At 48.2% G+C, this 576,716-nt stretch overlaps 1 protein-coding gene across 2 annotated transcripts; it reads left to right on the top strand.

Annotated features, from left to right (window-relative positions):
* Positions 1–140,890: 140,890 nt before the first annotated feature.
* On the top strand, positions 140,891–512,473 carry NTRK3 (neurotrophic receptor tyrosine kinase 3). 2 transcript variants are annotated; one of them, XM_023591542.3, is made up of 18 exons: positions 140,934–141,799; positions 212,503–212,577; positions 213,247–213,318; positions 249,123–249,191; positions 258,177–258,334; positions 259,157–259,299; positions 260,024–260,165; positions 261,027–261,323; positions 268,491–268,514; positions 269,850–269,914; positions 270,652–270,754; positions 361,046–361,234; positions 448,518–448,648; positions 457,405–457,577; positions 461,477–461,720; positions 501,534–501,575; positions 505,984–506,142; positions 509,567–512,473. In XM_023591542.3, exons 1-18 carry the CDS (start codon positions 141,552–141,554, stop codon positions 509,750–509,752), a joined length of 2,520 nt encoding a protein of 839 aa, XP_023447310.2. In that variant the 5' UTR covers positions 140,934–141,551; the 3' UTR covers positions 509,753–512,473. The 2 variants fall into 2 exon arrangements, with proteins under 2 accessions (XP_004467975.2, XP_023447310.2); XM_004467918.5 differs by lacking the exon at positions 501,534–501,575 and having other exon boundaries at positions 140,891–141,799.
* The last annotated feature ends 64,243 nt before the right edge of the window (positions 512,474–576,716 follow it).

The following is a 576,716-nucleotide window of genomic DNA, read 5'->3' as shown; positions in this document are numbered from 1 at the left end:
ACTACTTCAGGATACATTCTGATTGCAGTGAAATTAAATTAGAAATCAATAGCCATAAGATACCTGGAAAATGCCAAATATTTGGAAATTAAGCAATATACTTCTAAGTAACCCATATGTAATGGAAGAAATTATAAAGGAAATTAGAAAATACTTTTAATTAAATGATAACTAAAAAACAACATTTGAAAGTCTGTGGGAGGAAAGTAAAGCAACATTTAGAGGTATATTATATTTTTAAATGTCCATAATGGGAAAAATGTTTTAAAATCATGAGTTGGGTTCACCATTAATAAGCTAGAAGAGTTGAGTCAAACCTAAAGTTCAGAGTGAAAAGGAAACAATAAAGATAACAGTAGAAATCAACAAAATAGAAAATAGTCAAACAAAGCAGAAATGTTAAAATAGTCAATGAATTTGAAACTAGATGAATAGAAATTATGTGATCTGAAGTAGAGAGAGAAAAATGATCAAATAAAAAAGAGAATAAAGCATCATGAATGTGTGGGGCAATATCAAAAGGCCTAAGATCTGTGGAATTGGAGTCTCAGAAGGAGAGGGGAGAGAACATGGGGTTGAAAAAATGTTTGAAGATATAATGGCTGAAAACATCCCATATTTTGTGAAGACTTAAATGTACAGATGCAAGAACATCAGTGACCCCAAAAAGGATAAAGACAATGAAAAGTACATCAAGGCAAATCATAGTCAAACTGCTAAAAAGTAAAGATTAAGATAAAATCTTGAAAAAAGCCATAGAAAAATGATATATTATGTACCAGGTATAGCAGTTTGATATGGTTATGAATTCCAAAAATAGATAATGGATTATGTTTGTAATCTGGTCTGTACCTGGGCATGATTAAGTTATGATTAGGGCTTTGATTGGGCCATGACATTAGGGCATTGAGTCCCCACCCCTTGGCATGGAATAAAAGACATGGCAAAGGACAGAGTTGAGAGTTTTTGTTTTTTGTCTTTATTTATTTTTTAATATTACATTAAAAAAAAATGAGGTCCCCATATACCCCCCACCCCCCTCACCCCACTCCTCCCCCCTTAACAACAATCTCCTCCATCATCATGAGACATTCATTGCACTTGGTGAATACATCTCTGAGCACCGCTGCACCTCATGGTCCACATCATAGCCCACACTCTCCCAAGTTCCACCCAGTGGGCCATGGGAGGTCATACAATTTCCGGTAACTGTCCCTGCAGCACCACCCAGGACAACTCCAAGTCCCGAAAACACCTCCACATCTCATCTCTTCCTCCCATTCCCTACCCCCAGCAGCCACCATGGCCATTTTCTCCACACCAATGCCACATTTTCTTCGATTACTAATCACAATAGTTCACGATGTTGGAGTTTGATGCTGAAGCCTTAAGCAGGAGTCCTGGGAAGTAAGCTCACAGAGGAAAGAGAAGCAAGTCCCGGGAAGAGAGGAACCCTGAACCCAGAGAGAAGCAAGACCCTAGAAGAGAGGAATCCAGGAAGCCTGAACCCTTGCAGCCATCTTTCTCCAACACGTGAAAATAGACTTTGGTGAGGGAAGTAACTTATGCTTTATGGCCTGGTATCTGTAAGCTCCTACCCCAAATAAATACCCTTTGTAAAAACCAACCAGTTTCTGGTATTTTGCATCAGCACCACTTTGGTTGACTTTTATACCAGATGACAATTATTATAACTTCCACTGACTTCTTCTCAGTAATTATGGAGGCAGAAGACAGTGGAAGAATATCTGAATTCTGATATTCTGATATTCTGATTGCTGATTGAAAAAAAAGTTAATCCAGAATTCTATATCCCATGAAAATATTCTTCAAGAATGAAAGTGAAATAAAGATATTTTCAGATGAAGGAACCTAAGAGATTTCATTTCCAGCAGACCTTAACTACAAGAAATGCTAAGGGCAGTTTTTCAGGCTGAAAAGAAATTATACCAGATGGAACGCTGAATCTTCGAGAAGGAATAAAGAGACCAGACATGGTACATATTTAGGTAAATGTAAAAACTTCTCACAAAGAAAACTCCTGCCTGGATGGCTTCACTGGCGAACTCTATAAATATTAAAGAAGAAATAAACTTTTTAAGAAAATAGAGGAAGAGGGAATATTTTCCATCCTGTTTTATCATGCCAGTGTAATGCTCATACTAAAATCTGAGAATATTATAAGCAAATAAATTACCAGTATCCTTCATGAATAGAGATGCCAAAATCCTGAGCAAAGTATTAGCAAATTGAGTCTAGCAATATAGACAAAGAATAATACATCATGACCAAATGAGGTTTACTCCAAGAATGCAAGGTGGTTTAAACATTTGAAAATCAATCGGTCACATTCACCACATGAACAGAATAAAGGAGAAAAACCCAAAGAATATTTCAGTAGATGCAGAAAAAGTCAGAGTTGCCAACTTGGGAGGTTGATGTCAACCATAAGAGTGGAAAATCATGGTCCCTTGCCTAGTTTCCATATATATAAAAAATCAGTTCACAGACCCAAAGCCCATTGATTGAAGGAATTGTGATTTCCAGGGAATGCGGTAGAGTCCCACTTAATTGGAAATTGCAGCTACCACTTGGCAACTTTGTGCTCCTTATGCTGGGGAAACAAATAGGAAAAGAAAAGGGTTACTAGAGAGGGTAATTGACTCTGGTTACCATGAGGAACTATGGTTGCTGCTACATAATGAGGGCAGGGAAGAATATGTCTGGAATCTAGGATTTACTAAGGGCATATATTTTTTTAAAATACTATGTGGTTCTTTTTTTTTTTCTTAAGATTTATTTTTTATTTATTTTTTATTTATTTCTCTCCCCTCCATCCCCGCCCCCCCCCCCCCCCCCCCGGTTGTCTGCTCTCTGTCCATTCACTGTGTGTTCTTCTGGGACCACTTCTATCCTTATCAGTGGCACCAGAAATCTGTGATTCTTTTAGTTGCATCATCTTCTGTCAGCTCTCCGTGTGTGCGGTGCCATTCTTGGACAGGTTGCACTTTCTTTCGTGCTGGGTGGGTCTCCTTACGGGGCGCACTCCTTGCGTGTGGGGCTCCCCTACGTGGGGGACACCCCTGTGTGGCATGGCACTCCTTGCATGCATCAGCACTGTGCATGGGCCAGCTCCCCCCTGGTCAAGGAGGCCCGGGGTTTGAACTGCAGACCTCCCATGTGGTAGGCGGTTGCCCTATCCATTGGGCCAAGTCCGCTTCCCTAAGGGCACATTTTGATGCCACTGTGACAGTGCACAATTCTAGTAACAATGGCTTGACGAAGACAAGGCAACTAAGGGTTCAGACCCCTTGGGAATGAGGATCTAGGTCACTACCTGAAATCAACCCAAACCAGTCAAAATGGGTGTTGGATGAAGGGGATGATGACTATCAGTTATAACAACCCTAGGATTGTTGTAGTATATATGTATCAAGCTTGACTTGTTAGCCCTCTTAAAGTGTTTTCAGGAGATTGCAACTTGCTACCCCCTTGAAAAACTAGGTTTGCTTCTCTTCTTTTGGGGTAGATATAAAGGTGTCTTGTTCTGATATGAGATCCATATATTATAAATTGATATGAGTAGATCTGAAAAGCACAAAGGATGGACTGTACTGGACTATGTGGGCCATCCCAGGATCATGTAGTTTCCTTCCCTCTCTCCATGCTCTGGTCATTTGCCTTGGTCTCTAGTTGAGTAGCCTTAGCAGGACCTCACACTATTCTTAGAGCAGTAAAGCTAGATTGCTATTATGGCTGTCACCACCACAAGAGATGGAGAATGCTCAGAGGTAGTACTGTATAACAATGAGAGATTGACTGCTGTGCCAGTTGCCATCCATGGATCTCCAGAAGCTCTGGCTTTTCCAGAGGTTGCTTGGGGAGGCCAGGTTACACATTCCAGAAGAGCAAGGGAGTAGATGATCTATGGAACAGACTTTGACCAATGGGAGACAGGGGATAGGAGGGAGTCAAAAGATAAATTCTTCTCCATTTCTCTCCATAAATGAACTGTTAAATGATGCAGTAGATGAACTATTAAGGTATGAAGATAATCTTGAAAAATCACTTGCACTAATTATGAAATTGTGGCCTGCTTGTTAAACATCCCCTTATATTTGTGCTGCTTCTTTCCCTGCCAGTAAAATATTAGCAATTAGTCTTCTCTCCAAGGCTCCCTTGTTCAGGGAAGCTGGGCCAAGACAGGTGATAATAACGATAGTCCAGTTGTTGATAGGGATGTTGGTGTGGTTGTGATGAGGTTGGTGGAAGTGGTGTGGTGATGGAGAATGGAATGCGTGGTGGTGACTTAAAATGCATTATAAGGATGGTGAAAGCCTGGGAAGTCCAAGGTTATGGTGGATTGTATATTTGGTGTCCTCCTCTTTCCTATTCTTACCTAGGGAAGGATTATATATCCTTTCCTTTTGAACTTAAGCATGGCCATGTGACTCGATTAGCCAATAATAGGTAAGAAGTGATGTGTCCACTTCCATACAGAAGCTGTAAGGCTAGTGCATACTTCTGCCACGATGACTGACAATCTCCAGTTGCTGCTGCTTCTTCAGTCTGGTTCTTGGAGCAGAGCCATAACTGACCTATGTCAGATATATAGCACGAGTGAAAGTCAATGAGATTTCGGAGTTTTTTACCACAACATAATCTAGTATATCCTGATTTATACAAAGGGAGGAAGCCTGTCTGAGAAATGTACCTTTTAAATACAAATGGTAGGTAGGATAAACCACTGCTTTAAAAAGTTATACAGTATTCCTAGATATTTCAACAAAGATGTACAAATGGCCAATAGGCACATGAAAAGTTGCCTCAACATCATTGGTTATCAAGGAAATGCAAATCAAAACCACAATGAGGGAAGTGGACATTTAACTGATAGAGCGTCCACCTACCATATGGGAGGGTCCAGGGTTCGATACCCAAGGCCTCCTGACCCATGTGGTGAGCTGGCTCACGTGCAGAGCTACCACGTGCAAGGAGTGGTGTACCATGCATGGCGCCCCCACGTGGGGGTGCCCCATGCGCAAGGAGTGTACCCTGCAAGGAGAGGTGCCCTGCGTGAAAAAAGTGCAGCCTGCCCAGGAGTGGCGCTGCACATACGGAGAGCTGATGCAGTAAGATGACTCAACAAAAAAGAGACATAGTTTCCCAGTGCCCCTGAGGGTGCAAGCAGACACAGAAGAACACACAATGAGTGGACACAGAGAGCAGACAATGGGATGGGGGGAAGGGGAGAGAAATAAATAAAATAAATCTTAAAAAGACCACAAAAACCACAATGAGATTCTACTTCATTCCCACTAGAATGGCTGTTACTTTAAACAAACAAAAACTCAGAAAATAACAAATATTTGAGAGGATATGGAGGAATTGGAACCCTTATGTATTGTTGGTAACCTTATAAAATAGTGCAGCTGTTGTGGAAATCAGTTTGGCAGTTCCTCAGAAAGTTGAACATAGAATTACCATATGACCTGGCAATTTCATTTCTTGGTATATAACCAGATATTTGTACACCAATGTTTATAGCCTTATTATTCATAATAGCTAAAAGTTAGAAGCAGCTCAAGTATCCCTCAACAGATGAATGGATAAACAAAATATTGTATATTGATATAATGGAATATTGTTCAACCATAAAAAGGAATGAAGTTTGTTCTGATACATGCTACAATATGGTTGAACCTTGAAAATACCATGTTGAGTGAAATAAAACAGACACAAAAGGATGAATATGGGAAGTGAACTTGGCCCAACAGATAGGATGTCAGCCTACCACATGGGAGGTCTGAGGTTCAAACCCCGGGCCCCCTTGACCTGTGTGGAGCTGGCCATGCGCAGTGCTGATGCGTGCAAGGAGTGCCGTGCCACGCAGGGGTGTCCCCTGTGTAGGGGAGCCCCATGCGCAAGGAGTGCGCCCTGTAAGGAGAACTGCCCAGTGTGAAAGAGGTGCAGCCTGCCCAAGAATGGCGCCACACACAGAGAACTGACACAACAAGATGACGTAACAAAAAGAAACACAGATTCCCGGTGCTGCTGATAAGGATAGAAGTGGTCACAGAAGAGCACACAACAAATGGACACAGAGAGCAGACATCTGGGGGTGGGGGGGAAGGGGAGAGAAAAAAAAAAGGATGAATATTGTATGATCTCCCTTATGTAAAATACCTAGAATAAACAGCTTTCATACAGACAGATAGTAGAGTACAGTTACTGGGAGCAGTGGGGAGAGGGGAAGAGGGTGTTATTGCTTAATGGGTACCATTTCTGTTGAGGTGATGGAAAAGTTGGGTTAAGGGATGTTGTGCACAATATTGTGATTACAATTAATATCACTGAATTGTACTGGAAAGTGGTTAAAAAGGAAAATGTTGAGTTGTATATATGTTACTATAATAAAAAGGAGGAAAATATTATAATCAAGGATCTCTTTTTTAAAAAAGTACAGTCCCTCTTGGAAAAAGTCCTTCTAGATCGAGATTTTGAGAGAAACAAACCACATTACAATCTGGTTGAAAGAGAAATGAAGAAAACTGTCTTTGTGGGCTGACGCAGCTGCTAGGTTATCTCACATTTGCATGCTGATATTAACGTGGTTCTCCATGAGCTTGGGACATTCTGCAGCGTTCATAGAAAGTGGGCTTAAGTGCTGATGGTCTGTGATAGAACTGGGGTGAGGACGATGTGGTGGCCAGGACAGGGGAGTGTGACAGGGAGTCTTCCAATGTCCTTGAATCCTGCTTGGCTAATGCAATCAGTTATGTGAGGTGGGAGCCGTTCTCCCCACTTCCCCACCAGCCCATAGGGGGTTCCTGCTAATGATTAGCTCAGGCTGATTCTCATTAATGCTCTTTCTCTACAGTAAATGAATCAATTATGGAAAGCATAGTTTTCTCTTCCTTAGTCAGTTTTGTTTCACTTTCTATCTGCTGTTGTTCTGGGTGGAGATTACCAAACCTGGTCCGTTGCAGGTTGGTTGGTTAGGAGTGAGAGGATGAGAAGGGGACATGTGTGTACTGGTGGGTGGGCAGGTGGGGACAGGGAATCAAGGTGACTTCATTGGGAACAGCCATAGTGTAGAGATTTGGAGAGGATCTACTTGAGATTGCATCCTCCTTCTTGCCCAACCTCACCCAGAATAGGCAAATTCTGATTAAAATCAAGAGCTGGGAGAATGGTTTTCTCCTCAGAGGACTGATATGCTCCCTTGCTAACAGGAATAGGTACCATTTTCTGCTAGCTTTGTTTAAGGTGCATACCCATGCTCCTTGACCTATATCTTCTTTGTCTTTGTAAAGGAGGTAGTGGAAGGGGCATTGAGAACATGAAGAAAAGTTGTCATGTAGCCAGCATTCATTTATTTAGTACCTACATGTTGTACTCTATTAAGTAATGGGAACACCTGAGTTAAAAGCAATCTTGACCCTATACATTTGCAGTGCTTCCATTCTGGTGAAGAAGACAGAGTATGAACAATGAAAGATGCAATGGATGGGAAGCAGATGTGGCTCAAGAGATTGGGCTCCCATCTACCATATAGGAGGTCCAGGGTTCAATTCCTGGGGACTCCTGGTGAAGGCAAGTTGGCTTGCCCAGTGAGTTGGCCTGAGTGGAGAACTGGCCCATGTGGAGTGCTGGCCCACACAGGATGCTAGCCCACACAGGGAGCTGGTGCAGCAAGATGACACAACAAAAAGAGACACAGAGAAGAGACAATAAGAGATGCAGCAGACCAGGTAACACAAGAGATTGAGTGTCTCTCTCCTACTCTGGAAGGTCCCAGGATTGGTTCCTGGTGCTGCCTAAAGAGAAGAGAAGTAGACACAAAAGAACGCAGAATGGACACAGGGAGCAGACATTGAGTGTAAAAACAACGAGGTGGGGGGGGGGTAGAAATAAATAAAATAAATCTTAAAAAAAAGATGCAATGGACACATCTAAGGGAGCTTTAATTGGGGACCTAAAGTTGTCTGAATGATCAAGGAGGAAACGATGTTTGAGATAAGACCTGAAGAATGGGTAGGAGTTAGAGTTAGTGATTGCATTCGTAAGAAATACAGACTGGCGGCTGTATGTGAGTGCACACACACAGGCACACACGCAGGCACATGTGCGGGTGCACACACCGTGAAAAACCCTAGGTAACTAGGTTAAGTGAATTATTCCACAGAGAAAAATCGTCCATATTGCCAAGTTTAGAATCCATTTAAGCACTCAGATGATTTCATTGCCAACAAATTTGATGTAGATTTTTAAAAAAAATTAATTTTGTTTCCCTGCCCTTTAAAGCAGCATAAGAAGCGTGTTCTTCCTACTCCAGGTCCGTTGCTGTGACTATCATGACTCTGCAGAGCTTCCCCATGCGCTACCTCCATTTATATAGGAGCCTACAGTAGTTTTACCCCACTGAGATTGCTCCAGACGGCTTTGCTCCCTGAGTTCTTCTGTCTGCCTTTTATAGTTTTTGTTTCTTTCTTTGCTGTCGGGCGGCCAACTGTCACTTCCCGCAGCCGTCAGAAAGCCCGGCTTCGTTAGGGTTCCCCAGATCAGCAGCCCCGCCCTGAACGCAGGTGTTCAAGGATTTCCTTCTGATCAGGTGTGACTTGGAAGTCGATTGACACTGCCTAAGAAAGCGGTAAAGCCGTGCTTCCTAAAGCGGGCCCAAGGCCGGGAAGCATGAGCATCTGCTGCGACCTTGTTAGGAATGCAACTCCTTGGGCCCTACCCCACACCTGCCATATCAGAAACTCCGGGGGCAGAGCCAGCAAGCTGCATTTTAACCAGCTTGTCCTGGTGGTGCAGACACCACTGACGTCTGACAACCTCACATGGGCTGTCAGGAAGGGCCAACCGGGTCCCAGCGAGGGCTGAGCTGCTCTTTGTGGAAACCGTGTGTGCTTTGGAGCATCGACTGGAGCTAGGTTCTGTGTGTCCAGCGGCTTGTTTTACTTCTGGGGCCTGGGGTGTGTCCAGTGCGATTGGATTGTTTCAGGATAGCTGTGCCCTAGGAAGGTAAGGGTGAAGGGAAGAGACAGGCACCCCAAGAGATGCGGCTCACGCTCCGCGCCTCTGTTCTTGGTGTTGGAGTTTCCCACGTGTCCTGGTTTTTGGCGCCTCTGCTGAACTCTCCAGCCCGGAGGGGTCTCAGGTGGCCGTTGGGTGGCAGAAGGGTCTCCTGGTTTTCCTGCTCTTTCTTGAGTACAAGGGTAGGGAGCACTCTGAGAAGCACCAGCTGGCAGTGACACGCCCAGAGACTCTCCAAATGGAGTTCTTGGAAAAGACAGCTGGGCTCTGTGTGGGAGCCTCGGAGATGCATGGATTTGGGTTTGTAAACATGGGTTTGTTAAATTTAGGACGGGCCACGAGCCTAGGAGAGCTCCGTAGCATCTTTTGGCAACTGCAGAACATTTTGAGTAGTTTTAAAACATTGCTTCTACCTTATATAGTAGGAGCCTGTTTTAGCACAGCTTGAGTCAGAGGAGAGGAGAGGGCGGGAGCTGGCACCCGTTGGACACCCACTGTGGGCCGGGTTCTTTGCATAAACCATGGGATTTTGTCTTTACAAACTCCCTGAAGGGCTGGGGCTTATTAGCACTGCTTTACAAACTGAGACTAGGACGTTGACTGAGAAAACCCTGGGCCCAGGAGGTGTCACAGAGTCTGACCTGTCCCCAGAACTGATGTAGAGAATGTGTTGTGACTAGCAAAGACCCGTGTAAAAGGGCAGATGACACGAGAGTGGTAGAGACTCTGCCCAAGGTGGGAGCACACGGTCACATTCATGACACCACCCTCAGAAACTGGGACTCGAGTTTCCTTATGATCCGCTCACCCCATTTGCCAAAATCAGAGTTTTCTGGGAGAAAGAGAGACATCCTGTAAGTTGCTCCTCAAGGTCAAGGCCCCACTGGCCAAATCTGTGTGGGAATTGTCATGAAGCTATGGAGATCATGATACAAATTGTATCAGGCAGGGTTCAATTAAAGAAACAGAATAGGTAGGAGATATATATCAAGAGATTTATCATGGAGAACTAACTTATATGCTTATGTGACCTGTCTTATGTGGCAAGTCCAAAATCCAAAGGACAGGTTGGAACTACTGGATTTGGGGTAATGTTGCTGTCCCCTGGTGGAATTTCTTCTTCAAGGAAGATTCAGCTCTGCTCTTAAAGCCTTTGGACGGATTGAATTAGGCCTACCCAGATGGTCTAGGATAATTTCCCTTACTTAAAGTCAACTGATGATGGTTTTAATTATATCTACAAAATACCTTTACAGCAACACTTTGATTGGTGATTGAATAACTGGGGACTGGAGCCTCAGGTTGACACATAAAACTGATCATCATATAAATAAATATACTGAGAAGTCCTGCACTAAAGACATTAATTTTGTTGAGCCCATTATTTCCAAAGTTGAACCCATTGCTCCCCAAGCTCTTTGAACCTACCTTGGATCCGCTGCACAGTGGAGAACCCAGAGTCTGTTCAGCCTTCCATGGTTGTAGGTCAGGGCTTCTCAGCCCTGGGCTGGATAAGTCTTTGTTTTGGGGTCTGTCCTGTGCATTGTAGGATGTTTAGCAGTGTCCCTGGCCTCACCCTTCTGGTTGCCAATAGCAACCCTCTTATCCCAGTGCAACCAGTGCAATAACCAAAAATGTTTCCAGACATTGCCAAAGGTCCCTGGGGGGGAGGGGGGGAGGGAGGGGGCAAAATCGCCCTAGGTTGAGAACCACAGGTATAGAGGAAAGGTCTACAGGACAGTACAGAACTTTCCAGGTCCAGCAACCTGAGTTTGAATCGTATCTCTGCTGTTTTTGTTACTTAACATCCTGCTATGTTCCAAAGGGCCTTTCATTTAAAAGCTCTGTGACTCTGGGGAAGTTATTTTGCTATTGAGCCTCAGTTTTCACCTCTGCAAAATGGGGATCATGATGAGATTTACTTCATTGTGTTAGTGAGAGAATTCATTGAAGTAAAGATGCAAGATACCTGGCTCTGAGTTATTCTACAAATGTTAGTTCCTTCCCCTCCCCCAAATGGAGACCGTGTCTCACAACCAGGCTTTCATAGGCATTCTGGAAGAGTGGAGTTGGAAGGATCGTAGGGGCCACCTGGCCCATTTTCTGGACGGGAAGATCAGCCTAGCATCTGCCTGAGGGCCTGGAACTCCAGGCCAGTGATATCCTCCTGGAGCTGAGAGGTTTCCCTGGGTACCCTGGAGAAGAACCACCCAGATACCTTGCACAGTTCCTGCTGCTGCTGAGTCTGGAGACCAGAGGGCTTGGAGAAGCTCTAAGGCCCCTCTAAGGGCTCAGAACACACTCATGCCCTCTCCAAGCCTCCTCTGTAGGCTGCTCAAGTTACTCCTGCCTGGAAGCTAGAGCACCGTGCAGCAGAGATTTATGAATGGCGCAGCTCGAGGTCGGGCCTTGCCAGGAGATTTATTAATGGGCTTTCATTTAGCACTTTAGGTTTGCAAGCTCTGTCTGTTGCCCTGGTTCGTGGCCGGATGCAGGGAGGTACACATCAGCAAAACCCTCCTCCTGACTTGGTGGTGGGGCCTTGGCCGGGTGGGGTGATTTAGATAGTGGCCTTCTGGGCTCCTCAGCCCTCCTTTGTCTGCTCTTGGGCACTCTCTCGGCTCACTGCCCTGGAGGGGGACATCTAGTTTGCTGCCCCGTCTGTAGTCTGGAAGGTTACCACTGCCCCAGGCTATGGCGGAAGCTGAGACCATGGGCCCGGCCTCAGTCAGAAGCTACAGGCTCTGGGCATTGCCTTGTGCCAGCTGGGTGATCTGAGGGAGCCACTGAACCTCAGTTTCCTCATCTGCACAATGTGGATATTAATAGCCCCCATAGTTTGGCCATGAATGTTGACCGAGAGCCGGTTCTGAAGTGCTCTCTTGGGCTTTCCCTCTTTCCTTCCCCTGCTGCCCAGTACGGGGCCTCACATTGGATTAGGCCCTCCTGGTCTTGGGGTACGTGGGCTGCAGTGGGCGTGTGTTCCCCAAGCCCGGAAGCCAGGCCTCTCACTCACCCCCGAGGGCAGTGGTTTCAGAGGAGCCCTGTCCACCCCTCAGAGAGATGTCTTACCAGGTAATGAGAGGTCAAGGAGTGGCCCCTGAATCTCCCCTTCTCACCCTGATGCCATCCAAGCCGGACCCCAGGAAAGGGGCTGAGGAAGGGGAAGGTTCTTTGCATTGCATCTCTTGGTATTTCTGGGCTCTTAATCATTTACCTGTACAGGAGTGAATCCAGAATTGCCTCTTTCCAGTCAGTGTTTAGCTGCCTCAGCATCTCCTGAGGGGAGATGTTAAAAATACAGATCCTAGGGGCCCACCCCAGGCCCACAGGGTCAGAACTGCCGGGGCCAAGACCCTGACACCCGCCTCTGACGAGAAGCCCAGCTGCTTCTGAAGGGCAGACAGGTCTGGGCGAGGCTGTCTAGCCGTCCTCACGGGCTGCCGTGTCCATCTGGCGCAGTCTCGTTAGTCCTGTGGGGAGGCCGGGTCTCCCCCCTTTGAACGATGAGGGCAAGACCCTGAGGGATTGGAGACGTACCTCTTCTCCCAGTGTCCCAGTGCCCGGTGGGTGCACACTCCCGCCCAGGCCTTCTCAGCCCACTTGCAGCAATCCTGCTAGGGTGCCGGAGGCTGCTCCCCAGTGCTCTGGTGTTCTGGGGTGAACTGCATCTCCTGAAAAGACACGTTCCAGCCCTAAGCCCCGATACCTTGAATGTGACCTTATCTGGAAATAGTGTCTTTGGGTGTGATTAGTAAAGATGAAGTAAAACTGCATCAGGGTGGCCCCAGTCCACTGGCTGGGGTCCTTATAAAAAGAAGGAAGCTGGACACAGAGAGGCAGACAGACACAGAGGGGCGGGTGCCATTGAAGGCCAAGGCGGAAATGGCTGCGGCTCCAAGTCAGCGAACTCCAAGGATTACCTCCAACTGTCGGCAGCCAGGAGGGAGGCGAGGACAGATTCTTTCTCAGAGATGTTGGGGGAGTGTGTCCCCCCGACCCCCTGACTTCAGACCGCTAGCCTGGAGAACGGCGAGGCTTCTGTCGCTGGAAGCCCTAGGAAGTGAATGCCGTTCCCCACATTTTGGATTTAGGAAGTTGGCTCGAGGACCCCTGAAGCCCCTCCCAGCTAGGACGAGGGGTGCTTTCAGGAGAGCACTGTGGAGGCTGGGGGAGCCTGAAGAGCCTCTCTAGCCTGGGGGGGCTGAACTCTGGGAGGGGCAGATATGCCATCCTGGGGGCAGGGCAGGCTGCAGAGCTGTCTCCTGTGGCCACACCCTGGCCCTACAGTTCCAAGCTCTGTGCAGTGTGGGCTGGAGCCAAGAGGGGGCCCCGCTACCTCCTTACCAAATTTGCCTGTACCCCAACACACCCTTGAAACTTCTGGTGAGCTGCAGAGCAGTTATTAGCTGAGGATCTACCAGGCCATGTGTGCTCTCCTGGCTGAGCCGCCCTCTTCAGGGACATATAAGACACGGTCTGTGTACCCTCCAGACTGGAGGGAAAGAAGACAGACAGGTAGGCCAAGAAGAGCTTTGCAATGTCGCAGGCTCTCTGGTGGACAGACCTGGGTCTTGGGGACCTGGCTGGAGAGGTAGGCAGGCTGGTTCCAGGACTCTTCTGCCAAGGCCATGGGCATAAGTGTGTAGGTCCATGCCTCCTCACCCCACCTCCTAGCTGTCTACGTCTGGAGGAGCCCCTCCAAGCCAGGGCACTTGCAGGCTCAGCCTTGGGGCTATAGAGCCCTGGATCTGCTCCAGGCTGGAGTGGGCCTCCTCTCAGGCCCTGGGCAAGCCGCTGCCACGTTAGCTAGAAACACTCTCTGCTCTGACCACGATGAGTGCTCTTACCTCCTCCCTTCTTGGCCTAACTCAATTCTGGCCTGTGAGGGGTCCCTGGGGAAATGAACACAAAAGAGCCTGGCAGTTTAAAAGCCCTGTAATTGCACTGCTGGTTTCTAGTACCACACTGGGCTTCCCGAGTTAAAGAAAGTTTACAAGGCCCTGGAAATAGCTCAGGTGTCAGTGGGCTCTGGAGAAGTGGGCTAAGGAGCCGAGGAGGAGAGGGCGACGAGGTGTTTCCAGCAGGGTCTCTGGGAGATTCTCAGCTCTACCTGCCCCTGAGGCCCAGAAAGAAGCCTTTGGGACCCAGGGAGAGGAAGTCCTAGGGGTGGGAATTTTCCCGAAAGAATTTGGCAAATTATTTTTCTGGAACTCTGGGTTTTACTTAGTGCATTCAAAAATATTTATTGAGTGCCTCATCCACATGCTTTGCTCTAGATGAACATTCTTGAGCACCTTCCCAAGTAAAACAGAGCAGGTCTTCACCCTGGCCAAGCTCCTACAAGTTGGGAGACACAAAAGAAACACAGATACAAGTGCATACGTGGAATAGTGTCAGGAAATGAGAGCCCTGGGGAGAAAATAATGCAAGTCTAGGGAGTAGAAGACAGAGGAGGGCAATCTTTAAACAGGTGGCCCAGGAAGGCCTCCAGGGAAGGGACATCTGTCTAAGACTGGAGGGAGTGAAGGAGTGAGGTAGGCGACCATCTAGGGGAAGAGAGTTGAGAAGTGGTCGGGCTGTTCCAGAAGAGCAGGAGGCTTGTGAGGCTCAGAGAGCACAAGTGAGGGGAGACGGTTAGAAATGGGGCCCATGAGGGGCCCATGACTGGATCACGAGGGGCCTCTTTGGGTGCTGATGGAGGGATGTTTGTGGATTTGGTGATGGTGGCCAAGGGAGTGGCAGAAGGTAGCTTCTATTTTCTTAATGAAGTATGAGGGTCATCAGCCACTGGGGGCTGAAAGACCTGGGTGGGAGCATGAGTGAAAGGGTGGTTAATGTTGGGAAACCAATTTCTCTTTCTCTAGCAGATCAGGTGGAGGCTGGTCTCTGCAAGAATCTTCCCCAAGCAAGGGCTGTGTACTTGGGTGGAAGAGGAACTTCCTGGGCTTGGGGGTCCCTGAGCCAGTCTCCTGGGAAGATCAGGAACCCAACCTTCCTCTGTCTGCCCCCAACTTCTTTCTGCTTCATTCAGCTCTCCCCAAAGCCTCTCATCCATTTCTGAGCCCTCCTCCCTATGCTGTGTCACTGTTCTGGGATTATTTGTAATCTAAATTCCCTGCAGAGGGGTAAGCTCCTTAAGGGCAGAAATGTGTCTAGTCTGACCTTCCCCCTCTTACTTCTCGCCCTGTGACCAGCCCATTGAACTGCTCAACAGGAAACCACACAATGAAGCTGGTTTTCAAGATCCCAAAAAGGAGATAGAATTGGGGCCAAAGAACCATTACAGGAAAAATGGCACAACTCAGTGCGGATTAGGGCCTAGTGGCTGTGGGTAGTAGGCCCTTCAATACCCAGTAACTCTTCCATTTTTCTCCTGTGAACTATTGTGGCAGCTGATCTAACCCTTCTCTGCTCTCTTCAAGCTTTGAGGCCTCACCATGCACCCTACTTTGCAGAGGACCCCAACTCCAACCTCGAGGAGACTGAGCTCTGCGCTATGAATTCCCTCAACCTCCCTCCTTTCCTCATCAGTCTTCCTTAATTTCTATTACTTTTTTCCTGCCCAAAGTGTCCCTTTCTTTGCTAAGGCTAAGCATTTGATTTCAGCTTTTCTTGGCTCATGCGGACTTTTGTTCTGTTGATTATACATCTTTCTTGTGTTCTCAGTCGTGTGACTATTGGCACTTCTCCCTTTCTCCTCTAGTTGGGAAGGTGACTAATATTTAATGAGTTCCTATTATGTGCCAACAGTCTGCTAGGTGATTGTATATTGCTGTTTTGTTTGATCCCGACAAGAGTCTTTAGCTGATGTATTAGTCAAGACTTATGGTTGTCAGTGAAAGAAACCCAACTTAAACTAGCTTAAACTAAAGAGGAAATTTATTGACTCATGCTATTGGGAAGTTCAAGGGTAAACTTCAGATCTGGCTGGCTCCAGGTCCTCAAATAATGTTGCAAGGAATTTCTCTATTTCTGAGTTCTATTTTCTTCTGTGTCAGCTTCATTCTTGATGGGCATACCTCATGTGGTGGCAAAGATGGTAACCAGCAGCTCTAGACTTATGTTCTACCTTCTTAACAGTTTCAAAGGGAAGAGATTCTGCAGAAATCTCTGGCTATAATTGTCCTGGCTTGGGTGACGTGACCTATTCTGAACTAGTCACTGTGGCCAGGGAGAGGCAGAATTCTCACTGGCCAGCCTGGGGCTATCTAATCACTTGTAGTGATGGGGGCATTTGCCCCATCTAAACCACATGGATGAGAAATGAGAATAAAGTGATTTCCCCAAAGGAAAATCAAGGTGTTGACACAAGAAAGTAGGAAAATGGCTGCTGAGTAGGCAAAAGTAACAGTTGTCCATTCAAGGTAGTTATTATAGCCCTCGTTTTACAGATGAAGAAATTGAGCCTAAGAATAGAGATCAAATGGTTTGTACCAGGCTACTCAGCTAAGACTCAAGAGAGATGTGATTAAGACCCAAGTTGAATTAACTCTGTTAGTCTACTTTGATTCCTAGCTTTGTCAAGGAAATCCAGGAAACTTCGGTTTGGTCAAGAGGTTGAAGGGAACAGGAGAGGAAATTGGGAAGAAAGAAATTACAAACTTCTGCAAAAGTCAGTGAGAAAAAAGCCACTGACTGGGTGTTGGGGATTGAATTAGGCCCCCCATAAAGACATATTCAAGTCTTAATCCATGTTCCTATGGTTGTGAATCCACTTGTAAATAGGACCCTTGAAGATATTATTATCACTTAAGGTGTGGCCAAATTGAATCATGGTGGGTCTTAATCTGTATTTCCAGAGGCCTTATAAGGAGGAAATTCAGATGCAGTAAGACAGAGAGAAGCCACAGGAAGAACACAGAAGTCAGGAGAAACCAGAAGAGCAGACACAAGGAGAGTGAAATTGCTGTGTGATGGGAGGCAGAGATGCAAGCCAAGGAACCCCAAGGATTATGGCAAGTCAGCACCAGAACACTACAGATTTGGGGGAGAGAGGATGGCCTTGCTGATGATGCGATTTTGGACTTCCAGCCTCTGAAACCATGGGTGACAATTTGAAGTTTTTTGTGGATGCCAAAAGAGATCATGTTTTTAGAGCTGATCCATTCCTGTGGGTGTGGGACCATTTGACTGGCTTGGATTCAGCTGGGGGGCCTTTGGTTGGATTGCAGTGAGGTGTGGCCCAGGATGCATTTTGGTTCTCTTGCTAGAGTCCTTTATAAATGGAGGACTGAAAGCAGCAGGCACACAGAAAAAAGGTGGCAGAGACAGAGAAACCCTGAGAGGCTGAGAGAGAGGTCCTGGAGGCTGGGGGCTGGACTCAGAGGAGCACAGAGGCTTGGAAAGAGGCCCATGAGAAGCTCAAAGAGAGGAGGACTGCAGGAGAGGAGAGGGATCAGCCATATGCCTCAATGTCCACAGCTGGGCTTGGGGAGAAGGTAAACCTGGAAGAGAAGCCAGAGGCCCAGACAAGCAGATGCCTCCATGTGCCTTGCCACATGGCAGGAGTCCAGGATCACCAGAGGCTGACCTTCAGTGAGACAGCATCTCCGATGATACCTTGGTTTGGACATTTTCACAGCTTCAGAACTGTAAGCTTTTAACCTAATACATTCCCCTTATTCCCATTGTGAAAAAACTAACCCATTTCTTGTTTATTGCTCCTAGCAGCGTTTAGCAAATGGAAACACCATGAGACCGTAAGTCTCTGTTGTTAAGTGTGTGGTGTTAGTCATAGCAGCCTGGGAAAACTAAGATCAGATGGACCTAGATAGCTGAGCAGAGGTGTTGGAATCAAGGAGTTTCTAAGGAAGGCATTGACATTGGAGAGACCTGGCCTCTCCATCTGCTCCATGTAGCAGTCATTGTCCACTTGTCCGCAGCTCATTCCAATTAGTCTTCATGTCTGGCTAATGCTCTTGTATTGTACCACAGAAGCTCTGATATTTCACAGAATGACATCAGAGACCAGGGGAGTCCAATGACCCAGAAATGAATCTCCACGTTGGGATGTACTGGTAAATACCACCCAACCAGGTGTTTGAGTTCTTGTGTTCACCTGGAACCTTGCAAGAAAGAGGGACTCTCTGAGTAAGGCCATGAGGAAAATGAGAATTTGCCTCAAGGAACAAATTTTTGCTTGTCAAGAAGATACCAGGATGGAGTTATTTTCTGGAAAATCTGGGGGCAACTCTGTCCACATACACATGGACAGAGGGGACACACACGCACACATGTTGTCTTTGGACCACTACATCTGGGACTTGTAGACCATGATGTGGGGGAAATGAAGGCTCCAGCAATACTGATCAGTGGGGTTGGGGAGCTGGAAATTAGGGAGTCTTGTGAAGCACAGGGCACCAGGAGGGGTGACTGATGGCATGGGAGTGTGGACCTAGGAAGGAAAGAACTGAGACCACATGGACAACCACATCATGGTTCTGCTGCTGATTGGTTCTCTTGAGAGTTAGACATGGTGACAGACCCTAAAGAAAGCCTTCAGGACAGCTGCAGAAATGTGTGTAAGAGCTTTGCTTTCCCCCTAAAGCCTTAGCCCCACCCAACTCTTCTGGGCTTCCAATCCTGGCTCCTGGAGGCTGAGGAGAGACTGGTTGAGCGTTTGCTAGTGCCCAATATCTTGGGCTTGGAATGTATGGGAACCTCAGAAGCCAACTTGAACTTACCCAGTGAATTATGCCCTTGATGGTGCATATTAGCTGCTTCATTATTAGAAAAGTTCCTCCTTAAACCATACCCAAATCTGCCTCCCAGTGACTCCCAAGGAATGGTCCCAGTTCTGGCCACTTGACACCATGCTGGACTAATTCAAGTTGGGGTTGTTCCAGGAAGTGTCAGAGGCACCGTGTGGCTGAGGGCATTGCGCCCACTGCACATGTACACGGGCTGGGCGTGTGTCTGGGGTGGCGATGTGTGCTGCTGTGCGTGCAGGCAACCCAACTGGGGAGTAAATGAGCGGCTATATTTATCCGCCTCACAGGCCCAGGAGCTCCCGCTCTGTGCCAGCGATGGGAAAAGCAAGCATGCGGGGAGATGCCTCACATTATTGTGACAAGTAATTAGGGGATGTGAGATGTTCAGAAATTACTTTATTAGACAAATGCTGCTTATAAACCCCACGCAACAAACATTCCCGGGAAGTTGCTTCTGGTCCTGGGACTCTGCAGGAGAAGGAATCCCAGCTCCCTAGAGCAAGGGGCTCTCCCCATACCTCTGCATGGGGGCCGTGTTTGGGCAGGATGGGGGAGGAGCGTTGCAAGTTTGCAGGGAAAGTGCTGGATTGGTCTCTTTGCTTCACGCCTTGCTACCTGCATGATCTTGGACAAGTCACCTCACCCCTTCAAAGCTGCAGTTTCTGCTTCAGTGAGGTGGGAGCAGATCTTCCTTACTCTCTGCTTCAGGAAGGGTCTCCAGCAGACCTTACCACCTCCAAGGACGTAGAGAAGTGGCATTACCAGATCCCAGACGTTAGGGCCTACCTGAGGGAGCTGGGTTCACTGATGAGGTGTTTCTGGTGGGAACAGAACATTAATTGAGCATCTACTATTACCAGGGATTGGAACAGGCCCAAGTGCCAGAGTTGAACAAGACTCTTCCTCAACTTGCTCATCACCCACTGAGAAGACAATCCTCGTACAAGAATCATTTGCAGGGAAGCGGATTTGGCTCAATGGATAGAGCATCTGCCTACGACGTGGGAGGTCCAGGGTTCAAACCCAGGGCCTCCTGGCCTGTGTGGTGAGCTGGCCCACGCGCAGTGCCGATGTGCTCAAGGACTGCTGTGCCATGCAGAGGTGTCCCCCACATAGGGGAGCCCCATGTGCAAGGAGTGCACCCTGTAAGGAGAGCTGCCCAGCACAAAGAAAGCGCAGCCTGCCCAGGGTGGTGCCGCACACACGGAGAGCTGACACAGCAAGATGACACAACAAAAAGAGACACAGATTCCCCGTGCCACTGACAAGAATCCAAGTGGACAAAGAAGAACACACAGTGAATGGACACAGAGAGCAGACAACTTGGGGGAGGGGAGAGGGGAAGGGGAGAGAAATAAAATAAATCTTAAAAAAAAAAGAATCATTTGGAGTAAAAATTGTAGTAGCGTAGAGCTGGGGCCAGCAAGCTTCTTCTAGTATGTCAAGGCCAGGGAATAAATATTACAGGCTGTGGGGGCTGCACGGTCTGTGTCACAACTACTCAACTCTGCCATTGTAGCACAAAAATAGCCTTAGACAACAGGTAAACACACGTGCATGGCGGTATTCCAAACCACTGTTTATGAACACTGAAATGTGATTGTCACATAATTTTTATGTCATGACTTCGTTTTCCTTGGATATTTTCTCACCATTTAAAAAAGGTAAAAGTAAAATTCTTAATTTGCAGGCCACACAAAACCCTCTCCTCCTCCTCCCCTCCTCCCCCTCCCTGTCCTCCCTCTCCTTCCCCTCCTCTCCCTCCTTCCTTGTGAAGCTCAGGCCAGGAGCTTTATAAACATCATCTCATTCAATCCAGTTTAAGTGGGGGAGGCCAAAGTTGAAAGGGGGTTTTATGGGCACCTGATCACACTGGAGGTTGTTGAGGAGAGCACAGAGGAATTGCAGGGGGCGGGGGACAGGTGGGGGCCGGGTGACAGGAGGGAGCAGGTAGGTCGTGTGCCTGGAGATGAGGAATTGACTTCAGAGCAAGGAGTCCAGGGCGGGGCTGAGAGAGACTTGGGGCAAACAGTTGTGCTGCCTTTTGCAGGCTCTTCTCATCTGAAGCCTGGGCCCTGGCCCGGCCTGGGGAAGCCTTCTCACAGAGCTGTCCTCCTCAGAGAAGGAGCCTCCCCACCCCGGCCAGGGCTCCTTTCCCTGCAGCCCCCTGCTGCTCGAGTGCCCACCTTTCAGTGGCTGTCCACTGTGTGGAAGCACATCCCAGGTCCTCACCCGGCGTGGAAGGCCCACCACCGCTGGGTTCCAGGCTCTTCTTTCAAGTCCACTTCCAACCACCGACCCCTCTCCCCCACAAACAGAGCCCCCATGTTGCCCTGCTCCCCAGCCCTGGTCTCCAGCCTTGCCCTGTGCAGCCTTACCCCATGCAACCCTGCTCCCCAGCCCTGCCCCATGCAGCCCTGCTCCCCAGCCCTGCTCCCCAGCCCTGCCCCATGCAGCCCTGCTCCCCAGCCCTGCCCCATGCAACCCTGCTCCCCAGCCCTGCCCCATGCAGCCCTGCCCCGTGCAGCCCTGATCCCCAGCCCTGCTCCCCAGCCCTGGTCTCCAGCCTTGCCCCGTGCAGCCCTACCCCATGCAACCCTGCTCCCCAGCCCTGCCCCATGCAGCCCTGCTCCCCAGCCCTGCCCCATGCAGCCCTGCCCCGTGCAGCCCTGCTCCCCAGCCCTGCCCCATGCAGCCCTGCCCCGTGCAGCCCTGCTCCCCAGCCCTGCTCCCCAGCCCTGCCCCTGGTGATGCCCAGTGGAGTCCTTCCCTGGCCTTCTTGCTGAGATGACCTCTCACTCAATAGACCCAGAGGCATGCACTTACAGGTGCAGCCGCACCCCTGCTTTGCCCTCGGTCTTCCTGGCCAGCCCGGCCTTCCCCTGAGCTGGTGATGGCTTGTGCTGAGGCTTGACTTTAGTGGGTGAAAGGAGAAAGATGGCACTGCGAAGGGAAGCCAGGGGCATTGAGTCCAGAGTAGAAGACCCCTGGATAAAGCAGATGGCTCAAAGAGGAGCCAGAGAGGAGGCGAGTCACCAAGGAACGAGGGATTCGGAGGGGTGCGGTGGATGTGTCAGGGCAACGCCCAAATGGCCAGCAAGGCCACCACAGGGCAAGCGCTGGTCTAGGCTCCTGCTCCCTTCAGGACCACTGTGGGCTCTGCTCAGAAAACACTTGTTACGGGATGTTGTGGGGGCCGTGGGCACTGGGTGGGAGTCAGAGAGGGGCCCTTGTAGGGAATAAAGCTAACCTGATGAACTTGAAAATGTCTCAATTTCCATGTTATTTCAGTGACCCCAGGGAGTCCCACAGCCTAGAAGGGTGGATTCTCAGTTGTCAGAGAAATCTCAAGGCTCTGCCCACTTCACAACACGCTTTCACACACATTACACACCCAATCTTCATAACAACCGTACAGGCTGGGTGCTGTCACCCCCATTATACAGGCAAGGGTGCAGAGGCTCACGTTTAAAAGTGACTTGCTAGGTTCCTCCTCGTGGTTGCCAGCCTGGCCTTCAAGAACACCAGGGGAGCACCCCCTTTTGAGTTCTCTCTCCTAGCAGGAGGGCACAGTGTTTGGTAACCATTAACCAGGAGCATAACAATTTCAATTAGTTTTTTAAATAAAAATTTTTGCATAGCTTGTAAGTGACAAGTGTGGGACTCAAACCCTAGTTCTATGCTCCTTCTAACAACACTTTGTATTGTTACTTAGGTTTGCAGGTGTGTGGGCACCTGTGGCTTTTGTGGATTATAAACCCCTCGAGGGCAGAGGTTCTATTTCCTGTATCCCTGTAAGCCCCCGTCCCTGGGACTGGCTCACTGTAGGCCCTCAGTCAACATCTGGCTGATTATCTGCTTCCTACCCCAAATTCAGCATTCTTGCCCTCTAAGTCATCCCACTTTGGAAAGCAGAGATGGAATGATGACAGCGTTTCTCTTGAATCCCCTTTCCTTTGGGGAGATTTTGAGAGGAGTTCCCATAGCTGGCCTTGGGAACTGAGATCCAGTTCTTTTAAATTACACCACTTATCTCCTGAGTACATCCATCCCTGTGACACATCTTCTCACCGGTGATGGACGATTTAGACTTGGCCTGGTGGGAAGGCAGCGGGGAGGGACAGCGGCCTCTCACTGCTCCTTAGTACTGTAGATTCTTGGATGCCAATTTCCTATTTCAGGCCTAGACCCCTCTTGTCCCAATGTCCACTGTGCTTGAGGACTCAAAATCTCTGTCTTGCTTGGGGCTCAGGAAGAGATGCTCCTTTTTAAGTGACCTGCAGTCCCAAGATCTCTCTCCCGCTCTACCCCCTGCATCTCTGATTTATTTTCCTTCCAGTTAATAGCTGGCACCCTGGCACGAAGGGGGCTGCTGGGAGCTGGGGAGGTCCCCTCTTCCAAGTTCTCTCTCCTAGTAGGAGGGCACTGTGTTTGCTAATAGGTGTTAAATGGGAGCATCAAATTTTAATCAGCTCCTTAATGGAATCTGGGGACCTGGGAGAGTTCTCGAATCCTGCATTATGCTGCTTGTTGGAGCCAAGCTGGGTGAGGTGAGTGGGGAGGTGGGCTGGGAAGCTACTGTCTCAGCCAAAGCTGCCAGAAGTTGAGGTGGTGTGGCCCAGTGGACAACCGTTTTCATCCAGGACAGCAGGAGGCCCAGCTCAAGTGGCCAGTGTGTAGTGGTGACCACTGAAGGCGCCCTCCCCACTGCTGGCTTCTCACTTGTGGCTTCCTCTTGGTAGGAAGCAGGCCTGGCAGCAAATGTGAAAATGGGAGAACACTGGAGTCAGAAGACCCTGGTTCAAATCCTGGTGTATTCAAATTGAGTGAATGACTTTGGACAAGTTCCTTGGTACAGCAGCTCATTTTAAAAATGGTCCTCATGAATGAGGCTTCCTTGTGTCCAGGCCCCTTTGCAATATGAGGTTGCTGCTCCTCCCGCCAAGATGTGGGGTATGGTTCTCCATCTCCATGACACTGGGCTGATCGTGAGGTTTACTTTGACCAAGAGAATGTGGTGGAAGCAGCACTAGGTGTGCTCCAGAACCCAGGCTTTAAGCCCCTTTGGCTTTTGATTTCCACTCTCTTGGAATGCTGCCCCGAGACCACCAGGAAGGGAAGCCTGTCTGGTCTATGGGTGGGAACCCATGAGGAAGAAAATCAAGGCATGCCTACTCACAGCTAGCCCAACTGCCAGGGGTGTGGACGAGGCATCCTGGCTCCTCTAGCCCAGTCACCGTCAGATGACGGCAGCTGAATGAGGGATCCCAGGTGAGACCTGTGGAAGAAGCCCCCCTGTGATGGTTGGAAGCTCTGTGGACCCTAGAAAAGAATATTCTTAAAGCTAATCCATTCCTGCGTGTGTAAACCTATTGTAAGTAAGGCCTTTTTGTGAAGTTACTTCTGTTAAGGCATGGCCCACAATGGGTCTTTTTTTTTTTTTTTTTAATTCCCCTCCCCTCCCCCTGTTGTCTGTTTTCTGTGTCTTTTTGCTGCGTCTTGTTTCTTTGTCCACTTCTGTTGTCGTCAGCGGCACGGGAAGTGTGGGCGGCGCCATTCCTCGGCAGGCTTCTCCCTCCTTCGTGCTGGGCGGCTCTCCTTATGGGTGCACTCCTTGCGCGTGGGGCTCCCCTACGCGGGGGACACCCCTGTGTGGCATGGCACTCCTTGTGCGCATCAGCACTGCGCATGGCCAGCTCCACATGGGTCAAGGAGGCCCGGGGCTTGAACCGCGGACCTCCCATGTGGTAGACGGACGCCCTAACCACTGGGCCAAAGTCCATTTCCCCACAATGGGTCTTAAACCTCTTATGGGAGTCCTTTATAAGAGAAGGTAGTTCAGAGAGAGAGAGAAAGCCATGGAAGCAGAAAGCCAAAAGCAATGAAACCCAGAAGAGGAGGGAAAGAGCAGCAGATGCTGCCATGTGCCTTGCCATGTGACAGAGGAGGCCAGGATCGCCAGCAAACAGTCTTTAGGGAGAAAAGCATCACCTTAATCATGTCTTGATTGGGATATGTTTCTTAGCCAAAGATTCTAAACAAATAAATGCCCATTGTAAAAGTCAACCCATTTCTGGTATAATGCTTTCAGCAGCCTAGCAAATGAAAATACCCCGTGGTTGTAACACTGTGTGAAACGAAAAAGCATTATTGTTGTAAGGCCTGGAGTTTTAGGGGGCTTTACTACTTACTAATAGATATCTGAAATCCTTAGCTTCTCTGAGCCTTGGATTCTAGGATGTAAGCACAGGACCCAGGATACTTTCTTTATCATCCTGGGATGTAACAAGTATGCATGGGGAGAGAAGCATTGCCGTTGGGACTGGGAAAGTATAGCGAGGTGGTTGTGAACACCCTTGGCTGCCACAGTGAGGAGATGTGAAATTATTCAGGAGGTGATGGGCACCCACAGATATAGGCAGGAAAGTAACATGACCAGGTTTGCGTCTTTAACAGATCTCACTGGCAGCAGTGGGAAGGGTGGATAAAAGGTGGAGAGGCTGGAGCAGGGAGTTCTGTTGGGTGTGCACTCCTGGGCTCTGAGGGCCCCGCTGGGGGCCTGGACTAAGGTGGTGAAGATGCGAGGAGAGGAATGATGTGCAAGACATTTCCGAGAAAACAACAGGACTTGATGAATGACTGGTATGAGCAAGAAGGATGAGTCAGAGATGACTTAGAGGTTGCCAGCTTGGGTAAGTGAGTAAACAATGCTGCCGAGGAAGGTGGGAGGAGGAGCAGGTCTGAAGGGCGAAGATGAATGAGTTCAGTTGTGAGCGGTTGGGTATGTGGGGCTAGCTCAAGAGGGAGATCAGGGCTGCCACTAGACATGAGATGGGGGCTCATTGGAAGGCAGAGAGAAATTGAAACTAGGAGGTGGACTTGAGGGTCAAGTTAGAGCCAGAGGGCTGCTGACATCACAGATATTTCCAGGGACTAACATAAAGATATGGCTGAACTCCCAGCATGGCCTGATAAAGTGGATTCCACATTTCACAATGCTCTGAGCAGCAGACAATTTCAAATTTAAAATGTGGCATTGGTGTGGAGAAAGTGGCCATCGTGGCTGCTGGGGGTAGGGAGTGGGAGGAAGAGATGTGATGTGGGGGCATTTTCGGGGGTTGGAGTTGTCCTGGGTGGTGCTGCAGGGACAGTTACCAGACATTGTATGTCCTCCCATGGCCCACTGGGTGGACTGTGGGAGAGTGTGGGCTATGGTGTGGACCATTGACCATGAGGTGCAGCGGTGCTCAGAGATGTATTCACCAAGTGCAATGAATGTCTCATGATGATGGAGGAGGTTGTTGTTATGGGGGGAGGAGTGGGATGAGGGGGGTGGGGAGTATATGGGGAACCTCATATTTTTTTAATGTAACATTAAAAAAATGTATATTCAGTGATTTCCCCCTTCCTTCTACTTTTTTGTACATTCCAATTTTTCTATAATGAGCATGCAAATACATATATATATATATTTTAAAGGAAAAATAAATTATAAAAACAAGAAGCTTTAAGGCTAGAGATTAAGATCTTTATTTCCAGGAAAAGAGGTGTTCCAAATAGGGTTCTGCCCTCAAACACCAGTACCCCACAAAAGAGCAAAGCCAAGGAATACAGAATGGGGGGCGGGGGGGGCGGGGAGTATGATCACTGTCCTTGGGAGCTGCAGAGACTGATCTGACTTCACAGGTCTCCTAAAAATTGAGGAAGGATTATGGTGGAAGCTGGGCAGGGCAGTGTGTGGTAAGCTGAATGAGGGCTCCCGAAGATAGAAGCTTCTAATCACTGGACCCTGTGAATGTTTATTTGGCAAAAGAGACTTTGCAGATATGATTAAGGATCATGAGATGGGGAGATATTATCCAAGTGGACTCTAAATGCAGTCACAGATATCCTTCAGAGAGAAGCAGATTACAGAAGAAGAAGACAATGTGATGGCTGGAGCAAGATGCTATGCTCCAAGTTTGAAAATGGAGGAAGTGAAATGGAGCCAAGGAATACAAGGAATTCAGCTGTAGAAGCTGGAAAATGCAAGGAAACGGATTCTTCCCCAGAGCCTCTGGTAGGAGCATGGCTGTGTGGACAACTTAATTTTAGCCCGGTGAAACCGATTTCAGACTTCTGGCCCCAAGACTCTATGTGTGCTGTTTAAGCCCCCGAGTTCATGGTAATTAGCTACAGCAGCTGCAGGAAACTAATACAGAAGGCTAAGTAACCTATCTCGATAGGCTTTGTGGAAGCTTGGTGTTTTAGGTTCTTAGTTTTGAGTTGGTCCCAGTTGGCCTGACTGTGATGGGAGCTTCTGGGGGCCAGCAGGGCAAGTCCAGGGGGGCCAGGTCTGAGGGTTGGGCTTCCCGTGGAGAATGGAACTGTCCAAGTCACTGGGTCCTAAGGGACCGGCACAGAACCATGACAGCTGATGGGGACACTTGGGGTGCATCAGGTGGTCGGATGAAAGTCCAAAATTTAGTCAAGGGAGTTCTGAGATACAAGTAGATGCCAGCAGGCTGCCTCGGAGCCTGGGTGCTGGGCACAGTGGGAAGGGGGTAGAGCTGGGTGAGGGGGCCCAGGAGCCAGCCTCCTGACCTGGATGGACCTGGGTGTGGTGAGCAGGTGATGAGAGGGAGGAAGGCTGGCACTTAATGCTGCTGCCCACAGACACTCTGGCTGGGGCTCCCCCTGGCACATGACCTTGGCCAGCTTGGGCAGGCTGTTTTCATTGCTTCTCGGTCTTAGAGGAAGGGCTCTGTGGTTCTCCCATAGTCAGGGTGGGTAGGAGCTGAGACTGAGAGCAACTGGGTAGAGGTGGGCAGATGGGCTGGGAAGAGGGAACTGCAGCCAGGGGGAGGGAGATGCTGGATGTCAAGCCTTCCGTCTAGAAGGCCTGTCTTATCTGCTTCCCCTTGGGAGAGGGATTGTCTTGAAAGAGGTTTCCTTGCTCAGAAAGGGCCTTTTAATTTGCGGGGAGGGAGGATAATCACAGGAGTTTGGGGAGGGTAAGGTGAGATCATGGATTGAGACAACTTGCTGTGAAGCCAATGCATGGACACAGTCGGGCACTATTATGACCAGCCTTCCAGGGGCAGGGGATTCCCCCAATCATTCCATGCCCATTTTCCCTGCTGGACTGTCATGTGTTGTGTTCACTGCTGTAACAATAGCTCATGTTTGTTGACTACTTAACTGATGTCAGATTCTCTTCTAAGCACTTTACAGACATCAGCCATCTAATCCTTATCATAAGCCTACCATCGCCGTGTCACAGATGAGAAGCCCGAGGTACCCAGAGTTTACTCCACTGAAAGCACATCTCTGGGCAGTGAGCCCACCCTCAGCCGGGGCCTCTAAGCAGAATCCCCAGCACGCAGCGCCTGGTTGGCGCTCATTAAATATTTGTTGCATTGAATTAACTTAGATTGATATTCCCAAGAAAGCCAAAGACTGTAAGTTCTTAGGAGCCCGAATCTCTTTATAAACCACTTTTGGAATCGCAGTCACTAGGAAGAAAAATGAAAGAGGAGGAGGACAGGTGGGTTGGAGGAGGGATTTTGCATTTCCACTTTCACCGCTGGTGGGGTCTGCTGCCCTCCCCGCCTGCCCCTCCAGCTCTGCCTTCCCCTCCTGCCCTCTCCAGGAAGGAAGAGGACGGAGGCAGGTGGGAGCGGGGGCAGAGCAAAGAGCAGTGCTCTCCCTGCTGCCGGAGCCAGAGGGGCGGAGGCCAGCCCAACCCAAGCCGAATGCAATTTTTGCCAGAGTTCCCTTCCCGTCTGTAAATGCAAATCCCGAGTTACAAGCCTTCCGGATGACAAGCTGACATTTTAGCTCCAAACATTCTCCTATAATTAGCAGAATCTAATGCAATACAGGGAATGGCTCCATTTTACACACACATTAGCGTAATGCCTTTAAATAAGATAATTGATTATGCCTCTGCATAAGAAAGTGCAATATTCAGTGTAATTAAAACCAGCATTCTGATCCTGGCTCCCTGACTGGTGATCCACATGTCATTTATAAACCCTTAGAGGGGTGCCTACACCCACATTCTGGTTCTCAGAGTTTGCTGTGCAAAAACTTTGGAGACATTTTTCTTTCCCTCTCATCGTTTCCAGCTTTGGTCTGGAAGCCTGAGTAGTGTTGGCTCCTGATTTTCGGGTGTTTCTGTATTCCTTCTCAGCACTCTGACACTATCCCAAACTCCATCTCATATTCCTACTAAATCTCCATGTGTTTATAGATGGGAAGTCGAGGCACAGGGAAGTGACAGCAGTGACCAAGTCAGGCTGCCTTTAGGTCTCTTATCTCACTTTTGCTTTAAGTGGGAAAGAGTAGGTGGGATACACTGCTGGAATCAGGAAATCTGAGTTCCAGTCTTGATTTCACAACTGGCTAACTTTTGGGAACCTTCGTTTCTCTACCTATCTCATTGACTATGGGCAAAAATCAGATAATATATGTGAGGTGAGAAATCTTAACATATTAGCAATAGATTAGGTAGATTTCTGGATGGTCAGGGGTGGGGTTGGGGTGATTACTTGTTTGAGTAAGGAAAAGCCAGATATGACTGTGGAAGTGTCAGTGGCCTTGAGGTTGGGGTTCTGATGCTGCCCCATCACTTCTGACCCTACCTCCATGTTCTGGAAGTTGAGAGGTGGGAAGGAGATAGGAGTGCGTGATAGCAGTTGGAAGGCTAGTTGAGAATTGTGTGGGCAGCTGTGTCCCTTTCTATCACCTGCAGGTGATGCTATACATAACTCTATCCTGCATTATCCCCCTCCTCCCAATAACTCTAAAGGGACTCACTGGCAGCATGCTTTTGTGGGATAGCTGGTCGATGTTGGGTCATTGCTCTGGGTCTGTGAAACTAAATACCTACTGGGTTTCCTTAAGGGGATATCTTAGTTTCCAGGCTGCTAAGAAAAAGACCACCCAATGTGTTGGCTTAACGGATAGGAATTTATTGGCTTATGGTTTCAGAGGCTAGAAGGCTTGCTTCCTCCTGGGGTTGGTAGTCTTCTGGTCTGCTGGCAGTCCTTGGGTGCCTTGGGATTCCTGTCACATGGTGATGTTCTCTCCTTTCCCTCCCAGATTCCATTGACTCCTCCATGTGGCTTTCTCTTCATAAAGCCTCCAGTAACAGGATTAGGCCCAAAGTCTTCAGGTGGGCCACACCTTAACTAAAATTAACATTTACAACAGGTTCACACCCACAGGAATGGATTAGAGTTAAGATTAAGAACATGTGTTTTTCAGGGGTTTGTAATTCAGCCTTAGCACATGGGTCAAACTAATGATTTCATCCTTATTCTTACAAACTCCATAGCTTCATCCCAATAACCTTACTTGCCAAAGCCTAGCTTCCTGCAGAGATGATACAACTAATGCATTTGTGCAGGAAAGACTCTTCCCTCCTGCTGTCCTGTTCATGCTTGTATTAATTTCCTCTTACTGCTGTAACAAACTACCATAAACGTAGTGGCTTAAAACAACACAAATTTATTATCACACATTTCTGGAGGTCAGAAGTCTGAAATGGGTCTCACTGAGCTAAAATCAAAGTGTTGGCAAGGCCACATTCCTTCTGGAGGCTCTAGAGGAGACTCCATTTCCTTGTATTTTCCAGCTTCTAGAGGCCCACTGCATTCCTTGGCCCATGACTCCTCCATCTTCAAAGCCAGGACCGGCTGATGTACTCTCTCATGATGCCATCTCTCTGATTCTGACTTTTCTGCCTCCTTATTCCCCATTTATAGACCTTTGGGTCTACCCACATCCAGGATAATCTCCCCACCTTGAGATTCTTAAGTCAATCACATCTGCAAAGTTTTATTTTGCTGTGTGAAGTAACATATTCACAGGTTCCAGGGAACAAGATGTGGACATGTTTAGGGGGCCAACATTCTGCCTACTACAGTGCCCTAGCTCCAAACATAATTGTGTTAGCTATGTATTGCTTCATAGCAAATTACCCCAATACTCAGGTGCTTACAACAGCAAACATTTCCTATTTTACAGTCTCTGTGGGCTCAGGGTCTCTCCTAAGTCTGTAATCAAGGGGGGCTGGAGCTGTAGTCATTTCAAGTTCTGACCGGGGGAGGAACATCTTCAAGTTCACTCCCATGTCTGTTGACAAGCCTCAGGTCCTCACTGACTGCTGCAGGTTTGGTATTTTATCACCCTTTCTAGATAATTTTGATATTCTTCCAAAGTCAGAGAACCACTGACCTGGATGGAAGAGGGTTTGATGGTCACCCACCTGGAGGCATTCATTCCTTGCTTTGTGGGCCTTTCCATAGGGCAGCTCAAGACATGGTAGCTGGCTACCTGCAGAGGGAGCACATGGAAGAGCAAAAGGGGGCACCCAAGCTGGAAGCCACAGTTTTTTTATAACCCAATATTGGAAGCAACAAACCATCACTTCTGCCGTTTTCTTTTTGTTAGAAGTGAATCAAGTTAGAAGTCCAGCCCACATTCAGAGAGGACATTATACAATGTTGTGAATACCAGGAAGTGGGGATCAAATTTGGGGGTTGTCTTAGAGTCTGCTTCCTATTGCAACTGCATATATCTCTTACCCTAGGGAGGTCTTGTCCCCTAATGGTCTGAGATTAGGCCTCCAAGATTTAAGGCAGGAGCAGTCACTTTAGAGACCCCATCCCAATGCATAGGAGAGTGAGATATTGGGTATTGGGATGGGTAGGTGGGTGACCATCAAACCCTCTTCCATCCAGGTCAGTGGTTCTCTGACTTTGGAAGAATATCAAAATTATCTAGAAAGGGTGATAAAATACCAAACCTGTAGATTCTAATTTGGTTGGACATGGATAGAACCCCACATCTTCATTTTTTCAACAACTCTTTTAGTGATTCTGATTTTGCATCAGAGTCTGAGAAACTTTGAAATAAAGAGTTTGTTGCTGTCAAAGAAAAGGTTTGAAGAACACTGTGGAAGTATTCAAAGTCTGGATATTCCAAGTGATGGATAAGAAGAAGATGATGATGATGACGATGACAATAATAATAATTCTCTTTTAAATGAGTATTTAGTACTTGTGGGCATTGTGCTCAGTTGCTTATTTTCTGAGCCTTGGCTTCCTCATTTGCAAAATGCAGAACACAACTTCTATCGGATGGGAAGGGGTGTAGAAACTAAATTACATAAGTATGACTGGCACCTGTAAATAAGTGCTCAAATTACTTCCTGTTGTGGCCAGTCCTGTTCTTTTGGAGAGCTGAGATACCATGAAGCAGGAGATTCTATTTATCCCAGTGCCCCAGCAGGCTGTAACTGCTGGACAAGGCTGAATGAACTCAGAGAGCCTGTGAAGGCTTGGGTTGGAGTGAGGCTGGCATGTGGTGCACTCAACGCCTACAAATGGGAATATATTTGTTAAAAAGCTTGGACCAGCAGCCTAAGGCAAGAGCTGTGCCTCTGGGCTTTTTCTGCCTTTGAGCAATGGAGCTGGATCCATTCCCTCTTCTTAGTGGGGATAGGTGGCTTGGAGGAATAGCCTATACTGGACTGCCTGTACCTCTAGGGCCCCAGTCTTCTCTTTGATGCCAATGACTGGCCTCCATTGACAGTGACTCCCAGCATTTCCAGACCTCTTAGGCTTCCCCAGACTACCTGGTGGCCTGGCCTGGAGCTAGGGTAGATGCAATTCTTTGTGCAAGATTTTTGGCCTCTGCTTAAGCTGTTACTTGGTTCTTCTGTTATGCCTGTACATGCTGCTGCTTATACCCCTAACTAGGAAACCAGAAAGGACTGGTGACCTAAGTCATCTTCTCTGTTCTGCCATAATTTGAGAAACTGAGGCAGAGTATAGGACCTTATCTGGTTAGTGATGGAATGAGCTTTGAATGTAATTGGGAAGTTCCAAACCTCCTGGAAACTTCAACACATTGAGAATAATCAGGCACTGGCTTGTCTCATGTTTTTCTTTTCTGCTAGAAGCTGAGCTCCTAGAGATTGATGATGAGGCTAAAAGTTCTGCAGTTCTAGTTCTGAAGGGGCTGAATTCAAAATTAAAAATCGTTATAGAATATTGACCTTACAGTCAGAAAGTGCACCCTTTAACTCCTGATTTTTCCACAATGCTGTGTTACTTGAGGCAGTTTTATTCCCTTGCTTTTCTTAACCTTGGATTTCTTATTTGTAGCATGGGTGTATCAGTCAGTATAGGTTTATGTTTCAGGAACAAACTGCCCCCATATCTCAGGTGCTTAAAACAGCAAATATTTATTTCTAATTCATCCTTCATGTCCATCCTGGATCTGCTGAGGGTCTTCATGCCAGGACTCAGATTGTACAAAATTGTTACCACCCAAAACATTGCCAGCTTCTGTGGCAGGGCCTCAGGGAGGGTGGGGGCAAACAATGGTATGTTTGCTCTTAAAGTTTTCAGCAGGAAGCAACACACTTTCTGCTCACATTTCTTTGGTCAGAGCAAGTCACAGGGCCACCTGTAATGCCAAGGCTGCAGCAAAGTACTATCTTTCCATGCACCCAGAAGGAGGGCAACTCAAGCTATTTGGTGACCAGAACTACTGGTTACAACAATGAGTAATATAGCAACTTCCTTGTGGGGTTGTTGTAAGGATTAAAGGAGGTAATGAATGAAAAATGCTCTCTGCAAGCGAAAGGCACGAGTAAGATGCCGTTCAAGTGACATTTGTGGGGCAGTCCTTGCGTGCCAAGGGAGAGTGCGATATTTTGTAACAGCAGAGCACTCCCAGGCAGAATTCTGGAAGGGACCTTATTGTCCCCTGGTTTGGCTCCCTCTCGGTTCTGGAATCTGGACTATAATTGTCAGATAGGGTCCACTAGCCCAGGTACCCGCCTGTAGCAATAGCTCTTCTTCAACAGGGACTTTGGGGAGCTGTCCAAAGTACTTGCCGGGAAGGCCTGAATCTTGTGCCCATTGACCAGTGAACCCCACAAGCATCAACAGCTTGGGGTCCTGCCTGGTCCCTGCATCCTCCTCGCTAAGAGGCAGGTGAAGCCTCTCGGCTCGGAGGATTCGAGACCGGCTGTGGTCGGCCTTTCTTTTGTTTCGAGTGTTCCCGTTTGCTTGTCCCTCATGGGCCACTCTGTGCTGAGATGCCTGCTTCTTGTTTCAAAGTCCTTGGAGTTGCAAGTCTTTGGTAACCTGGTGACGGTGCTGTGATGTCACAATTCCCTGTCCCTGCCAGTGGTATCTCTGGTAGGAAAAAAAGCCTTTGGGAATCAGCAGTGCTTTACTGGTGACTGTACTCCTGTGTCATTTGACCATTAGCATTTGGTACTTTAAGGACCTCCTTTTTGGTGGGAAGAGTCTCTGCTTGAAATTCAAACTGAAAAGAGATCCCAGGTCCCTAATATTCTGTGTAGGCCATTAGACACACCCCTGGCAACAGTAGCTCAGAACTTAGTCATTGTGCTCAATATACACTTGCAAATGCATTCTCTTACATCATTCAATTACTAACCCTGTGGATAATATTATTATCCTCATTTTACGGATGAGGAAACTGGGGCCCAAGGAGCTTATCTGCCTTGGTCCTATCAGTAGTAAGTGGCTTGGATTTACGTACAGGTCCTGAGATTCCAAGCTCCCTGTCCCTTTCACTCTACAGCACTCCTTCCTAGTGTTATATTTGTCTTTAATGATGGGAGATTCTGACTATCAGATTTTTAGAGATGGCCCAACTCCCTAGTTTTACAGAGGTGGAACTTGAGTCACAGATATACAATGACCTGTTCAAGTTCTCATTCCTGTGTTTTTCTACTACATTCAAACCAGTTATGATGGTAGGTTTTTGCCATATTCTCTCCATTTCCTGCCCCCTTTTCTGCAACATCTCATCCTCATTTTCTACCACCACCTCCTAGAAGTCTTCCCTGATCATCCCCCTCCTCAAATTAGGTTTGATGCTTCCTCTGTCTGATGGAATAGTCATCCTCTGACTGATGGTATAGTCTTCCAGATTATATGGCCTACTACACTGTATTATAATAGTTCACTTGTTGGTATCAGTGGTCCTTTCCCTCCAACCATTATGTCAAGGATAGAAATTGTCTTTGTTTTGCTTATCACTCAATACCCAGAGCAGGCACTTAGCAGGTGCTCAAAAAATGTTCATAGAGGAAGGAATGAAGGAAAGGAAATAAGGAAAGAAGGGAGGGAGGGAGGAAAAGGCAAGGCAAGAAGGGAAAGGAGGGAGGCAAGGAGGGAGAGAGGAAGAGGGAAGGAAGGGTGAGGGGACAGCTGCGCAGGTGCGTCTGATTTCAGACCTGTTTGGGTCCTCTCTGCAGGGGACCCTCTGAGAGGTTCTCCCAGTAGGGTCTCTCAAGGCACAGGCAGCAGGAGAGTCCCTCAACTGCCTCTTGGGGCCTGCCCCTGCCTTTTGAGCTGTTCTTTTTTTCTCCAGCAGTCCCCGGAAGAGGGGAACAAGTGAGGGGGAGAGAAAGAGAGATCTTGAGGGGGAGAGAATAGAGGAGGGTGTGCTGTTCTGAGGCAGGGGGAGAGCACTTAAAAATGTCACTTAGAATCCCTGAAAGAATAAGCTGTAAAAACAACCACACACTCTGCCAGGTGACGCAAGTCAGAGAAATGCGATGCAATTAGTCACTGGTTCTGAGTAGGAGGCGGGCAGGGGAGAGAGGCAGAGGAGGATGGTGAAGGGCCGGGGCGGGGGGTGGCAGCCTCCCTCACAAACTCTGCATCATCTGCTCCAAGACAGTCTCCTTGGCCCTGGGGAGATGCTATTTCTTCCCCTTCATTCCCCTGTGCTGGTCGGAGCCCCTCCTGGCTGCTCCTCTTTCTCTCCCACGAGGTGGCACCTTCTGCATTTGCCAGCACCGCCAGGTTGTTAGGCCTGGGATTGGGAGAAGGGACCCAGAGCCTCTGGAGGCTCTAAGGGAGGGGGGAGGCTGGAGGACCAGGAAGATGGTGGGAGTTTACAGGGGGACTCTTTGGACCTGGGGCCACCTCGTGCTTCCAGCTCCAGCTCCCTATCTTCCTGCCTACTTGGGGCCAGAGGGAAATGTTTCCCTTGTTCAGGACTGCCAGGGAATAATTCAGGGATTCATTCACTCACCCACCTAGCAAGCATTTATTAAGCTCCTACTGTATGCCTCATGGAGCTCACAGTCTAGGTCAAGGGCAGGCTGAGTGTTGGGGAAAATGCCGATGGCCATGAGAGCCTTCGCATTTTCATCCTCCCAGAAGTAGCCCAACCTCTCCACCTGGATCTGGTGGGAGGGACTAAATAGCCATCCACCCCAGGTCCTCCTTGCTTGCCTGGGGTGGGAGCAGTCTGTCGTGATTAGAAAGTTTGGATCTCACATAAATCTTCAACCACAACATCTTTTGAGCTTCCAGATGGCCCGAGAGATAGACTCAGGAAAGATGGGTCTTGCTCTTAGTGTTTGGGGGTGGGTGGGTGTCATCCTGCCTCTTAAGTGGTGCTGTTCACAGAGCCAGTCCCTGCGCCAGCAGCAGCAGTATCACCTGGGACTTGTGAGAAATGCAAAGTCATGGGTCCCCCCCAGAATCAGTGGGGCCCAAGAACCCCAGATGATTTCGTTGTTCGGCAGGCGTTGTTTTAAGGGGCTAGGTAACATCCGTTCAAATCTCAACTCCACACACTGAGGGGGTGCTGAGGACGTTCTAGCCCCCTCCTGTGGGCTTTGTAAATTTCAAGGACTTGCATAGTCACCACTGGCTCTCATATGGGAATTTTTATCATTGTGGTTACCTATTTAGTGCCCTAAACCTTTACCTTCACCTTGCTTACAACCCAGATAAGAGACAGAGGCTCTTTCTGATCTGCCTGTTTGCACTTTCACACCTCCCAAATACAGCTCCTGTAAGGAAGGTGTTCATAGGTTTTTCCTTGTGATTTGGGAGCACATTAAAGGTAGTAACTCATAAAACTGCAAAACAGATAAGGTTGACTATTTGAATGCCCTGCTCTCAAAGCCTGGCGATGTTCCTAGGTCTTCTCTTGCTTTCCTCCCTTTCCTCTCTGTATCTCAGCCTCTATGCATTTACTTTTCCAAGGAACTGAACTCCCCCTTGTCTTTTTCTAACCCAGGCCTCCACCATTCCACCTTGCACCACCCAAGAAACTCTGACACTATTTTCACAAAGATAGTTCCTTCCCTAAGAGTTTCTCTGGTACCAACTGGTAAAATGTGACTTTTCTTATTCCACTACAGTAGCAGCTGTGCTTCTGATCTACTCCTAAACAGGCTTCTGCAACCGTGGCCTTGACAAGCAGCTACTCCTTTAGGCTGAAGCTGGTGTTTTTCTGACCTTGAAGCGTCTTCTGGGCCTTATTACTGAGCCCTTAGGTGGAGCTTCACCCCCTTTAGTCCTCTTCCTCTGCCCACCCCCAAGGCTTCCTCATGTTTGCTTGTTTTTTGTTCGTTGTTTTTGTGCTTGTTGTCTGCTCATTGTCTGCTCTTTTTTGCTCACTGTCTGCTCATTGTGTGTTTGTTTTTTTCTTTAAGAGGCACTGGGAACTGAACCTGGGACCTCCCGTGTTGGAGGCAGGAGCTCACCTGTTTGAGCCATATCAGCTCCCTGCTCGTCTGTGTTTTTTTGCTCATGGTTTGCTCATTGTTTTTGCTCATTGTTTGCTTGTTGTTTTTGTTTGCTGTCTGCTCATTTTTTCTCAGTGTCTGCTCATTGCTTTTGCTTATTGCTTGCTCATTGTTTTTACTTGATGTCTGCTCTTTGTCTGCTTGTTATTTGTTTGTCTTCTTTAGGAGGCACTGGAAACTGAACCTGGGACCTCCTATGTAGGAAGTGGATGCTCAACTGCTTGAGCCACATCCACTGCCACATTTGTCCTTTTTTACTGTTTTTATCCCCAAATTCTTTGTTCTTTTCCTTCTTTAATATCCCTCCATCCTTAAATGCTGCCTTCTTCTCATACCAGCTCTGACCATTCTGTCTGTGCCTTCATCTCCAGAAGCTTGTACACCCACCCCTTAGTTGGGAGGAAGAATGTTCCCTGTTCCCAGACAGCCATGAGGACTGCCTAGCAGTGGCCTCTTTTTCCTCAGGCTTCTACCCATCTTATCTGTCTTCTAAATTATTGATCCTACTGATACTATTTAAGCATTCAGCGTAAAAATGAAGGTAACCCATGCTATTTCCTTGCACTCACTTCAGAATAAACTTATAATTAGGCTCTTTTCTTCAAGTGGGAGGAGAACAAGTATTTCACTTGAGAAGAGGCCCCTGCCCTCTATGAATATGTTTGACTTGACTGTAGTAGGAGTGCATTAAACTTCCCTGGATAGATGGATGTCCAAGTTTTTTCCTACCCTCACCTTCTTGATGTGTCCACTATCTGCAAGACTGTCAATCTTACTCTTGCCTTTTACTCTCTTTCCAGGTTGGTATTTATGTTAGACCCCTTCTAGGATATCCTTCTACTCTGAGAATTCCTTTGAGTTTTCATACCATATAAGATGGTGTAGCAGTTTGATATGGTTTATGAATTCCAAAAATAGATATTGGATTATGTTTGTAAACAGGTCTGTTCATGGGCATGATTAAATTATGATTAGGCTTTGATTGGGCCACATCAGTAGAACTCACAGATAAAACTACATGGCATAGCAGAGGAATTAGTTGGAGTTTTGAGCTGGTACCTGGGAAGTAAGCACACAGAGGAATCGTGCAGCTGAGCCCAGGGAGAATCAAGCCCCGGGGAAAGAGTCAGAGCTGGTCACCTGATAGTCTACCACTGGCCTTAGGGAGAGAGGCAAAGCCTAGGGAGCCTCATACCCTACAGCTGACCTTGTGGAGAAAACAGAGGAGCTGAACCCAGAAAGAAATGAGCCCTGGGAAGAGAGGAGTCCAGGAAGCCAGAACTCTGGCAGATGTCAGCAGTCATCTTGGTCCAACATATGGCAATAGACTTTGGTGAGGGAAGTAACTTACGCTTTATGGCCTGGTAACTGTAAGTTCCTACCCCAAAGAAATACCCTTTATAGAAACCAACCAATTTGCAGTATTTTGCATCAGCACTCTTTTGGCTGACTAATACAGACGGGCAGGTCCAATTCTCTCTCTACTTTTCCTTGCTGGTGATAGAACCCAAGTCCAGAACCAAAATATTGAGGATCAGGTGGACAAAATGAGGGCCATGGGGGGCTGACCCTGGTCACTGTATGGTCTCACCTGGAAAAACCAGGCATTAGCAGATCAATCAGTGGCTGGAGAGCCAATGGCAGTGTATCATTCTGCCAAAGGGGTGCCGATGCAAAGTACTAGAAATCTGTTGGTGTTTATGAAGTGTATTTATTTGGGGTAAAAGCTTATGGTCCCAAGGCTGTGGAAAGCCCAACTCAAGGTACCATAAGATGTACTTTCTCACCAAAGTCAGCTGCCACGTGTTGAAGCAAGATGGTGGGCGATCTCTGCTGGGTTTCTGCCTTCCCCTCCAGGTTTCTAGTCCTCTCTTTCCCAGTATAGAGCTCATTTCTTTCTGGGCCTATTATATCAATCTCAGCTATTCTGTTCACTTCCTAAGGTCAGCTACAAACTATGAGGCAAATGGTTCATTTCTCTCCAGGCCCCCAGGATAAGAAATGACAAAGCTTTCTCCCTTCCTGTGTGTCTATCTCAGCCTAAATGAGTGTCTATTTATATCAGACTCACCAAGGGGGCAGGGATGCCACCTGAGTCAGGTCTTACTGATGTGGTAGAATCAAAGCCCTAATCTTAGCAGATGATCTAATCAAAGACACCTCAGCTGATTTTAATGCAATCAAAGGGTATCACACCCAGAGGAAAAGATTAGTTTACAAATACAATCTTTATCTTTTTGGGATTCATAAAATAATCTCAAATTGTCGCAGGTGGGTATCTCTGTAAGAAGAAGCAAGGCTCTTCCCTGGAACCTCTCCTTGGCCTGGAGACTCCATGTCCTTGAATTGAAATCAGCAATCCTTTCCTTAGCTCACTTTTTTTTCTGGTATGAAAATCAAGAGGGCCTGATAGTTTATAATCACCTGTTTCCAATTGATAACAGCCATGGCACTTTGAGGATTGGCAGATCCAGGATGAAGAGGAGGATGGCTAGGAAACACTGGCCAGGTGATCCTTCCTGCCAGGGCTGGCTTCAACGAATTAGCCTCATTGTCACTCTTCCAGGGCACAAAGCCCAGCAGTCTGGGCAGGGGGCACCACATGGGAAGACTATAGAGGTCGGTTCCATCCTGCATCTGAAATAGAGGTTGGATGTCAAGCTACCAAGGGAGTGCTTTCCTCTGCCACTGCTGCTGTCTTCCTGCTCCTCTCACTTGTGGGGCAGAACCCTGGGGCAGACTGTCCATTGGTGCAGTGACATGGGGGCTAACAGTACACATCTTTGTTTCTTGAAAGGCCTTGATGAAATGGTGTATGAGAGTGAGAATAGGGAATCCAAAAACTCACAGAGGCAATGGATCCCCCTGTTCAGACACCACCAGGCTGGTGGCAGCAGTTGAGATGTTTTCTTTCTGAGATGGAATTTTGGGATAGCATGAATTTAGATGGAAGAATAAGTCAGGCCCTGCCTGGTAACCTGAGACACCATGATCAAGTATTAGAGCTCAGAAGCAGAGGCTGAGAATGGAAAAATGTAGCAGACTTTTCCTTTGCACTCTAGGAAGCCCTGTGGTCCTAGGATCTCTCATTGCACCCAGCACATAGTAGGCCATTTGATAAATGGTGAATGGATGAAAGAAAGGCTTGGCTTGAGGAGTGAGGCCCTGGTTGAGTCCCTTCGCCTCTTGGTGCCTCCACTTTGACAAGCGGTTAGTGATAGCTCTATTTCGTGGGCTTCTTCGGAGGACTTGGTGAGATGGGGTGGGTGCAGTGGGGGGCCCACCAACAGCCTCAGCAAGTGGCAGCATGGCCAAGTGAAAGAAGCCAGACCTAGGTCCAAATTCTAGTTCTCCCAGTGACCTTCCTAACTGTGTGAACTTAGGCAAGTTTTCTGATCTCTCGAGCCTCAGGTTGTTTCTCCTCTGAAGATGGAGCACCCCTTTGTCTTAGTTTCCTTTGGCTGCTGTAACAAATGTCCACAAGTTGAGTGGCTTCGAACAGCACACATTAATTTTCTTATAATTCTGTAGGTCAGAAGTCCAAAATGGGTTTCACTGGGCCAAAGTCAAGGTGTTGGCAGGGCTGGAGATGCTAGGGTAGACTGTTTACTTGCCTTTACTATCAACCCACAGTCATTGACTTGTGGCCTCCTTCCATGTTCAAAGCCACACTTCGAAGGCTAGTGGAGTCTTCCTCACTTCTCATCTCTCTGATGCTCATTCTTTTCTCTCCCCCTTTCCCACTTTAAGGATCAGACAGTGTTGATCAAAAAACAGGCAAAAGCAAAGGTGTTTTTGTGCTTGTAATCTACCAGGTGAGGCTTGGTCAGTGATCTGGTTACAAATAAAATCAAGTGCATCATAATCATAATCCCTGTACATTTTCATCTCAATTCTCCAAATACCATGAGATGGAAAATAGTTTTACTATTTTGCATGTGTCATAAGTGAGGCTGGGGCTCAAGGGACATGCCCAAGGTCACAAAGCCAGAGAGGAGCTGGCGACATTTGACCTGGGGAGTTGAGCAACGAATCCTGGCATGAGCCACAGTGGGGGAGCCCAGGGCGCCCCATGGCAGGTGCCTTCCCTTTCCTGCCTTCATTGTCCTCCCTTCTTTTCCTTTCCCAGAACTGAGGGAGGGAGAAGAAGAGGGCCTCAGGGACGCATGCTGGGCAGGTCAGAGGAAGGAGACCGACAGACCAGAAGCCTTTCTGACCAGTGCTGTACTTTCGTCTGTCAGTCAGGTGGCTGTGTGAATCACCAGGCTCTCTTGGAGGCACCTTGGGGTGGCATCAGCGAGTGCCGGGGTCCCACTATTAAAGGTGGGTGTCAGCCATGCTCCAGGAGAGGCATCGTGCAGAATGGAGCAAGGCCGCTGCCCTTGGCACTGCGGGCCTGTGGGCTCTCATTCCTACTCAACGCCAACTCTTCAGGCCGGTCGTGTGAGCTGCCTGAGTCTGGGTCTCCCCACACAGAGCAGCGACTCCTAACATCTGCCCTGCCTACCTCGCAAGACTTTTCTGAGAAGTCCTTTGTAAGACGTGTGGGAGCTGCAAACTTGGGACACCACAGATGGCATGGCCTCTGAAGAGGACAGTTTCCTGGTCTGGCTGTCCAGCATCCAGACATGCTTTTTCTTTTTTTTTTTTTGAGGTACCAGGAGCTGGGAATTGAACCAGGACCTTATATGTGGGAAGCCAGCACTCAACTGTTGAGCCACATTGGCTCCCCTGAGGTGGGTTTTTCATTTGTTTGCTTGCCTTTTTGTTTTTAGGAGGCACCGGAAACTGAACCCAGGACCTCCCATGTGGGAAGCAGGCATTTAACTGCTTGAGTCACGTCCGCTCCTGCAGGCATGCTTTTTACTCAGGAGGATTCACACATTGAAAGAATCACGGTGAGAGCAGGAGCCCACCTTCCACCATTTCCACTCCCACAATCCCCCACCACATACACACACATGCATGCCCACTTATGTGTACACATTTGCACATGCACACACATGTGCACACACGCACAGCTCTCTGTCTGGGCTGCTTGGAGACTGTTACTTGGAACTGTGAGTGTGGAGGGTGTGATGTGAAGACAAGGCTCATCAGCACTGAATCCCTGTGGCCAAGACAGCAGAAAGGGATCCAGTGGCAACACCCACAGGACGCTGTGCTGGAGCGACGGGGAGGACCTGGCGGCAGGGTCCCCATTGACCTTTTCCTAGGGGGCGGGCTTGGGGAAGCTCTTGGCGGCCAGGACTCTAGGGTTTCTGCCATGTCCTCTAGGGGTTTTGATAGTTCTTCTGACCTCCTTCCAATAAATTCCTTTCCTGTATAAGACATACTAAGCAGAGTTTGTTTTTTCGCCTATATCAAAGAACCTGACTAGTATTGTTCCCATCCACAGAATTTCAGGGACATTTATACACTGACCACCCCTGCCCCAAATTTCCAAAGAATTCCCAGAGTATCTGGGGTTGTGCTCTGGATACAGCCTGCCCTGCCACTTCCTCTCCCTCCCACATCCCTGAGAGCACCTGGCACGTCTGGGCACGTCTGCTGTCATCCCTGCGCGGGATATCCATGTTTTAGGTGGCCTCTTTGGAGCCCTCTTTCAACATCACGTACTGGCAGAGGCCCTTCAGCTTAGGGGCGAAGGGAATGGGCTTCAGTTTCAGACAGGCCGCACCCCACTAATTTGTTATCTCAGATGAGCTTGTGGGCCTCCTGGGCCCCAGTTTCCTCACCTGCCCAGTGAGGAAACTAACAGCATCTACCTCAGGGGCTGTGGGAGAATGAAACGAGAGCCCCTCTGTGATGCCTTCAGCCAAGGGGTGGGGCTTCTACTCACTGACTTGACTTTTCTGCCCATACCACAGGCTCTGCTCTGCTCTGCGCTATCGTAGGGCCCCTGTACCCCCAGCCTTTTCCCATCTCAGTCATGGGAGAGAGCCCGAGTTTGAGTTTCCTGAATGCTTTGGCATCTCAGTAGGAAAAAGGCCCTGGCACAAGGAAGCAAGGGGCTCAGGAGATTTGCCACAAGGTTCTTAAAGACCCAAGAGCCTGTGGCAGCCTCAGATCTGCTGCTCCCAGCCTGGGTCGGTCTCGCCACTGCCTCAGATGGCCTTGGGCACGGGGACCTCAGACTCCTTCCCTTTCAGCTCTCCTGGCTGGGACCCAGCACTTGGGGTCCCGGGCAAGGAGACCCTCTGTGTAAGTGGGTGTATTAGTCAGCCAAAGGGGTGCTGATGCAAAATACCAGAAATTGGTTGGTTTTTACAAAGAGTATTTATTTGGGTAGGAGCTTACAGATACCAGGCCGTAAAGCATAAGTTACTTCCCTCACTAAAGTCTATTTGGAGCAAGATGACTGCCGATGTCTGTGAGGGTTCAGGCTTCCTGGGTTCCTACATTTCTGGGGGTTGCTTTTCTCTGGGTTCAAGGTTTCTTCTTTCTTGGGGCTGGCTTCTCTTTCCTCTGCCTGCTGACTTCCTGGGGCTCCAGCTTAAGTCTTCAGCATCAAACTCCAACATCAAAAAACCCTTGCATCAAAAAGCTCCAACCCTGTCCCTTGCATGCCTTGTATCTGTGAGTCCCCAACTACCAAGGGGTGGGGACTCAGTACCCTAATGACGTGGTCCAATCAAAGTCCTAATCATAACACAATCATGCCCAGGTACAGATCAGATTACAAACATAATCCAATATCTACTTTTGGAATTCATAACCACATCAAACTGCTCCAGTGGGCTTTAGAGCCACTGTTTTGACTCCCCTACTTGGCAGATGAGAAGACCCAGGGAGGGAGCAGAGCCTTAGGATGGTGGAGCTGGGTGGCGCCCAGCATCCTGACTGAGGAGAGGACCCTCTCTGCTCCCCCCCTGCCTTCCAGAGCACCCTTGAAACCTGGGCTCATGGGTGATGTGTCTAGGCATCTCCTTCTCCTTCTTCTCTTCCTCTACCTTCTTCCTTTTCCTTTTCTTCTTCCTCTTCATTTTCTTCTCCTTCTTCTTCCTCTTTGTTTTCTTCTCCTTCTTCCTCCTCCTTTTCTTTGTCTCTTCCTCCTCCTCCTTTTCTTCCCCCTCTCTCCTTATTTAACATCATTAAACTTGTCCTGAGCACATACTAAGCTCACATAATATGTGCTCAGGGATCCCCACCCTCTTGCTCCCTTAGGCGCTGAAGCTGCACCCCACCAGCGCTCCCATACCTCACGGCCCCCGCCTGCCTCGCACCGTTGCCCTGGCTTACCTTGCCACGTAACTCTTGGGTGAGCTGCAGCACTGAAGGCTGATACATATCCTGGTTCATCATCAGCTGTCTGCTAGTTTGGGAAATAATGATCTGTTTATCACATGTCTCTCGTAAATAGATTTCTTTCCTGAGTTTTCAAGTTAACAAGAACCTTTTGATAGCAAGCTGGTTACTCAAGCTGCTGGGGGAGAATTTGTCTTCTTGTTTGGGAAAAGTCCACTATAAGAAAGAAGAGTTTCTCACCTTGTTCTTTTGTCTTTTCCCTCAGCGATTCGTTCCTTTTTAACCATAATTGCCCATCTCTCCTTTTCTCTATTGCGGCGGCTTGCTCGGTCGGTAGAGGTGGGGTCTGGCTGCGGACGAGGGGTCGGTCCCGCTTGGGACGAGGGATGGGTCCCATTTGGGACGAGGGGTCGGTCCGGCAGCAGATGGGGGGTTGGTCTCACAGGGGTTGCGCGGTTCGGCTGACGGGGTCGCCCGGCAAAGCCGGCAACGAAGGGGTCGCCCGGAGAAGCAGGCGACGAACTGGGGACAAGGGAGGCCAGGCCCTTGTTGGGGGCTCTCAGGACTGGAGGGCGCGCACAGCAGAAGAACTACTGCAGAGACAAGGTAAACACGCAAGTCCACTTTATTGAGGGAGAGGCAACAGTTTTATAGGGGCTGGGGAAGGCTGATTGGTCGAAGCCACGCCCTGTTCTGATTGGTTGCCGGAGAAAGGTCAGTGGGAGGTACTGGACGGGGGGAGGGGTGGTGATTAGGGATTGGCTGTCGCTGTTGCTGGGGGAAGGGGCAGGGTTTAGGGATTGGTGGCTGCTGTTGCTGGGGTGGAGGGCAGACTTGAGTTTCCCGCCCACGCCTGGCTGTTGCTGCTGTCGTGGGGAGGGAAAAGGGCAGACTGGATTTTTCCGCCCTGCGCCTGCGCAGGGAGAAAGAAGAAGAAGGGTGCCGCCCCACAGGCATCGTGTGGCGCCATCCGGGAGGAGGGGCGGCCGCGGAAGCATGGCTGCCGAGAAGGGGAGACCCGAGGGCACTCTGCGCCCATGCCGAGCTTCCTTCAGGGGTGGCGGTGGGCCCGACCAACCACCCTATTATGGGGGCAGCGGTTTGGCCTGCCGCGGCTGCTCCCCCGCCAGGCCAGCAAACCACACTTCAGCCCGAGGGGTGACCGCACTCTATCTCTTCTTCTCCTCTTTGCTTTCTTTTCTCACTTTCATGACTGTCTAAGGTTATTAGATACCCTGGGTCAAGCCCCCTACTGAATCTAGTAACTCATTTAGTCCCTGGGTGGGGAGCTTGGTGCTGGTAGTGAGGACGAGACAGAGGGCCAGCTGGCTGGCATGTGTCCCAGCTGTGCTTGGCTGCAGGCCTGGCATCCCAGAGACACAGGTGGGATGCCCTTTACTGACTGCCTATTGCCCTGGCCTGGGGAGCGCTGGCCACATGGAGGCACAACAGGCTCTCGGATGGAGGGGTGCCCTGTGCTGTGCTTGAACCGAAGTCACGCCGGTCCAGGCGGTGGGGATGGGAAGCCTGCCATTGCCATGGCATCCTGAGACCTCACCACTGGAGAAGGGGTGCCTCTCTCTAGTGCAGGAGTAAAGAAAATTAATTTGGTAATTAATTCTTTCACTTAGTGCCTTCGTTTCCTAGGGCTGCCGCCGCAAAGTCCCACAAACCAGGTGGCTGCAGAGGCGGAGAATTAATTGTCGCACCATTCTGGAGACCAGCAGTCTAAAACTGAGGTGCTGGCAGGGCTGGGCCCCCTCTGACGTCTGTGGGGAAGGACCTGCTCTGGTTCCTGGCTCCTGGTGGCGGCCTGCCTCGGTTGTCACGCGGCGTTCTCCCCCCTCTGTTTGTCAGTGTCCAGTTCTCCCCTTCTTCTAAGGCCCCAGTCACCTGGATTCTCCCACTCCAACCCAGTTTGTTCTCATCTTAACTGATCACATGTTCAAAGATGCTGTTTCCGAATGAGGCCACATGCATGGGACAGGGTGCTAGAACTTGAACATGTCTTTTTGGGGGCTACATTTCAACCCGTGACCCTCCGCAAATATTCATGGAGAACCTTCTCCATTCCAGACCATTTGCAGGTACTGGGATTGAATGAACACAGCAGATAAGATCTCAGGAAATGTAAATTCGAGGGGGAGAGAGAGACAGTAAACAAGCCCCATCTTCTGAGCAGGAAGGGGATGGAGGAAAGGGTGCCTCTCTTCAGATCTCGGACCTTAATTTCACAGCTCGCTGCCTCTTGAACCTGTTTTCTACCTGAGTGTTAATTTTCACCAATTGCAGGTTGCCACCAGCATCAAAGAAACCCGAGGAGATGATCAAAGATTCAGGCTTTAAGCAAAACAAACAGCTTCCCTCTTGTATTTCAGAAGCTGGTGATTCCACTGTCCCCTCGGGCAAACACCCAGGCAGTTTGCACCTTTCTCTTTTTTTTTTAAATATTTATTTATTTTTAATCCCCCCCCCCCTCCCCCAGTTGTCTGTTCTCTGTGTCTATTTGCTGCGTCTTGTTTCTTTGTCTGCTTCTGTTGTCATCAGCGGCACTGGAAGTGTGGGTGGCACCATTCCTGGGCAGGCTGCACTTTCCTTCGCGCTGGGCGGCTCTCCTTACGGGCGCACTCCTTGCGCGTGGGGCTCCCCTACGCGGGGGACACCCCTGCGTGGCAGGGCACTCCTTGCACGCATCAGCACTGCGCATGGGCCAGCTCCACAGGGGTCAAGGAGGCCCGGGGTTTGAACCGCGGACCTCCCATGTGGTAGACGGACGCCCTAACCACTGGGCCAAGTCCGCTTCCTGCACCTTTCTCTAGAGATCCAAACCATGGTGCCTGGGGGTGGGTAATCTGTGGACAAGTTTTAGGGTGTAAATTCTAGGCCAAGGCGTTTAATGGTGAATCATCTATTGCTCACAGGAGATCTGGGGAGCCTGGGGTCTTGGGGACCCTCGCACCCTCGCCCATGCACGTGTTTGTCTGGTTGAATGGGTCCTGGTGATACCCCTGTCCTGGTGCCTTCCGTCACCCCCTGCACTGCAGAGAGCAGAGGCTTCAGAGCCAGAACTTAATTGAAAGTCTAGCCTTGGGCAAGGTGTGTAATCCTGACTACAATGACCCCTGGGAAGAAGATGGTTGAAAAGAAAAAGCCTTCTTTCAAGTTCAAGTCCTGACTCTGCCACTTGTTCTCCCTGTAACTTTGGGCGAGTACCCTTTCTGGTTCCCACATCTGAAACAGGCAGATAAAAATACCTATGTCGCAGCAATGTGAAATGAGAGAAAGAAAAAAAACCCCACATTTTTAACATAGGGACTTTATATATTAGGTGATCAAAAACATTATTTTCATTTAACCCTTCCTTTTTTTTTTTTTCATAAGGTACCAGGGCTGGGAATTAAACCCAGGATCTTGTATGTGGGAAGCCAGTGCTCAACCACTGAGCCACATTGGCTCCCCTGAGTTGTTTTTTTTCCTGAATGTTTGCTTGTTGTTTGTTTGTTTTTGTTTGTTTTTAGGAGGCACCAGGAACCGAACCCAGGATTTCCCATGTAGGAGGCAGGTGCTCAACTGCTTGAGCCACATCTGTTCCCTATAACCCTTCCTTTTGATTGAAATAAAATTTTCTGGGATAATTTCTTCCCCATCTCATAAAGTGGCACTACCCTCTACCCATGTGCTCAGGCCAAAAACCTAAGATTCATTTTCCAATTCACCTCCTTTCTCCAGCACATAATTCAACAGCAGGGTCCTTGGATCAACCCCACAGTGCCTCTTGGGTCTGTCTTCTCCCTGCATCTTCACTGCTGTCACTCTGGCTGTAGCTGCAGTCATCTCTCCAGCAGTAGTTTTAAAACATATCCCCAAATTCTTTGACCCTCTGTGTATTGAGAGGCGGGGCTGCTGCTCCCTCCCTTGAAGCTGGAGAGGCCCAGGACTGCTTTGACCGATCGAATGTGGCGGAAGGGATGCTATGGGACTTGTGCAGACGTGCCATAAAAGGCTTCCTCTTGTAACTGAGCAGCCGTGTGTGAGAAGCCCAAGGGGACACGCATAGCGGCCCTGGCGGACAGTTCCAGCTCTGCTCAGCTTTCGTAGTCCCCAGCCATTCAGGCCATCCCTTGCCATTTGAAACTTCCTGGCTGAGACACATCAGGGAGTAGCAATAGGCATTATTTGATTCCTGACCCCTGGTCTCCACGGGCACGATAAAATGACTGTTGTAATGCCACTAAGTTTGGGCTGGTTTGTTACGTGGCTGTAAATAATGAGAACGCTCCCCAAGCCTCTCTGTTTCTTTCCCTGCTTCTGCTAATATCCATTCCCCACATGGCGGCCACAGGAGTCTTTTTTTTTTTAATTTATTTTTTTAATGTTACATTAAAAAAATACGAGGTCCCCATATACCCCTTACCCCCCTTATCCCACTCCTCCCCCCATAACAACAACCTCCTCCATCATCATGGGACATTCATTGCACTTGGTGAATATATCTCTGAGCACAGCTGCACCTCATGGTCAATGGTCCACACCATAGCCCACACTCTATCACGTTCCACCCAGTGGGCCATGGGAGGACATATAATGTCCGGTAACTGTCCCTGCGGCACCACCCAGGACAACTCCAACCCCCGAAAATGCCCCCATATCACATCTCTTCCTCCCACTTCCTACCCCCAGCAGCCACCATGGCCACTTTCTCCACACCAATGTCACATTTTCTTCGATTACTAATCACAATAGTTCATGAATAGACTATCAATAAATCCACTCTAATCCATATTCTATTCCTCCGTCCTGTGGACCTTGGAATGGTTGTGTCCACTCCACATCTATATCAAGAGGGGGCTTAGATTCCACACGGATGCTGGATGCAATTCTCACAGGAGTCTTTTGAAAACACAAACCAGATCATCAGTCTGCCATGGAAAACCTTTCCAAACTTCTTACCCTGGCCTTTTAGGACCCACATAATCTGGCCCCAGAGGTGGGATGCTCTCATCGTGCTACATGGAAACTAGAGATTGGCCGAGAGCATATGCCAAGGGAAACAAAAAAGCCTCTGCTCCAGCTTAGTTCCAGCAGCATCTGTACCTGTGTGGGTGTTAGATCCCACAAAGGCATATTTCTATTAAAATAAAAACTTGCAAATGAAAACTTCCCAAATATCAGTAATCAACTTGGAAATATATCAGAGAAAAAAAATCCCATTCACAAGAGTAAGAAAACCTGTATAGTACTCAAGAATAAGTGGAATAGGATACATGCCAGGTCTTTAAAGAAAAAGCGCTAACATTTTATTAAAGGACAAAGATAAATAAAAATTTGGTCCCTGCCTTAAGCCCTAATAGTAACAGTTAGAATGCCATGTGCAAGGACCTCTTTGACTGGGGGGCAGGAGGGAGCTCAGCCTGGGGAAGTCAGAGAAGGCTCTGCAGAGGATGTGGATTTGAAATGGAAAGGTGAAGGCTGGACAGTTTCAGGGAAGGCGGAGAAAGCAGCCTGAGCCAGTGGACATGCGTCTGGGGAAAGTAAAGATTCCAATGTGACGGAGGAGAGAGGGCACCAAGGAGCATGGCAGGAGATGAGGCTGGGCCATGAAAAGTCAAGGCCTAAGGAATTTAATTAAAAGCTGATTATTTCCCCGAAAGATTCCATCATCATTCACTGCAAAAACTGCTGAAAACATTCTCATAAGTACTGAATTTTGAATATGTTAAAGTGTGTGTGTGTGTGTGCCGAAATGTCAAATTCCCTCTCATCCAATTTGAGCTCTAAGATGACCAAAATTTATGGCCTGTTATGAGGTAGAAAAAAGAGGGAAAAATTAAAGTAATATTGGAAACTTTCTAGAGTAATGGAACCATTTCTCTGAATATCAGTGCATATCATAGGTGGCTGTCGGATATTTAATGGGGACAGAAGTTGAAAAGCTTTGATCAGTTTTGCATGAATTTATTTAGTCCACAAAAACTTATTTATGTAATGGGTGCAGTGTTTCTGTATGAGGTGATGAAAAAGTTGGGATAATGATGTTGGTGGTGGCAGGGCAATATTGTGGATGTAATTAGTAACACTTAATTGTACACATGAAAGTGATAAAATTTTTAGATACTAGATGTCACTATATGTCACTGGAATATAAAAAAGTTAAAAAAATACACAACTACAACAACAACAAAAAAGCCCTGGTAGATGATGGGAGCGTTTGCCCGATTTTAGAGGCATGGGAGCTGATGAAAGTTTTCAAGGAGCAGGAGACAGAAGGTGATGTCCGCTGGTGTAATAGCCACATGCAAGATGTCTTTTTGGACTGGCGGCTCGAACACTAACTTGAATTCACAGCGTGGGCTCTAAGGGCACTTCTCAGCCACCCACCCCAGACCGCAGTCAAGCTGATCGTTTGTGGTCATGACGTCATGAGCCCACCTGCAGAGACGCGCTCCGGGAGGTGTCCCTGGTGGGCACCCGCTGGCCGCCCGTGCCCCCTGGCCTCTCCTGCTTGTCGTCAGCCCCATGCTAGACCCCCACGAGACACCTGCGCCGCCTACGGAGGCGGCGGGCTCTTCCTCCACGCAGCCCTGGAAGCGGCCTGTGGGCAGCCAGCCAGAGAGGCAAGAGGCTGTGAAGGAGAACGGCCAGTCCTAAGGCCCACGGAGGCTCGGGGAGTGCGGGAGGCCCCGGGGCCCCAAAGGCCTTCGTGGCTGAGCCCTGATCCGTGTCTGTGACAGTGTCACGGCGGTGGAAGAGGCTGAGCGGTGGGGAGGCAGGTGGCTGGCAGCCGGCCCTTTGCCTGCCTGGTTAGCCTTCCCGGCTCGGGTCAGGGGACCTCAGCCTGCTTTCCTTGCACCCCCACCTCTCTCGCCCCCTCCAGCTCGCTCCAGCGGGCTGGTCTTCCAGCTGTCCCCACGTGTCAGGGCCTTTGGCTTTGCTTGAGGAACGCTCTTCCCCCGGTTTCTTAGTGGTTGACCTCTGCTTATTCTCTCAGGGAGTCCTGTCGGGTAGTCTCAGCAGCAAGCACTCTGGAGCGAGCCCACCTGGGTTCACATCCCAGCTCTGCCACCTTGGGCAAGCTCTCACCGAGTGGACAGCAGGTGGGGAGGATTAAGTGAGCCGGCATATGTAAAGTGCTTAGAATAACACCTGTTCCAGGGTAAGCGTCTATGAGTCAGGCCTTAGCAGTCAACAGTAATCAGGGCACCTGTCAGCACGGTCCCCCAGCCAGGCCCACCCAGGCTCTCTCTCCCTTTCCCACCATCTGAAAATTTTTTTCTTCTTTTAAATTAATGATGTTATTGGTTTTTTTTTAGATTTACTTTTTAAAAATTTATTTCCACCCCCTCCCCCGCCCCCCGTTGTCTGCTCTATGTGTCCACTCCCAGCACGTTCTTCCGTGTCCGCTTACACCCTCAGTGGCATGTGGAAACTGCATCTCTTTTTTTGTTGTTGCATCATCTTGCTGCGTCAGCGCTCCGTGTCTGCGGTGCCACTCCTGGGCGGGCTGCACTTTTTTCACACTGGGCGGCTCTCCTTGCAGGGTGCACTCCTTGCACGTGGGGCACCCCCATGCGGGGGCGCCCCTGCGTGGCATGGCACTCCTTGCGCATGGCAGCTCTGCGCATGGGCCAGCTCACCAGATGGGTCAGGAGGCCCTGGGGATTGAACCCTGGACCCTCCCATATGGCAGGCGGACGCTCTATCAGTTGAGCCACGTCCGCTTCCCCATCTGAAATTACATGACTGATGATTTGCTTGTTGATTGCTCTCCTCCCCTCCGCTAGAATGTAAGCATCTTGAGGGCTGGAACTTTGTGTTATTTGCCGCTGTGTGCCCAGGGCTGAAAAGCTTTGGGCACAAAGTGCTCAAGAAATAGTGGAATGAGATAATACAGCTAATGAACTTCTGTAAGTCAATAATTACCTCTTGGGAGTTGTGAGTGAAGTGTTCCTGAGCTCAAAAAAGGCGTCGTGTGGGTCCTCCACAAAAACTAACTTCCGTCTTTGCTCCCTGACTCATACCCTCCAGTAATGTTACCATTTTAATATCCTATGGCTTACAGGACAGTGGGCATGGTGATATAAATTTATACGCTGCTGCCATCGAGACAAACTGTTTTCTCCTAATTCATAGGATGTATTCTAGTGCCTGTATTTTTGCCCAGTGGACCATTTTCAGCTTGGACAAAATCAAAGTGTGCCTTTTCCTCCCAAAGAAGAGGGAAATATAACTTGAACCCAGAAGGAGCTGAGCTAGGGATGGAGACAAAGAACAGAGCACAGAACCATGAAAACGGGAAGGATGAAGCTGGTGACAGAGATCGTGCAGAGTTTGTTGGGCAAGGCAGCGTTTCTCACTAATTTTGATAGAAGCTAAATTCCCAGCCTCTCTTGTGGCTAGGTGTGAGCACATGACTAGACCTGGCAAATGGGGTATAAATGGAAGTCATAAGTGTAATTTCCAGGAAGGGTCCTTGAAGGAATTTTTAATCCTTTTCTTCTTCCTGTTGGATAGAAAAGCAGATGTGATGGCTGGGGCTTGAGCAACTATATTGACCCATGAAGTAAACAGGGGCCATGCTTGGTGGAGCTACGAGGAAGAAGGAGCCTAATAAGTCCATGAGAACTTTGTGGAGAGAAGCTGCTGGATTTACCTTGGACTACTCATTTCTAAATTTCAGAGACAGAAAAAAACTTTTATCTTTTTAAAGCTGCTCTTATTTTTGGATTTTTCTTCTATTTATAGCAAAATGTAAGCTTAATAAAATACAGACTTCTAATGGATAAACTATGAACTGAATTTTGACCTATTAAATAAAGACTGGAAATTGTCTTCAAACAGAAGGCCATGATACAAAGCAGTGCAAACAAGTGTGGGGCAAACATAGCGAAGGAAGAACAGAAGAGGTCCAGTGGATGCCTAGGTGCCATAAGAATAAATGCAGAATCACGATGCACAGACAGTTCTCTTAGCTTAGTCCAGGTCTTTCATGATAAGATATTTAAAATTAACACCAGCACCTTATGATGTAGAAGAGAAATTCACCTACTTAAGAACAGGTTATGTCCTGTGTAAGCCTGCTTGTGAGTCTAGTGGGACCAAGAGGCACTTAGGAATTGGGCCCTCAGAATCCTGAAAACTTAAAATCCTGAATATGCTCTTCCTGCTGATAAATATTCAGCAGATTATTCTTTTTTTTTCACGGTAGACCAGTTCAATGTTGTAGCAGTTTGGTATTTTTTATGAATTAAAAAAATAGATATTGGTTTATGTTTGTAAACTGGTCTGCTCCTCTGGGCATATTAGATTGTATTAGAGTCAGAGGTTTTACTTTTACTTGATTAAATTCTGATCAAGGTTTTGACTGGGCCATGTCAGTAAGACCAAGGGGGCGGGAACTCACAAAGAAAACAACACAGCAAAGGAGAGTTGAATTTTGATGCTGGAGCCCTGGGAAGTAGATACACAGGAGAGGAACACAGAGGAATAGAGACAGGTTCATTGGGCACAGCAGACAGTCTGGGAAGAGAGATGGGTCGAATAGTCTACAGCTGACCTTGTGAAGAGACCAGAGCAGCTGAGCCCAGAAAGAAATGAGCCCTGGGAAGAGAGACAAGCCTTAATCCAGTCTATAGCTGAGAACAGAAGGAGCCGGGACTATGGTGCATTAGGAGGAAGGGGAGGGCTGAACCCTCGCAGAGACCGGCAGCCATCTTGCTCCAACATGTGGCGACAGACTTTGGTGAGGGAAGTAACTTATGCTTTATGGCCTTGTGACTGTAAGCTTCTACCTCTAATAAATACCCTTTATAAAAATGCCAACAGATTTCTGGTATTCTGCATCAGCCCCTTTCGCTGATTAATACAAATGTATAAGGAAGATCTGTGGGACCAGGTAACTTCCTCCTGCCCCGTTCCTCCTCCGTGGAGGAGGGCCATCTGCCCTTGCCAGTTCCCCACCCACTCTGATGCGATCCAGATTTGAAGGGCCTAGAACTTATGAAACTGTCCATGTTATCAAACAAGCACCACCTCTACACCACCACTTCTGTTTCTACTGCTTTTTAGCACAGCTCTGGTTTGCTTCCTTTATAGTGCTTACCAAAAACAAACAAAAAAATTGTATTTTTGTTTGTTTATTGCTTGTCCCCATGTGTCACCCTCCCCCATCCCCCAACTAGACCGTAAGTTCCTCAAGGGCAATGGCCATGCCTGATTTCATTACTAACGTGCTCCCAGTAGCCAGCACAATATTTGGTTCATATTACACACTCAAATAAAATAGGTGTTGAGTGAATGAATAAACTTTTCAACCATAGCTCTTTCACTTTACTCTGTTCTTAGGGCCTTGAACAAAGCCCCAGCTTTCTCCTGAATTATTCTATGGCTAATGGGCAGCCCATGTGGAAGCTGACCTTGTCATTACCTGTTCTAAAGTTTTTGCATTTGTCATTTTTCCTCTTCTCTTGCTGATCATCATGGGTGGTATGTGTGTAGCATGTTGCATGCTAAGCACTTTGTCCTTCCGAGCCATGCCTCCTTTGGAAATAAATCACAGCACACAGTGCTATTGTCATTCTTCTTTTTTCTCAGCAGTTTCAATCTTTCAATTCCATCACAACTGCACACATTTTACTCCAGGCTCTTTAAAGCTTTCACTGCTTTTGTATTCAGGACACAACCGGATTGATAATGTCTACAAAGTACCACAAAGTTGAGTAGAATCCCAGCAAAATCTCGACTTATTAACAAGAAACTCATGGTCCAGACTGAAGGAACCTTGAGCTACAACTATTGCCATCCTTTGGAAAGAGGTCACGTTGATGTGATTTTGATCTGTAGCTTTGTTTGTATCTATTAAATTTGGTAACTTGGAAATTCATAACTAGAGAAGCTTTTTTATCTGAAATTGGTTGGATTTATAGTTAAGTGAAATCCAGAGTATAATCTCTTATAATTTCCTGCCATAGAGTTAGTTCAAACATTCTCATTTATTCCTTTGTGTTGACTCCTGGAGGTTTGAAAATAGAGAATTCTGCTGAATATTGTTATAGTTCAGTTTGTCCCAAATTATGTTCTGTGGGGTATTAATAGGTATTACCACCTAAAAAAGGTCTCTGATAAAATAAATTTAGGAACACTGATATACCCACTCTGGAATATTCACCATGTGTATAATCATTTAAAAGACTCTGATAGTCCTTTAAAACAATAACAAAGACCAAACAACCCAGGGCTTCTAGAACGTGCTTAACCAATGTGCTTTGTCATCTGAAACGTTCTAACAACTCCCTTTTGTTTGATCTAGTATTTCTCAAACTTACTTGACCATAGAACCCATTCCTCATATAACTTCCGGATGTTCCAACATTTTTAGAGAAATGCTGAGACATATATTTATCTGGCAGGTCACAAATGTTTCTTATAGCCAAGGTGCTGGTGCAAAAGGGGGCTCAGACCATACTCATAGCTCTCCTGCCAGAATATTGCCTTTGCAAAGCTCATTTCAGTCCTGGGGAGCCACATTTTAAGCCAGCACAGCAACAGAAGATAATACCTGCTTGAAATTCTAGAAAGGGACCCCGTGCTGTCTAGTTCAGGGATACTGAATACCTTTTTCCCAGTAGGTAATTCAGCAGCTCAGCAACCATTGTGGTCTGTGGAAGAGGAACATGAGAAAATTCCAGCAGCTACAGGGAGGCTTGAAGCCCTTGCTTTGCTGTTCTGAGTAGGCTCATCTTGGCCTGCACATGTCTTAATCTGAGTAAGGCGAATATTATTCACAGTGTGGGTGTGGCAGCCCATGAAGAGAACAATGCTGGAAATTTCAATTTCACATTTTTCTTCATTTGGTCTTACGATCCTACGCACCAAAATCATATAGGGATTCCAACATCTTTCTGAGAATTCAAGCCGTGATGATCCCATGGGGGCATCCCTTAAATATTAATTACCACACCAGAATTCTTGAGTGTGTATATGCTGGGTGTGTGTGGGGGCGGGGGTGGGGTGGATGAGTTATAAAGTATTAGAACATTTCCTGAGTTTTAGGAATTTAAAACTTGAAGGAACCAAACTCAGAAAACCTCTTTGGGATGAGGATATGATTGGGGATTTGCAGTCCTGATGACAGGCTATCAATAACCAAGAGCAATGTCAGGGTTTGAAATTATCAGCTTCTAACTACCCTGGAAGGAAGTCACCTGACCATGGGCACTAGCTGTGGATGCTCTTTAATTGCATTATTCCTAATTCTTTTATAATCTCCCCTGAATCCTCATGGGCCATAGGCATCAGACTTGGCACTGTTGCTAGAGCCAAGTGGCCACAGAGGACCAACCTAATGATGTTTTGTTTGATGTGATGTTCAGCGTCTCCACCTTTCTAAACACACTTTTTAAGTTAAATTTCTGGCTTTCAAGTGAACTGATGAAGTGGATGAGTCCAGAGGAATGACTCTGTATGCACTGAATTCCATGGAGAATACCTGTGGAAATCAATTGATAATGTGCGGTCCTTGGGCAATTCCATTGGCATAAATATCTTAGACACAGATTCCCAGGGGCACGATCCAGTTTCTTCTTAAGGGACTTTTGTGCTGCTATTATAATAGTCATTAGCAGCAGCATTATCATCCCTCTCATTTGTAAAGCTGTGTTCAGCAGGACTGTTGATGACAACTGATAGCAACTCAATTAAAGCTGGTTTAGCAAGATGAGGCTTTTTGGCTAGAGGCAGAGCTGGATTCAGCCACTCTATCTAAATAACAATTCCCCTTACCTGCTTCGAGTTTTCTTCACAGCACTTATAATTACCTGGCATTATATTATGTCTTTACCTACCTGGTATTTGTTTATTACCTGGGCTTCCCACAGGAATGTGAGTCCCACGAGGGCAGGTCTTCCCTTTGTTCACACCAAATTCCCAGCATCCAGAACCAGGCCTGGAATATAGGAGGAACTCAATGACTAGCTGATTGAAGGAAGGAATGGATGAATAAACTGATACAGGTGCTTGAAGCTCATCATCAAAAATCTGTCTTTAAACATCTCTTGGCTCAGCTTCTCTCTATGTTGCCTTCCCTCTCTGGAATGCCTCTTCCCTTGTGGGGACAAGACGGCTCCCAGCAGAAAGAAAATTTCTTTTCCTCATAGGGCCAGCAACAGGCTCATTGGCTTGCTTAGGCCATATGGTCATCACCAGCCAACAAGCATGGCCAGGGCCATGGAGTTGCCACGCCCAGTGAACCGCAGAGTCTGAGAAGGGGAATATATATGCTGGGCAGTCCTAAAAAGAAACTTCTGCTAAAATCATAGATTTATGGAGTGCTTTCATTTGTTCTACATCAAATGATCCTCACAAAAACTTACGGGGAAAGTAGAACAGATATTTCCATCCGCATTTCAGCCATGAGGAAATGGAGGCTCGGGGAGCGTGTGCTTCTTTACCTAGTTAGGAAGTGGTGGCGCTCTCTCTTGATCGGGGGTCTTCTTGGGCTTCACCCTCCGCTCTTTCGACTGCATCAGGTCACCTGGCGGGAGAGCTCCTTGGTATGGAGGAAGGTGGCAGAGGCTTATCTTTGCAGGAGGAGCTGAGAAGGTGGGGAAAGGTAAGAGATTTGGTAAGATCCTTGAAGGGTGTTTACCTCTCTGGCTGAGCGATTTTGCTTCCCTTGCTGATCTCTCAGTGGAACCAGCTGCTTGGAAATGACTGATAATAACGAAAAGATTTTGGCTAGGACATTGAAAGTGAGGACTTAGGATAGTGTGTGTGTGTGTGTGTGTGTGTGTGTGTGTGTGGAGGAAGGGGGAGTGGCAGGAACAGCAAATTCTCTGAGCCTGATGACCTGAATCTGAAAAAATAAAAAAGACATCACAATTAGGCATTTTAAATTTCCTTTGAGCCATGTGGAAGCAGAGAGGTTTATCTTCTTCAGTAAAAAAAAAATAGCCCTGATTTCTGCACATGTATAGAACACCAATTTTTAGAGGCAAGAGGAACTTCAAGGAGCATCTGTTTGAGGGCACCTAATACCTGTTTCCTGCCCCCCACTTTTCTTGGTCACACGCAGTGTCTGTAGTTCTCTTTTTTTCTCTTGCATTCTCAGATCAATGGGAGAATGTGTATTGGATTTACCAATATGCAGTGTAATTTTGGCTCGAAAACATGGATCTGGTGGTCTCACAGTTGAAGAACTGGGTTAGAAAGAGTTAATGTAACCTTTCGAAGATGAGTGGTGATAATCAGGGAAACTGCTGCTTGAGCCTGAAACTTTTTTAACTTCAAGTTGTTTCCACTAAACCGGTGATCCTCAACCCTGGCTGGATCCTATCCCAAAGATTCTGATTTAAATGGTCTGAGGTAGCTGGACTTCCACAATCTCCCCAGGTGGTCCTCGTGTGTAGCTATCATTGAGCACCCCTGATATACCCTGTCACCACTCCGTGGGGTTAAATGCAAGGCTGTTGCTTGCTCCAGGAGACGGGGGAGGAACTTGGTGTAGAAGCAGTAGAAGAGCATGTGAGATGTTTATAGGAGAAAGGAGTGGATCTGATAGCTTTATGGAAGATGTTTGGGCTAATGGAGGAAATTGATCTTGGCTTCTTGTTGTATAAGAGACAGGACCACTGTGAGCCAACTGAGCTTTTGTGCAGATGAGAAAACACATCCCCTCTGGGTGACTCAGCTCAGGTTGGCAAGCAGATGATTGTTTTGTTATGTGTTTTTAAAAAGGACCACCCTCCTCCTTGAAGGATGTGCCTCTGCACCAGGTACAAGGGCTAGTGAGCAGAAAAGGACTGGATTTCAGACTCCACATCCCCTTGAGTGGGTGCCCTGTGCAGTGAACATCCTAACTGAAGCATTGGGCCTGCCCAGAACGGGGAAGTCCAACCAGCTAGAAATTCCATTCAACTAAAAGCTGAATGTTTAACACTTTATTTTTAAAACACTCCTTTTCTCTCCTTCCCTATCTCCTCTTCCCCCATTAACTCTCATTTGCTTTCTACCTCTGTAAATTTGTTATTTCTGGTCACCTTTTAGAAGTGATATCAGACAGTGTTTGTTATCTGTCTTGCTTATATCACTGAGCATAATGTTTTCAAGGTTCTTCCATATTGCAGCATGTCTCATAACTTCATTTTTTTTCTTATGGCTGAAAAATATTCCATTATGTGTTTGTATTTAGCACCTTTTGTCAAAAATCAGTTGTTCATAGATGTGTGGGTCAATTTCTGGATTTTCAATTCTGTTCCACTGATCTATTTGCCTATTTTTGTCCTTGGCATTGGAGAGTTTGATTATAATGTATCTCAGGACAGATCTGTTAGGGTTCGTCCTCCTTGGCATTTGTTAAACATCTTAGATTTATATATTCATATCTTTCATCAGATTTGAGAAGTTTTCTGACAGTATTTCTTCAAATTCTTTTTCTGGCCCTCTTCCCCTCTTCTCCTTCTGGGACTCCTATGGTATATATGTTGGTATACTTCATGGTATATCACAAGTTCCCCAGTCTCTGTTCATATTTCTTATTCTTTTATTTTTCTTTCTGCTGCTCAACCTCGACAAATTCAATTGTTCTGTCTTTTAATTTGCTGATCCTTTCTTCTGCCTCCTCTAGTCTGCTCTTTAGCCCCTCTATTGAATTTTCCACTTACAGTCATTATACCTCTGAGTTCCAAAATTTCCGTTTGGTTCTTTTCATAATTTCTATATCATTATTGAAATTCTCATTTTGTTAATATATTGTTTTACTGGTTTCCTTTAATTCCTTGTTCATGTTTTCCTTTAGCTCATTGATCTTATTTATGAGAATTGTTCTAAGGTCTTTGATTAGTAATTCCAGAGATTTTGCTTTCTCTGGAATAGCTTCTATTGAATTATTTTTTTCCCGTGACTGGGGCATACTTTCCTGTCTCTTTGTATGTTTTGTAATTTTTCGTTAATAACTGGGCATCCTGAGTATTATCTTGTGGTCACTCTGGAAATCTATTTCTCCAAACAAGAAGGGAAAGAAAAAAAAAAAAGGGAAGGAAGGAAGAGAGAGCTAGAGAGGGGAAAAAAAGAAAAGAAAACAAATACTAAACAAGAGACAAAACACACACATACACAAAATAAGAAGGGGAAAAAAAGGGAAAAAAAGGAAGTGCACTGGCACTGCCTTCCTAAGTTTCTTCTTATATGCTGGTGGGAAGTTGGCAGTGGCTGCTTTCAAGGCTGTAACACTTGTCCATCAGGGATCCCCCAGACCAAAAAATATAAATCAGAGAAAGAATAAAACCAATCAACCGACCAACCAAAACAAAAAAAGAAAGAGGAAAAGGAAGAAGAGGTGCATCAGCTCTGAGAGAAACCAAAGCTAAGGATCTGCCACTAAACAGCACAAGAAAGAGAATGAAGAAACCCAACCAATGAAAAAGTGCAGTGGGTCTTTAAGTCCTGGCAGATGCTGGAGTGAGCACAGAAGTAGCTGCTGCAAAAAGGACTGAAACCCAGGCCAGAGGCTATGTTGAATGCTCAGGGACCTGCCAGACCAGGAAACACCCATGAACAGAAGAAAAAAAAAACCCAATGTTAACTCTTAAAGTCCAGGTGGATGCTGGTGGGAGGCTGGAAGCACTGCTGCCTAGAGAGTCAAAACCAAGGCCAGCTTCCCTGCAGTTCCCACAAAGATTCCCCAGACATCTGACCTCAACCCTCAGCCCCAACTTTTGGAGGAGGAGGCTTCCTCTACCATTCCAGAATCCAGGTCTTGCGTCTGCCACCACCTGGAGTTTCAGCAAAGGGGACTGCTCAATGGTTTGTGCTTTCACTTTCAAAAGTAGAACCTGGGCACCTCCAGCTTCCTCTGGCACTCCTGTAGTTGTCCTAAATTTCCATTCTGGTTCCAAGGTTTATTATACCTAGTTAACTCCAGACTCTTTTTTTCAGGTCTTTCATGTTTCTAGTGGAGGAAGAGGTGGTGGGTAAAACCTCCAACTTCACCATTTTGCCTCTAACACTCTCTTGACTTGCCTTACTGTTATATTCATCTCCTGTTGGGTGGGAGGGGAAGTCATGGGGGTCTCCTCTAGAGCAGGGAGGACTACTCTAGCCCTTAACCCGATAAGGAGATATTGGTTGATCTTTGCTCTCTTTGCGTTGATAAGGCGGGACAGAGTCAGATATATTGCTTAAACCTTAAGAAGTTGGACCTGAGCAGGACTAAAGACAAGTTGGCCAAGCCACTGCATGGAACTTAGAAAATAAGATGACTCAAGAGAATTGGAAGAGCTCCAACATAGGACTTTTAAAATATTTTTTCTTCTTACAAAAGCAATCCAAACTCATTGCAGAAAACTCAGAAAATAGAAATGAACCAAAAGAAGAAGAAAGTCACTTGAAATTTTACTACTCAGAAATAACCACTGTTTTTTATTTATCCTATCAGTCTCTTTTCTATGCTTATAGATACATATAGGATAAGTTTATATATGTGACAAATTGGCATCATATGTATAGATTATTCTGTACTCTGTTTTGTAACTTAACAGTATTTCATGAACATTTTCCATGTATACAACTGTTTCCATACCTTATTTTAAGAGTTGCATGGTCATCCATTTAATGACTAGATCATAACTTATTTACTTGATCCCCTATTATTGGACATTTGCATGGTTTCTGATTTTCTAATATTATGAATAGTTCTTGATGAACATTCTTTTAGTTTTATCTGCTGCCACATTCTGGAATAAACCCTTGGAAACGGAAACCAGGGTGAAATGCATCTTGCCAAATGGCTCAATGCAAAGATTGTACCAATTTCCACGCCCACGAAAGATGAATAAGAGTGCAGGTTTCCTGGACCCGCCTCAGTGCGGGGTCAGAACAATACCTCTGCTTTAGCAGTGTGCCCAGATGGAAGGCAGAGGGAGAGCCCTTGGAAATGGGCAGTCCCACAGCGCTGGTTCCAGGAGTCTGTTCTCACATGGCAAGGTTCTAAGAAAGTGGCTCATCTCTTTGTGCTGCCCTTACTGGTCTAGAGGCTGTACCTGAGGCTGTGTTGTACTTTCACCCATTGTCACAGGAACAGGGACAGAGTTTAAGCTGGGCAGCCTGTTTCTGGGAGCCCACACAGGCGCCTGCATGCCCAGCTCTGCCTGGGCACACAGCCGGTGGGCTGGAGTGGGGTGGTGCAGGCAGAACTCACTTGCTTCTTGAAGAAACAGAGGCGTTGGGAGGGATGTGGCGAGCTTTCTCCCCAAGAGCACTGGGGGGCTCTCAGCACATTGCCAAGTGAGGGGGAGGGTGGGGTCTTTTCTTAGAAACTTATACTTTTTTGGGTAATTTTTCATCATAAAAATAATCCCTATTCTTTAAAGAGAATGTGATAAATACAGAAATATAAACGGGAGAAATCTCCCTATTCCCACTACCCAGAGACAAATATTGCTTTGCTTCTCTCCAGTCTTTGTGTGTAGTTGTTCTTTTTCTATATTGTAATTACATTGTAAATTTATTTTCTATCCTGTTTTTTTTCACTTTACCATTGTATTGCATTTTCCATGTTATTACATAATCTTGATTAGGTAATTTTCACTTGTGTGAATTAATTGCCATGTTCATTGTCCGATATTATTTAATATTGAGACTATTATTTTCATTTTGCAGATCAGGAAACTGGGACTCATGGGAGTTACAAGATTTACACAGTATTGCAACACTGGGTAATAGCACAACCAACATTTCATCCATTCGTCCATTATTCAATTGTTCATTCATTTAAAATTCATTTACGGAGCACCTGCTATTGGATCAGATGCTCTAAGGCCTTTGGGAGGTGAAAACATTATCATGCTCAAGTGATATTTATAAATCTGCAGACAGTCCAGTTTCATTGGGGCCTCGGTTCTATTAGAGCCCAGAAAAGGGGCACCTGACCCAGTCTGGGGTCTGAGGTTTTCTGGGCGAAGTGATGCTGAAATGGAATCTTACAGGAAGAACAAACGCTGGCCAGGTAAAATTCAGGAGGAGGATAAAGGAAGCAGCCTGTGCAAAGGCCCAGGGGTGAGAAAGGGTGTGTGGTTTGCTCTGGGAGGTACATATCAAGAGAGATGGGGCTGGAGTTATAGGCAGGGACCAGCTCACCAGTGGCTATAGGCACTGCCATGAACTTGGCACTTCTTCCCAAAATGAACAGAGGGCATTTGGTACATTTTTAGACAGGAGATTTTTTTTATAATCCTACTAGGGTTGCAGGAAAAGCTGCAGATGTTAGGCAGAGAATGGACTGGAGAGATGGGAATCAAGGAAACCAGTTGGGAGAATAGGTACATAAGAGATGTTGGGTTCCACTGGGAGGCTTCAAAGAACCCAAGGCTCCCAGGTCACAGGCTAACATTCTTTCCGTGAGTCCTTCTTCTCTGCCGTGACTCCTGCTCAGAATCCTGGGGAGGGTGCCTTCTCCCATCACAAACGGCCCTTCTTTGCTTGCAGCAGGGCCCAATTTAAACAAGTCTGGTAGATGAGATAGGAAATCGCAAATAGATTCAGGGCTGTGGATGCATGGGAACACACTATCACTGCCATGAGAAAAACATGCCTGGTGGGCTCACTGGTCCCAGGGCAGGTGAGAGGCTTGTGGACCCAAGCACCCCAGCCAACTCAGGAGCTCGTGAGTGTGCAAGGCATGCTGGTACTGTCTGCCCCGGAGGCTTTGGGGTGGTCTCAGAGCCCTCATCGAGCTCGACGGTATATGTCCAATAAAGCCTTTTGCAAAAGCTCCCACCAGCCTGTCCCTCTGGCTGAGCCCCTGTGCTACTCCCCTGCTGTAGATTCTGCTCTCCTGGCTCCCAAGACCTGAGCTGAGGCAGCTCCATCCCCACTTCTTCTCCCTCTGGAGGCCAGCCTGGCAAGACCTGGCTCTCGAGTCTGAATGTGGTATTTCTTACTTATTGCTGAGATCTGCTCCCCATCAGGCATCCTTCTACTCTAATTGGGATAAATTCAATAATTCATTCAACACATTCTATCAATTAGTCCTTTATAAGCAAACTCTTTCTTTCTTTTAAAGAAAATGCTTGTTGCTTTCCTGCAAAATATCCAACGCGGTGTCTGACATGGTGATCAATTGATGGCCAACAGGTTGATATTCTAAAAAATACTGTTATGGATATCTTTGTGCATAAATCTGGGTTTCCACTTTTTAAATTTCTTATGTTTTTAACTTAACAAAAGCCTTGCATGCTTGCTTTAACAAATTAAAATACCAAATTACATTTAAATTTTAAATTAATTGACAAGGGCTTGATTTCTCTCTGTCTCAGAGAATTGTATAAAATGAGGCTCGGCTCTGGCTCCGTCTTGTGCTCTGTGCTTGACACGGGGCCAGGCACAAGGTCAACTCCCAATAAACATGACTGCTCTTGTTATCGCCCTCACCATCAACATCACAAGCAGACCTGGGTGCTGGGCCTTTGCTCCCCTCTGTCAAGGCTGTACTGCGCAGGCCCTTTCCTGCAGGTCTTCCTGTCGTGTCCACCTGGGTCCACCTTTTTGCAGACCGTACATCTGTGGGTGAGTTGGGTGCCTGCGTGGCATCCACTTGCCAGTCTGCCCCCAGATGCACCGGGCACGGCCAGCGGGCAGGGTTCCTGCGGCGTCCTCAGCGCCCGCCATTTTGTGGCCCGTGGTACCCACTGCTCTCTGGAGGCTGACATGCCTCCCTAATTCTTCTTGTCCAACTCCTCCTCTGTCCTCCCACGCATGCAACCAATACCTGGGTCCTTGTGACTCCTAGCTGCCCCGCACAGTCTCGTGGAACTGTCCTCTCCTTCGTGTTGCAGCCACCACAGTCCACGCTCAGGTTGGAAGAAACTCCCATCAGGACCATTGCAGCAGCCTCCTAACTGGTCTCCCCACCTCCAGCCTCCACCCACTTCTGCCAGATCAATTAAGACCTGATTAAAGTACAGCTCTGATCACCTTTCAGGACAGCTCACAGCCCTTCTGTGGCTCCCCATTGCCTTAAAGAATCATTCTCAATTGCCTTCAGGTTCGTGAAGGTCTAACCTGAACCTTCTTTTCCACCCTTTTTCTCTTACCTGCTCCTCGTGAAGCCTCTTCACAGCCAACTTGGGCAGTCCTTCTCCACCCTCCAGGTCCTGCTCCCACTTTCTCCTTTGCAATGTCTTCCCCCACCCCCACATAGCCAGTTTTGAGCACTGCTCAATGCCCCCTTCTCCATGATCCTTCTTTCTCATTTCTTCCACTAGAATGACTTTGCTTTGCTCTGGCTGCCCTTGGCCCCATCACTTCTCTGGACCAGGGTTCTCCACCTTGGGCCTGTGATGCTTAGCGTGGAGGAGGGTAGTTCTTCATCGTGGGGGGCTGTCCTGGGTGCTGGAGGGTGCTTAGCAGCATCCCGGCTTGTACCCACTGGATGCCAGTAGTACCACCACCTGAGCTGTGACAACCCAAAATGTCCCCAGAAATGGCCAGACGTCCCCGTGGTGGTGGCGAGGGTGCAAAATCATACTGAGTTGAGAACCACGGGTCTAAAGTGATATTTGTGCAACAAAACCCTTGCCATATCCCCAGTGTGTGCGTGTCACCTGGGAGACTGCTCCCTAAGCGTGCCACGCCTTTTGGAGGCACGGTTCCCTCCCTGGGGATGCCCTTCTCCCCTCTCCACCTCATCGTCCCCTTGCTCATCGCCTCTCCCAGGCTGATCCCTTCCCCCAGGCAGAAGGGCTCTCCCTGCTCCCTGAGTTTCCACGGCAATTTCCACCGACCTCTGTCATAGCCCTCCCAAGACATGTGCCATGCCCATGTGATATCTGTGCTTTAGAATGACAGTCTGGGTATCTGTCTCCCAGCTAGAAGGTGAGCTCGGGCATGAGCTCTGGCTTGCCACGGTATCTCTGGTTGTGTCCGGGCCCCGCCCAGGGTTGGAGATTCCCCGGTGTGTCCAGAGGGGTTATGCCTGCCTAGAGGTTTGGGGACAGCCACACTTGGGTTCAAGTCCCCCTTAAGCTTTTACTAGTTCTGAGATTTGGGGTGATTCTTCAAGCTTCTTTGCAGCCTTAATTTCCCTCTCTGTAAAACCGGTATGACAGTAGCATCTGTCTTACATGGTTGTTTCAAGGATTCAGTAAATGAATGCGTGTAAGAGGCTCACTCCGGTGCCTGACACATAGTAAGCGCTCGGTAAGTCTTAGCGATGAAGAATGAATGGACGGGTGCGTGGGTGTTGAACTGGGCTGTACGGGGATTCAGGTGCCACACGCTGGCTCACCCTCAGTAGCAAGGGTGCTGCCCCCGAGAACCGAGCCTCTGTTCCTCTCCTGTCCCACCAGCTGTCCTCCCCCCACCTCCTCCCCAGTCTGGGCAGCTTGGGCCATGGGCACGGGCTGCTCAGGAATGGGGGCTGTGGGCTCGCTTGGAGATGAGGTAGCCAGTCTGGGAGGAACAAGGAGAGACATTAAAAACCTATTTTCTCACTGGGCATAAGTAATTGGCAGAAAAAGCTCCAAATCCATAGCTGTCAGGTGAAGTCATTTCCGAGAGGAAAGGATGGAGGGGGAGAGCTGGAGGGGGAGTCAGGGTGGGAGCCAGAGGGAGGGAGTGAAACGCAAAACGAGGAGCTGGAGAGACCAGGACAGAAAGCTTTCTCTATCCTCTCCGAGACCAGGCCTTCTCCTACCAAACAGCCTTTTTTTTTTTTTTTTCCTTTTCTGGCAAAGAGGTTTCTAAGGTGGTAAAGGAAAAGAAAGCCAGCCCTGGAATTATTTAATGAGCCAGAATGAATTGCATTTGAAATCATTTAAATGGGATCTGGGAGCATTTAACTGCAGCACGGGATCTTAACTAGAATGGAAAAGGATCTTGGTACTAATTGCTGGCAGCGATATTCCTACAGAGAGGGAGAGATAGCTGCAAGCAATTAGCAGGCGCGCAGGGGTAATTGCAGAGACCGGGCCGTGCTGCCGGGAGAGCCTGCACCTTGCCTTGCTGCCTGGGGAGCTCAGCCCCCACCAGGGGGCGGGCGTGTCCTGGACCCGCGGGAAAGGAGGTGAGGGTGGAGGTGAGGCGGCCAGGGCTGGGCTTCCAGGGGTGGAGGTGGGGTCCACCATCTTTCTGGGGGATGGGAGTTTCCAGAAGGGAGATGAAACGAAGCCTCTAGCCTGCTGGTGGTCCCGAATCCCACCCTCAAGAAAGCCAGCTTAGGGAAGGCAGCAAGGTTTCCCCAGATGCCAGGTGCGGGGAGCAGACCCGACGCCATTTCGGTGCTTTCTGTTCCATTCCACACCCCTTACCCGCAGGTGGCGCTGTTCATTCCCCCTTTAGTTGCCACTCTGGGCATGGGGTGTGGGATCCTGTTCATTTGCTTTTGTGATGCACAAATAACCCTAGGAAGATGTCACTAGCCCCATTTTACAGATGAGGAAACTGAGGTCTTCCACTGAGGACACACAGGTGATGAGCAAGAGAGAGGACGAAGACTCAAGGGCGTGTTCTAAAGGTCCATCCAACAAGTAGTCACTGTTACAGTGCTGGGACAAATGCGGATGACATTGTCCCCGTCCTCCAGGATTCTGCAGCCTCCCAGGCTCGTCCTCTAGAATTGTAACTAATCATACATGATGGAAAGTGCTACCTGCTCCATGAAAGATACAAATGAAGTCCAGAGAGAGTTCTGGTAACCAGCAAAGGTGTCACCGCAGAGCGTGGGTAAGATTTCATCCCATGGAAGTCTGGAGGAGAGAGACCCATTACGTAGGCAAAGACGGGGAGGAGGGAAGGCAGGGGACGTGTTTGGTGAATGAGACATACCAAAAATTTCAATTTGTCTGGAAAGGAGGGTAGAGCGAGGGGAGGAGCTGGGGGTCAGGTAATGGAGGATTCTGCATGCTGGATGGGTGAGTTTGGACCTCACAGCGTAGGCAGTGGGGAGCTGGGGAGTAGATACTGTAGATTAATCTGGCAGTGGGAAAGACCTCAGTGGAAAGAGGATGACAGTTGGGGCCAGTTGGGGACTGTAGCAGCAGCCCAAAGAAGAGGCAAGAAGGGTCGACGGGGGCCCTGGGGCTGTGGCCGTGAATGGAGCAGAGAGGGCCCCGCCCACCTGCCCCTGCTGATGCTCTGCTCTCAGCGCCTGGGTGGGAAACACAGGCCGTGTGTACCATGCATACAAAAGGTGGGCACCAGGCTGGTGCAGCCAGGAGGTCATCTGGTCCTCTGGAGCCATCCTTGCCCTTGACAGATGACACTGAAGCCACCCAAAACCACAGCATCAATCTCTTCCTCCTCTGTGGTCTGCACTTAATCGCCCTGACAGTGCAGAAAGCCTACCTTAGCACTTCCTCAGCTCTGAGCATGAGGATTTTCTAATGCAGAGCTGTTGGCAAAGGGCAAGTGCCGCCTCCCGAGTGTGGCTGGGACGCCTTCCTGGGGTCAGGCAAACAGACCTGGCTTGATTGATTTACGCGTGGAAACAGGAGATTGGACCTCATGACCTTTAGGTCTCGTCCCGCCCTTGATTCCTAAATTTCTCTCAATGCGTTTCACCTGCCTTGCGTTCTGTCCTGCTGCCTCCTGCTCGACGACCTCCGCAGGTGCCTGGTGCTTCTCTTAAGGCGCTCACGGGCAGGTTTGTGCCTGCCTCAGGGTGAGGGCCGTGTCTTTGAACTGTTCCCTGTAAGATCAGGGAAGGCACGAGGGGAGAAATTTATTAGCAGTGTATTGTTACTATTTTGCTATTAATAACAATACGCATCATGGTTTTTATTACAGCTACCACTGCCCTTACATAGGCGGGCACCTTAGCCACCTTTCTAATGAGTAGACAAGCCTGCTCAGGAAGTTCCGTTTCAAATGAACGGAGGGGAGTCGGGAAGGCCGCATCACACAGCCGGGGTGTACGGCTGTCTGGCCCCCTGGTCTTAGTGGAACTGGATTATAATGATCAGCCTTTTTCTAGGGCAAGGCTCTTATATACTTAGCAGAATTCTGAACCACAGGACACTGAAAATGGGTTCTTCATACAAGTATCATTTTGGGACGGGATCGAGGAGCAGTAGCTTGCCCTTCTGAGCCTGCCGAGCTGCCCCTCTGAAGGCCCCCCCCCCCCCCCCGCCCAGGGCTGGAGGGGAGGTCTGCTTGCTGCCCTAAACCCTCTGTGCCGCTTTCCATGGCCCTCGGCCACCAGGCAGAGCATCCAGGGGCTGGAGGGGCCTGAGAAAATGCTTCTGGGGTCTTCCAGCCCGTAGGTGGTGCTGTTGCACCCTGGGAAGTCCGGCCCAGTGGGATGGACGGGGTCGGGGCGGCGGGTCTGCCCCAGCTCCTCTGCGTTAAAGGGAAGGCACCACGCTGTAGAGACTGCATCTTGGAAACAACCTAAATGGCCATCGGGATGGGCCCAGTTAAATAAATTATGATACACCCATGTAATGGAATGCCAGGCAGCCATTAAAAATGATGACACAGATTAATGTTGATTGATAGTGAAAGATATCTCACAATATATTTTGTAGAGGGACATTTTACATAGAGAGCCTCAGGACATTTTATAGCCATGGCTTTCTCCCATGGATATAAAATAGGGAAAGTCACAGAGAGTTAGCAGGATGCTCGTCAAAACTGGTAACCGTGTAGATTTTGGGGTGGCGAGATTTTGAATGGTTTTCACTTTGTTCTCTTCTGCTTTACCTTGTCTGCCATGTGCGACTTTTAAAGACCATGGGCATTTCTTATCTTTACGACTGGGAAAAATAAAGTCATTTTTCCCCTGGAAGATTTTTTGAGAAGGTGAAAACCAAATCAAACTGCCGGCCTCTCTCACTTCCTCTCCCCGACAACTTCCTTTCAGGGAGATTGCTCATGTCTCGCCGTGGGCGAGGGTCTAGTTATTCCCGCTTCGAGGAGTGGACACATTTGTCACCAGGCTGAGAGGCAGGAAAGGCCTTTTGTGGGTCAATTCTAGGCCACGCTTTGGGGCTCGGGGCTGCGGGGGCGGCCCAGTACTCTGCCTGCCCCCCTTGCCTGGGCTCCCCCGCCACCCACCCCGGCCCCCAGCCTCCACCCCCTCCCGGTGTCGAATCCAGGAGCTTTCATCTCCACCAATTCTATTCCGCAGCAAGTCCCTGAACTCTCTAATTGAGATCAGAGATAAATATAGTGGAGAAGGAAGGAGGGAGAGGGAGGAGGCCTAGTTTTAATTTGCAGCATTTCCCATTAATAACAACTTCTAATTAAAAAGTCTCCATCTCCCAGCCTCAGTCCAAGGAAAAACCCTCCCCAGGTCCGCTGGCGGGAACCTTTGTGCCAGCGTGTTTGGAGTGCAGACTTTTGCAACCAACCGAGCCCTCTCTTTCAGAAGCCGTTGTCAAGCTGGAGAAGAAGAAAAGGATGTGATTTCAGACCACAGGGACCTGCCCTCGTTGCATTCCTAAACCTGGATCATGCTCATTCCTTGGGCAGCGGAACCGCTGGGTCGTTCCTCACAGAAAGGGAGATGGGCAGGGTGGCAGGGAGGGGTGGTGTCAATGGAGGGGCAGGTGGGCAGAGCAGAGAGCGCCACAAGGGACAGTGTGAGGTGTGGCTGCCTCGTCTTTCCCCTGTGTCGTCACCCAGGATTTCCTCTGTGGCTTCTCTCCATCGTTCTATGGTGTATGCGTGCACGCATGTGCACGCGCTTGCGTGTGAGGACATGTGTGAATGTGTGAATACGTGTGAGCACGTGTATTGTGTGAAAGCATGTATGCGAGCATGTGTGTGTAATATGTGCCTGTGAGCATGTGTGAGTGTGCGTACTGTGTGAGCGTGTGAATGTGTGTGTGAGAGCATGAATATGAGCCTGGATAAGTGTGTAAGGTGCGAGTGTGTGAACGTGCACGAGCGTGAGAGCATGCGTGTGAGCATGTGTGAGTGTGTAGTGTATGTGTGAACAGGTGTGAGCGTGGATGTGTGTAGGGCTGCTGGTGCTGACCGAGCAGCGATGCTTGTGAATGGTCTAAGATAGTAGGATGTGCCATTTAGCATTGATCTAAATATAAGTTTTTTTTTTCCAGAAACATTTTGATGCCTTTGCAACTTGCTGAACTGGAGTAAGCACTCGATAAACGGCAGTGAATAAACGAGGGACAGAATGAACAAAAGGATCCTCTTTCAACTGCAGCCTCTTATAGAGAGCTGGTCACTCAGCTCCTCCGCGCGGATGGTTGACAGGCATCTCAGACGTAATGTGTCCAAACTTAGCTCGTGGTCGTCGCCTCCAGACCTGCCTCTCGCTGCCTTCTCCACCTTGGTTAAAGGGATTCCAGCCTTCTGGCTGTTCAGCCTAAAACCCCTGGTGGCGTCTGGCTCTTCTCTTTCTTTCACATGCCTCATGCTACATCCAGAAGGAAATCCTGTTGGCCCTATATTCAAAAAATATCCGAGTCCAGCAGCCCCTCCCTCCCTCTGCTGCTGTGACCTGGTCTTGGTCATTGTCCACCATGACGTCTCACTTGTAGTATTTCAATCATTTCCTAACTGCTCTGCCTGCTCCCACATTTATCCCCTGAAGTGAAGCCCAAAGGGCTTACTGAGCCTCCAGCCCGACAGGATCTGGCCCCTTATTACCGCTCTTACCTGGGCTCCTGCTGGTCTCCCCTCAGTCCCTCGTTTCCACCACCTGGTCTCTTTGCCACTCCTTGAACATTCTGGCCACAGCCCTGCCCCAGGGCTTTGCACTTCCTCCAGGGCTTTGCACTTCCTCCTCCTCTGCCTGGAAGGCTCTTCCTCCAGGTACCCACAAGGTTCATTCTGTTACCTTCCACCGTTTCCCTTCCCAGAAAGACTACACTGACCGCGTGCTTAAAATTGCAGTGCTGCCCCGCTCCAGCAAACTATTCCTTCCCTGACTTATTACTTTTTCACAGCATTTGCCACCTTCTGATATTTTTTCTTATTTATGTCTCCCTCACCCCAATAGAAGGTAAGTTCCCTGAGGGCTTAGATTTTTGTCTTTTCTGTTCACTGCCGCTCTCTCAGCACCCAGAGGAAGGCCTGGGGCATGTAGTGAGTTGCTCAATGAACCATTGGTTGAATGAATGAATGATTAAACGAATGAATGCAAGTGAGTGAAACTGTCATATTTAGGTCAAGGTTCACTTATCTGGGAACAATAATCACAGGTAACCCAACAGATTTGTGACACCTGAGACGGGCTGTTGTTATAGGAGGGGTATGGGAGTTCAAAACCCAGCCTTGTCATTTGAGAACTGTGTGATCTTGGGCTTTTCCTTAACTTTTCTGAGCCCCCAATTTCCTCATTTATAAAATGGGATAATGATAAAATACTCCTTCCAGGGTAGTTGAATGGAAGCAAACCAAAGCAATGGCATAAAATACCTGTCGCGGGTCCAGGACATAGCAGGTGTTCGGGAAACATTAGCTAAAGTGGTGCAACACTGCTGTCAAGGAGAGCAGCTTCTACATCAGCCATGCACCATGAGGAAGTGAACGCAAGCTTCCCCTGCAGAAAGAGCAGCTCGGGATTAAGAAAAAGCCAGGAGACAGGTCTCGTCCCACTCCTGCAGGAACACGGTTCTGGGGGTGCTCTTTAAAAAATTTTATAAAGGGCCAGCTGGCTCTACAGGTCATATGGTCTCTGTTGCAACTATTCAACTCTGTTGTCGAAATGTGAAAACATCCAGAGCCAAGAAGCAAAGGAATGGCATGTGACTGTGTTCCAATAAAACTTTATTTATAAAAACAGGCAGTGGGCCTAAGGGCCATAGTTTGCAATCCCTGGTCTACAGGATCCTATCATGAGACAGTTGAAGGACTGTCTGGAAAAGGTGCTGGACTGTTCCGAGGGTGTTCGAGGGGGCGAAATGGGCTGAAGGATGGAAAGCACAGGTCCAAAGATTTTCTTCTCTTTCAGGAAGATTTTGAACCAGTCAGAGCTGACCATAAATGCTGGCAACTTGGCAGAAATGTTGGAGAGCGACTTCAAAGCAAGTTGCTGAGTTGGTCCTCAGGGACTTTCTTAAATCCCTGCTTATCAGGAGCTTCTAAGGTGTATGCCTATCGGCACTCAGGGAAACAAAGTCACAGATTTGGTATGCTCTCTTGAAATTTGCAAATTGAGGAGTTTTATTTTGTCAATTATATTACCAAACAGATTATGTACCCATATCCCCAGCTGAAAACCAACCAGAATGCATCGTCAACCTCAGGGCATGCGCCGTCTCCGGTCCTCATCTCGGTCTCTCATCTGGGTCTCTTGTAGAGTCAGCTGTAGTTGCTGGGTCCTACCAATTAAACAGTGGGAGGAATGTAAGCTAACTCATTTTCCAGTTCAATACTAGAATGGCAGTCATCCCGCACAGGGGCCCCAGTCCTCTCACCTTGATGTACTGAAGACATGCTAACTGATCTTGACTCTCTTTTTCCCAGAACCTTGGCCTCAAATACTTCTGGTTTCCGAATGTTAATAATAAGAGGCACTTAGGGTCAGCCATCTAGTTGGAATGGGGATGGAATGGTATGGGATCAAAGCTGCATTATATTCAATAAAGGAGGGAGAATGAGAACTCCCAAAGACGCCTCAAGATGATTCCTTGGTCCCAGCACTGCCCAGGAATCCTTCCCAACACCTTGATCTGGGCAACTACCATCAGTTGATTAGAGTCAGCTGTTTGCCATCTCTGGTTTAGAACATTCAAGGACAACAATTGACATTTTCTGCAGCCTCCTAGACGTCGGCCAGTGGACAGTGAGCAGATTGTATAGAGCCTGGGATTCTCTGTTAAGTGTCCTGTATACCAGGAACCAGGAGGAGAGCATCTCTCTGCATCCTTGATGTCATGATATCTTAATGAGATGGATACTGGAAATGACTCAAACCTTTTGGGTATAGGCATACCCTGGCTCCATACCCAAAGCCAAGGGCTCAAAATGATAGTGATATAAACTGGTCACACCTACTCATCTGAATGCTTTCTGCATAGTAAGGTCACCTGTGTTCATGCCCAAGCTAGTCTTAGGGCTGGAGGGAGAGACCCGGGGGAGGATGGTGCTCTAGTGAGAGGGTTGGGGAGTGGAGCCACATGCCTCCCCTTCAAGCTGAATATGAGGTAGAGGCGGGAGAACAAGAGGGGGGCAGAGGCAGGAGTGACTGTGTGCTTGTGGAATTGGGGTGACCTCAGTGGGAACATCTTTCACTGGGGCAAGAGTAGAGGTTTGGGGGTTGAGGTGGAAATAACCAAGGTCCTAGCCTAGAAAACGATATCCAGCGTCAAACCCCAAAGGCCCAGGTGACAATGGAAAAGGTAGATCAGGCAGCAAGACTGGCCACTGGTAGAGTTGGTCACATGTTGGAATTAGGTGTGGTGGCTGGGTTAAGGAGGGCAGTTCTGAGCAAAGGCCAGGGAAGGCAAAGGGACTGCTGTTCCCAGCTCACTAAAAAGAAACGATGGAGACCCCACCATAGCCCTGGGCTTCTCCACCCCTGCACTAGTGGCATTTTGGACTGGATCTTTCTTTGTTGCAAGGGGCTGCCCCATGCACTGTAGGATTCTTAGCTGCGTAAGTGGCCTCTACTCACTGGATGCAAGTGGCACCCCACCCCAAGTTGTGGCAACCGCGAATGTTGCCAGACCTTGCCAGATGTCCCTGTCAGGCAATGGTACAAGTTCACGCTCTGGGATGTAAAAGAGACCTGCCAGTTCAGACTGTAAGGGGGAATCTGGAGGAAAGAGAGGAACCCCTGGCCCTGCAAATTTACTATAAAAACCTCAGGAGAGATTCCTGCCGATTGAATGCTGCCTCTCTAGGTTCCATCTTCCTGATGCAGGGATTTCATATCCTAGGTTCCCACACGTATTCCCAATAGCGCTATTATTTTCTTACGTTGTCAACCATGTTTACATGTTTTTGTCCCCGCATGACTTTACCCAGGGCAAGGCTACATTCTCTGATCTTCACGTTTCTATACCCAGCGTGGTTCCTGGCTTAAAGAAGTTGCTCATTAAATGTTTCCCAAACGCCCGACTAAATGAAGCGGAGACTTCAGGATTGCTCCTGGGACCCCTCAATGCCACAAATGGACCAGAGCGGGGGGGGGGGGGGGGGGGCCTGAATCATCAAACCCCGGGGGCCATCCTGGGACTGGAAACGGACGAGGCTTTCCCCTCTGTCTGGAAAAACCCGACTCAGCCGAGGAATGGGGCTCCTGAGTCACCGAGGCCCAATGAGCCCAGGGTGGGGACAAGGGGGCCGGACTCGGGTTTGGGATGAGGCCAGGGAGGTTTCAACACCCCGAGAGCAGCCGCCCCCCAGCCCCGCCGGCCTCTGCTCCCTCCTCGGCTGCAGCGCTGGTGGGCGGCCCAGGGCCCCGGCTGCCCCGCTGCTGCTGCTTCTGGAGCCGGCAGCTGCGAGCACAGCCCCCCGTCAATGGTTGTCTTGCAGGGGGAGCCCGGCCAGGGGCCCGCAGCACAGCTCCCTAGGAACGGGCCTCCTGAACCAGTGATTTCAATTACAGGACCATTACCATGAAACCGGACCCAACCCCAGCTCCCAGCTGCCAGCAGGAGGCCTTTCTTCTCCTCCGCCGGGCCCTGCTTTGTGGTTACCCAGCGGCCCTCTGGCTGGGGCCCACCGCCTTTGCTAGAACACAGCAGCTGCTGCTAATAAACAAACATATTGATCATGCAGATATGGGATGTCAGGGACTTAATTCATGAATGAAGTGCGCTTTAAGAGCGCCCAGTGGGAGCTGGCTCCATTTAAAGGGCCAGCAGCCCCTGAGTACTCTTTTTTTTTTTTTTTTTTTTTAAAGGAGGTACCGGGGATTGAACTCAGGACCTCGTACATCTGCTTCCCAAGGAGAGTTGGTTTTTTCGTTTGTTTGTTTTTAGGAGGTATCGGGGATTGAACCCGGGACTTCGTGCATGGGGAGTTGGCGCTCAGCCTCTGAGCTACACCTGCTGGCCCCACCCGAGTACTCTCAATGTGGCTGCAAAGAAGGCGAGCGGAGGGAGCCTCTCATTGGCCTGTGTCCTCTCATGCCCTGTTGGCGTGGAATGGCATCTTCTGTCCCGTGGGTAGCATCTTACCTGGCCCTCTGCCTTGTCTTCTCTGGAATCTCTGTGCAGCGTCAAGATGGTCGGATAAGGCTGGAGGCTGAGGCTGGAGTTCTAACGGGGCCGTGTGGTGGAGGAGAAGGGAAGCTGGCCCAGGAGCCCCTGGCTCAGCTCGGCTCTCGGGATCCTGGCCCTAAAGACGGCGAAGATGGCCTCATTCCTGGTGACTGGTCTCCATCGGCCCCTGCCGTCTAGTGGCCCAAATGATATCAGAACCCTGGGAGCCCTGATGGAGGGTCCACTTTGGGGCCCTGGAGGGCCTAGACATTCCCTAGTGCGATCACTTCCAAGCCAGGCAGATCACCCCCTTGTCGATTTTAGCATCGAGTCCTGGGTATATAGGCTCTGGAGCCAGACATTAGAGCTTTGAGTCCCAGCTCTACCACTTGCTGGCTGTGTGGCCTCAGGCAAGTTTCTTAGCCTCTCCATGCCTTATCTGTAGGAAGGGGGAAACTGTTGTGGAGATTAAGATGAACTGACATGTGCTGTGCATGCAGCAGTGCCGGGTACCTCATAAGGGCTTAGTAACTGTCTCAACCCAAGCCTCAGCCTGCTGCAATGGCTGTGGACCCCACTACATCCTCACTCCCTCTGCAGCTCAGCTTTCCTCCAGGAGGTTGCTTCGTGGAGGTAAAGCACGCTGGAAAACACTTGTTCTCCCTTTGCAGTGCACAGAGGGACAACTGTAGCCCCAGCCCTGCCCCAGAAGCTAGCTGGAAGCTCAGGGTGGCTTTTGCACCTGGGCTGAAGTCCAGCAAGCCTGAGCCCTCCCAGCTTCTGATGATTTCTCCCTGGACCACTGTGGGGGAATGGCCAGCCCGTGAGCCCCAGCAAGTCTTTGCCACAACCCCTTCCTCTGCTCAGCTTTGTCTAGAGCTGTGCTGCCCCGATGGTGGCCACTGGCCATACGTGGCTATTTAAATTTAGGTGAATGAAAATGAAATACAATTTAGAATTCATGTCCTCTGTCACTCTAGCTACACGTGGCTACCATCTCGGGCAGCGCAGATCAGAGAACACGCCCAGGACTGCAGAAAGGCCGACCAGACAGTGCCACCCCAGAGGCTGCAGGACAAGTTCTGGAACGCTTGCTGCCTTGAACCATGGCACTGGTGTCACCTGGGAGCTCAGCTCGTCAGAAATGCAGAATCTCAGCCCCCCGGCTTAGACTGACCAAACCAGAAGCTGTATTTTAACAAGATTCCCAGGTGATTGGTGTGCACAGTAAAGTCTGAGAGCCACTGTTCTAAGTCTAAATTTCCTGTTATGGAAAAATAGGGATAATAGTGGCACCTTGCAGGATGGAAGAAGGAATTTCCCATAAAGCTCTCGCCAAATGGGAAGTACTTGATAAAGGCTAGAAGTTCCAAGGACCCGTGAGGATGCCATCCGTGACCCTGAACTGCTGCAGTCACAATGCTGGGGGCTAGGAAAGGGGCCGTGTGTGCTCCTGGCACGGGTGCGAGTTTCCGTTCCTTCCCTTCCCAAGCCCGAGCTGGCACGCCCTCAAGGCCAGCGGCTCAGAAATGCTCATCAGTTGGCTTCAGCACTCTGGATTCAGGGGCACCTGCCTTAAGGAAAATGTTGTCGATAAACAAGTAAACAGATTATTTTAAGAGGTGGGGAAGAGCCGTGTCCAAGTGGCGGTGGAAGCTGGGATGCTCACTGCCAGGGGGCGGGGAGCTGGTGTCAGGGACACCTTCCTGCAGCAAGTCACTGGAGTTCAGACAGGGTGGGCTGCAGAGCAGGGGTTGTCAGGGGAGACGTAGGAGGGGGGGTGCTATAGGCAGAGGCGGCCCCAGAGCACGGGGCGAAGCTACAGAACGAGCTGGGAATGCAGGGGACCTCGGATTGCTGGGTTCCGCTGGCATGTAGAGGATGAGGGCAGGTGGAGTGGGGGAGGAAGTGTCGCTGAGGCTGGAGAGGTGGGCAGAAGTTCCGGCATGGCACCCCGCTGAAGACCCTCCTGTGGTGGGAAGGCTACGGAAGGGTTTCAGACGGAAGGGTGGTGAAATCTCAGGAGCCACAATGTGGAGGAGGAGGAGGAGGCAGGGAGATTGCCTGATTCAGGGAGAGGTGTCTGAGTGCAAGGAGAGATGGTGCAGGCCTGGAAATGGAGGCCAGGCCGGGGGCAGAGGGTGGGAGAGGAGAGGAGAGGAAGGCAAGATGCAAGGACAGGTGGTCCAGGCTTAACACTTCAGCAACAAGTCTCAATTTTGAATTTGTGATCGCTTTTTTAAAGACCTCAGTTTAAGCTCACCTTTCTTCAGAGATGGCAGAAGTCCCCAAACCTATCAGACCCAGCAAAAGCTGTTTTCAGAGGAAAATGTGTAGCCTTAAATGCCCTCATTATTAATGAAGAAACCTCCCCCCACCCATAAAAAGGGGTCGTACTAAGTAACCGTCTCAGGAAATAGAAACAGCTGAATAAATCCAAAGAAAATGGGAAAAGGATACTAATAAAGATAAAATTAGGGATTAATGAAATAAAAAACAGAAATTATTAGAAAAGATAAATAAGATCCAAAGCTCGTTCTTTGAAAAGACTAGGGAAATAGATGAACATGCTTTGAGAGGCTGATTAAGTAGAGGGAGAAATATTAATGAGAGAGAAAACAGAGATGATGTAAATTAATTGCCTCAGCAAGATTGTTGGGAGTAAATTATAAACACAGTACTTGAGATTCAAGAGCCTCCGGCACTCTTCCCACACTGATAATGGATACGGCAATTATAATCTATGCTTAACTCTCCATTCCCTAAAGCCTGAGGGGATCAGCAGTATCTTGTAAATTTCAGTCTCTTTACCCTCTGAGGGGGACTGAATTGTAGGCCCCAGTAAAGATGAGTTCTCCCTCCTAATCTGTGTTCCTGTGTGAGTGAATTTGTTTGTATATAGGAAACTTTTGAAGGTGTTACCTTGTAGTTAGGGATTGCCCACCTGAAGCGGGGTACACTGTCATCCTCATCATGGAGGCCCTTAGAGGTTGGAGAAGGCCACGGGGAGAAGCTACAGACTCGAGGAGAGAGAGACACCATGTGATGGGAGGCCGAGGTGCCAGTCGTGGAAGCCCAAGGACGTGGAGGCCCAAGGTCATGGAGGTCCGAGGACGTGGAGACCCAAGGTCATGGAGGCCCAAGGACGTGGAGGCCCAAGGTCATGGAGGCCTAAGGACATGGAGGTGCAAGGTCGTGGAGGTCCAAGGATGTGGAGGCCCAAGGATGTGGCCACCCAGCACCAGAGTGCCCCAGACGGGGGAGAAACCATGGCCCTGCTGACATCTTGATTTTGAATCTTTAACCTTCCAAACCAAGAGCTCATAAACGCTTGTTGTTTTAGTCAACCAGTGTGTGGTATTTGTCATAGCAGCCTGGGAAACTAAGACTCTGTTGTAAAAAACCATGCTGATAGTTCACGTTTTTGGGGTTTTCTCCCTCTGTATGCTAGACATGATACCGACTGTTCGTGTGGATTTTATTTTAATCCTTCCAACAATTGAACCAGGCGAATCTGGGCCTCCCATGACACCCGTTTCACAGATGAGAATACTGAATTTAACCTGGTGAAGAGGAGGAGGCAGCCCTGGTACCTGGGCTAGTGCTCGCACACTGTACCATCTAGAGCTCACACCTGCCTGGCATCACCCCCGTGGGAGTGTCTGAAGATAGTCAAGGTGTAGGCCTTGAGTTCCAGTTATGACTTTGTCCCTAGCCCTTCCCACCCGGGGGTCTTCATACTTGGCCCTTCAGGAGTGCAGTGTGTTCTTCTTTCAAATGGGGAGGTGGACCGGGCCCCTAGGGTTCTAAATTCTTTTGTCTTTCTTTAAACATTCTCTGCATTCAGACCTCATCACTAATTCAGACAACCCTCGGCATTCAACTGCAATTAGTGAGGTATCCGTGTTCTAGCACTTTGCATCTTCCCTCTGTAGTGGAGGCTCTGGCTCCCCTCTAAATAAAGGTGCCAGCACGTGAACTGCACCTTAGCTGGTATGTGGGGTGGCAGGTGCCAGTGCTGCCCTTAGTCCTGGCAGCTGAGGCCCCTTCCCAGCCCCCATCCCATGCTACCAGAGCCCCCACTCTAGCCTTCTCCAGCCATGTCCCTCTCTACAGGCCAGGGGGCCGTGCTGACCAGAACCCATGCTCTCTTCTTTCTTTTTCTTCACGTTTTTCGTTTTTATAGCTGTTGTAGGTTTACAGAAAAGTCATGCAGAAAGCACAGAATTCCCACATAATTCCTCACACATGCAGCTTCCCTTATCATTAACAGTTTGCATGAGTGTGGTTCCTTATTTACAATGAATCAAACAATATTTCTCTAATTATACTATTAATTCTAGCCCATAGGTTAGGTTAGGACTCACTCTTTGTGTTGTACAGTTCTTTTTTAGAATTTTTATTCTGGTAACATAGTTACAACCTAAAATTTCCCCTTTTACCCACTTTCAAATACAACATTCACCGCTGTCAAATACATTCACCACGTGGTACCGTCACCACCACTCATTACCAAAACTTTCCATCACCCCAAACCAGAAATTCTGCACCAATGAAGCAGTCCCTGGCTGTTTTGGTTTCCCGGCACTCAAATACCATGCAACGGGTTGACTTAACCACAGGAATTTGTTGGCTCAGGGTTTCAAGGCAAAGCCTGCCTTCCTCCAGGCTTGGTATCTTCGGTTCCTTGGTGTCGCTGTCCCTTGGCCAAGCACATGGAGGCGTCCCTTCCCTTCTCTTCCGGGGTTGGCCAGCCCTGGCTCCCGGGCTCCCCAGGCTTCCTCTCTCTCTGCCTGACTGTCACGCTGCTCAGAAAGGACTCCACTAATCCAGGTTTCCATGGGGCCACACCCCAACTCAAACCACACCTTGGAGAGATCCTCTCTGCCATGGGCCCACGCCCGTCAGAAAGTGGACCCGTGACCGCGTCCACACTGGTGGCCCAGCTCAATCCACCAAGCTCCCCGTTCCCCACCTCCCCCAACCCCACAGCCTGTGTTCTAGCTTCTGCCCCAGGCTCTCTTCTTAACCAGGTGGTCTGAATGCCTGATTGCACTCCAGGGCCCGTGTAGACCCCTGCCCCGGACCACCTTCCCCAGGATGGACCCACCGCTGGGTGCACCCCAGCCCCAAGGGGCATCCTGGGGTGAGTGTTGGACTCATGATCTTCCACCCACCCCAGCAGGAGTACCCCAGGGTCTGCGTGGCATGAGAAGAGCAGGCGGAGGCAGGGGCAGGGGCCCTCATCAGGACCCTCGCCCTCCCATATGGTACCCCAGAACTTGTGAGTACAGTTGCCTGGTAAGGATCAACCCCCACAAAAGGCACATATATAATGTGAATGAGAGACAGGCGAAGTGATAGCTCACAGGACAAGTCAACTGCAGGTAGGGGGAAACAAGGGGGGGGCAAAATAGCACAATTACAAGAAAATCCCTCAGAAAGGGGCAGGCTTCAAAGAAGAAAAAACTAGAGTTTGGGAGGCAAGTATTAGGGAAACCAAACCAAAAGGAGACTCCCTTAGCCTTCTTGTCTCACAACTAACTCATCTCCCTTGCCCTGACTTGAAGCCCATCAAAGCAACTCTGATTAGAATTGGGTCTTGCTGGAATTCGTTCACTCCGTCAGGCATTCATTCGACAGGAGGTTATGCAGCAACCAGCACGTGTGGCCCCAGCACCTGGGATGGTGGGGCATGAATCCACACCCGGTCCCTGCACTTATGGGGGGAAGCAAGGGTTGAAGAATCACACAGACGAGTGTAAGCTTTCGGCTGCAATCTGCCCGATGAGGGTGAGATCCGAGTGCTTTGGGACTACATGGCACAGGGACCCGTCTTCGACTGGGAGTGAGGGCGCTTCCCGGAGGCAGTGGCGCTTGGTGGACAGCATGTGTGGGATCCCCATGGCAGGCAGTAGGTCAGTCTGGCTAGAGGCGAGAGGTGAAGGGGAAAGGGGTGCCAGCTAGAGCTGGAAGGCCAGCAGGGGCCACGGGGAAGGGGGAAGTACCAGGGGGCTCCTCAAACTTCTGGCTCACAGAATCGGTTGAAGGTGGGGCCATTTCCCAAGACAGGGAAACTGGAAGGGGACCAAGTTTAGGGGTGGCGGGTGGGGGAGATCATGTGATTGGCTTGGGAATTGGTTTGGGCTAAAAAAATAATTTTTTGGAAGTAATTTTACGTTTAAGAGTTGCGAGAATAATTCAGCTGTATCCCCTTCTCCTCGATTCCCCAGGATTAGCACTTTAACCATTCCCCCAAACTAGATGTTCTCCTTCATTACCATCACACAAGCCCAAATCAGGAAATAAGCCACAAACCCCACTCCCATTTCACCAACTGCCCCAGCAAAATTTCTTTCTTCCTCTCTGTCCCAAGACCCCCATCCAGGAACACACGTTGCCTTTGGTTGCCGTGTCTTTTCAGTCTCCTTCCGTCTGGAATATTTTCTTGGTATTTCCCTGACTTTCATGTACAGTTAGAAGAGTACAGGGCTCTCCTTCTGTGGGATGAACCTCAACCTGGACTTCTGTGAGGATCCCTCCGACTTTTTTTGTGTTGGGTTTACTGAGGTATAATTTGTGCAGAGCAGCACTCATCCATTTTAGTGCACAGTTCCGTGGGTTTTGACAAAGGCATGGCAGCATGAACCCCCCACCCCAATAAAGACAGAGAGCGTCTCCATTTGGGTTCTGCTTCATGGGCTTGTGACCTGAGTAGCCACATCAGGCCTTGCACTTAGAAGGACCCCTGCTTGGTTTAATGCTCTGCTCTCAGGGCCTTGAAAAGCTTAATAATTTGTCAACGAGAGGCCCGAGTTGTCACTGGGCTCTGCAAATTATGCAGCTGGTTCTTTTTCTATCACTCCAAAATTTTCCTCTTGCCCTGTTGTTGTCAACCTTTTCTCCTACCCCAAGACCTTTGGCAACCACTGTTTCATTTCCACAGTTTTGCCTTTTCCTGATGTCATATAAATGGAGCCATTCAGTATGTAACCTTTTGAGTCTGGCTTCTTTTACTTCGCATAAGGCATCTGGAATCCATCCCTGATGTTCCATGTATAAACAGTTGGGTCCTTTTTCATTGCTGAGTATTATTCCATCATAATACACCAGCCTATTCATTCACCAGATGAAGGAATTTGAGTTATTTGCAATATTTGGCAATAGCGAATAAAGCAGTAAACATTAATATAGAGGTTTTTGTGAAAACATGTGTTTTTATTTCTCTTGGGAAACTCTGTAGGAATGGGATTGCTGGGTTGTATTTTAAGTATATGTTTAACTTTATGAGAAACTGCTAAACTATCTTCCAAAATGATTTTACCATTTTGCATTCCCACCAGGAACATAGAAGAGTTCCAGCTGCACCACATCCTTGCCAGCACTGTGTATTATCAGTATTTTTTATTTTAACAGGTATGTAGTGATAGCTCATTGTGGTTTTATTTTGCATTTCCCTAATGACTAATGAGGTTGAGTAACTTTTCATGTGCTTATTTGTTACCTGTATATCTTCTTTGATAAAATGCATATTGAAATATTTTTCTCACTTGGGTTGTTTGTTTTCTTATTATCAAGTTTCGGGAATTTAAAAATGTATATATTCTGGATACAAATCCTTTATTAGATATACGTTTCATAACAATTTTCTTCTGAAGTGCTTTTGAGAGACTCATGCTCAGAGGGAAGTTCTAGGTTGGTGACCTAATTGGTGTGAAAATTAAAATTGAAGACATGGGAATGGGCACATAGACTAGAGACAAAGAATAGAGTTGGAAGAAGAAATGGCTTAAGACTGAGCCTTTATGAATTAGAAAATTTAAGAGCCACATGTAAGGGATAAGTTAGACAAGGAGACTGAGAAAAATCTGCCAAAACTATAGGAGGAAATCTGAGAAAATGTGAGGCCAGGGAAGACAAGAGAAAGGAGTGTTTCAGGAAGGAGGGAATGGTCAACAGTGTAAGATGCAGTTGAAAGGTAAAGTACAGTAAGGACTGAAAAATATCCTTAACCAGATTTAGTAACGTGAAAGTTACAGCTGACCTTAGCAAGAAGTATTTATGTGGAGTGAGGCTCAAGGCTGGTATTCAGACAATATGTAGTATTATAGCCATGCCAGTTGTTAAAATATTGAAATACTTCTGTACTGTACCATCCAAGCCTCTTGAGTGGTTCTTTACCACCCCAGTCCATTGGCTCTTTCCCTGCCTCACTTGTGGCCCTCTCCATGGTCCAGCAACAAAAGTTGACCTCCCAAAAAGCAGAGGGCTGCTAGGACTCTGCTGGAATCTCATGGTGGATTGACTAGTCTCTAGGCCATTTTGGTACTTAAATGTCTTGAATCTCACTGCTGGATAGAAGCCATATTGGAGCAGATGGAGATAGGAATGGAAATGAGGAAACAGATAATGGTGATGAACAATACTTGATAAAACTTTAGTTCTAAGGGGAGGAGAGAGATAGGGCAGAAGGTGGAGGAAGATGTGAGGCAGAAGGGGGTTCGTTTTTTGTTGTTCTTTTTTAAATGAGAGGGACTTGAAGACATTCAACCGTCAATGGAAGGACCAGGATACAGTGCTCCAGCCAGACAGACTCAAGAACTCTAGTTTGGTTGACCTCTATGTTTTCCTTGTTTTTCAGTGTAAATCAATGAATTAGAGTCCAGTTGCACATCCATCTGAAGAACTCAGGGGATGCGAGTTGTCCCCAAGTGGCAGTTGACCCCTTAGTGTGTTGCCACACAAAGTTTTCAAGCCTGTCAGTTTAAGCACTAGATCCTGGACTATGGCAAATTCACCAGTGCTACTGCCAAGTTGGGAAACCATGCTGGCATCATCTCTACCTCCTTGCTAGGTATCTGTTGGCTCTTCTACACCCCCACCAACTCAAGAAGGACCACTGCCTAATTTCTAGGGCAAGTCGCAGTTGAGTTGCTCCCTGCAGACCCTGAAGATGTCTGAGTGTGCAGGTCATTGAGCATTGATAAGAACCCTATCCTCAAGAAGCTCATTTGCTAGAGGGAGATACCAGACAGTGCTACACGAACCCCAACAGACTATAAGGCAGATTGCAATGTGTACTTGCATAAGTACCAGCAGTGCAAGGGGAGCCCAGAGCAGGGCAAGAGAGGTTCTTCTGGAATGTGGGAAGGGGTTTGGATGATTACCATCAGCAACATAACCTGGCACCCTCCTTCCCAGTCCTCCATGTTGTTTCCCTGTTACACCATCTACCCCCATTCACACTCCTGCTGTAAGAGAGTTGTATCCTGGGATGGCACTTCTGGGCATTTTTTTGGTTCCTACTATATTTACATCATTTGTACAACTGTCCTGGGTTGGGAGAGATTCAGTCACATAGTCTCTAATCATGTTCCCTTTCCTTAGACTCTCCTCAGACCTTCAAAGCACAGAAGGTCTACCTTTGCTCCTCTTTTTTTTTTTTTTTTTTGAGGTCCCAGGGCTGGGAATTGAAACTGGGAAACCGTCACTCAACCACCGAGTCACATTGGCTCCCCTGAGTTGGTTTTTTTGTTTGTTTGTTTGCTTGTTGTTGTTTTTTGTTTGCTTGCTTGTTTTTAGGAGGCACCAGCAACTGAAACTGGGACCTTCCATGTGTGAGGCAGGTGCTCAGCCACCTGAGCCACATCTGCTCCCTTTGCTCCTCTCTCATCCTGGACAGTGAGGTTACTTGACCTGTGTGTCTTAGTCTTCTAGGGCTGTGGCTAACAAGGACAACAAACTTGGTGGCTTAACACAACAGAAATTTATTTTGTCTCAGATTGGAAGCCAGGAGCCCAAAATCAAGGTGTAGGAAGGGCCGGTCCCTTCTTGGTTCCTTTGAGCAGAGGGGGAGCTTGTTCCACGTCTCTCTCCTTGCTTCTGGTGGTTGCCAGCCACACTTGGCTTGTGGTGGCATCATTCCCATCTCTGCCTCTGGCATCACACAGCATTCTCCTTGTGTCTGTGTCCAGATTTCCCTCTTCTTATGAGGGCACCAGTCGTACTGGATTTAGCGCCCACCCTCATCCGGTATGACCTCACCTTAATCTGATTCCATCTGCAAAGGACCCATTTCCAAATAAGATCACATTCACAGGTTCCAAGTGCTCATAAATTTGGGGGTGGGAAGAATCATTATTCAGCCCAGTACCACCAACCACCCTCTGGAAGGCGGTTTCACTCTGCTTTTTAAGGGTCTGCACCCACTTCAGTGACTGAGGGTTATTCACTCTTCCGGGATTGAATGTCCAAGTCTTCCCAGGAGGTCTTTCCACCACCAGATTCACTAGAAAGAGAAGAAACCACAAGTTTAATTTCTGGTCAGGCATTTAGATAGAGAATTTTTTTTTTTTTAACTTTTCCCAAGGGGACAGACATAGTCTTTTTTTGGACAAAATTTCCTCTAGGTTTCCATGCAGGTTTCTGCTTACACTGACACAGGAATGCCAAGGTTTCCTTCTCTCTCTGGCTTTCTCCAGCTAGCAAATCAAGTGCAGAAGTGCCCTTCCAGCTCTGATGATTTTCAGGCCTTTGTCCTTAGTGGTTTGCCTCCACCATGAGCCAAGGGTGCCCAGGCGCTGCGGTACGAGCTGCCCACCTGAGACGGCCGCCTGCACGTGACGCCATCACAGGATGCCACCCTGGTTTTGCGGTGTTTCGAGTGCAAGGTCACAAAGTAAGGATAATGGGGGAATAATGCCTCCTCATCATTTTTGACCTTTCTGAATAATGCCTCTGTGCATAAGCCAGAGATTTTTATTTTATAATCAGTTGTGCTTATGGTGCTCTTTGGAAAAACAAACGAGAAGCTGGAAAGAAAGAAGAGGGATCCAAGGTTTATTAATAGGAAGAGGTTGGAAAGGGGTGTGAGAACACAGTCCTGCCCACCCGAGACAGCTATTGTCCTGGAGGAAGGGGTTAGCAGCCAAAAACTCCCAGTGGTTGCTATGGGAGAAGAGAGCTTCTTGTGCTACAAAAATGTACCAGATCTCTGTGGGCAAAGCAGCTGTCTTCTATTACATTTAGGCGCCCTGAGAACTTCCATCTCCATCCCAGGGAAATTGGGGCCCTTGTCCCCTGGAAGGGCTCTAAAGTGAGAAAGATGAGATGTCAAATCCAATCCAATAGGTCAGCCACCTAGTAGCCATGTGTCCTTGGGAGGGTGGCTTGATGTTCCTTCTGTAGAGTGGACAGGACAGTGCTTACCCAGGGCTGGGCATTGCGAGGGCTCAGTGGACACACTGAGCCAGTGTAGCAGATGGGTTGCATAGGGGCCCATGGCTGTAAAAATCCCCAGGAGGCTCCCTCCCAGCATGGCAGGGGCTGGTCGGGTTCAGTGGGTACAGCTCAGATCCCAGCTGTTTTCCAGCTGCCTGGGATGACTATGGAAATTTGGAGGCAGCACTTGGAGCAGTAGAAACTCCACCATCCATGACTCTGATGCATCCTTCTCTGTTCTCTGGTGAGCCGGAAACATACACACACACACACACACACCCCACACCACCTGCCCTTGTCCTCGTCTCATCACTCAGAACCTCACCCTGCTTTTCCAAACCTACTCACTCTTCTTTAAGAAGAATGGAGGGGCATTTGTTTCATCATCTACAAAGGAAACCAGGAAGAATAGGGTCTATTAGACTCTGTATTGGGGCTCGCTCATTTTTATTCGTTATGCATAATATACATGAAGTAACACCTAAATGCCTGGCACAGAGCAGGCACCCCAAAAGCTCTCCCTGATCCAGCCCTTCACTTCTTTTTTTTGCTGCCTCCCACAGGCCTTGATATGAGTAGGGATGCTTTTTAGCCAACGTGGGCTTGGGCGATGGCAAAGAGATCTTTCTAGAGTGACCACACTCTCAGTTTTGTCCCATGAACTGCATTTATCTGTCTTCTGCTCTCTTACCTGTGGCCTACATCCTGAGGGAACCAAAGGCAGAGGCTGGATTAAGGGCAAAGGGATGCAAAAAAGAAGTGCTTCTTACTCATCAGAGACCAAGAATTTTGATCCATTGGCCTCAGGGTCATTGTCATTCTCTGCTAGGTAAGAGAGGTGGGCGTGAGGGCATCCCTGTGCAGGGGCCGGGCACAGGTGCTTGGGGTAAGGATCTTCAGGCTGGTCTCAGAGCCCCGGGCAGCCCTAAGGAGTGCACAATGCCTTCCATCTGCTCTGGGGACCAAGCCCTTCCCAGATTCTCCTGACCCAGGATCACTGGAGTTCATGTGCACCGTCTCGTGCCATCGATTATCCTGTGTGATGGTGTCCCCGGGGCCGTGCAGCACAGCCACCCTGTGCTCGTCAGCACTCAGCTCCAGCTGCAGTAGGCAGGCCTTAGGTTAAGCTTCATGCCTGGAATGGCCCTTCATGCCCCATATCAAAACTTTCTCTCTGCTATCTATACCATTCTTGAAACACAAACTCATTCAAGAAGCAACTTCCCATGTTGGAATGACTTTGTGGCTCAGCTGTACCCAGATAAATGATTGTCTTATTGGCTGTGGGCAGATACTGTTGGTTGCCTATCTAAAAGAGTTTTCTGCACCCCAAATTCTTCCTTGCTGTCAAAGTTGACCTTCCACTTGAAGTGTCAGAAATGTCTGATAATCACTTTCCTAGGCTCTCTTGCATCCAGAGTATGGGCAATGGGACTTACTCTTTGCCAGTGGTACCTAAGGGGAAATGTGCAGGGAGGTTTCTGAGAAAGACTTTCCTTCCTGGTAAAAAAGAGATACAAGAGGGGAAAATGCCCATTTATTCTTATTATGAATATAGTAGCGTAAGGGTGATGCCTGGAGCCATAGCAGTCAACTTGGGACCATGAAGAGACAAGCCCAAGGGAAAATGATGATAATGGTAGAGTGGGATGGAAAGACCTTGGTTCCTTGATGACATTGTTGGGTCACAGGACTGACCTTTGAATTTCCCTGCTTCTGTAACTTATTAGGTAAAGTAACTAAATGTCCTTCTTGATTAGTCCTTATCAGGTGTTCTGTTACATGCAGCCCAAAGCATCAAAACAGATATATTCATCCTCTCGTCCACCACCATAAATGTGTGGTGGTGGGGAAAGAGTACTGGATTAGGAGGAGACAGTCAAGCTACTAATTCCAGCACTTCCACTACCTTCTTGAGGAGAGTCTGGGATTGGTAGGAGAGAGGTGACTTAGTCGGATTAACCCTCAGCTCTTGATGAGAACTGGAGTGGGTTCAAGGTAACACCCAGGGGGCTGGGCAGGCAAATTACAGGGTTACCCTCTTGAAAGTGTCCAGGGAGCTACTCTTACCCCATGCCCACCTGAGAGGTGGCATCTGAGTGCTGGACCACCTCTGAAAGTCCTTCATGAGTGGAGAGGAAGTCCTAATATGCTTGGCTCAGGGTATGAGCCTGCAGCTGGCAGGGTTCAGAACCCACACAGGCTATGGTGGAAGTTGGAAAAGTTTCAGCTGGGGCACAGCCTGAGAACTTTGGCTAAATTTTGATCTTTGCTTCTTGAATTTTTCATGCTGTCCCTGTCCCCTATCAGCCTGGTTATGAAAAAGTTGTCTATGTCATACTAAGTCTGCTCTGACTCAACTTACCCTTGGAAAAACATCCTTGTCTAGAGCAGAAGACTGCAAAGGCAGTATCCTTCAAAAATCCTACCTGCCAAATGGCGGATATCTTTTGGAATCACAGAACTTTAGCACTGAGGACCCTGAAGCCCAGGTAGGAATGGACCTCTTTGTAAACCACCAGGCGGTTAGCGAAAAGCCTGGGGTAGAGTCGACATCCTGGACTCCCGTCTCCATGTATCCTCTATGTACTAAATAATAGACTGCTCCATTGCATGGGTGAGCCACAAAATAGATGAAATAAAAATTGCAGTAAACTGTGTTCATGAAAGTTGAGGCTGAGGGCAGACAGATTCATCCAAGTATCTTACCTACCTGGAGTTTTTATTGCCTCCCCAGGCTGGGCTCAAAGTCTGGGAGAAAGACTGCATCAGAGCATGAGGGTTCTCCATCCTGGCCTAAAAGACTCTCAGAGTTTGATGGGTGCAAGTCTTGTAGGATTTAATTTTTGCAAGATGACTACGGTCTGGTGTGGCATGGATGAATAATTTACCTCTGGTGTTTCTGAAAATCAGACATCAGTCATTGGTGTATTGTCAAAAGCAATGTCAGCTTTTCCATTGATTCTAGTGATGACTTTCATTTTCAGGAATTGGTACATGGTCGCTCATGGGGTGTTCCCCCTGTTGAAGGGGTATACAGGCTAAAAGGATTCAAGAACCTCTGTAATTGTTGGTGCTTTGTAGGTCACTCAAATGAAAATTGGGGGGCCAATAAAGCAATCCATATTTACCAGGGAGAGTGGACTCCACACCGTGGACCCCATGTCACGAGGTCCTTGGGGAGAGGCTGACCTTGTGGAGCCTAGAATAATGTCCTAGGGGGTGCTCTGAACACAGGTGGCCATGGCGACCTGCACGCCATGTACACACTTCTCCATCCCAGCCGTGTGTCTTGTGACAGAGGGGCACAGTCATACATCCCTGCACCTGCACATGCACCCAGGCCTGGGACCGGGTGGGTGGGTATGGAGGAAATTGCACGGACCTTAGAGTTAAGCAAATCTGGGCTCCAATCCCAGTCCACTGCCTTGAGTTCATCTCTTTCCCTCTCTCAGGCGCTGTTTCTCATCTAAAAAATTTGGGGAAAACGTTATCAACCTCTCAGTAAGGATGAAAGGAGAGCATGTATGAAAGTGTGCATAGCATATAGTAGGGCCTCAATAAATACCAATTTCCTTCCTTCTTTCCTGTTCCCCTACAGTCTGCCGACTTGGGGAAATTTGGTGCTACTCCCTGTGCGTCATGAATGTCCTGACCACGAGGTAGACCCAGCGCGAGCGCCGCACGCTGGAGAAGAGGCAGGCAGCAGGGCCTCTCCACCCTCTTCCAGCCGTGGAGCATCTGTTTCTCGGCAAACAGCAATCACATGGCTCTTTTCCCCGCAGGGAACATTTTTAGGTACTGGGTGACAGGGTAATAATAGTAAAAGCTTCTGTTTATTGCGTTTTTACTACGTGCCAAGCACAAGCCTATCCATGACGCAGGAATAGGTGTCCTTGGGATAAGGAAAAGCAGGCCTGGGGAAGCCAAGTTGCTTGTCCAGAAGACCACAGCTAAGACCTGGAGTCGGGAGGCAATCACAAAACAAAATTCTTGCTCTTTTCTTTTTTTTAAAGATTTATTTTATTTATTTCTCCCCCCCCGCTTTGTCTGCTCTCTGTCCATTTGCTATGTGTTCTTCTGCGTCCGCTTGCATTATCTGGCAGCACTAGGAAGCTGCGTCTCTTTTCGTTGCATCGTCTTGCTGCGTCAGCTCTCCGTGTATGCGGCGCCACTCCTGGGCAGGCTGCGCTTTTTTCACATGGGGCGGCTCTCCTTACAGGGCGCACTCATTGTGCATGGGGCACCGCTATGCGGGGGCGCCCCTGCGTGGCGCGGCACTCCTTGCATGCAGCACCACTGCACATGGGCCAGTATACCACAAGGGCCAGGAGGCCCTGGGGATGAAACCCTGGACCTTCCATATGGTAGACGGATGCTCTATCAGTTGAGCCATGTCCTCAGCTAAGACCTGGAGTCGGGATGCAATTGCAAAACAAAACCCTTGCTCTTAATCGAGAGTCCCAGTAAATGCCCGGTATACATGCACCCTTTCATTGCTGCAGCAGTGTGTTCCTATTACAACAGTTGTCAGCACTGCATTGACATGGGCTAAGTGCAGTTTAAAATTTCAGACTCTAGAGTAACCCAAAAAGGTGTTAGATCATGTCTGTCCCAGCTGCTTGATAAAAATGTATGTTTATAAATTGCAAATCAGGGCTATTCAAACTGTGGTTCCTGCTTCCCCAAGGAGCTTGTTAGAAATGCAGATTCTCAGACCCCATCCCAGACCTGCTGAATCAGATTTATGATAAGCACAAGGTTCTGCATTTTTTCAGGAGGGAAGCACGTGCTCAACCATTAAGCTACATCCGCTCTTCAATGAGAATTGGCTTTTTCATTTGTACCAGGTATGGAACCCTGGACCTCGTACATGGGAAGCAGGCGCTCAACCACTTGAGCTACATCCGCTCCCAGGGGTCTGTGTTTTAACAAGACTCCCAGTGATTCCGAAGTGCTGAGAAGCACTGGTATCTGCGCTTCTTGGAAATACTCCGTGTACTGGCCTTGCAGGGAAGTGGGGATTTCAAGCCAGATTTGTTCAGCCACCTGCAAGAGGTTTCTGCATTGCCCTGAAGACGTGTGATTCTCCTCCTTTCTGAGAACCTGGGGCAGACCTGCTATTTTGCTCAGGGCTGACAAGCAAGAGAAAGAACCCTCAGCTTTCTCTTTGTCGCAGATACTCTCCTTACCCCTTCATCCAGCGACAATGGCAGCAAACACGGCTGCGCCTTGATAGATTTAAATACTCAATTAATCAATGGAATATTCCATTAGTGGGATAATCAGTTGCCATCATCCTGATCTATAGTTACATCTCAGCTGGGCCTCACAAATTGATTCCTGATGAAGTTCTAATTGACTGCACCATCTGAAAAAGGGCCAGTTGGAGTTTATTGAAATGCCCGGTGAGCAGCCTCTTGGGGCCAGGGCCTTCGTTGAGGGAAGGCAGGAGGTGGGAAGAGGGGCAGAGGAGCGTGATTTACACCCGGTTCTCACTGCAGCGTCTTCCAGCACAGTGTTTATGGGTCCCAGGTGAGGGGCCAGTGCTCCCAGCTGGAGCGTGGGGTTGAGATGGCGGCTCTGAGCCCCTCCCCAGCCCTGGGAGGCAGGTGGCCGGGATGGGATTTGCACAGGAACCCTTGGGGGAATGCTTCTTAAATCTGAGTGTGCTTAAGAATGACCCAAAGAATTCCTAGAAATGTAGCGTCCCAGGTCCTGGGCTCTGATATTCAGGCTGGCTGCCTGGGCCTGGGGGAGGTACTAGAGATCCCCATTTAAACCGATTTCCCAGTGATCTGGTGCTGGCGGTCTCCAGATCTCACTTGGAGAATACTGCCTTAGAAGCTGACGGCGCCCCGGGCTCAGCTCCCATGGTGAAAGTTGGGTGGCTTAGGCTGAGCTTTTGGGGACAAATGCATATATGTGAAAGACTCCCGACCTCTTTGTTGCCTAGCTACCTTTTCATTATTTTTCTCACTTGTTTTGAAAGATTTTTCCTTTCCAATAATTTACATTTACTACTAATAAATTTGCCTTCACGTTGATTAATCAAAAGCATATATAACCAAGTAAGTAATTAAAACAGTATAGCGTCACATTTATTTGTTTCATGCATTCATTTGCTTATTTATTCATCAGACATTTTTTTAAGCGTCATGATGGGCCAGGCTTTGAGGATTAAAAGGAAAAAAAGGAGAAACCAGGCAAATACATGGTTCCCAAAGGCAAATAGTATTCTTTTGAGGGAGACGTGCAAGAAAATAAAAGTGCCATATTAGAGGTAAGCACAGGACCCAGCGATGGGATCGCAGGTAATCTAGCAGGTTTTGTTGCAGGAAAATATATGATTCCCATTCATTTTTTAGAAAATTTTGAAAATAGCTCCCAGGGACTTATGGGCCTTTGAGAACTCCTCCATCCCAGGGAGTCTGTTGTGATGCTGTAGATGGTCCCCGAATAATCCGTGAGCCTACATAGGAACGGCTCTTCTTGACCCTTCTGGTGGGGACATGCTGACACTGGGTGCTCTTTGGGGGTTACATTTAGCTATAAATGATCCAAAGCTTTGCAGATGTCCAAGGGGCTTGGAGCTGTCCCTGTTGCGAAGGGGAATAAGTCATGGAAGATTTTCATAGATTTTAGAGACCATTTCTCTTTTCCTCCCTTTTTTCTCTTCCCCTCTCCCATTTTCCATTTCTTCCCCCCTACCCACCTCTCCTCCCACTCCTCTTTCTCCCTCTCTTTCTTCTCTCTTCATACACTGCTCTTGCATACATGCAGCTTTAATTTTTGTTTAGCTATAAATTCAATGTTCCTTCTGGGAAAATACATTCTGGTGTTTTGGATGATGTGGGACATAGTTTGGAGCCTCAGAATGTCTTCATCTGGCCTGGAGCTAGTGCCTGTTTTAATTCTTTTAGACATAGCCCCGCCCCAAAGCACCACAGGATCAGTTTGGTGGACGGAACCTTTGGTGTGGTTTAACGTGCTAGTTCCATTTCCCTTGTCACGATGTTCTGCCTCTGACAGAAACCGCCAACTAGGTCAGAGAGTTTCCCCCGCCATGTCTCACTTGCTTAACATCCACTGAGTAGCTCCTGTGTGTGGGGCCCCGCAGGGGATGTGACCATCATCAAGGCGTGGCCTCAGCCTGCAGAGTCCTGGATGGGGCTCCCAAAGTGGGTCCGGACCCCACTGGTGGGCACTGAGGATGAGATGAGGTGGAATGTGGGCGTGGCCGCAAAGAGCTGAATGATGCAGTGAGGAAGGAAACCCCTTTTGGGTGCTGTGGTGGACTGAATTGTGTACTCCAGTTTGGATGTGTTCTCGGTTTGGTCCACGTTCTGCTGGGTGTGGACCCACCGTAAATAAGAGCTCTCAAGATGCTACTGCAGTCAAGGCGCGGCCCCCTGGAATCAGGCTGGGGCCTGCTCTGAAGGAGACCTTTACAAATACAGGTGAGAGTCTTATGGAGAGAGAAGCCAGGAAGAACAGCCAGAAGCAGGAAGTCAAGGAACTGGAAGAGAAAGGAGAAGAGGCCGCCATCTGCATTGCCATGTGATGGAAAAGTCAAGGACCAAGGATCACTGGCAGCCAGTCCCAGAATGCAACATCTTCTGGGAAAAAGTATTGCAAGCTGACCCTTAATCTTGGACTTCTCTTAGCCTCAAAACCTGAGCTGAAAAATTCTAGTTGTTGAAGCCAACCCATTGGATGGTATTTGTTTTAGCAGCTGGGAAACTTAAACAGAAGAGAAAGTCTCAGCTCAGTATCAGTTTGCCTTTAACAGCTCCCCAACATTTGCTAATCTCCCTTTTAAATAAAGAAAAAATAGCAGGCCTCCAGATCAGAGCCAAAGGCAGGCCACAGAGATGCTAGCTGGACTTAAATAATGTTGTTTCGTCTCATCCCACTCACCTTCTAATTGTGGTAAGTAATACTACTATTCCATTTAAGGAGTTACATATCCTAATTCAATATGTTTATTCCAATAAAAAAGGAATCTGTTTAAGGAAAGATATTAAGTAAATGATCTCAGAGGTAGTGCGTAGGTTTGGCAAAAATTGTGGAAGGAATGTGGGAAATGCAGAGGTTGGAGGATAGATGCAAAGAGCCAGAGAATTCTGCAGAAATGAGAAAGAGTGGAGAAGCAAGAGGCTTCTGAGAACCCTCTGAGTTGTAGGGAGGGAGGCACAGGTGGCAAGCCAGGGACGCTGGGCTCTGGGTCTTGAGTGTTTGGGGGCAGTTGGGTGACTGGTGTCAGAAACGATGTCAAAACCTGTGGCTGAACACAATGAAAGTTTATTTCTTATTCGTTCACATTGGATTCTTGTAAAGGTCGGTAGGGGAGGGGAGACAACACTGCTCTGTGCAGTTATTCAAGGGCCCAGACTCTACTCAACATGGGCTTTGTAGGGCAGTGCTGCCCAAAGGAGCTTCCTGCAGTGGTAAGCTTGTTCCTTACCCCTGAGCACTTGCTGGGGCCACTGAGCACTTGGAAAGTGGCTAGTGCACCTGAGCAACTGAGATTTATTTATTTTTTCATTTTAAGTGATTTGAGTTTCAGTAACCACATGTGGTTAGTGATTTCCATACTGGACAGAGCAGTCTAGAGTCTCACCCTCATTTACAATCATCCAGGGACGAGAGAAGGAGAGAAAGGAGAGGAAGAGAAGGGAGAAGGTGAGGGAAAGGAGAAGATGAACAAGAGAGGGGAAAGGGAGAGAGAGAGAGAAAGAATTGAACAAGAAAAAGGAGGCAGAGGGAAGGAGGGGAGGAGAGAGAAAAAGAGAGGGGAGAGTGAAAGAGAGAGCTAGAGAGTCAGAGAGAGAAGGGAGAGAGAAAGAAATAGGAAAAAAAGAGGGAGAGGGGAAGAAGGGGGAGAGAGAGAGAGGGAAAGAGAGAGAGAGAGGGAGAGAGAGAAAGGAGAACTGAACGAGCAGTTACATGGGCTGGATTTGGAGATGAAGTACCGAAGTTCACTTTCTCCCACAATATATTGCTTGGAACACAGTCATCTGGCTGCGCTGTTTCCCAGAATGAAGTCCAGCTGTGTGTCAACAAAAAGGGGAACGGGTTTCATGAGAATCAGTCTCTGCCACAGGAAATCTGGCAGAAGAGAATGACAGTACCTCGTAATAAGCAGTTTGGGGAGGCCTTGGCCAGTGACACAGGTGGGTGGCCTCAGTGAGGTTGGGCCGTGGGGCAGAGTTCTAGTCCCATAGCTGAGGCTCAGAGGTGTGACTCTCATCTTCGGGCAGAAGGAAGTACTGAATAGGAAATACAGTGAAGTCCAGGATGTGGGAAAAGGCTAGAGCCTGGCTCAGGATTAAGTCAAAAGCTGATTAGAGCAGAGGCAAGGAATGGAGACCCTCCGGCAGGTGGCCTGTCCCCGAGCACCCACCTATGGAGGGTTGCCACAGGACTCCTTGATTTCCTTCCCTTTGCCTTAGCTTCAAGGGTGGGAGGGGCCGAGAGGACAGGAAGGGCTCAGTGGTTCCAGCGGTGGAGACTGGCGTGGTGGGCAGGTGGGGAGGGAGTCAGGCTGATGGTCTCAGAGTGAGCCAAGGAGAGAAGAAGCCACAGCGATCTGTGGGACAGTTCTTCACTCATTTACACAATCACTTATTCAACGAGAATATCGAGGACCTCCCATGGGGCAGGAAGAATCAGGGTAGTTGTATACAGTCGTTTCAACAACAAGACATTTCGATGAGTTAAAACCCAAGGTATGACACTCCCAGGGTGAGAATCAGGGATGGGAGAGGAATTGGGCTAAGGTGGGATTGAGCGTTTTTAAATGTTAGCATGGCTGAGGTGAGTCTTTGCAAAGAATGCACCAAGGTGACCACGTCCTGCTTTTGCTGGGCACTGTGCCAAGTGTGGGCAGTTTCATGGAGGAGGTGACACCTGAGCTGGGCTTTCAAGGCGAGGTGGGATTTGACAGGTAGAGATGGAGGGGGCAACAATCTAGGGAGGAGGTGTGGAAGGAGCAAACTCACAGTGGGGCCGAGCATGGGTGGTGGGCAGGGCGGGAAGTAGTCCAGTTGGCCGAGGATGTGTGGGTGCCGTGACACGCAGCTGGGGACGCTTGCTCGGGCCAAGTTAGGAAAGGTCTTGAATGATCACTGGCTAAGGGGTCACCTTTGTTCTGTGGGCAATGGAAGGCCACTGGTGGGTTTTGAACGAGGCACTTGGAGCAAGGCACCAAGCTCAGAGAAGTGTGCAGAGTTGGCTCAGTGGGGGAAGACCAGATGGGAGGCAAGTGCAGTAGCTTGGAGAGAGGGCAAGATAGCCTTGACGAACGTGGCGGCGGAGGCAGTGAAGAGGGCAGTATGTGTGCGTGCATGTGCACACAAATGCAGGGGGAGGGTAGTGCAGTTAGTCATAAAAAGCCTAACACGGATTTGACTTACCAGCTCAACCAATATCTACCTTGTGTCCTCTCTGTGCCTGCTCCTGCTTGTGAGCTCAGGTCCAGCAGTGGAGACCTGGCACACATCCCCCCCTCTTCTATGAGAAAAGCTTAAGGAATGTGCTGCTTACTTAGGAAAAGGGGTGGATGCTGCTGTTTTTTTTTTTTTTTCTAAAACAGTAACCTACATTAGAGAAAGGGGAGACAACTGGTGGAATGGAAGTCTCACAATTCTGCTCTTGGGAGATTGGGAAGGGACAAGGACAGAGGCTGATTCTCGGCTTGGGTGTCCCAAGGAGCTACACTCAGGCAGGAGACAAGGAAGGTGGGCAGTGAGGAGGCCGGCTGGAAGGCGAAGCCCCAGCAGCAGAGGCGAGCACAGAGCCACGTGGAAGCACAGCAGCAGGCAGCTTAGATCCTCTGGTGCGAGGCTTGCAATGGACGTGAGGTGTCCCGGAAGTGGGGCGTTTGCACCACGTCCCAGGACGGCAGCCCGCGCAGGGGTGCATTTTAAGGAGGGAATTTGCTGGTTGAGTCTGTGACAGCAACCTGATTCTTTTCACCCAGGCCAGCTGGCAGCTTGGGGAGGCAGCTTTCCTTGGCCACCAAAGACTTTCAGGGTGGAAACTCAAGTGTGGCTTCAACCCGGAGTAATAGGTGTTTCATGTAGGCCTACGAAGGCGACAATGTCTTCATTGTGGATGTCTCCGCTAAGGCTGGGAGAAGCCGGTGTTCCTGCCCCTAGATAAGTGCCCAATTAAAGAGATTGCAAGGGGCGGTGAAAGTCTTCAAGGTACTTGGTTTTCGGAGCCTTTCTGATTCACTCTGTTTCATTGTGGCTTTAATCCCAAATGGAGCTAGCATGAAAAGGCAGCGCGTTATCTAGGCAGTTTATCTCCTACTCCTTGTGCAGGCAGAAGCCGGCAGAGCCTTCGGAGGCCCCTCCCCTTTTCCCGCCTGCATGGGTTACAAAGGCAGGGTTTAGGCAGCAACCATGCAGGCTCCTACCCCTAGTTTTGCAGAGCAGTCTCGGCCTGGTGATTGGCAATGCCATTAATTTCACTTCCGGCTTCCCCAACAGCCTGTCTTCTTCAAAGCCTTCTGCATCCGCGTCTCACCGTGTTGATCATCAGCACCCACAAATGTGTTCTTTGAGCCCCAGCTCTGCTTAGCTCTTCTAAGCCCCTGTTTCCTCATCTGTAAAGTGGGGGAGAGGTCTTTTCTAAAAATCCACTTCGGGGGTCAGCTGTGAAGGTCAGGTTCGTCACCCAGGAGGAAATGACCTTAGGCTTGGGGTTTGGCTGGGGCTCATCTTACCTTCCTCCTGAATGACCCCGGCGTTAAGGTACAGACAACCTGGCTTGGCCTCTCAGCTCCAGCTCCCATGAGCTGTGGGGGCCTGGGCAAGGTGCTTCAGCTGCAGGAACTTGATTTCCTTCCTCAAAGTAATGGGAGTAATGACAGGCTTAGGGCGTAGAGCGGTGGGAGGAGTAAACGAGACCGTGTGTGTGCAAAAGCAAGAGTCACCCCTCGCAGGGCACTGGGTGTGGGCAGGGCCTGGTCCTAACCCCGGGCACGCACAGCCAGCATTTACTATGCACCTGCGCCCTGCCGGGCTCCATTCCAGGCAGTTGGGACAGAACGTGCAGGAGCAGATGCTCTCCTGGGTTGCACCCAGGGAAGGAGACAGGATGACCGTGCACACATGCCTTGGAGGGCCCTGTGCTTCCACAGGGAAAGACAGGGCACTGTGGGGCTGCACGAACGGGCCTCACTGTCTCCGAGAGACTCCAGCCCACAGCGGCAGTTAAGGGAGGATGGCATCCTTTGGGTGCCGGGAGGCACTGCTGCTCGACCTGGCACCCTGAGCAGTGGAGGTGGCCCCGCCTGGGGTGGCATGTGGGGCTCCTATGTGGGTTGAAGCAGGAATCTGACCTCCAGGAGCGTGTTTCAGTGTCCTTGGCTTCCAACTCCCAGCCCCGGGGCGTCTTGTAGACGCTGGCTCCCGGTGTCCTGCAGGGCTCACGCTTTTCTAACGGGCTGCCTTTCTCCCACTACCCTCAGGGCAGGCGTTTTGTAGCTGGCATTCCTTCCTATTAAATTCCCCTCCTGGACCCACATTCCCGAGCAGCTCAACATATGGATGGGATCTGCAGGAGGCGGAAGGAGGAGGGAGGGGTGTCCAGCCCAAAGCATGTCACAGATGCCCACGGAGAGCCGCGGAGGATTAGAGCGAATCATTAATTGTCATTAATATGCTGGGGCTTGACAGCCCCGGGTTTATTTTTACACCAAAGCCCAGACGTGCCTTGCACATGTCCCTGGGTTCTGAGCTCCGGGAGAGAAGGGAAAACTGTGCTCTTGTCATCGGTGCTCGTGCCAGGGTTGGACAGCCTTCCTGCAGCTTGGCTCCCTGGCCTGGCAGGAGCCATGGCTTCGCCCCTCCCCAGGGACCCTGCCAGAGCGAGGTGGGGCCGAACTCTCCGTGGCTCGTCAACTTGTCTGCCAAGGGCCTAGGGGACAAAGAGCAGTTCAGAGAGAGGACAGTGACTTTACAGGCCAGGCCACCCTTCGGTGGGTTAAATCGCCACCCAGAACGGACTTTACAGCAGCTGAACTAGATTTTACAAGCGCTACCTTCTACATAGACGAATGGAATTCTGGGTCTCTTCTTTTCAAATGGTTGTTGAGAACCCAGGTTTGACGTCACCGCTGATCTTGTGACCCTTATGAAAAGCTGATAGCTTAGGCCCAAGGAGATGACAGTATGGCTGCAGACACTCTTGCCAACCAATTTTGTTAAGAGGCCAGAGGTCCCACCAGAGAGGTTGGTACAGGGCTCTGAGAAGCCACAAGGAATGCTGATGCGTCTTGGCTCTGTGCCAGGCACTGGGCTAGACCCGTGGATTAGTCACTCCTGGCAAAGAGAGTACATGTACAAGATGCTCTGTCAACAGGGAGCAGTGGTGTCTGTGTGTGTGTTAGCTCTCCCAGCGGTGGGGAACCTGGCATCTCTCCTCTTCCGGTGCTTCTGCCAGCTTGCCTTCCTTTCTCCTTCATTAGCACTTGGAAGAACCTCATCAGTTTCCAGGTGGTTGCATTAGGTTTCTTGGGCTGCTGTGACAAATGGCCACAACCTTGGTGGCTTAAAACAACACAAACTCAGTGTCTGACTGTTGTGGAGGTTAGAAGTCTGGCCTGGCTCCCACTGGGCTAAAGTCCAGGTGTCAGCAGAGCTGCGTTCCTTCTGAAGGCTCTTGGGATGAACCTGTTTCCTCGCCTTTTCTACCTGCGAGAGGCCGCCCACATTCCTTGACTCGGGGTCCCTTTCTCCACCTTCAAAGCCAGCAGCATCGTATCTCTCTCTGCTTTTCCTGAATGGCCACATCTCTGCCTCTCCCTCTTCCTCCTTGAAGATATCTTGTGATTACATGGGGGCCACCAGAAAAGCCAGGATGATCTCCCTATTTTACGGTCACCTCGATTCCATCTACACCCTTAATTCCCCTTTGCCACGTCACCTAACCATGCGCAGGTTCCCAGGGACTAGTGCGGATAGCTCCGGGGATCCGTTATACTGCCCACCACTGTGGTGGATTGACAGCCGTCACGGGCAGCATCTCTAGCTCCTCCTCCAGGCACGCCACTTGTGCTGCGGAGTTTCTGTCACTGTTGGGGCAGAGGCCCAAGGGCATCTTCACGTGCTAAGAGGGAGACCTGCACTGGGCAGGGGGTGGGAGCGGACGCCTCTGAGATACCTCTTAAGGGCTGTGATTTCACCATCCTGGTCGGAACAGCATTGATCCTAGTTAAAATTACCATCTCATTAGCTTAGGGTGCACTGAGGAATTTTTTTTTGCTGGTATGCAACCAAATGACTTTGTTGGATCTTCCTTCATCCGCAGGTGATTCCTTGAAGCAAACATTTCTTTTGCTCCACTTTCTTTACCTGCATTCCTGTGGATTATTTTTCTGGCTTCTGCAAGGTTGATCCTGACTCGTTGGAAGGTAACCTGAATGAAACCAAGAACTGCAGATATTTGGATGTCTCCTGGGCATGGTTTATAGTGGAAAAAAGTCGGGAGACCTTTATGAGGGTCATTTGCCTCTTGGATCTCAGTTTTCTAACCTTGAAACAAAGAGGCAAGAAGAGATGAGGGATGACAAAGAGGTTTGCCAGTTTCAATCAATTCTTAGTGGCTTCCCAGTTGCCGGTAGGAAAGAACGCTTGAACAATTAACTATGTTTGCAAAGGGATGCTGAGGAGGGAGTGATCGTATAATGTCAGTATCCTTCTGCCCTCCCTGAATCTTTTAAGGTCTCTTTCTGTCCCAAGATTCTAAGATCCTTTTTCATCAGTGGCTCATGCAGACCTAGGATCCAAATATGCCCCCAGACGGTGCCTGGAATAATATTTTTGTCCTGCTGCCTTGGACCACCCACACTCTTGCAATCGACTGCTGCTGCCACTCTTCCATTGGCTCTCTTTCCTTGCTGGCACCTTTCCTGAGTCCCAGAGATGCCCGTCCCAAGCTTCCCTCTCCTTGCTAATTAAGGTATTTCTTCTGAGCCCCATTGTTTAGCAACTCATATTGCTCTTCATCCCACAGCCCCCAGACTCCCACTGGGATCCAAATTTGATTTCATTAAGACTTGCTCCGTTGCCAATGGTCATCGGCCGACGAGCAGTCTTTGGACTGGAAAACCACTTCAACCCCTTTGAAGTTCTTCCTCCCCGCAATCTAAGTAGGGGGAAGGTGGAAGGTGGATTTTCTTTTTTTCCCCCCCGAAGACGAGAGTGGTGTGTAGATGTGTTGTTTCTTTTCCCCCAAAGAAAGCATTTCAAATGCTCATTAGGCAAGGAAAAAAAAATATGTATTTTACATGCACTGTAATTGTTCTATCTGAGATGAAATATGTTATTTTTCTTAAGTAAAGCTACAGGCAGTTTATTAGCAGAGCTAATTAACCCACAATCAGGAACTGGCTCACCTCTAATCACAACCTGCTTGCATTCTTCACAGGCAATGTGGTGGTGCTACAGCACTTATATTTATAAATATGTGCAATGCAATATGAACTATATTTATGGGGACAGCATCAATTTTTTCAGCCAGAAAAATCTGACCTACCTAAAACAGATGGCGAGAGAACTGGACTGCTGGTCTAGGGCTGGAGGCAGAGGCCCCTCACCTCTTTAGCAAGAATCTGCCTTTTCAATTTTTTTTTTTTTTTTGCCTTCCAGGCTGTTAGGAGTCTTTTTGTCCTAATGAGTATTATTGGGTGAAGGTTTGTCTTGTGCATTGTGTGTTGCCAGCTGGCTGTCTCCTTGTGGGTGGGTGTCAGCCTCTTTCACACCTCCCTCAGCTCCCCACTGCAGGCAATGAATGGAGGCAACCCAGGGGAGGATGGAGATGTCCTGGCCAGGGGAGGTTTGTTTGAGGAAGATGGACATGTCAGCTGGGGCTTGGGTGAAGGTCAGGGCTGCAGGAATTCCTCTCCATACCCAGGCGACATGGCTGGGCCCTGCAGACATCATTCTGTTGACCGTGGGTGGCACAAATCAGGTTAAAGTTTGATGGCGCATCTGCCAGAGACCTGGGAATGCCCATGTCTTGACCTGTATGGAAGAAACAAGAGCCTAATGAGAGCAAGGAGCTGTTTTATTAATGCTGGGCCAAGGCTGGGCCAAGGCTGGTAAAGAAGGCCTTAAAGTCCCCATGCAAGTCTTCAGCCTTTTTCTCCCTGAACAGAGGAAGGCATTGAAGAGAGCCACAGCCAGAGCCCAAGAGGGTCCTCTGCACAGACTGCACAGAAGGGAGAACTGAGTGTGGACACAACCTTTATGCACGTGGTGACACAGTGTGCTGGTGCACGGGGCCCAATTGATGTTTTATGGCTTGACCAATCAGATGCCTATCTCTTCCTGGGATGGTGGTGAGGTGGTTGTGAGGCAAGTGGGGAGGAAACTGCCTAGGCATTCTCTAACCCCTCACTACAGTGTTGCTTATTTGAGGAAAAGGGGAGAAGGAAGGAAGAAAGGGTGGAGGGCGGAGACATTCAGAATCTGCTATGTGTCAGGCAACAGGGGAAACACTGCTCATGCACTATTTCACTTCCTTCTTGACAATTCTTTGAGGTAGAGCATATCATCTTTATTTTATGGATGCAAAACTGAGGTAAAAGCATCTAAAAATATCAGCATTTGAATCTGGATCCATCCAGATCTCTTTCTGCCTACCATTTTTCAGGAGCCCATTTAGGTGGGACAGGTGTGCTTAGTGGATGAGACCACACAAATTCTGAACCCACTATTAAACTGTGTCAATGTGGCACAATTTACCTATCAATTCAACCTCGGGAATATCAAAGGTCTCATAGAATCTCTAGCTAGATCAAGCCTAGTTGCTAATGTGAGGCCCAGGTGACTTCACCTAGGCTAAAAGGGAATGTCAGGTATTGTGTTTCTTTCCTAATTGGTACGTGATGGGGATATTCTCAGTTGACCTTAACTTCCTAGCTAAGCCAGGAGGTACCCCTGGAGGGAGAGGAGGTTGGGTATAGGGATTCCTTAGTTTTGTGCTGGAGAAAAGGCTACAGCAGAAAGGAATGAGAACTCTTTGTCTATTTATTGTCTGTAGGTTTTCTGCCAGGTTTCCCTTTTGCCCCCCATGGGCTGGATCAGACATGCTGGGAGAACTGACTCTCCAGGGGTAGTGCCCATTTCCCTTTCCTGGCAGGAAATGAGCCTGGCCCATTTGTTTTCAAGGCTGGGACTAGAAGCAGCTGGGAGCCAAAGCTGGATGGGGATAGTGTGTGGGGCTAGAGGATGAGTCTCAGAAAACTATCCAAGGGAGAATGCCCAGTTAGGGCTGCTGAAACCTCACAAAGTTCTGGGGGCCTGAGACAAAGAGCAGAAACCTAGCTGCAGAGAAAACTCACATAGTACTCAGAGAAAGACTATGTGACTAGAGAAAGAAGTAATGGGTTGGAATGGATGATTTGGAAAAGTTCTATAAGGGTCCAGTGTCCTCTGATGGAGTTTAGGTCTGAGTATGTCCATGGGTACACCTGATTTATTTTCTTTTCTGGTGGGAGTCTCAAGAAGAGCAGCTCAATCCTTCCCAAGTCCATTTGAATTCACTCAGATGAAGGTTTTATTTTCTGGGCAAGACATCACAAACTTACCCTGACTGTAACTTCTCTACGATTACCATCCTCCAGACTTAGGAGGCTGGGTGGAAATGTGAGGAGGAAGAAGCAAATCAACAGACAATATTTTTCTTGTGTTGTGAGAACACCTTCTATTTTTGGGGGGTGAGGGGGGAGGGGGTTGGATGGGGCCATCATTTGGTTTGAGATTTCAAGACGGAGTTTGACCAGAAGTATCAGGTACAAGCAGCTCAGTTGTGGGAGGATTAATTCAAGTCTGCTGACATGGTGCTGGGCCTGTACTTAAAAACAGAAATTCCCTTTTTTGAACTTCACTTTCCCTAGATATGAAAGGAGGCAAGTGAGCCGGCCACCTCAGCAAACAAAGGAAGCATCCTAGTTAGATATTCCCAGAAAACGTTTGCCTACCATGGGACTACAAGGTCAAGGAATGCAGTTGGCAGGATTGAGAGGTGTCGATAAATAGATGCACAGTTTAGCCCCCTGTCCTAGTCAAGGCTAATCATGGCTTCACAATGACTTTTAGGCACTGTTTTTCAAATTTTAAAAAAAGCAATGGAATCTTATTCTCCAAAACAAAACAATACAAAACAAAACAAAGCAAAACTTCTCAGAACCCCATTACATAAAACAGACAACAGATGGAACACAACTTCGTGGGAGGTAACCCAGGCACAAAAGTCACAATGACCCAAATTAGGATTCGGGATGCGATCAGCGCTTTGTGTTACCACCCAAGTGTTCAAGATGACTGTAACAAACAAAGTAAGGAGGCTACTGGTATGCATGAGGTTGGATCCCAAACATCCAGAGTCCAGTGTTGGAAGGGGAGATATGTGAGCTTCATGTCTTTAGTCCTGGCACGCAGCCCGGGCTTCCATCAAGTGTGTCTCTTTGGCAACAAGGAGGCAAGCCCGTGAAGCAGTGACACCTTCGTTGGGACCTCATCTGCTGGCCCCTTTGACCTCCTGCAGGATGCCCTCTGAAATCAGCCCTAGTAATAACCAGGGAAAACTTTTGTCTAGCCAGTGGCCTCTCTGACCTTCCAAGAAGGCACATCTTGAATCTTACAGGCATCAGCCAAGCTGACATCCTGTCCTGGCCTCTTTAACACACTTGGAGTATCTAGATGAATCAAGACTCTTTCGGGTGCAAGTGACAGAAACAAACTCAAAGTGGCCTAAACTGAAATTGAATGTATCAAGTTGTTAAACATGTCAGATCCAACTGGCTCCCAGGGTTCCAGGGATGTCATTAGGGCTCTTCCTCACTCTGCCTCTCGGCAATTTCTTTTCTATTTGCCTTTTTTCTCAGGCAGGCCCTCTCCACATGGCAGCGTTATGCTCACATCATGCCTCTGGCTACCGGTTGGCCCCAGGTTTCTTTTACACCATCGGATTTGATCCCAAGCCCGTCCCCAAGCTCCTCATATGGCCAGGGGGATGGGATACCCTACCGTGCAGGTCTGGGTCACCTGCTCACCTCTGAACCAGGGGTGGGGCCAGCACCAACCCCCAACCCCTACCACCTGGGCTGAGCCTGAGGGAGAAGTGGGGCCCAGGAGGAGAACTGGGCACTGTTACCAGAAGGACACAAACAGAGACTTCAGGCAGTGGCCTGGGCTCACCCTTCCAAGCCTGCTCACGACCTATGAGAAGGGCAGGAGAAGCTACTCTTGGCTTCTCTAGGCCCATGTCCACCCCTTCTCCCACCCTGACCCACCCCAGTCTCCCTAGACTCTGTGCCCCATTTTGGCTTCTCCCCAGGGCTCCTGCTCTCTCCTTAGCCCTGGGGTTGATGACCCTATTTCAGATCACTTAGCCTGGCCCCACACCGAGCCTCCCTCTTGATGGGACTTCCGGGAACTGCTTCCGGAATCCTGCTTTGCCCTCACCATCTGCTCCTGACCTGGGGAGGAGGATCCAAGAGAGGGCCTCGGGGAACGGTGCCCTAGTTTGGAACGTTCACCCTCCGGCTGCTTCTCGCTCACCTCCCTTGCCCTGTCGAGCCTCAAACCCGTTCCCCCTCTTCCAAGTTATTTTCTTCATTTGTCAGGTCCCTGTTGTGATGTGTGGCATTCGTCGTTGGGTGGTGTTGGTTTGTTATTTTCACTCTGCTCTGTGCGCTGACACTTCCCAGAGGTGCGGGCACATTCTAAAATAATGATCTCCCCGCGATCGAGAGAGCCTGACCCCTCTGCCCGGGTTTGAGCAGCTCCGGGCTGGGGGAGGGGCCAGCGTCGGATGAACCCGTTGGGACAGAAGAAGATGCTTGGTGGGGGCTAGAAGGGAGGCGGCTGGGTCTCAGGGGCGCTGGATGTGGTGGTCATACCGGGTCCCACCCAGGTGAGTTGGAGGTCACCTGGGCGGCCTCAGGTCCTGAGGAAAACTGCTCACCTGTCTAAATTTACCAGGTGTCCCAGAATGGTGATGGGTAATTTACCACGGAGGATTGGGGAAGGGGAGGGGTGGGGCAGGGGTCCTAGACCACGAAGGCTCTGAGGTGAGCCCCTGCCTCTCTCTCACAATCAAGGTATGGGTTATCATTTCTTCGTTCAAAGGAAGCTCAGTGGTCTGTGCTAGCGACATGTGCTCTACCCGAGCCAGGCTTGTGGCAAACAGATGCCTGACCTTCTGGGGCCTTCCAGGCATTTCCATGGCTGCTGGTGAATGGCCTTTCTCATTGAGGGTCAAGTCCCCGCCATCCTGATGGGGACAGCCTCGGGGATCTATGAGGTCTCCCCCCACATCCCCTCCCAATCTGGTTCCCCACGAGGCCTCCATCCTCTAGCTAGCTCTGGCCATGGTAATGCACTTTGTGTATAGTTAGTTCGCTGGTAGCTTTAACACATTATAACTCTCAAGTCGAAGATGATGCATGTCTGATTATAATGCGAGGTAGTGTAGCACTGGGATGAGGATGGGCAGGAGCCCTGCAGAGAGATGGGCATGGAGTCAAATCCTGCCTTTGCTCTCCTAAGCTAACTGGCCTGGTGTGAGTGACTTGGCGTCTATGAGCCTTCGTGTCTTCATTGGCAAATTGTGGATAAGAGCACTGCCTTCCTTTCAGGGCTGCTGTGAGGAGTAAGTAAACAATACATTTATTCCTTCAGTGAGTATTTACTGAGAGCCTAGTACATGCCAGGCACTGTTCCAGGGGCTTTGCCTCACTGAACAAAACAGTCCTCTTGGAAATAATGCTTATATGATAATGCATATAAAATGCCCATATAAGTCCCTGGTAGAGGGGCAGGTCCTTGATGAAAGAGAGGAGGCCCCTTGACTGTACCATACAGCAGGCTTTCGCTTTTGGGGAGGTTCGCTGATGCCTGCCAAGCCGAGGGGCAGCAGGTCTGCAGCCCTGGCCTCTCGCTCCAGGGGGAGGATGGCCTTTGCCAACTGGAGGGGCTGGCTTCCCAGCACTCCCTGAGCCGGCGTCCTCATACCTCTTTCCACAAGCCTCTGGGGTCGTCTTCACAACCGAAACCAGGTGAGGCTAGTGGTGTCTAACCCATCGCAAAGAAGCAGGGAAGGCTGGCTGGGCAGTCTGTCCTCTCTCCAAAGTAGGCTGAGGATGACTCCTGCTGCTTGGTGCTCGGGGTGCCTGCCTCCCCATGCACATGCACGCACACACATGCTTACACACACACATGCACATATGCAACACAAACATGCACCTGCATTCACACATACACCCCCACATGCATATACACACATGCCCATGCAAATACACGTGCATGCACACATATGTGCACACACATGCAATGCAAACACGCACATGCATGCACACAGCTACACTCACATCCTGTTTCCAACACCCCAGTCCACTCCCCAGCACAGTCCTCTGCAGACTAGTGCTGGCCATGACCTCACAGCTCAGTCAGGGATAGTCCACCCCGGCGCTTTCCAAGAGAGGAAGAGGCAGGGAGAGCCCCCCAAATCCGGAGGGCAGGAGAACGCAGTTGATGAGCTTCTGAGGGTTCCTTCTGCATCCAGGGCAGGGAGCAGGGCCTGGGGGCTGCCCCCTCCTTGGGGCCTCCAGTTGGCTCTACGGGTGGCAGCTCATGGCATGCCTCGGTCTCCCACCTCCTCCTTACCTGCGCTTTCCCCACTTCTCAGGCCTCAGAATCTCTGGAGCCCCCTCCTTTCTTCTCTCCTTACCAGGAGGGTGCTGAGAAGCAAGGGAGTGGAGGAGAAGGGGAGGGCCATGAGGGCAGCCTGCACAGAGCGGCCTGTGTCCCGAGCAGGCAAAGGGCCACTGTCTGACCCAGGAGCGCTGGTCTCCTCTTCCGCTGCCCGGGCTTGTCTCCCCACCAGGGTCAGAAATTCGACTGGCACAGCCTTCCCCTGGCCTGGCCCTCGTTTCCTTGCCTTGCCTCCCTGGCTGCTGCTACGGCCGGCCCCTCCCTTCCCTGTCTGCTGTCAGATTTCTTAGAGGAAATTGCTTCTCTTTGAGCCTCTCACCCTGATGCGGCTCAGGGCAGTGGGGCCAGCGAACAGGCTTTTTCTTCGGCAAACCATCTTCCTAATCTGAGGAGTGGTGCCTGTTAAACCTCAGACTTGGGTGTGTATGTGTGTGATGGATAGAGGGGTAGGTGGGAAGGGATCATGGGAAGAGATGTAATTCTATCAACAGAGGCGAATGGTTTGCCCAGGCGAATGGGATGCCCGGGCAAGCCAGAGCTGTGGGCTCCAGTTGGCTCACGGGCACGGGCTGCCCTTTCCCCCTGGGAGCTGAGGGGGGCGGGGCAGAGATGGTGTCCACACTCAGAAGGGCCAGGAGCAGAGAATCCTAGGCAAGGCTTGGCCTCAGAACTTAAAGCTCCTCTCAACCCCCCCTTCTCGAGCTCTTTTCATTCCTTAGAGGCGGCTGATGGCGTGTTTCCGGAGTCTGTCACTGATTTTCTTTCTGTTTCAGTTGCCGTGAGCATCTTACTAAGCCTGTGGGACCCCACATACAATTTTCTGCAAGAGGCTCCCAACGGGACGCCTTTTTTCTCCTCTCTGAGTCTCCTGACCAGTCAGAGCTGTCAATCTAGGCTTTCCAGAACCTGCCATATTCTTGCTCATCTTTGCCTTTATCTACTCCACCCTCCCAGCTCCTGTGTCTGTCCGGCACATCTGATTTCTCCTCTTAATTCAAGGTCTGGTCAAATTCAGCCTCCTCCGTGAAGTCTCCAGGGACCACCCTCCCCCGCAAGGTCTCCACTGTCACATTGTCTTGAGGTCTGTTGCCTTGACGTGTAAGGCTGACAGCATGGACTTCCAGGCACTGTTACTTACTCACTGTATGAGGGTAACAAGTTTCTAAAATTTTCTGAGCCTCAGTTTTCTCATCTGGAAAATGGGAACAAAGGTACCTAGCTCATACACCTGTTGTAATAAATCCATGAAATCTTGTGCACAAAGATCCTTGGATAGTGGCTGGTACATAGTCAGGCCTCAATTACTAAGGCTCCCCTCCCCTCGTGGATATGTGCCATTTCTCCAACGAGATCATAAAACTCTGGAGAGCAGCCTCTGGGTCCTATTTTATCTCTGGATCCTCAATGCCTGGCACAAAACTTACTACAGGTAAGTGTTTACTAAAAGTGGTTGTGGTCTTCGATTTAGCACCTGCCTATTTCTTTGGGCTTATGCTTCATGGCTTCTTCTTTTCTTCATACCAACCATCCTGAACTATCTGTTGTCCTTCTAGGACAGATCTTCTCAGTTTCTCAGCCTCTGGGGTGGGGGCTGTTGTGTGCACTGTGGGAAGTTTAGCAGCATCCCTGAGAACTACCCACTGGACACCCTAGAATTCTGTTTCCCAACTGCGTTGTGACTAACCAACAACCAAAATTGCCTCCAGACATTGCCAAGTGTCCCCTGAAGGGTAAACTATTCCCTCATTGAGACCACTGCCTGAGGCATGGTTTTCTTTCACAGTTTTATACCTTTATCTATGCTGTTGCCTCTGTCTGACCTAGGTAACTTCCCCTTGTTCACCAAATACCTCCTGAAACCCAGGCCAGGTGTCAACTCCTGGGAGAAGCATTCTTGACCTTCACACCACTCGGAATGAGAGGCCCTTTTTATAAACCCCATTTCTCTCTGTGCTTCCCACTCACCATACTCTTCAAAGGCAGAATCTGTGATTTATTCACCTCTTTATCTCCAACACATAATTTAGGGCCCAGGATATATTAGGTGGTCAAAATGTATTGGGTGAGTAAGTGGAAGAATGGATGGGGGTTTAGATAGATTGATAGATGGGTAGATGAGTGAAGTGATAGATGAATTTGTAGGTGGTTTGATGGGAGAATAGTTTCATGGAAAGGTGGATGGATAGAATTTATGAAAGAATTAATAAATAGATGGATGAATAAGTGTATGGTTGGATGAATGAATGGGAGGAGAGATAGGAGGATGGGTGAATGGGGAGATGGCTGGGTAGATAAATGGGTGAGTGGATAGGTAGATGGATAGGTGAATGGATAGATGGATGAGTGGATACAAAAATAAGTTGGCAGATAGATGGATGGGTGTATGGTTGAATGGGCATATAGATGGGAAGATGGCTGGCTGGCTGAATGTTTGAGTGGATTAACCTGCTCGCAGTTTATGAATGTGCAAAGGAATGGATGGAATAAACATGAGTGGAAGAATATGTGAATAAGCCAATGAAGAAGAAAGTATAATCGTCTTGTGACTGGAAGGTCTTCTTACTTGTATCCTCACTTAGATAGCCTGGAGGGAGAAACTGAGTCAGTGGGGCAGGGGACAAATGTATCCTGAGTGATTGGAACTGTGAGAGAACCCACAATTTTGACCTTGCATTTGTTGACAATACTTTCACCTGGGAACTCATTTTGCATTTCCACTTTTTAAAAAGCCCTCTTGAGTTGGATCAAGACATGTTCTTTCAAGAAAATTTCTTTTGTCCCATTTTAATGATGTAAATCAAGCCATGGTGCTGGTGAAAGCCATTGGGTGTGGACCCCAGCTTCCTGACTTCCTAACTTTCAACTCCTTGGAATAGCATGCCCTGACTCTCACACTGAGGCTCAAGACAACCTGGCCAGGACTGGTGGAGTCTTTTATGTGGCATGTGACATAGTAGAGAAGGAAATAGCACAGTGACTCAGAGCACAGTTCCTGGAGTTGGGGAGCCTGAGTGTGATTCCTGGCTCCACTGTCCCCTAGCTGTGTGGCTCTGGGCAAGCTACTGACCACCTCAGAGCTTCAGTTTCCTCATTTGTAAAACAGGGGCAGTACAGGCTCTCACAGGATTGATGAGAGGGTGAAATAAGATAACCACGTGTCTTAGTTGGCCAAAGTGGTGTTGAAATCAGTTGGCTTTTATAAAGGGGATTTATTTGGGGTAGAAGCTTACAGTTACCAGGCCATAAAGCATTAGGTACTTCCCTCACCAAAGTCTTTTGCCATGTGTTGGAGCAAGATATCTGCCGATGTCTGCCAGGGTTCAGGCTTCCTGGGTTCCTCTCTTCCGGGGACTCATTTCTCTCCAGGCTCAGCTGCTCTGCTTTCTCCACAAGGCCAGCTGTAGACTATCAGGTGAACAGCTCATCTCTCTTCCCAGGTCCTTGCATCTAATTGAGCCTCTCTTTGCTTCTCTAAGTCCTTATTTCTCTGGCACTAGCATCCAAAACTCTAAACTTCTTTCTCTGTGATGTGGTTTCTCTGTGAGTCCCCACCCACCAAGGGGGCAGGGACGCCAAGTCCTACTGACATGGCCCAATCAAAGCCTTAATCGTTATTTAATCAACTAAAAGTGAAACCTCTGAATCCAATATAATCTAAAATGCCCGGAGGGACAGACTGGTTGACAAACATAATCCAGTATCTATTTTTGGAATTCATAAACAATATCAGACTGCTACCCCATGTAAACAGAGCCATGCCTGGCACATCACAAGCTCTGGGTAAACGCGAGTTCCTTTTTCGGCTCCTTACTGTGAGCAGCGTCTTGGTCATGACCATGTACATCATCGTGTTCTTGTATAAAAGATGTGTGCCCACTGGCCCGTCCGACGGAGACTCCAAGGGTTAGAGCATGAAATGCCCTGTCCAAGACCACGCGGCTGAGAAGCGACGGAGCCCTGTTGCATGACAGCCAGTTTGTTGTCGCCGCCCCACCCTGCCTCCCCCGGAAAGCCCACGCTTGTGCTAACTTCCCCTTAGGGTGGGTGCTTCCGTCCCGGCTTAAGCGTCCAGAACCACGGTTGTCCCTTCCTTGCTGTGGGGAACCTAATGCTTCCATGCGGGAGTGGGGTGAGGTCTCTTGTTCGTCTTCAGAATGCCCTTCTGGCCTCAGCAATCCTTTATTCCTGAGCTAAATGAGGCAGCAAAGAGGTTAGGGGCCCAGGTGTTGCCATTAGCCCTGGGTTTTAATCCTCGCTCCAGCACGCCTTACCCGGATGACGGTGAAACCCATCAGGTCTCAGCTTCCTCATCTTCCATGGTAAGAATGAGAGTTCTTAGAATTGCCTCAAGGATGAGAGTCCCTAGCCCAGTGCCTGGCCCGTGGAAGCAACGAGCAGATGTTCTTTCCCTTTGCTTTTCTGAGAGGCTGGGGCCTCGTGGTCACAGAGCGTTGGGCCGAGGGCAAGACTCATTCTGGATTCAAAGGGGATGAAATCTTCGAGGCTCAGGACCGATGCCCAAGATGAAGAATGGGCAGAGATGGGTTCTGGAGAATGCAGCAGCAGCGAACACTGTCCGCTCCAGGGACCCGGAGCTGGAACTCGGGTGCTGGACCAGCTGGCACCAGCTCCCGGCCAGGCTCGGCCCGGGAGTGACCATGTTCAGCGGCCTGAGTCAGCAAGGCAGGGCCCGGAGCCCACATGCCAGGCATCAGGCTCCCAGGAGCCAGGCAAGGAAAAGTTTCCTCAATTAGAATGACAGTGCCAAGCTGGGGTCATGTCTCAGAGCAAGGGTCAAGCAGGGTTGCCGCTTCAGGCGGCAGGCCGGGGTGGGTGGCTCGGGCAGGCTGGCAGAGCTGACGCCTCCGCCTCTGTTTACAGAAAACAGATGGGACCTGTGACCTGGAGGCACACAGGTCTCAGCTCCGGGGGACAGCCCTGGGGGCCTCACAGGCACGGAGCAGAGGCCGTTTATCTTCTTGCAGAGAGGGAGAGGGCCAGGGAGAGGGCGGGGCCTGCGAGGGGCGGGCAATTAAGGCTGCCGGAGCTGCCAGCGGTGCTCGGTGCATTCGGTGCTCGTGTCTGCCCCTTGCTGCAATGAGGGCCCTTCATTAGCTGCCCGATTCCAGCATGTGGTGCAGCCCCAAGGGACGGGGGGGGGGCAGCCTCCGGTGGCAGGGGAGCTGATGAGTGGCCGATGGCCGCGTGCTTCCCCTCGGCCGGCTGGCTTGGACCGTGCGGCGCTGTCTCCAACCCTCTGCTCCTGCCCGGGTGGGGGACAGGCCATGCTGGACTCACCTGCGGATCCTGTTCCTTGGCCGAAGCCAAGGCACCTGAGCGGGCTCTGGCCCCAGCGAGCAGTGTGGGGAAGGGGCCCCGGGGCTCTGGCTTGAATTCCATGAACAACGGTGCCTGAGTGGTAGGGTCTGCTGGAGAACGGGAGATCATTTTGAGGTGCAGTGTGTATTTCAGAGGGATCTGCAGGTTTCTCTCTTGTACATCTATGCAGATATAATTTTTTTTTAGTCAAATAAATTCAAATGATATTAATAGAGCCTTCTGCTCGGTGGGCTGACAGGCAGGCGAGGCTGCACAGGGTTCCATGTTCCCGAGACGCTGAGCCCAAACCCGAGACGGGGAGTGAATTTGCACAAGACGGGCACTGGTTGCTTGAAGAAATGAGACCCGGCCTCATCCAAGGGAGCCTGGAAGGTTCCAGAGCAGGGGGAAGTTGCTCTGCTGCTGGAGGAGCAGCGACTGGAGTTCCAACTGCAGCTTCATCTCCGGACACCGGGGAAACTTTCCCTCAATGGGATCTAAAAATGGAAACTGTCCTTCAGCCCCCGGAGGGTGGGCCCACTCCTCCCTGAGGGTCCACCCAAGGGTCCTGTGTCCCCGGGCTGGGCTGATCCATAAAGAGCTGGCCTTGCGGCCCCTGCTTGAGGTGCTTTTTCTCATTTTATAAACTGGGAAAATAGGTAGCTGGACCGGAAAAGAATCTCACGATCATCTAGCAGAGCCTAAGGGAGGGGCAGAGTCTTAACCTGAGCCTGAGGCCTTCAGGGAGGCAGGGACCTCCTGAAAGGGAGAACAACATTAGAAGGCACGTGCGGGTTTCCCTGTGGAATGGCTCTGGAGAGGTTTCTACGTGTGGCAAAGGCGCCTGCAACTAGAAGGCTCTAGAATCCTTAATGGACTGGTGGATGGCATGGAGCAGGGTCCGACTCTCAGGTGCATGGCGGGGGAGGAGGGTCACCTGCAGCCGGTCAGGAAAGGGAGAGGCCATCTGCAGGCAGGGCCCGGCCTGCGGACCCTGGAGCTCGCAGGGCCCCATTTAAATCGCCCTCCACCCTCTAGTCTGCGCTCCCCCCCACCCACTCCCTTCAAGAATCGCAGGGCCCCAGATGACAAGATGCGTTTGTGGCCAGATCGGGAGCTCTTTTGTTAAGCAAACACAGCAGCCCTCCTTTTAGCAGAAATAGCTCTGGTGCGCAGAGAGGGAGGGAGTGTGTCCGCAAACCCATTTGCCGTTTAGGTGTCAGAAATAAATTTTACCACTGGAGTCTGTAGCATCTGATTAGTGAATTATTCAGTTGGGAGATTGCGCTCCCTCTGACCTCATTAGTAACCCTGAGGTGAGAGGGATGCATTAGAGTAACCACCAGGCTGTCACGGAGGAGCAGAGTGGGGCACTAAAGTGGATTAAAGTGCTTTACCAAGAACTCCAGCACAACTCATAAAAACAGCACATTGTTAAACCGGGGCTCAGCACATAAACAGGCGGCCGCCACTGGGTGGGGGGGAGTGGGGGGCGGCAGGGCAGGGAGGGTGGGGGTGGGGGCGCGGGGCGCAGTGCTCAGCAGAGCTTCGCAGCAGCCTTGGTGGCTGCGCCTGCCCGGTTGATGGCACTGGGGCCCTGAGTTTGGGGAGAGGGCGCCCTACCCTGCCCGGCTCAGCCGAATTTTGTGCGGTGCCCTTTCCCATAGTTTTGACTTCCACTGTCATCCTTTGAGCCCTCTTTCCCCGATGGGTCTTAAAGCCCTGGAGAAAGGACAAATTCAGAGTGAACAAGACCTCATTGACCATCTACTATATTCTGGTCTCTAAAGAGGTGGTGTCCATTTTAATAAAATCTCCAGCTCCATCCAACAGAGTCAGCTAGTGGAGCTGGAAGGTTGCCTGATCCCTTGGCCCTCCCCAAGTTTGTACTTACCTCTGAGTGGAGAGACAGCATCTACCTGCAATTGACAAGGGATGGGGCGCTGGAAGAGTTGGGCTGGTCTGTCCATCAGAGGGGGCACTGGGTAGGTGGGTGGCCTTGTCTTTCATTCCTCACGAGCAATTAATATCCCCTTTACGAGGCTCGCTGGGGCGTTGACATTCCCAAGCCCACTCTTGGCCCTCACACCAAGCCTGGGTGATTAGACTTTTGGGCCTGGTGCCCAATAGAAGGTGAGACAGAAGGGGAATGTGGAGGGGATAAACTACTCCCACTTATCCAAATCCAGGGCTCTCTGGGCCTCCTGTCCTTTGTGGGGGGGGGGGGGGGGGATGAAACTGCTTGGACTTCCAGCAGGGACCCGTCGGCGATGGACGGATTAGATAAGCAGGGTTTGTTACTGAAAGCTGATATCTAAATAGTTGTTACTACGGCAGCAAAGCCCGGCAACTCATCTCTATTCATCACTGAGCTGCCTAAGTGGGGAGCATAGCTGAGCTGAAGGTATTGGGGGGCTCCTCCTGCCCAAAGACCAGAACTGGAATGGGGAAGGGAGGGGCACCGGGGGCTGGGGTACACCAGGTCTGGATTTAGCTGCAGGGTCTGAGATGGGGCTGAGGAGGACAACTCCCCTCTCCTTTGTTTGGGGATGGGGCTCCCGGCTGGAGTTCAAGGCTGTCCCAGGAGACAGACCCAAGCCCCAGTTAGTGACTGGTGTGTTTGCAATTGTTTGTTCAGCAGTAGTCGCAAATGGACGCTAAAAGGCTTTGTGGTTCATTGATGGTCGTGCTCCTCTCCAGCCCATTCTTCATCCATTTCTTAGGTGAGCCACAAGCCCTCCTCTGGCAGCCCCCACTGCCGCCCTCACTTGGCGCTGGGTCCTAAACCCTGCCCGCTCGCAGCCCTCCATCTACCAGCAACCCCTAGAATTGGAGCCCTTGCCCCAGGCTTTGCGTCTTGGAGACTATCAGCAATACTAGGGGCCTTTCTGGACTGGCCCTCTGCTCCTTGCCTTCCATCTGAGCTCATGGGACCAGGGAGGGCAGGTCCATACGGGAACAGGCCCATAGGGTCCAGCAGGGGCTTTATCCCCACAGGGAAAGGGGCCAGAGAGAGGAGCTGGTGGGGGCTCCATTACCATTTCACTTTCTATTTGTGGCCCCCAAATTTGGTTGCTGATCTCACTGCAATTGGGATGTGGAATCACTGTGAATGATTTACCTTTTGCAACTGAAGAACATTTTCCACAATTTGGAATGGAGTAGGGAAAGCCAGAAGGATGTCTTGGGCTTGGTGATACCTTGAGTTAAATAATCTATGCATCTGCTGTAACATGGGTGAATTTTGAAAACATTATGCTAAGTGAAAGAATTAACAAAAGACCACACACTGGATGATTCCACTGATATGAAATGTCCAATACAGGCAAATCTACAGAGACAGAAAGTAGATTACTGGTTGCCTAGGGCTAGGAGACGTGGGGGGAGTGGCATTTGGGGGGTGATGGCTAAGGGGTGCAGGCGTGATTAAAATGTCCCAAGATTGATTCTAACTAAGGTCGCACAACTCTGAATTACTAAAACTGGACACTTGGAATTCCTTGGTATGTGGAATGACATCTCAATAAAGCTTTTTTACAAAACCTCAATCCCTCATTTCACGTCTGTCCTGCTGTGGTGGGACTGCATGAGATAATGGGTGGGATGCCCTCTCTAGGGCTGTGCCTGGGACACGGTGAAGTTCAACGTGCTCCACTGAAGTTCAAGCCACCATCAGCGCTCCTGAGGCCCAGAGGCCAAGGCTGAGGTCCGAGCTGGGAGGTGGCCCCGCTCAGGTCAGAGAAAGTCAGATGCCTTCCGCCAGAGCCTCAGGACCTTGAAAGAGCCACTTACCTCTTCCATTTAAATGAAAACCACCTGACCATGTCCAGGTGAGTGGTGCTCAAATGAGGCGCTTGATTTTCTGGGGGCCACTGGCATCTAAAGGGTACAAGCCGGGAAAGCTGCTCAACAATGCTTAGGACAGCTCCCACAACAGAGAATTCTCGGACCCCACACGCATAGTGATAAGGTTGGCGGGCGTTTCCAACAAGAAATGGATTTTTGAAGGAAATTTGGGAAATACTTGGCCCCTTTTATCCTTCCTATCCCCACCCTCACCCCAAGGGGGTGACGATGTTTTCACCTTATTCCCGAAAGAAGTCCAGCCAAACCAGGTTCCAAAGTTTCAGGGGGTGGGTGATTTCTTTTTGCCATTCGCAATCTTTCATATGCTAAATATATCGCTATAGATATATAGACATGAAGTCCTTCCCTATAGTCCAAAAAAGTTCTCAGATATAAAACAAGTCTTATAAATGAGAAAGATATGACTGCTTGACAGGGAAAAGGACTGCGGGACCAGGGTGCAGGGTCCATAGCTTGGAATCAGAGAGAACGCCCTTGGGCAAACTGAAAAGGCCAATCCAGAATGAGTGGCTGGTTGTGGATGCAGGGTTTGCCCTAAAGGAGGAGTTAGAAGAGGCTTAGAGATGAAGGGTCCCGTAGACAGGGCCTCCAGGAGAGGAGACAGCGGGTGGGGCTGCTCTTGGACAGTGCCCGAAAGGAGGCGGCATCTGGGGCCTGCCGGAGCCCAGGCAGGAGGGGCAGGGGGCAGGTGACTTTTGAAGCTCAAGTTTACCCCGAGAGCTGGAGAATGGACATGGCTTCCTTGGGGATCAGGGAATCGGAGAGGAAGAAAGAAAGGCAGAGAAGGGGAGACAAAGGAGAGGGAAGGAATCATGTGGGAGGAGAGAGGAGAAGGCGGGCAGATGGTGGAGAACGCCATCTGGAAGTGGAGCCCAAGCGCGGGGAGAAAACGCCCGGGCGTCGCCTTGTGTGAGGGCCCCAGCCAGGTCCGGCTCCAGGTCTGAACTTGCGGCCAAGGAGTTTTGTGTCCTAGAATGGAGGGCAGGGGGGCGTCCATTTGGCAGCCTCCCTACGTGAAAGGGCATGGAGGAAGCAAAGAGGAAGGGACAAAGCCTGCGAGGTGGGGAGGGTAACATATAGCAGAGAGCCCCGAGCCCCCTGAAAGGCGAGCGCGGTTCTGGGCGCAGCCTGGGAGCTCCCCTGCCCGCCATGCTGGGTCCTGGGTGTTCCAGGATGGTGCTGCTTTTCCGATCCACAGAGACGTGCCCGGCCGAGCTCCCCGCCCCTCCCTAGGAAAGCTGTCACTTGAAGCTCCTATCTGTCCCTGGAAGAGCGGGGGCGGGGAGCTGGTGTGTGCAGGTGGTGGGGGGCCGGGCCCGGGAGGCAACCTTGCTATTTCAAATCCACTGAGAAAGTCTGTTCCTCCTGGGTCTTAGCTCAGATGCGAGTGACAAGACTCGTCGCCACGATCTCTTTACTTAACCCCTTTGGCTCGGCCATCTGTTCAGAGTGCTGCGGCAAGCTTCTCCTTGGAGCAGGCGTCACCTTATCCAGGCGCCTTCTCTGGCACAGACTCCGCCCTTCACGGCTGCCCCTGCCCCATGAACCAAACCCGACCGTGCGCTCATGTCCTGCGTGACGTGGAGGCCTGCGGGCCCGCGGGTCAGCAGATCACGCTTGAGCAGAAGACTAGAGTCCAGCTTCCCAATGCCCCGCCCGCGGATTTCAGCCGATGCCTCACCTCTGCGGGCTCTCCCAGGTGGGCTTCAAACACTGCCCCTCCTCCTGGCCCACCGCTCCCTGCCATCGTGGTCGCCGAGGAGCTGGGCTACCACTTGCTTGGCACGGCACACCCTACTTGGATCCTTCTGGAGAGACTCTGAAAAGCCTACCTCTCTTCCCCCTCCTTGGAGTCTTCAGGCTCCCACAAAGCCTCAACCTGGGGTTTTAGAGACACCCTCCCTCGTCTCTCTTAATTAGCCCCACCCATCAAGAGGGACCTTCTAGATCTGCGCCAGCCAGGATGGTAGCCACCGTTCACACGTGGTTATTGAGCCCTGGAGGTGTGACTGAGGAACTGTGTTTTAAATTTGATTTCATCTCCATGAACTTGAACAGCCACATGTGTGAGCAGCAGCAGCACCTGGGGGCTCATTACAAGTGCTGCTTCTCAGGCTCGCCCCAGGCCACTGGATGGGACTCTCTTGGGGTGGGGGTGGGGGGCAGCATTCTGCCTTCCCAAGCCCTCCAGGTGGTTTTTGTGCGCAGGGAAGTTGGAGACGCACCCATCTGGAGCCAACCCGTGGGAAGCCCCAGCTCCTCTTTGAATGCCTGCCACCCCCGCTGTCACCTGGACCCCTGGAGCGCCCGGGAAGACATCCCCCACCCGCCTTCGCCTTCGGGGCTCTGCACGGAGTCTGCTGTCCGCACTTCAGGCAGAGAAGGCAAAACCGGCCTTGGCTGGTGCTTCTCACACACCCCCATAGCAGGCACCAGGCCGTGGGAAGTTCTGAATAATGAATGCTGCAAAGAGGGGTGCTGGCTTTTTCCGTTTGCTCGCTGAGCACCTTTCCCAGTGGGTGAGGCGCATAGTCATCGCCCACCCCGAGAGCAATCTTCCCCTGCTGAGCACAGGCCTCCGCCCCCACCTTTCTTCCCTCGCCCACGGGAGCAGAGAGCTGGCTGCGGGAGGCTGCCAAGCCAAGCCTTAGCCTTCCAGGCAAGGGGCTACAGGGTGCTCAGCGACAAGGCCAGCCAGCTCTTGTCTTGCCTCTCTCTTTTCTAGCCTTTATTTCTGGAACTTGTCTTCCAGGCACTCTGCTCCTTAAACTTTACAACAGTCCTGTGAGGTGGTATTGTTAGAGATGTTTTTCAGAGAAGAAAACTGGAGCTCAGAGAAGTTAAGTGACTTGCCCAAGGTCAACAGCTAGGCTGTCAGATTCCAAAGCCAATGCTTTTACTCCCAGCTCCATAAACTCCTCCGCGGGTGGCAGGTCAGGCTTGGCCCGTCTTCGGAGTCCCAGGCAGAGGCTGGAGAACGGACCAGCAGGGTTACCAGCTTCTGCGAGTGCCCAGGAAGCTCCCTTCTGACCAGAAATCCCCGAACCGGTGATTTAAAACTGAAGGATGCTTCATTGCGAATATATTTTCCTTGGGGAATGAATGTGTGACTCATTTAGTATCAGCTCCCATTGGAGCTCTCACCCCTGCTCCTTCCCCTTTGTCACTTTCCCATCTTTGTTGCTGTCTCCCAACCAAGAAGAGCCAACACTGGCTACCAGGGAAGGATGCTTCCGGACTCCAGGTCACAGTCCTGGGAGCAGCCAGGGGTAACTGCAGGCTCACCTGAGGCCAGAGAGCCAGGAGGAGCTGCCCGGAAGTGCCTGGGTATGAGAGGAGAGGTGTTGTCCAGAATGGAGGCAGCTTTCAGCAGCAGCTGGCTGGCCTGCAGCGGCCGGAAGGCCACCTTTCCCTGGCAAACGTTCTCAGAGGATTTGAGTCCTTCTCCCAGAAGATTCCACATAACCCTCGGGCATCTTCTGCGTCTCTGCTGCCTGGTTCTAACCCTGACCCATCCCCTCTCCGCTCCCACCACCCCTTTGCCCAGCAGCCCTCCTGCTCTGTCCACGTAGCCATGGACAGGGTTCTCGGTCTCAGCCCCCTCGAGCTTGTGGACTGAACGTGCGGTGACCTCCTTGATTGCGTCAGAGAGTCTGTGTCACCTCAGGAGGCTGTTTTCTGGCCTTGGAGAGGTGGAGGCCCAAGGGGACCCCCAGAGTGTGAAGGGGGGCAACGGCCAGGCCAGGGGTGGCTTCAGGAGAGGCAGCGGCTCAGCATTCGCTGTTCCCCCTGTGGCCGGTAGGTGGTGCTAGATGCCAGCCGAGGCCCGGCTGGAGCCTCGGCGGCTCAAGGAAAGGGCTGTGCCTGCCAAGCCGCCGTTTTGGGTGAGAGGCAAGGCACTGTGGGCTTGGGGCCTGATTCAGAACACAGGAGGGGCTGGGAAAACAGATTTTTTTCCCCCTTCACTAAACCCCATGGCCCTTTTACAGGCTGGTCTCCCCTTAGGAATTTGGAATGGGTTGAAAAGGGAAGCTGCCTCACCTTTGCTCCCCAAGGAAATTGCAATGACTGGGTTACAGGAACTTGCCTCCCTCCACCCTTGCTCCAGCATCACCTCCTCTGAGCAGGGACAGTCCTTCCCTCCTCTACGTGGTCTTAGCCAGCTTGACGTCACTCCCTTGGGGCAATTCACACATGGCAGAAATGAACTGTGCCCAGGGCACAATGGACTGTCATCCCTGGTATTGCTTAGGGCCTGGCACATAGCATGTGCTCAATAAACGAGGGCATGAGTCAATGAATGAATGAGCTCCATATTTCCTACTGGCTGCCCGGAGACTGTATTGCCTCCCCCCATTGGAGATCTTTAAGAAGACAGGTGGTGCTTCTGTCTTGGGGTTTTAGGAATGGGCCGTTGGGTAAGCTATGGGCAGGATGGAACTCAAAGCCCCCCTGAAGCCATCACGTAGCTCAGTGCCTCATGTATAGATGTTGAAAGAGCGAATGAATGGATGGATTCCGAGACTTGGTCTGATGCTTCATTTTCCTTCATTCGATGAGCACTTATTACAGGCCCACAATGTGTCAGGTACCTCTCCTTCAGCTAAGAAACCTCCACACTGCCATAAGGAAGAAGTCTGCCATGCAGCCTTGGCATTCGAGTTCTGGGAGGTTGGTCTTAGCTCCCCAGGTGTGCAGGGCTTAGAAAAATAGCCGGGCTTTGGGGGCTAGCCAAGCAAAGAACGGAAAGAGAGGATTTCCTTGGGGGAACTTTCCAGGCAGGGCCAGGGCAGGTGGTCTTAGAATGGACAGCCAGCGTGTGGAGGGGTGGCGGTTTCTAAGCAAGGAGGTGAACACGCATTGAAGGAAGCTGGGCTGGCATTTGCTCCTCAGACAAAATTGCTCTTCTCTGGCTGAGGCTTAAACGTGCAGACTGTGCGCTTTCATTGAGGACGCAATGAGGCAGGCCGACCAGACTCGCAGATGACAGGAAGTGAGGCAGGGGTAGGAAGTTTGCTGGATCCCCAAACATCTGGACAGACAAGAACGGGGAAGGGTGAATCAAGGAGATGGGATTTAATGGGGATAAAAAATAGAAGTAAAAATTCTCCACGGCCAACCGGATGGGGGAGGGATGGCTCCAGAGTTGCCCATATGAACACTTTAGGGCAGGGGTTCTAGACCTTTTTTGCTCCACGGACCCCTTTGCCAGTCAAGTGAAAACCACGGACCCCTTACTAAGTCCACACCATACTGTGATTATTTAATAAATAGATCATACCTGTACCAACATGTCCCCACAAGAATGATGTTTTTTTTTTATTTCAATTCAAGTTCAAGGACCCCTTGCTAAGAACCCCTGCTTTAGGGCTTCTTGTGGCTATGAGGGACCCATGGGCTGTCGAGCAACAGCTTAGTGTGGGAGAAGTTCAGATGAAGAGCGGCATTCAGTACTGGGAACCCCATTTCACAAGTGTATTAGACAGCCAAAGGGTGCTGATGCAAAATACCAGAAATTGGTTGGTTTTTATAAAGGGTATTTATTTGGGGTAGGAGCTTACAGCCACCAGGCTATAAAGCATAAGTCACTTCCCTCACCAAAGTCTATTTGGAGCAAGATGGCTGCCGACGTCCGCGAGGGTTCAGGCTTCCTGGGCTCCTAAGTTCCTGGGGCTTGCTTCTCTCTGGGTTCAAGGTTCCTTCCTTCCTGGCGCTGGCTTCTCTTTCCTCTGTGTGCTGACTTCCCAGGTCTTCAGCATCAAACTCTAACATCAGAAATCCCCAACTCTGTTCTTCGCCATGCCTTTTATCCGTGAGTCCCCACCCACCAAGGGGTAGAGACTCAATACCCCAATCATAACTCAGTCATGCCCAGGTACCGATCAGATTACAAGCATAATCCAATATTTCTTTTTGGAATTCATCAATTATATCAAACTGCTACAACAAGACAGGAAGACGTGCTAGAACACACCTCGAGGGAGGGCAAGCAAGACTAGAAGGAGACTCAAGGGCGGCTCACATGGGGAACCACTGCAGGACCGGGAACTCTTCCCCTCGGAGAAAACAAAACCTGGGGAGCATAACACGATGCATGAGCAATTCTGCCTGTGCTCAGATGACCCGTTGAGTGGACATGAAATGGGCTGCCTCCAGAGGCGGGGAGTTCTCCAGAGGTTTGCAAGCAGGGAGGCGCTTCCTGCTCCGGATGGGGGTGGAGCTCGAAGCCCCTATGTTGCCTTCTGGGCCTCAGAAACTAAGAGCAAGTCTCTCTCGATCCCTCGGCACCCCAGGGCATCCTCGGGGCCACTTAGCCATAACTCCAAGCAGCTGTGGGGGTCAGTGGCCTCCGGCTCCTCCTCTGCTGCTGGCCCTGCCGTGCTGTGCCCCAGCACTTTGCTGAGCCCGGGGCTGCTAATTGAGCCAAATTCCCTTGGGTGTGTGGTGAGGACCAGCGCCGGGCGGCAAGGAACACGCGCCAGTGGCTCCCAGAGGCAGGACAGGTCAGATAAGAAGGCTCTGCTGCGTGGCTCCCGTCCCCTCCCCAGCCAGTAGTCAGGGTTCAAATCGCAGCTGCGTGATCCTGGGCGAGTCAGGTGACCTCTCTGAACCTCAGCTTGGGTACTTGCTGGGTGGTGGCAGGTGCCATTTACGTGGGCCTTCGTTAGGGCCCCCCTCGCCGTGTTATGAGACACCTACCATCAGGCTGTTGGGTCCTGGTTCAACAACGTCTACTTGGCTAGAGTTAGGGTGATGGTTTGCCTGGATGCAGGACTTCCAGCACTAAAACCTGGGAATTCCTGGGCAAACCAGGATAAGCTGATCACCACTGGAGTCCCCCCTCCATCTCTCTCCTCCCCAGCAACCTGTCTGTCAGTCCTACCACAGGGATTTGCTGATGGATGGATTGGGGGCAGATTTTGAGGCATGATGCTCTGTCGCTTCAACTCAACACTGCTCCTCATCCCCCAGAGCTCAGGAGCTGAGGACAGCATCTCCCTTGTTATGGTTTGCCTTTCCTTTTCCCAAGCATTCATTTTCCTCTGAGATTTCTAATGAATCTTGTAACTAACCTGGCTTTCCCCCTCCACTCCCTGCATTTTGGGAACCTAGTGCTTTGGGCCACGCACTGTTGGAGAGATGAAGAGGAGGAGGAGGAGCTCAGGCTCAGCTTGCAGGGGCACAGCCGTCTTTGCTTTCTGAAAGGCCCCTGTAAACCCTGGTGGCCGTGTGGCCTCTAGGAGCCTGGTCTGGTTCTTACAAACACCCCACTCTCCAGGGATGGGCAAAGTGGACACTGGGCTCAGTGCATGACTTTCCTCGGGGCAAGGAAATGATTGTGGTTACTGGTTCAGTTCTCAGATATTTTGACTTCCTTTCAAGCTGTCCAAAGACCCTTTGGGAATGTGAGGCCAGTTTCCCAGTGACCATGGGATCCCTCGTTGCTGAGGCCCCTTCCAGCCCATTTCAGGAAGGACCTTCCTTAGAGGCCCAATCTCCGATGTCACACAGAGTTGGAAGGAGCCTCAGAGCCCCATTGGCCTTCACCTTAAAACCCTGTTCAAAGACCACCTTGCTCAGCCAGCAAGTTTTGTCCCTGAGACCCAAAGGAAGACTCTATCGGGTGGAAGACAGTGGGAGGGGAAGTGGAGGAGAATTATCTTCTAGTTAATTCGATGTGGCTCACCACACATGGACAGAGTAGCTGCTGGGCTTTGGGCTCTGGGCTAAGTCAGGAACCCTGGCTTTAAGGAACTTAGAGTTTTGGGAGGGATGAAGAAATAAATGTCCACAGCCATCTCTGAGACAGGGACACTCTGATGGGTGCCATGGTAGCTGTTGAGCTTGGCACCCTCTGAGCAGACGGGAGGCCAGGGGAGAGGCGGTTCCCGGGAGAATGTGGGAAGACTCTGGGAGGTGGAAGGCCATGGACCGTGAAAGCGAGGCAGGATTTTGACAGGTAGAGGCTGGGGAGAGCAGTCTTTGGGGTGCAGGGACATGAGGAGCAAAACTGGGGATAGGTAAGGGCGAGAGCAGGTGGGACCTCAGATGGGCTGGAGCCCGGGGGCTGGGGTCAAGGGGCAGGCAGGGGGCTGAGAAGACTGAAAAAGGAGGTAAGGCATGGGACGCTGGGCAACAGAGCTTGGTGGGCAGTGGAGAGTCCCAGAAGAAGGTAAGGCAGGAGAGAGCGGGGAACTCTGCTGTCTTTTGACAAAATGTCAGCCACTCTGCAACTCCTACCCCTTGCTGTCTTTTCCTTTCTACCCGTTAACGAGGCACCAGCCTTTTCCTCCCCGGGGGCAGCCTCGTCCTTCCTTTCCAAGCCTGGGGCCCTGGCCTGGCCCTCGGAAGGTTCTGGTGATGGGCTCCACTCTACTGCCAGGCCAGGAGCAGCTGAGTGTGACGGCTGGGCCAGTTCTCTCCTCGTGGCTTCCTCAGGCAGAATCCATTTCCCAAGAGCCACCCGGTGGGAAGTCCAAACTGGCACCTTCCGCCTGGGGCAGACGAGGCTCCGTGCCCCCCTGGCCGCCCTTCCTTGCCCCCTTTGCTAGCATCTTTCTCCCTCCATGCTTCCCGTCCCTTCTTCCTCCCCACCCCTGCCCCCTTCCACCCTCCCCTCATGCTCACAGCAGGAACCTGCCCCCTGGGTCCCCTCCGTGGCTCCTTGGCTCCCTCGCTGCCTAGGAAGCAGGCTGGAGGTCGCACGGACCCAAGTTTGCCTCCTGGGCTCCTCGCTGTGTAATTTCAAGTAAGTGACCTAGCCTGTCTGAGCTTCTGGTTCTTCACCTATAAAAGAGGGATAATGAGAGAGACCTCCCTGGGCCCTGGTGGGCAGTGATGGGTGTGCTCTCCCTTCCTTCCTTTCCCTGTTCAGGTTGGAGATGTGGGGTGGGGGCTCCCAGCTTTTCTGGGAGGCAGGTGGCTTTGGCTGGGGCGTCGGCGGGAGGCTCCAGGCTGAGTCTCCTTGCTGGCCTCCTAGGACGCTGCTGGCTTCTAAAACTCTCCCTGTTTTCTTTACAGGATACAAAGGGCACGTGTAAGGAGCTGCTCGAGTGCATTTCCACAGCCTGGCGGGTGGTCAGGGGCCAGCCGCCCTGCTCCAGCCAGGCTCAGGGCTTGTCTGTGGAGTCCAGCTCTCTGGGGACAGGGACAGCCACAGCCACAGGGCTGTGTGAGGAGGAGCAGCGGGTGCTGCACCCCTCGTGGGCCTGTCCTTCCTGTTCTGTCCCTCCTGGTTCCCGTCAGCCCTGGGCCAGAAACCAGGAGCCGCCACAAAGACAGAGACCAGAATCTTCTCCCCAGAAAGCCAGGCCCAGGCTCACCAGGGGCTGTCCGCCAGGGCTGGAAGAGGGCAGCTCTCCTACCAGGAAGCCCCTGACGAGGGCAGCCGCCCCCTTCTCCTTCGCTTCTGCTGGAGGGCACAAGGCTAGCTCCAAGAGAGTCAAGAAGGTAATTGGGTGGCCCTGCAGAACCCCACTTCTGCCAGAACCCAGCCAGCTCAGGTGCCCCAGCTGGGAAGCGCTCTGGAAACCACCCAGTTTTAAACCTGACTACTCTATAGAAAAGGAAAGTGAGACCCAAGTGGGAGTGGGGCTTGGTGGCCGGGTCTTATTCCCAAGGCACCTGGTGTAGGATCTCGTGTACACGCAGCAGGTTTCCAAAAATTGGTGAACAAACAAGGAACATGTGAAGAGAACTGCAGTTCCTCGGCTCGCCCCAATCAAATGAACGTCTCCCTCCCATGGGCCAGGTGTTTGCAAAGCCTCACGGGCGACAGTCTGCTGATCCCCCTAATTGAGCTGGCCAGACCCAGTGACCAAGGCTGATATTCGGGTGGCTCTTGCTCAGCCCACTGCTTGCACTTGGCAGATGCTTACTCAATGACTGACGGGCTAAGGAACTGCAGGGCTCAGGGGCTGGGAGCTGGGAGAGGAGAGAAGGGCCCTGGGACAGTCCTTTTCTCTCTTCCTCCTCCACCCTCACCTTTCTCTCCTGCGAAAACACTCCTCCTTTCCCTGAAGAGTTGATCACAGACTCATAGCTCCGAGGGGTCTTGGGGATTGCCAAGGTCACCCTCACTATGCAAAGGGCTTTGGGGCCTGGGGCAGGGGGGATGTGATGCCCAAGATGGCACACTTATTCTTGGTTCTTGACCCATGGTTCTTGCAACCCTTTCCTAAGAGATTTTTGGCTCCCTCTATCCCAGAGCGGCTAACCACAGGGGGTGCTATGGTTGCTCAGGACAGGGACGCGGTCCCTTGTGTTGGAATGCCCAGCCCTGGCACAGTGCCCCTCTCCAGAGGGTGTTCCGTGTGTGCCCAGCTGCATGGAATGCACTGACAAGGGGAACCGCTGTGTGCTCATTTTGCAAAGGCCCTTGTTAGAGGGCCAAGAGCTGGGCACTGGACGCCGCACACGGAAATCTTTCCCCGGCTGCACCCATGGCCGCGCAGGGCCCAGGACAGCGAGGTGGTGGCTGTGCTCCCCTGGGCTGGCCACTCCAGGTGTCACAGAACGCAGAGCTGGGCCCCAAGGAGGACCCCAGCCACTTCTAACCGGGATTGAAGGACCTCAGGAAGCATGTTCTGGAAGCCCAAATGGTGATCTTCTAGCATTTCTGGGGCCATCATGTGCCACGTGGAAGGGGGCTCTGGCCTGTTGCATGTGGCCCCAGGGGCAGAGTCCAAAACGGTGATTAGGACTCACCAGGGACAGACCTCATGTGAGGACAACCTTTCTGGCCGTGACAGCTGACCACCTGGGCAGGGGGCGGGCTCAGGAAGGAATGAGCCCCCAGCACTGGAGTGTGTCAGGGCTGCTACAGGGTGGATTTGTGCAGGACATCATAGGTTCTGGGTGGCCGGGGCCACCCATGTCTTGGGCCTCGCTGCATCCCCTATACCAGGCACCCAGGAGGTGCTCAGCCAGGCTTTTGCAGAATGAGATGAAGATTGGGTTTAGCTTCTGGGCCTCTGCCTGGGAGCCTCGGTCCTGTAGATTGCCACACTCCTGAGGCCAGGCCTGCTTGATCCACAGGCTGCCTGCCCTGCTCCTCTCGGGCCCTCCTCTTGCCTGTCCTGGGATGCTCTAGGGGCCTTCTTTCTCATCCTCACTGGATCCACCTGAGATGAGGGCTGCTGGGACAAAGACGATATTCCCATCCTGCCTCAGTTCAGCCCAAGAGGCAGCTGGAGAGAAACAGGAGGCCTTTCTGTGCACCGGCCTCCAGCCCGGAGTCAGCAAATTGGCCATCCTCAGGAAAGGTCAGCTGAATCAGCCCCCTGCAAGAAACATGCCTGGTATTTTTAGAAGCTTTTCAGGGCTGCATGCCTGAGCTCAGCAGGAGGCACTCAGAGCCTCTGCCTGTCTAACCCCAGCCATAGCCCAGCCCCGGCACCACCACAGCTCCTGCCCAGCCCAGGCCGGTCTTATCTCATAGTCCAGGCCAGCGAAGGTAGCAGCCTTCTAAGTAGAAGCTGCTCTAATCACCCATCAAGGCAAGGCAGGTATAAATCCCGACCTCTTATAGTGTACCAGGTGAGACTAGGACCCCATCTAATTCACAGCCCCAGGTTTACGATGTGACCTGGAGGAAGTCACATCCCCACGGTATTCCCAGCTGTAAGATGGAGAGGTCATCATATTTATCAGCAGGTCCCTTTTGGAAAAGAGGCAAGGCAAATAAGGATTCAATAAACACCCCAAATTGCTGTACTCTGCTGAATTCTGGGGGATGTGGCAAGAACCCGGATGAGGTTGTGCTGGAGAATTTTGTGTTCCTTGGAGAATGATGCTTAGGAAGATGATGTCATAAAAATTGGTCCTAAAATCTGCTGTGCTAAAAAGGGAGCTTTCCATTTGGGGAGAGAGGTATGGGACCCAGGAGGGGTCGGTGGCGTTTGGGAACTGAGGCCCTGAGAACCTGAGCCAGACTCTGGTATTTGTTTTTGCTTTGTTGAACAGGCCGAATGGACATCTTGGATTAGAAGCCTCTGGCTCTGGCTCTAGCTAGCTGCGTGGCCTTGGGGCCATCCCTTAGCCATCTTGGACCTACGTGTCCTACCTACAAAATAGTAGGGATGTGGGCAGGGAGGTTGGACTCAAGGTGCACTTCTTAAATTGCTAAGTTTCCGCAGAGGTTTTGTGACAATGCACGCATGGCTTTAAAATACACAGGTATAAACAGATGCGGCAGGCATCTTCCGGAAGCATCCATTTCCTTCTACGGAGAGATTTTAATACATGAATTTATAACCAAACATACATGGACATTTTACGTATGTGGAATGAAACAGTAGAAGGAAACATTCACCTAACTTTTAAAACTGAAGTGTGAGCCTTCCCAGAAGAGTCAAACCTGCTGGCGCCTTCTATGGTCCACCTTTCCCTTTCCCCTCCCGGGGGCTCCTGTTCATTCACCTTGGCCATTGGGGCTTCTGGTTGGAAAACCATGAGAAACACTGGACCGGTAAATCCCTAAGGTCTTCTGAAGTGTCAGCATTCCATAAGAGCTGCCATATTCATTTTGCTATTATTTTTGGTGGGTGGGGAAGGAGATTCACGACATGCTGACTTCATAGATCTAAGCCCTTCTCTCCTTCTTCAGGATGGGAACCCAGGGGACCTGGAAGTAGAAGGGAAATGAGCAGAAAGGAAGATGTACTAGCTCCCTTGGCCACCCTGTGAGAGCACGAGGGAGGGAAGAGAGAAGTGGGAGTCAGGGAGTGGGGTTGGCATTTCAAATGCTTTGCTTTGTAATCCTGGTATCGGAGAGTTACCAGATTAAAATCATGTGTCCTAACTCAATCTGGCATCAGGTCCCCCAAACACCCTTTATAAAACAGCTTCCTTGTCCCCAGTCCCGGCATCTGCATTCACTCCCCCCCCCAGGTATCCCCCCATCTCTCTCCCCCTCTCCATCTCCCTCCCCCTGCCTGCACACATACGTGCCTGCATGCTCTTTAGCCCACCCACCACACAGCCCACTACCACCCACTGCCCATTGCTCACTCCAGCCGGGCACCCACAGCCTCTGCCACTGGCTGGAGGCCCCTGCCCCCCTCAGCACGAGCTCCGGGCCGCAGGCAGTGCATCCACGCCCGCTCGCCCTCCACTCCCATGCCTGCCGCTGCCCTCAGCCTCCCCCAGGCTCGGAGCACACACTAGCTCACCTCGTGTGAGATCAAAAATAAACTCTCGCTGGAACCTGTTCAAAGGCTAATGTGCATCCTCTCTTAATTATTGATTTGTTTATTACAGACGCCTGGGTAGGACATTCGAGGCAGCTGCTATGCCAAGGACCAAGCTCCAGACGCCCTGCCCTTCCCAGGGAGAAGGCTGGGTCACTGATCTCCTCCTGGGAAGGGGTCAGTTGGGTGTTAAGTGACACCCGCCCACCGGGCAGGTTGCAGCCGGGCTATGTCCCCTCCCCCATGGCGGTCAGAAGCTGCGCTAGCCCTAGTGACCAGTGGTCACAACTGGGGCCTTCCCTCCCTCCTCTTCCCCTTTGTGGCCAGAAAAATCTAGGCCAGGGGGCAGGTTCCTCACTGTCCTCATTGCCCCTGCAGAGGTGGCAGCCCCGCTTTCCTCACAGCTTACCAGGGTGGGGCAGTTTACTGCGAGGAGTGGTTCTATGTAGAGGTAAGGAGATCCGAGACCTGGGTTTGAAACCTGTGTCTGCCACCTCTCAGCTGGGTAACCTTGGACAAGTGAGTTAACCTCTCTGGTTCTGTTGTCTCATCTGCAAAACAGGGCTTTGGTGAGGATTCAGTGAAACAGTGCATGTAAAGAGTGGAGAAAAATGACGCTCATGGAAAAGTCGATACATGGTGGTTGTAGTTATCGCCATCATCGTCCTGCTAGCCTTCATTTCTGGAACCCCAGCCTCAGAGGGGCTCGTGTGCTGTGGCCCGGGTGACGCTGCAGTTTTAATGTGGCCTCTGCCACATCTAAACACTGTGCGGACACGGAGCCCCAAGGCAACTGTGGGCTCTGTGCAGAGAGACCAGCTCCGGGGCAGGTCTCCTCCGGGAGCCTGCAGCACAGGGGCTGGGGGAGCACAGCCTCCAGGCACACTGGGGCAGCGTCGGGAGCAGCTCTCCGCAGGATGGGGCTCCTGTGCTCTCCTCCGTGGAGTCCTGGGGTGAGTCTTAGAGCTTGACCCCAGGAAGAGGGCATCAGGCCTTTTCCAGGTGAGCTCCCAGGGGCTCAGTGACCACGCCGCACACTCGCCCCCTAGCTCGGTGGTCTGAGCGAGCCTCCAGGTGGAGCTCATCAGGGCCGGTTTGCATCTTCCCCCCCTCTGCCACCCCCATTCCCACAACTCCCCGGGCTGGGCTCCTGCTCGCTCGGTTCCCAGGCAGTGCAGCTGGTGCTGTGGGCTGGGGAGGGGGCGGAGGGCGCAGCAGAAAGCCCGCGGGAGGGAGCTGTCTGTTAGTTCCAAAGGCGGCGAGCCTGGCTCCCCAAGCCCCCTCCCCCAACACAATGCTTTCCCAAATTCCCACACTGGGGTTTCAGCCAAGAAGACTTGAATTTGTTGGTTTTCCATTTGCACTGGGTACCTGCAAATGCATGTGCGCTGTTCAAGGTAAATAACTGTCAGAGGAGATTGCAGCAGATCAGTGATTTCTGGCTTTGCGACCTGAATCCGCTGGCCAGTATCTGGTTTCTTCTTTTTTCGGTTTCAGGACCCTGGGGCATCACCTCTCAGACCCTCTGGGCTGCTGGAGTTCTGCTCTGTTTAAAGAAATAGAAGCCAGGATGTTTCTAGCAAGCATCTAACGCAGGGGTCTAGCCACCTGGTAAAGGGTGTGCACCCCAACGAAGATGAGTAGGAAGGAAGAGAAAGGAGAGGGAGAATTATTATAAGCCAAGTTTTTGGAAATATTCATGAGCTATAGTCATGAGCACTTTCTATTCAGGTGAGGAGGATGAGGCTCAGCAAGATGCAGGGAATGGCTCAGGGTCACACAGCGAGTGAGTGCTAGAGCTGAAGTTTGAACCAGATTTGCCTGAGCCTGCAGCTCGTGCTGCAGCTGCTCCTCTACAGAGAGAACAGAATGCCTGTGTGGATGAAGACTGTTACAGTCTTAGCATTTCCCCCACCCTGCGGGCATCTGGTGGTGGACCAGGGCAGGTGGGTCAGGTGTGAAATGCTTATGGAGTGTGCAAAGATCCTGGGGCCCGCTGCCTGGTCAGCAGGAGCCAGTGGCTGTCATTTCTGCAGTGTTTAACATCCACGAGGCATTTCGTGTTTTTCACCCCATTTGATCCTTGTGGCCAAAGGAGGACGTGGAGGACCAGGGAAGTGAAGTGGCACGCCCCTGGTGACACAGCCCAAGACGTTTCTGATGAATAAATGAGTGCATTAGTGGCAGTGCTGGGTCTGAAAGCTAATGTTCCGGGCATCTGAGTCAGAGGCTCAGAGCCAGGGCAGGGGGATGTGACGGCGATGCTCTGGTGAGCAGGTGGAGAGAAGGGCAGCTGTGGGAGGCGGGGAAGGCAGAAGCAGGAGCTGAGCGGGAGTGGGCTGGGTAGGCTAAAGACAATGGGGTAGGAGGGGCCTTTGGGGATGGGGAGGGGTGAAGAGGAGAATCTGGCTCATGGAGAAGGGCTTGGCTCCTGTGGGTGAAGCACAGAGTTAGGGGGCTGCAGGGCCCGGGCAGACTCCTCATACAGTCCCAGGCTGGCAAGCACCCAGGTGATTGGACGTAGACCTGGAAGCTGCTGCCCCAACTTTCTCCTGACTGGAGCTAAGAACAGGAGCTACCAATCTTCCTGCTTCGGGAGCACCTTGGCATTTGCCCTGTTAGGGAGAAGTTTGTAGGAGAAAGTATGATCCTGAGGGTGCAGTCACTTCAAAGCATCTGAAACTTTTCTCTTGGACACCAAGGGGATTTCAGGCAACAAAAGGTTTGTCAAATCACCCCCAAAATATGTGGTGTCCACACACTGGGGGCTGACGGTCCAGGGAGAAGACAGACCTGAACCCTTCTCAACAATGTGTAGAGTGCTGCACAAATGCAGAGGGTGCTGGGAGCAACCATTCAGTTAACAAATAGGATTGAGCCCCTATTTTGTTCTTAATACTTTTTAAGGGATTGGCACAAAGTCCCTGGCCTCCAGGAACTTATATTTTAAAAGCTGGTAATAAGGGGAGTCAGGAAGGCACCCAGACCTCCCTGCCCCACGCTGTCAGTCTCAGGTCCCCCATCTGCAAAAGGAAGGCCACTGATGACCCCTGGCTGGGTTCTGAGGAGTAAACAGGTAAATGCCCCGGCATCCTGCGGAGGCAGCAGGCAGGTTCTGTGGGCACACACGTGTGTGCCGTGTATATGCTGGAGCAGCGGTGTGTGGTGCACCCTGGGGGAGAGAAGGGGCGGTCCTCCCGTCACCCCCAACCCCAATCCCTGTCACCGGTGCTGCCGGTGCTTCTGGCTCCCCAGAAGCAGGATTCCTGATGTCCCGATTTCATTCCTTAGGGAGGTGGGCAGATGGAGCGGGGTGAGGGGCGCCTCTTCTAGGGCTCCCCATCCCGCCAGCGGTGCTCTCCTGCTGGCACGAATCCGTCTGTCTGTTCTAGACCCTGATCTTTGCAGAGGGGCCCCGGGCATCTGCTCGGGTAGGGCCCCCATCGAGGACGCGTGCAGCCGGACCCCCACAGAGCGCTGCCCGCGCGGGACCCGGGACCGCGCCGCGCGCAATTCCCAGCTCAGTCCAAGTGCCCACAGCCAGCCGTGACTCAGCAGCGGCGACCCGCCCCTCCGGACGGGACCGAAGCCAGACCCCGCCCGGAAGGAGCAGCCGGCGGGCGAGGGAACCAGCGGGGGGCCGAGGGCCCGCCCGGCAGAGGAGAACCCCCGGCCTGCGCCTTGCGCTTTCTTTCCTGGAAACACGGGACCCGCTGGGCCCTCGCTGGCGGCGCGAGACCCCGGCCCTCTGGGGTCTGACGCGGAACCCGAGACCCTCGGTGGGCGGAGGCTCCACGCGACAGCTCCGCAGCGCGGCGCGCGAACTTGCCAGGGGGCGCTGCTCCGCGCGGCTGTGGGCGAGCTTTAGGGTGGCGCTGGGTTTGGTTGTTGGAAATCGCAGGCGCTGGGTGTCGCGGTCGCTGAAAGTCCAGCCCTCTGGGAACCTCAAAACTGGAGTTGACTGAAGCTAACACGTAGGGTGTGTCAGGCACTGGTGGAAGAGCCTCACGGCACCGTCTCACCACCTTGTGAGTTAGGTACTGCTGAACCCTTACTTTGCAGATGGGGAAACTGAGGCACAAAGAATTAGGTGCCTTGCCCAGGCCAGGCGCTCGTGAGTGGAGAGTTCAGCTCTGTGGGTGTGTTAGTCCCAGTACAGCTACCTGCGCTCCTTGGGTCTGCAAGACCAGAACACCTTGGAGCCTCCGCAGCTTGGAGCTCCACTTTAAAAACGCCACCGTTGGCAAACCCCAATGCCACCCCAGGGTGGGCGAGGATCAGAAAGCCGGGCTTTTGAAATATAGGGAGGAACTGAGGAGATTTTGCTCAGAGAAGAGGTGGGAGGAAGGTGGCCTCCAAAGAAAAAGGACTAGACATTTCCCTGGGCTCTAGATGGCAGCACCAGTACCAAGGGTGGAAGCTTATTTCAAAAATAAAAGATATCCACCCATAAAGCTGTCTGAGAGCAGAGTTGGAGGCCTTGGGCGGGCGGGTAGTGAGCTCTCTGTCACTGAAGGTATTCAGGAAGGGACAGAAGAGGACTTGGGGTTGTGTCCAACGACCTTTGGATCCTTCCCGGCCCAGAGACACGATGAGACTATCATCAGGGCAAGAAGAAGCATGGAGTGGGGCAGCAGCATTGGCAGGACCCTGGCAGGATTGCCACCCCCCCCCCCCCCCGCCCTGCACCCCCTCACCAGGGCAGGATGCCAGAGTCTAGGAGTCCCATAAGAAATCTTCTTTCCAAGGACAAGAATAAGAGGCTGGGAGCTCCTCGCCCTAGCAGGTAGCTCTCCCTTCTTGGCAGGTGTGTCCAAGCCCTTGGGACTTGAGTCAGAGTCCTGAGCTGATCCTGCCTGTGGTGGCATTTCCCCCTTGTCTGGAACCACTCTGGAGCTTGACTGCCTTCCCTTCATGGGTGGGCTTTCATCCCACACTCCCTCCTTGGCCGCGGGCCTTCTGGATATCATTCCATGCCCCCATACGCCCACTGGGCCTCTTTTCCCGCATCGTGAGGGTGAGTCACCCAGGAAGTCCCCTCTTCCCCTGACCCTTGCCCAGGCCTGCTGGCTCCAGCTAGCTCCTTGGAACATGGAGTTCTTCAGGGCCAAGGCCTCCCTTCATCTCCCACTGTATGCCTACCCCTGTCCACCAGGACCAGTCGCCACCAGGACCACACTTCCCTTCCCAGCTCAGACTGAGGGCAGTGAGTCACAGCTTTGCTCCAGCTAGAAAGCTGGGCAGCTCGGCTTCTGGACTCAGGCTGACTCTAGAAGTTGGCCTTGATGGGTCAAGCCAAAATGCCCAGGGTCCGGCCTGCATCCCAATAACGTGGCCACTGACTAGGTGTGGGCCTCCTAGAGAAGGGGATGAGGCTTTGTTAGAAAGTCAGACAGGCAAGCCGTGGGCGGGCAGGTGCCTGCAGTGGAGGGAAGTCCTGGGAGGTGGTGAACCCCAGGGTCAGCATTGTACACTTGTGTATGTGTCCTGGGTGGCAGGGAAGTTTGGCTGCTGGGGAAACATCATAAACGAGTAGTCAAGTATGAGCTGGTGCTCATGCAGCTGGAACTGCCTTTGGGAAAGGGGCATGTGTTAGGTTCCTCTAGGTCGCAGGAAAGTTGGACCACCACCCCAGCCTGTCTGGTGGGAGGCCACATGCAAATCTTGGGAACTTCCCATCTTCTCCAAACCATGGTTACCAGAGGGTATCTGCTTCGCTCTCATGGGTCTCTAAGCCTTTACTTTCTGTTTGAAAAACTGCCCATTCCTGCCTCTTACTGACAGCAGGGGTTACACTGGTGAATTTTCTCATTTCTAAGGTGCTACCTGGCATCAAATGAGGTGGGGAGAGGGGAGTTATCCCCTGACTGGTGAGATGCTGAGCTGGGCTGTGATATCCCCAGGACCCAGTGATGTCCGTAGACCGGGAAATCTGGATGATGTGAGAGGGTGGTACAGGGTGACTGAGAAGATAAAGGAAAAGTGCTGCACTCCAAATGCTCCAGACCCCAACAGGAGGGTCTCTAAGCTGGAGGCTCTCTCCTGCTTCCCATTTCCCCAAACATAGCTACCTTGGAGGCTAGGAACTGTGGAGGCATGAGTCTATTTCTACAGGCAATATGAACAGTTCATCCTCTCCTTCCCTTGAACTTGTAATACAACCTCACGGGTCTGTTTCTGACAAGGTCCTGGCATCTGAAGTACCCAGTCTATCATACTGTAAATAAATGATATCCTGAGAACCCAGTGCACTGTCTCCTCTTTATTTCCCCCAATAGTTCCTCCAGCTCAGGTCCACGTAGAATCAGAGAATATTCAAGCTGGAAAGGATTTTGGGAATCATCTCAGCACTTCTCAAACTATAATATGCTTATGAATCGCCTGGATATTTTGTGAAAATGGATATCTGGTTTTAGTGGGCCTGGGGAGGGCCTAGGAGGCTGCTTTCTAACAAGCTTCCAGGTGAGGTACCTGCTGCTGATCAGAAGGCCCGACTTAGGGTAGCGAGGGTCTCGTCCAATGAAGGCATTTGGCAGATGTGAACTCAGGCCCAGAAGGCTGAAGGGATTTGCCTATGTCAGAAATAGAACTCTGCTCTCCCCACTCCCAGGCCATCATCTTCTTTAAAAACAGCCTCCCTCCATTTCTGCAGCCATTCCCGCTCAGGCCCACAGTTTTAACATAAACATAACATCCCATCTAAGTCCCATCTGACTGGCTGGATGAAAGAACTCTTGTTCCATCAGGGCCCCTTGCTTCATGGCCTGCATTTTTACCATCTCCAAAGGGGTTTTTAAAGTTTTTTTATTTGTTCTGACTTAACGGGGACGCTTCCCCCTCTCTGCTGGAAATGTTAAAAATCGTTTCTCTCTCTCTCAAAAAAAAAATATGTGCTGGTATCTTTCAGACATGACAATTTTAGTTCAAGGCTGGAGAGCTGATGCTGGGTTAAATCCACTTGGCATTCCCTGCTCATGGATGCTCTCATGGAGAGGTCCCAGAAAGGTTCCTTGTGCTTCTCTGTCACCACCTGTCATCTCCCCACAGGGGCCAGGCTAGTGCTTCCAACTATGCCTCAGTTTCCCTGACTTTCAAATAGATTTTCTTAAACCAGTGGCAACATGGCACTGCAAGTGCCAGGGTGCTTCCCCAGAGGACTGAGAATGCCAGGGACTGGCTTAGGGCCAGTAGGAACTGGTTTGAAAATCCAAGGAGGTCGCCACTCTCTGTCCCCTCCTGCTGGTGGGAGGGCAAAATGCCAGTCTGGGGACAAGGCCATAATGGCGACAGGGGGTTGACGTCTCACTGAGACCAAGGGAAGGTGGAATGTGAGGGGAAGTCGGGAAAACTGCCTTTTATAGGCATGTTCTTTTCCTTCTTTCTTTTTCTTCTTCCACGTTTACTCCGCAGGACAGTTGCCACTCTGGGGCCCAGCCTGTCGGTGGCTGCGCCTGGGGCAGGCCGGTGGCACCCGCATACCCCTTCCCCCATCTGGCTTGCAAGTTGCATGACCTGCATCGGAATCCACCGGGGGGCGGGGGAGAATCCTTTCAGATACTGGATGCAGTTGAATTCAATGTCTTTTGCTTCCTAGCCTGCCGCGAGCCCGTATCCAAGCCCGGGGAGGAGAGCCCAGCTTTCTTCTGCGTGTGAATGCTGTAGTGTGTCTGCTTGCTCCAACTCCCCTAACCCTTTCTTCTCCCTCCTGACAGCGAATGCTCGGGTGTTCTCAGCAAACAGCTCACACTTGGCGTCTTTACATTTTTTATTAAAAAAAAAAAAATTCCCTACCGAGGTAAAAGCGGGGACCCTGTCCTCTGCGCGACAGGGTCTGAGCTCGCGTCTAGGGCTGCACCTGCTCGGAGCCCCTACCAGGAAGGGGTGCTTGTGTGGGAGGGAAGGGGGGAGGTTCTGCGCCCCCGAATCCGGAGAAAGCAGCCCGCCCGCCCCCTCAGCCGGCAGCCAGCGCCGCGCGCCCGCGAGCCGAGCCCGAGAAGCCGACCTCTGACGGCGCTGGCGTGGCGCGGGCCCAAAAATGCCCCTTGCATCTCAATTTCTCCGGCCGTTCCGCTCGCACGCCTGGCTCGCTCGGGGCCGCCCCGGCTCACATGCGCGGCTCTTGCGGCGCTCGGTCCTCCCTTCCTCGCTCCCCGCCTGCCCACGGCCGGACGCCAAACCCACCAGCCAGGAGGCGCCGGGGGCGCGGGGGCACCAGCCCGGCCGTGCCCCGCCGTCCCCTCCCTGCCCGTCGCCCCGGACTCTCGATCACGGAAACGAGGGTCGTTCAGACGGAGCCCCGCGCGCCCGCGGCCTCCCTCCCCGGTTGCGGGGGCCTCTGCGGGGTGCCCGTGCGCTCCCGACCTCCCCGTCGCCGCCCGCCCGCCGGCGCCCCCCACCCGGGCTCGGGAGCGCTCCCCGGCCACCTCGGCCGCGTTCATCTCACTTCCTCCCGCGGTCCCGATTGCCGCAAAACCGGGCAGCGCGAGGGCCAAAAAGTGGAGAGGAGCGCGCCTGGCCGCGTCGCGCAGCCGGCGCGTCCACGCCCCCTCCCCAGCCCCGACCCTCACAATCCCAACTGCAACTTTTCCCCTCCCGTCCCGGTTTTCCCGTGGCTGCGGCGAGCGGGCGCGGGGCCGCAAGGCGTGGAGCGGGCGGGCGGGCGGCTGCGGGTGGCGGTGCCGGCGAGAGCCGCGAGCCGGCGAGTGGGTGGGTGGGTGAGTGGGTGGGGAGGGAGGAGGGAGAGGACGGGAGGGGAGGAAGAGGGGTGTGGGGGGGGGGAGAGGGAGAGAGGGAGGGGGAGATTCCGCTCTCCTGCCGCTCCCAGTCTGGGCGGGGGGCGGGGGGAGGAGGCTGAGAGGAGGGAGGGGAGGAGGGAGGGGAGGAGGGCGCCGTGAAAGACGCGCCGAGAACCCGTGCGTTTCGTAAGGCTCCGGGCACTTGTACATTTCTGCAGGCGCGCGGCGAGCCATTCGCGGCGGCCGCTGCAGCTCGGACTGCATCTTCCTCCTCCTCCTGCCCGCGGGTTCCGGGCGTGTGTGTGTCTGTGTGTGTGTGTGTGTGAGAGAGAGAGAGCGTGTGCTTTGCAGGTGTGTCCGTTTTCAGTCGGTCCAGTCGGTGGGACTTGGTGACTTTCGCACCTTTTTTTTTCGTTTTTTTTTTTCTTTTTTTCTTCTTTTCTTCCTTTGGCCTCCCCGCCGTCTGTGGCAACCCTGCAAAGTCTCGGAGTCGGAGAGCGCGGCTCGCGCCCGGAGCCCCCGGACCCGGCGAGCCGGCCACCATGCCCGGCCGACCGCGCCACTAGGCGCTCCCCGCGGCTCCCACCCGGCGGCTGCGGCGGCCGCGATGGTTTCAGACGCTGAAGGCTTTTGCATCTGATCGCTCGGCGTTTCAAAGGCAGAGGCCCCCCTCCCCCTTCCCCCCTCCCTCGCTGTCTTTGTTTCCTTCCCCCCCCCTGCTCTCCCCACTCCCCCCACCCCACCCCCCTCTCCTCTCCTCCTCCTCTTTTTTAGAAGCAGCCACCGGAGATGGATGTCTCTCTTTGCCCAGCCAAGTGTAGTTTCTGGCGGATTTTCTTGCTGGGAAGCGTCTGGCTGGACTATGTGGGCTCCGTGCTGGCTTGCCCTGCAAATTGTGTCTGCAGCAAGACGGAGATCAATTGCCGGCGGCCGGACGATGGGAGCCTCTTCCCCCTCCTGGAAGGACAGGATTCAGGGAACAGCAACGGGAACGCCAACATCAACATCACGGACATCTCAAGGAATATCACTTCCATGTAAGTCGGGCGGCCGCTCCCCAGCCCGCCTCCCCCCCGCGCTCCGCGTCGCCCGGGGCCGGCCCTCCGCCCGCCCCGGCTCGCCGCCGCCCGCCGCCCGCAACCCGCCGGGCGCGCGTCAGGCTCGCTCTGGCTCGGGAGATGCTCGCAAGCCGCGTAGTCCAGGTGTCTCGGGGCCCTGGCGAGGCGTGAGCCGGGGATGCGGGTGCGCGCCTCTCCCCCGGAGAGGACCCCAGCCCGCCCAGGGCGCGCGGGGCCCAGCTCCCGCCCCCGCCCCCACCCTCTGCTGGCCGGTGTGCAGGGTGCGAATCGGGTTCTCTGCCCCCCACGAAATAGCAACAGTTTGGCCACGCTCAAGTGGAATAAAGTAGACGAGGTGCCATTCCCTGGCAGCGGCGGCGGCGGTGACAGCGGCGGCGGCGCTTCGCCGAGGGGGAAGGTGACAGATAGGGGCTGCTCGCGACCCAGCCGAGATGTTGAACGATTTCCTTTTGGAAACGGCGAAAACATGCTGACAAGTAAACAAGTTGGGAGCTGGCTGCTCGCGGGGAGACTTTGGTCGTGTCGAGGCCGTAATGGACGCCAACTTCCCCTTTCCTCTCGCCCGCCCTCTCCAACCCCATTTTGGGCATTTCCGAGACACCCCCTTTTCCCACCCTCATCTGCATCTGGGCGCCTACAGATCCCTTCCCTGTTTGGGTGTTGCTCACTGCTCCGGATAATTTCCAGCCAGGAGGGTGCAGGCAGAGGGGAGGGCGTGCGTTTTGGGGAAGGGAAGGTTCTCGTTTGATGGTGCAGATCCGTTTATTTGGAAAAGCCAACTCTGACCGGGAGATATTTGCCTGGTTCTGCGGGTCTGCTTGAGACCCGCGGTGGCCTGCTCTTTTCTTATTATTTTTCTTTCGTGGGTTTGGGGCGGGAGGATCAGAAGCCTGGAAGAGGGAGAACTCGAGAGCTCAGGGACCTGCGGGGCTGCCCCGCTTTTCTTCCCCCCACCTGGGGGGAAGCCCACCAGGCCAGGCAACCCCCTCCCATCCCGCCTCCCTGGAGATTGCTCAGGGGACAGGCTCGCGCCTATCTTCCCCCAAGGTCCCCACCCCTAGGGGACGCTGGTAGTGGGTGGGATGCTGAGAAGATTTGCAGGGAGTCCTGGCCGGGATCTGAGGAAGACATTTGGGGTGGCTCTTTGCCCCTTGGGTGGAATCTCCAGGGGCCAAATCTGCTGTTCCAGCTGCTCTCCCAGCCTCCAGCCCTCCCTTCGCCTCGACGAAACGCGGTGCTGGGGCGGTGAAGCCCGCAGGAATTGCAGCCCTGCCCTCCCCTCCCGAAAGCCCCGGGGCCCTCTCGGTTTGGTGGAGACCCTGCTGAGCTCTTGCAGGTCATAGTTGGAGGGAAAGGCTCAGCCCAGGAAATGCCCCTGACTCCTGGCCCAGGAGGCAAGCCGGACCCAAATCCCAGCGCTGCCATTCCACCATTCACCCCCTGACACCCTTCAACCGGCCCGGAGGTGCCCTGATAAGCGGCCACGCGGGAGGGGGCGGTGGAGAGGGAGGAGGGCGGAAGAAACAGGGTGGCCGGGCCCTGCCTCTCCCTGCAGGCCCCAGTGTGTCAGCGTGAGAGGAGGCAGGCAGGGGGATCCTGGGTGAGACTGTCGGGGAAACTCAGACTTGGAAGTACACCCGGGACCTGGGCGTGGGGGCAGGGGAGGGCTTAGGGCGGGTTCTGGGGCTCAGGAGCGCACCTAGGAATATCCAGGGGCTTGGGTGGGCCAAGGTTTGGAGGGGAGGCCCCTGCGTGCCCAGCACGGGTCTCTGGCGGTGGCTCGCTCAGCTAGCCTGTTCTCTGATGGAGGGATGTTGTAGCCGTAGGACGCTGTCGGAGGCAGGGATGGGTGCAATCACATAGGCTCTTTATAGCCACTTGGAGGTGTTGAGCCTCTGAAAATGATGCTTGCAGACGCGGTGTGCTGGGGAAGAGTTGGGTTGGTTTCTCCAGGCTGAAGGTCTGAGGCAGGGCTGCTGGAAAGGTCGGTGATGGGAGGGGACTGGGGTGGCCTCCTTCGCCACCGGAAGGCCCCACAGTTAGCAGGGAGTAGACTGGGACCCCCGTGTGTGTCCTCCGTCCTTGCTTCAGGACTGTGCCTCTGTGGCGGGGAGTCAGGGTCCCTTTCCCTAAACCCACCCCAGCACCTAAGAGGAAGGAGCTGGATTCCCACAGGAGTGGGAGGAGTGGCAGGTGGGGAGGGGGTCAGAGGCCACGGGGCCCGTGACCTCTCCTGCCCCGTCTTCTCCCCAGTGCCCTGTTATATCTATGGCTGGTATTGACCGAAGGGCCTGGCCTTCCATCCCCGAGGCCAGAGCGCCGCTGTGGACAGCGCTGGGGTGGGGGCGCGCTCGCCCCGGGAAGCAGATGTGAGATGTGGCCGTCCCTGAGGTAGTGGAGGCCCAGGGGGTAAAGGAACTTTCCCAGGCGCTCCCAGCCCCGTGGGGGAGCCTGCGTTAGACCCTTGGTCTCCCCACCACCAAAGCCTGGGCCCACCTTCCTGGGGGGGCAGCCCGTGGTAGCAGGCGTGGAGCCAGGGCCTGCCGGCCAAGAAACCGCCCACAGACTGGGAAGGGGGCCGTGGGGAAGCCCGGCTTTGTGGGAGAGATGCTCCCTCCAGATGGCTGCTGCTCCGGGGAGTGGACCGGTCCCCAGCCTCCCCGAGCCCTTGGCCTGAGAGGGTGAGGAAGGAGCTGGGGCAGGAGCTGGAGCTCCCTCAGGCCCTGAGAAGGAGCCCTGGGGATGGAGCCAGCCGGTCCCCACAGGTTCCCCCCCCATTTCCAGGCTGGCTGACGTGCTCTGGGCTGTGGCGTCCTGAGGCTCAGTCGCTGGGCTCGGGTGCGCCTGAGTTTTAAGAGGGACAAGAAGAAAAGGAGGCCTGAGGGTTCCTCCTCTCGGGGTGCTGTGGGGTGGCCCTGGGGAACTCCTCCGGGCTTGGCTGAGAACTGCTCCTGCCGAGGAGGTGGCCTCCCGGTGTGGCTGCCCCGGTCATTGTCTCAGGAGGAAATCAGCCACAAGGCGTCCGGGCAGAAGTGTGGCTCTCACCTTGCCCTCCACAGGCCCCCTCGGCCTCCTGTGCACTGGAGCTGTGGCTTCACAGCACCCTCGACGGGCCCAGGCGCGGCCGCGCCCAGCCGGGCTCTGACGTCACGAGGGCAGGAGGGTGGTGGCGGGGGGCGTCTCTTGGGCTGTCAGAAAGAAAATGACGGGGGAGAGGAGGGCATCGTGTGCCACCTGGGCCAGTGTTCTTGGGGCTGGCCCCTGCCACCCCAGGGTGGGTGTTTGGTGACCCTCTGGCCCCTTTATTTTGCCCTGCCCCCCTTCCCCCATCTCTCCCCTTAGGCCCGCCCCTGGCTGGGTCGTGGATCATTTGGGGCCTTGGCTGCTGTCCGGCCCCTGGATTCTCAGCCTCTCTGAGGATCACGGGTGACCCAGCCATGGCAGTTACCTACGGGAGCTCGGATCTGGGCAGGTGTGTGAGCCAGGTGTCGTGGGGCTCGGGGAGGAGGCCCGGGAAGGTGCTGGAGCCCCAGGATTGGAACTAGGCCTGGGAGAGGGAGGCCGAGATGTGAGGGGCCTTAAGGTGGTGGGTGGGGTATAGTCCTGGGAGAAGGGGTGCCTCCAGGGTGAAAGCCAGCACCTGGACCCCAGATATCCTGGGAGTGCACCTGGAGCCTGGGGCCACTGGGGTCAGTTCTTGGCTGGGCACCCCGGGGCCCGGGGTGATAGCTGTGTAGCTCCAGGGTGCCTGGGCACACGACAGCTTTGGGCAAAACCAGCCCCGCCTGGCGCGAGTTCAGAGAAGGGGTGTCGCCCCCCAGAGAGCTGAGCCCGGAGCCCTGGCGTGGAGTCGGGGTCCTGGGAGGCACCGCCGGCCCTCCTGCCTGGCTGGAGTGAGTGCTGTGTGAGGGGAGGGGCCGGCCCTCTCCCAGGGGACGCTCCACCCCTGCCCTGCCTGTCTCAGTCTGCTGGCTCCTCCTGGCTGTGCGGAGGGACCAGGCCCCCCAGCCCTGCTGGTCCCCGGGCAGGAGCGTGGGTCGCTTGCAGCCAAACCCCCACTTGGGATGGCCTTTGCAGGATCGTGGCATCCCCACTGCAGCCTGGGGTCCCCGAGTCAAGCACTCTACCCAGCGGCTTGCCCTGGGCTGATGGTCCTTCTCCAGCCTCCCCTGGGGGCCTCCCAGTGGCCAATGGCAGCGTAGGACCAGGAGAGAGCCAGGACACGTGGCCTGATTCACTGTGAATTGAGGCCACGGAGCTGAGTGTCCCTCCTAGCTCGGACACATGCCACCTCAGAGCCAAAGTGACACCCCCAGGGGGCTTGGCAAGGCCACTGGATAGAGCTTCTCCAGGCACCTCCTTTGGGATCAGAAGCCGCCCTTGTGATGTCCTGGGGAGGTTGGTTAGGAGGAGGGCACAGGGTGCTGCCTGGCCGGCCCCTGGCCCTTCTGCTCTCCCTTTCTTCTCCACTTCTAGAAAGCTCCAGGCCTCCAGAAAGTGCCACATACACCCAGACCAAATGCCACACCTAGTAAGGATGTGCTGGGGCCGCAGGCTCTCTCTAAATGACAGACCCCCAGATTCCTGCCCCCAGGCCCCTGCCCTGAGCTCAGGGCAGGCAGGAGGTGTCCCTTTGCAAAGCCCCCTACCCGTTGCCACGAATTGTGAGGACAAAATGGTCGGGCTTGTATTTCAAGTGATTTTTACCCAATGCAATAAATATGAGTACTCGGGGGTTAGAAGATAAAATGTGCTGATGGATGGGCCATAAATGGGCAAAAAGGCTTGGTGCCCACTGTTCTGGTGACAGAAAGGGCTGAGCTTGAGAAGGAGACTGATCGGTGGCAGGTGAGGCCATCCCAAAGCACCCCCGACTCCCCTCCTGGCTCTGTCCAAGGAGGGATTGCTCACTTGGGGGTAGGGGCAGTGTGAGAAGGCCAACGGCTGTGTGGAGCTCCCTGCCTAGTTCCAAGGCCCCCCGGCCCCCTGCGTTGGGTGGTCTCAAGGGACAGTCTCCTTGTCCCCACGGGGTCCCGGCCCTCTGCCCCAGGCAGCGTGTTGTCCAGTCGCGCTAAGAAGCCCCTCACTGTTGAATATCCCGCCTTCCGGCTTACAGCTGAGGATTGCACTTTGGTGACAGCGCCTGAGGTCCAAAGCAGGGTTGAGCAGCCCCATTTCACAGATTATTAGCAAACCAGCGCCCGGAGCCCCCCACAGAAGCGGCACGGCACGAGGCCAGCCCTGGGCGCCTCCCCTCCCTGCCCTGCCTCTGCTCCCGTGGGCTCCGGTCCCCCTCGGGCCCGTGGCCCCTTCGGCTGGACACGCCATGGCGTGGCGGGGAGGGGCCCCAGCCCTGTGGGAATGGCGCATCTCTGAGGGACTCCGGAGGCTGGGCGTCCTGGCAAGTGGGTGGAAGAGGGGCATGAATGAGGCTGGACCCGGGCCCCCAGACCTCTTGGTGACCAAATGAGTCATCAGCCCGAGTCATGTGGCTCTCGGGGCCTCATTGGACTCTGCTTTGGGAAACACAAACAAGCCTTGTGCCCGGGACACGCTTCTTCTCTTAGATGGGTTGGGTCATAAAGGGTGAGACTCCAGGGAAAGCAAAGCAAAAGCTGGAGGTGCCCAGTGGGACCCCCAGAGCCCTCCCAGAGGATCCCCCAGGAGCTGCTTAGCCCCAGTGCAGCACCCCGAGCTCAAGGCGCCCCTGCAGGAGCTACTCCCTCTCATTACTGGGGAGGAACTTCTGGAGGCTTCTCTTCTCGGGCACGCTTCCTTGCTGATGGTGAGGTGTCACCTCCTCCAAGGTGCCGTGGCTCCTGATCGAGGCACTTTGTCAAAGCCAGAGCCTCCCCCGTGGCTGTGTCTCCCTCCAGGGCGATGTTTCCAAATCCGGGGTTCCCAGAGGCAGCGACTCCGGGAGGCTGGCAGCCCCAGGGCTCCTCGCAGCTTGTAGCCCACGCCAGTTAGAAATAAACTCGGAGGGCTTCTGCTGCCGTTCCTTCCCCACCCAGATGTCCCGAGGCACAGGGGGGCTCTGGCAGCTGCTCTCTTCCTGTGCCCTGGTTTCCCCAGCAGCAACTCTGGGCCAGGCCCCTCCTGAGCGGTAGATAGCTACTTCCCTCCTCCGGGCCTCGTTTTCCTTATCTGTAAAATGAGAATAATTACGTTAGAGAGGCGCTCTGTGGAAGTGCAGTGCCTTGGATCTTGCCTGGCTAATCGTAAACTGTCAGTTCATAAAGAGTAACAGCAGGTGCTTTTTGAGCGCTTGTGTTCCGCTATTAGCCCCATCCCACAGGTGGGGAAACTGAGGACAGAGAAGAAACTTGACCTGCTTCATTTCACGCCGCTGGTAACTGGCAGAGCAATGTGGTGTTATGTTCTTTTACCCTTTTGCCACCCTTTTATGCATACTAATATTTTATATGTATACACACACAGGCATGCATGCATGAACCTGTGACTATTATGAGAAATTACTACTGCTACTGCTAAATAGCAATCGCATAAAAAGGTTGATGTGACCGTCTGGAGGATCTTTTATTTTGTGGCCTTCCAGATCCCTGGGTGAGAGCTGCCCTGGCTGGGGCTGGAAGGGGAGGCCCCTGGCATGATTCTGGGTGTGCTGGTGGCCGAGCAGTGGAGGCCGACAGGGTCACAGGCCTCTACCGGTGGGGGAGGCTTTGAGTCCCTCTCTTTTTTTTTTTTTTTTTTATTGACTTTGTAATAATATTACATTAAAAATATATATGTGAGGTCCCATTCAGCCCCACCCCCCACCCCCCCTTTCCCCCCCCCCAACAACACTCGTTCCCATCATCATGACACATCCATTGGATTTGGTAAGTACATCTTTGGGCCCCTCTGCACCTCATATACATTGGTTCACATCATGGCCCCCACTCTCCTCCATTCCATCCAGTGGGCCCTGTGAGGATTTACAATGTCTGGTGATTACCTCTGAAGCACCATCCAGGGCAGCTCCATGTCCCAAAGACGCCTCCACCTCTCATTTGAGTCCCTCTCTTGACTGCTTCCCCCGAGGCTGTGTCTCCACCAAGTGAGCAGGTGCCAGCCGGAGCTGGCGGGGATTCAGGAAGCTGGAGACTGGGCCCCAGCCAGCTCCTTTGGGGACTGAGACAGGGCCAGGGGACCATGTCCCTGATTCTCCCTGGCCAGAGAGGGCCTGGAGGGCGTGGGGAGAGGGCTGGGCGGCTTCTCCCAGGTAGAGCTTCGGGCACCAGGACTGCTTCTGGATGCAGAGTGAGAGGGCGGCTGAAGGGCTGGGCAGCTGGTAGTTAGGGCATCTTTCCTGAAGGGTGAATTCTGAGTCTGCCTGGGCCGTCCCCCGGCCCCCTCCTTGAGAGAGCAGCCTCTACTCCCTCTGTGCTTCTTTGGGTCAGTATTGCTCTCCCCTCATTCCTCATGGAAGCACCTCTGTCTCTCCTGCAAATGTGGGAGTGGGCTCTGGGCCTGGGGCTGCTGCAGCTGCCCCTGGAGGGCGCTGGAGTGTCCTGCAGTGCACCTGTGGCTGAGGACAGGCGTGGCTGTGGGCACCCTGCTTTTGCTGCTGCCGGGCTGAATGAGCTTGCCAAGTCACAGGACCTTTTGGGCCTTAGTTTCCCCTTCTTGGAGTTGGTCGATTGGTCATCATTGGGATTTGTAAATGATCAGGTACCATGTAGTTTATTTCCATTCCCAGACATCTGGGAGGAATTTTGCATCAGGAGGATCAAGACTTTGAACCTAGAAAAAGGCTCTCAGGAATAATTTGGGCCAAACCACCCAGGTTTTTTTTTTTAAAGATTTATTTATTTTATTTTTATTCCCCACCCCCTGCCCCAGTTGTCTGTTCTCTGTGTCTATTTGCTGCGTGTTCTTATTTGTCCGCTTCTGTTGTTGTCAGCGGCATGGGAATCTGTGTTTCTTTTTGTTGCGTCATCTTGCTGTGTCAGCTCTCGCTGTGTGTGGCACCATTCCTGGACAGGCTGCACTTTCTTTCGCGCTGGGCGGCTCTCCTTATGGGGCACACTCCTTGCACGTGGGGCTCCCCTATGCGGGGACACCCCTGCGTGGCACGGCACTCCATGTGCGCATCAGCGCTGCATGTGGGCCAGCTCCACACGGGTCAAGGAGGCCCGGGGTTTCAACTGCAGACCTCCCATGTGGTAGACGGACGCCCTAACCACTGAGCCAAGTCCACCTCCCCAGTTTTATTTTTCAAGGAGGCACCGTGGATTTAACCTGGGACCTCGAGCTGGCGAAGCAGGCGCTCAACCACCGAGCCACACCTGCTCCGCAGACTGCCCGGTTTCACAGATGGGAAGCTTGAGGCTCACGAGGGGTGAATTCACTTGACCTAATCGCCCAGTGAGCTCTTGGCACAACCCCCCCCTCGCTGGTGTGTGTCTCCCCCCCACCTGCCCTCCATGGTGCCTGCTCCAGGGCTGAGGGATTTGGGCTCTAGCAGAAGCAGGGAAGGGTGGATGGCTCCTGGGAGCCGTCAGCTCCCTGCCGAGGGAGGGGAAGGGTTAAGGGAGCAGTGCTCGCCTCACAGTCCTAATCCCGGCTGCCTCCCACGGTAAACTAGGCTGTGCGCGCCGCCAGGGCTTCTCCGCGCTCGCAAAAGCGCATCTCCTGTGCTCTGTGCACACCGGGTCCGAGGTCTGCGTAAACAAATCCTGAAGCCTTTGGCTTCCTGCCCGCCCAGATCGTCCGCGCTGAGACCCCAGCGGCCACCAGAGGGCAGTGCGGCGCACGAGACGGTCCAGGCTGGTGGCTTCGCAGGGTGTGAGGGGGGCGGTGGGATGTACGTGGCAGCCCGGCTTTGAGGGTCCTTCCTGAGGCTGGGCAGGGAGGTCAGCTCTCCCTTGGGCGGCCTCCGTCTGCGGAGCTGGCCCTGCCTCGTCGTGTGCCCGCGCCCAGCAGGGCCGAGTTTTGCAGACCTGGTCTCTGGGCTCAGGGGCTGTGGCTCCCTCCTGGGGGTGGGGTGCTGTGGCTGGAGTCTGCCTGGAGGGCGGAAGGAGCCGTGCGCTTGCCCAGGGCGTACTGGAGAGGAAAGAGTGGGCTGTAGCCCCTGCCCACAGGAGATCACAGTCTCGGTGGAGGCACAGACAAGTTGACAAATGGTGACACCGTGTTGTGTCACGGCAGAAGTGAGCTTCGGGAACCCCTGCGCCTGTCCCATACCCTGGCCAAGTGTGGGGGTGTCTTTCATCCCTCTCCGTCCCCTCGCCTCCCCAGCGCGGGAGTTACTAGGGGTAAAGTAGCTGCTCAGTAAATGTCCGGTGCCGCCGTTCATCAGGATTGAGCTTTGGGGCAGTCCTCTAGATGCTCTAGAGTCTAGACCCTATAGCTCTAAAGGCCTGGTGCGAAATTGCTTCTTCCCATGAGTACGCGGGCCCCTCGCTCTCTGCTCCAGGCGGGCTGGGCTTTGAGCAGGTGCTGCCGTGTTCCATGCGCTCGTTGGCCCTGGAGTGGGCCTCACCCACAGATGTGGTACTCGGCTTCGGCGCCTGGCCCGTCCTGCATTTGTGGTGGGTGCGGAGGTGACGGGGCTGGCGGTCCTGTCCCGAGGGCCGACACCTGGGCGGGGCTGCCGCAAGCCAGGGCGGTGGGCAGGGCCCTTTCTGTTGTGGTCAGTCCTTCCCCCTTCTTATTTCTCTCTCATGTTTTCTCAAGGCTGATCCAGAGCAGGGGGGAAGCGCAGGCTTAGGGCCCTCCTGCTGGGACAAAGAGCATTTGCATATACGAGACTGCACTTAGTAATTGTGGCAACTACTAAGGAAGTTTCCGCTCCTGACTGCCTCTTCCTGCCTGTCTGACCCTGGGTTGACTGCCTAACTCTTTTGACCCTCAGTTTCCTCGTCTAGAAAATAGAGATTATAAGGCCCCTTGTGAGAATTCAGTGAGAACGTGTGCTGCACGCACACGCAAGACTCTTAATGCTCGCGCTTTCTCTCGTTTCCTTGCCCTTCCCTTTTCCACCCTCGGGAACCTGGTCCATGCCTGCCTGAACAGTTTATATGGCCCTCACGTGATCTTCCTCTTCCAGCCTGGCCTCGTCCCAGCTCACCCTACCCCCCCCGCCCCGCCCACCCCCCCCCACCCCCGCTGCGACAGATGCATCTCTTAACACAGCTTGCTCAGTTAGAACAATTCCTGGGCCCAGAGCCCTCCAGTGGCTCTTTGAGAGGCAGCTCAGTGTCGTGGGAAGAGTAGCAGCTTCTTTGGTCAGACAACGTTTGGCTTAAATCCTGGCTCTGTCCCTGTGTGTGCTTAGCAAGCTGTTTAACATCTCTGAGCCTCGGCTTCTGCATCTGAAAAGTTGGGCTAACCGCTCCCATCTTTGTAGGGTGGTTATGTTGATTAAAGAAGGTGATGGCACGTGATGGATGCATAGAGACCAAACTGGCAAGGGGCGTAAGGGGAGACCCTAAGAGGTGATGAACAGTGACATTTCTGAGTCTTGGGAGAGTGGGTTCAGAGGGTGTCATAGGATGGAAACTAGTCCCTGGGCCATGGCTGCAGGGGACAACAGAAGGACCGAGATGATCTGTGTTAGGAAATGGTGGCAGAGGGGTTGAACACGTGTCTGCCACAAGGACAGGGGGATTGTCATGGTCCCTAGAGATGAGAGACTCCCTTGGCGGTGTCCCGGGCAAGGCTTTCCTTCTTCGCCTCCCTCCTTCCCCACTCCAGGAGTTTGGGGCCAGGAATCTTCATCCAGGATAGCTCCATGGCAGCCAGCTCCCGCAGATGCTGCCCCGTGTGCTTTCATTGCTGTTCTTGCCCCACGCAGCTTCCCAGCCACTAGCTGATTCCTTTCCAGCTATTGTAGTTGACTAAGACTATCAGCCACAGGTGGGGCTCCAGGACCAACTCTTGTAGGAATGGAGGTGACCTCAAGTCCTTCCAAATCAGCCTGGGTGCATCTTCATCCCAGTTCTATGTTCAGCCACAAGAGGGCACTAGACCATGATTGCTGTAGGGAGGGAGGAGCTATTTAGCTTGTCCTAATGGGGTGACGCCTTTATTGAAAGCCTGACCTGCACACGGTTTCTTCCCAGATCCGAGCACCTGAGGATCGTGACAAAACAACTCGATTTAACCAGATCCCATAATACTGAGTCTGATTTCTCAAGGGAGGCTAAGTTGTGTAGTGGAAAGAAGGTTTATGGACTTTGGCATCAAACTGGAGTTCCAATCCTGGCCCCCCATATTGCTATTTTTGTAAACTATGAGGAAGTTACTTAATTTCTCTGGCTCTCATTCCCTTCACCTGCAAAGTAAGGTGTTATTGGGAGGTGTTGCTGTGAGATGTTGCTGTGAGGATTACATTTTATGATGTGCAGAAAATGGCTGGAGCACGGTGTATACTCAATGACTGGCTATGTATTCTGTCTGGGAGAAGAATGAAGTTAGGGTATAGTGCAGGAAATTTGTTTGGGATCCTGTCAACCTGGTGGGGTCATTTTACTTCCCAGGGGCTGCTCTATGGTTCTAGCTCAGTGGGGGCGGCAGTGCCACCCAGTGGCTGGAATGGAGAACACATGCGCGTTCCACTGGTCATCCCATAGGGCGGTGACGGTGGGCATTGCTGGGGAGTTATTGGGTATTGTTCGGGCCCAGTATTCTCCAACAATATCGAGACTACTGAGCCTGGGTCAGGGGATCTCGGCTCCAGAGGATCCATGGACAGAATTTCTCCTCTTGAAGTGCTAGTGGCTAGAGGTGTTTCTCTGAGGGCGTTAGCCTGATGACGGCTGTTGGGGCGATTGCTTGCCTGGGCCAGTGGTATGAGGTCACAGCTGGAGAACACATACGGGCAACTGGTTAAGTTAATTGTAGCCGGCCAATCCCGGCATCTGACCAGAGCCTGCCTTGGGTTTTCCTTGGCTCCTGCTCATTTTGCGATGCTTAAATGTACCGTCAGTCTGGATGGCCTCAGCCAAGAGACTCAGGTTCTCTGAGCTTGGGTCTGTTTAGCTGGAAGGTACAGGGCTGGGCTGGGGCACTGGCAAGCTTCTTCCAGCCTGAAACTGAGCTTCAGACCATCGTTGCCTACCCTTTGCTCAGCGCGTGTGAGTGTGCATGCGTGTGTGTGTGCGTGTGCAGATCCGCTGGGAAGGGAAGGCAGCGATGGCTGCTAAGCCTCAGATTTTACTGGTGCAGGGAAGGGGGAGCGCTTCGTCAGCGGAGCTGGCGCCCTGCGGCTGGGCCTGGGGTGTCGGGCTGTCATCTGGCACGGCCTCTTCCTTCGTCCACCTGTGATCCAGGAGGGCGCGTCGGCAGACGAGCCAGGCGCAGGGGTTATTTAATATCAGCTTTGCTCCAGATTGCGTTCCTGACTCCCTGCCACCTCGTAAGTGGCAGTCATTTTAACAAATGTGATAAGACACCGAGTGGGAAATGACACGAGAAGCGGGGAGGGGGCGGGGGGCAGGGAGGAGGGGTGGAGTGTCATTCCCCTGGCAGAAAACCCTGCCCCTGAGGCACTCGCGAGTGAGGGAACAGTGGTGACAGAGCTGGAGCCTCCACTCAGCCACGGCCCGGGGATCCCATGGGGCTTTCGGGCTCCTGTGTCTGGGCAGGTGTTGCAGGGCAGGGCCCCCTATTCCATTTTACGAAGGACCGTCTTCCAAGTGCACAAGGCACAGAGAACGAGGGCCCGTACTGGCGGCGCCTTCTGCCCGCGGCGAAGGCTGCGCCGCATCTGCACCAGGGCTGTGCCGTGCCCGGGTGCCTTGCTGCCTGCCAAGGCCCGTCGTAGCACCTGGCCTATGGAGGAGAGAGGACCAGGCACACCAGCGGGACCCAGAGAGGGGAGGAGAGGGGGCAGCCTGTGGCCATCCTGGCCCGTGGCACCAGCCCTAGGCCCCAGACACAATGATGAGCCTCAAAAGGCCGGGCCCTTCCTTCTCGGAGTTTAGAGTTGAGTGGGGGAGGCAGGCCTTAGACAAATGGTCTAGTGCTAACTGCGCTGTCTGAAGGGAAGCAGCAGCCGAGTGTTAGAAACTGAATTTAATGTAGAAGTTGAAAGGAAAATGTATATATGTGGCAAGGTGGCTTCCCTAAGATGGAGCAGGCCTTGCTTTTTCTAAACCGAGTTTTAAAAATTCCAGACTGACTCGTTCCCAGGTCCCTTGAATGATGGTGACAGTGGCATAGATTGTCAAGAGCTTGCCGCTCTGGCCATGAACTTGAGCCGTTGTCCTTGGCCGTTGCCTACAAGAAGCCGGGGAGTGTTATCAGGGAAGCCACTAAAAGGCAAGAGAGCTGAGTCCCATTTCTTCTGTCACTTTCTGGCTGTGTGAGACAAAGAATTGGGGGCAAGCAGTTTATTTGCAAGGAGGGAAGGGGCACGTGAGAAGGGGAGCTCAAGGAAACCAGCCGGGGACCGTTGTGCTGAAGAGCTGGCTCCCGTGGGGAGGGGCACGGCTCCCTCCCGGAGGCCCCTGGCCATTCGTGTATCCACTCTTGCGTTTCTTCTAAACGTGTGCTGGTTCGAGAGCCCTGGATGGGCCAGCCGCTTTTGTGGGAGCTGAGGAGCAGGGGTGCACCGGGCCGAGGAGGTCCGTGCTCTCGGGAGACCCTGAAGTCTACGCCGCGCAAGGCCGAGCAGCTTCCCTTCTGGTCTCTTTCCCTTGCTGCTGGGCCCCTGCTCATCCGACTCTGCCTCTGCGGGGAGGTGGGCCAGGGGTCCTGGGAGGCCCATCAGAGGAGGTTCTGCAGAGGGCTTTGGGGGTCTGGCTGTCTCCCCCATGTGTTGGGTGGAGGTGAGCCCGGGCGGGGGTGAGCATCCTGGTTGGGATGGAGGGACTTGGCCCCACATGCTGTTGGAAGGCTGGGCCCCAGCACCCAGCTGGCACGCTCCGCACCCAGCTCTGAACCGCCCCCTGGCCCCCGCCCCTGGCTGGGGACCTGACCAGCCCGCCCCCTGCCTCCTTTCCTGCTCAAAGCCCTCCACCTCCCTGGACCTCCCCCAGGCTCTGCTCTTCAGGGTCATTTCCCGTCTCCAGGGAAACGGGGCCTCTTCCGCCCCCCTTCATCCTCCCCAGCCCAGGTGAGGCCCGTGCACCTGCCCTCCTCCCTCGAGGCCTGTCACCTGGGTGTCCCCTGGCCTTGGACCCCCACCTGCCGCCCTCAGCTGTGTCCGACGTCACCTGGGCAGGAGAGGAGGGCGCAGCCGGTGTCTCCATCCCACCGGGACCCTCTAAAGGGCCTCCCGCACTCCCTGAGCCACGCACGCATCGTGTACATTCTAGCCACGCTCGGCGGTTCCCTCCCACCTCCGTGGCCGCCCTTCTGAGAGTGTGCGTGTGTGTTTTCTGGAAAGCAGAGCCTAGAGGGTCTCGGCCTCAAGGTGCAGCCCGTCCCCTGGAGGGCTTGGTAAAGCCGGATCGCCAGACCCGCCCCAGAGTTTGCAGTTCTCCGGGTCTGGGGTAGGGGCCTGTGAACTTGCATTTCTAAGTGGTTCCCAGGTGACCAGCTGAAGCTGCTGGTCCAGGGACCCGGCCTTGAGAATGACCGTTCACATCGGTGGCTCTCCAGCCGTGCTCCTTGGAGTGGGGTCCGCGGGGCCGTGATACTCTGCTGCACGGTGTTTGAAGACCCCCATTCAGAAGAACGTGAGCCCACGCCCAGGCGCTCTGACAGCGCTCGCCCTGCGGCCGCGCTCTCGCTGGTCTCCCTCCCACCTGTCTGTCTGCACCCCAAATAGGGTGCCCACCTCCGATCTGGCCTGGGGCCCGTGTTCACCTTTCCCCACACGGCTGGGCTCGCCCTAAATGTCCTCGGCCCCCGTGACCTGACGTGTAGTTGGGAAATAAAAACCCAGTATGCTTTCCGGAATGCCCTTCTAGACTCGAGTGGGTGCTTGGTAACCCTTTGGGAGGCAGGGGAACTAATCTTACAACTGCTGTTCAAGAACCTTAGTTGGCCCCCGATTGTCCCAGCTAAAGCCCAGACTCCTCTGCCTGGCGTTCAGAGGCGTTCCTGCTCAGGCTGCAGCCTGTCCCTGCAAACTTGTTTCCCGTTGTCCCCCGTGCAACCCTCTGCCCTGGCCAAACCGACCCATTAATGTTCATTCCCTAAATACTGCCCAGCATTTCCCACCCTCGGTCTTTTGGTCATGCTGATCCCCCTGCTTAGAAGGTCTCATTCTGCTCATCCAGGCCCCACCTGTCACTCAGGACCCTCTTTTTTTTGTGATTGCTCTTTTTAGCCTCAGGAGCACAGAGTCATGGCAGCCCGTATTTGTTGAGCACTTTCTCCGGGCCAGGAAATTTATAGATAGATAGCATCTCATTAAATCCCCACAACCAACAAATGAGTTAAGAACCGCTCTCCCCTGTGTTTGATGGATGAGGAAACTGAGGCCAGGGGATGCTAGTCTTGCTTAGTCTCCAGCTGTTGTTGGCAGAGTTAGGATTCAAATGCAGGCTGTCTCTAGAGCCCACGTTCCCAAGTTCATTGCAGCAGACGGTGGCAACAGGACAACTGGAAACAAGCTAAAATGTCCCTGGGAGGGAAGAGCTAAATGATCTGTGGCATATTCATAAGGTGGACCACCTTATAGCAGTCACAATAAAAACAGTGTTCCATGGGTAGTAACATGGCTATATTTTGAAAACATACTGCTGATGACAAAAATAGCCGGCAGAATGTTATACATCATATGTAAGTGAAAAATCCCAATGACCAATGTAATGTATTGTTCATGGGCACCGGCATGTAGGAAATGATAAAATCAATTTCATGAAAGCCTTGGCCTTCAGGAGAAGGAAGAGGGAAAGAAGGGTATACAGGAGACTCTTGAATTTTATCTGTTATATTTTCCTTATCTTTTTAAAAAAAGGTCTTAGCATATGACAAAACGGTAATATGTATTAATTCTAGGTGACAGGAAAATTGGTCTTCAGTATATCATCCTTTGCTTTTTCTCCATTAAAAAAAAAATGATTCCAGAGGCCCTAAGCCGTGAAAAGATGATCATATCCACCCCATGTGTAATTCAAAATAAAAACAATATTAAGTCATAAAACAAAGGATAGCTGCATGTCTACTGAAATGCAGATAGTCTTCCTTGGCTTTTCTGCATGCAGGGTTCTGCAGCAGCTCAGGAAGCTGCATTCTTCTCATGTCCTGGTGCCTCTTCTCCACCGGTCCCCTAAGCCTCTGCCCCGTCCGCCCTGTGGGCAGGAGGTGTCATGCACGCAGGGAAGCAGAGGCGGGCGAAGGGATGGACACACCCGCACGCGCCGATTCTGAAGTGCTGTGAGGACCGTGCTCCGATTGGCTTCTACTTAGGAGATCCCAGGTGTAAATGAGCAAAACCGCTCACACATCAAGTGCAATTTTCACTCTCTCCTTTATTAATTAATTGACTAATTAATCAATTACTTCAACAGCGATGAGTGAGCACCTTTCTTGTGTCAGCCCTCAGCTTGGCTGGGACTGCGGGGCTAGCAGTGAGGACGAACTTACTGAGTGAGGTTATGGGCTTGCTTTCCTTGGGACGTGTGAATAAATAGGATTTCCCCATGCCATCGTTTTATTAGGATGATTTTAAAACATAGAGAAAGGTTGAACATTTTAGAGTGAATATCCATATACCCACCACCTGGATTCTGCACTGAATATTTTAGTCTCCTTGCTTTATCACATCATCTGTCCATCTATCCATCCCTCTCTCCACCCATCAATCCAACCTGCATCTGATGCATTTCAAAGTAAAATGCAGGCAGGAGTGCACTTCCCCTAAGACTTTAGCACCACTGTCCTTCAACTCGAGTTCACTATTTGTTTTCATTGCCTTCTTTTGAGGTGGTATTTGTATTCAACGAAATGCACCAAACTTAAGTGTACTTTTGCAATGCCTCTTCCTGGTCAGTCTCTGCCTGCCCCTCACCACGGGAAACCACGGTGCTGATTTTTTCCATCATAGATTTGTTTTGCCCGGTCTGCAACCCCTTATAAATGGAATCATGCAAAATGTACTTAGCAAAAATGTTCTTGCGACTCCTCCGCGTGGCTGCAGACATCAGTGGTTGGTTCCTCTTTATTGCTGAGTAGTATTCCGCTCCGTGTTTAGACGTGACTGGCCGTGGATCTCCCGTTGTTGGAACCCTGAGCTGTTTCTGGTTTGGGGCCATTGTGGCTAACGCGGCTGGGAACATTCTTTCTCAAATCTGTTTGTGAATAGATGCGTTCATTTCTCTTGGGCCACTTTCTGGGAGTGGAATTTCTGAGGTGTATGGTAAATGCACGGTGAACTCTGTAAGACGCTGTGAGACTCTCCAGAGTGGGCGTACGGGTTTACGCAAGTGGGCTCGTTAGGCTCGACCCACTGGATTGATCTCGTTAGGACAGACACACTGCCATGACCCCTCAGAATAGGTGCTGTGCCATCTCTGTCCTGCAGCTGAGGAGAAGGGCTCCTGGCTGGCTGGAGGCAGGGCTGGGCTCCTATCTGGCTCCAAGCCAGGGCGGGGTTTCCACGGTGACCTGCTGCTTGCAAAGGCCACTGGCTGGCTTCTCAGGGACACCGTGGGTGTCCCCAGTGCCAGGACATGCCTGCCCATTCAGGGCCCCCCATCCTCTCTCTAGACGGGCGTTCTGTCTCTGTCTGAGCTGGGCGCCTGGGCGGGGGCTGCCCAGGATAGGGCCGGAGCGCTCCCTTTGTGGTCTCCGTCCATCCCAGCCACACTGCCCCTCGCGGGGGCCTTGCCCGGGCCCCATGGGCCGTGGACAGCCCGATGCCAGGCCACTCCCACAGAAGCCACGTAACCTTACCTGGAGCCCTGCCTGCGGAGCGCTCAGAATGTGGGCTCTGGGGAGGTCACCGGACAAGCGGGCGCCCACTTGTTCTGAGGCCACCAGCCCCGTCCCACAGCCCAGGGACATGGGCAGGCTTCGTGGCTCCGGCTAGCAGACGCTGGGATGCACGAGGCAGAGTGAGTTTCTGGCCTGGGGACTTGTAATTCGGTTTCGATGGAAGCAAAGACAACGCCCATGGTAATGTCAGAGAACAAGAAGTCCTGGGAAGGCCCTGAGCTGCCGTGTGCTCCTGAGGGCCGTGGGGTGGCTACTGGGTGCGTGGCAGGGCCAGCGCGGGCTCTAGGGGAGGGGACAGCCCAGTGCAGAACTGCATAATGAAGAGAGTCTGAGCCACGTGAGACTCTGATGGCAGAACAGCCGGGCGGAGGGCGCAGCCTCTGGGGTGGGGATGGGGTAGCTGTGCGTTGGAGGGAAAGAAAGAAGAGACTCGCGGCGGGGGCAGAGAAGGAGTGGGGAGAGCGTGGAGGAGAGGCCCGCCAGCCGGGCCTGCAGGCAGCTGGAGGGGTGGAGAGTTTAGTCCCCCTGGGATGGGAAGCCCCGGGGGGGGGGTTTTCTTCTTCAACAGGAAATGATTCGATTTACATCTTAAATGATGGGTGTGACAGAGGTGGTGGGGAAAGCTCAGGGGATATGGGGTTCCACAGTAGGGAGGGACTGGCTGGGGCATCCACAGAAGGTTCCTTGGGAAAGGACAACCGAGCTGAAACCTGGAGCAGGGGAGGCGGCAGCTGCAGGCGGAGGTCCCTGTGGGAGAAGGTTCTTCTGGGTAGATGGAGCTGCCCAACGGGCGTGGGCCTCCCCTGAGGACAGTTGTGAGCTCTTGGAGGCCTGGGTGTGGGTTTTTTTTTTCTTCACTCTTTATTTTTTTTTTAATGTTACATTAAAAAAATATGAGGTCCCCATATACCTCCCACCCCCCTTCACCCCACTCCTCCCACATCAACCTCTTTCATCGTGGCACGTTCACTGCATTTGGTGGATACGTTTTGGAGCACTGCTGCACCACGTGGATAATGGTTTACATTGTAGTTTACACTCTCCCCCAGTCCACCCAGTGGGCCATGGCAGGACCTACGATGTCCAGCAACTGTCCCTGCAGCACCACCCAGGAAGTCCTGAAAATGCCCCCACACCACATCTCTTCTTCCCTCTCCCTCCCCTCAGCAGCTGTTCCTCCTGTGCTCCTGGACTAAGTGAATGTGAGAATGCCAGGCTCATGAATGAATGAACGAGGGAATGAATGGGGAGAGCGCCCAGGACCATCGGTGTGGCTGGGAGGGCTTATTGAAGGCCGGGGGAGATGAGAGGCCGCCTTGGGTCCTGAGAAGGGTGGACGTGGTTGGACAGGGCTAGAGCCCATCACCTCTTGACCAGAAGTCCAGGCTGCCCGATCGAAGGAAGGGGCATGTGCTTGGGGAGGCCTGGCCCCACCTGGAAGGCACGGAGGCGCGTGGCGGCGGAAGGCAGCTCCGGCTCAGGAATGCCACTTGCTAAAATATATTTGTTTATTCAGAGATTTAATTAACATGTTTAAATATTAAAGAGTAAACAACGTGTGTCTAGTGGGACTCAACATTTGCCAACAGGAGTTCTGACTTATTTAATGATTTGTGTTGCCTGCCTTGGCAGAGGGAGGCCCTGGGGTGTGTGGGGTCTTCCCTGACAAGACGGGGAAGAGCGCAGAGGAGAGCAGGGGGTCAGGGGAGGCGGAGCAGGGCGAGGGAGCAAATAGGGAGGAGAGGAAGGTATGGGGCAGGAGGAGAGACTGGGAGCACGGGGGCTTCTGCAGAGCTGGAGCTGTCCAGGCCAAAGCAGGCAAGATGCTGTGTCTGGTCTGTGCAGAGGAGACAGGACTTTGGGGTTCCAGGGCAGGGGGCTCAGGCTGCAGGTTAAGAAGGCTGGTGAGAACTGGCAGGTCCTTGGGGAGATCGCTACAGCCGGGGCCTGGAGGCCTTGGGGCTTCTCCTTCTGAGGATGGCTGTTTGAGGAGGGCTCAGTTTTATGGGGTGCGCCCACTCAATGGTGATGGTGATGCTACAGGGCGTGTCGCCTAAATAGTAGAAGGACCTGGGCAGATAAAGAACCCCCGCCAGCACTGCAGGTAGAACTCGGTGAGATGGGATGTGTTTCATGAGTGATCTGCATTACAGTATCTCTGCACACAAAGTCCTGGATGCTCAGAGGTTCCACTGGGGGTTATTTATTGGCAATGCGCGCTTCGGTTTTAATTTTTTCTTTTTGCTTATTCAGACTTTAGCTCCAGAGGAAAATAGCCTGGGGTGGCTCCGAAATAGATTCTCTCTGCCCCATTAACTTATTCAGTGAGTTTAATGGTCCTTTTTCCCCCTCAGCCTTGAAGCCATCATTAAAAGGCAGAGATTTATAAAAGCAAAAACACTGAGCTTTAGTCAAACTTTTGTTCTGGGCTGGGGGAAGGGCAAGGGTGGGGGCAGCTGGACACCCCCCTGGGCCCGGCCGCTGTGGGTTTAGCCCACGAGGAGCTCCTCGTCCCCAGGCCGGAAGCTCGAGGTTGGATGGACAGATGGATTCCTGGGTGCTTGGGGTAGTGACGCCAAAACTCTTCAAGGGTGAGCGGTGCCTGGCTCTTCCCAGCTCACGCATTGCTGGGGCATCGGGGAGTGTCTCTTAGGTGTCCCCGAATAGCTCGGGGATTAGCTCCCTGGGCCCTCAGCTAGCCTCTGAGGCTGTTTCTCAGTCCATCTCGGGGCTCCCCTCACCAATGCTCACCATCGGGCCAGGGTCAGTTTACCAAAAATCAATTCTTCAGAAGCCACTTCACTGAGGGACCAACTTGTCAAGAGCCAATTCGCTGAAAGCCAAGAGCCTGGAGGGCCCAGATGATCCCGGAGCCAATGGGTCATTTGCCTACAGGCATTTCACCTAAAGCCTGTTCACTGAATGTTGAATTTTCCAAGTGTACCAATCCTTTGATTTAAGAAATACGATTACTGAGTCAAGCCAGGTTAAGTCAGTCCAATCCGGGGAGCCCGATTTGGTGCAGTCTAATTCAGCCCAGCTCACGCCCTCCTTATTCAAGCCTCTGCAGTGTGAAAGCAGATGTGAGATATGGCAGAAGATACAGAAATGAATTAACTAGTTCTGGGGGGAGATCAGACGAGCACAGCCGTTGTTCAAGAGGGGGCATATGGGGCAAGTGAGCTCGCTGCAGAACAGGATGTGGTGGGGGGAAACGTTTGGGAAGGAGGCGATATGGGGGTGTCCCTTGATGGACAGGTGGGCTTGGATAGGGAGAAAGGGGGGTGTGGAGTGGGAGGGAAGCAAAAGGGGGACATTTCAAGCCAAGGGGGCAGAAGTGCCCAGCAGGTTTCAGGAAATGCAGGGATGCCAATTCCGGGGTGACCAGAAACTTACTCAGCAGAGGAGCTGAGAGGGGGCCTTTGGGGCTCTTTTGGGGTGGGGGCGTGAATGCTGGGCTGAAGCAGTTATACAGTATTGGGTTAGTGTTGGAGTTGTTGTAAAGTTTAAACAGCTTTAAGAATATAATATGTTTTCATGGAAAATTTGAAATAACAAAAAGTAGAAAAGAGAAAAAGACATCACTCAGTGTATTAGTCAGGCAAAGGGGTGCTGATGCAAAATACCAGAAATAGGTTGGTTTTTGTAAAGGGGTAGACGCTTACAGTTACGAGGCCATAAATGTAAGTTACTTCCTTCACCAAAGTCTTTTTGGAGCAAGATGGCTGCCGACGTCTGTGAGGGTTCAGACTTCCTGGGCTCCTCTCTTCCTGGGGCTCATTTTTCTCCAGGCTCAGCTACTCTTGTTTTCTCCACAAGGCCAGCCGTAGACTATTAGGCAGATGGCTTGTTTCTTTTCCTGGAGCCGTCTCTTTCCTCATGACCAAGCTCCTCTGTGTGATTACTTCCTGGGCTCCAGCTCAAGACTCTCACCTCCCTTCTCTGTGGTGTGGTGTCTCTACGAGTCCCTGCCCCCTTGGTGGGAGGCGACTCAACGTCCTACTGATGTGGCCCAATCAAGGCCTTAATCATTATTTAATCAACTAAAAGTAAAACCTCTGAATCCAATACACTCTGTATGTTCAGAGGAAAAGACTAGTTTACAAACACAACCCAATATCTATCTTTGGAATTCATAGCTACATCAAACTGCCACACTCAGAGTCCCAGAACCAGAGATACATCCCCCCCTCCCCAACAAGTCTTCTAGAAGGATTGGGTCTAGAGTCAAGGCACTGGCAAAAAGTAACCATTGAAAGCCCTTTCAATCCCCCACGAGCACTAATGAGACGTACCCACTGTGAGGGGCATGTGGAAACTGAGGCTTGACGAGGGGCCAGTAGCCTCACAGTGCCTCTCTCATCAGATGCTCTCATTGAGCAAAATGGGTGCAGAAGTGCAAGCACTTAAAAGCGGTTATTATTTCTCTTTTCACTCTTTCTGGGTGCATGTAGCTTAATTGGCATAAATTAAATGTGTGGCTGAAACTACACCATTACATGTGTGTGTGTTTACATGCCAGAGTCAGTTTATCTAATTTTTGTTACAAGAAGAAGAATCTGAAAATCCAGTGTGCCATGGTTTGAGGAAGGGGAGAAGCAGTAACTTGGGGAGTGGGAGATGTGGGCAGGGGCAAGGGGGAATGGGGAGGGAAACTAGATCAAAGAATATTCACACATTTCAAACAACTCTGACAACTGATGACATGTGTCAAGTGTGAGAGATGAGTTAAGGACGTGGAATTTAAGGGCCTTGAGCAGGAATTGGCCAGGTGGAGAAGTGGGTAACTGGTGTTTGGGATATGCTGAGTTGATGGTGTTTGTAAGAGATGGTTTGTGTACAGGTGAGAGACTGGTCTGGAGCAAGACATGTTATCTCTGCCACGGGAGCCTGTCTCCATTAAGTCTCACCAACGTGAGAAACCAGTAAGAGTGCTCATAGAAGCAAGGCAAGACTTGGCCATGTTCTGGGGGCTCATCCTTGGCTGTCTCGATGGGTGTCCCACCAACGGGTATGTCTTCAGTAGAGGGACTTCTTCTCCTGAGAGCTCTATGAAATGACTCCAAAGACATTTTACTTTTGTCTTTATTTACAAGGTCCTTTTGGCTTCTCTCTACCTGCTCCCACCGCCACCTTGCCCCTGTCTTGCTCTAGCTTACCCCAGAGCAGTTGTGAAGTCCAGGTGCTGGCATTCTGCTAGAGTGGCAAAATGGTTGGTTGTTACACGATCATTAACAAGAATGTGAAAAATTAAGATGATTGTCAACTTACCCTCAAGTAGCTTTTCAAAATCACTTTTTATTGTGGTGCCAATTTGCAGAGAGGACAAATGACTTATCCAGGAGCCACCTGTCTGCTAAGTAGTAAACAGAGACCTTTCCATAATAGTCAGTCTTACCGCAGTCATGTTCTCCGAATCGAAAATGAATACATGTGTCCTAGAGAGAGGAGCATACTTATGGGAAAAGCTTTGGGCCACCTGGAAACCTAGGCATTCTCTGTCTGGCTGAAGAAGGACTTAACAATAATGACATGGATGATGACAACAGTGATAACTGCGTCACCCACCTTGGATGCTTACTAGCTGAGCTTTGTTCAGCTTGGATAATAATTCAGTAGCTTTAATCCTCCTATAGCTGAGTAATGTCGATATTGTTATTCCCACTTTTAGATGAGAAAACGGAGGCCTGGAGAACTTAGGTAACGTGCCCAGGGTCACCCAGCTTGCAAGCACTAAGGGGCCTGGGGCTCTGATGATGTCCCCGAGTCCGTGCTCCCACCCCTGCGGTTCTGGTTGAGAAGCTAGGCCCTGTCTGGACTCCTTGCCCAGCCTGTGCCTGGAGGTGGTGGGGCCACCCCCTGTCCCCCAGCTCTGTATCTCAGCTGTGTTAAAACTGGCTTAGATCATCCAAGCTGGAGCAAATGTTCCTGATCTCAGTTAAATGAGAAATTCTGCTCTGTGTTCCCTGGGCTACAGTGATTCATTCACCTCAAATAAAATAATCGTGTGGGGAGCTAGATGAAATATTTGTACCATTGATTGCTTTATTTCGTGTGGACAGGAGGTAGGAATGAGCAAGTGCACGTGAGCAGGTGAGGAAGGCTGCACAAGCCTGTGCTGCCGGGCCACCAGGGCAGAGCCTCCGGGCTGCTGGTGGCCCCTGGGCCATTGTCCCAAGGGCATTGACTGTGACAAGCAAGTAGAAGGCTTCTCTGGAGGTTCCTTTTTAACAGCCTTTTTATGGACGCTGTAGTAGCCACTGACCAGGGCATCTTCTTTGGCCTGTGGAGTGATCAGGGTGCCCACTTTGGGGAGGATATGGCCCTTCCCCACATTCTGAAGGGTTGTGCAGAAGAGAATTTTGCAAAGTGGGTAGTCTTCTCACTCACTGAGTCATTCATCAAGCAGTGGGATACCACATGGAGAAGTGGATTGGAAAGACCCTGAATTTCAGAGTCAGGAAGATGCAAACCTGGTTCCTGCAGTCATGAACCCTGGGGTGTTAGACACCATAGGAAACATAACCTCTCTGAGCTTTAGCTTTCTTGTGTTAAACATATACCCCTTCCCCACTGGATTCTTGTTGGAGCTGAATGGGACCACATGTGATCAGATAGGATTGTGTTTGGCTGCAAGTAACTGAAAACCCAACTTTGGTGGTTTAGACATATAAGGGTCTTTGTTTTTTCTATGCAGAATTAAACAATGGGAGGGAAGTGGGTGTAGGTTCAGCAGCACAGTTTTCTCAAGGGTGGTATTCTGTGATTCTCTTGGCCTTTATCTCTTGGTTGTAAAAGGTGGGAAGAAAGAGGAAGAGGTAGGAAGTGCACCTGCCATGTTTCTTCCTTTTTATCAGGAAAGATGCCCTCAGCACCTCCATCCCCAGACTTCTGCATGAATCTCATGGGCCAAACATGACCAACCCTAGCTGTCAGGGAGGCTAGGCAAGTGAACATGTGGCTTTCAGACCTCTATGGTAGGGCAAGGCGAGGGAGACAGAAGCTGGGAGAGGTTTCTGGGGAAGCCAGTTGACAGATATGTCACCATATCTGAAGAGCTTGTTAGGGTGTGGCCCTCTGGTCCCTGTCTTGTGTGTGAGATATTGTGGAAATGACTCTGAGGATTAGATTTATCTCCCCTATGGACAACTCTAATGCAAGGGAGGTCAGGAGAGCTGTGGCCGTGGGCATTCACGGGCGAGGGCTGCAGTAGGGGATGGTCCATGATTGGCTGTCCAGACAAGAAGACATGGGGGAGGGGGAAAACGGCCCAAGCTCCAGAGGACCTGGGAGGCTATTTGCTTTATGGGGTGGGTGCCATTCTTGTGGCAATGGGACTGCTACGGTGAGATCCATGTTTCCGGAAGATTGGTCCAATAGCCCCGAGAATTGAGTTGGAAGCCGCAGAGACCTGAGCGGAGGAGACCCATTGGAAGACTCAGAATAAACTCCGGGTGGAGGGATGACAATCCGAAGTGGGAAGGTGGCGGTCAGGGCGGAATGGAGGAGAGGATGGGTGGGCAGACTGGCGGGCTTTGGCCGAGCGGACGTGGAAGGAGACTGAAAACTGGGGTTTCCGGCCGGGGGTCTGGGAGGGGACCGAGGTGCCCACAGAGAGAGGCAGGTCAGGCTGGGAGTGGCCTGGGGAGGGAAATGGGTCTGACCGCAGACCTTGGATGTGGGTTGGGGCTTCGCGGTCCAGGGGCCACTGTCTGGCTGGCAGTTGGAATTCCAGGGCCGGCCGTGGGCATGAAGCCAGGCCTGCAGAGCTGCGAATGCTGGGCCTGGAAGTGAGGGCAGAAGCCAAGGTGTGAGTGGACCGCTAAGAAGGGATGAGGAGCAAGGGAGCACCTCAGCAACCACATTTGGAGGCCGGAGGCAGGGCTGGGGAGGGAGAGGCTGGCAAGGAGTGCCCCGTGCTGCTGCTGCTGGGAGGGCAGCAGCTTCAAGGAGAGAGGAGGCCACGGCCTGGGGCCTGGGAGCGATTAAAAAAGGGCAGAGGGCAGAAGCCAGTGCAGGGTCTGTCTTTGAGGGTGGGGCAGGGCAGGTGGGGAGGCCGCACATTTTTTAAAAAGGAAGGGGGACACCTGACTGTGGCTGTGGGAGACTGGAAGGAGCCAGTGGAAAGGGGGCCCTGAAGAAGCAGGAGATATGGGGTGGGGGGAGCAAGGGTTTGGGGTTTGGAGGAGAGAGAACGGGGAACACAGGCCTGAGCTGTGATCTCCTGGGAGTCTTGGACAGCTCTCGCACCACTGGGCCTTGGCCGGATTTGTGAATGAATAATAAATTGAAAGGACCATCTTTCTGAGAAAGGAGGGAAAGCGGGCGAGGTGAGTCTTCACACGCCTTAGGTTAAGCGGAAGGAAGATGAGAACGCTCGAGGCAGGTGGCCTAGATCTTCCCCAGGAGTCGCACAACCTCTCCAAGCCTCGGTTTCCTCATCTGTAAAGTGGGGCTAATAAGAGTGGCTCGTTCATGGGGTGATGGAGGGGATCAGTAAGGTGACTTCCAGAAACCCTCGACGCACTGCTCGCACGTGGCTCTGTCCAAGTTGGACATCATTATTACGGTGACTCTTCCTGAGAGTGGAACAGGACACACGACCGCCTGCCTAAAAGGTGTGTGGGCAGGGTCGGGATGGGCTGCCAGGCCATAGCTTGTGGGCAGCCCGGGGAGGGCCTGGGGCTCCGCCTGAGTGTGAGTCAGGGCAGGGGGGTCTGGGGACGAGGAGGGGGGCTTCTGAGGCTGAGCTTCCCGCGCCCCACGACCTTGCCTGCTCGGAAGGGTCCACTGTGGGGCGAGGCTGGAACAGTCCACGTCCCCACCTGCTGGAGCCGGGTCTCTAGGAAGCAAATACAGTGAACGGAGGCCTGCCCCCCTCGTGGTCGTCCCACGGCACCCCGATGCCAGCGCCCCGGGGCTGCTGCGGGGCCTGTTGCCCGTCCCTTTGGCACTCCCCAGATGGCCCTGACAGATCCTCCAGGGACCGCCTCTGGGTGCAGAGGGCGCTGGCAGCCTCTGCGGCGCTGCCGCCAAGTGTGGCACTCGAGGCACCCCAAGCGGGTGGAGGGCCGGGCAGAGCGGCCCGGGGTTGTGGACGCTGCCCTGCTCTTAGGACACTTGGTGTCAGAGCTGGGGACTTAGAGATGGTCTTGTCCACTCCCCTTGTTCTTGGGGGTGTGGGGGACTGAGGCCTCAGATGGGGACTTGCCTGGCGCCGTTTGGAGTGGACAAGAGGGAGCAAGGATCAGCCCGGGCCTTTGCCTCCAGGGCCCCTGCTTGGCCCTTTGGAAGGGCCACCTCCCTGGGATCCAGGGCTGGAGGGGCTCGGGGCCAGCGCCAGAAGCAGCCGTGGGTGTCAGGGCGGCCAGTCGGGCCCAGGAAGGCATCTGTGCTTTCTTGTTCTGCTCCCTCCTTTGGCCCCCTCCCGGGGATGCACCCTTCCCTGGCCTTCCATGAAACGTGGTGCGTGGGGCCATCGGACGTCCTTGTGCTTCTGGAAGGGACTTAGGACCTGGGTGGAAACACCGGCGCTGTCAGAGGAGGGGCCAGGGCCCTGCCTGGCTGCCTCCCGTAATTGTGGTCCTGCTTTATGACTCGGAACCGAGGGGTGGCCTCAGGCAGAGAGGCCAGGAGCGGGCCCTTCCCCCGCTGGGGCTGCCCCTGTTCCTCCGTGCTTCTCCCCTCTCCTGGACAACACCCCCCCCCCCGCCCCTGTCTCCACATTTTATACATCTGCAGCTTGCTTTAGGGGTTGCTCCTGCAGGAACCCCAGAACTTTCTTGGGGTTTGCAGAGAGGAGGTGGGGTGGGCAGCTTCAGGGCTCTGACCTGTGGGTCTCTTTAGAATGGGGTGGGGCACACGGGGTGCAGCCCCTGGTCTCCCCGGCCGAGCCGAGGGCACCTACCTGCTGTCGCTCAGGTGTGTGCAGAAGTGGCTCCCTGTGCTCAAAACCCCACCCTCGGAGGCTTAGAAAGAGACGCCCGTGGGTGGAGGGTGGATGGTCCACCGGCGATTCCCGCCGTGGCCCCCGATTTCATCGGGAGCTCTTCCTCTTGGCTCACCCCTGGCATCCTTCTCCGGCCTCGGATCTGCTCCCCACCTCCCCTTCCCCATGAGAATCACCATCTTTCCTGCCGCCTTTTGGTACCAGCTGACATTTAAAGAAAAAAAAAACACGTCACTAAATACTAAGAGAGAATAAAGTGGAGGTAATTATAGGGGGAAAAAAAGCAAACAATATCAAAAGAGCTTTTCAAAGTAAAGAGCTCTAGTACTGCACTTATTACCCCTGCTGCCCGGGGGGCGTGTTAATTTCCCCCCTCCCCCTGCACTGAGGCTGCTCCGGGCTCCAGCTCCCGGCCTGCGGGGGGCTTCCACCTCTGCTGCCCGCCCGCCTCGGAGGTGCCAGGTGCCGTGGTTATTTATGCAGCGAACGTGTCACAGCCTCTCAAGGTCAGCTGCTGGTGCATCTTATCAGTAACTTGCCTTCACAGCGTCACAGCTCGCCTGGGAGGTGCTTGGCAGGATGCGCCCACCCAGGGGGGCGCGGCAGGCAAAAGAACAGAAGCTGGGGGTGTAGCTCGAGTGGTGAGCACGGTCTTGCCCTATGCCACGTCCCTGGTTTGATCCCTGGTGGCTTCTGAAAACAAACAAAAATCCCAGCTCTTACTGGGGAGCGGATGTAGCTTAGGGGTCCAGGTACAAGGTCCCGGCTTCATTACCCGGTACCTTCTAGAAAAAGATAAAAAGCAAAAACCCCCAAGTAAGTGGATGGTAGTGACAGTCCTGACAGCCACCGCTTATTGAAGTCTTAATATGCTCCAGAGCCTGCTATGAACTTTGGAGAGATGATCTTATTAATAATTGCAATGTTTAGCTTTGACAGATGAGGGTCAGACAGGTTTGTAGGTGACCCAGAGTGACCCTTCTGGGGAGGATGAGGAGAGAGTGTTCCCCCAGCTTGCTCTGGCCCCAAAGCACAGACGTTGGGGGTTGGGGGGTGGAGTGGGTGGGGTGGGGGCCGCTGCCCGCCTGTGGGAGACATCTTCCAGGGCCGGGAGGTGGGTTTCGGAAGATTCCCAGCTGCTGGCTCTGCAGTGCCTGAGCACTGTGGGCCGTCTCTCCACTCCTTCAGTTCCAGGCTCTGAGCCCTGGTGCCTGATGGGGAGACTGCCCCCCAACTTGCATCTGAATCTGGGGCCTTGCCTTTCTGAGGCCAGAGGCCTCCTGACCCTGCACCACACGCAGGGCTGCAGCTACGCTTTCCTCCCCCAGTGTCTGCGCCTGCTCTGGGGGGCGGGCTCCACCTGGCAGGGTACAGGGCCGGTGGCCTCCGCTCAGGGTGCTGCAGGGACCCCTGGCAGGGCGGGCAGGGCTCGGAGGCCAGACCTGCTCCTGTTAACGCCACGCTCCAGGAAGAGCAGACATGGTTCCTCTGGTCCTCTGCCTTCAGTCCCCACCCTGCACCAGAGCTGTCTGAGTCTTCTGCCCCCACCCCGTTTTAATCAAGCACTTGCTCCTTGCTAGGGGCTTTTATTTTTTAATTTTTTTTTGTCTTTATTTTTTTAATGTTACATTAAAAAATATGAGGTCCCCATATACCCCTCCACCCCCCTCACCTCCCTCCTGCCCCCATTACAACAATCTCCACCATCATCATGAGACATTCATTGCATTTGGTGAATACATCTCTGAGCACCGCTGCACCTCATGGTCAATGGTCCACACCATAGCCCACACTCTCCCACGTTCCACCCAGTAGGCCATGGGAGGACATACGATGTCCAGTAACTGTCCCTGCAGCACCACCCAGGACAACTCCAAGTCCCCAAAACACCCCCACATCTCATCTCTTCCTCCCACTCCCTACCCCAGCAGCCACCATGGCCACTTTCTCCACACCAATGCCACATTTTCTTCGATTACTAATCACAACAGTTCATGAATAGAATATCAGTAAGTCCACTCTAATCCATACTCTATTCCTCCATCCTGTGGACTTTGGAATGGTTGTGTCCACTCCACATCTATATCAAGAGGGGGCTTAGATTCCATACGGATGCTGGATGCAATCCTCCTGCTTTCAGTTGCAGGCACTCTTGGCTCCCTGGTGTGGTGGTTGACCTTCTTCACCTCCATGTTAACTGAGTGGGGTAAGTCCAATAAACCAGAGTGTAGGAGTTGCAAGTCTGTTGAGGCTCAGGGCCTGGCTATCACATGGTCAGTCCAGAGATTCCAGTCCCCTGGGTATACATTAAACCCCAGCAACTAGGGACTTTTAATGCGCAGTAGCTCGTTTAATCATCCCATGGCCCAAACAGGTAGACACTACTTTTATACCCATTTTAATATATAAACAGATAGAGACCCAGAAAGATGTAATAACTTGTCCAAGGCCACGCAGCCATGAAGTGTGACACTGCCGTTGGCGAAGCTTGTTCTCAGGTGCCATCAGATCTGCCTCCTTCAGCTGGGCATCCGGCGCCTACCCGGCCCCCGCTTTGGGACGTCCTGCTGTGGACTCACCCCCCACATCTGCCCTTCTGCCCGTGGCCTCTGCCTTCTCCTCCCCACAGCAGCCCTCCGCCTGCCAGCTGCACCTCCTGCCTCTGGACACGTGGGCAGGGAGGGGCTCTGGGGCGGGGGGGCCCTGAGGCAGCAGGGGCACAGCTGTGACCGGCTCTTCGCCCCCTCCCCTCCAGCACTCTGGCCTGGCGACACAGGCTACTGAGCCCTCCAGGGTGGCCTCCATGTGGCGCTTTGCCCCGGCCAGCTGGTCAAGGACGTTCCACGCGTCTGATTTTGCGGAAGGTCACTGCCTGCCCTGGGGCCCATGTGCTGGCTGGTGGGTTCCAACTGGAGCTGCTGACATCTGCCTTCCCTCCGAGCCCCCACCCCCGCCCGCAGCTCTGGCTGGAGCCTAAGGGAAGCGCGGCTTCTCACCCGGCCGCCTGCGCTCCCCGCCTGCCTCCAGCTCCCCTCCCCGCCTGGTTTGGGTTGAGCTTGGAGAGCACTCGGTGCAGGCTGTGAGGCAGTCCAGCGTCCCTAAAGGGTCCTGTTGGCCCCAGAGTGACCCGTTAGTGTCATTCGGCCACTGCCTGACCATGGGATGCTAAGTAAGTCACTAAGCCTCCCTGGGCCTCAGTTTCCTTCTCTGCTGCTAATAATGGCACTTACCTGCCATGAGGGTGGGACTGCTGTGTCTTTCCAGGGGCCTGGCACCCCGCCCTCCAGAAGTGGGTGCTCTGGCCGTAGCCTGCGGCGGTGACCGCCAGGAAGCAGTCGGTCCAGGTCAGAGTGCCAGGACCTGGCTGTTTTCTGAGCTACTGTCATGGCAGCTTTATATAGTGCAATCTCATAACCGGGCACCCTTAACATCTCGGGCAGGTCCTTGACCACCTTGTGCCTCAGTTTCCCCACCTATCAAACGGAAGTCATAGGCTATTTCACAGGGTGACTGCTGTGAGTTCAGTGCAGAATGGGTTACGGGTGCGCTCTGTAAACTGAGTGGTGAGCAAATTGAGGCGGGTGATTTTTTTTCATTAAAAAAATTCTTTTATTATTGTTACATTAGACCATGGCTTCTTAACAAGGGGTCCATGAGCTTGAACTGAGGTTCAACAAAACATTCTTGTGGGGACATGTTGGTGCGGGTGTGATATATTTATTAAGTAATACACATAAAGTGTGGGCTTAGTGAGGGGTCTGTGGTTTTCACCTGACTGACAAAGGGGTCGGTGAAAACAAAAAAAGTTAAGAACCCCTGCATCAGGCAGTCTCAGGGTTAAGAGCACGGGCTGTGGAGCCAGACTGCTTGGGGGTGACTCCTCCGGCTGCTCCTTGCCAGCTGTGTGACCCTGGCCAAGTCATTTAACCTCTCTTTGCCTCGGATTCCTGATCTGTAAACTGGGGATAGTAAGAGCACCTCCTAGAGCTGCTGTGAGGTCCGAGCACCGACTTTGCGTCACGTTCAGGGTTAGGCAAGCACTGGACGAGTCGCTGGGTTCCCGTGCGTGCTCTAGCTGGGCGCTAGGACCTAGAGAGCATCTCGGAATGCAGACCCAACTCCCCCACCCGCTGTCCCAGCCACCCTGGCTCATCCTGTCAGTCCAGAGAGGCCTCCGAGGGCAGGAAGTTCCAGTTGCATCCACGGGTGCGCAAGACACCTTTATTTGAGTTGTTATGTCTCCAGTGTCACATAAGCTGTATCGATAAACTCGTCTTATATTGTCGGGACCAAACAGCTCTGTAATTTTTCTATTGTGCAGCCTCATCAGCTGGGTCATTAGTGTCTATTTGTGGTGACCTGGCTCTGGGGGCTGGCCTTTGTGAGCTGCCCAGTAGGGACCCCCCCTGCCATTTCCTCCCCCCCCCCCCCACCTCCCCGCCAATCCCTGGGACGCTGGCTCCGGTGCCTGGCTCCTTCACCCTGCCCTGGACTCCCAGGTAGGACAAGAATGATGGAGAAATGAGCCCCGGCCTGGGAGCCAGGCTCCCTGGGCTATGGGCCTGCCCTGGACTTTTGCTCGATATTTACCTTGATAGCATGTTGAGAACCCCTTTGGTCCTCTACAGCTTTATTGATTTTTCCTTAGGAATTTGTAATGATGTCAGAAAATACTTGAGATGCGGGGAGAAAAGAAGCCAGGATTCAAGGTGTGCTGCCACCCTCGTCTCGTCCGCCAGGAATGAAGATTGGGGGAAATGCGCCCGACAAACAGGGTGGTCATCTCTGGGAGATGGGACTCTTAGGGACTTGAATCGTCTTTATATCTTTTCATTCCTATTTGTGCCCCGCCCCCCCCCCCCCCCCAGCTTTCCACAGTGAATCCTTATTTCTTTGTAACCGGAAAATGAGTGGTTGAAATTAATCAGCATTACGTCCACCAGCGATGGAGTGGCCTCGTTCGTCAGATGAGACTTGGGCCAGATGACCGTGGCTGACCATCGGAGGCCCCGGGAGGTCAAGCTCAGGGTGCAGGGGGCTGAGCCCATCCCCAGGGTCTGATCCAGGGGTCGGGGTTGGCCCAGGAATCAGCATGTTTGACAGCATTCCAGAAGCGCCTGCTCTGGCTCTAGGTGACGGCCGTTCCCCCCAGGCAGCCAGTATGTGGCTGTTTTTGATCAATTCTCTTGGCAGTTTTATGTAGTTCGACCTCGTAACTGGGCATCCTGAATGTTTTGGGCCAGTCTTTGACCACTCCGTGCCTCAGTTTCCCCACCTGTGAAGAGCACAGCCAGGCTCTGGACCCTGGACGGGCTGATCTCTTGGGTCCTTTCTGCACAGTCCTTTGCTGTGGACGTGACAGCGGTAGAGTGGCTTGCCTGTGGGCGCGGAGAGCCGGGTCTGACCAGTCCTGGCCTGGGGAGGTGCCTTTAGAATGTTCCTGCCCAGCTGGGAAGAAGCTGGCTGCAGGCCATGTGGCCATGGCAGGAAGAAACAGCTGGCAGAAACGGGGGGTCTGCAAGATGGGGGGCTCCGTAGCTGCCTGGAGGGGGCCTTCCTTAGCCAGCTTTCCCCCAGAGCCTGCCCCGATGGGTTGTTTCCCAGCTCTGACCACGGTTTACCCTCAACAGCTCGTGAGGTGGGCCGTGCTCGCCCCATTTCTCGGGTGCGAGTGGAGGCACAGGAAAGCTAAGTGACCTGCCCAACGTCACACAGCTCAAGTGGCAGAGCCCGCACTTGAACCCGTGTCTTTCCCTGTGTGTCTGTGGCATTTTGACTTCAACCCTCCCCATTAAGGTCTCTGACTTGGTGATCTCTGAGGTCCCAATTGTCCCTCCGGGTGGGAGAAACTGGAGTTTTATTTATTTGTGGCTTTTCTCATGGACCGTCTCCCTCCTCGCCTCCAGCAGGATCCTGCCCAGAAACGCCTACATGACCTTGGTGGAGCCCTTGGGTGGGGTGCAGAGCCCTTGTGCCATTCTCTTCCCTGCTGCTGGAATTCTTCATCGTTGTCGTCTTCTTTGTTTACATTATCTTATTGCATCATCTCTGAAACCCAAGCCTATTGCACTGTCGCTGCATTTACTGGGGATTTTCTTCCAGCATTTGCAGCTCCTTTCTCCTGGCAGTCCGAGGTTACACTTTAGGCTGGGCTAGGAGGAACTCCTGGTTTGAGTGCAGGTTTCCCACATGACAGCATGTGGCCTTGGGCAGGTCGTCCCCTGGACCTTGGCGTCACCATTTGTGTACTGTCTATGCCGGATGGGGGTGGCATGACAAGAGATGTGCTCCTAAAGTACACGGCGCGGGACCTGGCGCCCAGAAGGGCTGGTGGGTTAGCCGTGACCATCGGTATTATTCTGGGGGTGACTCTGACCCTCACCGCCCCGGGAAGCCTGCACACGTCACCCACTCCAGGGTGCAGCCCATTCACTGAACTGTATTCTTTGTTTCCAGCTGCCTGGAAATGTCCCTCACAGCTGGGCTTGTCCAGGGAGAATGACAGCTTCCAGAGCTGGCTCCGGGACAGGGAGGCAGCATGGGCTCTAACTTCTGGGCTTCTGCTCGGCTTGCTGGCAGGTGGGCACTGAAGCCAGGAGGGCAGCCTTCTGCCCTGCGGGCCCCGCCCCCGTGCTCCCGTGGCAGGGGGATCCGTGCACTTGGAGCTGTGGCCAGGCTTCTCCTGCTGGCCCCGCTCTGGGTGTCTGGGAGCTGGCAGTTACTCAGGAGACAGTGCAGTTGCATCCCAGCAGCCGCACAGCTGGCTGCAGAGGATTAAACTAAATTTGCTGCAGGTCACAGGGATTTCAAGCCCCCGGTCCATTTCCTATTGATTATTTTGCTTTGATGTTGCAGGAGAGGTCAGCCTCGGCTAATGGGCCTCCCTTGGTGCCCGGGTACATGCGGCCTGTCGCGAGCCCTGCTCTGGCCCTCTGCAGCGCCCGCTCCACCCGTGGTTGGCTGTTCTTGCCATAGTTCCATCAGTCTGTGTCCAAGAGATTGTCTCCTGTCTCGTGTCCTCGTTGCTAGGGGTGTTGATAAGCGTCTGGCGTCCAGGCAGTGTTGGGAGAGACCAGGGGGCCATCACATGCCTTCGTCAGCAAGGACGGAGAAAGCCGTTGCAGGGGCTACCGGCGGGGTTTACCGACGACAGGTGAGCTGGACAGGTGAGCTTGGGCCCGGGCAGTTGTCCTGAGCACTGTCAGCCTTCCTCCGAAGCCCCCTGTGAGAGTGGCAGATTCAAGCTCTGCTGCTGGCAGGGGCGTTGTCGTCGGGTTTGCAGTGGCTCTGAAATGGTCAGTTGGATGCAGGGTGCACATAGCCTGGGGACAGCCCTCCCGGGGACCCAGGCCCTGCAGTGGGACTTGGAGGCCGAGAGCGGGTAGTGGAGGCTCCAGCTCACAGGGCGGTGGTTAAAGCTCAAGAGTGATGGTGATGGTCATCTTCATCGTCATCATTGTGCCACCCGCTGAGTGTGTGCCACATGCCAGCTACAGAACAAGCATGATGGCTCATCAGAGCAATTCTATCAGAAAAGCAGTGTTGGCCTGTTTCACAGAGGAGGAATTTCAAGCACAGAAGGCTCCAGTAAGCTGCCTGGGGTCCCAGATCCACTGCAGGGCCTGGTGGGTTTCGTACCCGGGTCTGTGAAAGTCCATGCCCGGGTCTCCCCACTGTGTCGCCACAGCCTGCTCCTTGCCCCTCGGGCAGTCTTCTCTGCAGGAGTTTCAGAAGAGGCTCCCTTCTATATTTGAAGGGCAGGGGGTCATGTGACCTGCAGGGTGACACAGTCACTTGCACGGTCAGGCTGAGTTAGGAACGGCTCCTTGCAGCCCTTCTGTGCTCAACTCAGGGAAACAGGTGTTTGGAAAGGGCCGAGATTCCAGTCCCTCCAGGGCTCGGCCCCCGGGGGTGGCCCCCGGGCAAGGGGAGGCCTGGAGAGCGGGTACAGCACCGGTGTTTGAAGAACTGTTGTGGTGGAGCTCTGTACCCTAGAAAAACATGCTCTTAAACGTAATCCATTCTTGTGGACGTGGGCCCTTGTAAATAGGACCTTTTGATGACAATACGTAAGGTGTGGCCTAACTCAATCAGGAGGGGTCTCTTTTTTTTTGAAGTTCAGCCTTTTTTTTTTTTAATTAAAGAAGTTGTAGTTTTACGGAAAAATCATGAAGAAAATGCAGAATTCTCATATATTCCTCTCTCACACACAGCTTTCCCCATTATTACCACTTTGCATTAATGTAGTACCTTTGTTTCGATTGATGAAAGAAAGTTATTATAATTGTGCTATTAGCTGTAATGCATAAATTACATTAAGATTCACTATTTGTATTGTACAGACCTATGTGTTTTTAAAAAAATTATTCTTTTACCATATATGCAACCTAAAAACTGCTGTTTTAACCATGGAAATACGTAATTCAGTGGTGTTAATTATATGCACAGTGTTGTGCTGCCATTACCACCATCCATTACCAAAACTTTTCCATTACCCCAAACAGAAATTCTATACCAATTAAGCATTAAATCCCCATTCCCTACTCCTACCCTAGTCCCTGGAAACCTGTATTATAATATGCATATACCACCTTTTGTTTATCATTCATCTATTGATAGATACTTGGGTTGCTTCCATCTATTGGCAGTCATGAAAAATGCCTTTATAAACAGCTGTGTGCATCTGTTCGAATCCCTGCTTTCCGTTATTTAGTGTATATATCTAGAAGTGGGATTGCCAGGTTGTAGGGTAATTCTATACTTAACATTCTGAGGAAACACCAAACTGTTTTCCGCAGTAGCTGCACCATTTTTACTTTCTTACCAACAATGTATGAGAGTTCCTACTTCTCTGAATCCTCTCCAACACTTGTTGTTTTCCATTTTTTAAAATAATAGCCATCTTAGCGGTTGTGAAATGGTATCTCATTGTGGTTTTGATTTGCGTTTTCCTAATGGCTAATGGGGTTGAGCATCTTTTCGTGTGTTGTTTTGGCCATTTGTATATCTTCCTTGGAGAAATGTCTATTCAATTTTCTACCCATTTTAAAAATTTGTTGGTTGTCTTTTAGTTGCTGAGTTTTAGGATTTCTTTATGTGTTCTCAGTATTAAACCCTTACTGGATATGTGATTTCAAAATATTTTCTCCCATTCCTTAGGCTGTCTTCATACTTTCATGATGAAGTCCTTTGATGGACAAAGTTTTCTAATTTTGATGAAGTTCTGTTTATTTATTTTGTTGCTTGTGCTTTTGATATAAAGTCTAGGAAATCATTGTTAACACAAGGTCCTGAAGGTGTTATCCTTAGTTTTCTTTTAACAGTTTTCTGGTTTTGGTTCTTATAAACAGTTTTTAAAAAAATTCGTTTTGAATTAATGATGGGAGGAAGGGATACACCTTTATTCTTTTGCATATAGCTAGTCAGTTTTCTGAACTCATTTGTTGAAGAGATTCTTCTCTCCCCATTGAGTGGACTTGATCCCCTTGTCAAAAATTAATAGACCATTTGATTTATGAGAGTTCATAAATTGAACTCTCAATTCAATTTCATTGGTCTATCTATATGTTTGTCCTTGTGCCAGTACTGTGCTTTTTTAAAAATTTGTTTTTTTTATTATTGTAGCTTTGTTATAAATTTTATTTTTTAATTATTATTACTTTTTATTTGTTTTTCTCCCTTCCCCCCCTCCCCCCAGTTGTCTGTTCTCTGAGTCCATTTGCTTGTGTTGTCTTCTTTTGTCTGCTTCTGTTGTTGTCAGCGGCACGTGAATCTGTATTTCTTTTTGTTGTGTCATCTTGCTGCGTCAGCTCTCCGTGTGTGCAGCGCCATTCCTGGGCAGGCTGCACTTTCTTTCGCGCTGGGCGGCTCTCCTTACGGGGCGCACTCCTTGCACGTGGGGCTCCCCTACGCGGGGGCACCCCTGCATGGCACGGCACTCCTTGCGCGCATCAGCGCTGTGCATGGGCCAGCTCCACACAGGTCAAGGAGGCCCGGGGTTTGAACTGCAGACCTCCCATGTGGTAGACGGATGCCCTAACCTCTGGGCCAGGTCCGCTTCCCAATGTAATAAAGTTTGAAATCAGAAAGTATGAGTCCTCCAACCTCCAACTTTGGTCTTCTTTTCAAGATGATTTTGGCTATTTGGGGTCTTTACCCTTCCATATATATTTGATAATTGGCTTTTCCATTTCTGCAAAGGAAGCTGCTGGAATTTTGATTGGGATTGCATTGAATCTGCAATTCACTCTAAATTGACATAAGCAATATTAAGTCTTCCTATCCATGGAATGTCCTTCCATTTATATAGGTCTTCTTTGTTTTCTTTTAGCAATGTTTCCTAGTTTTCCATGTATGTATCCCTTCCGTCCTTGCTTAAATTTATTCCTAGATGTTTGATTCTTTCAGTTGCTATTGTAAATGAAATTTTTAAATTTCCTGTTCACTTTGTTCATTACTAGTGTATAAAAGTCTGCTGATTTTTGCATGTTGATCTTGTACCCTGCTGCTTTGCTAAATGCATTTATTAACTTTAATAGCTTTGTTGTACATTTTTTGGTACTTACATCATATAGGATAATGTCATCTGCAAATAGGGAAACTTTTACTTCTTCCTTTCCAATTTGCATGCTGTTAATTTCTTCCTCTTGCCCGAATCCTCTGGCTAGAACTTCCAACACAATGTTGAAGGACAGTGGTGACAGGGGGCATCCTTGTCTTGTTCCTCAACTTAGAGGTAAAGCTTCACTATTGAGAATGATGTTAGCTCTGGGTTTTTCATATACGCTTTTATCATATTGAAGAAGTTTCCCTCTTTTCCTGGTTTTCCAGGCATTTTTATGAAGAAAAAGTGCTGGATTTTGTTATGCCTTTTCTGTGTCAATTGAGATGATCTAGTATTTTTTACCCTTCGTTCTGTTCATGTTGTATATTACATTAACCGATTTTCTTCTGTGGAACCAACCTTGCATAGCTGGGATAAATCCCATTTGATCATGGTGTATAATTATTTTAGAGTGCTGTGGATTCAGTTTGCTAGCATTTTGTTGAGTTTTGCATCCATATTCACAAGTATATTGTTCTCTAAATTTCTTTTCTTGAGGTATTTTTATCTGGCTTTTGTATTAGGGTAACATTGACCTCACAGAATGAGTTAGAATGTGTTCTCTCTTTTTCAATTTTTTAGAAGACTTTGAGGAGGATTGTTGTTAATTCTTTTTGGAATGTTTGGTAAAATTTACCAGTGAAGCTGTCTGGTTTGTGTGTTTTTTCTTTGTTGGGTGGTTTTTGATTACTGATTCCATCTTTTTATTTGTTATTAACCTGTAGAAATCTTCTGTTTCTTCTTGAGCCAGTGTAGGTAGTTTGTGTGTTTATAGAAATTTGTCTATTTCATCTAGACTATCTAATTTATTGGTGTACAGTTATTCATAATATCCTCTTGTAATCCTTTTTATTTCTGTGGGGTCAGTAGTAACAGTCTCCCTTTCATTTCTGATTTTAGTTATTTGAGTCCTTTCTATCTTTTTTTGTCAGTCTAGCCAAAGGTTTGTTGATTTCATTGACTTTTTAAAAAAACTTAACTTTCGGTTTCATTTATTCTATTATTTTTTATTCTCTATTTCATTTATCTCTTCTGTAATCTTTTGTTATTTCTTTCCTTTTATTTGCTTTGGGCTTAGTTTGTTCTTCCTTTTCTAGATTCTCCAGTTGTGAGGTTAGGGCTCTGATTTGAAATGATTTTTCTTTTTAATGTAAGCATTTAGAGCTATAAATTTCCCTCTCAGCACTTTTGCTGCATTCCATAAATTTTGGTGTGTTTTGTTTTCATTTTCATTTGCCTCAAGATATTTCCCAATTTCCCTTGTGATTTCTTCTTTCACCCATGGTTGTTTAAGAGTGTGTTGTTTAATTTCCACATATTTATGAATTTTCCATTTCTCTCTGTTATTCTCGTCTAGCTTCATTCCATTGTGATCGGAGAAATACATTGTATGATTTCATTATTTTATAAACTTGTGGCCAAATATATGGTCTATCCTGGAGAATGATCCATGTGCACCAGCAGAGAATGTGTATTCTACTGCTGTTGTGTGTAGTGATCTATACATATTTGTTAAGACTAGTTGGTTTATAGTATTGTTAAAATCTTCTGTTGCTTTAATGACCTCCTGTCTAGATAGTCTAGCCATTATTGAAAGTAGTATATTGAAGTCTCCTCATATTAAAGTAGAACTGTCTCTTTCCCCCTTTAAATCTGTTAATATTTATTTCCTATATTTTCAGGCTCTGCCTTTAGGTGTGTATATATTTATAATTTTTCTGTCTTCATGATGAATTGACCCCTTTATCAGTATATCAGTATATAGTATATAGGGCCTTCTTTGTCCCTTATAATAGTTTTCAACTTAAAATCTATTTTATCTGATACCCAATCTCTCTTTTGCTTACATTTGCATGGTATATTTTTCTCCATCCTTTCACTTTCATCCTACTTATGTCCCTTTGAATTTAAGGTGAGTCTCTTATAAACTGCATAAAGTTTGGTCATGCTTTTTGATCCTTTCTGTCAATCTATGCCTTTTGATGGTTTACATTTAAAGTAACTACTGATAATGCGGAACTATCTTCTGCTATTTTTCATTTAGTCTTTCTAAGGCTTATACCTTTTTATCTCTCAGTTTTTCTGTTAATGCCTACTTTCATGTTTATTCGATTTATTAGTATTGTCCCATCTTTCTGTATATATTTTTCATATATTTTCTTTGTGGTTACCATGACACTTACACTTAACATCCCAAATCTGTAACAGTCATTTTTAATTTGAAACCACCTTATCTTCAAGAACATACACATTTACTGTTTCTATATCCCTCCATCCCCCACTTTTTAAAAATTTATTACAAATTATATCTTTGTATGTTGTATGTCCAAAACCATAAATTTATTATATCTTTTATATGCTTGCATTTTAGAACCTGTAAGAAGTAAAAAGTGGAGTTACATAACAAAAAATACAATAGTAGGATATTTATTACTACTCAAATGGTTACCTTTACTGCAGGTCTTTTTTCCCTATGCCATTTTGATCCATTGTCTAGTGGCCTTTCCTTTCCTTCTGAAGAACTCCCTTTAGCATTGCTTGTGGGGCACGTCTAGCAATGACAAACTCCCTTGGCATTTATTTATCTGGGAATGTCTTAATCTTGCCCTCATTTTTGAAAGACAGTCTTGCCAGATATAAAATTCTTGGGTAGCAGTTGTTTTCTTTCATCACTTTAAATATTTCCTCCCCCTATCTTCTTTCCCTCATGGTTTTTGATGAGAAACTAGCTCTTAATCTTATTGGGCCTCCTTTGTACATAATATGTTGTTTTTCTCTTGAAACTTTCAGAACTCTCCTTGTCCTTGACATTTGACAGTTTGATTATTATGTTTCTGGGCATGGTTCTCTTCAAGTTTATCCTGTTTGGGGTTCATTGGGATTCTTGAATAAGCATATTTATGTCTTCCATTAAATTTGTGAAGTTTTCTGATTATTCCTTTGAATAGTCTTCTGCCCCTTTCTCTCTTTCTTCTCTTTCTGGGATGCCCATAATGTGTATTTTGGTATGCCTGATGATGTCCCACAGGTCTCTTAGGTTCTGTTTGCTTTTGAAAAATTCTCTTTTCCTTCTGCTCCTCAGCTGGAATCATTTCAATTGCCATGTCTTCGAGAGCATGGATTTTCTCTTCTGCCGGCTCTTACCTGGTGTTGAAAACTTCTGTGGAATTCTTCGTTTTGGTTATTGTGTTCCTCAACTCCAGAATTTCAATTTGATTCCTTTTTAAAATTTCTACCTCTTTATCAAGATTCTCATGTTTTTCCTTCATTGTTTTCCTGATATCCTTTAGTTTTTTTCTCTATATTTTCCTTAATCTCCTTGAGTATATTAAGAATCATTTTTTAAAAGTCTTTGCCAGATATGTCCAAAGTCTGGTCTTCTTCATCGATGGTGTCTGGTTTTATCTTGTTCCTTTGGATGGCCCACAATTTACTGTTTTTTGTTTGTCTTTTAATCTTTTGTTGCATACCATGAGGCTCTCCTATTTTTAAAAGTACATTTCCTTAAAAAAAAAAAAAAAGTACATTTCCTTGATTTGTCACTTACCCAGTCACTATAACCTTTTAACAGTTTTTCAGAGTTTTGAGGAAGATGGCTCTGACAGGTTTTACTAGTTGTTCAAAGATTCTGTGGGGAACAGTACCCTGGAGCATCTTATGCCACCGTCTTGGTCAAACAGAACTTTCAGGTTGGGTCTTCTGGAGAAGGCCACAGAGAGCAACCACATGGGCTACCCAGGAGCTGGAAGTCAGTGGAACCTAGAAGAGCCGCATTGTGTATTGCCATGTGACAGAAAAGGCAGGGAACCCCAGAGATTGCTGGCTGCTGGTCAGAGGATTCTACCCTGGGAGGAAGCAAGCCTTGTAGCCTCTGGGACTGTTAGCCAATAAATTCCTGTTGTTAAACCAACCCATTGTATGGCATTTGATTTAGCAGCTGGAAAACAAAAGCACCTATTAACCTCAAATCTGAAATTGCTGAGGTCACTTTATTCCCTGGGTATTTTGGGGTCACCACCAAAATAGTTCTTATCCTGAAGGGATTTGTAGATGAAGACAAGAAGCCATTCCCTAGACAGCTATGGCAAGGCAGGATGAGATAAATTTCCCAGGAGAAGGGCAGATAGGAGGGTCTGGGGATCTTGCTGGGTGAGCAGAAGTGACTTGGAGATGATCCAGGCTCTCCCATGAGACAGGATGGTAATTCCTGAGCAAATCACCGAATGCCCGGTGTCTGGCCTCACCATCCTCATGGACTCTGTTTCTAGGAGAGGATGGATGCCATGGCAGAAGGCAGTTCCAGCCACTGAGCATGGATTAATGAGACAGCTCTCCCTCCGGCTGTGCCCACGTGTAGCAGCTTTCTGCCAGGAAGGACAGCTGCACCTCCAATTTGGGCACGCAGAGCTGCCTACCCTCCCCTAGCCCGGGCCTGGCTTCACTGGGCTGCTCGGCTCTGGGCAGGGGTGTGTGCACACACTTTATTCTGTACAAAGGATTCTGTCCTTCCCAGGCTAGACAGGTGCCTGGGCCGCCATGTGTTGTTTTCATGACCCGACCAGCCGCAGCCAGCATATTGGATCTTGAGCCCCAGGAACAAGATATGCCGTCGGATTTCAGGAGGCAGTGCTAATGCAAACCACACTTGGCACGAGGGTGTCCCCCCCCCCCCCCTTTTTGACATCATACTGGTATTTTTTTTTCAAGTTTTTTTCTTTTTAAAGATTTTTTAATTTATTTTTTTAAAGACACATTGATCACAAAAAATGTCACACCAAAAAATATAAGAGGATCCTACATAGTCCCACTCGCCACCCCCTCACGCCCCCCACATGACCAAACTCCTTCGTCAGTGTGGCACATTCACTGCACTTGATGAACATACCCTGGAGCACTGCCACACGGCATGGACCACAGTCCACACTGTAGCTTACACTCTCCCAGTCCACCCAGCGGGCCATGGCATCTGTCCCCTCAGTACCACCCAGCACAACCGCAAAATGCCCCCACATCATACCTCCCTTCCCTCTTCCTGCCCCAGCACCTCCTGCAGCCACTGTCCCCACACCAATGATGCAGTCACAACAACTCTCCAGTAGAACACCAGCAAGTCCACGCCGATACACACTCCATTCCTCCATCCTGAGGACCCCGGGGTGGCGATGTCCCCTCTGACTCCAACTCGAGAGGGGGCCTAGAGCCCACCTGGCTGATGGACGGAACCCTCCTGCCTGCAGCTGCAGACTCCCCCGGCTCCCCGGTGTGGTGGTGGACCATCCTCACCTCCCTGCCAGTCAACCTGGGCAAGTCCAATGAACCGGAGAATATGTGCTGTAACTCTGCTGAGGCTCAGGGCCCAGCCACACAGTCAGTCCAGAGATTCAAGACACCCGAGGATACGCCAACCCCAGGTTCAGTAAAAGTGACAGAAGAGGCATGTGTAGAGAGGTCACATCTGAATCCAACTCTATCCCGCTCAGGAGCACAAATTCCAAAGTAAGGCCCACTGACAAGACACTAACTCCAGAGCCAACTGCCATGACTGTAGAACCTGGGTGTCTCTGCAGCCCTCAAGAGCACCACTGCCCAGGGTTGTAGCTACCCTGGCTGCCTCCGAGATCCTGCTGAGATGCATGTAAGCGTGACCCCTCTGATGACCTCCCGACTCACTCCGAAGTCTCCCAGCCACACAAACTAATCTGTCTTCACTGTCTTCCCCTTCCATTCAATGTCCTCCTCTAGTTGCATCACCAGTGGTGCTTGGTTGTAATCCCTCGGCACCAGGGAGGCCCATCCCCGGGAGCCATGTCCCACGCTGAGGGGAAGGGAATGCGTTTACATGCTGAGTTTTAGGGGGTGCCCTTTTGACACCCCTGCAGTTATCTCTCTGGGGATAGGGTCAACAGCCACTGCCCTTCCTGTCCCACGGCAGCCTGCCTTCCCCATCCACCTCTCCCTTGGTTGGTCCCAGATGATACAGGGGTACCTTGGGGGTGGGGGATATCATTTCTAAGCACTGACCTTGGGCCAGGCATCCTACTGGGTGGTCTATGAACTTTATCTTCTTCAAGCCTCATATCAGTCTAATGAGGTGTGAATTGTTTTCCCATTTTATGTTTAAGAGCAGAAACACCACTCCCCTCACCCCAAGGGCCACCAAGGCAAGCCAGACCCTAGGTTCAAATCTCAGCACTAGTCCTTCCTGGGGAGTCTAGACCCTCGGGCAAGAAAGACATAGTGAATTTTAAGCCTTTGCATTGATGTTTAGAGTTTTCAATTTTACTCATTCTTTGAACGTGTTGTTCATTCTATATGATTCAGGATTCTAAAGGTATAGTGAGAAACTGCCCTCCTACCACTTGGCCCAGTGGCCACATTCCTTCCCTTGAGACAGCCTGTACCGAGTTACAGAGATGGTCCACCTGGCATTCAATTTGCAGCTTGCCCCTGTATTTTTTTATGCTTTCTTAGGACTAGCATCAGCTGCTAGATTTCCAGAGCACGCATTCTAGAATTCCGTAGGCTTATTCTGTTCCCATCTCTCATCCCTGCATCAGCCTGAGTCAGCTGAGAGCTCCCACTGACTTTTGATTCTCTCCTGGCAGTTCCTGCCCGCATCCCAGGGCATAGCATCTAACACCGAGCCTTGCAGGGTGCGGGTGAGTGATAGTGCGATGTGGGAATGAATGCCTGCATACTGATGGAATAAAGGAATGCGGGAGTGCGTGCTGAGGATCACGGGAGACTGCGAGCCGCCTGTTTACTCTGGAGCTGGGTCTGCCACGGTGGCCCGTCCCTGGTGACAGCAGCTCTCCTTCCTCGACCCCCAGGGGCGACGTTCCGTTTGAATTTGGATTTGTCAGGGAAGCTGTGAACAGACGGGGATGTTTGCCCTCTGATACACGTCCATCGCCAAACCTCAGAATTGCTTCCTGAGTCGACGTGCTGGCTGTGGGGTGACTGGGGACAGGGTGCCGGGCACTGCTGTAGCACTGGGGCATGAAGACCAATCCGGCGGCCCCTTCCCTTAAGGAGCTGACCTCCAAGCAGGCGGTAGAGACGGCAGGCAGCTTGAGGAAGAACTGGCGAGTTCAAACTGGAACCCAAACTTATGAGCTGCGATTGTGAAGGAAGGTGTGCCCTCAATTCCCCTGGGAAAGATGGAAAAGTGTTCATTGGTGGCGCATTTTCCTCCTTGATTCTTCTTGGCTTCATTTCTGCTTTATATTCTCTTGGCCCAAAGGAAATATTGCTCTAAATAGTTTCCATCCAAGAAGCAGTAGAACCTGGTGGCTGAGAGCAAGGATGCCCAGGCTAGGTTGCCTCTGTTCAAATCCCGGGTAAGCTGTGTGACCTTTGGCAAGTTGCTTGGCTGCTCTGTACCTCAAATCTCATTCCATAAAATGGGCATAGTGGTAGTGTTTACCTGAGAGGGTGGTGTGAGGGTTCCCATGAGGTAATGAATGCAAAGCATTTAAAAGTGCTTCTGGTACAGAGTCAGGGCCATTTGGTTGCTCTTACTAGCTGAAGTCGACTAGCCTCATCTCTCTGAACCACAGAGCTCTCTCCTTGCCCTCAGCGGTGCCAAGCCACCTTCTCCATCTGTCTGGACTTTGCTGTCTCAACTTTTCCTTTAGCAGGGCCGTGGACACACTTGAACAGGATCTCAAGTGGGCGTTGTGGCCACTTGTCCTTCCTTCCATGATGGATTCCAAGGAGGGGAGGTGGGGGACTCTAGATCACTCTGAGACCGGGCAGTGTCCTCTGGCTGACGAGGGCACTGCACAACTTGAGCAAGCTACTCACACCTTTGTGCCTCAGTTTCCTCCTGTAGAAAACAGGCATGATACTATAGCTTGGGGGGGTGGGTGCTGGGAGGATTCTCTGAAGGAAGACCTGGCAGGAAGGACGCGATGGAGAAATCTTCCCTGCTCTTTCCCGTAGGTCAGAGGAGGAACCACACGAGAAAGACGGGCTTGTTGGCATGTTGGGCACGGCGATAGGCAAGTTTCGCCTGAGGGCTGGATCTCGGCGGCTGGGGCTTCCGGTGCCCGGGGAACTCCTCACCCCGCACGGCCGGCGGGTGTGATGAGCATCCTCGGAGCCGCCTCCGACCCCAGTAGGGGGTACGGGCGGGGTCTGGCCCAGCCAGTCCAGGGACCCCAACATTGTCCCTTCAGACATGTACTCTGAGCCAGAGTGTTTGGGTGTTTTCCATGCGAGTTTCTCTCCAACCCAGGGTCGTCATGGTCAGTGTGACATGGTGCTGGTGGGGGAGAGTGAGCGTGTGCGTGTGTGTGCATGTGTGCGTGTGTGTGTGTGTGTAAAATGCAGCAACCAGAACAGCTAGGAATGACACTTGGGCCAGGCTGGGGAGGCGGGAAGAATGGGAGAAGAGAGGGTCAGAGGTGGCATCTCTGGCCCGTAAACTTCCACGAATGAATGACAGCGTTACCTCTTGCATGCTTGAGATGTTGCCTTTTAGCAGCAGCCCGAAATACCTGCACCGTGGACCCGTGTTAAAGAATCAGAGGTGTGCTACAGCCGCGAACGGCGAGCGAGGCACGTTGAAGGGCTGCTTCCGCTATGATTTCTCTGCGTTTCTCCATGTTTGATTCGTGTACTAAATTAGGTCTTTAGAAACCAGTGTGTCTGGACAGTATTTTCCTAGCTTTATCCTACAAAATTGACTTTATTGAATTATGGTTGACATGTGTTCACGACCGGTATAGACGTGATTAAAAAAAAACAAGTGGTTACTCATTTGAAGAGCATTTCTATCTCTTGTAGAAATATAAAGAATATGCTTTTCCGCAGTGCCACACACAATCTTTTAGACAAGGATTTATGTTATAGATGCTTTTCTGAATTTAATGTCAGGGGAGAAAGTGTTTATCTCTAAGATGACTTTGAGTAACCGATGTGTTTCCCTTTTCACCTTCCCTGCCAGGAACCTGATGGCCAATTTCTGTGCCTGGTTGTGGGAATTAGTTCATCTTGGGTTAACATAGAGTCTGTTGCCTTAAAATGGTCTGTGTTGTGTTTATATCCACAGTTTTCCTATTTTAGATTATGTCTATATTTTATGTATCCTAATATTCTTTTAAATGGGTGGAATAAAAATCCAGTGTAAATAAAACGGTGCTATGGGGATCTAGCTGGAGTGTGTGAATACCTTGGTTTGTGGAGAGGGTCTCCACCTTGCTTACGGCACCGGTGTGCCTCTCCTGAAGCTGTACCCCATCCAAGATAGCGCCTGGCCTGGGGACCCACTCTGGCCAAAGGTGTGGTAGTGGATATGCCTTTTTGGCTGGAATCTCAGGATGAGCTTCCCAGTCCATTTGCAAATAAATCCAGAAACCTTGATGGCATTGGCTGTTGTGAGGGGCAGGCCTGAGCTTTCTCCATGGACTTGATCGAGGTGAACTTAGAGCCATTTCTACAGGGAACCAGAAGCAAGTGGCCCCGAGTTTCAGCCCCCTCATGGGTCTGGGGGGATCTGGCCTCCTCACTTTTCAGAGAGTTGGCTACTGCACCTGCGCTTCCCTTGGCCAGCTGAGTGAGAGAAATGACTGCTTGAGATCATGATCCTCTGTAGCCTCCCTTACTTCCTTGGGGCTGGGACATCTTTTGGCTTCATTTCAAGAAATTCTCCATCCTCAGGATTCCATGAGGAAGGTAGATTTGGGCATACTTTCCTGTTTAGGGGTCAGTCCCCTCTTCGATGGCCTCCTTCCTGGTGCTCCCAGGTGGCAGCACCAGTAGGAGGGTTGAGGGCTGCCTCCCTTGAGAGACCCTTCCTGCACGGGGAGAAGAACCTTCAGTCCCTCTTCCTTTGCTTCTTCCTTGAGCCAGCTTCCCAAGCATTTTTACATCACTGTACACAGAGAAATTGATGATATTTGTGTAGCCCCGTGGCAGGTGAATGGAAGAGCTTCGCCGTAGCTAAAGGTGACCTCCCCGGGTTTCTAGGGGCCTCCCCAGTCCCTGGTGACCCTGCCTGCAGCACACTGGCTGGAAAACTCTGCTCTGAACCAAGGTAAAGTTTTAAATGTGGGGGAATGGGGTCAGGTTCCTGCTTAGCCTGCGTTTGCCAGATGCCCGGAATGAATCTGTCATTTATCTGTGAGTGCTCAGATCCTTTCCCTGCCCTTCCGGGGCTCACCCCTGACAACTACACCTTGCGGACCCCTTTGCCAAATGGCTTCTGGCTGGGTTGGCCGATGAGAGGCACCGCTGCAGACCGGTGGGCAGGAAGGAGAAGCCGGGCTTTCCCACCCAACTCCCTTGGGGGACCATCTTGCATCTGTGTCTCGTAGTGGCCCCAGCCTCCGCCGGGTTGTCCCCGCTGTTTCCAGCTCCTTCCAGACGGTTCTGACCCTGGGCTCTGGAACACCACGTCCTCCTCTTATACCTCAGCCTGCGGGCTTCCCGATGGGCTGCTCTGTGGGTCCCTCGTCGCATTTTAGCAATTCCAGTCCATCACTAGTCCCCCTATTTAATGTCCTCTGTCAGGTATCGGTGTGGGCTCCAATTTCCCGCCTGGCCTCCAGCTGATCTGGCACCCTAGCTGCTCACACGGCCTTCCAAATAGCTCCAGCTGGTGACAGAGAGCACGTGCTAGGTTGTCCTTATATGTCCTGGGCACATATCAAGTCCCCATCTCCGGTGATGCGGAAGAACAGAGGCTTGGGACAGCTACTCCCCTTGACTGCCTAGAAACCTCCTACTCAACCTTCAGGACCCAAATATTGCTACCTCTTGGTTACTGTTTTTCCCCCCCCCCCCTTTTCCCCCAGGCTGGATCAGTTACTCCATCTATATTCTCAGAACACTTTCTATGAATATGCCTCCTAGTACTTTGTCCGTGATCGCCACGTGTGGACCTGTTTCTTTTCTTAGTCTCCAAGTTCACTGAGGACAGGCACCTCGTCTCATTCTATTTTGCCTGTCCAGTGCCTCGCCCTGTGCACAGTGGCTGCCCTGCACCTGGCTCTCCGTGTTCTCTAGCTTGACTGCAAAGTCGGATCACCAGGGGAGCTTTTAAAAACCACGAATGTCCAGGCTCCACCCCAGACCATTTAAATCAGACTCTTTGAGGGTAGGGTCCCTGCCCGGGCAGGTGAAGAAGCCTCCCCAGGTGATCTTAATGTGCAGCGAAGGTTGTGAATCGTGGGCTTAATTGACAGCTTCAGCTCATCACTGGCTCTTTGTTAATGAGCCCTGCTGTCAAACCCAGCTCCTCCTGCAATTTAAGTCAGTTGAACAGATGGTATTTGAAGTGCCAACTCCGTGCCCAGCAGTGTGTACACAGGGCGTTGCAGCCTTGGGGCTGGTCTGTGGGCCATCAGCATCACCTGGGATCTTGTTGGGGTGCAGAACTGTAGACCTCACCCCAGAATCTGCATTTTAAAAGCCCTCCACGTAGATTCCCCTGCACAGTGAGGTCTGAGAAGCAATGATAGACTTCACGGACTTACTAAGTTGCTTGCTCTCCGAGGATCTTGTTTCTTTTCTTATCCACTCTGCTTTGCTTCTCTTTTGAGGGGCATCCTTTTATAGTCCTTTCTCCAGCTAAAATGGAACAGCCAAAGGGGACTGAGACCGGGCAGAGGTGAAACGAGATGGTGCAGCCCTCGAGTGTGGGAGGGGAGAGGGCGAGGAGGGGCGGCCTTGGAGAGATGGGAGCATTTCTGGACACACTGACCACCAGCCCTGGGGAGGCCCTGGGGATGGGCTGCCTGGAAGTGGTGGCTCCTCTTTCAGACGTTCTGGGGGAACCGTCCAGGTGCGTGCCGGGATGTGGTGGCCCTGCCTGAAGGAGGCCGGCCGCAGATGTGAGCGCCAGGGAGCAGGTTGGCATCCATGTACGTAAAGCAGCCTTGCTTACCTTGTGCGTTTGGGATCCGAGCACAGGAGGAAGTTTCTGGGGCCAAGCCTGTGAGGAGCCACAGGGTCACCCATTATTAAGGTTAAGATGGAACCTGATGGTTGTGTTCACAGGAGTCATGCCTTTTGAAGACAGCCTGGAAGAGGACAAGATGGGCTGGCTCTGTGTGTGCTCGCCATGTTGGGTAGTGTTGATGGCAGGGCCTGGAAGCCAGGGGGCCGAGTCTTGTCTGGGAGGGTCCCTAGTCTGGGTCCCTCCCTGGGATCTGCCTCTTGGCCTCTGCTGTGTGTTTTGCAGTCAGTGCCGGATCTTTGAGAGCACAGCGAAGCAATGGGCTACCCTTCTTTGGAGAAGGAAGCTCTTGCTCTCCCAACCAGCTGCTTTGGCCCCCAAGTTTGTTGTGGCTTAGGCCACAGCTCCAGCACGTAGCCTGCTTTGGAGCCACAGCTGTGTGTATTTCATTCTGAGCTCTTCAGGTAGCCCCGCTCAGAAGCTTTTGGAGGAACCGGGGTTTTAGTTGAGGAAAGACATATTAAGGGGTATGCTTGGGCTGTGGGCAGGAAGTCAGAAAGTTGGAGCGGAGTTGCCCCAACAGTCTCAGCAGTTCAGAGTGCCTCGACCGGCCAGCTCACAGGACAGCCTCCCCGAGCAGTGTCGTTCTGGAGGCAGGTGCTTGGACACTCATGGAAGGAGCCGGCGTACCCATCTTAGCAATCCCTCTTCCACAAAACTATCCTATTTGTATTAAGCAACTTGACGAATACTGTTATGCGTCTGACTTGAGTGCTGGGGATATAGCTGAGCCAACAGGCCTCTTCTAACATCAGACAGGAGATCGCCACTAAACTAACAACTGCGAGCTGAATGGCCAGGGCTGTGACAGGGACCCCAGGGTGATGCCGTATAACCTGGGGAACTCAGCCCGGTCCTGGAGGGCTGCAGAGTCTTCTCTGAGAAAGCACATTTCCCCCAACACTTTTGAAGGAACTGGGCAGATAGAAAGGGGGATGGACATCATCTCCCAGGGAGAAGGCAAAGCACTAGTAAACTCGGGCCAAGGCCCTGAGCAGTGACAGCCTGGCGTTCACAGTGGGTGCCTGTGGCTGCGGTGCAATGAGTGATGCTGCGCCTGTGGAGAGGAGGCTGTGAGGTCCACACTGCTTGGCCACATTGAGGAATTTTGCTTTATGCTTAGATTCAGGACCCCCATGGAAATGTTTGTTTTAAGGACAAATATGTGTTTTAAGGACATCTGTAGGTGCTGTGGAGAATGGACGGGAAAGAGGGCAGAATGGACCCTGGCAGAGCAGGTGGGCAGCCGTTGCTGTTGAACGCCTCTTCTTTTGGCTGTGTATTCCATGGCACCCTGTGGGGCTGAGCCTCCTGATGGGATGCTCTTGTGCAAGACCGGGAGAGGAATCTGGACAGGTTGAAGTAAGGTAAGGTGGGATTGTGGAAGATCTCTCCTTAGCCTGTGTCGCCTCCATCCCCAAACCCTCCAGAATCCATCTTTTGCAATTAGGGCCACCATTTTATTATTTAAGGGTCCAGTTGGAGAGAGATGGCTGACACTGAAAGCACCATGTCCGGACTTGGCTTCACCATCGTTGAGAAGGTCTGTGTGTGTTTGCATCACCTTTCAGTGCTCAGGAAATTGAGGGATACGGCCAGCTGGTGTCCTGTAGCCCCCTAGGAGGACTATGTCAGAGTTCCTGTCCATGGAAGGTCATAGCCTCCTGAGAAGAATCCATGGCAGATCAGACAATGGAGCGTAATTCCATTAAAGATCCTTTCCCTGCATTGGTCTGGGGTCTCTGCTGGAAGTTTGGATGGAAGTTTGCCAGAGTGTCTCCAGTGGTCAGAGGTGGTATGGTGGGAGGGTCTGAGAGCCCAGGGCCCCATTGGCAAGTCTGGGTGCTGGACACATTGTGTGCCCACATGCCTCCTCAGGCCAGAGAGGTCCTGCTCCACTTCCCACCCCTACACAGACACCAAGGTTATAAGGCTCCATATGGAACCTGAATCTGTCGTCTTCCCACCATGTAGAGAACTAATGCTAAGTCTAACAGCAGGGGGAGGAAACTGCTTTTAATGATGGTCAATCATTTTCTTCTTTCCCCCTAATTTCATAGCACTCCTGAGAATGTGTATTTCCCTGGTAGGAGGGTATGGGGAGGGTATAGCCCAGACTTTTAATTTTGTTTCTCTTTAATGATGACTCTCAGAAATGCATAATCTCTTCCATCATTTCCCCTCCCTCTCCCTCACTTGCCATCAAAGTGGTGCCCAATGGCACAACCCGGGATTGGTCCAACGGAGACGAGGCTGGGGCCTCATCACTTGGTCGCCCTGCTGGAACTGACTCCTGACGACTGGGTCAGGGCCGAGGGCCGTGCTGGCAGGTGACAGGTCTGCAGGGATGTTCTGGCAAGTGATTGCAGCCTTGCTTCTTTCACCAGCAGCTGTGGACATGTGGGATGGAGAGGGCGTGCGGCTCATGTGGGCTCCCACGCGTCACATCTTGGTATTAACTGACTAGTTCATTTGGGAAGAGGCTTTCAGCACATCCTATGGTCCGAACAGCGGGCAAAGAGGGGAGTTAAGATGTGTCCACAAAGAACTCCAGCACTGAGCAGGCTGTGATGGGGGCTGAAAGAGAAGGTCAGACCAGGATGGGGCGATCAAGGGAAGCCTGTGGAGTGATAAAGATGAGGAATAAGGATCCTAATACTGCTCCCCTACATTTCCAGGATGTGTTAGAGTTTTATGTAGTTTTTCTTATATACAGTCCTTTGGTCATCTCTATACTTCCGTGCAACAGGTAGGACATTTTCAGAAGAGATCAGAGGAACAGGTGTGCCAGAGGGGAGAGCACATGCATGGAACGGTGAGAAGAGCAGATTGCTGAAAGGACAGTCGAGTGCAGGATTAAGAGCACTTGTTTCAGAATCTGTACAAGGAGGGTTTGCAACCTGGCTGTGCAGCATTTGGGAAGTTTGCCCAACCTCTCGGAGCCTCAGCCTTCATCTCCAAACAAGAATGATAAAACCAATCTGTTAAGGCGCCTGTGGGACTGGAATGGGATTATGTGGGTAAATGCAGAGCCAGCTGGTAGGTGATTAGGGAAGGTAACTGTTCCTTCTTTTAAGTTGGTTATAGGGTCTGAGTCACCTGGTAGGTGACACAGCTGGGAAGGTGGACATGGGTGCCAGTGTCTAGCAGCTGGTTGGCAAGAAGGTGTCTTAGGTTGGGAACTCCTAGAAACAGACACTGTGAATAACACTCGAGGGCAAGTAGTTTATTTGGGAAGGAAACCCAGGCACAAAGTGGGGGAGTGGGGACCTGGGACAAGAAGTTAAGGAAGCCAGAAGGGGTGTGATACCCAAGTGTGCAACCACTGTGGAAAATGAGCAAATCCCAGGGCGACACTGTGGGGAATGGTGAGGAACAAAGGCTCAGGGCAGTGTCGGGGGCCAGGACTGCATATGTGTCCTCCATCACCCCTGGGAGGGCTGCTCTGGGGGGTGGGATGACCCCACACTCTAGGTGGGGAGAGCTGCAGATTCTGGCAGTTGGCGTCAGCGGGGAGCACTGCAGGGAGGGCCCCAGGGGTACTGTGGGGTACACGGCGCATCTCAGCCGGCACCTGCTTGCCTGGGTTTTTCTGCTAGTCATTTGCATGTGTGTTTCCTAGGGAATCAGCAGCACTCCTTTCCTTTCCTTTTTTTGTTTTTGTTTTTTTGTTTTTTTTAACCTCCCTTTGGTTTTGACCTTGTCTGTTCTAGGCTCTGAACAACCAGGCCCATGGGATGTGGTCGGCCACCTGGGGCCACGTGTTGGGAGTCACACTGCAGCCATGGGTGCTGTCGTGGTGTTGTGGGTTCAGTTTTGTCCACTAAAAATAGACATGCTCAAGTCCTACCCCCCAAGACCTTTGAACGGGACCTTGTTTGGCAAGAGGGTCACTGCAGATGTGATCCAGTTAAGACAAGGTCCTGCTGGGTGGGGCTGGGCCCTGAAGCCCTTAAAAGGAAGAGGGAAATGTGGACACAGACACAAGACACAGAAGACAGTGCTGTGACGATGAAGGCAGAGATTGGGGGGACGCTGCTGCCCGCCAGGGAATGCCTGCGACCGGAAGCTGGGGGGAGGCACGGAAGGAAGGAATGTTCCCTGGACCTGCACAGGGAGGAGGCCCTGTCCACGCCTTGATTTCGGACTTCCGGCTTCCAAACGGCGAGAGGCGAATTTTTCCGTTGTTTAAAGCAACCCTGTTTGTGGCACTCTGCCGAGGCAGCCCTGGGAAACTGAGGCACCTGGGGAGCATCCCCCTCCCCGGGAAAAAGCTCTGGATACAGCTGCAAAAGCCACTGCGAGGAGGTGGGCTGCAGCAGCAATTGCGAGGAATTCTGGGTCAGGGACAGGCCCGTAGCCACGCTGCCCGCACCCTGGCGACGCGCGCAGGGCATGGAGACCTGTAGCCCCGTCCCGAGATGGCTGGACGCTGGGCGGCTTTCCGAAACCCTGCCTCACGCTCCGCCTGTGCCCTGTGAAGCTTCTGCTTTGGAGAAAGGAGCATGCTGTCCATCGCCGCCAACTGTGATATCAGGCTGCACACAGCAGCCGGCCAGGAGAGGAGCCGCTTCTCCCAAATGTGGAGATGAACGACATGGGGGGAAAGGCAGGGAGAGAGAGCCAAGGGAGTGCGGGAGGTGTAGATGGCAGCCAGCGAGGCTGCTGAGGTGTGGGGTCGTGGAGGAGGAAATCTTCCTCCCTGCCTCCCAGCCAGGGTTAAATCGATTGGGAGAGCACCTCAGGTAAGAGCCGGAGAGCCAGAGGCATTGGCAGTAGCCATCAGCAGCGGCCAAGCCATTAGGGAGTGTTTGGGAATGCTAATCCGTGGACCCCTGGCCCTTTCAGAGGCAAAGAGATTTGCACATCTGGTATTGCCTGCTCAGGAATCCAGAGCCAACTCACAGAAGCCTGCTACCTTTTACAAAGACGGAAGAGAGGGAATAGAGGCCAGTAAGAGTAAGTTAGAGCGTCATGCACGCTTATGTCATAAAGCTGCAACCAACAAGAAGAGCTTTGTGTGCTCGGTGCAAATGTTTATTCGAGGGGCATAAAAGGAACCCTGTGTAAGCAGCCCCAGTGGACTTGGGACTGGCCCTCTTTAGTGAGCAGGCCGGTTCCACTGAGAAAAAGCACAACATCCAGGTGTCCTGGCCTTGCGTTCTAAAGGGGCACCCCCGCCCCCATGTCCCCAGCAGCGGCTGACGTTACTCAGGTTTAAATGGGAAAGAGCAGAGACTCGATGTCATGTCCTCCCCAGCGGACTGGCCCAGGCCAGCCCTCAGTCCAGATGGCAAGAGCCCGCACTCACCCAGCCTCTAAGAAGCGCCCAGGAAGTGGCATGACACACAGTTTTCCCAAGGATCTGAGCTGACCATTCCTGTGTGGTTTTTTACCTTAGCAAATGCATAGACAAGTCCTGCAGGGGTCCGAGCTTGTGTTCTGGGATGGCTTTTGATGGGGTGGCTTGACTGGCCCTTCCGTGCTCCCACACGCCCGTAGGGCCAGGGGCCTGTTGGTGTAGGTGCCTTAAGACTCTTCACATTCTGAATTTCCAGTGATATCTGCTAAGGAAAAGGGACAAGGCGAGGGATGGGGACTTGGGTCTAAGGAAAACGAGCACCACTGTCTGGCTGTTCCCACCAGTTAGAGCCAGCATTCCAATTCCAGCGTGTCCTGGCAGGCTGGGGGAGCGGGCTGCAGTCAGATGGGGGTCTGGATGGCTAGCACAGGCTCTAAGAGGGTGGGTTAGAATAAGGGAAGAGGCTGTTGTTCACAGAAAACTGACAGTGCACCGACTCCAAGGGGTGGATGGACGGTGGTCTGCAGGGCTGGTGATTGGCCTCTAGACCATAGTAAGGTGGTGATGAGAAAAGCAGGAGCGGGACCTGGACCCGCCCACTGGGAAAAGCGGGCTGACCGGGTGCTGGCTGGGTTCCTAGGGCGCTAGCCCAGCCCCTGGGATTGGGGCTGGATTTAGTGACTCCCTGAAATGGCAGTAAGGACAGGAGTCACTGTCCTGTGGACAGGGGCTCCTGCTGGGCTTGGAGGGAGGGCTGCAGCCTGGTGGTCTCTGTAGGGATGCCAGACGCTGGGCTGAGGCAGCTGGCATAGAGTAGGTGCTTTGTAAGTGAAGGCAGGCCCTGCTTGCTGCTGGGGATCGGCTTGGCTGGGTGAGCGGGACACCGGCTCGGGAGGAGAGGCACCTGCCTGGTCAAAGGAGCTCCGCTGGACAGCTGGGCGGGTGCCGTGGTGCTGAGGAGGCTTCCCCCTTCAAGTCTTATCTCACTGCAAGATCGGCTGGACCTGCATGAGCCCAGGGGCCGGAGGCTGATCACCTGTGCTCGGCAGAGATGCTCATTTACCGCCACCCTGCAGCCACCCGGCCGTGCATAGTGTGAGAAGTGACCAGGGTACAACGGGAAAACCCCCGCTGTTTCCTGGCCCGGACTCCCCTCTGCATCGCGTGGTATTTGCTTTGTGCTTACTCCCTGGGCACGGCTGCCCTCTCCTCCCGGGAAGGGGAGGCCGGGCTAACCTGCCTGCTGGACTCGATTTTGGGAGCCTGTGGGGGGGGAAGGGGGGAAGGGGGTCCTTGTTGAGAAGCCCCTGGTTCCCTGACTGAACCCGTCTGTTATGCGGCTCTGAGAAGTGGAACGCATGCAAGGGTGGGGCCAAAGCCTGGGTTTCCAGGACATTTTCCCCAGGTGTTGGCGTTGGGGGCAGCTTTACCGTCTTGCCCTTGGGTTTCTAGAAGCCCTCCCGTGGAGGGGCAGCCCTGGGGGGTGGTGGTGCATCTGGCCAACTCCTCCGGCAGGGCCCCAGGGAGGGCACCTGCTGTGGTCGCCTGCCCTGACATGCCCTGCAGCTCCCAGGCGGTGCCTCGGCTCCCTTCCCTGGCTTTGATGCTTCCTTTCAGGGCATTAAATGCTCCTGCCGAGCGTGGAGCCCACAGCCCGGCACGGAGGGCTCCTGCCGCCTCAGGCCTCGCTCACCGAGTGCTCTTTAGGAGCCAGGCGCCCTGCTTTTGGCACTGGGGATGCGGAGACAAAAGACCACACAGCTCCTGTCCCCGAGGACCTCAGCGTCTTGTGAGGGAGACGGGTGAGCGCAAGAGGACAAGGCAATCGAATGCATGTCCTGCGCGGAGCGCGGAGCGGGTGCTCAGCCAGCGCGCTCCCGTTTGGGTCAGGAAGTTGTTAGAATATTGACTCCCACAGCAATGGGTAAATAGCTGCCACCGGGCCCTCCCTGGCACCCTCTTCCTGTCCCAAGTCCCGGTGGCTAAGCGTCGGTGCCTGGCTTGGGAGGGGGCCCTCGGGACCTTGGCACACGGAGCCCCTTCTGTTCTGAGCTTGTGGTCTCAACCTGTTGCCCACTTCCCAATACCAGCCTGGTTCTGTGAGCGCGTAGCAGAGGGGCTCGCCACCTGCCAAGAGGGGCCAGGAGCAGCCCTGGGAAGGAGGGGGCTCCTGTGCTGAGCTTTCAGGGACCAGGGGCCGCGGGACCGCGGGTCAGTCGGCACCTCTTCTTGGCTCTGCAGCATGTGCCTCTCTGATCCTTGACGCTCAGCCCTGCCCCAGACCTGGAGAGCTATTCTCTAGGCGGGATGGAGACCAGATGGTCCCAGTCTCAAGGAGAAGCTGCTGGAAATCGCCACGGGGTCTGAACGCTTGCTGAGCGCAGCATCGGGCACAGGGCAAGAGGAAGTTGAACAAAGTAAACAGAATGCAGCGGTGGACTTTGTTGTCAAGGAATTTACGCTCTCCTGAGGGAAGCTTGGTGCATACCGCCTAGACACGCAGGTGGCAGCATCACACGCATACCCCGGCAGCCGCGCAGAACTAATTCTGCAGCGATTGGAGGGGTGCGGCGGGGCTCGCCGAGGGACTGAGGCTGGGAGGGAGGGTCTCATCCAAACATCGAGGAGGGAAGAAGATGAAGAGAGAATGGGAACCCTAGAAGGAGACGTTCAGCTCCACAAGTTCTCCCTGAGTGCTGGGTGCTGGCAGGGAGGGAGGGAACCAGCTCTGGGTAGCCAGAGCTTTGCTTTGCTGACTGCAAAGTGTAGGCTGGTCCTCAGAGGGGCAGGAAGCGGTGGGTAGAGGCAGAGCAGAGGGCGGCCAGAGGGGCAGGGGTGCCGTACGCTCCCCCTGGCCTCTGCCACGAAGCTACGAGCTCCCAGTTCCTAACCTCAGTCCCTGCCCAGTTCAAAGGCTGCTTTTCCTTTTGGAGGGGAAAAGAACCATTCGTTGAGCCCCAGCCTGTTCCAGGTACTGTGCTGTGTCCCTTACACACACGATGCATCCATGAGGTCAGCCGTACCGCCCCCAGCTTTTAGATGGGCCACCGAGGCCAGGGGAGCTTGCCCAGCTAGGAAGCCACAGGCTGGAGATTCAAACCACTCCAAGCCCATTATTTTTTTCCCCCAAAATAACTGCTTCCAGAAGTCCAGGGGAGAAGCAGGGAAGGGGAGGCTTCGTGGTGCCCAGCAGGCTGGCTTTCTGTGGATTGAACGTGAGCTTGGCTCCCTGAAGTGGCTTGATTTTTAAAATTTTCTATGAAGAAGGAATTTAGGGTTACAAAGGCCATTCCCACAAGTCCGGTTAACAATCCCCCTGTCCTCTCAGCTTCAACCTGGATGGGAGCCTTAGGGAAGCATTTCAATAGGTTGCATTGGGGTGGGCCCGCAGAGCAGAGCAGAGAATAAATTGCTTCTGTCCTCAAAGGCTCTTTATACAACCCTTTCTGCTCAGTTGCAGATTTCCCTGCAGGCTTCAGGCTTCCTAACGGAAGTCTTAGTGTGGCGTGAGAGGCATTCGGCAGCCATTGGTGAGGGAACTTGAGCCTTTGAGGGACACCTTCAAAGCCATTTTTGAGAAAGTGGAGCCTAGAGCAAGTTAAAACAAAGGCTGGAAGCTGAAAGCTCTGCTCAGAGGCCGTTGTATTTGTCTGGGCATGAGGCACGCTTGCTCAGCGTAGCTACTGTGGAAGCGAGAAGACAGGGAAGTGCCTATAAGTATCATGCAGGAGGGATTGGTAAGACTTGAGTTTAAGAGGGAGAGATCAAAAAGCCCCTTGGATGGATCTAGTTAGTGGGTGATGGTAGTTACATTGTCCCCGGGTACCTTGCCCATGTAGACATCACTAATCGATCACAGCCCTTTTTCCTGCTTAACCACAGACGTCTACCCAGCAACCTGGGTAGCTCTTGCTGACCCACTGGTATTGTACATAAGGTGACGTCTACGTACTGTCCTTGCTCTTATGTTTCAAGTCAGGAGGCCTCAGCGGAGGTGGTTTCAGAGAGTTCCGGATCTCAGGGCGAGCTGTTCTAGCCATACCTGTTCCTGGGCATCGAGAAGAAGGCATATTGTAAGAACAAAAACCGCAGGACAGAGGAAAGGTTAGGCGTCAAGGGTAGAGCTGTAGAACTAGAATTAAACTCTAATTAGGCAGTAATTGAAGTCATGTGAAGAGAGATGTCTTCCCAGAGAGTGAGGATGTGAGAAAAAGAACAGACTGTTTATTGCCGGAGGGGGAAAAACTGCTCACTGTTGCTGACGCAAGGGGGAGAAGAGTTCACAAGAGAGAAACCTGAATTCCTCTCTCCGGGTTGGGGGAAGAGCATCTGTCAAGTCTCCTAAATGGAACCCTTTGGAGCCTTCAGGAAGGCAGGCTGGGTTCCTTACAGATCACAAAGATGACCAGGCCTGAGCCCCGGTTTCTTCCATTGCTCACATCTTCAAAGGACCTGGCCCTTGGGTGTCCCTCTCTGCATCCTCCCAGGCCACATTTCTCTTGGCCGAGCCTGCCCTTCCGTGACTTCTCTCTTCCCCTCTGTGGTTGGTCACATCCCAGCTGGAGCAGGGAGCCAGGCCCCACAAATGTGCTCTTGCTTTCTGATGGTCACCTTGACTAATCGTTCTGACATTCTGGGCATAATTATTCCAGCAAGGTCAAGGACTCCCTTTCCTCCCAGTGACCTGGAATTACCCTCTAACAATGAAAATATCCCTGAGCTGTGGAGCGAGTCTGAGGCAGAGTCACAGTGAGGAAATCTACCCTCTTAATAGGGGAAAATATTGCCCTCGTAAGTCTTTATGCAACGCACTTGAGCTTAATGCTCACTTACCAGTTCGGCTTTATAACTTCCATATTGAGTGAATTAAGTTCTCCGTGCGGGTACTTATTAAAGAAGTGATAAGTGCTTTATAATTCAGTAAAGGGTGGCCTGGCCACTTCATATTTTCCTAAGGAAATTGGCCACCCAGAGGGCAGCACTCTCAGGACCCCTGGGGCAAGTGGATCTTAGGCACGGAGCTCCCACTTCCTTTCTTGGATTATTTCCAAGCCAGCTGCTCTAGGCTGGACCAAGCACTCCTTCTTGCTCTGACTTTCTCATCCAAGGCCCAATGGGGAGAGAGGGTCCAAGTCGGTGTTTTTCTCTCTCTCAGCTTCAGGCTGTTTCTGCTCTTGATCAAAGGCCTTCTCTTTCTCTACTGGCTCAAAGCTGAGATATCTAGTAGGGACGGAAGTTTTTATAGTCAGTGCATCTTGACTCTCGTCCTTCAACAGGAGGAGATGGGTTCCTAGGGGCACAGGGCTCTGATGCCCTCCCCCTAACCCCAGGGCCGTGGCTTGCTTCTTTAGGCCTTAGTCTTTTCAAATGTTGGGAGGAAGTGCTGGTTCCCCATCAAGACCTTTTTATGACTTGCCACAAGATCTCAGCGTTCTGAAGAGGGGAAGTCATTTATTAATTTCTTCATTTACATTTCAACCGTGTACCAGGAACTGGGTCAAGTGTTAAGGAAGGCAGGTTGCCTGACCCTATGGAGCTTGCATTCTGCTAGGGAAGAGATGTACTAAACAGACACTTAGGTGAGATAATTATAGATTTTGACAAATGATATAAAGGAAACATTAATAGCAGCATTTCTCAGCCTTGGCAGTATAGACATTTTGGACTGGATAATCCTCTGTTGGGGGGGCTCCCTGTGCCTTGTAGGGTGTTTAGTACCATTCCTGGCCTCTACCCACTAGATGCCAACAGCATTGCCCCAGTTGTGGCAATAAACAAGTCTCCAAATATTGCCAAAAGTCCCTTGGGGTTGTGAAGCATTGATGTAGAGAAGGTTATGGAGAATGGCTTTGGGTAGGTTGGCCAGGGAGGGCTCTCCCAGGAGGGGACATTTAAGAATCCAGAAGCTGGTATCTCAGGCAGAGGAAATCTCAAGTGCAAGAGGCTTAAAGCCCAGTGAACGAGGGTGAGGTTTGTTTGAGCTGAGGAGGGAGAGGCATGAGTCATGTCATGCAGGGCCTGATGTTGGGAAGACTCTGGATTTCATTCCAAGTGTGGGAGAAGCCATTGGCAGTTCATTTGGGGAGGGGGGGCATGATCAGGTTTAGGTTACAAAAAGTTCCTTCAGGCTTCTGTGTGGAGGACAGATTCTAGGCTGGAGTGGAAGATGGGGGCAGTTGTCTTTGTGAGAGGTGACACTTGCCTTGAGCAGGTGATAGTAATGGAGCAATGGTGAGAGGTGCACGGAGCTGATATCTCTTTTTGAGGTTGACTTGCTGGTGCTTGGATATTGGGAGAGGAGGGATAGGGAGCAAGCAGGGAAGACGTTTGGTTTGGACAACTGTGCAATACTGGTGTTATTTACTGAGATCGAGAAGGCTCAGTGGGAGGGAAGAAAGGGTTTGTTTTGGACACAATTAGATTTCAGGCAAGAGTCTGGAGCTCCAGGGAGAGGTCTGAGTAGAGACACAAATTTGGGCACTGTCAGCACATAAATGGTATTCAGAGCCAAGCACCTGGGTGAGGTGACCATGGTAAGTGGAGAGCAGTGAGGGGGCCCCAAGTGAGGTCGGGAGACTCCAACATTCAGAGATGAGGCAAAGAGTCTTGATGAGCAAAGAAGACCAAGAAGAAATGGCCAGGGGAGTAGAAACCCAGGAGAAAGTGGTGCCAAGGAAGTCAAAGAGAAGAGAATATATCCAGAAGGAGAGAGCGGCTAATTAGGACAATTGCTGCTGAGAGCATGGATAACTGGACAGCAGAGAAGGGTGTCTTGGATTTGGCAATGTGGAAGCCACCGGGGACCTTGATGATATAGTTTCAGTAGAGTGGTGGGGCAGAAGACCGACTGGGCTGAAGAATCAAAGGGAAGTGGGGTATGGAGCCTGGGAGTATAGACCTTCTTTTGCAAATATTTGCCATGAAAGGACATAGAGACATGAGGTGCTGGAGCAGGACATGGAGTTGAGGAGACATTCATTTTTTAAGTTGGACTCTCCTAGGGCATGTTTGCATGCTGATGGAAAATTCTAGTGCTATGGAGAAGAGAGGGGGAAAACAAGGTGGACAAAGTCCTTGAGAAGGTGTGAGGGCTTGGAGGTCCACGTGGGGAGCTGATGGAGCCCTAAAGGCTTAGGTTCTGCTGTTGACTCACCCTGGGGACTCCTTCATTTATTCATACCCTCAGATGTCACTGGGCACTTGTAAGACTTTGGAAACCCAAACTCCTGGTCACTGCCCTCGGAAACCTCACACTGGGGTGAAGAAAAGTCACGACAAGGTGCCAGGGGCATTTCCTGTGCTTGGCCAGCGGGGCCCTGCCCACTTCCCCACCTCCGACCCCCGGTAGGGGACAGTCAGACCTGAGGTCCTGGCAGACAGCTGGGCATATGGGGTGAGCTTCCCGCGCCGCTGGGCCTGCCCTGCGGGGATCTCCCCGGATGCCCGACCCTGGCTGGAAGGTCGAATGGTGTGTCCTGCACCACGTTCTCCCTCTGAGACCGAGTTCCGAATGCCCGTGGGATCTGGCCAGGCGCCAGGCCCTTGTGCGGGGCAGGGCGCGGGCCAGGCGGGTGTGGCGGGTGGAGGGCCTCCGGCAGTGAGATGGGGCGTCGAGAGGGCCCCTCGCCAGCTGCCTGAGGACACCCCTGGTCTGTGCTCCTCCTGGGGGTGACTGCCCTGAGCTGAGGTTCAGGTGGAGAATAAGTGAGGAGTAAGCCAGACACGATGCCTGTTCTCACGCGTTATCCTCCGGCAACACATGCTTAATCAGATAATTCAATTAGATCATTACGGTGGTTGTAAGTGCCATGAAGAGCACCGGCTTCGAAAGGATCTGGAGAAGGAGGTGGGCTGCCGGCCTCGGCGGCCAGGGCAGGCTTTCCCGGGAGGGTGACTGTTGTGCTGAGAGCCGAGGGCTGAGACGAGGTGTGGACCAGTGTCCTTGCAGAGGCTCCTGGACGGTGGGGCTGGGGCCTAGAACACGGGCGCTGTGGGGGACAAGGAGCCTTGGAGGCAGCCAGGGGCCGAGGGCCGCAGCAGGGCGCTTGGATTTCATCGTGAGAGTGGAGGGGGAGCCCTGGAGGGCTGAAGCAGAAGGTGTGATCTCCTTGGCGGTGGGCAGTTGTCCAGAAGAGGGAAAGCAGGGGCCCACTTAGGAGGCGGTTGTCGCTTCACGTGGAGATAGTGGTAGCTTAGGTCACTGATGGGCGGGTGGGCCGGGCTCTGCATTCCGAGCCAGCGGCTCAGGCACCAGAGGAAACTGGAGCGAGGCCAATAGATGGTGAGGGGCAGGGCAGGCTGGCTGCAGGCTGAGGTCAGAGCAGGCGGCCCCTGGCTCCCCAGTGAACAGACGACTTCTCGCTCCTGGGCATTTGCTGACTCCGATTAGCGGGGTGGCAGAGGGGCGTGCCCTTGATCTTTTTCTTCTGTTAGGAGCCGCGGCCTGCCGGCACCTGACAAGAACAGGTGTGTGTTAGAAACGCCCCCCGTTGCTGGCACGCAGCTTTGGAATTGATCAGGAAGCCGACGCAGATGCTGCCGACTCCCATCTGTTCGCTGCACGAGCTGACTGTTCCTTTCTGCGGTCCCGTGGGGGTTCCAGATGCGGGGCTGGCTCCCCCCGGTCCTCGGCATGCCGCTGCTCGTGGAGCGAGCTGCGTGCTAATGCGCTGGCATGCTGGGGTCGCCAGCCCGTGCCCGCCCCCGGGGCTCTTGTGTCTGGCTCCCCAGACATCAAGTACCCCCCTTCACAGACGTCATGGGAGGGAGATGGGCGGCTGGGCTGGTGTGATCTGATGCGGCTCCGTCCCAACCCCCTTGGTGCCTGAGCACATGGGGCTGCTGCTCCAGACGGTTTGTTTATAATGCTAAACATATCAGATAATTGAAAGCTAATGCTTCTGTCTGGATCACTAGACATAATATGCCTGGGTAACAAATCAATTTCCTCCTTGCTCCACAATGCTTCGAAGTCAAATGCCCGGTGCATACTTGTGTGTGCCCCTGTGTGTGCATGTATGTGTTCGTGCACATATGTATGTGTGCATGTGCTTCAGTACTGCATTGCTAGGAAATGGAATTCCAAGCTGGCTTACCCCAGGCTCCCAAACACGTGGAGCCTCCCTGTTAGACGAGGATTCAGGTGGGAAGGCGATGGGAGCTCGGGCATGGTCTAGAGGGAAGGGACATCTGTGCATAGGCGTGGTGTTGTCAGAGGTGCTTGAGTTCTGTGTTGGAAGAGTGGGGTACTCTTGTATGAAAATGGGAGGGACACCAGATATAGCTGCCTCCTGCCAGGATGCCCCCCAAGAATGGATACACTGAACATAATATTAGTGGCATCCCCTTAGGTACCACCAGGTAAATGTGAATTTTGGCTACACCTCCAGGTATGCCTTGCTTATCTGGTAATCTCAATTGTCCAGAAAGCAGCCAAGAAAGAAGCAAACAAAAAAAATAAAAAGTAAACAAGGGCTGATCTCTCTGAATTTCTTCACATTCCCTTAGTGTTCAGATTCTATTTGCTCTTACTTAACGCACGTTTCCAACAAGAGGGATGGTACTGTTTATCGCTCCATCGGCACTGGATTGGGGACGCGTGCATTGTCTCATCTCATCCCCACAAAAACCACATAGGGCAGCCAGATAGGGCGGTGATGTTTTGCTCATCCTCATCATACCTGGGAGGAAACTGTCCTCCAGAGAGGCTTGACTAACTGGCCAAGGCTGTCCAGCTCCCAAGGCCCGGAACTGGGAATCCTCTCCAGGTGAGCCTGCAGCCCGGGGCCGGCTCTTAGCTGCTGCTCCCTAACAGACTGGGTACGTTGGGAGCGAGGAGGGTCCCTGGTGTTAGGGTCTCCATAGGTGATGGCCCACAGCCTGATAACACTAGTAAAAAGGGATGCTATGACCATTAGAGTTCAAAAATCATATTGGACCACTCTGGGTAGGGATGCAAGCTCTGCAGGCTTCAAGAGCCTCTGAAGGGGTTGCTGTGCTACAGCCTGGCAGATATGTTAGGTTTGACATTATGATCTAAGGTCGTCAAGAAAATGTTCCATTGTGTTCTGTCTACTCTGGTTAAAAAGGCAAGGAAGTGTGTAATGCATTTTAGGGGGAAAAAACATCCAGTAAGGATATTGAAAATGTAGAGGTTTTTTGCATTTGAATTTAGTTGTCCGGAAAATTTGGTTATGAAGAACAGCTCATTAATAGCAGTGAGAAGTCACAGTGAAAATAACAATCTGACAGCAGAGGAGAGAGAGAAGGTAAAACGAGTCCCTTGGCATTTGACAGGGGTGGACGTCTCAGTGTTCTAGTGTCTTCTATGTATTGGGCTTAAATATTGAAGGTATAGATGGCTCCTAAACATATACATATGACATGATTTTAATGAAAATATGGCCTTTTCCCCATACCATGTGTATCTACACCCTCTTTCTGCATCATTTAATTTGTAGATGTCTCAAGATTGCCAATTCATTTCCATATTGGCACGAGCAAAACAGAAGGAGAAAGAGAACAGTATGGTACAAAAATATAATCTAATTTAGTCTAGCACAAAGGATGTTTCTATTCTCTAAGGATGTATCAATTAATATTTAATTTTTGCCCTGCCTCATTCCAGAAATGGGTGTCTGGTTTGGGTATATCTGTTCTCTGACTCAGTGCTGCTGCTATGAAACATGGGGTGTTGCTATGCCACTGACAGTCTTTCTAACACTTTGGAAGATATCCTGCATTGTGGTCCCCTGGCGCTGTCCTACCTAAGCCAACTCGAGAGAACTGGGGTTGGTGTCCTTTGATTATGGAGAGCCACCTTGACTGCACTGAGCTTTTCTGAGCTGCAGTCCTAAGCCGGGATCTGGCGGTCATCGTGGTCATTTTATTCCCCACTTCCTTCCTCTCTCTGGAAAATTATTGCACATTAACTCTTGGCAAAGAGTGGTGATTGGGTGGTGCCAAGGAAGGGCAGTGGTGAGTGGGCAGGGACAGGGCATAGAGTTGACTTTCTGGATGGGGTGTTTCACATTTCCAGGGATTGGAAGAGGTCTTGGAAATGTAGGGGAGGGAAAAGGCCACTGGGCAGCCAGTGGCCACTGACCCGTTCATGAGAAGAGACCATCATTGCTTCTGGAATGTTTCGCTTGTCCCAACAGTGGCCCAGTGGGCCAGGTGGCCCCTTGTTTCCTTTCAAGTGGTGCCTTTGATTTGAGAGGGTCTCAGAGCCCTGGTGTTGATTTTTGTCCTCTCACCTGGAGCCAGTGATTCAGAAGCTTTGACTTTAGGGTTTGCTGCAAAGTAGTCATTTCCAAAATTGTTATTGTTGTTTTAAGCCATGGAACTCTTTCTCCAAAGGCAAGCTTAGGTAGAACCTTATGTACTAAAGCAGGGTTTGTCCACCTCGGCCCGGCTGGCATTTTGGATTGAATGAGTCTTTGTTGTGGGGCTGTCCTCTGCGTTGTAGGGTGCTCAGCGGCATCCTGGCCTTGATACACTAGAGGCCAGTAGCACCTGTTTCTGACTGATGCAGGCACATACGGACTGAGAAGGAGGCTGCAGGTCTCTGGGGGGCCAGCTTCTCACTGCCTCCCCTCCACGGCGCATATAGACAAGCGCAGAGCCCTGCTGTCTCGCTGACCTGTGCCCCCACGTTGCTCTGAGCTGCTGTCCCCTGCTGCGGGGGTGGGTTTGTGAGCTGGCCCCTCCATAGGGGGAGGTGGTCCAGCCTGTGGTCCTGGAACGGGGCAACCAGGGCCTGCCCTGCCCAAGAATCAGTTGCCTAACCTTGCTTTAAAAACCATAGTTATCGTTTGTTGTACTAAGTCCAGAATAAATGCTCGCTCAAGACAACCTGGACAATACGGAAAGGCACAGAGAAGGAGAAGCTACGTGTGATCTTACTAGGCAGGGGTAACCACATTCACCGTGAACCAAAAAGCGACACCTAACCTGCCTTCAGACTTCACCTTGCTGTCATGGTGCTCGGGAACTCGCCTTGGCCACTTAAACCCGCGGTTGGCAGAGTTGCCGGAACTGCTGGTCTGGCACCCAGCGGTGAGTCAGAGGGGAGCTTGGCAGGCGCCCTGCCGACATCATCCGCAAATGTCAGGGCCACACCTTAACCGTCCTGAACGTCCCCCGTCTGTCACCTGCTGCCCGTGCCTTGCTTGAGCCTGTTGATACTTTCGGTTTGAGCAATTTTCCTGGAGGTCGTGAATGACAGGTTTACTACCCCTCTATCCTGCTGCCACAGGGGGTTTTTATCAACGATTGCTGAGAAATGACAACTTCCAGCCATTTTTAGCCTGCGCTCGTCTGAGAATAGACTGCTCAGCGTCTGGAAGGCACGGGGGACAACTTTGCAGCGCGGCTCACCCTCCCGCGGGCCTGGGTGCCTGCCAGGCACTGCTGGGAGGGCTTTCGAAGGCAGTCATTCAGCCCTCGCCTCGTTCTCAGGAGGGGCGCTGTTTTAGTATCCCCATTGATCAGATGAGGAAACTGAGGCAGAGGCAGGTGGCGTCACCTGGACAAGGTCACGCGGCCAAGGTCAAGGTGGGGGCGGGACTCACATCCTGGCAGTCTGCCTCTAGCCCAGGGGTCAGCAAGGGTTTTCTGCAAAGGGCTGGACCCGCCTCTGCAGCCGCTGCTCAGTTCTGTGGGTGCGGCAAGAGAACAGCCACAGGTCATTTGTACGTGGATGGCTGTGGTCTCTGCGGTGTGAATTTCGTGTCGTTTCAGGTGCCACAAAATACGATTCTTTCTTTGATTTTTTAAAAGTGACCAACACCGTTCTTGGCTCTCGGTCTGCTCAAAACCGGGTGGGGGCCTGGATTTGGCCCATGGGCTGTGGTTTGCCGCCACCTGCCCTGGACCCTCCTAACCACACCTCAGTATTGCCCTGTGGCTATGAAATGCCGACCCTCGATTTAGGAAAACTCAGACCGTACAGAGGAAGCGGGGCTTATTATTCTTTTTACCTGAAGTTCCCTTGCCCCAAGGTGTTCATTCATTTCCCTGCCTTAATTTTAGTGGGGGTGTATGTCGAGGGAGGGTCGATTTGTGCCCATAAGGACATTAGGGCTGCGAAGGGGACAGTTTTCGAATGTCACCACGGTTGGCAACTCATTGGTAATAAAAAACCCATTTATCAAAGTCTAGTGTGTGCCGAGAAAAAGGACTTTGCTTATTTAAAAAAAATTGATTTTCAGCCACTGGGAAGCAGATCCTCGTATGAAGCTAGGATCTCTTGCCCTCGTGGGGTGCCCCCACCCCAAACATTGTGTCTACTTGGTCATTTGCACAGACCCCAGGGCCCCGGTGGCGCTGCTCCTTCTGGCTTCCTCTTCATCCCATGTGGAGCCAGAGTCCCTGCCCTCGAGGGGCCAGACCAGACACTGCGCTGGGGCTGGGAGGCTTCTGGGGCGAAGACTTTGGAATTGGGCTTCCGGACTGACCTGGCCACCTGCTTCCATGTCCTCGGCAGATGCCAGTTTCTCCGGCGTCTCGGCAGGGGCCCCGAGAGAACATGGCACCAAGTGGGCTCTCGGCATACCTTGTGTCTGCACGACCTTCCTGGCTCCGGCTTGACTCGGTGGCAGATGGCAGAGCCACAGGTGTGCTGGGCCAGGGACAGGAGGGCTGGGCAGGGCAGCCATCACTCTTGTGGCCTGAGCATACCTTGGGAAGCTCGGTCCAGGGTGAGATGCCACTGGTCTGCAGGCGTCACCAGGTGGGTATCTCGCCTTCATGGCTCCAGAGCATCAGACCCCAGAGGGGCAGGCGCGGGCAGGGAAGACCTTTACCTGGGGCCCGGGACAGCTGTGGCACAGCAGCAGTGGGCCACCTTTCCCACCACTTTAGAGCTGGGAAAGGCCTCTCAGGTAGCAATTGCCTGCTGGTTCTCAACCTGGGACCCATAAGCAATAATGGGAGGGAGTGGGGTGGCATTGCTCCTTGTATCAAAAGAACGAGCAGAAATGAAACCCATGCCCTGGACGAGCATTCCCACGCCAACCCAGCTCTCGAGGTGTTTTTGCTTTGGGCTGGAATTTTTCCACTGGGTGTTACCACTCTTTGAGGTCTGTTGATAAAAAGCTCTAGTTAACAGTGATTTATATCTTTGATTAATAAATCCAAGCAGATGAATTAATTGCTACTAAATAAATGCAGTGTGCTTGCTAGACAAAAACCTCCTCGAATGCGAGGTCCCTCTGGGGAAAATTCTACAAGGAGAGCTTCATGAAGAAAAGGGAAGTTGCTGATCTGGTGCAACCCTCTGCCTTGGCAAATAAAGAAGACACCAGGGACCCAGAGAGGTTAAAGCACTTGCCCAGAGCCACCTGCTTCTGAAGTCCCAGAGATGAAACTAGAATTTGGCTCCCAGTCATTCTCTCCCTGGTTCTTGGGCGGAAGTTCTTAGGTTCTAAGCTCCAGGATGGACTGGGCTGTGGTCCAGCCCAACAGGGGCTGCTGATACCTCATTGGGGAGGGGGTGGATCCCCAGCCTGGGATGGGGCTTCTCCACCCAGAAGCCACACCCACTGCAACACTGGCAAGACTTCTCCTCCCCCCCTCCACTCCATTTGTATTTTTTAATTGTCTTTAGGAACTAAGACAAAGACCCTGTATTTTGGAGACTGTAATAAGGGAAAAGAAAGGTAACTATGGGAAACTGAGTCAGAAAGACTTAACCAGGGAGATTGAGCTTCAAGTCTCTAAACAGTGAAGTCTCTCCAGAGAGGAGGGGAAGGCGTTAAATGGACCCATGGGCCTAGGTGCTTTGGATCAGTGAGTCCACTTAACTCTCACGACAACCCTGTCGGGTAGATGGAGCAAAGCTCAACATGCAGTGGGGGAAACTGAGGCACCGAGGTACTTGTTGATTGTACTTGCCTGGCTTGTATTCGGCTCATCCAGGGTTTAAGTGCAGGCCTCTCTGGCTGCAAAGCTAGCTCCTCTCTCATGGCCCCGAGCTGACCTGGACCCTTCCTCTCTGCCCCTGCAGACACATAGAGAACTGGCGCAGCCTGCACACGCTCAACGCGGTGGACATGGAGCTCTACACGGGACTCCAGAAGCTGTGAGTGTGTGGGGTCCTGGGAGGGGGCCTCCTTGGGCCCTGGGGCTGGGGGTGTCACCTCCGCCTTCCAGGGCTGGGTGTCCCCATGGATCCTGGCTGTAGGTAGAGTAGCATCAGCCACTTGTGCAGGTCGGGACCTTCAAGGCCATCTCCTCACACTCCTGTGTTGCAGCTTAGCCCAGAGGAGCTGCACCCCATGGGGGTGGATTTCAAGGCAGCATCTGCATCCAGGTCTCCTGGCTCTTGGGCTAGGGTCCTTTCCATAGCCATCTGCTGGACCAGTAGTCCCCTAGAGTATACCTTCTCCAGTCACCTCCTCTCTTGGACATAAGTGCTATTGACCTTGGGAGTTCTGGGTGGAGAGAAGGGGGGAGGCACAAGGGAAGCTGCAGCCCTGTCGTCACTGGACCATTTGCATCCCACCTGCCAGGGTGACCATCTCCCCAGCCCTGCCAGCTCCCATCTTGGGTCCTCACCCAAGTCCCCTTGGAGTATGAACTGAGTCCTCCCACTGAGCTCACCCATAGGACCAGCCAGTGATGAGTGAAGTTGAAGCAATACAGAAATCCCTAGCAGTCCTGGCCTTGGCCTGACCCTTCCAGCCTCAGGCCAGAGCCAGTGACTCTTTGCCCTTTGACCTCTGCTGACCTTCTTTTCCTGTTTGTTCAGGACCATCAAGAACTCAGGACTTCGGAGCATCCAGCCCAGAGCCTTTGCCAAGAACCCCCATTTGCGCTATATGTGAGTAGAGCTGGGCTCCGGGCTGCAGGGGTGTGTGTGGAGTGGAGGGGGGTGGGCACGGGCGGGGAGAGGGTCCTGGGTAGGAAGCTGGAGACAGACTTGGCTTTGCCGCTGTTTGTCCTTACCTTCTCGGGGCCTTAGATCTTGCCTCTTAAAATGAGGATTTTGGATTTGGTGATTTCTAGGTGTTCCTTTTAGAATGAAAAGCCTAGGTCCAGGGCTTAGAGGGAGGAAGGAAATTTGCAGTTTTAAGGGCTTATAAATGAAAAGAAATTCCACAGATATATGGTATGAACACGAAAGTTCTGAGACCATTTGTGGGTCCCTGAGTGTGTGTGTATGTGTGTGCGTAATGTGAAGGAGGGAGAAGGGGAAAAGTTGGGCTGGACCAAGCACCACGTCTAAATAGATTCTGGTTCAATGGAGAAGAACTTGGAGAAGTGGAGACACCTGCATAAGGCCCCACAGGTTTGTCGGGGACAAGCTGGGTGGCCCACGTCTGTGTGGGCCTCTTTCCTCCCCTCTCTCCCCACTCCCCAGTTTCCCATGTCTAATTGGTGGAATGGCCTCCTCAGGTTGGCTCTGGTCAGACCCAGCGGGCGTAAAATCCCATGAACTCGATGCTGCCTCTACAAGCCCGGTCTGGGCTAAGAGGTCCTAAGAGGTGCCATGGGAAGGGCTGCCATTCCCTGGGTAGGGACAGGCAGGCTTAGGATGAGCAATCAGGGGAGATGCCAGCCTGCTGCAGCCAAAAGGCAGAAGCTCTTCTGAATCAACTCTTCTAGAATGGTGGCCACCTTGGACATCCGTGGGGGTGGGCTCCCGAAGAGCAGGGATCTAGAGGAGCCAGGTGGCGGCGGCGGTGGTGGTGGTAGGGTAGGTACGTTGCATCTTGGGAGACGTACAGAGGGATGGTGTGCAGGCAAGTCTTCTCCTTTGGCCCCTTGAGAATTTTATTGGCAGAGGCACTTTGCGTTTGATAATGGTGGCGCGTCTGGGTGGGTAGCACATCTGAAGAGGTGGAGAATCCAACCAAAGCTATTGGCAGGTGGAGGGCAGGAGAGGTGGGGCAGAGATCATGGAGAAAGGCTGGGGAGTCGCTTCTCTTCTGGGGGGTCCTGGATTTACTCCCTGAGCTCTGATTGTTTTCCTTAGCACAAAGTGAGTGCTTGAAGAAGAGTTGTTTATCAGTTAAGGCCACCCCTGCTTCCCCCAGAACGTGTTTCCTCCCTCTGGAACTAGAAAGCCCCGTGGCCATTGCTCAGGGGACTGAGCCCTCCCCTTCAACTCTCCATGCAGCTGTTGCCGCCAGCCTGGTTTAGCCTCTTGAAGGTGGGATCCATCTGGACCGTGTCTTTACAACCGGTGGCATAGCAGGGACCAGGGGTGGACCTTGGAGCTTTGAGTCTCCCACTGAGACAAACCAGGGAAAGAGGCCTTCAATGTCTGAGAAGTCTCTTTTTCATACTGGCTCAGGCAGGGGTCACAAAGCCATATCTCCACGGTGGCCCGGGTGGGGACTGTGGAGACTGGGACCACGTGTCCCTCCACAGCCAGCAAGCAGCTCCAGGTGACAGCTGCCCTGTGGACATGGGGCCCCATGTGGCCAGACTTGATGTTTTTCAAGAAGAGCTGGAAATCCAGTGGAACCTCCCATGTTTTAACGTGTAACTAAAACCAAAACAAAACCCCTCAACCCGTCAGGCCAAGCACAGCCCCTGCTTGGTGTGGCCTATGGCATGTGCAGGTCAGCTAATGGTCTAGAGTCATATTTGTGGGAGGGAAACCGTGAATGTCGGGGAGGCTCCGTCACTTTCAAAGACAGAGGCTGGGTGCTCATGGCCCAGAGCCACATAGGGTATCATGTCACCTACAGCACTCAGGGACTTCGAGAGGGCTTTGTGTCTACCATCATGTGGTCTACCAGCCACAGAAGTGAGAGTGGGGTGGGGGCAGCTTGGTCTACAGGGGTCTCTGAAGTGGGCTGTACCAGGACATGTCTTTGGTTTACCCTAAAGACCCCCAGAAGAGGGGTGTGACCCAGTCTCTCTTTAGGGATGATCTGGGGCCAGCTGGGTTGTGGCAGTGACAGGTCATGGTTCCCAAGATGTTGAGGACAGGGAGACCATTTCCTGGCTGGAGCAGGGCCTGATGATGCCATGGCCTGCCCATGACCTTGGGAGCAGGGAGGTCTCTCCCCAGCTGGAGCAGGGCCTGATGATGCCATGGCTTGCCCATGACCTTGGGAGCAGGGAGGTCCATGCCCAGCTGGAGCAGGGCCCGACCTTGTCATGGCTGGCTGGTGACCTTGGGCCCTGTTTTCTCCTGGCCACATTGGCCAGCTCTTACCCAGTACCTGCTCTTTGCTATAACGGTATCAAGAGAGAGGGACAGTCACCGCAAGCCCACTCCACTGTGGGGAAAACAGTCCTCACCTCGGGCCTGGCTTCCCATAGGGTGTGCTCAGCTTGGTGTGAGGAGGGCAGCGCCTGGTCAAGGGGCTGCGATAGGCGCAGAGGGCCTTCCAGGGAGCCTGGCTACCCAGGGCCGAGAGCCAGGAGGACGAGCGGTAGGGACGCGCTTCAAGGATGGGGTTTTATTTATTTACTTTTCCCATTTTTGCCGGCACACCCCAGATCCTGACTGAGTCAATTTCCCGGCAGCTCCGGGACATTTTCTCCTGGCAAATGGGCCAGGTTTCTCTTCTCTCTCACAGCCTCTTCTATTTCTGTCCTCTAAATGCATTTACAAGTCTTCAGGCCCCAGCTGAGCAATCACAAGATGATCACTTACTCTAACACTAATTGCCCAGCCCTGGCTTGGTGGCTTTTTTCTTTTCTTTTTTTTTAGGGTGATGGCTCAGAAGTCTTTTCTTCTCCCCACTGTACAGAATAAGAAGCAGGAAGTGAAATCATTGCCCAGCGTACAGATGTCAAGTCGCCCAAGCCTTGTGACTGGTCGCGCCGCCCCCACCCCTGAGCTCCCCTTACGTCAGCCAGTGTAATTCTTCCCAATGCCAGAAAATGAAACAACCATCTTAAGGCCAAATTGTCTGCCCCAAAGAAGGCTGGCGTTTAGGAGTCTGGGGGCCTCTTCAGGGTTCACGAGTGACTTGCCATCTCCTCTTGACCACTTCAGTTTTCTCTACCTTTTATTGAAGGTGGAAAATGAGGTGTGGATTAATAGCCCTCAAGGAAAATCTTTCTGGAATAGTCTCGATACCTGTATTCCTGATCCCAAGGATTTTGGGAAGCTAACGTGATGACGGGAACAGACTCTGCTAATCTGGAAAACTGGACTTGGATTGTTCCACTGAGCTCCTTCTCTGCAGCTGGCTTGTTGCTTCCTTTTAGGAGTTTGTTTTCTCTGGGGTCACAGACCTGGTCTGCGCAGCCTGGGGCCTCCAGGTGTGGGCTGACGCACACACCTGTCTATGAACCGCACCTATGGTTCTTATGGACTGTGAGCTCCCTCCTTTCCCCTGGAGAGCACCTCGCGCTTTTCCCAGTGCTGTCCCATACCCGAGCTCATCTGCTTCCCGTGGCCATCTGAGATGGGGAGCGGGGCGCCTTGCTTTACAGCCCGCGAGGCAGATCCCAAGAGCATCTAATGTACCAGAATTGCATCTAAATCTTCCCATCCTCTTCCAGCAGTCTTCCCCTGTTCCTCCTGAGCCAGAAGTGGCAGTGTTTTTTCACCGAAGTCATTAAAAAAAATTGCTAGTATGTTTAGAAAGTGGCGTCAAAAATGCTGGTATCAGAAGAGAAGAGGGAAAGGCTAAAACTGATTGAGACCTCACTGTGGACTAAAGACTGTGCCTGGTGCTTTCCAAATATGACCTCTGGGATGCCTCACAGGAACTGGTGAAATAGGGCTCCTCTACCCCTGAGGGACGAAACGGGGTCCCTGTTATGGGACGAGCGGGGTCCCTGTTGCGGGACGAGTGGGGTCCCGTTGTGGGATGAGCGGGGTCCCGTTGTGGGACGAGCGGGGTCCCTGTTAAGGGACGAGTGGGGTCCCGTTGTGGGACGAGCGGGGTCCCTGTTAAGGGACGAGTGGGGTCCCGTTGTGGGACGAGAGGGGTCCCTGGCGTGGGGAAGAAAGCCTCGTACGGCTGCTGAGGCTTCCCTCGGGGGCGCCGAAGGTGTGGAGGGCGCACGACCCAGGAAGGAGTTGCGGAGACAGGCTGATGGCACAAGTCTGGTCCATTGCGGAAGGGGATGCAGATTTATAGGATTGGGGAGTGGTGTGGCGGGTTCTGATTGGCTAGGGCAAATGCTGTTTCCATATAAGGCAATGTTCTGGCATTGGGCTAGTGATTGGCCAGTAGAGTATGTGCTAACTCTTGATAGGCTGACACTGTTACTAAGCTGATAGGTGGTTGTAAGCTGTTGCTGGGCAAACAGTGTACTAAGAGATTAGGTTTAAGGGAGGGGGGAGGGGAAATGAGAGCTGGGCTAGGCGGGAGATAGGAAGGGGGAGGGCGGTGCCGGCTAGCCGTTAGCAGCAAAGGCCTAGTCAGGCGTGGTCACCTTATCTAGGCCCAGTGGGCAGAGGCGGTGTCACCTCTTGCCGCACTGTTTGCCACTGAGGCAAGCCGGGTGTCCCTCCTCCCACATACCCCCATTTCTTAGATGAGAACATTGAGGCTCAGATCCCCAAGGTCACACAGAAAATTAGTGGCACAGCTGGGATTTGGACTCCCATCCCTCTGACTCTGAGGCTACACAATTTCTTTTATCCCAGGAGCATTTTGTCCCTCTCTCTGTTTTTAGGGGTGCGGTGGGGGGCGGGGGGAGAGGAGCTTGGTCTTTAAAGTTTTGCTAGAGAGCTGCTATTTCCCCTGGCAATTTAGCAGCATCCATCCTCAAAGAGCTCCATTTGGTTCATTTTCCTATTCAGGTCAAGTCCTATAACACGAGTTATATTACAACCTGCATATCTTTATTGTAAACCATTTCTAAGCATTAGCCCGTGGCCCACTTAGTTCCAAGAATGTTCAATGTAAGCTTGCAGCAAGCCAAAAGAATTTATATAATCCTTCAGGACTGGATGTGGAGGGAGCTCCCTGGTGCTAAGTTTCTTGTTCTTTCCCAGAAATCTCCGGATGCCACACTATGTTCTCTCTCCTCTCTTATAGGCACTGGAGCTTCAGGTGGGGAGCCAGCCCAAGCTGACCTGTCTGGGAGCGTAATGGGGGATGCAGGTCAGGGGAGAACAATAATGTCCGGGCTTTGTGTTCGAGGAGTTACATTCAGCCCCGATCCATGCCCTGCTTTGCACATGATTCTGTCAACTGTCACTGGGTTAGGTTCCCAAGGAGAGAAAGTCAGCTATGCTGGGTGGGTAGAAAAAGAGCACTTGGCCCTGTGCCTACCCTGTCGGAACTCTAGCAGCATCGGCAGGACAATTCTCTTGAGATTGTCGGGTGAAAACGTGGTGAGGGATGGTAAATCACTGAATGTTCTTCTTGAAATAAGTCCCCACCCTGGGTTCTGAGACAATATGCAGGTGCTTTGTTAGGAAACTTTGGCCTCCACTTGCCCCTTACCTCTGCACTGGAACTCTTCTCTGAGTCCCAAAGGATTGGGAATGAGTACACTTGCCGCTCACCGTTTCTCCATGCTTACCCTCCTTCTCTGGGCGACTTGGAGGACTTAGCCGTTGAAGCCAGTTAGGAGCATGACTTTGGGGAAGGAAGGACTTGGGTTCACCTCCTAGATCTTCTCTCTCCTCCTGACCTCTGACAAGCTACAGAACTTCCATGAGCTTTGAGGGGAAAGTGAGAGCTCCTACCTCGCAGTATTGTCCTGAGACTTAACTATAAGAATGCTGAGAATGTGCTTAAGAGTGCTCTACAAAAGACTCGATGTAGTTTTTGTTGTTATTGATTAGTTTTTCCCAGCTCATTGGTTTCTAATTTCACAAAATCGTAAATGGTTAAAGCTGGAAGGGGCCCCAGAGCTAGTTTATCAAATTGATACTCCAGTGACACGTCATACTGCTTTTGTGACACCTCTGCTTGGGTGGTATAGCAATTAGATGCTATTTATGAATCCCAGAAAGAGATACTGGTTATGTTTGAAAACTGGTTTGTTCCTCTGGGCCTGACTGACTTAAATTCAAAGACTTTATGTTCACTTGATTAAATCAAGATTAGGGCTTTGCTTCGACCATGTCATTAGGGAATGCAGGGTTGGGTCCCCACCCTCTTGGCGGGCTACATAAATGGACACTCACTGCAGGACACACAGAAGTAAATACACAGAGAAGATACACAGACAAGAAACAGCTCCGAAGACGCGGCAGAGGCCCTTGGAAAAGAGAAGAGCCATTTGCCTGATAGTCTACAGCTGACCTTGTGAAGAGACCAGAGCAACTGAGCCCTGAAAGAAATAGGCCCTGGGAAGAGAGATGAGCCCTATGCCAGCCTACAGCTGAGATCGGAAGAAGCTGAACCCAAGAGCCTTAAGAGGAAGGAGGAAGGCTGACCCCTCATAGTCATTGCCCGCCATCTTGCTTCAACATGTGCCAACAGCATTTGGTAAGGAAGTAACCTTGAGTTGGACTCTTTAGGGCCTGGTAAATGTAAGCTTTTACCCCAAATAAATACCCTTTTAAAAAGTCAACAGATTTCTGGTACTTTGCATCAGCACTCGTTTGGCTGACTAATGCAGGTGGCTAAAGTGCGTGCCAAACTTAACTTGGCCAGAGCAGGGTTCTTGATTTCATGTTGCCTCCTCACTCCAAACCTCTTCCTCCTCAGTGTTTCTTTTTCTCCTCCAAAGTTACTCAGGCCAAAACCTTGGGAGTCATTCTTAACTCTTGTCCTTCCTTTACCTGCCCTCCCCTCTTCACCATTTCATCAAGTCATAAAGTATTTCTTTTTGTCTATCTGCTGTTCTCCACATGTGACATTTTGATCCATGCTCTCATCCTTTCTTCTGGGACTATGGCAGTAGCCTCCTAAGGGAGGTTTTCTTGCTCCCATTTTTATCCCCTATATTTCATTCTCAATACAGTTGCCAGAGTGATATTTTAAATGTGTAAATCCGATTGTGCCACTCTGCTACTTAAAGCCCAGCAATTACTTTCCATTTTACTTAAGATAAAATCTAAGCCCCTTACCATGGTCACGGGATTCAAATTGATTTGGTCCCTCTCTTGCTCTCTAAGTTCCTTCCACTCTTCCCCTTGCTTTCTCTGCTGCAGCCTTGGCAACTTCTTCTAGTTCCTTGAGCATCCCCTGGGGATTTTGTCCTTGCTGATCTACCCAGGCCAGTTGAATGCTCTGCCCCCAGATATCCACATCTGTGTGGCTAACCCCTCCTCCTTGTTCATGCTGATGTCACTTCCTTAGCAAGGTCTTCTCTGACTGCTCAAAACTAGTGGTCTTTCTTCTCCTGACCAATCTGTCACTGGCTTAATAGTTTCCATGGCTCTTATCACTTTTGACTCTGTGCACGTATCTCAATCAGTAATTTGTGTCTCTCCTACTAGAAGGTGAACTAGAACCTAGAACAATGCTTGTCACATAGCAAGGGGTCAGTAGCTATTTGCTGAAAGCACCAATGAGTGTAGACTAACCTGATCATTCTATGGATGAGAAGACAGATGACCAGAGTGGGGAAAGTGCTATCCAATATCCCCATGAGTAAGAACTGGCCTGGGACTAGAACCCAGGTGCTGGTCCTCCTCATTCGACATTCTTTCTATCATGTCATCTTGTCTACTTTCCTTGGGCTCTGGCTGACCAGAGCTCCTCAGACGTGTGTGTACGACAGAACCTGTGTAAGGGAAAGGATATGTAAGCAAATATTATTTGCAAAGCATTGATACAATAAGAATGTATAAGTGTAATAGTGCAGAATCATATCACAAGTTCACCCTGCTGGGATGCCATGCAATAATATACACTGATAATAGCTTATCTCTTTGAGCTTTGTTCTCATACTGCTCTGTGTGCTCGGAACCTTCAGTCTAACCTGTTGCATGAGCTATGACCTTTAACTACCCCACAGTACTAATTTGATCATTTGAGGGTGAGTATGTGTTCTGGAACCACACTGCCTGGGTTCTAATTCTGACTCTGTCATTTTTATTAGAATATCTTGGGAAAGTTACTTAACATTTCTGGGCCTCAGTCTCCTCCCATGGAAATTGGGGGAAAATATGGTTTTTGGCCAGATTAAATGGGCTAATCCATATGAACCATTGAGAAGAATGTCTGGCCCATAATAAGAACCCAATAAATGTTAGCCATTCATCTTCTTTAGGGGACAGTATGACAGTCACCTTTGAGTTTGCAGCTGAATAAACATGTAGAGGAGTATGTTTTAAGAGTCTTTTATGTTTCTTCCAAAGTGCTGCATGCTGCAGGAGATTTATTGATGTACAGGACATGGTTCCTGTCCTCAAAGAGCTTACCATCTATTTGACCTTGATGGAGCTAGAAGGACAGTGGTTCTTAATCATTTCCCTTTATTTTCTTGAATCTTTTGGGATTTGGCTAAAGTCATGCACTTGCTTGGAAAAATGCCCCATACATTCATGCACAGAAAATTTCCCACATCATTTCAGGGGTTTACAGACTTCCCTTGGGCCCTGGATCAAGAATCCTTTTAGGGGATATTCCAGAGAGAGGTGTGTAGTGGCTGGGGTGTGCGGCTTACACTGAGCAGGTCTCAGCCATTTAAAGAAATACTCCTCCAGAGGTGATGGATGCTGTTTATATTGTGTTTTCATGGGCATGAAAGCATGCCTTCATAATTTATAGATTAGGATAAACCAGGAATCTGATGGGTATTGAAAATGCTCTGAAATTGCTCTTAATTTGATTGTGGTGATTGTCGCACAACTCTGTGAATATATAAAAACCACTGAATTGTATACAATGGGTGAATTGTATGGACTGTGAATTACGTTTCAGTACAGTTGTGTGTGTGTGTGTTGTGTAAGGGGCTTGTGTCACAGCTTAGCAGATGCTTTCACAGCCAGGGGGTGGTCCGCCATGCCCCTCTTCCTCCACTGCAATGGCCGATGTTTCCGATGGAGGCTGCTCTATTAGCCTGAGTTTTGCTGGGAAGACGGTAAGGAGCAGAGCCACAGCTGGCCCTGTGTGGATGCGGAACAAAACACTTTGAGGGAAAAAAAAAAAAAGAAAAAATTACCAGGAATGACAGTGAGCATCGTCAATGCATGTGGTAGATGGGCTTTTGGGGGTTTGAAAATTCTTGCTGCCTTAACTGCCTTCTCTGAGAACACGAGCGAGAGGTATGCTCATCCAGGGCTAGCTCTGAATCTGCCCCAACTTATACGAGGGAACACTTACCATACACAAAGTGGAGGGTCTTCGCTAGAGGATGGACCTCACACCACCGCCACGCTTGGCAAACGGCTGCGATTCGTTTTTCTTATCCGCTTGTGTCTCTCCTCCAGACTCCCTGGGGTGCTAGGGTGCTGGGGTGGATCAGGTGCTTCCTGGTCATCTCTTTCTGTTCGTTTTGTTTTCTGGTCAAACATCCTGATCCTCCCCCAGGGCAGAAGCCACATGACCCTGATAGCCTGGCCCCGCCCTGGTCTGCTGGCCCACGACACGCTGGCCATATTAATTAGCCCCATGTTTACCTCCGAGGCTGCGGTCCTTCCCATGGCAGGGGTCCCTGTTCTCCAGGATCCTTTGCACTGAACTGGAGTTTACTGATCACCTTGTCAGCTTTTGCTTTTTGAAAACTGTCTAATCCAGAGTGTACCCTCTGGCCCCTGGGCTGCCTGTCTCCTGGGGCCTGGACAGTGAGCTATTTTCCAGCCTTGATGATTCTCAACAGATCTCCTTTTCTTTTCTTTTTTAACCCTCCCCCCTGAGGCTCCATTACTTCCCATTTGTCCACATCTCTTTTTCTCCATTTTTCTTGTTAAGGACAAATTTAGAAAATGAATTGAGTCTCTTGGCTATTTAGGGGTCATCATTATTTTTGTCTCTCCATCTCCCGTCGTCTCCATCTCCGGCCTCCCCTGTTCTTCCTGATGGATCTGCGGAAGTCTCCTTTGTTCTCAGGTTAACCCCTTGCTCTCTTGGGACTTGCCTTTGTCCTGAGGGGTCTCTGCCCTTCCTGGGTGGTCCTCTGGGTGGTCCACTTGCCTGTTAGCAGGGTTCTGGGTTTGAGGCGTCCTGGATCCCCTGGGGGGCTGGGCGTGCCCTGTGCTGCCTCTGGCCGACCTCAGCACTGGCAGCAGATGGGGACTGCCCCCCAGGTGCACCTTGAGACCCACCTGAGGGCCCAGGTCAGACCTGAAATAAGTGTTTAGAAAGGTAAGTCTCTTCCCCTGCCTTGCAAGCTTCTGGAGAACAAAGGCTAGGTCTTATTAAACGTATCTCCTCACTGCTAAAGGCATGCTTGAAGAACGAATGAATACATGAATAAATAAACGAGGGAGTAAATGAGTGAATGAAAAAGCATATACTTTGGAGGCAGGCAGACCACGCTGTGAATCCCAATTTGGCCAACTCGTTAACTTTGCTTACTTGTCCAAGGACTTGAGTCTCAGTATCCTTTCCTAGAACACGGGGAAAGTATTTCCTGTCTCACTGGGGGTGGTGGTGGTGGTTATGAGGATTAAAAGAGAGTGAACATAAAGCTCCTGCCTCAGGGACTTGACATAGTAGGTGCCCAAGAAACACTACGTCCTCTTCCCTGGCAGCTCTTTCAGAAGTATGGTCTTTGTTAAAGACATACAGAAGGCCAAATTCTAAGCAGCTGGAGTTGGGATTTCTCTGAGAGTGTAGAGAAATAAAATATGTGGCTCCCCATGTAGTCTAGAAAACTATGTGGGGACCGCAAGAGCTAAGGGGCAGAGAAGTTAGAGGGTCGTACTGGGGGCCTGGCTGGATCCCTGTGGAGTCCCTCTAGACTCCCCAGGCCACCCCCAAGCTTGTGTGCCCTTGAAGCTCCCAGGAGGCCAGTAATGCGGAGGCACTTCCCAAGCCATCAGGGTACTCTGGAACCTGAGGTCTTAGTGTATTACTGTTATCATCATCAGGGAGAGCGCTTTATGAGTGTATTCTTGTCATCGTCAGTGAGGGAAGCACGATGGGAGGAAAGGGCTGGCGGTGCCCTGGGGCAGGTCACGTGGGGCATGGTAAGAGCTGGATGAAGACCAGGGGCTCTCATCCATTGCTGTCCACTTCAGCGTCGAGTTCAGCTCCTTTTCCTAGACACCTGTTTCTCCTTGGTTCTGCTCATCCCTTTGCCTCAGAGATTAAATCTGAATTTTTAAAACATGTGGTTAAGCCTTTGGCTTTTTCCGTGAATTTCAAGGCTCTGCCCAGGACAACTCCAAGGGCCAGTTTGTACAGGCAGAAGGGGGTTGGATTCCCCAAGGGCTGCCCCGTGCCTGCAGGTGTCAGGCACTTTGGCCTCCTTGAGGGCTGCTGCCTCTCTCTGCAGGATGGTGGAGGGCTGCTTGGGGCTGCAGCTGTCTTGCCTGAGCCAGGGCCTTTGCTGCAATCAGAGTTACCTAAGATTGGAGTTGGGAGGCTCAGCTCTTTTGACTTCCCAGAGTGATGAGCGCCCAGGAGTCCTTGGTGACCGAGGTTCTCGCCAGGAGCCCAGAGCCCAGCCCTGAGGATGTCGAGAGCTCTCGTGGGAGGTCTGGTCCTTCTGCTGTCTGTAGTGCCCTCGCGATGGCCAACATGTTCTTACGGGGAAGTAGAAATCCTGAAGAGAGCGTGCAGACCCATCTACAGCGTCTTCCTCGCTGGGGACTGGGTCCGGTCTTGTTGCCTTCACTCCATAGGTTTTTGTGAGGGTCCTGTGGGTGGATAATGTTGGGAAAGGACTTTGACGGGCATAGACCCTGAGCACTTCTGGGATGGCAGCGGCTTGCAGTGTCCTGTGATGTTTAGCTGGGAGTGGACAGTATTGGGCTGTAGAGTCTCTTTGTCACGATCCTGGGAGCTTGGTGCTCAAGAGTAGATGCTGGGGAGCAGGTGTAGCTCAATGGTTGAGCACCTGCTGCCCAGGCACAAGATCCCGAGTTCAATCCCTGGTACCTCTTAAGAAAAAAGAATAGATGCTGATGGCATGTGGTGGCTCTTTGGGAAAACTTAACCAAAACACTTTATCCTCATGGGTTTTGGCTAAAAAAAAATGAAGGCTGAAATAAAACTCTGTCTCTATTTGAAGACCAAGTTATAAAGGTTTTGTAAAGAATGTTCCTGATGCAATGACATTGGCCTTTTCCCCTGAGACGTCCCTGCGGCTCTCTCCTGAGCCTGGCATTCAGCCATTGACTTTTATGTGCTGCAGAGTCCTGTCAAATCCCCTGACGGTGGCCTTTGGGTCATGTGGACGTTCCTGAGGCATGAATTCATGAATCCCCTCCAGGTACATTTCTTGAGATCCTGCTTTGTCCCAGGCAGAGATGTGAAGGGGAATTGAGCTGCAGTATTTGGCTCCAATGAGATCATCTGGGGCAGGGGAGGGAGAGCAAGAAGAGGGGCAGTTACTACTGTACGACGTGATGAGTTCTAAGGGCCCCCTGGGAGCAGCTACAAGGGCCGGTGATGCATCTTTGGCGAAGGGGAGGACTGCAGGCCCAGCAGGCTTCCTGGGGTGATGGCAGACAAGCTGAAAGCTGAGGGCAGGTGGGAGGCAGCCAGCCGATAAAGGCTTGGTGGGGGCCATGACAGTGGGGGCTCAGTGAGGGCTGTTCCAGGCAGAGGGTACAGGTGGTGTGTGCCCAGAGACCTGGAGGCAAAAGAGGAAGTGTGGTCTGTTGGTGGAGCCCCGGGCGCTCCCCTTGAACCTGGAAGTGTTCTGGTAGTGGGACTTCTCGGGCCTCCAAGTTGAGGCATGCGCGGTTTAGAATCTTTGCTTTCCTGCTCCCTGGCCTCCCAGGTGGGTCCATGACCTGAGACCCCCTCGCCAAGGCAGCAGGGTGTGTGCACGCAGGGTGCCCAGTGCAGAAGGGGGATTCAGGACTGCAGAAGGGCAGCGCCCCCTCTCGGTGTGCCCCTTGGCTGCCAGACGGCAGGTGCCTGATGCCTCTCTGCTTCCTTCCAGAGGGAGGTCTGGCTGCTTCCCCCACCCATGGCCCCAGCCTCGCTTATGTCCTGAGGGCCACAGCCTACGAGGTCTCCTGGGAGCGGCCACCCCACTTGGCATTCGTTTTTCACGCACCTGGCAGGGAGATTTAAAAAAACCGTAATCTGCTTATGTGTTTCCTAGATATCCCTCTGATGCCCTTAGCGTACGAGCCATGCGCCTTGCTGCTGTCTGTAAGGGGAGAGCACGGCCGTGCGGACACCTGGGTGTGAGAGCGCTTTGCGGGGGAAGACCACCGATAGCTGCCCCACGCCTCCGCCTTGCAGCTCTCTGTTTCCGCAAGCCCGCGCTGCTCTCGGCGCCTCCAGCGTGCGGTGCTACCTCGCACTCAGGGCCATTGCCTGGGCTGGTCCCGTAGGCAGGAAGGCCCAGCCTCTGACTCTCTTTAGTTGGTGCCTTCTATTTCAGTTCAAGTGCAAGTGGAAAGTCTCACAGGACCCTTCCAAACAGATGCAGTTCCCCTGCCTCTTGCTTTAGGTCCCTGCCCTTTTCTTCCATTGCACTTGTCCCAATCAGTGCATTTGCTTTTTTATACATTTCATTTTAAGAATTATAACTATAATGATAGAGTTGTGTGACCATTTAAGAGATGCCTGTCTTTTCTCCTGGACCAACCTCTCCGCACAAGGGGGTCTCTGTCCTTTACCACACGATGCCCAGAACTTGGCAAGCCCTGGCCCATGCTAGACATGCCATACATAGTTGTGAGTCAGCAAATTCATGCATGGGTGTTTGGACGGATGGGCTGGGTGGTGATTTGTTGCGTTGTATTCCCAGGGTAGGTACGAAGCCCCAGAGCGTCCAGCCGGTAAGCCGGCCAGCTTGAAAGGAGGCTTCTGCCTTGGGGAGACAGAACCACCACTCCTGATGCCTGCTCCCCAAGTATCCCTGCCTCCAGAACCAGATCCCCCTGGCAGCGCCTGCTCCACAGGAAAATGAGGGGTGGCGACCTCACCACCCACCCATCCACTGCTCTCCCCTGTGTCTCCCCCCAAGAGGGAAAGGGCACCTTGGCCGGTCCCCTTGCCTTGCCACACATCTGGCGAGCCCAGCAGTGCCGCAGCAGCGTGGGCGGCTCAGCCCTTCCAGGCAGCCGCGGGGCCGGGACCGTCACATACCAGCTGTCCATCTGCGGCGCGGCAGCCTCTGCCGCCGCCAGGAAGTGTGTTCTTTGCAAAGAGCAACCGTGTGCTCCTTATTTATCGTGCGAAAAAGAACACAAATTAAGCTATTGTAGTCGTACAGTCGAGCATGTTCTTAAATAAAGCATAAGCAGTCAGGACTCCATTTAGAATATTGATACTTGCCTTCCCCAGCCCCCACACCAGCATATTTCTCTCTTTCTGCTCTTTCCTTCCCAACTGCCCTTCCCCTGTGTCTCCATCATCCCTGCACCTCTTCCTGGACCTCAGCAATCCCTGCAAACCTCCTGGCAGTGACCAGGCACACCTGGGAGCCCATGCGAGGTGCTTCAGAGAGCATCGTCAGCATTCATTAAGTGACTTCCAGGGCACTGGGCTGGGCTAGGATTTTCTTGATCCTCACACCGTTTTTTTTTTTTTTTTGGTTAATCACTGAGAGGTGGTGTAATAGTACATTGAAGACACTGTTATTGGAATCTCAAGGCTCAGCTCCCTTCCCAGTTTGGCTGATGACAGGCTGTGAGACCTTGGCCCAGTCACTTCATCTCTTTGAGTGGGTTCTTCTGGCGATAAAAACATCCCCCTCATAGGGCTGTCTCTTGAGACTTGGATGAGATAATATGTTTAAAGGCCTGGTACATAGATGTTCCTTATAATGTTAGGTCTTTTCTCGAACCCTAGATCATACAAGAATTTTATGGAGCTTCTCATTTCCCTTGTTCTGGAATCGCACTTTCATCAATGTACCTGGAATGTGGCAGGCAACTGTTAGGCCTCCCTGAACACCTGTGGAATGAAGGGATGCAGTTGTTTGGGACCCTGTGGGAGGACATAGAGTGGGGGAGGTCTGGTTCAGACATTGCTATCGGACTTTATGAGTCGCTTCTCAAGAGTGCCACCTCATTTAATATGCAGTATTAAGGTGAAGTAGCGATTACTATCACCCCCGTGTTACTGCTGAAGAAGCTGAGAACATGAACTTGCCCAAAGCCACATAGCTAGAAGCAGTGGCCTATGTCCTAACTGCTCCTGAGCCCTGGGAGGAGACTTGCCTGGCTTCTGGAACTCTGGGTCTTGATGCAGCTCCAGGACTTACCATGAGTCACTCAACGCCATCCTCTTTCTTTTAGTTTCCTTTCCATGACGTGTAAACAAACCCAACAGCATTGGTTTACTGTTGGTATTTCAGTAGTTGGGTCATTGCCAGAAACTAGTTTGAAAACATGAAAAGATTGTTAGATTCAAAATCTGTTTTAGGTAACTTGATCAAAATCTATATTAGATGATGGGCTTTGTTAAGTGCGGGTAACAAGTGCTTTAGAAATGTTTCTCTCTGGCCAGCCCTGTGATGTGGGGCTTGGTCTGGGTGTGAGTAGAAGTATGCCTTGTTCTGGATAGAGTTGGAATGCTCATTCTAGTTGGGGAGATAAATTAGCCTGCTTAGGCCAGTGATATCCATATGCCGTCATCTGCTGCTTGAGGCTGACGTGACTAGCCAGGGAGGCTCTTGTATTCTGGGGATGCTGAAGGAAAGTTCAGGAAGGACTTAGGTTCAGGAAGCCTTAAATTTGTCCTTCAAGGAAGATTTAAAATATTATATAGGAAAAGGGAACAAACTCATGGAATGTGTGTGTGTTTGTGTAAACACATGTAAACAAACAGGGAACAAAGCCAAGAGAAAGAGAGAGATAACAAACATTTATTGGGCACCGATATTGTGTTAAGCCCTGTGCTAGGCACTCTTACAGCAGCAATCCTTCTTGAATAAGCTGGTATTCTTCCTGTTTTACAGAGGAGTCCTCTGAGGCCCAGAGAGGTTTTGTAAGTTGTTCAAGGTCACCCAGCTTGTAAATGGTGGAGCTGGATTCATATCCATGAATGTCAACTCCAGAGCCCATGTTCTTTCCATTGTATCATGGTGCAAAGGCCGGTTTACTTCTTTGAGAGTGGCCAGGAGCCCAGCTTTCCCAAAGGAATATTGCAAAATGATTTCTTCTTAGGGAAATTGGTATCCCACCGCCATTATTTTTGCTTACCCATCACCATGTCCCCCTCCCTTGAGATTCAGCACCATGGCCAGATCCCGGGCTGTCCTCCCTTCCCTCCTGGCCACAGTGAGCTGTAACCAGCTCCCCAGAGAGTGGCTCCCAGTCCCTGATCACCCCTTCATTTCCCCTCTGACATCACCACAGCTATTGTGCCCGATCTGTATGCCCAAGTGCCACAGAGCTGGGCACATGTGGTGGACAGGTAGCCTGCTCTTTGTCTACAAGCCCCCTACTAGGATCCAGCCTTAAGTAGGGGAGGGGATGTGAGGAAGGCCAGGCCCAAGCCAGAGAGGAGGACTGTGGTTTGTACCTTTGGTTGCCCTGAACTGGGAGGCCTGCTAGGGGCCCTGGGATTCCGAAGGGCTTAGGACTGTGTTCTTTCTTCCAGGGCAAAGCTCCCAGGTTTGTTGTCTAGGCTTGCCGCGACCTTCCCGTTATTAGGCTTTTGTTTCTGTTGAAGGGGACCCTGAGCAAGTGGGTTTGTCATGTGCTTTCCCACAGGGATACAGGAATGGGGGGGGGCAGGCGGATTGTAGGAGAGGCACAGCAGAGGTGGCTGTGTCTTGGTGCTGATGGGTTTCTCCTTCATGACGATGGGCCTCCTTCATTCTGGAAGGCTTCCACCTGGATGATGTAAAACAAAGTGCCCAACTGGAAATGAGGACAACTTCTGGCTTCCACGTGTGTTGTGTGATTGTACACAGAATGTACAACAGCATACACACATACACACCACAAGGCATTGACTTTTGGAATCAGACTCAATGGAATTCAAGCCCTAGTTTAACATTACCAGCTTTGTGACCTTGAACTAGCTATCTAACCTCTAAGCTGTGAACAAATCATCGTAATAATACTGGGTATAAAAGGTTGTTGGTAATATTCGATGGACAAATGTTTTTAAAGCATAAAGTGATTAGTTCCTAACAAGTACTCAATAAGTGTGACCCGTCATTTCTATTTCTCAGAAAATTAGTTCTGTATCCCAATTTTCTTTAGTTTATTCACATGATTACTTTTAATGACTCTGGACGATCCCCATAGCTGGGAAAAATGATTAGCAAGTTAATTAATTGTTTGCACTTGTGTTCAAAGCTCAAGGTTTTAAATTAAGTTGAGGTCATCCATAGCAGTATAAGGAAGAATTAGTTGAGTTTGTTACCTTGCTTGTGTATGATTCATGAAATTGAAACCATTCAATGAAATTTACCTGCACGTGTGTATTTCCCAATGATTATGATCAAGGTATGAACTATTCCTTCTTTTTTCGTGATCAAAGAACTGTTAGCAGAAATACTGTTCACAAGTCCTGATGTTGATGGCCTTGCTGGGAGTGCCACCATTTGCTGAGCCCAGGAATCCAGGTGTTTTTTACAGTTCTTTTCCCTCTCATTTCTCTAAGTCTCAGTTCAAAATCCCAGTTAATAGTTGATCCTCAGACAGCCTGGGAGAAAGTTGAAGTAACAGCTTCTTGAGAACCTGCATGGGCCTGAGTGGGATGGGGGTTGGCTCTGGGATCCAAATATTCAATATGAGTTAAGGGTTCCTTTCTCTTCTTTCTTGCCCCATGTCTCCATGGTCTCTGCTGGGTCTCAGCAGGAGAGAGGCCACAGGAATAGGAGTGAGCTCTGCTTTGCCCCAACATTTTCCAGCATTGGACAACGGAGGCCAACAGACTGTGCATGGTGTAAATTACAGAAAACTGTGGTGTCGTGACATTGTTTGGTGAATAAATTAAAACCCTGAGTCATGAGGTCAATAGCAGAGAGGGGGCAGGAGAAGTGTAATTAAAGGGAAAAAAGGGATATCTTCAGCTGACACTGGAAGGAGATAGAGATGGGGGTGGGGTGGGTAGGGGGTGCCCTTCCCATGCCCTCAGAAAGGAGGGCATGGCATTATGGGCCAAGGAAGGTGAGGATGGAGGCCAGTGCTTCTGAAACCAAGGAGCAGAGTGATGACTTGGTGAGTTTGAGGGGAAGCAGAGCCACAGGGGCTTTTGGAAATGAAGATAAGTGTCAGATCCTGAACTCTGCAAGAGAAGCCGGGATGGAAGCTTTTTTTGGCAAATGGGGTTGGGAGGATCAATGGTTGGCTGTCTCTCCTAGGAATTGGAGGGTTCTGGAGATTGTTCTCCAGGGTCTCTTATATCTGTAGCTCTGAATTTGCTTGCAAATATTGCCTGACTTGCCCTTTTGAAGGATTAGAAGTAACTCAAGGCAGCTTAGAGCAAGGGGAGGAGGAAGTGACCACAATCTGTATGAGAGCAATGACTCCTCCAGCTTCTGGCAGTTCCAGGTGGTCTTTGGCAGGTGGCAGCATCACTCTAACCTCTGTCTCTGTATCCACACGGCCTTCTCCTTTGTGCCTTGTCCTCTTTTGTCTCTTCTAAGGATATTGGATTTAGAGCCCCTCAGGTAGTCCAGGATGAGCTACTCTAAAGATCCTTAGCAAATAAGGTCACAGCCTCAGGTTCTAGTGGTTAAGACATGGGCATATCTTTCAGGGGATGCCATTCAACCCTGTCCCTGGATTATTTTGGAAACATGTAAATGAACAGGTTTCCACGGAGGATCACATCTTATCCACCGCACGCACCCATCCCTCAGCATTGCTCGACATGGAATAAGTACCAAATTGTTATTTTTGTTGATTGATGACAGAGGAGTTTGCCTTGGACTATACAGAAAGCTAGGATGACTCTAGCACTTACTTTGTTTAGAGAATTTGCTTATATCTTGTTTACTGCTATAAACCAACACCTGAAACAGTGCACATGGCACGTAGAAGGAACGTGGTAAATGTAATTTATTGTTCAAAATGGACACTTGTGAGAGTGAAAGGGGGAACTAACCCAGTGGGATTCCAGGATAACAGATGTGAACTGGGACTGTTCTGGACAAACCAGAATGTGTGGTCACCTGTCATCAGTGTTTACTGAGTGAATTCATCTTTATCCCTGGAGCTAAGTAAGAACGAGTGCAAAGAGTAAAAGGAGTTTTGCCTCTTTTTAGCCAAATTACCTTCATTTATCCTTAGGCTCATTTAATAGTTACTGAGCCACCTACTATGTACCAGGTGTTTTCCTTGGCCCAGGAATATAAAAAGACAGAGATGACCTTGTGTTTTCTCTTGGGATTCTCGCTGTCTGCTAGAAGGACTATTGAGCATTACATTTGTTGAGAGTATGATCACTGCTCTTCTAAAAAGATGGGCAAAATGCTCTGGGAACATGTAGGTGGGGCCAGGGAAGGCTTTACAGAGGATATGTCAGGGGAGTCAGGGAGAATGATTAGGAATTTGCCAGACATTCTAGGAGAGGCCACAGAATTGAGCAAGTCTGTCTAAGGCAGGGATGTTTTTCCAGATGAGCTCAACAACACACATCCCTGGATGCTGGGGGAGAATTGTGATTAAGACAGATAGCACCCTTGACCTCGCAGGTCATGTGTATGGCTTGTAAACAGACACAACATCTAATCCCTCAGGCTGGACAGCGGACAGTGGTTTGAGGTGGGGGGGGCAGGAGGAGGAGCACTTAACCCATGGACATGGGCGGTGTCTGGTCTAGGTGCTGAGAGAGGCTTCCAGATCCCCAGGTGGACCCTGCAGGGGAGGTTTTGGGTATATAGCCCTTCTGCATTCCTTTCCCTGCCCTCCTCTTTCTGCTCTTGTTGCCTGGACCCACCAAGTGGTCACAGTGCTTGTCGTCTCAGGGTAGGGAGGAAGAGGCTGAGTGGGAGGGAGTGGGATGCTGGGAAAAGCAGGCAGGAAGCCAGGGGAGGAGGAGGGAGCTGGGACGATGCTTAGATAAGGCCCATCTGCCTTTCCATCCAGAGATTTTGAATGCAATATTAGAATGTTCCTCATTATTTTCCTTGGATGAGTTTGCTATCCTGATGATATTAATTATTCTTAAAGGTCAACAGCGCTCTTTCAAATCCCCTTCTGTTCTATCGTGTAATCAGTTAATTAATTGGAAACCATTTAGCAGCGTCTGCCGAGTGCGTTGTCTGAGTTTTCTCGTTGTGTTGCTCCTGCGGAGATGGTTCCTTCCACGCGCCTGTTTTCTTCCAAGGATTTGAAAACTGCCCTTCATGCCTCCCCCTCCCCTGGCAGACCTCCCCCTTGTGTGCACAGTGAGCTTCCAGGGATGCTATCTCATCAGCTTTTTTCTCTAATAATAACAGTCCCTAATAATAACAATTCCCATTGAGTGCCTTTGATGGACAACGTGTTGGGCGTGTCCCATATGTGTTACTTCATTTGATTCTCACCACCTGATGTGCTTAGGAGTGCCTGGGAGAGGAGACTTGGGTGGTTGCGGTTAGGGTTTTAGGTAGAATTCTTAGTCCCAGGCACTGCTGCTTCATCAGAGGAACAAGCACTGGACATGAGGCTGGACTTGCCCAGTCTTTCTTTTTTTTTTTTTTTAATTTTTTTATTTTTTATTGACTTTGTAATAATATTACATTAAAAATATATATGTGAGGTCCCATTCAACCCCATCCCCCCACCCCCCCTTTCCCCCCCCAACAACACTCGTTCCCATCATCATGACACATCCATTGGATTTGGTAATGCCCAGTCTTTCTTTATTGCACTTTGACTTTGCTTGTTGTCCCTTTAACCTGCTATACGCAGAAGGAATTCCTCACCAGTTTGAGTACAGAGCAGAAAGCATGTGGATAAGAAGCTCCCCAGGCCCTGAATATGCCCAGACACCAGCCTGATGCCATCCCACGGAAAGGCTGACCTCTGCTAGCCCCCTGAGCTATGTTTGCTCAGCTAGGATCTCCTCTGTCCTCTCCTAGGGGCGGACTCCTTGCTGCTCCCACTTGAGCTCATTAGCATGTGCATGACTTCCCCAGGCCCTTTCCTGCCAGGGGCTGGGCTGCAGCTGAAGTGGGAACAGGTAGGTTGTGTCTGGTTGACTGTTCTCCACCTCTGTCCAACCCTTATGTCGTCCATGCAGGGTTCTGCTTGGTCCAGGGGATGCAGTGGAAAATCTGATTCAATTCCCCTTCAGAGACCATGACTTCTATAATAGTTCTCCCAGACTTGGGGGGTAGAGGTGGCTTTTTAAATTTTACTCAAGAACCTGTCCTAGTGGTGGTGACAGGAAGGGTGATAATGGGCATCATTGGGAACCCAGGAGACAGGAACCCAGTACCACAGTGGATGGTAGAGAACATGGACTTTGCAGCCAGAGTGTAGGGGTTTCAATTTCTGGCTTCCCCATGCAGCAGCGGATGACCCAGGGCAAGTTACTTAAACTCCTTGCTCTGTGATTTCCCCACTGTAAAAAGCAGAGGATGATGGTGGCAGTGTTGATGATGATGGTGGTGGTGATTGTGGTGGTGATGGCAGTAGCACGTTGTCCCTTATGGGGTTGTTGTAGTCGTCTACTGTTTAACTAGTGTAGTGTTCAATGAGCTCTTATCTCTAAAACTCTTCGTAGAGTTGGCACCTTGTTTACATGTTGCTGTTATCACTGACACCTCCAATACCCTGTGAGCCCGGCATCCATGTGCTGAGTTCCTACTGTGTGTCAACACTGTGTGGGACACTGCAGCTATATTGATTCATTTTAATCCTTAGAGTTGTCCCTAACGTTGACACTATTAGTATTTCTCTGGTTGAGATGAAGCTACTGAGACCCAGAGAGGTTCAGTAACTTCCTCAGGATGATACAATTCAGGAGTGTCCAGCCCAAGCCTCCCTGGCCCCAAAGTCCATGCTCTTGACCGCTAAGCCAGGGGTTCTTGCACTTGAGCTGCATCAGCATTACCTGGGGGAAGGGGGAGGTTTGATACTCCAAAGTGCTGAGCCCCAACCCCAGTGGTGCACCAGGTCTGGGTGGGGCCCTAAGAATCTGCATTCCTAACAAGTTGCCAGTGGTGCTGATGCTGCTTGTACAGGGACCACACTTCGAGAACCAGTGGCCTCTCGGAGTCAAATGCTAAGGACAGGATGAAGTCCTCCATCACGGAGTTTGACCGGGCTCCTCCCCTGCTATGTCAGATGCCCATTCATCCCATCCTAAAAATTAATTTGTTACCTTGAACCTCACATGACCTTCATGATGGAGCTTCTGGGCCAACCTAGGGAATGAGAAGTCCCCAGTGCTGGTGGCATTGCCATGTCCCTCTGGGTTTTGCTGGAGGGAAGGAGACAGAATTCATCTAGAATTCTTTACATCTGCAGGATCCGGTCTGGGAAGGGGAAGGGGCGGGGGGCCGGATCTGCTCCAGTTCAAAGGCACCCGAAGGCCTCGGGCAGCTGTCAGCAAAGCCACTGCTGTGTTCTGCCCCGTTGCTCCAGAGAACAACGTAATCCTTTGACTCTAAGTGTCTAGGACGATCCTCAGGCTCTGGGCTATGGTGCCTGCCTCTTTTCTCATTCTCTGGCTTCATGGGGAACCCCTTCCCTGGCCCGGGAGTGTGGGTGCCCCTCAGTAGGTCCAGTCGTTTCTCCTCCATGTGGCTCTGGCCCGCCTTGTTGAGTACCCCATCTCTCCCTGCCCCCCTTGCCAAGCACCCCCTCCTTTCGCTGCTCCAGCTTTTGGTCGCACTCTTTCGCATGCTCTGTTCTGTCTCCTCTAAGGCGGCCTGGACCTCTCTCACTTCCCTCGCATGTTCTCTGGTTGCCAGTCCCTCCTCTTCCTTTGGGCCCAGCAGGCATGGAGCTCAAAAAGTCCTCCTGCATCCCGGGGTTGCCCTCCACAGCCTCCAGTGGGGAACTCCGGACCCCGCACCCAGAAAGGTCCCACCGAGCCAATGGCTTCCTTTCTGGGAGAAGGAACAGGCTCACCCTGCATGCCCACGAGGCACGCTGGCCAGCAGGGTTCTCCCCTGCTCATCACCCATTTCCAGGGTTCCCCAGGCCACCTCGTGGCACCTCCACCATGTCAAAACCCAGTTGTCAACTCCCCTGTCCTTATTAATACTGGCATTTGTTCCTGGGAGCCCTTGCAGTAATTCACTGGTGCCTAATGAGGTGACTCTTTACAGGTGGACACAGGGCCGTTTTAATTTTTCATATATATGTGTCATCATCCCAGGTTCTAGGACAGGAGGATTTGATTGGAGCTAACGTCAGCTCGTCCGGTAAGCACAATTTTGCTAGGTCAGCAACATCAACATCACCTGGGAACTGCTTAGAAATGTATATTCTCAGCCAGACCTACTGAATCGGAAACTCTGGGAGGTGCAGCCTGGCAATCTGCATTTTCACAAGCCCTGCAGGTGATTCTGAGATGCTCCAGAGTTTGAGCCCCACTCTCCAAATCCAGTCATTCACTTTGAAGGAGGGAATGGATACGATATCACCTAGTCAGATTTCTTTATCAAAATGCCCAAAATGTTCGCAGTTTTATGGTTTTTAAGAGAGCCAGAGACTTTCCTTTAGTTCAGCAAGAGGAGAGGTGCCTGATCTCTTACCAGGACAGGTAATAACAGCAATGTGCTGCCTCCGGCTTTGAGGAGCGGCTTGGGCCCTGGCTCTCTGCCGCCTCCCTGCCAGCCTTCCAGGGACTCTGGCTTTTCCTTGTGCTTTTCTCACCAGCCCGGGCTGTGGCCTGCCGTGGTGGCTGCTCTGCTTTCTCCTTCCTCGATGCCCCCTGCTTGGCCTTTACTAAGTAACCGCATGGTTGAGTTTTCCTGGGAGGACCTCCGCATCCTTGTTTTGTTCTTGTCATGACAGCTCTTAATTAAAAATAGACGGGGTGCCTGGGCCACACCCCCAAGTCACTGTTCAAGCTAGGAAGTCTTGGAGGGGAGGGCAGTGGGCTCTGTCCCCAGAGCGGGCTGTTGGTGGGAGTGCCCGGTGTCTGCCAGACAGCCCCAGAGAGAGCTCCCGCACTTTCCGGGCAATTAGCTTTTGGTTAATCTGTCTAAAAAGAAACTCCCAAGGAGTGAAATAAGCCAGAATCATCTCAATAGCACTCAGAGTCTGGTGTGACTCAGGTAGTGGGCAGAAACCCTGATGTTTGTAAGGGCTGTTCCTTGGACCCTGGGGGATGGCAGATGCCCAGGTGCAGGTGATCTCCTACCCTTCCTGGGACCCTCAGGGCTAGATCTTCCCTGGGCTGTGGGGCCTTCAGGCCTGGCCCAAGTGGCTGCAGTGTGGGCTGCGGTTGGTAAGGCATTGGCCACCGGTAGAGCCGCAAGGAGGTAACACCCTGTAGTCTCCTAAAATGGGTTTCTGCATGAATTTGTGGACCTGGAATTTTGTAGAATCATATCATGCTTCCACCGAGGGGCCATGCCTGGGCCTCTGACATCCTGCGCTGCGCGGAGCCTTACCCCCTGCCTGGGGTTGGTTTTAACGGCATGGCTGTGGTGGTGCCCGGAGCTGGGCAGAAGAGGGGAGTGACCCTGTGCACCAACAGTGAGAGCTTGTGATTATCGAGGGCTGGCTGAGGGCCAGGCCTTTCCAGCTTGTACCCGCTTTGATTCTTACCAACCCAAAGGGGCAAACCCTGTTACGACCAGGCCCGCTTGGCATGTGCAGACTGAGGCTTAGAGAGGTTATGCCGTTTCTCCAGGGCCACAGGGCCTGGATGTGGTGGCGCAGGATTGGCACCCAGATCTGCGGGACGCCAGAGCCCATGACCTTACCCACCCTGCTGCCCAAAGGACATAGGTCCCCCCTGTGGCCCCGGTTGGGCAAGAGAGGAGGATCCCTGAGATGCCCCGTTTAGGTCGCAGGAGACCTGGGTCACTGCCCAGCTTCTGCAACCACCCAACAGGGTGACCTTGACCTCTTGGACCCTCCTTTTCCTCTCCTGCCGTCAGAAGTCAGACCTGTGGGCTCAGGTCCCGGCTCCAACCCTGACTTGCCCGTGACATGGGGGCATCCCGTCTGCAGACTGGGTTTCCCGGGTCTCAAATCCCCACTGTGTAAACTGAGAGGGGTGGGCCCGGGGGTGCCACTGTCCCTTCCAGCTGTGACATTCAGAGCCTGCCCCTCGGCCCTGAGATGCATGGGTTGTGCTGGTGCTGGAGAGAGGAGTGGGGATGGCCTCCAGCTCCAGGGTGCTTGGCTCGTGGCCTCGGCCCCCTGGCCACTCTGCTAACCCAGCCACGGTCCCGCCAGGACGTGGGGGCTGCCGAAGCCTGGGGTGGGCGCGGAATCCATAGCCGGGGCCCGAGGTTGGCCTTCAGCCTTCTGAAGAGAGGAACCTGCGAGTGGTAAATGAGGCGCTGACCTGCCTTCAAAATCAAGCCAAGTGGGAATCCCTTTTAGAGGCAGGGAAGGGCCAAGCAGGCAGGATCCTCAGACTTCGTGTGTGTGTGTTTGTGAGAGAGAACATGTGAGTGTGTGTAGTGTGTGAGTGTGAGAGTGTGCATGGAGTGGGGCTGTGTGTGTGAGTATGCGTGTAGGTATTAATCCATGAGGATGAGTGCGGTGTGTGTATGAGGGTTACGGTGTGGGTGTGTAGGTGTGTATAGGCACGTGTGTATGGGTGCTGTGCTGCGGGGTGTGTGTGGTGGTGTGTGAGTGTGTGTGTGAGAGGTACCTTCAGCCCCCAGCATGTCTGGGTGTGCCTGGTGTGGCCGTCCAGCGGCTGCGTGAGTTCATGGCAGTGGAGAGGTGGAGCATCACGTGGACTGGTGGGGGGAGAGGGTGGCAGGAAGGCGAGGAAGCCACGTCCTGCTGGGTATTGGGTTGTGTCTATTCCTTGGTCTTGTCCCTGCCGAGGTCGCTGCACAGCCTCCTTTGTCCTGGTGCCACAGTTGCTGAGTAGGAAGAAGTACCTCCTTCCAGAGAACGGGTTGGGTGTCCTTTGGAAGCTGTGGTCAGTTTTCGGTCCCTTTAGATGATCGAATTTGGGGGGAATTCAGCTGGACTTGCCCCTCATTTTTGAGCACTCGCTGGGTTCCAGTGCTATCAGGGTGGCAAGCTGAAAAGAAACGGCTCTCGCCTCTGAGAAAACCGGGCTGGGGGTTGCGGCACAGGCCCGGGGGGCGCGGAGGCTGGCGGTGCGCGATGGGAGCTGTCGGGGTCCAGGCGAAGTGCAGCGGGAGAAAGGGCAGGGAAAGGGGCTCTTGGAGTGCCTGGCACTAGGCGTACTTAGGTGGAGCCACTTCACATGTGCCTGCAGGGTGGCAGCAAGCATGGGAAAGCTGGAGAAAGCATCACGCGCAGTGGCGTGGAGAGGACACGCCCTGGGAGTTCTAAGGGTGCAGCCAGATGGCGACTGTTCTGCCAGTGATGGGTGTAGGGTGGTTGTGGGGAGGAGGTGAAGGACGTGGGAGGGAGGGAGGGGGAGGGATTTTATGGCCCCAGGAGGCTGAGGCCGTCTTGTGGAAGGCTGGACTCCAAGGTGGCATCTGGGCTGGACGGGATTTGATTTGGTGGGCCAGGCGCTCTGGAAGAGTCCAGCTCTTTGTACCCAAGAGTGGTCCCCCACGCCTCTGGCCATGATCCCTCCCACCCCTTCAGCACGTGGCAGGCCAAGCCCCTCTTTCCCTCCTGCCCTGAGCTTCTCCAGCCAGTGAGAATACTGGCAGCCCCTCATGTACAGGTTGCAGTGTACATGGGGACACCTGGCATGACTTCCTTTCCATACCCCAAGAACTTGGATTCTGGGACAGATTGACATCTGGGGAAAGGAAACCTATAGCCAGACTTTTCTATCTGCTAACCAGTCCACTCTACCAAGGACCTCAGTCAGTGCCTGGCTTGTCCAGTCCTCTCTAGTGGGCTAGTGAACCCTAAAATGCGGCCACCCAGACTGAGTTGGACTGTGACTATAAAACACACAGGGATTTCAAAGACAGTACAAACACTGAAAAGAATGTGTAAAGAAAAAGAAAAAAGAGTGTGAAACATCTCGTTAAGATTTCTTATATTGATAACATTTGGCGATGATATTCTGGGTATATTGGGTAAGGGAAATTTATTATTCCTATGAATTTCCCCGTTCTCTTTTCAGTGTGATTACTGGAAAATTTTATTTTATTTTTTGTTTATTTCTCTCCCCTTCTCCCCCCACCCCCCACGCCCCAGTTGTCTGTTCTCTGTGTCCATTTACTGCGTGTTCTTCTTTGTCCGCTTCTGTTGTTGTCAGCAGCACGGGAATCTGTGTTTCTTTTGGTTGCGTCATCTTGCTGTGTCAGCTCTCCGTGTGTGCAGTGCCATTCATGGGCAGGTTGAACTTTCTTTTGCGCTAGGCGGCTCTCCTTACTGGGTGCAATCCTTGCGTGTGGGGCTTCCCTAACGCAGGGGACACCCCCGTGTGGCAGGGCACTCGTTGCGCGCATCAGCACTGCGTGTGAGCCAGCTTCACACGGGTCAAAGAGGCCCAGGGTTTGAACCATGGACCTCCCATGTGGTAGGCGGATGCCCTATCCATTGGGCCAAGTCCGCTTCTCTGGAAAATTTTAAATTGCACGTGCAGCTCTTGTTATATTTCTTTTGGGCAGTGCTGGTCTGGACCAGGGCTCAGCAAACTTTTTCTGTAAAGGGCCATGTAGCAAATAACTTAGTCTGGTGGACCATTCAGTCTCTCACTCAGCTACTCCTCTCTGCCACTGTGACATGAAAGGGCTCTATATTCATTTTCTATTGCTGCCATAACAAGTAACCAGAAACTTCATGGCTGAAAGCAAGACAGATTTACTGTCCTCCACTTCTGCAGGTTACACGTCCAACAAAGGTCTCCCTGGGCTAACGGCAAGTGTCGGCAGGGCTGCGTTCCTCCTGGAGGCTTCTTGCCTTTTCCAGCTTCTGAAGGTGGCTGTGGGCCCTTCCTCCATCTTCAAAGCCAGTCACATCACGTCTCTCTCTGCCTTTCTTCCATAGCCACAGCTCTCTCTGACTCTTCTGTGCCCATCTTCCACAGTTAGGGAGCCATATGTTGCCCTTGGGGCCACAAGATTACCTAGGATAATGTCCCCATCTTGGGGTCCAAACCTTTACTCACATCTGCAAAGCTCCCTTTGCCATGGAAGGTAATGAATTCATGGATTCTGGGGTTTAGGATGTGGACTTCCTTGGAGGACCATCATCCTGCTTGTCACAAGGCCATCTGGAGACCACACGTACATGAACGGGTGTGGCTGAGTTCCAATAAACTGTATTGACAGAAACTGAGTGCTGGTCACAGGCGGTAGCTTGCTGCCTGCTGAGCCAGATGATGGTTTCTCTGAGAATATTATGCAGCTGTAGATGTTCCACGGAGAAGGTTCTGTGGTCCAGTAAGTTTGAGGGACTCAGTTGGCCCAATCCTTTTCTTTCTTTCTTTTTTTTTTTAAAGAGCAAATTCTCCTTTTTTTTTTTAAAGATTTATTTTTATTTATTTAATTCCCCTCCCCTCCCCCGGTTGTCTGTTTTCTGTGTCTTTTTGCTGCGTCTTGTTTCTTTGTCCGCTTCTGTTGTCGTCAGCGGCACGGGAAGTGTGGGCGGCGCCATTTCTCGGCAGGCTGCTCCCTCCTTCACGCTGGGCGGCTCTCCTTATGGGCGCACTCCTTGCGCGTGGGGCTCCCCTACGCGGGGGACACCCCTGTGTGGCACGGCACTCCTTGCGCGCATCAGCACTGCGCATGGGCCAGCTCCACACGGGTCAAGGAGGCCCGGGGTTTGAACCGCGGACCTCCCATGTGGTAGACGGACGGCCTAACCACTGGGCCAAAGTCCGTTTCCCCGATCCTTTTCTTAGTACAGTTACGAGAAATTCTGTAGTCCAGAAATCTGGGTATTTAAGGCAGTTTGATTTTTTCCCCCTTATATTATTTATTAATGTATGGCAGACCTGGTATTCCAGGGACACCCTCTGGAAAAGCTTGGTTTAGCCCGGCACAGGGTCTTGTAGAAAAGCATCCTCCAGTCTCCTGATCTAAGGTCAAGACACCAACCCCGTCGCTTGAGATTTGATTAGAGAAAAGCATTTTGGCTTCATTAAAGTTCATTAAATGAGCCATCCAGTATAATTTAGCTGAATAAAAATGGCTCAAATGGCTTTAACCCCCACCCCACTTTCCAGCAATCTAATTGAGGGAAAAGCAAATATATCAATGATATAGAAAAATGTTTCTTCCAGAGGAACGTTGGGCAGCTGCACCTGCTTGCTTGTCACAAGCACTGGAGTTTAAGGGGTTGGCCAATGGGGGCTCCTCGGTGGCTGGCAGCAGGCCTTGGTGACAAGATCACGGGACGCTTCCTTCCTTCCCACCTGGTTCAACCCGAGCAGGTTGACCGTGCCCACCTCAACTGTTCCTCTTGGTGAGCTGCAGCCTTCTCTGATGTGGAACAGACTGCAGGGGACTCAAAGTGTCCAGACCAAAGCGTGCCACCACTCCCTGGTGCTTGGAGACAAGCATGGTAGGCTGGCAGCACCATCCTTCTCTTGGGGTTTGATCCTTCCCAGAAAACTCTGTGTGGGCTTTGGCGCTGCATCAGGGAACTCTCCTTTCTGGACCTTTCCTCCAGATTCTTTAGCAATTTCAAAAGAATCCTGGCTCTGTGTGGTGGGGAAAGGGGCCTGGCTTGCTCCAAGAGGACTACACAGCTATTTTTTTATGAGGCCGGGCAGATGGTTGAGGAGGGGCTGGATTTTAAGGAAGGGGCCCTTGCACCTTTCAGAGTGAAAACGCTGCCTTTGTAGATGAAAGAAGTCAGGAATGCCACGCATGACGATTGCAGCAAGCAAACCACGGCCCCTGAGCCCACCGGACCTTCATTGTCTTACTGACCAGCCATGCTGGATGCACCGAGCCCACCAGGTGCTCATAGCCATGCCTCTTGCCAGCAGCAGAATGGATCGTCCTGGAAACTCAGCGACTTTGGGATGCAAGCTGAGCCACCCCTGGTTCTCTGCCTTCCCTTTCACCAGTCCTCTGCAGGAGGGGGCTGGTGTGGCGGGCAGTGTGTGGGCGAGCTGGCCAAGTGGACAGACACCAGATGGGCTCTTAGGGGCTGAGTGGGAGGCTGGTTACTCAGCATGGCCATGAGTAGACAGAGCAAGGGAGTACCCGAAAAGCCTGCTGGAGAGGCTGTCACCTTGGCTGTCAGGATCTCCAGACAATGAGAGATGGGTGAAGGAGAGGCAGAGATGGAGTGGGCAGGGAGGAGCAGTGGGAGGAGCAGAGTGAACGAAGCAGCTCTGATATGGCTGTGGACAGGTGGGGATGCCCAGGGCTGCACCATGGGTGGGTGTGGCAGTTTGGTGGAAGGGCACAGGGCTGGCAGGACACCTGCGGCCACCAGCCCCTTCCGTACTCAAGTCCTAAGATGGACCTGCCCACTGGGACTGCCTGTGCCAAGAGACATGGCGATGCTTTCTAAGGGCAGCCCTGCCTTTCAGCCAGGGCAGCCATGGAGCCCCCATCTTCAGGATAACTTTGTGGATGCCCCTTTATAGCCCTCATCGTTGGAAGGACGTGGCCTGTGTTTGGTGCAAGGGAAGAACTCATCTGGTGGGTTCCTCTTGGCCACAGAGTCCCATCTTTTTTATTTTATTTTATTTATTTTATTCATACTTATTAATAAAGCGTAAATCCATCCAAAGTTTACTATCAGTGATATTCGGTATAATCACTTAATTGTGCATTCATCACATCAATCATTTTTAGAGCACTTTCATTATTCTAATAATAATAATAATAAACGAAAAACAAAAAAATTCATCACTTCTCAATCTCTCTACACTTCTGCTATAATAGCTGCAATGCAATAGCTGCTATTCTGCTCCCATCTCTCTAGTACATTTGTATTTCTATTTTGTGAAACCAGTCTTATGTATGCAATATCACCCTTATTCATATTTGACATGAGGTTTCTCTGTGTTACACAGTCCCATAGTACATTTTTTGTAATATACATGACCTTAGACTTTTCCTTTCAACCACTGTCATACCCCTATAATAGCTCTGCTAGTCACAAACACTACGGTGTGCTTTCACCATTTCTATTCATTTCCAAAGATTTACGAACAACCTTTTTTACTAATTCTGCACAGATAACCCTCCCCTTTCCGTTCTCGACGTCGTTCTATTTTCTGGTGACCTATATTCTATTAACCCCATGAGTTTACACCCTAGACATAGAGCCCATCTTGCGTGAGCCTCGTGCAGGGCATTGGGGGCTCCGGTCTAGGGGTGCCATCCTCCCCACCGGGGCTCCCTTCCTGCTTACCCTGCTGAGGTTTCTCTGTCCGAGGGGAGGTGGCCTGGACCGTGGGAGGTCCAAGAGGGGCTCTGCTCTCCACGGCGAATGCATGAGGCACCATCTCAGCGCTACCGCCCCTCAGGGCCCAGGATTCGGCCAGGCGTGCATCTGGCTCCTTGTCCCCAGGGCACCCAGTGTCTGCCTCGCCATCATCCTTCACCTCTAGACCCCAGAGTCTGGGCTGGAAGAGAGCCAGATGTGCAGGACAAAATTAATGGCGTTGTCTAGTAGTCTCAGATGAGGGGTAGAGGGGGCAATGTCACGGAGCCCGGTTTTGGAGAAGAGTTTGTTGCATCGTCTTGTAAAATCTTACTGACCAAACGAAGTCCATTGGTCAGGTGGCTTGGAAACTGGCCACTGACCCAAGAAAAAGTCAGAGGCGTCGATAATGGATCTGCTAGGGAGGACGCTGCCATGGGACTCAGAGGCAGGATGATTCTTAATTAAACTCTTGCCTGATGAGCCGGGCAACCAGCTCATCAATAACTGATGACAGGTGAATGCAGGTGAGGTGCCAACTAGAAGGAAGAGCGGGGGCAGTGAGCTCTGAGTGGGTGGCAAGCCATGGTGAAGCCCGGTGCCCCAGCCTTCCCGTTTGCCTGGTCCCGTGAGCATTTGTAAACGCCGGCGAAGACAGCCTGGCCAGGGCGTGCCCTGCTTGTCTTGGGTGTGTATACATTGGCCTTGTGCTTGCCCGGGACGGAGGCTTCTACTATGTGTCTCTGGCAGGGCTGCTGTGTACAGCTGTGCCAGTTGTGTCCACGGCACTCTTCCCTGGACTTGTGCAATCTATGGCCCCGTCTCTGGGCCCACGCATTGAGTTGTAAGTGTGAGTACTGGGAGTGCGCACAGCTGCGCCCCGTCACGAATGTCCCTGGGCGTGTCGTTCGTTGCCTGCGTCTTTTAGTTAAGGCCCCTCAGAGCTAACTTTGGAAAGAACCTTCCGGAGCCCCGTTTCCTCGTTGGTAACGTAGAGATAAGAGTGACACCTGCATGGTGTGGTTGCTGTGAGAGTTAAGTGAGGCAGAATATGCGAAAGCACTGGGCACAGTCCCTGGCCCTTAGTAAGCCTCCGTGAAGGGCAGACGTCAACTGTGGTGGTGCGGGCAGGCGGGGAGTGGCTGGGATTTGGGGGGAGTGAGGGCCACCCTGACACTCCAGTAAGAGGAAGAGGGGTCAGTACCCCGCCAGGAGCTGGGGAGGAGCAGCAGGAGGTCTGTGGCCGGCCAAGGTGCGTGGTGCACCTGGGCAGAGGGCTGGAGGAGTCTGGGGGACCGTTCTCTTTCAGGTGGGCTGGATGAGGGGCACACGGGGGGCAGGAGATGATGGGGTACCAGCTTGGGGGAGTGGACCTCGCCACCTCTCATCCAGGGGTCCTGGGCCCCTTCCCTCCTCCAACGTGTAAGGAGATAATGCTATTTCTTGTTTTTTTATTTGCCTGGAGAGCCTGTTATTTTCTTTCTCTCCGAATCCAATTTTCTCTTGACATTTCTGCTTAATGTAGCAGAACATGACCTTTGAGAAAGGACATTGCTGGCAGCCTGCTCTGTGCCACAGGCTCCCCAAGAGCCCCTGCCAGGCTCCCTGCCTGCTCCCGCTTGGGGATGGGCAGGTACCCATCTCACCTGGCGTTCTCCACTTCTCTGGCCTCCTCCGCCGGTGCTGGCTCCCCATGGGGTTCCGCCGGTTTGTTTTGGAACCACTGGTTCCAAACACTGTTCAGGGGAACCCTGGAGCGGCACAGGGAGCTGAAGGCGGGTGTTGGAAGTCTTCCCAGAGCTCAGCAGGGGTTCCCTCACGTGTTGGGAAGTTTGGGGCTTGTCTAGCTCTTGCCACCCTTGTTGCCGCTGTCCATAGAACAAACCGACAAGGCAACAAAACACTGCCACCTGCACTGCTCACGTGCTTGTTAAAGCCTCATGAAGGCCATTGCCGGCGGAGACTCATTCAGGGGTCCCAAGCCCTGTTGCCTTCGGCCCGAGTGCCTGGTTCAGGCTTTGTGTAGGGTCCTGGCTTGAGGGGTCTGGCCCCCTGCCCCAGCCTTCCCGCAGGAGCCGCCCCCTGCCGCAAGCCTTGCCCTGGCACCGTGCCGTTCTTCTCTTGCCGCCCTCTCCTTCTGAGAGTGGGGGTCTGGGACATGGTAGGAGTCACACGTGCAGCTGGTTGGTGAGCATGCTGGATGGGTTGAGGCTTATGGGCTTTTGGGAGCTTGTGTTGTCACACACAGCCCTGCAGCTGCCCAGAGAGGAGATGGGGTGAGAGTGTGGGAGCCTGGAGGGCTAGTCCAGAGATGACTGTGTGGACTTAAGGACCCTGAGAGGAGAGAGGGCAGATTAGGTCACCTCCCTGCTTAGAACCACCTTCCCATCGCTCTTTAAAATGAAATCCAAACCTCAGGAGAGAGCAGAGCAGCTCTGCTGGGTTCAGTCAACTTGGGAGCCTCCTTCCCTTCTCCACCAGGGCCTGGACTCAGAGCGGGGGTGCGTCCCCGAGGTCACATGCTGTCGCAGGATCTAGCCAGTTCAGGTCAATCTATTACCAAGCCAAGGTGGCAAAGAGAGGGCTACATCAAACGAGAAGGGGAGGCCCTACCCTTTATGTGGCTCTTGTCGTTGACTTTCTGTTTCAGTTACAAACTGTGGACGCTCCTGTGTCATCTTCCGTGAGAGCCGAGCTGTGTGTCCCACGGCCTATTGGAGTTCTCTCTTTGTATATCCTAACAGACATCTCAAACTTGACATTTGCAAAGGGGAGCGAGGGCTCTTGGTCCTGCCCTCCCAAGGCGATGCTTTCCTTGGCTTCACTATCTTGGTAAATGAGATCTCCACTCAGCTGGTTGCTCGAGTCTCTTCCCTCCTCCCCCAGACACAGTCTAGTAGGAAGTTCTGGCGCCTCTGCCTCCAACACCTCTCTCTGGAATCTATCTGCTTAATTATCTCTGCTCCCTTCCCTGCCCCAGGCTCTCGCAGCAGCCTCCTGATTGGTTCCCCTGTTGGTCTCCTGTTTTTAAGAATGGCGGCTCATGTCACTTCCCTGCCTAAAACCACCCAATGCCTTCCCACCGCTCTTTGAAATAAAATCCAAACTCCTGGCCATGGCCAGCAAGGTGGGTGTGGCATGCCGCCCTTTGGCCCTATTATCCATCAACTCTGCCCCTAGTTCTTCATCACTAACCTCCTTGCTGGCCCCTTCACCCGCCTCAGACCCTTGAACTTGGTACTTCTGCTGCCTGGACCCCACGTCCCCTGGGGCCACCTGACCCGTTTGGCTCTTCCTGTCTCAGCTCGGATGGTCCCTTCTCAGAAGGTGCTGCCTGAGCATCCCATTGAAAATCACTTCTCCCCCTCCCCACACCAATTACGTGTATCACTTTATGTACACCCTTCCTTCTACCTAACACAAACTGCAGCTCTCTTCTTTATTCATCGGCAACTTGAGTAGAAGTTCCAGAGAGACCTTTCCTGGATGGTCCACCCCTGCATTCCTCAGTGTCGCCTACACTTGGCTCTCACCAAATATTTGTCAGAGAAGTCACCTAAATACAGGTGCACATGCAAGCATATGTGTGTGAACATAAACAAGAGTCTGTGTTTGCACTTGATGCATCCGTGCTTAATAGACACAAATATGCACGTGCTTGGGGAGGTGGAGACCGAGGCTGCCCGTTCCCATCCGTAGGCGAGCACAGTTCCTGGGGTGCCACTTTGTTTCAAGCAGGGTGGCACAGCTGCCTTGGAGGGCCCTTACCACTTCAAACGTTGTTTGTTGAGCCTGGCAAAGTAATAACCGTGGGCGCGTTCCTTCTTTTATTCAGAAGACTAATGGCTGCTCCTTTCCCCTGTAAGCTCTAATGAGAACGATTAAATGGCTATTAGGAGGAGAGCAGAAGTGTGATCTTTGATGGGCATGTTTGCCGTGGGAGGGACCGGTGAGAAGAAGCTGTAGGTGACCTGTGGCATTGTTTTGAACTGTGTGAACGTTAAGAAGGCATGTTCGCCCCTCCATCCTGTGAGTTCTCCATCCTTTTCCAGAAGGGGGTTTCAAAAGGGCTTCTTGAATTTCTGTTGTGTGTATGAGTGGGATGTGGGAGAGGTATGGAAGAAAGACTAGCAGCATTTTATTGTTTCTTCAATTTGTAAAACCTTGTCCATTAAAAGGCCTCAGAGCCCTCTCCAAACCTGCTCTCTATCTTTACCAGCAAATGTATCTTTATCAGAATAGAGCAAAGAAGAACAGTCAGGGCAGATTCTGTTGGAATGACCACGCTTACTATGGAGAGCATTGTTTTTGTGAGATCTGTTCTTTAATTCCTCCCCTGTGATGTGTTAATCTTGCAGAAACCTTTCCAGTAACCGGCTCACCACGCTGTCCTGGCAGCTCTTCCAGACACTGAGTCTTCGGGAACTGTAAGTTCAGTTTTGAAAAGGGTCCAAGTTGTGGAGTGGTGGGTGGGGAGGAGTGTCAAGAAATGGAGCCATGGGGTCAGATGACACAGGGTATACCATATTCAGTGAGTGATGGGAAGATCCCCCCATCACTTGGTTTCTCATCCTTTTTCTGGGCACAGTATGTTTCAGAAGACAGGAGTCTCATCTTTCATCAGGACCTAGTTTTGTGTTGCATAGGTAATTAATAATATAAGTGTTTATAAAAACAATAATATTTACCTTAAATATGATACATGACTTTGCAGATGATCAATTGTGCTTTCACTTACATGACCTTAACTTTATCAAGCCAAGAGTCACGGGAGGTAGGTTTTATCATTCTCTACATTTTATGGGTGAGGATTCAACCAAGGCCTCATTACTAGTCATCAGTGGAGCCAGGACTTGAACACAAGCCTTTCAACTTGAGATTGCATGTCCTTTCCCCTACTTGTCTGTCTTGTGTATAGGCATGCGTGGGCCAAGGCCATGTATTGATTCAATCAGTGTGTGGGCTGTTTCACCCTGCTGCGTTCCAAGGTTGATCAGTGTACCCATGAGCCCAGCCAGCCATTTTGCACAAACAAATGTTGGATGGGTGAGTGGAAATTTGTAACCACCGCTGGAAAAAATAACTCATGTTGATATGTGAGTCATCAGGGTCATCTCTGTGCGTGAAGGGCAGCATATTTTGTTAAGGGAATAAATCAAGGAATAAAATTGAAAAGGAATTGAGGCACGGATGAAGTTAGGGAGTCAGGGTTCCAGAGACATTGCTCATGTGTTCCCTTTTACTTGATGACTCAGATCCAAATTCACTGAATGCAGATTGCTTCACTGCTTTAACAAGAGGCAATGACCTTGAACTCATGCCTAATCTGTTGGCCTTTCAACTTGTGCTCTGTCCACCTGGCAAGACCTGAGTTCATGGATGAGTCAGAACCTTACCTTTTCAGACTCATCTGAAAAGTGTTCCAGTAGCCTATCACCCCATGATGACCTTGTATACCCTACTTATCTCTGGGAAAAGAAGCCTAAGAGCTCATATGGTGCTTCAAAAGCCCATTCCAGGGACAGGGTGTTCTGGGGTTGTCTCTTTAAGTATTGAGGAATTTAGGACCATCCTGCTGTGGGTTGTTTTCCTTTCTCAGAAAGTTGCCCCTCTCCACTTGTCTACTGCTCTGGTATGGGTGGAACAGGCATATAGCAATCAGAGTGCTTTAGTCATGTATGGCTGAAATCCAGATGTTCATCAGCAAATGCTCCTACATGTGCTTGGAATAAGGTAAATACATACTTATTTGTTTATAAAACATTAAAAAAATGGACTATATTCCAGGTTAACAGATAGACCCCAAAATGGCAGGCTCTTACACTTGATGCATTGTATTTGGTCCCATCTTTGTGAATGAAAGAGACTTTAGAAGGAAATGAACATGACTACAATGATGATGACTAACACTTATTTCTGAGACCTTACTCTCTGCCAAGTAGTCTGTGAGATTATATGCACTGTTTAATTTAATTCTTGCAACCATTCTGTAAGGGAGGTGCTACTACGGTCACTTTACATTCAAGGACACTGAGGTGCTTAGCAAGGTTATATATCTTGTTTAAAGTTATCCATTAAATAAGTGGTAGAGGATGGAGTCAAACCCTTGACCATGAGGCTCAGCTATCTCCCAGCCTTTTCAATATGTTTCCAGCTCAAGGATCCACCCCTTTCATTACTCTGAAGAGTGCGTAACTCTAGTTCTTCCTTAAGTTGCCCTAGAACTGATGGCGGGTTTTGCCATAAAGGAGCTGCCTGGGGTTTTCCTGGGAGTCTTGCATCTGGCTCTTCTGGGACCCCTGCCTCTTCATCTTTGGGAGGCCCGAGACAGTGTCTCTCCAGGGGACATCAGGAGTCTGCGGTTGCTGAATTATTTAGAAAATGATCAGTGCTCTTTCTAAAAGAAAAAAACCATTGGATGCAAAATCAATGTGTGCAGCCCTGGTGACCTGTTTTGCGGAGTTTTAGAAACAGTTGTTCAGTGAATATATATTTAAAGAAAATGTCACATTTCTCCCAGAGGATCATGGGATTCTGCATCCAGCTTTGCCCAGATCAATGCCCTGGTGAGCCGGATGTGACTTATGAAGGAATAAAGCCATTCCCCCCAGTGTGAGAGTGCCGCCATGCCCATGGAGCATTTTATTAATATTTCTGTCATGTTGTTAAATAAGAAAAAAGTTATATTGGAAAGTAAAAGAACCCCCCTCTAAGGAGCACCTTTCCTAGAAGGGGTCTATTTTGTGTAGAAAAATTGAATGTTGAGCATGGAAAATTTATCTTTTGGCTGGAGGGGCCATGTGTTGGCTCTTAGCTGTGGCTATGATTAAAATCCAAACAATCCTGATTCCTGGCAAATGGAAGAGAGGGCAGTATTTTCTTGTCTGACTTCCTGATTAGTCCACATGGCGCCATCTGCCATGACCCATCTAGACTGCCACAGTCTGCCCAATAGAGCCTGCTGGCTGGGGTGTGGGGCTGGGTCGCATATTGCCAGGAGGGAAGAATTCTGGCTCCAGAGAAGAGAGGCCAGAGGGAGATGGCTCGGTGTGCTGTAGCAGCCGGAAAGTCACAAACCCAGATTGTGAGGTTTCAAGTGACCTTGGGGAAACAGGAATGATGGTCCCACAGAAGGGAAGAACTCTAAGATATTCAACTAATTCTTAGCACGTTTCATTCCATCCTTGAGGATCTCTGACAAAACCCCTATCAGCCCCTTCCCCATCAGAGGGTCTTTGACATAAGAACTGCTGCCATTGAGACTCCCCATTGGAAGGGCTGAGTGTGGGAAGCTTTTCTAGCAGTAGAGGAGAAGAAGGAAGAGCATATACTGAGCATCTGATATGTATGAGGTCCTGTGTAAACCACTTCCACATCCATGATTCCATTTTATCTTCAGATGAAACAATCCTCAACAGGGAGGTGTTATTGTCACCAGTTTTACAGATGAGGGATTTGAGGCTTGGCCACGTTAAACTGATCCGAGATCACATCGCTAGAAAATGGCCACTCCGGGATTGAGTATTGTGATGATTAGCATTACCACCATCCAAGTCTGCTGTGGCCAAAGACCATGCACTTTCCCTTATACAACTTGCCTTCGTGTCCCCTTCCAAAAGCCAATTTCAAGATGGTGGCTGCCCTCAATGGAATCCCAGGGCCAAAAAAAGTTATCATCTCAGACACCTTGCTACACGCTAGACCCTTCATTTACTTTCATTTAGCCATAGTTTTGGCTGAGCACCTGGCCCACTGCTTCCTACCATGCCTGGTTGGGTTTCCCTTACTGAGTGAACTGGAAATATCTTTCAAGACTTGCTTTGGGGTACCCAGTGCTATTTCCATGGTATGGATTTGAGGAAGTTTGACTTGGCATTGAGTAGGACACCCAGAAATTTTGGGTTATGGCAAGACGGTGTTTTATTCCTATATAGAGAAAACTGGAATATTCATCCAGAAATCAGAGCAAGAATCAAAGAGGTTGCCTCAGAATAAGGAAAGAAGCTTGGATTCAGAATACCCTGATACAATATAGGCACTGGTGAGAGGCACCAGAAGGTCTAAACCCACAGCACAGAAACCTCCAGAAATACCCAGGGACCATTTGTGTAACTTGAAGAGGCTTCTCTAATACCCTGCACAAACAGAGCAGACATGATTAAAATACATTGGAAGATTTTGTTTTCTTAAAGCCACATGATAAATAGCTCTGGTATAATCTGCAAATTTAATCGACTTGGTAAAATATGAACTTGGTATTGGGGATGGGTTTGGGCTGATCCCGGAACTTTCCTTCTCCCAGTCTTGTCCATGAGCACCTTCCAAATCTCCAAAAGAGATCACTAAATAATATTATTAATATTAGCATTGTGATGGTAATCATTTCTCACAGCTTCAAAGCTCTTTTTTTTCATAGCTCCTTTTAATTCACAAAGTATGTTAATGTATATTATTGCCATATTCATAATAACTTTCTGAAGAAAGAAGATTGAGCACGATTGTCCCCATTTTACAGATGTTCAAACAGGGCCTTGGCTCCATTACTGACTGTCTCAGATCCCTATGGCTGCTGTAACAAAGTACCACAAACGTGGTGGCTTAAAACAACAGAAATTCTTGTCTCATCATTCCAGAGGCCAGAAGTCCAGAATTAAGGAGTTGTCGGGGCCATACTCCCTCTGAGACCCTAGGAGAGAATCCTGCCATGCCTTTTCCAGCTTCTGGTGGCTCCAGGTGGTCCTTGGCTTTGGCTGCATCACTCTTCTCCATCTTCTCAGCCCTGTGTCCCTGTTCTTCCTCTCCTTTCTTTTATTAATATAAAGAAAGCAGTCACTGGGCTTAGGGACCCTACATTCAGAATGACCTCATCCCCAAATCCTGACCTTTACATCTGCAAAGACCCCGTTTCCATGTAGGGTCACATTCTCAGGTTGGGGATTTAGAACCTGGACCTGCCTTTTTGGGAGGCGCTGTGGAACCCACTCCATTTGCCCACGGTGACCCGGCTGGCTTGACTCAGTGCTTTTTCCTCCATCTGAATGTGGTTAGCTCAGGGAGGCCTGTGTTGATTGCTCAGCCCTTTAGACATCCTTTGTGCTGTCACAAGCACGGCTGCCTTTGCAGATCCGGGCGGATCTGGGTCGCCTCCTCGTTTTCCACTCCCTGGCTAAAGGATCACCACGTGCATCTCTGATGCTGTGGAGGAGAGAAGAGAACAACCAGAATGATGACTGCAGAAAATCAGTGTTTTCTAGACACCCAGTCGTGGCCTTGGCCAGGCGGCAGAGTGCCTGAGTGCACCGGCAGCGTGGGGTGGAGCCCCTCTGCTGGAAGCTTAGTGGGATTAGGCCTGGGGCCGTCTGAGGTCAGGGCTGGGCTTGGTAAGCTTTGCTCTGAAGCCGCTGCAGCCGCTTGCATTACTGGAGCAGGGAACGCCCTACCTTGGGCTCTGCCCGTCTACCCCAGGAGCCAGGGAGGAAGGCTCCTTAGCTAGAGACCTGATATGATGGAGGAGAGGACACCAGAGAACAGTGACATCAGAACCAGGGCGTGCCCTTTTCTGCTTCTTGCTCATCTCCCTGTTTGAACCCTTTCTTGTCAGGAAATGCCGATTGCGGATTTGCTCAGCCAGATGCCCAAGGCGCCGCTGTTTTAAGACTCAACTTGCTTTCTGCTGTGTGTGTGTGTCTTGTTCTCCAAGAGGAAAACCCAGAGAAATGGGGACTTTCCTTTGTTATTTCCAGGAGACCCTGGATTAGAGAGAAGGACTGTCCCTCAAGGTGCATTCCATCTGCGGGACCAGGTCCTGTCATCAGGGCTCTCAAGGAAAAGGACAGAAGGACACAAAAAAAGCGTCCTGGGCACATCACAGACATCTCACCTAATGCTTTTGGTGCTCCCTCCTTTCGGGGCCCACTGAGCTTGTGGGGACACACAGCAGTGAAGGGCTCAGATGAGAGGCAGGGCTCTGTGGCTTGAAGCGGCCCAGCCAGGCCCCGCACACTTAGTCTTTCCCACTCAGGTGGATGATTTGTATTTTTGCTCTTACGTAAGAGTGAATGACTGCAGCTGGTCAGGTGAGCAGTTGGGAACTCCAGGCTGACCCGGCTCTGATCGCATGTGTTCAAGGGTCCAGACCCTGCACTATTCCACCAGTGCTGCCAGGTCTCTCCTCGCAGCCCCTGTAACAGGAACCAAAGTGCTCCCTCCCCAGGCCTCCCTTGCCCACACTCACAGGGCAGAGAAACACTTCACCTTCTCCTTTCACTAAGGAGGCTCTCAGGTGCGACCTTGGTGTGAGGGTTAAATGGGGCAGGAAGCAGAGAGTTGGACTCAGGGTAAGTGCTGTATGATGCTAGTATTCCTCTTACTTGTATTATTTTGCTCTCATTTTCCTTGCTGAGCTTTCTTCTTTTCCTTCTCCAATTCCTCTCTCAGCCACAGAATCATCTTGCCTTATCCCCAGGTCATCCACTTCCAAGGCTTCTTGATTTCCTCCTCCTCTGTCCTCCTCTAGGACTTTAACTCCTTCCCTCCCCCTACTGCCCCATCCCTGTCCCAAATATGTTTGATCTCTTCTTTTTGACTGATTGGGTCTCTCTGGTTTCAATCAAAGATTGCTCTCCTCCGTTGATTTCCTGTCCCCTGGAGCGTAAAACGCTGGGGTCCTCTTCTACTCTTTCCTTTTCTTCTACCGCTAACAAGGCACCAAGTACCACCTCAGCCTCCTCTGTGATGTTTGCTTGGGCTTTCCTTCCTCCCCCCAGTTCTGATCACTCTACTGTAGGTCCTGGTTAACTAGGAAGCAGGTCTCCATCTGTCATCCAGGGTCCCCAAGACCCTTTCAGAGAAACCACGAGGTAAAAACTATTTTTATGATAATGCAGAGACGTTACTGGCCTTGCTCACTCTCTGGCTGATAGAAGTGTACCCGGGAGTTTTCCAGGGGCCACGTGGGGTAACAACACTATGACGACCGCTGGAGTTCGCGCTGATGTATTCGTGTGTTTTACCGTTTCCTCTGTTTTAATTTCTAATATGGTAAATAGTGAGAGAAACAACCCACATGAATAAAAGCTCTTTAAGGACACAGCCATTTTTAAGAGTGAAAAGGAATTCTGGGCCCCCAATTTTGAGACTATTGACCTCGAGCCAGCTAGCCTACATGGGGTCCATGTGTGGACTAGAAAAGACGCCCCCTCGGGGCTGGTGTGGCTCCCTCCGGCACCCGACCTCGCCCGCCTGTGGTTTGCAGATTGGATTTCGTCCCCGACTCAGCCCCTCGACTGGAACGTGGAGAAATGCACAAAGTACATAACTGAACATGGCGACCCTGCGTTTGCAACGGCCTCACTGCTGTCCCAATCTCTGTTTTATCCTGTCCTCTTGTCAGATCAGTCTTCTCCTAAAGCTACAGTGTTCAGACCCTTCTTAGGCCCCAAGGACCTCAGCAGTCCCCCAGGGCCTCCTGGGTGAATCCCAAACTTCCTTACGTGGCAGCGAGAGTCCCTTGCTACCTGGCTTCCACTCACCCCTGCAGCTTTATTTCCTCCACACAAGCCCTCTGCCCTGGTGAAACTTCTTTCCAGGTCGTTACTTCCCCGCAGCTCCTCCCTCTGGGCTCTGCCTATATTAGCCCCCAAGTCTGGGGCCCTGCCTTGCTCTTTGTATTTCCTGTTGCACCTTATCATGGGCCTGGGAGATGCACACTATAGAAGGGGTGGGAAGTGCATGGGTTTTGGGGTCCATCGGACTGAGGTTTGAGACCCTGTTCTGTCACCCATCAGCCTGGGACCTTGAGCATGCTTAACCCCTCCAAGCCTCAGAGAGGTTCCCTTATCTGAAAAGTGGGAACAGTACTGGCCATCTCCTGGTGATGTGGTGAGGAGCATGTGCTCAATAAAGATTAATTTCTTTCCTTCCACTTTTTTGGATAGAGACTGAAGTGCAAAGAAAAGTCATGGGTGCTTCTGGGCTAAGGAGATGTCATGCAGGGGTCTCTCCATGTTCCACCTGGGGTTACCTAGAAAACATCGATTTCTTTCCCCAAGGGCCTCACTTGTTCCTGGAAAGCTGATTAAATCTGACACAGGCCTAGGTATTTTGGAATCTTCTGGTTGTTAAAAATATTCTGGGTCATAGGGAGTTATCCCAGTGCCATGCCCTCTGGGCACCCACAGAGAATCCCTGGATTCTCCAGGTCCAGAAGGAGAATCCTCTTCCACCTCATGGTCCAGGCATTCAGATTTCTTGGGTGCCCTTCCTTCAAGAATTTTAGATCAATTAACGCTGCTCATCGTCCCCCTAGTGTGACAACTCCATCGAGAGGAGAGGTGACATGCACCAAGTCACCAGGAGAACCAGCAGAGAATGTGGGCCTTGAACCTGACTCTTACCTTGTCAGACCTTGTCCTTCATTCAGCAGGCTGAGTGCCCCCTGAGGACAGGCACTGTCTTACTCCTCTCCAAATCAACACTCAGCCCAGGGCCAAATATGGAATGGGCTTTTATTAAGGACTTGTTGAATTCATGAAGGAATAAAATTGGTCTCAAGATGGGACCTTGGTGATAGCAGATCTTGGAAACAGTTAGCCACCTAACTCCCCCAGGGGAAGTAACTCAATCATTCATTCATTCATATATTATTTCGTTCAACAATATTTATGTGTCAGGCTCAGTTGTACGTACTGGAGATGCATCAATGAATAAAATAGGCAAAATCTCTGATCTCAGTGGAGCTTGCTTTGTATTTGGGGGACAGTTAATAAACAAATATTTAAAGTAATGCTTGATAAATGCTAGGGAGAAGAATATGAAAGGGTAAAAGATTAGGCAGTGTTAGGGTAGGAGTGGTGGTGGTGGCTTTTTTGTTAGGGGTGGATCTAGAAAGCCACACGATCCCTTAATACAGTGTGGGAGCCAGCCTTGCAGAAACGTTGGATAAGAACTTTGCAGGCAGAGGGGACAGCAAGTGCAAAGGCCCTGAGGCAGGAGCATGTTGGCCATGCAGGTGAACTTGATGGCAAGGAGGTCAGCGTGACTGAAGAGGAGTGGGGAAATGAGCCAGGAGACAAGGTCAGAGAGGTGAGGGCCTTGGCTTTGACCTTCAACGAGATGCAAAACCATTGGAAGATTTCGAGGAGAGAAGCCTCTCCAACTGATTTATTTAAGAGGGTCCCATTGCAGGTGAGTGTAGTAGGGTGGATTTCCTTTTAAAACCAGTCTCTTAGTTTAAAGAGTAAATGAATTCATGCTCTCATGACTCTTTTTGCTGTGCTTCTTTCAAGACTTTGCTAAACCGTATCTGTCCTAATCCTTGGAGAGCAGGTGGGGCCCTGCTGGCCTCATAGCCCTGGAGGGAGCTGGGCTGTGTTTGGTTCAGGGACTCCCTTCCCCTCTCTCCTTGCCTGTAGGAGATTGGAACAGAACTTCTTCAACTGCAGCTGTGACATCCGCTGGATGCAGCTGTGGCAGGAGCAGGGGGAGGCCAAGCTGAACAGCCAGAACCTCTACTGCATCAGTGCCGATGGCTCTCAGCTGCCCCTCTTCCGCATGAACATCAGTCAGTGTGGTGAGTGGGCGCCTGGCCCCGGCTGGCTCCCGGGAGGCGTCTCCTGGCCGCCAGAGGTGGGGTCGGCCCTTAGGCTGGATAGCTCTGGCCTTCCTTTCCCACTGGCCTTCCTTTCCCACTGGCCTTCCTTTCCTACTGCCCTCCCAGGGAGCTCTGCATGTGGGTGCAGACTGGCCCACCGTGTCACCTCCCTGGTCCTCCCTGTCCCTTCGTGAGCCAGCCCTGGGAAGGCCGACTCGAGAAAGCAGTGAAAGGTTGAGTGCACCCCTTCTCATTGGACTAGACTCCCTTTTTCTCTGTGAGTTACCTGTCAGTCAAACTGGAAGGGGTGTCGTAGTGGATCCCACAGTGGGCCTTCACTCTCCCTGGGTCAGAAGCAACTAAAGTGCTTTTTGAAAAGCAGATGCCTGGGCCCAACCACAGAGTACTAGATCAGACTCTCTGGAGATGGCGCCTGGAAATCTGAATTTCGAGCAAACTCCCTGCGGGAGTCTGAAGCAGAACCAGACTTGGCGAGCCAGTGCCCAACATGGACCAGCGCCATTAGGTTTAATTGCTAGAACTGATTTCGTGAGCAGCTCACTGCCTGCCATGTGGGCAATTCCAACTTCAGACACTTGAGATCTGAGCTCTGATGTTTCCCGAGGAGGCGATGAGAAGCTTCTGGGGCTTGAGGGTCTTGTAAGCGCTCGAGCAGGTTGTACTGGGAGTCGGTATTGGGCAAGGCAAGAAGTGGCACCATCAGCCCCAGGACAGAACCTCCTTTTGTCGGGCAGTGTTTGCCTCTCTTTTCACCCACGCTGTCCCCCTGCCCCCTCCCAGACCTTCCTGAGATCAGCGTGAGCCACGTCAACCTGACCGTGCGCGAGGGTGACAACGCTGTCATCACTTGCAATGGCTCTGGGTCCCCCCTGCCTGACGTGGACTGGATAGTCACTGGGCTGCAGTCTATCAACACCCACCAGGTAGGTGTCCTGGGCTGGGCCCCATCCTGGAGGCTGGGGAGTCATCGCCTCTTCATCTCAATGAGCCAAAACATGAACAGAAGCAAGAGATGTGAGAATGGAGGAGAAAAAGAGGGGACGTTTGTGGTTCTGTCTCTGTGGGGAGAAGCACGTAGACTTGGTTTCATCCAGCTGCAACGCTGTCTACTCGTTTTGCCCTTCCGTGCCACTAAACTTCTCTGCACCGTAGTTTCCTCGTCTGTACAATGGGTTCCATAGTAGCTCTCACCTCGTGGGTTAAGTTGAAGATCACCTGAGACAATAACATGAAGAGCCTGGCACTTGGTTGGTGCCGTTCTTAAGAATGAATGTCCCATGATGGTGGAGGAGGTGGTGGTTATGGCACGAGTGGGGTGAGGGGGGGTATATGGGGGGCTCATATTTTTTGAATGTAACATTAAAAAAAAAATAAAGACAAAAAAAAGAACTAATGTGAAATGTATTCAAGAATATATTTATTTAATATTTGCATATTATTAGTATGGCCACTAATTTGAAATATTTATACAGTGCGTATTGGTAGAATGAATAATGACTAATTTAAGTGGGTTGCCAACATCGTGCCCCTAGAAAGGCCTCCTTCGCCGTCTGCCCACCTGTCCTTCTGGTTTGGCAGTCGGGTGGGGAGGGTGGAGCTGCCCCTGTAGAAACCTGTGCTCAGCTGTCCTTGTGTCGGGGTCCTCAGACCAACCTGAACTGGACCAACGTGCACGCCATCAACCTGACGCTGGTGAACGTGACGAGCGAGGACAACGGCTTCGCCCTGACCTGCATCGCCGAGAACGTGGTGGGCATGAGCAACGCCAGCGTCGCCCTCACCGTCTACTGTGAGTGGGCGCCGTGGTGGGCGGAGGGGCGGGGGGTCGCCAGGGCTGGAGTGGCGGGCGGGCCTGGCCCCCCCGGCTGGAGGGTGAGACTGCGCAAGCAGCTCTTGGCGAGGACTCCAGCAGGGGTGGCCCTGTCTCTCAGAAGGAGCTGTGCCTTAAGAACGCGGTGGCCTTAAGATGCTCTCAAGTTGGCCCGGTGCTGCCTTTTGTTAACTCTTGGAAAGGTCCCGAGAGGGAGCCTCCAGTGAGGTGGACCCAGGAAGCTTGGGTGAAGACAGGTGTTTTCTTCTTCTCTGTTGGGGTGGGGGTGGTGGGACCCCTGACTCCTGTGGGCCTTTTAGGAGCCAGTTGGGTGTCTTGATTTCCCAGGGCTGCCCTAACAGAGTTCCACAAACCAGGTGGTTGGAAACAGCAGAAATGTGGGTCTCATGGTTTGGAGGTCAGAAGTCCCAAATCAAAGTAGGGTGGGATCCGTTGATGCCTCTCTCCTGGATTTTGGTGGTGGCTTGCCAATGAGCCACAGCATCCTCTGCCCCAGCCATGACGTGGTGTTCTCCCCTGTGCCTCCTTCTTTCTGAGCCCAATTTCCCCTTTCTTAAAAGGACGTGGGTCATATTGGATTAGGGTTCACCCTAATCCAGCGTGGCCTCAGCTTTGCTGATAAATTCTTCAAAGGACCGATTCTCAAATAGGGTCCCAGTCAGGGACTGGGGTCCAGGACTTGAACATGCCTTTGTGGGGGAGGCAGGCCAGTGCATAACTGTGGGGGAACCTTGGGCTTCCCATCACGGTTCCGGGTAGGCTGCTCCAGGACATGGGGACGCTTCGTGTCCTGCACTCCAGCTGGCCTCTCCCCGGCAGACCCCCCGCGTGTGGTGAGCCTGGAGGAGCCTGAGCTGCGCCTGGAGCACTGCATCGAGTTCGTGGTGCGCGGGAACCCGCCGCCCACTCTCCACTGGCTGCACAATGGGCAGCCGCTGCGGGAGTCCAAGATCACGCATGTGGAGTACTACCAGGAGGGCGAGGTCTCCGAGGGCTGCCTGCTTTTCAACAAGCCCACCCACTACAACAACGGCAACTACACGCTCATCGCCAAAAACCTCCTGGGCTCGGCCAACCAGACCATCAACGGCCACTTCCTCAAGGAACCCTTTCCAGGTGAGGACGGCGCAGCCCGCGCTGGGGTGCACAGGCTCCTTCGGGAAGCTTGGGGGGGCGGAGTGTGGTAGCCTGAGGAGGGAAGCAGCACCCATACTGGTTCCCTCTAATGGGGTAACCCAGCCCACACCAGACCACGTTCGCTCACTGTGCAGATGAGGACAAGGCCGCCATTTTCCGGTAGCTGTCACAATAAAAACCACGACCCCTTACAAGTACTGCAGGCTAAACAGCTGCACCAAGGAATACTTCCAAATGTGGTTCAAGGGGGAGATTTTAGGTAGTAAATGTGTTACTAGAATAAAAATCCAACAACATAATGGTACGCAGTGAGCCATGGACTAGATAGTAGTGCAACTATGGTAATAGTCATCAATTGTAACAAATACACAACACAATGCAAGGTGTTAATAATTGGAGGAGTATAAGGAAACTCTGGATTTTCTGCATGATTTTTCTATAAACCTATAACTTTTGTAATAAAAAATTTTTTCATCCAATTAAAAACTAGATTAATTTGAAAAAAAAAGGAGACCCCTTAGAAACACACAGATGCGTAGAAAGGCATAACTGTATCTGGTAGGGAAAACTAGGACTTTGTAGTTGGATAAGAATGGTGTAGAATTTTTTTCTTTTTTGGAGGTACCGGGGCTGGGGATTGAACCCAGGAACTTGTATGTGGGAAGCTGGTGCTCAACCACTGAGCCACATCGGCTCCCATGGTGTAGAATCTTGACCCAACACTTTATTTGTTGGGAGGCCCTGGGCCTGATGGTTTACGATTTTGAGCCCCAGTGCCCTCATCTGTGAAATGGGCATGATTATGCTCCTTCCCTAAGTGTCGTGTGCCTTTAAATGAGTTAAAGTCCTGAAAGCACTTGTCACAGTGCTCAGCACGTAGTGATGGTTCAATCCTCCCATTTCCTTCAGCTCCACGTTGAACAATGAGTTAATGGAAATTCTTTTATTTTTTTTCCTGGTTAGTGACAAGGCTTGCCTGGGCTCCAGGCCTCTAGGTTTTTGACTTTTTGCCTCTCATTCTTGGAAAGGAAATGGGGAGCACTTGATGCTGTCAGCCTGTGTGGTGCTGATGCCTGGCAAACCAGGGGTATTCATGAAAGGAAAGAACTTTGGGAGGTGATTCCATCTTCCTCTGTTAGAGCTAGAAATGCTCCCAATACCTTCCTGAAGTTGGAGGAGAAGAAGACACCAAAGATTTTATTTCAAGTGGTTGCAGCATCTCTTGGTGGGCTCAGCGATTGATAAGTGTCTGTCAATGAAACCACAGATTGTTGATGACCTTGATGCTTTCCCACTGGGGAATATCCCAGATGACCTCTAGGCTCTGGGAGAGAAAATGTGGAAGAATGAGGCTGCCAATGAAGCTAAATGCTTGCCGCTGAGGTCCAGAGGATCGTGAACATGCAGAGGTCTGAGACCCTGGCACTCCCATGTGGTTAGACATTTCCAATCTCATCCCCAGTGTGCCTGGCAAAAGGTCTCAGGGCGCCTCCAACCGTGGGCCATGCCAGGCTCTCTTTTGGGAGGTAGAAGAGTCCTGGCCCACACTCTGGAAGTAGAGACTTTGGATGCAGCTATTTTGCTCCCCTGGGCCACTCAATCAGTTGACACAAAGGGCTCCAGTGACCCTTTGCCCTGCTTGGGCACCTCTACCGATTAGAGAGTGAATTCTGCTGGTAAAGAGGCGAGTCTGTGCCCTCCAACAGGCAAGGCGTGAAGCAGTATGTCTTCTCCCAAAGGGAAGTTCCTGAGGCTTAGGAGCCCATCTTTCTTGTAGACAGATGGGAAATCTGAGGCTCAGGAGCCAGTGGGATGGGACGTGGGCATAGCTTTTCCCTCACCTCCCTTGCCCTGGGAGGGAAGCAGTTCTCTGCACCCTCCTGGCATGCTCCTATATTCCCATGAGACATAGGAACCCCTTCTCCATAGTCTCTGGATACCCTTGTCACCATTTAAGCAGCTGTCACCTCCCTTAGGGCAGTGGTTCTCAAAGTGTGGTCCCCGGAGCAGCAGCAGCAGCGCCACCTGGAAAGGTGTTAAAACTCGCTTTTCTGGCTCCACCCAGGTCTACTGGGCTGGGACCCAGCGCTCTGTATTTTAACTAGGCCTCCAGGTGACTCTGGTCCTTGCTCAAGGTTGCCACGCACAGCCGTGGCATTTAGGTGGACTCTGTCCTCAGGAGGAAAAGGGAGGAGAGAGTCACAGAGAAGCTTGAAAGGAAGCAGCTCACCCCAGGTCGTTTCTTCAGACCCGTCTACACCCTGCAGGGCCACCCTGTTTTATGAGTCTTGATGTTAAAGGAATCAATGGATGATGAAAGGGCAGTGACAGGGAAAAGACAGGCCAGTCGTGTCAAGTGACAGAATGTCTAAAATTCAGGAGAGTCAGTTATCACGGGGAGCAGGGCAGGGATATGTCGTGAGCGCTCTAACTAAACCATACACCGCTAAGCCCTGGGTTCAAAGCCGGCCCGTGGATTCCCTTTGACAGGAGGGGGTGGGCACATCCTGCCTGTCTTGCGCACCCCTGTCACTCCCAGGCAGCAGGACACAGAGACTGGAAGTCAGGGCTCTGAAATTGGACATACCTGTGTGCAAATGCCATCTTGGCCCTCCTGGACAGGTGGCCTGGGCTCCTAGAATGGGGGTTAGAACGTGCTCGTCCCTCGGCCAAGAACAGCCAGATGCACCTCCATTTCTCCATCCTAAAAATGGGAATGAAACCATCTCCTGTCTAAAGTTCTCCAGAGGGAGCAGGTGAAGTCCTCTGTGATGCCAAGGGCAAAGTGCCTGGAAGGTCAAGGCTTGACCGTTGGTGATGAGGATCAGCAGGGTGGGGGGGAGATGGGATGAGTGCAGGAGTGTGAAAACCAACAGTCCCTCTCCGATCAACCTGGAAAGTTCTCCAGGCAGTGCCCAGGCAGTCTAGGTGAGTGTCCTGGAGCGGTGCTGCCAGCATTCAAATTCTCAGTCACTTACCAGCTCTGGGACCTCGAGCAAGTTCTTTAACCCCCTGCTCTGCCTTGCAGGGTGGTGGTGAAGGTTAAAGGAGCTAAACCGTGCTAAGTATTTTACAACACTGCTTGGTACATAGTAAGCATGGAATTACTGTGGGTTTTTTGGTTTGTTTTTTGAGAACACCTAAGGGCAGCTGAAAAGGACTCTTTTCTCGGGGAGGGCAGAGATTTGAAGATAAGGGCTAAGGGCCTCCTTTCCTAGCTATTCTTGGGCTCAAAAGCCAGTGGGAGAGATTAGAGTAGAATAAGTATATGCACTGAAGCAATCTGCAAACACAGAGGCTTCCATCAGCATGGGTTTTCACAGAGCAAGGAGTGAAAAGGAACAGTGTTCTAGAAGGGCTTTCTGTAAACTGCGCAGGCTTTACAAACATTGGCGTTGGTGTCCTTCTATGCTTCCAGAGAGGCATTAGCGTGTTCAACATGGAAGTCAGCCTTAGTTTAGGAGGTCACTGGAGGAATTGGTTAAGAAGATCCATGCGGGAAGCATGAAGACAAATCCTCTTTGGTGTTCTGCGTCTTCAGAGGGTCTGTGAGATGGGATCTGGGCACATGAGTGGGAAGCCACCAGGAGTGAGGGATTGGAGTGGATCAGGAGTGGGGGAGCAGGGGAAGCTGGGAATCGTGTCAGAGTGGGAGGTGGCAGCCAAAACAGTCTGGGAAATGTGAAGTTGGGGACTCCTTAGATGGTGATGTGTTGGAAGGAGGACTGTTGCCAAGGAGTGTGTGTGTGTGTGTGTGTACATGTATGTGCAACAAATATCTGAGGACCCTTGAGAAAATATTTAGGGATAAGTGAGCTGCCATAACTCTTGAATTCTTGTATTTTATTTGGCCAGGAATCTCCTTCACCATGATTTTTATGACAGCAGCAGCCAGAATTCCCTCAGGGTCCTGGTTGCAAAAAATGGGAGAAGCCATTGCCCTGTGCCCTCAGCCTGGTCGAGGCTGATTTTCTGCCCCTAAAAAGGCTGCTTGAGATGAGAGTGTGGCCCCAGCCTACTGTGCTGGGGGAGGAGGCTGTCATTTGATTTGTCCCCATGTCTGAGCTGAGGGACCTGCAGTGCTTGCTTAGGGCCTGGAGGAGCCTCCTTCCTCCCCACTCACATCCAAAGCCAGGGCGTCTCTTCTTGTCATCTCTCTTCAGTGCCCATCTCCCTCTGTCTGGATACCTGCTGCTGCCTCTTTGCCCTCCTTTGAGCCCCACTGGCTTTTCTCACAGAGACCCTTCTCGGGGAGCTCTGTCTCTGATCATAGAGACATGTGCCCCGCATTCATTGCACAGCTAGTTTGTATTCAGTTTGTACTTTGGCATAGTGGTCCAGTCCTGCTCTCAACAGGCTGGTAGGGGATCCAAGGCGAGGACCATGCCTGGGTACCTCCTCTTCTTCTGTGAAGGTCTTAGTGCCCCCCACAGATTATAGGGGAGCCAAGGTGTCCCCCTGTTCCAAGGTCCATGTGCTTTCTGAATGTCCTCCCACAAAGGAGTTAAGCATTCCTAGGCTGATCAGAAGATTACAGGGTTCACAGGCTCGGCCAAAACATTTGGCTGATGTGAGAATGTTCTCTAATAAATGGGAGCCTTATGCAAAATATGCAAATCAGTGTAAGCCATGAGTTGAGCTGGCACCTCTCTTCTGTCAGGCTCTGAAGCTTAGGCTAGAGTTCCCCTCTCCTCCCACCTCCCAAATCAGGCATTTGGTCCCCTACAGTTTGGAAGAAGATTGAAGAGCTTGCTTAGGAATCTGGAGAAAACTCTACTGCTCCCCCCACCAACAATACAAACCAGACAACAAACAAGCAACTAGGAAACAGTGCATTTACTGTAAATAACACTTTCTCCAAAGGACTCTGAAAGCAAAATTTTCCTTGCAGGTAATTTTAGAGAAGAGTATTTGCTGATTCATTCTGGTAGAGCTGTGATTACAATGACCATGAGGGCCTAGCCAAGAGCTTGGTACACAGGAGACCCTCACTGGATGGATGGATGGATGGATGGGTGGATGGATGGATAGATGGATGAATTGTTCTCATTTTCAGGGAAGGGCAGAAGGAAATATAGTATAGCATAGTGGTTCTCAAAATGTGGTCACTGGGCCAGCAGCATCAGCATCACCTGGGAACATGTTAGAAATGCAAATTATCAAGACTGCGGAATCAAACTCTTAGGGTGGGGACCAGCAATCTGTTTCCTTTTTTAAATTTATTTTTATTTTTTAAAGATTTTTAACTCTTCTTTTTAAAATAGTTTGAGGGAAACGGACTTGGCCCAGTGGTTAGGGTGTCCATCTACCACATGGGAGGTCCGCGATTCAAACCCTGGGCCTCCTTGACCCATGTGGAGCTGGCCCATGCCCAGTGCTGACGCGCGCAAGGAGTGCCCTGCCACGCAGGGGTGTCCCCCGCGTAGGGGAGCCCCACGTGCAAGGAGTGTGCCTGTAAGGAGAGCCGCCCAGCGCGAAAGAAAGTGCAGCCTGCCCAGGAATGGCGCCGCCCCCACTTCCCGTGCTGCTGACGACAACAGAAGCAGACAAAGAAACAAGATGCAGCAAACAGACACAGAGAACAGACAACCGGGGGGGGGGGGGGGGGATTAAATAAATAAGTAAATCTTTAAAAAAAAATAGTTTGAGACAAACTTACAAAATAGTGCAAAGAACTTATGTCTTTCACCCAGCTTCCCCAAAAGTTGACACCTTTCCTAACTACAGTACATTCATCAAACCAGGAAATTAATATTGTTACAACATGTTTGTCAAATCCACAGATTAATAAGTCTAGTATTTGAAACTATGTGAGTATCTTGTTTTTCATCATTCTTTCATCCATTAATTTTAGCATCCATTGATGATTCTTGCCTGAAGCTGTTATTACTGCATTATTTGCCAAATGGTGATTTTTCTATTTCTATCATTTCTTCTACTCTTAATTGAGAACTTACCTTTCTTTCTCATTTGTTTACTCAATTATTTATTTACATCAGGATAGAATTGTGGGTATCTGTTTTATGCTATGGATGACAATCCATTACTGTCATTACTGATTTTGTTGCTCAAATTTGGCCATTGGAAGCCCCTTCAACTTGGCTGCTTTGTCCTTTCTCTATGTCCCTATTAAATTTTTAAGCACTTTGTCATTTTCTAGTACTGCAAGATATTCCAGCTTCCTCTTGTACTTTCCCTGACCCAACCTTGGAATCCATGAAACCCTCTTTCCTTTTGTTGAAGAATGGTAGCAAGCCATGTTTTAAACCGCCCTCTGTTTGATATGATTCTGTTACATGCTAAAGCTTGGGAATCTCTGGTAGAGTAGTTAAGAGCACAGGCTTGGATTTAAATCCACCTCTACCTCTTCCTAGCTGGGTGACCTTGAGAATGAGTTATTTAATCTCTGTAAGCCTTTGTTGCCTTATCTGATACCCACATCCTAGATAGCTATGAAGAGGAAATGAAATATAGTATATAAAACATTTAGCATAGTCCCTGGCACATAATCAATGTCCAAGAAAGGATTAGCTTTCATCATTAGGTGAGAAATTTCTGGAGGCCAAAGATCACAGAACACATTTCCAGGGATGGCTGCTCTGGGATGGGCAGATGCTGGGGTACTTCCGGAGAACCTCTCAGGAACCTCCTAGAATCAATGCCACAAATCACCTTGAGGACTTTTGTCCTGAGGTCACAGCTGGCATTTTCGAAACAGGTCTGGGGAAGCCCCCCTCCCCCTCCCCCCCGCCCCTTGGCATTTCCTTTTAGGTCCAGTGCACCATCCCCACCTCAGAGTTTGGGGCACCTGAAAGAGGGGCACCGGGGGCTGCGGATGAGGCAGTGGGTCTGTATTCCAGTCCCCATCTTGTAATGAAGCTAACTTGGTTTCTAGTTCCCAGAGGAGCCCCCTCCCTTGAAACCAGGTGTCTTACCACTTATTCCTTCTCCCCTTTCTGAGGACTACACCCTAATAGAAAGGTGGGGTAGCCTGGGGGCAGGGGTGATGGGCGGAGGGTTTTACCTGGTCAGTTGCTGAGCTAACCTGAGGTCTTATAAGGGGAAGAGGTCCAGCTATTAGGAAGATAGAGTGTGCCAGTTCTGGTTTGCCATACATTTGCTAATTGCCTCTTTTCTTTTTTGCAGAGAGCACGGATAACTTTGTGTCTTGTAAGTTGGCTTTATGTTTCATTTGGAAATTGTGTGTGTTCTGAAACTTTTTGTAGCTATTGGAATCCACATTGCCCTTTGCCCTCCTCCACTTCCAACCTCCTGGTAGCCGAGGGCATCTGAGTAGCTGAGCAGTGGAAGCATTTCTAAGCCTGTGCCTCTTGAGTAGTCTTCTGTGACTCAGTTTCCCATAGGGGGTTTCCAAGGGCTGAGCATGTTTTGGATCTCACTGCCTGGATGAAAAGGCACTGTGGGAAGGATGTGGGACTTCCTTTGCCCTGGCAGACCCCTACCGACCATCTTACCTGTTGCCCTCGCAGAGGGAAGTGGGGCCTCTAGCCTGGTTGTGTGTCTCGCCTGCTTCCAGCCTGAGAATTGGGCCGGGACACAGCTCACGTAGGGCTGTGACAGGAGTGTCCCCAAATGGATTTACCCAGCTGATGAGCAATTTGGGGCTAGAGTTAGACAATCCCGAAAGGACTTAGGGTTTTGCTCATGGGCTATGGGAAATCTGTTCCTCTCCTCCCCATGGCATGTGGGAGCAACAGTAGCCATCTCCGCGCTCTCTGCCCCGTGCACGCCGAGAAGGTAGACCCATCAATCCTGTTTAAGGACACCCCCGCCGGCCGTTCAGCACGGATGTAAATATCACCTTTATTCCTTTAGAGGACTTGTAGTCTCACAAAATGTCCCTTCGGAGAGTTCTGAATGGAGGTTGCCTCTCGTCAAGGAGGTGATTCTAGATGGAGGACGAATGGACTCTTGGCTTTCTACCTGGGTCCCGCAGGGTAAAGGTGGCGCTTCCCCCTCAGCTGGTTACCTGGCTGCGCTGTGTTCTGAAGTCAGCCCTAGAAGAATGGGTAGTGAATTCTTTATGGATCTCCCTGAGGGGTTAAGAGGGAAAGAGGCAGGACAGGGCCAAGCCAGGGGGAGGAAAAGCACAGCCTGCGGCAGGGAGCGGCAGGGTGTCAGCGGCAGCTGCAGGTGCTGACAAAATGTGCCTAATGCAGACCCTGGGCAGCCTGCCACACCCTTTTCCTCCTTCCGAGCCAACAGCTCCTGGCCCGCGGGGGCCTGGGGTCCATGAATTCCTCTGGGGTGGTGATAGGAGGATGGCTGTGAAGATCCTTTATTCCCCATGGACCAGCCAGCCAGAGGGGCAGGGGGCTGGTGTCTGGGGGCACAGGCCAAGCCGGGAGAGGGCAGCACATGGGCGCCCGGCCTGGGGAGCTCCCTCTCCTGCCCTCGATGGCGCTGGGAGCTGGGCGGGGTCTGGGCATGAGCCTGGCATGGCCAGCGCTAACCCACCTTCCTCCTTTTGTGTTTGGTTTACAGTATACGATGTGAGCCCCACACCTCCTATCACTGTGACCCACAAACCAGAGGAAGACACTTTCGGGGTGAGTCATTTCTTGGTCAAGAGGGGGCTGTTGACTGGGGCGGTGTTTTCAGGTTTCATTTTAGCTGTTAACTTTTTCCAAATATTGTCTTCCTTGGACCCGTAGTGTATATGACAGCAAAAAGCCATGATAAATGGCCTCCTTTCAGGCAGTTTAAAGCTTTCCTTGTTTGAGAGAGAATAGTTCATTGTTTGAGGATGTCTTTGAGGATCTGCTCAGAGCTCGAGGGTTCGGAAGAAAAGAGTGTGAAAATTCCCATTCTCTTAGGAGCCCACTTCTACAAAAGTCCCATCTGCCCAGGGCATCTCCTGGGGTAGATTTTCAAGCTGCTAGTCTCTACTTCTCTCTCAGAGCCTGAGATTTCCCTGGAACAGAGAGGAAATGACTGGTTTTAGTGTTCAGATCTCTTAGAACCTCCTGGATGAAAATATAAAGAGTGTCAAGGTGAAGATGCAGAATGTGCTTGCTAATTAAAACAACAGCAAACAAATGCAAGGCTTGCTCTTGTCTGCGATTAGACAGCTTCAGAACATTCATTCATGGAACTTGTTCCCATCAAGCTGAGTAATTTTTATTTTAAAAATGTTCTTAGGGTCTCACGAATCACTTCTAAAAGCTTTTCCTCAGTTGCAAAGTTCTGAGAGGGCCACAGCTGCTCCTGCAATAGCGCTGTCCTCCTTGTGGCCCCATCTTCTCTGCGACTGTCCCCTGACCCCTGTTTTTTTGGCTCCTCCTAGGTATCCATAGCAGTCGGACTTGCTGCTTTCGCCTGTGTCCTGTTGGTGGTTCTGTTTATCATGATCAACAAGTATGGCCGACGATCCAAATTTGGAATGAAAGGTAAAGTGGGATTTTCATTCATGAAGGTGGGTGGTGGGTGGGGTGGGAATGGAGGGCATGGATCCTTTTGCTTCTGTTGTCTCTGAAGGGCTTCTGGTCATGGGTCTAAGTGGTCCTGGTGGGGACTGCTGTTATGGGTCATAGGTAATTGTGGATCCAAGGTCCTTGTGGGATCTGTGGGGATCAAATGGTGGGCCACCTGGTTTGCTGTGACTGTGAATAGACATTGTTTAAGCAGTAAAGCTAATTTGGGAGGGAAGATAGATTTCGGGGCAGATGAAGAAGGTGCATATTTCTTTTCATTATTGATAGGTAAAGTGACTCCTTGTTTGAGCAATTTGGTTCTTCTCTTGTCCGCACCCATCCTTGAAGAGCTGATGACAAGGTTTTGGTAGGGCTAGATGTGGGGTGGTGGACTCCGGCCCTGAAAAGCTGCCCATGCAGTGGTATCTCAGCACGTAACTCTGCAGAGAGTCCCAGGATGGATGCCAAGAGAAACATGACTGCTAAATCTGCTGGCCAGCTTCCATGACACAGGCACTGAACCCCATTAGGGGTGGCTGTCCGCCAGGGCTCGGGTAAGGGGCTGGCATGAAAGGGGTTAACATGGTGCATTAACCTCCACCTGTCTGGTCACAGGGATTGATTTGACTAAATGGTTCGAGAGAGGCTGGATCCCACTTCCAAAACAGAAACTTTGAACTTCAAGATAGACTCCCAGATGGGATTCCCATTCATGGTGGACACTGGGTATGGGGCAGGGAGGGGAGGAGTGACGAAAGATGGACCATCAGGTTGCTGAGCCAGGATTCGTATTTTCTCATGAGCTTATGGAATCTAGAAGGATGGATTTCTTTGTACCTGGGCTATCACTGTGGCGGTGGTTTGACCTGGGGCCCAGGGACTAAAGGAGCGTCCAGTGATTTCCTGCACTTACATGCAAGGGTTAGAGTGTTTGTTCATGGCAAGGGGGAAGGGGTCCCCAAACTAGCCCATGACTTTTATTATATCTTCAAAAATATTGTGACTTCCCCCAAGAGTTCAGAACACTGATAGGCAGCAAGAGATATCCAGAGAGCACTAGAAGGACAGAAAATATCGGGACAGACAGACAGCTTCTGCACCTTCTTTCTGGGTTTGATTAATCTGAACAAGTCACACTGAGGCAAGCCAGGGTTACTTGAATCACATGGAAAATTTTGGCCAAGAGAAATACATAAGTAGGCACATTATACAGAGGGGATAGAGGCTCGTCCCTAGGCCGATGAGTTAAACAAGATCAGAGCACTCTTGGGCATGTTTTATCTGCTGTCACTCACCATGTGCCAAACAGGGCTTTGCGGGATTAGAAGAGGAGACCGCCAGGTGGTTGAGCGCAGAGGCATGGGCAGCTGTCAGAGCCTTGGATCTTAGGACGGCCCCTCGGGCTCCTGGCATTGAGAACTGGCACCATGGCCAGTGCGGTTCTCCTTCTTAGCCGTTCCTCCTTCCTCCTGAGCAAACACCAGGGCCTTGAAGGGAGGGAAGAGCAGGGCATCATGTCCCGCCCCTGGGAAGGTGCACCACCAAGTGAGGCCCTGTGGCCTGCCTGGCAGGGCTGTGAGAGCAGATTTTTCCTATTAGTTGTCATGCAGTTTCTGGAATGGCATGTCCCAGTGTTGGACGGATTAGGCAGCCCCCAGGGTGGCGCGTCCCCTCTGTTGCCCTCAGAGCCTGTCCCGGCCTCTGCTCCCTCTCCCAGGTTCACCTGTCTTCCTTGGTCCTGGCTGACCCAGGAATGCACCTGTACGTGGGTGGACATGAAATGCCCTCTGCTCTGAAGTTGGGCAACTTAAGGCAGGCTAGTGTTAGAGGCGAGATGGAACCACGCGGCCAGGGCTGGCCGTGTCTAGAATTAAGCCTGGCTCTCTGGGATGTTGATTAAGGTGGACTGTGTGTAGGTCTCACCGTAGGATGAATATGCGAGTGGCCCGTGCTGTGCACAGCCTCTGTCTTTGGCTGCTGGGCATCCCAGTTCAGGATGAAGAGCGAAGGCGCGGGTACCACAGGGGCCCCAGTTCTGACTTCAGCGAACCTCTGCGTCTTCGCGTCCGCTCTGTCCCCAGCTCTGAATGTCCACATCTAGGTTGGAATCTGTGATGCCACTAATTGCTCTTTGGCTTCAGGAGAGTTACTTCTCTTTGAGGGCTTTTGCTACCCCGTCATCAGAACGGGGATGCTACTGCCCGCCTCCCTGGGTTTCCGTGAGTATTGGGATCGGTGTGGAATGAGCGTGCAGAGGGGGCTCTATGGGTGTTGGTTTCCACCGCCTTGCCTCACCCACAAGCCTTTCCAGCTCCTTTTATTGTCCTGTGAAAGGCCTCTGCCCTCCCTCCACCCCCACAAGAGTAAGTCATGCCTTCTCTTGTCCCACGCAGTCTTTTGTAAAAATGCTTTTCTTGTACCACTTTTCCCAGCGTGTTGTAATTATTTTGCTCACACATCATGAGTGTCTGTGGCAGAAACCATGTGGCACTCGCCTTGGTCTACCCGGATCTCAGCACGGTGCTTGACAAATGCTTGTTGAAATGTACAAATGAATGTTGTTGACATGTACAAATGAATGCATTTATTTGTAATCATAGAAAGAGCACAGCTCGTAAAGCAGTGAGCTGATTAGAGCTCACTTGGACAACCTAGAGAAGGGCGTACGATGTCTGGGTGGTGCCAGAAGAGGGGAGGTGATAGGGAACCTCAAAAATATTTCCCCACCATCCACGTCTGAGGGCCTGTGAGGTGGAGGATGAGAACCTCGTAATAGGAACTTTTCCTCCTTCCGAGAAAGGAAAAATACAGAAAAATTGCAAAGAGTAATGTACCAAACACCCCTCTTCCCAGCACCCAGAATATGAATGTTTTATATTTGCCTCTAATATTTTATTCCTAGAACAAATGAAGCATTACAGGTAAAACTAAAACTACTTTAACTGTCGCCTCTGGCCCTGTTCCCACCCCCCTTCACCGCAGGCAGCCATTGGCTGGCATTCAGGTGGTTCTACCAGTTTGTTTACTAATTTTTGTCTCTCTCCCTGTATCTCCACTTTTCTGTGTCTCTCGTCACTCTGTGCTCACCTCCCTCCTAACCAAACTCATGCCCCGCGGGCTGCCAGATAACACCTTCTTCCACCACGTGGCCATGCTAGTGGCCAAGGCTGCAAACCAGTTCATTTTTATACTGATACCTGTATAGCAATGCGTACATATGTCCATGCATGTATTTATGTATGCGTTTACAAAACACAACATTGCGTTGTGTATTTTAATGTATGTAAATATTTATACTCTAAGTATCCTTCTGCATTTTGCCTTATTTACTTGAAACGTGTTAGAGAGCCAATCGTGTTGGCATATTTAGGAATTCCTTTGGACTCCCGTTGATGGGGGATGAATTTGTTAATTGGGTCTTCTAGGAACTACCTGAAAATGCACCATCTCAGAGTCGACTTTTATCAGCTGCCATCTTGTTGATTGAAATTTTGACTTGGGAAGTGGTCACTTTAGGATGGTGCCACAAAGATTTTACTCTGGGGCTGACCACACAGGGGCTTTCTTTTCACAGTTGACGAAGCTCAATGCCTACGAGGGGCAGGGACGATACTGAAGGTATTGGATAGCCAGGGCTCCCACCCTCCAGGACACGCGTGCCAGCCCTCCTGCTGGAGTAGGGCCCTGGAGGCTCCCCACTGTGCTGGGTGTCAGCTCTTTGCTTGCTGGACCAGGCGGTGGCCAGGTTGGAAGGTAGAAACTTGTGAGGCCCAGGGCACTGGTGACTGCTGACTAGGAGGTATGGAGGCACAGAGGTATTTCAGTGCTTGTTTTTTTTTAAGGAGGTACCAGAGATTGAACCTGGGACCTCATATATGCGAAGAAGGCACTCAGCCACTGAGGTACATCTCCTCCCCTATTGCAGTATTTGAACGTCAACTCTATTGTGCCAGCCCTTCCTGGGCCTGGAAGTCAGAGGTTCAGACTTTACGCTGAGCTCGTCTTCACAAACTATTTTTAAATGAGGTGTCAGTGACCTTCTCAGACCCTCCTGCATCAGTACTTACAGATGAAGAAATAGAGGGAAGCCCGGAGAAGGAAGTGGTGTGCCTCAGTTTCCCTGTCTGGCTAGGCAGAGTCGGGTTTAGACCCTGGACCTGGCAGTCTTACCTTTTTTCCACGGCAGCACAGAGACCTGCCTTTCCTTCATCTTGGCTGCCCCACGACAGATTTTCATAGTGGTCCTGCCGTCTTCCTTTCCCTGGGTGCTAGAACGCTAACAAGAAGAGAGATACTAGCGTGTTTTACAAATAGGAAAGGCACCCTGTAGTTCTCATAGAAGGAGAATTCCATGTTTGTTTAATGGGGAGACAAAAGAAAGTGTGGGGATTTTTGCAGCCTCTGAAAAGGGTGCCCATGATCTGCTTTTTCCCCCCATGAACAGCTCGGCCAAGGTGTCCTATCTTTAAATACTTCTGGATCAGGGACACTGTGAGAGCTGGCTTCATGCTCCTTGGCTCCTTACTCCCACCAGGGAAACAGAATAAAATAAAGTTTAATGGAGCTGAAAGGGACCTTCGGCTTATTAGGCCAAATCCCCATTTTCCAGATAAGGAAAGCGAGACCCAAAGGAATGGAGCGAAGTGCCCAAGCACACAGCTAGGGGAACTCTCCTTGTCCTGCTTCCCTGCGTTCCTGCTCAGTGCAGAGAGCTTCGGAGGGTCTGGGGCGACGGTAAATAAATCAGCCCGATTCTTCCACTGCTCTGTCTAATTCTACTTGAACACTGTCCTCCTTGTACAGGGGCTTGCAAAAATGCCTTTTTATTTTTATTTATTTTTTTATTTCTCCCTCCTCCCCCCCACCCCAGTTGTCTGCTCTCTTTAGCCATTCACTGTGTGTTCTTCTGTGATTGCTTCTATCCTTATCAGCGGCACGGGAATCTGTGTTTCTTTTGTTGCATCATCTTGCTGTGTCAGCTCTCCATGTGTGTGGCACCATTCTTGGGCAGACTGCACTTTCTTTCATGCTGGGTGGCTCTCCTTACGGGGCGTACTCCTTGCGCGTGGGGCTCCCCTACGCAGGGACACCCCTGTGTGGCAGGGCACTCCTTGCGCGCATCAGCACTGCGAAAACATGCCTTTTTATTAATCTACTTTTTAAACCTGGGACGTGCCTGGCCTCCGGGAATGATGGGAGCTGACCATGGACTCTCACCTTTGCTCCCCAGGCTAAGAGGACATCCTTCATTTCTTTCTGGATGTACTGGAGACCGCAGGGCAGGGCAGGGCTGCAGAAGCCAGAAGGCTGGGGAGTCAAGAACGGCCGCTTGGGCTTCTGGCAGTGACCCTTCACCAACCGTTTGCTTTTTGAAAAGTTCTAGTGGTTGGATGTGAGCTGATGCCCCTAGTGGGGCTATGGGTGGGCATTCCCAGAACCGTTCCATTGTAAAGTAGTCCTGGTTCATGGGCACGTCAAGTCAATTGGCTGCCTGTTTCATTATGGTTGGGGGTGATTAACATTTTTCCCCACAAATGCTGGTAACTGTCCTCTGAGTGGATTATAGAATGAAGCCAGAGTCTTGATTCGGAGGGACTGGATCCTGCCAAAAGATCCCAGGGGTCGTTGCCTGCATGGAATGGGCTGTGGCCCCCCTGGTTTACCTGCTTGGTTGCCCTTAGAAATGCTCTTATTTGACGTCTGTGTATCAGGGGATCAGAAGCCAAGAGCAAGGCAAGTCAGAAATGAAACTGGCGAAAGGACTTGGGTTTCCTGCCTTTTAAAAATGATCTGTCCCTTCTCCCTTTTAGCCTGTTTTCCCCTTTTTTCCTTGAATTCTTTTTCTATTTCCCCCTCTGAATCGAGGTATGCACGGAGGAAGGCACCTGGGAGCTCCGCAGGGACCCCGTGCTTGGGATTCCTTGCCTGGGATGCCAGTGTGCGATGCCTCTCTGAACTGACCGCTGACGGTGGCTTCTGGCTTCCCTTCCTATTTTATTATCCTAAGTGCCTCGTGTACACCCAACAAACGTTCACACGCCCTTCCCCTTTTTGCAGCCACTTTGACTACCCCAAAGAACAATCCTAGCCTTTGGCCAAGTTAAATAGGTTAAGTTCGTGGTGGGGCCACAGGTGGGACATAGACGAATTGCAGCCTGGAGCCCTCTGCTTCGGTCCTTCTGCTTTGGACTTGACTGAGAATCTCTGACTGCAGATGAAGCCCCGCCCCCGTGGGGACTGAGTTCTAGAACGGGGTGCCATGGAGCTTTGAGAAGAAGGCTTGGAAGGTCGTGTTTTTTTTCTGGCATGCCGCTGCTGCCCTCTCCTCCGTGGAAGCCACGTGTAGGGAATTCACATAGACGTCCCTGTATTGTCACTGCTGGTATGGGAAGACTGGGCATCCCTTGCTCCCATCCTCATTTGTCACCGTCAAGGTTCTGGGCAGCTGACCGTTTTCCAGGATTGTTTCTTCTGTTCAAAGGGAAATACCTGGAAGCCGAGTCTAATAGAAAATGTTTTTCCTCTGCGGCTACCTGCTGGCTGGCTGTTCTTGGCAGGTGCCCGTCTCCCGTTCAGCAGGGCCAGGGGTGGCCCCGGGCTTGGCTCTCTGGCCAGAGCCTTCACCTCTGATTCATTTACCTTTGGCAGTGGAATACACTTCTTACTAGTCCCCGGTGTTGATACTGGTTCCCACAGAGTGAGAGGCTCTTCATTACCTTAGTTTAGAGGATCTCACCCTTTTGTCCACTGCTGGTTATGGGACAGATGGCAGTCACATGCCTTACATGCACCTGTGGGTGTACCAGGGTTGGGGACCAGCCCTGGCCCTCACAGTCATTTCACAGCTGTGTAATGTGTTGGAAGACGAGTTAGCAAAAGGGATTTCTAATATGAGGAGTACCTTCACTTTCATACTAGTTTTTACTTTGAAAAAATCACAGAAGTTAGCATTTTATTATTTATCTAAAGGCTGGTGACAGACGTCCTCACTGATCCCGACATCCCACTGCCTCGAGGTGCCAGGATGGGACACCCAGAGGAGAGGGGTTGGCCAACCTGGACTTCTCGTAGTGCTCCTTTTCCAAGATGCTTTTCGTCCCGTGAAGTCAAGTTGCAGAAACCGCTCCATTAGAGTCCCCACCTCGCTTCTCCTGGCAAGTCCTTTCCTTCCGTTCCTCTTCTCCCTTGGGTCCCAGTGAGTTTTGCTTGCTCAGAGGAGGCGCAGCCGCAGACCTTGCCTCATGAGAAACTTCGGTGTGGCTTCAGTGCTCACGGTCGGTGTTTAAGTGTCCTGTTTTCCTGTGAGCTCTTCAGAGGGCTTCAGGTGGACAGAGAGCAGCCTAGGAAATCACAGGCGGCAAAGCAGAGTGAGCAAAATAGTTGTTCACTGGGATACATGTGTTTGGATTAGAGGAGAAGAACCATATAGTGAAAACAACGGTGAACAAGCCAGCTGCTGCAAATCCCTGGGCCTGTTCCTTCTCCGCATTCGCTCATCCCGGGGAGATGCTGGGTGGGGGTGGTCGGAGTGGGGGGCACTGCAGGAGGGAGGATGGCATCCTGTGTCCTGCAGCAGCTCCAGTCACTGGGCTGGCTGGGAGCTTCCAGGGGATGGAGGAGTGTCGTTGGGTGGCCTGTCCCTTGCTCCTGTGCTTAGAAACATCAGTAACGCCCCCTCTTCCTCCCTTCCTTGCTCTGGAGTAGCTCTGGTGTGCACCCCTCTTCTCTTCTATGAACTCTGCTGCCACAAGGCATCTCCCCGGGAGGTGGCCCCAGTCCTCCAACCAGCTTCCTCCTGACAGGCCAGTGCAAACTCCAAAATGCACCATATTAAGCACTTCAGGACAGCTACAGCAGGCTGTGGAGTCCCCAGTACGGGCCCTCTGTGACTGCATAGGCTGTGCACCCTGCTCTCTGAATACAGTCAAGGTGGTTTTGGATCCTAGCTCCCTTACGTTTTCCTGGGTGGTGATGATATTATACTTCTAAGCAAAAATATTTCTGTGCTTACTTTTTTCAATAGAAGCTGGAATTTGGGGTAAAGGCAAGAATATCAACTGGTTGTCCCCCTCTGATCATAGTTGGGGAAGGAAGAGAGTGGGAGACTATGAACATTTATTGTGTGCCTACTGTGTACCAGATGCCTAGCACAGCCTATAATCGTCAGTTTTCCTAGGCGGCTATTATCTGCATTTTGAAGCTCAGGCAGCTGCTCAGCGTGGCTGACTTGCTCAAGGTCATGGAGGGAGCGGGGCATATGGGAATCCTCTATATATTTTATGTAACATTTATGTAAACTAAAGTTTCTTTAAAATAAAATTCAAAACAGCAACAGCAGGGTTTAAACCAGGTCTCTCTAAATCAGTGACTCTCAATCTTAGCTGCACCTTCCAATCACCCAGTGAAACTCTGTAAACCCCAAAGTCCAGGCCCCACCCTGGACCAGTTAAATGAGACTGTCTAGAAGTGACCGCAGACATGGGCATGCTTTTGTAGTGCCCCGGGGGATTCCAATATGCAGGCAAAGTTGAGAGTCAAGGGTCTGATCTAAGATGTCACCTGCATAAGTAACTTGTTCCCTGGATCTTTCCAGTGCAGCTGGTTATTACCCCGGACGACAGTCTGCAGACCAGCTGATCACCATGGGAGCTTGTTAAGGAGGCACATAGATACCTGGGCTCACCTCCACCCCTGAATAAGACCCTTATGAATCACACACTCTTTCCAGGTTATTCTGATGGTCACGAAATTTTGGGAACTGATGTCTTTTACCTGTATGGAAGCAACATTTGATAATATGGCCATTGCTGCTCAGCCTTCAGTGTGCATAGGAGTCACCTGGGGATCTTGTGAAATGTAGCTTCTGACCCAGCAGGCCTGGAGGGGGGGCTGCAAGGCAGCATTTCTAACCAGCTTCCAGAGAATTCTGCTCCATGGTGGTGCTTCTAGTCACAAGGGACTAAGCCACTGGTGGAACCCTCAGGCCTGCAACCTGGGGCCTTATGTCACCTCTCTGCTTTCCAATTCTTCCATTAGCATAATTAACCTGCCTCAGAGACTCATGGGTTGGAATATTGTGACTGTGAGTGTGCAAACTATAACCGTTACTTCTAAGGGGATTGGCTTCTACCCTCTTCTTTCCTAAAGCAGTTTCTTTAGTGGCTTCCTTGGTTCAAACCAGTTGACCTCTGTGACCATTTCGAAGTCAGTCAACACTAACATCCCATCAAAGAGCCGCTAGCAGTCAGGGGTGGGCTGGCCTTTCCAGCCCAGAGTTCCTTGTGTTGCTGGGGCTGGCTTTCCTCTCCCTTTCTAGAACCTTCCGTGTCCTTTTTGCTCTCCCTCCCACGGCTGATCTTGGAGTTAGTGGTGGGTGCTGAGGAAACTGAAGAAGCTCGGGCAGGGTGGCCCTGGGGACATCAGGGCTTCTGTTGGTGGAGGAAGCCCAAGGATTAATTGGGGGCCGCCCAGCCTGCCCCCAGACCCCGGAGATGGGGCCCTCAGTGGCCGCGACCCCACTCTTCCCAGCCCTGCTGCCCCACCATTCTTTGCGCTGGAATCCTGCCCTGCCCTCCAACTTACCGTGTAATAAGAATTGCATAGTTGGCCCAGGACTGGAGCAGTTTCTTTATCCGTCCTGGAAATGCCAAGTCTTTCTACCTGACAGGCGTTCTTTTTGAGTTCAAAGGGGCCTCTGTGCTGTCGTGGAAGTGCAAACCCACTCCACGTGGGGGGAGAAGAAGGCCAGCGTCTGTCTGTCTGCCAGCAGGCCTCGGCATGGAGCCCCGAGGGGGGTGCCTGGCACCCCACCCCCCTTTGGGTGGCTCTAGGAACTGCCTTTCAAAGTGGATCTTTCCAAAGTTAATTGAATTCAGTGGTTGGCCTTGGCCCAGTGGAGGCGGTGCAGAGGGACACCCCGTTGTTGGACAAGCTGGTGGCCTGGCCCGCCTTTGTTAGCCGTTACGTGCAGGTTGGGCTCCGACAGCACCAGCCCCTGTGCTCGTTTTGCAGGGGGTCAGTTTAGCCTGATTGCAGCCTCCTGAGAGGTGCTATCAGAAATCAGAGGCCATCGAGGGAATGGGACAATGGACATTTGTGTTGGCTGTCGCTGTGTGTGTGGACTGGGGCAGCCTTTCTGGAAGGTGGTTGGGCAATTCGTATGAAAAGCCTAAAATCATGAAAACCCATGTTCCAGTCACTCTGCTTCTAAGAAATGAACTTCTGGTCATAATCGCAAGTAGGTAGGCCTATTTATGTTCGTCCTAATGTGTCTTTCAGAGTAAACTTGAAAAACTAAGAATTACTTAAGTATCTAACAAAGAAAGGTTAGTTAAGTCCATCGTGGTCCATTCAGATGAGGCAGACACTACAAATGACAATTTTTAAAGAGTTTAGTATGTCCCAGAGGATGTATATAATGGCAAGAATGCCTAATAGTATAAAAATACAACAGTGAAAAGTTAGCTTCAGTCTCCCCTCATTCCTGCTGCTAAACCACTCTAAAGTTTTTCGCATATCCTTTCAGAGTTGGTCAGAGCTTATTCAAGGATATATGGATCCCATTGCCTCCCCACTGGTGAGAGCTTATATTCACATTGTTCAGCACCACATTATTTGCACTAACAATCTGTGAGATTGCTTTGTATCCACTCACAGAGATCTGCTGCTTTTTTTTTCCCAATCACATAACAAGAATGTGATTTTAGAGCAATACTTACTGATTGGTGAAAATGTTTACAATATCTTTCCAAATGAGAAAGGACATTAGTTTCTCTTATGCCTTCCCCCCTTTTTTTGGGGGAGGGTCAAATAAAAATATATTTTCCTACCTATTACTAAGGAGAATATTAGGGCTCTATTGAATTACAGGCCACAGTGAAACAGCAGTGATCTTTGGGTGGTGGGATGATGGGTACTTTTAATTTTATCCTTTGCCATCTTTTTTCTTTTGTTTTCCAAGTTTTCTGCACTGAGCCTTAAAACAAAGCAAACCCCACCTGAGGGCCACGGGGCCATCGGGGCTCCTGGGGACCACAGAACCCACTCCCTCCTGGGCCCACGGTGCTGACCCAGTGGACAGGCCTGGCTCTGCGGCTCGAAGGATTGCTGCCTGCAGAGGCCAGGGTTTCTCACCATCCATCCTCGGGCCCCTGCTTCTGCAGCATTGGTTGGGGGCATGGGGTGCTGATTAAAATGCAGGTTTCTGGGCCACATCTTCTAAATCAGATACTCTGAGGGTAGGCCTGGCAACTTCCATGCTTACAAATCACCCAAGGTGATTTTGATGCTCCCTAACATTTGAGCAATTTTGGTGTAGGTGAGGAATTGGCAGACGTTTTCTGTAAAGGGCCAGATAATTTGGGTGGGCCATACCATCTTCTCTGTCATCACTACTCAACTTGGCCCTTGTAGTATGAAAACAGATCTGTGAACAAATGTGCATGGCTCCATCCCCGTAAAACGTTGTGTAGAAAAGCAGGCAGCCACCTGCTTTGGCCTGTGGGCTTTAGTTTCAGACCCCTGGTGTCAACTGACCAGTACCCTAAAAATCTCATCAGAAGATGGAGGACGTGCCAAGAGTTCCTTCCATGGAAAGAAGCCAGTTATATTATAAATCATTTATTGAGGGCTTATTACATTCAAGGTACTTTTCAGACATACATGGAACCTTAAAAGAACCCCGCACAGTAGCTATTATCTGCATTATACTGACAAGGCAACTGAAAGAGGCTCATTAATTAAAGGTCTCGTGGTCAGTAAGGACAGGTCTGCCTGAATCCAAGCTGGGAGGAAAGTTGTGTTGCTACAGTCTTGTTTTTCTCTGGCCTTTGGAAAAGAAGGATTTCGAAATCTGGACCCAGATTATCAGGAGCCCACAAATCCCTAGCTAAGCAGAAATAGCCACAGCTGTGCACGTGGGGGTGGCGCAAGGACTGGGATCTCTTTGCACCCCACCCTGTCCCCTCGGCCAAGAGGGATTCCAAGTGGCCTTGGGGTCTGCCGCATCCTCTGGGGAAAGCGCAAGCTGAGGTGGCAGAATTCAGTTCTTTGAAGTGGCCCAGAGAGCGCCATTGCCATGGAAACAGCTGTGTGTGTGTGTGTGTATGTGTGTGTGTGTTTGTGCAGGCGTGTGTGACTCTCCCCCACCCCCAGAATCCATGACATGGTAGGTGTTCAAGCAAAAGTTAGCTGGTGGTATTATTATTTCCATGCTTATGACAATCAGGAATTCTTACCATGGTCCTCTGATGTCGACGCTGTCATCCCAGTTTTTACAGGTGGGAAAACTACGATTCCGAGAAATCTGTCTGACTCCCAAAACGTGTGCTTCTAGCCATTTTCATGAATTTTGAAGTCATAATATAAAGAGACGCAGAGCTGCTGAAGACCCTTGACAGATTATTCTTTTTATTTATTTATTTTTAAAATTTTAATTTTTAAAAAAGATACATAGATTACAGAAATGTTACCTAAAAAATATAGGGGATTCCCACATGCCCTGCTCCCCACACCTCCCACACTTTCCCACATTAACAGCATCCCTCATTAGTGTGGTATATTCATTGCAATTGATGAACGCAGTTTGGAGCATTGCCACTAAGCATGGATTATAGTTTACATTGTAGTTTACACTCTCTCCCACCCAATTCTGTAGGTTATGGCAGGACATATAACGGCCTGTATTTGTCATTGCAGTGTCATTCAGGACAATCCCCAAGTCAATGCCCCTGCATTACACCTGTTTTTCCCTCTCCCTGCCCTTAGAACCTCCAGTGGCCACTGCCTCCACATCAATGATAGAATTTTTTCCATTGCTAGAATCACAAGTCTATAGTAGAATAACAGTAAGTCTATGTTAGTCCATAGCTTATTCCCCAATCATTCTGGGACGGTAATGTCTACTCTACCTGTAATTGAGAGGGGGCTTCGATCCCATAGGGCTGATGGGATGAGGCTCTTCCGCTTGCAGTTGTAGACTTTCAGTTCCTTGGCATGGTGGTTGTCCATTATCACCTCCTTGTTGGTTGTCCTGGGTGAGACCAATGAACTGGAGTGTAGGTGTTGCAACTCTGTTGAGATTCAGGCCCAGCTGGTACATGGACAGCCCAAAGAGTTAACTCTCTTAGACATACACTTACCAGCCCTAATACTTTAATAATTAGAGGTTCAAATAGAAGGATAGAAGAGCCATGTGTAGGTAAACCCCAACAGAGTCCAACTCCCTTGACAGATTATTCTTTATTTCCTTCACCACCACCAAGCAGGCTTCCTGCCTGCTCACCAGTCGGTGGCAAACACCCTAAAGCTAACAGCGCACTCTTTCCTCTTTCTGGTTAGTACGCTGCTCAGCCTGCCTCAGAGTCAGGCCCATGCAGGCTTGGTGGCCCCCATCTGGCCCTTTAATCCTTGCCCCTGTCTGCTCTCTCCTCCTCTGTCTCTCCCAAGTCCCCAAGTCCCCCTGGGAACTCCCTCTTCATGCCCCGGCAGAGACTGCAGCTCCAGATTCCTCCTGAAGTCCCGAGCTCCCTACCTTGGGAAGGCTTGGCCCACGTCCAAAGCGGGAGGAGGCAGGGGAAAGTGAGCAGCTTCCAAGGACGCTGCGGGCCCCCGTGCCCCGCCGGCTCACCTGCATCGCGGTGAAGGTCCCAGCGCCCCGCCTCGGCATGCTGACAACGCTTGCCACACCCGCAGGCCCTCGGCCCCTTGGGGGCTTTCTCCACCCTGCAGTCCAGTGTCGCAGGCAGAGTTTTGAAATGAAACACAGTTGCCTCCCGCTTCCTGCCCCAGCTCCGGACATCCCTGCTTCCCCTGCTCTTAGGAGGGGTGCCAGCACCCCTGACCTGCGGTGCTCTGGCCCCTGCTGCCCCCCTAAAGGATTTTCACCCCAGCCACGGGAGCCTTTCCCCTGCTTCTCCAGCGTACCGTGCTCCCCAAGACTGCGGGGCTTCTGACCAGCTCCCAGCCTCCGGCTCCTTCTTGGCTTGCCGAGTCGGCCTGCCCTGCGCACCCCTCGCCTTCAGGACATCATGGTCTTCCTCCTGCGGTGACGACAGGAGTATTTGCTAAAGTTCGCCCCTCTGGGAGACTGGCCGTGTCGCGCCTGCTCTCCACAGCATCGCTGAGGTGGCAGAGCGGCTAAGAAGCTGGGAGCCTCGCTGCCTTCTGGGTACCTGGGGCTTGGCACCCAAAGGGCTGCAGCGTGAGACTGGCCCCCGCCCCCCAGCACCTCCGGTTTTGTTACTACTGTGTTGGGACAGAGGCTCAGGACATTTCCTTTTGGTGCCTGTTGATTGCTTCCAAGGTGGAGAGAGGTCTAGCGCTCCAGCTCTTCAAAGGCACTGTTTTCCCCTTCCCAGCCCTCACGGAGCCCATGGAGAGGAAGGTTCTAGGGCTGCCCTGCCTTTCCTAGGCCCCACCATGGGTATCTGGTCCTCCTCCCTCAACATCTCTTCCTTTACCCACCACCTTAGGATGATCTGGCCCATCATAGGGCTGCTGCTTCCGTGCCATACGCCTTGTATTTTTCCCACCAACCGTGCTGCTAATGCCCCTTAAAGCCTGGAGGCAGGCAGGCCCGGGGTTGAGGCCCCAGTTCTGCTGTTAGGGGGCTGTGGGACTTACGGTGACTTATGAACCATCTGTGCCTCCATTTCCTCAGCTGACAAATGAGAGGGATAACTCTTACCAGAGAGGGTTTTATGAGAATTAAATGAAATTATGTACTCGAAGCAATTAGCTTAGTCCCTGGCCATGTAGTAATCACTCAATTAATGCGGAGAGGTTAGAAATCATTGTTATTTTTTGCTCCATTCACAGAAGCTGTGAGTAATCCACAGGTCCCATTATGGCAGCATTATGCAGCTTTGGTCTTAAGTTAGTGTCACCTTGGGATGTTTGAAACATTCCAGTGGCTGGGCTGTGCCCATGGCCAATGAAATCAGAATTCAGGCATTGGGATCCAGGCATCAGTCTCTTTTTAAAGCTGCCCAGGTGGTCTCAATGTACAGTGTAGGTTATGAACCTGCACTGTAGCCCCCTCTGCTGCTTTTGAACAGACCGCAGACCCTCGGGAAAGTAGAGGATGGGAGGGATGGGAATGAAGACGCGGTGGGGATAGCGCTCATTTATTTGGCTTCCATGGTCCTGGCTCTTGATCTACATGTCCTCATTTGATTTTTGCTACGAACTTGTGATGCAAGGATTATTGTCCCAGAGTTTTATCTGAGCTTCAGGAAGGAAGGACAAGGTCAGGCATCTAATATGTGGCCCAGTGCGTGCTATTTGCCTTAAGGATAGAGGACTACGACCGGGCAGGAGCATTCCCTCCTTTTTCCTGTCCCTTCCCTCCATCCTTTCCCCACTCTCCTTCAGTGAGGCCACTGGGCACCCAGGTGTGGTTTTCCTCCCCCTTTGCATGTGAGGGCTGGCTGTGACACCTGTTCACCTTCGGTGCTAATGACCCAGCCTGCTCACTGCCCACCAGGGCCCTTGCCAGTGAGCTGCCACCTGCTCGTCTATGCATCTTCCTGCTGTTTGTGTAACAAAGAGGTTCAGGTGCCTGGCAAAGGCTCCCTGTGGACGGGGGTGAGCAGCATTTGCCAACTAGAGATGGAGCGGTGTAGTTGTTCCGTTTGCTATTGCCATCAGTTTCCAGATGCTGTTGGGTTGGGGAAGAGTGAGGGGTGGGGCGGGCACAGAGAGGGAGGCATTTTTTTATTGTCAGACTGCATGGAATTCATCAGTTCAGGGCTTCTCGAGCTTTGCTGTGCATATGCAACTCTAGGGGATCTTTTAACACACAGGTTCTGACACCATAGGTCTAAAGTCTGGGCGAGGGCCTGGTATTCTGCATTTCTTGTAGGCTCCTATGGGAGGCTTATTCTATTGGTCTTCCAACCACACTTGGCTTAGCAAGACTCCAGCTTGCCATGAAACAGGCCCAAGTCTATTTTCTGACCCCTGCCATTTCTATTTTGGGATGCATAATAGAATGGTTGAAAATATGCCTAAGTGAAAGTTTAGAAATCTGGGGTCTAGCCCTGGCTGTAGTCTAATTTATCTTTGGATAGCTTGTAAGCTTCACTTTTCTCCTCCATAAAAGGAGAGATTTGGATGAAGTGGCTTCTAAGTTCCCTTCCAGTTGTGACATTCTATGGACTGGAAGGGAGCACGGAGGGAGGAGGATTGGAGTGCGTGGGAAATGGGAGTCGGGAGGATGTCTACAGCGTCTATTGATGATTCCCTTCAGGGTCACCAAATTTGTATCCCAAGAGGCCTGAGCTCGAGGGACATGTGCAATGCATTTTCTTTTGTGCCGTGTGTCCAAGAGCCCAGGGCAGATGGTGAACTGGTGGCAGGTAGAGACCGGGCTCTTAGTCCTTAACGATTTGTTTGGCTTCTCTGGATGACAAGTGTGTACTTGGGGACATTGGCCATTCTGCAGGTTCCATGGAAGGTCTTCTTTGTGCTGACTTGGGGCTATTACCTGGGGGACACAGACATGAGTAAGGCACATTTTTGTTCTTAATGAGCACAGAGTTTATGAGAACCTGGTTTCAGAACCTGGAGTCTTGCCCTCTTCTTTAACCTGGGATCATCCTACCTGATGCTGTGTGTCCAGCTACTTGGACCTCTGACCACGGGCTGCTGTTAGAGCCCCTGATGCCACGATGGCTGGCCCCATGGACGTGGCTGCCTGCTGCCACGTCTCTAGGGTGTCATTTGCTCTCTGCCTAGGTCGTTCCCCTTGTCTGCTCATGGGATGTTCCCAGGTGCTTGTCCCTCTCTACTTTGTGGATCTGTTGGCGCTCTTGGTCTTCACACTTCCAGTCTGACCTTTCCCACCGCCAGCTGGGGCTCAGGGATGATGTCTTATTTTATTTGGTGAGTTCAGGTCCGACATGATGTGATATTTTCATTTCACTCCCTGCAGAGGCTTCCACACATGGGCGTCCTCCTCCATCCTTCCCAGCTAGACATGTCTGGATATGTCAGGGCTCATGGCCGTGTCGTTGCACCTGCAGGCCTGCAGTGGGCCATGGTGGGGCAGTGAGGCCAGTGGGGGCTTTCAGAGCTGAACTTCTCACTGCCTTTTCTCAGGGTGCCCAGGGAGCTTGGAGACGAGTCGGGTGGGGTCTCTGCTGTGCCTCTGCCCTCCAACCAGACCCACCAAAGCCCTTGAAACCTGTGGATCTCTGTCTTACGTAGCCCCAGGAAGCTGCTTGCCTTCACTTTCATTTTGTGTTTTAAATTTATTTTTATACAAGGAGTATCACTCCATTATAGAAAACTCTAGAAAATACCGAAAAAAAAAAATCATTGGTAATCCTATCGTACAGAGCGATTACACTGTTAGCATGATGCATTGGAATGCATTTATGCAAATTGTATGTGTGCGTATATATATATATATATATATATATATATATACACACACACACACACCTGAGTATCTATAGTCACATCCATAATTTACACATATATTTAAATGAGATGGCCTTGAGCAATCCGTACAGCCTTTATTTTTTTCCCCCACTTAACTATTCCTTAAACATCTTTCCGTACCATTAAACAGGCCCATCTCTTCAGCTTTTCCATTCTCTGCAGAGCCCATCTTTCTTCTTTTTCATGTTGCTTGTGTTTTATACCTCCTCATTTGATTAATTCAAAACTTAATTCATTCGCCTCGAGGATACATGGCAAAGGGTCAAAGGATACCTTCATAAAGTGCAAGCGAGTACAAGGAAGACACGGCCCTGCTTTCTCATCCCCTTGACTGGGCTCAGCCTGCTCTGTGTATGCTTTGGCCTGGTTTGTTCAACTGGAAGCTTCAGGTACCAAAGATGTGGCAGAAGCCGAGCCAACCTGTTCCTGTGGCAGGATCACTCAGCAACTGTGGATCACCTGTGGGGGGCATTTCCAAGGTTCCTCTTGAGGAGAAACCCTGTGGAAGTGGGGATGGACTCAAATGATGACATGTAGTTTTGACAACAAAATCTTATACACCTCCCTGCTCTTCCCCCCGCCCCCAAGAAATCTTCACCGAGTGGGGTGAAGGCAGGGGAAAGCAGTGACTATGGCTACACACCCACGGGTGAGCCTTGCCTTTGAGTCCTAGATTTGCCCCTCTCTTTGGAATTGGGTGAGTCCTTTAAACTCTCCAAAGCTCACTTTTGCCCATCTGCACATATGAATACATTGTGCATCCTTTATAGGGTTTGAGAGAATGAACTGGGATTACATGTGGGAAGGGTGTGGTGAGGTGACTGCCTTGTAGTCAGTGGTCAGAAGGTGGCATATTTTTCGGGCTCTCAGAGGTAGGAGAATAGCAATGCTATTGTTTTGTTTTTGGTGTGTGTATTTCCACTTATGAGATACCTTTCCTTTGATGAATGTAGAATGCTTCATGGAGTTATTTTGGTATAAAGCATAGAGAAAAGATGCAACCCTGCTCTCATTCAATAGATAAACGCAAACCTAAAGGAGAAGATACAGCAGGTCAGGGAGTAGTGGAAAGGGTAGGGGAACAATTGTAAGGAGATGTGGGTTCCCCTCCTGCCTCTCGTGCTGAATGGCTGTATAACCTGGGGCCAGTCACCTCCCCTCTCTGATCCTCTGTTTCCATGACTTAAAATGAGCCAGCTGGTTGAGCTGCCTCATTGTTAAAGTCTCTTTCAACCCCAAATCTCTTTGGCCCTAAGGTGGCAGTGCCCTTCCTTGGATGCTCCCCTCATTCTGGGTGGGTGTTTCTGAGGCATTAATGTGGATGGTCAGGTCAGTGCTCGCTGGTACCTGGGAGGGGCAATTGCCAGATCTTGGCAGTGATAAACAAACGCTGGGGAAGCTGTGATAACAGTCTTATGTCCTCTGCCCCAGTGGAATGTGTGTGCTCTCTCAGTGTAGTTTACTTTGAATTATTTATGAGGATCCTTCATAGATATTTGGGAAGATTAATGAAGCCTCAGTAATCAGAGCCCTTGCACAGCCTTCTCTTGGCAGATGTCCTTTGAGATGTCAGCCCATTCAGAGTGCCAAGACGAGAGAATTTCAGGGCTGTCATCAAGTCCTGTGAGAACCAGCAGAGTTCCACTAGGCTAAGAGGTCCACTAGGCTAAGAGGTACACTGGGCTAAGAGGACGACTAGTTAAGAGGTCCCCTGGGCTAAGAGGTCCATTGGCCTAAGAGGCCCACTGGGCTAAGAGGACCACTGAGCTAAGAGTTCCACTGGGCTAAGAGTACCATTGGGCTAAGAGGTCCATTGGGCTAAGAAGTCCACTAGGCTCAGTGGACTTGCAGAAGCTCCATAAGTGGTCAGTCTTTTAAACTTACAAGGGTGGTGAGGAAAGAATGAGCCCTTTGCTTCTGGCCTCTTAGCCCTCCCCGGTGGATGATCTCGCCCCTGGTTCTCACTGCTGCCGGCTCCAGTGAGGCATTTGCACTGTCTCCTTGAGCTCAGCTGCACAGAGCTGGCCATGGGAAGAGATGGGGAGACTCTGAGGTGCGAGACTCAGGGTGAAGAATAAACCAGGAGAGGACAGTCAGCCAGGCAGTGGGCAGAGACAGACAGACAGACACATGAGTCCTTTTTGAACAACTGAATTTCAGTGCTGAGAGCTGGGAAGTGGTGCCAGCATGAAGCTGTCAAGGGCAACTCACCTAATGTCAAAACATTGTACTAATGACAAAGTGAGAAGCCAGCAGCTGTGATCTTCATCCTCATGAAAACCTGTTAGGGAAGCCACAGCAAGGAACAAGTGGCCAAACATTATGAAGTCATGCTTAGATTGTGATAGGGAGCTAAGATGGTCCAAGGAAATGCACATCTTCATTAGAAACACTAGAATGGATTTCAAAAGGAGGCTGAGAAATCGTTCTTATTTTAAAACTGTCTCTGGGCAGAATGAATCTTCTAGACATAACTGCATGCAACAACAAAAAACATCCTTAACTGTTAAAGATGGATTTATGCCTTATATCTCTCAACAGACCTTGTCGCATTGAAACTAGCAATCTTAAGTTAGTGTCATTTGTAGCTATGACATCTGTTTAGTGGTAGTCTCTGACTCAGGGTGAGTTCCAGATTATCTGGCTAGTTGAGGGGGCCACCATAACAGGAATGCTAGACTAGCACAGCAAACCCAAGTCAGTGACCTGGCACACATGAAAGCATGTCTGTGGTCTAGAATTGTCCAGTGGTGACCTGTGAATGCAGGTCCTTCTCCAATCAGGACTTCGGGAATGCTTCTAGAGTCTCCCTCTGCACTCTGGCTTCAAAGGGGATGGGTCTTTGTCTCCAGTTAAGGTGGGGACTCTATAGAGTAAGGGAGGCTGTGGATGGATCCCCATATGTCTGCTTCTCTCACCCACCTGTTGGGTGGGGAGACTTGTGGCTTTGTCATTGAAGACTCATGCCCTTCGGAGAGTCACAGTCCCTGTGGTTTCTCTCCCAGAAATCTTATTGAGAATAGATGTCTTTTGAGGCCAAGAAGAAAAGAGGTTTCTGTCTTTGAACCCGTGGGCAGTACTGAAATGGACCCACCTTGTCACCACTCCATTGAAGAGAATCAGAAATCACATTCTACTCTGTCACCACCACACCTGGCAGTAATGTTGTCCTTTATCATTGTATCAACCTAGCAACAGGGGTTTCAAGTCGGTCATGGGGCCATAGATTGAGGTTTAAATCTTATCTCCTTTCAGTAGCTCAGTGACCTGAGCCTCAGTGTTCCTCATCTGTAAAATGGAGTTATAATCTATGTCACATAGGGTGGTGTGAGGATTAAGTACATTGATATCCATATGATTCTTAGTCTGTGCCCAAGCAGGTACTCAAAAGATGGGACCTGCTGGATGTAGTATCATCTAAAAGCCATGAGAGCTCTCAGATACTCGGAACCACCGAACCACACTCTCCATTAGTCATGATTACAGCATGCGTAACACCCTTATGCTAGAGGCCTGAGGACTGTAGGGTTCTGGAAGGTACTCTTCAGCTGGAGTTGGGGCATTGCTTAGCAAGGGAGGTATTGATTTAAATGCAGCCCATTGGTGAAATCTTCTTGGGGAAGCATTGTGAGATGCAGCTTCTTTTAAGAACATTCAAGCAAATTCTTTATTCTCCAAGTTTCTCTTTCTTTTATCCTTTTTGTTATAACTGGAAAGAGGTGTTTACATTCAGGTCTAGCAGCCCTTGAGGCGTTAGAAGCATCTTGCAGAATGTCCCTTGGGTGGGGGAAGCACCAGGAAGAGCATCTTGCTTCCGTGAGCCTCCTTTGCCTATACGGTCATTACTTATGTCACACAGGACTGGGGAGAAGTTCTGAGTCTGGAGTAGGTGATCACTTCCAGGCAGGTCCTTGTAGTCATGGTGGGTAGGGAGGCCCCCATCCCCTCCTCCCCTTACCAACTGATCCCCAAGGGAGGGGAAGTTTCTAAGGAGATTGGACAGAGCCCTGGACATTCATTTATAGGGCCACGTTTTAGTAGTGGGCAGGTTTACTGAGCCATAAATGCCAGTGCTCAGGCACATATGACTTTCTGTGACCTAACCTGGCTGGGTGCCTCTATTTCACCTACTCTGCCTGCTGTAAGGTGGGTAAATGAGATGAGGCCCTCTTAAGTGCACAGAGGATGGAGCAGGAAGCTCTGCTTAGGCCAGCTAATTAGCTGGGGTTACCAGCACTCTCCATTAGAGTATTGGCTGCACGCTGCTGGCCCAGTGGCTAATCCTGTGATGCTTGGTCCCCCTCTGCCCATTCTTTTTTGCATGTGGCTCTCTAGATGGGTAGGGTCAGATCAATCCTTCTTGATTCTTTGGTCATAATACCCACACAACAGCACCCAAACCCCTTGAGTTGTGCCTTGGAGCCGAGCTTGGCTCTTGTGTTGCCACTTTGCCGTGTGTCTCTGCCTTTCACAATAGATTCTGGTGGAAGCTTAATGTCTGAAAGGTGGCCAGCACTGGGGCTGGGAATGAAGGTGGTGGGGATGTTGGGGAGAGGGTAAGCCTTCAGGAACTCTGGGGGAAGCCCTTCGGCCTCATCACTAGCCAAATTTTTCAAGTGTGTGTGCCAGCCACAGTTTAATTTTTTTTCTTTTTTCTTTTTCTTTTCATCGAAATTAAACAATCCTTTTCATTTGAACAGCCACAGTTTAAACCTGGCCCATTGCTGCCCTTGGGCAAAGCTCCCAGTCTGAGCATTCTCACTGGGCCAGAGAAGCCCCAGATCCTCCAGGCCATCTCCATGTTCCTCTTCCCACATCCTCAAGCCTTGTCAGCAGGTGCCTGTGGGACTAAACACCATGCGGTGGGCTCTCACCAAGGGCACGGGTTGCCCCACTGCCATGTTCAATTTCAGATTGCAATGTTCATTTCCTGTTCACGTGAACACTTCACTCTCAGGTCAGCATGGTGATTGAAGAAAAGGCAAATGGTTGGCAGTTCTTTTATTCTCCCCCCTCTATTTGATGCAGAAATGGAGACTTGGAGATAAGTGACTTTTCTGAAGACACGCTGTGAATTAGGGGTACAGCCAGGCTAGATCCCTGGTCTCCTGGCCCCTGGTGCATGTTCTTTCGACCATAGGGTTTTTACAATTCGAGGGGCTTGGATCAGGGGTTCTTAACAAGGGGTCCTTGAGCTTGAATTGAAATTCAAAAAAGCCTGATTCTTGTGGGGACGTGTTGGTGCGGGTGTGATCTATTTATTAAATAATCACAGTATAGTGTGGACTTAGTAAGGGGTCTGTGGTTTACACCTGACTGGCAAAGGGGTCTGTGGAACACAAAAGATTAAGAACCCCTGGCTTAGATTCTGGCCTCTTCGTTGCATGAATCCTTAAGAATTTCAGGGAATAAGTGATAAGGGATGGGGGTAAGTAAGAAAATTAAGGATCCAAATATTGCATACATGCCCTTATTCAGCAGAGACACCGCTGTCACCTTTTGCTCTCATCCAGTTCTGGTGATGAGAGACTTTGCTAGCTAAACAGATACAGCTGCCAAGGTAGTTTCCCTCTCCCACGAGCCCCCTCCAGATTGTCTTTTTGCTTTTTATTGGCTGGGCCATGTTTTCCCTTACTCTTCCAACAGCAGTCATGTTTCATGTGTTGACTGCTCTCCCTGCTTCTGTGAATTCCCTCCACGTTGCTACCATCTTTTGCCTAACAAACTGCCCAAAGTGATTCCACTGGGCACCTCCCAGAGCCTCTCACAGTCTCCTGGATGGTGTTCAGCCACAATTCTGGACTATCTAGAGCTTAGTCCACTTGCCGCACATTCTGCTCTTTCAACCCTGTGTCTCCAGTTGACCTTTGCTCTTACACCTTGTCATTCACGTCCTCCCCTTTTTCTGAGTATCTTTCAGGAATAAGGTGAGCTAAGTGAGGCATTTGCTTGGGTGCAAAATGTAAGGCGTGCCCCCCAAACTCAGTAATTGGGATTTTAAAAATCAATAGGTCTTTCTTGATTTAAAAATCAGCATTTAAAAATATTGCATTAAATAATATTTATCTTGATTGCTGAGTTTTTTGCAATGCTTTTATTTTGTGCCCGAGGTGAATGCCTCACTCACCTTACCCTGGCTTCGTTGTTGGCACTCCATGCTCTTTCGTGCTTTCAGCCCTTCCGTGCTACTTTCCTCCTGGTTTGGCTCCTTTCTTCTTTCTGTATCCATCCTTTTCTGCCATTCCTCTACTCTTCTGGCCCTTGCAGGTTTATTCCTTGTGAATTAATGTTCTTACATGCTCTTTCAGATTGTTAATAAAGATGTTAATACTTTATGCCTCTCTCCAACCTCTCTGTAGCCTGCCCTTTAGCTGGGGACCTTCTCACAAGAAAAGCAACTGAATTTTATCATCAGTTCTGCTGTTTACCACCTCCCTGTGAGTGTTGCCATCCCACCCAGGTTTTTGCTATTCTCATTCAAGCTTCTTAATGGCTCATGTACAAGGCTTGCTGAAGCTCCACGAATGGCTTGAAAGATAAGCCCCTGTAAAAAAAGCTTACCATCCTCGTTAATTTTGAGAGCTGACAGCGTGCATCTTCCAGCCAATGCGGATTGAGTTTTCAAGGAAGATTTTGGTAGATGCCATGTCAATAGCTTTTCCTATGTCCCATTCTCTCATCTGGCCGCCAATCTCCTTGGCCACTCCGTTTTTTTCAATCAAGAAAAGGCATCGCTGCCATTGCTGGTTGTGATTTGCTCTTTATAAACCCTGGTTGCCCTTTCATAATCATAATCCTTGTCGCCATGTATGAAATGTACTCCTGTTGGCCCCAGTGTTTCAGAAGCAGCTTCAGCTAGATTTACCATTGTTTCTTGTGGTCAAAGGAAAAGATGGATTTTATTACATTAATTTGGCAAAATGGAAGGATGCATCTTTTGCAAACAAGTACCCACATTTGGCAGCTCACATTTAAAAATAATTGTTGCTTTCTTTGTTCTCTGTTATTAAAGGAGCAAAGGCCCTGTAAAACTTACTTGGGAAATGGGGAAAAAAAATTGTTACCCTTATCCTAGCATCCAAAAAGAATCACTGTTTACATCATAACCCATTTTTTAAAAGTTCTTTTTCCATATTATGCGATGGTTGTGATTTTGTGCCTTTGCTTTCATATAGCATAGTGTCATAAATATTCTTCATGTCATTGTATAATGATTATAACCATCATGTTTAAAAATGGCATACTTTTCATTTTCAATCCAAATAAACCTATCTGTTTCATTTAATCATTCCCCTTCTATTAGTTATTTAGGTGGGGATGCTGTTATAAATAACAAGGAGGTGAACATCTTTGTGCATGTCATTTTTTCGGTAGTGAAGATTACTCCAATAGCTTAGATTCCTGGTGGTACTAAGGATGAGGATGAACGTATTGCCTTAGAGAAGAGTGTAAGCAATCGATGGAGCCATTATGACAGTGGTTACTTCCCTCACTCCCGTTCTAGCATTGGGTAAATATAATTCTTGTCGATGAGTTACTATTGCCTCAGGTAGAGGAGTTACTCAGATAGCCATAGATAAACACATAACTCTTCATAGTCTTCTGGCATTTTTAATTTGTCATATTAACAGCATCAATGGTCAAAATAAGAACATCCCAATGGTTACATGACAAGTTCTTAGGCCAGCACTGTCCAATAGAAATATACTAAGAGCCACATTGGTAATATTAAATTTCTCAATAGCTGTATTGATAAAAGTAAAAAGAAGCAGATGGATTTAATTGTAATATTATATTCTGCTGAACCCAGTGTATCCAAACTATCACTATCTCAGCCTGTTTCGGCACCAGCCGTGGTTCAAGTGTAAATGGCCACGTGTGCCTAGAAATTCCTGTACTGCTTGTCACAGCTTAGACCAGTAGGCCCAAGCCCTATCAAATCCTTGCTTCTTTCTTTCAGTTAGTCTGTTAACTTCTTCTCTGTTTTCTGGTCTTCATTCAGGTTCCCCCAAAAGCTGACTCTGAGATCAGGAGTTGGCCTGCAGGTAGTCTTTTGGGAGGCAATTCCATGAGGCATAGGGGAGCAGATGGGGAAAACGGGGTAGGTGGGGAAGGAGTGCGAAGGCCACTGGTGGGCGTGACGATGTGCAGATCACTGCTGCAGACCACTCAGAGGGATCATCTGAGAAAGGGTGGAACATGCCTCAAAATTGCTCCCCACAGCCTATAGAGGGGCTGGGACATTTAATCACTGACCTCTCTCTTCCATTAGCTGGGGGTTGTCTGCAGGGGCATTATCTCCACCATGCCTCTGGGTAGCACTTGCTTGGGACCAAATACACAGTAGAGAGCCCTCGGGTAAAGAAGAAAGATGCAGGCTCTGGAGATGGGCCGCTGTCAGGTGCTAGAGGCCGCCTGCCACAATCGCTAGTGAACTTAGGAGGGCCGGGGCTGGGGGGTGGGACCTCAGCAGCATCTGCCTCTGGGGCTATGTCAAGTACTGTGGAGTCTTCCAGGTGGGGTGGTAGTGCAGGTCATTCTCAGTATAGAATAATCAGGGGCGATTCTGTCTGCGTTCTTACAGACATGCGACAGAAACGGGTTCTGGCTATATAGGCAAAGTGCAATTCATGCAAAGACTTTTGGACTCTCAGAATGTAATGGGGCTGGGGAGGGAGTGCTGGCCAGGATTGGGAGTGGGCAGGTATAAGGTTAGTTCCTGATGTAGCAGCCGGCGGCCCAATGAACATCTTCTAGCGGAACAGCACGGTAAAGATGCCCTATTGACTCTTATTTGCTTTGGAGTGGAGAGAATGGCCACTTTGGCTGCCTTTTGGAAGCCTAAATTTATCCTCCTAAAATCATTTTCCATTTAGACTACACACAGCGAGGGAAAGACGATTCCTCAATAGGAAAGCAAGGCACTATCAGGGAGTGGGAATGGATAGGAGGCGGCCAAAATGGACAAATGTCTACTGCAGAAGGAGATTGGGCTTTCTGGTAAAATCGAGAAAGATTTCTAGTCTAGTTCATTGTATAGTGTCAATCAATTTTCTGGTTTTATTAATGCACTATAGTTACAGAAGATGACACGGTTGGGCAAAGCTACTATTTTTACAACTTCTTGTGTGGTTGTAAAAAGTTAAAGAAAAAAAAAGGAAAAGGAGATTGGGCTCAGAGATGTAGTCCCTTTTGCGTAGAATTGGGTTGATCCTGGTGTATCTAAATTTCACCTTTACTCCCATACTCATTCTTGAGGGCACCCAAATTTACCAGAGCTAAACCTTTAGACCTAAGCTTGCTCCAAATAGCAACTATTTCTTTACCTGGTTTCCCAGTCAGGGTATATTCCGAAGGGTTATTAAGTTCTAGAAATTTTATTTTATTTATTGTATTTTAATTAGGGAAGTTACAGGTTTTCAGAAAAATTATCCTTAAAATATTTTCTATATAACACCCTATCTATTGCCAACACCTTGTGCTAGTGTGGTACATTTGTTATACTTCATGAAAGAACATTTCTATAATTGTACTATTAACTATATTCTATTGTTTACAAAAGGTTCACTGTATTGTACAGTCCTATTTTTTAAATAAATCGATTTTATTGATTGATACTGATACTTACTAATATACATACAATTCATTCAAAGTATACAATCAATGATGTTTGCTATAATCACATTGTTGTGCATTCATCACTTCAGTCATTATTAGAGCATTTTCATTATTTCAATAATATTAATAATAAACAAAAAACAGACAAACAAGAAAATTCCTTGCCTCTCAATCTCTCTGTGCTTCCCCCACTGTACATGACTGCTGTTTCTGGCTGTTCTATCCAAAGTGTATAATCAGGGACTTTTAGTATAATCACAATGTTGTACATTCATCATCTCAAAAATTTTAGAACAATTTTATTACTCCAAAAAGAAAGACTCCACACCCTTTAGCATTCCTTCCTCAGACCTACATAACCACTAATCTCCTTTCATCTTGACAATTTGATTTATATTTACATTTTATATAAATGGAATCATACAGTATATGGTAGTCTGTGCCTGGTCTCCTTTAAAAAGTATTTTTCTAGTACCATATAGCCAACCTAAAGTTTCCCCTTTTAGCCATATTCTAGAACATGACCTTTCTAATGGAGACCATCGCCCTCTAGAAAACAGGTGATGCTTTCATTACTCCTTACAGTGGTGGCCGTCAGTGGAATTGAGTGAGCATGTGGACCCTGGGTAGCAGGTCCTGCTAATGCCACTGGCCCGGTGACCATTAGTTTAGACATATCCCCAACTCCCCTGAAGGGGCAACAGGGAGCCATTGCTCACTGAAACATGATCTGGGAGACTTCCACCCCCATTTAGCCCTTAAATTTCTACTGATAATTCTGTAATAAGCATTTGGCCTGTCAGACTCATGCTGTGTGATGGGTTCAGACAAGCTTAATCTAAGCAATAATAATAACTCACAGTGATAGAAAACACTCAGCCCTGTTCTTCTCCCTCAGCTCTTCCCTGGGAGTAAATCAAATGTTTCGGGAGGTGCATTAATGTCTTCGAGGCACAGGGCTTTGCTCAGCCCAGATCCAAGCCTGCGGATCCGGGCTCTGCTCAGCCCTGGGAAGGCCAGGCTTACGGTGTCCTACACATCATCCTTCTTCCCTGTAGGCGGACTGTTTTATGGGCATGATCTCATTCTTCTCCAGAGGCTGGGAGGGACCTGCTCTGGGAACGGCGCTGGATGATTCCTTTTTCCTAAGACCCCGTCTGCCGCTTACCTTCCTCCAAACACCACTGCTCCAGCATTTACTAAAGATTTTCCAAGAAGCCATGCAGTGTTCCTGGCGAGGAACGAGAATGTGGTCAGAGTGTCGCAGGATTTGGGGTGACAAGAGGGCTCAGATCCTCCTAGCTCCGCTGTGTGTCAACCTTGCTGGAGCTCCTTGCTCTCCCTAAGCCTTGCTCCCTGTAGAATTGGGAGCAATAATTGCTGTCGAGATTGTCAATCGTATAGTACTAATAGCAATTCATACAAGGTAAGCAGGGGACTAAGATTTTGAACAGCAACTTTATAACCGGAAATACCAAGGCCCAGAGAGAGTGGTGGGGGCTGGTCAGTAGCGAGGACGCTGCCTTCTGGTCCACGGGGCCCACCTGGTTGCGGCTGGGACACTGGCTCTAGGATCAGATGGCCCATTCGCCATCATGTGATCACTGCTTAAAGCACCGCCCTGGATGAGATGCTGGACTGGAAATGACACCAACTTGTAGATTCAGACACAGGCTACCATCTGAATCCCGACTCTGCCGCTGGTGAGCCGTGGACCCCGAGGCAGCCACGAGGCTTTGTGGAGCTGGGTCTCCGCACCTTCCAGGTGGAGCAGCTGGCACCCAACCCCCCATAAGCACATGAAGAGGAGAAGGTGTCTGGGGAGTGCTCGGCAGGCTGCCTGGTGCGGGGCAACCCTTCCCTGCGCCCCAGTCATGCTACCCTAGTACTCAGCTGCCTGTGGTTCAAATTGTGGGCGATACAAAAATATCGTTCCCCCTTTCCCCTTTCTTCCCTTTTCTTTGTATTCCCTGCAGACCAAGTTGGTTTCTTCCAGGGGAAGAACAGAGGTTTGACTTTGTGACCGGAATGGAGGGTCCTCCTTAGGGAAACCCTTTCCCTTCTTTTGAGATCCTTTATCAAGGAAAAAATCATTAAGTAAATAGATAAAAGGGACAGTTGGTTTAACCTTCTATGGAAGGCAGAATATGGGGATTCCCCCAAGAAAAAGAGGTCTTACTCCCTAGAGCCTGTAACTATTACCTTATGCAGAAAAGGGGTTTTGTAGATTTTGTGACTAAGTGAAGGATTACTTGGGTGTACCCTAAATGCAATCCCCGGTGTTCTTAAAAGCGAGACAGATTTCAGTTCTGCTGGGTATATACCCAGCAGTGGTATTGCGGGTCATATGGCAAATCTGTGGTTAGTTTTTTGAGAAACCGCCAAACTGTCCTCCAGAATAGTTGGCTCCTTCTGCATTCCCACCAGCAGTGGATGAGTGTTCCCCTTTCTTCACATCCTCTCCAGCATTTGTATTCTTCTGTTTTTTTCATAGCTGCCAATCTTATGGGAGTAAGATGGTATCTCACTGTAGTTTTCATTTGCATTTCCCTGATAGCTAAAGATTTGGAGCATTTTTTCATGTGCCTTTTAGCTATTGTATTTCTTCTTTAGAGAAGTGTCTGTTTAAATCTTTTTCCCATTTTTTAAATGGGTTGTTTATCTTTTTATTTTCAAGATAGAGGAATTCTTTATATATGCACATTATAAGTCTCTTATCGGATATATGGTTGCCAAATAGTTTCTCCCATTGTGTAGGTTCCCTTTTTACTTTCTTGACAAACTCCTTTGAGGTGCAGAAGGCTTTAATTTTGAGGAAGTCCCATTTATCTATTTGTTCTTTTGCTGCTCGTGCTTTTGGTGTGACGTTCATGAAGCCATTTCCTATTATAAGGTCTTGTAGATGTTTCCCTACACTGCTTTCCAAGGTCTTTATGGTCTTGGCTCTTATATTTAGGTCTTTGATCCATCTTGAGTTGATCTTTGTATAAGGTGTGAGATGGTAATCCTCTTTCATTCTTCTACATGTGGATATCCAGTTCTCCAGGCACCATTTGTTGAATAGGCCATTCTCTCCCAGTTGAGAGGGTTTGGTGGCTTTATCGAATATTATGTGGCTATATATATGAGATTCTACATCAGAACTTTCAATTCGATTCCATTGGTCTGTGTGTCTCTTCTTATGCCAATACCATGCTGTTGTCACTACTGTAGCTTTGTAGTATGTTTTGAAGTCAGGTAGTGTGATTCCTCCAATTTCGTTTTTCTTTTTCAATATGTCTTTGGCTATTCGGGGCCTCTTTCCTTTCCAAATAAATTTCATAGTTAGTTTTTCTAGTTCCTTAAAGAAGGCTGTGTTGATTTTTATTGGGATTGCATTGAATGTGTAGATCAGTTTTGGTAGGATAGACATCTTAATAATATTTAGTCTTCCTATCCATGAACAGGGAATATTCTTCCATTTATTTAGGTCTTCTTTGATTTCCTTGAACAGTCTTGTATAGTTCTCAGTGTATAAGTTTTTTACATCTTTAGTTAAATTTATTCCTAAATATTTGATTTTTTAATTTACTATTGTGAATGGTATTTGTTTCTTGATTTCCTCCTGATTTTGCTCATTATTGGTGTACAGAAATGCTACTGATTTTTGCGCACTGATCTTATAACCTGCGACTTTATGAAACTCATTTATGAGTTCTAGAAGCTTTGTTGTAGACCTCTCAGGGTTTTCTATGTATAGGATCATGTCATCTGCAAATAATGAAATTTTTACTTCTTCCTTTCCAATTTGAATGCCTTTTATATCTGGTTCTTGCCTCATTGCTCGAGCAAGTACTTCTAAGACAATGTTAAATAGAAGGGGAGACAGTGGGCATCCTTGTCTTGTTCCTGACTTTAGAGGGAAGGATTTTAGGATTTCTCCATTGTAAACGATGTTGGCTGTAGGTTTTTCATATATACTCTTTATCATGTTCAAAAAATTTCCTTGTAACTAACAGACAAGTGTTGTTAAAGATAATGAATAAAAAAGAATAATAATAAAGTTTTTTTTTTTTTTAGAAAATAAGAATGCTTTCTTGGTAAATAAAAATCAAAAGTATAATTATAAAGTATCACTTGATAGAGACATTTTGGCAGGAGGTTAAGCTGTGGTCCAGGTATGTAATATTTTAGTGGTCAGTGGAAACTTGAAGAAACCAATATATATGACTTAGATCAGGAATTCTGAACCTTTCAATTATTGAATTCATTACAGTCTCCCAACAGAAAGGGTTAATCTTTATTGTGCATGAAAATCTTGTAGGAAACATATTTAAAATACTGTTTTCTGTAACTTATACCCAGATATTTTTATCCGTGGTTTGGGGTGGAGGACCAGGAATCTGCATTTTATTAAAATACATTAGTTTTCTTGATTAGGTACATGAACATAATAAAAAGTATCTGTCTAGGAAAAAAAAGAGAGGCAGAGGGAGATTTGTGGGCCCAGAGGAGACGACCATGTGGAGACACCGTCCTCGAGGGTTGGAGGGATGCGGCCACACACCAAGGACTGCCAGCTGCCTCCAGTCGCCGGAAGAGGCAAGGGCTGGAGCGTGGCCCTGCTCGCATCTTGATTTCATGCCAGCAAAAGAGATTCTGGACTTCTGGACCCCAGAACTGTGAGAGGATGCACTTCTGCCATTTTAAGCCAGTGAATTTGCAGTACTTTGTTCCTGAGGCCGCGGGAAATGGATGCTGTTCCGCCTTATGGCTCATTCCTGCCATAGACATGGCATTGTTTGGATGTTCCAGCTTGGAGGACAGAGGAATCTGATCTCATACCGGGCTCCCAGGACCCTGACTTTTATGGCCGTGCAGTGGGTGCCACGATGACCCAGTCAGAGGGCTTCTGAGACCAGGGCAATCAAGCGTCCTCGTACCTGTAGCTCTGACGGCTGCCGGCGCATGAAGCTGGGTGTCAGATGCTTCAGAGCTGGGCCTGCAGTATGGCTGCGCCTTTGGGAGGCAGGAGGGCACCTTAGAGCCCTGGTTCTTATTTGCCTCATCATGATGTACGATCCACTCTGAGCTGAGGTGCAAGTGATTTGTTACCATATTACAATGCTGACTTTCGCAGAAGATTTACTTTTTAAAATCCATTAGGGCAGGCTCGTGGTGCTGTCACCCACTTGCTTTCTGGTGTGTTTCCTTGAGTCGGAAGGAATGGGTGAGGTTACAGTTAGTGTGCTGGGATTGAGTGTGCCTACTTGGGGACACTCATCTGACAGGTGAGCCGTGCAGATAAAATTAGTCCAAGAGCCAAGACCGGGATCCCTTATCACTTCCCTCGACCCACAAATGGGGGCCACATGCCTGTGATCTCCCTCTTGTGTGCCCCTGGCAGGCACCGCTCATTGACCATTGCCCCTCCTGGCTTGGCCTCACATGTGGAATCTTCTCAATACAGCGCAGTAGTGATCACTACAGCCGATCAGGGCTGGCGTTTGCGGTGATGTCTACTCGTCCTTCCTGCCGGTTCCTTCCCCAGGTTTAAGACAGTGTGTGTTTCCAGTGTCCCTTTAAGGCATCCACTTGGCAGGGGTCTAACTCCCCTTTTTTCCAACCAGGGCAGAACTCAGAGGAAAGCTCATGCCTCATCTCCAGCACTGCCTGGCTCCTCTCCCTGCCGTGGGGATGGCAGGGGAGGCAGGGGGACTAAATTTAGAGATCAGCCGCTCTCTCGAGGTGGGGTGTTGCTGTTATTTTAAAGGTGAGACTCTTGGTCAGCTGCCTCGAGCGCGCAGGCCGCAGTGCCCCGGGCCTCCAGGGTGATGGGCCAGGGGGGCCGTGTCCAGGTTGACCTGGAAACCGCGTTTGTCTACACCCCGTGGGGCTGGAGGCTGTGAGCTGCTGTCTGGGGGGTGGAGGTGATAGGAGGGGGGAGTCCCTGGGGCGGGTGTGTGCCTTGGCTTCGCCAGTGCATGGTGCCTGGTGCCTGGGTCCAAGGACGCAGTGGGACGGTGGGCAGGGCAGGGGGCAGCCGTGCGAGGAGGCCTGCAGGATGCAGAGGGGCGCACACCCTGAGCCGTGCCCTCAGCGCCCTCCGCAGGTTGCTGTTGTGGCCTCGGTTACCTGGAAGTGGCTGGCGAGCCGCTGCCATGCCATTGCCAGAGGCTAAGATCGCCTGGCTGGATTTGCATCTCGGATTTCCTACCTGGGTGGTCAAGGGACACACGGAGAGGAAGATTCTGGGCACATTCTTGATGCAGATCCTGCTGGAGGAACGCTATCTCTGCGGCCTTGGGGACTGCTCGTCTGTCCCCTCTTTCCCTCATTTGCCATCAATGGAGCGTTTGCCCTGTACCAGGGACTAGTTGACATGTTGGGATTTTGCAGTAAATTGGCAAATGAAACGGTGCCTCTGCTATTCTAGTGGAGACAGACCGACAGTAGGCAGACAGTAGACAGACAGTAGACAGGTCAGATGGTGCTACGTGCTGAGAGGGAGAAGACTAACGTTCAGAGGGGGAGGCTGGTGGAGAGGGCTGGGCAGCCCTTTGGGGTGGGAAGGCCTCTGAGAAGGGGAGCTGGGCGGAGGGGGCGTGCGCTTTCACCCACAGCTTGGGGAGAGGCCCTGGGGTGGATCCAGCACGTGACAAAGGGGAGGAGATGGCTACGCCTGAGGGCAAGGAGGGCTGCAGGCAGGGGGCTGGGCAGGGGCCTGGGGTGGGTGCAGGGCCAGCCTCCATTCCCTGGGAGGACAGGCACGGCCATGCAGGGTCTCTGTTGTGGACAGAGGTGAGGACACTGAAGGCCAGATTTGGCTTTGACTTTTATTGATACGAGTGGACATTGCTTTCTTCTTTTCTGTGATCCCCCAAGTGACCTGGACGCTGACCCTGCCTTCCCTAAAGTGCCTTGTCTGATCTGGGAAGAGGAGTCAGTACTGATGAGCTAACACAGGTGGGGGTGGTTTGTTGAATCCATTGAAGATTGATGCCTGGGACTCTTTGTGTTTTGGGGCCCAAAGTAGAAGGTTTAGAAAATAACAGAAAAGCACAAAATGAAAATAACAATTTACCTGCGTTACCACCCGGAAAGACTTCCTATTGACGCATTGCTTTATATAAAATAAAAATTGGATTATACTGTGTCAACTTCATTTATTCAACCGAAATATATTGAGCACCATTCATGTACTGGGCAGGAACCGTTTTCGTCACTGGGAACATGCCAGTGAATAAAACAGACCAAAAAAACCTGCCCTTAGGGAGCTCTCATGAGAGCAGGGAGATACAGGCAAACTAGCATATAAGCAACATACACTGGTCTGATAGTAATAAATGCTAAAGGGAAAAGTGGAGATGGGGAGGGGGACAGAGACTGGTACTGGGGTACTGCAATTTTTGGTAAGGTGGCTATGGAAGTCCTCATTGAAAGGGTGTCATTTAAGTAATTTGAGAAGATCTGAAAGAGGGGAGGCAGGAAGTCATGTAGATGTCTGGGAAATAGCAGTCTAGGCACAATGAACCACGAGTGCAAAGGCCCTGGGGTGAGGGTATATCTGGCATGTTTGAAGAACGGCACACAGGCCAGTGCAGCAGGTGGAGGGAACAGGAGCAGTTAGGAGGGTAGTAGAAAATGACGCCAGTGAGATTACAGGGTCAGACCAGGCAGGCCACGGTAAAGACCCTGGCAGCCATTCCTAGTGAGCGGGGAGCCTCTGAAGGGCTTAAAGCAGAGGAGGGATGTGACCTGATGTGTGTTTTTAAAAGGCCATGCTGGCCAGTGCATGGGACATAAACCAGAGAGGGTGGGGTGGAAGCAGAGAGGGCTGCAGGTGCAGGCACCTGGCCAAGAGGCTGGGGCTGGAGGTGGCCCCAGAGGTGAGGCCGAGGCCAGCTCCAGGGCAGCGCCTCTCTTGCAGGCATCCAAGGTGCCCTAAGGCTAACGGTGACCCGGCTAGTTCTGTAAACCTCGCTTTCCTCTTAATAACGTATCACGAGCATTTCTCCCATGCCTTTAAATAGTCTTTGACAACATGCTTTTTAATGGTTGAACAGTATTACATCATTTGGATGTACCATAACGTAATTCATCTCCTATGTTAGACATATGAGTTATTCCCAGTTATTCACGATTTCAAAAATGTGCCAGTGGGTGTCATTGTACATAAATCTCCATGTACATCTCTGATTATTTCCCTGGGCTAAATTTTTAGAAGCGGAATGGCTGGGTTAAATAATATGCATCTTTAAGGCTCTTGGTTATTAAATTACTTTACAGATAACAAAGCTGAGGCCCGGGGAGGGGTAACTGGCCTCCAGTCATGGAGCCAGCCAGGGTGGGAGAGCTGGCCTCGAGTGCAGCCGTGGGGTTGGCAGACCCCGTTCTCTCTGTCACACCCCAGGAAGGACAGCTTAGACGCCACTCAGCCCAGAGCCCTGGGGACAAGGGGCTTCCGTGGTTTGATGGCGATGATGGCCAGGGAGGAGCAGCTGGCCAGCCTTCTGTAATCAAATCTGGGAACTGCGCTGTTCCCACTGGAACCCTGGGAGCCCTAAGAGGGGAGGACACTGATGGCCAGAGCAGGGAAGCAGCCGGCCCAGCTAGGAAAAAGGGAGGCTGGGGCAGAGCCTCGTGCCTGCTTCTTAACCATCCTCTTCTAAGTCCCTTCGGGTGGGAGCCATGCCCAGTAGTTCCTTGCAAGATAAATGTTAGCTCAGGTAAGTCTCCAGGCCGTTTTGCAGCCTCCACTTGGCTTCCATGTTCCTCTAGCTTTAATAATAATAATAATAATTATTATTATTACTATGATATTACATTATTGCTATATTTATATTATAATGTTAATATATTGGCATGTGTAATCTCCTATGTCCTGATGTAACGTGCACTATTACTATTACTAAATACAATCACTACCATTACAAACTTACTACTGTTTCCTCGCTCCACGTCTCTTTTCCTGGGCCCCAGGCTGAAGGGGCAGAGCAGGTTCTTCTCAGGACAGATGGCAGGAACACAAGGGGACGAGCAGGACCATGTCATGCCTCTGAAGTTAGTGCTTCTTATCTGTTACTAGTATTATTATTATTAACAATATTATTGCTCTCTCAAGCCAACCACTGGGCTAAGTGTTTTGCTGATTTCTCTTACAATATCCCGCCCAAAGAGACTCCTTTTCCTTTATTTCTTCTACGACTGGGGAGACCGAGGCCTAGAAAGTTTCATAAACGATCTCAGGTCCCACAGCTTGGCCCTGATTTTTCTTTTCACACTTTTTCTGAGGTACAATTTATATCCAGTCACCTGGGAATGTTTAAAGCGTGCCGTGGAGGAGCCGTGACGCCAGCAGCACAGTCGAGCTGGTGAACGTTTCCTCTGGACTGTGCCCCCGGTGCAGGTTGCCCTCTTTCTTTTTTTTTGTCTTTATCTTTTTTAATGTTACATTTAATGTTACATATACCCCCACCCCCATCATCCCACTCCTCCCATATCAACAATCATGGGACATTCATTGCATTTGGTGAATACATTTTGGAGCACTGCTGCACCACATGGATAATGGTTTACATTGTAGTTTACACTCTCTCCCAGTCCACCCAGTGGGCCATGGCAGGACCTACAATGTCCAGCAACTGTCCCTGCAGTACCACCCAGGACAACTCCAAGTCCTGAAAATGCCCCCACATCATATCTCTTCTTCCCTCTCCCTACCCTCAGCAGCTACCATAGCCACTTTCTCCACATTAATGCTACATTTTCTTCCATTACTGATCACAATAGTTCCAGAATAGAGTATCAGTAAGTCTACTCTAATCCATACTCTATTCCTCCATCCTAAAGACCTGGGATGGTGATGTCCACTCCACTTCTATATCAAGAGGGGGCTTAGATTCCACATGGATGATGGATGCAATTCTCCAGCTTGCATTTGTAGACACTCTTGGCTCCCTGGTACGGTGGGTGACCTTCTTCACCTCCCTGTTAGCTGGTTGGCTGGGGTAAGCCCAATGAACCAGAGGGTAGGAGTTGCAAGTCTTTTGAGGCTCAGGGCTTGGCTATCACATGGACAGTCCAGAGATTCAGGTCCCCTGAGCATACACCAAACCCCAGTGCCAACCACAGGTCTGGTAAAAGTAACAGGAGAGGCTTGTGAACAAAGATCACATCTGAGTCCAACTCCATCACACTCAGGAACACAAACTCCAAAGTAGGGCCAACTGACATGGCACTGAAGTCCATCTGCCATGACCATAGAACCTGTGGGTCTCTGTAGCCCTCAGAAGAACTAATACCTGGGCTTGTATCTACTTTGGCTGTCTCTGTATCTACTTTGGCTGTCTCTGTATCTACTTTGGCTGTATCTACTTTGGCTGTCACATGCCTGCTGAGGCATGTGTAAGGGCAACCCCTCTGATGACCTCCTGACTCTTTTTTGGAGACTCATAGCCTTATAAACTCATTTGTCCTTTCCATTTCCCCCTTTTAGTCAAGGTCAAAAAGCATTTTTAACATCTGCTGTTACATGTAGGCTGAGATATTCTGCCAGTCAGAGTTGACCCTTTTATTCAAGGTCATTTTCTAGTTACATCATTAGCTGGTACTTGGTATTAATCCCTCGGTGCCAGGGAGGCTCATCCCTGGGAGTCATGTCCCATGCTGGGGGGAAGGTAATGCTCCTGGAAATCCAGGGCAAGGCCTCCTGTATCCCCTCTCAGCCCTGCCTCCCCTCAGGAGGAGGGTCACGTCCTCACCCGGCTTTCTCATGGCTGTGCTCCTACTCCACGTCACCCACTTGCTCCCACTCGCAGCAGTGTTTTCTGGGGTCAAGGATCAGAATTGACAAGACAGTGGTGGGGGACCTTACTTTTGGAACAGGGTCTTCTAGCACGAGGGACTCAGTGGGGGCATCATGCAGGGAAGATGAGAACTGGGCAGCAGCCAGGAGAAGTGTGGGCAGCTCCGGCAGGGTCAGTGGCCAAAGGCGCTGTGCACAAGGTGACCCAGCGTGGAGCCCCAGTCAGCTTGGCCCCTTCCTCTGTGGTGCTGCCTGTCAGTCCTGCCTCTCTCCATGTTATTTAACTCCCTGGGGTTCACACTGTGCCTCTGGGGATTAGCTGTGTGCTGGTAACTGGGATGGTATCACCACATCACACTCAGGTGATAGGTGAACTGGGTGGGCAAAATGATGTCAAATTGTGTGTGTGTGTGTGTACCATTTCTGGAAACCCCTGTGGCCTAGAGCTGCGATGCAGCCATGTTAGAGCTGGGCCTGTCCACTAGGGATGGAGAGGCCAAGGAACTGCTGTCAGGTCACAGAGCAGTGCGGTGCACAGCTGGGAAGGAGGCCATGGCTCTTACTTGCTTGGGCCATTTTTGGCCCACTGAAAAAATAGCCTTCCTGATGGGCAGCGGGCAGAGAACTGCACATGGGATGCCTGCGAGGAGAGGGACTGAGCTTCTCGGGCAAGGAGAAGGTGGAGGTAGTCCGCCTTCTCCTGAAACTCCGGCTGCATGGGAACACCTGCTGGGGAGCCCACTTAACTGTGAGAGGCCAGCTCTCCGCCTCCAGGGTGCCAGCACGTTTGTCTCCATCACACACAGACCGTGGTGGCTGAACAGTGCTCACGTCTGTTCCCCTTGAGGCTATCAAAACCTTTCCCCTTGTGTCTTGTTAGACAAATGGCTCCTGAACTTGTTCGTGTGTTGGAATCACCGGGGGTGCTCTGTAAAGCCTGCATGCTGCCAGCCCCCCTCCCCCCCCCCCCGCCCCAAGAGAGTGTGCTTTATTAAGCTTTGGGTGTGGCCAGGACTTCAGAATTTTTGAAAGATCTCCAGATAATTCTATTCTGCCACCAAATTTGGGCCTAGAGTCTAGCACAGCACTCTCTCATTGAAGTGTGATGGGAGCCACATATAGACTTTTGTTTTCTAGTAGCCCCGTTAAGAAAATTTAAAGGAAACACGTGGAATTAATAATATAGCTTATTCAACCCAATATATCCAAAATATTTTCATTTCAACATGTAATCCATTAAAAAATATTAGTAGGCTATTTTCTCTTTTTTATGTATATGAAGTCTTCAAAAGCCAGTGTATTTTTATATATATAGCGCATCTCTGATCGGATGAGCCACATTTCATGTGCACTGCGTTGGACAGCACAGGTTCGTTACATAGTAGATGCCCCCCAAAAACGTTTTGTGAATGAAGAACAAATGATGAAAACAGCCACATGCCATATTCTAGTAGTGAAACTGTACAGCTGCTCCAAAGTTTTAGGTAAATGTGGTTCCTTGGCAGAGCTCTTTGCAGAGAATATTCAGATTCAGGCACCAGACACCCATGCCATCCTTAAGCCTTCCCCCATCAGCCTTTGTCCCACCCCCTACCCCAGCCCTGTGGCTGGGTTTGGTATGCTCCTCAGGCTCTCATACCTTGCTACCCTTTGTCATTGTCATTGGCTATGTCACATTGCACTAGAATCCTCTGCTTATGTGCTGTCTTCCACTTAACCACTCAGTTCCTGAAGGACCTAATTAATTTCTGTATTCAGAGTGGCCAGTGCAGTTTTCATTTACAAGATGTTTGAGGAATGAAATACAATAACGATAATGTGGAAAGAAGGCTTTATTGCCATAGAGACCAGATTTGTGGGACAAGACTGGCCTCGGGTAGGTCCTGGGCAGATGACAGAGCTGACCCAACTGCTTTTATATTGTCTGCTTAGTAGAGATTGTCACTGTGTATCCAAGTCAGCTATGGCTGCATAATGCTGGGTAACAAAGCAACCCAAAACTCAGTCGCTTCCAACAAGCGTTTTCTTTACATCTGTTCACGGGTCAGTGGGTTGGCTGGGATTCGGTTAATTCCAGCTGGGCTCTGCTGAGTTCCGCTCCAGGGTGCAGGGTGGTTTCAGACCTGCTCCAGGCTTCTCATTCCAGGGCCCAGGCTGAAAGGGGCAGAGCCTGTTCTCCTGGCAGGTGGCAGGAACACAAGAAAGAGTGAAACACACTGCACTGGCACCAGCCTCATCACTTCATTGCCTGGGAGCAAATCCCAGGCCGAGCCCACCGTCAGGGGGCGGGGTGGGGGGAGGGACCCTGGTCCAACAGCAATCCAACCTGTCATGCTGTAACGCGCCTGCCTGGCTCTTGGTGATGTTCCCGCCTCCTGAAGCTCCCTCCCATTTCTTGGTTGGTATTTTATTTAAGTCTGTTTCTGTTCAGTGTCAGAAGAGAAGTGGATTGGGGATTTTCTCAGCCTCAGCTTCTCTACTGCACTGAGACTGTCTCCGGTTTCTTTGACTTTGGTGGTCTTGTTTTCTACCCTTGCGACCCTGTGAATTCCTTAGAAGAATCATGCTAAACTCTCTTCTTGCTCTCTGGGGAAGCAGTCAAGGCGTGCCCGTCTCTGAAATGCAGGTTACCTGAGCTGTGCAGCGCGAACCCCCTGTGCACAGCTGTATCTGGGCTAAGTCCCCTCGCAGGAGGTGGCTGCCCACGGGCTGCCCCGAGCTCCCGACCTGGCAGCCCCTCCACCTCCGCTGAGGGCCGGGGGTGGATGTGCCTGCCTCCAAAGCCCTTCCTGAGGTGGGAGGAAGTCGTCCCACTCATTTACAGTCACCTTGACAACCTTGGGCTTCTCTGGGCGGGAGATGTCAGAGGAGCCCTCAGCAAGGCCAGGGGAGTGGGGGAGAGGGAGGGGCGGCCGAGCAGCGCGGCCTCTTGCCTTCCGTCTGGTTGGGACCTTCCAAGTTCACTGCCGGTCCAGAGACCCTGCCAAGAGCCCACGGCTGAGCTCAGACCAGGGGCTCCGGGTCATTTCCAGAGGAACCTGCTTGGAGCCATTCTGTTCTGAGTAAAGACGCTGCTGCTAATGAAGCGGGACGGAACTCCTGGCCCGCCTTGGGTCCCTCCTGCAGCCTCAGGCCTTGGGGGCCGGGAGAAGCACTGCCCTGGCTGTGAACGGGGGGAGCGTTTTACTCCAGAATGGCCTGCCCCGCTGCTTTCCCAGGCTCCTCCTGGTCTGATTTGACCGCTTTTAGGACCTCTGCCCCCCAAGGAGGTGCCGGAGAGCCAGTGGGCAGTGGGACTCCCTTCGGGTTGGTTGGGGTCTCCAGGGGATCAGGAGCTTTGAACCCAGTTTGGACCTCTAGGACTTAAGTTCCTTTTCTCTTGGCACAATATACTTTCCTGTTCCTAAGGAAAAAAGAAAATCAGGCTTTTAAGAGCTAGAAGAAAAAAGGCACTTGGACACCAAACTGCTCTTACGAAACAATATGCTGATGAGTTAAGTATAAATGAATCAGAGACATATGGATTAAATTTCCCTTGCAATCCACAGGGGCTTCAAAATTAGGGGAAGAGGGTTTGTCAAAATGTGTGCCTGTCTCCACCAGGGAATGGACACAGTCAAAGGCCGTGGAGGAGCTGGCGCATTCCTCTTCTCCTCCTCCACTCCCAGCGATCAGGCTCAGAGTCAAGGACTTTACCTGCAAGCCCGAACTGGATTCTCTTTACTCCTCAAGCCTGCAGCCCTTCAGTTCTTAATTGAACTGTTCCTCACACATCAGCCCTGTGCCTTCCATTGGGGGCGCAGGCCAGTGCCACACTTCTGCAAAGACCTTCTACGCGTGGGGGACAAAGGGAGAGAGATGAGCCACACCTGGATGCGAGCTTTTGCTGCCCACCCTTCTTTTTTTTTGAAATAACTTCTCACTTATAGGAAAGTTGCGAATATAAATTAAAAATAATACAGGGAACTCCAGTATACTTTCTACCTAGCTACCCAGGCTTTCCAAATTTTAACATTTTGCCGCATTCTTTGTCATTCTCTCTATTTTTTTAAACATTTGAATGTAGGTTATTCACATGATTTTCCTCTAACTCTTAATACTTCCTTGTATATTTCCTAAGAACAAGGATATTCCCTTAATGCAACCACATTAAGTACAATTATCAAGTTCAAGAAATTTAACATTGCTGTAAAACATAGAGTTTATATTCCATTTTTTTCCACTTGTTCCAGTAATATTCTTTTGGGCATTTTCTCCTCCATCATCCCGTCTAGTCCAGGATAATGTATTATACTTAATTATCATTGTCTCTTTAGTGTCTCTCTTTTTTTAAAAAAAACTGTGGTAATATATACAACACAAAATTTTTCTTTTCAACCACTCTCAGGCATACAGTTCAGTGGCTGCTCACTCTTCTTGACCTGGAGCCATCCCACTTGGCCCATCCATCCTGTCCCAGCCCTCTTGCTAACATAAGTGTCTATTGTTCAGACACAGACACAGCTGTTAGAAATCCCCTCCTCCCCCCTCCCCCCTCCCCCCCCGCTATTCCCCCACCCCTATGATGATCGGCCAGGAGGACCATAGTGAGAGTGGTCAAAGAATGTGGAAACTTCTGTCTTCCTTCTTCTAGATACCCATTCCTACCATCAGAGGAGGGCAGGAGCTGGGGAGCTGGGAGAGCTCCTGGTCTCCTGATGGGAATGGAGATGCCCAAGGGAGAATCGGCTTTCCCTGCCCAGAATCCTCCTGATGCCCCAACGTGTGTTGGCCTGGCTGCTTTTATCCTTCTTTCTCAATTCCTGGTCAAGGAACAGAGAAACCCAGTATATTTGGTGAGTCTCTAAGCAGTTTTTAGAACTGTGCTATTGCTATTGTTGTTGTTTTCCCTTAGAATACTTTGGATGGAAGTCTGCTGTGTCAAACAGATAACATTAGACAAGGCAGGGAATAACTGCCCCCTAGACCCCTTTGCCTCTTCCTACTCTGCTCAGTGTAACCTGGAGGTCTCTTTGGAACACAGTTTCGAAACGCAAGCAGCATTCTAGAGTGGGAATTACTAAATTCATTGACCTATCACATCACCAGCAGAGTTTGTAAATGACTCATGGACGTTAATGTTGAGGGAAAGAAGCCTGACACAAGGTGAACATAAGTATGATTCCATTTGTATGAAGGTCAGAAATAAGCAAAACTAATCAATGATGATAGAAGTCAAGTAGTGGCTCCTTTTGGCAGCGATTGGGAGGGGTAGGGAGTACTGGAAATGTTCTGTCTTTTGGCCTAGGTAGTGGTTACACAAGTATATATACATAGGGAAATTTCTAGAATTGTTCCTTTAAGATGAGTGCAATTAATACTCCAGATTGTATGTGCCATGTTAATAGGAAAGTGAAAAGATACATCATCACCTTCTTCCCCCACAAACTTCTGTGGGTGCCACTGCCCAGCTTACCACAGTGATTGACAGCCTGGCTTGGAGATTGCTGGTACAGGGATGAGGGAGATCCCAGATGGAGCAGGGCGTGGGAAAGGATCCACCTTGGACAGTAAGAGCCATATTTCCTCTTCAGAGCAGGATTGTAGTGACAAAGGGGGTCATGGTGGGGCTGAAGGCACCTGAGTGGGTTCTGATCGAATAACCCCAATCTCCTCAGGAAGTGAGGTCACAGATAGGGGCTCAGTGGGGCCTTAGAAGGGATTGTGATATGGCTCAACAAGCCGGCCTGCCTCAGGTACTTCTTTCCACCACATACAAAGGAAACACCTAAGTCCATACCTGTACCATCTTGATATGCAGAGGGATCTGTGGGCTCTGAGGAAAGGGGGGCGCTGCCCACACAGCCCTCAGTCTGCCCCCCTCTTCCGAGGCTGTGAGGGACTTGGTAGGTTGGTGGCATGCAAGAGGACCGAGTGCCCAAGGCCAGCCCTCCAGGCTGCCAGAAAGGAGCTGGCATGTCATAGGCACTCGGTGGGTTGCTTCATGAGATGAGATTAGCCTTGTTGAGCTAGTGTCAGGCTGTGGTTGGGAAGCACAATCAGTCGGTGGGATTGAGGAATATGGGCTAGACAAAGCATAGGAGTGGGAGGGCCAGTCGTACTGCTCCCTGGTGATCTAGCAGGCATGGGACATCTCCCACCCGACCCCATCCCAGCCCTTCTCTACCCTCCTGAGCCTGTGTACTGGTCCCTGGATCCAGGCCCCCGGGTCTTTCTGTCTGCTTTCTAGAGTCCACGTGTGGAGGCCTGAACCTCTGCCAGGCCAGACACCCTCGTGCAGGAGGGAGATTTCAGCTCTCTTTTGGAAAACAGTTTTCTTTCCAACCCAAGCAGCTGCCCACTGCCAATCAGTGATCGAAGTGAACTATCCACAACTCGGCTTTAAAATTCCCCTCCCAGCTAATTCATTGCAGCCTTTCTCAGTTCAGGGTGAACGCAAGGAAACCAGACATGGCAAGTCTTGGAGATGTAAGTTGCCATGGCCTGAGACTTTCATTCTTGCCAGATAAGTCATTTCTTTGGACTTGACTGGTTGAACCAACAGTGCTGATTGCATTTGTGTGCTCCCACTCTCCTTCCTTTCCAATGGAAGTGCCAAATCTCTGCCATATTGAGACCACCAGTGCCATGCCACCTTCCTCCACCTCTGATGAAAAACAGGCCAAGGATGACCTCTGTCTTTTCTGCTCTGGTTCTCAGCTCCCCCCATATCCATCTTGTGGTCTTTTGCTTAGAATTGGGAAGAGCCAATTCACATGAGGTTAAGCAAAACCTTCTGGGGCTTTCCATAAGCCATGCTTGGTCCTCAAGCCTGCAGTGTTTTTTAGAGTAATTTTTCCTGGTAATTGCCTCTGGACTTTAATAAGCTCTTGAAAAAAACAAAAAAAAAAAAATAGCCTGAAGAAGATAAACAAAAGACAAGTAGAGGCAATTCCCAGAATAATAAAAATAAAACGGCTAATAAACATATGGAAATTTGTTCAGCTTAAGTAGGGATCAAAGAAACACTAATTAAATTAGTTACAAAATTCTGCTTTCCCCCTATTAAATTGGCAAGAATAATACATAATGGTGTAGCTATAGAGAAATGGAGGTTCTCATTCCCTGCTGATGGGGGTGTAAATTGGTACAACTTATCCAGAGGAGTGTTTGGCAGTATTTTTCAAAAGCCCTAAAGATGGATATTCTCTTTGACTCAGCAATTCCACATCTTGGCATTTCTTTCACCGTAAGGAAATAATCAGAGATGTTCACAAAAGTTCATATTCAAGGTTGTGCATTGAAGCACTATTTATAATGATGGAAAATTGGAAATGACTGAAATATCCAACAATACGGAATCTGTTCTACAAATCATAGTTCATACAAATAATGAAACACCATGAAACCATTAAAATATGTTGTGGAATAATATTTAACAGCATGAAAAATATTTATAATATTTGCCACATAGAAAAGAGTCAGATTGTAAAGCAGGATATTCAGTATGATTCCAGTGTTATAGCAACAACAAAAAGTTCCTATGGATGCCTGGAAAAAAAGTTGGAAAGCCTTACATCAACAATTTAATTATGGTTATTTTTAGGGTTTCTGGATATGGCGATTACAGATGAGTTTTATTTCTTCTTTGTGCTTTCCTTTTGTCATTTTTTCAACTGGGGTGTCATACATCCTTAATTGCTTGAAATTTAGATTGTTTCCTATTTTCCATTATTGATAATGCTTTGATCATCATCTTTTATCTAAATTTTTGTGTAAACCTCTGTCAAGTTATATAAGTAGAATTTTGGGTCAGATGGTATAGCCACTAAATGTGTGTTAGTTCTGCAATTAAAAGCAAAATTAAGTCTTTTAAGGTTCTTTTTCTAGAATTCTCTTGCCCCTATGACCCCTTATCTGCTGGCCATACTGTCATGTCCACTCTCCTTGTTAAGCTGGGAGCATGTGATTGTCAGGTCCCTGGAGAGAGGATTTGTTGGTGACATGGGTTCTGGCCTCATTTTTTCCCAAGTTGTTCCTGTGCCTGTTTGTCTCTAAAGCTTCTGTGCCTCTCCGGGTACCCCGTTTGTGGCTGCTGGCAGGTAGGGGATGGGAAGGGAGAAGAGGCTCTAATATATAATCTAATATACATTGAGCACCTGCTCTGTGCCAGGTGCTGGGCTAGCTCTTATCAAAGCTGCAGCATTTTTGACTACTCTTTCTCCACATCTAATCCCAACCTCTTCGTTTGGCCTTCAAACTATGCCAAGAATCTCCACTTTTTTCACCACTTCCACCAGTCCTGCCTGTTGCCTGCTGCTGCCCTCTCTTGCTCCATCCACAGCTGGGACATTCTCCCTGCTACCATCCTTGCCCCAGGCACCCCGCAGATTTCACTGCCCTTTCCCAAACCCATCCCATTTCCCATCTCATGCAGAAGAAAGCCAGAGGCCTTACAATCCCCTTCCACCGGGCCCCTGGCTTGCTCCCCTCTTCTTTGTTAACCCTCAGATACGCTGAGCCCGCTACCCCTTAGGACCCCCGCCTCTGCTTTCCCCTCTGGCAGAAGGTCGCTCCCCAGGCCACCTGGTGTCTCATCCCTCATTTTGCTTATGTCCTTGTTCAAAGGTCCTGGGGTCACACATGCCCTCTCTTACCTCGCTGTCCAGTCACCTGCCTTATTTTTCATCGTCGCATCTCTGACCACCTGCCAGCAAAGATACCTGTTTGTTCTTCTTCCGCACCTCGAAGGAGAGCGCCCCAGGAGCAGGCACTTGTCTGCATGGTGCCAGCCAGAGTGTCAAGCCCTGGAACAGTTCCTGGGCCGCGAGCTACAGCGAGCAAAGCAAGGGCCCAGAGAGTGTACCAGCCCTGTTAAGGCCATGATGTTGGCACGTTGTCGACCCAGTCTTCTGTCCAACTCCTAGACCTGATTCCTCTCCATTCTCGGAGGAGTCTGCGGGGCCCCGGGAGCTGTGGACTGCTCCGTTTGCTGCCTTTCCCAAAGCACTGAGAAATGCTGGCGGGGTCCCCTGGTGAGTGCCTGCCTGGGCTCGGTCCTCTCGGAGACATCAGGTCGTCCTGCCCCGCCTGAGGCCTGGCGGTCCCTGTACCCAGACAGATGGCCCTGGCACAAATCGTCTTCCCCGCAGGCAGGCGCTGGCCTCTCCGAGGTGTGAGGTGTCAGCTTTCGCAGGGTTTTTATTTGCATGTGGCTTTCCTTTTTAAACTCCCCTTGGAAGAAGTGGCGACCACTGTGAGGTGCAGGAGGGCTGGGATGGTGGGGTGGCAAATGCTGGCAGGGTGTTTGGAGGAGCGGTGGCCTGCTTTTCTGGGTAAGGGACTCAGCATTGCGGTGGGGCCAAAACAATGCTGAGAAGCAGAGAAAATGAAGACCAAATCACAGCGAATGGAGGCGAGTAAGGGAGGGCCCAGAAGCAGGGGCAAGTTTAATAACGGAAAGGGTAGCGAAAATCCTTTCATCCATCCGACCACCCATTCTGTCATTAGTTTAACGCCCCTGTAGCAAATACTTGTTCTCAGCAGGGCATCCTGCTGCACTGGGAGAACTGGTTCTTTGCCTGCCCTGCAGGAACTCATAGTCGAGCAGGAGAAATGCAACTCCAACCTCTGAAGTGCCTGAAGACCTGTGCTCCCTGGCTTGCTCAACAGCGTTAGGCGCCCTCTATGATTCCCGCTCATCCCCCTCTGAGCTCTTCCTCCAGTGCACTCAACACAGACGTCAACCCTTTTGTGCCTGTGCTGGCACCAAAGGCTTATTTGCTCACTATTTGGCTCCCTTCCTGCATGCTGGACGATAAGGACCCTCGCCCTCTTCTTTGTGCATGCCTCGCCTGTGGACAGTTTGGGGCACGTGGTAGGCGGTCAGTAACTATTAATTGAATCCACAAAATCATGAATGAATGAAGTGAAGCCTTGCCTGGTGCAATGGAGGAATAAAGGAGGATAGCGTGGGGAGGCAGGAAAGGCCCGGGTGGAGGCATTCGCACGGCATCTGCTCTCTGATGTTGTCTAATAATAATAAATAAGAGCAATGACATCTCCACTGCTGGCAGAGCTAGTGTTTCCTGTATCCTGAAGGCGGACGCTAGGCCAGGCTTTGGGTGAGGGGTTTCCCATACACTCAGCTCCTATAAAATAAGTATGACTCTCCTCCTTGGGTGATGAGGACATCGAGGCCCAGGAAGCCAAGTAATTGGCCCTTGGCCCCACTGGCCAATCTCAGGACTGGGCTGAGAGTCCCTCATCTTTGTGGACTGCAAACTGATGTCTGTCCCGGGAATGAAGCAGGAGAGATTCCAGCTGGGTAGAAGGAAATGTGGAGTTCACAGATGCTCTGCAAGAGAGAGGGAGACGTTCTCCCTTGGGGCCAGGGAAAGTGATGGTTAGCATGCGTGGTTTCCGGTGGGGTCCTCTGGGCGACAGACCAGTGCTTGGAGCCTCCTGGGGTTCTTTGTAAGGCATTTTCTATTAGGATTGCTACACTGCTAATGGAAGGTGACAGTGCTTGACATTTGGGTAATTAAAACAGCCACTGGCTGAATAATAACTTTTTATTGACGATCACATTGGCGAAGGCAAATTTAATTTTATTTTAGACATCTTAGATGCGGACCCGGCTGGACAGGGGCCAAAGTTGTATGAATGGGGTTGCTGATCTTACGGATGGCGGTGACGTCGTTCAGGCGGCTCAGTTCAGGCCAAGCGTGAAGCAGCCGCGGTGGCCGAGGCCGTCGTGGCAAGACCCAGCTGACGTAGGCAGCTGAGGGGTGTGCATGGCTGTGGGGGGTGGGCTGTAGCCTAAACCAGGAGACCATGTGATTTGCTTGAGGTTTGCAGGCACTGACCCTAGAAGGAGGTCGGGGCAATGTTTTGGTTTTTTTTTTTCAATTATTTTTATTTTTTTAGGAGATACTGGGGATTGAACCCAGGAACCCATACAGGGGAAGCAGGTGCTCAGCCACTGAGCTGCATCTGCTCCCCAAGGGGCAGTGTTTTTTAAGGCAGGAATGTGAGGTGTCATAATCTACAAATAGCCAGAGTACCTCCTGAAAGGCTGAAAACTCCAGATCAGTGAGCAATTGTGCAGTGGAATAGAGGGTGAGGGGCAAAGGCTGCCAGGCGACGAGGGTCAGTTAATGCCTTACATCGTGCCTCACCTCATGTGGTTCCCCCAGCCCTCAAAGGTAATTATTTTACTTCCATTTTGCGGTGGGGAAACAGAGGTTCCGGGTGTTCGGGTCACTTGCTTAAGGTGACACCACTGTTTACGGCCTGAGGCTGCTCTCTGACCAGGTCTGGCCACCTCCAGTCCCGGGAAGCCTTTTTGTCAAGATGAATTTCTCTAGGTGGACGGGAGAGTGGGCGTGCCCAGGGCAGGAGAGGTTGGCTTTGGCGGAGGCCCAGGAAAGCCAGGCCTTGACGTCACCGCCGTCGGCCTGGGGATGCTGAGTCAGGGTGACCCTGGGGAAAGGGAGTCTACTGCTCTGTTTTATGACTAAAGCTGGGCTGCAGTGATGTCTCCACGTCCTCTCGGTGCCGGGCACCTCTGGGACAGGTCAGCCTGAAATCAGAGAGCAGGGCGCACTGTGTTGTTTTTCCTTTCCTTTCTTATTTATTAATTTATTTATTCCTCCCCACCCCAGGATGGTTCTCTGGTCTGGGACCTCCTACGTGGGGGGCGAGCGTCCAACGGCCCGAGCCACATCCGCTCAACCTCTCACTGTCGATCTAGACCTGCGCTGACCGACGCCATGGCCACGAGCCATGGGTGGCTGTTTACATTTGTATTAATTAAAATGAAATAAAATGTGAAAAGCATCTTCTCAGTGGTGCTAGCCACGTTTTAAGTGCCCCGGGACTACATGGGGGCAGGTGGCTACCATTGTTGGGCAGTGCCAAATGTTTCCGGCATCCCATGGGTTCTATGCACAGGGCCGGGCCAGCCCCCACTGGCCTCTTTCCAGCAGCAGGGCTAGAGAGGCTGCCCCCCGGCTTCTGAGCTGGAGGACCATGAGTGGAACACTCGGTGTCTCCCAGCCTCTGTTTTCTCTCCTGTAAGATGGGGCTGTTGTGAGGATTAAACCAGATGTCGTGTGTCAAGTGTGTCAGGCGACTTGGCTCATGGTAGGCGTTTGCCAGGTGCTGGTTCCATCTCAGCGTTGACTCAAATACCAGCTCCCTCCCCACACCCCAGCTTGGCACATTGCTTCTTCAGTTTGATTTCCCTGTGGTGAGTTTACCTGAAGCCCCGAGACTACCTAGCTGCTTAATCATTGTTGCTTTTGGAGTACATACCACCAGAAAAAAAGAAAGTGATTTTCTCCCTTCACCCTCTCACGTGCCAGGCGCCCTCTTGGCATCATGCTGACCCTCGTTGCTTCCCCTTCCCAGGCGAACTGGGGCACTGGGGATCCTCCCCTGGGGCTTGAGTCTTCAGGTGTCCTCTCCGGTTTTCTTATCCATGGGTCCTTTTCGCATCTGTAGCAAATGGATACATTTAGCTTCCGGAGCCTGTGAATTCGTGACAGACTCCCCATCGTTTGGCAGGTGGGCAAGCAGAGGGTGTCTTTGACTGTCCTGCTGGAAAGGTCTCTGTTTTTTCCCATGCGCTGCCTCCCTTAGATGACGGAGGGGCTGCAGAGTGTAAAGAGTGCTTCTCCAGCCTGAGAGGACGGGCCATTGCTTGGTGGCTCGATACCCCCGGGAAACTGTCTGACTCAGGAAGTCTGGGATAGATCCCAAGAATTTGCATTTCTGACCCGCTCTCAGGTGACCCTGAGGCTGCTGGTCCAAGGACCACACTTTGAGAATCACTGGTCTAATCCATGCTTCCTGGCAGCTGAATGTCCTTGAAGAAATAGCCACATCACCTCACTTGAGGGTTTGTTAAAATAGAGCATTAGACCCCAGCTCCAGAGGTTCTGGTTCAGCAGGTCCGGGGACCGGGGCCGGAGAATTTGCATTTCTACCAGAGCTACCACGTCGCTGGTCCAGGGACCACACTTTGAGAACGGTGGGTGTCTTTACATTCCCACTAGCTCTGGAAATGCTCAAAGCCTGTCTCTACCAGTCTGTGACCTTAAGCTTCCTAAGCCTTCGTTTTCCCATCTGCCAAATGCAAATGAGGGCTCCTCACGTTGTAAGGATGGAGGAAACTAATAGTAGGTGCCAATTTCCTTTCCTCTAAACATGAGCTGTCCTGCCCAGGCTGCAGGGAGGCTGCCAGGAAACAGAATATTCATAGCTCATGATCTGCTGTCTCCTGCTTCCCACTCTCCCCAGCCAGCGCCCCCCCCTCCAGCACCTCCCCCCTCAACCCCCCCCCCACGCTTCCCCCCCACCGCTTCCCCCCATCCATCCCAGCCTGACAGCGCTCATCAGCCCTCTCGCCCGCCTCCCAGCCAGGCTGTCAGATCCCTCAGCTTTCAAGCGCCCACCTCTCTGCCCTCTTGCTACCGCTTCCCGGATTTCCCGAACAAATTGTGTGTTAACTGTGCTACACCAGGAATGACCGGTGTTTATTTCTAGATGACCCGGAGCTCTCGGCCGCTTTGCCTAAACATAACTAAAAGCAGTTAAATGAAAAGAAAAACAATAATAGAAAGTAAATAAAAGGGCCTCTTCTTCCACCCGGATGCAAGAGTTGGGAGGCCGGAGCCCTTTCCGCCCTCCCCCAGAAAGATTGCTGCCTTCCTTTCGGGGTCAGGACCGAGCCCCAGGAGGGCGAGGGCAGGCCTGGGCCCGAGCTGGTGTGGCACGGGGCACCTTCCTGGGAGTCCCCTGAGAGCCCCCCGAGGGGAGTGAGGTGAGGAGGGTTGGGTTTGTGGGCACTAAAATCACCTTCTCAGGGTTTTTTGTGGACAGAGCTGAGGCCCAGAAGCAGGGCTCAAAGCTGGGTGGGGGCTGGGAGAGCGGGGCCTCGGGGAGCAGCCACTACCAAGGCAAAAAGGACAGGCCTGCTCGTTCCTGCTTCTAGCACCATCCCGGTGCTTTTAGCCCTGCTAGTTCATCCGTCCCCCCCGCAGAGGAGCACGACCCTTTACGCTGTGTGACTTGGAGTCTGTTCGCTGTTCTCTGAGCGGAGCGCTGGTTTTCCTAGCTGTGAAATGGGAAAATGACGTCTCGCCCCAAGGGGCGCTGTTCAGATGACACCAGAGAACTCCATGGTGCCTGGCTTGATTAGCGGTCCCTTCTTCCTCATCTCAGCTCTACCGCGAGCCTGGTCTCCAGGCCCAAATATGCAGGCGGCGCTCTTGACCCCTTGGCTTGCGCCAGCCCAGGGACAGCCCTCATTCTGTTCATGGCTCACTGGACAGACACACTGGAAGAGAATCCCAAGCTGCACGGACAGGTGGGACTCGTCAAAGCTCTGGGGACTGCAGCTCCCCTATTTCCGCCTGTCCCATCACGGGCCCGCTGGGGCAGACGGGCAGGCTGGAGACAGGCCGCCCAGGCTGGGCTCTGCAGGACCCATCAGGGGGACAGCGGCCCCCACCCCTCTCCCTCGTCCCTGGGAGGGGTGCGGCCCAGGCTTCAGTGCAGGGAGACGTGTGCAGTCCCAAGTTCATCAGGCCTGGGACTTCAGCGGAGCTGCTCCTGCCTGGCTCCGTTCATCTCCCGCAGGCAGCGGGGACTCAGCGAAGATGAGTTAGGACCTGAAGACTGGGGTAGGACTGAACCCTAATCAGAGCACTCCTGCAGCCAGAGGGGGAGGAAGCCTGCCAGGCCCAGGCTGACGGCTCCTTCGGTGTCTTTTGCTTATTACCTAGTAGGCTTTATTTATCTGTAGTTCTGCTGGTGGATTAGGGGTCTTTCTCCTCCACCTTGTCCTTTTCTTCCCCAACCTGGTTTTTATTGGAGCTTCTCTCCCTGGGTGCCAGTTAAAGGTGGTCCTCAGGCTCCTGTTCCAAGAGCATCCCTGGTGGCCTTTCAAGCTTAGGACAAGTAGAGGCATTTTGCAGTGGTCGCAGGAGCCCTACCACCCTCGGTGGGCACTGGGAGGACAAGTGGGTGAACTTGTGTGTCCTGGTCTAGGACAGGGCTGGGGGCAAGGGGATCAAGGAGGGACAGGAGAGAGAATGAGTATGGGTTTGGGAGTTGGGACAGAAAGAGCAAGGGATGGTGGAAAGAAAAGGACTCAGGCTAATTTTTGGCCATCTGAATTTAAGGAGCCTGCTAGACATGGCCTCCTCCAGTTGAAGGGAGGGAGAGGATCAAATTCTCCATCTGCATTTTCTGGCTTGTTTCTCTGCCCTTGCGCTGCCTCTGGTCCCATGATTCTCCATGTCCTGACCTGCTTGATTGCCAGAAGGCCCCTATCAGTGGGCAACATGCCCCTGCTTGCCCTCCTCTGGGCTCAAGTTGGGGGTGCTCAGGGCCAGAGGCTGGAAGGGAGAAAGGAGGACTCTTGCTATTTATTTAATTATTTGATATTTATATCGGAGCTGCCCAAGGCTCTTAGGTCCTGGGCACTGGGTGCTTCCTAGAGCTCCTTCCATCGCTAACCCTTTCCCTACTCTTTATTCTGACTGCTTTTCAGAACAGGGCTGCCCATGGGTTGTGCTCACCATTTGGGTTTTCAGTTTTCCTCCTGGTGGCCCTGTATCACATGGTAGCATTAAAGGATGATAGGAGGAGGGATGAAGGGGACAGGACAGAAAAGGTGGCAGATGGGTCAGCAGTGGTTAAAGCCACAGGGCTGCTGACCCACGTCTTGCAGTAGTGAGTATGGCTCTTGCTATGACATCCTCAATTTTTCTGAGCTTTCTCCAGATTCGAAGCTGTGGCCTGTGAGTCCTGGCTTCCTGGGAAATGCCAGAGAAGCAATGCCTTGAATCACGGAGCCATGTGTGGGTGCCGAGGTCGCTGGCCTTTTCACCAAGCCAGCCTCCTGGTGTGAGGTCCGTCAATGCATTTGGACGTGTACCACGTAAACAGTGAGCCACTAAAGGAGAGGATGAGAAGGGGCAGATGGAAAGCTGTCACTGGCATCTGGCGGTTTGGAAGTGATATCCTGCCTGTTCCGCGCCAACTTCCTCCATGTCGTGGCCCCATCTGTCTGCCAGCCCTGTTCACGTGGACCTGGGCATCTCTGGGTCCTGGGTGGCAGTGGGCTGCTTCTTTCTATTTATCACCTTCCATTGGCGTGGTTCTGCAGGGCACATGCTTCCTTGAGGGAGGTGCTGGCTTGGCTTTGCCTGTGCCCAGGCTCCCACTGACATCGCTGCATGGTCATCGGTTTGCATGGCATCTCCGTTCTCTGCCAGGCATGGTAGATTTGATTAGCACCTTTTAATTTTTCTCCCCTCTTGGGGGAAACTTTTGTAAAGCTGAATGTGATTCATAGAAATGGTAGCCACTACCAATTCATAGAAATGGTAGTCCTGGTGTGGCTTCAGGTGCTCTACCGTAGCCGCCTTTCTGACAACTTCTTACATTGCAATGTCATCTTGCATTGAGAAGCCAAGAGGAATTTGTATGGGCTTTGTTATGACAGATCTTTCTGCAGGGTTGTTCTGCTGCTGTAGAACTTGAGAGCAGGCCTGAAGTTCTGAGATCTGACGACCCTTGCCTCTCCTTTTGTCCCTGTGCCATGACCCCGTCTTCACCAGTGACCTTCACTTCTACTCTGTTTCAGCCCTGCCACCACATTTCCTTGGCTTGCCGTGTGGCTTGAAATTTCTCTAAGGCCCAGATTTCCCACCCCTCCCCTTTCTTTCTGCTGTACGTTCTCTTTATCCCCTACCTTGACCTCCAGTCTCTTGGCCCCTCAGACTCTGGATCCTCTCGGCTCCATTTGCTTTCCCATCCAGGTCGACCCCATGGTTAGCTATTCCGTGGCGTCTCCCTAGACTCCCCCATGCCTTGCTTTTCTTGCTCTGCCTGCTCTGATAGTCCCTGTCCTGCTGACCCCCATCATGCACATTTTTAGTCCTGAGTTGCTGAGCAGGAAGGCCATGGACCCAGACTGGGTGGGTCCACTAACATTCGGCATTCAAACCCCAGCAGGACCCTCCCTGCTTTTTGGCAGGCCTTTGCTTCAGCTCCTGTTGATCCCACAACAGCTGTTCCAGGCTTTGCCCATCCTTTTTAAGCTCTATAGCTCCGCTTTTTAACTCTCAGTTAAATATCTCACGTACTTTTCTGATCCTGAAGCTGCTCGCTGTTAGCATTTGCCCTATTCCTCCTTCTAAATGTCAATATTTTTCTGTGTTCTCACTTTTCCTCCTGCACTTAAAGGAATAGTCTAGATAGATAAGCCCATTCATTACATATCCACCTGTGTACTCTATTCCTGAGCTAGGATATATGTGTTCTATGTCTCTGTCCTAAAATCATTACAGTCTGGAGTGTGTTGGCTCTTTTCATACAAGGTGTAACAACATAATGAGAATAATAACGGTAGCGGTGAGTGCAATTGTTATCATTAATGAGCACAGACTCTGTGTCAAGCCCTGGGTCAAAGACTTTTCCTGCAATATCTTCCTTATTCCGACCCCCATCCTATGAGTTAGGGACTCATTCTCATTTTAGAGAAGTGAAAACTCGAGGCTGAGAAATAAGAGGTAGAGCTGGGATTTGAACCCTGAATGTGCCTCCAGATCCTTCTATCCTTGCCCTCTTCTGACCTACCCTCCTCCCCCATGGGAGGAGGCCCCCTTGGCTTTTGTAAGTCCAAGCATATCTGCTGAAAAAGCACTCTGCTGATCTGACCCACCACGAATTTAGCTGCTGAGCACGTGTAGCATCATATCATGCCTTTAACTGCAGGCAAAAACCCATCCCCCTGGGAACTGTCCCAGTTTGAGGGTTAAAATAAAGGCAGGCATGCTAAAATAGAGATAAATGCTATAGACAGAGAGAGACATGAAAATAGATTCAGGAGGGATGGTAGATACTCTATCCAAATAGATACCAGAGATAAATACATGGAAACCATAGATAATTATTGTAGAGAGTTGAGCTCAATGGGAGGCTCTACAGATAAATATGTAGACTTCAAGCATAGTAGAATAATGTAGAGGAGGCGAAACTAAAACAGTGTGTGGGAGTCTATCCTGAATGGGACCGAGCCCTTCACTGCCACACATTCAATGGAGTTGATCCAAGGGAAGGTCTGAAATACGTAGGTGTCCCGCAAGCTTCCAGAAGTCCTGCGGCACGCTGGGCAGAGGGAGTGAGTGGGATGAAAGGAGGACTGTCTGAATGGGACTGGCAGTAGGGTGGGGGGCTCAGGAAGGCAGGCCTGAGAGAGGGAAGCAGGGCTTAGCCCTGGAGAAAGGGGGCTGGCTGGAGTGAGGGAGGAGGCCCGGGTCTTTCCACCACCCCGATGAGGGAGGGTTGGGGCTCCCGTCCTTGTGGGCATTCAGAGAAGAGTGCCACGTCCCCCCGCCCAGAAGGTGAACAGTTAGGCAGGCTTTCTGCACCAGCATGGGGGGTGTTATGCTGGGAGGCTGTGCTCCAGTATGATAACCACAGGGAGACAAATCCATCCAGGGCTTACTTACTGTCTCGGTCTTTGGGTGAGGCTCTTCGTACAGATAGCCAAGGAGAGTTATGGAGTGAACCGGGGTGAACTTGGGACAGGCAGCCACGCCATGCCCTTCTCCCCTCCCTGGTGCCTGCCTCTTCCCTCCCAGCTGTCTGCTGGGAAGACTTTGTAGTTCTGTTGGATAAATGTCCCTGGCTTGGATATAGAATTTTCCAAGCAAGGGCATCCAAAAGGGGCAGGAGAGGGTTGGGGTTTAGGAAGGCAGGGCAGTGTATCTGTCTGTCTCTGGGCCTTCAGCCATTTCTTCATATGATTGAATGGACAAGCGGTCTGCAATCATTAGGTGTATTCCTTTCTTCCAGGACAGTCATTCCGTTTTGATACCCCACTCTCCTCTTCCAGGATGAAAGGGAGACGTGTCCACTGTCATTGAGGTGGACCTTGGCTTTGATGGACAGCTACCCAGCAGTCTCCCATACACTTTTGGAATCTCCACCAAATACCCTCCCTTGTTCTGGGGGAGGGTTGGGTGCTATGGAGAATAGGAATAGCAAAGCCATAAAGACTCCGAGGAGTTGGGCGTCACAATCACATATGGCAAAAAGCCAAGCTGAGGTTCTGCAATGGGGAGACGGAGCCCCGGCAGTGGTTTCTTTTCTATCAGGAGTTGTGCCTGCACAGGATTTAGCTGCTGTGGCATTATGTTCAATGGCATAAAGCCCAGACGTGCTCCTCTGGCCCTGGCCCTGACGATGGACCATTTTGGCAAAGCCATCTTCCGTGTTTGAGTCAGGGTCTCTCCCCCTCTGTTTGACAAGAATTACGGTGTTACAATTCACAGGCGCATGAGGGGGATCAGCCAAGGTCTACACTGGAAAAACGTGAGACGTCCTAATGCTGCTTTACTAGAGAGTTTTCGATGGAATTCAACAGGGACCTCGGGGCATAGAAACTGTTGGGTTCAAATTCCTGCTCTATTTGTAGATGTGAAAGATTTCTCTAAAGAAGAGGAACAGTTCCAAGGAGAACTTTTCCAATAGGAATTTGGCTAATGAAGTCTCTGGCTGGACTTGTCCCCAGAGGATTCATGAGAATGGAAATCAAGGGGACAGGCATCCAGATGGTATCTGGTAGGGGCATAGGTTCTGCTCTAGTGATATTCTGGGGTGTCTGCCCAGTCCTGGCTGTCTGGAACAGTCTCCCCCCCTGCACTTCAGGCAGGAGGGTGTCCCAGAGAATGGGCAGCCCTAAGCAGCCATCTGGTCACTGGGCAGAGCCTCAAGCCACCCGATTTGAGGACAGGGAACATATGGACTTCCAAAGGCGCCACCTTACTTACAGTTTACTTTAATCTGAATGTCGTTTGAGTTGGGAACACGACTAGAGAGAAAGTTTTCTGCTAGAGAGCCAGAAGCCAATTTCCCCCTGGTAATGGAGTGGCCACACAGATGGACAGGACGATGAGCTGGGGAGCAGAGGAGAGGGGCAGTGCTGGGAGGCCCGGGCTCTAGCCTCAGGCTGGCTGCTTATTTATCAGTAGTGAGAAGCTAAGTTGATCTCTCTCCCTTCTCTCTGGAATGGGTAGAAAAAATATGACCACAGAGCTTGAGTTAGTCCTGAAAAATTCACAGACACTGTTGAGCCTTGGTGGAGGTAGGGGGCACATTGTTTTTCATAGCCCTTGGATTCAAAGCAAAGCTTTAAGCAAATACATGTTATATGCGGGTGACTGGGCCAGGCCCCAGAGACACAAAGAAGACCAAGACGAGACTCCTGCACTGGAGTTCTCGGCCTGAGCCCCTCTCATGCCTTCACCCCTCAGGACGCTAGGTGGTGGCTTTCTTTTGGCCTGTTGTAAGTGGATAGGGGTGAAGGGGCCTTGAGTACCAAGGTGAAAGAGTTACGGGGAATAGGCATGGGGCTAGGGGCTCTGCGGCAGAGACCCCGAGACCCCAGATCTGATTTGGACCACAGTTAGGCTCTTCCTTAGGGCCCCTGCTGTTTTTCCTCTTCTGCCTCCTTTATCCTGGCCCCTTTCCTTCTTTCCCCCTTTCCTTCCCTCCTCCCTCCCTCCTTTCTTCCTTACTCCCACCTTCTCTCTCTCTCTTTATTGAGGGGAAATTCATATAATGTAAAATTAACCATTTTAAAGTGTACAGTGAGTGGCACTTAGTACATTCACAATGTGGTACAACCATCACCTGGATCTAGTTCTCAAACATTTCTCCAGCCTTTTTTGCTTTAGACCTTGGGTCCATTGTAGTGGAGGGAGAACTGAAAGATGTAACAGTATAGTATTTGCGAGCATGGACGCCAGGCAGACCTGAATGGGTATCTCCAATCTCTTTGCTCACTGGGCAACAGGGAACACATCACCCTAGGGAGTAGAGGATGTGGAAGTTGTAGGTGTGAAGTTTAGAGCTGGAGTAAGGAAGCATGTGGCCTTGATGGACTGTCTGTAAATCAGCTGGTCTATTCCTAAGTGACCAAGACAGAAGCCATCTCAAACATTTCTTACTGCAGGGATCCAAGTTACTTGGACTTTTAGACCTTAGTAAGTAAGCTCTAGGCAGCAGTTCATTCATCCATCCACCCAGTCAACATGTTTTCATTGTTTTTTAGTTGTTTCTTTTTGCTTTCATTGCAAGCATAGACTATTAATTGGCAAAACACTGGATACAAGTTTCACTGTCATAAAATCAAAACATTTGCGCAATATTCCAAAAACAATTTTAGACAAAAACTAGCACCAATAGTACAAAAATAACACACCAGTGCAAAGTATAAAAAATGTTAACTTTTAAATTTAACCATCAAAAATATGTATCTGTAAGATCATTTCCAAAAATGGATAGCTTTCACCTCTGTCTTTTGCCATACACTGATGATAAAGGTTTAGCAGTTGAACTATTGTCCCTTAATCCTAAATTAATTTCATTTGGGAAGAAAATGTTTTCCTTATACCCAATTAAGTTATTGGAATAGACATTTACACTAATGCAACACATACATTTTAGCTGACACTAGAAGTTTAGTGTGGCCTTCAAATGGATGGATGCAATGGAACCGTGCCGCTGAAGTTTGGGGACCCATTGGGCCGGTGCTGTGCTCAGTCCTGGGCACAGAAACAAAGGACACACTTGCTGCCCCTGGACAACTCGCGCCTCAAGGAGCAGGTGGGTGGGTCATGAAGGGATGATCACCCAGGATGCTGAGTGCTCCACCTGGGAGCACGGCTGACCCCTAGGGAGGGAGCAGGACTGCAGTGGGGCTGGGGGGCGGGAGGCTGTTGGCAAAGGCCTTCTGGGAGTGGAGGCACATGAGCTGAGTCTTGAGGCACATACAAGTTGGAGAAGGTTTATTTGGATAGAGAGGAAATGCAGAGAGGATAAAAACAGGAGACTTGAGAGGACAGGCCATTTCAGAGAGCCACCAGCAGCCCTGCCCGCCCGTGGAGTGGGTGTGCATGTGCATGCATCGTGGGGAAGCAAGAGCCGAGGCTGGGCTGGAAGCCTGGTCCTTGTGCGGTTGGCAGCAGTGCTGCAGGCTGTCTGTGCACCTGGGAAGACTGGGCCCTCTTCTAGGCATATCACCTGAATTCACCTTCACAGCCAGCCAGTGGGGAGGTACTGAAGTGGGGTTCCATGATTCACCCCACTGCACATAGCTCGTGATTGATGGAGCTTGACTTTGAACTCTGGACTAAGGAGTTTGGCTTTTCCCCAAAGCCCTGGAAGTGCGTGCGTGTGTGTGTAAGGGTGAGAAGACGACTTATTCTTCAAATGCCTTCATGGGGAGAAAACAAGAAAACAAAGACTCCTAAATGCCTGGGAGTCTGGAATTGGAGAGAACAGGGGGCCTTGGGCCTTTGGCACAGAGGACGTTGACAGAAGTGGGCCTGCTGGAGACGGAGACCTAGGGCTGGCCTTCAGGAACTCAAGGAAAAGAGGTTTCCTCACCCATCTGATAAAAATCAGAATGATAACAATGGGTATCCTTTAGAGGTCATTTGACTGGGGTAGCAGGAATACCCCCCAAATCACAAGGCTTAAAATATAGATATTTATTTCTCTCTTGTGAAAAAGAAGTCTGGAGATAGACAGCCTAAAGTTTATATTTGGGCTCCTCCTGCTTTGCTGCTCCACGGCCTTTACAGTGTCATTTTGTGGTGGCTAGTGCTCCAGCCATCACGGCTGCACTTCAGGGCGGAAGGGAGAAAGGGCAGAAGAGAGCCCTACCATCTTTTTTAAGGAGACTTCCTAGAAGTAGCACCCAACTCTTCTGCTTCCATCCCATTGGCCAAAAAGGAGACACATGGTCCCACCTAGCTGCAAGGAGTGCTGGGAAATGTAGTCTTTATATTGGAAGGACATATGCCCACCTAAAAATGGGATCGGGATAGGCAAGTGATAGGTGGTGCCAGAAATTGGGATCAACTGTGGAGTATTTATGGAGAAAAACACTTTCTCCCTTACAACACTATTGCTATCTCCCCCATGTCCTGCGGAACCAAAGGCTCAGAAAGACATACTGTAAGAGGCAGGGCTGTCTCAAACTCAGCTCCACGTGTCTCCAAGAGCTCTACTGCTTTGCAGCCAACTCCGAGAGAGAGGCTCAGACAGGGGGAACCGAAGCCTGGAACCAGTCCAGCCTCTCTGACGTCTTCTCTGGCCTGGGTTCACCATCCTGCCAGGCACCAGAGGAAGAGGCAGGAAGTGAGGAGGACTGGCCCTGTCAGTCCCGGCCCTCTGGGGAGGCGAGAGTCAGTGGGCGCCCTGCTCTGCGGCCAGGCCGCACCGTGGCTCAGGGCTGCTGCATTGTGATCAACCCACTCCCACCTGTTGTGGGCCCTAACGCAAGACGCTCTGAGCGTGAAGAGGCTGGCCCACTCCACGTCCTGGGGAGGGAATCCTAAGCATCTGGGTTTCTTTTGACCAGGGCGGGCAAGGCCAGTGGTGGAGAACGAGGCCTCTGTAGGGCAACGCTTTTGGCTCAGTTTGCACACTCAGCCTTTCGGCTCAGTTTGCACACTGTACCATTTTACCATTGCATGTATGCATTTCACGGTCAGATGAAAGTTAAGTTTATTCATTTATTTAATCTTTATTAAAGGCATCTCTAATGAATTATTGATTTTTTATTAGTTGGGAGGGGGAAAATTCACTTTCTTGGCAAGCAAGTTATTACCCAATGCCAACTTTGAAAGCCACTAAACAAGGAGTCTGTTTTTGAAATATTCAAAGAAATATTTCAATATAAAAATCAATAAAGATTCATGAAGATATTGGAATGGATGAACAAATTGAAAAGAACTTTTTTTTCTCTCTTAATGTTGATCATTTTAAAAGTTAAAAATTACGTAAAAGAAAGAAAAGAGAAGTGTTGCAATCCCTTATCTGCTACCTGGGTGTAAAATTAACCCACTTGGAAATTTGAGAATAAATTGATAATGAATTTGAAGATGATCCTGATGGCTAAAAGTAAATGTTCTTGAGCAAAATAACTTCCTCCACTTGGGTACGCGGCTGTCTTCTCTCTCCTTTGAAGGGGGCTCCCCACTCCCACTGCTCCCCCACCTATACTGTCCAGTCTGCGCGTGGCAGCCCGAGTCGTCCTGTTTAGAGGACGGTTATCCCTGGGGCTGCCCATCACGTTTAGAAGCAAAACACCTAGTACTTCCTGCGGGCCCCAACTCCGCCCTGTCCCCCGTCTCTTCCCACCGGCCCCTGCCTTCCAGCCACTCCTGCTCCTTGCTGTCCTTTGACTACGTGAGCTTGCTCTTTCCTTGGGACAGGGGACGGGGGCTGGGGCTTCATACCTTCTCTGTGCCTGGGCCTCTGCTCACATGTCCCCTCCTCAGGGAGGCTTCCCTGACCACCCTACCAGAATCACCCCCCACCCTCCACCATCACGCCCCAGCCCTCACCCTATTTCATTCTCCTCCAACACTGCTCTCTTCTGAATGTTATATCCTGTGTCCATTTTTGCCTCTTTACCCTTTTTTTTAAAAGATTTATTTTTTATTTATTTCTCTCCCCTTTACCCCCCACTCTGCCCACCCCCCCCCCCCCAGTTGTCTGCTCTCTGTGTCCATTCGCTGTGTGTTCTTCTGTGTCCACTTGCATTATCTGGCAGCACTGGGAAACTGCATCTCTTTTTGTTGCGTCATCTTGCTGCGTCAGCTCTCTGTGTGTGCGGCGCCACTCCTGGGCAGGCTGCACTTTCTTCGCGCTGGGCGGTTCTCCTTGCGGGGCACACTTCTTGCGTGTAGGGCTCCTCTCTGCGGGGGACACCCCTGCATGGCACAGCACTCCTTGCGTGCATCAGCACTGCGTGTGGGCCAGCTTATCACAAGGGTCAGGAGGCCCTGGGTTTGAACCCTGGACCTCCCATGTGGTAGGTGGATGCTCTTATCCATTGAGAAAATTCGCTTTCCCCTCCTTACCCTTGATCTCACTTGCTGTAATGCAAGTTCCAAGAAGGGCAGGGACCTGGGCTGCTGTGTGCACTGCTATTCCTGTGCCAGGGCAGTTGCCGGCACCAGTGGTACTCAGCCCATGTTTGCACCATGAGGCTGCATCAGCTGACCCTGCGGGTTCTTACCCTTAAGTTAGAAGCCCATTCAGGCCTCACAACAATCCTGCCAGGCGACCAGGCCAGACATTAGGATCCCAGTTTGCAGAGAGCACCCAGGTCCCCAGCTGGCCTCCTGCTGGGCGGGTCTGGGACAAGACCCCTGGGCCGCCGGCACTCAGACCGGGTCTCCTTCTTCCCTCCCCACTTGGGGAGTCACACCAAAGACCCAAAGTTTCTGATGTGCAGCAGCCAAGCTCCGCTGGTGAGACCACACCCTTGACCTGAAGGCACTCAGCAGGCAAATGACCAAAAGGACCAGGCATTTTCCAGCACCTCCCACCATGGGGCCTGGAAAAGAAAAACCCAGTCAGTGTTCATGGAACTGAATGGAACCTAAATTATTGTAGTGACTAAGTCATGCAGGCTCGTGTCCCAGCTGGTCACTTACCTAGCTTCCTTCACTCTCTCTGGACTTCCATTTCCTCCATTCTAAGCTAAGGATGCTAAGTGTACTGACCTTACATGGGCTAACAGGGCGGAAGTACTTAGCATGGGCCTGGTGCGTTTCACTGCTCCAAACCCTCAGTCGCTTTATGGCTGCAATGGTTGTCCTTTGTCAGTGGTCTCTGGACACTCTGGGATGCTCACACTCTGATGCTGCATGGGGCTCACATGGGCCCAGGAGTGGCATCAGCAGCAGCAGCAGGAAACCTTTGGTCCTGCGGCCTCATTGACTGACCTCTTGAATATCAGTTGTGGCCTTGGATGCTCCACTGCCATCTCAGGCCATCACCCAGCGCCTGCAGCAGGCTCCTATGCAGGGACTGACGGGTGAGCCCCTGGAGGGTGGCTGTGTGACACTGGTAGTAAGGAGCCCCTGGCTTGGTGATGCTGGGACCTCGGCCCTTGGCCTGGGTGGGAGCAGCTCTCCCCGTGGGCGGGGCAGGGGGGGTGGCGTGCGGGGCCACAGGGCAAGCGCTTGCCTGCACACTCATCTGCCCATATGGGCTGACGTGCTTGCACAGGGAGTGTATACACGTGCCTGGAGCTGCACATGGAATGGATAGGTGTGAGGCGTGTGCAGGTGTGGGGCGTGCACGGGGCGCTTCTGTGCACGTGGCAGAGCGTGCGTTTTGCTCCGGTTTGTACCTCTAGCGCTGGTTGGTAGGTGCTGGAGAGAGAGAGGGGAGACAGTGAAATGAACACACAGGATGTGTGCGCTGCTTACCAAGTGAATTCCCCAGCTCTCGGGGGACACAATCATTCTCTATTCTGGACTCTTGTCTCCCAGCGGAGCCATCCCTGATCTATCAGAATTACAGATTAACTGGCACCGAAGAGACGGCAGAATCCATTTAAATGAATCGCTCTCTAATTTATTAAAAGGCTTATTTATGCTGCTGTTATCAGGCGCTCGTCAAATTCGTCAAGTGGCACCAGCCCCTCGGCTGAACCCTGACCTTGTGCTGCTGGAAGAGTTTATCTTTTCCCAGAGAGCTCAATCAGAGAGCTGTGCATGTGTGAAGGAAAGCGGCGGCCGCACACCTTCCATGGGCTCGCTCTGTCCCTTGTAGATGAGCAGTTAGCTTGCTGCTCGTGACGACGTCAAAAAGGTTGGGAAGAATCCAGAGTCCCCCATTCCCCACCGCCGGCTTGGAGAAGCATGAAGTGGGGCACCTTGCTGACTCCTCCTCCCAGGTTTGATGGCCTTGACGTTTCCAGAATGGAACACGTAGCTCTTGAATTGCTCACCTGCTTTAGATTTATCCAGACACGTGGGTTTTGGTCAGTCTGGGAGGGAGACAGGGTGGTTGGGGGCTGCTGCCTCTGCGCAGGCAGGAGCCCTGAACTTCTGTTGGATTTGCCGGAGAGTCCTTTTCTCAGAAAGGGAACACTGGAGCATGGAGAAGGGGGATGCTACTAGGGTGGCTTTAAGTCAATTTTTGGGAGAGAGAAAGGAGAGAGCATGGTCATGCTAAGGGGTCTTTTAGGAAAGGAGGGAGGCTCAAAGGCAGGCCAAAGACTTTCACTGACCTTTGATCTTTGGAGGGAAGCTGTTCGGTTCCGCTTGTGAGAATAATACTAAATGCCAAACACTTTTGGTATATTAATTCATTTAACCCTCACCACAAACTTATGAGTTTGGTGGTTTTTTTAAATTACCATTTGGTATGAATAGATGAAGACTGAGAGGCTAGTAAAGTAATCTCCCCAAGGGGACTCAACTGGAATATGAAGAAACTGGGATTTTAACCCTAGCTCTGACTGATGCTGGAGTCCTTGTGCCTAATTGCCAGCCACTACTCCTGGGTTGGCCAAAGCAACCTGAGCTTCTGTGCACTTTCTCCTGACCCTGTCAAAGTCCAGGGCACTGGGTTGTGCTCCCTGCCATCTGCTGTCACTTTCTGCTTGCCAGGAAGAGGGATGGCTGGGGGAGCCTGTGAGATCTCTCCCAGGGAGAGTGACTTGTCACCCCACAACTTCTGGGGTCTGGGCGTCTGCTCTGCAAATGATTTACATGGTGTGTCACCTCCATACTGGCAGCAGGCAGAGGAAGAGCAAGACAGAGGACAATCTCATCCCCTAGAAGGATATTGGGAGTGATTTTGAATGGGCTTGAGAAAGGGCTGACAAATGGGATCCTCCAAAGCTGTCATCTCTGCAGACTTGGGCGCAGCCTCCCCTTCCTGGGAATTAAGAGTCAGGGGTTGTGTTTAGCCTTCTGCAGGTTCTGATGCTGAGCTCAGTGTTGGGAGGGATGCATCTTATTCCCCAGAAGCTCTCCTGAAGTTGCAGTTGATAGCAATGTAGAAGAACCTTCACCTTTCCTTGAAGGTCACCAGGAGCTTCCTGTCCTCTCCCTGTCCAGGATTGGCCAAGGAACTCAAGTTACTTTGTGCCTTAGTTTCCTCAATGCTAAAGCAAGTATCATGCAATGGGTTGGCCTACATAATGTGAATTTATTGGCTCATGGTTTTGAAGCTTGGAGAAGTTCAAATCAAGATGTCATCAAGGTTGATGCTTTCTTGCATTCTGGAGCTGGCTGCCCGTGATTCTTGGTCCTGGCCTCCTCTATCACATGGCAATGCACTTGGTGGCCTCTCCTGGCCTCCCCTTTCTTGCCTGGGTTCTGTTGATTTCAGCTTCCGGCTGCTTTCTCTGTGGCTTTCCCTCTCTGTGACCTTCCCTATAGGGCCTTCAGTAATTGGATTAAGACCCATCCTGGGCCACACCTTATCTGAAGGACCTGGTCAAAGGTCCTGTTTTCAAGGATTCACACTCACAGGAATGGATTGACTTTAAGAATATGTTTTTCTGGGGTACGTAGCTCCGAGCCACCATGCTGGCCCTGGTTGGGATACATTTCTCTCCACTCCTGATGCTACCTGAACAAGGTCATGACTCAAGTGAGGGTGATAATCTCAAGGAAATTTGTCCCTCCCCTAAGCCTGTCTACTAGTGCCAGCCAGAAAGAAAAAGCTCTATGTCCTCTGTTGAGTCATCACAGATTCTAGGAGAGTGGGAGAAGGGATGGTTCCTCCAGACCCTCTTAAATGAGAGGTTTTCCAACCATGAGGAAACATGCTGAGGTTCTGTGGAAGTAGGTGATGACTGAGCAGCCCACTTGTGAAACTATAGCCTCTTTGTTCTATTTGAAATTAGTGTGAGATTATTTTAATTACTGAAATGAGTTTCTTCTCAGCTCCAAATTATGATCTCACTGTCAAGCTGAAGCAGTGTATTTGTTCCCACGTGGATCCAAGACTCCACGGCATATATTGAACTCTATAAGTATTGCCACATCTAGGTAAAATATTTACCGTATTTAGTTTTCTAAATCTGGACCAGGAACAAAAAATGGAGAATTTTTATCATCTCCCTTCATCTCCAACCTTATGCCCTAAAAATTTACTTATTATTAATATTTCAGACCCATCACCCTGTATGAGTCATTGGCCATAAAAAGACATAAATTTTGCTCTTGTTCCATTTTCTACCCATATTTCTTCAATTCCCTGTCATGTGATCAAGGTTCCACATTAAAAATACATACCTATATGAAAAGGGTCTGTGCTCACCATGCCTCCCCCAGCTAGTTCTGTTGAGAGCTCTAGAAAAACATTAACCCAGGGAACTAGGGACCTGCCATTCTCCTTTTTTCTCTCCTGTCTGCTCTCCCTCCAGCTTCACTGCAAATCTTGCCCTAAGCTACATTCAGTGTTATTTTGCACTTTCCTTTGCCAATTGCAGGCTCATTGCAGTTTGGCTGGCTCGTTTCCATGATGACAGGGGAGAGAAGATGGGACCCCCTTCCAAACTTTTCCTCTCTCTTCCTCATCAAGGCAACCTGAATTCTAAGTCTGCTAGGAGGGGAAAATGTTGACTTGGGAGTTAGCAAACCTCGTGGCTGCCCCATTTAAGTGCCTCACTCCTCCTCATGGGCATTTTGCAGCACAAAATCAGAGTGGGGTGGTACCACAGCATTGGACTGCTAATTGGAAACCCCCAGTTCCCATACTGGGTTGACTGAAGGGTCTTGGCCAAGTCACTGAGCCTTGTTTCTGCACTGTTTGGAAGGGCAGGATGTTACCTGCCTTATCTATACCAGAGGGTCATTGTGGAAGGAAAGCAAATGAGCTGGAGAATGTGGAGTGCTGGGAATCACCAAGTGCTGGGCAAATTCAAGGAGAGATTGTCAGGATAAAGATGATCATGGTGATAGGCTGTTTCCAAGGGCTGCTGGATTGACCTATTTCATATGTCCAGGAAATATGGTTTTTGGTTGTTCTTATAAAATTGTGTCATTAGAATCTGAGCTGATGGGGCCCAGTCCAAAACATGGGAGGTATTTTCTCTCCTGGAACTGCCACTGATTTACCAGGGGCATTGGTTGCATGTGGTCACTAAGTCGCCACGTGTCCCATCTGCTACTCCTCCTGCATTAATTTTATAAACAGTGCAGATCACCTTAATCTCTGCTACAGAGAGGTGGGTAGGGCTAACAGGGGACTGTTGGCAAAGAACTTTGAGTTCCTCGACAGAATGCCAGGAGCCTGGGGGCTCTACTGTGGGCTGGCATTTGCATCCATAGCCAGAATCTAAGCCCATAGCATGCACCCCACCCTCAGATTTACCACCTTCCACCCCCTGGCTCTGTAAAGCATGGGGATGTGTTTGGCTCTGAGGTCAGACACATGTGGTTTGAAATCTCAGCTCTGCTCTTTTCCACCTTGCTTGATGTTGGACAAAGGACTACAGTTTTCTGAGCCTCAGTTTCCTCATCTGTAAAATAGCGATATCAATAGTACCTGCCTCATAGACTGGTGAGAATCAAGTGGAAAAAAATGTTGCAAAGATCACAATGCCTGGAGCCTAGTGGGCACTGGCTAAACGTTTGCTGTTACTACTGCTACTGTGGTTATTGTCTGTTTTTGCTATTTTCAGAAAATAGGGATGCCGAGGGGGAAATTGAGCCCCTGGGGCATTCTGGCTTGGACATCTGGGGTTGTCCCCATCATGTTAGCTACCAGGTACGGTTCAGAAGCTCCGCAGCTGGAATATGAGGTGCCATGCTTTTCTGTTCTCTCCACTCCTTCAGTCGTTCCTTCATGCTGACTAGGTTGGATGCCTCTTGATTCACTGCTCACTTTGCAGGACACCAGCATGACGCTAGCATGTCCCTGCTCCCAAGGAGCCTGTGTCTGGCAGAGCACCTAAGACCCCCTAGCCAGCTGTAGTGCCAGGTGAACTATGTGCCGTTCTGGGGGTTGGGGTTGGAGGCCAAGGAAGGAGGGCTCTCTTCCTGCTGGAGCAGGGTCAGGGGAAGGTGATCAGGGTGCTCAGACTAGGGTGCTTGATAGTGGGAACGACTGTGAGCTGGGTCAGTAGGATATATGGGATGCCATGCCTAGCTTATATTAAGTTCCTAACAAATGGCAGCTATTAATGTTATTATTTAATGCTTTGCTCACAACGGGCATTCAATATATATTTTTTGGATTGACTGACTGCCTAACTGGCAGTACAAACAAATGAGGCGGGTTTTATTATTCCCATTTCTTTTTGCCCAGAAGGCCTCAGGCTTATACTGAACTGGGCTCGGTGCACCATCAGTCATGGGGTGGGGCCAGAGATATTACCACGTGCTGATTTATCAGCCTTGTTCCCTCTCTCCTGAGCAGCCGCGTGCATTTCATCTACCTTGGCACAGAAGGGAGAAAGCCTTCCACCCATTAACTTCCTGGAGTGTCAAATTAAGAAATCAGTGCTTTCTTTACAGAGCGCCATCTCAGGGAAGAGAACTGGTAGCAAATTGCGAAGGGACATGGGATTCCCAAGCTTAGCTTCCATTAATTACAGCATTTCATCTTGACAAAGAATTCATACCTGTTTGCAAACCGAATAACACTATCGGTAGGTGTTAACACGCACTCAGCCCCTACTATGTGCCAGGTGCTGGACTAAGTATTTTAGACATTTCTTCTTCATGTAAATCACACAACAGTTTTATAAGGCAAGTGCTATTATTTTTCCCATTTTTTTCTGATGGGGAAGCTGAAGCAGAGAGGGCAATGGACTTGCCTAGCTGAGGTCACAAAGAGCCTGGATTTGAACTTGGAGAATTTCCCACCGTAATCCTTACCTTAACGAATGTACTTTATAGTTTGACTCTATGTTGCGGCTCAGATCCATGAGTTCTTGTCAAATGCTGGGTGAATTTGTAGGCACTTAGGGTTGCAGGCTCCAAGGACCCTTCCTGGGAAGGACCCTTGACAAGCATTGTATCAGTCAGTTCTCAGAGGCTGCCCAAGCCCCTCATTGCCTCAACACTTCCACTACTTACTGAGACAGAAGTCTCCTGCCCTATCTATTACATAGAGCACCTGTGTGCCGATCCCCTGCCGGGCCCCTTGAACTTAGTAGCTCCTCTCATGCATGGCCACCCTTTGTAAAATTAGCTCCACCAGTCTCTACCCCCTTACCTTGCTGTAGACCATTTTTATGGCACTTATTACCACTTGACATATATATTTACTAGTTCATTATCCATAGTCTTTTGCCTCTCCCTGGAATGTTAAATCCACAAGGACAGAGACTTCGCTTTGTTCGTTGTTGTGTCCCCAGGTCCTAGAATAGCACCCGGCATATAGTACGCTTTTAATGTCTTGAATTTGACTAATGGGTGATCTTAAGACGTAGGCTTATTATCCCAATTTTCCTGACGAGGAATCAAGATAAATTAAGCAACTTAGCTAAACTTAGCTAAAGTCACACTGCTAATGATGTCCCCCTACTTACCAGAGGGGAATCCCCCTGCCTCCAAAGCCTCTTTCATTTTCAGCTCCCTGTTCCTAAAATATCTGGAGTCTGAACACCCTGCTCAATGGGTGAGCGCTTCTGTCGCCCTGATTCCTTGACCCGTCATGTCCGACGGCCACTTTCTGCACAGAGGCTCCCTGTAAGTTCCCCCCTTTACTCAGAGATTTTTCACTTTTTCATCTCATTCCTCACTGATCTATTAGCATAAGCCATTTTTAGCTCACTGTTAAAATAAATCTATTATTTCCTGTGATTACAATCAGCATCAATTATGTTTAACCTTACAGTCTCATACAATGCATGGCTGCAGGGGAGACACAGCCCGGGGCCCCATGGACTCGGAGATCCCCAGTGGCCGAAGTTCTGATGCCCTTCAGAAGAGGCTTTGAGCTTCAGTACGTTGGGACTACAGCACTAGCCTTCCTCCCCGGAGACCAGGGAAGGGCCTTTTAAGTTGACAGACTTGACTTCATGTTGACCTTTCCACTTTCTGGCCATGTAAATTTCAAGTCGCTTCTCCTCTCTGAGCCAGTTTCCTGTCTTCACCATGAAATTGGGAGATGAAGCCACTGTACTACTGGAGTTCTTCCCCTAAGCCCCCTCGGGGTATTGGTGTGGAGTGAGGGATCCCTGTGTCAAGTGCTGCATAACCCTTCTATGTTCTTTAGCTATTTAGATGAACATCTAGAACTATTTATTTACATCACTTGCTCTGCCTTTCCCCTTGGAAAGCAGGGAACTATGTCTACCCAACGTCACTGCTCTTTTACATTTATTGAGTCCCTACTGAATGTCTGCTTAGGGAAGAATCGGGCTAAAGTCCATGAAAGCCAAGAAGAGGTAGCAAATCTATTGATTAAGGTTCTCTCTACTTCTAACAAAGCTACTTCTTTCTGTGTCATTGAGTCCTTCTTTGATTAGAGATGGGAGGCATTGGCTAACTCTGATTCCCAGCATGCCATGGAGAATTTGTGGAAATGAAAACGCTGTCACCAGTGACCATGCTAAAAGAAGATGTGCTCACTTAAAATGTTGTAGAATTTGAGAGAGGTTCAATTATTTGTGTATAGAAAGGCCAGGACTCAGGAATGATTTTGAGAAGGAAAAATGGTTTATTGACGGCTGGCCGGACTCAGGAGCTTTCTGTTTCAAACCCGAGCCAGAACAAGAATTTTGAGTTCCTTTCATACAGAGGAAAGGCTAAATCGTTCTTTGTTTCAGTGCTCAATAGGTTTGAATTAGCATATATATCTTCCACATCCTAGGTAAGCTTTTAGCTTGGACTTCATACATTCTAATAAGCTTTTAGCACATTTGGTTTGCATTTTCGCTGAATATTTAAAGGTTATAGAGTTTGCATTGATAAACTGTTTCCTGGGACTGGAGACTTTGCCATGGGTACCAAGGGCAGGGCTGCAGCCTCTCACCATCCCACACCCACAAGTCAGGACAGACAGCTTAGGTTAAGGTTATCTTCGAAGAGACAGAGCCTCCCACCCATAGCCCATATCAAAACCGGTAGTGTTGGGAATAAAAGTGTGAACTATAAAATTCTTGAATTAGGTAACTGTTTTCTTACTTCACTAGTGTTATTATTGTTGGTTAACATTGACCGAGCAGGTACATTTTGCCAAGTGCTTTACATAAATATTTTATTTTACCCTACCAATAGCCTGATGAGGCAGTTACTATTATTAACACCACTCTATGTATATGGAAGGGAACACCCAAGTGGTTAAGTGACTTGACCAAGACAGCAGTCATTAGCAGAATAGTGAGAATACACTTATGACTAAGACTTATTCTTCTCATTGTGATGGACAGTGCTACCTGTTCTTAGGAGGTGTGGCAGTTTGGTATTACTTATGAATTCCAAAAATAGATATTGGATTATGTTTGTAAAGTGGTCTGTTACTCTGTGCATATTAGATTGTATTAAATTCAGGGGCTTCACATTTACTTGATGAAATTATGATTAGGGCTTTGATTCAGCCACGTCTGTAGGACGTTGAGTCTCACGGAGAAAACGACATGGCAGAGGAGATGGTGTTGAGTTTTGATGCTGGAGCCCTGGGATAAATGCACAGAGAAGAACACAGAGGAATAGAGACAGCTCCATAGACATGGCCCCAGGAAGAGAGATGAGCTTGATAGTCTACAGCTGACCTTGTGAAGAGACCAGAAAGAAAGGAGCCCCAGGAAGAGAGATGAGCCTTTTGCCAGCCTACAGAGCCTTAAGAGGAAAAAGGAAGGCTGAGCCCTTACAGACATTGCCCACCATCTTGCATCAACACATGGCAAAAGACTTTGAGGGAGAAAGTACCTCCTAAGTAACCTTGAGTTGGACTTTTTAGGACCTGGTAACTGTAAGCTTCTACCCCAAATAAATACCCTTTATAAAAAGTCAACAGATTTCTGGTATTTTGTATCAGCACTCCTTTGGCTGACTAATACAGGAGGGATAAAAAGAGTCAGAACCAGCCCCTTCCCTTTTGTTAAGTGTGTATGTAATCTATCTTTCAATATATCAATCTACCTAGATAATCTTTGAGGAAAGCACGTAGACATTGGAGGTAGAAAACATTCCATGTGTAGATGCTCAATGAATTCAGGTCAAAATGGGAATGATACCTCAGCCCATAAGTTAATCAAGTAGCAAAAAATACTTTGAAAAGGATCTGCTAGAAATGCAAATGTCACTTACAAACCTAAGGATTGTAATGTGGTGACCTTGAGAAGCATATTGTTTGGGACCCATGCATTCCTGCCACCCATGAAAGCCCTATTTTCCCTGTTTAGGCTGCAACACACATACATTGGAGTTTACGCCAAAAATACAGAAGGCCAGTGAACCAACTCCCTGATGTTACATTGATACTTCCTTCACTTGGTGTTTGGAAGTTTTCTTGTTTATATTCATGGTGTTTAACTGCATCTTCTTTTGTTAATTCTGGGGACAAGTTGTTGATTTGATGAAGGCTTACTGCCTTCTACAAAGATACTGTTAAGTGAAAGTCATTGATAACCTGTTTCAGATTTCTCAGTAGATATAATCCCAAGTTGTTGCATGTAAGTTGCATCACAGTTGTGTCTGTTATCATCAGGAGCACAATGCCATGGGTGTCTAACAAACTTGTTTACAGTATGATGCTTTTCTATAGCTTTCTCCAGTGATTCCAGAGATACTTAATCACTGATTCTGTACCTTATTTGACTAGACTAACTTCTAACACTTCAAGTTTCTCTGTCCCAACCTTTCTTACAAGCAGTTAATGATCTTAAAATATACTCAGCTGCAGATAGTGCCTTTAAGGGGTTTGCTGTTTAGAGACATCTCAGGAGGAATCCCCTAGTCCTTACATTTGCATATTAGGCCAACGTTCTGAGAGTGTTTGGGAAGCCAGCAGTTCCAGATAATATTGTCAACAGCTTCTTGGCTAAGATTGCCATTATTCAGCTAGGGCTTGCTACATTTGATCTTTTCCATATATCATATTGTTTAGCTTGACTGCTTAGGTCAGTGTCAAGATCAGCTCATTCACACACGCGCACACACACACACATACACACACCTCCTCTGACATGGACCCTTTAAAACTGGATGAATTTTAAATTCTATTATAAAACACTGTGGGGTTTTTTAAAAGAATGCCACAAACAATATTGTTCAGCAATTAAAAAATAATAAAGCAAACCTGCTTAAATAGCTGTAACCTCACAGGCTCAAAATTATGCCTGCTGCCCTGGGAACACTAACCCATGTGAACTAGGGGAAATAAACTGTTAAGCTAGAGGATTTAAAATAGACTAGGCATACTGTAGACTCTAGAGGTAGTTTGAGTACCACTTCCATGCCCCTTGCATGTGGTCCATTTGAGAAGAAGAGAAGACTTGCTTTTCTCTCTCTTCAGTCCACCATCTGCAGCATCCTCTGCTCCCGGATTGCTTCTATGCAACTTCTATCAAGCATAGAAGAAAAGCAATTTCTATGCACCTCTCCAGGTCTTGAAAAACATCCTATGATACCTCTGTTGCCCTTGGCACTGCTAGCACTTTCTTTCCTCACAGTGTCGCAGGGCCGCAGGAGGTATGGTTACCCTTACATGACGAGTGTGAAGCCCCAAAGAGATAAAGCGACACATTCCTGATCATGCATGGTCAGTCGTGCACACAGTAATGCTGGGAAAGAACTTGGGTTGGAACTCAGGACCCTTGGGGCAGTCATCTGTTGTTCTTGTCCTCTGCCAAATCTTCTCTACTGCTAGGATGGTTTGACTTTTACAGGATCTTGATTTCCATTTTAATAATCCCAAGCCTTCCCTTGACTCTGCGAAGGAATTAAATTTAAATACATCGCCTACATTTTACCTTGACATTTTCTTTACAAGGCAGGAACAAGAAGAAAAGGGAAAGAGGGGTGATGCAAGTAATCTCCTCATCTGGAGAGCAAAATCCTTCTCTTTCCAGCGAACCCTTGGGAGAGATCTAGGGCCAAGGGCTGTTAGGGCCTCCAGGCTCTCCAGTTACCCCTGAAGACACCAGGAAAAATTTGCATCATGCATGCCAAATCTCGGTGTGGTGTAGACCAGTGTCAGCATTAAGAGCTGTGGCTTAAAGATAGTCTTGTCAGCCTAATAGATCTTGAGCCATTGCCTTTCCTGTCAGAGCTGTCTGTCTCCCTACCCATAATCCTCATCACTTTGATAGCCTGTCAGGAATATGGGCCTTGGTCCAGCCTTGCCTTCTTCCAATAACATTATGAAATTGATACTGACACTTCCATTGGCACTAATTTCTCTAAGAGATTGGAGCCAGAGGACAAGTGGTTTAGCTTCATGGCAGTTAAGCTTTCCAAGTATATCAAGATGGCCTAAGATTGATTGACCTGTACCCTGAGGAAGCGGGGGAGGGAGACGGGAACAGAGGGAGAAGAGGGAATGGAAAATCAATGGCTGAATCATCATCATCAATTGATATTTATTGACTGCCCAAGGAGGACAACGTCCTAGATGGATATTCTGAAGATACATTCCAGGCACTGCCAGAGACTGCTCCAAAGGGAGTATAGAAGACTAGGAAAGAAGGATGCTAGCTAGAGTGGCTCCTAGCCTCACTTCGGGTATTGCCCCCTTGTGTCTGGGGTCCAAAACAGCAGTTGATTTCACCCATGACTGTCTTTTCTCCATCGAGGGGAGACCTAAATGACCTTTCGTTAGGGTGACTATATAGTTTATCACCCCAGGTTTTTATGAATTCGCAAGTTTAATAATGTTACCTGAGCTGGTAGTCAGTACAAGGACAGTGCCTTAAAAGTGATTGTAGGAAAAAAAAAGTATTCCCAAGAACAAACTTGCATACATTTATAGGCAACAGTGATCCCAGATAAGATCTAAAAGATTTAAAAGCTGTAATAAAAACAATGATTCCAGATAACATCGAAAAGATTTAGAAAAAGCTGTAAAAAACAAGAGTCATGGCATGATGAAAACCCAAAGACAAACCATGCCAAAAGAGAATGAATAAAGTTAGTGAGTGTTCTGTTAAAAAAAAAAAAAAGATTGCTGGAAGTCACGAAATTGAAGGAGAATGTGCATTTTCAAAGTAGATGCCTAGATCTTTGGATCATTCCTTTTCCCCCAATACCAGTCCGACCCATCTATCTATCTTGAGAAAAATAAGTGGCTAACTCATGGCCAGTGGAATCTCCCATCCACTTCCCCACCCCTTTGGGGGTATTCTGTTTGGGTCTTCAGTGTCCTTGAGTATTTCACACTTAAGTATATTACGTGCATTACCCATGGAAAATACTTTGGTGAGATGGAAGAGGGAGGGGAATTGTAAAGAACAAAGGGCCAGCACGTAGCCTTACCCACCTGTTTAAATGAGCTCAGGAGCACATCTGTGTGAGCACACACATGGGGTTTCTGGCACATTTTTGGGTTGTCTGGTCGTGAGCTTGCCTGTGACATCATCGCCTTGCCTTCTTAGGGACCATGGCGTGATGGGTGCTGGCCTGGCCAGTGGAGCAACTGCCCGGGGTCATGAGGGACAGCTGTGTAACCCGGAGCAGGTACTGCAGTATATAAAGCCTGCCAAACGAGGGAAGAGATCACACAGCTGATAACGGTGTTATTTCGATTGATTCCGGTGTTGTATTTCTCCCTTCGCATGCTGGAAATCAATCGACCCTCTGCACCAGTCCCGCTCCCTCGGCAGCGCTGTTCGAATGAAATGCTTATATCATTTTTATGGTGTGTCTGTGAAAGGGATGAGTGAGCCAGGAGATTAATAGAGGCTGCTAGGCCCTTGCCTGCCTGCTGCCCAGTGTGTGTGGGGAGAAGAGACAGAGGCCAAGGGTCAGGACGTGCCCGCCACCCAAGAAGCAGAGGCGGGATCTGCAGAGCAGGGGAAGGCCACGTTCTCTGGGGGTAGGGCAAGGACTGTTTGCAGAAGTGAAGTCTGGGGGCAGATGGGCCTCCAGGTCAGAGCTTTTTTGGGCTGGGGAGCCTTCTCTGATCTGCCTTCCTTTCTCCTCTCCTGGCTGAGTATCTCCGCTGGTGCCCTGGCATACCTGTGACATGTGCCATCTATGATAGCCTGTGTGTCCTGCCTGTAGGCGCGGGGCCTCTTCAGGCCTGGCACCGCGTCTTCTTCTCTCCCTCCCTGGTACTTAGCTCAGGGCCCAGCACAGGGGGTGTTCAGGTAGAATTTGGTGAACATGTGGGTTGGGAAGGGCCGATTTGGAAAGGGTGGGGTGAACCATGCACTGCTTCGCTTAGGTCCTCTGGGGGATTCTGGAGTGGGCACACTGCTCTAATTACTGAGAAGTTGCCCTGGGAGGTTAAATGCCTGCAGAGTGTATCCCCAACCCACCCCAGAATCTGAGAGTCTCCCAACATTATCACAGTCTGTATAATAGGGTTTGAACCCCTGTGCCTGCCCCTGCCGTTCAGACCTGGGTGGTGAGAGGGAGATGGGGAGACTGGGGCTGGCAATGCTTAGTCGTGTCTGGGATTGCACTTGGGCAACACATGTTTTCTAATTGTTTGCTCTACTAAAGACACTTTAATAAGGGCTCAAGGAAATTCCAAGATATATAATATGGTGTCCTAGACTTTTAGAGATTTAGGTTCTAGAGGCTTCCAGGACTAGCTGAAGAGCTTGAATTGGGATGAGCCTGGAGATGAGTCAGTGTTGGTCCTAGGACCATCCAACAACAGAACAGATGAGAACCAGCCCCAGCTAGAATCTTGACTCTGCCGCTTGCCAGCTGTGTGACCTTGGGCAGGCTACTTAGCTGCTCTGATTCCAATTACAGATTCCCCTGCCTGAGTCACTGTGAGCACTGAATAAGATCATAGATACACAAAACCCTGCACAGTGCCAGTGGTCAGTAAGTGCTCAACAGACATTAGCTTGTTTTGTTGCAAGATTATATGAGGCCAGTGCTCTAGGGGAGGAAGCTGGATTTTGTGGGTGGCTCATGACTCCACACACATCTGGAAATATGGTAAAAGAGTTTTCTCTAGACATGCTCTGGATAAGCTGTTGCCTGGAAGCAGGTTGGGAAACACATGTAGATGGCTTAGCTAGTTTGGAAGTCCCATCTCAGCCAGTGTCTGTAGCCCCCAATTTTCTCCTAAAAAGTGTTCAATTCACATATCAGTTGGCTCTATCTCTTCTCAATCTATTAAAAGAACCTCCATTTAAACCACCCAGGGATCAACTAATGGAGTTTTTTAGATACTGGATTCCCCATTGGTGGATTTGGTAAAATCAGAGGCAATTTGGCCTTAGCCCCCCGGGCTTTGGAGCTCTCCTCCTCTTGGTCTTGGTGTTAAAATCAGATTACACTGTGAAATTAAGTTAGTGCAGAAAGTGACCTGAGCAAAATGGGTGAAGGGCACGGAGACATCAGGGATTCCATACGGCAGCACCTAATACAGCCTGATCTGAAACAGTGTTTCCTTCACACCCCCGAAGCACCCAAGAGGTTGGGGGAAAGGTTATGGAAAATCTCTAGGGGAAATAAGTACCTCTATTTTGGGTGAGCGCTGGCCAGTCACCAGGACAGCAGCTAGAGCCGAATTTGGAAATGCTGAGGCTTAAGCTCTGAGCTCTTTATGGGGTCTTGGACGCAAACACCAGCATCTTGTACTCCAGTTGTCTCCCATATACAATGAAAAGGTAAATGCTTCCTGTTTATGGCTGTGATATTCTGAAATACTGGCTCTACAAAAAGCCGCAGAGAAATGTAATGACATCTGTCTTGCGGCCAGGCTTCATCTTTCTGTGCTGTCAGGTCTCCTGCTGCCTGATGTCCCTCTGCCTCTGAACCCGAGGTCACTCCATCCAGCTGCAACCTACTGCCCCAGGGCTGTGGGCTAAAGTTCCCTGGAAATGTCATGGGCTTTACCCTGAAATAAGCCGATTCTCTTACAAACGAGTCTCGAGGAAGGAAAGGTTGGAGGTGGGAGCGAGACTGTGGCTGACCTGTCCCCAATCCTAACTTGTCCCCTTATCAGAAACATCGGGCTGGAGTGGTAGGCAGCAAGGTGCACTGAAAAGAGCTCAAACTATGAAATGAGATAGACATGGGACGCCCATTTATTGACTTCGTGTAACCTTGGGCACATTATGAAACCTTGAGCTTCAGTTTCCTCCACTGCAACACTAGGGCTAACGGGATCTCCCTGCAGGGCTGTCAGGATGATTAAGTGCGATAAGGAAAGCCACATGTTCAGAGCACCCATCCTGCCTTCCTTAAGTGTGTGCTCTCAGGCTGGTTGATAGGCAACGTGATTTGCAATCAGCAGGCGATAACTCCCAGCTCCCAGTGTTCCGAGGCATGAACAACAGCCCTGGTTCCTGTAAAAGGCTGGGAGGGAATTCAAGCCAGAGAATGAAGCTTATCTTTTGGGAAATGATTCAGGCAGAGGAACTGAGAAGTGAGGAGGGTGGTTGTGGGCAGCCAGCAGCACCCCACGTGCCCCCAAGATCACGGTGGCATTGTTTGGCTGGAAGCTGGAAAGGAAGGGAGGGGAAGCCGGAGCAGCCGGTCTGTGAACAGAGGCAGCGACTTGTCCCCAGGTATGCTTTTGGGCGCAGCACATGTACACTTGGCCTCTGTCCCACATCTGTCAATAAAAAAATTAAGAAATTGATTTTCTTTTGTTTGCCTCTGAGGACCAGGCTCTTTTTATGAGACAGTAAATGGAATCCCTCTCTGAGCATGGCTGGATTTTTAATTGTGTTTGTTGTGCTTTCACTTACTCTGTTTTATGAGTTCCTGCTCCCAGATTTGTTGATGCCAAAGCTCTTGCCCACCAGGGACACGTCAATGTTTGATTTTTATCAGTAGGAAAAAGTTGAGGTTTTTTAAAAAATCACTTTCTTTACTCCTAAGGTTGGCTTGTTTGCTTCATTCTGACACATTAAAAAGGCATGCGATACATCCAGGCTTGTTTCCTTTTACTTCTCAAGTCAGACCGAGGTTGGGGAGCCTCTTTTACCAATGGTGGTTGTGGACTGGCTCTTTGTGGAACTGGAGATTAAAGCTCAACTTTGGGACAGAGAGTGGGGAGGAGGCATTTTAAGTTGAACCACATCTTTGGGGACAATAAGCCCATCTTTCACCTCAGGTACTTTTGTAGAGATTTGTTGAAGAGGTGTGAGGCATGCACAAAAGAGAAAAAGTCACATTGTTAAATGTGGAAATGGCTTTGTTTCTGTCATAGTCAGGATGGATTCAGTTATGCTGTGATAACAAACATCCCTTCCCCCAAATCTTAATGGCTTAACTACAAAACAATATTTCCCACTTACATCACATAATCACCTGATGTTGGCGCCTCTGCTCAATGTCAGTCTCCCACAGAAGCTAAGGTTGAGCAGGGCTATGTTTCATAGGTCCACAATTGCCAAGGCAGGAAAAAGGGAATATGGCGGATCACACATTAGCTCTTATAGCTTCCATGTGGAAGTGGCACATACCACTTCTGCCCACTTTTCCTTAACTAAAGAAAAGTTATGGGGTGGGGTACTGCCTAACTTCAGGGATCACAGAAAACTCCAATCCCACCCTGTGCCAAGAAGGAGAACTGAAAATACTTGGTGAGCAGAGGTCATGACAACCACGAGGGCTTTTTGAATGGGGAGGTGAGATTACCCTTCCCTCCTTGGAAAGAAGTACAAGGATCAATAAAAGAGTATAGAAAGGCAGGAATTCTGGCCCTAAGATTTTGCAGTTGAGCCATAAATGTTGGCCTTCCAAGTGCACTTATAGTTGTATACTCACCAAGTAGGGGCATGATAACATATCCACTTCCAAGATTATACTGCATAGCTTGGTCCAACCTTGGCAATATTTGGTAATTTATTTCTAGATGCATTGGTTTCATTTGCACTTTCTTTACTTGGGTGCATATAGTCACACCAAGTTCCATTTGTTTGTAAAAATTACTTGATGTCAACCCACACGTTTGAGAAAATGGGTGGCTTGGTAAGAGGAACAAGAACGTTGGAGACCAACAGACATGGGTTCAAATACAGATTGTATCACTTCCTATTAGATGACTTTTGGGAAATTAAACCGATTTAAGGCCCAGGATTCTTGTCTATCAAATGGAAATAACAATATTTTTTGAGGAACAAATAAGATACAAATAAAATGTCCAGCCACATATCTGCTTCATAGAAGGAGTTTAATAAATGTTAGTTTGTTTCCCTCCCTTTTTATTTTGTTATAAACCACAGGGATCCCAGCATCATTGGGACCCTGAGTGCTTCCTTGGGAAATTGGAGAACAACTCTTATGCAGATTGGTTGGACAAATGCCATAGTGTTGAACCAATGACTGGATCTTCCTGGGGCCCAATTCCTGAGAACTGTTAATATTCTGCACGTCAGAGAGTTGGTGGAACAGAAGGGGATTTTAGTGACCACTCCACTTTCCCCCATAACATGGATAGGGCATTGGGGATATGTTTCTAAGGAAGTCTCTCTCCAGATCTGAAAGGAGGAGTGTTTATGTGTTAAACATGTATTACTCCATTGCCCTTTCGTCCCTCCACTTTGGCACTATGGACCCTGAGAACAAGTTTCTCTGGCATGACCAGGGGCTTTTGCAGGGAGCGCATGCATCTGCAGGTCCTTCTGACTTGCAGCCCACAGCTGCCCCGTGATAGGGCTCAGCCTGCATGGGTGGGAGCTCACTCTACTGCAGTCAAGTTCTGCTCCAGTATTCTCATCAGACACTTTTGCCTGCCCTGGGAGCTGGAGCTCTAGATTGAAATCAGCCTCTTAGGAAAATCTGAGGCATTCCCAAACTCTGCTCCCTTATTTCCCCCCTATCAGAGGAGCAGGAAGGGAAACAGAAAGTCTCTGGGGAGACAGTCTGGGCCATCCTGCTGGGCAAAACACCTGTCGGGGCCATCAAGCTTTCCCTAATTATACACTTGTTCTTTTACGGTATGGTTGGAAGAACTAAATCCACTGCAGGTCTGAAAAAAAAAAGAAGCAACAATTTGGGAAGAGATTGTGATGTGAATGTCTGAGCAGGGCTCTTGCAGTAGCTTGAACTTACCAAAGGGCTTCAAGGATGTTTCTTTTTCTTTGTGTTTGTTAGTGCTACATAACAGAGTAATTGTGCAATTAGGAATGGATTAGTGACAGCAGAGGGGCCAAAAGCAGGTACAAGACAGTGTGTGTGTTTATGTGAAAGAGAGAGAGCTCAGAATGTACAGCAAGCTTGACTCATTTCTCTGACCTGCCTGAGCCCTTAGCAGCTTCCAGAAAATGGAAGAGAGCTCCCCAGACAGCCAAGAGTTTTTATTTCTATCCTTCGTCCCTTCTTTGATATCTTAATAAATTCTCTGCTGGGGTTATTAAAGTGACAAGAAATGCTTCCTCATCCACAGGGACCACCGCATGTGACCCGAGGAAAGGGAAATTGGATTCTAGAGGGAAATGCTTGTGAGTAGACCAGTAGTTCTCCAACTGGGGCAGTTCCTTCATCCCACTGAGTGTTTGGAAATGTGAGGGGGGACTGGCTTTCAATGCCCAGGTCCAGGCACGCAAAATATCCTGCCATCCCTGGAACATTCCTCTACAAGTGAGATTTATCTTGCCCCCGATTGGAGCACAGATGGGCCTGCAGCTCAGGCAGGCCAGGCAGGGTGAGCTTCAGGGTCTCTTCTTGCATCCTTTGAAGTGATGGGTTTTATTTAAAATCTACTTTATCAGATTTTATTTTAAGAAATGTAGAGAAAGGAAGAGCAAAAGTAAGGAAGAGGGTCTCAGGGGTTCGATGATGAAGGTCCGAGAACACAATTCTCTTTCTGATTTGCAAGTAGTTTGATACGAGCATTCAGCAGCCCGGGAAAGAGGAGATGATGGATTTCCTGTCATCTATCTGGGCAAGTCGAATGAGGTGACTCGCTCATATCCCCATTCTCAAATCGTCAAGAGGCACATCTTTTTTTAAATTTTTTTATTAATTATTTTATTATATTCAGAAAATATGAGGTCCCCATACACCCCCACCCCCACCCCTCCCTGTACAGCAGCCATCTCCTCCATCATCATGAGACCTTCCTTGCATTTGGTGCATACATCTTTGAACACCGCTGCACCTCATGGTCAATGGTCCACATCATAGCCCACACTCTCTCATGTTCCACCCAGTGGGCCATGGGAGGACATACAATGTCCGGTAATTGTCCCTGCAGCATCACCCAGGACAACTCCAAGTCCCGAAAACAACATCTCATCTCATTTCTGCTTCCCATTCCCCACACCCAGCAGCCACCATGGCCACTTTCTCCACACCAATGCCACATTTTCTTCGATTACTAATCACAATAGTTCATGAATAGAATATCAGTAAGTCCGTTCTAATCCATATTCTATTCCTCCATCCTGTGGACCTTAGGATGGTTGTGTCTACTCCACATCTATATCAAGAGGGGGCTTAGATTCCACATGGATGCTGGATGCAATCCTCCTGCTTTCAGATGTAGACACTCTTGGCTCCATGTTGTGGTGGTTGACCTTCTTCAACTCCATGTTGAAGAGGCACATCTTTACAAAGGGTCTCAGGGACCTGCAGATGAAGGCAACTACTCATGAGGAAGCTAATATACCAGAACTGACCAAGTGTCCCTTTGAACAGCTACTTTCCCCACCACAGCCTGTACTTTAAGGGAGGTAAGGAGCCCAGGCTCTGGGGCCAGACTGCCTGGTTTGAATTCCGGCATCTCCACTTTATTAATTGTCCATCCCTAGACAGGCCTCTTCTCTATGCCTCTATGTTCTTAAGTATAAAATGGGGAAATTAATAGTATCAACCTCACAAAATTGTTTTACGGTTAAAGTAGTTAACATTCACAGAGCTTGATACGTAGAAAGCACTCACTAATAAAAATGATGGTGATGATGGCGGTGGTGATGATGGCGGTGGTAGTAGTGCTTTCTCCAACTAACTCCTCAAGCCTATCAAACCATCACCCTAAGGAAGTGGCTCTCATTAAAGTCGTTTCCTCATTGTCAAATACAATGGTCTATTTTTATTTTTATTTTCATCCTACTTGGCTTCAGTATATGGTACTCTGGAACTTCTCCCCCTTTGGCATCTAAGACAATTCCCTTTTCTGATTCTCTTCCACTTTTCTGGCCATTTCTTCTCATTCTCTTGCTCCTCTTCTTTTGCCCACATTTTAAAAAATTTTTTTGTAAATTTTATAGAAGCTTTAGATTACATAAATGTTACGTAAAAAATATAAGGGATCCCCATATGCCTCATTCCCTCCCCCTCCCACATTTGCCAACATTAGCAACATCCCACATTAGTGCGGTACATTTGTTACAATTGATGAACACATATTGAAGCATTGCTATTAACCATGGATTACAGTTTACATTATAGTTTACACTCTGTCCTGCACAATTTTGTAGGTTATGACAAAATAAACAATGACCTGTATCCCTCACTGCAGTGTCATGCAGGACAACTCCAATGTCCCAAAAATGCCCCCGTGTTACACCTGTTCTTCCCTCTCACATACCTCAGAGCCTCTGGTGACCACTGCCTTTACATAAATGATAAGAGTTCTTCCATTGTTAGAATAATAATAAGTCTATAGTAGAATAATAATAAGTCAATTTTAGTCCATTTTTCATGCCCAAATCTTGAGGATTTTGGGATGGTAATACCCACTCTGCTTCTAAATGAGAGGAAGCTTAGATCCCATGGGGCAGATAGATGAGACTATCTTGCTTGCAGTTGCAGAGACTCTGTTCCTTGGGATGGACATTGTCCATAATCATCTCCTTGTTGTTTGTCCTGGGCGAGTCCAATGAACTGGAGAGTAGTTGCAACTCTGCTGAAATTCAGGGCTCATTTGGCACATGGATGGACCGCAGATTTAAGTCTCTGGGATGCCTATTTATCAAGTATAGTGCTAATTATAGGTTCAAATATAAGGGGGCAGAAGAGTCATGTGTAGAGAAACTATAAATGAGTCTAACTCTGTTATACTAGGGAGCATAAATTCCAAAGTAAGGTCCACCGACAGGGTGCCAAATTCCTGAGCTTTCTGCCCTACTTATAGTCTCTGGATGTCTCTAGAGCCATCAGGAGCCCTGCTATTTGAGGCATTGTTTACTGTGGCAGTGGATGAGATCCTTTTGAGACTTGCATAAGTATAATCTCTTGAATTACCTCCTCACTCACTTTGAAATCTCTTAGCCATAAAAACTCATTTGTATTTACCATTTCCCCCTTCTGGTCAAGGTCTTTTTCCAGATACATTGCTAGTTGGCACTTGGTAAAAATCCCTCAGTGCCAGGGAGGCTCATCTCCAGGAGATATGTCCCACCTTTTGCTCACATTTTAAATATTGGAGCTCTCTGGGGTTCTGACCTCTGGTTTTATTCTTTTGTCCCTCTGCAGTCCTCCCTTGGCTTGGGAACATGTGGCAGGACCCTTCTCCTTATAGCTCTTAGTCCAGACCTTTCAGATTACAGAGTAATGTAGATCAAAGGCTATTGGAACATTTTGTTGACCACTTGCTGTCCATTGGCTTTGTGAGAACAGACTCAAATAAAAAACCTTTCACCAAAGGTTTAAATTTCAATATTAGATTTTCTCCAAACTCCTCCCCATTCTGTGACTTCCCCTCTGTCACTATAACAATGTGTAAAGATGAGAACGGAAGGGACCAGAGGGAGAGCTTCTGTTGTTTAGTCTTATGGTACATGGTCTATAATTCTGATAAAGCAAGTCATCTGTGGGTGAAGATAAGGGCATGGACTTTGGGATGAGGCTGCCTGCCCATGAGTGCTGCCTTTGCCACTCTATCCTTTAACCTTTCTTGACCTTTTCAGCTCTAGAGACATTCTCCCCACAGCCCTATGGCCTGAGACTGATACTTTCTTGTACTGAATCCTCTATTTCCTCTTTCCTGGTTTGCCACCCTCCCACCTTGCTGAGTCCCTTCTCCTGCAGCTTCCAAAGAAAGGGGACATTTGAGGTAAAATTATACATCTGCCAATACCTTTCTTTTGCCTTTAGAGGTGTATTAAAACTTTTTTTTTTCTTTTAGGTGTAGAAATTTAGGCTGAAAATTTTTTCCATCAACATATGAAAGAATTGCTTAGTACAGTAAAAATAGTAATGTTGTTTTGAAGAATTCCATTGTCTTTCTGAATATTGTTCCTTTGTAAATGTGACTGATCCTGCCCTCCTGGAAAATCTTGGCATCTTTTCTTTATTCCCAGGGTTCTCCCTTGCGGTGTGTCTGTGTGCGTGTGCGTGTGTGTGAATTGTGCTGGGAACTGGAGAGGTAGTTTGGGACAATTTTTTCATTGAGATTTTATTCTATCTTCTATCTTTTCTATTCATCCTTCTCTCTCCTTAGAACTTCTTTTAATCAGATGTTGGATCTCTGGATAGAGTCTTTATTTTCTTAACTTTTCTTTACTATTTACTATTTTCTTTCCTATTTACTGAGACATTCCTTATGTCTTTCTTCTTTTTGTTTGACTCTGAAATATTTCCTTGACTTTATCTTTCACTCTCCTTTTGACTTAAATTTTGCTGATCATGTTTTTAATTCTTAAGGGCTCTTTCTTACTACTTTCTACTTGTTCACATTTTACGTATCTTCTTGCTTAATGGATGCAATGTCTTTGTTCACCTCTCTAAGAATATTAATGATTTTTAAAAGTTTTTTCTGCTCTCTGCATTGTCTCTTTCCTGAAGATCTTTGGTTTCATTTCTTTAAATTTTTTATCTTTTATTTTTAAAGAAGCTTTAGATTACATAAATGTTACATCAGAAATAGAGGGGGATTCCCGTATACGTCCCCGCCCCTGCCACACTTTCCCCCATTAACGACTTCTTTCATTATGTGGTACTTTGGCTACAATTGATGAACATGTATTGAAGCATTGCTACTAACCATGAGCTTTAGTTTACATCATAATTTACACTTTGCCCCGCACAATTGTTTAGGTTTTGACAAAATGTATAATGGCCTGTATCCATCATTACACAATTCCAGTGTCCTTAAAATACCCCAGGTTACACCAATTCTTCCCTCTTCCCTCAGAACATCTGGTGGCTACTGCCTTTATATCAATGATGCAAGTTTTTCCATTGCTAGAATAATAATATCAATAATAGAATAATGATAAGTCTGTTTTAGTCCACTGTTCACTCCCCAAGCTTGGGATAGTGATGCCCACTCTGTTTGTAATTGAGAGGGGGCAGGTGGATAGAACTCTGTTGCTTGCAGTTGCAGACACTCTCTATTCCTTGGGATGGGTGTTGTCCATCATTCTCCCCTCTTAGTTGTCCTGGGTGAGTCCCATCAACTGGAGAGTAGATGTTGCAACTCTGCCAAGATTCAGGGCTCAACAGGTGATTTTCAGTTTGTTGTGTGCTCTTTTTCATGCTGAGAGCTGGTGATCCTGATTGTTTCTTCATATTTAGGAACTGAGCACTAGAAAGATAATAAGATTCCACGGGGGGTGGGGGGTGGAGGGGGCAGGGTTGTCAACTGGCATACTTCACTGGGAAACAATAAAGAGTGAACTTGGCTTTTCATTGGAAGCCCTCTTACCCCCGGCTGTGAAATATCTAGAAGTCTTTTTTGGAGATAGTTCCTCCCGAGAAGCATTCTCTACTCCCAGCAGGGTACGGGGGATGAGGAGGCAAGGTTATGCCTACATTTGGTTGTTTCAGGAGCAGGAAGAAGCAGCTTAGCTTTGTGCTTCATCACTGCCAACCCCTGAGCCTTTTGGGTTCAATTTCTCTGGGAATAAACCACTAGACTCCTGCAGGGTGGGGCAAGGTGGTGGCCTGGGTACTCTGTTTCCAGCCCTAGGCCTCCCCCCAGCCTTCCTAGGTATTGCTGAGGCCCCAGCAATACTGACTTCTGTGAACATCCCATCCCTGCATGCCCAGGGGTTGTTCTGCATGCCCCTGTCTCCACAGGTCAGTTTTCTCCTTTGGCTTTTCATCCGCCAAACTGTTGTTGAAATATCTTTTTTGCTCTTGTCTCCTCTCTCTTCCTATTTGTCATTGTGCACAAATTTTCCTTCAATCCCTTTGTGTTTTAATGACGTTTGGGGAGGGAAGGAGAATAAAGACCAGGGCTCAGCTTTCCCTATTCAACTGGAAGCCACTGTGAAGTTTCTCAGAGTTTACGAGGTGTTGTAAGGAACTGGCCTCGTTTTGCAAGGCGGGTGATTATTGCAAGTATTTGGGCAACCACTTATTGTAGTTTTTCTCTAAACATAGGGATACATTTGTCATGGGTTGGGATAAGCCTGCCTGTGCTGAGTGGAATTCAGTGTCCTTGGTTTGCATCTCCAGCCTTCCCTTTAGTTCTGCCTCACTGGTGCTTCACCTTGCTATCTGATGGGAAATGGTCTTTCCATAAACTTCAGTGAGATGTAATGGATTTCTGCAGTGGAAATATTGTTCAAGCTGAAAAACCAAATCACGCTGGGCACTTTGTCTGGGGACCAGCAAGCAGCCATTTAAAACTTCAGTTACAAAAAAAACACAAATTATCACAGCTAATTCACTTTACAGGAGTATTATATGTATGTGTAGGAAAGCCACCCACCAATTGGAATAATTGCTCTTCACAGACTGCAGCATTAATTATCTTTGTCCACCTGTGCTTTTGAAGAACCTTATTTATTGGGTTTCTTCTTCGGGTTAGGAAATGTTGGAGTTAGGGCTGATGAAGATGGACGTAATGTTCTTTGAAGCCTTAAGGGAAATGTGGATTTTTCAAGAGTGGCATAGTTGGCCCAGCAACCGGTAGGCTAATCGCGCTGCAGCCTAATTACAGTGCTGTCATCTGTTAAACCTGGCTCAGGTTAGCTCCAGGCCTTGGTTGGGCTTAGCTCCCTATGGAAGGTGAGGGATGATAGCAGGTCCAGTGAAAGTGAAATCAAACCCATCTAGGAACCTGACAGCGCCACTGGGAAGGCTCTAGAGCTCTAACATCTTCAGCAGACGTTCTACAGCCTGGCTGTATGTGGTAATCATGTGGGATGTCTTAAAATCCTGATGCCCAGGTTGCACTCCCAGCCCAATTAAGTTAGAAGCTCTGAAAGTGGGGCCTGGGTAGCCACTAGACTTTACAGCTCCCCAGGGGAAGAAGGCTGAAAGTGTGAACCACTGCTAGGTTGTTTTGTTTTGTTTTTAATCTTATTATTGCTATATGAGCAATATTTATTTAAAACTTTTATGATTTTGAATGAATCTGATTTGTGGGGAAGGAAAAATAATTAATAGCCTATTCATTTGGATGTTGCCCTGTATTTTGCAGCTATTTCCGTGGTGTGATTGGGTGGATGTTACTCTCTCATAAGAATGAGAATTTCAGGTTGGTTCTTTGCATTTAGAATTCAGAGCATTTGGGGAATACATTTCCAATGGATTTTGTTTTTCTGGAAGATGTCGTGCCAAGAATACTGAAGGGCCACTACGTGGTGTATCCCCACAAGAACTGAAAATAAGAGCCTAAACAAATACTATATGCGAATGCTCATAACAGCTCCATTCACAGCAGCCGAAAATTGAAACAGCCCAAATGTCCATCAACAGATGAATGGATAAACAATCTGGGGTATAGCCATATGATAGACTATTATTCAGCCATAAATGAGAATGAAGTACCAACACACCCTACAACATGGATGAACCTCGAAAACATGCTAAGTGAAAAGAGCCAGACACAAAAGACCCCATAATGTATTATTTCATATTTATGAAATACCCAGGATAGGTAAATCCATATATAGAGAAAGCAGATTCATGTTTGCCAGAGTCCAAAGGGAGGGGAGAATGAGGCAGAACTGCTTAGTGGGTACAGGGATGTCTTTTGCTATGAGGAAAATATTTTGGAATTTGATAGAGGTGGTGTGTGCATAACAGTGTGGGTGTATAAAGGCCACTGAATTGTTCACTTTAAAATGGTTAATTTTGGGAGTGAATGTGGCTCAAGCGGCTGAGTCCCTGCTTTCTACACGGGAGGTCCCAGGTTCGGTTCCCATTTCCTCCTAAAAAAATACAAGAACAAACAAAACAAATGAAAAAAACCAACTCAGGTGAGCCAATGTGGCTCAGTAGTTGAGTGCCGGCTTCTCACCTTTGAGGTCCTGGGTTCCATCCCCGGCCCCCAGGATCTCAAAAACAAACAAACAAACAAACAAACGTAAATTTTACATTAAGTGAGTTTTAACTTTAAAAATCTTCCTGTGTTCAAGACTTCAAAATGAAGAAAAGCTGTTGTTCAACAACAGCAACAATAAAAAGTGTGCAAAGAGCTTTTACCGGGGGGTCTTTCAGTGTGAATGTGATCTATTAACCTGAATCGATAATAACGAAAGAAGAGATTGATTGCTTGTTCATCCCCCCTGCCAAAAAGGCAGTGATGGGGTCTGTGGGCAGGGGCTGACAGGCCGGCCGTGACTTCACCGTGTCCCGTGTCTCCCGTGGCGTGTGCAGGTCCCGTGGCCGTCATCAGCGGCGAGGAGGACTCCGCCAGCCCCCTGCACCACATCAACCATGGCATCACCACGCCCTCGTCGCTGGACACCGGGCCCGACACCGTGGTCATCGGCATGACCCGCATCCCAGTCATCGAGAACCCCCAGTACTTCCGTCAGGGTCACAACTGCCACAAGCCGGACACGTGTGAGTACGGCAACGGGGTGCCAGCCCTCCTGGGAGGGGTGGGCGGGGTGCCAAGAGACCAGCTAGCGGGGACTCTTGCACTTCTGGGGTGACCTCCCTCCTGCCAACCTCCCACCCTCCAACAGGCCCTCCCTGCTTGTCTCCAAGCGTGAAGACTAGCCTGGGCAAGGCAATCCCACTGGGGCAGAGTCAGCTGGGAAGGGGGTCCCCAGGCTCAGATCTGTGTCCCTCTTCTCTTCACCTGGGCTCAGTGGGTGGGGAGCAGCCTGGAGGCAGGAGCTGGCAAAAAGGGGGACACCGATGGGGCTGGTTCTCTCTGGGGACCTGGCCGTTAGGAAACGTGACCTGGCTCTGTCCAGACAGCAGCCCTTGAGGTCACGGACCCTCCACCTAAGCCTCCATGATAGGGGAAGGGAAAGAAAGACCATGGGTACCCTTTGAATGGAAACATGGCTCTAGCTGCCCCTCCAGTGCCCTGAAACGTGCTCTTTCTGAGAATGGGATCCCAGCCCAAGTGCTAGGAACCCTCAGCTCCTCAGAGCAGATGTCCGTCCTCAGCTCAGGGGGCTCAGGGCCCGTCTCCCCCTCATCTCTTGTCTCCTGTTGATTCCAGCTCCTCTCTTTGTACTTCTGGCTGAGCTCTGCTAGGGCCTCTTCCTGCCCCTGGAGCCTCGGGGGCTTGCTCCTGTGTCCAGCACGGCTTCCTCTTGTGGTAGCTGCAGGGTCAGTAGGTCAGACAGCATCAAGCCCTTCCCCACCACCCCCTTCACCACCGTTGGTGTGAAATGATCAGCTGCTTTAGGAGCGCTCCCAGAGGCGCCTGGTGAGCACGGGCCTCGGTGACTGCCTTTGACCTGGAGGGTGGCAACGATCTGCTAGATTCAGACCTCACTTTGCAGACAGGAAAACTTCGTCCCTCACTGGGTGCCACTGTGGGCCTAGAGAGAAGTGGGTTTTGGTCTTGCTCATCCCCCGGGCTGAGCTCTCTGCACTTGGATGCACTCTTTGTAGCTCGTGGAACCAAGGCTGCTCATGCAGGTTCATCTCGCAGCAGAGTGGGCATCTGGCCACCACGACCCTCCCTTGACCTTTGCTTCAGCCCCTTGGGCTCTGACTGGTAGGGAGAGGATTGCCACAATGGGAGGGACTGGGCTTGAGCCAGCATGTGGTCATCATTTGCCTCCCAAACTTGGGTGTGCTTCCAACTCTCTCAGTGCTTACGGGATACTGGCTTTCAGCATCAGAGGAAGGCTGCCTGGGCTCGGGACCAGGGCTGGGCCTGTGTTTCAGATTCATAGAGAGAAACGCAGTGCAAAGCAAGGCTCTGCTCTGCTGAAACTCTTGCCTAAGAGCAGGGCCATTCCTGGATGACCTGGTGCAGGGGGGGAAAGCCCTGCTATGGTGCTAGCATGGTTCCAAGCTCTGGACCAAGTTGAAGGTGCACAATTTTCTAGGAAGCTGCTGATACTTGAACAGAGATTTAGGTGTTGCTGTGCTGAGTATATTCCCTTTCGTGAAAGCTCTGGCCTCCTGGCATAGATGTGGTCCCAAGTCACCTCTGAGTTGGCTCGATCTGACACCTCTTTACTGGCCCACTAGCCAGTTGGGTTAGATCCAGTGCGTGAGAAGGATGTTTCCTTCAAGCCATCAGAATACCCGTCCCGGGAGAAACCTGGGCGCTGTGGAGCACTGTGGGATCTAAGCAAATGTCTTTAGGAACCGGGGCGATCGTGAGTGCACAGCCAAGGTGCTGTCGCACGGGGAACATGATCTGGAGGCAAAGCCGTCCTTCTAGAGCTCTTTGGGTTTGTGACTCAGCATGGCCCTTTTGAGGATCGCGAAGGTACTTCTGTGTAAACGAGAAGGGGTCAGTGGAGATGGGGGGAGTAAGTTTATGGATGAGGTTCTGAAGGAGCAGGGAGAGGGGTGCAGGGAGCAGTGGCTGTCATAGGAGCATCAAGAGGTGACTCCAGGTTGTCACAACCCTTCAACATTAGGGCTCTTTCAGGGGTGTGGCGCAGCACGTCCTGGCCACAGACAGCGGGTGGCTTCCGACTGTTTTCAGAAACCACGTGTGGCCCAACAAACAACGTGCAGATGCATCGCAGCCGGGTTTGGCTCCCCTTCTGCGGCTCCACGGCTGACACACATGGGAAGCAGCGGGGCACCTGCGCGCTCCTCGCAGAGATTTACCGGCCCAGCTGGCAGCGAGGTGTCTGGTTACAAAGGCGTGATCAGTCCGGGGAACTGCCTCCGACACACATCCCCGTGTGGGACAAGGCACCATCATAAATAATTAAACCCACGTGCGCCGCGGCCGATAAATAAGCCGAGTCCATTTATGGTGCAGTGCAGGAGGCCGGGTCACTACCTGGGCAGATGGCGAGAAACTGGGCCAAGAAGAGAGCAGGGCTCGTATTTGGCCCCCGGGGGTTCTTCCTGCCTGTGTCACGTGGGGAGCAGGTGCGGGAACACGGTGCTACCTGGCCTCAGGCATCAGCCCCCAGACTCCCAGGAATGGGCTTAGCACAGAAGCTCCTTTCTCTCTTGATGTGTGTTTATCATAAGGGACGGACCCTTTCTGACCCGCATGAGTAGGAAGCTGCGCCTATCCTGGCCTCTTACTTTCGATGTCTTCAGTCTGGTCCCTGGCATTTTTCATAGCGTGTCAGTGCTGCACGGATGTTTAGAAATCAGCGGGTACAGTTCCTTACCAGATGCGTGCACCCCCGGCCTCCTGGACATTCAGCATTGTGTTTATTCTGAATTTATTCGGCTTTTCCAGGGATCCTGAGGGAGCCTAGTCAAGATGCTCCTCTTTGGCAATGCATATGGAATCTGAAGCCTAATCAAGGCCCCTTGTTATTTATTTAAAGTCCCCTGGTTCTCAAAAGTATCAGGAAGTGGATCAGTCCTCCCCACGACACAGCTGAGGGCCCGAGACTTTGGGCTGGGTCCTACCAAATGACACATTGAGGGCCCGGTCCAGGCGAGTCGCCAGGGGGCAGTTGAAAGGCCTCTGTAGCCAGGCCAGGCCCTCGGTGACCTTTGTCGCCTCATGACATCGCTCGGCTGCAGTCGAGGTGTTCGTGCTGGGCTGGAATCTTAGGACTTGCTCCTGCAAGGCAGTTGGGAGGCCCCTCTGCTTTCCAGAGTTCATCCTCTTTTCCGAAAGCCATTCTCAGAAGATGCCTTTGCCCCTTGGTTGTCTCCTGTGTCCCTCCCCTCCTCGATCAGAATACTTGCCTTGTTCCCAGATAGCTGTCCCCACCTCCCCAGAGCTGTCGCCTCCCAGCCTCCCCAGTGCCTCTGCTCTCTCCTTGCCCTGTACAAACAGGGAGCGTCTCCCCCGTGCCGGGCAGCCGGTCCCGGTCCTCTCATCTCCCCTTGGAGATATTGTCTCGTAGCTTCTTCCACCCACCACCTTGAAGTCCTCTGTCCCACAGTTCCCTTTCTGGTCCACTTTGCCCAGGAACCCTCAAGCGTTCATCTTTGATCTCTTTGCAGAACTTGACCACATTCCTTTGGGTCTCTCTTCGTTAATGGCTGAGTCATTTACACCGTTCTGATTTTTTGCCCTTTCATCTACTAAATAAATATTTTTTGGGGGTTTGTACCCTGCCTCCTGTTAGGTCCTGGAAACAAAGGAGAACAAGAAACACAGGGTTCACTGCCGACCAGGGCTGGCCTGAGACCAGAGTCTCCCCCTCTGGCCTCGTGGGAGAACTGAAGAAATCTCTTGTTTTCAGCCTTTGCCTTTATCCTGGTTTCTTCTTTCCTGATCACCGATCACACACCTCCAAAGGTTACCTTAGTGTAATTCCTAGAAATGCCCTTCTTCCCATCTCACACAATTTTCTTCCCCTCTACACCCTGTTCATCTTTTTACTGATTTATTTTACTAGAGAAGTTGTAGGTTGACAGAAATATCATTCAGAAAATACAGAGTTCCCACCCACCCTCCCCTCCATTAGTAACACCTTGCATTAGTGTGGTACATTTGTTAAAATTGATGAAAGAATATTACTATCGTTGTACTATTAACTAATAGTCCATGGTTTACATTAGGGTTCACTGTTTGTGTTATAGAAACCTATGAGTTATAAAACATTTTTATTCTAGTGGCATATATATATATAACCTAAAATCCCCCTTTGAGCCTTGCTAAGATATAATTCAGTGCTGCTAATTTTGTTCACAATGTTGTGCTACCATCACCACCACCCATTACCCCAATTTTTCTACTACCCCGCATAGAAACGCTGAACCATTTAAGCATTAACTCTGCCTACCGACCACCACACCGGCCCCTGGTGACTGGGTATAGTTTCTGACTCTATGGATTTGTTTATTCTAATTATTTATATCAGTGCGATGACACAGTAGTTGCCCTTTTGTGTCTGGTTTATTGCACTCACCATACCTTTAAGGTTCCCCGACGTTGTCACATGCATCTGAACTTCACTGATTTTTATGGCTGACCCTACTCGTCTCTTAGTGCCTGGTCATTTCCAGTCTCCTGTGGATTCTCCCGAGACTCTTGCAGTCCCCGATGACCCCTTCCTCCTGGGATCTCATGCTTTACAGTAAATGCCGTGCCCTGGGCTGACATGACTTTGCCTCTCAGACCCTAGGTCATCCTGTCACTTCTCCAGGGTGCATGTACAGTGTCCTAATCCTGACCTGGGGTTCATTCCAAGAAGTAGCCTGTTTGTGTTCTCAATCTCTGTTTCCTCTAGAAAACCCAGCATTGAACCAGAGTCAAAGAAGGTTCTAGCTGCATGTCAGGTGACCCTCACTCTACGGCACAGGCTCCCAAGAGATGTTACAGGGGTGGGGCTGGGGTTGATCTGGATCCACAGCCCCCTAAGGACCAAACTTTGTGCTGCTGCTTTACATGTTTCATCTCATTCCATTTTTAACAGGCTTCCCGAGGGAGGGCTCATTAGTCCCATTTCATAGATTAAAAAGCTGAGCCAGATTGCTGTTAAGAGAGGGGGCTGTACAATGGAATATTATTCAGCCATAAAAAGGAATGGACTTTAGGCATGCTAAAACGTGGTTGAAACTGAATGACATCATGTTCAGGGAAATATGCCAGGCACAAAATGACAAACATCATACAAGATGACTTATATGGAATACCTAGAGCACTCAGACCTCATAGAGACAGATAGTGGATTAAAGGTTACCAGGATCAGGGGTGGAGTGGGAAGAGGAGGGGGGAGTTATGCTAAATGGGTGGAGAGTTTCTTTTTGAGGTGATGAAGAAGTTGGGGTAATGGATGTTGGTGATGGGAGCACGATATCGTGAATGCAATTAATACTGCTGAACTGTGTACTTGAAAGTGGTAAAATGGGAAAGTTTGAGATGTATATGTATATACGCTATTACAATAAAAAGATATTTTTAAAAAGAGAGGGGCTAAGAGTAAGATGCAGATCTGCTGACTCCAGCACCCATTCTTTCCCTGTCAAGTCACATTGCTGAGAATTCCACGTGCAGATACGCATTTCCTACCCCTCTTGGGCTCAGGGAAGCAGGCTGCTGAGGAATGAGGGCAGTTTTGTTGTTTCCTGGAGGTTAGCTTTCCTGCTTGTCTCCAAGATAAGGGCAACCTGTGCATCAGCTGTTTGGGGTTGTAAATTCCCAGGAGACTCTCAGCCTGGGGCTCCTATAGCCACCTGGCTGGGTCAGACCGAGGCTGTTGGCCCTTCCCTCCCTCTCGGAAATCTCCGCTGATCACCTCCCCAAGGGACCCTGGTTCCTTGGATAAGGTGATACGTGGCCCTGCGGTTAAGTCAGTTTCTTTTCATCTCATCTGACTGGTCTCCCCAATCAGCCCTTGCCCAAGGCTCTCCAGGCACTTGTGTTTGCACCACACCTCTCTTTATTTGCTTTCCACAGTGTGTGTATGTGTGCATGCACATGTGTACTTTTTTCTCTTCTGCTCCAGCTTGTACCAGCAAGTGAAGATGACACCATTTTTTGTTGGATACATGTATAGGCTGCTAGCGAGCACACTGCCCTGCTCACTCACCATGGGTCGGAGGTCAATTGCACGTTCACCACAATCCTGGCCCCTTGATGGAGGACCGGGTTCAGGCCTTCACAACTTCTCCAACCCAGTGTGAAGTGAGTCATGCTGGTGCCAGCCCGAGCCCCCATTTGCCCTCACCTTCCAAGGATCCAGTTCCTCTGGGGCTTTCCTGCAGTCCTTTGGGGCTTTCGCTGCTTTCCCCATGCCTCACTCTCACGCTGGTTCTGACCTCCCAGGCCTCTGGTGCTGGTTCTGTTTGTCCACGTGACTCTGCAGCTTGGGAGCATAGGTGCATGTTCAACCTTCGGCCCCCATGTGCTTCCCTACATCAGTCCTGGGCGCCTCTTCACAGCCCCCGGGTCTCAGGGTGCTGTTGAAACAGCACAGTGCCTCCAGCTCCCTTTTATCCTGCATTCCTGGGGGCCATCAATCAGTGTGTTTCAGGTCTTTAAGTTCCAAGTGCTCTATCACCGGCCCTGGGGGTGAGGTAGGGCCCACCCTTCCTTGTCTTTGTCTGCAGTGCACTTTGTGGAAGTTGTGGCCTCACTCTCTTCCCCAAGGTAATTTCTTGATGACCTCGCCCTAGCAACAACTGGCAAGGGCTTCCACAAGAATAACCAAATCTGGAATTGCTGGGTCTGTGGTCTGTGTCCCCTTCGCTGGGACCACTGTTTCCTCCATTGGGGGTGAGCGAGTGGCTTGTCGCCTCCTCTTCTGGGTCAGTTAGCTGTGGAGCTCCCCATTTCTGGAACAGGAGGTGCCAAGGCCAGTATGCCAACTGCAGCAGGGAGCACAGCGCCTGATGCAAATGCAGTACTATTAGTGCATCAGCTTGACAGAGACTTCGGTCACCTTCTAGACTAACACACATCACTTAACATGGAGTAATGATGGGTGTTTGGCCCTAGACACTTAGAGACTTGAAGGTGAAACTTGGAAAATGGGCTCCTTTGTCTGGGAGGCTGGAACATCTTCTGGAACCAGTAGCAGTGGCAGCAGCACCTGCCTTTCTAGGTTTCCTCTAGCAGAAGTGCCTGACTTGCCCGATTAAAGGAACCAGATCTGGTTAGACTAGGCTGGGAGTTCCTCCACTGGGAGCACAGCTGAGAAGAAGCTGGCACACCAGGGGCTGCCCTTTGCTCCCTGTGTTAGATGTGGGAAGTGGGTTTGGCTAGATCTGACTCAGAGAGGTAGGACTGATGTGGGAGGGGGACATTCTGCCTCCCCTCCCCTATTCTGCCCATTGAATCTTGACAGTCCCCCTTAGGGGAACCACAGGTAGAATCCTGGGTGAAAGTAAGGGTGCTCTTTAGCCTTACCTGTTTTACCAGTTGCATATCTCCAGGCCCTACTTGCCAGGCAGCCTTTCATTGAACATTCTAAATGAGCATACACTGGGATTTTTCTCTTCTGAATTTTCAGTCCTATTTGCAGATTCAATTAGAATGAGCAGCAGACCCCTGAGAATCCTGTGATGCTAGGTTTGGTGAACCTCAGGTTTCTGAAAGGAAGGATTTCTCCAAATACACAATCAGTTTCCTTTCTTTCTAGAAAGCAGGATGGTGCCAGAATGGAATGTCTTGGGAGCAAAAGAAGTATGCTCTCGGCCTGTATGCTTGAGCTCTCATATCTCACAAGCCTGTCCTGAGGGTCTGAGCCCCTGGAGATTCACCCCAGCTGGGAGCTGTCTCCTGAGTTCTCCAGATCTTGGAATAATGCCATTTTTCTCTATCCCAGGAAGGAAACAAACAAACAAAAAATCAAGTGATGCCATTTCTCCTAAATTATCTGGAAACCCAAGACATCCCCAGGCATGCACTTAGGAGCTGTGACCAACTTGTCCAAAGGGACAAAATCAAGTCCATCTCCCTGGGGCAAGGGAAACTGCCTTCCTGTTGATTATTATGACCTCATGTGCTTAGCATGTGCCATAATCACATATTCAAAGTTAGTAGTGGCATGCAGCCATGCAATTAAGTAATTAGGTATAATTATGTGCACTGTAAATACATGGTAATTGGCCAAAAAGTACTTGGGGATAAACATGTATTTCATGGTGGAGGAGGTAAAGAATGACAAGACCCTGGCCAATCTGGAGGAATGTCAATTCAGAGGGTATGGTGGCCCCAGGAGTGGGGGATTGTACCTAAGAGCTGAGAGTAAGACATGAAAGTGGGTCCTTTTTTTCCTGCCTAGAGCCCTAGAAGGGAAATAATGTTCATCTTTCTGGCATGTTTTGGCCTCACTCTTGTCCTCAAGGAAGAGGATGCACTCCCCTCCAGAGATCCTCTTTAGCTCAAGATTTCCCAGGGATAAGCTTACTCTTTTCTCCTTCAGCTGGATCAAGGGATGCCAATCTGTGTTAGGGCTTCTAAGTGTGGTAATTCTGAGGCAGCTGAGAAATACACACAGGGGTCATATAGGAATCAAATGATGGACTTTGTTGCTGGATTGAAGAAGGCTGCTTGGACCTGAGGCCAAAATGGGCTTCTTAATGCCTCTCCAAAGTCTTCACTTTGGATGCACAGACAGGAGTTGGGTGTGAAAGAGCAGGTGTTGCCCATCCAGTTACCTGGACAGTCATTGTCTCCTTCACCCTTTGCAAGTCGGGAGCTTAGGAGTCTGCCAGGAAGGCCACCCCTGCAGGGCACTCCCCTCTGCAACATTAACCCTGCCCAGAAGAGAAGCATGGATGGCAGGTGCCTGATTATCCTGCCTGTCTCACCCATCAGCTAAACCACTTCTCTTCTCACAGGGGTTGAGGGAAGGGCTGGGAATTATGTCCAGTGTCTCTAAGGTGACAGAAATTCCTATCTGAGAAGAGATGGCTGGCTGTCAAAAGGCAGGGAAAGGGACAAGAGGTCCCCACCCTGCCATTCATTAGGGGCACTGAGGGTGTCCAGTTGTAGTGGTGGCCCCTAGCAGGAGTGTCTTTCCAGAAGTCCTTTGCTGGAGAAAATGGTCATCATCTCGCTTTCCTGGGAATGTGCACATGAGTCCTTCTCCTGAAGGGAACTGTGCCAAGGAGGCCAGCAGGAGGTTCTCATTCCCATTGTGCTGCATTCTGAAGAGTCAGTAGCTAAAAACCAAAGCTCCACCTGCCTCTTAGCCAAGAATCTGGGCGCCCAAGTGCCCTTACCTTTTCTCCCCAGCCGCCTTTAAGGCAGTGTTTCCTAAACTGTGCTCTGAGGGATGTCAGTGGGCGTTCCTCAAAAGAACCAGTCTGTGGTCAAATAAGTTTGGAGAAAACCTGGACTAATAAGTTTCTTTCTGTGGAAATTGAGAGCCTTAATGCTAAAGGACATTGTGACGTTCCAAGCAGGGACCCAGGTCTACAGCATTTCCAGAACGTATGGGGTCCTCTGACATGTTTTTTGACGTGTACTTGTCTGCATCTCCATGGACACATAAGTTCAATGGGTCCCAATGAGGCTGTTGTGGAGGCCTACGGTGCTGTTGGGGCTCCCCAACAGATGTGGGGACTCACCCTGACAGGGTACCCAGATGGGCCTGAACCCATCTGGCACAGGCCCTGTCGCATTTCTTTCAAAGCCTCTGGGAGGCACAGGAAGTGGCTGCCTTCCATGGAAGTCCCTGTTGGGGTGGTGGCAGTCTCCAGCATTTCTGGCAGAGCAACAGGTACCCCTCATTCAAACGGATCAGGGGTCCTTGTCTCTCGTTCACTGCCTAGAAGCTCCTGCAGGTGATTTAACACTTCCTAAACCCCCAGATCTGGAGAGCCTGGTCATGGCCAAATTTTTATTGCATTCCTCATCTCCAGCCAGATCTGCGACTTAGGATTGGAATCTCAGGAGAAAGGCACTATCCAAGATACAAGCTGTCTTCTCCATAGCCAGTGTTTCCAAGTCACTTGTGTGGAAGGCCGAAACACCTCTGGATTTCAAGAAGGGCACAGAATGTTCTTGGTGCATAGTGGGTCGGGACAGGGACTGGCCAGTGGAGGGGCTAGGGTTTTAGGGGATCCCTTTTCATTAGAAAAGAAAGTGGATGGGAGTGGGGCCCCTAGACTCTGATCCCAGCCTACCAAGTCGATGAGTGCATGACCGTGGGCAAGGAAGGCATCCGCTCTCTCTAAGGTAAGGAAAGACCATGCAACTACCTGAGCAGGTATTTCTGAGATGAAGTGGTGTGAGAACTTGGAAATGCTCTGCAAACTTGCATGCTTTGAATTACATGGTCATCTTTGCTTTTACAGCAATGTTTTTATAGTTATAACAATATGCTCTGTGCCATTGGGGAACCTACCTTGATGGAACCAAAAAAATGTTTTCAAAACTCTATAAGATATTTCTACAGAGATAAGATTCCTTCCCTCCAGTGACTTCTTTCCCCCAGCTCTAAGCAATAGCATTTTATCATCCAGATCCAGAGCCACAAAGATGGGATTGTAATATGTTGGTTGTCAGGAATTGATGGATGTGGATGAGTGGAGGGCTCACGCCAATTTCCTTTTCCATTAATGAGACCGTAGAGCTGTAGGCTCAACTAAAGAATGGCAGAGATATCCTATTGCCTTTGTTTTACCCTCCCCAGTGTCAGCGAAACCTGGTTGAAAACAGCAGTGCCCTCCAGCTTCCTCTGCTTCTCTGTCCACTTGCCTGGTGCCTCCCATTGAGTTACTCATAGGTCTGTGCCCATAGTGTACAGTCACCATGGTTAGGGCTTTGTTGCCCATGTGCTCAGGTGGCTCCCTTTTGCTTACCCTTGAGGACACAACCCCTTTATTCTTTTCCAGCAAATTTGTCCATAGGACCTCTAGACACAAATGGATATGTGCATTAGTCTTCTTCATTGTGTGTATGTCTTATATTTTGAACAGCAGTTGTATCAGTTGAGAACCTTTGGGCTGAAAGCACTAGATAATCCTGATCCCCTGGACTTAAACACAAAGGGGACTTATCATCACATAACCCAAGTCAACAGGTCAGTACCTCCTGGTGAGGTATAGCAGGACTCCAATTCTGCCTTTCTGTGATTCTCTTGCCTTTGCTTTCCTCAATGTTTTGGCTTTGCTCCCACACTGACTCCCCTCATGGTTGTAAGGTGGATGCAGTAGCTCCAGCACATCACAAACACAGGGATAGAGTTGTCTCTTTTTATGTTGACTGAAATTGAGAAAAACTTCCCCCAAAGCCCTCAGCATTCTTTCACTCCTATATCATGGACCAGAATTGCTTCCTGTATTTATTCCTAAACCAGTTACCCATAGGAGAACAAAATTGCCACAGACACCTTAGGCTGGTCAAGAGTCTCCCCATGTGCTGAGGTTGGAACTCACTCCCCCTAAGACATATGCTGCCTGGAAGAGAGTGAATGCCTCCACAGTCAAAGTTCTGGAAGCAAGGAAGAAAGGGAAAGTGGTTCTAAGAAATTAGAGTTCCTGTCACCCTGATTCTTCTGGAGGGTAAAACACATGCTCACCTAGTTGCTCAGCCTTGCAGGTAGCCACCGTCCTGCTCTAGTAGTGTTCAGAGGCCTCCAGAGGTGAGGGGAAGGGAGGTGGATGGAAGAAGAGAAAGCTGATCCCATTTAAATTTTGCTCCTTGCATGTCTCGTCTTAGGGGGAGCGAGCTGGTCATTTGTAGTGGTTGTCATTTCTGTTTGTCTGGTAAACTACCAGCTGTTTTCAAGGCTATCCTTCTATGCCCCAGTGCAGAACAATTTCTTCATGTGGTTTTAGCCGGACCCTACTACCTTGGCTGAGCAAGGTGTGTGAATTCCTGGGAGCTGCTATGGGATCTGCAGTTTCTGGAGAGTAGTTGGGAGAAGGGGGTGCTGAGGAGAGGGTCAGAGGGACAATGGTGAAGAGAAGAGAAACAAATGAGCATTTTTTGGGCCAGGTTCCATACTTGAAGCTTTAAGTATATTCAGTTAACAATAAAAGCTTACCCTTATGTGGCACTTACTAAGTGCTGCACATTGAAAACATTTTAAATACGGTATATCATTTAAGCCTGACTACAGCCAAATGAGATAAGTGCTATGACTTTTTCATTCTCTAGATGAGGAAACTGAGGTACAGGGGCTTATGTCATTGGCCATAGTTTCATGGCTAGGGAATGACAAACTGTGATCTGGCAGAGCCCACCACCTGTCATCCTCTCATTAGGTTTTTCTCTGTATGTTAAGTCATAACAAGCAAGTGTTGTGCCCCCATGTTTCTGATGAGGAAATTGGAGCTCAGAGAAGTTAAGGGACTTGCCCAAGGTCAGTAGTTAGCTGGATATTGGAAGAACCAGGATTCAAACTCTGGGGTTTGCAAGCATGCCTCTTCCCCTGGCTGGAGCTGCCTGCTCGCACTATTAGCACACCTTGGTTCACCTGCACTTCTGCTTCTGGGAGATGAAGGGTGCTCTTAGAGATTTGCTGACAGATGCTCCCTTAGGTGATTCATGGGGTCCACCAGGGAGGAAGCAGAAGACAGTCCCTTTCTAGAGCTCCTGTGGCTCCTAAGAAGGCAGGAGGTCCTCTGGAGCTTCCTGGAAGGTGGGCTTTCCAGGAGTGGGGTCCAGCTAGAGATGGTTGTTGGAGGTGATGCAAAGATCCATGCCAAAGAAGGACTGAAGTCAATGGAGCCAAGTTGGCCTCTTCCTGGGCCAGCCTACTTTTTTCCTGTGTTTGGTGGCTGTGAAACTTAATTGGTCTCCCAGATTGCGGTGGGGATCTCATCAGGCTCTGTATTAGCTTCCGTTCCCAGACCTGGAATTGCGGGCGATGCAGCAACTTTCCGCGTTGGATTCTGCTGAGTCCGGCAGCCCTAATGCCACTGGTAATGAAGAAATGTTGGGACTAAACTCCTAATGGCTCATTGACTGGTTGAATTATGCTCAGTGTAAATCTGAAAGTAGATTTTAAATATGTGCTTGGGGATTTGTGGGGATTTGTTACTTAGGCTGGGTTGATGAATTGTGGCTGGGTTGATGAAGACCTCAACGCTGGTGGCTTGTGCCTGGTCCATGATGCTCATCCTGGTGAGCCCCACAGGGGCCAGGACAGCTGGCCAGAGTGGGCGTGGGCAGCTTGGCCTGGCCCCTCCCTCTTTAGACACATTCCCCGGCAGGGGTCTGGAGATGATGATCTTGTCTGAGCTGACCACCACAAACCCCTCAGAACTCCAATGGGGAATGGAGACATGGAAGATTCTGGATTTTCCCTTTCACTTCCTCTGAAGTCAGGGGGGTGCTCAGTCTTCAGCGAGGCTCAACCCTGTCTGGTATTCCTGAGCCTCACAGGGGAGCCTAACAGGGGAACTGCTCGAAGGACTTCTGGCCTTGGCCAGGGCCTCTAATGCCCTGGCTTCTTTCGGGTAAAGCCAAGTAAATCTTGAGACAATAAGAAAAGTCACATAGGTCAGGGAGCAGCTCTCAGTGGGTAATACACAGAGATCAGCTGAAAACATGGTCGATTACCCACCTTAATATTTCTTTCCCTCTGGCCTCTTGGGGACCTAACATGCCTTCCATGTTTGGTGCAGGGTAGATCAGAAACAATTGAGGGCTGTCATAAGTGAGCCTGCAGGAGGCAAAATGGGGAGTTACAGTGAGACTGTATTTCTGTGGGGAAACCCTGGTCAGCTTCCACACTTCTGTTTTATCTCTGTCTGAAAGAGTAGAGCCCCTTTCTCCCAATACGTTACACCCAACCAAACATGAGAAAAAACACTATCCTCAAGGAAGGGAGGAGGGAAAACAAAACCTGGAAATAAAGAAAAAATTACACTCTGCTCTAATAAAGAAATTACTGACGTTCTGCATTATGAGCTATTAATTTTTAATGGCTGAGAAAGGAGTTGATTTATAATGCATCCTTCCTGGCTGCAGAGCCTGTCCCCAGCTAATAAATAAATGACAGGTCTCCCGTATTAAAAGTATCAGTCATTTTAAATTGTTGGAACGTAAATGGTAGGAGGCTTGGAGAGGCCCCTGGGCTGGGGCGTGCCCTTCACCTCCCCATGGGGGAAGGAGCTGGCCCCCGAGCTTGGCCTAAGTCTGAAAGTGGAGTGAAGCTCACTCATTCCTCTTGGTCCCTGCAAAGTGACCTGATTAGCTCAAACTGCCATTGTCCAGGAGAAAGTTCTTAGGGAAGGGTGATGGAATGCTTTGGGATGGTTAGTGATGTAAATGTAAATTCCTGGTCCTTAAGCAAACTTTATCCTTGGCTTCTCTCCACATACCCTGACCAGTTACCTTTGGGGTGCTTCATTGGGTCCCCCACGTGTCACCAGGATTACACGTTCACTAGTTCATCCTTCGCTGGCGGTGACCCACGCTTTTCACCTCTTCTTCCTTTGCTTAGATATGCGATCAAATTGCACGAGCGACACACATATATTATATGAAAATGCGATCACTCTCTGTCTACGGTTTTATAATCTGAATTTGTCACTTAACAACATATCATAGACATTTATTTCAGGTCATTAAAAATTATGCAGCTATTTTTAATGGCCATAGTCACATCGGCGCCATCAGAGAGCTGGCAATCAGTCAATCAAAGGACACTCTTTTGTTCTCTATCACAATGCCAACTCCAGAGTAAACACCGTGTGGGAGAAAAATGAGCACAGAGACAGGTTTCCCACAGACCTGGTAATCATGGAGCAATTCCCATGCTGCAGAGCCGATGGGATGAGCACGAGCTATGGACTGAGTGGCATCGTGCCCCCTCTTGAGGGAGCCTGCATCCAGCTGGAGGGGCCAGGCCCCGAAACACTTCCTGGTGATGCTAGCATAATGGGATGCATGTCACGGGACCTTAAAAAAACCCCATGTGCTTGGAGAGCAATGGCTTGTTTTGACTGGGGGGAGCAGAGGCTCCGGTGAAGATTTCACAGAGGAAGGTATACTTGAGCTGGAAAGTCACGGAGGATTTCCATTGGGCAGAGATGCACGGGCAGGGCATCCTGCGTGACAACAGGAGAGGCTGGAAGCAGAGAGAGGGCTTTGGAGGGGTAGGGCTGCAGCTTTGGGTCCTAAGAGCCCCTGGACGGGGGCAGCAGGTCCTGTGGTTGTATTCAATAGAGCAGGTCCTTGAGATGTTAATTATGAATCTATTCATAGAATTTACACTTAAATAGTTCAAGTCTTTGTTTACCACACTTGTCTTGTCTTGTTACCAGTTTCTCAGAAGTAGGTAATGACTTGTAAAGTAAGGAAAACATCAGCAGTATAATAAAAAAGGTAAAGCAAATAGGTTATTCTGCCTAAATTTAGGGATGGCCATGGTTTCAAGCAGATGTAGAAGGGACCCCTGTTCCAGGAAGGAGCTGAGATGAAATGCTCCCTGATACCCCTTTCAGCACAAGGAGCATTATTTAGAAAATGAGACGGATTTAGCGATCACTGCCAGCAGGTTCTACTCCTGATTTATTTATATTGTCTTCATAGGCTTTTAAAAATGGAAGTTTGCCTGGATTTTCAGACTAGCATTTCTGTCCTTTGACATATGACTTCATTTCTTGATTTGTTGTCTGCATTTCTAAACATAGATAGACCAGTGTCTTTTGCTTTTGGAAAAAGAAAACAACAACAACAAATGAAAGTCTGTGAAGCTGGTGAGAAGAGCAATCAGAGGCCAAGTTCTCCGAAGAACATCTTTCCACTTTGCAGGAGAGAGATGCGGGACAGGGTCCCAGAAGCTTTCATTCCTCAAGCACCTGAGAGAGCTTGTACTTTTGCCATGTTTAAAAGTGGCAACCCAGTGTCAAGGCCTGGCTGGCCTTGGTTTTATAACCAGTCAGTTGCAGCTGCAATATAATCCTCATTTATATGTTTTCCTTCAAATCTTGGACCTGAAATTTTTCCAGCAGTTAAGACTTGGCCCAAAGCAAAGTTTTTCCTTTCCTACTCTTTGATTTTTTCATTTATCTTCCTTATAGATCATGGAATTTTTTTTCATCTGGGAAAAAAAAACAACAAACCTAAAACCTCCATCAAGATCAACCTCTCCTCATTCTAAAGATTAGGAAACCGAGGGCCAGGTTCTTACTAAATGACAAAAACCATGTCGTTATTTGGAGGCAGTAGCAGGGCTAGAACCAATGACTATTGTCTCACGGTGCTTCCCTTTTTTTCCAAACCTGTCAGTGGAAATGCAGTCTTTTCATTTCACCAAAGGAAGTTGATTTTGTCTGGGCCATTTAATAAGGAATGTCTGACAAAAGTGAACTGTCTGACTCAGGTGCAGTAATTGCTACAGAAATTGGTTTTAGTGTCTTTGGGGAATTCTGTAGTTGAACCCAGAAGGCATCCTTATCAAGTACAGTTTGTTCCAACACTTCCACAAATGTTAAGAACCTCAAAAATCACTGTTTCTTTTGGAGTGATTGTTATTTTAGTAAACTTTCAGGAGACACTGTCACACTGCCCCCTTAGGTGCGGTACCGTGTTGCCGGAGTAATATTTCCTCTGGCTTCTTGAAGTCAGCTGGTGCTGCTACCAGACTCACTTGCACATGATCTGAGATGTTGTTTGTACTTGATAGACATTTTAGAAGAATGTCTGAGATCCTAATGGCATGAAAAAGGAAGCAAATGTGTGGCTAGGCATCTGTTTGATACTCTATACAGCTTTCATGCTACTTAATGCCGTCAGTTCACAAAGGGAATTTATTTCTGCTCCTCAACTTCTAAATGACTTCACATGATTTACAGTTGACAAACATCACACTGGGGCTCTTCTTCCATTTCATTATATCTGTGCAAAACTGGTGGCTAATAGCATCAAGTTCATGGCTTCTTGTCCCCCAGGTATTTCAACTACAAAACCCTGGCTCATGGCCCACTATGTCCAGAGCCTCGTGCTCTGGCAAGAGTCCCTGTTTCATTCGATGCGTTCCCTTACATGGTTATATACTATACTCTGGTCCAAAGTAAGATAGTGTTCATTATTCTAAAACATCCTACCAGTATATGGGTTTCACTACTGACAGTGGAATTTCAGAAGCCCATTTTCCTTGCAAGAGGCTAGTTCTCAAAATGTGGTCCCCAGACCAGCATTAGTGTCCCCTGGGAATGTGTTAGAAATGTGAATTTTCAGGCCCCACCCCAGACCCCAGAACTCTGGGGTGAGGCTGGGCAGTCTGTGTTTTCACATAATGCGGATGCATGCAGAAGTGTGAGAAGTTCTGTATAAGTGTTTTCTTCCTCATCTTAAAATTTTGAAGACGTTAAGAGGTGTTTCATTACAGTTATTGATGGTAGTTTTAAAAAATTTAGTCAGTAAACATTTTATTGAGTATCTCCTAAGTTCTAAGTACTGTACTGGGTGCTGGGAATACCCAAATAAATACGCAAGTAAGTCATTTTGATGTGGTTGTTTTCATACAAGTATGTAAAAAACACTTTTTGGGGTAACAGTAATATAAACCAGAGCACCTACCCCTTGTCCTCACCCGACCTGTGACTCATATGCTGTCCTTGGCCACTCCAGATGGGCACTTTGTCAGAGCTTGGGGTCAGAGGGTGGCGAGAGCAAGAGATGGGGTACAAGCAAGGTATGTGGAGGAGTCAGGATGGCGGTAAGGGTGATGACTTTGCGTGTTGTTGGGAAATCGTAAGGAGGAGAGTCTACAGGTTTGTATTTTGGGCTGTTTTAAAATGCTGCCCCTGTGTCATGTGTTAAGCCTGCCGTGTCCTAGCAGCCCTGTCAAAATGGCTGCGTCAGAACATCCCAAACCATCCAGGAGCACATTGATATACAGATGGCGGGAATGGGAGTCTGATAGATGAACCTGGAATTCTGCAAAGAACAGCCTATGTGTCTTCCCTCATGGACCATGAGGCAGGAGTATGACTCAGGATTGAGACACTCCAGCTCCGTGATCAGACAGACCTGGGTTTGGGCACTGGAGCTTCTCCTTGCTGCTGGGCCATTTCTTTCAGTCTCCATGTCTCCATCCTCAAGTGGGGCCAATGGGAGGACCTGCCTCATGGGATCATCCTAATGTATGAAGTGAGGGTGACGTGTGGCATCAGGAGCTTAGAACATTCAGGAAGTCGATCCCAAACTCTATTATTATTATTATCACTACCTGCCTCTGTTCCACTAAAGAAGGAATTTCAAATGTCCAGGTCATCCTCGGGTATTTGGCAAAGCAGATTTGGTTTGACATCTTCTGCAAATCACATTTTGACACATTTTGTCAAAATGTGTGCAGGGAAGTACCTCCCCATGAGGAAGCCAGTCTCACCATTCTGCTGATGTGGTCCAATGCCTGGTTTATCCACATGCAGCACGTGTGTATCTTCAGAGGTAACCTCTAACCGTGTTCTGACCCCAAAACCTCAATTCATTGCCAAGTTCCAGGGGGTGATTTTGCCAGCAAACCTCAGATTAGTGACAATTTAACCATGATTCCCAAAGGTTCTGAAAATACATGAATCCATTGAACATATTGAATTTAGATATATTTAACCTCTTATTGTTCAATATTGAAATGAATCCGTTGTTGAGGTCCTTCATATACTGAGTGGAGCCACATTCTAATTTGTGCTCAGCTAAACTTTCTCAAATTCCTTTCTGTCCTGGGTTTTATTCTTCTTTATTTTCTTTTAAATGTTATGTTAAACAAATATGATGTCCCCATATACCCCCCCCACCTCCCTACCCCACTCCTCCCACATCAACAACCTCTTCCATCATCATGACACATTCACGCGGCACCTGGTGAATACGTTTTGGAGCATTGCTCCACCACATGGACAGTGGTCTACACTGTGGTCTACACTTGCCCGCATTCCACCCAGGGGGCCATGGCAGGACACACAATGCCCAGCATCTGTCCCTGCAGCACCACCCAGGACAACTCCAAATCCTGAAAATGCACCCACATTGTATCTCTTCTTCCCTCTCCCTACCATCAGCAGCTACCATGACCACTTTCTCCACATCAATATTACAGTTTCTTCCCTTACTAATCACAATAGTTCCCCAGCAGAACACCAGTAAGTCCACTCTAGTCTATACTCTATTTCTCCATCCTGTGGACCCTGGGATGGTTAAGTCCAGTCCACCTCTACATCAAGAGGGGGCTTAGATTCCACATGGACAATGGATGCAATTCTCCTGCTTGCAGTTGTAGGCACTCTTGGCTCCCTGGTGTGGTAGTTGATCTTCTTCACCTCACTGTTAGCTGGCCAGTGTAAGTCCAATAAACCAGAGGGTAGGAGTTTCAAGTCTGCTGAGGCTCAGGGCCTGGCTGTCACATGGATAGTCCAGAGATTCAGGTCTCCTGAGTATACACCAATCCAAACACCAACCACAAGTCTGGTAAAAGTAATAGAAGAGGCGTATGTAGACAGGTCATATCTAAGTCCAACTCCATCACACTCAGGAACACAAATTCCAAAGTAGGGCCAGCTGACATGGCTCTGAACTCCAGAGCCATCTGCCATGACCATAGAACCTGTGGATCTCCATAGCCCTCAGGAGAACCAGTACCTGAGTTTCTATCTACTTTGGCTGTCTCTGGTACCCTGCTGCATAAGCATTACCCCTCTGATGACCACCTGACTCTTTTTTTGGATACTCATAACCATATAAACTCATTTGCCCTTTCCATTTCCCCCTTTAATCAAAGGTCAAAAAGCTGTTTTTAACACCTGATATTACATGTAGGCCAAGATATTCTGTTGGTCTGAGTTGACCCTTTTATTCAAGGTCTTTTTCTAGTTACATTGTCAGCTGGTGCTTGGTAGTAATCCCTCGGTGCCAGGGAGGCTCATCCCCAGGAGTCATGTCCCACACTGGGGGATAGGTAATGCATTTACATGCTGAGTTTGGCTTAGAGAGTGACTACATTTGAGCAACATGGAGTCTCTCAGGAGGTAAATCTTAGGCACCCTGCAGCTCTAGGCCTAGTTCATATTTCAGGCACACAGGCTCATATATTGTATATGTGAATTACTGTGATCTAAAACTTAAGTGAAGACAAACTTAATAATTAGGAAAAAAAAAAACAAAACAAAGGATGTAGATACTGAGGAAGAAATGGAAGAAATTGCCTTGCCACTGTACATACAGGGAAACACCTATAGCAGTGATGAAAGGCAAAATATCAAAAACAAAGCTTTTTCATTTTTTTCATTTTTTGATACCCCAATTGATTTTTCCTTTATTTAATTTTTATAAATTACTATGTCCTGCATTTTTAAAGCATGCTGGAGCCTGAGTTTTCTGTTGGTGAATTACAGGTAGCAAGAGACTAGAGGCAACTCGGCAGAGGGCACAGTACAAGCCGCGGTGGGAAGGGGTGTTTTAAGAGGTGTCACTAACTCAGGATGAGTGGAAGCTGAGGTGTGTGGGCAGAGGCCAGTGGAGAATGGTCCGTCCATCAGGCTTACTCATTCCAAACCATTTGAAGCTAATAGTGGAGGACAGGACTATCCCCCCAACAAGCTACAGCACAGAAAGGAACAGAAGAAGAATATTTGTGAAAAACATGGATTATTTGTCCCTTCTTGGGTAACGTAAGGGTGGCAGTGTTGTGTGAAGGAAAGAATTCTGAATTAAAAATTGGTAAGCCAGATGCAGGTAGCAGCTTTTAACCCACCGTGTGGTATTAACCGAGTGACAGACATGCTGAGCTGAACCTGTGAATGGTACAATTAGACCAGTTGGTTTCCCAGGTTATCTCTAGTGTGACGATTCCTTAAGGCTTTGTGTGTCTGTGTGTGGGCCTGTGTAAACTCCAGTAGCCCTGGAGGTAGAAATACATTTTACTCTTTCATTTGTGTGTTCTGTTATTAGACCTTAAGGTGGACAAAAATATCATGTGTAGCTTTTAAAAGAAAAGTCCCCTTATTCAATAGATCTATTAAATTCGTTTCAGGAAGAAAGTCTTAGTTGTATATGGATATCTTCAACATCTTTTTTATCGTTCACCAAAAAAGTATAGTTTAAGTCTTCTCATTTTTTTTCTTCAGGAAAAATATACTAAAAGACTTAGAGAAAGAACTACCCATGAATTTTATTTATTTATTTATTTATTATTTTTGTTTATTCCCTCTATTTTTTTTAAGTGTTACATTAAAAAAATATAAGAGGTCCCCACATACCCTCCACCCCCTGGAATACTCACACTTTAAATCATCAGAGAGGTGGTGGTTGGAGCCTTGAGAATCCATCAGCTTGGGATGAGAGAGAAGAGAGAATAGCAGTAGTTCCAAACTAGAGCTCTGGACGGGGCCATTATGCTAGGGAGAGAAAGGGAAGGTAGATGGAAATGGAGAGGGGCTGTTGGAAGAGGTTACGACATCCTAGGTGGAAAGAGTTTGCAAAAGAGGGGTGGTGCTGGAGATAGAAGGAGGAGTCAGAGGCAAGCCCATCAGAGCTGATGAAGAACGGGGCACTGGGAGCCTGGAGTAGGGTGGTGAGGGTGAACTCCAGAGTGCAAGGACCAAGGTTGGCTGGTGGTGAGAACCAGGCCAGAGACCAATGAAATGATGGTGAGAAACTGACAAGATTGTAGTAGAAGCCCAGGACTTAGAGGAAATTCAGGGCCAAGTTGAATTTGGAAAGTTTGCATTTTAAAATTCTGCATTTTTACTTTCTTGAAACCTGGAAGGTTCTGGCAAGACTGGTTCGCATTCCTGCATGGCAGCTATTTGCTGGTGGCAGCAGTTCTCTTTAGACAGAATGTGCTTTCTCCTTTTTGCTTGAATCCCCTTCACTCCCATAGTCTTTCACCTGATACTTTGCACTCATTTACATTGCTCATCTCACTTTTGTGGGCATTTTAGTGTGGGGCCCTCTTTTCTGTGGACAGGAATAGAGGAAATCTATGCAAAGATGTTGGCACATAGCCATAGCTCTGAAAATTGAATGTTAGTTAACATTATCATCATCATCGTCATCATCTCATTATCAGCAAAATTATTTCAATTTTAACTGAATGGAGAATTAAAGTCCTTGAATATACCATTGAGGCTGGGGTTTCTTCCAGTTTTCTTTAGCCTTATAAGCCTCTAAACTGTGTGGACAACGGCAACTTTGTTCCCACTGGGCCAACCTCTTCTCCCTTGAGTGGATGGCATTGCGAGGCAGACAGAAAAGAAAATCAAGCATTTTTCCTTTTCTTAGCTGAGAGTTGCCACCCCTTTCCTCCAGACTTATTGAGTTTCTTCTTTGCACCAAAGAAGGAGGCTGGCTGTGAGTCTGGGACATCCGAGCTGCTGCTAATGGGAAGGGAATCTTCCAGCAGGGATAGGGAAGGGAGGTGATGCTCATGGAGGTGGGTCTTACTCAATTTCCCGGTAGTGATAAAGATACCATTTCAGTAACTGATATGACTTCATGAATAATGGAGCAAGGATCAAAGGGATTGTAGCATCTATTTAACACAAAGCATCTGTGGGTCAGAGTCCTGGTTACACTTCATTCTAACTCCACCGCTCCCCAGAACGTTGAGTGTTGGACACCGGTGTAGACAAGGGGGAGACGGTCTCATTTGGTGGAATCATCAGATTGAAAACATGAGCCTCTGAAAAGCTACCTGTTTCCATGGCTACTAAAGACGCATCCTCAGAAGTCTGCGTTGGACTCACCTGGGAGCTTTGAAAAATCACTGTGTCCTGGACCCCTCTCCGGAGATCCTGGCTCATGGTCTGAGTGTAGGGCCCGCCAGCTTCTCCCAGGTTTCAGGGGCAAGACCAAGTTTGGCAGCTATGGATTCTGTCCAACCCTGTTGTTTTCCAGTGGGGTACCAGGAGCCCTGAGTAGTTAAAACACTTGACCCTAGAGACACACTGATTTGGAGCATCCCCACAAATGCCCCAAATCCATTCCTTCCAGCACCACCCCTTTCTCTGTCAGGTTCCAGAAGTATTTTCCTTCTCTGTAAGTCTTGGGATAGGCTCAACCCAAATTATGTTTTTAGCTTCTTTCTACCAGGGGACAACTAGACTATGAAAGCATTTTGGTTCCCTGGATCTCTGCATCCCTAGAGAGATGTGGCCAAATCACTCTCAGTAGGTAATTCCTGGGCCGATCCTCTCCACCCATGCAGCTGAAGAGTTATCGTCATAAAGGGGTATTTGCCTAGTGATGGGGGTATCCTGGAAACGCAGCATCTTAGGAGGAGAAGAAGCCTTCCTGTCCCACCCATCTACTTCATGTTGCAGATGAAGTTGCTGAAGAGGTCAGAGTCAGGTGCCTGCCAAGGCCACGAGCACGGCTGGTGTGTACAAGATGAAATATTAGATCTCAGGCCTTCAGATGCCTCTGCTCAATCTTCATTCCACCAGAGCCACCTTGGTTCAGCTGAGCACATCTCCAATGACAGGATTTCACATGTCTGGACACATGTGAGGGCAGGAGGTAAAATGGGTTTCCTAAATGTAAGCTTTTTCTCGTTTCCCATAAACAGTCCAAGTTAGAAAATCTTGGGATGGAAAGAGGCAAGAAATCATTCTGACATGGTCATTCTCTCCATCCCTGGCAGCTGATCATCTAGTCTCAGTCAGTTCCTCCCATGACCCAAAACACGCTCTTCCTGGGGTGGGCTGATCCTCATTTGGGCAGTTCTGCTTGTGTGGCTGTCTGTCCTATCTTCACCCAGGAATCACCCTCCGTGGGACCCCTCGCTGGTTCTGGAGGTTCTGCCTGGAGCCACTCAGCAAACATCTGAGCAGGGCACGGGCTTGGGCATCAGGTATGAGTTTTAGTTCTGGACTCGGCTACCATTTGTGTGTCTCAGACAAGCCACTTTGACTTTTGTAGCCCTGGTTCTTTGTCTGCGAAATGGGGTGAATAAGATGCCTGTGTTGGAGAACTGGCATGATCACAACCCAGGGTATCATGTACATTGGCTCACTCTCATTCACACTTTGTAGGGCTGTGGTCGTGTCTCCCCTTGTCCCTTGTCTTCCCTTTTCCATATTAACCTTCACATCACACTGCCTTCAGCTGTTCCTCACGTGGCACCTGCCGGAGTGGTCCCCATGGTTTTTGACAGCTAAGCAGATTCCTTAAGACATGAGCTGAGTTGCTCTTCCATACGCGAGGAAGGCAACGTGGAAAACGACCTGTGGCATTACCTTAGTGCCTTGAGGTGGTGCTGCCTTCCAGAAAGCCACAGATTAGCCGCTGTCGTGGTCTGTGCATGTGTGAACCCGTGTGTGTGTGCAAGCACATTTGCAGGGGTGTGTGTATGAAAGTCCAGGTGTGCGTCTCTGCACATTTCTCTCTGTGGGTGCGAATGGGCCTTGCTCACATGTTTTCCCTTCAATCTCAGTGTGAAACCACAGATGTATTGGCCCATTTTTCACATCAAGGATGTGCTCGCTCTTTCTTCAAGTCCCTTTCCATGGCATCATCCCTTATATCTGCTTAAGCCTCCTGTGCCGAGTGTCTGTGGAGCTGGCGAGGCCACTGCCATGACCAGCAATCCGTTGTCCCCTGACCTGTGGGTGTGCGTGACGCTCGCTATCACATCTCTTTCCACGCCTGCTGGTGGGGCATAACCTTGCACTAGGTGCTCCAGGAGCAAAGCTGCCTCCGTTGCTAATCTGAAAAGCACTTTGCGAAGAAAGACATCTGAGCCGTATAAGATATTAATAGCTGCAGAGGTTTCGTCCCTGTGTAATTTAAATCCTTTTCCCAAGTTACACTCTTTTGGAGGGAGTAGGAGAGGAGGAGAGAAAAGCCTAGAATAATTAGAAGAGGTTGTGGGAAACATTTTTTGGATGATTGAAATAGTCTTGTTGAATCCCTCACCCCAGCGCCTGCTGGATCTGGTAATGAGCATTTTTATTTTCTTCCTTCAAGTCAGGGGCTATTTTGACAGCTGCAGATTTTGCAAATTCAGTGTGTTCTGAAGATCAGTAGGCCCATTTTTGGGAAATGTTGCCTATCCTATTGCCTCTAAGAGAGCATATTATAGGCTGAGAATCCTTCCTAGAGAAACATGTTATGCTCTATTTAACCTTGGATTTACCACATGTATCTGGAGACAGGTCCCTACAAAATTACCACCCTATCTCTGAGATGGTATCTCTGGCATACCTCGGAGGCTGTAGAGTTTGAAGATTTTACTGATAAAGGGGATCCTCACATAGGTTGAAGTGGGGGAGTCTGCACAGAGGGTCAAATCAGGTGACTTTGAGAAGGAGTCCTTGAAGACCAGAAGGAGCCCATAGGTGAAGGACTGCCTCATTGCCTGACTCATTGATGGAGTCACTGAGGACTGTTGGGGTGGTCGACAGGAGAAGCCATTCCCTGTAAGACTGTTGTCTTAGCAGAAGCATCCTAGGGGCTTCTTAACAGAAGCATCATAGGTAGGGACAGCATTACATCATGGGCCTCTCTGGGGCCATCAGAATTCTGACTTGGTGGCCGACCTTATAGGGTGCCTGGTTCCTCTTCAGGGCAACATGGTGGCCTGTTCCTAAGCTTCCCTCCAGTGGTACAAGTGCATCCAGAAAGCATCAACCAGGGAAGACCGCAGTGAATACATAACAGGGATGGATCCCAGTGAGCAGGGAGCCCTGGGTGAGGAGAGCGAAAATAAGGTGGTTGAATACCTTTGGAGTTACACAAATATAGGTTTAAATCCAAGTCCTACTGCACAGATTTCTTAACTTCTCTGGGACTCATTTTCCAGCTCTGTAAGTTGGGAATAATAAATCGCACTTTGCTGGGCACTGGAAGAATGAAACGTCAGGCCATTTAACACATGGCGTACTCCAGTCTTTTGATAAAGTCCTTCCATATACTGGCACAGATCAAAGGCAGTTGAATGGTGGCTGGACCATTGTTGACCTTAGCTTTCTCTTTTCCCAGTTTATATACTTTGATCCTGTTCACATTCAACCCTGTGTTTCCAGGCTGAGTCACATAGAGCTTTTAAGTTTGCCCTCTTTTACTCTTGCCACACCCATCACATTATTTTAAAGATTTTCTCTTCCTTCAGCTTTCCCTAGCTTTTTGATATTTTTTCCTACCCCGTGGGAGGTAGTTGTGCATAGAAATTTGCCTTCAATTTGCCCAAGTGTAGGGCAACTTGTTCTTTCTCCAATAGCTGTTTTGATAATGCTTGGCACTGGGCTGGCATTTCTAGCCAAAGTAGCACATATTGAGACCATATCCTCAAGGAATACTTTTTAGTTTGTCAAAAGTCTCTTCTAGGCTGCATGCTTTGGTTTTTCCATTGATGAAAAGCACTCCCCTTTGCTTGGCCTCATGAAAGTTCATCTGCCCATTTTCTCATGCCCTGATCTCTTGAGATTTTCCTGTATTTTATGCCTTTTTTCTTAGCACTGTATTACCTGAAAGAGCTTGGGATCATTAGAAAATGAGAAGCACCCTGGTGGAGTCTCTCTTGTAGACTCAGAATACCAATGTAGTCTGAGGATGGAGATGTCAGGTGGGTAGTGATTGAGGGAGTGATGAATGACATTTAGGGCGTCAGACCAGGGTGGAAAATGGCACAGATACTTAAATTCAAGGCAGATAAGGTCCAGAACCCAAAGTCAAGTCAGAGTCACAGCAAACAGAATTGCTACAAGCAAACTGACTCCTAAGAAGGATATTTGTTTACGTGTCTCTCTTTTCTTGTGGGTGGGTGGCCCCGGGAACATAGTTACATGCTGAAGCAAGAAGTTCTTATCTTGAAGAAGGATTTTCAAGAGATTCTTTGACCTGCTTTCCATCCATGATGCAATATCTCCTCAATTACCATGGTAACTTCCATTTTAAAGTATTCATTGGGGTGGAACCTTAGTGAAAAAAAATTCAAATATATCATAGCAGTTGGTTCCCCATACCCTTGTGCCTATTTACTTCCTCAAGGATTTTCATCAGGTTTGACTTTCTTTGTACAGAAAATGTTTATTCCCCCCTATGTTATATTGGCTTAAGCAGTGAGTGAATTCCTAGTTGGAAATTTGGTTCTGTTATTTTTTTGGAGGAGCGAAGTACTGTATTCATTGGGTGTGTGATTGCTAGAGGTCTCCACACTGGAGTTCAAATCTTGGCCTTGCCTCTTAGTTACTGAATAACATCAGGCAAGTCATTTAACCTCTCTCTTTGCTCTGATTTTTCTCATCAGTAAAATTAGGCCAATATGTCACCTTCTTCGTGGGGTTGTTATATGGCTAAACTACCAGGCAGGTGTTCAGAACCATGTCTGGTTCACAGTAAGCCCTCAACATGCCAGTTAGATTTTTCTCTAGGGATATCTGAAACACACTGGAACATAGTTCACCTATGGGTCCTTTGTTCTCCATGAACACATGGATATTTTAGCCAACAAGTTCATAGCATTGCTTCAGAGCTTAGAGGTGGCTCCCTTCAGACCTTCCAATTTATCTCCAGCTGTTTTAGTTTCCTTTGGCTGTGTAAGCAAATACCATGCAATGGGCTGGTTTAAACAATGGAAATTTATTAGCTCACAATGTTGAGGCTGGGAAAAAGTTCAAATTAAGTCATCATCAAGGTGATGCCTTCTTCCAAAGACTGGTGTTCTGGGTCTGGCTACTGGCAATCCTTGGTCCTGGGCTCCAGGAAATTTGATGTCCTAAGTAAAGAATTGGTGAAGTAATTCATTGAATTTTTCTCCCTTTCCCCCTTTCCAACCTTAGCCATAGCTTTTGCTCTGTCTAAGGATTCACATGCTCATGTACTGCTTTGATAGATTGAAAGTGTGCTCTCTTCTTAGAGGTTTTGGCAAAATGTCATTTGAGTGTTTGGGGCTTGACTCAATGAATGTCAGCTTTGGACTTGCTGGCCAAAGCTCTCCTTGTCATATTGGCTTAAGTAGTGAGTGATTTCCTGGTTGGAAATTTGCCTCAGGCTTCTTTCCTCTTCTTGCTTGAGAGAGTCTTTTTTTCTTTTTTCTTTTAATATAACCCACTTGTGATCAGGTGAAATTCACCTGTTAGCCATGTCTGTTTCATTTTCTGTTGGTTTTTAAGGGCCTGGGTACTTTGATTCTTAGGCATCTTGTCTTCCTAGGGCTTCCAGTAAGTTGATTTTTACCATAGTCTCTCAGATTTTCTGTTGAGTCTTAGTTTTGAAAACGGTTTCTTTCCATTACAAGGTGAGGTTAACAGTGAAATTGTAACTATTTGTCTACTGCTTTGATTTGTTACTCTGGAATTAAAAATCGACCTTAAAGATAAAAGTAGAGCTCTTCAAAATCCCCCGAATGGCATTCCTGGTTTAGTATTAGATAGGTACATAGATTGGAGTAGGACTCATCTGTCTTCCTGGTCATCTCTGGCAACCTCAGTTGTCAGGGAGGGAGGTGGTTAGGAGTCATGAATACTATCGACAGATTCCACCATTTCCTTGAGGACAGGGCCTGGTTGTTGCTGGAAACATCTTGAACAAGATCTGCACTTATCCATCCTTGACTGAACTTATGACTGTCCTTTGAGATTTTATAGCAGTGCAGTTTTCCTGTGTACTTTATAGCTTGAGGTCAGGAGAAAACTCAAGATAGCCCAATTCCTAGATTTTCACTTTGAAATGAACAATATTCTTCATAGAGAGGAAACCTCTTCTACACTAAACCTGGCCGGAATTGTCAGCCTTCTCCCTAAATACTTCCAGTGATGAAGGGCTTATAGCCTTCCACAGGCTATTATTATATCAGTGCACAAATATTTATACTTTTTAAATTTTATTTTTTATCAGATATTATTTTAATTTAACAACTTGTACACACATTCATGGAATGCAAGATTAATATTGTCAAGAAGACAATACCTCCCAAGTCCATCTACTGATACAACACAATCCCTATCAAATCCCAGCTGCCTTTTTTTGCTAAAATTGAACAAGCCAATCCTAAAATTTATATGGAAATGAAGGAATCTAGAATAGCTGGACAATTTTGAAAAAGAAGAACAAAATTGGAGGACTCACACTTTGCAAAATTAAAACTTATTACAGAGTACAGTAATTGGGACTTGACCCTCAAAATGGATCAAAAATCGAAATATAAGATTTAAAACTATAAAAGTCATAGAAGAAACTATAGGTGTAAATCGTCATGATCTTGTATTAGGCAAAGACTTCTTAGGTATGATACTGGAAGCACAAAGAGCAAAAAAATAAATAAATAAATTGGACTTCATCAGAATGAAATACTTTTGTGCTTCAAAAGGCATATCAACAAAGTGAAAAGACAACTAAAAAATGGGAGAAAATATTTTCAAATCATATATCTGGTTGAGGACTAGTATCTAGAATATATAAAGAACTCTTATAACTCTACAATAAAAAGACAAATAACCCAATTAAAAATGGATAAACTATTTGAATAGACATTTCTCCAAAGAAGATATACAAATGGGCCAATGAGCACATGAAAAGATGCTTAGCAACATTAGTCATTAAGGAAATACAAATTGAAACCACAATGAGATACCACTTCACACTCACTAGGACAACCACAATTAAAAAGTTGAACAATAATGAGTGTTGGCCAGGATGCTGAGGAATTGGAACCCTCATGTATTGCTGGTGGGAATGTAAAATGATCTATTCACTTCGGAAAACAGTTCGGCAGTTCCTAAAAAAGTTAAGCATATTTAATTCAAGATAATTGAAAACATATGTCCACGCAAAAACTTGTACACAAATGTTCATAGGAGCATTATTCATTAAAGCCCAAAAATGGAGACAACCTAGCTATCTGTCAGCTGATGAATGGATAAATAAAATGTGGTATTTCCATATGATGGAATAGTATTCAGCCACAAAAAAAGGATGTGGATGAGCCTTGAAAATATTAGACCAAGTGAAAGAAGCCAGATGCAAATAACCATGTTACAGTATGATTCCATTGATGAAATGGCCAGATCAGTCAAATCTGTAACAGAAAGTAGATGAGTCATTGTCTAGGGCTGGGGAGAGGGGAGGAGGGGGAGTGACAGCTGAGGGGTATGGGATTTCTTTCTGGAGTGACGAAGTTGTTCTGAAATTAGATAGTGGTGATGGTTGTACAACTTTGTAAATGTACTAAAACCTACCCAGCTGTATACTCTAAAGGGGTGAATTTTACGGTATGTGAATTATATATCAATACAAAACTCTCAAAGAACAAAATCTGGTGCTTCATAATCACTGACCAATTTGGGCAGATGCCTGCACCAGAACTAGCATGGGGTCCTGGTTCTTGGACCATGGGGATTTCCAGGGGACGGTGGGGGGTCAGCTCGATAGAGTTGAAGGACTGGCTGCTCAGTGCAGTGGCTACCTTTCAACTGCTTGCATTGCAACATTTGAACAGCAGGTCTGAGCATGCTGGTACACAGCCCCTGACCGTTAGCCCTTACGTGCCTTAATCCTGTGATGTTCACCAGGGCTCCCTCACTTCCCCGCTGGGAGCAACAGAAGTATATATGCCCCACAGATGACCCGAAGATCGACATCAGAGCACCCAGAATGCTGAGCTCTGCACTTTCAGAATCCCCGAGTGAGAGGGTCAGGAGCTGATGAAAGCAGCATCTCAAACAGTCCTCTAGCGTAGGGCTTCCCAGAGGATGGTAGCGGGGGCCTGGTTCAGGTGAAGCATATGGTAATGCATTCTCTCTCTTCTTGGGCTCAGGCTCGTGTGAATTCCTCAGAGAGCCCCAGTTGTCTAGCCCCATGCCATCTTCCTTCTCTCCTTCAGAATTCCTTGAGCCTCTCCCAGGTCTCAGGTGTGGTCTTGGAGGTGAACTCTCCCAGTTCAGTGAAGTCCTCCACTCCTCCTCACACTTTGTGTGATGGGGTCTGCAGCTCCCTCCCAGGGAAACTTCCCCCATGGCTTAATGCATGGGAAATGGAATTTGCATGGGGAAAGGGAAGACTTCCACACGCCACTTAGTCAGTGATAACCCATCTGCTTGCAAAAGTGTTTGAGCTGGTTTATACACAGGCAATGCGACAAGGTGAGTTAAGGGGATAACAGTACCTGGAATGAGTGACTAAGTGTAAGGAAATAAAATGAAGCCAGCAGTAAGGTTAGGCTGCTAAGTGCCTGCTTTGGGAGAGAGCCTGCCCATTAGGTTTTGGGCATCCTAGACACCAAAGAATAGAGGGAAGCCTCATAGGTTACAGGCTTCAGAGGAAGCTCAGCTTTTTCAAGTGTCATGGCCTGAGCTATGCAGAAACTGCTTCTCCTCAGGGCCTCATCCAGGGCAGAGTGTAGGGTGCAGCACTAGCCCTGCTAACTTCCTGAAGCGAGATTCCACAGTGCACCTCTTGGTCATGCGAGGTGCTGGTTAAAACATCCTTAGAGGCAAGTCAGTGGCTTCATGCCCAAAAGCCCCTTCAAGAGGTGAGTGGGTGAGAGGAGAGAAGCTCTCATACCCTGGGGTGGCCATGGAAACGGGGATACCTCCTTGTCAAGGATTATGGACCTGCCTTCCCCCATCCCTGTGCACCATCACATTCTCCTTTTGGGGGCCTTGCTGGTCAGCCCTTGCCGCTGGCACCACTCTCCCCTACCCCCAATCCAGGATTTTCTTCTCAGGTTTGCTGGAAGCTGTAAGACAGTGAATCATTGAAGTCCAGAACAAATCTCATTTGAACATTTTTATCCTGCCTCTTCTGGGGGCCTTTAATTAGCGTGATTGCAGTGCAGGAGATTGCTCCGGCAGAATCTGTGCTGCTCTGGTCGGCGTAATGACTATTGAAGGTTCTCTAGTTACTGTTTCTGGTCATTTAGGAAGGATTCTGATTAAAAGTGATTAAACCCCTTAATATGGTATAATAAGGGGTGGTTGGTGGTGAGTTTACATGAGATTTTAAAAAGTCACCAAGATGTGAGCCCACGTAGTTGTAAAAAATTCACTCCTAAGAGTCCAATATGGGTTGTCGGTTGCCATGGCTTCCCCAGCCACAGCCCACATCACCTGGGTAGTCATCCACCACTGCCCCCACTGGCCACCATCACTGGCCACTACCCCACAGCCATGGCACCTGCAGCCACAGCGTGTTCAGCCTTTGTTAATGGCTCATGGGTTTGGGGGATTATCAGAAGACCAGACTCTAGTTAGCATTATAGGTCCCCATTCTCCCTGTTCCTAAAATCCATGTTTCAGTGAAAATCCCCTACTGGTATTGAACACATTAGAGCAGGGAGGATTTTGCTTCTCATCCCCCATCCCCATCCCTGGTGGCATTTGGCAATGTCTGGATACATGTCTGGATGTCACAATGGGGCAAGGAGTGCTCCCGGCATCTAGAGGCCAAGGATGCTGTGAAACACCCTGCAGATCACAGGATAGCCCCCTACAACCAAAAAAGTATCCCACCCAAAATGTTTGTAGTGTCAAGGCTGAGAAATCCTACTCTGGAGCTTTCAAACCAGACTCCTATATCACCTTGTTTAAAGCTCATGAGGTCTTTGTGAGTTCGGAGATATAAACGTTATCTCTCCATGTTACAGATAGCAAAGCAGAAGCTCAGAGAAGCCCCCATGGGCCAAGTCACCAACTGGTCGTCTGGTTCTTATTTTCCTGCCCCCATCACGCACAATGCATGGGGTGATGTGAGCTTTTGGATCTATACAACTGTCCAAAAGGGGTACAGTTTTATCTAAATGCCTTCTAGGACATTTCAGAGAAACCATGAGCCCAGGGTTCCTTATGGAGAAGAGGTACCTACCTAGACTTCATTTATTTCCCCAAGGGATCAAACAACACTTAGCCATCAAAAATACCTTATAATGGCAAGACTTGACCACAGTTTATACTAGGGCAGGAATGGAGTTTTACAGTGTTTGAAACATGACTATTTGCACAGGCTGGTGCTAGTTCACACACTCAAATGCTTTGGGGCCCTTCAGTGCCCTAATGTGTGACATTAGGGAGTGGCGAGGTCTATGGAAATGAAAGCAAATGCTCCATCAAAAGGCATCCATGCACACACACACACACACACATGCACCCCTCAAATATCTGTGTCTATCAATTTAGTGGAACAATAAACCTGAGAGTGGTCATGGAGGATGATAAAACCACAACTGTGGTCATACCATCTTTGGGAATTTTAAGGAGATATCGAAATAGAAGATTCTACACCTGAGTGCTCGAAGCAGATCTCACTGCCTGGTCTTCCATCCGAAGTCTGGTATGGTTGCATCATTGTACATGGTCTATGGGTCATGTTTGGAATTAGAACAAAATTCACAGTGCTCATGGCCAGCCATTGTGCTCTGTGTGCCACAGGCATATGTGTAATCCCTCAGGCCTCCCAGGAAGTAGCATTATCCCCATTTTACAGTTGATAAGACTGAGTTAGGAAGTGATGCCATTTGTGCATGTTCCAAATCTGCACAGAATTGCACAGAAACAGAAATGAAATTCAGGATTTGTTTCCTCCCCTTCATCATGCTGCCACTTTCTGTTAAAAAGAAATCACAGCAGTTATACCTTACTTTTCACCCCTCAGTGGGGAAAGGTACTCTCATCCTCATTTTATGGAAGAGGAAGCAGGGGCGCTAAGGCTTTGAATGAGTTGACTAAGGCCATAGCCCAGAGCCAGCCTAGAAATCGTATTTCCTGCCTGCTGAGGTAGTGAGTCCTATTAGGGGGAAAATAGACAAGGGGAGAGCCCTAAAGAATTCATCCAATGAGAGTTTCTGAAACAAATTGACCTAACCTTAGCCACAGGTCTTCCAGGGATCTTATCAACTCTAAAGTGTCTCTCCTCCAAAGAGAGTAGACTCCAGCGTTGGAGCGGGCAGTTGCAGTGTCCTGCAGTGCCTGACCAAGGGCACCATTTAACAGCAAACATCTTGCCTCAGGTCCGGTAAAATAAAGTCCAGGGTGCGAGCTTCCTAATTCCTATTCCAAGTGCTGCCACACTTCCTTTAAGGATTTCGGGCGTGCTCCCTGCTCTCCTGGGTGTGGGCTGAGCACACCTTCTGCCCTCCACGCCAGCTCCTTTCTGGCACTCCCCAGAGTTGCTAATGATTCTGCTAATGTGGGAGCCCCTGGATGCCCAGGCCCCACCTCTTGTCCCCCCTCCCACATCTAATCAGATGCTAAGTCTTGGCAGCTCTGCCTCTGCGGTTCTCTGGCCTCCATGCTCTTGGTTCTCCTTCCAAGTTCCCAGCCCTAATCCAGTGCTGGTCCAGCGGGCTGTGATCACACCTGAACCTAGGAGTCCATCAGCTACAGCCTGCAGGCCCCATCCAGCTGCCGCCTGTTGAGCTAAGAATGGTTTTGACATTTTTAAATGGTTGGAAAACAACCAAAAGAAGAATCATACTTCATAGCACATGAAAATGATATGAAATTCCAACTCCGGTGTCCATAAATAAAGTTTACTGGGACACGGCCACACTCATGAATTACATACGGTCTGTAGCTGCTTTCTTGTGACAGCAGCAGAGTTGGGTAGCTGTAACCAGGACTGCATGGCCTGTGTAGTCTAAAATCTCTACCATCTGCCCTTTCCTGAAAAAGCCTGCTGGCCCCTGCCCTAACCAGCCCACCATCACCAATCTTCTTCCACTTCATCTGCTGTCAGGTCACCCCTCTTTCAAATCCTTCAAGGCCCACCCATTGCCCCAATTCCTGAAGTTCCTCTGTGATGGTCCCCAAGCTAATTGACTCCATTTATTTATTTCCCCATGAGAACTCCTTGCACTTCCCAGTTGTGCCTGCATCTCCCCACTATGAGTGTCATTCACACGTTCCTTTCTGCCAAGAAGACCTTTCCTTCCCATCTTCTTAGACCAAATTTTCTTTCTAGCCTAACCACACATGCAACCTCCACCAGCAAAGCTGAATCTCCCCACTCCAGTTAATGTCCTGCCCCCCCTCCCACGAATGTCCTAACGCTGTCCTGATTTTATGACTCTGGCATGAGGTCATTTTTGCCATGCTTTGGCTGTTTGTATCTAAGTTGTATGCCTAGGGGTGAGGTCCCCAAGGGCTGAGAATGTACTAGAACCCATCCCCCACTGGGGATGGTGAACGGCCTGAGGGGGTTTGCCTGAGCAGGGGTTCCCAGGAACATTCTGCTTTCCCTGGTGTGTAATTCCTGGATGGGCGCAAAACGGGAAGGGGTCTGAGTTTGTGGGAACATAGTAATTTACAGAACTTTTGTTCTCCCACACCTAGGCAACGTTGCTTTGAAAGTGAGAAACAGAACTCAACATTTGGAAATTGATTTTTAACACTTAGTGGGAGAACCATGACCATTAGTTGATGATTGCTTCTTTAATCTAAATCTTTTAACAATGTACTCATCCGTGTCTATATGTATTGAGCCATCCCTTGTCCACCTTCATTTTTCCATCTCTCTATCTGCCAGTCTTCATCTGTCTATTCAGTCCCTGCTTCCAAATTCTCTTCCCAGTGCAGCTCCAGGACTGTCATGTGATTGGTGACATCCCATTTTTATGAGATCACCCGAAGGTTGGCCCCTGATGCTGTGCTCCTGACCTTCCCTTCTGAGCTGGTCTCTCATTTCGCTGTTACCTCTGCTTTATACTTCAGCCAAGTTACACTCTTTGCTTTTCTGGGAAAATATCCCCTCTTTACTATGCTTTGCCCATGGTGTACCCACCATTTGGAATCTCCCCCTCCCCCCCTATTTCTGCCTGGTTTTATGGTGATAATACTTCCCACCCCCTCATTCCCTCCCACATGTGTTTCTCCCCTACTAAACTCCCACAGCCCAGGGTCGGAACCTCTTTCTGGACACTTGTTAGAGTATAATCCATAGTCTAATTATTTGTTTTAGGACTCCGGGTGACTATAAGCTTCTCATTCCTTTCTTTTCTTTTTTGGCTCCTGGAAAGTTGAAACGCAGGTATTTTTAGCATTACTGCTAGCAAAGTATAGCGCTCACATTCTTGGCATTGGATTTTAAGCTTTTCCAGGGCAGTGATTATGCCTTACTCATCTTGTATTCCCTTTCTCTTTTCCCAGTTCCAAACTTAGTACCCATGAGACCTGGAGCTCTGTGAAAACAAGGAGTTGAGTCTGCATTTCCTGGAATCTGCCTTAGTGCCTGTACCTGAGTATCAGTTACTCAATCTGGTGCTTTACAGGCTATGACAGCCCTGCCACCCAAATTGGATGAGTGTTGTGTGTGTGTGTATGCATATTTTCATCAAGTTAAAAAGTGCCCAAAGCAAGGTTGAGATCAGTTACTCTATTCAGATGTCTGGTAGGATGCTTCTTTTCCATTGTCTATCTTCCCCTCCATCATCATCTTCAAATAACTTGGTTATAGAAATTTGGAGCCAAAAAAGCAACTCATAGGTTTGCATTATTTAATTTTTAGGGTTATAAATTTAGAGTCCTCCAGCTATCTTATCTTATTAGCCATGCACAGCTCTAAGATGATCTGATTAAAATTGATGCCCCTCAGGGGATTTGGATTTTAGATTACATTTCCTGCTTAACTCTGGCCTTAGCCCTTTTCCCACCATATCCTAAACAACGTGGCCGTGACCCTGAGGAGGGTCGGCATTCCAGGCTATCAGAGGGGACTAGAGGACTATGTGGCCACGTATCTAGTGGGTAGGAGGCCCTGATGTAAAAATAAGTTCTTTTTCTTTCCTTATCACATGGTGTTACTTTCAGGCTAACATAATCATTATTTAAAGTCCTTTGGAAGTAGAAATGTTTTGCAAATGCCAAGATACTATAGTAGAACCTCAAAATAATGTGGCACTTTGTTACACAGATTCACATGCATATAAGATGATCACAGCCTCCTGAGAAACAAGTATTCTATTCTCTAAACTTCTGGTCTACCATGTGGGAAACAGGGACAGCTATCAGAGGGGCTTCCTACCTTGTGTGTCAAAATAGCAGTGAGACTAGGAATACACAAGTGGGACGGGGAAGGCTGAATTCAAATCCTGGCTTCACATTTTATTAACAGGCCAACTTGGGACAAATTACTGAGCATCTCCACTCCTCAACAAACTGGGGATTGTAATAGTTCTGACTTCATTGGGATGCTATAAAATTTAAATGAGGAAGTCTGTGCATAACAGTTAGCACGTTGCATGGACACATGGTAAAATGCTATAGATATCGGTTGTTAGGCTTTTTTATAATGATCTTGTTGAGAAATGAGCAATGCATACATGAAAATTTACACTGTAGTATATATATTTTAAAAAGCTCCCAGATAGCAAGAGAAGAAATAATGCATAGAAATTCCTAATTAATCGCCAAGTGATTTATAGAGACAGTGGGATTTGGGTTGGTTATTGAATGATTAATGAGAATTGGATGGGAAAAATAAATTAGAAAATAAGCATTCAGAAAACTATGGAAGTAAGGACAGAAGCTAAAATGTGTGAGGTGTGATCAGCTTAGAGTTTGTCTGAATCACAGGGTGTGCATAAGGGAGAAGTGGGGATCAGAATGATTGCCTGGAGACAGGCTGCGGCAAGACCAAGATGGCAGTCTTCACTTGCTGGGCATTATGCAGTGACACTTTTAAGTCATTAATGACTTCTGAGTGGGGTGGTAGATTGGTGAAAGTGATATTTGAGTGACATAAGTTGACAATAATGGATTCGTTTAGGGGACTGGAAGCAGGAAAATAAGTTAAGAGGCCCCAAAGAGTAGCTTTAAAAGAGGCGTGGATGGGGAGGGGGCATAAACCCGGCTCTTGTTAAACATCTAATGTGTGCCATGTACCAGGTCTTGGCTTGAGTGCTTTTATTCACAACGGTACCTCTGAGATAGATAATATCCCCATTTTACCAAAGGGGAAATTGGTGACCTCTCAGAGAGGTTAAGTAATTTACCTAGGATTTGGACATCACACACAACTAAGAGGTGGTATAACAGGAATTTAAAATCCAGATCAGTCTGTGTTCAGGGTTTCTGCTATTTTTTGCTGCAGTGGAAATGAAAGCAAAAGGATATGTGCATGAGATACTGCCGAACAAGTATTTGAAATCTGATTATTTGAATAGATATGTGGGCTAGGAAGGCACTGGTAAAAAATGGGGATGTGCCAGGAGTTTTTGCCTGGGTAATTTTAAGCATGGTGGTGACTCTAGAGAATTACCTTATTAAGAAGGAAAATTGTTTGGGATAAGGGATTGTAGAAATATTGAGTTTTGTGGTGATGATGCACAGGAATGGAAATGCCAACAGAACAGTTGACATGGTGAAATGAAATTTGGATGCCAATTTGTGGCTGGAGATAAAGGGTTACAAGTCACCCCCTGGAAATGGACGTTAATGGTGGAGTGCACAGGGAGATGGGGAGGGGGCAGATAGCTACAGCAGCATTGCCCACACTTTACTGTACTAAAATGCAGATTCTAATTTGGTAGGTTTGGGATGGAGACTGAGATTCTACATTTCCAGCAAGCTCCCAAGGGATGCTTTTGCTAGACACTTTGAGTCTCTAGGAGAGAGAGGACTGATCCTTGAGAAACCACATTATGGACAGGTGAAGGAAGAGAGGCCAAAAGAAAGAAGGGGAGCAGAAAGGTAGGAAGATCAGCAGGGTAGCACAGCCTTCTACCTGTCATGGGGAGTATTGGGCAGTCAAGGTGTCACATCTTGGGGAAAGACCAAGGCAAGAAGGAATGAAGAAAATCTTGTCATTGGGTGACCTTTTGTGACCTTCAAGAGGGTAGTTTCTGTGGCAGGAATAGACATTGGATCTTAGAAAGCTAAGTATGAGTGTTTTGTGAGACAGTGGAGGATAGGAGGGAATCAAATTATGCAAGATGCTGGTACCCAATGGAACTGAAGATTGGGATGATGGCAAATGGTATGTTAAAGTGAAGGGCATTGCTCAGTCATTTACTTGTTGAGCGAGTGGGTGTGTGGACCTATGGAAATTTTGGTAAAAGTGCACATACTAAAATATAGAGGTGATCACATATAGATTTCTGTACAAAGGGGAATAGAACAGGACAAATGGAAGATGCTCGTGGGACAGGAAAGAATTAGAGGATGTTGGAGATGGGATTGAGGGGACAAGTTAAAAGGTTGGCTATGGAAACAAGGAAAATACATTTTTTCTCTGATAAAGAAAGAAAAAGATAATTGGGCTGTGGTCAAGATGGTGCAGTAAGTTCATCCTTTAGTAGACTGATGTAGCTGGGCTCAAAAACAAGATAAGTAACTCAGTGGTGAGTAAAGCTACATTCACAATAGTGCTGGATTCCAAGTCTTGAGGCAAAGAGTAGGGATTTATAGAACTCTATGTACACTAAATTGTCAGGAGATCAGAGATAGAACTGCCGGAAGCTATGGACTGGGGACAGTCTCCCACACTTCTGGAAAGAATCTGAAAGAATCTCTGGAAAAAGTCTGAAAAAATAATTTTACCAACCCCTGTCTGGGAGTATGGCTAAAAGAAATCTTTTTTTCTTTTTCCTTAAGGAAGTAGGGTGATAAAAGTGCTGCCTTGAGTCCAGGGAATGAATTAAGTCACCCAACTAGCTGGGTGACCATTTTGCAGTGTCTTCAGTATTACCCTTATAGGCGTCTCAAAACCATCATTATAGAATTTGGTTTGCAGTTGAATTTCCAAGAACTGGGTGGAGGCGACAATAACCACAGCAGCACTGAACAGTGGTGGGTGAACTCAAAAGGAACATGGGGGAAGAGAAGTATAAGGGGAAAACATTCTTCTTACTCAACATGAACTACAAACCAAAATTATAATGCATATAAAAGAAAAAGTCTCATGATAAAGATGCTGATCCTAGCCAGTGTAATAAGACAAAAAAAAAAAAAAAGAAACATAATAATTGGAAAGCCAGAAATAAAATTGTGCTTATTGTAATAATATGATCACCCCATGTAGAACATCAAAAGGTATTTAGAAAGAAACAATTACAAATGATTAGAGTTCAGCAACATGATGAATACAAGATCAATATACAAAATCAATGTATTTTCTAAACACCATTAGAAAGTTTCAGTGAAAACAGATCACATTTACAACAGCAAATAAAACAAAAAAATTATACTGTAAAAAGTATACATCTTTCAAAGCCTGTGCAAGATTTATAGAAGACACACAACATTATTAAGAGCATAAAAGAACTGAATAAAAAGATAATATACCTTGTTCATCTAAGAAGAACCAATATAGTAAGGATTTTGATTTTCCCACAGATCTATAAATTAAATACAATTCCACTGAAAATTCCAGTGTGCACTTACTTGATAAGTTTATCCTGTAATTCATATGAAAGAATGAAAGGCCAAGAATAGCGAAGCTATTTTTTTATAAAGAAGAAAAAGATGGAGGAGAATTGCCTTAGTAGACAAAAAAACATTATACTTTTATGATAAAGACAGTATGGTATGGTTATAGGGGAGACAACTAGGCCAAAATATAATAATTATTTTTTTATAAAGCATCCAGGAAGCATATGTGTATATAAGCAAATCAATAGATTGATCAATCTATTGGTAGATAGATGGACAGGCAGCTGTATGGCTGTATACATTTTTGACATGTCAAGGCAGATCAATATGAAAGATATAGATTACTCAATATGTAGTAAGGAAAAATTATCTACAAGGGGAAAAGTAATCTGTCTCAAGGCTGTGAGTGTTATGTCATACCAAACACAAAACAAATTCCAGGTGTAATGTATAAGTTGAGCTTTTTAAAATAAACTTCTTATTTAAGAATAGTTTTAGATTTACGGAAATGTTGCAACAATGCTATAGAGCATTCACAGAGACCCCTTACCCAATTTCCTCCATTGTTATTATCTTACACCACCCTAACACGTTTGTCATAACTGAGAAAGCAACATTGGAAATTAACACTTTATTCTGATTTCACCAGTTTTTCCCCAAACGCTCTTTCTCTGTTCCAGGTTCCCATTCAGGATACCTCATTCCAATTAGTCCTCCTTCCCTTCACCTCCTCTGGTCTGTGGCATTTCTCAGACGACCTTGACAGTTTGGAGGTACCCTGGTCAGGTTTTATGCAGAATGTTCCTTCAGTTAGGTTTGTCTAATGGGGGCATGGGTTTGGGGGAGGAAGACCACAGAGGTGTGAGCTGGAAACCGTTCTGGTCACATCATATCAGGAGAATATGCTTTTCACATGACCTCTCACTGGTGACGTTAGCTCTGGTTGCCTGGCCAAGGCAGTGTTTGCCCAGTTTCTCCACTCTGAAGTTAGGTTAGGCACCTTGCCGAACTCTACCCTTGGGAAGCAAGCCAATAAACAGCGTACTATTGAGGGAGGGACGCTCCACTTGAAGCGGGGCGGGGAGTCTCTAGATAAATTATTTGGAATTCTTTTGGAAGGGAGATCTGTTAAATATACTACTTTTAAAGGAAAAGAAGATATGATTAGACTTTGAGGAAGGCAGAATTTCTTAAGATACAGATAGTATAGATACAGATAGTGTATAACATAAGGGAAGATGAATGTAGTAAAATGCTTTTTACTATATTCATTTAGAAACAAATCTGTATGATACCGCATACTAAATTAAAAGACAAACTATAGACTACGAGAATAAAATTCCAATATAGGTATCTAAGAAAGAATTAGCATGCAAAATAAGTAACACATTCCTACAAATAAAAAAGGAAAGGCCAACTTCTTAGTACATGTTTTAAAAAAACAAGGAAAGGATATGATAGATAGTTTACAGAGCAGGAGACCCCAATAGCCACTAAGCATGGAATGATGTGCAACCTCAGTAGCTGTAATTGGGGAAATGCACTTTGAAACTATTAATACAAGGAAGGAAGTAGATGTAGCTCAAGTGGTTGAGCACCTGCTTCCCATGTACTATGTTCCAGTTTTGATCCCAGGCACCTCCTAAAAAATTTAAAAAATAAGTTATAAGGAGATAATATTTATCACCCATCAGCTCAGAAAGAATAATATTTGTTAATAGCAGGTATGTGGGATACAGGGTAAAATCTCAGCCATTTAGTGATTTAGAAATAGGAATTGGTACCATCACTTTGGGGAACATTCAACAATAGAGTTAAATTAAGAATTGATATATATGAGATTATAGCAATATTCCCTAAAACTGGGTTTCTTAAACATTTTTGTGCATAGGAATCATGGGAGCAGGTGTTGACTTGGTGAGGTCTGAGGTCCTGCATTTCTCCCAGTCTCTCCTAACCGGTGCTGCTGCAGGTCCATACACCCACATTTGGAGTAGGAAGGTTCTAGAGCAGGGGTCAGAAAACTCTGACTTGCAGGTCAAGGGCCAAATCTGGCTCTTGCCTGTTTTTGTAAATAACGTTGTATTAGAATGCAGCCATGCTCATTTGTTGACAAATTGTCCATGGCCACATTCAGACTATAATGGTAGAACTGAGTAGTTGCAACAAAGGCTGTATGGTCTACTAAGCCGAAAATATTTCCCATCTGGCCCTTTACATGGAAAGTTTGCCTTTGAGGAAAACTCTCCCACATGTGCTTAAAGAGATTTGTGTAATAATATGTATCACAACATTTATGACATAGTGAAAAAATAGAAAAATAATAGGTGTTGGTAGAGCAGGCACGTAATTTGTGGTATATTCACACAGTGGACCACATCTGTTAATGTGACTGAATAAGAGCTGCATGCAACCACCTGGATAAATCTAGAAAATGTTCCCTTTTATTTAAAGCTTAAACTTATGCAAAACAATACTATAATTTGTCCATGGATGCATACATATGTAGACGAATTATTGATAAAAATGCCTGGAAATGATAACCACCTATTTCGGGGCAGTGTTGTGGGGGAAGGAGAGAAGCAGGACTATGGATGTGTTTATGTGGATTCTCAGCCGTAAGGTGTTCTTTCTTTTCTGTAAGGAGAGATCAAAATAATAGAAATTGTTAATGCTGGGTGGTAGGCACCATAATTTTGATATTCCCTACATTTTCCTGATAGTTCAGATATTTCAAAAATTTGAAAAGAGTCAAAAAAATCAAGAAAGGTAAAACTAGGCTGGATATAGACAGCTATTTTGAAGAGTGAGAAGGGGAATGGAGCTAGAAAAAGGCTCTTAAATCAGATGCTCTCTCTCCACGAGTAAGCAAGAGAAGATGTTCCAGGATAAAATTGTCCATTACAATTTTGAGAATGGTGATGAGGGTTTGCCATATTACTCATTTTAGTCTGTGGCTTATGGAGTGTTTTGACTTTAGAGGTCGCTTTGTCCATGTCACAGATTAGAAGGAATTTCACTTTCTCTCGGTCTAGCATTTTACGCCTTTAAGCCAAGATCTGGCTTATCATTGGGGCAGTCTAAGTGATGCCAAAGGCCAAGTCCCTGCCATCATTCCTCCTTTCCTGGGAGAGCTGTGAAATACGGAGCAGGAAAGGGTTGGGAGAGCTTTCAAGATTCCTCCCGGGATGAGGCTTTTCTTTTTCCTGCCAATCAGTGTTCCATGTCTTTTCCTCTCACCCGGGCATGGACTCTCCCACTGTGACTCCCCTGGGCTAAATCAAATCTGCAGTATATCGAGCCCCTTCCCACAGGACATCTGCGTGTGGCTGGAACCAGACGTGGCCAGGTTGGCGAGCAGGCCAGGGCAATTGGCCTTGTCCATTTCCCCAGCAGTATCCAGGTGCCTTTACAGAAAGAAGTGCCTGGCCCCAAAGTGGGAGATCTTGGTTTGAGACTTTTGACCTGGGGTCTACAGCCTTTAGCTTCCAAGTACCTTTCAACAGCATGTAGAACCCTGTGTAGGATGCTTGTTATTAGAAGGGTATGGGAATCCTTTGGGTCAATCCATGCCCCATGAAATACAAACAGTGATGTGAAAAAGTCCTGTTTGCCTACATTCAGCAAACTTTTGTTGAGAGTTTTCTATGTGACAGGCCATGTGGCATGTGCAGTCAGCTGATGAGCTGAGTGCCATCCTCTTTCCCTACAGCAGCGTTCTAAACAAGCTCTAGCATGTTTTCTTGTTGGGAACCTGATTTCTCAACCCAACATCCCCTTACCCATACAGTTCAGTTTCTGAACTGTCTTTCTTTTCTGTGGTAGGTTTGTCTCTCTATTGTAAGTTTCCAGCCATTTCTTTATAATGAACCCTGACTATTGGGAGCCATGCTTTGTCATTATAGGGGCAGTGAGCGAGGCTTGCTGGAATGGCATTCCTTGACATGACATAGCATGTCAGCCTGCTGTTGGCTTTTTATTTATTATAAAGTTTTAAACTCAAATGCTGAGACAAAACAGAAAACTATTTTAAGTGAATGAACAGGCCAGGTGGAGGACACTAGGGCAGGGTGGGGAATAAGGAAAACTGGAGAACTTACGTTCTCTCTAAATCAAGTGGCCCCTGCTCTGCTCTAGCTGATGATCATCACTGTGCAGAAATGTTGCCCAACATTGCCAGAATTCTTGGATTTTCAAGGGATGCTAGAAATGGGAATATTTTAAATATGAAATCTCTCCATTTTTAAATGCTGGAGACCAAGTCAAAAATTCAAAGCAAATACCATTGGTGCTGGAAAAGTTCACTTCTATGGGACATACATGTCCTTTGCATTAGGTTTACACCTCAGAATAACAGAGGAAAGGATCTGAGAGTTTTAAGCAAGCTATTTTGTGGCCAGTAAATGTAGGCGTTGGGGTCTCATCTACCTGAGCCAGGACCACCAGACATGTATTGAATCTGAGGGCAGGAGAAGAAAGAATTTAGACTGAAAGAGCAGTAGCCGCATTAGGAGGCAACCAAAACCATGTTCCCAGGACTATCAGAGACCCTTGGTGACCCATGAGGCTGGAGGGGCTGCCACATAAGTAGGGAAAGAAGCAAGAGATGCTTGTCTAAGAGGGAGCTGTTCTTTGCCACGATGCCGTCTTCCCTGCCTGCCCTTCCTCACCACAGCTCCAGCTCCCATTCCCGCAGTGCCTGGGGGAGAGAGTTCCTCGGGGCGGCAGCCACGGATCCCCAGAGATGTTCTCAGAAATTCCACACCTGTGCTATTGGCGTGACTATGACCTGAATAATCACCCATCTCCCTAAAGCCATTCATCACTCTAGTTCATGAGGTTTATTTCTTCTCCTTCCAAGCTGAACTCCCAGAAGTAACATCAAAATGAAGGAATGAATGTCTAGACAGGGTTTGTGATTCCTTTCTTGAAAGGTCCCAATGTAGAGTAAAAAGAATTAAAAAAAAACAGAGCAAAACAAAGAACAAAATCTAAAGAGAAAAACAAAGCATAACAAAAACAAACAAAAGGTCCCAGTACAGGCAGAGTGCTTTGTGAGGGTGGTGGGTGCCTCAGGGCTACCGGGTACAGGAAAAGAAGCTGCCGTGTGGGGTTAGATGGGAGGGGACAGGCAGGGCGCGAGGAAGCTGTTGGTGATGGAAGGAAGTCCTCGCCTCCCACCTGGGCTGGCTGGAGGAATCAGACCCACAGCCCAGCTTTCCCTGGAGAGCCTCCACTGCAGCCTTGGCCTCCATTTCTCGTCCTCCTGGATAGTGCTTTCCAACAAATGGAAGCAAGATTGCAAAGGAGTGAACTACAAGGATTTTGGGGTCTTGAAGTGCTGGATGCAAATTCAGAGTCTGCCACCAAGTACCTCTGTGACCTTGAGGCAGTTATTCCATGTTAGAGCCTCGGCTTTTCCCATTTGTAAAATGGAGTTAATAATACCCCCCCTAGTAAATATACTGAATGGGATAGAGAATTAATCGTAGGCAGTGGCTAGCACGCGGTTCAGACTCAACACGTGGGGGCCGTGGTTTTCATCACTAACTTAGTAGCCCTGTGGATTCAGGGCTGGCCAGGGGTGTGTCTGATGGGGAATTGTAGATGGCCATTTCTGTGCCTGCAGCAGCATGGTTTGCGAACATTTTGCCTCTCCTTGTCCCTTGGGGAAAGGGGGCAAGGCTGTGACAAGAGTGCCCTCTGATAGGGGAGGAGTGCAGAGCAGGCTCCCCGAGGCCCGACGCCTCTCCGGTTGCTCCCTCCTCTCCCTCTCTCTGGACCAGGACCCCACTGGCTCCTTGCCTCAGGTTCCCTATTTGTAAGCCACCCATGAGCTCAGTACCAGGACTCCTGTATATATTTCATCCCACACTTGAGTATAAAATGCTCTTCTCAAAACCAATGCTGTGTAAGTGCTAAGTGTTTTACTGTGATGTAGCAGCTTTAAGATGGCAGGTGAATACATTCAAAGAGGAAATGTTTGGAAATAATCCAAGAGGGCTCCATTTGATTTTGGGTCTTTTATCAAGGCCCTAATCTTAGCCACGTTATGGAGTTAGGTAAGAAAATTGTCATGTCACATAACCAAAGGCAGGAACAGAAAGAGAGGCCTTTGAGAATTTAAAGGCAGATGAAGCATTGTGTAGGCAGAAAGTGCAAGGAGGTTTGTTTCTCTGGAAGGTGCTGGAAAGCTGATGGCTCTGGAAGCCCAGGTCAGTGTGCAGGAGTGGGCAGCAGTGGAACCCCAGCACTGGAGAGATGGCTAGGGTCTGGGAGAGTGCCGGAACAAGTACAGGTCTGCTTTGGACTGCAGGGCCCCAGGAAGCTGGTCCTCTTCTTGCTGTAGTGACTATTCAAAGACTCACTCGTGAGGGTTTGACCTGCTCTTGGCTCAATGAGATGATTTCTCAGGTCACTCGTCCAATCCTATGTGTGCGCAGTGCTTCTCCCCTAGCCTCTTCCTTCACAACTCCCTGCACTTTCCTCAAACGATTCCAGAGTCCCTGGCTTGCTTCTCAGGAAACCTATCTCTACACAATCCCTGAAGACCAGGCTCTGTTCTGAATTGCAGAGGGCCACCACTAACTTTGCGCTGAATGGCTTTGGGGGAAGCTGTTGACAGATGGACAAATGGAGCAAAGGGTTAGACGGGAGGGTCAGTGGGCCACTGGTGGGCCAGGACTTCTTTGGAGATGGATTTGCACATCTCTGACCTTCTTCTCCACCCATCTTCCCTTTTCCCAGTGCCCACTGTGGCCCTGGTCGCCCCTGTCCTCCCCTTCAGTAAATGCCTTTTCCGTCCTGCTCTGGGTTGTTCCAAGGAAGGGGGAGTAGAATGGAGGGCTTTGGAGCGGTGCCTCTTATGCTATCAGGCTTCGGCATTTAGAATCTTGGAAAGGCTCCACCTGGGAAAGAGTTCCAGAGAAAACAAACTTCAGATCCCGGTTCATGTGGGAAAAGGCTCATGTTCACAGAGGCAGCTTTGGGGACCTTGGCAGAGACTCAGGTGGTCCTGACCCCTGCCTTTAATGGATCCAATATGGAGCCTTCCAGGGTCCCTGGAAACTGTGAGGCTTCCACAGGAGATTTCACTCTCAGAGCTATAGTGATCTCTCTTTGGTGGAGGTTGTAGTCTAGGGTCTCCACTGAACTGACAGCTCTTGTTGGCCCAGCTATTTATGCCCTAACTATGCAAGGAAGATTTTAAGGAGCCAAAGACCTCCCCACCTCTCTTCTTCTCCTCGTTCCCCCTTATCATTTTGCTGCCCTCTTGGAGTTTAGGTGAATTTCCTCTAAGGGAGGTAAAGGGCCAGAAAGATGGTCTTGGGTCCAGTAGAATCATCTCCTAAGCCATACGAATCATCCTTCCTGACCCTGGAATGGCACCCAGAGTGCCGATGAGGGCTCTGACCCAGGAAGGAAGATGGGGTGGGGGACAAGCATGTTAGGGAAAGGGATGGACAGAGATGGCAAATCTTTCTTCCCTGATTCTTTAATGTGACTGTGCATTAATAAGAAGATAATGCACCCGGATTTTATATGTAAAGTAAGCCAAGTGCCCTTCCAGGTGAAGCAGTGTGAGTACAGGAGCTGGGAACACCTGGATTTCTATTTCTGGCCTTGTGCACTTAAGAAAAATACTTTCCAGTGTGTTTGCACTTGGGGCTCAATACTGACCATTAACTCCCCCTGTCTGCCTCTTCTGCCAGGGGTCTTTTCAAACATAGACAATCATGGGATATTAAACTTGAAGGACAATAGAGATCATCTAGTCCCATCAAGTCACTATATATATGAGGAACCTGAGGTCCAGAGTGGGGAAGTGTCTTACCCAAGGTCACATGGTGAGTTACCTTGTTTGACATCTTTGTGTATGGTACAGACCCCTCTCCCACCAATTTTAATCCTCAAGATCTTAAGACGTCATCAGATCTCCCAGAAGATCTCCCATTGTCCCAGAAGACTGGGGAATGACTAGGTGCCCAGGGTGGGGTTGTTGTTAAAAGCCCCTCAGTTAGAGGAGCCTCCTTCAGGGGCAGAGACTTCAGAAGACCCAGGTGAGGGAAGTGGAGGAAGCAAGAGAGGGACAGTGGCTTGGAGAGAAACTGGTGTCACAGCTTTTTCAGCGGGCTGCCCAAATTGATGGCCTTCCTTCCCTTCCCCTCAGACCCAACAGAGCCCTTGCTCCAGGTTAGCACAGGGAACTATCAGAGCAACTTCTCATCCTGAAACTGAGCCTCCCTCCAAACATGACATCATAGACAAGGATGGTCCCCTCCATCTTCCCAAATCTGACCCTGCTCTCTACAGAGGGAGAGACCCCCAACACCCAAGATGACCCAACTTTTTGTTTTGATCATAACGTATCCCAAGCATAGGAGGGGACATTCTCAGTGCAACTGGATTCAGTTTCAGTCTGTCTCCATTTTATCCCCAACATCCAGCATGCCTTCCACATGCCTCCACATAGCTGTCATTAAAAAATAGATCGGCTCCCTTAGCATAATGTACACACACACACACAAACACGCACAAACTCTTCACCAAAGTTATTTTAATCTGGAATTGATTGAGCAATTTCCTTTGGAGAGTTGATCCACGTCTCTGGACATCATAATTCAGCCCAGGGCTGTGTGGTCAGAAAACAGTTGAGATGTCATGGAAGTTCTCCTTGTTTGAGGCTGCCCATGGTCCAGCTACTCTTCTGTTACTCTTCTACGGCATTTCCTTCCTCTCTAAGACTTGGAATTATGGCATGGCTGGGTCTTCATTTGCTATACTTTCCACCCACCTGGTAAAAATGGTGCAAAGAACAGATCAATCAGAAAGAGCAATCAGGCTTGGAAGTATAGCATCCCCACCCCCAAGTCAAAATTTGTCTATGTAATTCCAGCTCCTAGAATTAGAAATGACCCCTGGTATCCCTAAAGAATATACAATGTATGTTCTGGGAAAGCATAGCTTTCTTCTCCCACCACTTAGCCTTCTAACGACCCTGTAAAACACACCCCTTCTCCCACCTAGTCAGCAGCTCATCATCATCATGGGCTCCTCCTTCAGAAAGATGGTTTTGGACCCAGACTCACTTAACACGAGTCTGCTCCTCCTCTCCCATGACAATCCAAGGCCATGCCCTCAAAGTTTTGATCACTTCCCTTCCTTGGTTCAGTGGAGGCAGCAGCAAAATGGAGTGTTTCCAGTTTCTCTGACCATGCTTGGTTTTAAGTTAATTCCCTCCTCCTCTCCTTCCCCTTAACTGACAATTCATTTGGTTATTTCCAATATATCTGTATCCATATCTCCAATTCTTCCCCTTTCAAGCCCCCTCTCTGTTTCCCCTCCTAGTTTTGATCTTCTTTGGGGGGGGATTTTGGTTTTTACTTTATTTTGCTTTTTTCTGTTTTTCTGTTTTTTTGTTTTTGTTTTTTATAGGTTTCAGAGAAATTATGTTGAATCCAATAAGCCTTCCCGGACATTCCAAGCCTCTTAACCATGGTATCTATGTTGAGGATGTCAATGTTTATTTCAGCAAAGGACGTCATGGCTTTTAGAAACTCCTTTTAAGCCTCCCTGTTTTGATGTCACCTTGGTAGGCTGGGCCCTCTGAGAGGTTGGAAGCTCTAGGCGTTGTTCTCTTTGGATCCGGGGATGCTAAGTAGAAACTGCATGAGCCACCGGTGCCCCCGAGCCCTCTAACACAGCCAAGATGGGTTTTCTCCCCCATCTACCACTGGCAGGGCTGCCCTTTCCCTCCAGTCATCACTGTGCTCCTTTTTTCCCGGCCTACGAGGCAGCCCCTGCCACCATCGCTAGAGCCAATAAAGAGAATTTAAAACCTGTGCACCAGGAACCATCTTTTAAACATACTAGCCATTCTCTTGCTTCACAAAAACAACCCAACCACCAAGACAAAGCCTGATGAAGTCCAACCATGCTGCGGCCTCAGTTTCCCTGCCTGGAACCGTGGGGTCTCCCTAAGATACCACGCTCTCCTCTTAGTGGCCTCGTCGTCCTGCAACCTCCAGCTGGGGAAGAGTCACAGAGAGCACCTAAGCAGAGGTGGAGACGGCGCCGTAAGAGGAGGGGGAGCCAGGCCCAAGTGTTGATACCAGATTAGGTCTCAGAGGAAAGAATGGAAACCCATCATTTTCTATTTTTTTGGTGGAGAAAATCATACTGTTTTTTTTTTGGACACACTTGCCCCCCTACTTCCTCCTCTCTCTCTGGAATGGCTCACAGTGAGTGCGATATTAGAAAACCCCTTGGAGAGGAGAATTTCTCTAGGGCTCTTCTTGGCCCTTAGATCTGCAGTTCCTACAAGCTTTGGCTGCAGGAGGTCTTGCCCATGAATTGGCCATCCTACTAGGACCAAAGGAACCAAGGGAATCAGGTACCAAGGCCCTTCCTCTGATCTGTGGTCCTGGGAACGACTCTCTTCCCCTACTTTCACTTTCTCTTGAATCTGAGAACTTTCGGAAGCCAGTGGAATCACCATTTCAAGGCCAAGATGAACTCAAGGGGAAGAGAAGTAAAAATTGGCCTCCTCCAGCCCCTCTCATGGCACCCATGGAAGTGTCATCCTGTTCTATGGTCAATATATGTGTTTCCTTTGTTTGATTGACTCATGCCTTACTCCATGGCCACTCTCTCCCAAAAGAGGGAGCTTGTTTCCCCCATTTTCAACCTGATCCACTGGGAAGAGGGAAAGGGGTGATTGTCTACCCTGCTTCATGAGAAAGGGCACAGTGGTAGGACCTGGAACTCGTAGATTTGTCAACACATTTGGCCGAGGGCACTGCTGGCTTGGCCCAGCTCCCCCCACCCATGGCACCTCCATGGTGAGAAGTAAGCACAGCTGCTCACTTGATGGTGAAGAGCCTGGGACAAGGGACCTCCCATGGGGAACTATTGGGACAAAATGGTGGTGATTTCACCTACTAGGGTTCAGGCTGGTCTTAATCAGCAATAGATAATGGATTCTACACCTTTGGAACATTTATCTGGCTAAGGTTCCCACTTACGATTTTACTTCCTGGGTCCTGTTGGATGGTGGGTCATCATGTCAGGTTCCCAGCCTGATTCTGTAGTTGCCTCCATGGGGTTTAAAAACACAAAGCTCTCTGAGTTCTTGCCCAGTATCTGGGGTGGCCTCTTAGGTGCCTGAGTTTCCATAGTATCCCATGGGGGTCAGGTTTTCTCCAGGGCCCCCAACTGTGTGCTTATCTGGTCCTTCCCAGCTGCCCACTCCTGCTGCCCATTGCTTCAGGCCAGGATATCCCCTCTCATTCCCTGCTGAACCTTTGGGTCCAGGGCCTCCTCCCGAGTGTGGCTTTAAGGAGTAAGCTTGAGGATGATGTTTTTTAATTATTGTAAATCATTACCTCATTTCCAGCCGCTCAGGCTCCATCCATCCCAGCATCTTTTATTCTGCCATTTTCCTCACCTTGTGCTATGACAATGGGGCATTGTGTTTCCACAGAGACTTATAGGAGTGTTCAGTGTATAGTTTCTTAATAAACACTTTATTTTCTAATGAAATGACTGGATCAGACCTCTTATTTGGAAATTTTGGAAAGAATATTAAAGAAATTACAGGGTGACCCACTTCTCCCCCCTTCTTTTCCTGTGTTTCTTTAAATAATTTTCATAGCTCAGTCCTATTTGCAGAGGTGTTTACTAGCTGTTACATTGCTTGCTTTTATAGAGGATCCCTTCAGATAAGTCAGGTCCACACAGTTGGGTTTTACTGAAAAGGAATTAGTGGCACGGAGCAGTTGAATGATTCGTCCAGGGTCACACAGCATGAGAGGCAGACGCCAGAGTCAAACCTCACTCCTCAGACACTCTTGAGGCCACCGAGATCCTCGCTTTCTTAATGGCCAGGGGCCTGTTTTGTTGACCGAGCAGTCAAGGCTCAGAGCTGATGCTTAAGGAGGTCTGGGAGGAGGAGGGTTGGGGATCCTTTATCTTTAATGTACCAGCAAGCCAGTGGCATCCTCCCTCTGACAAGGTGGTTTCGTGCCTTCACTGTGCATTTTGGGGATGCGACCTTGCCCAGAGAAAGATAGGCTATGGGCTTACAGGTCAACCCATTGATCATTCAGAGGTGCTACACACACACACACACACACACACACACATACATGCTCATGTGGCCATATTCCTGTGGGGAGTCTCATGGGGGCTGCCAGAAGAGGGGAGGCTCAGATGTACCGGGGCCCTACTGAGAGTACGATCTCAAGGTGGGCTGGGCATGTCTGCCTGTCCTTGAACTTTGTCCTTGACACAGCTAGAAGGGTTGAAATGTCTTCTGTAATGTACACCCTCTTCCTCTTAGGAGGAAGGGACATTGTACGAGGTTCTCTATATGGAAGCTATGGAACAAGAGTAGGGTGGAGGATGGAGTCTTGGGAGGGACTTGAGAGGCTTCCTGGGTGAATTTAGACCCTTCATCTGGCCTCAGTGGGTGTCAGAGCATGGCTCCATAGGAGATAAACGTGAGACAGGTCAAGTAAGGTGGATGAACTCAAGTTGGAAGTCTGGCAGGAAATTGATCAGGCGAGAACTCAACTTTGCCCACCTTCCTGCTCATCTCCTATCTAAGGCTGTTTTGGTTTGAGATGCCCGTGCCCCAATAGAAATGCCCCTCCTGTAGGATGATCTGGGTTTGGAGTCACCCCAGCTCTGCATTTTCCTGTTTTCAGTGGTTCAGTGTTGGAACAGGGATGCTTTCACCCATGAGAGGATGCAGGGGTTCAAAGGGGAACTTTTCCATCTTAATATGGGAGAGATTTACTCTTTCTTCTGTTCTGCTGTCTAGAGCCTCTCAGTGCATGAGAACAGAGCTATGGGTAGAAATGGCGTCTGGGACGATGGGAGGGAGTGGCATCCCCAGCTGGCCTGGCCAAGTGAAAGAAGAGCTCTTCTGGTGGGGCGGGGGCAAAAGAATAGGATGGAGGGATGTGGCTGAGTTTACAGGTTTGGGGGGGAGAGTGTGCTGGAGTCCTTGTCCGGTGGCTTCGATTTTGCCTGTGAAGTGTAAGGGATATTGAACTCATTAGCCCTTCAGAAGATCTCAGCAGTCGACTGAAACAGCAGTCGAAGAAAGTGAGACAGATGACCAGAAGCACAGAGAAGTTGCTGGGCAGAACAAGGACCTGGCTGAGACTAGAGAACAATGTTAAGTTTCTCAGGCTTGATCTTCCTCGTTTTCCTGCTCTGAAGGGAAGCCCCGGGGCATTTGCTCCAATGATAGAGGCTCTCAGGCAGTCAGAGCTGGCACAGGGCGGACCTGGAGACTGACTCAGCTGGGCAGGAGGCTGGCTAGACTTGGCTTCGATTCAGGAGACTCGAGGGACCAGCAAGACCTGGGGCTCCCTGACTTCTGAACTCTGAATCTCACCAACAGGCTTTAGAGTGACTTTCTTGGACTGAAGCTTACATTTTGGTCCAAGGGGATTTTGCTGACACAAGCCATGAACCCTCCACTTGCCAGGGGCTCTCTGGCTCTCAATTTCAGAAGAGATAGTTGAGGGGTGCTGGTTCTGAGCCCTACTCCCCAACACTTGAAGAGTGGGTAGCTAGCTGCCCCCTGAGGTTCATGTAGGACAGTGGTGAAGTCAGGCTAGGATCTTTGCAGGGACAGGCCTCCAGGAGGACATGAGTCTTTCACTAGGGTTAAGTGGCCAGGCTCTAGAACAAATTGCCAGCTTCCAAGAGTGGGCAAGAAGTTGGCCTGTGGAGCAGTAATAATATTCATTGCATCTACCATAGGAAGAACCAACTCAGAGCTTGGCACGTTGACCCAAGAGGAAGCCAAGGCTCAAAGGGATGAAATAATGGGCCTGACATTTCAGTTTGTGACCAACAGAATAGGACTGGAGCTGAGACCCGCTTGATTTTCAGGTGCATTTAGCCACCCTGGGCTCCATGAAACCGCCCAGCATGTGCTCCTCAAAAGCTGTCATCCTGGGGATTCCACCATCACAGCCTCCCACCCCCACTTCCGTCCTTCACAGGCCATGGGACAAGGCCAACCCCTAACATCTTCTGGACCTACCTGTCCAGGGTGATTTTAAAGACTCTCCAGAAAAAGACATCTGCCATGTTCTTCTTGCAATCTAACAGTTAGTGACCCTGGATGCCTGAAAGGGTGGGATGGTCTTAGTTCTAGGATGAATCAACTGGCCTGGAGTTCATGAGATTCACAAATAGAGCGATGAGGGCATCTTTGAGGCTTGGGTGGGCTTATTGGATGAGACCAACCTAATCCCCAGAAGGGGAGGTTAGGCCATCCATGTCTGGGCAAGCGTGAACAGCTTTAGACAGGGAGAGTGTAGAAAGGTCTTTGCCAGACTGGCCCACCCCCATTTGAACTTTCTTCACCCCAACTAAAATACCTCCTGGTGGATGGCAGCTCAGCCATGTGAGTCTCACCCATGGAAAGAACAGTTGCTAAATGTGTTCACTTGGGAAGCCAAGGAGCTGGCCTCCTGTCTCTCCTCTCTTGTGTGGGAGTTCTTTTCGGCAGCCAGTTTCCCAGCAGACACATCCTCACTTGCACCTCCCCAGCCATGGGCGTGGTCCTCAGGGCATGCTGGGGCTATGACACCTCCCTGTGGGCCCAGGTTCCCTCAGATAAAGCCCAGGCACTGGCAGAAGATCAGAGTCTGAGCTACGGAAGTGAGGCGGCAAGGGAGGGTGTGATGCCATGGGGAAGGCACGAGATGGGGTGATCAGTGCAGGACACTGCATTGTTTGGGTTTCTAAACTGTGTGTTCTGCGTGGCTCGTGCATCACTACCTGTGTCACTCTGAAAGCAAGAGCAAAATGAGCTAGCAAGAAGAGACAAGTAAGGGTGAGAGAGGAAGTGGGCACAGCTCTGAGGCTTCTCTGGGAAGGGTGGGGAGCGGAAGGAAGCAAAGCTTGACAAGTGGAGGTGGTGGTGGGTGAGGCAGTGAGCAGGGTGGGGAATGTCCAGGAGCCTAGTTTGGATGTGGACTCTCCCTGCTCCTCTTCTCTCCTTGTTCTGCCTTTGGGAGCCCCTCTAGAACAAGATGCCCCTGGCCCTGAAAAAGGCACTTTCACCCCTCCCTCATCAGTGCCGGTAGAAGTGGGTGGTGTTTCTCACAGCCTCTGGTTTTCCTTAGTTAGCTTGAAATCCTATTCCTATTGATCCCACCCCTGCCCTTCCCACTCCTCCAGGAAGACCTCAGCCTAGAATTTACGACACACTCCCAGAGCTAAATCATACTCCTTCGCCAACCCACCTAGATCCCAAAAGTGTGCTGAAGGCTAAGAAAGACGACCCCTTGTTTTCTTTCTCAGTGGTTCAGAAATTACATTAGGATCCTGAGGCCCATCTGAGGAGGATTTTAATCCCAATTCCTCCCATTCAGTGGGTAAAACTTCCCTAGAATGGACCCAGTCCCCCTTGATGTGAAAGCTGTCTTTGCTCAGAAAGATTTCCATGTGGTTGATAAAGTCAAGGCTTCTTTGCATTTTTGTCCCTTCTTCCTGGTCACGGTTCTCTCCAATCAGGAAATATCTTAGGTGTGCAACTGAGAGAGCTGGATCTCCCTACCCCACTCTTGACTTGGAGGTGGATGCGAATGCTCCTGATTGGGGGCTGGTGAGAACGGGGGCGGGAAGGTGGGGATAGGGCAGAGATGGGGGCTAAGCTCTTTGAGTGGAGCATGCTCAGCTCCTGGTATGAGGGAAACTGGAAAGTCGAGAGGTTGCTGTGGACCACGGCTCCTACAGGGACATGGTGGGAGGCCCGAGCTTCAGAATCTGTGTCAAGGGCCTCCAGCCCAAGGCAAGATCAGGTCCATCTGGATTCTGTTTGTTAAAGAACTTGGCACTCTCTGGGGCAGAGGGGAGAGGCAGGACTGCCAACTTCCCTGAGAACAGCCAGAGCTGTAGAGAAATCCTGGCTCGAGGGCTTTGGGGGACCCTTGGGTCTATGACATAGGACATGCATGAGGTCCCCACAAGGAACCAGAGGCACCTCTGGGCTTCTCAGGATCACAGTGATTCCCATGACCCCAGAAGAAGTGACTTCCTCTGCCCTCAGGAGCCGCTCAAGGCCTCTCTGAGGTAGATGAACCTGACTTGGATGTGACTAAGGGTGGAGAAGGAGCATGTGGTCCAGGGCAAGGGAAATGGAGCTTGGCTCTTATGAGGGCCCCAAACGCTGAGCAATTCGTTTGGAGGGCTGTTAACGATTCCCTGCTCAGCTTCAAGAGGGCTTGAAGAGGAAGGAGTGGGCTGCCTGCACACATGAGCTCCAGGAAGGCAGCCCCTGATTGGAGGCTTCATCCAAGTGTGAGGGACAGAGCATCGTTCAGCCACAGAGCCCACCACCCAGCCTGACCATGGTAAGTAGTACTGGTGGTTTTGGAAGGTAGCAAGGTCAAGGCGACCCGTTTGTGTGGCGTCTTCTCCTCAGGTTCTGTTGGCTGCGTGCTGTTGCAACTGCAGCAAAATGAAGCCTGCTTCTGCCTTTGGGGGCCTCTCTAGAGCAAGTTGCCCATTTCCCTTAAAAAGGCACTTTCCTCCCTCCCTTGAAGGGCATGGACCCATCCCCAGTTAAGGGACTTCTCTTTCTCTGCTGTCAAATATGGCACAGTGGTACCTCTTGTACAGAGTTCTGACATGCCTCCTACTCTTTCCCTCTGAAACTTGCCCAGTTTCAGTCTCTTTAGGTCCTTATGAAGTTTTCTTAAAATCCCACTACAATACTCTGTACTCAGTGAAGCTTGCAATAGCCCTTGGCTCAAAACGATGAAATCCTGACCCTCCAATGGGCTTCTCAAGGGAAGACAGGGTGTGGGGTATGGAAGAGGGGGCATGTGTGCTGTTTAGAGGAATTCTTACCAGCTGCACAGACCTAGGAACTATTTACTGCACACTCCAGCTATTTGAGGGTGATGAGCACATGCAGCATGGAGAGATCTTGAGTTGTAAAATGAGAGGGCTTAGCTTCCCTTATGCAGGGAACACAACTGGATCTATGGAGGCTCTCACTTCTGGTCTTGGCCAGCATTGGCCAGATACACAGTCACCCAGAGCCCTCCTCCTGCTTCCAAAGCCAAGGATAGAGCAAATTCTAAAGTCTGTATCCCAAGGGCCAGCCAATATAGGTGACTCTCCCAGGAGCTTCCTAAAAACCATCTTAGGGGGGAGAAAAATTCCCTAATGTTGGCTAGACACTAACGAAATCCAGCATGGTATTATATATACATCCAAATGTCAGCATTCCTGTTCTATTTATTCTGAATGAAAACTCACAGGACAGATCATCTGAGAGTGTGTCTCAAAGCAGGCCTTGTCTTGAGTCTCTGAAAGCTCAACCTAGCCGAGAGATTGGGTCAGTGACCTCTCTGGGAACTCCCGCCTGAGGGCCACAGTTGTGAACCTAAGGCTTTCACTTCTGAGGGAGCAGATACAGAGCTAGCCATGCGAGCTGGAGTCACCTCCCTCAGTCAGCAGGCAGCAGGGAGAAGCAGCACCCGTGGAGAACATACTCTGAGACTCTTCTTCCTGGCAGAACTTAAGTTCTGAGTCCATGGTTAAATGACTCATGGCATCATTCAATCTTTATGGCTATCAATTTGGTGTTTCTTGCCCCATAACAAGCAATTGTTGGACACCCCTGATACCAACTGGCCAATCCGGTTGTTAAGAAGAATGGAATAACCCTACCGCGCTTTTGTGAACTTGTGTCTTGGCCATATTAACGATTTTACTAGGGTAACCACTTGAGGAACTGTTGTCCCCTATGAATTGATCAGTGTTCCTGGAAAGGTTTAAGTTCCTGCAATATGGTTCTCTCTTAATTTGAAATCTCCAACTGGCCGAAAAATCTTTTTCTGTTACTCTACTTATTAGATGAATGATGTTGTGAGGATCAAGTATTCCTCTTTTCACTGGATGCAGCAATATTTCCTTTAAGTCAAAGGCCTTCAAGTAATTTTGGAGAATGTTGCATGGTCTAGCCATCTCTTAAAAGATTCAAAATGTGCATTAGATTACTAAGGCTCTGAGAAGCCCTGCAATAGATAACCCTTTTTTATCCTACCACTTTCCAAACCTCTTTGACCATAGAATGTTCTTTGCATATTAATGGACTCAGCATGCACGCTTTAGGACACACTGGGTTATGGTGCGATCAGAAGTTTTAAAGAAGAGCTAAGGAGGATGTGTTAACTAGCCACCTTCTTAAGGTGAACCACCACACCCCACACACCCCAACTGTAGGTTCAGTCCCTCACTTCCACTTTTGCTTCACATCCAGTGAGAAAAGATTCTGGGTGGTGGTGGGTAGGTGCTCTTGTGAAGAGCAGCACACCATCACTGCACTATCTCAGAAGAAAATGGTAAGTCATTTCCCGTTAGAGTTTGAGACCTCAACACTATATGTGGCCACCGTCCCAGGCCGGTGAAAGTGACATCATCTAGTGGCAGCACCCCGGAATGAAGACCCGGATTCTGGTCTTGGAACTGCCACTAGCAAAATACCTTGCGGTAAGTTGCCTTTCCTTGTTCCCCAATGCCTCGGAGTAGCCAGTGGGTGCTTGGCGTTCCTTATGTAAAAGATCCCACCTGGACAAGGGCTCTCAATGCCATGCTCTGTGATTCATGACTGTCCCCAAGTAGGGGAGAGATTTTGAGTCTTAGGTCCCTCTCTCTGTGCTGAATGTGCTGGTGTATCAGGTGGGAAGTGTGACCCTTTCCTCTGCCCAAAGCAAGGGAAGAGTGGGAAGAGTGAGAGAACTAGCTGCCCCTTCGGTGAGGGTTGGTGGAGTTTTCTGGATGAGGAAGGAAGCAGATGCTTGGTGTGAACAGACCCTCCCTGTGACAGGACCAAGCAGGAGTTCTCGGCAAGATTTTCTGGCTTTGATCGCGAAGGCAGTTCTGCCTAACAAATAGTCTGAAATGTCAAAAAATAAATGTTAAAGCTTGAGGGGTCATTTCCCGGGGAGTTGCCTGGGCTGGCTAGGGAATGAGAGGAGGAGGGAGAGAGGGACACAGCCGAATCCTTCGCATAAAGATTCTGACTTGGTTTTGTGATATTTAAGGGAAAAAAAATCTCTGAATTATTTATAGCATAGAAGATGAAAGCAGGCTGCAGAGAAGTGGCCAGGCTCGAGATGGTTGTCTACATTCCATTATCTAACTGGCCCAGCCTTGAACTGGTGAAACTTAACCTTTTGGTGACATGCATTGAAGCCTCCTTGAGTTATCTATTATTATTACTATTATTATTTTAATATTAAAATTGATATCCTTTGATATGGAGGTTGGGGGCAATTTCTAATAATGATTGTTGCAAAAGGCAGGAATCATCTCTTTCCCTTAAGTGTCTCCAGCCCCTCCTTCATCACCCCCCTCACCCCCATAAGCTTCCAGTCTATACCTCTTCAAACAAGGACTCAGGGGGGCCCTGCTCCAGTGTGGATGGGAAACATCTTGGCTTTAGCCTTGCCAACAACTGGCCGTGTTGACCTGGGAAGGTGGATTTCCCAGATTTCCATCTGAAAAATGGAGGCAATTGTTATATGCCTCTTCTGGCTAAGCTGGGCATATGAATGATACCATGTGTTCAAGACACCTCAGTACCTTGGGGGAGAAAATAACATCTATACTATGTGATGGGGAAAAAAGGAAAGAGATATAAAAAGGACAAATCGGGAGTGATCAAAGGAATGGTTGTAAAGCTAGAGAAAATGGGGTCCTTTGGACATTTGTTTTAGTCAGTGATATCGTTTAGCTGTTTTAAAAATTGCTTCTGGTTGATTATCATGTCCTGATTCTATGGCATAAGTAATTGAAATCCACCGATAGTCCCAAAATTGTAGTTAAAGATAAAATTACAAGCTTCAGATGCTCTCCCTTCTTTTTCTGGGAATAATACAAACGTGCTCTCAGACACACTGCCTCTAATTTTTTCTGCCAACCTTTAACACCCTCAGAGATGCAGGCAAATGAGGCCAGGTTTGGACAGTTTGGGGATGGTGAAAGTGCAAATCAGATAATCAGTAAACCTCCAAGCAATCAATATTGTATTTAGGATGCTTTTAATGAAAATATTAATACTTTTGCTTTTTTCTAGACCTGTTTTTTTCCACCTTGAAGAATGTAGAGAACATTTTGCAGCTAAAATGTCACAGTGACACTCCTGTTATAAAACTCTGAAAATGTACTTATTTTTATACTCAGTAACTTGCTCTACCTCACAGAAAGGTCTTCCAAATGTTTTTCCTCCATTTCCTACTTTCTGTGATGTGGAAGTGACCAGCATCGTTGATCTAGGCAGTGGTTCTCCTACTTTTTGGTCTTAGGGGATTTTACACTCTTAAAACATTTAGGGGACCCCAAAGAGCTCTTGTGTATATGAGTTATAGCTCTTGATATTTACTGTTTTTGAGCTTACGGTTGAGAAAAACTTAACACAAGAACATGCACATCAGGGCAGTGATGTCATCACATGACTTGAAGCCACTGGAAAACTATTGCTTTTAAATTGCTAGAGAATGAGAGTGGAAAAAAAACAAAACACCAATTCCATCTTAGTATTAGTATAAAAAATAGTTTTTACACATGGATCTGAAAGCATCTCAGGCCACCAGAGAACTCTGAACCACATATAGAGAACAGTTTCTGCCGGGAAAACTGAGGCACAAGCAGATTCTGAAACCAGGTCTGCGACCCCTTGGTGGCAGTGAATCTATCAGTTGTGTACTTTGCTCTGAGCTTAGGGTCTTGTTAGAATCCTGTTTCTTCATGCAGACTTCACCGGCTATCCCATGAGTGTCAACGCAAACCGAATTGGAAATAACCCTGTATGCTCAGTTGCTAGGAAGTTGGGGAATATTCAAGAAGGACTTTATCTCTACTAGAGAAAACTGAGTGATGGATACTTGTTTGATGCCAAGAAGGAACATGGACTTGGTGCAGCTGTAAATGTTATTGGCTGATTGAAAGGACTCAGCGTGAATGGGGTTTGCAAAATCCAGTTGGTAAGAGCAGGAGGAATGAATGACAGGGACATGAAGAGAATTTACAGTCAGCACCTTGCAAGGCAGAAGTCCCATTAGATGTATCACAGCCTTCATTGTGCATCACATTTGGATTTACATGTTGGGCTCAGCGGTATTCCAGCCAGGGCCTGTAGGGATGTCTATTTAAGTTTAGAGACCCTGGTACCTCCCTCATTCACCTAACCCAGGCAGTCTCAGTAGAGGAAGAGTGGACTAGGAAATGCATGATGTCTTGGGTAGCCTCCTGAGGTTACCTCTGGGTACAGAGGTAACCTCTGATCTGATCCTGAGGTCCTAGGGGATTGTCACTGTTCATGCCTCATCATTTATAACCAAGGGTACAAGAACTGCTCTGAGCACTTTGCACGGATATTTCAAAATCCTCGCAAGAGAGTCAGGTCATTCCAGAATGCCTCTGAGATCCTGAATGGATGTCATTTCACTGATTCTGCCTTCAAACATTCTTTGGGTGTCTGCACTGAGCCATGCACTCTAATTCCTGCCTTGAAAGCATCATAGTCTAGTGTACTGGCTCTCAACTTGGGGTGAGCTTGCTGCCCCAGGGAACAATTGGTAATGTGTGCAGATGTTTTGAGCTGTCACATGTGGAGGTGGCTGCTACTGATAAGCCCCCAAATATCAATAGTGGGAGGCTGAGAAACTCCAGTTTAGTGGGAATACAGACCTGTACTGCCCTTGGGCAAGGGGCCCCATGCTTTCCAGGGCCCTGCTTTGGCCCTCCTTCAGTAGCCCAGAGTCCAGGAGCCATGGGAAGTAAGCACCTGGAGCTTTCCAGACTCCCTTGCATTTGCCCGAGCCAGAATTCCGTACCCCAACGGCCATGACCCCAACTCCAGGGCTTGTGCAGGCCCCTTTGACAGCCTGTCCTCCTTAGGGAGGGCTGCATTGCAGGTGTGTGCACCGCGAGGCCAAGGGATAGGTGGGGGAGGGGGGTGGCCAGGGCCAGCTGTGCAGGGGCAGGGGGCAGTGTGAAAGAGAGGGTAGTTAAGGGAAGTTGGCACTGCAGGCTGGGGGTGAGCACGGATATGCCCTCGAGGCCCCTTTTGGTGTGGAATAGACCCAGCATTGGAAGAGAAGGGAAGTGAGCTGGGGGCCAACCTGCCTGGCCATACGTCACCCCAACTCACTGATCCGAGGAGCTTGAGAAGTCTACGTTCAAACCTGGCCTTTCAGGTCAATCTGAAGATATAGGAAACAGGATAGGAGTCTAAGATGCATTTTATTTAACCATGTGCTAGCTTGCTAGCTTGGTTTATAGCTTTTTGAGCTTTGGACATGTAAGAGGTAGGCTTCTAACTATTCTCTTGTGACCAGGTCCTACAAAAGTAAGGGGCAAGCAAGTGAGTGATTATAAAGCAATATGATGGCATTGTGCTAGAGGAGAGCACGGAGGAGGGATACCTCGATCTTAAGTTTAGTTCTTAAAAATACTGAATCATGATGTCTGTTTGCAGCCGTATAAATAGAAATGGCAGTTCAGGGCACCCTGCAAGCAGGGTGACCAATTAAGACTTTAAATAGGCTGTCATTTTGAAAGATGTGAATCTCTTCAAGCTTTGGGCCGCCTGATCCCATGGCCACGTAGCTAAACGCCATGGGCCTCGGACAACCTCGGGCTGCCCGCGGTAGACGTTCTCTCTGCCAGACCATCTCCACGCTGGGCCAGTGCTCCTACAGTGTCATGCTCTTGTTAGGTTGCCATGGAGACCGGTTGCAAGGTCTCTACAATTGATTCGTATTTATTGGGGATCTGCAGTTTTCTGGAAGCCGTGACCAGCATTACAGAGAAGCAGTTGGAGGGGCTGTACCCTCCCCTCCCCACTTGTGGCCTATGGTGAAATCTCTCTGTGACAGAGCAGGAAACACCCTGGACAAAATGCCTGGGAGGGGTTTTTTTGGAGTTTTTTTGGTGTTTTTTTTTCTTTTAATAACATTGTGTTTTTTTCTGATCGCAAAAGTAATTGATATTCACAGTAGAAAATGTGGTGAAAGACAGAAAAGCACACAAACACATAAATTATCCACCATCTCATCACCCAGAGACAACACTGTTAACATTTCAGCTTTTGCCATCTAATCTTTTTTTATGTTCTTATTTAATTATTTAACAGAATCAAATCATTCTGTGTGCACAGGCACACACACTGTTTTCCTACTTCCTTTTTAGAAGGTGGTTTGCAAGTGCCTCGGAACTAATTTTTTATAATATTAAAAATTGTATATGTAATATAGTCCCATAGTTCAAACACACACACACACGCACACACGAAGACTTGTACACCAATGTGCATAGCAGCATTTTTCATAGTAATTAAAAAGGTAGGAACCACCCAAATGTCCATCAAATTGAATGAATAAGCAAAATGTGGCACAGCCATGTAATGGCATACTACTTCCCAATAAAATGGCATGAAGTGTTGCTACATGGCACAACATGAATGAACCTCAACCACATTGTGCTGTATGGAAGAATCCAGACACAAAAGACCCCATATTATATGGCTCCTCTCATAGGTACTATCCAGAAGGCAAATATATAGAGGCAGAAAGTAGATGAAGTGGTTGCCTGGGATTGGGAGTGGGAAAGGGATTAATCCTCAGTGGACGTGAGGATCTTACTGGGGTGATGGAACTCTTCTAAAACTCAATTACGGTGATGATGGCACAACTTGGCAAATTTATTAAAAATCACTGAACTGTACATTAAAATGGGTGAATTTTACAGTATGCCAATAATAATAAAATTTAGGAGTGTGTGTGTGTCTATGTGTGTGTGTATACAAAAAATCTGTGAGAATTCCCTTCCTGCTAGTGTCCCTCACCTGCTGCTCTTTATAACAGGTAATTGCTATTATTATGTGTCCTTACAAATCATGTAAGGACAAATAAATTATATACAAATAATACGAATACATGTCCTTATTTTTCCTTAGTTGTGCATAAATGAGACTATACATACTCCTCTGCAATTTCATTAAACTTTTCTCCCCCATTCTCTTGGAGCTCTTTCTATAAAGGTACTTAGAAAGCTTCCTCCTTCTTTTTTTAGAATTAAATAGTGTTCCATTTATTTAAATAAATCCAAAAATTTCTAATGTACTTTATTATTTTTTAAATAAACTTAGATTACACAAATGTTACATAAAAAATAGAGGGGATTTCCATATGCCCAGCTGCCTAGCCCTTCTACACCTTCGCACATCAGCAACATCCCTTCGTTAGTGTGGTATATTTGTTACAATTGATGTACACATCTTGGGACATTGCCATTAAGATTATATTTTACATTGTAGTTTGCACTCTCTCCTGCACATTTTTGCAAGTTATTGCATGTTATACAATGGCCTGTATCTGTCATTAAAATGTCATTCAGGATAATTCTCAAGTTCCAAAAATGCCCCCAAATTACACCTATTTTTTCCTCTCTCTCCCCTCAGAACCTCCACATCCATGATAAAAGTTCCACATCCATGATAAAAGTTCTTCCATTGCTAGAATCACAACAAGTCTACAGTAGAACAACTGTAAGTCTACTTTAGTCCATTGTCCATTCCCCAGTCCTGAGGATTCTATGATCGTGATGCCCACTCCATCTCTAATAGAGAGGGGGCTTACGTCCCATGAGACAGATGGATGGGACTTTCTTGCTTACAGTTGCAGACTCTGTTCCTTGAGAAGGTTGTTGTTAGTCATCTTCTCATTGTTAGTTGTCTTGTGTGAGTCCAGTGAACTGGAAAGTAGGTGTTGGAAGTCTTTTGAGATTCAGGGCCCAACTAGCACATGGATAGCCCAAAGATGGAAGTCTATTGGACTTACAACTGTCAACCCTAGTACTAACTATAGGTACAAATAGAGGGGCAGCAGAGCCATGTGTAGGGAAAACACAATTGAGTTTAAATTTATTTAAATTTTTTACAATGTTTTGCTCTTGTAAGTAATTCTTCATTGGATATCCTTCTTCATGTTATTTTGCACACGTGTATGTATTCCTATTGGATACATTCCTGGAAATTGAATCCATAGATCAAAGGGTTTTGTGGCAATTTTATATGGCTCAATGTAAGTGTGATATTAATACAGGGACAAATGGCCCCCATAGGCTATTTGGTACATCTGCTTTGTAGATAACGCCCATAGGAGTTATACCGATTTATACCCCCAATAGTAGTATATGAGAATGAGGCCCCCTACGCTTCAAGAACAGAGAGTCATGGCCTGGTTTTTATTTATTTATTTATTTTTAAAAATGTTATATTATTAAAAAAATATGAGGTCCCCATATAGCCCCCCCCCCTCACCGCACTCCTCCCACATCAACAACTTCTTTCATCATCGTGGCACATTCATTGAAATTGGTGAATACATTTTGGAGCACTGCTGCACCACATGGATAATGGTTTACATGGTAGTTTACACTCTCACCCAGTCCACCCAGTAGGCCATGGCAGGACCTACAATGTCCAGCAACTGTCCCTGCAGTACCACCCAGGACAATTCCAAGTCCTGAAAATGCCCCCACATCGTATCTCTTCTTCCTTCTCCCTACCCTCAGCAGCTACCATGACCACTTTCTCCACATTAATGCTACATTTTCTTTCATTACTAATCACAGTAGTTCCAGAATAGAAATATCAGTAAGTCCACTCTAATCCATACTCTATTCCTCCATTCTGTGGACCCTGGGATGGTGATATCCACACCACCTCTATATCGAGAAGGGGCTTAGATTCCACATGGATGTTGGATGCATTTCTCCTGCTTGCCGTTGTAGACACTTTTGGCTCCCTGGTGTGATGGTTGCCCTTCTTCACCTCCCTGTTAGCTGGCTGGAGTAAGTTCATTAAACCAGAGAGTAGGAGTGGCAGGTGTGTTGAGGCTCAGGGCCTGGCTATCACATGAACATTCCAGAGATTCAGGTCCCCTGAGCGTATACCAGATCCCAGTGCCAACCACAGGTCCAGTAAAAGTAACAGGAGAGGCTTGTGAACAAAGATCACATCTGAGTCCCGCTCCATCACACAGAAACACAAACTCCAAAGTAGGGCCAAGTGACATGGCACTGAACTCCATCTGCCATGACCATAGAACCTGTGGGTCTCTGTAGCCCTCAGAAGAACCAATACCTGGGCTTGTATCTACTTTGGCTATCTCTGGGACCCTGCTGAGGTGTGCATAAGAGCCAGCCCTCGGATGACCTCCTGACTCTTTTGTGGAGACTCATAGCATGGCCTGATTTTTAATGGCTGGATAAGTTCCACTGTTGATATACCATATTTATTTTAATAGTCCACTATGATTGTAAACCTGGGTTGTTCTGCTTTATTTTTCAACTCTTATGAATAACAGCAGGTATGCATGTACTTTTGATAGATAAACTGAGTGAGGGAAGATGACTCAGTGACAGGCCCCCCCCCACAGGCACTGTGTGTCCCTACCTTCCTGCCTCGTGACCCATTCCAGACACCCCTGGATATTTAGGGGTCCCCGAGCATGTACACAGTGGATTCTCTTGACAGGCAGCTGTCTTCTAGAAGCAGAGAGCTGCCTTAGGGACAGCCATCTCCTTCTGGAACATGATATTGTCAGAGCCTGGGATGTAAAAGTGGTGTACGTCGGAGCTATAACCATTTCTCAGGTGATTTTAGAGAGCTGCCAACATCCATGTAATTGCCACTCCCCAAAAGGCTCTTCTGGACAGAAGCTCCATGGCTGAGGATTCTGAGCCACACCGTCCAGAAATGTTAATGGGGTTCTGCACAGAGCTGCTAATTTCACTTGTCGTACAGATGGCTAACCAAGCGCCGCGCCGTGACTTTCTCAAGGTCAGTGTGAGAGTTGGAAGGCAGTACCTGTGTGTCCTGACCTCCTGCCCTGACCTTTAAGCAGCAGCCTCCTGGGGACACACTGGGTGGGGCCTGGCAGTAGAGATTGAAGCCGGCTGTTAAAAGGCTGCTCACAATCCAGAGAGAGGCATTTCCCGGCAAAAGGTTGATCTGGGCTTGGGGCAGGGAGGCTCCCAACCTGGAGACAAGTCAACCAGTTGGCAGGAATTCAGGGAAATAGCCACAGGAGAGGCAAAGGGGTGGGGAGCTGGATCATGAGATTATCTAAATCTTCAGCTTTCGGGAGCAGAGGCTAGCCGTGTTTTTTTCTCTAGCAGCTCTCGGTGGTGGCAGCAAAGCCTGTGCTGTGGTTCCAACCCATGTCCTCCTTTTTTCTAAAAGAGCCCAGAGTGCCTCTCTGGGGTAGGCCAGTCAGGAGGGACTGACACTCCCCTCTTCTGAGTTTCTGGGCACTTGTCTGCTGGAGGTGAGGTCATGGGGGAAGCCCAGGTCCAGGGCAGCAGAGCAGATAATGCAAAAGGGGCACCACATATGGAGGCACAGCAGGTGATAGAACGATGGAGCTGGTGGCAACAGGGAAGGAAGGAAAAGAGCCAGGCTTGGGAGAAGCAGTGAAGTTGAAACCAATGAGTGCAGTTAGGTCTGTGTCACTTCCTGCTGCCCACGCAAGCTGCTTGTTGGTCAACTGTTAGAATGAGAGGTGGCTGCCAAGAGGCCGTGCGCAGTCCAGGACCCCTGGGAGCCCGTGCTTTCCCATCTGCCAGTCTGAAGAAGGGACAATGGCACCCCCGTGTGCCAGGCAGTGGCAGAGGTTCTGGGGCACAGCACTAATGGAGACCCAAAAAGCATTCGCTGTCATGGGGCTGGTGTTTCTGGGACAGACCAGATGACAAATAGATAGACATAAGATTATCCGATGGGGCTAGTGCACTGCATGGGAGTCTAATTGAGTCCTGTGGGAGAAGTAAGGGCACTGCTTTTGGGTAAGTGGTTTAGAAGTGAGTGTTCCAGGGACAGGTAGCTGTTGCTGCCAAGTCCTAGGGTGGGTCTGAGCATGGGGTGCTTGAGAAAAGAAGGAAGGGCAGTGAGTAGAGTGGAGAGGGTGGGAGAAGAGGGAGGGGTTGAGATCAGAGGGCTAGGTGGGGCCAGGTCCTGTAGGCTCTGTGAGCACAGGTAGAGGGAGTTGGGTTTTACTCTAAACTGGAGTTTGAAGTAGGTTAGAGACGTCAGTATTATTTTAAAGGTCACCTTGCTGACTGCAAGTGTTCTGGCTTTTGTGCCTTCCCCATGGCTTTCTCTTTATGAGACCTCCAGAAATAGGATTCAGACCTATCCTGATTCAGGTGGGCTCACCCTAACTCAAAAGAATGTCTTCAGAAGGTTCTACCTACAATAGGCTCCCACCTGTGGGAATGGTTTAAGAGCAGGAGCAGATTTTCTCTGGGGAACATAACTTAACCTGCCACACCCTCCCTCCCCACACAGCTTATGTTCAGGGTCCCCAGGGAGAGAGCAACCCAAGTGCAAAGCAGTTTATGAGTGTCTGGAGTGGCTTGCAAAACGTGGCTAAGACAATGTCTTTGCTTTGGTTGGAGGATGACGGACCTAGGACATTGACTGTGATGTGCCAGGCACTTTTCTATATATCCTCACATTTATCCCTGAAGAAATTGAGGTCAGAGAGAGTAGGCAGGTTTCCTCTAAAACAGTCTTCCCTGATCCCTCAAGGCCAAGTGAGACTGATCTTGCAAGTCTCCCAGGAGGCCTTCCTTACCCCACCACGGGGCTTGTCACACTGTACTGGAATTACCAGCAATCCATCCCATCTTTGGGTTCCTGGAGGACCTTGATAATGTCTTGCTCCCCACTGTGTCCCCAACGTGTAGCCAAGTTCCTGGACGCACTATGTCTTTAAAACACTTTGGTTGAAGCCGTGATTGACTAGGGATGTGACCGCTCAGCAATAAGCAGGACAGTACAGTTTGGTACCCTGGTTTTGTCACTTTGAAAAATGGCAAGGTTTTGCTCAATTGGACTCTTTTCTGTGCAGGACCTCCATGCCGGGGGGCCCAGAGGCTGTGCCTGCCAAGTGGGCTTGGAGCGAGGTATTTAAAGGCACTGGTGCAGGTGGACATTTCCCAGTTCTCCCCAAGACCCTCCTGGCCCCTTTCTCAGCAGCAACCCAGCCGTAGAGCCCTCTCTTTCCAAAGTGCCCTCTGGCCACGCCGATGGCTCTGATGTTGTCTGGGCTCCATATGCCTAAGTAAAAGCCACTTGACAAGGTCACTGCATGTGACTTCCACCTACCAGGAATCTATCATCTGTTGTCTGTGGCCGTCCAGCTTCTCTGCGCCTTGCTGTGTCCCCCGGGTCTCCCAGCCCTCTGCAGTCTACAGCTGATGACAAACAATGTCAGCCAGGCAAAGGCTCCAACCTGGAGACATCAGAGTTCTCCGTAGCTGAAAGTGGCAGGCAGGGGCTTCTGTAGACACATTCTTGTTTCTGTGGGCAGCTGGAGTAAGTGTGGTTTTTTTTTTTTTTCCTTTATTTTTTTAATATTACATTATACCCCCACCCCCCTCACCCCCCTCCTCCCCCCATTACAACAATCTCCTCCATCATCATGAGACATTCATTGCATTTGGTGAATACGTCTCTGAGCACCGCTGCACCTCATGGTCAATGGTCCACACCATAGCCCACACTCTCCCACGTTCCACCCAGTGGGCCATGGGAGGACATACAATATCCAGTAACTGTCCCTGCAGCACCACTCAGGACAACTCCAAGTCCCGAAAACGCCCCCACATCTCCTCTCTTCCTCCCACTCCCTACCCCCAGCAGCCACCATGGCCACTTTCTCCACAGCAATGCCACATTTTCTTCGATTACTAATCACAATAGTTCATGAAAAGAATATCAGTAAGTCCACTCTAATCCATACTCTATTCCTCCATCCTGTGGACCTTGGAATGGTTGTGTTCTTAGAGTAAGGGAGGACCTTTGAATCTATGATTGTCTCTGTCTCCTTGGGCATGAAAGTGAGCGAGTGTTCGTGTGGCAGCTCAGATGGAGCAGTCTCAGGTGAGAGAGTAGAAGTGAGTCTTAGCCCTAGCACCCCTGGAATGCCAGGCAACGTGCTAAGAGGATGACAAACTAATATACCATTTGCTCATTTATCGACAAGGAGATGTCATCTCAGAGAGGTTAACCGAGACACCCAGGGTCACCCAGCCAGAGATGGCTATGTCTAAGGCCTCCCCAGCCCCAGGTGACCAGGAAACTGTACCTTCATGCAGTTCAGTGCTTTTCTCTACCACCTTCCTGGGCCATCTGTGGCCCCCAAAAATTACACAAGAAAAATGAAAGGACTTATCGAAAGGTCAGGCCTTGTGAGATAACCGGGCTTTCTGGGAACTTAGAAATGCATTTCTGTTTGGTTTTATCATTAAATTGTTTATTTCTCTCAGTCACTAAACTAAAACTGTACAGACTGCCCACCAGCTAAAGAGAATGACATGGCTTTTCATATGTTGAATTAGTAATCACAGACACTATATAATAAATTCCATTTGCCAACCCCTGGCCTGCTAGAAATTTTTTTGCGGGGAGTCCTTCATTTCACGGGGACATTTATCAAGCGGTATTTCCCTGTTGCAGATATAGTTTTTGTTTCCAATGACTCATCTTCCATCTGAATATTTAATTCCTTCCTGATTTTATAACTTGGATTTCCTAAATTGTCTTGCCTAAATTATGACCTGGAGTAACTGGAGGTCATACATGTTAGATCTACACACACACACACAAATCGCCTGGACAAAGGAGGGTTATTTGGGAGAACCTCCAGGTGCGACGGACACAGATGCATTTACAGGAGGGGCCACGGCTGCCTGGCCACTCAGCTTCTGTGCTTCTTGTGCTGAAAAGGGGAAAATGGGGGAGTGCCCAGGGCAGGGATTCAGAAGGACAGGGCCACTTTCCAGGGCGAAGGAGCTGTAGTGATAAACGTCTAATCTCACCTAGCTCCTCTGGCTGCCATCTGTGGGGCAGGGAGGGACTTTGCAAAGGGAGCTGTGCTCAAGGGCTGGCCACATAGAGGCCAGGCTCGTGGGCTCTGCCTGAACGCTGCAAGGTGGAGGCTCAGTGAGCCACCTTCATATCTGCCCAGAGAGCCTGCAGTCAAGATCTATGCCAGGGAAAAAGCAAGTGCATGCTCCCTCACTGACACACGTGTGACAGGAGCAGAGCAGCTGAAGACAGCAGCAAGGAGTGGGCCAGCAGTGGAGGCCAGAACCGACGTGGAGAAGGGCAAGGAGAAGGGCAGGGGTAGAGGAAGGGGTGGGTGAGGGCCAGCAGAGGAAGGGCTGTGCGAGGTCCAGGGGGAAGGTGGCCACCAGAGTTGACAGAGTGCCTGGGTGTCTCCTTATCTCACCAGCACCAGAGCAAATCCTTCTGCAATGGGAGAGGGCGAAGTCCCTAAGGCGGGTGGGTGTGGGCTAGGGCGAGGCTGCCTTCATTCCAGCCTCCTGAGAACGTCTGTCTGGTGTGGATTCCTGAGGCTGAAGCCCGGGAGGCCGGGAGGCCCCATCCTGACCTTTTGGGGGGTCATCGAGGATGTCTGAGCCAAGCAGTAAGAGCTGGCCGTTTGTTAGCAACATGCATCTAGTGATGCTCAGTGAAGACCGCTGCCCACTTCTGCCTTTCCACTGACCGGCAGCCATGCCAGCCCGTGACCCCCAGCTTCTGGGCTCTTTCAAAAGTACTGGTAGGCAGACCTGATACCGACATGGCTCAAAGCCCCCCTGCCCTCTGTGGCTCAGTTTCCTTCCACACCAGGAGAACTACAAAGAAAGGTCTTCTGAGCCGAAGCTCTGTGCATTTGCTGATGACTTCAGCCGGTGCCTGAGAGGAAGCAATCCTGGAACTTGCTGAACTTGAACAGACTCGATCCAAAATACCAGGCGATCCGAAACGCCAAGCCCGAGGGGGGGACACTGGGGCTCAGGTGGGGGTACCCTGAATTCCATCAGTTCCGACTTTTTCTTTGATTTTTAAAGGATTGTAGGGTAGAGGGAGGTTCGGGAGACAGGCCAGGAAACCGCTGGCCAGTGAATTTAACATCTGGTGTGGGGGAACTCTTGGAAATCAGCTCGGAGGATGTGGTGGGAAAACACCTGGCAGAGCGAGTGGGCTTCGGCTGGGGAGAGAGCCTGGATCCCAGCTCGTGGAGGCTGTGCGGAACGAGTCCGCGGGCTGTTCCCAGCTCAGGCTGCCACGTGGAGGGCCTGGCCTGGCTGGGCCTGTGGGCTTTGGCCTCTGACCTGGTTCCCTGTCAGATACTGGTCTGAAGGGACAAGGACCAGAGTGAGAAGCTTGGGGGTGAACTGGGGAGAGGGGAGGCAAAGTTCCAGGAGTGGGAGCTGGAAATGGAAAGAGCCCCCCTGGAAGGGTTCCCCAGGCCCGCCAGCAGCTCCCCTGGTTCGTCGTCTCTGAGCCGCGGCTCGTGGAGGTGGGCTTCAGGGTCTCCAACTGGAGTCTGATGGAGCGGGATCCAAACGGCAAGGTCAGGGGACGGGGGAGTCGCCTTGGGGTAAGGGGGTGGACGCTGGCCGAGCCGGCAGCAGAGAACGTTCTGTACTGATAGGGGGAAAGGAAGCCGCTGTGAGCTGAGTGGGGAGAGGGAGCTGTTGGCCCCCGGGGCAGGCAGAGGATGTGGGGATTAGCGGGTGAGGTTTATCACAGCACCCCTACTCACAGCTGTGGGAAGACGGGAAGCTTGAGCTCTGGGTGACCAGGACAGCCTGGAGGGGTCTCCCTCCCGCCCTGGAAACGGCCTTTCTAAGGAGCACACGTGAAGCACTGTCATAGGAGGCTGAGCTTACAGAGTCCAAGCCCTGTAGGAAGAGGAGGAAAGAGAGCAGAGGCTCTCAGGCAGAGGGAGTGCCTCATTTCGGATACTTCCCTCTACCTTTCCAAGGTCTCTGTGTGTGCCTTCCCTTCCTTACTGAGCTATAGGGTAGCCACATCTCGGGTTGGAGTCCTGTCTCCTGCTGTAGGCAGGACTCACGTTAAATCTAAAAGAAAGACCTCCAGCCTCTTTCAGATGGGGGTCCCATGGCCCAGTCGGTCACCTGTTTATGTCTTAGGTTTCCTAGGGTTCCTGTGTCTAAACCAAAATCTGTCCTATCATTAAGTTCATCGCTGGGGAAAGAATGAGAGTGGCAGGCTTCTTCCGGCTGCAAGGCAGCAGCAACATTTTGCAGCAACATTCTCCAGCCAGCTGGCGAATGTTGGAAATCTAAGGGCTGGGGCTGTGCCTGAGAATGAGCTGGAACCCTGTGCCTCCACATACCTACCTTATATTACATAAAAATCTAACATAGGCCTTTGCTAATTCTCCTCATTCTCTGTAGTTGCATAGCAAGTCTGTTTGAACTTGCTTTCTCTGAACTGCCCACGGCGAGCTGAGCTTATGTAGGGGGACAACCAAGTAACAGACGTGGTCCCATCACACCTATTTTTTCCATTAGGAATGGATATTCTGAGTTTGGAGAGAGATCTTTTTAAAGAGGAAAGACCATCTCATGGAAAGCTTGGGATTGGAGGCCAGTCTTGGGAAGTGGGAGAAGGTCTCCAGATGGAGGGATGGTGTGGGCCAGGATGCAGGGAATGAAATTGCAAAGTGTGCTCAGGGGACGAGAATGACCAGCCCGTGGGTCTGTTGGACCTATTTAATGCATTTGTGTAGGGAATTTAAGAGGAAGAAACCTGGAGGTTTGGGCCAGGTTATCAGAGTCCCCCCTATCAGGCTAAAGACCGAAGGCTTTCCCCTGAAGGCTTTGATGCCATAGGCTCATGCATAGTGAGCACCTGCTGTGTGCCCATCCCTGTTCTAAGCACGTAACATCTACCCCATTAAAAATAAATCCCACAACTCCACGCAGTAGGCTCCTTTTTTATTAACTTGATTTTACAGGTGAGGAAATTGGGGCTCATAGATATTAATTAAGTAATCAGGGAAGATCACTGAGTAGGGGGTGGATGGGAGAAAGGAGCTGGCATGTTCCTCTATGAGCCTTTACGGTCATTTGTTGATTTACACACACTTCAGACTCATCACTTAACACATAATTTCATTGATTCCTCATGACAATTCAATGAGAAGGATATTCTCTTAATTTCACTCCTGAAAATATCAAAACTTGAGACTGGTTTAGTAATTTGCCAAATGTCATCTCCTAGGATATGTAGTCAAATGTGAATTTATGACCAAGTCTGCCTTATTACAAAGCCATGCTCTTTCTCATGCCCCTTGCTGTAATAATGGCATTTATTTTCAAGGTCCTCTCCCTGACCTTCTTTGTTCTTTTTGAATTTTTTTCCTTTGTTAAAAATTGTGATAAAATGCACACAACATAGAATTTACCATTTGAACCATTTTTAAAGTGTACAATTCAGAGGCCTTAAGTGCAGTCACAATATGGAGCATCCATTGCCACTATCTAGGTCATCTAATTCCAGAATATTTTCTTCACTTCAAAAGGAAACTAGCCACTCCTCATTTCCCTCTTCCCCAGCCCTGGCAACCACTATTCTGCTTTCTGTCCACATGGATTTGCTTATTCTGGATATTTCATATCAGTGACTCCTTTTTGTATGTGTTTTGTATGTGTTTTGTTATATTTGGTATGTATTTGGTATATTTGGTATATTTGGGCATATTGTTGCCTCTGATTACTTAGGTCTCATAATGCCCTTTCATTTCCCTCCTGATCGAATTTTTCTTGTCCCGAGGTGGCTGGTGATTATAAAGGTCCATGACATGTCCCAGGAGTGGGTAATGAAGGTCCCTTGCTTGGCTTCTACACGAAGCTGTTTCCTTAGGGATCCAAGGTACCCAGCAGTCTATGATAAGTCTTGGCCCAGACCTCCTCTTCAGAGCTGGAAAGGACAAGTTGGAGCACACTGTCCTCCGTGTCTGCTGATGAGAGAGCTGATAGCCCAGGAAGGATTTGGGGCCAGAGTTAGATACCAAAGATGAGACACCAAGGCAGTGTTCCTGGGAGCCTGCTGGACTGGAAGAGCCTCTGGGGAGCTTGAGGCGTGGAATGAGCTCCTTATACGCGTATTTTGAAGAGGTTTGTCAAGTTGGAAAGGAAACATCCAGGCCAGAAGCAGGGGAGTAAGGGGAAAGCTGGACAAGTGTTTGGAGGGACAGTTTCTCAGTCGGCGCCTGAGATTCATCTTTCAGCACCTAACTTCTCACTTCCAGATGGCTTTCCTTGGGGAGTTACTTTGCTCTTTACTCTTGGCTTAAGTCAATGCTTAACGAGAGCCAGGGAGGTCCTCTTACCATGGAGAGGCCCAAGATGACATTGGGATGAAGGAAGAGGGTATGTACGTGCAGGGTGGGCAGGGAGACCAGGCTCAGGAGGCCCTCGTGTCAGTGGGTGTCTGGAGTCAGGGTGGCCACGCTCAGTGGGGTAGCCCCTGGGGGCAGAGCCATGTCTGAACTTTAGACGCACTCTCTGAACTTCTTGTGTCCGGAAACGTGAGCTGGAAATCGCCCCAGAACAGACAGTCCTCTGCTGATCCTCTCTCTTCTCTGCTTCCAGAAGCAGCAGGGTGTCTTATTTATTTATTGTCTTGGTGGGAACACGGTGTCTCTGCATCCTAGACAGCTACCTCTAGCCCCAGGGTACACACGTGCCCTGGGCTGTGGACCTGATGTTCCCTGAGCCTCATCGGATGCTGACCGCAGAGACACTTTGTTTGGAAGTCTGGGGTGCTGAGACTGAGAGTTAGGACATGGGTCTCAGAACTGCCCTCCTTCAATCTGACCCTGCTTCCTCAAACTGGTCTTGGAGCCAGGATGTAAATAAGTCTGCTCTTTGGAGCTTGCTGGCACCCTTCCCATTCTCACTCATCTGTCCTTTCTTTTCACTATTCCCCCAGCTGTCCTTCCTCCTCCTTCCTTCTTGTAGTATTCTCCCTGCTAAAGCCTCCTGAAGTACTTAAGAGGGCATTTTCCTTCATTCGTCCATTGATTCAGTCATCGAATAGTTACTGAAGACCTACAATGTCTTAGACCTGGGCTGAGCCCTGTCTACAAACTCAAATAATCCCTGATGTTGCCCTTTTGACTTGAGCAGCCACCACACATTTCAGCCCTTTGGTAAAGCCTTAGAGTTGTGAAGAGAATGTGGGAGGGAATCCCCCATCCAGGAGAGGCCTTGGGGTGGCACATGGGCTGATCAGCTCTCCGAGAGGCAGTCCTGGCAGCAGTAGCAGCAGACAGCTCTGGGACTCCTGCAATCACAATCCTTTTCCATGTCCTTGTTACCCCATTTGATTGGTAACCAGAGACAGATTTTAAGTTTCAGACCTCCAAGCGGCAGACTTCCTCCGTTGGCTCTCCCACCTTTGAAATGTCTTCTCCTAGAAATGCCATCGCCCTGAACCCAGCAGACCATTTTTTACCCCCTAGTCCTTATCAAGGGATTTTCCTAATCCCATCCAGGGATGGCCTTGTAAGAAGTGACTGGCTATTTGAGCAGTTTAACCATCTTCTGTCCAGGTAGAACACTGGCTGGGTTGGCTGCAGACTATATAGCATTTTTACCTGGCCAGGGGATATGTTCACCTGATCATGCTTTTATGTAATACTGGAAGGGGAAATTAGCTCCATTTGTCCTACTGCTCAGAGGGCAGGTGAGAGACAACCAGTGGGGCTGTGAGAAATGGTGAGGGCAGGTCTGTCAAGTCAGACAGAAAGTCCCACCATGAACAGAGGTCCTACCCTCTTGATGGTCCGTCTCCCTCAAAGATCCAGAGCTGGCCGTCTGTCTCCCTCCTGCCACTTCAAAAACTCACAGCTGGAGCTCGGGGAGTGTGATCCTTCCCCACATAAAGCCATTCCATTTCACGTGTAATGAAATGTATGGTATTGAATTAATGTTTTCTTCTGAGCATTTTTGGCAGCCTGAGACCCTAAGGTCTGGCTAATGCAAAGAAAACACACACTTCTCAGAGATCCTCCCTTCCTCTCCCTACTTCCTCTCTTCCTCCCTTTCCTGCCAAGAACCTCCCTTCTCCTTCTTCTACACAGTTGTCTCCTGGACTCCCTGTGTGCTCTGGAGCCCCTGAGGCTGTGGAGACCCTCTGTTCTTCTGGGTGGCTTTGGGATCTTGGGTTCCTGCCTCCTGATGCCATCCTGCTCTCCAGAAGGCATCCTGGCCACTGGTGTTAAGCTTGGGTGGTGGTGAACACGGGCAGCAAGCATGGGTTCCATGGTGAACTGACTCTTTCTCTGTCCTTAGAGCCATTATTGGTTTCCTCCAAGTACCATTGCCAATTCTGAAGGCAGAGGCTGTCTCTGGAGGAGGGGTTGCAGAGGCGAGGGGGGGTACTGTCATGACTGAAGTTGGCAAGATGCCACCGTCTTCTTGTTCTTCTCATGCCAACCATTGTAGTCTGGTTTTCAGTCCTGACCCCTCCTCGAACAGCTGGGTGATCCTGAGCAAGTTAGTTAATCACCTTGAGTTTCAGCTTCCTCATCTGTGGCCCTGGGGGAGCAACACCTTTTGTTTATCGACAATGGATGAGGCAACGCATGGAGAGAGCATAGCGCAGTACCCAGCTCAGGGTAAGTGCTCAATCGATGGAAGTTAATTTTATTATGAATAAGAGGCACAAGAGGATAGCAATAAGCAGAAAGGAACCAGTGCGGAGTGAGATGGAATCCATGGGGGAAAAATTAGAGCATTTTCTGCATTGAGACAAGGGGCCCGTTGGGAACTGGATATCAAAATGGGTCAGGGAAGGAGAGGGAAGGAAGGATTGGGAGAACCCATCAGAGGTTGGTTGAAAAAGCAGCTGGCCAGCCCTCGGGGCACTTTGGCGAAGGAGCCATCTCAGCACTGCCTGCAGACCCAGCTGCTCGGGACAATAACTAGCCAGGAGCTGAGGGGGGAAATGCATTTCTGTTAAGGCCCTCTGGGTCCGACTGTGGGAGGATGCTTACATTTTGCGACTGAGCTTGCTGCATGGCATATAGCAAAATCAGGATGACATTATTTATAACCACAGACTCTGGGAAATCTGGTTTCTCTCTGCTGATCAATACCAATCTTTAGTAGGTGGCTGACGCTGCCTTCTGATGTCTTTATTTCATTGTCTGACCGACCTCCGCCCACAATCTATTTTGGACATCATGGTGGCAGGTCTGGGCAGGCTGCTGCAGACCCCTGAGTCAGGGCTGGCTCACATGAGCAACCTTGGGCCACTTTATTTCGGAAGGAAATGCCCATCCTTTTCCAAGTTTCCAAGTTTCTTTCTCAAGAGTTGAGCTCTTGAGTTAAAATGAAAATCTTGCAGAACGGGAGGAAACAAACATTTGTTAAATGTCCATTAGGTTTCAGATATGAAACATATTTCCTTTTATCCCTATTGTCTACAAATTTTAAATCCATCCTCTTACTGACTCTGCCAAGTAGGTATTCTCGTTCCCATTTTAAAGACAAAAAAAAAAAAAACGGAGGCTGAGGAAGGATGAGGATGAGATACAATTCGTAAATGGCAGGGTTAGGATTCAAATACAGACCCTCCCCCACCTACCCACCCACCCCTGCAAGTCCCCAGTCTTTCAGCAATAACAGTTTCTGTGCGCATTTGGCTTCCTCTTCATCCTGATCCGAGGAGCTGAGTCATTGATGACTGTCATACCCATTTTCCTGGAACAAAGAGGTGAAGCTGAGAGCAACCAAGTCTGTCTGTCCAGTGGACAAGGTCACTGGAGTTGCTGCAGGACATTTCCTCTGCCCACAGTGAAGCCGCCAGGTGAACAGAAGCAGGGTGACGGTCAGCCCAGGGCTGCGCACTGCCCTGCAGGGCTCTGAAGTCTTCTGGCAGAGCTGCCCACGACCTCTCTGACGTAGGGATATTCTGCTCCAGGTCATGCTCGCTAGAGGCCTGGGGGACTTCCCAGAAGCGAGTCCCAGACATATGGAATAGTTATCTTGGTCCCCAGCCCAGAGGGAGAATTCTTGGAGTCATAAAAGAAACACAGAAATCCTCATTCTGCAGTTTGTGTCTGATGAGCTGGTTGTCCTTGTGGAAATCAGAAGACCTACAGGTGGCTTCTCCGACAGAACCCAATTGGTGGTGCTCTTGCAAAAAAAAAAAAAAAAAAAAAGAGTTAGGGAAGGGCCAGGTCAGAAGTTTCAGGGACCCTTTTCAGTTCCCAACGCACCCACCGATTTGCATGCCAGCCCCCGGTTTACTCCAGCAGTCCCTTCATTGCTGGAAGTCGGGAGGTCTTCCCACGACCTGGGCTGTGGACCCTCCCTCCTCCCCTTCCAATGTTCCAGCATCTGAGCCTGGTGACCTGGACCCTGCCGGGCCAGGCAGCCAGGCAGTAAAAGGAGATTGATGCCCTCTCCTCCTAGGAAAATCCATCACTTTTTGGCATGTGGGTCAGATGGCTTCAGCAGAGGCAGCTCTGAGCAGCACTGTGAGCTAAAAATAAGCACACACAGGGTTGTGAACAGACATGGGGACATCAGAAATGGAAAGGGCTCACTCCGGCCCTTCCCTGGAGCCCGAGCAGACTTCCCTCTGCCCTGATGCTTGCCCTGTCCGCACCCACCACCTCGGGTCTTTGTCTGCTCAGTATGGTCTCCAGTGGGCAGCTTCTGCCCTTTTTCTTGGAAAGATGCTGGAATAGAGTCCTGGGATGAATTGGGTAAGAGAAAGATGGGCAGGATGTAGAGGGAGAGGGGTGATGGATGGTGAAGCCGGTGTGGAAGGGATCACGTTGGTGACAATGAAGTAGGAGAGAGCTGAGTGACGGCAGTGTAGTGGCAAGAACACAGCTTGAGAGCCATAAGGAGTGAGTCCTTCCTTGAACAGTGTTGAACTGTCTGAAACCCCCTGGCCTCAGTTTTCTCATCTGTGAAAGGGGTACAATAACACTGCTCCCTCAAGGATAGTAAACGAACGAAATGTTGAGCAAATCAGAGGTTTGGGGCAAAAAATGTATGCCCCTTTGCCCTTCTGAACCTAGGTAGGTTCAGGGAAAGAAGCTGCTCAGATGGTTTTGTTTTGTTTTGTTTTTAGGAGGTAATGGGCATTGAACCTGGGATCTCATACATGCAAAGCATGTGCTCAACCACTGAGCTACACCTGCCCCCTCACATAGTATTTTGCATATATGGTCTTATTGGTGGATGGGGGTCTCCACATGGAAATTTCTTGCCTTATGTGTTTGGCTTCAAGCCAGCCTCAGTCTGCCAAAGCAACCTGGTTACCCTGTAGAGCCTCTCTTATCCCTTCTCCTGGGAAGAAGCTCTCTGCTAGGGGAGGGTTTTTGAGGGACTGGAACCTGTCTTTATTTGCATTCTCTGCCACCCCTCCCCACTTCTGAGCACCCCATCATGAATTAAGATGGGCATTGGTTTCATAATGCCATCTCCCAGAAGGCAAAGTGAATTAGCCAAGTTTCTTTAATTCTGCACCACTGGATATTTCCATGTCTCTGAAGAAGACCTGTTTGCAGGTTTTGGGAAGATGCTTTGGCCCATGGGAGGCTTTTGCTAGTCTTTTGCATGGGCCTGCATGGAATAGAAGTTTCCAGTAACATGGTCTCTTGCCCTCTGCTGAGTTCAAGGCCCACAGCTTCCCTCCTGCAGCCCAGGGTCTACAGCTGCCAGGCTCTCAACACTTGGGGTGCTGAGGAATGGCTGGGAAACAGCTCCCTGTGTGATGCCTCCCACTTGACTTGTCTGACTCTTTTGGGGCCCATAATTCTAGCTATAGTGGGAGGCTAGGGGAATGGAAGGGTCCAAGATGTGACCCAGGCCCAGCAGCTGAGAAACAGAGCCTGGCAGCTGGAGGAACTCAGAGGTGAGGCATCACAGATATTCGTGGGCACCATTACCTGTGGGCACCATTACCCATTCATGAAGATGACTTTCCATCCCGTCAATGTTGTCCTGTCCCAGGGTTTCTTCAAGTGTGGTCCCTGGACCAGCAGCATCACCATCACCTGGGAACTTGTCAGAAATGCAAAGTCCCAGATCCCTCAACCAGTAGCTATCAGATCAGTTTAAAAAAATTTTTTTTTTTTATTACAGAAGTTGTGAACTTATACAACAATCATGCACGGGTGTAGAATTCCCATACAACAACCCTTCACTCAGACACACCACCATTGTGGAATATTTGTTACAGATTATGAGATAATATCATCAGACTATTACCACTAACCATGGCCCATAGCTTACATTTGGCATATTTTTTCCATAACCCCTTCTTGTGAACACAGTACATCTTTGGCATCGATGCCAAGAATATTACAGTATTGCTGTTAACTATAGTCCATAGGTTCAATTGATCATATTTTTCCTGTGCTTCTCCACATTCCCACCACGCTGCAATAGTGACGTACATCTGTTCTAGTTCACAGAGGGACATTCTTGCATTTGTACTGTTAACACAATTCTCATCCACCTCTGGGTTCACTGCATTATTCAGTCCCTAGATTATTCTCTAGCTTTCTTTCAATTAACATTTACATCCCTAGACTACCCTTTTCAGCCAAATCCCTTTTATAAACCAGCTGCTACTCTCTATAAAATGTTACCATCAGCCCTATCCATTTCCACACTTTTACAGTCAATTTATAACTTCTATCTACATTAAACATCAGTATTCCTTCCCAGCCCTCCTCTTATCTCCTAATAACCTATACTCTATATTTTAACTCCATGCATTTATTCTTCGTATTTATTTCATATTAGTGAGAAATACTATTTGTCCCTTTGTGTCTGGCTTATTTCACTTAGCATAATGTCTTCAAGATTCATCTGTGTTATCACATGTGTCCCAATTTCATTTCTTCTTACTGCAGCATAGTATTCCCTTGTATGTATATACCACATTTTGTTTATCCAATCATTGGTTGATGGACGCTTGGGTTGTTTCCATCTTTTGGCCATTGTTAATAATGCCGCTATGAACATTGGTATGCGAAGGTCTGTTTGCATCTCAGTTTTCAGTCCTTCTGGATGTCTACCTAGTAGAGGAGATGCTGGATCATATGGAAGCTCTATATTTAGCTTCCTGAGGAACTACCAAACTGTCCTGTACACCATTTTATAATTCCACCAACAGTGAAGGAGTGTTTCCTTTTCTCCACCTCCTCGCCAGCACTTATTGTTTTCTGTATTTTAATAATGGCCATTCTGTGTGGTGTGAGATAATATCTCATTGTTGTTTTGATTTGTATTTCCCTCATAGAAACTGATATGGAACATTTTTTATGTGCTTTTTGGCCACTTGTATTTCTTCTTTGGAGAAATGTCTATTTAAGTCTTTTGCCCATTTTTAAATTAGAGTCCTTGCTCTTTTATTGTTGAGTTGTATGATCTCTTTATATAGAACGGATATCAAACCCTTATTGGATATGTGGTTTCCAAATATTTTCTCCTGTTGAGTGGGCTGCCTTTTCACCTTCTTGACAAAGTCCTTTAAATCACAAAAGTTTATGTTTGAGGGGGTCCCATTTATCCATGTTTTCTTCCATTGTTTTGCTTTTGGTGTAAAGTTTGAAGAATATACCACCTACCACCATGTCTTGAAGATGTTTTCCCATATTTTCTTGTAGAACATTAGGGCTCTAGGTTTTATATTTAGGTTTTGTGATCTATTTTGAGTTAACTTTTGTATAATGTTTGAGGTAGGAGTTCTCATTCTTTCTTTTGGATATGAATATCCAGTTCTCTGCAGACCTTGTTGAACAGACTGTTCAGCCCCAGCTGGGTGGGATTGATAGGCTTATCAAAACCACTTGACCATAGAAGTGTGGGTCTGTTTCTGAACTATCAATTCAGTTCCATTGGTCTATGTGTCTATCAGTTCCATGCTATTTTTTTCCACTGTAGCTAGGTAATATGATTTAAAGTCTGGAAGTGAGAGTCCTCCAACTTCATCTTGATTTGGGATTAGTTTGCTGCTCTTTTCCTAGTTCCTCCAGGTGTGCAGTTAGATCTTCAATTTTACCTGGTTATTCTTTTTTACTTTAAGCATTGAGGGCTATAAGTTTCCCTACCAGCACTGTCTTTGCAGTGTCCCGCAGGTGTTGAGACGTTGTGTTCTCATTTTCATTCATTTCAAGATAGTTGCTGAATTCTCTTGCAATTTCTTCTTTGACACCTGATTATTTGAGTGTGTTGTTTATTCCCCATATATTTATAAATTTTCCCTTTTTCTGTCCATTATTGGTTTCCAGCTTCATTGCATTATGATCAAAGAAAGTGTTTTGTGTAATTTCAATCTTTTTAAATTTATCGAGACTGGTCTTGTGACTTGCTTTTTCATTTTTAAGATGTTTCTGGCTATTCAGGGCCCCTTATCCTTTAAAAAAATTTGATCATTGTGTTTTCCATTTGTTTAAAAAATGCTTGCAGAATTTTTATTCGGATTGCATTTACTCTGTATATCAGTTTGGGTAGAATTGACGTCTTAATGATATGTAGTCTTCTTATCCACGAACTTGGAATATTTTTCCAGCTGTTTAGATTTTTTGAAATTTCTTTTAGCATTGCATTGTAGTTTTCTGAACACAAGTGCTTTACCTCCTTGGTTAAGTTTATTCCCAAGTATCTGATTCTTTTAGTCGCTATTGTATAATAAGTGGAATTTTTTCCTGACTTCCTCCTCAGATTGCATATTACTAGTGTATAGAAACACCATTGATTTTTGTGTATTGATCTTATATCCTAATGCACTTCTGAAATTCTATTTTGCTCTAGCAGCTTTGTTGTAGATTTTTTGGGACTTTCTAAATATAGGATCATATAATCTGTGAATAGCTAAAGTTGTACTTCTTTCTTTCCAATTTGGATGCCTTTTTTTATATCTTTTTCTTGACTGATTGCTCTAGCTAGAATCTCTAGCACTATATTGAACAACAGGAAAGCTGTCAGTCTTTCACCATTGAGTACAATGTTAGCTGTGGGTTTTTCATATATGGCCTTTATCATGTTGAGAACATTTCCTTCAAGTCCTATCTTTTGTAGTATTTTTATCAAGAAAGGGTGCTGTAGGACTCCACAAGATAGTAAAACCTCATGTAAAGCACAAATATGGGTGAAATTGCATATATAGGACTGTTTTTTACAAGACTGTTTTGACAAAATATAAATTACAATATACTAGAGAGAAGGAAAAAGAATAGCAGCTATGTCCAGCAGGAGAAGCATAGAGATATTAAGTGATGAGGGTTTTTTTTGTTTGTTTCTTGTTTATTATTATTGGAATAATGAAAGTGCTCTAAGAATGATTGAAGTGATGAATGCACAAGTATGTGATTATACTAAATACCATTGATTGTATACTTTGGATGGACTTATGCTTTATTAATACGTATCAATAAAAATCAATTGACTATAAAAAAGAAAGGATGCTATATTTTATCAAATGCCTTTTCTGTGTCAATTGATAGGATCACGTGATTTTTCTTCTTTGGTTTATTAATGTGGTGTAATACACTGATTGATTTACTTGTGTTGAACCACGCTTGCATGCCTGGTATAAAACCCACTTGATCATGATGAATAATTCCTTTAATGTGTTGTTGGATTCATTTAGCAAGTATTTTGTTGAGGAGTTTGCATCCATATTCATTAGGGAAAGGGGCCTGTAATTTTCTTTTTTTATAGTATCTTCATCTGGCTTTGGTATTAGGGTGATTTTGGCTTCATAGAGTGAGTTTGGTAGCATTCCTTCTTGTTCAGTTTTTTGGAAGCCCTTGTGTAAGATTGGTGTTAAATCTTCTTTGAATGCTTGGTAGAAGTTACTTGTGAAACCATCTGGTCCTGGACTTTTTATTTTGGGGAGTTGTTTGATGACTGTTTCTGTCTCTTGTGATTGGTTTGTTCAGTTCTTCTATTTCTTCTAGGGTGAGTGTAGGTTGTTCATACAAATCATTTTAACAAGGCCTTCAGGTGATCCTGGTGCATGCTCAAGTTGCAGAACCACTATCCTATTCCAATGACAAGGGAGGGTGGCAGCGGGACAGAGTCTGGGGCCAAAGGGGGCCCTTCCTCAAGCAGCTTTCCACTTTGGCTTATGTTTGTTGCTGAGGAGCCCCTTCCTGTCTCAGCCACCAGTTGGAGATTCCTGACATGGCTCTTGTTTCCACTTCTGGTAAAGTAATATCAATAATAATGAAAGTACCAGAATACAACCGACATTTCCAAGGACTTTAACAACTTCCACCTGTAGTAACTCATGTAACAGGTAAGTGGAGGAAACTGAGACCCGAGATATTTTGTGAGATGCACACACACACCCGTGGTATGTGGCAGATCCAGGTATGGAACCATGTGCCTCTGACTTCCCATATCTCACCGATCCCTGCCCAGGCCTCATTGGGAGGCTCACCTTGCAGGAACCAGGCAGAACCACCTGGAAATGATTATGCAGTGCTGAGCAGATGGCATCCAGGGAGAGGTCCTGACCTCCCATTACCTCCCAGTGGGAGACACTTTAGCATTCTCCTTCAAGGCAAGGAAATTCCACTCCCCAGAGGCTGGAAATAGAGACAGGGTGCAGAGAAGAGGACCAAGTTTTAAACACCTTGTAAAGACTGGGAGGTAGCCCTATGGAATGCCCCCTTCCCCCCAGGAGGATGGGCCACCACAGCGGTTAGCCTGCAGCTCTGTCTTGCTGGGGAGGTGAGAATGGTGGTCTGCGAACGCTTCCTTCCAACTCCATGGAGATACTAAGAACTCTGGTGGGGGGAGAGATGTCTTGGCTCGTCTTTTCTGAAAGGAATTCCAGAGCCAACCACTCAACTCACCCAAGCCTCCCAGCCACACCCCTCTGTGCCCATCCCATGTCTTCTCTGCCGTGGTCTTTAGTGTCTGTCCAGTTTTCACTTTTTGACAAGGTCATTTGAGACAAGCCTCTCTCCTGGCTCTGCAGTGCTCTTCATGTTAATACAGGTTTTGAATGGGTTTCTGCCCCTTGAACAATTTGTTGGTGAATGATCTCCAGGCACACTCCTTTCATTGCCAGCCCTCTGCTTATACAATTCCTTTCCTTTGTACCATTCTTTCCAAAGTGGTGGGAGGGCGAAGGTCACGTCTTTGCTTTTTACTGTTAGACTTGAATTAGGAGGCTCTGTAAGCAGAAGCAGAGGCAACGCCTCTCTTTGTATCGGCCTTGCTCACTGCGTTCTCTGAACTTCATGGTGGTGATTTCATGCGTCTTTGCCCTCTCTCTCTGGGGGCGGGGGCGGGGGGGGATGTCAGAGACAGGCATCCCCAAATAATCTCATCTACCACTTAGTGGTCTCTCTTGTGAACCAGGCACTGTGTGGGGTGTGTTACATCCATTATGTAGCAATAAGAGCATGCGTGCTGTGTGTGTGTTGTGCGTTGATGTGAGACACTGGGCCAAGCTCTTTACATGGATTATTTCATTTAATCTTCACAAGATTTTGGCGAGAAAGTCATTGATGTTAATCTCATTTTACAGGTAAGGAAATTGGGTTAACTTTCCTAAGCTCAAAAACTAGCAAAGGGGGAGCGGGTGTAGCTCAAGAGGTTGAGAGCCTGCTTTGCATGTGTGAGGTTCTGGGTTCGATCCTGGTACCTCTTAAAAAAAATAACTAGCAAGGGATGGAGTCAGGAGTCACACCTGATTCTCAACCATGCCCTAGAGACCTTGCTAGTTAAAGTGTAGTTTGGTGAACTAAAGGGCATGGGTATCACCTAGGAGTTTGTTAGAAATGAAGATTCTCCACCCCACTTGAGACCCACAGAGTCATCTTCTGCATTTTAGCGACTTCTCCAGGTGATTCATATGCATATGGAATTTTGAGGTTGCCCTATACTAGCTCCAGAAATTAGAGCTAATTAATACCAGAATCTTATGCTTTCACCAGCTGAGGAAACTGCGGTTTAGTGAGGCAAAGGGCTCGTCAGGGGCAGAGTGGAGATTTGATTCTGGGTCAGACTCTCCAGCCACAACCCGCAGCCAGCTTTGATGCCGAAGTTGGGTTGCTAGAGTCTGCCTTTCTCTGGGGTGGCCCCAGAACCAGGTTTTCTTCTCTCCACTCTAGACCCTGCCCTCTCCTGTGTCCGGGGCCCCTCCAGGCGGACACTCACCTGGGACTGACTGCTGCTCTCTCTGTCCCCCCTCCAGACGTGCAGCACATTAAGAGGAGGGACATCGTGCTGAAGCGCGAACTGGGCGAGGGGGCCTTCGGGAAGGTCTTCCTGGCCGAGTGCTACAACCTCAGCCCCACCAAGGACAAGATGCTCGTGGCGGTGAAGGTAAATCTCAGAGGCCTGCGCGTGCCAGGGAGGGGCAGGGGGCGGGGAAGGCTCGCTCCCCTCTAGAAGGTGGTGCAGAAGAACTGGCTCCAGTCAGCGGCCTTGCTTCCAGGTCCGTGACATTTCCTCCGGACCAAAATGACTTCCTTTGGCTTCGAAGGTCCAGGGCTGTGGCCTTGTCAAGGGATGTGCCGGGGGTGCTGCTGGAGAACGGCCCTGGGGTGGTTCTGGAGGATGCCACGGGCTGTGCTGTCCCAGCCCAGAAGGTCCCCTGGCCCTTTCTCAGGGGTGGAGCTGGGGAAGGGGGTGCTGCTGCAGGAGCCCCGGGAGCCACCCTACAGGGGCACCAGGCATCACAGGGGATAGAAGGTGCTGGAGGGCGCACACAGGCAAGAGTGAGTGAGGGTAGAAGGAATTCTCCAGTACCCCCATAGGATCGGGGCAGACCCCAAGGGGCAGCATGCCTGAGGGCAACTGCCACCTGGCAGCTGCTGACAGTTGTCACCCGCAGGCCTTTGTGCTGCTGAGCGGACTGTGCGGTTTTGCAGCCAGAGCCGAGGGCATGGCGCGGCAGAGAAGGGGCCTTGCTGCTACCGGTTGCTTTCCTCCAGCCTTCCTCCAGCAGTTTCTGTAAATCCATGTTGGGCAAATCTGTGAGCGGGATCGACACAAATGAGCCAAACAACCTTGCTGGGGCACACGTGGGTCCCTGGAGCCCTGCTCTGGAGTACGGCGCACCCTCCGGAGTGCAGCCTGAGCCTCGGGGTCTCCGAGGGCTGTGCTCTGGGAGGTGCCAACCGAGGGGCTGGGTGTGGGGGTACGGCCCCCCGGGGGCCGGTCCTTAGCCCGGGGGCCAGGCCCCAAGCCTCCAGCATGAAGGTGACTTCATGTTTCGGTGACTTCGGAGTTTCTGTATTCACAACCCATGTGCCTCTAGATCCTCTTTGTTCTAGAAGGCGAACGACCTCCACAGATGCAGGCAGTGCAGGCATTCACGGGTCAGCACCAGAGAGCCTGGGTTTGAATCCCAGCTCTGGGACCTTGTGCAAGAAACTTCTCTGTGGGCCTCGGTTTCTGTATCTATATAATAGGACTTATATCTCCTCTTTAGAATGTCAATGATTAAATTACTGAATATCTGTAAATTTCTTAGAATACTGCTTGGGACATAGTAAGTGTTCAGTGAAGAGTAGCTGGAATTGTTTTTATTGTCATCATTACTGATACTGATATTACTGAACAGGCTTAGACTCTTGACACGTGACCTCTCAAGTGTGCACTATCTATTAATAGAATAGGCGTTGCCGTTTTTGTTCTCTAATGGACCAGAGAGTGAACACTTTCATCTTGGCAGGCCAAACACTTCTTGCAACGACTCAATTCTGTGATATAGTGCAAAAGTGTCTATGGCTAGAGACAGTAAGTAAATGAATGAGGCTGGCATGTTCTAAGGAAACGTTATTTACAAAACCTGGCATAGTCTGCTAACCCCAGCTTTAGAAAATAGATAAGAAGCTAGCGTATTGCCCCATGAAAGGCTAATGATTATTATGGCTGGGCATCCCATGAATAAACTTGCTCAGTGTGTTTCAGTAGACATGCTGTGGTCAGACAGACACAGAGGGTATCTTTAAACAGCTTGGATCAAGGATGTGAAAAACAGAGAAAAGGTGGCATTGGAGTGGGAAAAGTGGACATGGTGGCTGATGGGTATGGGGAATGGCAGGAAGAGATGAGATGTGGAGGCGCCTTTGGGACTTGGAGTTGCCCTGGATGGTGCTTCAGGGGCAATCACCGGACATTGTAAATCCTCCCAGGGCCCACTGGATGGAATGGGGGAGAATATGGGCCATGATGTGGACCAATGACCATGAGGTGCAGAGATGCCCAGAGACGTACTTACCAAATGCAATGGATGTGTCATGATGAAGGGAGTGAGTGTTGCTGGCGGGGGGAGTGGTGGGGTGGGGGTGGTGGGGTTGAATGGGACCTCATATTTTTTTTAATGTAATATTTTTACAAAATCAATTAAAAAAAAAAAAAGGATGTGGAAAAGTTAATAATCTTGCCCGTCAGCTTAGAACCTGCACTGCTCCCTGGCTTCTAATTAAAGGTTGACACTAACCCACTGGAGTTCCTGCAGCTGTCTGTGGACCGATGGCCTAAAACCCTGGAAAATGTGCTGCTCTGAGTGGTCTGGTAATAAGGGGCAGTACCCAGATAGGGTGAGCAGAAAATGTATTTCTATTTGCATCCTTGTAAGAAGATTTTCTTCTCTCCTTGGGTCTTGGACCTGAGGAGATGGTGATGGTAGGATTTTATACCATTTGCCCCTGGTGGATCCACCCGGGGCTCAGGCCCTGAAGGAGATGGCCATTCCCTCCAGAGAACATCTGGGAAGTGCAGGCTTCTTGCTCCTTTTCCCCTTTAGGTTTCTCTCCCTTTCACAGGCTCCATCCTCTGGAATTTGTTCCCATGTAGTGCAGAGTAATGTTGTACTTCCAGACAACACATGCAAGTATAACCAAGATTAGGCTTCTCCAAAACTGTGGTTTTAAATCAATTGACGAAAGTGACTTTTGCTCAGCAGTCGCTGTGGTAGAAATAAAGAATCAGAAATCACAGCTTCTGTTCTTAAGGTGCCTGCAGTCTATTAGGGAGACAAGATGAGTACCCATGATGGAAATGGAGAGCAGTATAAGACAGAGCAGAATTTGTATATTTATGTGTAGTCACATTCAGATAATGCAACTTGTGATTTTTCTAAAATACGTGCTGCAACTGTTTAACAGTCACTTTATAGACAACACACTTGCTTCAGATATCTCAAAAGGATCTTCTCTGATATCCAAATGGCCAACATACATGCAAAAGGTGCCCTACTTTATTACTGATCAGAAAAATGGAAATTGAAACCATGATGAGATACCATCATACGCTGCCAGAATGACTAAATAGCAATGACAGTATCAAGAGCTGGCAAGGATATGGAGCAACTTTCATGTGTGGCTGGTGGGAATGTGTAACTGTTTTGAAAAACAATTTGGCATTCTAGAACACTGATACATTTCATGATCCAGCACTTCCGCTTCTAGGCGTATACCCAACCAACATATGATGTATGCCAAAAGACATGTATTCAAATGTTCGCAACAGCATTATTTATAACAGCCCAAAACTAGAAGTAACCCAAATGTCTATGAATAGTAGAATGGCTAAATAAATTGTAGTGCATTTATACAATGGAAAACTCTTGATATATCTTTGTCTAGCTTGAGTACTTACTGTTTGTCTGGAATTGTATGAGGTTCTGGGGATATGAATAAAGGAGGCACACAGGCCTATGTAGCTTATTTCTTCGAGTCATAGAGATTTAGAGTCCAGGAGGGACATTTAAGGAGAAGGAGGTGGTGGTAGTCATGATGATAACGATGATGATGAAGATGACAGCAATTAACAGCAAACACTTTTCTCACAATATGTCAGGTCCTGCTCTAAGTGATGGGCACATATTAGTGTTTAAGTCTCAATAACCTTATGAGGTAGGTACTATTGGTCTCCCCATTTTACAGAAAAGGACACTGTGGCACACACAGAGGAAGGTTAAGCAATTTGCCCAAGGCCCCTCAGCTCCTCAGTGGTACAGCAGGGATTCAATCCCAGGCAACCCCTCTACTTTAGAGATGAGGAAATAAGGCCCTTAGCCACATTTTACTGTTTTCCCTTTCTGTTTTTCCAACCCTGTTCTGGGTGACTACCTCAGCATTCTTCTAATTCATTCTTTTTAGTGTGTGTGGGGTTTTTTTTCCCTCATCTAGAGTTTTACCTGTCTATTATAGCTTTGATTTTAACTTCAAATGACCATGTGTTTTATTTCCAAGATTTCTGAATAATTCTTTACTCATTTCCACCTGTTTTTGCTATATTCCTTTTTGGCCTTTTTCATAATTCTTATTTCTTCATTTTCTTTCAACATTTACTTATTTTAAAATCTTTATCGGCCTGTTCTATGAAATTAATTGTATCTGTAGGAGAGTGATACTCGAGTCATCGATCATTTAGTTGTTTAAATTTAGCTTTAGATTTCTCACAATATGTCTGAACTTCTGCTTTCAGGTTTCATTTGGTTTGGAGAGTTGTTTTATTTTAGTCTGGGGTGTTGGTGTTCCTGAGTTCAGTTTCAGTTACTTTATTTGTTTATTTATTTAACTTTTATTTTTTTAAATTAATTAATTTATATATATATATACTTCTTATTAGAGAGATTGTGGGTTTACAGAAAAACCATGCATAAAATGCAGTGTTCCCATGTACTACCCTAATATTAACAGCTTACATTTGCGTTGTACATTTGTTACAATTGTTAAAATCATATTTTTATAGTTGTACTATTAACTATAGTCCATGGTTTACCTTATGGTTCACTGTTATTTTTTAAAATATATTTTTAATTTATTTTTAAAAGATATTTAGATAACATAAAATGTTACATAAAAAAATATAAGGGATTCCCATATACCCCACTCCCCACACATCCCACTTTTCCCCACATTAACAACTTCTTTCATTAGTTGGTACATTCATTGCAATTGATGAACACATTTTGGAGCATTGCCACACAGCATGGATTATCGTTTACATTGTAGTTTGCACTCTCTCCCACTCAATTCTGTAGGTTATGGCAGGACATATAATGTCCTGTATTTGTCATTGCAATGCCATTCAGGACAATTCCAAGTCCTGAAAATGCTCCCCATATTACATCTCTTTTTCCCTCTCCCTGACTTCAGTTACTTTAAATTAGAGATGGAGCTTAAAACATTTGTGAAACAATCTCAATTTTTAAGTCCAGAATCTCAGATTTGTAGTATTTTCCCAGCTTTTTAATGGGTTATCCTCCCACTCTTAACATTTTATTTTTAACCACTGACCTTTAGCAGGGCTTTTTAAAGCATTCATCCCAGGTTCCATAAAAACAGCTCACTCTGCATATTTCATCGGTTTCCCTAACATTTTATAACATTCAGCGATTACACTGAAAGGCTTAACCATCTTAAATGAGTTTGGAAACAACCACAACCAACCCTTGGTAAGTTCTTCTCCGGGACAGAAGTGTCTTTCTGGGTGTCCTGCTAACCAGGAGGGTGTCTTGGGCATCAGTCAGTGTGTTCCACAAAGGGAATGGACAGTACCAGCTAATCTAGCCAGTCATGGAGATGTAGCTCTATTGAAGTCTTGCTGGCCAAAGAAACAGCAAATACAAAGGCCCTGAGGCAGGGAAAAACTTGGAAGGTGCAAGGAACAGAAGAGCCACTGAGACTGAAATGTGGTGAATGGAGGTTGGAGGGTGTGGAGAAAAGAGGCAGATAGAAGAGACAGCAGATATTTAGTGTCCAGATGTGTGATGAAGAGTTTGGATTTATCCTAAAAAAGAAACCAAAGGCCAGTTTTAAGCCAAGGATAGAGATGAGGGATCTGTGTGAGGTTAAATACTCATCTCCCTCCCTGGTATAGGCATTTGAGAATCTCAACAAAGGGAAGTGATAGTATATTTTGAGGGACTATGAAAAATATAAAAGGTGATTTTCATAATTAAAAAGGATTGATGTGTGTGTGTGTGTGTGTGTGTGTGTGTTTCTCTTCCAAGTTTGAGCATTCAGGAGTGTGTATACCCCTGGGCATGTAATAGAATGGGTTTCTTACATTAAGGAAATCTGAAACTGACCGTCCCTTGAAATATCTCCCATCTACAAGAGATAAGAAAGAGGAAAGGGAGCAGAAGCCCTAGGCTGGACAAGATGAAGATGTGAAGTGACTTTGGAGGGGTTGGAAGCTGTTGAGAACGTTGGACACTCTTGCCATCTCACTGGTGTTTCACATCTGGACTACACCGGGGGGCAGAGAATTGTTGGCCCAGTTTTTTCTCCTCCTGTGATCTCTGCCCCATTCCTGTTCCAGTCCTGGGGAATGGGTCCACTTGCAGCTCAGGACCCCAGGTTCTGCACCCTGCTCTTTGCCGTCTCCGTAAGATTTGGCCCAGATTCTGGGAAACCCATTTTGTAGGCTGAGAGACGCTGGTTAGCAAGGGCAGGAGAAGGAGTGTGCATGGGAAAGGCTCCGAGACAGTGGTTTGCTAGGTGCTCCAGCTTCCAGTTGGGGCCTCATATCCGCCTTGTGGGGCAGGGTGCCGGCCTTGAGGACTGAGGACAGAAATAGCCCAAGGCTGCTACCGCATCTAGACTGTGCGAAAGAGTGATTTAAAGGGATGGAGAGAGGCCATTTGGCTGGCCCCAAATTTGATCTACTTTTCCCTCTCATAAATCCAGTGTTCACATAAATCTTTATATTCTCCCATCCCACCCATGCTGGGTTCTTTTTTTATTTTTATTCTTCTCTAAGAAAATAAATAAATCACTGACAGCCATGCCGGAACCACGCCCAGGCCACGCAGCTTGGGACTGAATCAGGAGCTGGGTCACCAGGAGAGGCTCGCTCTCAGCATGACTCTCTGTCTTGTGTCACTCACATCAAGGCCTCGTGAGTAGCTTTGTTCTGGCTGTATGTGGATGCTACAGCCCATTCTTTTATTAAGAGGAACTTCCCAGAGCAGGCAGCCAGGGCTCAAGGGGAGCAGGACGGGGACCTACTTTCCTCTTTGTCCCAGAGCGTGTAAAATCAAGGCTGGTATGAGCAGTGGGCCAGGGGCTCTCCAACTTCCCTTCTGTCCCGGGCCTGCCCCACAAGCCTGGCTCCCTGGCCTGCCCCGGCCTCCCTGGTGACCTCCCCCACTCCGTGCCTTCCTGCCGCTGCCTGCCCACCGCGTCCTGGGTGATCGGCCTAGTGAACACCTCATCAGGTAAATTCATTCAAGCAGGTGTGCTGGGCAGGAGCGTACCTGGGCTCCTGCCCCAAGCACCTGTCCTAACCTGTTGTATGATTTTTGAAAAGTCCCCATTCTGGATCTCCGTTTTCTCACCCATAAAATGGGGGAGGCTACCCTCAATAGTGTTAGAATCACTTAATCAATCTTTGTGAAATCCCGAATTTTAAAAAGATTGAAAGACGGTGCAGGTTGAAGTTGGGCTTGACTTCTGGTTGAGAGACTGTGGTCCCCTGATGGCCCTAGAGGTGGCGCTGCTGAGCTCCCACGCACCTGGAACCCAGCCCTCAAGCCCTGGACTGGGAGAGCTCTGTGGTCCCTCTAGCACTGAGCTCTTCTTGCAACTTAAGATGTAGGCTGATTCCTCAGTTTCTCCAACTCTGAAATGAGTAGGTGATGTTAAAGGTGCTTTGAGTGCTTAGAGGCCATCATCTCTAAAGTATGTGAATGACTGGTAGAGGTCGATCAGCCCCAGATATTTTGGCATATCCCCACTCCTGCAGCGCTATGAGCCAAGATGACCTGGGGATTTCAGGTAATGGGGGCTGGAGTGGAGAGAAGACAGGTCTCTGGCCAGGGAGGTCTCTCCACAGTTGCCTGATCTTCCAGGGAGGCTGGTCTATATGGTGTCTGCTCACACATGCATAATTTGGCCCCATTTGCCTTCTGACCTCACAGGGAGGACACGGAGGCAGGAGACAGGTGTGGGCACACACCTGCATAGGCTGCTCCTTCAGCATGAAAGTTCATGCCGACAGTGCTTCAAACACTCTGCTTCTGTCTTGCAGTCCCCTGCTGGTGCTGGGAAATCCACATTCCCTGTTTAGGCCCTTCCCGGCCATCACCCTTCCATATACCTTCCTGGGCCCTGGGGAGATGCTGCACCTGGCATTTCTCCCAGCCCTGCGGGGACTGAGTGGTGGCGTGCCTTCCCATCCTGCCCTGGGATGCTCTGGCACTTTACCAGGTCTTCAGTATCTCAAAGGCTTCTGCCCATCGAATGCTGTTACAGTGGCTGCCGCCCCACTTACCCCATCTGGTGCTTCCTCTGTACCCCCTATTAGGAAGACACAGTGTCTTCTGGGAGCCAAACTGTTCACCTTCCTCTGCTGGTACAGACTCCTTAACAATCTATAAAGAAGGAAGTAGAGGAGAGCGGGTGTAGCTCAAGCAGTTGAGCATCCACCTCCCACATGGGAGTTCCAGGGTTAGGCACCAGTGCCTCCTAAGGAAAAAAACAGACAACGAGAGAAAAAAAACAATGAGAAGATAACAAGCAAAAAAAACAAAAACAAAAACCAATGAGCAGACAATGAGTGCAAACAAGCAGCAAAAAAAACAACAAGCAAAAAAAACAACAAGCAAAAAACAACAAGCAAACAGATGAGGGAGAGACATCTTGGGGGGGGGTGGAAAGAAGAAAGTAGAAAGGGCTAGCAAACTTTGTTGTCTTGTTGTCTGTCTGCCTCATTTCTTGTAGGCTATGGGCATATGATAACTCATAAAGTTAAACCAATTGGGGCAAAACATTTCCACCTGTTTATTTTAGTAGTGAAACTGTTTCTTCAAACAGGGAAACCCTAGGAGAAGGGGCTTTGTCAGGATTTCTGTCTCACCCCATCTCTCTCCCCTGCTCAGAAACGGACGTGGTTTGAAATCACCATGCTGGGGCATGGTTCCCGGGTGTCAGCAAAGCTGGCTTCTAGTTCTATAATGACCAAAGTGCTGAAAGAGGCTGGAGCTGGGCCTGCGGTTGTGCTTTAGACTCTGTCTTTAAGCCCCAGTTGACATCTCCTTTCTGGGAAACCCAGCAGTCTAGGAGAAGAGACAAAGCCCTGAACTCTAGGTTCTAAAGGCCCCTGTCCTGCGTTTTCAGGCCCTGAAGGACCCCACCCTGGCCGCCCGGAAGGACTTCCAGAGGGAGGCTGAGCTGCTCACCAACCTGCAGCACGAACACATTGTCAAGTTCTACGGGGTGTGTGGTGACGGCGACCCCCTCATCATGGTCTTTGAGTACATGAAGCACGGGGACCTCAACAAGTTCCTCAGGTGAGCAAGGACTGCCCCCTCCCCAGCCCCACCTTCCCCCGGGTTTTCTCCAGAACCAGAAGAGCTGCTTCCCTTTCGGAACACTTAGCTGAGAATGAGAGAGGAGAAGCATCTTCCTTTATAGTCATCTCTTGAACAGCTGGAGGCCGGCCTTTGTCCCTGGTTTCTGGGGTGGGACCATTGAGAATGATGTGAAGAGCACCTGGCACTCTCCTTCCTAATTCCAAGTGGACTGCACAGAAGGGTAGGGTCAGGAATGGGGCCCAGGAGGAAGCCCACAGGGCCAGCCCCACTCTAGGTTGTAGCACCAAGCTTCCGGGGTCTTGCAAACAGCTTTCCCCCTTTGTGCCTCTGGTTCCTGTTTTAGTTTGCTGAAAGCAACTGGGAGCAATATACCAGAAGTGGCTTAGGTTATACAATGGGAACTTCTCAGGCTATGAAAGTGTCCAGACCAAGCATCCTCAGGAGAACCCCTCAACCCCAACTGCGGCTGTGGGCAGTCAGGCACAGGGCAGCATCTGCGCGCCTCTCCTCCAGTTGCGTTCAGCTTCTGTGGCTCTTCTCTTTCCCAGCGTCATTGATTTCAGCTTCTGGAGGCTTCTATCTGTCTCTATGGCCTTTTTCTGGGCCTGTGGCTTTTCATTCCTCAGTTTATAAAGAACTCCATTAAAAGGAGTAAGACTCACCCCAGGTCATGCACGCTAATCAAAGGCCTTTAACCAAAGTACTTCAATCAAAAGATCCCACCTACGATAGGTTTACATGCACAGGAATGGGTTAGCTTTAAGGATGGGATTTTTGGGGAACCACCCAGCTTCAAACTGCCACAGTTCTTATTTGCAAAATGAGGATAGTACGTTAACCCCCTCTGGAAGCCTTCTGCCTTGGATTTTCTGATGATGAGTAAGATCCAAGGTTAGAAATTCATCAGGAGACAAAAGTAGTTAAATAAAGGTAGGGATGTTTGCTGTTTTCCTTGGATAAATTGTAGAACTGTGCTGTCCAAAATAGTAGCCACGTGTGGCTATTTGTATTTCAATTGAACTTACTGAAAATTAAATAAAATTTAAAATTTGGTTCCTCAGTTGCACTAGCTGCATTTCAGTTACCTGGGGGCCACAAGGGGCCAGGGGCTACCATATAGGGGGTGCAGATATAGAAGATTTCCATTAACATAGAAAATCCTATTGAATCGCATTGTTCTGGAAAGAGTGGATTTTTTCCAAGAAAGGTTTCCCCAAGCCTGGAAGAAAATCAGTTGGGGTTTGAGAGGTTCTCAGTGGAACTGCTAGGAGGTTAGAACCCCAGTCAGGAGTTGTGGATGGAACTGCAGGGGTGGATCTGCTTTCCCCAGAGAAGTCCTTGCATCTCACCACTAGAGTGAGGCCTGCCTACCTTCCACTGCTGCCGAGAAACACCTGGATGGGGAAAGAAGATCCCAGAGCCGTGGGGGGGGGGTCCCAGGATTAGGGTCACAGGAAGCAGGTTAAATGCTCAGGCTGGGACACTTGGCATGTGGTCTCTGCCACCATCACCCTTGAATCCCATGGCTGGGAATGAGATTTTCAGAGTTCAGATATAGGTTATAGTAGGCTCTAGTCCACTCACCCAAAATGGATGAGTATCCCTGGAAGGAGGACGTTCATCAGGGTGTTGTGGTTTTGAGGGGAGGATGGGAAGGGATGGCCCTGGTCATGAATGCGAGCTCTGCTTATGAGCTAGATTTCCTGAAAGCAAAGCAAAACAAAGAGGCCCCGGAGGAACTGAATGTCTCTGTAGGATGCTTGCAGTCTCCTGAGCCTCATTTCACAACCAAAAGGTGTTCCTTTCCTCAAGAACCCAATCCATAGCATTAGGCAGACTTGTATTCAAATCCTGGATTTGTCACTTCTTGGTGGTATAACCTGAAGTGAGTTATTAACCCTTAATTTTTCCTCCCAGAAAACAAGTCTATTGGCAACTACTAAACAAGATTGTTTTGAATATTAAGGGATTATATTTGTATAATGCCTAGAATAGGTTTGCATGTAGCTAGGTGTTCAGTCAATGATAGCTGTTATTTCAATTGTTATTATTATTATTGTTATTATGATCATTTTATCAGAACTGTGAACAATGATAACTTCTAATCCAGAGGACACCTTTGTAAATTCTCAGGATCTTCTTTTCCCTGTGTTTCCCACGACCCCTACCCCCTAACCCCCTCCAGGGTAGGAGGGACATGCCCCCGTTTCCACCACATCCTCCCCATAGGTTTAGAAGCACCTTCAGCCCAAGTGCTACCAGCAGGGCTAGAGAGAGCTCCTGGGGGCTTCTGTGCCCAGTGTAAGGGAGGAGGAAGGAAAAACAGAAGGACGAGAGTGGGAGGCAAGAGTAGAGGCCGGGAATGGTAGAAGCAGAAAGTAAGAAGAAAAGGAGAAGGCAAACAAAGGGGAGGCCCAGCGCCTGTGCTGGCGAAGAGGCCTCCTGGTTCTCCATGGCGGGGACCAAGTGAGAAGGTGTGAGAGCGGGTGCCATTCTGTGGTGGTGCGGACGGTTCTTAAGGCCTCTGGGTCTTTTATGGGGTCCCTTCATGAAGACAGCATGGGGGAGTCCTTCGAAATCAAGCCCGGCAGTCTTCCTGGAGGTGTGGTTGGGAACGCAGTCCGGGCTTTAGCGTCCACTGTTGACCAGATTCCCAACCGACGCCATTCCTCTGCCTTCCTAGACTCTCAGTTAAGGGTGAGCTTCTCCTGAACCCCAGGAGGTGGCTGGAAGCTGCTCCACCGGCACAGCCGGGAGTGGGGGCTTCTCTGCTGACACCCCATCCTTGTGAGCTGACGCAGCAGCTCTGCTCCTGAGGAGTGGAAAGGCAGGGTCCACGGGAGATGATAAAAGAGCATGCCCATATTTAACGACGCCTTTCAGTGGGAACTGGAGGAGCAGTAAAGCAGGCCGGGGCCTCTCTCCACAGCCTACGGCTTCAGAAATAGGAGCCCTGGGTGGTTTCGGCTCATTGGGTTTTCTGGAGGAAAGATGAACACTAAAAGTGACCGATATGATAGGGCGAGGTGTGAGGACTACAGATCTGGGTCTCCGTTTGGGATGGGGGATGCAGCAGCAGGGCTCTCAGACCCTGCTTCCGGTCCTGGGGTCTCACCATCCAGCCCTGTGAGGGCCGAGTCCCCCAGCCCGCGGCAGGGTGGGGTAGGGCTGACGGCACAGCCTCCAGAGTCTTGCCCTGCACTGGTGTGGACCGATGCATCAGCATCAGGAGCTTGTTGGAAATGCAGGTTAATCGTCCCGCTCAGTGACAGCCGGGGAATCTCCTTCAGCAAGCCCTCCTTGCACTCCTTACTGTTGGAGTTACCTGCAGCTACCTGTCTGGTTTCAAATTCTGCCCCCAGATTACCAGGCAGCCACTCTATTACCTCTGAGACTTTGGCCAAGTGATTTGATGAGATCATTCAGTGCTGTGGTTCCCATATCTCCAAGTAGGGGCAGGAGGATTAAATGAATTCATATATTTAGAACCTTAGAGCAGTGCCTGGCACATAATTAGGGCTATGCAAGAGTTGGTTATTGCTGTTTTATTAATTATTCTGTAATGACCTCCAGAGCCTGGGGAACCTCTGGACATCAGTAAAATACAAAGAGGAGGAGACTCCTCCCAACTTCTGCAAGTGTGTCTGTTGTCGTCCGGTCGGACCAGCTGCTGGGAATCCAGTGGTGGCATTTCACCTGTGCCCACATTCATGCATTATAATTTTGGATAGACAGAAATAGGCCACCAGCAGACTGAAAAGGCAGATTTCATTCCTTTTTTTGTGTTGCAATCCAGAGAACAGGGAACCAAGAAGACCTTTCATCTTGATCTCCTGAATTCTCTCTGCTCCCTCCCTCTCCCCATCCCTGTGCAGGGCCCATGGGCCAGATGCAATGATCCTCGTGGACGGGCAGCCTCGCCAGGCCAAGGGCGAGCTAGGGCTCTCCCAGATGCTCCACATCGCCAGTCAGATCGCCTCGGGCATGGTGTACCTGGCCTCCCAACACTTTGTACACCGGGACCTGGCCACCAGGAACTGCCTGGTTGGAGCCAACCTGCTGGTGAAGATCGGAGACTTTGGCATGTCGAGAGATGTCTACAGCACCGATTACTACAGGGTAAGGTGGCTTCCCCAGCTCAGGACTCAGAGGCAGAGCTAGCACCTTGCTCACATGTCCTTGTCATTGTCCATTAACCTTGTCACTCCAGCACACACACATACACACCCATGCCCAGACATATACTCAATAGTTAGTTGACTTCAGGCCACTACTGCAACTTCACACACATCTTTGTGATCCTCTCTTCCTCTTGGGCATCCAGTTGAGCTGTGGCCTTCCATTGCAAGGACATGTGCACCGTGTTCTTACATGCATTAATGCTCATCCCTCTGGACACACAGAGATAGGCACAGGTGCACAAACAAATGCACACACAGGCCCACTTTGGTGCTATATTTTAACATCTCCCAGCCCAGGCCCCAATCCAGCCTCACCCACTGCAGATTTTATGCTTTGAAATTATCTCTTGACCTTGTCAGGCTTTACCTTGTCTTCAAAACTGGATCTTGAGGCTAAACCAGAACCCAAAGTAAAGCAATAAAAATAGTGAATGTATTGCTTGAGCAGAGTTATTCAAATGGCCCAGGAAAGATAAGGAAAAGAAGGGTGTTACCTGTTACTGACTTTGGAGCGAGGTACAGGTCAGGCCTTAGAAAGCCTTTCTGAGTATGAGGGAGACATCATTTTTAACTTTACTTCCTTTTAATTGTCCCCTTTGTAGTAACTGGTGTCTTGTTTTTCTCCCATTGTTATTTTCCCCCTTAGTCCTTGGGAATCTCTTTTCCATGAATCATTTGAGTGGTTCCAACAGTGTTGTTATTGCCAGGGAAGGCAAGTGGGCATGAGGGTCCCTTATCCCAGAAAGGGGAACTGTGAGTACTGGTGGAGACATGGAAAAACTGATTGTGCTTCAAAGAGATGGAAGATTTACTTTGGGGACACTGAATGGGGGAGGGGTTTGGATGAGAGATATAAGGAAACAGTAGGGCAATGTTTTGGAGGTGGAAGGGCTTGGCAGCCATTTGTCTCATCTTCTTTGTAGGGAATGAATGATCATATCATGTGTCGAAAAGCCCCAGATACGAGTGTCTACTCCCGACTGTTAGCTTGAATCACGGTGGACCAGAAAGCTGGGAGTTTAGGACTGGCTTCTTTAGGTCCATTCTATCTGTATGCTTCTGATGGTTTTGCCTAAGAGATTCTGCAGACATTAAAACTAGCCACTCAGGGCACTTCATTTTAGCAATGACCTGGGGAAAAAAAGAATGTTGGGGAGATGCCCTTTGTGGCCAGAAAAAGTGACTTGCTCATAGTACAGTCAGAGAATGGCAAATGATGTATCATTCTGAGAGCCCATGAAGCAAAGTAGACCAAACAGTGGGGACAGTAGGGCGTCCACAGTGAACTGGGAGGCTTCTCCAGCCACTGCCCTGTCCAACCTCCCCACGTGTGGAAGAGAGAGCAAGATTCAGCAGTCATCTCAGCTGACCTGCCAGGAAATACCAAAGTGGAATCTTTCTTTAGCATCCAGACTGTATGTTTACCGGTCATTTCCAGGATGGCATTTGTGAGGGGGTTGCTAAGGGCCACTGGGTCATAGGCTCTTGAGTCTAGCTGGTGCTGGCACCATTTAATGGCCTTTGAACTCTTTGTAATGGGGTTTTCTGGCCTGTCTGACTGAGCTCAGCTTTATGTTGGTGTTGATGAAAGCAACAGGTGGTGTGGGGTGTATCAGTTTTTCTGTGCCAGGTAGGTGTTTGGTCATGCCAAACTGGCCTCCCCTGGCTTCCCCGGGGCCATGGGAAACTGTCTGAATAGTGAGTACAAACTGAGCCTTCAAACTTGCTTCAAGGCATGCAGCGAGTACTTCTTGATTCTGGTTTATGAAAGAAAAAGAAAAGGGGAAAAAGTCGCATTTCCAGATGATCCTGCTTTGTCTTTGCTTTTAAAACTGTCTCCTGTCGCTCTTTGCTTCGGGAGAGCTGCGAGGAGTGGTAACTCCCTCACCACAACCCATCTCGTGTCTGTGGGCGCCAGGGCAGCCTGGAATCTAAGGCAGGCAGACTGGGACAGGAAAATGTCCACGCTCCAGGTGTTCTCGATTTCTTTCAATTTCTTCATCATGAGTCCTATGCCAGGTGTTAGATAAGGCTAGCTGGCCCCAATATGTATGCCTTTGGTCCCGAGGAAATAAGAAGCAAAAAAGGTATAGCTGTTGTGGTGACAACTCAGCACACCATTGGAAAATGGCCCATTTCCTGATGGAGGTAGGTTGTACAAGCCCCATGTGTGAAGAGCAGCCTGTGTAGTATCTTCACCGTCACTCAGAATTTCTGAATGTAGATGCAGGTCTCCCGCCCCACTCTTCTGCAGAACCCAGAGCAGAAGTAGATTTGTCTGAGACCGTGTCAGCAGTGAACACTGAAGACTTGTTACCCATGTCAACGTCTGGGAATCCTTGGGTTTTAAGCCTACCCTCACCTGTGCGTGCATCCTAACGCCACCATTTAGCAACCCTGGGACCTCTGTGCCCTTTCTCTGACCTCTGTTCAGTCTTCTCGTGTGTCAAGTCAGGACAGAAATATGCAGTCGACAGAGTTATTTTGCTATTAAACAAGTTAATTTCTGTAAACAGTTTGGAATACAATAGTTACTGAAATGATCTTTGTGTTATCCTACTTAGTCATCCTCTCATTCAGTGCAAGCAAACCTCAGAGACACTCTTAATTCCAGATGTAATTCCGGGTCCAATAAAGAGACAATGTGACCACTGGTCAGGATGGGGATGGGGGAGGGAAGTGCTGGGATCAGGCAGCTGTCCCTAAAAGAGTAAGGGCTTTAAATGGACCACCCCATGGAAATTTCCTTCCCAAGTCTTCTACTTAGAGATACAAGCCTTCAGCACCTGCCATTTCCTCTGGTCAGGGTTTATATGGTGTTGTCAGGAATCTCCAAGGTGAGCTCAGGTTCGGGTGATTTCTGTAAGATTTTGTGGTGGTTTGTGTATAGCGGCTGAGGCCCTCGGGGAATGCAGTGATTTCTCAGATAATGAGAACACTGTGAAGGATTCTCTCTGCAAGCTGACACCTGAGTTGGCTTTTCCTGCCCCCTATAAACAACTGTTTATTCAGGCCTGGGTGTCTGTCTGTCTGACTGTGCCTGCCTGTCTAGCACTTACTCTAGAATGGGTGGAGGGTGGAGGTAAACTCCTCCTTAAATTCTTACATTTTCATTTTCAATTTCTTAAAACAAAGAGGTACCATCTGGCTCATGCATAAGTGGTATGCAAACAATTTACAAAGGTGAACTGCTTAATTTCCTGTTACACATTTAGAGAAAACAAACATAACCGCACCGGAGCACCAGAGCCATTTGTTCTCCTCTAATGATAGTGCCCAGAGACAGATGGGTGTGGGGGGAATTGTGTCCCCCAAAAAGACAGACTCATATCCTGACCCCGGTCCTGTGACTGTGACTTTATTTGGAAGTAAGGTTTTTGCAGATGTGATTCATTAAGATGAGGCCAAACTAGATTCGGATGGGCTTTCATCTAGTATAACCGGTGTCCTTATAAAAAGAGATTTGGGCACATAGCGACAGGCATGGAGGAAACGTGGGCACGTAGAGACAGGCACAGAGGACAAGATCGCGTTGCAACAGAGGCCGAGCTGGAAGTGCTGCAGCTGCAGCCAAGGAACACAGGGCTTGCTGGCTGACCTCCCCAAGCTGGAAGGGGTTAACTGCAGACCTCAGGCTCCAGAACTGGGAGCCAATGAATGGCTGTGGCCTTAAGCCACCGGGTCTGGGGTACTTTGCAGCCCTAGGAAACTGACAGGCACCTTTTTCCTTCTATGGATCACTGACTGGTTGTTTCTGAGATGGCCTTTAAAGTGGCTCTGACAAGTTTTTGGTCCTGTTATACTTTTCTCAGAACAGCAGAGACCACAAAGAAATTGAAGGTCAAACCTGGAATTGGAGGACGTTTTGAGAGTCCTGAAGAGGAGGCTGGGAATCCAGAAATTGCTGTCATGTTTTGATTGGTGGTGGGTGATGTGATGAGATCTGGGGAGTGTGGGATTGGAGGGGTTGGTGCTCTGGTTCTACAACCCACAGGGCTACGGAGGAGGGCACCTTCTGTGCACACCCCTATATTTGCACATCTCTGTACCCAGCACCGTCCTTGACTCTTGGTAGACACCCAATAAGAATATGGATGAATGAGTCAGAATGGGAATGTGAAGTCAGGCAGGAAGTAGATCTGGGCCAGACCACTGGACAGGCAAGTAGATGGCCTCTGAGGTCAGGCGGGCCTTCGAGATGATGTGGGGACTCCAGCAGCAGGTGGCGGGAGAAAGTCTTATGGCGGCAGATGGACTCAGCATTTGGGGAGAATGTCTGCAGGAGGCAGGTGAGTGATGGTCTGCATCAGGGATGACCCACTCAAGGTCAGAAGTGGACTCCTGGAAGGGGATGGAGCTGAGTGTCAAGGAAAAGGGGAGGAAAAGTGTGCTAAAATCCAGATGGACACACCTATCCAGGCAGGGCATAAGGCAGGCCCGGCAGCTGGCGTCAGGTTCCTAGGTTCCCAGCTGGGGTTCCCTGAACCCCCGAGGAAGGAAGTCAGTCGCCATCCTTAGGATACAGGAATATTTTAGAAGACACTGATACGGCCAGCAGAATCTTTGATTTTATTGATGCCATTGTGCATGCAGCATTTAAAGAGTGATTAAAATTGCAGGCCCTTGTATCTACATTGCCTGGGTTTGAGCCTCAACTCCCATGATTAGTGGCTGTGTGACCCATGGCCAGTTATTTAAACTTTCTGTGCCCCAGACCTTCTCTTTTGCATTTGCTGTGAGGATGAAAAGTTAATAAATATAAAGCCCTTAGGACAACAAAGGTGTAATAAATGTTAACTATTGTTGGTGTTATTGGGGCAATGCCTTCCTGCATTCCAAAATGGCCATCTGAACAAGGCCTATATCTGTGTGTTAAGGTGGGCCAACCACGATCACAAATAGATGCAAAAATATATAGTGGTTCACGGAAGCGAATGTGGCCCAATCGATTGGGTTCCCATCTTCCACATGGGAGGCCCTGGGTTCGCTTCCCAGGGTGTCCTTGTGAAGGCAAGCTGGCTGGCACCTGCGGAGCACTGATGGCCCACACCGGTGGAAAGCTGACACAACAAGATGACGTAAGAAAGGGAGACAAGCGGACACAGAAGAAGGTGCAGTGAATGGACACAGAGAGCAGACAGCAACAAAGCAGCAAGGAAGGGGGGATAAAGAAATAAAATAAATCTTAAAAAAAAATAATATATATATATATATATAGTGTTTCAAACACAAATAGAAGCTTATTTCTAGGTTACTTAACAGTATGAGCAGGTGAACATGTTGGGGTGGTGACTCCAGCTGATGGAAGCTCTTCCCTCTTCCTTGTGTGGTTTCCTAGGTCACTGTAAGCATCCACCCCCCATTCCAGCCAGTTGGTAGGGGAAATGACAGCATGAAGAAATGCCTGTGGGATGTTGTTAACGGGTCTGACCTGGAAATGGTGTTGGTCACTTCCCCTCATCACTCACCTGTCCTCACCTGTCTGTAAGGGAACCTGAGAAATGGAACATGCTGGGTCCCCAGGTAGAAGAGAAGAATGTGGATGGTATTGAGCTGCTGGTAATCTCTGCCTCGGTAAGGATGAAGGAAAACTTTCTCTTCTGAAATCCCATCCCAACAGATTGTCATCCCACTCTGATTGCCTATCAGGAAAGATGGGACAAGCCATCCTTGTTCTCTACTACTATTCCTATCCTGACTCATCCTAGACATGGAGATAGCTATCCTGAGAGGCTTACTTTTTCCTTCTGCTTACGAAACTCAAGGTGTCCAATGCAGGAGCTCAGTCATCTTGCTGCTTTGCTCTGCCCCCTTGAGAGCAGAAAAGGCAGATGTATAAGTAAACCCATTGTAGGGATTAGGTAGAGTACAGGATGGGCATTCTAAATCAAAAGGAGTCTAATTTATGACTGGGTAACTCTTTCATAGATACAAACTTGACACCCCGAAGAGTAACAGGGAAGAGATTCAAACTAGTGCAGTTTCAATTCCAGAGCCATGGCAGTTAAGAAGGAATTAAAAATACGTCCCAAATTCTAAGTCAGGCCATCCAATACTGTCTAGAGCAGGGTTAGTCCTATGACATAAAGCCCAAGTTTTCACTGTAGCAGGTCCAAGGACAGGCCTCAGGAACTCTAAAAATCCCCTGCAATTGTATGAACAATGTTGCATGTGGAGCCCTCCTTCCTTCCTTCCTTCCTTCCTTCCTTCCTTCCTTCCTCCCTCCCTCCCTTCCTTCCTTCCTCCCTCCCTCCCTCCCTTCCTTCCTCTCTTCCTTCCTTCCCTCCCTCCCTCCTTCTTTCCTCCCTTCCTCCCTTCCTCCCTTCCTCCCCTCCTCCCTTCCTCCCTTCCTCCCTTCCTCCCTTCCTCTCTCCCTCCCTCCCTTCCTTCCTTTCTCTTTTAAAAGAATCCCAAAGGTGTTTATGGCCCAAAGGCTTACTAGGCATGGGCTTCATAGAGGTGTATCACCCAGCCAGTCCTGCAGAGCAAGATAGGGCCCAGGAAATATAGCAACAAGAAGGCTTGGGCAGAGAAGCCCATCATTAGTTGAATTAGGTCTCGAGGTCCAAGAAGAACTGGGCCTTTATCAGATCTTGGACCCCTCCAAGTGTATGACCAGCTAGAATGTTGAGCTGAAAGCCTGGGATTCCTGGAAGTCTCCTTAACTTAATTGATCTTTGGCTTAGAGTAGGGAAGGGCCTACAGATGGGAGTCAAGTGATTCGCAGTATGTTGAGGAGACCAGTGTCAATGAAATAACTGGTATTTTATTTTTACCTATAAAAGCTGGTGATGGCAACATAAAACAACTGACTTTCAGGATCACAGGGTGCCCCCATGCTCTCGGCTCTTGGTTGGGGGTTCAGGAGGCTCAGTAACTAGCACTCCTCTTTTCTGCCTGCATGCTGAGTTCTGAGCTCATTGAGACAGAAAAGCCAGGCAGATGGTGCTCATGATGTGCACTTGAATACTGATAGAACTGTCAGAGATGGCAGCTTTGCTGTGCAACAACAGGTTTCTTCATTCTGAATTCCAGATTAGACCTGCCAGCCCAGGCTCAGCAGCCTAGGAATCTTGGAAGCTTTGCCCTAAAAGGGCATAATTTGTACTGCTCATTTCTGCTCTTTGCAGACAGGCAGATCCCCATTAGAAGGGGGAAGAGGCTGTGGCTGCCAGTCCAACACTTATCCATCCAGACAAGTCATTCCTCCTTTGGGGCAGGTTTAGGGCAGGGAAACTGCCCGGATTTGTACTCCAGTGGATGTCCCTCCAGCTGGAGACAACAGTGCAAAAGGGGGAGGGGATTCTCACGGCTCCATGCATTCACCACCACCTGCCAACCACCGGCAGAATCGTGGGTCCTTCCTAGGACAGCAAGAGTATGGAGACCTGACCCCGGCTTACCTGGCTGAGAAAAGATCAACAGCTTGGCATCCCGGTCCTTGAGAGAAGCTAGAAGGGCTTAGCCAGACTTGACCCTGTGGTTTCAGCTATTAGGTTTTCCTGAGTAGACTCAGGCTCCATGGAAGGAGAAATGATGCTGAGAGTCAGAAGAGGAGGGGGCTTGTGTAGGATGTCCTGCAGCCAGGATGCCAGCTACTGGGCCTGATCATTCCCTCGCTATTGTTTTTTGTTGTTGTTGTGGTCCTTTATTTCTTTAGGAGAGAAGTTGTGGGTTTACACAACAATTGTGCAGAAAATATAGGATTCCCATGTATCACTTCTCACCACCACCTTGCATTGGTCTGGAACATTTGCTACAATTGATGATAGCACATATTTATAATTGTTCTATTAATTAAAGTCTATGGTTTAACTTGGGGTTTACTGTTTGTGTAATGTAGTTCCATGGGCTTTAAAAAAATTTTTTTCTGTCACCATTTAATACTTAACTTTCCCCTTTTGATCATATTCAGATAAATATCTCAGTTTTAACTTGTTACTCATGGTCCTTATTTGTATAAAGGAGAGCAACGGGGAAGATTTGTAATCCATTCCCGAGGCACATGATATTCCTAATTCTTTTTTTTTTAATGCATTTTTATTTTGGAGTAATTTTAGATTACTGAAAAGTTGCAAAGATAGTACAAACAGTTGCCCTGTCCCTGTCATCTAGCTTCCTTTAATACTGACACCATATATAATCATGGTATATTTGTCAAAACTAAGAAATTAACATTAGCCTGTTGCAGCGTGGAGGAGGATTCTGTGATGGCGGTATTGAAAGCAGGACTCGAGACCATCGTGGGAAGGAAGTTTATTACAGCCGGCCGGGCCCCATGGAATTGAGTCCAAAAACCAAGCCAGTCTTTTAGGTTCTTTTATAGAGAGCATGGGAGGGGTGGGGTTAGGAAACATTTGGCCCCAAAAGTTTAAGTTTCGGTTTCTCGGGGCTTGGGGCCTTTTCGGGAACTAGGTAAGCTTGAATACACACACACAGCCCATATCATTCTTGAATACACGTACAGTCCGTATTGGCATAACATGATTAACTAACTTACAGACTTTATTTGGATTTCACCAGTTTTTCTACTATTGTCCTTTTTTTAATGTTTCAGAATCTGCTCCAGGATACTACATTGCAATTAGCCAATTCCTAGTTAATAGAGTTGAATTGCCTTGGCTGAAGAAGGTGTCAAGTTTCCTCTTGACCCTTCATTCCCCTGTGGCTACCCTTGAAGCACCTTCACAAGACTCTAGGGCCCCAGTGCTCACTCTTTTCTAGAAGGGGGTAGGTGAGCTATAAGAAGCCCTCCTCCAATACCAAAGTCCAGAGCTGCCAGGGAACCCTGTTTCCTGAGCAACTTCAAACTCTAGGCTCTGCAGGAATCCTTCGGAGCTGTTCTTTCTCAGGAGGCCATCTTTGCACTGCCAAAGGGCAGTGCTGGAGTTAATTTTCCCTGATGGAGCTTAGAGTAGGAGGCTCGAGGAAGACCTGGAGTCTCCTTAGATTCCCATTCCTGAAACCTCGTTCTTGCTCTTTTCTTCAGCTTTGGGGAAGGGTGCCCGGTGCTGACCGGGTGACACAACCACAGTGTAGACATCTGGAGGATTCTCAGAGCTTCTGCCGCCTGAGCCTCTATTGTAGGACTGGACACCCCAGGACATGCACCTTGCGTGAATTGTGAAAAACAACTGAAAATGCTAAGACCTATTAAGCTGTGCAATGCTGCAGAGGAAATGAAAACGTTGGAAAGTGTGTGGGATTGATTTATGCTAATTGTAGGTATTACAACCTTGTTTCCTTGATTAAAGCCAAAGGATTTGCACACCAATTATCTACAAAACATCAAACATTTTGGAATGGGAAAGTCTGTTCCAAGTGCTGATGCTGAGGACACCTTGGTCCCAGTGCCAGCTCTGTGTCTGTGTTGCCAGTGAGAGACTGCACTTTCATTTGCCGGCTCTGGGGTTTGGGTTCCAGTTCTCTGGCATCTTTCAGGTTTTATCTTCTGTGGGACTAAGTTCTGTGTGCCAGGATAAGTGAGCAGGAGGCTTCGTTTCCACAGGTCAGGAGGGAGACAGGGCAGAGCTACAAGAACAGAGACAACGCCATGTCAAGCAGCCTCTAGTACTGCTGTGACCCCAGACCAAGTCCGCCCCCTACCCCAGCTCTTCTCTCCCACTCCCTGATAAAGAAGGGACCAACCTTCCATTCCGAAACAGGCTCTTCCCATTTTACCCTGGATCTATCTAGTTTAGTGACAGAGTCTGCTTGCTGCTGCCCTTCTCTCTTAGTCCTCGTTGAGGGCGTTCAGTCCAAAATCAGCCTGGCAGGCAGAATTCCTTGATATTTTTTTAGTGATGGGGATTATGGGCATCCCACAAAAGACAGAAGTGAATATGGGGAGGACCTGGTGCTTTCAGCCAGGGACACTCCAGCAATGTGGTACGAAGATGGTCTGCCGGGGGACAAGATGACTTGCAGGTTGAGATGCAAACAGTCCACGCTAACAATGAGGTGAGCCAATGATTTTTAGCGTGCCCCTTCCCGCTCCCTGATGGCCTGGGGAATCCTAGTTCTGGGCAGTCCCCTCATGTCTTTGCTTCTTGAATAATGTGGTGACTAGAATTTAGGAGTAGAAACTGGAAAGCCCAGGCTCAATTCCCGCCTCTTCTACTGATAGAGAACAAACCTCTGCCTTGCCTAGGACTTGAGTTTATCGTATGTCAAGAGAGCAATTCCTGTCCCTCTTCTTCATGGTGTTGTGACATTTCATCTCTTCAGAGGTGCTGCCATGCCACAAAAAGCCTTGTGTTCTGTCACTTCCTAGAAATCCTGGTGTTAAGAGTTTGAGGGATACACTGAGTTTCATCCTTTAATGTATTGAAAGCTTCAGTATTCCTTTTCCTGGACTGGGACTTATTGGACTGGGGTCTGGTACCATTACTCACTCACTTTGGTGACACTGACTTTAGACCAGGGTTCCTGACTCTCAACTCATGAGCTTGTGTTAGATGTACAGTTTTCCAAACCATTTTTTTTTTTACAGCTGTGAAACTTTTTTTTTCCCAAAAATCCAGCTGTGGGGTTGAAGTGAGAGGGCAGCCATCTGTCCCCCTTGCCACCCCCATGGCTCTTGCACTGGTCTTGCTTTGCAGAAGACTTCTGTGCCCTGTGGGGCTGAATGTGGAAGGAAGTGTTTGTAAAGCAAGGATGAGCTGAACCATGGCAGCCTTTGAAAGGCCAAGTGTTCTGACCTCGATGGACAATAATGTTGAAGTATAAATGAGAAAGGACACTGTATATGGGATGAGTCATTGGGCAGTGGCTTGTGGATAGACTGCTGGAGGCAGAGGCCACCAAGGCAGGGCACTGAAATGGTCCAGGCTGTGAGGCAACGAGGTTCTCTGCCACGGTGGGAGATGTGGAGTATGGAAGAGAAGCCACTGGCATCACTGGGGCCGAGAATGGTGGAGGGAAGGCCAAGGCCAAGGAAACCTTGCTGTTTTGGGCTGTAACCTTGGAAAAGAGTAACTGTGAAATTGAGGGTCAGGATGGATTTTTAAAAATGCATCTTTTAGGCCACCCAGTCCATTTTGAATCTCAGATGAGCAAATGCCAGATCGTTTGATTTTAAAGAAACATGAACCTGGAAGGAGCCTTAAATGTCATCTAACTCACCTCTGCGGCCCCAGACAGAATGGCATCAAAATAATCCTAGACAGATGGTTTGCTTGCTCTATTCCTGTTCATCTCCTCAGATTCCACAGGTTTCCCCCTTATTCCTTCCAGGGGTGACAGAGGGAAGCTATTATCAATGAAAGATTTATCTTTTTCATTCTAATTCATAACACCTTTTAGAGAGTGGGAAGTCCTCAGAGATATCTAGCCAGAATCCTGCCTGCTGCAAGGTAAGTCTATTTCATCCTATATCCTTAGTGGAGATAAATGTGATTTATATTGTAAAATAGACATTCTAACGCTCAGGTAAATGCTAAGAAGCAGCTCAGTATGACCAAAAGAGCCTTGAGCCTTTCATAGATAAATGGATTGATTGGTTGTAGTTTTGATTTGTTGATTGTATCTTGATTGATGGGGTACCAATGGAATAAAAACATATCTCTCCCCTACAAAAAAAAAATCCTCTTTCCGAGAGCAATTTTCAGGGAACGGTCTTCTCCTAAACTCGGTCTTGTCTCCCTGTGACTTTGAAATCTTGTTGCTTTAGTGCGTCAGTGAGGGTGGGCAGGGATGGGATTGACATCCCAGTCGTCAGCCTTATCTCCACTGGGACAAAGAGTGGGAAAAAAGCCAGAGAAGATGCTCCATCAGAAAATGCCGGAGTCCAGGCCTGTTGAAACCGGAGCCGGTCCTCAAGAAAGGAGGGTGCGGCCAGGGCAGTCGCCTCCCGTGTTGAGGGTGGTGCAGGAACTCTCCTTTCCACTCGTCAGGGGTCCATCCAGGGTGGTCCTGACGGCGCCTTCACCGCCGGCCAGGAGGTATATTAAAAATGGGCCCTGTTTTGGTTCCTCAAGTGTAAAAGGCCTTTTTTCTTCTCTGAGAGTCAAACTGAATATGTAACATATAAAGATACTTAAATTTCCATCCAAACATCTTCTTTACCAGCTGTAATTAAGATATTTGCATGGAAAGAGAACACTGTATTCCCTGGACTTCTTTCTGGTCAAAGACTGTGTTTCTCTCCAAAGCCTCAGAGTGGAAGATTTGCATCTCTCTGTGACTAAACCAGGGGAGGGGGCAGCAGAAGACCGTGTCCATACAACTTGGGGAGTCGAGAATTTTCCATTGGGATTTTACCTCGGGCCTTTCCCCTCCCCCACCCCCATGTTTTGCTAAACCCACTGGACAAAGCTGGAAGTAAGAAGTGGGAAGGCCCAGAGAGGGTGGGCAGGGCTCTGGGAGTCTGGGCAGCTTCTGCTTACGAGCTACCTCCCCTGAAGACACTTACTTAAATGGTCTAAGTCTTAGATTTCTCATCTGAAAAAATTGAGAACAGTTCCTTCTTTTGTGTGCCTTAAATAAGATAATTTATGCAAATTGCCTGGCACCTATTAGGTACTCTATAGATGGTTATTATTATTCTGTGTAAGTGAATAAGTAGAAATTATACATAAGAAATTTTAAATAATTTTAAGATACAAACGAAGGTATTTCCTAGGTGAGTCTTTGGTGGTGTGTATGAAAATTGAGGTGACTAATTAACTTACGTGGGAATAAAAACGAGACTGTACTGCTCCCTGCTCCAGGACTGGGTTAGAGAGCTGAGTCGCTCTGTTAGGAGCCCAGGGGAAAAAGAAGGCACTTCTCGTTGACCATAGCAAGAGATTTTCCATTGTGAAATTAGCAACTCTGAACAGGAGCTAACATTTGGTAACTGTAGACCATGAATTCTGCAGTAGAGGAAGGTCTTCAGAGTGAGAGCCCCACTCTCCAGTCCTCATAAAGGTGTGCCACCAGGTGCTCTCTTAAAGGAAGATCTCAAGGTCACACACCCTGGAGTCTTGGGGATAGAGACGTGCCCTCCCTCTTTTCTCTCTCTTATCTTTAGAAATGATTAGTGATGATCATGATGATCTGGCTGCTCATTGTTGTGCGTGACCTGAGATAATGGAGATGCCAGTGCTTTGTAAGTGCTGGGCTTTGGTGCTATTAGTTTTGTGACCAGCACCACCATTACCACCACTGTTCCCTGGCCTTAGCAAAGGACTGGTGTGTGCTTGGGGAAGAGGATCCCAAAGTTGGGTGGCAGGGGAGGTCAGTGTGCCATTTCTCCCAACCTGCCAATCACAGCCACACCTTGGCTACCTCTCCTCCATTGGGTCATACTCCCCAGCCTCCCAGGTAGGTTTGTTCTTTCAATTGCTGCCCGACTTACTCTTGAAGTTGGCCCTTTCTTTACCCAAAAGGCCAACCGCCCCTCCTTGATCTTTGTATTTATTCTTTCATTCCCTTGAATCACTCTTGTACATTCTGTCCTATAAATCTCTACAGCATAAGTTCCCTGGAAGGTAGGGGAACTCACCCCTTTTTTTGCACAGTGATTTTCACATAGGAAATGCTTGATAAAAATACGTTAACTTTAAACTTTATAATACCATGTTGGATGTTGGTCATGGATAAGGAATAGTGTCCCCACTGGCTCCAGCATTCTTAAGTAGATCCTCATGGGTCCCCACTTGCCAGGCACCAATGATGAGTGCATGGGAGCATTGGATATATTCATCTGGAACGTAAAATAGTGTCACCGAAGGGAGAGCCAGCTGTTTCTGTTTCCCAACCGAAGGCCCAAACATCTGCTTCTCAGTGAAGAGTTCCTAGAGAATGTCCACAATAGTTAAAATGCCTGTGAGACTGGAGTTTACACCAGAAGGACCACTTGCTGATGCACACAGGGCACTAGCTTATTCAGAGGTTCAAAACATTCACTCCCAGTGAGCCAGCCTATGTGGGAAGCCTGAGCATAATGAGATGGTTGCTAGAGAGGAAGACATCAGAGCAGTAAAGTCCAATGAATCAAATGATTAATGGCCATCAGCTAGGAGAGCCTAACACATCCTTCTCATCACAGGGATTCCTTAACTTGCCAGGAGGTCCAGAAATACTCCACATCTTTTGAAATCCCCACTATCAAAGCCTGGGTGGGATGAATTTTGCCCCTATCCACTCTCTGATGATCCTTTTTCCAGGCCTCTATGACCAGCCAGTGCTCCTTTGAAAAGACATATTCTTTCTTCCTATGTGTCCATCAGGATTGGGAGCCACTCAGACTTTCTGAGACAACTTGGGATATATGTCCATAGCCTCATCCCTTCTATCCTGACCTTAAAGGGCCCAATCTTATTTTCTTCTATTTTCAAATACCTGGGAGTCACTTTATTATAGTCCCCAGTGCTTTTCACTGCCTGAGTCTCCATCATACCTTTGGCTGCTTGTCAATGTAATTGCCTTGATGCCAAGTGTTATATGCTCTAGGGATGTCAAGTAGATTTTCCCTCAGGTACCAGTTCTGACTGACTGAGAGTAGTTACCTGGCGTGGAGTGAAGATTTTGGTGGCTCCATCTAGGTTCAGTGGAAATGTGTGCAGTGATCAACAGGTGATGTCTGCCCTGAGTACAGGAAGGGGAATTGGTGACAAAAGTGCTATATTGTTTCCAGTTCTGCCATTCCAATTGGTGCTTTCACTTCAGGATTTCTGTTGGTCCCTTTACAGCACGTTCTAACCTTGGCGTCTCACAAATGGAAGGATTCGAATGCAGCATAGATATGAGTTTATTGAATGCACCTGTGTTGAAGGATCCATTCACAGTGATAAAGCTTTGCCATAGTTTGCCTGGTGGGCAACTGAGTCTGATTTAGTTTTGTTTGCCCAACGTCTCATAAATGGGACTAACATTCTGATATTCTAAATTATTATCTTCTGGTCAAAACATCTCTTAAGCAATTGTGTTTTAGTACTTATGTCTAGCAAATATGCCTCTTACTTGAACAGTTTGGATTTTAGGGGCCCAGGTACAGCTCTCCCTTCCAGCTTTGTGCCATGTGCAACTTTACTCGATGCATCAGCAGTGCCTTTAAACACCCTTTTATATTTTGGAAAGTTGAGCAACTCAAGGTTTGAGTTTGTAGTTGGGGTCCTGTTCCCCAGTGAATATTGATCCAATTATCAGCATTCTTTGGATCTAGTCATTCCGTGGTTATGACTCTACCTAATTGGTCTCTTTTCCTACATCCAGTATCCCTTTTTGTTTGTAAATATTTTATGAGTGCCCTGGATAAAAAAACAGGCTGAAGTTTGGATAAGCAATTAGATTGGTAGACTTATGAATTCCTGGGTGGAAATGAACTTGGACATCTTCTTGGTATTTATTTGTCAGATGAGAACACTGAACCTCAGAGTGGGAGCATGTGTTTCTCAAGTTTACACGTTTGGTTTGCGGTGGCACCAAGACAAGAATCTTCGTCTCCCATCTTACAGGTCTAGTGCTCCTCTCTGACCATCATGAAAGTACTGCGCATCAACCAGGCAGGCTTTATTTTTCCTTTATAGACTAGTAATCCAAGACTCTGAGAGTAATCAGTATTCCTCAGATTGCACAATAAATGAGAGTCAGAGCTGGGTTTGGTGTTCTAATTTTCAATTTTTTTGTTTTGTTTTATTTTTTATTTTTTTACTGGAATGTTAGGTTATTTGTGAACAGGATTTGTTAATAGGTTACTGGAATAGTATCTTCTCCATAAGGTTAGGTAGAGTTTAAAGTATGAACTTACAATGAGCTACATCTGTGATTTTTTTCTAGCAGGGCTTTGTGGCAAAGATATTCAAGGTACACGAGGCAGGTATGAGGTGACTCAGGGCTGGCCCTACAGCAAGAAAGGAGACCCAGATTCAGGAGGTTTGGGGTCTCTGGGGATGGAGTAAAGTGAACAGCAGCAAGGTGCTCTGAGCCAAGTGTACAGTCCCCGAAATGTAACAGAGTTAGTGCAACTGAAGGGTGAGGAAGGGATGGTATAAGCTGAGGAGGTGGTGATCCGAGATGAGGAATGCTGCCATAGAATCTCTGAATGTGTTGCAGGAAGGGATTTGTAAAATATTCTTGTGAAAATATATTCTCAAGGACATCTGTCAAAACATATTTGCTCTTAGTACTGTGGGATTTCCGTAAGGGCCGTATCCACACATTATTTCATCAGTTATGTGTCGCCTGAGCCTAACACCCTATTTGGCATATGGTAGGCATGCCATAATTGCATGTTAAATGAAATAAACAAGGAGACAGGTACATTTTTTGGAGAGTAGTTGATCTGGGATGTGCTCACAGACACTAAAGTTAGGCAAAATTGGAAATCACAAAACCAGGTTTCAGGACAGAGATACTCGGAGGGATTTGTCTTTACCATTTTGGTGTGATAAATGACTCTCCAACAAGTTCCCTTAGACCCAGGGGTGGCAAAAAATAGAAAACTCTAGGAATACATCAAACGCAAGGGTGGTGAAGCATGGTGCCGCAGGCAGTAAGCCATATTATCTGAGAATGGGAAGGACCGCCCTCTGAGACAGTGGGTTTTCCATCCCCCTGTAGTTTTCCGAAAAATCCTGATAATCATGTTTTAGAGATGTTATAGAGCCACAGACACTGGGCATGAGGTCGTGGTAAATGACTACAAAATTTTACTTTTTTTTCCAATTCTGAAATATAAGTATCAAATATCAAATTCTATAATAGAGAGTGCTTTGGCAAGTGCAAAGAGGAATAGTAATTTAAGGAATCATTATTGTGCATGTACAAGGAACTGTATCAAGTATACATTTCTGCGATGCTCTGATTTATTAGGACAGTTCTACTGTCTCCCAAATGTACTAGTCCCTCCATAAAGCAGATCCTTTTTCCCAGCACTAATCTCTTCCCTCGTACCTCATCGTCAGCACCTGCCCTCCTCTGGCCCACCTCCCTCTGTGCCTATGTTTCTTTCCCTTTACCTTGAAATCTTTCTCCTTCCTTTCTACTTTAAAAATCCACAATTTCTTCTTCATTAAAGGAAAATCTTCATTTGACCTCTTTGCCCCTTCCAAATTCCATTTCCTTCTGAAATAGGTGGTTTTCATCTTCTGTCTTAATTTTAAGGCTTCTGATCTTACCACTTCATTGAATCTTCATTTTTGGGGGTCACTAATTATCTCATCAGGGGCAAATTCAAACGTCTTTCCTCAAGCCTATTCCTTTTTTGAATGATCTCTTGGATGACCTTAATAGTAACCAGCGCATTCCTTCACCCCACTGTGTGTTACTCTTCTTCGGTGCTTTAGTGATGCCTTGCTCCAGTTTATTCCCCTTTCTAACCTCCTTTACCTGTCTCATTGGTTTCTCTTCTTTCTTCTCAAAGTTTTTGGTGCTGTGGTTTTCAGACCTCTACTTTGAAAACCTCAGACACTCATGTGGTTATAACCACTTGTTGCTTTTATGCAGCAGCTGTTTGAATTTGCATTTGTAGCCGCCATCTTGTCTCACTTTGATGCCTTAATCAATGAGCCTCCCCTGAAGAATTCATTGAAACTTGGCATGTTGGAAGCAAAACACACCATGGCTAACTCCTGCTCCTCAGCAGCCCATTAGCATCAACAAAAACTCTCTTGGGAGGTTTGCAAATGTGGAGTCATTGTTGAAACTCTCTCTTCATCACCTACACCTAACTCCTCACTGATTCCTGCTAAGTCTTTCTTTACAGAACACTGGTTTCACTTATTCTTTCCAGTGTTGGTAGAAAGTACTGTAGAGTATACCCTGATCACTCAACCACCTGGATCAGTGCACACAACTCCAGGTTCAAAGCCATTTCCTCCACCCCTCAGACTCCCCAACCTTTTTATGTTCCATCTGCCTTGAGTGATTCTTCATTTCGCAAAAATGTAAAATTCTCACTCTGGACTGCAGGACCCTCAAGCACTCTGCCAGTCTCCTCCCTAGCCCCTCCCCGAGGAAGCCCCCTCAGCTCCACAACATCCAGTCTGTCCCCTATTACACTATGCCACCCATTCATGTCCACCATTGCACAAGCCCTTCTCTTCCCAATGCCCCACACTGCTCTTTCTTTCATCTTCCTCTTCACCCTTTCGCTCTGTCTGTTCCTCACTGCCATCAAAACCCAGCAACCCCTTTTCACTGTCTTCATTGAAAGTTCTCCTCAGCATCACCGTATTGATGTGCATGCGTGGATGTGTTGCTTCATGAACCTGCTCTTTAGTCATTCCTGTACTACTCCTCTGCCTCTGGCTCAGCTGAGAGGAAGGGCTGTGTCTACCATCTTTTGCACACAGCTCCTGACCCAGGCTGGGAAATGCCATTGCTTAGTTACTGATTGTTCCTCTTCTGAGGCAGCCCCTCACACCACCACCTCTGACTTCTCCAGAAGCCTTCCAGGGGAAGTGGGTTTTCCCTGAGCAGTAAGTAATGGGAACCATAAACACTGACTCTGTGGACAGCAAGGAGGGAGTGTGCTGTGTTCCTTCATCGATGACATCCAGGTAGCCAACATCCTTTCCATATCAGAAAGGCAGGGAAGGAGATTTAGAAAGCCCTCAGGTAGTGGTGAATGCAGGGAAACTAAGGATAAATATTCCCTCAGAAGTTCTGGAGACATATTATTTCTTTAATGTAAGGGGTTGAAAATTTCAGATAAACTTCATTTCCTTTCAGAGTGGTACAGTGCCTGGGAGGCTCATCCTGCCAGGAGCAGAAGTGAGCTCTTGGAGGAAAGCCAGCTGAATCTTGGTGGCTCACATGGGGAGACAACTGGGTGTCATGCACAAGGAGTGGTGCAATGGTGCATCTGCTGAGTGGCGAGTGTGTCTACCTCTGGGCGGACTCCTGAGTGACTGCCCTGGAGGCGGGATTCATGGCTGGCCTCCCTGGGTAGTGATGTGGGAGAGGTGTTTGGAGCCTGTGGGCCAGGAGAGATGTACTATTCTGTTCAAGAGACACCTGCTTGCCTTCTCCTCCTTGCTTTCCTCCTCCCATTCTTCCTTCTTCTCCCTTCATCCCTTTTCTTCTCTCTCCCCCCACCCCACTCTCTCTCCCTATTCACTGTCAGGAAGGGCCATGCCAGAGGGGCCCACTCAGCGTGTCGTGGCAGCGGCAGAGGCTAGCAGAACCAGCAGCTTCCACAGTGAGTCTGGATTTGGGTTTCATTTCTGGGGCCAGGGGCCTGGGCAATGTCCTCCACACACCGACTGAGAGCTCGCGGGCTTTGGAGAGGAACTTCCATGGGCCAGGGAGCTGCTTCCGACCTCTTTCCCTCCCTTCCACTATGGTGGCTCCACTTCCCTTCCATGGAAGTTCCCTGCCAAAGCTGTTGTTGATGTGCTTGGGATGTCTCATTGGGAGGCAGCATGGTATGGGTGGAGGGGCCATGGTCTGCTCAGATTAGGAGCACTGCTGGGAGAGCTGCAGAGACAAAAGGGTGGCCAGGGACCTGGCCCAGGCCCGTGTGTGTGGTGGCAGCTGGAGGCTCTCTGCATGGACAATGGTTTGGCTGCTTTCTTGCATTCCAGGAGGTGCGCCCTTTAGTTATGGGTATATTTGGATGCCTAGACTCGGTAAGAGACTCCCTTTAAGAAACTAAGAATACCACATAGATTAAAGGGTCTAGAGGTGCAGAAGTCTCGTCATTGACCTCAGATGAAGGTCTGTCTAGGAAGTTTGGTGTTCAGAACAGTTATCACTGAGCCCCAGGACTGAGGCATAGCCCCGAGGGTTTGGGGGGAGGCTTCTAGCGTGAAGATGCACATACTGCCGATCAGTCCAAGTTCCACCTGTCTTGCCTTGATAGACTGAATTGGATGCCGTCTTTTCAAAAGTCGTCACTCCGTGCCAAGGGGTATTTTCTTTCTGTGTAGGGAATGGTGCACCTGGGAAAACAGAATCACAGATTTTACCTACCCAATCTTAAAAATCCAGGGCAGACTAGGAAGACTGAAGTCCCACTTGCCTTCTTGAGACACTTTCTCCCAGGCCAGGCGTGGGTTCCGAACACTGACTGGGTATGCTGAGATGAATTAAGTCTGAAGTGTGGAATTTATGGTTTTAATACACGATATTACCCTGATGCTGCAGTCTTATCAGCAGGTGTCTGGGAATGCTTTGACAATTTCATTCATTGCTCTTATGATTTGGTTAAGGAAGTAAATTCAGCAGAGCTCTCCAAGTTCTCTCAGGATCACATTTTTATAGGTATCTCATCTTGGCACTGCTAGTAATACCAGCAGTAAAGTTTAGGAATTTTCAATGCTAACACCTTTATTTAGCTAGGGTAGATCAGAAAAAACACACACTTTCCAAACTATTAAAAATTTTGACATAGGACCTTTATAAAAGATTAATCAATCTCTTCTCATGTTTTTAAAGTATCATCTGGGTTTCAGTAACATCAGGGTCAAGTCTTGGTTTCCAAAGCTGTTTCATTAAAGTATCAAATTTGTCAAATTTATTAATTAAAATCAATAAATATTTATTATTAATCAGTAATAAACTTTGGCACACCTAAGAATGAAAGAGGAGGCTATTCATAACTAAACAGGAATTGCGGGCATAAACCTGGACCTTCTTGGGTAAATTGGGATATATGCTCACTTCATCTACGTACCATGAACTAAGTAAGGATATGACTGTTGTATTAGTCAGGGCCCTCCAGGGAAACAGAATCAACAGGAGATATCTGTAAATAGTATGGGATTTTATAAGCATCTCTCATGTGGCCGAGGGGATGCACAAGTCCAGGTTCTGCAGGCAGGCTGCAAACCAGGGGCTCTGATGAAAGTCCAATGAAGGTCCTTAATGAGTTTCTGGGAGACAGCTGTCCAAAGATGAGCTGGGAAATTCTCTCTGAATGCTGAAATCACTTCCTCTTTTAAGGTATTCAACTGATTTGGTAAAGCATTACTCATTGCTGATGGCAATCTCCCTGGTTGATGTAGATGTAATCAGCCATCTATGCAGTAAACTCACTGGTGACTAAAGTCCGTAAATGTCCTTGTATTACAATTAGCCCAGTGCTTGCTTGACCAAACAACTGGGCACAATTACCTGGCCAAGTTGACACATATTAGCTTAACTATCACAGCTGTGAATCAAATAGACAAAAATTCCTTAATAAGGGATGTAGAAAGTAAAGATAAACAAAGTGAAATATGTAGTATGCTGGAGAGTAGTAGGTCTTTAGAAGAAAAGTACAGCAGAGAGGCAAAAAGTGTCACGTGGTTGGGTTGTGCTGCTGCTGTGTGTGAATGGGTGTGTGAGGGAGTGTTGTGCATGTATGTGTATGTAATTTTAGATAGGGAGGCCAAAGCAATTGAGTTACCTAAAGAATATAATACATTTTGGTTTATTTAATGAAGCCAGGAGGGCTTTTGTGACTTGGCTAAACTTTCTGAAGCAAGTCATACCTGGAAAATCTTAGTCAAATCAAGAAATACTCAAAGACTTCAGCATGACAAAAGCTGAGGTTGGAGAATCAGGTAGTCATGACATTGGATGTCTAAGGCCTTTGCTTGATGGGTGGGTAGCACAGGTTCATTTCATACTGACATCACTGAGAGAGTATCAGAAAGGGAATAGGGTTGTAGATCTGTCCATTTGGGGGAGCATCTTTGTAGAGCATCCTCCAATCTTGGACTGCACTGGCCATTCAGGATATCTTAAAACCCTTCTATCTGCCATCTGGCGTCCCCTGGAGTGGTGGTGGTGGTGGTGGGGAGACAACTTACATTTGCTGAGTATCTACTTTAGGCACATGGCTAGGGGTTTTGAGTAAATTAATTTAATCCCCACTATACCCATGAAAAAGCTATAGTCCCACATTATGGATGCATACACTGAGGGTTAAACGTAGAACTAGAAATTGGTGGAGCCACTTTTAAGCCTAGGTTGAGCTAAGTCTGAAATCCTGCCTTTATCAATTACTCTCAGCATCCACCCATGGATACCAGTATCTAGGTAGTGAGAGTAAGGAAAGAGAGATAGGTTAGGGCTCCCTGGGTTACCCAAAGGTCATGCATGGCTGGATCAGAAGCAGTGGATGTGTTGGGGTGGCTGTCAATGTCTTTGCTGATTGTGCATGAAGGTACAGTGATGTCTGCTGCTTCTCCATGTGTTGTGGTCATCGGGAATGGGGACAGGCATGGAAACTTTTTGGGGCATGAGAGCAAGCCTTCCTGTTGTGGCATCCATCCCAGGCAGGAAGCAGAGTCTTGAGTTCAGTGCATTGGAAGGAGGGCTGGTGCATGGGGTCTGTGGATAGATAATAGGGGGTGGGGGAAATGCATGCAGATTATGAGTCTGGAAAAAGGTTTTCTGACAGGGGTCTGAGTGAAGGGTTAAGTTGGTCAATGATCCTAAATTTCATTTCTGCCTTTGTGAATGGAATCCACAGATTGACCTCATCCAGTCTTGGGAAAGTTACTAGCAAGAAGCAGGATGTCTCTGCACCGCAACTCAGATACTATGGCTATCCTTAATATCAATATCACTGTATCACTTTGTGTTTATTTGGGGTATACATTTCTATGTTTCTCAGAAAAAATAATTAGGTGGCATCTTCCTTTGTGCATGAGGTATGTTCCTGGTAAGGTTGTATGGCAAGCAAACCATTATGTAGTTGCATCAGAGAGACAAGCTACAGACAAGGGAAGACTTATTTTGGGATGCCAATGACCTTCTCCAGTTTTCCTTTGATGTCACAGCAGGATCTTTCCACCTGCAATGCTCTTATTTCCTTGGACTTCTATAACATATTTATCCAGGCATCTCAATGCCCCTCAGGGCAATGTCTCTCTTAGTTTCATGGTATGTGTCATACAATTAGAGAGAAGTTATTACTCTGTCATTTACCCAGAATTTTTTTCACCATCACAATGTCAGCATCAGCTAGGAATATAGTCCAGGCCCTTGAATGCCCCTCACTGTGGTTTTCTAACATTGGATTATGGCTATCAGTTCCTATCTCTTTACTGCTTGTGTCCTGAGCTCTGCTTTCCCTTCCACACTTCAATGCTTAAGGACTAAGGAGCAAAGGTCATCCCTCTTCTTCCTCCATAGGATGCTTATTCCTGACTTCTCCCCCTGAACTCCATCCTGATCAAAACAGACAAGCAAGCAAACTACCTTGCTTTCTGCCCATCTCAGTATCGTTTGGCTTCTCCTTCTGCCTGCATGTGCTCTGTGGAGTCCTAATTGAGGAGAGGAGTAATGATTCATAAGGCCTGTTGGCATCACAAGCTACAAGGCTTGCCCTTGTCTCGCTGGTTGTCCAAGGTCCACAGATTGCAGCTGCCAAGTGCTGTGACCTTATGTTCAATGGGCACAGGGTCACCAGTGTGCCCCAACCCAGGAAGCTGCTGAGGGGCCAGATCCTAAGCACACCCTTCCCAACAGCACGTTGGAGCCGAGGATGTCTCTCCCCTTCCCTGCACAAACGCAGTGCTTCTAAGGAACCTGAGAACAGATACCTGTCTTTCCACATGCCTGGTCACACCAGGAGAACTCCAGCTGAGCTCCTTTCCCTGCCCGCTGCATGTCAGTCACGTCTGAGGTTGTGGGTGGGCCCACTCACAGTCAAGTTGTCTGGGAGCTTGAGGGTATTACAGAAATGCCCTGGGACTTGGATGGGGTCAAGCACCTATGTGGTGTAATGGCCCTGAAGTTGTGGAATGCGATTCCCACCTTCTCATGGTTATTCCCAGTCTTGCAATTCAAGATAGTTTAAGACTGACCTTTTGGGAAACCGAATGCATTCTCTTGCACCAGATGTCTCTTCATTGCCTGGCACCTTGTGCCCTTATCATTTCAGGAGAATCGGTTGTTTGTTCCCAGGGCCAGTCCTCTGGGCTCTCACCTGGAGATTTATCCACAGATAGGAACTCCGCCTGTTAAATGGTACTTAGCCTCTGAACTCCTAGTTCCCTTAGCATTTTGCTCTCTGATGATTTGAAGAAATAGAATGTCTCAGAGCACAGCAAATCCCCAGAGCAGGATGAGGAAAGTTTTCTGGGATGAAGTGGGGGCTCAGGTCCTTGTGTCAAGGGGCTGTGGGAATCGAAGGGAAGGTGACCATCCAATTGGAAATATGTCCTACTCTTTGTGATTGGATCAACGCCTTGTTCTGGGTCTTACCTTCAAAGTTGGTCGAGCCCATATGTTCCCGAATTCTTTTGGGACAAATGGCTCCTGATAGATTCGTGCATCTGGAAGACTTGTGGCCTGACCTCCTGCCTGGATATGCTGGTGGGATGATGTGAGTCCCGCCATCTCTGTCACCCACATCGGCTGGGCTGGTGCCTGCCTCCCCGTCCTTAGCTAGTTCCCTCTGATTTTCGTTGCCTTCTCCCACGTTGCCACTTGTGGCTAATGCTGATGGAAAGTGGACATCTGATGTGACCTCCAGCCAAATGCAGCCGGTTAAAGAAACCTGGCATCTGGGCGGAGGCAGCGTACAATGGAAACTTTCTGTGTGGATGCCGGTCTCAGGGACACACTTAGAGCGATCCTTGTCTCTGCAGTGATTTGTGGCTAGAGAAGCCCTGGGGTTTGGATGCTGCCCATCAGGGCAGAGAAGGAAACCGTTGCCCTCAGCAGGTGAGAGAAGGATTTGAGTAGATCCCCCTTACCTTGGCAAGTCGCTTTGCTCTGGGATCTCTGGTTTCTCTGAGTCTTTTGTCTTAGGTTTATTTCTAGAAATAGATATTTGATTCCTAGAAATAGAGACTAACTTGAGAGTTGAATTTTCTGGTAGTATATCAGAATTCTTTTCACTGCAAGTGACAGAAAACATAATCCAATCTATCACATGCAAAAGAGGGAATTTATTGTCTTAATAATGAAAAAGATCCAGGTTGAGGATTGAGTTCTGGCATGACTTAATTCTGGGACCCAAGTGATGTCACCAGGCTTGACATATGCTGCTGCTTCTCCCCCCGCCCTCCCTCTCGTCTCCACTCAGCCTTCCTCCTGTGGTTGCTCTGCCTCCCTCTACCTTCTTCTTTTTTCTGCCCCAGACAATGATCTTACAGAAAGAGACATTAATGGGAAATAGATTTCCAAACAACCGAGGCTAATGTATTTTGAAAATTATGATGATAAATGCTGTAGCAGTTGAACAGATGATCTGGGACCTAGACCCTCAGTACCAGAGAGCTGTCTGCATCACGGAGGCCGTTCCACTGGGGCCAGGGCTGACCCGGCATGAAATAATGGGCGTCATTTCTGCAGGGACTGGGCTGGGCAATAGGCAGAGAAGCAAGACCACCATCGGCTGTGCTTTCCTTCTGTCTTTGAGGGACACGTGGCGTGTTCTAGTGTCATTTTTATGAGTGCTCTCTGGGCTGATAGAGGCTCCCATCTTCTGGCACTGATTTAAGTATTTCTGAATGAAAATCCCCCCTCGGCTTTAATGTATGTTTACCTAAAACATTTACAGAAATCAAATTCCAGGATTTCTATCCCATTTTCCAAAATCTGCCACCCCCAACCTATTGTTTTTGTTTTTTTTTTTGCCTTCAAGTGCCTTTATTTGTAAATCTTCCTTCAGTTTGGAAGGAGAGTGCATCATGATGCCTAAGAAAATTGGTTCTGGAATCAGAATAATTCCACTTTTCAGCCTTTTTAACTCTTATAAGTTGCCCAATCTCTTTCTTTCTGTGTTTGTGCAAGGCTGATAATAGTAAGATCCCAGAGCCTAGGCATGTGGGGAAGATTGAATGAAGCAGTGCATTTTAAATCACTTAGCATAGATCCTGCAGAGCGCAGGCAGGCAGTAAATTGTTATGTATTCCTGCTCACTGGAGGCAAGCCGTCCACCTTGGGCCCCACCCTGGGAATGCTGAAAGCATCTCCTTCTACCTCTAGAACGGTGGAGGCCAAGGGTTTAGATAAACCAGGACAGGGACTCTACCTTGGAGATTATCTACCCCAGCCTTGAGCTTGACCTCACCTCTTGGGGACTCACTAGGTGACCCTGAAAGATACGTTCCCCCAGTTTCCCTAACCTGGGAACGAGAAGCCTACTTTCTCTCATCTTCCTTTTCTGCTTTTGGAAACATGAATGCATTCAACAGCCTGGGAATGCTTTTGAAGAAATAGCCCAACTGGACTGCTGGCTTAGCATTTAAGACTTTCTCCTGGGTTCATCGGCAGTGCAGTCTTCCCTGCCTTTTGACCTTGAAGGCGAAGCCAAGGGTAGGGCTTGTTTATAAAGGGAAAAGGAGCAGCCCACAGCTGCAGGCCCCAAGATTATGGCCTGGAATGCCAGAGGCTGTGTGGAGGCACAGCCGCCCTTTCATCTGAGCCTGCCTGGGGTCCACGCCTTCCCTGCAAAGAGGCACCCTGGGACCCAGTTGTAGTGTAGCTTGCCGTGTGGAGGTAAGCTGCTCACAGGGCTGGGGGGGCATCCAGAGGTTATCCGGGCCCCACTTCACCGAATCCTAGCCTGCTGGAACCAGATGATAGCTGCAGGTCAACTGGTCCAGCCTTTCCCTCACCCTACCAATTTCATAGCTGAGGACACAGGGCCCTAAGGATGAGCCAGGTGCTATGATGTAACCCTGAGGCAGGGCCCTGGAGCATCTGCATCCTCGCCCCGTGCTCGCGTTGGCCTGCCTGTAACACACACAAACCCTGCTCTGGAGAGTCCGGCTGCCGATGCTGCAGATGTTGGAAAGGGCCTTGAGCTGAGCTTGCTTCGGTGCTCTTGGTGTATTGACTTAGATAGAAAAACAATGCTTTGGATGATCTCATGCAATTTCCAAGGAGAGAAGAATATTGCCAATCCTCTAGTCCAAGCGTGCCATTATTGCAGGTGTGAACATTGAGACTAAAGTCACAGAGCGGCACATCTGGGTAGAACTGGGATGAGAGCTGGGGTGGACGACAGCCAGGGCTTTTTCCACTCTAGTCTCAGCTTCCCTGGTTATCAGGCATTCCCTCTGGCTTGACCCTCCCAGGTTTGCTAGAGAAGTCTCTAGTCACCGGAGGGGTCATGTGACCGGGTCCATCCATACCCCTTTTCCTGGAATTTCTCAGAGGAAGGACTAACTAGGCACCTGTGCTGCATAGAAATAGCTGTGAGACTAGCCTACCTTGCTTCACCATTTTGCAGGTCACAGGGGCTCCCTGAGAATTACATCTGGTTATTTTTTTCTGAGTTCATTCCCACCCTTAAGTGAAAATGAAAAATGTTACCCACTACCTTCTGTTTGTGGTCCTGCCACAGAGCTAGCAAGTGGACTCCTTCTGAATGTCCTTTTTTTTTTTTTAGAATTAAAGGGTCTTGCCTGGCATGTCAGAGGAAAGTCCCACTTGCTGAAGGTGAAGAGGTGGAGTTGATTCTCAAGAAAACTTTAGGTGCAGGAAAAGCCTGATTTTACCCACCTTCTCCTTGCCCTGGGCAAACCTGCTCCAGCACACGAGTTGGTGGGTGGGTTGGATGTTCTGGCCCCAGCTCAAAGGAGCTAGAGAAGACAGCCACTGACTGGTCTAAGGAGCAACTCTGTATTTTTACGTCATTTCCGGTTGCTTCTCCAACTTCCTTTTGCCCCGGGAGGTAGCCATGGATGGTAGGTTTCTGCTGTGGTATGTTTCTAGAAGTAATTAAAATATGCAGAGTGTTTCCTGTCCCCTAGTTCACACTTCTTCCCCAACTGCTTCTGGCAGTTTTTAGTTGGCAGCTAATAAAACAAAAGGGGCCCAAAGCCCCAAGCCTCCCTCCAGCTGGAGTGATTACTTTGGAATGGTTTGGAAGGAACAGATTTTACCTCAAGCAAAGCCGCGCCTTTCCGCTGATCTGTGGGGTCTACCTTAAACACCAGAAGTGACTGTGAATGCTTCATTAAGAGCAGGGAAATTGCAGGGAGGGAGGAGAAGGTGGCCCGGGGCTGGCTGACTTATTATAGCAGCCCAGAACCAGACAAGAGTTCTCACCTTTCCCCAGGGTTGCCTTACACTGAAAGAGTCAAGGACACTAGAAGTGGACTTCCAACACCAGCCTACATCTTTCTAGTCCCTCACCACCACATAGGCCCATCAACCCACACACATTACGTTATCTGAAACCCGGGCCTCAAAAATGGTTCCCATGAACACTGCTGGCTCTACCACACTGTTACTGTGACTGCTACCTGCTGCTATCGGTTTTGGTTACCATTAGCCAGGCACCGATGGATGCTCTATGTGGATTATCTTGTTTAATCCTTGCTGTCGTCCCAGGAGGTGAATGCCAGCTGATGTTTAACAAACGGGGAAACCGAGGCCTAAAGCGGCCGATTTCCCGTGTACCGTGCTATGAACCTGTGCCTGTGTGTCTGGCTGGTATCACGCAGTTCCACCGCTTCTGCCTTCGCGTCTGCTCCAGGCTGGGCTCTCCTCTCCTCCTATCCTGGGGACCGCTAAGCTGTCCTCAGGGGAGCTCTTAGCCCTGCAGGACTGGGCAGCAGCGCAGGGGCGCTGAGTGGGTGCTGAGTGTACAAGAACCTTCAGGCCTTGCCTCAGGTTACCTCTCCCCAGCTCCCAGGCACACAAAGCCTGCTGCCTCCCAGCGTGTCCCACCTTCGGAAACTACTGGCTCGGAGAGAGGAGAGGAGCTCGAACCACCTCCAATGCGGGGAATTCTCACGAGGAATGTGGGGAAAGGGCAACGGGCAAATCTGTCAGAGGCAGATTTGGAAGCAGTCCCCAGTTATAACAGGTGTCACATTGGCGCCGAAATCCCTGTCATTGCAGGAAATAATACTGCACTTTACACTTCCATGGGTAGTGATTTCATGCTGCCGGCCATGCTTTATAAACATTCCCTAATGAGCCCTCACAAGCTGTGTCTGAGATAAATGAAGAGAAGGAGGCACCAAATGGATGCTGTTTTCAGCAGTCTGCTCATGGGGCAGCCAATTTGGGGGTCTAGAAGTGGATGTGCGAGGTTGTCCCAGGACGCCGACGTGGGGTCTGCTTAGCAGACTGTGCGAATGGCAGGGCAAGCTCTTCTAGGCTGCTGGAGCCTTGGGATTTGAAAAACTTGTTCAGGAAGAAGGCGACTTCGTCTTGCCTCTCCTCCAAAGTGTAAGAGGCGGGCACCCAGGGCGGGCTCCTACGTAGAGTCAGGGGTCTTGCTGGCTTGTGAGGAAGAATAGTCCACAAATTATCAGGGAGCCTCTTCTCGGAGCAAGACTCATGCACATCTGCCCTCTGCTCGCCACTGCAGGCAGACCGGAGGTTCAGGCCCATAAGGTGATGTGATGACACTGGAATCGTGACGAAAGGAACCTCTGTCCATTAGTGTTTGTTCTGGTTAGCGGGGATGGTGAGAGGACCTTTGGGGGATGTGATTTGTAGCTAAGTCCGCCTTTTGAGGAAAAAGACCCATCTCACTATCTGCTTTATTAAGTCCAGATCAGCTGGCTCTTCCTTCTTTTCTTCCATGCGGCCTCACTCACGGATGTACAGCCGTGGAGCCTCAGCCCAAAGGAGAGCACCGCAGGTTCCGACCAGCCCCAGCTCGTCTTCCCGGGCTCTGCTGTAGCTAGCCTTCCTGGGCGGCTAGGCCCTGCTTTTGTAAACAGGCGAATATTCTAGGGATTCAGATTGGCAGCTGCTCTGATCCTGGACGGCCCTTCAGCTACTCCCAGAGCATGTAGGCGGAATCGTCACGAACCCACAAAGCACATAATGAGAGGGACTTGGAGTGTGGCAATGGATTAGCGTCTGGCTTGGGCTCCGTCACTGACTTGCCGGCATTTCATCCCGGCGCCGGTTTCTCCATTCGCAGTGTGGCACGTTGCCTCGTTGTTGCAAGCATGGCTGGGCAGAATGTAGGAGTCCCTGGAGAAATTGGGAAGTACTGTACAGTACACATAAACATTACGATAGAGAAACTAGCCTCTTCTGAGGAAGACTTAGGTTTGAAGCCATGTGCATGTGCAAGCATATTGACAACCTGCAATGCCTTTGTTTTACCAAACATCTCATTCAATTTCCAGATGTATTCTGAGTAGGTGTATTATTATCCCCATTTTACACATGAGGAAGCTGAGGCTTACGGAGGAGAAATAAATTCCCCAAGGCTGCTTAGTTCGTAAATGGCATTGGATAAATTGCACATTATCTTTTAGTTCTTTGGACCTTCTGTTTCCCCAACCTGTACACATGTTTTACATATTAATTATTGTAATATTTTATTTTTTGGAGTTTGTATATTTGGTGAAGAAGTCATTCTAGTTTTGTAAGGAATTATTTTATTTTCACTAAATAATTGTGACTCTAAACTGGAATCTAATAATGGGTGCCTGAGCTGTACAGGGTAAAATCTCAGTTTATACCAATGAGGAATCATTTTTCTGCCTTCCTATACATATTAATGTTTAGCAAATACTGTAGATCTGGGTGGATCAGTTTGAATCCTGTGTGATCCATGGATCTGAGCTGAGTTGAGATTTCCAGCTTTCTTCAATGAACTGAGTTCTTTTTAACAACATCCCTAAAATTTGTTTCCATTAAAGATTTTAGTGCAGACAGAAGGCTCCAAGTCTAGGTATTTGGGAAAAAAAAGAGGCGGGGGTGACGAGTTATTTTTCAACTCACATCTTTAGACTTGCAATGTCTGCTCCATAAAAAATATTGCTTGGGGGCAGCCAAGGACAGTGAGGTCTCAGAATGAGAGCCAGTGTTTAGGCAGGATTTAGAAAGAGGCAAACAAAAGCACAAGTTATAAAAGGTATGTGTTCCTGGGGCTTCCATCTGAAATTGCTCCTGGCAGATGCAGCTCTAGGTGAGAGCTGGGCAGAATCACAATGGGCCCGTTTATCCTCTAGGCTCCCACTGCTGAGCAGCTTGGCTCTCAGACGCCTTGTCTTTTTGGAAGACTCGAAGGGTTTTTCTTAATCCTGAGGCTAGAGGCTCGGCCTGAGATACCCGTTCCACCGAGGTTCTGTTAAGTAGATGCACCTCTGTTCCATCCAAAGCTTCCATATCTAGAGGTGGTCTAGGTAATGTCCAAGGTTGTGTCTAACCCAGTGTGCTCAGGAGCTACAGCTTTAGTGTCCAGTCTCTCCTCTTAGGTCCTGGATACTGAAGAAGTTTGGATTTAAGAAGCTGGAGTGGGTGCAGTTACAGGTCCGGGCTGCTCCTCCAAGGAAGAGCCAGGACTCCCAGATGGCATTGTAGGAAATGTAGGCACAGGCACCAGAGGCGTGCCCAGTGAGTGACCCAGTGGAGCCAGGCAGAGAGGTGAAACACTGGTTCAGACTACGGCATTCGTATCTCAGAACAGCCCAGTGGTGAAAGTGAGAGGACAGAGCAGGGAAGGAAGGAAGAGACACGGTAGAACTGGGGGAGAGATTCTCAAGGGCAACCTGCCATTTCTATAGCTCTGGTGGCCTCCCATATATGTGGGGAGGGAGCCATTAAGAATACCCAGCAGTTGGAAGTGCAGGCCTTAGGAATGATCATTTCCAGGAAGGAGGGCTATGCTGGAAAGCAAAGCTATTCCACTGGTTTATAGAGAAACTTTATTTTTATTGTCTTGTAGATAGGGCACTTTAGGAAAGTGCTTTTTGGGCCTTTCCTCCTGCATTTAGGTAGGGTGCTTAGAAGTATTTCAGGAAACATCCAAGGGAGCTTTCACCAAGCCCATGTGATAGGGCATGATCTACTGGCCTGTGTTTGTGTCTGAGACTGAACACGAGGCAGGTGCATTTCCATGCACGTATGTTCATCTAAACAGTCTCCCTCCAGCTGTGTAAATGCGTGTGCTCATACTATAGGTAGCTAATACTGATATACATCCCATATGTGTGAAATCCCCAAACCCTCTGGGATGAAGGTGGCAATGAGTTCAAAGAGTGTAGGTGTGGTTGCTGTGAATGCGTCTGGTAACTGCCACCCCTAGCTGGTGCAGAGCAGGGTGGGAGAAGCAAAGCTCCCCGGGGCCCATGGGAACCAGGAGACTTTCCAAGAGGTGAAGAAGGCATCTGGTAAGCCTTTTAATTTTTCCTTAATGCACATGGAGACTCTTCTATGTGCTGAGCCATGCAATTAAGAAAGATTAAAGTTGAATAAATAAAAAAGAATGGTGCTTGCTATCCTTGGTAGCCTTTATGCTATCTCCTGATTAAACCACTTTGTCATTAATATCTGTTGCAAAGCCTTGGGTTTTCCAAATCCTTAGAAAGCCACTGCCTTATCATCTGTTTCAGAAGGTTCTGATGCAGCTCATGAAGATGAGTGCATGCAGGGGAAGCTTGAATCCTTCCATTGGTCCCAGAAGTGCCTTGGCCTGTCCAACCCATGTTTGTGCACCTTTGCAGGCTTTGGTGTTTTTTAAATCTGCAATATCAGTCATTTTGTCTCCTCTATACCTTATCACAGTTGTATGAGAACAGACATTTTGAAGTTCTGGGAGGATTTTAGGCTTCTCTGTGTTCTTTTGACTCTACAAGCTGCCTATTTTTCTGTGTAATGAACCACAGAAGACTGAGAACCTTCTAGAGCTCAGCTGAGTTTCTCTTTAACACAGAGCAGTAGGCTCCCTCTGACTTCAGGAAAATCAGAGTCACAGTGGGAATAAGCAGACGCATATTCTTTGTTCAGGAAAGGCTGCCTCAGAAGAGAAAGGACTATTGTGTATGGGTAGGGAAAGTAGGTATGGGAATGGGAGCCTTCACCCTTCAGTGGTAATCGGAGCCAGCAAGCTGCAGCCACTCCACTTCCAACACCTTCTGCTCCACCTCTAGGAGTGAGGGTTGCTGCAGTGCAAGACTTGGACAAGACAAAAATGGGGTTTGGTGCTTTTAGGCAGGAGTGTGCCACTGGAGACAGCTGCTCTTGCTTTCCTCTTTTCCCATCCTCTCCTCTTCTGCTGCAGATGGCCTGAGGAATGGTTGGGATTCAGCCTTGGGGAATGACTGAATTTAGCTGGAGAAGCAAGACCCCTGGATTTGCACATTTGGAGCACAATCTCTAGACCTGAGGTTTTCAAACTTACATGCCTCCGAAAGGATTTTGAAAAACCGTTTTGCCCATTTAGTTGCCATCTGATGTCTTCAACATAATTTTAAATGGTCACAAACTATGCCATTTCCAGGATATTGTAAATATTGACATTAAAAATAAATATATCACCCATTTAATGCATCTAATGAACTTTAAATGCCAGAGCAATTTGATACATCATCTATTAAACACATGAACAAACTCATAAACAATCAGCTTTACGTGATTCCTTTTTCTTCTTGAATTTATATTTTCATTCCACTTACTCCACGGGATTTTAATATATTTTTATGCATGAAAGCCTTTTATTGGTCACCCTATCATAATTTATTGCAGTAAAAATATGGATGAAGATTTAAAGTTAATTTTTTAATGTCCAAAGGCCATACGTTTCCAGATGGTAAAAGTTCTTCTGGATTGAGTCATCATTACAATTATTAGTAATACATGGAAGCATACAGTTGATCAAAACAAAATGTATGTATTACAATTTTTGGTGAACATGAAAGATAAAAAGTAAAATATTGCTGGAAATGCATCTTTTATGTTTTTCAATTAGTCCACTTATTCACTAATGGATATGATTTATTGCTAAAGTAAGGAAGGCACAGTATCAATTTTATTCTTATTTTTCATTTTTATAGATGTAAGAACTGAGGAATGTTATTACATAGAGGGTTAGGAAAGGAAGGAGTTTTGTTATAGCAACATGACTGAATTCTTTGAATTATTACCTAGTCATTTGCTCAAAATTACATATGGGTCTCATCAAAAATTATTTTTAATCATCTTTCACCTGATAATTCAGTCATTTTTTTTAATTCACAGAATTGGCAACTACCTGAACTGCAAAAGGATTTGTTTTCTAATCACTAGAGACATTTATGTTGTATTAGCCACACCAACATTTCATTTGCACTCTGTAGGGTTTTCCTCCTGAGATTTAAAGTAAGAGAGAGGTCTGCCTTTCCTTTTGAACATGAGCAATTGGAACAGGGTATTGCAGGACCAGAGGGGATAGTTCAGATCAATTTGAGAAAAAAATTCCTTATGGGAGTTGATGATCTGCAAAACCCTTCAAAACTATCATGACTTGAGTACAAGTTGGAAAGACTTCATGTTCCTCACAGTGATATGGACCCCGGTTTAAAATCACTGTCACTCTATCTTGATTAAACTGAATGGAGAGTCCTATGGAATGGTGGCTCTTACTCTTCAGGTTGCATAAGAATCACTGGGCTCCATTTGAAAAGCGTGCTTCCCAATTGACAATAGCCAAAGACTGGAAATGACACAAATGTCTATCAGTAGGGGACTGATCGAATAAACTGACATAGCCACAGAGTAGAGACCTATATGGCTATAAAATAAATGAGTGAGACCCATGATATAGTAAATGAGAAACAAAACAAAACAAAATATAGAACAGGTATGCTCTGTTACCTTTTATCTAAGAAAATTAGGGAAATGATTATAAATCTATATTCACCTATATTAAAAATAAAACAAAACGGTTAGCTATGGCAATGGGCAGGAACTAAACTTTATTTGAATGTACCTTGCTTTGTAGTTTTGACTTTGGAACTAGATAACTTTTTACACAATTATAAAGCAACATTAAATAAAATGGAAAAGAAAATGCAAAGCAAGTCCTAAAAACAAAAAGCAAAATGAAACAAATAAGCCTGTGATTTAATTAGTGGCTTTACCACACAGGAATCATTTCAAGTGACTGTATGTGCCTAGTAGGTATATCTTAAGGAGAGAAAGAACTGCTGAGATTTTAGACTGCATTCAGTAATCATATTGTTAAGTAATAATATTTGAACTGATATTTTGAAATGTTCTCTCTTTACTATATATATATATATAGTAAACTATATATCCTATATTAGGATAAAGCAAATAAGTAATATTAATGTTATAAGAATCAAGATTTTCAATATAAGAGAAAAGAATACAAATATGAAATCAAGGAAATTAAGAGAAATCCCGGTTTTCCTAAATTTGAGTTGGAAAAATCAATATAAATTCATGATGTGCTTTCTCATAAAAAAGGTTTTCCTAGCTATTTTCACTGAAAAGACCTAGAAATAATAAGTAATCTGGGAGCAATGAGCACCCTTAGCACATGTTTTGTGGTCTCTAAATCCACTGACCACTAAAAGAATCCAGGGTTCCCCAGAGGAATGGCTGATTCCAGGTCTGGGACAGGAACTATATGAAAGGAGCCTAGAATATTTTTTACCTTAGAAAACAAAGACGTTATCAAGGACTGCTGGGATTATGGAGGAGGACAAAGGCATCTACATCAGGAGGCTTCACTGGCCAAAGATGGGATATTGACCATCAAGAGGAATAATAACTACAATAGACTGAAACACCTTAAATGTGTTAAAAATCATCCAACCAGTCAAACATACACAAAATAAGAGTTCATATTTCTTTTCAAAACAAAAAATCTTTTGAAGATGCAAAGGAAACAATTCATTATTCTGAAAACTGGTAAATGAAAGGAAAGAATCAAACATTTATCCTGTCTTTCATGTATAAACTGTACCTCAAGAAACCAAATAGTTGATGTAGGAAAATTTTTCTTTATAAGAGATTCCCAGCTAATATGAGTGGGAATGCTAGAATTGGAATTTCACCTCTTTGCAGCCACTAATGGAATAATGGATCTGGGCAATGATTATCAATGGCTGCTAAAATCACTAGGTGAAAGGGAACTTTATGATGGATGATTCCACTGTTCAATCTTACCATCACGTAAAAAGGAGACAACCAGGTATCATTTGCCTCCTGTTGTGATGCAGAAGGAAGTACGATCTATGAACATGGATCAGATCAGTACCCTAGATACCTGATCAGGTTTAAGCAGGTAGTATCTGATTATAGAAAATGCAGTGGGCAGAGAGATGTGTGAAATAGCACCACAAGTACATAATGAGCAACTCTGAATGTGAGAAATTCTGGAGAACAATTGACCCAATTTCTTCAATCCAAAAAAAAAATAAAGGTGCATGTCTGTGATCCTATAGATAAAAAAAAGGCTTAAAAACACATCATTAAATGCAATATGTAGATATTTTTTGGATCAAACTTTCAAAAAGCATTTGAGACCTCTGGGAAAATTTTAACCCTGAATAGTAGTTGATGTTATCAAGGATTATTGGTGTTTGCAGTATCTAACAACATAATAAAGTTATTATCTTCATGTTTTTTAAATGTGCAGTGTCTGGCTATCCAATCTGTTGAGTTGAATTCAGTGGTCATCAAACTTTTTCTGTAAAGGGTCAGATAGTAAATATTTTAGGCTTTGTGGATGGTTTCTGTTGCAACTACTTAACCCTGTCGTTGTAGTGTAAAACCACCATAGATGATTTGGAAACAAGTAGACATGACTGTGTACCAATAAAACTTAATTTTGAGAAACAGATGGGCTGGCCATAGTTTGCTGATCCTTGGTCTAATTCATTGGATCTGGGGTAAAACCTAGAAATCTGCATTTTACACATGTGTGTTCAAGCACTTATGATCAGGCGAGCGTCCCTGGGAGGCAATTATTGTGATTAGCCCCTTTTTCAGATGGGAAAACTGAGGCTTAAGCAGGTGACATGATTTACCCAGGGATTCACGGCCAGAAGGTGGCAGAGCTGTGTTTCTAGAGTAAAACCCAGGCTGCCGTGCTCTGTCTCTGTCATACTGGATCCCAGGAAAATGTTGAAGAGGAATAGGGAAAAGAGGCTGGGGAGAGCACAGGGGAGGGAGAAGAAGTGTTTATAGTAGACAACAAACTCAGCAGTCTCTGTTAGAACAGGGGAGAGGACAAAAGATAGAAGAAAGAGTCAGAATGCACAGGTAACATCCCCAAAATAAAAAGTGGGTGTCTTGGGCATGATGTTGATTTCCCTACCTGGCTCTGAAATGTAGGGTTGCCAGATTTAGCAAATAAAAATATAGGACACTCAGTTAAATTTGATTTTCAGATAAATGCATAATTTTTGTATAACTATGCCCCATGAAATATGTGGGACATAATTAGAATAAAAATTATTCATTTGATCTGAAATTCAAATTTAACTGGACAGTCAATATTTTTTTCTGGCAGCCCTACTGAAGTGTGCAATTCCTGAAATCAGTGAAAGTGTTCGGCAAAATATTGGCAGGCAAGGAGTCAAGGGCACTCCTGCCAAGGGACAATGAGTATAGCCAGGAAGCGTCTCAGAGAGGAGGTGCAGAGGTCCCAGAGACTAAACTTCCCTGACCTGTTTGAAGGAGTCTCTTGACCTTCACCTACAGTTCCTGTTGAACTTGAAGCAGATCTAAACATTGAGTCAACCAGGTGTCTCTGGTGTCCCTCTGTGAAATCTGGAACCATTCAGAGCCCTTCTGGCTGTATGTAAAGGGGGTTTTATGGGGAGAGTGGCACTTTTACTCTGCTACAGCTCGATCCCCTAATTATACCAGGAGTGAACTTTTTCTGAGAAACAGAGTCTGTAATGTTAATAGCAGGAGTGCACTCTCACAGTAGCATGGCAATTCAAAGGAAAAAAGACCCTGGTGAATTCAGGTCAGGGGCAAAAAGGGGAGCATTCCCCAGGATGTTATGATCTCCAAATCCTCCAGACTAACATCTGAACAACACAGGCATCCTGACCCCCTACCAAATCACCCTTAAGCACTTCCAACCTCCCTGCTTTTCCTAATTCCAATCCTCCTTGCCTGTGAGTATGTGTGATGGGCAAAGAATGACTGTAGTTGGCATGGTGGAAGGGGGGTTATCATCCAAGGGAGGCACATGCCTCTTCCCTCCAACTACTGGTTTTATTTCCAGGATCACTTCTTAAGGTCTTCACTGTGCCTTACTGCTATACATCTCCTGTTTCAAGGCTCAAGCTTAATCCTTAATGAATTTCATTGAAAGCTTGGACCATTGGTTAATATTTTTCATGCAGTGCTTGCGCAATTGACCTAATCTACATCTGAGAAATGGGCATAATAAGGGTTTCTTTTACATGAAGGAAAGAGAATTAATGAGGAATATATGTAACACACAATGGCTGGTATTCAGTGGATTTTAGAGTTATTCTAATCATCAAGCTGAGTATTTCAACCCATCGTTTGCCTGCCTGGGTTTTATCAGGGAATGTTTGCCAATAATTTTTACCAGGAAGGGATTTGACTCTTACCTTTCCCAGACTGCGTCTCTCCAACGTGAGAAAAGGCTGTAGGTGATACTGGAGGAATATCAGCTGAGTCTCAATGGCATTTCAAGGAAAATACGAAAAGTCTAGGAGATTAGGTTTGTTCTACCGCACATAAGGACAGAGTAAACCGTTATTGTGGCTTGTGTGTCTCCCTTTAGTACCGGATGTTCAGTGTTTTTTAGGTACATGACCTCACTTTAGGCGGCGTAGTTATTAAACTGCTGTTTTGAAGATGAGGAAATTGTAGCTTAAGAGGTAAGAGCTTGTCAAAAATCACATGGGAGCTTAGGGCTTCTGACTTCCATTTGACTGTTTTTTTGCTGTTGTTACACTGCAGGCCTCTTGAAGTATTGAGGCCACACCTAGAGGAATGCAGCATTCACTTCTCCCACATTGGTGGTGCTGCCCAGTGAAAATCTTAATAAGATACTCCTTAGTGAGTATTTATTTAATACTAAATACTTTCAGTATGTCATACTTATCTGCCCAAACACATAAACTCCTCATAGTTTATACCTATCCCCCTGGAATTTCTCTCTCTTTGTAACACCTCTTTTGGATTGTGTAAAAAAAATCATCCAATGAGGCAAACACCAGCATTAATTTGTAGGATTCTATTATTTAAAAGTTTTCATCAAGAAAAGTGCTACTCCATTCCCAAATTCTATTTGTTTTCATCAAGAAAGAGGTACCACACACCATTCCACCAGATCCTTATAACTAACTTAATTTTTTCTTTAATAAATATCTTTTGCTAGAGAACATAAATTACTTCCACCGGTTTCCCTTTTTTTCATGTCTATTCTTTTTATTGTTTTAAGTTTTCAGATGTGATACAAGATCGTGATAAAATGCCAAACGCTATGGAAACACATATAGTAAAAAATGGAATTTTCTCTATCTATTGCATATTTTGCCCTTTAAAAAGAGTGCAATAAATGTCTTCAACTAAATATCTTTACTTGGACAAGTATTTTCCCAGGATTCCTAGACATGAAATTGCTGGGTTGAAAGGTACTTGCATGTTGGGTGGTCAGATTCTGCCAGATTGCCTTAAAAAAATGTTGCTCCAATCTCAGCCATGATATTTGACAGTAACTCTGACCTCATACCCTCCCCAAAACTGGGTATCAATCTTTTACAGTTTTTCCCAAGCGACAAATGAAAAATGTGTCTCTTGTTTTAATTGGCATCTCTTCATGTATTTGTGAACATTTATAGTTCTTTTGTGGCTCATCTGTTCTTATCCTTTTTTCGCTTTTCTATTGGATTGCTTTTTATAACTAATTTGAAGGAGCACTGTGTATTGTCTTGGCTTTTCATTCTTTTTCTGTTACCTTTACTGTAAACATTTTCTCTATTTGTCTTAAATATGCTTATTTTGTATTTTGCCATGTGGAAGTATGTGATTTTTATAAGTTGTATCTTTAAATCTTATCCTTTATGGATTCTTGGACATGTGCCTTATTTAGGAAGGCCTTCTTCCCCTGAGGTTTTATACAAATACTTTTCTAAGTTTTCTTCTAATATAATTATTGTTTTGTTTTTATGTTTAGCTCTTTAATCCATCTGGAAATGATTTTTGTATATGGTGTGAGGTAGGTATCTAAGTGTATTTATTTTTAAATTAATAGTTCATTGTCCCAACTTTAATTACTAACCCATCATTTCATATATTAAATTCCAATATTTACACACGGGTCTGCTTCTGGACTCTCTATTTTGTTCCATTGACAAATTTGTCTATTCCTATGCCAATAACACAGTGTGTTCATTACTGTAGTTTTATAACATGTTTTGTTATCTGATAGAGCAAATCTCCCTTGTTATTCTATTTCAAATAGATCTTAGCTTTTATCAACAATGTACTCCTCCAGGTGAATTTTAGAATCATCTTGTGAATTTCCATACAACATTCCATCAGGGTTTTCATTTAGATTGTGTTGAATTTTTAGATTAATTTGAGGGGAGATGAGAGATTTATAAAAATTGAGTCTTTCTATCCAAGGAAACGGTGTGTCTTTCTATTTAGGCAGATCTTCTTTTATATTCTTCAATACTTTTCTTTAAATAGACTATGCATTTTCTGCTAAAGTTTATGCCTAGGAGTCTTAAAAGTTTTTGTAGCTATGGTACAAACATCTTCCTTTATTTCCATCTTGCTTCAAAGTCATTGCTGCGGGTGTTTGAGAGCAGTTTGATTTTTATATGCTAATCTTAAGGCTGAACAGCTTACTGAATCATATAATTGGTTCAAAATGCACTTTAGTTACTTATCTTGAGCCTTTTAGGTAGTAATATTATATGTAATCAATGCAGTTTTGACTCTTCCTTTTCACTATGTCTCCACATTTTTACTCTCACTTTTTTGCATTGTGTAGGACCTTCTGAACAGCTGGTTGTGTAACATCAGTGATAGGAGAGATCTTCTTTCTTGTTCTTGATTTTGATTGTAATGCTTCTAATAATTTATAAAGAAATATGATATTTAGCTTGTTGAATAAAGAAAGTAATCTCTATTGCTAATGGGTTAAGGCTTTTGATCAGGAAAGGGTGTTAAAATTTTTAGAATTTTTTGAAAGGATAATAAGGTGTTGCTTCTTTAATCTTTTTTAATATAGTAAATTAAACAGTCGATTTCCCCAGACTGAAGCATTCTTGAATTTATAGTAATGATCTTATTAAGTTATAATATAGAATTCTTGTAATATATTGCACACTCAAAATGATAATATTTCATTCTGATTTTGAAGCTGTAGTCGTAGCAGAGATAGTTTTATACATACATAGTTCTCTGTAGCTGAAATTGTATATTTAAGGCTATATGCCAAGTTTGATTGGTTTTGTTTTTATATATATTTAAACCACAGAGAATGGCTTGGGACAGTCTATAATTTTTTGCTCTGGAAAAATACAACTAGCACAAAAAACTTTAGTAGAGTTCACCCACAAAAGTCTGAACTTTGTAGTTTTTCATGGACAGATTCTTTTCTACAAATTTTAATTGTTTTTGCTTTCATGTTTTCTATCTTTTCTTAAAAATTTTTTTTGTTCATTACCATTTCCTGATAAATCAATGATTGCATCTATATTTTCAAATTTATTGTTTTAATATTCTTAATATTTTGTCTCCTCGACATTCCTTATCAGTTTTGCTAGTTTATGTAACTTTTGAAAGAATTAACCGTTGATTGCATAGATCAAATCTATTTTTTTCTTTTCATCATCTGTTTTGCCTTCTTTTGTTTCATACCAATTCCTTATTTTATATTTATTATTTATTTCCTCTTGTGTTCTTTAAATTTCCTTTGAATCCTTATTTAATCATATTATTTATTTTAATAAGTGCTTAACTTCTACAATTGTTTTTTCCAAAAATTACTTTAGCTGTATTCCACAGGTTTCCATGAATAGTCCTTTAACTATTATTAAATTGCTTTAAATTTTATTTTTCATTTCTTACCTTAACACATATTTTTATGAATTCCTCAAAGAGAGCCTTTTAAATTTTAAAGATTTGGTGTTAATTTCCATTTACTTTTCTTTGACACAGAAACTGTTTCTTATTTTTATTTTATGATTATTTTTTCTCTTGAAATCTGAGATTTTCTTTGAGGTCTAATGATTTTTTATAAATTTTTAGGTATTTTAAAAATGATGCAACTCTTCAGGGAGGCTGGAAGGCACACATGATCCCCCACATCCATATCTGTCAATACAAACTCATTTTTTGTATTTTAAAAATATACCTTTATTTATTTGTCTTCTTGATCTGTCAGGTGTTTTAATTTCCTGTTATAATTGTAGCTTTGCCAGTTTCCTTTTACACATGACCTGTTTTTAATCTTTACATATTTTTGTTGCTGTTTCAATTGGTGCATAAATGTTCATGATTATCGTAAGGGCTAGTTTTGTCATCTTTATATATGATATAGACCTCCTTGTCTCCAGTTAATTCTCAGCATTCTGAATTCTTTTTTTTCCTCTTGTGTTACTATGGCCAATTATATTTTCCCCTTATTATTGGTTGTATTTCTCCATCCTTGCATTCTGAACATTTTCTGCTATTTTGCTTTAGATATATCTTTTTAAAATAACACACATCTATATTTGAGGTAGTGTAAGCATTTGTATTTATTGTTTATGGTGATATTATTTTAACTTCCTATCTCATTTTGTATTTTCTAGTCACTGTGATCCCTTCTCTCTCTTTTTGTAGTCCTTTTGGCATTGGCTAAGAAGTTATGGCTCTTTTTTCCCTAAAAAATGGTTTGAAAGCTGTATGTTCTAGTTCTATTCTTCTAGGCACTGTATAAAAATTTATCAAACATGACTCAAATTTAAATGGCTATGATCAACAGCTGATCAGTCTAATCTTTCTTTCTCTCCTTTCTAAACGGAAAAGTTTTTTCAGGCTGTTAATTATTTCTTTACTTACTCTTCTATGCTCTTATAGTTGGAATTATCTAGAATTTTCATTCTAGATGAGTACTGTTAGTAGCACTAATATTAGTAATATTAGCATGATTAGAATTATTACTTATTTTATATCTCTATTTTACTGCAAGAGTTTATTAATAATTGCATTACATTTTACTACAAAATTAGCAATGATTATTTAAATTCAAATTGCATTTTCCTGGCTTATTTTCTTTGAATTGTTACGTTTCAAGTTCTGGTATATTTTGGATTATTTTTTTCTCTTTCAGTTTTTCCTGGACTAGATCCATAATTGCTTTTTGCTTCTTCATCATCATCTGAAAGCCTATGAATGGTAACTTCAGGAGTCCTTGCTTGCCTGAAGAAACATCTTCATTTGTCTTTACACTTGATACAGAGCTAGTTTGGTTATACCATTCTGGACTGAAAACAATCTTTCTGAAAATCCATACTATCTTCTTTCTCCTAAAAATATCTCAAGTGGATAAATCAAACATGATTTCCCTTTCTAGAGAGAAGGTTACCCATTTCCCAATTAGTCATTCTTTCTTAAGTGCTCATTATGCTGTTTCCACCCAACTGGCCCACTATGGAAATGAGAACTTAGGGTGATTGCTCAATCGGACATTTAGAGAGAGCTCTTTTTTTTTTTTTTTTTAAATCTATATTGAGTATTTTTGTAACAATGAATTCCACATATTGGTCAAAAGTTCCAGTTTCTGATGCTTTATTTACAAACAAGTTCATTTGTTCCTGAGCTTTAAAACGTGCTGTGGATTTCCTTCTACCTCTTACTTGCCAGGCAGTGAGGATTTCCCTGAGGTCTTTCTCAGAAAAGGCTACCCTGGGTGTCTTCTCTGTCAATCACTTCTCTTGGTTGTCAGCTCAGCAAACCCTCTGATGCCTGGGTGTCCTCCCTAGGATATTTTTAAACTCTCTTATTCTAGACCTTTGAGACCTTGCTAAGAGTTATCGTGGATTCTCTTTGGTCCAGCTGATTTCTTTTTAGTACATGACATTCCAGACTTTGGGGATTTCCTTGTCCCCTTCACTTGAAACACAGAATCCTATGTCATGGTGAGAAACTCAGGATTGCCAGGTAGGAGATAAAGTTATAGTTGTACGGATAAGACGCAGATGGAATATATTGTACCTTAGCTACCTTGGCCAAAGTTTTAAATCTGACATCTACAAATACTCAGATACTTGATGGCCCCCCTCAGTGGTTCTGCCAACTTGCCTCTGGACTTCCTCTCAAGATTAGGTTTTACTATTATGTCAGATTCTGAAAACCTTCTCTTCTATTTCATCATCCATCTTGTGGTCTTTCTTCACACTCAGTGTCAAGGAAGCTGCCTTCCCTTAGGTTTTTTCCTATCTGCCCACAGCTCTGTAGGCTGCGGGTGTCTGTCAGTGTAGCCACTTGCCCTCTCACATGACTTGCCCAAGTGGTGGCTGTGTCAGGCTAGGATGTATCAGGAGCGCATCTGTGGAGGAAGTGTGTGGGGAGACGGACTGTGTCTTGCCTTCTGGTCACTGTGTACGCCTCTGCTTGTCCCCTTCTAGGTGGGAGGACACACCATGCTCCCCATCCGTTGGATGCCCCCTGAAAGCATCATGTACCGGAAATTCACTACGGAGAGTGACGTGTGGAGCTTTGGGGTGATCCTTTGGGAGATCTTCACTTATGGAAAGCAGCCATGGTTCCAGCTCTCAAACACAGAGGTAAAGAAGGGGGGGGGGTGAAGAAAAAGAAGGGGAGAAATGGGAAACTTGATTTTGGGGAGGGCTGATAAGAGATATTCCAGGACATGTCTTGAGCCTGGTGTACAAAGCCTTAGGAGAGGGTTAGAGCCAGCAGAACAAGTGAGTGTAAGCATTATGCCAGTGGGGAGAACTTCTGAGTTGGGAAAAAAAGTGTAACTGTAGGCAATGTGGCATCATTGTCAAAAAAGCATGGAATTGGATATCTCAATGAAGATGCAAGCCATGGTTCTGTTTGTTCAGTTACATTTTAAAATCACAAATGTTTCACTAAGGCAGAATATGGAAACAAGAAAAATATTCTGAGTCTGTCCATTGTGCCATCTGTGGATCATCTAGTGCTTAGTGTGCCCAAATAGTCTGGGTCCCCAAAGGTTTTAGACATGACGGGCCCAGAGATGTAGAGGAGGGTGAGTTAGGAAGGTGAATTTCAGGTAATTGATAGAGTTACACAAAGTTCCATAAATCTAATGAACCGTGACAGTAAACACATAAAAATAAACATAAACAACAATAAGCACAACTTCATATGTTCAATATTTTATATTTTTAATAATTTTAATTTGCAATAATAAAAATAACCTTAAATAAATTTTAATAGTAGCTAACGCTTAGTGCCAGGCTTTTTTTCCAAGCACATTAGCTATTAACTCATACATTTTCACAAAAGCACCTGTTAATATTGAGGACAAAAGAAAGGAATCTATGGATTCCTTCAAGGGACTTGCCAAGAGCTCAGAGGTTAGACTTGCAAGAGTTCTTAACCTTTTTTGTTCCACGGGCCCTTTTGCTAGTCAGGTATAAATCACAGACCCCTTACTAAGTCCACACTACACTGTGTATTATTTAATAAATATATCACACCTGCACCAACATGTCCCCACAAGAATCATGTTTTTTTTAATTTCAATTCAAGCCCACAGACCCCTGGTCAAGAACCCCTGGCGAGGCTTCTGGGCAGGGAGAATGCTTGGGCCTGGTGGGGTGATTCCATGGCCTTCAAAGCCAGACAAGATGCTTCTCAGTTGCATCTGGATCAGAGTGGCCTTGGCCCAGAGAATTCCTGACAGTTTGTAGAACGTGAAGGGCTGGGCTTCCCAACCCAGCAGATCAGTAGGAAATCACAATTCTTTTTTATGGTCTCCTGTTTTCTGGGAAAATGTGAGCAGAGGGACTTTTCATATTGGAATCTGACCAAAATATTCAAGACAGTCTTTTTCTTCTAGGAAGTTGTGCTCATCTCTGCCCTTCAATGCCTTGCCTGCTTAATTAAGTGAATTCCAAAGACTGAAAAGAAGGTCTTTCTTTAAATCTGTACTCTGTCACTTTTCACAAACTCCATAGGGCCTGACCACACTTCCCGAAGTAGCACAAAACACTTCAACAACCTTTTAAAAATTGACAGTTTATTTCAGAACCCCCTTTGGTTCAGATATAGTATTTTAAAAAATTGTTCCGGTCTTCCTGGGGGGTGGGACTGATGATGAACACACACATGCACACACAGAAGTGAATGTACACATCCACACATCACACATAGACACATGGCTGTATACCCCTGAGCATAGCCACCCTGTAGTTTGGTGGCCCCAGTAAAGAGAGGCTCTGGCTCGAGGGAACCATTGGTCTTGGCAGAAGACCTGTCCTGGATATCCACGCTGACCCATTGTAGTTAACAGGGCCTTTAACTTCTAAGTTCTTTTAAGACTGCCTGGGGAGGCAGTGGCCTTGAAGGTGGGCCTCCCAGCCGCCTCTCCCACCACGCTCATCTGAGCACACAGTACAGGTAATTACCAATGATGGTTTCCTCTATGGAAATTGACACACTGAATAGTCCCCCACTGGAGGAGATACTATAGACCCTCAATAAAAACTGACAATTGGAAATTCTAGATTGACATTGGAAGAAGTGCTACAACCACATGACTGGTGTCAGCGTCAGCAGCTGCAACTGCAGTTTGAGCTGGATCCCTTTTCATGGAGGTGAAGGTAATGGAAGGCAGAAATGAGGCCCTAATACAAACAGGGAATATGAGCAGCTAGAAACCTAAGAGGATGGCAAAGAAATGAGCCTAGCAGACCATCCCAGGCTCAGGAGTGGGTATGATCAGGGAGAGGCTCTGTTGCAGAAATGGTCTAATCAGCCTGTCCAGGGCTGAGGTGACATGGGGTAACACCCTAGACAAGGTGCTGTTGGAGGTGGCATAGGGAGGTATGGGGAGAAAAAAAGACAAGTCTCTTGCCCAACTAAATACCAACTAATGGAGAAAGAGAGGAGAAATAACATTTGTTCAAGTACTACTCTAGAGACTATTCTCTGTATTTTTTATCATCATAAACAATTTTCAAATGAGGAACTGAAGTTTGGGGTAAGTAACTTACTAAGTACACAGTGATGAGCTAGGAAGTGATGAGACTAACCTGAAACTGGACCATGAAGCCTTGAAGACAAGTATATTCTCTGTTAGCTAGGAAGTGCCTGTGAGGAATTGGAAATGAGCCCCAGTTCATTTCCAGTGCTTTGGTGCAGCTAGGCATTATTGGTTCTCTTCTGACTTCTCCTTATTGCCTCCCCTTCAATATGGAGGGCAGTAGAGCCCCTTTTTCTGATCTCTTTTGGTCCTTACAACACTCAGAAGGCAGACATTTCATCCCCATCTTACAGATGGGAATGCTGAGACCTGCAAACCTAATTAACCTGTGCTGCCTGCTCCGCTAGGCAGTGTGAATCAAGCAGTTAATCCCAGGGTTAAGAAGGACTTTCAAAGAAAAAGGATACATGGTTTAGTGTGAAGAGCAGGGGAGCACAGGCCTTGCTGAGAAAGGGTCCTACAGGAGACCCACAGGTGAGTGTGGCGACATGGACAGAGTGGTGCTGTGACTGAGAGGGCAGCCTGCAAGAAGTGGGCACTAAGGGGGAATGGGTAGGCAGGGCCAGATGGTGCAGAGGTCATTCAGGGGGGTTGAAACTCATGCAGGTTCATAAGATCTGGAAACCAATCCCCACTATCAAGTGGAAAAAGAATGCAGCTCTGGCTCTAGGGTGGGATTCAGGACTAGAGAGGAAGAGTGAAGTAAAAGGAAGAGTACGCAGTGGGAATCAGATATAGTGGGAGTCTATGGCAGCCTGGCCCAAGAGGTAGATTGGAAAGGGCAGTAATGGACTTGACCAGCCACCGCTGCCCATTGCCCTAGTCACCCAATGCACAGAACAGTCAAGAACATTGGTACTGGGTCCAGACTGGCCTTCAGCCCGTGCCTGTGGCTACCCCAGCTCTGCATTGTGGCTCACCCATAAAATTGTTGCCTTTGGCTGAGTATGAGCCACAGGGCCAAGGCTGGACTTTGGATGTAACTTCCACGTTCTCCTCCTGCTCTTCTTTAGGTCATCGAGTGCATTACACAAGGTCGCGTTTTGGAGCGGCCTCGAGTCTGCCCCAAGGAGGTCTATGACGTCATGCTGGGGTGCTGGCAGAGGGAGCCACAGCAGCGACTGAACATCAAGGAGATCTATAAAATCCTCCATGCTCTGGGGAAGGCCACGCCAATCTACCTGGACATCCTTGGCTAGTGGTGGCCAGTGGTCAAGAACCCCTACTCAGTTGCCTCTTTTCTCCCTGCCTCCCTCTACCACCTCACAACTCTTTTCTTCCCTCCTTGACTGAAGCAAACATCTTCATATAAACTCAAGTGCCTGCTACACATACAACACTGAAAAAAAAAAAAAGAAAAAACCTGTAAGGCAGTTTGGCATATACATATATATATATATATTTATATATATCTAACTATCTATCTATCTATATCTACAGAGAGATATGTTCTTCATTAAGACAGAGAGAAGCTGCTGATACAGAAAACCACAAGACTTTAGCAACAACTTGGTAAATCTTAAATATAATGAATGCAGATGAAAAGTCCCTTAGACTTACGCTGTGGCCCATGCTTCTTCCACTCCAGCTTCTTGGAGCAGAAGACCTTGATGATTCAGAGAGACAATCTTCTTGTTAGGTTGGGAAGAGCTGGGGTGGGGTGCAAATCCGTGTTGCACATGTGTGATCCCTATGGAAGCTCCACAAGTGCGCTGGACAAGGAAATGACCCCAGAACTGGTCATCAGGGAAGCTGCCATGTTTCTCCTGCCCACTGCCTCCGTGCCCTTCCCCTTTCCTCCACACTAAGACCGTTTTCTAATTTGCCCATTCTTCAAAGTATAGACTTGATGCATTGCGGACCGCAGTGATGGCACCTACGGGTAAACACTGGACAAACAACAAATCCCCAAACCCCGACTGCAGCCGCTTGCATCCTTTTGGATGTCAACCTCGCTCAAGTTCCTTGCTGGATTTGAGAAGGCTGTGTCATCTCACCTCTGAACTTAAAGAACTGGACTTTCTGGACCTAAAGAACCGCAGAAGAAACAGCAGCTGAAACCTGACCCTGACAAGGCACTGCCACCCCTCTTTCCGTCACCGGAAAGATCCCTTGACCCACCTCCCATTTTCAGACCCTGGGGCATTGCAGGGGTGAGGCAGTGGCTGCCCCTCCCCGTAATGCCCTGTGACATTGGTGGACACAGCAGGCTTCAGGGCTCCAGCAGGAGGAGCCTTAGTTGCTTGTAGGTCATTATGAGGTATGGCCCTCAGGGTCCTCTCCATTTTACACCCTGCCCCCCCCCCCCCAGCTCCAAGCCCCCACTTCCTGGGCCTCCCCCCACTGCCAGGGAAGGGATCCAGGCCAGCGAGGAGCTGGGGTAGTGCTGGTTTCAGGCAAGGAAAGGGTGGGAGCCAGCAGGGTAGAGCGAATCTGGCACCTGTGCTGGGCCCCTTGGCATTCTCCTCACGTTTCCAGCCCCTCGAAGGATTAGATGCATCTGCCTTTGAGCTGTTGTGAAAACGCAGGGCCTGTGGAATCGCTTTTTGTAGGCTGGGGATGGGGGGAGGGCCTGAGGATTCTCGGAGAGATGGCCAATGAGTGGCCGCTGCTGCAGGCTTGGTATCTTCATGAGGACCAAGCCCTGCCCAGGGAAAGAGAATGAAGCATCAGGGCTGGGGCCAGCTCCTTCCGCTCCCGCATCAGGGAAAGCGTTGCCTTCCTGGCCACTGCCAAGGACAGCAATCGAGGGAATGCCTGCGGAAGCCAGCAGCTGGACCCCTGCTGGGGAGGAGAGGAAGTGCCCCTTGCAGGCCGCCCAGCCCCTCCACCTCACCTAAGCACAGAGCTACCTAACAGATGGCTGGACGGACTGGCTTTGGCCTAACTGGAGCCCCCTGGGGGTCTCCCGACCTGCCCCCTTCTTTGCCCAATGGGGCTGTCGGCAGCCTGGATGTCCTGTTCAGCTGGAGGCAGCCGAAGCGTTGGTCTCCCTGTGTGGGACTCGGGACTGAATGATGTGTATGTGGTTTTACTGCTTTTTTAGACCAAGAAATGTTTTTATTCAAATGGGAAAGAGCTGTGCTCCGATCGTTGGCCGCGGTGGCGATTCAGGGATCAGCAAGGCTGCCCAGCTGGTCTGGGAAGGCAGGGAGGGGAGCTGGGAGTTCGGTGGGGGGTCTTTCTTCTCACGACGCTCTGCTGCAGCCCCTGAGCATCTTGGGGCAAGCTCTTTGGACTGCCCACATCAGGAGAACCCTTGGCCATCCATGGCAATTCCGTCTCTTGTCTTTCCACCTAGAGGTCCTTGCTCTGCCTATGCTGGGGCTGCAATTGCTGGGTAACGACAAGGTCTGGTTTTGATATGGGTACTTGAGGGGAAGGTGCTCAGGGAGGAAACGAATTGGAGGGGCCTGAGGGAAAAGTGTCTTCCGGTCAGATGAGAGCTTCCAAGGCTGAAATTGCTGTCCCTCCCCCATACTCTCCCCCCAAGCAGACTTCTGCTTGGCTTCTGTCTTCTTAGCTGTGTGTTTCTAAAACTTCATAGTCACGGGGGGCACAGGAAGAAGGGCAGTGGACAGGGGACTGGAGTCTGGTGTGACAACCGGGAGTGAGGGCTGTGCAAGGGCTCGAGTCAGGGCACTGAGTCACCACGGCTTGATGGAAGAAGGCAGCGCCCTTGGGGACAGGGCACACCGAAAGAGACTGAAGTTGTCAGGTGGCCTTAACCCCACAGGCCACCGTGTTGGCCTTGGGGTCATTTCTTCGCATTGTAAGTAGCTGCCTATGGAAGAGTACAGGAAAGAGGATTTCAGAGTAGGGAGGATTAGAGAGGGAGGACCTGCTTTCTCACTGCCCTAACTATAGGCTTGTGTGGTGTTTACTTTGCATGTTGACTTATTAACCTGGACCAGTGAAAATATGAAAATTTTTTGGAGAGTAAAGGTGGCAGCAAATGATGGGGTATTTTAGGACTTGGTGGGTGGGGAGACTGGAATGTATTATTCCTCCTATACTAGGAAAGGTACAAGAACTCACCCAATGCCTCAGTTTCCCCATCAGCCAATTGAGAGGTGCACTTCCTAACCTCTGACCCCTTCCAGCTCTGACATTCTTAACAGCATGGTGTGACTGTGTCATTTTTTCAGCACCAGTCCGGAATGCTAGGACAGCCCTCCTTGGGCCTGGTGTGGGTTGGGGGCATTAGACCTGGGCTGGGGTAGGTTTCAATACTACACTTCTCTCCTCCTTGGCACTTACGTCACAACAGTTCAGGGGCTGAAGTGTCTGAAACTACTCTGGGCTCATCCTAGCCTTCCAACATGCTGGTAAAGCAGATGAAAGTTTATTTATTGATTGATTTTTTTAAAAGAACCCCATGTGGTTAGATGAGTCTTGAAATACACCCCAGTAGCCAATATGGCCACCCAAGTCCACTCCACCCTCATGCTTCCTATACCATAATCTACATTTTAACAGACGATCCCAATGCAGCTGTGAGAGTGAAGCTTGAAGTCAGCTCCAATATTGACTGTTGGTGAATGCTTGGGGCACACAGGCTGATCTTCATCCTCACCTGGTCCCCTCCGGACAGGGCAAAAATGACCTGTTCTTGGATGCTCACCTTGGGGCAGGGTGCCATGGTCAAGAGTCCTCCCAGTTCTTCTCTGCTTTGGATGTGAACCAAATGCTGTCCTCTAATTATATCCCCGACCTTGAGTGAACTTGGGGGCCACTAAGCCTTGCCTGGTCAATAGACAAGGGCCTTGGTGCTTCCTCTACTCAGCAGATCATGCACAAATTATGGCTGAAGAGGTACTTTCCACTGGAGGCAAAGGAGAACAGATCCTTCCAGGTTCAGGTCGAACCTTACTCTTCTTCTCTGGTGATGCTTACTCTACAGAACACACTAGTGCAAGTATCTTTGGTGCTAAATACTAGGGAAACGGACACCAACAGGGGAGTTGTCAGCCAATTGAGTGAGCACTCAACTCAAACAGAAGTGAGCCATCAGAGGCAGGGAAGTGCAGCATGCATCAGAGGCAGGGAAGTGCAGCATGCATCAGAAGTTTGGTAGGTAGAAAGACCCTTGCGTTTCCTGACTGTTCTTAATTATCCAGGTGATCTTGGTCTTGTCATTTAATCTCTCAGATTATCAGGTATAGCATCTGAGACATTTAAGAGATTGGGATAGCCTTAGGGTCCCTTTCAGTTCTGAAAAACAAAACAAAAAGGCTCTGTTCTATTCTTATCTGTTTTTTAAATTTGCTTGTTAGAAGTAAGAGAGAAAGTGAAATATTGCCTGAGGAGGATAGGGAGGAAGAGATACCAATGCCAAGGAATTCATGACAGAAGGCAAGTAAGGATGGCTCAGAGATTGATGGTTTGAAGGATGCTGATGGGGCCAGCCAGGTAGGCAAACCAGGGACCCCATTTTTGAACTCTGCAAGGGAAGCTGCCTGCCTGGCCCCATGACTGACTTTCACCACATTATCCAAGTATCCTGTCCAACTAACCATGCTATTTCCATTCAACATGGACTTGCCCTCAGTTGGCAAAGGCTAGTCCAAGAGATGGAGACAGGCCTGGCCACCTCTCATGCAGGCCACTGGCCATCTGAATCCAGCTCCAAACCTAGAAATGTTTTTCTTGAAATGCTAATTGTAAGGAGCTAGAACGTTGGAAAGAGGGTAGCATTTGAAATTGCAGGCTACTCACATGTATCCTTTTCAGTTCAGGGATGACTATGAGCACCCTTGTTCCCCTTCTCCAAACCAAACAGCAGCAATATTATCTTGACTCTGGTGTGTAGTTATTGCAATGGGCAGTGCTGAGATTTGGGGTCTTCCTGGTGCTTTGCCCGGAGTCTGAAGCATAGAAGCATCTATAGATATTTGTTGAATGAGCCCATGTGCCAGAAGTCCAGAGAGCTGCTCAAATGCCCTTGACATGTCTAGTGTCAGCTTTGGTTGGGAACCAACCTGCTAGAATACTAGGTGGCATTTGCCTTTTTTATAATGTTCCCCTAACTTAAAGTAAAGCCCAGAGCTTGGGTGCTTAGCCACTGTGTTTTTGGTCCCTGGAGCTCCACCTTCTTTGATAGCAAATAAATTGGTTTGGCCAACATTTAATAGGTGTTAAAGGAAATTTAACAACTAGCTCTTATGTCATTATTAAGAGATCAATATAAGCTTCAGAAAATGTTTTGAGATTGCTTAACATCACTGGGAGTGTCATCCTAAGTATAGTATAGACATATATACATTGTTATGTTTATACCTATATATTTTATTGGAAGGGCTTTAGTGTCAGTAAATCAATTCTATAAATGCTTGGGGTTTTTGTTGAGCCTTAAGCTTTTAGGGGCTGAGAAATCCTGAGATAGGATGCCCTAAGAGACATTCGGAAATGAACTGCTGGGACATCTGTCATCTTGTAAAAGTTTGATTGTTTGCTGCTACCTGAATTAAATTATGGTGATGATAGCAGTCTGAGCATCTGAAAATCACTCTTTCTGTTTCTCTGATGGACCCCTTGCTCTCTCAGTTCACCACACAGGGATCATTTCAACCACATCCTTTTTGGGGGTTGGTACTGAAGTTAGAAGGACTACAGTTCAATCTACCTCCTACAAGGGGCCGGATAAAAGAATGCGAGGTCATGACCATCACTTCCTCTTTCTGAGAGGCGTTGCTGATGATGGAAGATGCAGTGATTTTTTATGTAGTTGCTTTCACTGGTAGGACTTGTGCTCTGTTCATGGACTGCTCCTCTCCAAGGACCTGAATTTTGCCTTTGGACAGGATCTCTGTGTGTCTGGTACTCTCTCTCCAAGCATATATTCCTTGAATGCCTATGAATATTCTATTCTTTGCAAGAGAAGACATCTCTGGCCCAAGTCTCAGTGTACTAACATAGACACATTCCTATTTTACAACGAGATCTGTGGAAATAAGTGCTTGGAATTCTTCATCAATGTAAGGAAACTCAGACTCCCTTTCTCTTTAGCTAAGTTCCAAATTCAAAACAAGTCCTGCTTTGATAAGTAAAGTAGGGGACAATGTCTTCAACTAGTGAGCTGGACTCTTCCATCTGACAGAGGCAGGACAGCAAGCTCTATTAATTTTTCTTAATCACCAAGATAAAGGTTGCTTGGAGTAAGGTACCAGGGCACAAGTGTGTAGCTTGCAAGAGATACTTCTGGACAACAAAGCCAGAAGTTTCTAATAGAAATGGACTAAGATAACATAGATGAGGAAACACCTGTTGGACTTCTATTTCTCAGAAGTGCCTAGGCACTTGGTTCTTGCTTTTTAGTTTAACATCTTATGAGGGGAGTTTGTTTCTTCTTACTTTTGGCAAAGAGAAACTTAGTCTTACATGGGAAGCCAAGTTAGATTGAGAGCCCATGTATCTACCATATACTCTGGCAGTCCTTTAGATGCAACATCCTAAAAGCAAGTGAGAAAGGTGACATTTTCTATGTCTAGGTATGGTAGTTATTTCTTCACTTAAGAAGGGCATCATAAATAAATTAATTTTGTAATATGATAACTGGTAGGGCATACTCAAAGAATAGCTTCTTTTCAGTATTTTCTGTTTTCTTTCCGGTGACCTGGCCATATTCCATTTCCATAGAAGAGCTGCCTGACTTGTAGTTGAATCTTATAAGCCCACTTCTGAAGTGAAAAAATAAGCCTGGTCTAGGTGATTTGGTGTCTGCTGTCCTCAGTAAAGAAGTTTTGTTGTTTGTTTTTTTTTCCATTTTTCTTCTCTTTACTTTTACTGTCGGTTTCTATCCTCTTGCTTCTGTGGGACTGACAATACAGCTTCTCAAACTCCGTGAAAGTCTTAATACGAGGTGAATCCCAAGACCACAGACAGTTTGGACTTCAAACAGTGAGAAAATTGGTGCTGAATGATTTGGCACACAAAGCAGAAAACTTTCATTTCCTGCAGGCAGGATGGAATTGACTGTTATATTAAGACTTCTGAAGGAGCCCTGCCCTGGAGTAATTTCAGCACTGTCAGACAATGTTGACATCTAGATTAACCTCTGTGCAGCGAATTCTACTGCAAAGCTCATTGACATGCATGTGGCGCGTCTCTGCAAATCCCATCTGGAATCTTTGGTGGCCTACCCTCAGCCACCCCCTTTTCCCTGCCCACCCACTCCTCTCTCCATCCATGAGCTCTTAGCTTCCAGGAGCAGAAGACCTGGGGCTGGGATCTGACCCGGGGAGCAAGAGTGTTGACCTCTCTCTGAGCACAGTGCTGCACCAGGCTTTCTGCTCACCGGGAGGGCCAACGACTGTCATCATATTGGCAAATCAAGGCGGGAGCCACTCTGCTGATGACAGTTTTGCAGCGGATCTTGACGCAGCACAAAGTGAGATGGCTTATAAAGAATTGGCGTGCCCTGTGTCACTGAGCCCTGTTCTGGACCCCCCAGTCCTGCAAAGCTTCAAGGTCCAGAGTGCAACAAGGTAATGACTGCAGGTGGGGGTGGGGAGGTGGGTTCTAAAGAACAAAAGACCTGAGCCCTGTCTGTGCAGGGTTTTTTTTAATGGTCCTTACAAGAGAGGCAGCCCCCAACTCCGTTTTCTCCTAGTTGGGTAGAGGATAGACCTGTCCTCCAAGACCCTGCTTGCCAGCACCCTCCCGAAGGGATGCTGGACTCCAGGATGAACCAGTAACTTTTAACTCACTGTGAGATGCCGCGGGGCGGCAGAGCAGCCACCAGAAACCTCAAAGCTCACACCACAACTTCTCTGCAAAGGAGGGCAAATGATTGCATCAAAAAGTTTTAAGGAAAGTCTTCCAGCTCAGACCTACCCACCTTCAGATTCCAAGGAGCTGCTCCATGTCAGCATTGGAGATTTTTGGGAACTTATCTCAGGACTTTAGACTACTTTGCCCTAAAGCCTAGAGAACAAGTTTCTGTGGTTTTACTGATTCTGATTTTCTTTGCAATTTGTTTCACTTACTTTGCCTATTGACTTTAAACATGAGTCCTAAGTGTCTCTTCGTATATTCTTGGATATTTCTTTAACAGAAATGAAAATTTCCAGCCCAGGGCATAGTGTTAATTGTGGCTTTCTGGGCCCATGTAAGCAGCATACAGACAGAGGCAAACTTGATGACCTTATCTTTTAACAATTACCAGTGGTGTATTTTGTTCTGGATGCTCCAGCTCACATAGTGAGAAGAATTCGTTTTTCTTCCTTTTTTTTTTTAATTTATATTATGGTTCCTATTCACGTGCACATTTATGTACACACATGCACACAAACGCCTCACCTGTGAACAAACCAATATGTGCCCATTTGTTTTGCTTGCGTTGGACTCTGTGTGCATGCTTGTGCAAATAAGTGTACAACTGTGTTTCTTACACCTATCTATAGCTCACATTTTCTTCTATTACAAACATGTAGCTTTTGACTTTCTGCACTGTGGATCATTTATGAAGTTAGAACTTTTACAAGAGAGACTAAATCTTGAGCTTCTCAGAAACTTCATATTTAAAAGTTGAACTAGTTTTCTAAGACAATCAAAAACCAAACTGAACCTTGATTCAGATTTTACCTAATAAATATTCTGGAGAAAATCACACTGTATTGGGCTTGGAAAAAAACCACATTAACTGCAAATTTGAATGTGAACTAGTTCAAGCAGATTATCGAAACTGTTTTCATGCTGAAACAATTAGATATAAAACTAAAGCATTTAAACTGTATCTGAATTTGCAGTGAAATTAGCAGGGTGACGTAGAAAGAGCCTGGCAGTGAGCTGGGCTGGCCTGGGTGTTACTTGGCTGGGTGACTGTACACAAGTCACCTCAATTATCTGGACCTAGACAGAAACGGCCTTAATTTAAACTGAGCAGCTGGCAGCTAGTTCCTGGCCTCTTCCCCTCTCTGCCTCCAGGGATGGGGCAATCCAGTTTCTCATCTACTGCTCACATCAATCGTTGTTATAATCTATCTTCTCAAAGTCTCACCTAGAGCAGGTTTGTAAACCTCATCCTGAGGAGTTGACTCCTTTTCGTCTTAATCTCTTGGAGCTGCTCTCCTCTGCATGCTCTCCAAATTCTGAACTCTTTCTGTCCATCCTCCACTTCCCATCCGACCCCCTAAAGGCTGGACTCTGTCTCTGGAAAGTCAGGGGAAACCCCCATGGCTCATCTCCCTCTTTGCTAGCCTGAGTGTCCACTGAGCCTGTGCTCCAGCTGAGGTTTCTGGAGGAGAAAAATGAGTGTGTTCTTCCAGCCATCCTTCAGGCTCTTTCCAGCTCCCTGGACCAAGTGATTAGCTCCTCATTAGCACCTCATCAGTTGCCCCTGCACTAGGGACTCTGGAACAACAAGCCTGTATTAATGCTGCATTCTGTCAGCTTGAAGTCTTCCCATCTTTCTGGCTTGGTTAGGAAAGGCAAGCCTTCCTAAAACATGTTTACCTTCTAAATTCCCTCTACTGTTTTCTGGCTGTTAAATATACTGATCAATGGTAAACCATGGTTTTCATTTTTTTCTAGACCCTGATCAGGGTGATATACTATATCTCTATGGACTAGGAGAACAACATATCAGCAAAGCATTTATTTCTTTAGTGGTGTGGCTATAATATTGACACACAGATTTGCAGCAGCATCCAAATCTTGAGGGGGAGCAAACAGTCTTTTTCAATCAAATGACATCTTTACTGCGCTGGCACTGGAAAAGTTTATACCTTAGGAACAGAGCTGAACCTGATAACATGCTCCTTCTCTAGGGAACACTGAGGTGGAAGAAATTACCCAGGGACCTGGGAAAACAGACCTTATTTCTCCAAATCATTATAAATCAGTAGATGTTTCAAGTCTGTCCCTCTTGGGCTCTGGGAAATGCAGTAACGAACCATGATCAAACTATTCACATCTACTATTTAAAACAAGTTCATCCCACACAAACCAATCCCCTATTTTCTAAAGATATATTTTTCATGTGTGTAGCTCTAGGGATAGTTTAATTTTTTCTTTATTAGCTTAATATTGTCAATGAGATTTCTAAAAACTTTTACTTCCATTTCTTTGGGAAAGACTTGAGGTTGAGGTCTATTTTGAATGCTGTGTAGGAAAAAATGGCAAGGGAGAGGAGTCAGTTAAGGGAGTAGGAGGTGGAAGACTTCTAAATTCTAATTTCCTGCTGAGTCACCTTGGAAAAGTCATTATCTCTTCTGTGCCTCAGTTTCCTTATCTACAAAAAAGAACTCCTAACAGCCCCCTGCCTTCCACAGAGGACTGTTATACAAATAAACTAAAGCTGTCAAAGTGCTCTGTGGGCCGTACAACCCACAAATAGAGCTGCCCTTCGGGGTAGTGGGTGCCGTAAACTGCCTTAGCTGGTGGTGAGCTAGAGCCCTGCCTGTGTGGTGTGAGGTGCCCCTTCCTTCCACCCCTCCTACCGTCTGGGTTCTAGAGGTTTTGCCACTAGCATTTTCCTCTTTGAATCACTACTGAGCATTCAGTGGTGGAAGATACTTGAAAACAATCAATACAAGCAGAAAGAGGATGTTTCGCCTGTTTGGCTATTTCAGTGGAAAAGGATTGGTGGTAGATTTTGTTTTCAGGCCTGGAACCCAGAATATTTTGCAGCAAAATGTTGGAATAACTCCTTTCTCTCCATTGTCTCTTTCATGAGGTTCTATGCATTTAAATGTCATATTTTGTTATGTACGACTGTGTGAAGTCTCCTCTAAAAATTAGGTGGGTCTGTAATTTTGCAGGGAGCACCCAGGGTGAAAGTGATCCTGAAGCAGTATTACCTTCATTCTAGGGGCAGAATTTGTATATGGGAAAGGAACTTTAAGCTGGAAAGAACTGCTCTTGGAAAGACTAAATGTTAAACTAAGCTTCTAAAGCCTGAGAGAAACAAGCAGGCGTGAGTGGGATTCCCACTGAGAAATGTGTCTGACTGAAAATGAAACTCCCGACAATAAATCCTCAGGCCAGATTGCCAAGGTTACCACAGTGATGTCATTAACAACTCTTAAAAAAAATTCCCAGGTGTTTGTGATGCCAGCCACTATTTTTGAAGTAGCTTGTAACGGTGACTGCTTAGAAAGTTAAATGTTTCAAATGTTATTTCCCTTAGATCTCCAAGCAAAGATCAGGAGTGAAGCAAGGGACTAAAGGCAGGGCGTGGCTAAAAGAAGAAAGAAAAACAAAATGAAACAAAGCTAACATTGTGGCCACTCTAGAGAGAAATTGGGATAAAGATGAGTATTTGAAACCCTAAGAAATATACACACGTTTTGCTCAAGTTAGACCATCTCAGCTTCCCTTCCTTCTTTTAACCTTCGATTTGATTTTGTTTATTTTACATAAGAAACAACAACATCTGTCCAGGCTTGATTCCCCCTGCAGCTGTCCAGCATACAGAAAGCATCCCAGGTTTCTTTGAAATGAGAGTCCATATTCGGTTATGACTAGGATTTTAAATTTTGGTGTGAAATTGGAGAAGGCAAACTGATTTGGGATGCTGTTTCTTAATTCATCCTGACAATCCCGAGAAGATGACCTCCCTCACAGAAGTGTCACATCCTGCCTCAAACATTTCCCTGCATAATTTCTTAGTGACAAGACTGATTATTTAAGGATTTCAGAGATATCCTTGGAGATGTAACTCACTGGAGCTGGAAAATTTGATCTAAGATATTAACAAAAACAACAAGAACTTATTTCAGTTTTTTCTTTCCTGCTCTGAGAGTTTAGCCTTTCTTGGAAGCCTTTGGGATATTTTCTTTCCAAGGCCAGAAAAGATTGATTATAGTCCACATCTAATGGCAAAGGCTCCCCCAAACAGTTTGTGGCAACCAAAAGTGACACATGTTAATCTTCTACCAGCCCACAGCATCAAGGTCCCTGTTTGATGACAGCTGTTGTCAAGGAGGATGAGCTCAAGGGGATTGTCAAAATAAAACAAAAAAAAAGCAAGTGTGGAGCAAGAAAATTTTCACTTTGCATGTGAGAGAAAAAACAGCAGTCCTGTTCTCTCTGGCAAAGTTTTGTGTACTCTTAAGAGAAGAATCATGTCCTTTCTCAAGTAGGTTTTACTTTCCATGACTTATTGTGTGCTTGTTGGCTGGGAGTGGTGGGTGGGGTGGGGGGAGATGGGAAGTAGTTTATGAGTGTAGACTTTCTCTTAAGCACACTCAAAGCTCTACCCAGTTTCTCAGAATGTGAAAATAAAATGAGGGATGCAGTGGAATTCAGAAGTCTGTGTTTCAGGATTAGGTATAGCTTTATGTCTGCAGCAGGTATCAGGAAGAATAAATCAGCAGGCGGCTTCTGCAGACCTTGATGCTGCATCAGTTTATAGGTTCTTTTCTAAGAGTGAATGGTCCTTAATTCATATGAAGGAATATGCCAATAGGGCCTGAGTGGGGAGATGATTTGGGTAAGCTACCCTATCAGTTATCTGGCAAGGCATTAACTCTGGCCCACAGGAAAACTAGGGGCACTTTTTTTTTTTTCTGAAATGGCACAGAGAGACGCTATTGAAACATGTTTTGAGGCCTGTCACCCAAGGTCAACCACTGCTGAAAAAGGTTGCAGCTTGATAGTTAGGGTTGCTTGCTTCTTCTGTGGCCAAAGTGTTAATTCTGCCAGTGAGTCATGGGTCTTTCTTTTCAGCACCAAGGACAGCAAACACCCCCCTCAATTGCACCAAGACCTGCTATCCTGAATGTCCTTCCCGGGGAAGGAAGGGTGACTTTTTCTTTTTCTATTACTCCATGGGGCCTCAGCTGGAAAGACTTTATTTCAATGTTCTTGTGCTCACATATTTTATTTATTTGTTTCCAACCTAATAGCTCAGCTGTTTCTCTCATGTGCTCAGCCTGCTGGCAAATGGTGGGGACTAACCTAACACTCAGGTCTTCTGGCTTGGAGGCATGGAAAGAAAAATACACATGGTGGGAGTCACATCTTGATATGGACACCCTCCTGCAAGAACCCTTTACCAGGCACCGTTGACATGTAAACCCCCAAATGATGGACTACTTATTGGCAGTAACTCTTTTTTTCAAATGTTGTACATTTCCCACAATGTATGTCTATGTTCGACTCAGTTTGCTTTTGGAGATAGTATTAAAAATCACAGTAAGAATGCAGATGGTGCCTATGGCCTCCAATCGGCCAGAATGAAGGAGTACCCTGAGAAAATGTAGGGTAGCAGAAGCACGTATTACCACTTTGCTTGGTGATTGGGCAGGTGTCATGCAGCACAATAATTCATGGGTATCATCTTGGAGGCAGTGTTTTCTTCCCTTAATTAATGGGCAGTATTATCCCCACTCATGTCTGGATGGCTCTTGTGATGGCAAAGCAACTCAGTCACCCCAGATTTCATCTTTACCACATTCTTCTGTTTCATAGATGTTAGATAAACACCCATAAACTGCATCTGAACCATCCATGGCATGGATGTTCTACTCCCACTCCCTCCCTGACCTCTATGGTTGCTTCTCATAATTCATATCATTTAGTGATCTAAGACCATAAGGATTTCTTTTTAACTATAAATGAGTTGGTAGAAGTAGATCAGAGTCAGATCTCAGAGGACAAATTTCAAGAAGAAGCCATCCATTCCTCTATTTCTCATCCTCTTGAACGAATCCCATTACAGTGCTCATACATATCATTGAATAAAGGCCATTGCACAAGTTCCTTTAGATTATTTACATGAGGATTTGGAGAAGGCAGGGTCAACTTTTCTGTATCAGAGTCCTTTTAAATAGGAGGGTTTTGTTTTATATTTAAATTTGAAAATAGACAGAATATGTATATAAAGGACCAAGATCTAGAGGAAAGCCTAATAAGAGAAATTCTTTTCCCTCAGAACAGAGAGAAAGGAGTGGCAAACTGACTGGTTGAGGACAAATACTCTGCCGACCAGGAGAGAAGATGGTATGAGACCAGATGTGCAGTGCAGGCATCTTTAGAATTAGAGTAATACAATTCCATAAAGGTTCTCAGCACTTTTTTCTGGAAAATTGCTACAATTTTCAAGGGTACTTCTAGCTCTCTGCCTCTTCATAGGTGAACTCAGTGCTACTTCTGGGTTCTTAAGGCAAATGCCCTACAAACACCAAAGTCTTGTATTTTCCACTCTCAGCCAGCATTGGCTACCATGAGTGGGATTTTTTTTCCCCCTTCCCTATGTGAAAGGGTCTTGTTTTCAGGAGAAGTGTCCTTTAAACATCCAGCTAAAACTGGAGATAATTTTTTTGCATGAATGGCTTTTTACAGCTAGGTCTAAAGCAGAACAAAACTTGTATTAAACTAAGTGCTACTTTACATATCTTATTTCAAGGGAAATGAAGGATATATTGCCGTGTAAATAATGTACACATATTTGTTTCCTACTGGACATCACATGTCCCTTTATCTTTAGGCTGATATTGTGCAGCAAACTTTCAATATCTGGAAAATCAGTTGGTACTTACTTCAGTGCACTAGTAGGATAACATGTTCTCAGAAAGCAACTTTGCAAATGAAGTATAGGTGCTGTTGTAACTGATTTCCACATCCCAATCCCTAAGCTTTCTGTACTAAATATATGTAAAGTGACTATAGCTCGTCTGATCCTGTGTGTTTGTGTGTGCTTCCCAATGTTTGTATAAATATATTGGCCATCTGAAGGGTTAATTGATTATGGCAACCACTGGACAGTGGTGCATAAAGTATGTGGCAAATATGTAGTACGTGTGCACAATTGTTCTGAGGCCACATTAATCTTACTCAAGAAGTTTAGAAAAAAACAATGTGGATTGGCTTGGGAAGAAGTTTAACAATGGGCATTGTGTTGTCAAGCCATCATTCTTTGGTGGATAACTTGACAGCATGAGCGTTGAGATGTGCACAACTGGTATTATGTTGTTTATTTTAATCTCAATTGATTGTTTCTCAGTTCTAATTTATGGCTTAGAAATAGTCCTCCCTGATAGTAGTTTGCTTTCTCCAGTCCACTGAGAAGTGATGGTCATGCTTGCTTCCCATCATTTGGATTCCAAAGTTAACTTTTATTTGGTGACTGAGGTTTTAGTAAAACCGGGTTTCTGCCTCTTCCTTGAGGTTCTATTTCTTCCTTTCCTTTGTGACAAATGAATCTGTGAGCTGTGTTAAATTAATTTGCATCCTGGCCAGTCTGGGAGAATCAATTTGGTTAAAATAATGACTGCATTTGTCTTTAGAGAAGAGGCTTATTGTCTAAGCAAAATTCTTCTGTAAAGGTTCTTTTATGTGAAAAACATACAGATTCCAACTTGGTAAGATGGCCCCAAGGGTAGGGGGAAAGTGTTCTCTAATTGATACAAAGGCATGTGTTGAAAAGGCAAGTGCCCACCCTTTCTCTATTCTTGACCCCACTCTTCCTTCCTCCCCTCAACCGCGAAAAAAAAACAGAAAATTATTTTTTTAAACTGTATTAGTAATTTATGTTTAATACAAAAGGATGATTTGATGATGTCGCCAAAGGTCATTTCTCCCATTGTGCATGTCCTTTACTCTCAGCCTCTTCCCCATCACCCCATTCTTCACCCTCATGCTTCCATCCCAAAACAAACATGTGTCTTCATTGGAATCTATCAGTGTTTAAGTAAAATGTGGGGGCAGAGATTTAATACCATGACACTAATGAAAACCATTCTTCACTTTCAAATGGTTAATTGCTTCAAGAAGGCAAACTCTTGTCTTGGTTTTTGTTTAAAAACATTTTATACATATATATGTATATATGTGTGTGTATGTATGACCATATGTATGTATATGCACATGTACATGTATATATGTATATATCCATCTCTAATATAAATATATCATATATGAGAGTTGTAAATACTCCTTGGTCATATGTCTGTCTTCCTCATAGCATCATATCTTCAGTGTTAAGTTAACAACTCCATTTATTGATTGACAAAATCGTGTGTAGAACTGTATCCTCCTGACATAGTTTATGTAGGGTCTCTTCTCAAATAAAGTATAAAACAACAATGTCCTGGTTTTATTTGGATTCATTCTTTAGTAGGGAAGTGTGTTGAATCTGAAGGTAGGCTGAAGTTTGGAAAAGTTTGAATGTGTGCAGAGACTGTGAGATCCAACATTGTTCTGAAAGCTGTGATCCTGATTTACTGAGAGGTAATGTAGCTTGCACAGTTTTTAAGGTAGTCCAGAGTTGAATATTGGACTGAGATGAGTGCTTCAAGATGAATATACATTTATGATTTGAGGCAGGGGACTAAGTAAATGTTTGATTACCTCCAAATCTGTGTCATGGTGACATCCTGTCATTTCATGTATGTTATTATTCAACTTCCCACTTAAAATCATTTAAGTGAGCTCCCAAGGTAAGGCTCAGTAGAAATATGTTGCCTCAAATATTTTATATATATTTTTGACATAATTACTTTAAAATCTTGCACAGTGATAGGTGCACACTACATCTTTAATGGACACTTGTTGAATTGAACTGAATTTATCATTCTACAAGGCCTGGGATCCTTTGCACAGTACTCAAAAGTGCTACCATGACACTGGTGAGCCTTACTCATGGAAACACTCAAGATCCAGAGTTTTGAATGGCCTAACAAGCTGGAGGCCTGACAACTTCCTCTTCACACCAGCACGTGGCTGCCTTTGCATCACTGGCTTCTTATAAGTGCATTGATAGCAGATTTGAGCCACCTGAATGCAAAAGTAGATGTTTCTCAAAGAAGAGTCTGAATGGCCCTGAAGTCTATGCCTGGTGGCTTTGCCTTTCCACAACCTAAGCCAGTGATGGCACACAACTAAAGTATAGTGAAAGACAGCTGGTCCACCTCACCTACCTGAAATTCTCAACCTCCTCCTTCTCCATAGAGTCCTTCTTACTCCACACAAAGGCCAAGGCGCCTTTAGGAGTTCTCATATATACTTTAGAACATCCCCATGCTGTGGCAACATATTATTTGGAGTCTTGTCATTTATTTTGAAATGACCATCCAAGGGCTGCTTAAGGTCATGGACTTCTAAGTCTGGAAAATCCTTGATTGATAATCTTATTCAACTACTTGCCTGTAGCCAGGATTGCTAGGTAAACAAAAATGAGGACAACCTCCCAAGTGAAAGCATCTTTCAATGCTGGAAAGCATGGATAGTACAACTGTGTTATACAAAGAAGTAATGGTCTAACAGATACTTCAGAAAGAACAACTAGCCATTCCTAAGCCTCATCCTGGAGGTTGTCTATCCCAGCATCAATAGCAGCAGTGCCAGGAAGGTAGACGTATTAGACAGAGCAGGGACACAATTAATCTGAAAGCTGAGGTCCAAGATTGGGGTCATTCTTGGTGTAGATCTTTGACATATATAGGAGTGAACCTCTAGGAGTGCCATTTGATCCTCAGAACATTTTCCCTAATGTTTCAATGCATGGTGGGGGCACTTGACCTGCATCATGTCCTGTTCCTTCCCTGGGTAAGGATGCTCATAGTTACTTAGCTATTAACCAGGGAGATGTTCTATTTTAGCCACTCCTTTTCCTCCATCACCAACATTTGAAATGTTCTCAATTATTCAAATCGCCAGTGCAGGGCCCAGCAGTGAATTACTGCCCTGCTTATCACTTGCTGGTGAACTACAAAGGCCAGAGACTAACTTTAAAGCAGTTGAATTGGGTGGGGAAGCTTCTTTGGAAAGTTCTCTGGGAGTGTCTGTCTTACCAGGGAAAGTTATATCATATCACATGGGATAGTTTGCTGGATAATGCTATTTTTTTCTCTATGTATCACTGTCAGACACCCATGAGTCAGGATAAAACCCTGTCCCTGGACTAAATCAGAGAGTCTTCATGAGTGTCCTAGTTACAGTTCTTTTCTCCTCAGAATTTGGAGAACACCTACGCACTCCTTTTATCACTCAAGTTCAAGTAGTCATAGTTTAGAAATGTTAAAATAAAATGGAAAGATGTCATGAAAGGGGGAAGTACCAGGACATGGTGATGAGCATCTGAATTTAAGTCAGTCATCACTATTTGCTAAGCTGTCTGCATGGTGCTGCACCATGTGAGTTAATTCTTTTAACAGGGACAGGTACTACTAATATTCCCATTGTATAGATGTGCTAAAGAAAGCTCAGGACAAGTTGTCCAAAGCTACCCAGTTACTTGAGGCAGAATCAGGATTGAACTAAGCATTGAGCACTAATACAAATATTCACCACTCTATACCTCTTGGGAGAAGCTTCTGCCCGAAACCACAGTGGAGGGGTCTAAGTCAAAGCAAATAAAGGCAGGATGCTATTTGGAAGCTATCTCCTTTAAGATCATCATTTATTCATTCAGTCATTCACATGATAAATTTAGAGCATTTTTCTGTTAGACAGTGTGCTAGACCCTGGAAATGTAGAAGATTAAGATTCCCATTCCCCCAACACCATACCCCTCAGTTCTACATTCTGGAGACCACAGTGCACAAAATCTTTCTAGGTTGCTAAGAGCAAAGGAATAGTATGCAGACAGAGGGAAAAGGAAGGTGGTATTTCAGCCCCAATGTCTTAAGATGATGTCTAAGAGAAGACTGTTTGATAAGACTCTTATAGAATTCTCCTAGAACAGAGCCAAATTCTCCCTTGTAAGTACAAGGAAAATACTAGGACTTTGTAAGGTAAGTACTAGGACTTTGAGATACACCTAATGAGAATTCAGTGGGAATATTGACCACCTCCTGGATTTTACTCAAGGTGGGAAGGCAGAACCTATTTCCTAAGCCCTTATTTACACATTGACCTAGAGAGCAAGGCAATGGCTCAATCGTGATCTGACATCCTTAAGTCACTGCTCCAGGGACACACTGGTGCTGCTCATTTCCCACCTCTGTGAGACACAACAAGCTGCTGTCTCCTGCTACATAATGGAAAGCTCCACTGTCTGAGTTATGTGCAAAGGGGCTGATCATAAATATGGTTTATGGAGTTACTTCATTTACTACCTCTGATGCCTGCCCCAGCTGCCAGAACTTTGACTGACAATTCCTGTTTATTTATTTCTCACTACATAATATTTGACTTCATATTATAAATTCTTCTGATTGGAATTTCATGGCATCTTCTCAGGTATTGATGATGAGCTCATCAGGGGCTCTGTCCTCCTTCAGGCTGAGCTGGGCTCTGATCCCCTAGTTCTATCAGGGCATGTCTACCAGGGTCAGGTGAGTGTCCTGATACCTCCACAGTGAGAGGGCTTTCCTGTTAGCTCTTGTGGCAGATGCCTGTCTATATATTGAAGATATGGCCCCTTGTAATGGATTGTTCTTGTGATTCAGAACCAGAGGAAATAAATGGCAAAGAGTAGCTCAGAGTCAAAGCTGCGTTTGATCACTGGGAAAAGGGCTGATGGGGCAGGCTATGGCATGGAAGTTCTTGGCTAGATAGTGGCTACTGTGTCCTTCTCATTCCTCCCTTTCCAGTCCAGAGATGGAACTAAATGACCACTAGTCTTCAACCCCTAGATAGGGCTTAGGGAAAGCCCAAGCTTAGTGCAGAGTAAAGAGAGTTGGACTTACTGATCTTTAGCTGATGCTTTCACCACATTTACGTTTTCATCATTCAAACATAACCAGAGGAAGGGGGTGACAAAGTCATTCTGAAATGTCCAAGAGGATTCTCACACTTAATCAGGAGAGTTTGGAGGTTATCCAAAAACCCCTGGAGTTACAATTCTGCTTACTTTTTCTCACAACACAAATGTAGGGTCTTTTATTCAGAAAGAAGGGATCAGCAAATCTCCCTAAGACAAAATGGTGATTTTAAAAATGTCTGCATCTCTCTCCATGGGAACTTTCCATTTTCTTCAGGGAAATGAGGACGCTTTTCATTATGCTGTTTATGTTTTTCTCCAATGTCACACCCACAGTTTGAATTCTCATTTTGCTCACCACCAGCCCTGGTTGCCCCAGTTGCTATGGTATAGCCACAGCAGAGCCTTGACCCTGAGCGCTCCCTGCTCTGGCTCCTTCTCCGTGTCCTTGAGAAGGAAACTAAGTTTCATTGAGTTCCTACCACGCACAAGACCAGGACCCCAGTAAACCCTCACTGAGTCATTATAACCACGGACTGTGAGTTTTGCATTCTTATCTTCACTTTTTCAGCTGGAGAAACTGAGGTTTGAAGAGGCGGAGTCTCAGAAAGATGAATTTCCTTGCCAAACGCAAAGAGTACATTTTGTTTCTACTTGTACTACCTGTGAAGATTTTTCAAGGCAAATATCTGATTCCTTCATCACTACCAAGAATCCAGTAGGAAGGAAAATACTCCTCATTGCCTCCGCATCTTCCTCATCCATTAACCAATTGTGGGACCTTGGGAAAGGCATTTAATTTCTCTGGGCCCCAGTTTTGTCATATGTAAAAGACCCATGGTCATTTCTATGTTCTGTTGTCATAGCAAGGGGTCTATCATGGCAGGCACAAAGAGTTTAGTGCAGGGTCTGGCACTTAACAGACTGTAAACAAATGGCAGGAATCACCATCATCATTGTTATCATCACCACCATCACCACTTTCCTTGTCTGCTTGACAGTGGTCTCCATTGCCCACCCCAATTACTGAGCTGTTCTTTGGGAGACTTTCTCTATGTGGAGTTGACAGGCAGCACCCTGACAACATTGACATTGTATTATTGATTTGAGCCTCCCAAGGCCAAACTCTTTTGAGATTCATTAAATCAAACAATAAAAGAAAACCCCAGCTTCTTCACTTACCCAAACATTGCCTGAACTCAATCCATCTCCCTCCAGCTTCCCCTAGCCTGGTAACGGCAATTTATCTCTGACTGTCATACAAGGAGAAGGTCACTGGCAGTCATTAATGAATCCAGGAATAATCCGAGCTCCCAGAGCTTCAAAATGGGAATATAATTTACAAAAGTAAAAGTTTTCTTCTGTCAAAATCTGAGAGATGTAAAGGGGCAGGGGAGGACAGAAGTTTCCATTTTAAGTCAGTTTACTGGTTGGTTAAGTAAACCGTATTATCCCCATTTTCCAAATGAGAAAACTGAATCCAATAGAGGTTAATTGACTTCCTTAGGTCACCTAGCTAGTAAATGTGAGAGGTGGAGTTTGAACTGAGGTCCATCTGATTCTGAAGCCCATGCTATTTGCAAAATGTCCTGCTGCTTTTATAACTTCACAAGGAATACCCCAGCACATGCCTATGTGTACACTGCAGTGTCTCACAGGGGCTCCTCTGAGCAGGTCTGGGGCTGGTTAGATGAGTTTACAGAGCAAGGACCTCTAGGACAAGCACCACCATTCCTGTGCCATGTGGTAGCTTTACCTTAAAGACCATGGGCTGAGGAAGAAGTGCTTTCCCAAGCTCTGAGCCATGATCATGTTGCTCTGATCTGGAAATTGTACTGCCGCAGTGTCAGGCTCTCAATTCTAGAAAGACCCCTTACCCCTATCTACTTTATACGTTTTCCAAAGGATGGCAGTATGAAGTTCTGTACTATTAGCCTGAACACACAGCAGAAAACAAGTCCTGGGTATGTTTGAACTATGACCACTCTCTCCCACTAAGGCAAAATGTCTGTGCCTTTCACTCTATGACATTGAGGTCCACATCATCAAGGTTCCTCTGAGCTAATACCCAGGCCAAACTCTCTGGCCATGGATGCCAGCTTTTTCACCCTTTCCTTCTGGAGCTACAGCCTCCATGGTCTGACACTCAATCTTATCATTTGTAAAAGGCAAGAATTTGGTGATCTCTAAAAATAATCCTAGCTCTGACTTCCAGAGATCGGGGCTCCATAGATACGGATGAGTGAGCTTGGACAGTGTGAGAAATATGGGAGCTTTACGTAAAAGGAGGCAAGCAAAAGACATATATGCAATAAAAAGTATAAAGGTCAAACATTCTTTAAGAAAAAATAAACTATCCAAGTGAAAACTACAAGCAAACAACAAACAACAAACAGAAAACAGCAGATGAAACAGTGGAGTCAGCAAAAGACAATGCTCCTCCAAAGTTAATTCAACTCTGTCTGCAATAATTAAAGTTCAGGGAAAGAGAGGTGATTGTTTGCATTTTTATAGCTGTTCAAAAAATAATGATCACTAATAGTGATGATGAAGATATTAATGATAAACATTATTATATTATTATTAACATTAAAACTCTCCTGTGTGAGAACTGCCTTGGACAGGCATTATTATGCTTATTTTCAAGACAAAGTTGCCAGTGATCAGGGAGCTTAAAAATTTTGCTCAAGCCAGTCGGTTACTTAGGTGGGTTCCTTAATCTCGACACTACTGACACAATGGGTCAAAGAGTTCTTTGTTTTGGGGGATTGTCCTGGGTGCATTGTACCCAGGACATTGATGCTTAACAGTACCTTGGCCTCAACTCACTAGATGTCAGGAGCATCTCCCAGTCATGACAATCAACCCATCTTCAGATATTGGCCACAATTGAACACCGCTCTCCAAAGCGATGGAGATGAGCTTCACATCTACTAACCCCAGGGTGTTAGACTGCTTGAGAAATAGAAACTAAGGCTGAGCTTTGGGTAACAAGGGTGGAGTTAGCACAGGCACAGAATCTCCTTCTCTCAATGATAAAAAAAAGCTAAAGTGAAAAAGAAACTGAAAACAACTTACTGGCAGGAAACTAATAGGGAGAAGGTTATACCTTCATGCTGTAAACTACAAAATGGGATGACTAAAATGATAGAAAATTCTGGCAGAGCTCTATGGTATGGCCTCTATTTCTACCCTCAGCTTTCCTGACAAATAAACAATAAATTAAATAAATAACAGCAGCAATGTAAGGGGCATAGTTAAAAAATGAAATTACTGACACCGAAGAGGAAGAAGAGGAGCGTGAGGAAATTGCTGAGTGTGCAATAAAGGAGCTTAAAGCAGTCAGGCAATTAGACTAATGGATGTCAAAGGCAATTCGACTCAGGTTAATTCATATCCCTGAAGAAGAGACTCCAACAAATGGAATAGAAATAATATTTAAAGAAATTATAAATGAAAACTAGTCTCAAGTTTAAGAATAAATGAAGTTGTACATTAAAAAATCAAACTGTTAAGGGAAAATAAAGACATTTTCTGTCTAAATTATTGAATTTCATATATAAAGAGACTTTCAAGGCACCCAAGATTGAGAAAGCAAGCAAGAAGCAAGGATCTGTCTGGTCACATAGTTTTTCACAGAACTAACAATGTGTAGAAGCAATGGAGCTCTGTCTCCAAAGTTCAGTGGGAAAGACAGTGTGACAAGGATATTTATTATAGGCAGCTCTGTTGTTATTCAAATTATGAGCACCATCAAGTTTCTCAAATAAGAAAAAAGGGAACAGAGACCCAAAGTTCTCTATTTGGGGGAAAAAAGCACAAAACTCCTTGATGATGAAATCTACTCATTCCAAAGTTAAATATAGAACTTTGGTGTGGCAGTTTGAGATTATTTTATGAATCCCCAAAACAGAAAGATTACACTTAAATGTAAGCTAAGCCATTCCTGTGAGTGTGAGAACCAATTTGACTAGATTATATCAGTGGGTCCTGATTCATGTTGGATCTCTGCCCTCTTGCTGGGTCTGAGATAAAAGGAGGCACAGAAACTCAGACATACAGAGGAAAAAGGGAGTTGGCATACTTGATTCTGCAGTGTGAGAGAGAGGACTGCTTAAGCATGAAACACCCAAGGGGTTGGGCCCACAGAGCAGCTCAAGAGGAGACCAGCCCTACTATAAACCTTATAACTTACAGCTGAACTTGGGGAAAGAGCAGAATAGCTGAGACTGATATAGGAGGCCCGGAAAGAGACAAACCCTCTGCCTGGTTACTTATAGCTTAGCCGCAAGATTCCGTAGATTCTGAGGGGGAAGGCAGAGACAGTCACAGTAGCTGACTTTGGTGAGAAAGCACCTCTCATGGTGCCTTAAGTTGGACTTTTCACAGCCTTGGAATAATGATCTTTTACCCCAAATAAATATCTTTTATAAAAGCCAACATGTTTTTGGTACTTTGCATTGGCGGTCCTTTGGCAAACTAAAACATGTGGTTATCAGAGGAAACACCAGTTAAGCCCTCAGTGTTCTAAAATGGTATAGCATTGCTACACGGTTTACAAAGAAGTATAGACCCAGGTAAATTGTCTTTCCGATAAGCAGTTAAAGGGCAGACGTGGTCACTGTGCAACAAAAATCCACTGCCCTTTTCCTCCTCCTCCACCAATAAAAATGGGAAAACAACTTCAGAATAGTGGACGGTGGGGTGATGAGCAATGCATTGTTTTAATAATCCTTTTTCAAATCTAAATTATTTTTATTTAAATTGTGGAAATTCTGGCTATAAACAGTGGAAATAATATAAAAATTAAGAAAAAAAATGGGTGGGAGACCATGTAAAATGCTAATTTCTCCCTTTCTCCTGGTGTTGTGTTATTCAATATTCTCTAAAGTGAAATAAATACTAAACAAACTATGATTCCAACATTTTAATGTCTTTCATATTCTTTTATCTCAACCTTGAATTAACTTTTAGAAATTATTGTTTCTAGTGACAAAGAAACATAAATTGGATGTTCAGCGATAATTCAATTCAACAAGTTTATCTAAAATAGTGTGCATATTAGAGCCCATTAAAAATGTTATCTACATTGCGTGTGTGTGGAGGGACACTTGCAGTGTTACTCTACTAATGGGAGTGCTTCTGGGTTGTGAGATATTGCTTTTTTTTACCTTTTTCTTTTTGTCTGTATTGTCTAAATTTTTATAGTGTCCATAGATCATATTCACAGATAAGAATAGTCATTCAAGAAAGGAAGGAAGGAGGAAGAGAAGAAGGAAGGGAGGGAAGAGTAGAGGGAGGGAGGGAGCAAAAGAAAGGGAGAGAAAGAGAGGAAGGATGAGAGAAGGAGAATTTGGGCCAAAACAGATGGGGGGATACCCCACAGGAATATTCTGATTTGAAGAAGTAGGAAGATATTGTGGAAAATGTCGAAAGTGATGAGATTTAGAGTTTTACAGACCTGGGGCTTGAATTGATCATTTAACTGGGGATTCCTCAGGCAACTTAAGTCTAAAATTTCCTCATCTATAAAAAGGGGAACAATCACACTTACTTCTCAGTTGCTGTGAGTTGGTGAAAGTGTGAATTTGTGTTGCTGTGAGTTTGTGGTGTGCTGTTGGACGGTAACAAATGCCAGCTTCCTTTTGCATTGCAGTGTCATAAACATTTTTGCTCCATCTCTCCATCCATCCAAGAAGTATTTATGGGCCAGGTGTTTACTAACTGCTAGTAAACGCTCAATGTGAGAAGATGCAGCCCCTGCCCTTGGCAGAGAGAGCAGTCTGGTAGAATGAGAAGAGAGAGGCTGTGGAGCTCCAGGGTCAGAAGTTGCAGAGGTGCCTGCAAAGAAGCCCAGGCAACCGATTCAGTGGAAATTGCTTGGTGGAGTGGCCGGGCCCCGTGCCTGGCTTGTCTTGTCAGAACGTCATTGTTCTGTGATGGTAGGAGCCAGTTGGAGAGTATGTCATTTTAATTTTGCTTCCACCGCCTCCAGTGCCTCTGTTCTGACTCCCACTATTAAGAATTCTGGCTCTTTATCATGGCTCTGAAATCAAGAAAGACACTTTGGAATTCAATTAGCCACACAGTTGCCACAGCAACGAAAACATATAAACTTAAATGATTTAGACACACAGACAATACTTCAGAAAGGAATAAATTTAATCCCGCAGCTGGGAATGAAATGAATTGTACAACAAGACAATTGTATTCTGTCCCCAGTGAGGGGCCTCCAGGTCTTAATGTGATCTGGTGGAAGGTGGACCTGGAGCAGCTCATGCTCATGCCAGAGGTCGGGTTCATGCCGCGCACTCGGCCTTGGTCTGTAACCCCCAGAGCATTCTGGGTCAGGAAGCCAGGACTAGTAGGTGCACATTAGCCCATCTTCCCATATGTGCGTTTTCCAGCCTTACCAGTGCTGTGCACAGGCTTGCACACATCCACACCTGCATGTCCTGAGATTGGCTTCCCATTAAAGTAGGTCCTCACAGACCCATGCATTAAGTAGGGAACAGGGGAGAGGAGGGGTTCTGCTTGAAAGTACCTACAAATAAGACATATTTTGTAACAATTTTTGCCTTACTCATGCACTCTTCCATTACAGATTACAAAATTGATGTAGGTCATGGATGTCGTTGGCTTTGGGGTACTTTTTTAACTTTTTATTTTGAAATAACTTCAAACTTCCAAGAAGTTGCAAAAATAATACAAAAACAAGACTAGCACTCCATTACGCTTCCTCGCCCAGATACCCGTATTTACCAGCTTTTAGCATTTTGTGACATTACATCTATATCTATCTATCATCTGTTTATGTTTATCTTTCTGTCTGTCTGTTATCTAAACATTTGAGAGTAAGTTGCAGACATAATTTAAGTTGCCCCAATAATGTCCTTTTTTTCTGGATTGGAAGATTTTTATTTTTATTTTAGTAACAGGTATACAACCTGCAATTTCCCCCTTTAACTACATTTGGGTAAATAATTTAGTGGTGTTACTTATATTCACAATATTGTACTGCCATCATCATCATCCATTACCAAAACTTTTCCATCACTCGCCAAATGCAAATTCTGTACCTATTAACTTTTAGCTTCCCTTTACCTACCCCTTTGCCAGCCCCTGGTAACCTGTATTCTAGTTTCTGACTCTATGATTTTGCTTTTTCTAATTATTTCATACCCATGACCTAATGCAATATTTGTCCTTTGTGTCTGGCTTATTTCATTCAACATGATTTTTTCAAGGCTCATCCACATCGTTGCAAGTATCAGAACTTCATTCTGTCTCATGGCTGCATAAGGTTCTATTGCATGCACACGCTGCATCTTGCTTATTCATTCACCTGTTGATGGTCATTTGGGTTGTTTCCATCTTTTGGCAATTAGGAGTAGTGCTGTTATGAGCAACAGTGTGCAATTATCTATTTGAGTCCCTGCTTTCAATTTTTTGGGCTATATACCTAGAAGTGGGATGTCTGGGTCATATGGTAAGTCTATACTTAACCTTCTAAGGAACTGTCAAACTGTTTTCCATAGTGCTGCGCCATTTTACTTTCCCATCAACAATCAGTGAGTGTTCCTGTTTCTTCACATCCATTCCAACACGTCATAATTTTCATTTTTTACAGTAGTCACTCTAGTGGATGTGAAGTGGTATCTCATTGTAGATTTGATTTGCATATCCCTTACGGCTAATGATGTTGAACATTTTTTCACACACTTTTGGCCATTTCTATATCTTATTTGGAGAAATGATGATTCAAGTCTTTAATCCATTCTTTTTGTTTTTTTTCCTTTTCTTTTTATTCTTATGCCCAGTTTTTAATACATCGGGTTGTTTATCTTTTTGTTGTTGAGTTGTAGGATTTTTTATATATTCTGGAGATTAAGCCATGTCAGATATGTGGTTTCCAAATATTTTCTCCCATTCTTCAGGTTGTTTTTCTACTTTCATGATTATATCCTTTGATGCACAAATGTTTTTAATTTTGATGAGGTTCCATTTATCTATTTTTCTCTTTTGTTGCTCATGGTTTTGGTGTAAAGTCTAAGAAAACACTGCCTAACAGAAGGTCCTGAGGATGCATCCTTATGTTTTCTTCTAGTTTGGGGTTCTTTTTAAGATGGCTTAATATCTACCACAACTGTGTTAGGAGTTGCAATACTATATTTCTGCTTTAAGGCAATGTTTTAGGTACTTCAAAGGGAAAAATAAGTGAAAGCATATAATCTCTTGAAATATGTATCTTTTATTTTTTTACTTTTCCTTTCCACATTTCATATATATTGGCCTCAGAAATCACTACGGTTTCTTAATTTTCTTTTATTGCATAATCCTATTCATTAAACATATATATGTATTTACTTATAAAATATATACAATGAACTATTGCCGATCTCTCTATATAAATATACAAAATTAATAAAGCATACTATATTTTAATTTTTTAAAAGCCTATTGGAGCTTTAAGATTTTCTCTCACACCCTACTTTGAATCATCTTTTACTGCATTTTGGAAACCTTTCAGTCAGGGGCATCCACATGCTTTCAAGAAGAATTAGGGTAATTAAAATGGGAGCCACAGAGAAAAAAAATTTACTCAAAGCTTCCAACGCAAGGTCTTGAGAGTCAAAATGGAAGATCATGAGGGAACTGTTCACAGTGTATTTCCTAACAACAGTCTGCAATAGAATACAAGGGAAGGAGGACAATGTTGAGAACTAAAGAAAGCAAGGGGGAGGAGAACACATAGAAAGAACCCTATGGGTTCTTAGCCCTTGGAAAACACTTGGACAAAAGCCAAACTCCTCCAGTCTCTACCAATGGAACAGCCCCTGCATGGCATCTGGGCTCAGGGGCTATTCTTCAAGTAGGTCACTATTTATGAGGGCTCTCCATCAACAGACTGCAGGTGGCCACTGAATGGTCAAGAGAAAGACATCACCCTGCCCCCAAGACTTTGCTGAGTCTGTTCAGTTGGTCTCATGTGGACAACTCCATTTTCGAGGGATCAAGAGACTTCCAATTACTCCTTCCTCATTCTACCTCTCAAGAGGAAGCTGTGACACTCAGGAGATGGGGGTGGCTGGAAGGGTAAGCTTCCCCAGTGCCATTCTTGGGTGGTACGGGACAGTGATGAACCTTCCCCTCCACCTTTACACGTATCACTAAAACCTCACTAATTGGACTCCACTAATTTAGCATTGTTGGCTTTTCACATTGGACTAAGAGCTGAAGTCAGTTTTACTTTGCAAATAATTTTTTTCTCCAGTAGTGAACATTTATACCACAAATCAGTACATGAAAGCTGAAATTCCAAGCAAAACCTTAGCATGTAAATTACGTAATGCTTAATACCTGTGGACTCCTATTATGAAATATTCTATTTACCAGCTTTAGTTAATGCATGTGGGGAAAAAAAAGGATACTGCAGTTATTTAACCCTATTCTATAATCTATGATTTTTCTCTGTTTTAGACAGTTCTTCCCCTCAGTATGCACAAAAAGGTTTAGATTCCTGCTCTATTGCACGTCAACTCTGTATTCTTAGGCAAGCCATTTAACCTCCCACAGTCTCAGTTTCCTCATCAGTAGAATGGAAGGGAGAATACCAAACTTGCCTAACCATTGTAAAATATATACAATTAAAAGCATTATGCCCATCACACAGTGACTACTCCAATAGTAGCTGCTTGTACTACAGTAATTAGTGTGAATGAATGGACTTTTCCTCTACATGCACTTATTCCTCTATACATGTATATGTTTCTATGTTGCAGACAAGTAGTGTAAATGTCAACTATATACATTTATGTGTTAATGAAGAGTGCTGGGTTTTAAAAGGACAGGCCCCTTTACCACTGCCCATTCACTGGAGTTGAATTATTCTGGGTCCAAAGGAGAATTATGAGCAGGGATAGAGATAACGACATGGGAGAGTTGTGGACGCCAGACACTGCTTCTCTCCCCTGCAAGTGAGGACAAACCCCAGGGCCTGGACAAGGAGGTACAAGTGGATTGTTGGGTTTTTAATCCCACAAGCATACTTAGGAGTCATGACCTGGTGGAGAAGGCTTTGAGTTGGGCAGGCCCAAGCTGAGTGGCTGTGTCTCCATCACTCTCCTGTTTTGAAATGTTGGGCAAGTGTCTTAATCTCTCCAGAACACAGTTGCCTTGCCAGTGAAAGGAAGGTAATGATTATCAAGGTTATTGGGGCCATTAAGTGAGATGCAAGGAATTCGAAAGGATGTGGCACATGGGACATGTTCTCATCCATGTTTGCTGTCTTCCAATTTCTTTAATATCATAATCTTTCTGGATGAAAAAACCACCAGGGAAATTCCAAGGTGGTGGGCTGCTCCTCCACTTCCTATCTGCACCCCACTCTGGTTTCTGAGGCAGGGCTGGGTCCCTTGCCAAGCACCTGACCACTGACCCCCTTCTCCATTCAGTCTACCAACCAGGCTTGCTTCCCCCTCCAGCCTATACCCTGAAGGTCTTTCTGGCCTTGGGAGACTGACAACGAGTTGGGGGTATGGAGACCCAAGCTCTGGCCTCAGGCAGAATCGGCAGCAGTTGGTTGTTCTGGGACAGAGGCTGCTACTTGCTACATGCACTTAATCTATCCCACCCATCAAGCCCTGCCAGGAGCAGCCACCCTGCGTTTGTCATGATGGAGCAAACAGTTGGTATCATTCATTTCTGTCCCCACAGTCATCAGAATTCTGCTCTGCCAGAGCCACATTGGAGAGCCCAGGAGAAGTGCTGCTTCTAGGCAAAGAGCTGCAGCAAGTGACATTGGTCCAGGGTCACCCAGCATGGCTGATGAATGGACTGACTCTGCTGCCGTGCTCCTGTTTTCTTTCTCTCCAGCTGCCTAATTAGAAGTTGCTTCTGGACTTCCCTGCTCTGGCCTATTGAACTAGCTTTGGTCAATGGGGCTCTGGGCCACTCAGTAGGCTACAGTCCCTACCTTGTTCTGCTTCTCTCAAAGCTGGTTTCAGTCCCTAGCAATACTTCAGTTTGTGTTCCCCGGGCAATGCTGGCTGCTCTATCTAGGGCCAAGGCCAGGCATGGCTGGGCCAAGTGCAATGGGTTATGCTCCTTGGGATGGCATGAGACCTGGAGCTAGGTCCAGCCAGCAAGTGGGGGCAGGCCCGGCTGCAGGTATTGGCTGCAGAGTGACTGGAAACTGGTGTTGCAGGAGCAAAAGTCATCCAGCGTTGTGCAAGCACACAGTCCCAGGGGCCCTAGCAGAAGGGCGGAGCATGGGGTTAGGAAACTCACAATGGCCTATCCAAAGCTAGCCAGGAAGCAGCACCCGAGACACCCCAAAGTCCACGGCTTGACTCCAGCCTCTGAAGTTAAGGGAAAAACTCTGCTTCTCATGACCAGCTGGTCAAAACAATCTAAATCTGGGTCCAGAAGGTATGACAACCAGGCAGAAAAGAAGTGTCCATAGCTGAGCTACTAGGCAGAGGGAAGGCATTTGCTGTCGCAGGAGGGGTGGAGGCCCAGTTTTCAAAACAGACCATCTTGGAGCTCTTAACTGCCTCCGATCCGAGGTCAAGTTAGGACTCGGGCTCAGGGAGATGCTGAACCTCGGAAACGGAATCAAGTGTGCCCGACTGGGAGAGAGATGGGGTCTGGCCAAAGACTTAAAAGGATTCAATACTCATTCATTCTTTCATTTCCCCAGACCTTATCGAGTGCCTTGTCTTGGTGCTAGACATGTGTTAAGCTTTTTGTGTGGATTAAGCAGCCGTGAAAACTTAAAGGAAAACAGAATCCCCCTATTCTGTAGGAATTGGGTACAAGTCCTCTTACCCGCAGTATAGCAAGCTCCTTGAGGGCATAGTCGGTGTCTTAATAAATGTGCTTCTGACTGCCAGGCATACATAGGGTTAGTAAATGTTTATTGAAACAAAATAGCTTATGTAGTGCAAATTCTTTACTTCATAGTCTCACACTCGTCAATCTTAATCCAATTTCCAATTAAGAATAATGCATACACTAAAAATCAAGTACTTGCATAATTCTGGTTCTGGGGCACATTCATCCAGAATGCTGAGTTTGGGAATGCTGGTGTGACCCTAGACATCCCTGGGTAAGTATCTTATCACCTGGTATCTCAATTCCCCATACATAAAATGGATATCGGTCCTGTTCTCTGATCACACAGAGGTCTCTTGAGTGTCACGTGCAGGTAAGTCATCTAATACTTAGCAAACCCCAAGGACTACCCTTCCCCTTCCTTGAGAAGAGCAACCACGCCTTATTCATCTGCAGTGTCTAGACACAGGACTGTACACAGTAGGTGCTTCCCAAAGTGTCCAGATTAAGGCCTTGAATACAGTAGGTGCCTCCCATAGGGTCTAGATGAGGGCTCATAACAGTAAGTCCCTCCAGTGTCTAGACTAGAACTTTACACAGAGTAAGAGCTCCCTAAAGATGAGGCCAAGTGAGGTGCATCTGCGGACCTCCTGCCCCCTGCCACAACACACCAGATAATTCTCAGATTCAGGAGCACAGACTCTCCTTGGACAAATTCCTCCAGAGTTCAGAGCAAGCTGCAAAGAGGACAACATTCCCACCACAGCTTTCATCTTATAACAAGTGCACGGGTGGGTAACCTAATAAAGCATTTGCCCCAGGATCCAGGAACGGTGCGGCATCTCCAGGAAGGCCCAGGATCTCATGGCAGGCACGGTCTCATGAGGTCCCTTTGGCATAAGGCTGGTGACTCTGGATCTGCTTCCTTGGGCTCTGGGTTAGTGGGAGTCTTGCAAAAGGCAGCACTGCTCTGCGGGAAGTCAAGGGGCTGAGGGTTCATGGGTGGGGCTGTGAGTGGTGAGAGCTCAGAGCTCACCAAGTCTGAAGGTATTGCCAGCAGGAAGGCTGGCCACATGCCAAGGCCCTCTGGCCACTTTCTTTGTGGGCAGCTCTTGACGGTCTACGCGGCCACTATAGGATTTCCTTGTGTTTGCTTGAAAGGCAGTGAGTTTGGTACTTCCCTGGCAAATACAGCAGGCCCACAATCCCTTATCTGCAATTCCAACATACAAACAGCTTGGAAAATGGAAACCTTCATAACTTAATTGGCAGTAAAACCTGAAATGATCCTACTTCATTTGGCTGCAAAAATGTGACCTGATGTGATATGAGGTTGTCGGCTTAGTCTGTGCTTCCTTGCAGGAGTATTGACATGTTTGATTAAGATGCTACCCAGATGCTCTTGAGGGCATCAGAGAATATACAGTTCACACGTGTTCACTTCCTGAAGTCTGAGAAAGTCGGAAACCTGAAACAAGGCTGGCCCCAAAGATTTCCGAGAGTACGTACTCCTCTTATAATTTTCCATTTATGCCTTAGCATTGAATATTGGAATGTTGTTCTGGTTAAGCTGGTGGCTTCTGGTTGCAAGGAATAGGGGTTGTTGCTCATGTAACCTCAGAGAAAGGAGTTTGCAAAAAATATGTGTTCAGGAACTGGAGGAAGATGGAGGAGTCATCAGGATTGGAAGCTGCTTTTGTTTCTTTTCCTCTCTTGCACATTTTTCTTCCACTCTCCTAGGTTTGCTGCATGGATTCTCTTCTTCTCCTACTTTTCATCCTCCTCCTCCTTTGTTTTTCACCTCCTTTCCCTTCTGCTCCTCTCTCCACCCCTACCCCACTCTAGGAATCTGCTCCTCTCTTCCCCTGCCTTTCTCGGCTTAAACCATCGTCTTTAGTTCCTCATGAACTCAACTCTGCCCCACTGTGTTTCTTGGCATAATTTCTCCTGCTGTTAAATGCCTCCATCATCCTTTCTGTCATGATTGGACAAAGGGGGTTCTGATTGTCTCAGTTTATCTTTTCCCACAGAGTCACTGGTCCCTGGATAGTCTAAGGAAGGATTACCTTTGTAAGGTGTCTACTCTGGCCCAATTAGCTGTGAAGGAGGAGGTACCATGTGCTACAAAATGTGGCTGCCTAAGCCTGACCCTTGAGTGGGTGCTAGCATTAGAGAGTTTAACTTAGAAGGGGTTTAGCCTGAGAAGGCTCCAAAAAGGCTACTGCACTGTCCAAATTCCAACAATACTGGGAAAATTCCAAATAAGACCAGAGAGTAGAAATACTTTTGCCATATCCAGTACTCCTAGCTTCATCCTTCCCTTTTATTTTTGCCATTGCCCATCAGATGACAGAATACTGTAAACCTTTGAGCTTGCCTAAAATAACAGGACTCCTCTTCTTATCTGGGCAGAGCCATATGCCTCCCAAACTCATCACTGATGATATCCATTTGGGCTAACTCTTGTCAATTCCCATCTGGCACTATTGTCCTGGTACTTCCCATGACGAAAGCAGCTGAGATCATAGCAAACCCCCACTGGTTTCCTCCATATGGTAGGTGTTTAATAAATGTTGAAATTATTGTGTGAACACATCAAAGCAAGCCAAAGAGTCAACAGCTAATAAGGTCTCTGTGACCACATTCAACAGCCTTTAGATAGGAGAGAATGGATTTTGCTGACGGAAGGGACACCACTGACAGAAGGCTCACTCTGGAACCCTTTAATCGCAGAGCCTGGAGGTGGTTCCTTCTACACCTATGTGGAAAGCCAAAGCTTTACCCATAAAGCCAAAGAGACTGGGAGCCTCCTTCTGCCCTAGTACTACTCTACTAATAGAGTAGGGGGCTGGGAGGACTCGGACAGAGCAAGGTCAGAGACCAGACATCTGGGGTTAGAGCTGGGCAGGGCTCCACCCTAAGCCTCACAGTCAGAAGGGGAGGGAAGAGAATTCTCAATGGAAGGGGAAGGCTTGTGGTGTCAGCAAGAGCTGTTTAAATAGGTTTTCTTGCTGGCAGGGTGCTAATGAGGTGCTAACATGGGGAAGGGAGGCTTCTGGGAGAAGGAATACTTCCCAGCAACGCTTCAAAGGAGCTGAGCCTGAGGAGGCGGCTCTGCCCACCTGCCCTGAGTCAATCTGAAGGCCCTCTTAGAGGGTGGAAGAGAAGGACAGGTGGGAGTTTCTAAGAACAGATCCTCTTGTTCTCTGTCCCACGGGTTTTAAATTGACCTCCTCATCATAATTACTAGCTACTGTGCTCTGGGCCAAATCCAATCTTAGACTCTGCCTGCACAGAGGTGGGGGAAGACTTCACTCCTTTTCTGCTTTTGCATCTCATTCTTGAGGCAGGCTCTGGGACCCATGTCCTCCCAGAGGGGCTCCATTTCCTGGGTTCTGGTCCTTCTGTGCCAGGGGAGGCTGCAAATGGCTCACTTTTCCATAGCTATTTCTGTCTGGGTGTTTAAAATTGCTATTATTTTTAAAATCTCTCTTCTGGAAACCCTGGCATGATACTTTTGTTTACATCCCTCTATTTTAGGGACAAAGAGAGCTGGCATTTATTAGAAGCTATATAGATGAGTTATATGAAATGGTCCCATTTGTATAGGTCAGAAACAATTTTATTTGGAGACTGTCAAGTGGTTCCAGCTAATATATCTCTCTGGAGCTGGTCTTAGGCTGGAACTCAAGAAGCTGGGCCTTCTCATGGTGGTGCATGAGAAGGAATCACGGTGGTGAGGGTGGGGCTGTGGGATGGATAGCCAGCTGAGAATAAAAATAATGATGGTGATGATAAAGAACTAGTAGTCGTAGTAGAAGCAAGAGCTAACATTTATTGAGCATTTACTATATTCCATAATAAGGGCTTGGTACGGAGTAACAATGTGGGAAACTGGAGGTACAAAGAAGTGCTCAAGATCACAGGGATGCCAGAAGTTGGCCCAGGCAGATGAGTCATGAGGCTGGGCTGCATCCCAGCCTGGGAGAAAAGAAAGAAGAACTCAAATAGTGGAAGTGTTCAGGCTTGAAACCTTCCACCTTCTCAAGGGGCTGCTTTCCAGCTGGGCTAGCAGGAAAGTCCAGGCAGGGGTTGCAGGGGGGAGAGTGACCCTTTAGATGCCAGACAGCCTGGGCGAGGATGCCAGCCTGGCCCTTGCTGTGTGACCTGGAGAAATCAAACCATCCCCTGTGAGTTTCTGCTTTCTCATTTTTAAAACGGGACTAATTATAACTATCTCATGAGCTGTTGTGAGAATTCAGTGAAATAAAGTTTTTCCTAAACTATGAACTTCCCCAAGGCAGGGTGGGTCATAGTCAGGTCTCCATGGTATCTGTTCAGAGCCTAGTATATACTGAGTGCTCTTAAATGTTTGTTGAGTGACTGGGTGTTAAGGAGGAATCAGCAAGGTAAGAATGGTGTGGGAAATGGGGGCAGATGTGCGTTTATTAGTGAAGAGGAGCAAATTTTAAAAGAAAGCGAGGGACTGAGTGAGAGAGGACTCTAAAGAGGGGACGTGGTCTAGAATCCATCCAATTCAAAGGATCCATTTTGGAGAAATTCCATCCACTGTTTTTATCAGTCCAGAGGAAAGTCTTATCCCTCAAACCATCAACCTCAGCCTAGCACTAACAAGATTGCTCATTCATCTATTCTTTCATTCAGCAAACATTTCCCGAGCACCTACTCTGTGCCAGGCACTGTTAGATGCTGGGGATACTTGTCCGATAAGTCAAGGTCTTTCCCCATAAGAATTTCACACACTAGTTGAAGATACACTTGGTGTGTCCATAAGAAACCTCAACAGACCTTGATAGAGCCAATGATGGGACACTGTTCTTAAGGGCCCAGAGGGAGAGGCCCAGTTTGCTGTGAATGAGCATTGGTCAGGGAAGGCTTCCTGGGAGAGGTGGTATTTGTGTGGAGTCTTTCCTGAAATCATCAAAGAGGAGTGCTGTAGGTGGTGGCAGCAGTGTGTGCAGTCTGGGGGACCTTGAAGCTGCCTCTGGAACAGGCATGTAGCACCCCGTCACAGGGAGAAAGGAGCACACCAAGGGAGGCTGTGACTAAGCCCGAAGGTCAGTGATGGGTCACATGGTGAAGCCCAGTAGCCTCAGCTGGGACCAGGGCAGTAGAGGAGCTAGAGACACCCTGTCCTTAAGCGGCTTCAGTTGCCTGTGGCTCCCCCCACTTTGACCACTTGAATCCAGAAAGAAAAAAGGAGGCCAGAAAGGAAGGAGGGTAAGAGATAAGAGTGGGGGAGGCTGTATGGTCATTTATTGTTAAGGCAACCCTATTTTACAGATGGGAAATTGAGGCCAAGAAGACAAATGATTTTCCCTAAATGGCCAAACAGATAATTGGCCGAGTGTCAAACCTCAATTACCAGACTCACTTTACAGATTGTTCCCAATGTTCCATGCTATCTCCCAAGGAAACCTGATAGAAAAGAAGAAAGAAATCTGCAGTTACCAAATAGGCCAATTATTTTTATTACATAATGAGTCTTTGGTTTGCCCAGGAATTGTCCTCCACGTTATGTTAAAATAGCAGCCACCTAATAACGGCACTATCCTTCCTCACCCCTCCACTCCCCAAAATAAAATTCTCCATCTCTAGATACTTCAATGTGCACTGATAGGTCACAAACTGCCTATTTTAGGGAACGAAGGTAGAAAACCATCAATCAAAGTAGTAAATGCTACTTCCAATTAAAGATCAATCAGAAATGGTAAGGCATTAATGCTTCATGGGAATTATCATGGTTGTCAATGAGAAAATATGACTTCGCTTAAAAGTCCTGTATGTGTAAATGTTGAATGCTGCCACCTTGGCTGCTCCTCAATGTGCTGTTTCCGCAAGATGACACAACAAAAAGAGACAGAGATTCCCGGTGCCACTGACAAGAAAGCAAGTGGACATAGAAGAACACACAGTGAATGGACACAGAGAGCAGACAATGGGGGGGAGGGGAGAGAAAGAAATAAAATTAAATCTTAAAAAAAAAAAGGCGATTTGGACACAGAACATTGGTGAATCAAGATTTCATCAGATATAAAAATTTCCCCCCCAGAAACCCTCTCTGTAAAGCAAGGTAGAGGGCCCCAGAGTTGAGCAAACAGCCCCAGCTGCCCGTACAGCTGAGCTCCTGGAGACCTCTGGTTATGCTGGTAGAAGAGATCTTGACTGGAGTCACTGACATGTTGGGGAAACCTCTAGCACAGTCAGGTCCCTAAAACCCCAAATGCCATTTCGGTCCCTTGGTACACCCAACCAAATTAATCCTCAAGAGGGCTGCATGTACCCCAAATGGGATTATTCCAGAGTCATGATGGATTTTTGCTGGTGAAGGAAAGTGAAGAGTGGTGGAAACTGTCCTCATGAGAGTCAGGAGTAAAAGTCCTGTGTTCGAGTCCTAGTTCTGTACTAACTCCCTGGATGACATTGGGTAAATCCTTCTATCTCCTTTGACTTAATTTCCTCATCTGTAATGTGAGCAATGAGGCTGAGTCACCCCCAGCTCTAACATGCCATACATGATGTGCTGTCAAAGCCCTTCACATAGAACCCTCTGGTCCGTGGCTAAATCTCCCCCCCTTGTGCCATGCTCAGATGTGACCAATATGGAGGCAGCTGGCCAGGATGGGGTGACAGGGTACTGCAACATTTTGAACTTGAGGACTGGGAGGAAGTGATCAATAGAAGTCAGATGGAAAAGGACAGAAGCATCAGGGGGATTGTTATTGGCAAAAGGAGACACTTAAACCTGTGAGACTGGAAACAATAAGGCAAGGACAATGAGGCCTTACAACGCAGCAGTAGCATCAGCAGTCTGCACGTGGCTGGCTCTGCCAGGATTTGGCACAAGAGGGAACTAGGCCTTTGGAGGTGCAGAGGGTGTTAAGCCCCTCCTTTGTTCAATAGCCAATATGTCCTTCTTTGTCCTTACCTCCCTGTACTGCAAATCATGGCTTCTGCGCCCAGCACCTCCTTCACACACACACACACACACACACACACCACTCCCTAGATCTTCACTAGGAGTTATTGAGTGTGTGACTTTCTGTCTTAAGCAGAAGACATTTTCATAATTAGAAACAATGCCTCCCTGTGATTCTCAGTGATACAGGGAAGGAAGGAGAAGGTCTGCTTTTAGTGAACTGCCATGGACCAATTCCAGAGTCAAGAACCGATTAAGTCCCTTCTTCTAAGGATATCCAGGAGGATAACTGAGAAAGCTGAGAACACACATGCTTTCCTGCTGGGGACAATGACAATAGTCACATAGTTAATAGTCGTCTCTTATAGAGGGTCTGCTCAGTGCCATGTACTGTGCCAGGTAGCTTGCCGTTGAGGCTTGGGGCTGGGGGGAGTGGGAGCGAGGGATGCCATTTTAAAACCAGAGGCAGTCTGAACCCCCTGCTCACAAATGTGAAAGAATCTTAAAGAGTAAAGGACCCTCCTTGTTTTACCAGGAAAATACTTTGATGGTCATGGAATATTGGTTTGTCTAGGCAAGAGTGGGCTGAAATTAAGAAAGAATGAAATTACTATTTCTATTCCACTGGGTAAAGCAACAGGTCTAATGAGAGGGAAATGGGGAGGGGGGTGGGTCCTCCAAAAGTGGAGAGATGGAGAAGAACTCAGTAGAGGCATCAGGGGATCGGGGGAAGGAAGGCCTTGCTGTGTCTACCATGTCCATTACTAAGTGTTAGTTTGTATTGTCCTTTATCCCATGGGCTAATCCTGTCTCAGTTACCTCCAAAACAATGGTTCCTAGTGTGTGTGTGTAGGAAGGGCAGTATTTTTCCGTGATGGGCCCTTTTGACAGTCTGGAGACATTTTGGGTTGTCATGACTGGGGGGAGATGCTCTTGTGGTCTAGCAGGCAGAGACATGGGTGCTGCTAAGTACGCTACCTTGCTCAGGCAGCCACCATGACAGGATGACCCAGGTCAAGGGCCTGCCATGATGAGGCTGAGGAACTCGTGCTAAGACCCTGGTGAGCGGCCTGGGCCACCCAGTAGGAAGGCTGAGAAGTCCCCCAGAAGGTGCACAATCAGGGTGCACAAAGTGCCAGCGAAAGCTAAGTTCCCTTGGTTCTGGGAATCTTCAGAACCTTGGAGGTGGCTTTGGGCTAGTCAGTTTTTTCTGGGTATTAGTGGAAAGGGTGTCCCCTGAATGCTACAAGACTTGAGGACACTTGGTTTAAACACACACTGTCTCTTTTCATCCTCGGAGAAACCCTGTGAGTAGCTCTTCTGGCTCCACTTGACACAGGAGACAACCAGAAGCTTGGCGTATCCTTAGATTCAGAGCTGGGATTTGATCCCGGTCTAGCAAAGCCTAGACTGTTCGCCATCTGCCATGGCCCCACAGGCACTGGGGGAGGCCTGTATGTGGCCAGACATGGCCTGAGCAGACACCCACTTTGAGGAGCCTTCTGGAAGGCAGAGGGTGCTAGACCAGTGGTTAGCCTCCAGACCACTTCATGTTTGGCAGATGGTTGTCAGGGTTTTTTTAAAAGAAATATTTCCCAAGTGGAATGATTAAATTTCAAGTGTTTTATGAACCTGGCATATTGGTTTTACTCTGAAGTTTATGTGAGGGGATTATTTCCAAATCTAGTTCCTTTCTCTTCTTTTATCTCTAAATTACATTCTCACCTTCATAGAGTTGGAGGTGGGGTGGGGCATTTATTCCCAGGAAATGAAGCTCCTGCCAGAAAGTGAATAAAAGGGCCATTTCCCTTTGGGGACAGATGATACTTTTGTTGCCAGGACCCAGGACTGGGCCCTCAGGGGTTACAGGGATGCAGACTTGCCCTCTCTCCACCCTACAGTTGGGACCCGGATTCCTCTTGAGAATCTGGGAGACCAGTCGTTTAGAATTTAGTCATTTAGAATCTCCAGAACCGAGCATCTAATTTGATAGCCAGATTAGTTTAAAAAAAAAAAGGTTCCACTAATGGACATCAACTCATGTTGGTTTCTGGTTGGAATCCACCAGGGCTGGTGATGGTTTCCATGTTGGGTCCAGTGAAATCTCAGGCTCTGCCTTAGCTTATATACTTCTACCACATGCTTTCAGGTTAGTTGCAGTTACCCCTCCTCCAGCCACCAAACTAGTAATTAAATTTTTGACCCATTGATTAAAACGATAAATCATGCCCAAGCACCCATGCATTCAATAGCATTTTTAAGTGAATTTGTGTTTTATTGATCACAATATGAACTACAAATATTTCAAAACTGCAGCTTGTACACGTGAGAGAGACACTTCTTAACCTGCAGAGAAGGCCTACGTATGGCTTTGCAGATTTCTGGCAATAAGTCTTTGCTCTGGTCTTCTGGCCTCATTCTCCACCCTCAGACTTCAGAGCATGCAAGGTGAGAATATGTTACCAGGTTTCATTGAAATCCTGCACCTTTCCCTTTCCCAGACAGATCAGGGACTGCAGGATCTAATCATCAAATGGCTGGTTTGCCCTTTATGCTTCACCATACAAAGAAAGCATGATTGTCTTCAAACTTTGATTCTTCTGGATCTGAATAAGATATAGCATCAAGAGGAAAGAAAACATCTTCCTTCACGCTGTAGTAAAATTTCGGAAGTATTCATTCAGATGCTTTCCTATCTAAACCCTCCCCACCCTCATCTCTCACCTCTCTATACCAAAGTGCGGTATTTCTCAGCCTTGGTACTGTTTGTTTTAGGCCAGATAGTTCTTTGTTGTGGGGGCTTTGTGAAATGTAGAACGTTTAGCAGCTTCCCTCTACCCACCAGATGCTACTCCCCCAGTAGTAGCAACCAAAAATGTCTCCACACATTGCCAAATATCTCCTGGGAGATAAAAACTGGCCCCACATCAGAACCACTGCCATAGTGGATTGGTCTTTTCTTAATCACTTACCTTATAAAAGGCATAAAAATTAAGCCCTCTAAATAAGAGTTTCAAATTGGTCTTAAGATCAAAAAGCAAAGCTTTATGGTATGAACACTAGACTTGAAGTAAAACCTGGATTTGAATTTGGATTCTGCCACATATTAACTAGGCAAGTTGAAATTCTCATCTTTTCAGAGGCCTTGCCATGAAACGTGGCTGATAATACTCACCTTCAAAGCTCTTATATAGACTAAATAAGATAATAGATTTTAAGCACCACACCTGGCACAGAGCAAGTGTCCAATGAGAGCTGAGTTATAATTGGATTCTACATTCCACCGGCTGCATTGCGTGATACCATCCTTGTCCCACATATGGTGCTTTACGAAGTATGTTTCAAGAGTTTATGTTTAAGGCGGTGGACTTGGCCCAGTGGTTAGGGCGTCCGCCTACCACATGGGAGGTCCAGGGTTCAAACCCGGGGCCTCCTTGACCCGTGTGGAGCTGGCCCACGCACAGTGCTGATGTGCACAAGGAGTGCTGTGCCATGCAGGGGTGTCCCCGTGTAGGGGAGCCCCACGTGCAAGGAGTGCTCCCTGTAAGGAGAGCTGCCCAGCGCGAAAGAAAGAGCAGCCTGCCCAGAAATGGTGCCACTCACACGGAGAGCTGACATAACAAGATGACGCAACAAAAAGAAACACAGATTCCCATACCGCTGACAACAACACAAGTGGAGAAAGAAGACACAGCAAATAGACACAGAGAACAGACAACTGGGGTCAGGGAGGAAGGGGAGAGAGAAATAAATATATAAATAAATCTTTAAAAAAAAAAGAGTGTATGTTTATAAGAATTCACTATAATAATTGAGAGGAGTTGATTTCTAAAGACTATGACATCAAAGTGAAACTGAAAATGCTCATCTCGGAGAGATTCATTAATGGTGGAAGGGAGCTGAGAGAAAATTTAGTTGGTTAAGTCAGATTAAGTTAGGTTACCTGACTTGGGAAATTCCCAGAGCAAGTGACCGACTGCCTCAGGAGTTGAATCCAGCCCTGATACATGACCATGACCTTGACCTGCAGGTCGGCTGAGAATCCTGTGCCCTGGAAAGAGGCATTCTGAGGGGTTCACTTCATCTAATGTCCGTTACACACAGGAAGCTTCTATTCCAGCTCTTGCCCCAGGCCTTCAAAGTGAAATGTGCATTTTGAGTTTTCTAGGATAGGAGGGCTCATTCTGCCCCACAGCCCAGGGTCTTGGGCTGGCTTCCTTGGCTCTAGCCTGGAATTTTTGGAGCCTGAGATGGTCTTCAATACACACCTATGAGTGGCTTAGGCTGCTGCTTTCAATATGGGACGGTCTGGGTCTTGCCCTCAGTTGGTGGGCAGAGATACCCCGTGGATGCTGATGAGCCACAGATTGCAAGAAATGAATGAAATGGAAGGAACATGAACTTTGGAAATAGACAGACCTAGTTCAACTCTTGACCCAGCTGCTTACTAGCTGAGTGAGGCAGGGCGCTAACCCAGTCCCAGCTTTAGTTACCAAGTATGTGAAACTGACATTCTTGGTATGTTTTGAGGGTTGGAGGCAGTGCAGGTATAGCATCTGGCACAGCATGTTACATATAGTAGGGATTCCATATATAGACTTTTATAATGCTATTAGTGCTATATCCAATGATTGTGCTTGGATTTTAAAAAATGGTGTGAAGACTGCTCATAAACTATTTCTTAATATGTGTTAATTTCTTTAATATGAATGGTGTTTACCAAAGACTTACAGAGGAACATGTGTTTAGTTATGCATTTACTACACTGCTTTAAACCAAATGAGCTAACTCATAACACTGGGAGTGAACAGGAAAATCTGGGACATATAGATTCCAAACCAACACCAACCAAAGACTGAGGTAGAAAGCCTTTGAAGTCAACTTTGTGGCGACCTGAATCACCTTAGGTTTCAACTCCTCTCCCAATGCAGTGTGTCTCTGTTCCCTGAGATTTCTGTGTGCAACCCCATGCCAGCACCTGCAGATCCCATACTGCACAGAATCCTTTCACAAAGACTCTTGATCTTCTAGAAGCAGATTGTTCAGCCTGGGAGTGTTAATGGATAGGTTGGAGTAAACTCTGGCTTTCAATGTACATCTGATATTTTTGTAACGACTGTAGGTTATTACTTCTGAAAACTGTAATTGACTAGTTCTGTCAAAGCACATAACATCTAGGGCTCATCTTCTCCCTTAGAGTTGACAGGCAGGCATTTGTGAAATTCCATATATGTGTGTTTCTCAGTTTTTCATATCCCTCTTATGAATTCGAAGACATAAATGAATATTTAAACATTAGAGTAAACTGTTATGTTCTAACTCATTTTACACAGGAAAAGGGCCATGGAAAGCAAGAGATCCCTCATTCTTGAATTTCTAGCAGCTTTGGGAGCCTGCTGAATCCCATTCCTTCTTTTGTAGATAGAGTCCTGGCTGGATTGGTACTTCTGAGACCCCTACATGATTCACACTTAGGAAGTTCAAGGCATTGGGAGCTTCTCTTTCATTGTTTTCCAATATTTCACTATGAAAAATTTCAAAATACAGCAATGTTGGAAGAATTTTACAGTGAACACATGCATACCCATTATTTAGCTTCTACCATTAACATTTTTACTGCATTTATTTTATCATATATCTATCTACATACCTATCTCTCTATTGATCCATTAATTGATCTCATTTTTGGTACATTTCAAAATCAATTGCAATATCAGTCCACACACCCCTGAATACTTGAACATTCACATCACCATCCTAAGTGTTTTTTTCCTTTGAAGTAAAACAGACATATATATAGATACTGAGGTTACATTTGTTGAGTTCTGGCAAATACATACTATTGTGCAGCCCAAACTCCTTTAAGATTCAGAATTTAGCCTTCACCCAAAAATTCCCTTGTCAGTCAGACATTGCCCCTATCCTCCTGAAGTAACCACTGTTCGGATTCTTTGCCATCACAGATTAATTTTGCCAGTTCTTGGGCTTCATATGAATGGAATCTCACGGTATGTACTCTTTTGTGTAAGGCGTGTCATCCAGAATAAAGACTCTGAGATTCATGCATGATGTGGGTATCAATATTTCATTTGTTTCTGAGTATTATCCTACTTTGAGAATAGGCCCTCAGGTGTTTATTCATCTTATTGATGGACACCCAGGTTGCTTCCAGTTGAATAACAGATATTATTGTCCAAGCATGTTGTGTACAAATATTTTCATATCTCTTGCTTAAAAACCTAATAGAGGAACTACTGGATCATAGGGTAGGCATATGTTTATAAGAAATGAAATGAATTGACCTTTATTGAAAGTAGCTGTACAATTTTACATTCCCACTAATATTGTATGAGAGTTCCAGTTGTTCCACAATTTTGCCAATATTTGTTGTTGTCAGTCGTTTTAATTGTAACCATTCTGGCAAGTGTGTAGAGGTATCTCATTGTGGTATCAATTTGCATTTATCTCATGCCTAGTGACATGATTCAAAACACTATTTTATATGCTGTTTGTCTATTCATATGTCTTATTTTGTAAAATATCCTTTTAAATATTTCATCCATTTTTAATGGTTGTTTATATTTTTTAATTGGGAATATTGGTTTCTTTATATTTGGGATATCAGTTCTTTGTCAGATATATGATTTAGGAATATTTTCTCTCAAGCTATAACTTGCTTAAGCATTTTCTTGAAGGTGTCTTTTGATAAGCAGAAGATTGCTTTTTAAAACTTTTGATTAAATCTAATTTATTTTTTTCCTTTATAGCAACTGTTTCTGTGAACTTTCTGAGAAACTCCTACCTACCTCCAAATTACAAAGATAGTCTTTTGTTTTCTCCTAAAAGCTTTATGGTTTAATTTCACATTTGAATCTTCATGAATCTTTAACTAGTTTTTCCATTTGCTGTGAGGCAGGGGTCGAGGTCCACTGTTTTCCCATATCATGTCTAGTTATTCTAGTAATATTTGTTAAAAATGACTTTTCTTTCCTCATTTTCATTTTTGTCAAAAATCAAATGACTATAAAATATAGGTCTATTTTGAATTTTCTGTTCAGTTCCATCGATATATATGTGTCACTTTACTAGGCATTGATTGAGATCCTTTTTGTGTGTGTGTGTGTGTAAGACTATCCTTTCCCCACATTTCTCAGAAACCAATTAAATGTGGGTCTACATCTGGACTCTGTTCTGAGTCATTGATTTGTATGTGTATACTTTCAGCAATTCTACACTGTCTTGACTATTGAAGCTTTGTAGTAAGTCTTAAAATTGGGTAGTTTAAGTATTTCAATTTTTAAAGATTGCTTTGCATATTCAGGTTTTTGCAGGTCCATTTAAATTTTAGAGTGAACTTATCAATTTCAACAAAAAAATCCCTGCTATCTTGATTGGGATTATTTTATATCTATAGTTCAATTTGGGGAGAATTGACATCTTAATAATATCAAGTCTTCCAATACAGGAACACAGTATATCTCTTCATTTATTTGTCATCTTTAATTTTTCTCAATTTTAAACTGATTACTAAGTTTTTTATGCATTTTGATGTATTTACTAAAGGAGATTTTAACATTTCATATTCAAATTGTAAAAATACAATTGACTTTTATTTCCTTTTATTCTGAGATCTTGCTAAATTCATTTTTTAGTTTTACTAGTTGTTTTGAATATTTCTGATTTTGATGTAAACAGTCATCTATTAATAAAGACTTTTTTACATATTACTTTTTTATTTTAATGTTTGCTATTTGTTTTTCTTACTTTAGTGCAATGGCTAAGATATCTAGTATAATGTTGGATAGAAGTCCTGTGAATGAGCATGCTTACCTTATTCCTGATATTACTTGTAGGGTGGGAGCGTTCACTCCTTAACCACTAAATAAGATGTTGTTGTTATTTCCTGTAAATGCCCTTTATCAGAGTGAAGAAGTTCACCTCTAGTTCTAGTCTGCTGAGAGTTATTCTTGTGAATGGCTGTCGAATTTTCTTTATACAAAGACATTGAGATGCTCCCTCTCTGGCTCTGTCTTTTCTGGGACCCTCTTCCACCCCTCCATTCCTCAAACATTCTCTTACTTTCTATTGGCTTTGATTGATCTATACTCTACCCTCTGGTTCTTCAGATCAGAAAGGTCGTAGGGTCTCTACCAGAGTTTTAACCACCCCACAAGATGTTGGCTTTAGCCTGTTCTCAGCTAAAGGCTGTTAAACTAGAAACTTGTCCTGTGCTGGTCCCTTCTTCCAAGTTTCTACTGCTCCCCAGATTTAGTTCTCTTGTTTACACTATAGTAACTTCTGGACCTCCTGGTCTTTGGTTCCTTTTTAACATTTTATCTAAATTTAGGAGTTGTTATCTGCTGGAGGGTTGGGTTTCATAGGAGCTAGAACACCATACCAGAAATAGAAATCTTTTCACCTCATTTTTAACTATCTTATAGCAAATAACAGCTCCGGAAGGTGGTAATGACATCGTTAAACTGGTGAAGGGTCTTTGCAGGTTAAGTGGGAGGCAAAGGAGGCCACCATTCTAACATTAATACCATTTCAGTTTCCTGACTCGGTGCTCTCTTTGTGTTCAGGACTTTTGTTTGGAATCAGACATTTGACCAGCCCCAAGTGCTACATGTCTCTCATACATGAATACGTTATCATAAAACTTTACAGATAAAGCTAATAGTCTCTTTGGCACTGACAATTCAATTCCAGAGGCAACCACTGTCCTTCTAAACCTTCTACACACATGCACATATGCACATACACACAGACAAAGCACATATACCATGATATACATACACACATATATAATTTATAGTTTTATGGGTACATACATAAACATATATATATATTATTTGTGTATTATATAATATGTTTATTTAACATAGTTGAAAAATGCCTATGTATCATCCTGTAGCTTACTCTGTTTTTCATTTAACAGATTTTGGAGGTTTCTGTAAGAATATTTATACCTCATTCTTTTACATTGCTAGATAGTATTCCATAGTAAGGATGCCCCATATTTTATCCATTTACTTCCTGAAATCATTTAAGATTTGCATTTGCAATATTTTCCTATTGCAAACATTTCTTACATTAAATATGTAGGCATTTACCTCCTTGTAATAGGTGAGAGAATGACTCTAGTGTATACACATTTTAAATTTTAATAGATCTTATCAAATGACTCTCTCCAATGAATGTGCCTAATTTATATTCCTGCAAGCAGTGAGTCAGAGAACCAATATGCATTTCCACGCACTTTCACCAACACTTGATAGTATTGTATTTTATTTCATTTTATTTTTCTTTGCCAATCTACTGGATAAGAAAAGGTTGTTTTATCTGTTGTTTTCATTTTCACTTAACTGATTATATTCTGCATTTTTTCTTGCAATTTCTGGTCACTTGTTTTAGTTTCTTTTCTGTGAAATCCTGTTTGTATCCATTGCCCAGTATAATACTGAATTTTTCATAATTGATTTGTAAGAATTATCAACATATTCTGGATATTAATTTTTTCTTCCTTATGAAGGAAACATTTCCTCGTCTGTTTTGTCTTTTAAGTTTCAACTTTGGAATATTTTAATATTTGCATACTGATGGAGTCAAAGGTCTGAGCTTTCCTTTTGTGAGTTTGTATCTTGGCTAAAAAAGGATTTTCGCTTTGCCAAGTCTAGACTTGAACCACAACAGGAGCGTTGTGTAGAAAACTTGTATGTAACCAAATTAAGTGTCTAAGGAAAATCTGCAGCTAAGTGCCTTTGTTAATAAACAAGAAGGATCAAGTGCTAATAAACTAAGTTTCCCATCAAGAAGCTTGGAAAAGACAATCAAGGTAGACTCTCCCCTTGTAAGTGGAGGACTAAATTAATAAAAGAGAATAGACAAACTCACAAAAAAATAAGGGTTGGTCAATGAAATCAAAAGCTGGGTGTTAAAAAACTGATAGACAAATGTTTGGCATGTCTACTTAAAGATGAAGTGTTATATAAATAAATTTAAAAAGGGAACAAAGCTACAGACAACTTAAAAATTACAACTGAGTTATAATTGTGTTTGAAATATAGATGAAATTAATGGTTTTTCAGGGAAATATAAATGACTACAATTAGCTTACAAAATAGAAAACTCAAGTAGCCTGGTAAATATAGAAGAAATTTAAAGGTAGTCAGAGATTCGCCCCTCAAAATGATGCTAGGCATGGACAGTTTTGTAGATGAGTCCTAGAAAATATGTAAAGGAAAGGAAACTTCCATGTTACATAAAATCCTACACAGAATAGAAAAATATAGGAATTCACATAGCTCATTTAAGAGGCTAACGTCACTATAATACAAAAACTTGATGTGACTAGCACATGGGAAACTACAGTAGTTCAGTTTCATTTATAAAAATAGATGTAATTAAATAATGTATTATCAGATTTATTCCAACCATGTATTAAAAGAATTCCTTTACTCAGGAAGGAAAGAAAGGATAAAGAAATACTTGAAAAATGTATTCATGTAAATCACTACAATAATAAGGAAAGAGGAAAAAATGTTTGCAGATCCCAATTCATGTGAGAAAAGGTAATTGTTATAAATTAACATCCATCCCACATAAACAATCCATTAAACAAAAGAAGTCTCTTGGGAAACCAAGAATAGAGAGCAACTCCCTTTATAGGATAAAGAGATCTGTTAGAATACATCAGAACTGTACTTGGGTACTATTTAATGAAGTAAGACAAGAAAAATAAAAGATATAAATATCAGAAAAGCAAGACAAAGATATCCTTTTTACTGCAGACAATAGAATTGCCTACCTAAACTATCTAAAAGAACTCACTGCCAAATATTACAACTAAAAACAAGCATTTAGCCACGTGATCCAAAGTCAACAAGCAAAAAGAGGTAGTTTAGAAAACAAGCACATGTAAAACTTACGTAATGAGAAAAGCAAATCTTTACTGAAGGACATAAAAAAGGCCTGAAGGAATGGGCAGATATAACTTGTTCTTGATGAAAAGATGTAGTATTGGTGGGAGGAGAATTGTATCTAAATTTATATATAATTTCAATACAATCCCTTTATAGACCAAACACAATTTCTTCTTGAACTTGAGAAGTTCAGATCATAGAATTCTCAGATTATAGAAAAAGAAAATGGGTAAATACAGGCAAGTTAACTTTGAAAACAGATGATGAGGGGAAACACGTCTTACTCTCAGAGGTGAATTTGCCCTGAAGCTTAACGAAGCTTGAATGTCAAGACCCCTGACTTGTCCAACCCTTCCCAAAGCTTCCCGAATCGCATACCTCTTTCTGATCTGCCTCACCCTCTGTCACACTCCAACTTGTGCCCAGCATGTTGCAGTGGCAAAAGGAGAGGACCATGGCTGGGGTGATGGAAATGGTGAGCAGTTCTGGAGGCTGTTGCTGACCCAGAAGGTTGAATTACACATGGAAGTGACTATGAACCCTATGGGTGTACCCCAAACTCAATTTCCCTTAGCCAAAACTCAATAATGCACTGCTAAAGCATATGATATTGTTCAATGATAGTGTCAGGGCCCTAAAGTTCATTATGAAGGCTCAGAAGAGAAAACTGAATGCAAATAAGATGTAAAAGTTTATTTGTAAAGTTGATAAAGCTTAAACACACCCTTTTTAACCGCAATTTGTGAAGAACTTCTGAAATGTTTCAATAAACAGTGAGAAATTATAGATTCTTAGTTTAGAAGGATTTAAAGGACAATTAATCTTGTCATCTTTAAATTAATTTATCCAAGAACAGAGAAAGAAGTCAGAGAAGAAACAAAATAGGAAACTAAAGCAATAAAGATGAGTTTTAAAATCAACAGAAATTATTCAGACATTGGGGAGAAATTGCAGCTTAACATTTTCAAAGTACATCAAAAGTCAAAATTCAGTAAGAGATATGTTTTACGTATAAATCATCAATAAATTTGTAGGCTGTTTAATAATCCATCTAAAGGAGATGAATGAATCCTATGAACACACTGGAAAATATTGCATACACCACTGATTTGATACAATATACTCATATCAGCAAAAATAACTTAAACTTATCATTTGCCAGTACAACAATAATATTGACATGAAATGGATTAGCTAGTGTTGTCAATTAAAAGAATTTTGCAGATTGATCATAGTACAAGAACAAGTGAAATGTTTTTAACTCTTACAGGCATAAAAGAAGTTAGCTAGAGGTTTTTACAAATTTGACAAAAACCTTTAAAAACCTGACATTACTAACAATGAGGTATGATGCTGAAAGAAACTCATAAAAGCTATCAGTAATAAAAGACTAAATTTTAATCAATGTGCTAGAGGAACATTTAAATGACATCTTTTTTCTCCTTAGAGAAATATATTACAAAATTGTCTTCCTGTAGGAAAGGTGATAAATAGCACATGATCCAAAGAACATAGGAAAATGTGTTTAGAAAGGTGTGTTAGGTACTTAGTTTATATAAATATATTACTGTTTTTTTCTGAATTTTAGATGTTTTCAGTATTTGAAAACTTTTTTTAACAAATCAGTTTTATTAATACATGTTAATAAAGTATCCATGCAAAGTATACAATCAGTGGTATTTGGTTGTGCATTCATTATTTTTAGAGCATTTTCATTATTCCAATAATAATAAACAAAAACAAAACAAAACTCATCACCTCTCAATCTCTCTATGCTTCCCCTGCCATACATAGCTGTTAATCTATTTTGATCTCTCTAGCTTATTTATATTTATATTTCGTAAAAAAGGTCTTATATAGGTAATACCACCTATATTATTTACATGAGGTTTTACTATTTTATACAGTCCCATGTTTCATTTTTTAGCTTTCCTTCTAGTAATATACATGACCTTAGACTTTCCCTTTCAGCCACTGTCATACCCATGTAATAGCACTGCTAGTTACAAACACTGTGATGTGCTCTCAACATTTCTATTCTGGAAAACTTTTAAAGGGTGTCATTTATTGTTATGTTGCTTTCCTCATTCTCAATAAATATTCACTCCTAATGTTTAAAGTTTGTAAACTATAATTTGATATTCTTTCTTTTAGAGAGGGTCCCCAAGATATGTAACCTATAGGTGCCACAAAACATGAGTTTTGGCCCAGTGGTTAGGGCGTCCGTCTACCATATGGGAGGTCCGCGGTTCAAACCCCGGGCCTCCTTGACCCGAGTGGAGCTGGCCATGCGCAGTGCTGATGCGCGCAAGGAGTGCCGTGCCACGCAAGGGTGTCCCCCGTGTGGGGAAGCCCCACGCGCAAGGAGTGCGCCCGTGAGGAAAGCCGCCCAGCGTGAAAAGAAAGTGCAGCCTGCCCAGGAATGGCGCCCCCCACACTTCCTGTGCTGCTGACGACAACAGAAGCGGACAAAGAAACAAGACGCAGCAAATAGACACCAAGAACAGACAACCAGGGGAGGGGGGGAAATTAAATAAATAAATAAATCTTTAAAAAAAACAAAAAACAAAAAACAAAAACCATGAGTCCTCTCCTGCCTTCTATGTGTCAAAACATATTATAAAATTAGAGAAATTTTTAAAAGGCTCTATTGGTTTGGGAGTAGATAGAGAGTCAGCAAATTTTCTTCCATAAATGTTCAGGTAGTAAATATTTTTGGTTTTGTGCACCACACGATCTGTCCCAACCACTCAACTCTGCCCTTGTGGCATGAAAGCTTCCATAGATAGATAGTATGGTCATGTTCCAATAAACTTTATTTATGGACACTGAATTTTGTTTTCATATATTTTTCACATGTCAGGAAATATTTAAAATTTTTCTTCAACAATTAAAAAAGGCAAACACAGTTCTTCATGGGCTATACAAAAACAGGGGAGGAGCCAGAATTGGCCAGTGGGTTGTAACTTGCCAACTCCTAGTATTCTAGTACAGATATATCCTCACCATAAAACAGTGCTGTAGCTTGGATTATGTAACCCAATGAAAGACATGGTCTTAATCTTAATCTGTGCTTTCTTGGTATTAACTCAGAAGATGTTTTTAGTTAAGGAGTGGGCAACTGAGTCAGGGTGATTTTGTAATTTGTATTGTTGGAGTCCTTTATAAGCAGAATTAATTTTCAGTCAGTGAGAAAAGACACTGAAAGTCAGGGAAAACTGGAAGGGCAGATGTGAGGAGAGAGAGCTCATCACTGAATGGAGGCAGAGGTGCAAGCCAAGTAAAGGTGTCCCAAAGATCGTGGCCAGTCAGCACCAGAGTTCTACAGCTTTTGGGAGAAGGCATGGCATTGCCAAGCCGTGATTCTGGACTCCTAATTTTAAAAACCATATGGCAATAAATGCTTTTTGTTTAAGCCAACCTTTTGTACGGTCTTTGTCATAGCAGCCTGATAACTAAGACGAATAATTAAGCCCCCGAAAAAGTCTACCTGGATAGTTTTACACTGTTAAGTCTGTGGCAAAACGATGGACACTCCATTCAAAAGGGTAGAGACAAATTCACTATGCATTTTGAAACAAAACCCTCCATAAAGGTAACTGTCAGGCTGATTCTAAAAATTTAACAATAAACAGGATTTTTAAACTATTAGAAAAAAAAAATGGAGGTGGACAAGTTCACCGCCCGGCTTTGCAGTTTTCCTCTTCGCTTTCCTCCGCCAATCCTCAAAAGCCTCGGGCAGAAAACTCCTGTTGACAGCACAAAAAGGGGTGTTGTAAATGCAGTTAGACAAATGGCGAAACACAGAAAATAAAATATCAGAGTGTAAAGGACAGATCAAGAGTTAAAATGTCAGGTAAAGGATTTTTGTTTATGTTGCAGACAAACTATTTTGAGCCAGAAAGTAACATGATGAAAGCTGGGCTTTTGAAACTGCACTCGCTGGGGACTAGGGGGTGGATGAGCCAAGGCAGGGCCTGGGCACCGGTGGCCCAAGGCTGAATTTGCTGCACGGCTCCAGGGAGGAGACGAGGGCTGTGAGCAAGGTGGGGGCAGGGAGGGGGCAAGGAGTGGGAAAGGGGTGTATGAGGCCCGCACGTCTCCAGATGAGCCTGGCCCCTCTGACTCTCCAAGGAGGCAATGGTTGGCATCAATGCCGTCCCTCCCTGCAGGCGGGCCGTGACCACTGGGGCTTCAGCCTAGCATCCAGAGGTCTATAAATATGCATGGAGACATCGTGGAGGGGAGGAAGAGGGACTGGCAGAAGAAATCTCCTCTATGTAGCCCACGATGCCTGGGGATGCTGGGGGGACCTCCCAGGGAGAGAAAACAAAGCCAGCACCAGAAGACCTCAGACCTTCCGTGTTGAGCTCGTGAGCTCTGAGCCATAGCTCCAAGGACAAGGAAGCCCATGCCCCTCTCCAGAGTCTCCTGAAGCTTGGGGTGGGCCGGGGGCTCATGGGGAGCAGGGCCACCTGCAGGGGAAGAGGCCAGAGGTCCCTGGCAAAGAAAAGCCTCAGTGTCCCTCTCCTCTACTCCTATGTACCTTTGCCACCACACGCTCTCTGAGCCTCCAGATAATGTACAATTCCAGGGGACTCATAGCAGAGGTCCTGGAGGCTTTCAAGAAGGGGTCCCCAAAACTTTGTATAGAGCACCCCCAGGTTCTTGTGTGTCTGCCGTCCTAGTGGTAGGCTGCTTTCAGGGCAGAATTCAATCCCTCCCACCCCAGCGCCCTTGCTCCCTTGATGGAGGTACAGAGCCAGTACAGGAGAACACCCGAGAAACCTCCCCTTACAGCTGGGGCGGGAAGACCAGACCAGCTCTCCCCTCCCAGCCTCTGTCACAATAGGCTCTTTATTGCAGGCAGTTTCGTTTCAGGTGAACTTGATTTAACCCTCCGTTTATTTAGAATCTATGAAATCATAAACTCTGTCTGTTGTATTTGCACTCAGCAGATGCCTCAGGGAGAGTTTCTCTCGAATGTTTGCATCAGAAGACTCAGGCTTTGGCTTCACTCCCTGCGTAGCCACACCTGAGTGTGCACACACGTATATCCCCCACCTGCCCACTTACATGCCCACCCAGCCCCTACCCAAACCCCCACCCCTGAGCACAAACACACACACAAACACACTGCATGCAACTTCTTGAAGATGCATTTATCAGTCACTCATCCAAACCTATAGACTTAGTTACCCATAAATTCTCACTCACAGTCTACATCCATTAATCATTCACACATGTACCCCTAGATTCTCCCCAGTTTACCTCCTCCACTGCACACACATTCACACACTCCCAGTAACCCACCTACCAGCCAAACCTCTCCCGGTGTTTGAGCAGATTTCAGAAACCCACTGTTGGTTCATGCTGTAACAGTGATTTCCACAGCTCCCTTAGAATTCCTTTATGGTTCCTCAGTTTGGAGTACACTTGTCTGGCCTGTTGTCTGGACTTCCTCCACAGTTGAGTCATATCATCCAAGGAAAAGGGAATTTGTGGTGGTCAACTTCCTTCCTTAGGCCTCTCTCTAAGCATGGCTGAAATGATAACACTAAGCCACTTTGTGGGTTATGACCTGGACAACTAGACCTGGGATTCCAATTTCTACATTATCAAGGGCCTCTTTCCTTACTTTCCTTACTTTCCTCACACAGACCCCGTGCCTTAATTATTTTTGTTTAATGAGTAACTTGCATTTATAAATAATAGTGTTTCTCCTTTCTTATTCACTGAAGGCATATATGTCTTTCAATTGCTATTTCAGATTGATACCTAATAACCAAAGCTACACGGATAGGATACAGTCCCCAAAGCTAAGCAACTTGACATTTTAGTTAGCCTAGGCAGCCTTATCTCAGATAATATACAATTTCTATCATGCTTTTGGAAATATTGAAAATAGCTCAGAGACCTCCACTAACCCTTCATGGATCCCTACGGGTCTGGAGACCCCAGGTTGGGAACCGCTGAACTAAACCTTTGACCAGCTTGCCAGGGCAAGTAGCAATGTATAATAGCGATGGAGGAAAATAAAAGGATGTGATTAATTTTAGAACCTCTGAGCCTCCTGGGAGGTTGTCAGGCTGGCAGAAAAATCTGTACTGGATTTTGCTTATGAAAGCTAAAGCCTCCACAGTGAATTGGAATTTGTTTCCGAAGCCCCACTGTGACCCTGTGTTTGTGAATCTTACCCCATTATAATTGGAGTGGGAGAAGAGGTTATCTGATCTCATATGAGCAAAGAAATGTGGTCAAGGCCCGGCTGTCCCTTAGCAAACAGCAGTCCTACTATAACGATAGATTGGGGGTCAAGCCAAGGACCTGAGCGCCAGCAGAGGCATGTGGAGAGAGAAAGGCATTCAGTTCCCCCAAGGCTGTGTGAAAGTTAAACAGTAGCTGAGTCTCCATCACAGAGTGCCTGGGCTGGGAGAGCTGTGGGCACCAACTAATCAAAGCAACTTCTTTCGTGCAATGATAAAGTGAGACTCAGAGACGGGAGCAGCTTGTGCAAAGACAAGGAGCAATGCCAGTCACCATATGAGATCCCGGCTCTGTTGACTCCCTGATGCTTGGAAAATTCCCACTGAGTGGAGCTGAGGGCAGGAATTTAGTATCCATTACCAGACTTTGTATGAATTACTGGCGGAAAGTTGCCCTGGTTGCTCTGGACAGTTCTCTTTCTTCCGTATTGTATTACAGAAGTCACAGCCTCCTCGGATATGGTATTTGATTCATGCTTCTTTCAAATTCAGGACACGAAGGATGAGACAGACTGTAAGAACCTTCACCTTTCCTGGAGATGGAACAGCCCAGCCCGGGCACTCATGGGGGTCACCCTGACCAGATCTGGCCATCGCCGGCCCTCCACCAGGGTCCTGGCTGGGAGAGCAGGTGTCTGGTAGAAGGCAAAGATGGGGGTTCTTAAAGAAAATAGCTAGTTAAGAGTTGAGGGGTTGTTAGCGGTGCTAGTCAACTCTCCAAGAAGAGATGCTCTCCACGAGGTAACTTAGAAGTCTCTGTAGGTCCCCAAAGGCTATGGGGCTCCAGGTGAGACCCTCCACTTTCTGCCATGCTCACACTTGGGAAGTCCCCCTCTACCTGGCCAGTGAGTCTGACTCAGAACGGCATTGTGAATTGAGCCTTCTGCTTCAGGTCCCTCACCTAAGTGTGAGCCAGATATCTTTTACTCTTGAAGGGTGGAGTCCTGGGGCAGCAGATGTCCCAAGATTCCATACCCTTTTGAGAAATAAATACAGGGAAGGAGACAGAGCCCACTATTGACATTGGTGGCATTGAGGGGAAGGGGTGGAGAGATGATTAACTTCTATTGATGTGTCTCTAAATTGTTTGATTTGTTACAATTAGCCTGTGTATTTGTGATAACATGTTTAACTACAAATATATAGTTTTATTCCACAGAAGAGTCCTGTAATGGTCCCGACCACTTCCTAATGAGGTTGCTTGGGCCAGTTATTGAAGCTCTCTGAACCTCAGTCTTCTCCTTTATAAGATGGGGGTCAAAAATGCCCCCCTCCCTATACTTGATGAATGCTGAGAAGATTAGATAGGAAACATAGACAACATAGATATGTAAATCAAATAATACTATTACTGGGATGAACCAAAAATGGTAGAATTGCAAGGGATATGACTCTCTTGCCTCAGGTTCTTTTTGCCTCATTCCTTGAGTCATCATTGTCACTGTTCTTTAGCCAGAATGCTGTTTTCATTGATTCCATAAAGATATATATGCCTTATCTGGAAGTCTCTATGGAAGATTAGACTGGTTAGAGGTCATCCTTATACCCTTTTGTTACATTCATTCTGATTGGAGAGACACAGAAAAGAGCAAAACAATTTAAAACAAAATAGAAATTGATAAAAGGGAGCTATCACACAAGACTAAATCCAACAGGAAGCGCTCCCAGTCGATTTGTAGTATTTGAACATTTGTTCGGTGAAGTGAAGTGGTCATTCTTGTTAAGGGAAACAAGACCAAAAGGGCACAGAAAACCACTTTGAATGGGGAAAGCGAAAACAAATCTGAGTAACTTTTGAATACAGTATTTTTTTTATGCTTTAAAATAATTTATTATGAATATTTTTAAGCATACAAAAAAGTAGGGAGAACAGTACAATAAATCCTCATCACAAAGATCATTATTAATAATTCTTAACATTTTGCCATACTTATTTCATTTAAATTTTTCTTTGCCAAAGTATTTTAAATTAAATTATGGAGTGAAATTTCACTGCGAAATACCTTAAAATGCATCTCTAAAAGTTGAGGACATTTTCTTACAAAACTACAATATCATTAATAAACTATCAATATTCAAAAGAATGCCTTCAGGGAGCAGATGTAGCTCAAGTGGTTGAGCACCTCCTTCCCATGTATGAGGTCCTGGGTTCAATCCCCAGTACCTCCTAAAAAAAAAAAGACTTCTCTTATATTCTCTAATACTCAATATATATTAAAATTTACCCAATTGCTCCCATTGGGAACACTCTTTTTTCCCAAGTGATTTGTTCAAATCAGGATTTGGTTTTGTAGCAGACACTGTCATCACTCAACCTACATCCCTTGGATGCATTCGTTCGCTGATTTCTCACTTCCAGGATCAGTTTCTGTACCTATTTTTATGAGGCAAAGAGTATTTTACCTATGATATTGTTTAGAATTGTTGGGTGACGCTGATAATAAAAAAACAGACTGACTTTTAGTTAGTATTATTATTGTTATTGTTTTTAATTCTCTACAAACAATGCACCCTCTTATTGTCTACTCTGGGAAGGACAGTTCCCATAGCCCTGAACCCAGTAAACCACTCTCTTCTGTGATTCTGGAATAAAAGGCCTTAGATACACAGAAATTGAATACAGTATTTTGACAATAAACCCTTAGGCTAGAGACAAAAAGAATTGTAAACAAATGTTGAACTATAGTTAGTAGGTCTGTTTTAAACAGGGATATGAGGAAGCAGTTCCAGACCTGCTTCAGGTATATTTAGGGCTGAGCAAATCTATAAATATATTGTGGATAGTGAAAGCTAGAATTCTCAATGCCAGAGAAGAGAATTACAAATATGGAAATAGGTGGGACTGGATTGGAATTGGAGGTATCAGCATGAACTCATGGTTTTTAATTTGAAACTTATATAGATAGATACAGAAATATGTATTACATAGATATGCTCATGTTTTAATATGCATATATATAGCTCCATTTTTTTTCATAATTTTGTACACTGAGAGGGCTCAGTAGCAAAGAGTATACAGAGTATCCAGATCTTAGTTCATAAATATTCTCCAATGAAAGGAAGCAGGGTTTCTAAGTAAATGGCTCATTCCAGGGTTGGGACACAGAAAGCATAGAACAAACCCATAACATCTTATTGTACCAGAAAGCATGCTCAAAGAATGATAGGGACAGGTCAAAAGGACACAGGAGTAGGAGCCAGATTGAAGGAGCACTGACTGACCAAACCTTGGACAATTTGAAGGCATAATCAATAATGTAACACATTATAACCCATAGTATAAAGTAAGAATCCATGGGTCCAAAATGACTGTGGTAACAGTATAATAGCCTCTGAAAATTGCCCTATTCCCTGGTACCTGTGAATATGTTGTTACTTTCCATAGATATGATTGGGTTAAGGATTTTGAGATTGGGAGAGTACATTGGAATATTCAATGTAATCCCAGGGATTATTACAAGTGAAAGAAGGAGGCAGGAGAATCAGAATCAGAGAAGAAGACGGGATGACAGAAGCAGAGACTGGACTTGTGTGATTATTGGAAAGGGGCCGTAAGTCAAGGTATGTGGATAGCCTCTGGAAGCTGGCAAAGGGAAGGAATGGATTCTTCCTTAGAAGGAAGACAGTCTTGCCAAAACCTTGATTTAACCTTGCATTTGACTGCCAGAACTTTAAGAAAACAAATTTGTGTTGGTTTAAAATGCTAAATTTGTAATAATTTGCTACTACAGCAATAGGGAATAATACACTGAATTTTAAACATACATACATATATGCATGCAAACATGCAGAGTAGAGAAGAGAATGCTTTTTCTTATAGCATAATTCCAGTGATTAAATGAAGAAATAATGACAAAATTAGATAATTATCATTTGGCAACAACTATAGTAATTTTTTTCAGGTAAGGATCATCATAAATGCTAAATTTGATGCGTGAGATTATAACAAGAAACAGGGTATCTACTTAGTCTCAGAGTACCTTGCCACAGGCACTTATAAATTATGAAAAGAAAGATAATGTTTTTACAGTGGAGAAGCCTGACCGACAACACCTTAACCAAGTGATCAACATTCACATCATCAACATTGGGACAAATAGACATCCTGTGCCTCCTGATATGATGCATAGAGGAGGACAAAAGCATCCTTTCTGTGCTATTCTCCCTAAAATGCCCAACTTGTACCTAATTGTGAAATATCAGACAAATTTAAATTGAGGGACTATCTTCAAAATAACTGAGTTGGACTCTTCAAAAATTTCAAGGTCATGAAAGACAAAGAAAGGCTGAGGCACTGTTTCTGATGAAAGGAGACTAAAAGATCAGAAGACCTCACTACAATGCGGGGTCCTAGACTGTATGTGGATCAGAGTTTTTTTCTTATTTTGCTATAAAGGACATTAATGGGACAAGTGGAATAATTTAAATAAGGTCTGTAAATTGGATAATAGTCTCCTATCAACATTACTTTGCCGTTTTTGATAATTATACAGTGATAGCATAAGAGAATGTTCTTTTAGGAAATACACTCAGAAGTATTAACGATAAAGAGACATGATATCTTCAACTTACTCTCAAATGCTTCAGAATATGTGTAGATCGATATAGAGAGGGCAATAAAGCCAATGTGTTGAAATTTTAAACAATTATCTTTATTATTTTTTTTGTAACTTGATAATAAGTCTGAAATAACTTCAAAATTAAAAGATTTTTTAAAAGGTGTGGGGATGAGCTAAACGGCATCCATTCAGAGCACAGAACTGAGGCTGAAGGCAGTGGCAGAGAGGAGAATTTGGCTTGGTAATGTGGGGCAGCTGGAATAAAGTTCCATGTGGGCACAGGGCCCGCATGCATCCCCAGTGCCAAGAGCATAGCAAATAAATTTTCACTGAATACCTGAAAGAAAGGAAGGAAGGGCTAGAGGTAGGGGAAAGGCAAGGAAGGAAGGCAGGGAGGGAGGACCATTCTTTTCAGGCTGAATTTGGGCAGATTGTGGTCACATTCATCTCCAGGTATAGTTCACTTCCACGGACTGTGTCCAGTCCCATATATTGTTCTCTCTTTTTAGCATCTGGCTTTCTTGGAGCTTTATCAGATCCATGGCTTTCCTCTTGGATAGTTCTCCTTCTCCAAATCTGTGGCTCTGGAGTACTTCTGAAGCTGGACAAGGACTGATACTGTCTGCTCAGAGATTTATCTGATCACTGGGCAGGGAAAGCTGTCAAGGTCACTTACTGAATTCATAACCAAAATGTCAAAAAGAAAAGCGTTCAGGGAGACTTGAAGCGAGAACATTAAAGATTCTCATTCTGGAGCCTGGATGCTTCGCATAGTAAGGGCAAAAGATCACTGAAGAACTAAAGGAGAGGCTAGATGAGACCAAAAAAAAAAAAAAAAAAAAAAAAAGCAGCGCATGTATAGGCTTACTTACTCAGAATACTGTTTAAAATGGAACTGCTCAATTCCAAGTTAAATATGTGTCAACGCAGTTATTGATCGCCATTCAGCAACTCAGCAATGGTTTGCCGAGTACGCACATGGGTGAAAGGGAAATACCATTTATTGAGGGCCTACTATGTGCCAGATCCCGAGCAGGGTGATATATACATAACTGCTTCCCAACCACCCCTTCCTCTTCTGCCTCTTCTTTTCCCCATCCAGCCCTCTTCCTCTTCAATTCACTGAGCACTCACTATGGTTTCAAGTTCTTGGCTTAAATCTTCACATTCTTTATATAATTGGTGTCTTACAATAGCTCCATGAGTAGGTACACATATAATTCCTTTTTGACGGGTGAGAAAACTGAGGCTCAGAAACATTCAACAACTTGCCCAGGGTTGGCAAAACTTAGAAGAGGCAGATTTTCTATGCGATCCTCAAGAATTTCAGTTCTGTGACCTTTAAAATGGATGCAGATACAGTGTCCAGTGCATTAAGCACGGGGAGGCCAAAAGGCTAGAAGTTCAGTCATTAAAGGTCACCTGTTTTTTTTTTCTTTTTCTTTTTCACCCTGAGAGTATAGGTTCTCAGAGTGCCTGAGTCACACAGAGTTATACAGAAAACTTACATCATCAGTGAACTTTGTTGATCTCCTTTGGTCTTTTTCTGGCATCTTCTGAAAGGGGTGACTGTGTTCAATCCCCAATTACAAATGGGCACTAGGAAGAAAGCTGTAAATGACAACCAATTCCACCCTGTTCAGGCCTCTTTTTCAATTCAAGTAAATCCAACACACTGACAATATAGAGCACCTACTATATGCCAAGGTCTGTGCTGAGTTCCTGGGACATTAAGTTGAAAGAAACTGTACCTTTTGGATTTTCCCAGTTGAATAGAGGAGACAGGTCTGCAAATAAACAATCAATACAATGTGGAAAGCTAATAATAAAGATGGGCTTATATTGCTCTTTAGAAAGAAATCATTTTAACTAAGGACTTTATAACAACAAGAAGAAAAAGAAAAATCTCTATGCTATGGAATGAATTAAGTAAAATGTTTTAACAACTAAACAAGCCTAAAAAGAGACAGCAAACAATGTGGCATGTACAAATATACTTAAAATGTAGCTCCAATGTCAATTGCAGATGCCATTTCTGCCACTTAAATGGGGGAAACCCTTAGTCAGGATAATTTTTCTGTAATTATTCTCATCTGAGTTATCCCCGTCCTCCACTACCTCCTCCTCATCTTCCATTTCTTTTTCCTCCTCCTTCATTTCCTTATTTCTTTGTCTCACATGCTTGACCTCTTAGACTATTCTGTGTTAGATAGGCCCACTTTTTATTTTTTTCACAGAACTGACATACTAATAGTTGAGTATTCTCTATCTGCAATTGTTCAGTCTTTGTAGGACAGATTTCTTCTATTTTGTGATTCATGTTGGCCAGGAGTTTTGACTCCTCTTATTGTTTTCTTTAGAGGCCATGGCACTTTAGAGCAGATACTGAAAGAGCCCAATCAGAGAGGTACTAATCTTCCTGTTCTAAAAACATGGTTTTGAGGTGAAGTGTTTCAGTAAGATCTTTGGACACTACCCAGACCTTGCTGATACTAGGAAGGAGTACTTAAATCTCATTTATGGAAAAAAAATTGTCCATGAGTTATGTGAATATATAAGAGTAACATTTACTGATTTCCTACACCACTCCAAGCACTGGGTTAAACTCTTTAGCTATGTTATAACATCATTCCCCATGACAATGCCATGAAGTAGGGCTTATCGTCTTTCAGATGAAGAAACTAAAGCTTGGAGAGATTAAGAAATAAACTCAAAGTTATACAGCTGGACAGTGGTAGAGTTTGAAATAGAATTCAGATTTGTTAGACTAAAACCCCCAAATTCCTCTGCTGAAGCACTAGTTATCAGACTTCATGTTTAGAAGGTTAGGGTGGGGCTCAGAATCTGCATTTTAACATTTTAATAAGTACTCCAAGTGACTTCGTTGCAGGTGGTTGACCATCAACCATCTCCTTAGAGAGAAGTACAGACAATGATTGGTACGAAACCAAAAAAAAAAAAAAAAAAGAATCAACCCAATAACAGTGACTCAACAATGGCTATGTGCAAGACTATATCTGGCATGGAGGTGTATACAAATAAGACAATTTCTTCTTCACAAGGAATTTACAATTTATTTGCCTGGATCCAGATAAGATGTTTAAATAATACTATTTATTATAAATGAATAGTAATAAAAGATGTAATTTCCAACCTATACTGTCAGTAGAAACGATAAGACTAGGTATGATTTAATGACAAATAAAAGGTAAGGATGCTACTTTTCAGGAGAATTTGGAGGGGAAAGAAAGTCTTCAGTCTGGGCTGTTCAGGGAAGGTTCTGAGTGTGTGGTGGGTGGTGATCTGGACCTTGGAGAATGAGTGGGTGGGAATTGAAATGAGTAGGATTTGATGGTGAGTAATAGTTTCGGAATGTAACCCAATATAATATATACTGCATGTATGTGTGAATGTAGTCTAGTCTCCCCATCCTTGTGAAGTGTGGGTTCAGAGTTGGCTTTGTTCTAAGAAGCAGTATGCCATTATTTTAAGAGCATGGATTCTAGAACAAGAATATCAGAATGCCTGGGGTTGAATTACAGCTCTGCCATTTACTAGATATATAACCTTAAGCAAATCACTTTAGTTTCCTCTGTAAAGTCAGATTTTCTCATGGGGTTTTTTTTTTTTCCTTTAGGATGTACTGGGATTGAACCCGGGACCTCATACATGAGAAGCAGGCACTCAGTCACTGAGCTGCACCTACTTACCTCATAGGGTTTCTGACATGGATTAAATGAGTTAATATTTGACAAGCCATCAGAACATTTCCTGGCACCTTTTAAGCCCTATGTATGGGTTTCTTAAATTGGTTTAAAAAAATGCCAAATTTATATCCATGAAACCAAGGTAAAGCCGTTTGATTTGTGATTAGGGGGTCATTGGTGATGCAGGGGACAAACTGCGATGGGCCAAGTAGGAATGAGTCATGCACACCAGAGCCCTCTTTCATAGATTCAACACAGAATGGCAAGCAAGGAGAGGAGGAAGTGGGCAGTAGGTGCGAGGTGCTGAGAGACACGGCACCTGCTCCGGTGCTCCCCCTGCCTGGACCAAAGTTTTCTCTTCTCCCCCAGCTCGCTTTCTATTTGCAGGACTTTCCTAATGAACAAAACCCCATCTGAACTCCCTCTGGCCCAGGACGGAATCCAGTCCTAATGGCCAGGGTCCTGTTGGGGTCCAGTGGCTAAAGTGTGAAGTGACCAGAACAGGACTGGAAAGGGCCCTCACAGCGTCATTACCAAGATGCTCCTTCAAGGTAGGGAGCATCATTTTCCTCTTGAGTTGTGCCTGAGTCATGATTTTTACTGACAGCAGCGCAGCGAAGTCAGCACCAGGCTGTTTAGCTCTCACTGACCAGGGTCCACACAAAGGCGGCAGCAGCAGGGTTTGGGCAAACAGACACCGGACATGACAGAAGAGTCCTGGGGCAGGGGAAGGATGGGAGGAACAGGGACCCCTAGAGTGTCTTGGGTATTGGCATCTGCCCTTTGCTGAAGGCATGTATTAGGTGTGATGGAGACCTCGTGCTGCATCCTTACCAAACAACAGTAACAGTAACAGTTTTTCGTATGGAGTAACTTAGTCTCAGGGAATTAAGGACATTACCCAAGGTCACAAGGAGAAAAATGAGATCGAGCTTGGATTTTTTAAATGAAAAGCTTTAGTTCTCTCCATTCCAGAGTCCACAGCTTCCAAACTGTATAGTCCTTCATTGGTGCTGAATCGACTACAAAAGACTCCCGTAGAAAATGTGCTAAAGTACAAAATACAAAAATATAAAATTCACCCCCAGTGATTCTGATCAGTGGATCCAAGAGGGACCCAGACCCAAGAATCTGTGCTTTCAAAAGCTACACAGGCGACTCAGTTGGGCAGCTGGACAGCTGGGATGGGGGAGCCCTGTGGTGGTCTCCAACTTCACAAGGATCCTGGAGGTTCAGTGCACCACCTCCCCTTCCCCACATCAATGAAAGTAAAAGGAGAGGAGAGATAGGGAGAAGGCCTCTGGTAGGAGACAAAAGAGAGCAGAGATTGTAAGCAAGAGATGGTTCTTTGCTATGCATACGCTGTTTCTGCTTTTCAAGGCAGGCACAGATTCTGCAGCAGGCATGGCTGAACTCATGCCAAGGGGAGCTACGGAGGGGCAGAGGTTTGAACGTGTGAGAAGCCAAAAGTGAACTTAGCATTCCCAGGAGGTGGGAAATCTAGGTGGTACTTGCAGTTCTAGCTGTGTGCCCTGGGAAACCCCTCACCCTCCGAGGCTCAGTTTACATACTGTTAAAGTGGAGGAGCTAGACTAGAAGACACAAAGCGTCTTTCTACCACACTATGACTCTGTTATCTTTTGATCCTGAGCTTCTCAGTCAGCACAAAGGGCTGTGACTGTCCTGCTCAGACTCAGGGAGAGGTTAACAAAGAAGGAGGAAGAAGAGGCAGCAGAAGGGAAAATAGAGGGCTTCTGTCTCCCAGAGGGACTCCCTCCCTTCCCTGGGCAGATCAGCCCCGGGTGAGAGGGTGGGGGCAGGGCTGGGGTGAGGAGGGATCAACCAGATGATATTTCTCTGGCGACAGAACTCTTCTAAGCTAAAGAAAAGTCATTGAACTTAATGCCCAAACTCAAAAATCAGCCCATAAATCCAGGTGCTGTCTATTGGAAATTTCAGCAGGCTCCGCTTCTCATAATCTTATCTCTGCCAGACAGTAACTGTGTTCTTGATGTAATTAGAGTGATAAAACAATGTGACATAACTGCTGGTTTCTATCATGGCATTGCCGTTGTTGACTTAAATGACAAGGTAATAATTTTATAAGAGGCCCTTTATTTTTATTTCTCTCTCCATCGTGCATGGGTGTTTTCCAAATGGGGGCCTATCTGTCCAGATAAGGTCACCAGACAGCATATGCAGGACATTCATCCATTGTCATTTAGTCATCACCTACGTCTCTCAAGGGACAGATTCTTTTTTGGAGTTAAAATCACAGGATCATCTAGGGATTTTCAGAACTATGGCACATTTCCTGTGGAGCTGGGAGATTTATACATCCTTCAAAATTAACCCTGGAGGGAACAAGGCTGCCTTATCCACCCAAGGTAATGTAGACATATTTCCTATCTGTTGTGGGTTGAATTGTGTTCCATAAAAGATATGTTCATGTCCTAACCCTCAGTACCTATGAATTTGCGCTGATTTGGAAATATGGACTTTGCAGATATAATTAGTTAAGATGGGGTTAGAGGAGGCACTAGTCCAATGTGATTGGTGTCCTTACAAGAAGAGGGAAATCTGGACACAGAGACACAGGAACCAACACCCAGAGAAAAACGCCATGTGAAGATGGAGATTGAGATTTGAGTGATGGGTCTGGAAGCCAAGAACATCAAGGATTGCCTACAGCCACTATAAGCCAGGAGACATCAGAAGCAGCGTGGCCGCACCAAAACCCTTCATTTCAAACCTCTAGCCTGCAGAACTGTGAGAGAATAAATTTCTGTTATTTCAAGCCACCGAGTTTATAGTAATTCGTTGTGGTTGCCCTAGGAAACTAATATGCCATCTATTGTACAGGAAAGACTCGGTGTGCTCAGACCCTGTGGCTGTGAGATTTATCCAGGTGGCAGACATTCCTAGCTTTTCGGTGTCAGACTCAAAGGATACAGAAAACAGTATTTCTAGACAGTGGGGAATGGAGGATGAAGATCCAAAACAAGTTTGGTTTGAAACCAAGTCACTATTCTGAGTCCAAGGACACAACTCAAACCATCTTTGGAGATGCAAAGAGCTCAAGGCCCATGGCTGTCTCCAATTTGTGCTTCAGTGGGAAGACACTTCAGTGGAAGCCCACATTCCAGCCAGAACACTCACAGGCTGACGGTAACACAGCCTCAGAGGTGGGGCTTCAGCACTGGAGGTCCCGATGCGATGCTTTCTTGTTGAGAATCAAATTTAAGGTGGGAATGCAATGTTTAATTACTTGCAGATTTCATTCTCAGGGTCCCTGCAGAAACTCAATAGCTGCTAAGTGTTTTCAAGGGAGACTTTTTCCAGCT

Source organism: Dasypus novemcinctus, chromosome 3, assembly GCF_030445035.2.
Source record: "Dasypus novemcinctus isolate mDasNov1 chromosome 3, mDasNov1.1.hap2, whole genome shotgun sequence".
NCBI classification, from domain to species: Eukaryota; Metazoa; Chordata; class Mammalia; order Cingulata; family Dasypodidae; genus Dasypus; species Dasypus novemcinctus.
The sequence above is the reverse complement of the archived record's forward strand: the minus strand, read 5'-3'. Positions and strand labels throughout refer to the sequence as shown.

Excerpts from the sequence above, each read along its gene's own strand:
- NTRK3 (XM_023591542.3), top strand. The coding sequence starts at position 141,552 with ATGGATGTCTCTCTTTGCCCAGCCAAGTGTAGTTTCTGGCGGATTTTC. Across the intron at positions 213,319-249,122 it reads AACCCCCATTTGCGCTATAT|AAACCTTTCCAGTAACCGGC; the intron begins GTGAGTAGAGCT and ends TTAATCTTGCAG. Across the intron at positions 361,235-448,517 it reads CTGCCACAAGCCGGACACGT|ACGTGCAGCACATTAAGAGG; the intron begins GTGAGTACGGCA and ends TCCCCCCTCCAG.